Source organism: Pseudophryne corroboree, chromosome 2, assembly GCF_028390025.1.
Source record: "Pseudophryne corroboree isolate aPseCor3 chromosome 2, aPseCor3.hap2, whole genome shotgun sequence".
Classification (NCBI taxonomy): Eukaryota; Metazoa; Chordata; class Amphibia; order Anura; family Myobatrachidae; genus Pseudophryne; species Pseudophryne corroboree.
The window spans coordinates 874,731,462-875,234,004 of NC_086445.1; the positions used below are offsets into that span (position 1 = coordinate 874,731,462).

At 45.5% G+C, this 502,543-nt stretch overlaps 2 protein-coding genes across 6 annotated transcripts in view; one reads left to right on the forward strand and one right to left on the reverse strand.

The window, feature by feature from the left end:
- ANKRD13B (ankyrin repeat domain 13B) overlaps positions 1–37,207 on the forward strand; it is a 307,156-nt gene extending 269,949 nt beyond the window's left edge. The window contains exons 9-15 of one of the 4 annotated variants that reach the window (XM_063955948.1): positions 6,846–6,910; positions 20,778–20,908; positions 21,282–21,439; positions 23,235–23,432; positions 23,764–23,924; positions 34,400–34,476; positions 36,211–37,207. In XM_063955948.1, coding sequence (XP_063812018.1) covers positions 6,846–6,910; positions 20,778–20,908; positions 21,282–21,439; positions 23,235–23,432; positions 23,764–23,924; positions 34,400–34,476; positions 36,211–36,400 — 980 coding nt within the window. In that variant the 3' untranslated portion in view covers positions 36,401–37,207. Of the gene's footprint in view, positions 1–6,845; positions 6,911–20,774; positions 20,909–21,281; positions 21,440–23,234; positions 23,433–23,763; positions 23,925–34,399; positions 34,477–36,210 lie in introns of all 4 variants that reach the window. The other 3 variants (XM_063955947.1, XM_063955950.1, XM_063955949.1) reach the window with 3 other exon arrangements.
- Positions 37,208–216,998: 179,791 nt separating this feature from the next.
- On the reverse strand, positions 216,999–475,148 carry CORO6 (coronin 6). Of its 2 annotated transcripts, XM_063955951.1 has the most exons (11): positions 474,838–475,148; positions 370,059–370,266; positions 327,558–327,680; positions 261,880–262,009; positions 260,298–260,479; positions 243,259–243,378; positions 238,470–238,574; positions 236,263–236,408; positions 229,480–229,537; positions 226,572–226,802; positions 216,999–223,419 (listed from the first exon to the last, which is right to left on the reverse strand). In XM_063955951.1, the coding sequence occupies exons 2-11, from the start codon at positions 370,254–370,256 to the stop codon at positions 223,297–223,299; spliced, it is 1,416 nt and encodes a 471-aa protein (XP_063812021.1). In that variant the 5' UTR covers positions 370,257–370,266; positions 474,838–475,148; the 3' UTR covers positions 216,999–223,296. The 2 variants fall into 2 exon arrangements, with proteins under 2 accessions (XP_063812021.1, XP_063812022.1); XM_063955952.1 differs by lacking the exon at positions 370,059–370,266 and having other exon boundaries at positions 474,838–475,147.
- Between the last annotated feature and the right edge of the window lie 27,395 nt (positions 475,149–502,543).

Here is a 502,543-nt window from a genome sequence, read left to right on the forward strand (position 1 = left end):
GTACCCATGTGCGTGTCGACTTTTTTTTACCATGTTGACTATCTGGTGTTGACCTATTGACTGTCTACCTATTTATTGTCTATCTTCCATACGGATACCAATACACTTAGGGACATATTTTGTATGATACATATACCCTGTTTTTAGGGGATATCTTGCAAATATTAATTGATAAATACAGATGTGTCCTCCTTCAATAAAAATAAATAAAATAAAAGCAGAAACCAAATAATATAATCAAGAGCATGAATTATAAATTTCAGAAAAATTCCTGTATTTCGCACATCTATGTAGAATTGTGGTTCCATCAGCAACTCTTAGGGGCATATTTATCACAATCCAGATTTCAGAAGTGATGTGATAAATTTGTCTAAATTCGCACTGCGATATTTGAATACATTGCAAGAATGTATCAGATATCACATGCAGGGACCCAGCTTCTGAGAATGCTCTGTCCATGTGAATCCCCTCCAAGCACTTAGTAGGGTATTTTTCTCCCCTGTCCCTGCAATCAGCCCGTAGGTGCCATGTTACTTAAGTGCAATTACAAAAGTTGATTGGTTGGTAGTTTATCACTCTCCAAGGTTTAGTACATCTGTCCATGTGTCTCGAAAATGACAGGAGCTGATTGGTTGGCACTTTCTCTCTCTACACTTTATCACTCTCCAAGGCTTAGTACATGGCTGTTCTCCATAATATTGAAGAGATTAACACCTATTATTTTATTGTTGGTAGTGCACTAGAACTTGAAGAAACATTGGGGTAGATGTATTAACCTGGAGAAGGCATAAGGAAGTGATAAACCAGTTATAAAGCAGTGTTAAGTGCAAGATGATAATGCACCAGCCAATCAGCTTCTAACTGTTAATTTACATATGGGAGCTGATTGGCTGGTGTGTTTATCACCTTGCATTTATCACTGGTTTATCACTTCTTTATGCCTTCTCCAGGTTAATACATCTACCCCAGTGTGTTGTGCAGAGAATGAGAAAGATGTCATTTCTTTTTCATCCACTAGGGGTCACTGGAGTACTCTTGGGATATGGACGGCTTCCACCGGAAGAAGGCACTGAATAAATTAATTTTTGAGACTACTCCTCCCCTCCATATCCTGCAGCACTTCAGTGTTTTTTCTGTGCTCGACACAGTTAGAAGGCATAGTGGAGCTCATCCACAAAGTATTGGAATTTTTTTTCTAAGTTTTTTTTTTTCTTCAATTTCCACGTCCTTTCCCCCCTTCTAACAGGCGTGGGTCAGGGACAGTGGAAGCGGCTGAGTAGCCGTGAGTGTCGGACCTCTCTGTAAAGAGCTCCCTCACTCCACTTGCAGGCTGCCTGCAGGAAAGCTGGACGGAGCTTGGATGAAGGCCCCGTCATAGACTTTTGTCACGGTCCAGGTATGTTGGGTTGGGGCGGTCAGCGCTTGCTGCCGCTCCACTGTTGGGGATTGTTGGGTACTCACCGCTGCCCGGAGCGCGTGTACATGGGCCGCTTCACGGTCCATGCGGCGCGCTCTCACTCTCCGGCTCCCAGCATCCTAAAAGACCGCTGCTCCCTGCGCAGCAGCAGCGCTGCTTGGCTACACAGACACGCCGTTATGCTGTGTGTGGCGGGCGGGAGCACGTGTGCATGGGCCGCTCCACGGCTCCATGCAGCACGCTCTCTGCTTCCGCCATCCGCCCGCAGCAGCCGAGGAGTTCCGTTGTCCGGGGTCTACAGTCAGGCCGCTCACACGGCCCTTTGCAAAACTTCCACAGGCCCAGACCCGGTGCTGTACACGGAGGTCGTGGGAGTGGGGGGGGGGAGACTTTAACAGTATTTGGCAGTGCAAGAAATGCTTAATATGTTTAAATGTTCTCCTGTCTGTTCCAGGTTTCCTATTTTTACATCTCGGCTAAGAGTGGTACTAGAGGAATTTTGGGGTCAGTTTTCGTATTTCTGGCAGGCACTGCACTTGCCTAGATATATACCAGGAACTTTGGTGTTATTACTGAGTCGTGCAGTCTGTCTGTGTGGAGTTTGTATTGTCTGTCTTCATAATGAGTAAGACACCAGCAAAATCTAAGAAACATTTGTCACGTCATGTCTGTAAGAGTGTGTTGCCTGATGGATCCACCACATGTACAGCATGTGTTGTTAATACAGCCATAAATACGATTTCCATTCCAGAAGTAAAGGCATCTCAGGACCCGCCATGGGCTTTACTTGCAGATGTATTAGTTGGTTTACAATCAGAACTGGCCGCCTCTCGTGAAGAAAGAGAGGCGGCAAGATCTGAGTTTAAGATGAGACCATTTGAGTTACCTGGGGAGTCTCAAGCTGGTCATAAGTCCACCTTGAGTGGAAAAGATAAGTTTCCTTTTCCTACTAATTTTCCTGTCTCTGGGATACTAGACCTCACTGAACAGGAGTACGAGGAGGGCGAAATAGAACAACAGTCAGAAGGTGACGACTTTGACAGCCCAGGTATTGACAATCTCATCAGAGCAGTTCGTCAGTCGCTGGAGTTTACGGAAACTGAGGAGCCACTGACGAATGATGAGGTAGTCTTTACTAAACGACAGAGATCTCCGATGTGTTTCCCTATCTCGGAATCTCTTAATAAAATGTTACTGGAGTCACGGAAAAATCCGGACAAACGGTTTTCTATTCCTCGTAGATTTAAATCGAGTTACCCGTTTCCAGAGGCCATGACAGCTACATGGGAGAACCCACCTTTGGTGGATTCATCCGTATCTAAACTTACGAGGAAGTTAACCATACCAGTTCCAACTGCTACTACGCTTAAAGACCCTGCAGATCGTAAAATAGAGGCTATGCTAAGGTCCATGTATACAGCAGCTGGAGTGCTGCTGAGACCTGGGTTGGTTGGCATTTGGATTACTAAAGCTTTAATGGTATGGATAAAAGAGCTCAAGTCGGCTCTGCAAGATGATCATCTTATACTTCTCGCGGATCAAATCTGGGAAGCTGCTGAATATCTATGTACAGCTTCTACTGACGTCTGTCAGCTTACTTCTCGCCTGTCCTCATCGCTAGTCACAGTACGACGAGCACTTTGGCTGCGTTCGTGGCAGGCGGAGACGGAGGTTAAAAAAGGTATAGAGGCATTGCCTTATGATGGCGAGAAACTTTTTGGTCCTGAATTGGACAAATGGATTTCTGAGGCTACTGGAGGGAAGTCTGTTTTTCTTCCATCGCCTACAACTATACCTAAACGGAAATATTCTGGTCCGGCGTTCAAATCCTTTAGAACTCAGCCCTTTCGTGGGCAGGGAGGAGCAGTCACGCCGGGCAGAAGAGGTCGGGGACGTAGTGCCCGACAATCCAATGCACGTCGTCAAGACACCAAGACCACTAACAAACCAGTGGCATGACGGGCTCCCAGCCCATCTCGGATCTCCAATTGTGGGAGCACGCCTTCAGAGCTTTCAGGGGGCGTGGCTGCAGACGTCCACAGATGGGTGGATCCGCAATTTAGTATTAGAGGGTTACAAAATAGAGTTCGATTATCTTCCGACAGGAAGATTTTTCACGACAGGACTGCCTGTGTCGGACGACAAGAAAGCAGTTCTGCAGGTTGCCATTCAGTCTCTGCTGAATGCTGCAGTGATAATTCCGGTCCCTGTGCAGGAACAGGGGCAGGGTTATTATTCCAGTCTGTTTCTGGTACCAAAACCAGATGGCTCAGTCAGGCCAATATTGAACCTAAAAGGTCTCAATCATTACGTCACTTACCACAGATTCAAGATGGAATCTCTCAGGTCAGTAATTGCAGGGTTAGAGCCACAGGAATTCATGATTGCACTAGATCTCAAGGATGCGTATTTGCACATTCCGATTTGGCCACCTCACCAGAGTTTCTTAAGGTTTGCGATAAGACGAGACCATTACCAATTTCAGGCTCTACCGTTTGGCCTCTCATCAGCGCCTCGGGTATTCACCAAGGTAATGTCCGTGATGACAGCTCATCTCAGGTCCCTAGGGGTAATAATTGTTCCGTATTTAGACGATCTACTCATAAAGGCTCCGTCTCAACAATTGCTTCTCCAACATGCCTTACTAACGTACAATGTACTAGTTCAGCACGGTTGGATAGTCAGTTTAAAGAAATCACATCTAATTCCGTGTCAACGACTTCAATTCCTAGGGATGATTCTCGATACAGTAAAACAAAGGGTTTACCTGCCACAACAGAAAGTACAGGGCATTCGTCATCTGGTGCAATTAGTGCTCAAGCCACGCACAGTCTCAGTACATTTGTGCATTCGCCTTCTAGGCACAATGGTGGCGGCTTTCGAAGCACTTCAGTTCGGAAGATTTCACTCACGTCCGTTTCAACTGGAGGTGTTAGCACAGTGGTCGGGATCACATCTGCAGCTGCACCACAGGGTGAGGTTGTCACCACAAGTCAGGGTGTCTCTTCTCTGGTGGTTAAAAATACACAATCTATCTGCAGGGAGACGATTCGGCGTCGCGAATTGGATAATTCTGACAACAGACGCAAGTCTCAGAGGTTGGGGAGCTGTAGTTCAGAGTTATCGGCTCCAGGGCCTCTGGGCGGATCACGAAAGATCGCTATCCATAAATGTTCTGGAACTCAGGGCGATTTACAATGCTCTAAGACAAGCGGTGTACATGTTTCGTTTTCAGACTGTTCAGGTGCAGTCAGACAACGCGACGGCAGTCGCATATATAAACAAACAAGGAGGAACGAGAAGCCGCATGGCTATGCGGGAAGTAGCTCGGATCCTCAGATGGGCCGAATATCACCAGGTGATATTATCGGCAGTGTTCATTCCTGGAGTGGACAACTGGGAGGCAGATTTTCTCAGTCGTCGGGATTTTCATCCAGGAGAGTGGGCATTGAATCCAGAAGTATTTCAGATGTTGATCCAGAAGTGGGGTTACCCTCAGGTGGATCTAATGGCATCCCGCCACAATCATCAGGTGTCAAGATATGTGTCCAGAACAAGAGATCCAGGGGCAGTGGCGGTGGATGCTCTCACAGCCACGTGGCCATACAGCCTTGTGTATCTGTTTCCACCGTTTCCGCTGCTCCCGTTGGTGCTAAAACGGATCAAGAGAGGGTTCGTCACAGTCATTCTAGTGGCGCCTCATTGGCCTCGGAGGGCTTGGTTCTCGGATCTCCTCGGGTTACTCGCAGACGATCCGTGGCCACTCCCACTACGTCCGGACCTGTTACAACAGGGTCCGTTCCTTTACCCCGATTTAGCGCGGCTGCGTTTGACGGGGTGGCTGTTGAAAAGGCCATCTTAAGGAAAGAGGGCATTCCTGAGTCTGTTATACCAACCATGGTACGAGCTAGGAAGCCGGTTACGGCAGCTCATTATTATAGAATTTGGCGTACTTATATAGGTTGGTGTGAAGCTCGGAAATTTCCGACATCGTCTTTTAAATTATCCCGTCTTTTGTTATTTTTACAAATGGGGTTAGATGGAGGACTACGTCTTTCCACATTAAAGGTGCAGGTATCTGCGTTGTCAATTTATTTTCAAAGGAAATTGGCCTCGTTGCAGTCAATACATACGTTTCTACAGGGTGTAAAGAGGATACAGCCTCCTTTCATTCCACCTACAGCACCATGGGACTTGAATCTGGTTTTAGATTTCTTACAGTCCGATTACTTTGAACCCTTACAACAAGTGGATATTAAATTTCTCACTTGGAAAACGATTTTTCTTTTAGCCTTAGCTTCGGCTAAGCGTGTTTCAGATTTGGGTGCCTTGTCATGCAAGTCACCGTATTTAATTTTTCATGATGACAGAGCGGAACTTCGGACGAATCCCGCTTTTCTACCAAAGGTAGTGTCGTCTTTTCACATCAATCAACCAATAGTAGTTCCTGTGTTAACAGGAGACTCTGGAACGTTGGATGTGGTTCGCGCATTGCGTATCTATGTTTCCCGAACGTCTACTGTGCGTAAGACAGATACGTTGTTTGTTCTCTATGACGCAGCTAAGAGGGGTTGGCCAGCCTCTAAGCAGACCTTATCCAGATGGATCAAACTGACTATACGTCAGGCTTACCTTTATGCTAAGTTACAGCCACCTACTTCAGTAACAGCTCATTCCACACGTTCTGTGGGGACGTCATGGGCAGCGAGTCGTGGGGCTTCTACGACACAGCTTTGCCGTGCGGCTACTTGGTCGTCAGTGCACACGTTTGTGCGCTTTTACAAGTTTGATACGTTCGCGGCAGCAGCATCTAGCTTTGGCCGTTTAGTGTTACAGGTGCCAAACAGCTCTCCCGCCACGGAGGAGACTTTGGTACATCCCAAGAGTACTCCAGTGACCCCTAGTGGATGAAAAAGAAAATAGGATTTTGGTACCTACCAGGTAAATCCTTTTCTTTGAATCCATAGGGGGCACTGGACGCCCACCCAGAGCAGTTTACCTGTTTTAGGAGTCCAGTGGTTCTTATGGTAACACACTTTCACGACTGGTTTAAATTTAACAAGGGTTAATCAGTTATGGTGTCAACTGTTTAGTTGTCTGTTACGTTGTGTCAACTTTATTGTTGTCTGTGAGACTATATGTAATTCTCCTTTTGTCAATCTCTCTATCGATCCTGTTCGGCTCAGTAAAAAACACTGAAGTGCTGCAGGATATGGAGGGGAGGAGTAGTCTCAAAAATTAATTTATTCAGTGCCTTCTTCCGGTGGAAGCCGTCCATATCCCAAGAGTACTCCAGTGCCCCCTATGGATTCAAAGAAAAGGATTTACCTGGTAGGTACCAAAATCCTATTTTCAGGTGCTGTCATGTGTGGTGAAATGGCTGTGTCCATCCCTGATTGTTAGCCTTACTTCTCAATTTTCTTTCCAGGCAGTAAAACCCCTCTGCAATCATTCCTAGGGATAGCTGAGCAGCACGTAGGACCAAACAATGGGGTGAGTATTATTGTGTGATTTCTGGATCCTAGATAGTGTCTTTCCAGCCGCTTGTCATTGCACTTTGAAGGATTGTATTAGCTGTCTGATGAAACAAGGATTTAGTGCTGATCAATACCTGGCGTGGCACAATGTAATGGTACTGGTTTTCTGTCTGAAAGGTATCAATAATTGTGTCACGAAGACCTAAAATTACCTCTAGATGACGGTAGAAACATTATCTATGTCACATGAGTCTGCTGGGTAGCAGTGTAACAAAACTGGCAATTGTCTCAGTATAAAGTAGCATCCGCAAGGCAAAATGTACCTTATATATAAGCAGGTTATATTTTCAACACAGTGTTATAAAGACCAGCAGTGAAATATGTCATTATGTATTTCTATAAACTGAATCCTATTTATAAAGTACAGATTTTTATCCTTATCTTGCGCTATATACAGGGGCAGCTCCTCTAGAATAATTCTACTGCTAGAATAGGATACCAGAGACCATGGGGGTAATTCTGAGTTGATCGCAGCAGCAAGTTTGTTAGCAAAACCATGTGCACTGCAGGGGGGGCAGATGTAACATGTGCAGAGAGCGTTAGATTTGGGTGGGTTATTTTGTTTCTGTGCAGGGTAAATGCTGGCTGCTTTATTTTTACACTGCAATTTAGATTTCAGTTTGAACACGCCACACCCAAATCTAACTCTCTCTGCACATGTTATATCTGTTCCCCCTGCAGTGCACATGGTTTTGCCCAACTGCTAACAAATTTAATGCTGCGATCAACTCAGAATTAGGCCCCATGTACAGTACCAAACAGATTCTGAGGGCGCACAAATGTAATTAGTAGATGTGCACCAGAAATTTTTCGGGTTTTGTGTTTTGGTTTATGGATTCGGTTCCGCGGCCGTGTTTTGGATTCGGACGCGTTTTGGCAAAACCTCCCTGAAAATTTTTTGTCGGATTCGGGTGTGTTTTGGATTCGGGTGTTTTTTTTCCAAAAAAAAATCAAAAACAGCTTAAATCATAGAATTTGGGGGTAATTTTGATCCCATAGTATTATTAACCTCAATAACCATAATTTCCACTCATTTCCAGTCTATTCTGAACACTTCACACCTCACAATATTATTTTTAGTCCTAAAATTTGCACCGAGGTCGCTGGATGACTAAGCTAAGCGACCCAAGTGGCCGACACAAACACCTGGCCCATCTAGGAGTGGCACTGCAGTGTCAGACAGGATGGCACTTAAAAAAATTAGCCCCAAACATCACATGATGCAGAGATAAATAAATAAAAAAGAGGTGCAAGATGGAATTGTCCTTGGGCCCTCCCACCCACCCTTATGTTGTATAAACAGGACATGCACACTTTAACAAACCCATCATTTCAGCCACAGGGTCTGCCACACGACTGTGGCTTAAATGACTGGTTGGTTTGGGCCCCCACCAAAAAAGAAGCAATCAATCTCTCGTTGCACAAACTGGCTCTACAGAGGCAAGATGTCCACCTCCTCCTCATCGTCCGATTCATCACCCCTTTCACTGTGTACATCCCTCTCCTCACAGAGTATTAATTCGTCCCCACTGGAATCCACCATCTCAGGTCCCTGTGTACTTTCAGGAGGCAATTGCTGGTGAATGTCTCCACGGAGGAATTGATTATAATTCATTTTGATGAACATCATCTTCTCCACATTTTCTGGAAGTAACCTCGTACGTCGATTGCTGACAAGGTGACCGGCTGCACTAAACACTCTTTCGGAGTACACAGTGGAGGGGGGGCAACTTAGGTAAAATAAAGCCAGGTTGTGTAAAGGACTCCAAATTGCCTCTTTCTCCTGCCAGTATACGTACGGACTGTCTGACGTGCCTACTTGGATGCGGTCACTCATATAATCCTCCACCATTCTTTCAATGGTGACAGAATCATATGCAGTGACAGTAGACGACAGTAACCGTTGGCAGGTCCTTCAGTCCGGACCAGATGTCAGCACTCGCTCCAGACTGCCCTGCATCACCGCCAGTGGGTGGGCTCGGAATTCTTAGCCTTTTCCTAGCAAGCCCCAGTTGCGGGAGAATGTGAAGGAGGAGCTGTTGACGGGTCACGTTCCGCTTGACTTGACAAGTGTCTCACCAGCAGGTCTTTGCACCTCTGCACACTTGTGCCTGCCGGAAAGAGAGATACAACGTAGGCTTTAAACCTAGGATCGAGCACGGTGGCCAAAATGTAGTGCTCTGATTTCAACAGATTGACCACCCGTGCAGAGCTGGATTAAGGCTTCGGGGGGCCTGGGGTACATAAGACAGGGGGGCCCTAAAATTTAGTTTCCAGGGAGGAGACAGAGCCGTGGTGGCATTGTCCAGTGCGGCGCGAACGGGGACAGGAGGGCATGTCGGGGGCGTAACCACGGCGGCTGCGCTGGCAGGAGGCTTCACTAATTTCTACAATGAAGCAGAAATTGCGAAGCGATCGCAATTTTTGCTTCATAAAGGGGGGAGGCGGTGTTCAGCATGCTAGGAAAAGGATTGCAAATTCTGCTAATTAGCAGAATTTGCAATCCTTACTGAATTGGGCCCTGAATATGCTTGCCATTTGATGAATACAAATAGGATTAATGAAGCCATTTGGGTGGTGATATATAGTACATACATAGGAATGGATGGCCTGGCACTCCAATAAAGGAGCAAATGCCACTGGTGCCTTCTGTAATTAGTACAACAGGAAGAAAACAGCGGTACATAAAAATGAACACATTGAACTATTTGGACAAAACCATCAGACTGCCGCTGTTTTCTTCCTGTGTATATATATATATATATATATATATATATAAACCCTGTACATAATAAAACAGCCAGCCTTACATTTTTGTGAAATGTGCTCCTGGTAGGCTCACAGATAATATACAGAACAACTGTATAGGAGAGCTGGCTGGGTGCTGGCTGCATCCATACGATGTGTACTCTTTCTTCACTGCAGCCTGCGCGCCCAGCCAATGACTGAGCCGCAAGCTGCTGCTCCCCAGATAATTGGACAGCTGAGCTGTCGCTCAGCTGTCCTTCCCTCTGTCTCCCTGTACCATCCTTTCGATACACTGCAGACTGCAGTGGGGAGCCTCCCGTGAGCCGCCAGGGACAGCAATCGATTAGCTGCCCTGCGTGTGATGCCGCCGCGCCGGCTCCTGGGAGTGGGGACCGGGAGCGCAGTGCAATACCGCTGATCGGACCAGTGATCCGATCTATGGCGGTGGCGGGGGGCCCTTTTGAAAAAGGGCCCGGGGTACTTATCCCCGGGACCCCCCTCTTAATCCGGCTCTGCACCCGTGAATCCTGGTTAAGCGAATTAAGGGCTCCATCCACAAGTCCCACATGCCTAGTGGAATCGCTCCATTTTAGCTCCTCCTTCAATCTCTCCAGCTGCTTCTGCAAAAGCCTGATGAGGGGAATGACCTGACTCAGGCTGGCAGTGTCTGAACTGACTTCACGTGTGGCAAGTTCAAAGGGTTGCAGAACCTTGCACAACGTTGAACTCATTCTCCACTGCGCTTGAGTCAGGTGCATTCCCCCTCCTTTGCCTATATCGTAGGCAGATGTATAGGCTTGAATGGCTTTTTGCTGCTCCTCCATCCTCTGAAGCATATAGAGGGTTGAATTCCACCTCGTTACCACCTCTTGCTTCAGATGATGGCAGGGCAGGTTCAGGAGTGTTTGCTGGTGCTCCAGTCTTCGGCACGCGGTGGCTGAATGCCGTAAGTGGCCCGCAATTCTTCGGGACACCGACAGCATCTCTTACACGCCCCTGTCATTTTTTTTTAAATTCTGCACCACCAAATTCAGTGTATGTGCAAAACATGGGACGTGCTGGAATTTGCCCACATGTAATGCACACACAATATTGGTGGCATTGTCCGATGTCACAAATACCCAGGAGAGTCCAATTGGGGTAAGCCATTCTGCCATTCTGCGATGATGTTCCTCAGTTTCCGTAAGAGGTTGTCAGCTGTGTGCCTCTTATGGAAAGCGGTGATACAAAGCGTAACCTGCCTAGGAACGAGTTGGCGTTTGCGAGATGCTGATACTACTTGGGTACAACTGCATTTTTTAGGACACTGGTGACTCTTTTTCTGACGTCTGTGTACATTCTCGTTATCGCCTGCCTAGAGAAGTGGAACCTAGATGGTATTTGGTACCGGGGACACAGTACCTCAATAAATTGTCTAATTCCCTGTGAATTAACGGTGGATACCGGACACACGTTTAACACCAACACAGCTGCCAAGGCCTGAGTTATCCGCTTTGCAGCAGGATGACTGCTGTGATATTTCATCTTCCTCGCAAAGGACTGTTGGACAGTCAATTGTTTACTGGAAGTAGTACAAGTGGTCTTCCGACTTCCCCTCTGGGATGACAATCGACTCCCAGCAGCAACAACAGCAGTGCCAGCAGCAGTAGGCGTTACACTCAAGGATGCATCGGTGGAATCCCAGTTAGGAGAGGACTCGTCAGACTTGCCAGTGACATGGCCTGCAGGACTATTGGCATTCCTGTCTAAGGAGGAAATTGACACTGAGGGAGTTGGTGGTGTGGTTTGCAGGAGCTTGGGTACAAGAGGAAGGGATTTAGTTGTCAGTGGACTGCTTCCGCTGTCACCCAAAGTTTTTGAACTTGTCATTGACTTCTGATGAATGCGCTCCAGGTGACGTATAAGGGAGGATGTTTCCTAGGTGGTTAACATCCTTACCCCTACTTATTACAGCTTGACAAAGGCAACACACGGCTTGACACCTGTTGTCCGCATTTCTGTTAAAATAATTCCACACCGAAGAGGTGATTTTTTTTGTAATTTGACCAGGCATGTCAATGGCCATATTAATCCCACAGACAACAGGTGTCTCCCCGGGTGCCTGACTTAAACAAACCACCTCACCATCAGAATCCTCCTTGTCAATTTCCTCCTCAGCGCCAGCAACACCCATATCCTCATCCTGGTGTACTTCAACAGTGACATCTTCATTTTGACTATCTGGAACTGGACTGTGGGTGCTCCTTCCAGCACTTGCAGGGGGCGTGCAAATGGTGGAAGGCGCCACCTCTTCCCGTCCAGTGTTGGGAAGGTCAGGCATCACAACCGACACAATTGTACTCTCCTTGGGGATTTGTGATTTAGAAGAATGCACAGTTCTTTGTTGTGCTTTTGCCATCTTAACTCTTTTCATTTTTCTAGCGGGAGGATGAGTGCTTCCATCCTCATGTGAAGCTCAACCACTAGCCTTGAACATAGGCCAGGCCCTCAGCCGTTCCTTGGCACTCCGTGTCGTAACTGGCACATTGGCAAGTTTACGCTTCTCCTCAGACGATTTTAATTTAGATTTTTGGGTCATTTTACTGAACTTTACTTTTTTGGATTTTACATGCTCTCTACTATGACATTGGGCATCGGCCTTGGCAGACGACGTTGATGGCATTTCATCGTCTCGGCCATGACTAGTGGCAGCAGCATCAGCACGAGGTGGAAGTGGATCTTGATCTTTCCCTATTTTACCTTCCACATTTTTAGTTCTCCATTTTTTAATGTGTGGAATTATATGCCAGTAATATATCAATAGCAATGGCCTACTGTACTGTACTATATATGTATACTGCTGGTCACCAAAATGCTGCACTGTCCTACTATATACTGCTCACAATAATGCAGCACAGAGATAGTATAGTTGACACAGAGCTGCAAGATACAGCAATGGCCTACTGTACTGTACTATATATGTGTACTGCTGGTCACCAAAATGCTGCACTGTCTTACTATATACTGCTCACAATAATGAAGCACAGAGATAGTATACTTGACACAGAGCTGCAAGATACAGCAATGGCCTACTGTACTGTACTATATATGTGTACTGCTGGTCACCAAAATGCTGCACTGTCCTACTGTATATACTGCTCACAATAATGCAGCACAGATAGTGTACTTGACACAGAGCTGCAAGATACAGCAATGGCCTACTGTACTGTACTATATATGTGTACTGCTGGTCACCAAAATGCTGCACTGTCCCTACTGTATATACTGCTCACAATAATGCAGCACAGAGATAGTATACTTGACACAGAGCTGCAAGATACAGCAATGGCCTACTGTACTGTACTATATATGTGTACTGCTGGTCACCAAAATGCTGCACTGTCCTACTATATACTGCTCACAATAATGCAGCACAGAGATAGTATACTTGACACAGAGCTGCAAGATACAGCAATGGCCTACTGTACTATATATGTGTACTGCTGGTCACCAAAATGCTGCACTGTCCTACTGTATATACTGCTCACAATAATGCAGCACAGAGATAGTATACTTGACACAGCTGCAAGATACAGCAATGGCCTACTGTACTGTACTATATATGTGTACTGCTGGTCACCAAAATGCTGCACTGTCCTACTATATACTGCTCACAATAATGCAGCATAGAGATAGTATACTTGACACAGAGCTGCAAGATACAGCAATGGCCTACTGTACTGTACTATATATGTGTACTGCTGGTCACCAAAATGCTGCACTTTCCTACTGTATATACTGCTCACAATAATGCAGCATAGAGATAGTATACTTTACACAGAGCTGAGCACAGATATTTGCAGCACACTGAGCACAGATATGGAGCGTTTTCAGGCAGAGAACGTAGATATTTTCAGCACACTGAGCACAGATATTTGCAGCACACTGAGCACAGATTACGGAGCTTTCAGGGAGAGAACGCAGCCACTTCCTCTCCGTTCAATCTCCAATGCACGAGTGAAAATGGCGGCGACGCGCGGCTCTTTATATAGAATACGAAAATCCGACAGCGGGATGATGACGTTCGGGCGTGTTCGGGTTAACCGAGCAAGGCGGGAAGATCCAAGGCTGCCTCGGAACCGTGTAAAATAGGTGAAGTTCGGGGGGGTTCGGATCTCGAAGAACAGAACCTGCTCATCTCTAGTAATTAGAATACTAAATTACTAAAATTCCATTCAGCTACTACAATCAATTCTTAATGATAAAAGATCTTTGTATTGTACACTTAAACATACAATTTCATATAAAATATAAGGCAATCAAACCCATAAATGGTACAGAAGGCTATTTGAAGGACTACCGCGCCCTGGAGAGCCGCAGTGGTGATATCTACAGGGAGTCACTCAACTCCCTAGAACATGAATACACACAAAAAATTGAGAGATCACGTCTGCGCTCGTCGAGAAATCCACTACTTATAATGATGAAGTTGAGTGTGCACAATATCTGAAAGATAGTTTTCAAAGTATATTGAATAAATGTGTTACGTGGTGTTGTTACAACATGTGAAACCTTTTCTTTCTGTCTGTGTCTTGATTTCTAATTCTCCGAGTTGATTCTAGAATAAATAAATGTCCTCGGTCGCGTCCACTGTGGAGTGTAATTCTCCTTAGGGGTGTCCCAAACAGTCGTTCTCCGGGTTTTCTCCTGTATTCGCGTCCGGGGTATCGGGATAATTCTTATCCTCAATAATTAGAGACACAAAGACAGGGAAAAAAGCCGCTGATAGTGTAGTAGACGTGTAAAGAATGGTGGAGATGTCTTTAAATGAAATCTTTAACAAGATGGTGACTGCTGAATGCGTACCAGTACTCACGTGAAAACGTGATGTCTCCCTCGCGTAAAGGTATCTTTAATGTTCCGATGGTTTTCTCCTCCTTCTCCAGACAGGATCCCTTATGGTTCTTGTCCTCGGGAGTGGAAAAGGAACAGTTGATAGTGTAGTATGTTATTTAAGGTGGAGTGTATAAATGCTGAAAGGCAATTCACTCCTCTAAATTATGGATGTGAGTACGGTACGCACTCCCCTACTGTAAATCGTGAATTTAGAGGAGTGAATTGCCTTTCAGCATTTATACACTCCACCTTAAATAACATACTACACGTGAGTACTGGTACGCATTCAGCAGTCACCATCTTGTTAAAGATTTCATTTAAAGACATCTCCACCAATCTTTACACGTCTACTACACTATCAGCGGCTTTTTTCCCTGTCTTTGTGTCTCTAATTATTGAGGATAAGAATTATCCCGATACCCCGGACGCGAATACAGGAGAAAACCCGGAGAACGACTGTTTGGGACACCCCTAAGGAGAATTACACTCCACAGTGGACGCGACCGAGGACATTTATTTATTCTAGAATCAACTCGGAGAATTAGAAATCAAGACACAGACAGAAAGAAAAGGTTTCACATGTTGTAACAACACCACGTAACACATTTATTCAATATACTTTGAAAACTATCTTTCAGATATTGTGCACACTCAACTTCATCATTATAAGTAGTGGATTTCTCGACGAGCGCAGACGTGATCTCTCAATTTTTTGTGTGTATCCATAAATGGTACAGGTTGAGTATCCCATATCCAAATATCCGAAATACGGAATATTCCGAAATACGGACTTTTTGAGTGAGAATGAGATAGTGAAACTTTTGTTTTTTGACGGCTCAATGTACACAAACTTTGTTTAATACACAAAGTTATTAAAAATATTGTATTAAATGACCTTCAGGCTGTGTGTATAAGGTGTATATGAAACATAAATGAATTGTGTGAATGTAGATACACTTTGTTTAATGCACAAAGTTATAAAAAATATTGGCTAAAATTATCTTCAGGCTGTGTGTATAAGGTGTATATGAACCATAAATGCATCTGTGCTTAGATTTAGGTCCCATCGCCATGATATATCATTACGGTATGCAATTATTCCAAAATACGGAAAAAATCCGATATCCAAAATACCCCTGGTCCCAAGCATTTTGGATAAGGGATACTCAACCTGTATATCATATTTGAAAGGTCGCCATCTTTTATGAAGAAGAAACACTCCAGAATAGCTATTCTGAAGGGGATCGATCCACATCTAGCAGGAGCCATAGTAATTTGCTTTTTAATCTATCCACCTAAATATTCACCATTCCTAAAAACTGATACACATTGTTCAATAATAGTAATTTGAAGAGGTTGGACCTTTCCTTTTCTTCATTTAATTATTAGCCAATTTTTGAAAATCCTCTCACCATTAGAGGTCTTGCTGAATCACCATAGGTGGCATCCGAAAATAACATTCTCTTCAAACCAATTTTACCCTGATGAAGTCCTTTTAAGGACGAAACGCGTTGGTTACAGAGTGTTTCTTCTTCATAAAAGATGGCAACCCTTCAAATATGATATACCATTTATGGGTTTGATTGCCTTATATTTTATATGAAATTGTATGTTTAAGTGTACAATAAAAAGATCTTTTATCATTAAGAATTGATTATAGTAGCTGAATGGAATTTTAGTAATTTAGTATTCACTAATTACATTTGTGCGCCCTCAGAATCTGTTTGGTACATGAATCCTATTTAGATTTACATCTGGTGGCTCACATAATTACAGCTATATCTCTGAGGCAAAACTAAATATCAGCCAGAGTAGTATAGGTAAATGGTGCCCATTATTATCAAGCTTCAACAGAAGATGATCAGAACTAGTTATGGTGGGCTAGAAAAAAAGGCATTTTGTTTCCCCCAGCACCCTGAATGATAACAGTAACCAGATTTAAATCCCACACAATATTGGAATTCAGAGATCCCATTACTTATATTTGTGCAAATGTATGAATAAGCCGCAAAGCCACGTCAAGGCCTCTCTGTATATTTGGGGTCCCTAGCGCTATATCTAGGTGCAGGGTGTGACACCCAAAAAAATCAGCATAAGCCAGAAAGCCCAGGGCAGCATACCAGTGAAAAAACAATAGTGTTAATAAATTAGTGTTAGGAAGCCAAAGCTATAAAGGAAGTGATACAAAAATTAGATGTAATTAAAATGGAGAAATAGTGTTAAAGAAATTAGTAAGTGATAAGTGTTAATAGAATGGAAAGGTATGCCACACTAAAGCTATCCAGCTCAGCCAGTCCAGAGGCACCACACCCCACACCTATTTAAGTAAGGAGCCATTATCATGTGGCTCCTTGCTGGTTAATCATAGACCCAGATTGGGGTAATGGAGGTGTGGGGTGTGGTGCCTCTGGACTGGCTGAGCCAGATGGCTGTAGTGTGGCATACCTATACTTCCCAACTGTCCCGATTTTCGCGGGACAGTCCAGTTTTTTGGGGACTGTCCCGCTGTCCCACCCGCGGACCGCAGTGTCCCGCGTTGGGGGGGGGCAGTTGGGAGATTCCTGCACTCGCTGCTCTGCGCAGCGGTGAATAGTCAGAGGGAGAGGGGGCATGCCAGCAGCTCACAGAGCGCTGGGCATGCCCCCTCAGTGATGAAAATGGGGGCGTGGCTCGTGATCGTGGGTCCTCCAGCGAAGTCACGCCCCCTTTTCTTAGGCCACACCCCTTTTCGGGAGCCGCGCGTGTCCCTCTTTATAGAGCTGAAAAGTTGGGAGCTATGCATACCTTTACATTCTATTAACACTTATCACTTACTAATTTCTTTTACACTATTTCTCCATTTTAATTACATCTCATTTTTGTATCACTTCCTTTATAGCTTCGGTTTCCTAACACTAATTTGTTAACACTATAGTTTTTTCACTGATATGCTGCCCTGGGCTTTCTGGCTTATGCTGATTTTTTGAGGTGCCACACCCTGCACCTAGATATAGCGCTAGGGACCCAAAATATACAAAGAGGCCTTGACGCTGCTTTGGGCTTATTCATACATTTGTGCAAATATATGTAACTGAGATCTCTGAATTCCAATATTGTGTGGGATTTAAATCTGGTTACTGTTATCATTCAGGGTGCTGGAGGAAACAAAATGACTTTTTTTCTTGCTTAGAAATACCCCTCCCTTTCAAGCACCTGAATGATTTCACTAAGCTAATTGAGCATCTGCCACAATATATGTTAGTTATGGTGGGCTTTCATAAGTCTTAAGGTCCTCTACTGTAAATAGTACAATTACAAACCCCCAAAATAGGGTATATGTATGTTCACTAGTTTCTAACAAGCAGTATTTCCTACAACAGCCAAGAATGAAGGCTGTAATCCTCACCTGTAATACTGTAATAAGGATAAATGTGAGTTTTTGCTGTAATTTTACAGTAAAAATAAAAGCACATTGGTAATTGCACTGCTTGCACTCTGTCCATCTGGATAAGCATGTCCTGGCCTTGCAGGACTGCCAGAGCAGTCGTAGTCACCCACTTTGGCTTTGATTAATACATCACAGAGCTCCTGCCACAAAGCTGGGTCTGAAACACATTTGCTTTCCATATTGCATGCAGTGATTTAATTGTGAGTTGATTGGCATGCCTCCTCCACTGCCTACAGTCAGACCTGTGCCAATGTACTGCAGAACTGAGAGTTCTATGGTAAGTCACTTCTGCATATCTCTATATAGAGGGAGGGGGAGAGCGAGAGAGCCATCTTATGTAAAGGGGAAAAAAGAACTCAATAACAGCTTGGGTTAACCACTGCGTGTCTGTTCCAACACAAATGAATACAGATAGCAATACAGATATATACGTGGGATCAGTGCCAAACTGAGGCATGAATGGCCCACCGGAGGAATGCAATGGTGGGGGCCCATGTTTAGGGATGTGGCTATCCACTACAGAGGCTTGGCTAAACATTAGAGAGTGCATGGTCTGGGCTCCTTGATAAATATATATAGTAAATACTACTAGTGCATGCACAATAATGTACCAGATTAATAGCAGCAATGCACTGTACAAAATACACCAAAGTCCTGTGCAGTATAATGTAACATATGCACAATGTATCCGTCAAATGCACAGTCAGGAACCTAATGACTAGAGGAGGAAGTAGGGCCCCATGCAGACAGCCCATTGGGGATTAATGGACACAAAAATGGAAAGGGTCGGTGTCATCTCACTCGCTGATTTGCTCAATATAGGTAGCAGGGGACTGTTTTTCTGTCTGGGTACCAGATCCCCTTGTGTTTCCCTAAAGCAGGTCCTAAGGGAAAGATGAGGCCGATCTGCAGGTGTATTTAAACAGGTCACTTCCAGCAGCCCCACACTTCAGGTTGCAGTGAATCGCAGCAGTGTGCAGCAGTGCCCTTGGGACTGCCCCATGATGTACAATGATCTGATGACTCCTCATGTAAAGTATTTACAGGGAGCACAAATGTAGTGTATATATAGGGGTATATTCAATTGAAGTCGAAAGCTGCAGTCTGTCGAAAAGACGGCAGTTTTCGACTTTTTAAGGTCGAATCGTGATTCGACCTATTCAATATAACCCAAAATTTTTCGACAAGTCGTTGAATTCGACTTGTCGAAAAGCACGTGGATCGGCGGAATAGCTGCCGATCCACGTGCTTGTGTCGAAAACGGGGCCAAAGCCGACAGGTTTTGGCCCCCTTTTCAACCATCTCAGTTCGACTTTAAAAAAAAGTTGAATAAGATGGGGACAGCAGCGCCGGAGACGGGGAGAGCCGAGGCGGGGACTGGGTGAGCAGCGCTGGAGGACAGCCGCCGCTCACAGCAGCGTCCACCCAGCTCCAGCAAGCGAGACCTTGTTTGCTGGAGCCGGGTGGACGCTGCCGTGAGCGGCGGCGAGAGAGGGGAAGATGGGGAGCGGCGGTGGTGGCAGTGATAGGGGGGACGGAGCGGCGGCTGTGAGACAGGAGGGACGGGGGAGTGCCGCGGGCAGACGGGGGAGAGCAGCGGCTGTATAGCTGCTGCTGTAGCGCGGCTCTCCCCCATCTCTCCCCCCCCCCCCCCTCCCCCCTCATCTCAGTTCGACTTCGAATTGAGATGTCCATTGAATAGGCCAGGTCGGATCCATTCTGACAAATGAATGTCGGAATGGATCCGACTTCAATTGAATATATCCCATAGAATCTAATATCCTATCACTCTGATATTTGTCCTCAGCATGTGGGAAACCTGAAGGTACAGTATAGCATAAGTGTAAACTTGTTACACAAAATCATTATTTTATCCACTGAATTGATGGATATCTTCTCATACATTTTTGCTGCAGTCACACCAAACAGCCCCTCTTGGCATGCAAGGTCACATGAGAATCTTCTAGCATCTAGCATCTTTTTTGCTAAAGATGCATCTTAGTCTAGGACGCGGAGACTATGCTGATTTATTTGATATATGACACTTGAATATCTGTGTGCGAAAAAACTACATTAATTCAACACAGGGTATTCAGTGGCAGGCATTTTCACCCATTTTTTTTATCCATTTTTGCCCACTTTTTTTATTTCGCGAACGTCATTGGCAAAAATTGCACCAAAAATGTGCGAAAACGCCCACGAATTCGCCAAGACACGTGTATCAGCAGTGAATTCGCCGATATACGTGGTTTTCGCCAGTACCGGATTTTTCAACCAGTCGAAAAAACAACATGGGCATTGAATAAGTCGAATGTAAATTCAACCTAAAAATGGGTGAAAAAAGTACAGTTTTTTCGACTGGTCAAAAAAACAGCACTAATTGAATACCCCCCTGAGTCTGTTATAATGTAGCAGCCGCAGCTTTTTTCCAGTACAAGTTTTATTGTGCTCCATATGCAGACTCATAGTCACACAAAATATACAAGTGTCATACATTAAGTTAATCAGCACAGTCTTCTGGTGCGTCCTAGTCATTGTATTACGACTAAGACGCATTTTCATCAAAAAAAGACGGTCCGTGTTAGGAGAGTTCAACAGGACCTGGTGGCTGACTCACGCCAGGCATCTCTTTTGCTGCATGGTGTATTGAAGCTAGATGTATGAGGATGCATTGTTAAATACGAGTAAATAAGTGCTCATTTATATAAAAAACAGAGAGGTCTCTCAAAGTGAATGACTGTCTAATATTTGTATAATTTTATGTTTTTAGCAGACATTAATCACCCAGACTTTTAGCCAGACCAACCCAACAGCCATCACACCAGATGAATACTTTGACCCTAACTTTGAGCTGGGACACCGGGACATGGGGAGGCCGATGGAGCTCACTACCAAAACTCAGAAGTGAGTTGTACTGATGAGGAGTAGCCACAACATTGCACTATATATTTTCCTTCTATTCCTATTTTCTGTATTCGGATCATGATCCCATCTCTGGTACATTGTATATTAGAACAATAACAAGAGAATACTGAACTCATACTGAATCCATAGCTTAATGTCCTTTACAAAATATCACAACCTAGAAGAACAGTACAAGAGACACTGCGGTCACAAACAATACACGTATACAAAAAACATTTTTTTTAAATCCCACATACTGTAGAACCCTCCAGTTGAGGAAGACTTCTCTTCTTTGTCGGCCTGCAATGATTATTCTACTTCCATGTTAATAATAAATGTCGATATGTTCTTTTCCTTTGTTTTCAATGTTCAGGTTTAAAGCCAAACTCTGGTTGTGTGAGGACCACCCCTTGTCCTTATCAGAACAGGTGGCGCCTATCATTGACCTCATGGCAATAAGCAATGCACTTTTTGCAAAACTTCGTGACTTTATCACTCTCAGGCTACCCCCGGGATTCCCTGTCAAAATTGGTAAGTGAACACCATTTGAAAGGCAGATCTTGAATTAACCTGGAAGGTACCAGCAATTGGTGTTTGGTATTCCATGTGGAATCTAAAGCATTCAGTCCATAGCCACTAATTACAGTTGTTGGCTTTCACATTTTTTGGGAATAATTTGTGTTAAAATGTATTGGTTTTGCAGATTTGGAACAACATACATTAATATTACACCAACAGCATGTTCAGGACCGTTTCTTGACACCTTCTAACACTCAACACCATATATGGAATAGTTCAGCAATTTATTGTTCTATACAGTTGTCAGGGTTTATTAATTGCATTGTTGATCTTAAAAGATTACAGAGGTTTCTAATTTTCGACATAATGAATTGTCATAAAACATATATATGTAGTGTCAGAAAAATTACCAGTATGGATAGTAAGCAAGACCAGCCTAAAACACACAAGAGCTTGAATTGCGGCTGCTTACACATTGCTGGTAACATATGGCAGCCCCGGGGCAGAAATCTTTGTTCCAAGTATCCATACACCTGCCCTGAAGTCGATAAGCCCTATAACTACATCTCGTTTAAAGTGGTACTATTATAAAACCTGTGTGCAAGTTTTGATTGACATAATTTTTTTTTTTACCCATATTTCTTTCATACTGTATATGTCGTTTCTTACAGAAAGTCTGGAGGGCTTCGTGGTTTCTGGGAGTCCTCTCAGCCTCTTAATTTTAACATAATTAAAGAAAATGAATACAACAAAAATAAGATTTTTTTTTATGACAAATAACATAAATTAAGCAATAAAACTCACAACAGAAAAGGGAGCATTAGGATGGAGAACCCTCAATGGGGGCGATTCTATTAATTTGTGGTAATTTAGCTCTTGGGATATCTGCCTGTGAGCTATTCAATTACTTCCCACGTCTAGCCCTGATGCCGTACTCATTGCGGATTTCTGCTCAAACCCTACTGAACAGAAATCCATGTGAAGCAGGGCTTTGGGCCTAGTCACGGCCTGACAGCTGCATCACGCCAGGCACTTAGCCCGGGAGCTGCAGTTTAACGCGACTAATATACTTTAACCTAATGAGACCCCTTTGTATACAATAAAGTCTTCTGATAATTTTCTTATACCTGGAGTGGCACCTTACAAGTGCCTTCTAGTCTGATATATTTAGAATGTTAGCTCTCACGAGCAGGGCCCTCAACCCTCATGTTCCTATCCTTCTCTTACTTACACCGTCCTCGATGGCACCTAATCCCGCAGTTTTCTGCCACTCTGATACTTATGTCAGAGTTATTTTTCCTGTGCTTGTCCTATATTGTCTTTAACTGTAAATCACTATTGTCCTGTTTAGATTTTTCATTTATGTACGCCGCAATTGGGCGCTGCGGATCCCTTGTGGCGCTATATAAATGAAGGATAATAATATTATTACAGTATATTCCAAATGTACTAATGTACATATTTATTAAAAGATGGCCTTGTACCACAAGTTAAAAGAAAAACATGCTCATTTGCATACTTGTCATTAAGTCCTCCTTCTGTGTAAAGACCATTATATAGATGTCTCCACTCCACACCTTCAATCATAGATCACCAATTACTGCAGCACGAATCAGGTTACGCAGGAAGCTTGCTGGCATCCCAATATAAACTAGATAGATAGATAGATAGATAGATTTGCTTTTGCTTGATAAAGGTGAGCATGTATGCTACATAGTTTTCATTACTAACAGTAATAATATTACAGTGGATAGTATTTTGTGCAGTACAAATAGAGGATAATCACATTTTTATATTCTTCCTACAGAAATTCCTATATTCCACATCCTGAATGCACGCATCACATTTGGGAACCTGAATGGATGTGATGAGCCAGTATCATCCCTTCGTCAGAGCCCCAGCAGTGAGGCCCCCTCTCCAAGTAGTGACTCCTGCAGTGTTAGCAGCACCAGCTCTATAAGTATGACGCCAAAGCAGGGGGAGACGGGACAGAGGGACTCCAACAGTATGTGTCAGACTTCAGCACTGGGGGTTGAGGAGGTCCTGAGAAGGGGTGACCATAGAGGGGATTACCATTAGCTCTGCCTCATGTCACCCATGGATTATAGATGGGGAGGTAGCATGAACCACCAACATTTCAGATGGCTCCACCAGGCCTCCACCTTCACTGCTTTGCCTGAATACATATGCAGAATTGGCTTCTTGTGTAATAGTGTTCATGTGTTGTAAGTGCAATGGAAACCATATATCTCAGATGGCTAGCAAACCTCAGTTTATTATGTATCCTGTCCATTTGATCTAGGTGATATTTATGTGCCTTTGTATTGGGTTTGCAGCATCTGGACGTGGATGTGAAATGGACCAGTCTCTGTTTGAAGCCCCTCGAGGGTACAGTGTGGTTGGGAGTTATCGTGAAACCATGCGAGAGGAGGAGGATGACCTGCTCCAATTTGCCATCCAGCAGAGTTTGCTAGAAGCTGGTAGTGAATATGACCAGGTAAGATCTAGTAGTAGTCTCACTCAAATTAATGTACATTCTTCCCACATCTCTTAAGTTTAAGCTCATTTGGATAGGTCCGTCCTTTCTCCCCATGTCATTGTTTGTTAGTATTTTAACCCCCTTAATGCCCCACTGCGTATCATGTTGGTGCTTTATAAATAAAAGATAATAATTTTTGTTAAGCTATTCATAATAAAGTACTGGTTTCAAGAAACATATCAATCATAATGTTTGCTAATATAATATTTGAACCATAATCTAACTTTTGACAGATGCTAATGCTGGTAACAATGTGTTTGTTCCAGAGATGGTGATTTGATGGCAGAACTATTAGATTGATGATTAGTTTTATAGGTTCCCCTGCATGACTTCATAAAGCTTGAAAGTCAAAGCAGAAGTAGCATTGTGGTTTGTGGCATTCAAATCAGCTGCATCAGCAGATGACATGTTGGCTCAGTAGGGCGTGAAACATAGAAACACAGACTTGGCCCATCTAGTCTGCCCCTTTCATAACCTTTTGGCAACCTCAACCCTATTTGATTCTTAGTTCTTTGTAAGGATATCCTTCACTGTTCAAGCATGCAGTGATTACTCCCATTCTGAAAAAAAATTAAAAAAAAATTCTGACCCTAACTCTCTCTCAAACTACCATCCCATCTATCAGCTCCCATGTCTCTCGAAGCTACTTGAGAGACTTGCCTACACTCACCTCACACAGTTTCTTAATTCACACAACTTATTGGACCCACTTCAGTCAGGTTTTCATTCCCAGCACTCCACAGAGACAGCACTGACTATAGTAGTGAATGATCTAGTCACTGCGAAGTCCAAAGGCTATTACTACTTATTCTTCTAGATCTCTCTGCTGCTTTTGACGCTGTTGACCATTCTCTTCTCATACAAACACTACAGTCCATAGGATTTCAAGACACAGCCCTCTCTTGGTTCCTGTCCTACCTATCTAATCGCTCCTTCAGTGTACGCTTCTCTGAATCCACTTCCTTTTCACTACCTCTTTCAGTTGGATAACAACAAGGCTCAGTCTTAGGTCCTCTGCTTTTCTCAATCTATACCTCATCTCTTGGTAAACTAATCAGCTCTTTGGATTTCAGTATTTACATTTGTACATAGATGATACTCAAATCTATCCTCCACAGATTTGTCACCATCTGTATTGGTCCATGTCACTGAATCACTGAATACCTTTCTGCCGTTTCAGCGTGAATGTCATCTCTCCACCTGAAACTTAATACAGTATTTTCAAAACAGTTAATTATATTTCCACCGGTCAATAGTAGTTACCAACCTGATATCTCTATTACTGTTGAGAACTGAACTGTCAATCCTACCCCACAAGCTCGCTGCCTAGGTATCATACTTGACTCACAACTGTCCTTTGCCCCCCACATTCAATCTGTCTCAAAATCATGTTACATACATAAAAAAACATATCCAAAATATGACCATACCTTAAACAAGACACTGCAAAAACTCTAATCCATGCTTTCATTATCTCCTGCATTGATTATTGCAATAGTCTTCTTACTGGTCTTACCAAAAGAGACTCTCACTACTACAATTAATTTTGAATGCAGCAGCTGCTAGGCTAATATTCCTCGCTAGATGTCTGCAGATCCACTCTGTCAGTCCCTCCATTGGTTACTACCGTATTCAATCTAAAATACTTTTACTCACACACAAGGCCATTAACCAAACTACACCAATGTACATCTCTTCGTTTATATCAAAATATCTCCCAACCCGACCTCTCCACTCTTCACAAGATCTACGACTCTCATCCACACTTATTATTTGCTTCCATGCACGATTGCAGGACTTTCTTCGAGCTGCACCCACTCTGTGGAATGCCCTACCACACACAGTAAGACTCTCCCTTAGTCTCCAAACCTTCAAGCGTTCCCTGAAAACTCACCTCTTCAGGCTAGCTTATCACATTCCAGAACCGCTTACTCAACCTTCATAAGCTTTCCTATCCAATTATATCCCCACTGTACAGTCCACACATATCCTCCACATATTTTCTATTTCTTTACTTCATCATTGCTGTGATGTGGTACCATGCAGCCCACCTAGAACCTTTGCAAACCAGTGTACAGCTATGCAATAGATAGCACCTATACTTGTGTATCAATGCGTGGGAGTTAGGGGGGGACGATCACCGGCCTCTGTAAGGTGTCAGAGCCGCTTCCCCGCTGCAGGACCACTGTCCTGAGAGGTTGTTGTACAGCGGGGGAACTGCGCCTTAGCGGTCACAATCGCAGCACGCTGCACACCCCTAACAGTAGCCTGAAGATGACAACAGTGGTGAGTACAAACTGGGGGCCCCGCTAGGTGGGTCCCCCATTTCATGGTGCGGCAAAAACGCAGGGGAGGCATACAGGACCCTCCTGGTGGGGACCCGCTATAGCCCCCTGTGTACACTGGCAGTGGTAGTTAAAACTAGCACTTGCTGTGATGTTTACACTCCTAGGGAGACTTTGCCAGTATAAATATAACTGAAACTCCAGCGCCATTACATGGAGCGCGTGCTTCCTCAGAGCGGGACCAGCTGTGCTTTGGCGCCTTCCTCTGCTTACAGCTGCAGCAGCAGGCACACACAACTCCTCCAGACACTCAGGATACGCAGGAAAACTGGTACAGGGGTGTAGCAAAGGGGGAGAGCCGCTATTGTACACAATCTGTATCCTGAAAAGGGCAAAAACTCTGGTATTTCATTGTGATATAACAGCTTGCAGCCTCAATGGGGCTGTTTAGCTTGGGTGTCCTGTTCCCTTCTCTCTGTCTCCCTCTCACATACAGTAAGTGCAGGCTTGCTATTGTATTACTTGTCTGTGTGTATGTGTATATAAGTGTTGTTTACTGTAAACATGGTAAAACACCTATTATGCAGTGTATGTCACTCCAAATTCTCTCCCTCTACATCTGGTTCCATATTATGAGAACAATGCAGTCAGTCCTCACACCTCAGTGAGGGGGCTGGGGGGGGGGGGGGGGGGGTCAAGAGCCTTCCTGGCTAGGTGCCATAAAATCCATGATGTCAGATATGTCATCTCAGCTCACTGCTAATGCTCAAAAAACAATTTCAGCAGGCTGTTGCAGACCTAGCTGCAAGGGCAAATGTTCCACAGCCCCCCTCTCTAACTCAGGACCAGTAAAACGTGGGTTACCTGCTTTACTCTCAGATTCAGATGAGGAGATACAGGAGGAGGGGGAGGAATTGGATCCCATTACTGGGGATTCCCCTTCTGCACAGGGTATTGAACCCCTCATTTTAGCTATACGGAATGTGTTAAAACTTCCTCTAGAGGACGCTGCGACACAGCAGTCATTTTTCTTCGCACAGAACAAGCTAAGTGTCACTTTCCCTGATTCTGCAGAGTTAGATGACCTATTTAAGTTAGCCTGGAACAATCCAGATAAAAAATACCAAGTGTCAAGGTTTTTTCACACTTTCCTATTTGCTCCTGAAGGCAGGAAAATCTGGGAAGAACCCCTGGCTGTTGACGTATCAGTATCTCGCCTATCTGAAAAGGCGGTACTGCCAGCTCTGGACTCCTTTACCATAAAGGACCCTGGGGATAGAAAAATAGAGACTACACTGAAGTCTATCTACACAGCAGCAGGGATATCACAAAGACCGGTCATAGCAGGTTGCTGGATGACTCATGCACTTCATACGTGGGCTACTCAAATTCAGAAGGGCCTCTGGGGAATATGCCCCTGGTCACTACAGTGACTCTCCTGAAGCACATTCAGGACACTGCACGCGTCCTGAGTGACTCAAGGAGATAGGAAATATTAATGCTAGGACCACTGCTATGGCAGTGTCAGCGCGCAGGGCTTTGTGGTTGCGTCAGTGGATAGCGGATGCAGAGTCCAAGTGCAGTGTAGAGTCTATTCCCTTTTTCAGGGGAATGGCTCTTTGCGGGGAATTGGATACGTGGATTTCTAAAGTTACTACGGGGATATCCATGTTTCTCACCTCTGGGGCCCCGCCGGCTAGATGTTCCTACCCGGGGCCGTCTACCCAGTCCTTTTGGTCCAACAGACTTAGATCTAGGGCCAGAGGTGCCTCCAACGCGGCTAGAGGCACCAGAGGTAAAACAAGAAAACCAGCGATCGCAGGTTCTCAGTAGAGCATCAGTTCAGCTTCCACTAAGGCCTCAGCATGACAGTGCCCACCCACCCCGAGGAGATCGCGAGGTGGGAGCTCGGCTGCGTCGCTTCAGCTGCATCTGGGAAAGCTCCTGCCAGGATACCTGGGTAAAGGACCTCATTTCTCAGGGCTACAAGCTGGAGTTTGACGGTGCTCCTCCCCAACGATTTTTCAAATCAAGCTTACCAGCTTTGGAGGATACGCGTGTTATGCTGCAACAGGCCATCCTAAAATTGGTCATTGTTCCAGTGCCACTGCAACAACAGGAAAAGGGTTACTACTCCAACCTGTTTGTGGTACTAAAACCGGACGGATCTGTAAGACCCATTTTGAATCTGAAATCTTTGAACCCTTACCTAAAGGTTTTTAAGTTCAAGATGATAAAATTGGTCATTGTTCCAGTGCCACTGCAACAACAGGAAAAGGGTTACTACTCCAACCTGTTTGTGGTACTAAAACCGGACGGATCTGTAAGACCCATTTTGAATCTGAAATCTTTGAACCCTTACCTAAAGGTTTTTAAGTTCAAGATGATAAAATTGGTCATTGTTCCAGTGCCACTGCAACAACAGGAAAAGGGTTACTACTCCAACCTGTTTGTGGTACTAAAACCGGACGGATCTGTAAGACCCATTTTGAATCTGAAATCTTTGAACCCTTACCTAAAGGTTTTTAAGTTCAAGATGAATCCTTGTGAGCAGTGATTGCGGGCCTGGCAGAACAGGAGTTCATGGTCTCCCTGGATATAAAAGACGCCTATCTCCATATCCCGATTTGGCCACCTCACCAGGCTTACCTGAGGTTTGCCCTGCTGAACGATCACTACCAGTTCTAGGCGCTACCCTTCGGACTGTCCACAGCTCCGAGGGTGTTCACGAAGGTGATGGAGGAGCTGATGTTCCAACTCCGGGTCCAGGGGGTCAATATTGTCCCTTACCTGGATGATCTCCTGATAAAAGCAAGATCCAGGGAGCTTTTAGTGCTCCAAATAGACCGCTCTATCCAACTTCTGTCACACCATGGGTGGATCCTCAATTTACAGAAGTCCCACCTGTAGCCAATTCAGCGGCTCCTGTACCTGGGAATGTTGCTGGATACTGTGCCAGAAAGTGCTCCTCCCAGAGGACAAAGCGAGAATACTTCAGGAGATGGTCCGCATGGTTCTCCGGCCTACTTGAATATCCATCCATCTTTGCATAAGATTGTTGGGGAAGATGGTAGTCTCATACCAGGCGATCCAGTATGGAAGGTTCCATGCCAGAACATTTCAATTGGATCTCCTGAGCAAGTGGTCCGGATCACAGCTTCAGATTCACCGGATAATACGGCTTCCACCTCAGGCCAGGATTTCTCTCCTGTGGTGGCTGTAGTCCTCCAAACTGCTAGAAGGTTGAAGTTTCGGGATTCAGGATTGGATCCTCCTCACAACGGATGCGAGTCTGAGAGGATGGGGAGCTGTCACCCAGGGGGATCAGTTCCAGGGCAGGTGGTCAGCCCGCGAAGCCCTCCTTCCGATCAACATTCTGGAACTTCGGGCGATCTACAAAGCTCTGATTCAGGCCTCTCCTCTACTCAGAGATCACGTGATCCAAGTGCAGTCGGACGTTGCGGAAGTGGCGTACATCAATCGACAAGGAGGGACAAAGAGTAGGGCCTGCATGCGAGAGGTGTCAAAGAGACTCCTCTGGGCAGAAAAAAATGCAAGAGCGATGTTCGCAATCTTCATTTTGGGAGTAGACAACTGGGAAAAGGACTTCCTGAGTCATCACAATCTCCCCCCGGGAGAGTGGGGACTTCACCATTAGGTGTTTCAGCAATCATCGACCGGTGAGGTTGCTCACAAATAGACATGATGGCTTCTCGATTCAACAAGAAGCTTTGTTGGTATTGCTCACGAACCAGGGACCCTCAGGCGAGGGCAGTAGATGTACTGACATCGCCTTGGCCTTACCGGCTGGTCTACCTGTTTCCACCGATTCCAGTGCTCCCAAGGGTGCTCAAACAAATCAGGAATCAAGGAGTCCAGGCAATTCTGATTGCCCCAGATTGGCCCCAGAGGGCATGGTACACGGATCTTCTGGACATCCTAGTTCACAAGGGCCTTTCCAAAAAGGTTATTGCTACGATGGTTCAGGCCAGGAAACCTGTGACGTCAAAACACTATCATCATATCTGGAGGAGATATGTCTCTTGTTGCAAGAAACACATGTATCCGCCTGCGAAGTAACACTTGGGGCGTTTACTCCGTTTTTACTGCAGGCTGGTGTGGATAAGGGCTTACATCTGGGTTCCATTAAGGTCCAGATTTTAGCTCTTTCCATTTTCTTCCAGAAGAAATTGGCAGTGTTTCCAGAAGTGCAGACCTTCTTGCAAGGGGTACTTCACATTCAATCTCCTTTTATGCCGCCCACGCCACCCTGGGATTTGAATGTTGAGTTGGAATTTCTACAGTCCTCCTGGTTTGAACCTCTGATGGCGGTAGAAGGCAAGTACCTCACATGGAAGACAGTGATGTTATTGGCCTTCGCTTCTGCTAGGTGTGTCTCAGAACTGGGGGCCTTATCGTGTGAAAGTCCCTACTTGGTCTTTTACGAGGACAGAGCGGAGCTCAGGACTAGACAGCAGTTCCTGCCGAAGGTCGTCTCTGCGTTCCACTTGAATTAACCTATTGTGGTTCTGTCAGGTTCTGGCACTTCTGCTCCTCTGGAGGCATTGGAAGCTGTGCGAGCCTCGAAGATCTATATCAAGAGAACAGCTTGGATCAGAAAGATGGATTCCTTGTTTGTCCTCTGTGATGCACAGAAAAAGGGATGCCCTGCTTCTAAGCAGTCCATTGCTCGTTGGCTTAGGATTAATATCCAACAGACCTATGTGTTGGCAGCCTTACCTGTTCCACAGTCTCTGAAGGCCCACTCTACAAGATCAGTGGGGTCTTCCTGGGCGGCTGCCCGTGGAGTCTTGGCCTTGCAACTATGCAGAGCTGCTACCTGATTGGGGAAGAACACCTTTGTGAAGTTCTACAGGTTTGATACCCTGGCCAAAGAGGATACCCAATTTGGGCAGGCGGTGCTGCAGACGTCTCTGCACATTCCTGCCCATTCTGGAAGCTTTGGGACTTCCCCATCGTACTAAATTCCCCCAATATCCCTTATGGATGCTAGAGAAAATAGGATTTTAATTACCTACCGGTAAGTCCTTTTCTCGTAGTCCATAAGGGATATTGGACGCCCGCCTCAATGCGTTAACTTTTCTGCGGGTTCTTTTTTATATGGTTACCTGTTCAGCTGTTGCTGTTTTGTTACCAGCCGTTGCTGGTCGTTTTATGTTAGTGGTGTGCTGGTGTGTGAATCTCACCACTCGTTGTTATGTTCCTTCTCTCAAGTATGTCTTTTCTCCTTCGGGCACTGTTTTACCTATAACTTCCTGTGGGAGCGGGCATAGAGGGGAGGAGCCAGCACACCCAGTTGAAGAAATTTACAGTGCACTGGCTCCTTTGGACCCCGTCTATACCCCATTGTACTAAATTTCCCCAATATCCCTTATGGACTATGAGAAAAGGATTTACCGGTATGCAATTAAAATCCTATTTACAGTTACATAAATGTTATCCCATTCCCAGACAGTTGTAGACACAATAAAAGAAAGGAACAGTACAGGAAATTGTATTCATTGATTGTGCACCCCTGACATAGGCATGCGCAGCTATTTTATTAGGGGGTGCACCGCCCTTTGGATGTGTCTAGCTCTATTTTACATGCACTAAAATACAGGTAGATATAATACACCCCAGAGAAAAATAACATACTGTTAGGGTGCGACCACCGGCCGGTACGGACTGTCTGCTACGGCATATCCCTGAGACCTAGCTGCCGCTGCACCCTAATGCTGCTTACACTTCCCCAACCTATCCCTGACCCAGTGGCGGAACTAGAGAGTGGTGGGTCTAGGTGCATATGCATTCTCCTCCCCCCACACACTCCCCACCTCTTGAACCCCCCAGTACCTACACCTTTATTTTCAGTGGGTCATTCTGAAAAGTAAGGGAGATTTAGGGTGCCGAACATTTGAGTTTTAATATAACACAAGTAAAGTTTACATTTTATTCATGTGCTATCAGAGCCTCATTTGTCTTTTTTTATGCCATCATACTCTCTATATATGCAGGACACCAGCATTTTTCATACATGACCCCATGCTCACCAGCTACTGGTAGTAGTGCCCCTTATTCACATTATGCCACACAGTATGAGCCGAAATTCACATTACGCCACACGGTATGAGCCGAAATTCACAATATGCCACACAGTATGAGCCAAAATTCACATTATGCCACGTGGTATGAGGCAATGGGGGGGTCATTCAGACCCGATTGCACGCTGCCTTTTTTCGCAGCCGTGCGATCGGGTCTGAACAGCGCATGCCCATAGGCCGCAATTCGTAGGCACATCAGTCGCCGGCGACGGCCGGCGCATCAGTCGCCGGCCGGCGCCAGGGAGTGACGGAACTAACGAAGAAAGCGTTCGCAGCAGCGAACGCAAGAAGATTGACAGGAAGTGGCTGTTCGGGGGTGTCAACTCAACGTTTTCAGGGAGTGTCAAGAAAAACACAGGCGTGCCCGGCCGTTTCCAGGGAGGGTTCATGAGGTCAGCTTCTTCCAGGATCATCACAGCGGCTGAGTAAGTCCTGGGCTGTGCAGAAACTGCACAAACTTTTTTTTGTGCAGCTGACTGCACAGCCGATCGCACCCTCTGCACAGCGATTACCCCATCCCCTGTAGGCAGCGATTACCTGGTCGCATCAGTGCAAAAAATAGCCTGCGTGCGACCAGGTCTGAATTAGGCCCAATATTCACATTACGCCACACAGTATGAGCCAAAATTTACATTACTTCGCAAGGTGTAAGCGGAAATTTACATAATGCCACACGGTATGAGCCGAAAATCACATTATGCCACACGGTATGAGTCAAAATTTATATAATGCCACACGGTATGAGCCAAAAATTACATTACCCCACACAGTATGAGCTTCCCCCTGGCGTCTCTCAGCCACACTATAATCTCAGCCACACCATAATCTCAGCCACACCATCATCCACCCGTGTCATCTCTCAGCCACATCATCATCTCCTCCAGTGCATCATCTCTCAGCCACATAATCGTCTCACGACTGTGTCTCTGCCAAACCTTCATGTTTCGCCTGTGTCTCTTACTATCCCCCTCCATTCACTCTGTGTCGAACAGCCTCCCCCACTTCATTTTGTGCCTCCCCTTTCATTCTTTATTTCTCTATGTAATCATCCCCCCTTCATTCTGTTTCTCTGCCCCCCTTCATTCTGTTTCTCTGCCCCTCCCCCTTCATTTTATGTTTCTCTGCCCCTCCCCCTTCATTCTGTGTTTCTCTGCCCCCTTTCATTCTATTTTTTCTGCTCCCCTTCATTCTATTTCTCTCTATCGACCCTCCCCTTTCTATAGCTCTGTGTGTGTGTCCTTTCTATATGCCTGTGTCCTGCCAGCCACCCTCACCTTCGGAGAGCCAGAGGCCGGTGGACAGTGAGGCCAGGCAACAGTACTGGCGTCGCGGTCGTACTCCTGACAGCAGCCCTAAGAAAATGGGAGCTGCACTGCTGTAGTCAAGTCATGCCGCTGCAGCTGAACACCACGGGCCTTCGGCGGCGCAATGGTGGGTGCGCAATGCGGGTGCGGTGCCAGGGTGGTGGGCGGTGCGGGCACGATGCCATTGCCGGAAAGCCACTGAGGGTCTGGGACATTTGGAATGGCCTAATCCACCCCTGCGCACCGCTCTAACGTGGTCAAACTGAAAGTAAGTTTTAGCTCCAGCTTCCGGCAGCAAGGGCTGCTGGGAGCTGTAGTTTATATTCAGCTTGATCATAGGTAGTGCCGGCTCCTACTCATTTCAGGCATTTCGTGGGGTCCACTCAGTCTCTGCGGGATTTAAGCCTCTGCTTTGACAGCATAGCGGGGTAAATTCACTAATGGTGAGGGGGTTGCTGGACACCAGGCACCCCCTGTGCGCACGCCTATGACCCCTGTCCTACACCAAGAGTGTCTTCATCAGTTTCAACTACTAGATTTAAAGGGGCAATAATATTATATTCAACACACTCCTTGTTTTGTTGTTAATATTATTGTCCTTTAAATCCAGAGGCCAAAACAACTGAATATTTGGCGACTTTGAAAAATGCATTTTTGTAAATTTACAGTCTGAAATATTTATGGATCTTGCAGGGGAACCAAAATGTATGTATAGTAATTTCTGTATAATGACTTTACAGGTAACCATTTGGGAAGCTCTTACAAACAGCAAACCAGGAACAAACCCAATGTCAAACGAAGGGCGGAAAGGAGAGAGGTTGGTAAAGCACTAACTCAAGAACATAAACTAGCTGGTTACGGATCATTAGATCTACAGTCAGAAGGTCTACAATCATTAGGTCAACACCATATTGTCGACAGGTAAAAGCTTGACATGGACAAAAGGTCGACCTAGTCATTAGGTCGACCTATGAAAGGTCGACACAGGATAGGTCGACAAGTTCAATAGGTTGATATAACATTTTAGCATTTTTTTTGTGTCGCTTTCATCTTCTGAGCACTTGGACCCTCATTTAGTGCACAACGTCCCCTCGCATGGCTCGCTTCACTGGCCATGCTGCGAGCACAGTGCCTTGCTCCACTACTACTGTGCTCCACACAGGTTACTATTCCATGTCGTACTTCATGTGGATGGTAAAGTGTGAAAAGTTGAATCAAGTGAAAAAAGAAAGAAAAAAGTAAAATCGAATGTCGACCATATGTGTGTCGACCATTGGCATGTCGACTCCTTGTACCTGTTGACCGAAAGCAATGTCGACCTTTCATAGGTTGACATAATGACCATGTCGACTTAATGCATCTCGACCATACAGTGTTGACCTTTTGACTGTCTAACTAGACACTGTAGATCTATTGACTGTATACCAACAAGCTATGTGAGCTCCAGGTCACACTGCTGCTGGCCATACATCCTGTACAATTAGTGGTAGCAGAAATTCACCTTTTACCATGTAAACTGTTCTACTGTCTACAGTACTTCATCATAGATCCTCCCAGAAATGCATTTTATAGCTCTGTTTGAAGGAGAATCCTTTTTATTTTAGGGGTACCTCCGGAGGGACAATTTATTTCTCTTTTCACAATTTCTGTAGGAATTTCTTTTCTTCTCATGCCACATCTTGGAGCATGGAAAATGAGGCAGCCCCATTTCTGGCATGTTCATTAAAAAAAAAAAATGCTCAGACATTTTTTGGTATCAAATCACTTCAGATGTCTAAATATGTGTGTACCTGGTGTCTCATGTATTGAAGGTTACAGCCCAGGAATCAGTCCTACTGTATCTACTACACACACAAATAGAAATGTGTCACTACTCCACATACAGTTAGCATGCTCCACTTTCAACAGTTGAGCTTTTCTCTTTAACTATGGGGGTCATTCCGAGTTGTTCGTTCGTTGGCGATTTTCGCAACGGAGCGATTAAGGCAAAAATGCGCATGTGCATGGTACGCAGTGTGCATGCGCTAAGTATTTTAGCACAAAACTTAGTAGATTTACTCACGGCCGAACGAAGAATTTTCATCATTGAAGTGATCAGAGTGTGATTGACAGGAAGTGGGTGTTTCTGGGCGGAAACTGACCGTTTTCTGGGAGTGTGCGGAAAAACGCTTGCGTGCCAGGATAAAACGCGGGAGTGTCTGGGGAAACGGGAGGAGTGGCTGGCCGAACGCAGGGCGTGTTTGTGACGTCAAGCCAGGAACGAAACGGGCTGAGCTGATCGCAGTGTAGGAGTAAGTCTCAAGCTACTCAGAAACTGCTAAGAATTTTCTATTCGCAATTCTGCTAATCTTTCGTTCGCAATTCTGCTAAGCTAAGATACACTCCCAGAGGGCGGCGGCCTAGCGTGTGCAATGCTGCTAAAAGCAGCTAGCGAGCGAACAACTCGGAATGACCCCCTATGTTTCTATTTAACCTCATGTTATATTTTTAATCAGAAGAAAATGTTTCCTTTTTAGACTTCTGATCTTTTGTTATTGGGATTTTTCTGCAGAACCCCCCAGCACACACAGCCATGCAGCCCCCCACATACAGTTTCTAGCAACGTATTCACCACTTATCAGGAGCAACTGCGGATAGCCATGGAGCTCTCATCCAAGGAACTGGAGGAAGAGGAGAAGCTGAAGCAGCAAGAAGAGGAAGAGCTGGAAAGGATCCTACAGCTCTCCTTAACTGAGAAATAGCTGGACATCAACTTTATAAGACAAGCACCCAAGGAGGTCTAGCCAATTTACCGAAGGACTCACTTGGGGAGGCAAGGGTCTAGACCGTTGTCTAAAACATTCATCAGGGACAGCAATGGGTGCATAATTCTGTTACACACAATGCATTGCAACATGAGCCAGCAACAGGGGTCACACCACTGTAGCCTTTTGTTGACATACTTCCCACTCTCCCAGATTTAGGAAGTGTCAAATGAACTGATGTAATTTAACAGAACACAGACACTAGGTACAAACTCCGAGTGGGCGGGGTCACCCTATCATGCCATAGTGGATAGGTTGATTGTTATATCCTTTTTGCTACTGGAGGTAAAAGCAGGATACTGACGTAATTATGGATTGTAAACTCTCCAGCAGCAAACTGGTTTATTTTAACAGTATGATAATCCAACAGGAGATGGACATCCTGTAATAGTGGCCTCCACACAGGGCTGTAGTCGGATGTTAAGAAAATGTTTGGAGATTGTGTGCGCAATATATGTTTATTCTTTAATTATCAGGGTCAGTTCTATGTTAGTGGTATCAAATTATGACAAAAAGTATATTAAATGTTTCTGAATTTCTGCAACAGAAGACAGAGAGAAGCTTGTTTTCTCCTCCTACAACCTCCCAGAAACGACGCCACATGTTTCTGGATGATGTGCAGTTACCACAAATTCCACAAATGGACTGAAAATTGGGGTTTTCCTTTCATATAAATTAAAAAAATTCCATGTTTGATGTAAAATAAAATGGTAATAAAAGGAGCTGCCACCTCAGAACCGTTAATTAACAGTTCCCTTTTGTTTACATCAGTGAAAAATCTGTATTACTGTTTAGGAACCTTCCACCACCAGCTTTCAATGAGAGGAATAGAGGTTTATGAAATGGACTTAATTCCACACAACCCTCCACTGTGCACACTTTACTAGGGACTCTGCTTTTCAGCATAATATCAGATACCCATACATCACAATTAAGATAGACAATTAGAAAGCCCGTCTGGCCCTCTTAGATTACAATGCCCAGTATCCAAGACACTCACAACTTTCATCACTCCAATAGCACGTCCCTGCTGATATACCCACACAGGCAGCTAACATACTTTTGCTTGAACCTGTTATGCCTGTTTGGAAACTTTGAGACATTTTTATTGCACGTCACTGTTTTATGTGTGTGCTTTTAATTCCATATATGTATACAATGTAGTGAAAAGAGTGGAGAAGTGTCAGGTTTGGGATTTGTCTTGGACTCGGGCTAGGGCCACTGGACAGGTCTGGACACATTTGTAGATTGTAACTGGTAATGTAGGATGGTAAAAATGTGTGGTAGGTAGGCTGTGGGTGAGTCTGCAGGCTGGTAATGATGTGTACCTTGTAGGCTGTAGCTGAGACTGCAGAGCAATAAGAGATGCACTGTAGTTTAAGAAAGCACAGAGCACAGCGAGAAATGCAGGGAGCAGTAAGCCAGAGGAGTCAGTTACACTAACATGCAGAATGGAGTGTGCACAGGGAAGACAGCAGTGAATAACTGGAGATGGTACACACTACTGAGCTGGAGAGTACGGGCAGGATGGTGTACAATGGATTGTACACCCTGGAGACGCAGGAGCCAGAGAGCAGAGCTTGATGATGCTGGAGACCAGAAACTCCTAGAAGATGAGTTGTACTGTCAATGAACAGGGAATGGGAATGGTTTAAATAGGGCACTCTGGACCGGGATTGGATGCTGGAATCACGTGAGAACTAAAGCCTCTGTGAATGGTCACAACAGAGTTAGCAGACCACAGGAAAGATGGCAGCGCCCATGCAGACCCGGACTTCAGGAATACAGTAACCATAGGTTGTCACAACAAGGGCGTCATGAGAAGTAAATTGGCAGCATCGAGGGTGTGATAAGAAGGTCTGAGTATCTCCCGTTTAACAAGAAGTGGACCAGTGGAGAAGTTGCAACCAATCAGCTTCAAGGCAGCCTTTATTAGGTGCATTCTATAAATTTGTGACACTCTCACCAATTGGGTTTAGTGGTTTTGGTCGGATGGCCTCTTACAATACCCCAAACTCCAGATGCAATAACAATACAACAGTTATACAAAACTTAATCTGGAAATTGTCACTCTTGCAAGTCCAATACTGGAGCAATTTCGTAAAGAAACTTTCCCAAACAAATCAGAGTAAAACATAAACCTGGCCAGGATACCTCCCCACACCTCCTGCCAGCCGCTGTAAACCCCCCCCCCCCCCCCCCTTGTGACTGCGGCTTTTTTTGTTTTAGTTGTAGTTGCACACACCGCCGATGACTGAGGCTTGACTCCCCTGCTGCCCAGATAAACAGCTGATTTGTAAGTGCAATGCAAACAATGGAGTGATTCCCAGTTTTGCGGGTATAATAAAATGATAGGTAGATGCTGATTGGTTGCTATGGGCAACTTCTCCACTGGTCCACTTCTACATGTTTGTCACTGCTTGATATAGCAGACCCTTTTAAATGTACTTCTTCACTGAATTGCAAAGTAAATCTGCAAAATGGGCCCAAATAAAATACAGGATAAGACCAAATGAGCACCCTATCTAAACTGTTGCAACATTCAGGTCCTCAGAGTACGCCCTCAAGCAATAAATGCATTTGCAGGAGTCCTCTCCATCCCTTTATCTCATTCTAGAATCTCTCACTCCACACAAATAAATGTTTATACACTGTTAATACAAATTTAGGTACATTGGTGCACTTGCTCTTTGATTATCCAGGTACACCCTCACTTTGTCCAAGCTTCCTCCACACCCTTTGTAAAGCTCTAATCATTTGTAAGCACTGACATCTTGCTTGGCAAACCAGGCTCTTTGGCATTAAACCAGGCGCACTTACGCAAACTTAAATGCACTGAAGATCAGGGCTGATTTGTGTCTTGTCCATTTCACGCTTCATAAATGACCTCCATTGTATGGTCCCATATATATATTTATAAAATCAGATTATGAGAATTGCATTAGGAAGTGCCATTCTGATTACAAGTCTGTTAATGGGCACTCCTCTGCACCCCTCTTCAGCATATCCTTGGCTTGTAAAAATCCTGTGCAACCAAGCAAGATGCTAATACTGTATTTTTGCTGTCAAAACCATATTGCACTGCAGGTGGGACAAATGTAACATGTGCAGAGAGAGTTAGATTTGGGTGCGGTGTGTTCAAACTGAAATCTAAATTGCAGTGTAAAAATAAAGCAGCCAGTATTTACCCTGCACAGAAACTATATAACCAACCCAAATCATAATCTCTCCGCACCTGTTACAAATGCCCCACCTGCAGTGCAACAGGGTTTTGCCCATTAGTGTGCTTTTTTGGTTTGCTAACCATAGTGTGGTCAAGCTCCAGGAAGCTTGCTTTTCAGAACTTGATAAATTGGAGGAGACCACAATCCCTATTGAATAAATGAGGACTGTCATAACCTGCGTTACTTGACTGAATGCAGGAGATATCCCATGATTTAAGTGGCTGATCATTTTGAGAAAAAGGCCAATTACAGTATAGACTTAAAAAAATGTAAATAAGGAATACAGAGTGTGTGCAGGTGAGAGAGATTAAAGAAGAGAAATCAAGAAATGAAATCAAAGATTGAAACAATCCCGACAGCAGGAGAGATTTCAGTGACAGCTGAGGATGCACAAAAAGGTTTCGTTATCTAAACCCTTCAGAAACAGACCAGAAGGACAGCAACCAAAAACATTACCTCACTGTACATCACCAAATACAGATAAGTGGTATCACTAATTAACTCATTATTATATAAGAAACCGTGATAAGGATAAGTAGTTCATGGTAATGATTATGTTATCAATATATTTCTATAATAAAGGTCATACAACAGCTGATAGGAAGAAATTTGGAACCATTTGGAAAATGAACATTGAGAGTAATTAAGCAATCTTGTCTTTGGTTGCCATATTACTATGGGCAATGGATTAACACCATTATTAGTCTTAAGAAAAGTTCCTTAAGGATCTTTTGTTCAATAATAAAATATTACATATTTTATATGGGTAGGAAATAGCATTAAATTTAAATGACTGCACTAGGGTGTTATTGATCTATTTCAGTATGAGGTTAATTTACATAAACATAAAAGTAAATCTCGTGATTTAATAAGTTTAGAGTCTAAATTATCTTCAGCAATAAGTTTTGCAGCGTGTCAAGCATTGAACCGCATGGAATATTAGTGATACATATTATCCGTCATGTTCCTGTGTACTCCAGTAATCCCCGTTACAGAACCCTTTCCCCAGTCTCCATAATGAAAGCTATCCTGCTTCCTTGGCATCTGGCTCCATTTTAAGTCTCGCCCCCTCTCTTTGCATCGTGGTATATGTGACACTCTCCATAGGACAGTGTTTCCCAACCGTATTCCTCAAGGAACACCAGCGCTCCAGGTTTTAAGGATAGCTATACTTGAGCACAGGTGACTTAATTAGAACCTCCCTTATTTTGATTTAACCATCCATTCTAAAGGATGCATGTCCTCACAATCTGGACAGTTAGTGTACCTTGAGTTCCAAAGTTGGTAAACAATGCCCTAGAGAAAAGAAGCCTATTGTCACTGGCCAGCCCCATTATTGTTCTGCTTGCAGCTGGTTCCTCTCCTAAGGACCAACCACCAATGCGTGGTACAGCAGCATGTCATGGGGGGGTGCAGGCTTGAATTACACATTGTTGACTTGAAGCTATGCATTGTGTCCTCCAGTGTGAACACTGCCTTTATTTAGGGACATGTAGGATCTCATTGTGCAGATACGTTATGTGTTCTCATTAGTGATGAGCGGATTCGGAAACCGAGTAAAACCGAGTAAAACCGAATCCGCTCATCACTAGTTCTCATACATCTAGCCTCAATATGCTATGCATCATGAGATGCTTGTCACCTAGGCATAGGTGTGATACCCAGGTGTAGTAAAGTTGAGTCCTAAGGTAGGTATAATTTCTATCTGGTGGCTGTAATCTCTATTCCTCGTACAAATACCTGGAATCTTCTACAGAGCGGTAAAGTGGATGGACACAAGGGGGGTAATTTAAATGTTATCGCCCCCGATCACCCGTCTAAAGTGACAGGAGATCGCAGGGAGTAATATACAATTGATGTTCCCTATCGCGCTGATCACACCCATCAGTGTCAGGTTTAGCCACGTAACGTAGCTAAACTCGACTAAACTAATAGGCGCAATCAGGAAAAGTGCTGTTTGGGCACACCTTTCACACATTTCAGCTCGCCACCCCTGGCAGGTGCAAGCTGAAATGTAGACGCCGGCAGCCGGTCGCGCCCTAAAGAGCTACAATTGAATATCTCAGTTTGGCACCATTTATCGGCTGCTGACATCAATAAGATTTGAATTTTGCCCAAAGAGTTGTACTAATGAGTTTACTTCTGGAAACTTGCATACAGTTGATGGCAACAAGTGTTTTACAATGAATGACACACATAAAAATAAACTATTTTATTGTTAGGCAACATGTTGTCTTCACAAGGGAAAAGACAGATGTTACCTGGATCAGTAGTACTGATCAATTTCCAACATGCAGGGAATTCAGCAATTCAATATTATTATTAATTATTATTATTATTCCTAATCTAGTATGAGCAAAACTTTACTATAGGATTATGTTTACTTAGCTCTATGTAACAACTGGTAAAACAAGTAACTAAATCTATATAGGCATTCACCAAATGTATTCTTAAGCCATTAAAGTAGTTCAGTTCAGCTGAGCTGTACGTTGGTGCACTTAGGAAGATATTTATTTATTTCCTCAGAATAGAGATGTAGTCACAGTGTCTATAAATTAAACTCTGTGCTGCAAGTATGGTGGTACAGGGCGGTACTGCGTACCTGTAAGAAATTGCCAGCCGGTACGCAGTATCGCCAGCCTGACTGCCATGCTTGCAGCCTGTTTGTGAGGCTGTGAGCTCTGCTGTGTGTGAGGGGCAGCTGCGGCTCCTTATTGGCTGCCGGACTGTGAGCTTTGATTGTCTGGATCGGTGCCTGATTGGAGATGCACGTCACCAGAGACCGGACTGAGAGGCAGGAGAGGCGCACGCTGTGCACTCCTGTCCTCACACACAGCAGCCAGTGGTTAGAGCGGTGAGCAGAAACGGGGTGTACCTGGTACTGTGGGGGTGCAGTGTACCTGTACCTGGCACTGTGGGGCATATCTGTATCTGGCACTGGGGCATATGTATCTGGCACTGGGGGCATATGTGTACCTGCCACCTGGGGGCATATGTGTACCTGCCACCTGGGGGCATATGTGTACCTGGAACTGGGGCATATATGTACCTGACACTGTGGGGGCATATGTGTAACTGGCAGTGTGGGGCATATGTGTACCTGGCACTGGGGGCATATGTGTATCTGGCACTGTGAAGGCATATGTGAGCCTGGCACTGTGGGGCATATGTGTACCTGGCACTGTGGGAGCATATGTGTAACTGGCACTGTGGGACATATGTGTACCTGGCACTGTGAGGCATATGTGTATCTAGCACTGTGGGCATATGTGTGTCTGGTTCTGTTGGGGCATATGTGTATCTGGCACTGTTGGGGCATATGTGTATCTGGCACTGTTGGGGCATATGTGTATCTGACATTGTGGGGCATATGTATATCTGGCACTATGGGCATATCTGGCACTGTGGGGCATATGTGTATCTGGCATTGTGGGTCATATGTATATCTGGCACTATGGGGGCATATCTGGCACTGTGGGGCATATCTGTAGCTGACACTGTGGGGGCATATGTGTACCTGGCACTGTGGGGGCAAATGTGTATCTGGCACTGTTGTGGCATATGTGAGCCTGGCACTGTGGATGCCCCACAGTGCCAGGCTCACATATGCCCCAACAGTGCCAGATACATATGTGTACCTGGCACTGTGGGGGCATATGTGTACCTGGCACTGTGAGACATATGTGTATCTGGCACTGTGGTGTTAAAGTCAAATCACTTTCTAACAAATATTTAAAATGCCAGCTCCAATATATACTGCGGACGCCAGGCACATCTTATTACCATATACGATGTGTCTGTGTAAATGCGTATGTTACCATATATTGCTGTGCATGCTGTGCGTATTCGCAAGCATAGCAACTCATAATGTGTGAAGTTTGGATGTTCTCTCTATGTAATATTTTTGACTTCGACAGTTCACCCGTTGGCAGTAAACAATAACTGCCATAAATTATTAACAGAAGAAAAATATTTCAAACAATAATCGGTGACCTAGACATACGTTTGTATTCATTTCGCAAATCAGACACTTGACTATATTTGGGGAAGACAGGGAGGAGGACGAGACATCCTCTATATGCACTCGGTGGTCACGGGACCACTGGTTGGGTGTGGGATAACATTCAACCTATAGAGTATGCTGGGACAGTGCTATGGCCTCTGATGTCTGATTTGAACGAACATTTCACACATACATGTACCTACGTCTTTATACACTGATGTTCAGATTCGATAGAGGTTTTGCTGGATAGAGGGAGAAAACACAAACAAATCGTGAAAGAGACATATCAAATTTTCATGGTATATATTCCTATCACTCTCTGAACATTGTTTCCATTTCTGGAACATATGCTAGGTCTATTTCATCATTGAACAAGGGTTATAAGTAGTGTCCTTCCTAGATAACATAAACCTTCGGAGTTCGGGGAGAGCCACTCATAAACCTTTCTTCCACATATATTAATGAGCTCTTTATCTGCTATGTGTGAATAGCCGTTTGTCTGATTGTTCCTGATTACCCTCCAATTTCCTGATTTCCTGAAATTGGTGAGATTTAAACATACCAGGGATTTATCTATGGTACTGGTGGATCTTAAGACTAGGGGGTCTAGTTATATTATACTCTTTGTCCACCGGTCCCCTCCCCCTTTGTGTAATTCAAGTAGCTCAGCTAACTCTAAAAAAAATATGGCACTAATCCTGCATCATTTCGTCTTAGAGGTACCTGTGAGCACATCCAACATTCCGTTTGGTTTAAGACCTTACCCACTAGTGAGTGGTAATCACTCAAGGGATGTCTGTCAAATGCTGCCTTATTGCTAGACTGACATCTCTGGATGCACTCATCTTCAATTATTGGGTCACAATAACTACAAAATACAGTATTCCTCAGACAATAGCCTATCACGTTACCTCCGAACTCCGTAACTACTAGTCCTTAGATTTTCTCTGTCTTTAACAAAGTGATAGGCTGATCCTGGGATCCTATTGAAATCACTCCTTTCTCCAGAACCAGTTCCAGTCCCACACTCGACTCCTCATGAAAAAACTCACAAAAAAAGAATGTACTGAAAAAAAAATGTTTGTCAGTGGGAAAAAAGAATAAAAATATCTTGTCCATAGCAAATCAATTACAACGGTTTGTCTTTCTGTAATCCTTTAGTACACTCAGGTAGTGTTCAACAGTGCCGCCTCTCAGTCTTCACGGAACAGACTCTCTGGTGATACTTCTGCAATCTCACTCCATTTACGAGTTCCTTCCGGACTACCAACTTTCCTGTGATGGGAATCGTGGAACCAAGTCTCTCGGCTACTTTCACTGGGATCGTGCGGTCAACAAAACTTGGTACGGTCCTTCCCACCTGTCTAATAGGCAACCTAAACAATCACACAGTCTCTTGGTTCACAATCATGACAGTTAGTATTTGGCATACCAGGGCCAGTATTTACTAAAAAATCCGAGTTTTGCCTATTTGTGTTTTTTTTTCTAAGTCCCAATCCGGGAATTCACTAAGCAGAAAACTCGGCAGTGTCTGGTCTATTTGTAATGGTTTGATTGGCAAAGTTCAGAAATATGAATGAATAGACCATCGGTCAAACGCGGCTTTTATTTCATACAATACGGGCATTCACTATTCATTCGTATTTGGGTGTTAGTCTCTGAGTGCTCAAGTGCGGGTCTGTTTTTTTTCGATTAGTTAAAAAAAGCAGCAAAAAAATAGACCTGCTTTTCCAGTCGAGTTTGGATAACCATGCACGGATCAGTGAGATCTGTGCATGGTTATCTATGGGAAAGGGTCTGTTTAGTGTAAAAACAGAAAAAAAAATTGCGTGGGGTCCCCCCTCCTAAGCATAACCAGCCTCGGGCTCTTTGAGCCGGTCCTGGTTGACAAAATATGGGAAAAAAAATTACAGGGGTTCCCCCATATTTCATCAACCAGCACCGGGCTCTGCGCCTGGTCCTGGTTCCAAAAATACGGGGGACAAAAAGCGTAGGGGTCCCCCGTATTTTTGAAACCAGCACCGGGCTCCACTAGCCAGGTACATAATGCCACAGCCGGGGGACACTTTTATACTGGTCCCTGCGGCCCTGGCATTACATACCCAACTAGTCACCCCTGGCCGGGGTACCCTGGAGGAGTGGGAACATCTTAAATCAAGGGGTCCCCCTCCTCCAGCCACCCAAGGGCCAGGGGTGAAGCCCGAGGCTGTCCCCCCCCATCCAAGGGCGGCGGATGGGGGGCTGATAGCCATGTGTAAAAAATGTGAATATTGTTTTTAGTAGCAGTACTACAAGTCCCAGCAAGCCTCCCCCGCAAGCTGGTACTTGGAGAACCACAAGTACCAGCATGCGGTGGAAAACCTGGCCCGCTGGTACCTGTAGTACTACTACTAAAAAAATACCCACAAGAAACAGGACACACACCGTGAAAGCATAAGTTTATTACATACATGCACACCTCCAAACATACATACTTACCTATGTTCACACGAGGCTCGGTCCTCTTCTCCATGTAGAATCCTTGGGGGACCTGTGAAAAAAAATTATACTCACATAATCCAGTGTAGATTGTGTCCAAAGTATAATCCACGTACTTGGCAAAACAAAAAAACGGAAACCCGACCACGCACTGAAATGGGTCCCATGTTTACACATGGGACCCCTTTCCCCGACTGCCAGGACCCCCCCTGACTCCTGTCAAAGAGGGTCCCTTCAGCCAATCAGGGAGCGCCACGTCGTGGCACTCTCCTGATTGGCTGTGTGCTCCTGTAGTGTCTGTGAGGCAGCATACGGCAGAGATACAATGTAGCACCTATGCGCTCCATTGTATCCGTGGCGGCAGGAAATGCCTCTACCCAGTTTGAGAAAACATCAGTGCACACCAATACATACAATAATTCCTAAAGGGTGTTAACTGGACGAAGTCGATTTGTATTACCCGAAAAGGTCCGTCTGCAGGAGGGATATGGGATGGCTCTGTTAGTACTACCTTACCAAATGTTCTTCCTCATGCAAGTAAGACAGGTCATTGCTTTCCTGCTTGCCTGAGAAGAGAACCCTGGCACATGCCAGTAAGCTCTTACCAATTTGCACATACCTTCCTTACCCTAGGTGAGTCAGAACATGTGTTGCCTCAGCTAGACCTGGGAAATACATCCTGGGGGCCACTAGCTTACCTTGTCCATCTCTCCAGAGTCCTGAGGACTCCTAACCATACCCCTTCGACTTCCAGACCTCCTTTTCCTGTAGGGAACACAAATTTGCATCTTAATTTAATTGTTGTGTGTTTGCAAATGCAGAGTACCATGAGCATAACTCAAAAAAAAAGAGGAAAAAAAAAACATCTCTAGAGGAGAAACAGAATAAGAAAATATCAGGTCTGCGTTCATCAACGGGCTGTCACTTATGTCTGGTCTCGTAGCAAAGGTCTGATTCAGTTATTCCATACCATCATGCATACCAGTGTCTATACAAAATTTCCCTTCACTAGTATTCTCATCCTTCCTCCACCCTTTGTGCATGACAAGGCACACTGCAGTAATGTACTGGTGCCATCGTGCTGATGAGACATACCGGGTTCGGGCAGAACTTTGAAGGACCAATACGGCATGTGGTGTATGAACTGTCAAATCATGTACCAGTACTACGTCTCAGGTATGTGACCCTTGTCCTACACAACTGTAGTTTATCCCTTGATACCTGGGGGTAAATTTACTAAGATGGGAATTCTATTTAATATGGGATGTTGCCCATAGCAACCAATCAGATTCCAGGTATTATCTTCTAGAAGGTGCTAGATAAATAAGAAGTAGAATCTGATTGGTTGCTATGGGCAACATCCCATCTTAAATAGAACTCCCATCTTAGTAAATTTACCCCACGGTGTCCTGTTTGGAAGAAAGAGACGAAACAGAAACTGCTTCGTATCTGCCAGGGATGACTCAAATGAATCAGCGCACAACAACAAATCATCAACATATTGTATCAGCACCAACCCACTCTCAGGCTGAAAGGACTGTAAACAGTCATACAGGGCTTGGGAGACAATACTCAGGCTGTCATTCAGAATCTTGGGGAAATTGGGTCCATGTATTGTACCACCCTGTGTGAACGCAAAAGATGAAGAGGAAACTGTGGAGAAACAGAATAGAGGTTGGTGACAGAGAAGTTTGTAGAGGTGGAGGGGATTTTATTAAAATGACAACTGGATTGGGCACTACGGGGAATTGATTAACTACTTGGTCCACCCCCTTTGAAGCTTGTGCATGCTGTGTCACTACTGGGACTACCTCAGCCATCAATCCAGTGTCCTGTCCATCCTAAGTTCAAAGCGAACCAGGTATCTTTGAGATAATTTCCTCTACCTGTGATGGACATGAATCTAGAACAGTGGAATGCAACATTAGTCTTTGAGGGTATCTAACATACCTTGTACTTCCTGAGCGGGAGTACAATATATGTTTTTCACATTTAACAAAATCTCTGTCGATTAAGTTAGTCAGGGGCCACTGCTGCTAGGAAAAAAAAAGAAAAGGGTTTAGCATCATAGAGGCCAAATCGTAACATCAGCAGGTTTTGTCAAAGGGTAATGTTGCACTTCTCTCGTTCCTCCCATTTGCCAAATTAGTGTTTATTAGTGATCTTATCCAGACGGAGAATTTTCTAGTACTGCAAGAGAGAAAAAAAAAATAACAAGCTTCTAGGTCATGCGAAGTATTCATTCAATCCTTCTCATCCCGTATTAAGGGTCTGTACGGTATCCGGACTCCAGGTCGACAACTAAAAAGGTCGACACACCTTAGGTCAACGCCAATTGGTCAACACACCTTAGGTCGACATGGACAAAAGGTCAACAGGAACAAGGTCAACATGGAAAAAGATCGACATGAGTTTTTCACAATTTTTTTCTTTTTTGGAACCTTTTCATACTTAACGATCCACGTGGACTACAATTGGAACGGTAATCTGAGCGGAGCGGAGCAAAGGCACCATGCCCGAAGCATGGCGAGCGAAGCGAGCCATGTGAGGGGACGCGGTGCACTAATTGGGGTTCCTGGTCACTCTACGAAGAAAACGACACAAAAAAACATAAAAAACTCATGTCGACCCTTTTCCATGTCGACCTTGTTCCTGTCGACCTTTTGTCCATGTCGTCCCGTTATCCATGTTGACCTAAGGTGTGTCGACCAATTGGCATTGACCTAAGGTGTGTCGACCTTTTTGTTGTCGACCTGGAGTCCCAGACCCATCTGTACATGGTCCAACAAATATTTCCAAGCACATCTTGACTAGGGGCATTACTAGAAATGAATACTTCTTATGTGGTAACTAAAAGAAATACCCGGGGGTTACCCTATCTCTGTCCGCTTTCCTACTGGTAAATACTAATGTGCGGACAGGATATTCTCCATTCATGATGTTACTTACTTGATTTTTATTTAATTTTGGGTTTTACTATATATGTACTCGAATGACTCCATACTTACCAGTTCCACTGGTCTCAGCCACTTCCCCTGCAGGCTACTGCTCCTCTTTTACCGGTTGGATACTCCTCTGAGTGCATGAGAAATGGCTGAAACCAGTCAGATTGCCTTCTCCTCCTAAATAAAACTTCGACATTCATTAGAACATATATAGGTTACATTCATATTTTTCATATTTTTATTTTTATTATTTTCTATAGTTTGTATGCTGGCCGTAACTGCTTCCACATCTACATATGGCGGTGTACTTGCTTTCTCTTTTTTCTACTTCTTTATTGTTGCTACAAGTTCAAACAGTTATTATATTTCCATTCTTGCCTTATATGACTTTGGTTAGACATACTACCTGCAATACCTCAGGATCAAACTCACCAACCCTAAGAAATGATGCCCTATCCCCCGCAGTCATACATCTCCATCACAAAAAGCGGCTACGTGCGGACCATACTCCACTTAGGACACCTAGTTCACTTACTTACCACACATTACTAATCTTGCGGTCCCTCTTGGCCCTTCTTCTTCTTCAGCCTGAACCCTGGCTGCTGAACGCCTCTCACTTGTGCACTTGGCTCCCATTGCGGACTTTTTAAACACAATCCCCAAATGCACAAAGAAAAACTGTGAAAGTTCTTACCGAGCGCTTTCACTCACTCCTGCCCACGCTGGCCTGTACTCTGACACACTCCAACAGTGGAAAACCCGGTGTACCCAACCTCGGACTCCTATCAGACCCTTCAGCACCGTAATTTCTTTCGGTGGAGGTTCTGTTGAAATATTTTTCCTGAAAAATTCCTTTTCGGTATCTTTCCACTGGAATTTTTATAGGATGAGAAACAGACTATCGATCACCCTTTCCAGTGACTGTCCACCAGGGAGATTTCCTGAAGAGCAAAAAAACCCTTTGTTTACACAATCACGTCTGCGTATGCTTCTACAAAGAGCATATGACAAACCTGCGTAAAAATAGCGCAAATGGTATCACGTTGTGCCGTGTATGTGAGGGAACTAGGGTGTGTGGGGGGTAGAGAGATATCGGGTATATGTGGGGGCACAGGGTGTTCAGGGTGTGTTGGGGGGTAGAGGCATATGGCGTGTAGGTGGAGTTGGGTGTGTAGGGGTATGGAAATAGGTGTCTATTATGGGGAGTAAGATGTGTATGTGTGGGATATGGGGTATAGAGGGGTTTATGGGGTTATGGTATAGGGTACTGGGTCAGAGGCAGAACTATCGGCGGTGAAGCCAGTGCATTGCCGGGGCCCACAAAATTTGTTAGGGCTGCCTCTGCTCCGCACGCACAGTTTTTTCCATGCAAAGTTTATTTGTGCTTTGTATACAGACTTAGTTGCACACGAGTGTTGCATATCAAATTATTGAGCACAGTCTCCTTTTGCATCCTAGTGGCATCTCATCCGATGCTAGCAGAGTCTCACAGGAAGCGTTCACGCTGAGAGGGGATGTTTGGTGCAACTGCAGCAATGATGTATGTGGACACATCTGTAGGAGATGTTTGAAAGTTGATATTTCCTATAATTAACTTTTTCTCTTAATAGGTAATGCTCTGTTGCACTTAAAACCCTCAACAAATTGGTTACAGTTTCCTTCAATGCGCTGATATGTGCTGATACGGGTGGCACTCGTTATACCGGCTGACGGGATCCCAGTGCCGGTATAACGACAACTTTTCTCCCTCTTGGGGTGTCCACGACACCCCTGGAGGGAGAATAAATAGCGCCACAGTTCCCGCAGCGTGGTGAGCGCAGTGAGCCCGCAAGGGGCTCTTTTGCAATCACCCCGCTGCCGGCATTCCGGCTGTCAGGATCCCGGTGCCGGTATGCTGGGCGCTGGGATCCCAACAATTCATGGTACACCCTGCTAATATGTGTGGCTGTTCCAGTTATTAATACAATGTGAGACTTTCTACCTTGTTTTTAGCCACAATAAATGTTTGTCATAGGAAAGACAATGTGAAGCTTCAAAGGCTACTCTATAGCTGTTATTAACAATGATCCTATGGGTTTATGATTTCTCCACAATAGGCTCATAATAGACCTGTCTGAACTCTCTATTACAGATCAGGCACTTGGTGTTTCATGTCTTGGGTTTTCTGGTTTTATATGTTTGCTCAGCTCTACTGATGTGTAATCAATCAACCTTAAACAAACCAAGAAAACTGATTGTATGTTTCCTATTGTTTGAAAGCGATACAATAGGGTCAGTGTGACATAACTACACTGCACCAGCTTGTGTGTGTCTGTGATAGTTATGCACAACATGGCATTTATACACTGTCCTGATTTATATTTTCTGGCCACTTTTTTTGTGACAACACAAATTTTCATATTTCCAATACAACTGTAGGCATCCAGAGTGTCAACCCTTTTGCACCTTCTGAATGCAAGTAAGTGTGGGGGCAGGAGGTGGGTACATAGTGGGTGCAATGTCCCTATTTTGTCAGCGGAATGGGTACAGTATGTCTCTGATGAGAAGCAATCATGGGCAAAATGATACCAATAAGCACACATAATGCACTTGTGTATAAGCACTCTGAGTCTAAGCTGCATATCTAAATTGTGTAATTGATCCCAAAGAACACTGGGGGTGATTCAAACCTGATCATAGATGTGCTAAATTTAGCAGGGCTAGTCCACCCCACATGCAAGACCCTACTCTCCCCTCCTGCGCAGGTGCGAAAGTTTTGCATGGCAGCGATGCTTTCGCACCGCAAAGTAACTTCCTGCCTGCGCAGCTCCCTGCCTGTGCTGGCAGGTGGCTACTCATCACATTCTTGGTCACTGCGGCTGCATGTGAAGTCACGCAGCCGCCGTGGCCCGCCCCAGCAACGGTCCGGACATGCCTGTGCGGCCCGCCCCAGCAACGGTCCAGACACGCCTGCGCGGCCCAGCAATGGTTGGCACGCCCCCTCCCACCCCATGACCGCCTCTGCCTGTCAATCAGGCAGAGGTGATCGCATCTCACTGGGTGCGCACGTGCAGTGCGCCCAATGCACGTGCGCACTACAGAAAGGGCATCAGGCTGCGATCACTGTTGTAGCAGCGGTCGGGTCTGAATTAGGCCCATTATGCACTGTAGGACTAGTAATTAGATCAGTAATCTGAAGATTTACAGAGCTGTACGACATGGGACATACTTTCCAACTGTGTCTCCATATTCCATGTTTTAACTCCCTGGTTATTAGTTAATTCCCACTCTCTTTCAGACCCACTCACCTGTGCTGTGGCTGCACCCCGGCTCCCGACCAAGCAAATTCTTTCCTACTGATATTCTCATAGAGAGCACATAGCATATAATAAGGTATTGATAAATGATACTATAGATGAGCTGTAGTATTTCTTATTAGCACTGTATTATATGAACTATGTGAGATTATCATTGCGGGCTGGATTAGGGCAAGTGGGGGCCCCAGGACAACAAATGTGTGGGGGCCCCCACCGATGTCACTAATTCACCCCTTGGGGCACAGGAGAGAGAGTGAGGGGAGTGAGAGCATTACAAAGAGGGTGCCAGGGAGAGAGAGAGAAAGAAAGGGGAGTAAGGGAGAGAGAAAGAGAGAGAGAGATGTATCAGGGAGAAAGAGAAGAGTGAGATAGAGAAAGGGTGTCAGAAAGAAAGGGTGTCAGGGAAAGGGCGAATGACAGAAAGGGGAGAGAGAGAGAGGATATCGGAGAGAGAAGGAAAGAGGCGAGAGCGACAGAGAGAGGAGCAATAGAAAGCGAGAGAGAGGGTGTTGGAGGAAGAATAAGTGAGGGATGCGGGGATAGAGATAGAGTGAGGGTATCAGGGAGAGAGAGGGGGAGTGAAAGAGGGGAGCAAGAAAGGGAGAGACACAGGCTGTCAGGGAGAGAGGGAAAGGGGGTGAGTGAGTGGTAGAGAGACAGGGTGTCAGGGAGAGAGAGAGAGAGGGAGCAAGAGAGATTGTGTCAGTGAGAGGGAGGGGGAGTGAGTGCGAGAGAGAGAAGGTGTCAAGGAGAGAGAGGATGTCGGAGAGACAAAGAGAGATCGAGAAAAAGAGGGTGTCAGAAAAGGAGAGAGAGACAGAAAGAGGGGGGAACAAGAGTGTGGGAGAGTGTCGGAGAGAAAGAGGCAGAGACAGAGAGAAGAAATCAAGGGAAAGAGAGTGGGGCGAGAGGTAGGAGGAGTGAGTGGGAGAGAGACAGTGAGGGTGTCAGAGAGAGAGCATCATGGAGAGAGCTAGAGCACGCCTGGGAGAGAGTGTGTGTTAGGGAGAGAAGGAGGGTGAGACAGAGAGAGAGAGGAGTGCAAGAGAAAGGGGTAGAGTGGGCCGGCCGGGCAAGGGCAATATTTGCTGCAATATGGGGGCCCCTGGATGACCCCCCCCTTCTCTTCCGGTCCACCCTGCCTATAATCCTGCCATGTTATCAATCATTATATTGCTATTGATAGGACTATTTACTCAAGCATTCCCATAATTGCCCCTTTAGTATCTTCATACTTCTGTATTTTATGAAAAGCTGTTCTGTACTTCATTATTTTCTGTACTATATTATGCTATGTATCTGTTAGGCGCCTTGAGTCCTATTGGAGAAAGAGCGCTATATAAATAAAATTATTATTATTATTATTACTATTTGACAAATCTCTTACCGTGCAATGTATAATACTATAGGTACAGTAGATATACACAGATCGATCATCTAATAAAGGCCCTCATTCCGAGTTGATCGCTCGCTAGCTGCTTTTAGCAGCATTGCAAATGCTAGGCCGCCGCCCTCTGGGACTAGTGTATCTTAGTTTAGCAGAATAGCGAATGAAAGATTAGCAGAACTGCTACTAAATAATTCCCTGCAGTTTCTGAGTAGCTCCAGACCTACTCCTAGACTGTGATCACCTCAGTCCGTTTAGTTCCTGGTTTGACGTCACAAACACGCCCTGCGTTCGGCCAGCCACTCCCCTGTTTCTACAGCCACTCCTGCGTTTTTACCTGGCAAGCCTGCGTTTTTTAGCACACTCCCTGAAAACGCTGAGTTGCCGCCCAGAAACACCCACTTCCTGTCAATCACACTACGATCACTCGAGCGTTGAAAAAACGTTGCTCGAGCTTGTGTAAATCTCCAAAGTTTTGTGTTAAATTACTTAGTGCATGCGTGCTGCGTACCATGCGCAAGCGCATTTTCCACCTAATTGCTGCGTTGCGAAAAACGGCAACAAGCGAACAACTCGGAATGACCACCAAAGTACACAATGTACAAAGTACACAGGGCCCGATTAAGAGATGTATGATAATGCATTCGCAGGTGTGATCCTGTACACAGTAGGTTCGCAAACATATGCTAATGCTGTAGACACCTTGAAATGTGTTGCGACACCCACAGACAGCATGCAATCCAAGAAAGTGCGTACAAAAAGTAAGGTGCCCTTCAAAAGGGTCAATATTTACTCTCTCTTTCAGGGACCTACTGTATTTATCATCACTTATATGGCCTGTTACACATATTTTATGTGATGGGCAATTCATCATTACGAGTTTAATAGGGCCACCTAGTATTCAGCAAACTCCGAAAACGTAGTTTTCCAAGATTGCCTGTGAGAACAAACACCAACTTCAGACAACGCTTGCTTTGGTGCACCACTCCTTCCTATGGGTGTTAATACGAAATGTGAATGCTGATTTGCATACAGGACAAAAAGCTATACCTTTTACACTGAAATTCGAGCAGCTGTGGCTGCTGGATGTAATCTTTAACATACGTACTTTTTACTAATTAAGCGTACACACACACCGACACGCCGTGAGCACAATTAGCTACACGTGTGCCTGAAGTACACTTGTAACCTTAGCAGGGAGAAGACATGACAGCAATTGTATTTAAGATGTTGGGATCCGACCCACCAACATATAATTGATAAAAGGGGGTTACAACAACAATACAATCATACTAACAGAAAAGAGGCTACAATGCAATGGTACATACGTTTGGTTTCGCCAGCGCCACGCGGTCCCGGTGCTCAGATCAATCAGGCATGATGACCCTTCAGAGAGAGAGTGACCGGCTAGGCTGCTTTGGCTTTTATACATTTGGTCAAAACACAATACAATAGAAACTGTAACCTCTTCATCCATAGGTCAAAGGGTTGGTCGTTTACAGTACAGGAGGGGTCATAGGTTGATTTGAAAAGGTGGGTGATGTCCGTTCCAGGTGTGATTGCAGTTGGTCTCCACTGGGTTCCCGCCGAATATCAGAATACAGTAAATACAGTATAATAGTAATATTCTGTTCCCTGATACATGTATCTAACTCACTCTCAACGTTAATATCTGATTCAGGCATCACTCCCTGTTCATGGACAGATCATGCAGGGGTGTATATCCTGGTGGACCTCTATGGATCCCCTAACAAATCCCGTAAATGGCGTCTTGATGATACTCTTCTTTCGCACCCCTCCACCCTCTTAGACACTAAATTGAACCTGACACTTTTCTTTGAGGAAAACGCCTCCCCAGAAGTCTCTCCTAGCCTGGTTTGGGAAGCACATAAAGCTACTATTCGCGGCCAGTTTATGTCTAAGGCCTCAGCCATACGTAAGAAAGCAGCACAGGAAATTTCCTCATTGGAATCTAAAATTTCTGCGCTTTTAGCCCAACATAAACTTGCCCCGTGCGACTCCCTACTTTCCCAGATAAATAACCTCAGGGGTCAGCTAAACACCCTTCTATCGCGGAGGGCGGCAGCTATACTACAGAAGCTCCGTCAAAAATTTTACGATAAAGCGGATAAAAGTGATAGCCTCTTAGCTAATAAGCTGAGAAGTAAGCGAGCTGTACGACTGATAGAAAAATTGCATTCTTCTGCATCAGACACACTTACTTATGATCCTAAATTGATGGTGGAGGAATTTCGGGACTACTATAGCTCCTTATATAATCTCCCTGCCCCCCCTCTTCCCTCCGATGGTCCCCAGGGAGCATGTTCATACTTGCTAGGTGCCCCCTTGCCGAGTTTGACTGAGCAACAGATTTCTCTTCTTAATGCGGATATATCGCTGGAAGAGACTGTTGCCGCTATCAAATCCATGCGGTCGTCAGCTGCCCCTGGCCCAGATGGCTTTACTGCTCAATTTTACAAAAAATTCCATACGGAATTGGCCCCATACCTTACCTCGCTCTTTAATAGTGTTCTAGGGGGAGCATCATTTGCACCAGCGACCGTACAAGCTGACATTATTGTGATTCCAAAACCGGAAAGGGATCAAACACGTTGTTCCAATTATCGCCCGATTTCTTTGCTGAACGTAGATCTTAAGATATATGCAAAAATCTTGGCCAACCGCTTAGCTCCCCTACTTACGCAACTGATACACCCGGACCAAGTGGGCTTCATTTCTGGCCGCCAGGCCTCCAATAATACCAGGAGAGCCATAGATTTGATTCACTCTATTCATAAACATCCATAAACAGATGCTACCCTCGTTGTTACTAGCATTGGATGCCGAAAAGGCTTTTGACAGAATCTCCTGGCCCTTCGCTTTCTCAGTACTCCGGAGGATGGGTTTTTCTGGCAAATTCCTAGAAGGTATTTCGGCGCTTGCAGATCCCCTACTGCCACGGTTTCTGTTAATCGCCTCACCTCTTCCGCGTTTAACATCACTAACGGCACCAGACAGGGATGCCCGCTCTCCAGGGCCGGATTAACAATGGGGCGGGTGGAGCTGCAGCTCCAGGCCCCCAGTGAAAATAGGCCCAGAGAGATCCCTGCAGTTTTGACAGGAATTTGTTTCCTATCACCACCAGCAGCTATCAAAAGAACGTCAGCCCATTCACCCATGGCCATTCAAAGCTGCACATCGAGTGACCGAAAGGAAAAGCAAACATTTACCCGAGGTTGTCAGACAGACGGCCTGCACAGTGCACACTAACTTTGCCTTCTCAAAACCCCGCCCCCAGCTGACTCGCCCATTTCCCCTGCACTGCCAAAGCTCTGCCCACTCTGGCTGCCAAGCCCTGTCATAGCTGCCCGAAGCTCCTCCACAACCACTCGAAGCTCCGCCCCCAGCCACCTGAAGCCCCACCCATTAGTTTTGTCTGCAGAAAGCCCTGTATCAGTCACTACTGCCCAAAGCACCTCCCATCACAACGGGTTCTCAAAGCCCCGCCCCCAACTACCCGAAGCACCGCCCCTTCACCCTATAGCAAGTGGTGCTGGAATACTGCTAAGTACTGCAGCTGCTTGAAGAGCCACAGTGGCCTGTAGCAGGAGGAAAGTGAGATGACATTAAGGTTACACGCATTCCCAAAGAACCTATTCACAGGTCAGTGCATACTGGCGACTACTGGTGCCAGCCAGCCAGGTCATTGAGGCAAGGTGCATTGAGCAGCAGAAGTGGACAGCATGAGGGCACGGTAGTGTGAACGTGTCATCATGGCCCCACCACCTGCTTTACAATGCAGAGATTTCCAGCAATGTAAAGGGGGGTGGGGCCATGATGATGTAATTTTCTAATGGAGCAGGCTTTTATGAACATTGCATTTTGAGTGGCTGCTGTAAGAAACACTTGATGATGTCACATCACTTCTGGGATAGAGCCCAGTGATACGTTGTGACTCATATGGCGCCAGCATGAAAAAGTCACTGTGAGAGTCTTCAGCACTGTACTACTGCTTTCAGACAGCAAATGCCGAGTCGCACCCGGGGTTTGTACACAAGTCCTTCTCTGGTACGACTTGGTGTGAGCCCTTTCAGGCAGGCGGCCAGACCCGGCTTACTGCTGGGTTGGTGACGTCATATGGAGATCAGATGATCTCCAGGCACCGCCTTTTCCTTTGGTGTGAACGGGTCCAGGTCACATCGACCCACCTTACCTGTTCACACCGCACCGTGGAGGTAATTCCAAGTTGATCGCAGCAGGAAATTTATTAGCAGTTGGGCAAAACCATGTGCACTGCAGGGGGGGGCAGATATAACATGTGCAGAGAGAGTTAGATTTGGGTGGGCTATTTTGTTTCTGTGCAGGGTAAATACTGGCTGCTTTATTTTTACACTGCAAATTAGATTGCAGATTGAACTCACCACACCCAAATCTAACTCTCTCTGCACATGTTATATCTGCCCCCCCCCCTGCAGTGCACATGGTTTTGCCCAACTGCTAAAAAATGTACTGCTGCGATCAACTTGGAATTACCCCCCGTGAGCTGTGTTGAACCCATGTTCAACACTGCTCGCTAACCAAATTGAAATACTGAGTCACTTGACTCAGATTATTTCAACTGGCCACTTTTAGACTGTACCGCAAACCGGGTTACTGCACATTCACATGCAATAACCCGCGTTATTGCTGCCAGTCTGAGAGGGGTATTAGCTTGATTGATTCTTACCTACAGTATGCTGGCCGTCCCACTGGTCTTTTATAGGACAGCTATAGTTCATTCTGGTGCATGAGCCCTGTACAAAGCTGCATGGTGCCACCAAAACTAGTGTTGAGCCTATGGTTTATCCACTTACTGTATAGCTGTTTACTCTTTACTTTTACACAATATGTAGATGGGTAGCAAATTGATTTTTTAAACTGAGGGGTCCTAATGAACGGGGCCAATATGTTCTGACTGGCTGTGTCAGTCCCCATCCATTCGCCAGACCTTGGCTTGGCTGTCGCCTCCCAGCTTCAGTCCTACTGTGACATTATCCAGCTGCTTCTACCCCCCCCCCCCCCCCATCAAGGCACGAGTGCTGCTGCAGAGAAGCAGCATTAGCTGGCTTACCACAGTATAAAAGCAGCTTCAAGTACCAGAACGGATTGTGTAGATTGAGTCTATATCGGAGAGGCAGAAGGGACCTTGTGACGTACCTAGGGGAGGAGACACGTCACCAGGGGGAGGACCTACGGCCGAACAGGGTACCCGAAAAGTACCCTTGCGGGCTCGCTTCGCTCGCCACGCTCCGGGCTCGGTGGCTCGCTCCGCTTCGCTCGCCACCTGATTACTAAAGGTAATAGTTGGTGGCGTGGATAGTAGAGGAACTATCCCGCTGGCCTAGCTCCTCCCCCTTGTGTCATGACTCCTCCCCCAGACGGAAAAGGTCCCTTAGCCCACTTGATTCTAGCATCTACCCTGAGGTCATGGGTTCCATTCCCACTATGGGGGATATCCTATTATCCCCGTTAAAACATCGGGTCCGTTTTCGCCCGTTTATCTGACTTTTTTTCCGATGTTTCACAGATTATTAATTTTTTACAGGCTATCCTGTTAATTCGCGTATAAAAAAAAATCTTTTCTCCCGAAAACACACAGGTTCAGTGAAACCTGTGTGTTTTCGGGTGAAACAGACCCATTTTCGGATGAAAACGGGGCTGTTTCCGGGGATTCTGCTTCGCCTGTCGGAGGCAGGCGAAACAAAATCCCTGATAAGCCGGCGCGTGCTGCAGCTTATCGGGGCTAATGAGATAGCCCCCGGCGGGACAATTAGCCCCGGTAAAAAACTGGGGCTAATTGGATATCCCCTATGGCTCTGTGTGGAGTTTGTATATTATCCCCATACTTGGGTTGGTTTCCTTCCACCCCAAAAATATTTGGGTAGGTTAAATGGCTCCAGACAAAAACTAAGTTTAGTGTTCTTGTGTACATGGGCAGACTAGATGGACTAAGTGGTTCTTATCTGCCATCTAATTCTGTATTTCTATGACTAGGGTGATGGCCAGTAGCGGATCTTGCCACGGTCAAGCCGGACTTTTGCCCGGGGCGCCGCCTTCCGGAGGGCGCCGGCGCCATCCGGAGGGCGCCGCACCATGGCAAGATCCGCTGCTGCTGTGGTGCCCCCCCGCTGCCGTGGCCCGCTGTCCCGTTGTCCGTTCCGTTGTGAAGGGAAACTAGACGCTACGCGTCTAGTTTCCCTTCGTGGGCTGCCCGCAGTGAAGGGAAACTAGACGCTACGCGTCTAATTTCCCTTCCTGGAGAGGACCTTCACTGTAATGAAGTGCGGTGCGCGTTGACGTCATCGCGCACCGCACAGCAAAGGTCCTCTCCACGAAGGGAACTAGACGCTTAGCGTCTAGTTTACCTTCGTGGAAAGGACCTTTGCTGTGCCGTGCGCGATGACGTCATCGCGCACCGCACATCCTACAGCAGTACAGGGGGCGTAAATGACCACGCCCCCTGTATGAAGCCACGCCCCCAATGCCGCCCGGGGCGCCCGAAGCCCCGGAACCGGCCCTGGTGATGGCTCAATCCAGTTGTGGACTTAAAGCGTGAGGAGTGTGGTACCCTCTGGGGCACATACTTGGGAAAGCTTTTAAGCTCATATGCTACACCAAGCCCTCCCTACACACACACACAGATACACACCGCTACAAGTGGCTGAGATGTGTGCCAAATGCTGGCAATCTGGCTGATGCCCTGCAGATCTATTGTGACATGCAGTTCCACAACTGAGTGGGGGGGGGGGGGGGGGTTCTAACTTGGATTGATACAGCAAATCCGTTGATATAGTGGCTTCTGTTTATCAATGTGACTTACTGTAATGTGTATCGCTAGTATTACAATGTGGCATACTGTATATCGGCAGCAGTATGACGTGGCATAATGTGCATCGGGGTACTACATCGTGACATGGTTGGTTAATCGTGACATGGGGGTTCATCCAGATGTGGATGGAGGTGCGCTATCATGTGCAAAGTACCGATTATCAGTAATCTGCGCATGCCCAGGACCCGTTACGTGCATATACAAACGTTGTCTTGCGATGAAGGTAGGAACTCTGTGTTTAAGGAGTGGGTAGAGGCCAGGGATCTCCATCGTTGGACAGAAACTTCCTGGCTTCTGTGACAGATGGCTTGTGCAGCACCATGGGTGCCACAAGCCATCCAATGGTAGGTGAGAGATCCGATGATGCAGCCCGGATCACTTCTGCAGCAGGAGACGTATTGCTATCACTGCTGCCCGATATGTGCTGAATTGATCAAAATGTTGGTCAGATCCGCTGGATCAGATGACATAGCACTCCGTGTATACCCATCTTAACTGTCCCATTGTACTTTCATTAAAAAAAAAATATTTAGTGTTCAACAATACAAGTGGTGCATACTTCATTCAGGCAAAGTGGGGAAAGAGATTGAAGTGGTTGACGGTAGGCTTTAGCAGTGCGCTCCATGATGCTAGCCACACCTAATGGTTCAGACCACTACCCCACATCAGAAGTCACTTCCCCACAGTGCTAGTCACACATACCATTGCAGTACACAATAGGCCCTTCATAAATTTCAGCTCCAGGCCCATGTGGACCTTAATCTGGCACTGCCGCTCTCCCCGTTACTATTTGCCCTGGCTATGGAACCACTGGCAGCATGGATCCGAGCTAATGTAGATATAGCTGGTAGGCCCTTCTGAACATAAACTTGCGTTATACGCTGATGATGTCCTAGTATCTCTGGGATCGCCATCTCAGTCGCTACAGCCGCTCCTCTCGGAGATAGACCTCTACTCTAAATATTCAGGTTATAAACTCAATACGAGTAAGACTGAGGTATTGAATTTTTATATCCCTGGCCCGACTAAGCTCTCACTGGAAAATTCCTTTCCATTTCAATGGCACAAGCAGAAGATCAAATACCTAGGTATTTTTCTAACACATAGCCATCATCAACTTTACCAAGCTAATTTCCCTAGGCTGCTAGATCGCATTAAGTCAGATTTGTCTTCTTGGTCCAGCCTCTTTATCTCCTGGATAGGTAGGGTAAACTCAGTGAAGATGAACGTGCTCCCTCGGATACTTTACCTGTTTCAGACCCTCCCGATATTTGTTCCTCCATCAGTTTTTAAATTCTTACATTTTCATACGTCACAATTCATATGCGCGAATAAACGCCCCCGTGTTTGATTGAAACTCTTACAGCGCCCAACATTTAGTGGCGGCCTAGGCATCCCAGACTTCAGGAGATATTATTTAGTCACACAGCTCTCACACTGCGTGCAATGGTGCAACCCCGAATCTAGAAGGGTCTGGGTATCTATAGAAGCCGCCGTGGTGGGTCTCTCTCTTCTCTTCTCTGGCTTTCAAAATCCTGCCGCCCCGAAAAATTAATATTGAAAAAAAAAATCCTGCCGCCCCAGAACTATAGTATCTCATCCCATAGTTTCCCGCTCACTAATGATTAGGGACTCTGCCAATAGGAAATATGGCTTGGCCCCGGCCCCATCCCCTATCATCCCAATATTACACAACCCTGCATTCCCTCCTGGTACAAATAAATCACTGTTTGCTCCTTGGCAAGATAGAGGTATCTTATATCTGAATGATATTACCAGGGATACTAGTTTTCCACAATTCTCTCAGATTCAGGACACTATTGATATTCCCTCTCGGTATTTCTATCAATTTTTACAACTTAGACATTTCACTCCTCAATGGGCCGCGTCCTCTCTAGCAGACCCCTAACCACGTTTGAAACTATATGTTTCAGACGTCACTCAACCAAAGGCTTAATTTTCTTCATATATACTACTCTCACTGGGAATACTCCCTCTCAGCATGATCCTCATGAGAGAGCATGGGAAACGGACCTAGGCTCGGCTTTAGATGACGAGGAATGGTCTGAGGCATGGGGTAACGCGGCGTCTAGTTCCATCTGCGTTAGAATCAAGGAGAATGTCTATAAATTGTTATTTAGATGGTACTATGTACCATCTCGCTTGAGCAAAATGTACCCGGACACGACGGATAGATGCTGGAGAGGATGTGGCGCAGAGGGCTCTTTCCTACACATATGGTGGTCATGTCCTAAAATAGTGCATATGTGGAGGGAAGTGATTCAATTTATATCTAGTTTGTTGCAGGTCTCTATTCCTTCTGACACTAAATATATTCTCCTCCCCTTAAACCTACCAACACTAACGAAATCTCAAAATAAATTATTACGTCATATAGTGTCCGCAACAACATGTCAACTAGCTGCAGATTGGAAAAACCCTATCCCGCCTTCCATGCAATCTATAGTTGCCCGTATCTGGTACGTTTACCGCATGGAGTACATGACTTGCATTATAAATTGCTCCCCTGGGTCATTTGAGAAGGTTTGGAGTCCATGGCTGGCCACCCAGCATGCCCCTTCACCCTTTAATCTGTGATACCCTGCACAAGATTTGAGGGGACCCCCCCGGGGAATCTATTCTATCCTATTCTGTCCATTCCTCTCCTTTTCTCCCTTCTTCTCTGTCTTTCTCTCTTCTTGACCCTCTTCTACTCTTACTCTTCACTGTTCGTCAGTTAGCTACGCTGCTGACTGGCCTTTTTTTATTTTACACCACCCGCTTTCTGGGTCAAAAATGGGTCACTGTTTTTTTATTTTTTTTCAGTGATCTTTATAATTGCCAACAATTATGCTATACATATAATGTACTCTGCTGAAATCACTATCTGTTGGTATCTGTTTGTATTTGTGATCCCATGAATAAAAATTATTTACAAAAAAAATAAATAAATAGTAATATTCTGTTCCTGCGCATAATTATGCGCAGGAGCATGCTATCTTCTGCAAACTGCTACCGGAATGTTGCCCTTAAAATACCCTACAGTTGGATACCAAACACCACCTTATAACCTAATGCTGTCCCCTCATATCCTGTAAAGGAGAATCCCTTTGTTGTTGTACCATTTAAACCAGAATAAAATGCTGGTGCGGTGCATGTGGGCTATGTGTTCATTGTGCACTATGTGGATTTAATATATGATATGTTTTTGTGGCTTTTCCATGCGAGTACAAATGCTACTGTAATTACTCATACCACACTCTAACACGCACGACCGCGCGAGCGGTTGTACGCAATTTGCGAATATGTGCACGGCAGAACAAGTACGCGCACGGAGGCCATCTGTGTGTAGTTTGTACGTGATGTGTGGACTGATATATTTTCGACTTTGACAGAAAAGGGATCCTCTTCCACCTGTCAACTGTGTGGCTAGTGGCTCTATGCATGCATGAAAGTAATGCTGCTGAAAATGTAGCAGTGTTACCAATCATGGGAACAGCTGTTTTTTGGAGCAGCTGTTCCCCCACCCGACAATGCTGAATTGCTACTGTAAAAAGTAACCCCCCTTCCCCCCAACTTGGGGCACGTTGGATACTTAATCATCGGAGGCCATCCGGACCACAATGATGATTATGCCCCTCACTAATAAAAGCAGTGACATTCAGGGCCACAGACTTGCAGTAGTTAACCTTAAAATTGGAGAGAGCATTAAAACGGTGGAATTCCCTCATCAAATTTGGCAGGGAGATTATCGGATTAGTAATGGCCAGCAGAAGGTCGTCTGCAAAAAGGCTCAATTTGTATCCCTGCGACCCCAATTGCACACCCGAGATATCCGGGTTAGCCCTAATTGCCCTCATCAGTGCCTCCATACAAAGGATGAAGATCACATGCGATAGAGGGCAGCCTTGTCTTGTACCGTTCGTGATATAGATTACTTTGGACAAGATGCCATTGATTCTCACCTGTGCTGACGGAGCTATGTATAGAGCTAGTATCCTACTAAGGAAAGTTTCCCCCAGACCCAGTCTCCATAACACTCCCTCCATAAAGTCCCAGTCAATCTTGTCAAACGCTTTTTCTACGTCAGTTGACAAAAGCACCAAAGGGATATTATTCATTGACACATAAGAGGTCAGGTCAATAACCTTAATTGTATTATCCCTAGCCTCACAACCTGGAATAAAGCCTACCTGATCAGAGTGGATGAGACTAAGGAGAAGGGGCTTCAGACGACCAGCTATCAACTTGGCAGAGCTTAATGTCTGCGTTCACTAAAGAGATAGGCCTGTAACTGGCCGCTATACAGGGGCCTTATCCTCTTTGGGGATTACCATAATATGTGCAGAAAGAGACTGGTTGGAGAACTGCATCTGGGGAGAAACCGCATTACATGCCTTCAGTAGCAGGAGAACCAATTGGTCCTGAAAAGCCTTATAGTAGGCTATAGGGAAACCGTTGGGGCCCGGACTTTTCCCATTGGGGGAAGTCTTAATAGCATCTCTCAGTTCATCCTCCATGAACGGAGAATCCACAGCCTCTGTCATTACCTTAGGAAGAAAGGGGAAATATTCTCAAGGAACTGCAGGATGTTAGCCTGGTGGCTTGCAGTGAGCGAATCCGTACAGGTCTGAGTAAGATTATAGAGTTCAGAGTAATAGGTATGTCTGCACCTCTTATATGCCCTTTTAACCCCATCATTAGGTAAGGAATTTAGGGATGTTCTAGCATTTTGCAATTGAACAAAAAAATTGAATATCCAGGGGTTTTGTGGGCAACTCTAGAGCTTTGATTTTAGTCAAAAGAGCTTCTCTGCATTCTATTTTCTGTTTCTTAAGGAATGTTCCAAGTTGGATGCCGCTGCCATGGACAGCACATTTGTTGGCTTCCCAGATCGCGATTGGAGAGACATCAGCTGTGACATTGGACAAACATAATCGTCTATAAAGCCCAATAGTTGTGTTTTATAGTGAGAGTCTGCCAGGAGTTGCTCATTTAATCTTCAATGCCACTGCCGAGGCTTCGCATAAGCATTGTGCAAAGTAACAGTTACACGGGCATGGTCTGAACCTGTAACTTGACCAAAGGTTGCCTCAAGCAGTACATCCAAATGGGAATGAGCTATACAAAAATAGTCAATACGTGAATACGACCCACGCGAGGAGGAAAAAAATGTATAATCTTTCTCAGCGGGATGTAATAACCTCCAGGAATCAACTAGTGAATAAGCGGGTTCGGTTCCTCGGAATCCGAACCCCCCCGAACTTCACCCATTTTACACGGGTCCGAGGCAGACTCGGATTCTCGCGTATAGGTCGGTTAACCCGAGCGCGCCTGAACGTCATCATCCCGCTGTCGGATTCTCGCGAGATTCGGATTCTATATAAGGAGCCGCGCGTCGCCGCCATTTTTCACTCGTGCATTGTTAATGATAGTGAGAGGACGTGGCTGGCGTCCTCTCACTTTGTTTCAGGGGGCTGCAAATATCTTTATTCTGGGGACCAGCAGTATTATAGGAGGAGTACAGTGCAGAGTTTTGCTGACCAGTGACCACCAGTATTATACATTCTCTGCCTGAAAAACGCTCCATATCTGTGCTCAGCGTGCTGTATATATCTGTGCTCACACTGCTTTATTGTGGGGACTGGGGACCAGCAGTATTATATAGGAGGAGTACAGTGCAGAGTTTTGCTGACCAGTGACCACCAGTATTATACGTTCTCTGCCTGAAAAACGCTCCATATCTGTGCTCAGTGTGCTGCATATATCTGTGCTCACACTGCTTTATTGTGGGGACTGGGGACCAGCAGTATTATATAGGAGGAGTACAGTGCAGAGTTTTGCTGACCAGTGACCACCAGTATTATACGTTCTCTGCCTGAAAAACGCTCCATATCTGTGCTCAGTGTGCTGCATACATCTGTGCTCACACTGCTTTATTGTGGGGACTGGGGACCAGCAGTATTATATAGGAGGGGCACAGTGCAGAGTTTTGCTGACCAGTGACCACCAGTATTATACGTTCTCTGCCTGAAAAACGCTCCATATCTGTGCTCAGTGTGCTGCATACATCTGTGCTCACACTGCTTTATTGTGGGGACTGGGGACCAGCAGTATTATATAGGAGGAGTACAGTGCAGAGTTTTGCTGACAGTGACCACCAGTATTATACGTTCTCTGCATGAAAAACGCTCCATATCTGTGCTGCATTGTAGTATATAGTAGGAGTACAGTGCATAATTTTGCTGACCACCAGTATATAATATATAGGAGTACGGTACAGAAGGCCACTGCTCTACCTACCTCTGTGTCGTCAAGTATACTATCCATCCATACCTGTGGTGCATTTCAGTTGTGCGCAGTATATATAGTAGTAGGACATTGCTATTGATACTGGCACATAATTCCACACATTAAAAAATGTAGAACAAAAATGTGGAGGGTAAAATAGGGAAAGATCGAGATCCACTTCCACCTCGTGCTGAAGCTGCTGCCCCTAGTCATGGCCGAGACGATGAAATGCCATCAACGTCGTCTGCCAAGGCCGATGCCCAATGTCATAGTAGAGAGCATGTAAAATCCAAAAAACAAAAGTTCAGTAAAATGACCCAAAAATCAAAATTAAAAGCGTCTGATGAGAAGCGTAAACTTGCCAATATGCCATTTACGACACGGAGTGGCAAGGAACGGCTGAGGCCCTGGCCTATGTTCATGGCTAGTGGTTCAGATTCACATGAGGATGGAAGCACTCATCCTCTCGTTAGAAAACTGCAGTGCCACTCCTAGATGGGCCAGGTGTTTGTGTCGGCCACTTGGGTCGCTTAGCTTAGTCACACAGCTACCCCATTGTGCCTCTTTTTTCTTTGCATCATGCGCTGTTTGGGGACTATTTTTTTGAAGTGCCATCCTGTCTGACACTGCAGTGCCACTCCTAGATGGGCCAGGTGTTTGTGTCGGCCACTTGGGTCGCTTATCTTAGTCACACAGCTACCTCATTGCGCCTCTTTTTTTCTTTGCATCGTGTGCTTTTTGGGGACTATTTTTTTGAAGTGCCATCCTGTCTGACACTGCAGTGCCACTCCTAGATGGGCCAGGTGTTTGTGTCGGCCACTTGGGTCGCTTAGCTTAGTCATCCAGCGACCTCGGTGCAAATTTTAGGACTAAAAATAATATTGTGAGGTGTGAGGTGTTCAGAATAGACTGAAAATGAGTGGAAATTATGGTTATTGAGGTTAATAATACTATGGGATCAAAATGACCCCCAAATTCTATGATTTAAGCTGTTTTTGAGGGGGTTTTGTAAAAAAAACACCCGAATCCAAAACACACCCGAATCCGACAAAAAATTTTCATGGAGGTTTTGTCAAAACGCGTCCGAATCCAAAACACGGCCGCGGAACCGAATCCAAAACCAAAACACAAAACCCGAAAAATGTCCGGTGCACATCACTAGAATCAACTAATTAAAACTCATGTAAAATTTCCCTAAATCATCTCGCCTCCCGAAAAGAAGCTCGAGGAGCTGCAGGGAATGTATACAAGAGGGGTTCTAGGGCACAATTGAAATCTCCACCAACTATCAGGATCCCTTCAATATGAGACTCAATAAATTCCAGGGATTTACGTAAAAATCGAGTTTGGCCGGTGAAAGGCACATACAGGTTGACAAAAGTATACCGTTGCGATACAATGGTTACTTTTACCAACAGACCCCTTCCATCACCAATCGAGACCCTTGGACATCTGAAAGCTGGAGAAATTTGGAAAAAAGAATAGCAACCCCCCTGGCCTTAGCACCTGAAAAGTTATTGAGATATCCAGTAGGATAGTAGCGAGAGGACAAACGTGGAGCAAAGCTCTTTTAAAAGGAGTCTCCTGGAGAAAAGCTAGATCTGTTCTATCTGTGTGTAGAGTATGTAACAGACACAGGCTTGGACTGGCCCACATGGGGTACAGGGGAAACCACCGGTGGGCCCCCCTGCTGGGGGTCCACCCCCTGCTCTAAGGATCAGGTTCCAGACTATGCACTTGAATAATACATTATACATATGTTACCTTATACTGGACTATGGTGTATTTTTCTACAGTGCATTGCTGTTATTAATCTGTTATTAATCTGGTACATTGTCATGCATGCAGCAGCTGAATTTACTGTATATATTTATTAAGGAGCCCAGACATTGCACTCTCTAATGGTTAGTCAAACCAATGAGGTGCAGACTGGCCACACCCCTAACATGGGCCTCTACCACTGCATACCCCCGTTGGGCCCTATATGCACAAGTCTGACACTGAACAGACATGAACGTTTCTCTGGCACATTAAGGTCCTTGACATTGTTCGATAATAATTTTAAATTAGCTATTAGAAAACCATGTAAGGACATAACACTTTGAGAGGGCATCAAAACAGCAGGGATTTTAAACAAGTGTTAGAAGCAGTAACAAAAAATCATCTATAAAGAAGAATCTGGGGGTCACAGGTGGAAGCTTGGGATGTTACTGGCCTATGGCTTATCAAGCTTCTGTAATTTAGTTCAATTGAACACCTGTTATTTCATAGAGAACAGCTGTTCTCAGACATCTGTGATCCACTGCCCATCCACTATGCTTGCTTCCAGTAACATTGTAAATTAAGGTTGTGTAGACCACCACCTACAGAAGGGCAGGAATCAATTGAAGACAGGTATTAGAATGAACTCTATAAATGACATTACTTAAATTGTTTTGTGCAAATTATGTTTTATTGAATATCAATCATTAATACAGTATACAGTGAACATATCTCAGCTTAGGACAAAGAACACAGTGTGACAAAATATAAAATTAGCAACAAAACTGCAAGACAATAGTTACAAATGCTGTATCCAAGAAAATATTTGCGTAATGTTTTCTGCAGCATAAGTTATCTGTGCACTACTGAAGCGTAAAAAAAGAATAAACACTGTTTCAAAACCAAGTACATATCTAAATGTCAAAAACAAGTTAAGGAAAAGAACATAGAGAAAAGAGGAAAAAGAAGAAAAGGGAAGAAAATAAGCCTCACAGCCTGGGGTTTTAAAAAAAAAAGGAAAGGAAAAAATTCAAGCATGCTGTAGAAATAGGAAATGAGCTACCTGTCAGAACATAATTGGAAAGCTAAGGAGTAGAAACCCAACCAATCTTGCACTTCCACCTACAGATGGAGCCTCGCTAATCGTGGCACCGTCTGCGGCTCAGTGCGCAGGGCGAGGCGCACTTCTGGGAACGAATGGGACTCGCATCCAAAGTAAATGGGAGCATCTTTTTATGCTCACCGGTGAGGCCAGGCACATGCATGCCTAGGCATGCCACGCGCCCCCCACCTGCGATGCTGCCACCTGGGCATCTGTGTAATGACTTATAATGATCAGATTCCTTGTACGTCAGCCAAGTAGGTCGCTGTAAAAGCCTGACTGTTCGAGGAGAAAGAGGAAATAAGATCATGCATAGTCATGTAGTGCTCTATGCGAACACTCCATTCAGTCATGGTAGGGATAGAAATTGATCTTCATTGTACTGGTATTACTGCCTGAGAGGTGCTAAGAATGTGTCTAAGTAGCGGCTTTTTATATTGTGATTGAGGTCTCCGTAGAAGATTAATCAACCAAACACTAGGGCATGAGGGTAAATCTTCGTGGAGTTGAAACTGGCCATTTCTATCACCTTACACCAGAAAGGTTGAAGTAGAGGACACTTCCAGCATATGTGTAAAGGAGTACCAACAGCTGCCATGCATCTCCAACAAGTGTTTGGGACTCCAGGATACATTTAGCCAGCAAGTTAGGGCAGTGATACCAGCGGGAGAGTACTTTATAATATATTTCCATCACCAACACGTCTGGTGAACTAGAAAACGGGTTACAAAGAATTTCTAGCCAATCGTCCTCCCCCACCAAACCTTGTAAGTCCGATTCCCCCCAAAAAACCTGGTCAATAAATAATTTATAGATAGAGGAGAGGGGGTGAGATAAGTACGAGTTGGAGAGGCACATATTTTAAAATGGAGTGGTAGCACATCCGTAGTCCACAGGGGAATGTAAATCCATTAAAAAATGTTTAATCTGAAGATATTTCCATATTTTGTTATTGGGTAGGTCCCAATTAGCTTGGATAGCGGGGAAACTTGAAATACCAGTAACTGTTCCACCCTATGAATACCTCGTAACTGAAATGCAGTTGACGGGATTCCTGGAGGAAAAGCCAGAATCCCAAAATAATGGGGTGAGAGGGGAAGGAGAAGCTGAGAGGAGTGGTTGAACACAAAGATGACACCAACATTAGATAGTAGGCCTCAATAGGGGGAGGGAAAACCGAAAAGGAAAGCCAAGGCAACTCTGGGTGTAGAGCGAGATGAGAGGCTAATTCAATATATACCCACTGCTTTCTATCAAACAACCCCATTTCATAACTCTCGTAAGAAGCACTTCATGGTAGTAGGAAAGGAAGTGGGACAGTTGGAGGCCACCTTAATGCTTCCATCACATGTTTAAACCTATGACCTGCCCAAATGAAATCTCTAACTTTGCGGTGAAGGGCAACAAACCAGGTTCGTGGGATTGCAATAGGAAGATTTTGCAGAAGAAACAGTACCCTAGGTAGAATATTCATTTTAATTACACCTACTCGCCCCACTCAAAATTAGTTTAGGACCCCAGTCACAGAGGTCCGAATGGAGCCTCACCATTAATGGAGTAAAAAATGTTTAAAAAAAAGTTTGGAAAAGGTCTTTATGCAATATTATACATTAAGCTGCGTGGGATGCCAAAAAATAGGGAGATAGACTGGAAGGCTTGTCTAATCCATTTATGGTTTAAATCCACTGATTTAGACAGATTCACCTTAAAATTAGAGAGAGCCCCAAAACGTCTGAATTCAGCAAGAAGGTTAGGAACAGATGTTAGAGGATGAGAGACCATTGCTAGGAGGTCATCTGCAAAGAGAGCTAGTTTAAACTACCGGTCATCAACCTTTAATCCCATTATATTAACATTTTGCCAAATGGCCTTTGCCAGGGTTTCCATACAAAGGACGAATACCAGTGGAGACATAGGACAGCCCTGATGAGTGCCATTTGAGATCAAGACAGGATCCGAGAGATCCCCATTAATTTGCATATGGGCTGAGGGATTCGAGTAAAGGGCCCAAATTCTTTGTGACCCCACCTGACCTAGGCCCAAGTGCTCCAGCACACCCATCAGAAAATCCCAATCCACCCTATTGAATGCCTTCTCCACATCCTTTGAGAGTAGCATAGCTGGGGTCTTCTGAGTGGAAGCCACATGAATCATATCTAACACCTTTGTAGTATTGTCCCTAGCTTCATGACCAGGAACAAACCCCACTTGGTCTGAGTAGATCAAAGAGGAGAGAAGCAATTTCAAGTTATTGGCCATTAGTTTAGCAAAAAGCTTTACATCAACATTCAACAGAGACATGGGTCTATAACTAGAACATTGGGCTGGGTCCTTCCCTTCATTAGGTATAACTGATATATGGCAAGAAGAGATTGGGGGTGAAAGGTGAATTATCTAAAATCTTGTTAAATGCCTGGAGCATCAAGGTGTCAGAACATCACCAAACATCTTATAATATGCAATAGAGTAACCATATAGGCCTGGGCTCTTACCATTTGGGATACATTTAATTAAGTGAACAGTGCCTCCACCTCTGTGAGAGTTAGAAAACCAACTACCACAAGATAAGCTTTGATAGAAGCCTTCCGAGATGACTTGTCTTCCTCCCCATTCGGGTCCCACAGATTATATAATTGAGAGTAATTAGACTGAAAGGCCACAGCTATGTCCCTCGTGGAATTAGTAACAGACCCAGTACGGAATTTTATTTGGGCAATAAATTTAGCAGCTCATTGAGCATGAAAAGCCCTAACTAGCATCCTGCCCAGCTTATTACCCCAAAGGAGATACTGACTACGGTATTTATGGGCATCCAATTTAATTTTGGCAGACATAAGAATATTAAGGTCGTTGCGAGCATTCGTGATGGATTCAAGAGCCTCGACAGAAAGTGAGGATTTGTGTAGAAGTTCAAGGGTCTGTATCTTCTGCAATAAAGCCTCCCTGGCAGCCAGATGCTGTTTTATCAAGTACACTCCTAACTGTCAAAGAAATGGGAGCGTGGTCTGCACAGGAAATATGACCTATTGATGAATAAGCTGCCAAATGGAAAAATCTAATAGACACAAAAAGATAATTAAGCCTAGTGTTCACATTATGGGGATGGGAGTAAAAGAAGTAGTCTCAAATGGTGGGGTGGGGGGAAGGGGGGGCGTTTGAATCCGCAATACACAAATCAACCAGTGGCTGTGTAAGAGAATCTTGACCCTACGGTGAAGTTTGTCAGAGAATCGAGGAGATGGATTGGAGAAGTCAAGACGTGGATCTAGGGACCAGTTTAAATCACTCCAAATAAAAAAAAAGGTCTGGCTGGGCCAGAACCCAACCCGAACCCAAGTGGTGACAAACAACATCAGATAGAGTAACATGACAGGCAAACAAAATGGCAACACCCAGCAATTTGTCTTCAGGATTGTTAGAAAATATCCACTAAGGAAGTTCCCGAGAGAAGGGGCAGCACCCTCCTTAAAATGTGTTTCTTTCAAGAAGGCTACGTCCGCCTTCTCCGCCTTCAGTTTTTGCAAGGCACGTAACCTCCTCTCAGAAATATTGAGTCCCTTCACATTAACAGAGACAATATTAAAATTAGCTATTACGTAATAAAAAATCGGCCACAAAACATAAGGTAAAGGCTGGCATGACAGGAAGCAGAGCAATTTCCAGACCCAAGCATACAAGGCATAGTGAAAAAATAAAAAGAAACAGAAAGAAAAGAACATACAGTACAAGAGGGCAAATATATAACGCAGTTAAGTAGAAACAATGGAGAGAGAGGAAAACACTGCTCTTGGGCAGCATAGTGGCGAGAAAACTGGTCCCCCCACTAGATCTGGGACCACATGCAGTGCAAAAGGGGAACACAGGAGAAACACCCAACACACAAATGTAAATAATTATAAGCACAGTAAAACAATTTTACCTGCAAGCTAATTAATATTTGAAAATTAAAATCTAAGAATATGTAGATAGCAAATTGGAAACCCTACCAATGAAAAAATGAAAATATAAGTAAATATAAATACCACACCAATAGCATAGAAGGGGAAGGTGGGATACCACATTAATAGCATAGAAGGTGAAGGTAGGTATCTATGTCCATGTCTCAAAGAGCCTTATGCAGTCACTGGTTCATCCAAAGGGAGGGCTTGGTGTCGAGTTCAGTAAGAAAAGGTCACAAAAGAGCCCAACTGGGGGTGTGTGGGGGGGGGGGACTATTTTCATGTGTTTCAATCTAGAGGGAACAAGGGGCATGGATCTGCCTCCTGACATGGTACTTGAGATAGTTCAAGGGTGTACCATGACCAAGGCAAGACAGAAACCCTATGTGAACCCCAGAGAAAGCAAAGTAGCCAAGAAAATATAAATTGAAGGTAGGGACCTCTGTCTCATGTCATTCCACCTGGAGAAGCTGTTGAAGAAGTTGGTAAAGGGCAAAGCCTTCTCCGTGACTCAGAGGAGGCCTAACCAAAATGAAAAGGAGAGTCACCCGAGGGGGCTTGAGGTGGATGAAGTTGTGACTGGGGAGCTGCCATTCTGGGATCTGGACCTGTGCAATGTCCAGAGTATAGCAGAAGGAGATTATGTCATCTGGAGCCTGGGTGTTACTCTTTGCTAAACCTGTGCACCTAATTACCAGCATTCCATCCTGTGCATTGTATCCAGCATTTAAACAAGCTTGCAGTGTTAGGACTGTCTCCTGCCTGGGCCTTGCTTGGCTAAAGAACTTTTATGTTACAGAGACTGTGTGCTTTTTACAATTACCGGAGTTCTGTTTGCTTCAGTCATAATTACCAGTACCATTTGCATCCAGTTTTCAAGTTACCGTTATTCCCTATTTCTGTTACCAGTGACTTTTGAAATATTCATTTCCATTGGATTTAGTTACCGTTTATTATTCCTATTATCAGTTGTACCAGTTATTATTTCTACTTCAGTTCTGTTATTATTGCCTTCCAAGTTATCATCCATTGCATATCATCCCATCTGTTTCCAACTACTCTGTGACTTCTGTGACACAATAAATATCCGCATATGCGCAGGACTTTCATTCAGCCTCCTCATTTTATACACCATACCTGCACTGACCCACTAGTGCCCCCTCCGGGGACAGACAAAACCAGAGACCTGACACAACCTGAGCATAGAAAATTTAAAATCATCACATAGTCCCCAGGTTCAATGTCATGACAATTACTGTTTGGTAGGTCAGGAATCGCCAGTTTCAGATTCCTTTGCTGGTTTCTCAGTTGCTGACTCATCCTAACCAAATATTGCACAGTCATTTAATTATTGCACTTCAAATCATCCTGGGGGTCTATCATTACATGGGGCTGTCGTAAAAAAAGAATTTCAAAGGGTGATAGGTTAAGAGGTGACCTGGGAGTGGTTCTGATGCTGTACAACACTAGTGGCAGTGCTTCTGGCCACAACAGTCCAGTTTCAGCCATCACTAGTGCTATTCATTCTCTCCACCTTCGCACTGGCCTGTGGCCGGTATAGAGTATGTAGCTTACTATTAATACCCATCAGTTTGCACATGACCTGAAAGACTTCACCTGTAAAATGGGTACCCCTATCACTTTCATTCATTTTAGGGATACCATATCTACACACAAATTCTTGCACAATTTTCTTTGCAGTGAATACGGCAGTATTTGAGGCAGCGGGGAATGCTTCTACCCAGTTCCAAAAGACATCGGTACATACTAAAACATACTTTAAATTCCTACAGGGTGGTAGCTGTATGAAGTCGATTTGTATTACCTGGAAAGGTCCGTCTGTAGGAGGGATATGGGCTGGCTCTGTTGGTATTGTCTTACCAATATTCTCCCTCAAGCAAGTAAGACATGTCATTGCTAACTTGCTCGCCTGAGAAGAGAACCCTGGTGCACTCCAGTAGGCTCTTACCAATTTGCACATACCTTCCTTGCCCATATGAGTCAGACCATGTGCCGCTTCAGCTAGGCTCGGGAGATATGCCCTGGGGGCCACTAGCTTACCTTGTCCATCTCTCCAGAGTCCCGAGGACTCCTGATCATATCCCTTCGCCTTCCAGACAGCTTTCTCCTGTAGGGAACACAAATTTTGCATTTCGATTAATTGTTGCATGTTTACCGTGTTGAATGTAATCAGTTGTGTGGTGTTAGTTTGTATGATAGTGCTTGCTGCTGATTTTGCAGCTTCGTCTGCTCGGCTGTTACCAAGTGAAATTGGGTCTTGGTTGTAAGTGTGTGCTTTACACTTGATAACAGCCACTCTGTCAATTTCCTGTATGGCTGTCAGAAGCCTCTTAATGTATGATGCATGCGCTACAGGTGTGCCAGCTGCCGTCATGAAATTTCTGAGGCGCCATAGGGCCCCGAAATCATGCACCACTCCAAAGGCGTATCTAGAGTCCATGTATATATTAGCTGACTTACCCTTTGCCAACTCACATGCTCTGGTCAGTGCTACCAGCTCAGTGACTTGTGCTGAGTGAGGTGGACCAAGGGGTTCAGCTTCTATGATACCTTTGTCATCTACAACTGCATATCCGGTGCACAGGTCTCCTGAGTCCGTCTGTCTGTGGCAACTACTGTCAGTGTAGAAGGTAAAGTCTACGCCTTCCAGTGGGTTGTCACTGATGTCAGGTCTCGCAGTGAAAGTCTGGTTCAGGTATTCCATAGAATCATGCGTATCAGTGTCTGCACTAAATCCTTCTTCACCATCATTCTCCACCCTTTGTGCATGACAAGGCACACTCGGCAAGTTAGTTGGAGGATTTAGTGTGCTGCACCTCTTTATGGTTAGTTTACAGGGGCCATCAGTGATAGTTCCCACTTTGTAAACCAAGCGGATGAGACATGTCTGGTTTGGGAGGAGTTTAGCAAGGCTGATACTGCATGTGGTGTATGGATGGTCAGGTCGTGTCCTAACACTACGTCTTCGCTTTTACTTACCAACAAAGCTATGGCTGCAACACTTCATAGGCAAGTAGGGAGAGACCTGCTACATTGTTCAACTGTGCACTGTAGTAGGCTACCGGTCTGCTGGCATCACCATGTTTCTGGGTTAAAACTCCTGCCGCGCTCCCAGCACTTTCGGTACCGTACAACTCAAAGGGTTTCTCGTAATCTGGCATCCCCAATGCTGGTGCTTGTGACAAACACTCTTTTAGTCTCTCAAACGCCAGTTTGGACTCTTCTGTATGAGAGACCCGTTCTGGTTTGTTCGAAGAGACCATTTCTTGCAGTGGTAGTGCCAGAATAGAGAAGCCCGGAATCCAATTCACGAGAGTACCCACACATCCCTAGGAAAGTGCGGATTTGTTGCTGAGTTTGTGGCAGAGTCATGTCACGGATGGCCTGTATTCTGTCTGTGGTCAGGTGTCTGAGTCCTTGCATCAAGCAGTGTCCCAAGTATTTAACCCTAGTCCGACACAACTGCAACTTATCCTTTGAGACCTTGTGTCCTGTCTGGGAGAGATGAAACAGAAGCTGTTTAGTGTCTGCCAGGGACAACTTGAATTAGTCACAGCATAACAAGTCATCAACATATTGTATTAGCACCGACCCATTCTCAGGTTGAAAGGATTGCAAACAGTCATGTAGGGCCTGGGAGAATATTAGCACTGACCCATTCTCAGGTTGAAAGGATTGCAAACAGTCATGTAGGGCCTGGGAGAAAATACTCGGGCTGTCAATGAAACCTTGGGGTAGACGGGTCCAGGTATACTGTACTCCCCTGTAGGTGAAAGCGAAGAGGTACTGGCTCTCAGGGTGAAGAGGGAGAGAAAAGAAAGCAGAACAGAGGTCGATGACAGTGAAGTACTTAGAGGTGGAGGGAATCTGCATAAGGATGACCGCTGGATTGGGCACTACGGGGAATTGGCTCTTGACTATCTTGTTCATCCCCCTTAGATCCTGCACTAGCCTGTAACCCCTCCCCCCACTCTTTTTCACAGGGAAGATGGGACTGTTGGCTGTGCTGGATGTCCTGACTAGGATGCCCTGCTGTAGCAGCCGTTCTATGACAGGGTATACTCCTAATTCCACCTCTGGTTTCAGAGGGTACTGGGGGATTTTTGGAGCTATCCTGCCATCTTTTATTTGCACTACTGCTTGGGCTACATTCGCCATCAATCCAGTGTCCTGTCCATCTTTGGTCCAAAGGGAACCCGGTATTTGTGAGATTATTTCCTCTACCTGCGATGGACATGTGTCTATAATGGTGGAGTGTAACATTAGCCTTTGAGGGGTGTCTAATATATCTTGTACTTCCTGTGCATGGTTCTCAGGGATATCTAAGAACACACCCTCAGGGGTACAATATATGACACACCGCATTTTACACAACAAATCTCTGCCAAGTAGATTAGTCGGAGCCGATGCAGCCAACAGGAAAGAATGTTTGGTATGCCAGGGCCCTATCATAATCTCTGCAGGTCTACTCAAAGGGTATTGCTGCACCTTTCCCATTACTCCCATTGCCGAAATCATTTTACCCGTGGTCGTTACACCTCTGGTGGAGTTTAGCACTGATCAGGCCACCCCTGTATCTACAATAAAAGGTTGTGGTATGCCAGCTACATTGACTATGACCTCAATTTCACTGGCTGCAGACTACAGGTATGACCTGACCTCTATTGTGGTTTTGGACCCTCCCGCAGAGCATTGGCAGCTACTATATGTACGAGGATAGCTGTGTGACATAATTGACCTCAGTTCTGTTCGGGACCATGGACAATACATTGCAATGTTCCTGATGGGGGTTACTCCCTGATTATCAGTTTTCCCATAGGGGACTGCAATCACCCTGACTGGGTTTAACTCAACCACTTCATTTCTGCTTGTCTCTATAATACGGGGGCTACTGTCTCTGCATAATGGATGGTCCCATACTAACCGGTGGATGTGACCTCACTCGCCCCACCACTGGGGGGCATCGTCACCGCTCTTACTGGTTGAGCCGTGCCCATCTGAGTGTCCTGTATGGTAGCTGCTAGGGAGAGGGCTGAAATCATGCTGGGCTCGTCATCTTCCTCACAACCTTGGGGAGAATTTAAAACAGGATACAACTTGCAGGGATTAGGGTTAGTACAATTGTTATGCATATTCCTATTATTTACTCATGTACCATTGGTTGTAGCTGTTTTCTCTCCATCGACATATGGCGGTGGTGGTGCACTCGCAATCACATTCCTGTCAGGTTTGGAACTTGCTGTGCGAGCAAGTTCCCTTTGCATGTCTCCCTCTTGTTGCCATATGTTCAAACAGTCGTTATGTCTGATCCTTTGCTTCTTAGATTTGATCAGACCTATTCTATTCCTTATGTTCTGCAGTACCTCTGGTTCAAAACTACCCATCCTAGGAAATGATGCCCTATCATCAGCAGTCATTCGTACCCACTCATCACAAAAAGCCTCTATGTGTGGACCATACTTCCCACACATTATCAACCGAGCGGACCCTCTTGTCCTCAACTCTCCAGCCTGAACCCTGGCTGCCGAACGTCTCTCGCTTGTACACCTGGCTCCCATCGTAGGCCTTTTATACACGATCCCCAGATGAACAATACGAGCAAATGGTGAAAGTCAACAGAGTTCTCTCACCAACTCCTTCTCCGGTGGCCGTACCATGACTCACTCCAATAGTGACCACCGCGTACCCAGTGAGGAACCTACCAGCTTCTGGTTTCTATCCACTGAAATTTTTGAGAAACACCTTATCGATCACCCTTTCCAGTGAATGTCTACCTAGGAAGATTTCCTGAGAGAGAGTCAGCAAAAAATTCCTTTTACTATACACAAATCACGTTTGCGTATGCTTTACACATCGCATATGATGACACAATTTATGGAGTCGAATTCACAAGCTGCGCTCCACAGCCGGAGCGTAACACTAAAACCTTAAGCCAATACTTCACAATCTATCACGCTCCTTTGCACGTTTTAAAACACATACACTACGTGCCTCAATACCAATTAATACGCAAGGTTGCGACCCTTACACGCCGCCGAGCCTCTGCCAACTTAGCGTCTCCACGGGATTCCCAGTTTCCGGGGTTCCATACGTCCACTCCTACCTTCCACTCACACTAATACACAGTGTTTTTCTGTAGAGAAAAATATCACTCCCTTTGACTGATAGCTTGTTCCAGAGGTAGTACACTTTAAACAAATTATTATTGTAATCTGCTTTTAAAATCGGATAGTTATTTGCTATGGTATAACTACAAATCCTTTACCCCGCCTTAACTTGAACTGCTATCGTGTGGTTATAACTTGCGCTCGTTGCTTCACGTAACCGTGCGTATGCACGCAACCGTGCATTCCTACGCTACATGCGTGTTCCCGTACGCTTACGACACAATGTGCCACGTGTTTTACCGTGTGTTCGCGCCTAAATATACCACACTTATCACGATAAATGTGAGCAACAAAATGCTACTGCCCACTTACACAACACACAATTGTTCCTCACACTCGCTGGAAGTTACCCCCAAAGGTAATCCTCTTTTGAGTGTTTACCTAAACGTTTAGGCCGGAGCTGTGTTTCGTGTTATTTAAAATTACTCCCTTAACAAAATATTTCAAATATATAACAAATAAATGTATCCGACTTTATACAGATCTATAATGACAATTATAATCTATGGCAACAATATGTGAGAATGTATGCAAACTATCGGTATGCTTTGTGCACGCTTTTTGTGCCAAAAGTTACACACACACAATAATAAACGGCTTTTTTCCTGTTTGTCCCTCGGTTCGCACCAGCAACTCTAAGACTATACAGAACAGACGTGGTCTAACAACACAAGATGGTTTTAAACACAATACAAAATTACTTAAGATGAGTCTCCACCCTTTGTTGGTAGACCAAAGTCTGTTATGCCCTGCAAGTCTGTAAGTATGTGGTGAACCGGACGAGCCGCCAACTGTTAAGTTCGATTAACTTTCAGGAAAAAGCAGTACCTTATTACACAAGGGTTCGGGCCGCTGCAGCCGCTAAGTGTATGCGATACACCTCTAGGAAATGTGTACATGTTGCGTAGGCACGCCGACACGCAGTGAGCACAATGCAGCTACACGTGTGGGTGTATACACTTTAACCCCTAACAGGAATGGAATGCAACACCAATTGTATATGTTATGTTGTGGTCCAATGCAGCAACAAATATTTACTTAAAAGGGGATATACACAGAAATACAATAATACAAGAGAAAAAGCTACAACCAAGAGTACATACGTTTGTTCGCCTGCGCCACCCGGATACGGTCATCAGTCAGTCTAGCAAGCTAACCTTCAGAGAATTAGACTGGGACCAGCCAGGAGGCCTGGCTTTTATACAATTGTCCAAAATATAGTACAAAGGAAACTGTAAGCTCTTCTTTCATAGGTCAAAAGGCTGGTCATTTACAGTACGTGAGGGGTCATAGGTCGGTTTGAATAGGTGGGCGATGCTTGGTCCAGGTGTACTTGCAGGTGTCCGCCACTGGGTTCCCGCTGAATATCAGGAGTACAGTAATTACAGTGAGATATTAATATTGTATTCCTGTGCATAATTATGCGCAGGAGCATGCTATATTCTGCAAACTGCGATCGGAATGTAGCCCCCGAAATACTGTACATCTGGATACCAAACACTATGTTCTAACCTAATTCTGTCCCCTCACATCCTGTAAAGTTGAATATCTCTATTGTTCCATTTCTGAAGTAAATGTAACTTGCTAGTGTGGTGTGTGTAAACTATGTGTAAATTATGCACTATGTGGATAAAATATCAGATATGTCTTTGTGGCTTTTCCATGCGAATGCGTATGCTACTGTATTTACTCATATCACGTGCTAATACGCAGGGCTTTGTGAGCCAATGTATGCAGCGTGTGGGTATGCGCACGCATGGCAGAACAAACACACGCACAGAGGCCACTCTGTGTGGTGTTTGCACGTGATGCATGTGGGTATAATATTTTCGACTTCGAAAATGGTGAGAAGCATCATCTTCCTCTCTATGGGTCTCCAGTGTAACAATGCGAGTCCCCAAATGTGTTAGCAGTGCCTTGAGCACAGAAACCTCTGAGTGGTGCACTCAGAGATGCACCTCCCGCAGGTTACTTTCCAGAGATATAAAGTCAGCCTTAGTATCTTTATCAGCTTTGGTGGGTAAAGATTGGAGAAGTCTAAGGACCTTCTGCATATCATGTTTCTCACCGTGGCCCGAAGCACCTAGGGGTTCCCCCATCTCAGCAGGAGCTTCCGTGGTTGTTGATTGAGAAGGTGAGCCGGGACTCAGGGAAGCAGACATATCTGAGTCTCTCTGGGGGTTGAGAAAGCGTCGGAGCTCAGTGCTGGGTAAGGTCTCAGAAGGACAAGGGGCACTCTTCTTTCCTCTTTGCTTACATCAACTCAAGAAAAGAATGCATTATTCACAAGATAGATAAGCTAGATATTGGAGAAGCAGCGACAAAGTCTTTGGGAAGGAGCAACAAGGAGAGTCAGGCCAGAGTCCAAGAGGCTATTTACATTTTTTTATGTGACTTGTCATGTGACAGTGTACAAACAAGAAGATGAAATGCAAAGCGTAAATGTAGTGAACAGAACAAATGTTGCTAATAAAAGTTATTTAACAGTTCTAAGATCACATTCATAGAGTTTCTTAATGCACATTTATAAGAAAAATGGTCACATGGTCTTCCAGATGAGCAAACCACTCACAACATTGCAGTGGCATAGAGATCACTGTTTTCAATGCCAGCACAACTTTCCTGTATATAGCCTTGTATAAGGTGGGACAGCAGGACAGTCCAAGAAAGTCCAGACTGTCCTGCCAAAATCAGGATAATTGGGAGGTATGTTGATAGGATAGGGAACATAACCTGTATATGATGTATGGTGCATCTCATACAGGAAGTGTTTATTATGCAGGAAGTGTTTGTTACATGAAGTGCTTCTGCAATGATTGTTCAGTTACAGTTTGACTTGTAGTTGTAGGTAGTAAAGGCACACTTCTGCAGCTCTCCGGAGTGGTTGTTTACAATCAGACCACTTTACTTGGCTATGAGGCCCAAGGTTTCTGACAAATAGATCCATTGGTTTTCTATGACACTATTGTGGATGCATGGCTCAGGTTTTTTTGTGTAAACTGTTTTTATTGGTTTTGTAAGACACAAAATACATACTTTGAATACAATAAAGTTGCAGACAGTGCTAATACAAAGTTTGTGGAGTATTAATTAAACAAGTACAAAGGCATCAAAAGAGTAGTATCTAATCTTGCGAACAAAACATTTTTTTGTATAATGAAGCAATCAAGCATCAAATATACATCATAGTATCCAAAGTATCAAAAATATTTATTCTTTTTAAAGTAAAAACTGATTGAACCAAAGTTTACAAGTGAAAATCAGAAGGAAACAGAAGATTATTGGAGAGAGAAAAGAAAAAACAGAAAAGAATAGAGGGGGGGATAGAGACTGAGTACCATCTGGGGATGTTGCAAGAATAAGGAGGATCGTCCCATTCAAGAATATAGTTCAGATGTGTGTAGTGAAGTCAATGAGAAAGATTGCAAATCCTGGGATGAATTAAGTTTGTCTTATCAATGAAAAATAAAGGGGAGATTCTTTAAATTCCAACCACGGGAGCTAGGTTGTGGCAAAAGTCGAAGTGCTACCTGATGAAAAGGAGATTAGGTCATCCATTCCCATATAGTATTCGATTCTTCTAAACCAATCTTTAATGGAGGGAGCTTTAGTAGATCTCCAAAAAACTGGAATAACGGCTTTCGCCGCATTGTTAAGGTGTCTTGAAAGGGAGTCCTCAAAGGTTTTGGTGGTAACCGAGGTGATATTTAGGATCCAAAAGCCAGGGTCCTTAGGAACTTCTTCCTTAAGGATCACTTCTGAACATTTAAATATATTGGTCCAAAAGATAGTAAGAGATGGGCACTCCCACCATATATGCAAAAAGCTACCTAAGGCTGAGTTAAATCTCCAACACTTATTGGAAACAGTTGGAAACATTCTATTTATTCTTATGGGAATACTATACCATCGATATATGATCTTATACAAGTTTTCTAAAGTATCTAGATTAAGAGAACTCGCCTGGGTGTTACGTAAAATCACCTCCCAATCAATGTCCTGAACTATCCCATGTAAATCTTTTTCCCAGGCTGCTGTAAAAGAGGTGGGTAAAGAGAAGGTATTTTCAAAAATATTTACATACAGTTGCGAAATTGTATGTGAGGGGGGCTGAGGGTCAACACAAAGACGCTCGAAGAAAGTCAGACTCCTAATAATCTCAGACAATTTAAAAGAGGATGTTATGAAATGGCGAACCTGAAGATACTTCCAAAATTCGCTGCTCGGAAGGTTCCAAGACCCCTGAATATCTGAGAACGGACACACCCTTCGGACTCACCAGCCGACCCACTCTGAAAATACCAACCTCGGACCATTTTCTAAAAGAGATATTATGGAGTCCCGGTGAAAAACTATCATTAAAAAGAAATGAAGTGATGGGGGAAGAAATGGATGAAATATGGGGAAGCGTGTGTACTCTCTTCTACATCATGAGTGTAGGGGTAACAGTTTGGTGATCTACCCTAGGTATAGAAGGCAACCAAGGAATAATTTCTATATAATTCGGGAAGCAACTTTCTTCCAGGGATATCCATAGCTTGGCATCTTTTGCACAAGTCCGTTTCAGCACTCGGTTCAATAGGACTGCTTGGTAATAACTAGGGATATGTGGAAGTTGCATTCCTCCACTGTGTTTCCTCCTGAACAGAATATCATGTTTCAAACGTGGAGACGTGCGTCCCCACACAAATGTACGTATAAGACTCTGAACAGATTAAAACCACGCAGGAGGAATGTGTATTGGGAGCGTTTGGAGTTGGTATAGTATTTTTGGTAAAGAGTTCATTTTAATAACATTTATTCTGCCAAACCACGTCAAGCGCAGTGATCTCCATTTTTGAAAATCCAAATGAAGAGATTGTAACAAAGGTTTAAAGTTTAAAGAAAAATGTTTTGACAGGTCTCTGCAAATTTGAACACCCAAATACTTCAGATTGATGTCAGGCCATATGAAAGTGAAAGAAAGCTTCAGGTTATTGACCATTGTAGGTGGAGCTGTTAAATTCATGGCTACTGACTTTAAATAATTAATTTTAAAATTTGAAATGTTACCAAATCTCTGAATTTCAGCTACGAGATACAGAAGAGATATTGTCGGTTTCGTAATCATGGGCAATAAATCATCAGCGAAAAGAGCAAGTTGGTGTTCTTGACATCCAATTCGCAAGCCTGAAATATTTGGGTTTTGTTTAATGGCCCTGGCGAGGGCTTCTATACATAATACAAAGAGGAGGGGTGATAAGGGGCAGCCCTGTCTTGCACCATTAGATATAGCAAAGGAGCCCGATAAAGAGCCATTTATCCTTACTCTCGCCGTTGGTGTATCATAAAGGGCCCAGATTCTATGGAGACAGGTATGGGCTAGTCCTAGGTGGCGTAAAACACCATTCATGAATCCCCAGTCAACCCTATCAAATGCTTTTTCTGCATCCATTGATAATACTATAGAGCAGGCCTGGCCAACCTGTGGCTCTCCAGCTCTTGTGAAACTACAAGTCCCAGCATGCCCGTCTACACTTTTGCTATTAGGAAATGCTAAAAATGTGTAGTTTTACAACAGCTGGAGAGTCACGGGTTGGCCAGGCCTGCTATAGAGGGTACTGAAGATAATGAGGCGAAATGGAACAGGTTAATAACTTTTGTCGTGTTATCTCTAGCCTCGCGGCCCAAGACAAAGCCAACCTGATCTCCATGTATCAATTTAGGCAAAAGGATTTTTAGGCGATTAGATATCAATTTAGCAAATAATTTTATATCTATATGTAGTAAAGAAATAGGCCTATAACTCAGACAAATACTAGGATCTTTGCCATCTTTCGGAATTACGGCTATATGGACCTCTAATCAGTGTTTGGAAAAGTGGGATTTGTCTGATATTGAGTTGAACGCACGTGTGAGAAGAGGGGCCAACTTTCCCTTGAACGCCTTGTAGTAAGCTATAGAAAAGCCATCTGGCCCAGGGCTCTTTCCAAGGGGTGAAGATTCTATGGCCTTAACCACCTCTTCAATCAAAAAGGGTTCATCAAGAAAATCAACATCTTCTTGGGGTAGGGTGGGAAAGTTCATAGAGTGTAAATAAGCAATCGCATCATGATGGGACTGTGCTGCAATCTCATCTTTCACTCCCGAAAGGTTATATAATTCAGTATAGTATGACTTAAAGGCCTCAGCTATTTTCAGTGTATCATTATCTATCGTGCCCTGCTTATCTTTTATGACATGTATAAAAGTCGTAGCACGCTGTTCATATAGCATTTTCACTAAGAGTCTACTAGGTTTGTTGCCCAATTGGTAGTGACGACTTCTACATTTACTGAATGAAAGCTTGATTTTATCTGGAAGGAGGCTATTTAAAGAAGCGCGAGCCTCTTCGAGTTCTACATAATATGACAGGGTGTGTGAGGCTTTATAGGAGGTTTCCAATACTTAGATTTTTTTTCCAAAAGCTCATTTTGTTGTTGAGTCTTCTGTTTTTTGTTTTTTGTTTTTAAATAAGAGCCTAGTTGTATACAGGTGCCTCTCAAAGCACATTTGTGAGCCTCCCATACTGAAACTTTAGATGTCTCTTGTGAAATTCCATTATTTTAAATAAACATTTACATACCAGTATTATTATATACTGCGGACGTAAGTTGCCTCTTATTACAATATACAATAATAGTGCGCTAAATGTCGCAACACTATGTCCCTTAAGAGAAAGCAAGTAGTCGCACACATGGTATACTGAGGTCCAACGCTCAGAGATGTATATATGTATTTGATATTAAAAGGTATGCATACAAAATAACATATGTACAGTATATCATTCATTATAACATAAGTAAATATAAGATAGGGTTACAGAGTTACAGTTACATAAGAAATAGTTACAGCCAGTATACATCACCCTTATCCCAATGGACAGTCATCGCTAGATAGACCCAGCATGTCTCATCTCAGCAACTACTCTCTATCCTTAGAAACTACATATATCAAACAGTGGGAGTTAACAGTTTGTTGGTTTTGGTTTCCTTGCATTGGTCCAGGAGAGGGAGGTTTCTCATTCATTGTGTGTTATTGGTCAGTTCATATGTAAGCAATGTCCAGTTTTAAGATGCAGGTACAGGTGTTAACCACTGGATTTCTGCCCACAACATTTTGCAGGAAGTCTTTTGTTCTCGGAAGAGTGATTTTATATACTAACATCAAACATAACTAATTGTCGCAATGTGCTACAATTTACCCATAGCTATCAAATTAATCCACACATTCTCCTGACCATTTTGACACTAAACATGATATATATATATAACACTATTATATGAATACAATATAATACAAGTCTTGTGTTGGACGTGTTTTGTCTATGTGTAATTTATGTGTTGTATGAATATGTTATGAACAAATTGTATCCAGCGCTCTACTTGTGTGGATAAACGCTGTGGCAGCAAAATTGTGGTGGAAGTTAAACCCAATACCTCTTTAAAGATATATAACATAAGGGTACACAATTGCGCCTGAATATGTGGTGGTAATGGTTGTAATACTAAATAACGAGTATACACTGTATATATGAAGAATAAGTGTATTTATTCTAAAACACAATGACAGAAAGAGAGAATATATGGAAAAAGATGTGAAAAATAGAAAATTAATGCATTGGTGAAGGAGTGTATATATATATATATATATATATATATATATATGTATATGAAAAAATCTATACATATGTATATTTTGGTCCGCAGTCCAGTACAATAGAGTGTGGCATCCCACCTCGTTTAATTGTGCTCAAACTTCTACCACAATGTGTGGAGGGCATATACAACACAGTCCCAGAGGAGCTTATTCAGTAATATATAGGGGTCACGGTCAAAGAGTCTGTTGCAGCAGCTTGATCCTGTCTTGAGAGGGAGGGGGGGTAAGGTGATCTCCCGACGGTGCTAGCAAATGAAGGGGTACCCCAGGTGGCTATGCGGGAGGGATGAGTTGCAGGAGATAGGTAATTAATGGCTCTGGACTTGCCGCTCTCTAACTCGGTCTATGGCTGCGGAAGGCGCCCGTGTAGACAGGCGTCTGCCGCCGGCCGGATCCGAGGAGTGCGGTCGTGTCTCTGGGGAGGAAAGTGTCACTGACTTTGAGACCCGGAATGGGACTGTCCGCAGTGCACCTTCCCACTTACAGAGAGCCCTTACCTCGTTCTTCTGTGCTCGATTCCCGACTTACGCTGTCATCTTGCTTCCTTGTCAGTCTTGCAGCTTTTCGTCCGGTTTCACTTTCACTTTCCTGTACCTCGCGGTCACGTGACCTGTTCCTGTTCCTCAGCAGTCTTCAGCGCCGTGGGTGATGAATATGTCCAGGGATAGAGAGCTCTGCTGTGTTGAATATAATTAAGGCAGTCTGTTTGAAAAGGTGTCCTGTTATCTCCTACGCGTGTCGACCTTTCTAGGTCTTCCTCAGGGAGTCTATGAGTGCCATATTTAGTGTGGGCTATTTATGCCCATACTTGCTTATGTCATAGAAAAGGGGGCGTGTTTCTCGAATTATAATGGGGATTTGTTATAGAGCGACTATACAGACAAACATACAATAAAAAGAATGTACAAGGGAAGAATGAGATATAGAAAAATAATGATAATAGCATTAGTAAACAAGACAAGCAAAAAATATATATATAAAAGGTATAACGGCCATAAAGAATGATTTTTGAGACTGAATCATTAGTGAGTATTGGGAAATGATGGGAGTTCGTTTCTGGTGAATTTATTAATTGTGTGAAAATTTTCTGTTACTACATTTGGGGGTAGTGACAGTCTGTGGTTTGTGAGTTAATAGTTGATATATGGGGTTATGGACAGTCCGAAGATTATGAATAAAACCTAATTAGGATAAAAAGTGAAAACTTTATTATGTAAACACAACATGTTAATATATTATTAACCCATTAGTAAAACTTATTATATGCGGAAAAATTATCTGTGTTTTTGTATGTTTCACTGCAAAATTGGTTACATGTTGTAAAATTAAATTTGCTACGCTCTAATGACTTGACCCACCGAAATGTACGCTGTTATGGCTTGATGGCTTAGCAAGTATAAAGCAAATCCATGTATGATATTAGTTCATGATTACTGATCTCACCTCATTGTCTAGATTGAGGCCCTGTGGTTTCAGCGTTTTTAGGGTGTAGATCCACCTCAACTCTTCTTTATTAATTTGTTTAATAAAATCCCCTCCCCTCCAATTGGGTGACACTAGTTTGATCCCCAAGATTTTCATCCCCGCTGGGTTCCTCTCATGTGTTTCTTTGAAGTGATTGGACAAGTTGTGTGTTTCTAGTCCCTTCCTCACATTCCTAATGTGTTCGGATATCCTAGTTTTCAGTGGTCTTACAGTTCTGCCTACATACTGTAGTCGGCATGGGCATTCTATGAGGTATATCACTCCCTTGCTTTGGCACGAGATGTGTTCTTGTATTTCAAACCTTTCTCCAGTTCTGTTAGATTCAAAGCTGATGGTTTTCTTGGTGCTAACTTCATGTGTTTTACAGTAACTGCAAGAGCCGCAATGAAAAAAACCCTTGCTTAGTTTTTGTCCTGTTAAAGTAGTCTGTACCACTTCTGTCTTACTGAGATGACTATGTGAGAGTTTAGATTTTAAATCTGGTGCTCTTCTGTAGACTACTTTTGGCCTAGAGGACAGGGTGTCAGCTAGAATGTTATCTTCTAGGAGGATGTGCCAATGTTTGGACAGGATTTTTTCAAGTTGTCTATTATTGGTACTGAATTGTGTCAGGAAAACTGTCTTAAAGTCTTCACTTGATGTCTCTTTATGTTTGTAAGTCAGGAGGGTGTCTCTTTCGACTTTTGTGGCTATTTGTAGGTCTTTTTCAAGTATCTCTCTCTTGTAGCCTTTCTCTATAAACTGGTTTTTCATTTCCCCTGCTTGTTGCTCAAAATCTTCAAGTTTAGTACAGTTTCTCATCAGTCTTTTAAATTGGCCTAGTGGGATGCTTCGTAACCAATTGGGATGATGTCCACTAGTATTCAGAATATAACTGTTGACATCTACGCTCTTCTGATATGTCTTTGTGTATATTGTGGAATTCTCCACAAATACATTGATGTCCAGGAAGTTTACTGTGGATCGACTATAGTTTGTGGTAAATACTAAATTGTTGTCATTTGTATTGATGTATGTCAGGAATTCTAATAATTTTTCTTCTGTGCCTTGCCAAATGAAAATGATGTCATCTATATATCTTCGCCAGAGGACTAGGTTTGCTCCAAATTCATGACCACACCAGATATTGGTGTCCTCCCACCTACTCATGAACAAGTTGGCATAACTTGGAGCAAACCTAGTCCCCATAGCTGTGCCTGTAGTCTGTCAGTAATGGATGTCATTAAACCAAAAGTTATTGTGTTGTAGAATGAATTGTATGCATTCCAAGATGAAGATGGTTTGTCTTGAGTCCAAAGTCGAGTCCAATGAAAGAAAGTGAGTTACTGCATCTAGACCCTGTTTCTGATCTATGATGGTATATAGAGAGGTAACATCACTTGTGCAGATCCAAAAATCTTCTGACCAAGTGATGTTGCCCAAAGTCTTGATGATGTCTGTTGTATCTTGTATATATGATTTCTGTGTTTTGACGTATGGCTGTAGGTATGAATCGATATACTGAGACAGATTTGATGTGAGTGAACCTATTCCTGATATAATTGGGCGGCCGGGTGGGTTGGATATGTTTTTATGTACTTTTGGTAGGTAATAAAATACAGGGAGTATGGGATTGTCAATTTGGAGAAAAGCGTGTTCTTTTTTAGTCAATATGCCTAGTTCTAATCCCTCTTTTAATAATTTGTCTAAGCATTTCTTATATTCGCCTGTAGGGTTTTGGGTCAGTGTTTCATATGTACTTTTATCATTAAGAATTCTGAGTGACTCTGTTGTGTAGTCTTTCTTGTCTAACAAGACTATTCCCCCCCCTTTGTCCGCAGGTTTAATCACTAGGTCTCTGTTGTTACCTAGATCCTTGAGTACGTTCCTTTCTGTTGTTGTTATGTTTATGTTCCTTGGTTTGGTTTCTAGTCTATCTATGTCACGTGTTACCAACTGTTCAAATGTATCAATGGAGGAACCCCTCATGTGTTGCGGATAGAAGTTGGATTTCGGTTTCAGATCTGAATGTTTGTATGTTTTGTCTGGTTCCTTATGTTCTGTGTATGCGACAGATTCTTTGTTGTAATACTTGGCAAGGGTTAGTTTTCTTGTAAATTTGTGCAAGTCTAGATATGTTTCAAATTTATTCAGCTGTTTAGTTGGTGCAAACTTGAGCCCCTTGTTCAACAGTGATATGTGCTCATCTTTTAATGTGACTGTGCTCAAATTAAAGATTCCTTTGGTTCCTATTTCTGGTAATTGTTTCTCTTGTGTCTTCCTATTCCTACCTCCTCTACATCCTCATCTAGATCCTCCAACTTTCGTTTGTTTGGTGTTACCTGATTCATGTCGCAGGACAGGATTCCTGCCCTCTTTCCTAAAAAATGGTCTGCACATGTCTCGTTATATGTCTGTTCAATGGTCTGTGTTTCTAAATTCTCATTTAGAGGTATGTCTTCCAAATTTATTGAAACTTGGAAGCCTTTTTCTAGTGACACTCTGGCTATTCTTTCATATTCAAGATCCTCTTCAATACTGTAAGTTGAAAGGTCAGTATCTAAAGTGCTCTCTAAAATTGAGTTGTCTAGACTCTCATTTCTTGTTTTATGATATGTGATTTCTTTTTTGGGCCCTGATGCTTTCTTGTGTAGTTTTGTCATGTACTCTTGGTAGGTGAGATTCAATCTTTTATAGATGGGTGTAATCTTGGGTATCCACATTTGTGTGTCTTAGTCTTTGTAGGTGTATTGAGTAAGGCCGGGATTGATTTCTGTTTATTGTTGGGTTTCTTGTCTGGTTTAGTTTTCCCTATTTTATCCCTCAAGATCTTGGATTTTTTTGTAGCTATGGTTTCTTCCTCTACCCTTTTCAGTCTGTTTTATGAAATTGCTTCTAATTGTTGGAAATACTTATCGTGTTTGTGTTCATCCAAAGCTGTCTGTAGTGACTCTATTTCTGTACCTAACTTTATTAGTTCAGTCTCATGTGTGTTCACAATCAATTTAATTAACTGTGTGGAGCAGTCATGCAGGATGTTGTTCCATTTTTCCATGAATTGTGGGTCCTCTCTACTATGTGTCGGGGCTTTCTTAATTTTCAGGCCTTTTGGTATAATTCGTTGTGATAGATACCATTGAAATGTTTTATTGTCCCACCAAATTTTGGATTCTCTCGTTGCTAATCTCTCTACCCTTAGAAAGATGTCACAGAACTTGTTCACACTGTTATGTGTTGCAGTGGTGTGTTCTAAATTAGTGAAAATGATGTCTGCCCTAGTGGCTCTGTCTTTTCTAAGTTCTAGAATACCCATACAAGGTGCTGCTGGATACTGGGTTTGAGAAACGAATTATGAACAGATTGTATCCAGCGCTCTACTTGTGTGGATAAACGCTGTGGCAGCAAAATTGTGGTGGAGGTTAAACCCAATACCTCTTTAAAGATATATAACATAAGGGTACACAATTGCACCTGAATATGTGGTGGTAATGGTTGTAATACTAAATAACGAGTATACACTGTATATATGAAGAATAAGTGTATTTACCTCTCTATATACCATCATAGATCAGAAACAGGGTCTAGATGCAGTAAATCACTTTCTTTCATTGGACTCGACTTTGGACTCAAGACAAACCATCTTCATCTTGGAATGCATACAATTCATTCTACAACACAATAACTTTTGGTTTAATGACATCCATTACTGACAGACTACAGGCACAGTTATGGGGACTAGGTTTGCTCCAAGTTATGCCAACTTGTTCATAAGTAGGTGGGAGGACACCAATATCTGGTGTGGTCATGAATTTGGAGCAAACCTAGTCCTCTGGCGAAGATATATAGATGACATCATTTTCATTTGGCAAGGCACAGAAGAAAAATTATTAGAATTCCTGACATACATCAATACAAACGACAACAAATTTAGTATTTACCACAAACTATAGTCGATCCACAGTAAACTTCCTGGACATCAATGTATTTGTGGAGAATTCCACAATATACACAAAGACATATCAGAAGAGCGTAGATGTCAACAGTTATATTCTGAATACTAGTGGACATCATCCCAATTGGTTACGAAGCATCCCACTAGGCCAATTTAAAAGACTGAGGAGAAACTGTACTAAACTTGAAGATTTTGAGCAACAAGCAGGGGAAATGAAAAACCAGTTTATAGAGAAAGGCTACAAGAGAGAGATACTTGAAAAAGACCTACAAATAGCCACAAAAGTCGAAAGAGACACCCTCCTGACTTACAAGCATAAAGAGACATCAAGTGAAGACTTTAAGACAGTCTTCCTGACACAATTCAGTACCAATAATAGACAACTTGAAAAAATCCTGTCCAAACATTGGCACATCCTCCTAGAAGATAACATTCTAGCTGACACCCTGTCCTCTAGGCCAAAAGTAGTCTACAGAAGAGCACCAGATTTAAAATCTAAACTCTCACATAGTCATCTCAGTAAGACAGAAGTGGTACAGACTACTTTAACAGGACAAAAACTAAGCAAGGGTTTTTTTCATTGCGGCTCTTGCAGTTACTGTAAAACACACGAAGTTAGCACCAAGAAAACCATCAGCTTTGAATCTAACAGAACTGGAGAAAGGTTTGAAATACAAGAACACATCTCGTGCCAAAGCAAGGGAGTGATATATCTCATAGAATGCCCATGCCGACTACAGTATGTAGGCAGAACTGTAAGACCACTGAAAACTAGGATATCCGAACACATTAGGAATGTGAGGAAGGGACTAGAAACACACAACTTGTCCAATCACTTCAAAGAAACACATGAGAGGAACCCAGCAGGGATGAAAATCTTGGGGATCAAACTAGTGTCACCCAATTGGAGGGGAGGGGATTTTATTAAACAAATTAATAAAGAAGAGTTGAGGTGGATCTATACCCTAAAAACGCTGAAACCACAGGGCCTCAATCTAGACAATGAGGTGAGATCAGTAATTATGAACTAATATCATACATGGATTTGCTTTATACTTGCTAAGCCATCAAGCCCTAACAGCGTACATTTCGGTGGGTCAAGTCATTAGAGCGTAGCAAATTTAATTTTACAACATGTAACCAATTTTGCAGTGAAACATACCAAAACACAGATAATTTTTCCGCATATAATAAGTTTTACTAATGGGTTAATAATATATTAACATGTTGTGTTTACATAATAAAGTTTTCACTTTTTATCCTAATTAGGTTTTATTCATAATCTTCGGACTGTCCATAACCCCATATATCAACTATTAACTCACAAACCACAGACTGCCACTACCCCCAAATGTAGTAACAGAAAATTTTCACACAATTAATAAATTCACCAGAAACGAACTCCCATCATTTCCCAATACTCACTAATGATTCAGTCTCAAAAATCATTCTTTATGGCCGTTATACCTTTTATATATATAATTTTTGCTTGTCTTGTTTACTAATACTATTATCATTATTTTTCTATATCTCATTCTTCCCTGGTACATTCTTTTTATTGTATGTTTGTCTGTATAGTTGCTCTATAACAAATCCCCATTATAATTCGAGAAACACGCCCCCTTTTCTATGACATAAGCAAGTATGGGCATAAATAGCCCACACTAAATATGGCACTCATAGACTCCCTGAGGAAGACCTAGAAAGGTCGACACGCGTAGGAGATAACAGGACACCTTTTCAAACAGACTGCCTTAATTATATTCAACACAGCAGAGCTCTCTATCCCTGGACATATTCATCACCCACGGCGCTGAAGACTGCTGAGGAACAGGAACAGGTCACGTGACCGCGAGGTACAGGAAAGTGAAAGTGAAACCGGACGAAAAGCTGCAAGACTGACAAGGAAGCAAGGTGACAGCGGAAGTCGGGAATCGAGCACAGAAGAATGAGGTAAGGGCTCTGTAAGTGGGGAGGTGCACTGCGGACAGTCCCGTTCCGGGTCTCGAAGTCAGTGACACTTTCCCCCCCAGAGACACGACCGCACTCCTCGGATCCGGCCGGCGGCAGACGCCTGTCTACACGGGCGCCTTCCGCAGCCATAGACCGAGTTAGAGAGCGGCGAGTCCAGAGCCATTAATTACCTATCTCCTGCAACTCATCCCTCCCGCATAGCCACCTGGGGTACCCCTTCACTTGCTAGCACCGTCGGGAGATCACCTCACCCCCCCTCCCTCTCAAGACAGGATCAAGCTGCTGCAACAGACTCTTTGACCGTGACCCCTATATATTACTGAATGAGCTCCTCTGGGACTGTGTTGTATATGCCCCTCCACACATTGTGGTAGAAGTTTGAGCACAATTAAACGAGGTGGGACGCCACACTCTATTGTACTGGACTGCGGACCAAAATACACATATGTATAGATTTTTTCATATACATATATATATATATATATATATATACACTCCTTCACCAATGCATTAATTTTCTATTTTTTCACATCTTTTTCCATATATTCTCTCTTTCTGTCATTGTGTTTTAGTATAAATACACTTATTCTTCATATATACAGCATATATACAGTGTATACTCGTTATTTAGTATTACAACCATTACCACCACATATTCAGGCGCAATTGTGTACCCTTATGTTGTATGATTATGTGCCTGTGTGTGTCTTTATTGCATTTCTCAGTGATTTCGCCTTTTACCGTATATACACCCGCCACGCTGCAACATGCACGCCATGCGACTCTATGCACAATGCACGGTAAAGAAGCATGGTGTGTCCATATATGTCAATTGCATCTTAACGCCACCACCGAGAAGCACCACTCTGTGTATAAATTATATGTCTAATTTTCCTGACTTCAACAGTCCACCCTTTGATAGTAAACAAAAACTATCACACTTTTCTAATATTAATACATACAAATACAATTGGTGACGTAGATATATGTACACATTATTTGGCACATGTATGCATGGTATTGTTATCTGATTATAGTTTCAATTTCTGGATCGTATGCTAGGTCTGTTTCATCATTGAACAAAGATTATTATTTCAGGTAGTGTCCTTCCTAGATAACATAAACCTTCGGAGTTTGGGTAGAGCCACTCATACACTTTTCTTCTACATATAACAATCTTTTGTACAGTCATGGTATTAATTAGCTCTTTATCTGCTCTGTGTGAATAGGCCATTGTCTGATTGTTCCAAATTACCTCCCAATTTCCTGATTTCCTGAAATTGGTGCGATTTAAACATACCAGGGATTTATATGGTACTGGTGAAACTTAAGACTAGGGGGTCTAGTTATATTATATTCCTTGTCCACCGGTCCCACCTTCCATGTCATTCAAGTACCTCAGCTAACTCTAAAGAATATGGCACTAATCCCGCATCATTTTGTCTTTGAGGTACCTGTGAGCACACCCAACATTCCGTTTACTTTAAAACCTCAAAGGATGTGTCAAAGTCGGAAAAATATCATGCTACACGTTGCCATATATCCACCCCATGCGCGTGCCGCTGCACGTACACATTCTCTCCCGTGCGTGCGCATATTCGCAGTTGCGTGACGGCGCCTCCTTGGCCATGCGCTCGAGCGCATGGTATGTGCATTTACGGTAGAGTTTGTGTGCGTCTAGCGGGCGACTCAATCGTTACATAGTAAATCCAAATAGTATGTTTTATAGATAATGTTCCCCTTAATAATAACTGAAAGTTTGTTTATTCTGACTGGTCCCTGGACAGAGGAATTCCTCTTTGCATGATACGAAGGGTCAGATAGGATTTGAGCAGTGGTGTTTGGTACCTAACCGAAGAGTATTTTATTAGAAACAATCCAGTGCTGGTTAGGTAGAGATTAATTGCTCCTGCGTATAGTTATGTCTATAAGTAGTTCCTGGACATTTACTGTATTTGCGATTCATTGTCCATGTGTTGGGAATCCTGAGATTCCCTCCCACCTGAGCAGTCTGAAATTGTCACAGCCCACCTGTTCAAACAAACCTATGACCTTTTGTTGTAATATGAAGACAGATTCCTGTGTCCAATGAACAATGAGATGGTAGGGCCCTTTGTAGTGTACTGTATGTAGTGTATATAAGAACAGCCAGCCTGAAGCAGCTCAGTCTACTCCCCACAATGGTTTTCATCATTGACTAACCAGGAGCTGGTAACCAGATTGCGCCTGCGAATCATTCCCCAGTGTGTAAGTACTCTCTGTGACCATTCTAAATCTCTGACTGTATTCTAGCCACGTTCTCTCTCTCTCTCATTGTATGTTATTGTTTGCGATTGTGCCGCTATTGTATATTTATGTGTAGTTATTCTGTTAGATATTGATGTTAGCCTGTAGAGTATAAGATGTTAACTGTGTTTCCCCTTTTGATATAACTAAATCTCGTTAGTAAAGGTTTTGGAGCCTTAGCAAGGTATTGTGTGTTTATTACATTGCAGAGGGTAAACGGAGCGTCTCAATCGCTCAAGCAGCTTTTATATTAACAAGGTTAAGAAGGTCTATAAGCAGTACATTATTACAGTGTTACAGTACCACGGTATTAAGGTTCACAGTGTAAGCATATTCTGTGTTTAAAGTTTATAAAGGTTATTATCTGGATGTATGCTCGCTGTGTGTATTCCGTACACCCAGCACAGCGTGTGTACTTAATTTGCGTACCACGTGCGAGGTCTTCATACGTAAATAGCGTACAGAGTGCGCAGCATGTGCACGTGGTTTAGCAGCTATTACGGCTACACGGTATTAGTATATAGCTAATGTTAAAAGGTAGATAACTGACTCTATCAATTGGGCGCAAGTCCGGTCCATCTCATATCCGCAGTCAGGCGAAAATGCGCAGACTTTATCGATCAGCAAAGGGAGGAAAGGTAGTATCTTGTAGTGCTGATCAGATGAGAGTCTGCGTCTGATTCTTTTGGCTTGTAGGTATGCTGGTGGAATCCGAAGAAGGTAGGAACATTAAGCTATTGTCTTTGTAAATCTGGTTTTTATTTCTATTTGGTGCCAACTGCACACGCAGATTGGATTGCTTGTCTGTTTAAATAGGTTTAAAAGTATTTTTAATCGCTCTGCATAGCGTGATAGTTTTTACCCAGGCTTAAAAATAACTTCAGGGGCTGGTATGATGATTTTCTTTGTGACAAAAGGAGCCGCATGGTCTGTCCTCCATTTTGTGTAACCCTCATGGATGTGGAAGGGGGAGGAGCAGCGGCCATTTTGGGAAGGTCAATTTTTTTTTCTAAGCGGCTGATTTTCAGTTGACTCAGGAAATAATCAGCCATCCATTGTCAAAAAGAAATCATCATTTAATGAGTTTTTAATGCATTTATCTAATCCATATCATAAATCAATTATAAATAGTTCAGATGGGGATTAATATAAGTTAATAGTAAAATGAATATTTGATTTAGGAAATACACAAATAAAACAAAGTTGTGTTTTTTTTTTTCCTCTTTTCTCTTTCCCCAGTGTAGCCTGTTTTAACTCTGCTACTTGTGAGATGGGCCATTGAAATGCAAATGAACCTGTGTAACTGGGTTTTGTTTTTTTTTCTCTCCCAGCAGTGAAAGAAATCGCCTTCACAGATACTTAAAAAGCACATTCATATGCAAATTAGAAGCACTGAATAAGGTCTCATATATGTAATAGTGATTAGTACATATATGTAATATCTATATGTGTGTGACATCAATGTACTGTATGTTCTACAAGATAGCTATACAATGAGAATCATACTATTGCAAGCAGTGATTATTAATTAATTTAGAATTCTATTTTGTGTATTTTCACATATCTACCTTCCTGTTTGCCATTTCATAATTGATAACGTGCTGAGAAAGATTTGTTGCTATTGGTAGTTAAAAAAAAAAGTAAAAATAATACATTAAGGGGTAATTTGTAAAACACGCACACGGCTTTGCCTAAAGATACAAGGAAAGATCTGTGTGGTATTCGGTAGATGATTACAGTTAAAGGTCATTTACATTGATATAAGCGTGTTGGTTGTATTTCTGTGGATATACCTGGCTTGCATACATGTGTCTCTAACAAAGGGCGGGACTAGTGTACGCGACGCAAGAGCCGACGCACGGAGCGTATATTACGCAATGGAGCATCTGGGTACGCCCACATGATACAAATCACACGATAGTATTGTTTTAGTAGGCAATACGGAGGCAACGCGATAATAGCGCAAATCAATCTCAGTGTCCAAAATTTTAAGCTAATAAATCCTTCTCTAGTTGCAACTCCTCTGGACTAGACTGCGATACTGAATGAAAGGGATTTCTGCGCAGAAACGAAAGTAAAGAGTATATGAGGTGAAAGTGTGTGTATACATATATATAAGTTTCTAATTTTTGGGTGGAACCACAGGAAATCATCGAGTTCTCGTGAGGTACATACGTGTAAGTGACGGCACGGTGGCTTGGGAGGCATCCCTTGTTAAACATATTAAAATAAGAGCATTAGAGTATAGCAGACCAGGAGGTCTACTGTAGCACAGACCAGGAGGTCATGGACCAGGAGGTCCAGGTACAGCAGACTAGGAAGTCCGCTATAGATAAGAGTCAAGAAGCACAACACCAGGAAGGGTTGGTGCGGTACCCATATAGGCCATTAAGCTCTGGCTGAAGGAATTCGCAGCCGCAATTTTCGATTCCGCTGGTCGTTCCGCACATAAGATTAGTTGCTTGTGTGCAGTACGATTGTACCGCACGTAATTGTGTGCATTAGTTTGTAGCTTGACCCAGTACCGTTTGCGTACGCTAGGGGTCATAAACGCTATTTGTACATTCTAACGTGATTTGTGAATTTTTTTTTATTTTAAGGGAGGTTCGCTGGTCACTCGGGAATTCTCTAACAACCGATACTTGCTGGGGACGGGTAACCTACTCCCACACGCCTCAGTAAATAAAGGTTCATAGGGGCCCTAGGTTGGGTACAGCAGCTCTGAGTCAGTGATTGCAGTACTGGCCAACGTGGGCGAGAGTGAGTGGAGGTACTCGGTAAACTTCCGCCGCCGGCCTACCCCGGACATCTTGGTTTTTGTAAGGGTTCGCTGAAGACCCTGATTTGAAGGTCAGAGGTAGTGAAAGCAACACCTGCAAAGATGGGGGCCAGTTGTTCAGGTAGGAGGCGATCAACCTCGGTTTGGGTTGACTTAGTAAACCGGCCAACAGGGTCGGCAAGGTATGTCATGTGTGAGAAATACGGTTCACACACAGAGGTTTTGTGCGATGAATGGGAAAGAATGACTGTGCATGACGGGGAAAGGTTCCCAAGGGTAGGCAGTTTTAGTCCCGAGGTGTTACAAATCTAAGGAGAAGGATATGTCTCATTAAATCTGCAAAGAGACGGATCCGACATTATGATTGTTTACAGTTATGGCAACGGGAAGGTGAGAGACAAGGAGGATTAGCTTACACAGCTGACTCTCACTGTGGTAAGAAAAATATGGCAACAAGAGAGGAGGTGGTTACAGAGAGTGGCACACTGGTGTATGATAAAAATGCACTTAGCAACTGTATTATTGATGATAAGGATAAGTGTAACAAATGTAACAATGATAAAAGTAAAACTGTTAAATGTACAACTGTTAACCCGTGCAAGTTGCACTCCATGTTAAACTTCCCTCAGGATTACCAGCAAGAAAGTGAGCCCAGCACGATGTCGGCACCTTTTCCAGCAGCCATCCTACAAGACATCCAGGTGGACGCGACCAAATCGGTAAAGGCAGTAATCAAACCCCCTAACGGAGGGTCAGGTGAGGTCGTGTCCACAGGTACGTACGGTGTTATATATCACGCACAAACAAATGTACCGCATATTGTAGAGCCAACACAAGATGATGTAATTGAATTTAATCCTGTCAGGGTGATCACAGTCCCCAATGGGAAGACTGACGCTCAGGGAATCATTCCCGCCAGGGACAGTGCAATGCGCCGTCCCTGGTCCCGGATGGAATTGAGAGCAATCATGTCTGAATTCCCTGATCCTAGGAAAGATCTAGTTGCATGTCAGAGGTTTATTAAAGAACTAGGAAACTCCACAGAACCCACCAACAAAGATTGACGGGCAGTGCTGAGGGCATGTTTGCCCTCCAGCGTTGACTCTGCGAAATTTATTGCTGATTGTAAATTAGACACAGAGGTACCTCGTACGGAGGAACACAATCAGGAATGTATTAAGCAGATCAACCGACAGTTAGGAGTATATTTCCCAGCCGTTGTCGAGTGGAACAAAATCCTCTCCATAAGACAAGGAGAAGGGGAAAGTACTTCTGATTACTTCAATCGAGCACTGCAAGTAATGGCTAGAGACACTGGGATCACGGACATCAAAACAAATGCACCGCATAGAGAGATAGCGGTTAAGGTATTAATGAATGGTTTAAAGGAAGTGTTGAGAACAAGGGTACAGACCACCAACCCAAACTGGAGAAATATCTCGGTGGCTGCATTAAGAAAGTCCGCTGTTGGGCATGAGCAAAACATCAGCAAGCACAGGGAAGCACAGATCCCTGTGGGTAAGTCAAAGGTGATAAGGTGTTACAATTGCCAGAAGGAAGGTCATTTTGCAAGAGATTGTGGATCAAGAAGTAGACAAAAGTCATATAAACCCCCTAGACAAAGACATGAGCAAAGTTATGACACACAAAATTGTAATCAGGGATCATATAGGAAGGAGTTTGGGCCGCACCTGTAATATGCAGTCAGGAAAGTTGATCATTAGGACTGATAGTAAGCCTGAGGTTACAGTTAATGAAATTGGGAGGTCAGTTCCTTGTAGACACAGGAACGGCCGGGTAACCGTTGTAATTTATCTGTAAATGTTTCTTTTTCCCATCTCTGACGTTCATCGGCAGAACTCAAACATCACATAGCTACTTGGCCTTTGCAGAAGTCTACCTAACCCCAGTGTGACCTACCGACATCGGTGTGTCCTGGCCAGGCACAAAAGGGTGTAGTGTGGAAATACTGGTGGGGGAGACTGCGCAAAGATACTAATGGATGTGTTGGTGTGACAGCCTGATGGTGAACGGAAGATCTGACGATGCTATTGTTTGTTGTTTAATGTAACATATGTATGAATTGTTCTCTCTCTCTGTTGTTTTTTTTTCCTCTTCTCTCTCATGTTCTCATGCTTTACAGATGGTATGTCACACATCAGTTAGACAAATGGTAATGCAAGATTTTTGCTCCTTACAGAAAGATCGCAGATTTGGAAGGAATATTGTATCACCAGAATGTTCGTTTGGAAGACTGAGAGACACCACCTTTGAGATGACAGCAGAGCAAGAAGAACAACAAGACTAGAGGACAAAAGACATCGTAACATTTTTCTTTCCCCTCAATTATTTTTTGTACCCCCATTACAAATTTCTCTTTCTCATCCTGTTAGATGGACTCGCCCCAAGAGACTGCAGTCCTTGTTTTCCTGTTGACCCTGATGTTGACCAGAGCAGTCTGTTTCGGTGAGAGTTCCAGTGAGGTCGAAAAAGGATCTAGAATGGAATCTGATGACCAGGATGGAGGCGTAGTTTTCCAAGAGCAACATAATCACCGAGTAAAGGCGAGTATCAGAAAAACGATCTGGTAGCATTGACAATAGAAGGAATTGTGAAGGATTGTTAGCTGAAGAGAACTGCATCTGTAGGCATTGTGACAATATAGTTGAGGATGGGTGCATAAAGAAATGTCAGTCCAGTTTTAATATCCACATGGACCGGCATCCATTGAGTGACTATCACTCATTAGTGGGTAAAGTGTTAAACCAGACAGACTGTTGGGTATGCTCTCAAGTACCTCAAGGTCATAGCAAATCAGGACTAGTACCATTCCCTTTAACTGTAGGAGAGGTACTTGAGCTAAGTGGTGGGAGGCCGGTGGACAAGAGGTTTAATATCTCTAGTCCTCCTAGTTTGAAGCTCCACCAATATCATGTGGATAGGTCCTTAGTGTGCTTTAACATTTCCAATCCCCGAAAGCCGAGAAATTGGGAAGTGTCATGGAGTAATCAAACCATGACATTTTCACACAGAGCCGACAGAATGCCCATAGACACAGAACTTATACGCCAGATAGCCGACCATAGAAAATTTTTCCGGTATAGGTACACTTTAGGAAGTAGGACCATGCGAGTTGGAGAAGTATCACCAGGATACTGTGCACATATCGTACAAACAGATACGTGTACTAAACAGATGGGAGAATTAGGGTTAGGAGATTTCACATGGAAAATTTGTAACATGGTAATGTCATACTCCGTCCCATATGTTCTCCCCGATGATGCATATTTCATATGCGGGAGGAAGGCGTATAAGTGGCTTGCCCCAAACTCAGAGGGATTGTGTTATATTGGAAAAGTACTGCCTGAAGTAATGACTGTATCTCATAACAAAATGAAAGATATTCACCGTAGTACCCAAGCTCCTTATACTCACACTCATTACGAGCACATCGTTAAATGGCACCTGATAGAAACAACAGAGCATCCGGCCTCTGACCTGATCCATGAATCCACCGGGATTCAAGTCCTACTCGCGTTAGATGTCACTCGTACCGCCAGAGGAGTGTTAAACTATAGATATATATCTGCGCTTGCAAATTTATTAGACAATATCACCGAAATGTATGACGACACATTCAGGTATACTGGGAGAGAGTTACAAGCCTACAAAACAGAACTGGTTCAGCATGGGATGATTCTCAATTACCTCACAGCTGTGACAGGAGGGTATTGTGTTACCCTAGCAACTCAATATGGAATAAAGTGCTGCACGTATATTACAAACAGCACGGAGGACCCAGCCGAGGTCATAGACCAAAAGATGGATGACATTTTACAATTAAAGTGGGAGTTCCGAAGGAGACATAATCTCACTCTCGCCGCTGTGGGTAATGAGCTGACCAGTTGGGTGTCATGGTTGAACCCACGAAATTGGTTCTCGGGTTTAGTAGAATGGGCCCAAGGTATTATCATGGATGTAGGGAAATTTCTCTTGTGTATTCTGGGAGTCGTCATATTGGTTGGCCTGATATTTAGATGCGTTCAGATTTTAACAAAGTGTAAAAGTAATACCAGAGTGATGAGTCTGAGGAGCGAAGACACTATAATAACAACAACAAATTTGATTTATGACCCAACGATAGAGACAATGTTGTGATGAAAATGTGATTCCACGGTCCATTTCTTTCACCCGTTTCTCCTTTGTTTTCCTCCAAGGTACAAAGACATCCGCTTGGAAGAAGAATTTGACAACCTCTTTTACACAGACCATTGATGGACTAATACCACAGACCCCCAATATCCCTAGTGACTTTAAATTTTTACGAAAGCCCAAATACTTTAGTGACTGTAATTTTCTGGACAATGGAAAAGCTTTTGTCGCCATTTATAGCAAAAGCATCGAGAGACATCAGACAACATGTACATCAAGACAAGACACAAGACAAGACCTCAATCGGCGAATGCATATTAAACTCACATAGTTTATGACTGCATTTATAATAATTGCTTCTTATCTTCACCTCTACAACCTTCAGGTAATGACACACATAGTCGATAGGGAATATAGACACAGATATCAGCACTCACATACCCCCCATTCATGTATCATCAACTAAATGTGCTCCCCCATTTGTTGCAACCAAAAGCCGAAAAGAGCTCGGTAGAGTTTGACAGCCCATCCACAGACCCTTAATACGGGATAAGAAGGATTCAAATGTATACTTCGCAATACCTCGAAGCTTGATTTAAAACACGTACGGCACGATGATACATGACCCCTCAAACATGGATTCATACACACATGCTTCTACTATCTCACTAGGTCATACCTTTTTCCCACCTTCTCCTCTCCTCCCTTTACCCAATCATAAAAAGGTATTTACATGATGACATATATTTTTTTCTTTTTTGAACTGTTTTAGGAAGTGGCAGTTATTGATGACTGCCAAAGGGTGGACTGTCAAAGTCGGAAAAATATCATGCTACACGTTGCCATATATCCACCCCATGCACGTGCCGCTGCACGTACACATTCTCTCCCGTGCGTGCGCATATTCGCAGTTGCGTGACGGCGCCTCCTCGGCCATGCGCTCGAGCGCATGGTATGTGCATTTACGGTAGAGTTTGTGTGCGTCTAGCGGGCGACTCAATCGTTACATAGTAAATCCAAATAGTATGTTTTATAGATAATGTTCCCCTTAATAATAACTGAAAGTTTGTTTATTCTGACTGGTCCCTGGACAGAGGAATTCCTCTTTGCATGATACGAAGGGTCAGATAGGATTTGAGCAGTGGTGTTTGGTACCTAACCGAAGAGTATTTTATTAGAAACAATCCAGTGCTGGTTAGGTAGAGATTAATTGCTCCTGCGTATAGTTATGTCTATAAGTAGTTCCTGGACATTTACTGTATTTGCGATTCATTGTCCATGTGTTGGGAATCCTGAGATTCCCTCCCACCTGAGCAGTCTGAAATTGTCACAGCCCACCTGTTCAAACAAACCTATGACCTTTTGTTGTAATATGAAGACAGATTCCTGTGTCCAATGAACAATGAGATGGTAGGGCCCTTTGTAGTGTACTGTATGTAGTGTATATAAGAACAGCCAGCCTGAAGCAGCTCAGTCTACTCCCCACAACGGTTTTCATCATTGACTAACCAGGAGCTGGTAACCAGATTGCGCCTGCGAATCATTCCCCAGTGTGTAAGTACTCTCTGTGACCATTCTAAATCTCTGACTGTATTCTAGCCACGTTCTCTCTCTCTCATTGTATGTTATTGTTTGCGATTGTGCCGCTATTGTATATTTATGTGTAGTTATTCTGTTAGATATTGATGTTAGCCTGTAGAGTATAAGATGTTAACTGTGTTTCCCCTTTTGATATAACTAAATCTCGTTAGTAAAGGTTTTGGAGCCTTAGCAAGGTATTGTGTGTTTATTACATTGCAGAGGGTAAATGGAGCGTCTCAATCGCTCAAGCAGCTTTTATATTAACAAGGTTAAGAAGGTCTATAAGCAGTACATTATTACAGTGTTACAGTACCACGGTATTAAGGTTCACAGTGTAAGCATATTCTGTGTTTAAAGTTTATAAAGGTTATTATCTGGACGTACGCTCGCTGTGTGTATTCCGTACACCCAGCACAGCGTGTGTACTTAATTTGCGTACCACGTGCGAGGTCTTCATACGTAAATAGCGTACGGAGTGTGTAGCATGTGCACGTGGTTTAGCAGCCATTACGGCTACACGGTATTAGTATATAGCTAATATTAAAAGGTAGATAACTGACTCTATCAGATGTCTGCCAACATTATTGCTTAACTGACATCTCTGGATGCACTCATCTTCAATTATAGGGTCGCAGTAACTACAAAATACAGTATTCCTCAGACAATAGCCTATCACATTGCCTCCGAACTCCGTAACTACTAGATCTCTGATTTTACTCTAGCTTTAAACAAAGTGATAGGCTTATCCTGGGATCCTATAAAGACATCACTCCTTTCTCCAGAACCAGTTCCAGTCCCATGCTTGACTCCTCAGGAACCCTCACAAAAATAGAATGTTCTGGAAAAATTTTTTATCAAAAGAAAAAGAAAGATAGAACAAAACAAATCTTGCTTATAGCAAATCCATCTTACAATGACTGGTCTTTTTGTAATCCTTTAGTACGCTCAGATAATGTTCAACAGTGCCGCCTCTCAGTCTTCACGGAACAGATTCTCGAGTGATATTTCTGCGATTTCACTCCCTTTACGAGTTCCTTCCAGACTAGCGACTTTCTTGCAATAGAAAGCGTGGACCCAAGTCTCTCTCTCAGCTACTTTCACTGAAATCGTGCTGTCAACAAAACTTGGTACGGTCCTTCCCACCTGTCTATTAGGCGACCTGAGTGAAAGAATAATCACACAGTCTCTTGGTTCACAATCAAGACAGTTAGTAGTTGGCATATCAGGAATCAACAGTTTCAAGTTCTTTTGCTAAGTTCTCAAATGCTGGCTCATCTTGATAAGGTACTGTACTGTCACCTCATTGGTGTATTTCAAATCATAGTGCGGATTGATCATGACATGAGGTTGTCTTCCAAAAACAAAATAAACATTTCAAAGAGGGTGATAAGTGGGGATCTGGGAGTGGTTCCGATGCTACATAACACTAGTGGCAGCGTCTATGACTACAATAGTCCAGTTTCAGCTATCACTCTGCTCCTAATCCTAGGCGATACCATATCTACAACCAAATTCTTGCATGATTTTCTTTACAGTTAAAACAGTAATGCCAGTGGCATCTGGAAATGTTTCTACCGAACTTGAAAATACATTCAATGCATATACCAATACATTTTTAAATTCCTACAGGGTGTTAACTGCACGAAGTTGATTTGTATTACCTGAAAAGGTCTGTCTGCAGGAGGAGTATGGGATGGCTCTGTTGGTACTACCTTACTAAATGTTCTTCCTCATGCAAGTAAGACAGGACATTGCTTTCCTGCTTGCCTGAGAAGAGAACCCTGGCGCACGCCAGTAAGCTCTTACCAATTTGCACATACCTTCCTTACCCTAGGTGAGTCAGACCATGTGCATCCTCAGCTAAGCTGAAGAGGTATGCTCTGGGGGCTACTGGTTTACCTTGTCCATCTCTCCAGAGTCCGGAGGACTCTTGGCCATATCCCTTCGCCTTCCAGACCTCCTTTTAGTGTAGGGAACACCAATTTTGCATCTCAATTTAATTGTTGTGTGCTTGCAATGTAGAGTACCATGAGCATCACTCCAAAAACATCTCTAGAGTCGGTATATATATTGGCTGATGTATCTTCTGCCAAGTCGCATGCCCTGGTCAGTGAGACCAGCTAAGCGACCAATGCTGAATGCGGTCTGCCCAAAGGTTTCAGCTTCTATAATACCTTGTTCATCTACAACAGCATATCCTGTGCATGAGTCTGTCTGCTTGTGGTAACTACTGTCAGTCTAGAAAAAAAAATCAGGTCTGCATTCAGTAACGGGCTGTCACTTATGTCTGGTCTCGTAGTAAAAGTCTGATTCAGATATTCCATACAATCATGCATATCAGTGTCCATACAAAACTTTCCTTCACCAGTATTCTCATCCTCTACCCTTTGTGCATTACAAGGCCCATGCAGTAATATACTGGTGTCATCCCATTTTGTAACTCGTGCTGATGAGACATGCTGGTTTTCGGGTATGAAATGTCAAATCATGTACCAGTACTACGTCCTCACTTTTATTTACCAACAACGCTATTCTGGTTCCATTTCTTCTACAAGTGGGGAGTGCACATACCACAGTGTCCAATTGGGCGCTGTAGTATGCTACTGGTCAGCTGGCATCACCATGTCTCTGTGTTAAAACCCCGATCGTGCACCTAGCAGTCTCAGTACTGTGTAACTCAAATGGTTTCTCGTAATCAGGCATTCCCAGCACAGGGGCTCTTGTCAAGCACTCCTTTAGCATCTCAAATGCCAGTTCGGATTCCTCAGTATGAGAAACCCTTTCTGGTTTGTTTGATGAAACCATTTCCTGTAATGACAATGCCAAAATAGAGAAACCTGGGATTGAAGTGGTAGCGTCATGTCCTGTATCCTGTCTTTCGTTAACTGTTTGAGATCCTCGTATGTGTCAGTGTCCTAAGTATTTGACCCTTGTCCTACACAACTGCAGTTTATCCTTTGAGACCTTGTGTCCTGTCTGGAAGAGATGAAACAAATGTTTTTTTTAGTAACTATCCGCCAGTTAAGACACAAATGTATCAGAGCACAGTAATAAATTCATATCAATACCGATCTCTTATCGGGCTGAAAGGATAGTAAGCAGCTATGCAAAACCTGGGAGAAAATACTCAGGCTGTCAATGAAACCTTGAGAGAGTCAGGTCCATGTGAAAGCAAAGATGACGAGGAAATAGTGAAGAAAACAGAATAGAGGTTGGTGACAGTAAAGTTAGTAGAGTTGTAGAGGATTTTATTAAAATGATAGCTGGATTGGGCACTACAGGGAATTGATTCTTAACTACTTGGGTTTACCCTCCTTAAATCTTGTGCTTACTGTGTCACTACTGGGACTACCTCAGCCATCAATGCAGTGTCCGGTCCATCCTTAGTTCATAGGGAACCCGGTATCTGCGAGATAATTTCCTCTTCCTGTGATGGACTTGAATCTAGAACAGTGGAATGCAACATTAGTCTTTGAGGAGTATCTAACATATCTTGTACTTCCTGAGCGGGAGTACAATATATGTATTACACATTTCAATTTACACAACAAAATCTCTGTCGTGTAAGTTTGTCAGGGGCCACTGCTGCCAGGAGAAAAAGAAAAGAGTTTAGCATCATAGAGGCCCAATCGTAACTTCTGCAGGTGTTGTCAAAGGGTAATGTTGCACTTCTCTCGTTACTCCCATTTGCCGAATTAGTTTTTTACCAGTGATCTTCAATACGAACAGAGAATTTTCTAGTACTACAAAAAAAGCTTCTAGGTCATGAGAAGTATTCATTTAATCCTTCTCATCCCGTATTAAGGGTCTGTACATGTTCCAACAAAAATTACTGAGCTTATCTAGACAAGGGCATTCCTAGCTGCCCTCATCTTGTTTATTTATCTCCTAAAAAATGAATACCTCTTAAGTGATAGTTAAAAAGAAGCACCCTGGGGGCTACCCCTTCTCTGTCCGCTTTCCTACTGGGAACTACTAGTGTGCGGACAAGATATTCTCCATTTATGTAATTTCTTTCCTGATTTTTATTTTTGGGTCTCACTATATATATACTTGAATGGCACCATACTTACCAGTTCCACTGGTCTCAGCCACTTCCCCTGCAGGCTATAGCTCCTCTTTTACCTGTTGGATATTACTCCTCTGAGTGCATGAGAAATGGCCGAAACCAGAGTGGGGTCACCATCTCCTCCTGAATAAAACTTTTGACATGCATTAGTACATAGTATAGGTTACATTTCTTTTTTTTCTTTTTTCTTTTTTTTCTATAGTTTGTATACTGACTGTAACTGTTTCCACATCCACATATGGCGGTGGTGCTGTACCTGCTTTCTCTTTTTTACATACTTCTCCCTATTGTTGCTTTGAGTTCAAACAGCTATTATGTTTTTGTTCTTATCTAATATGACTTTGGTCAAACATATTTGTTTTCATATTACCTGCAATACCTCAGGATCAAAACCACCAATGACTGGAATGATATTTCACCATTTTCATTCATACGTACTCGATCATTACTATAAGCCAATGAGTACTTACCCTTCCGCATTACCTTCAGACCCTCTAGACCCTTCACCAACCTGAACCACGAGTACATTTTAGCGCTAACTTTGGCGGCTTTTACCAAAACGCTAAAAGACTTCTTTGTGATGCCGGTGGAGAATTTATGAGCTGCCCTCAACACACTCCTTCACACTAATTATGCCACGTCCTGTCAATGTTCTGGATGGGAAATGTCACCACCCCATTAGCAGGCTGTGCTTTCAGTGTGGGCCCCTATGCTGGTTTCGTTCCACTAGAATTCTGGGTGGGAACCGTCACCACCCCATCCAGTGGACTTCAACCTGGAACTTTAACTGAGAAGAGAACGTCAGTGTTCCTTTCTTTTACACAAATCACGTATGCGTTATGATAAGTAATTAGAATCATACACAACCGTGCGGTACGATCGCATGACACACAGGTACTTATTATCTGTGTGCCCTACGATTAGGGAGACAATTTAACTAGGCTATGACCCCGGCACCTGGCTAATCAGTTTCAAATGGGCTATTATTCCAACACCCTCATATAACGCGAGGTAGCGATCCTCCACGTCACTGAACCTCTGTTTGGATCAGTGTAATCACTGCGGTATCTCTCGGGTTTACACTCATACAATTCACTTTCAATCTTCACACAAACAATATTTTCTGTACAGAAAAGGAATCATTTACCAGTGATTGGTAACATCCCCCTAGAGGTATTACATTTCAATTCATATTTGCTATTGACTATAATTTAAATGCTATGATTCAGATTTGATAGCTATCTTGCAAAACACACAATGATATAAATATACATATATCCATTTAATAATAATAATAACAATAATAATAATAATAATAATAATAATAATAATAATAAGAATAATATTTTATTTATATATATATATATATATATATATATATATATATATACACTGTATGTACACACCAATTCACTACACTCTATGAAACTCTCATACAGCACCTATATTTATACACATATACTGGATTTTAGCTTCTAGAGCAGCCTAATTTGCATATCACCAGATGTCCACATACTCTTGTCCTAGGTAGTTGAACAAGTTCATTAACATTTCAATTGCCTAGGTCTTGTAACAGACAAAGGGGTATATGCAATAGCGGGCGAATCGCGGCATTAGATCCGCCTCTGTATGATTCGCCCGCTATCGCCAGCTGCAGCCCTGTCGCCGGGACCCTGGTTTCACTATATTCAATGTGAAACTGATTCGCCCCTCCCGCAGGCGGATTCCGGCCAATCGGCGAGCAGTGGGCGTACTGAATTCGCCTTCCTGCCCAATAGCTAGGAACGGTAAAATCAGGGAAAAAAATGGCGTGGGGTCCCCCTTCCAAAGCATAACCAGCCTCGGGCTCATTGAGCTGGTCCTGGTTCTAAAAATGCGGGGGGAAAAATGACAGGGGATCCCCCGTATTTTTAAAACCAGCACCGGGCTCTGCGCCTGATGCTGGTGCCAAAAATACGGGGGACAAAACGAGTAGGGGTCCCCCGTATTTTTAACACCAGCATCGGGCTCCACTAGCTGGACAGATAATGCCACAGCCGGGGGTCACTTTTATGCCGTGCCCTGCGGCCGTGGCATCAAATATCCAACTAGTCACCCCTGGCCGGGGTACCCTGGGGGAGTGGGGACCCCTTCAATCAAGGGGTCCCCCCCCCCCAGCCACCCAAGGGCCAGGGGTGAAGCCCGAGGCTGTCCCCCCCCATCCAATGGGCTGCGGATGGGAGGGCTGATAGCCTTTTTGTGTTCAAAAAAAAGATATTGTTTTTTCCATCAGTACTACAAGTCCCAGCAAGCCTCCCCTGCAAGCTGGTACTTGGAGAACCACAAGTACCAGCATGCGGGAGAAAAACGGGCCCGCTGGTACCTGTAGTACTACTGGAAAAAAAATACCCAAATAAAAACAGGACACACACACCTTGATAGTAAAACTTTATTTCATACACCGACACACACATACTTACCTGTGTTGACACGCCGACTGCAACGATCTCCGACGATCCGAGGGTACCTGTCAAAAAATTATACTCACCTTCCAGCGTCCAGAGGTCCAGGGGTAAATCCACGTACTTTGTAAAATAAAAAAACGATCAGCGAGCCATACGTACTAGAAAGGAGTGTAATGTTTTCACATTACACTGCTTTCTCCCGAATGCCGGGACATCACGTGACTCTTGTCACTGATGCCCCTTCAGCCAATCAGGAAGCGCTATTGCCGTGGCGCTCATCTGATTGGCTGGACGCCGTCTGTACTCTGACAGCGCCTCGCAAAGCCGCTCCATTACTTTCAATGGTGGGAACTTAGCGGCTAGCGGTGGGGTCACCCGCCGGTCAGCCGCTGACCGGCGGGTGACCTCACCGCTAGCCGCTAAGTTCCCACCATTGAATATAATGGAGGGAGCTGTGCGATGCGCTGGCACAGCGAGCAGCCAATCAGCTGAGCGCAACGAAGTTGCGCTTCCTGATTGGCTTAGAGACCTGTCAGTGACAACTGTCACTGACAGATCTTAATCGTGGAAAGGTGTCCCATGTGTCAGCATGGGACACCTTTCAGTCCGTTTTTGGTGCGGGTAAATGCGTTTTATTTTTTTTCCAAGTACGTGGATTTATCTCTGGAGCCTGTTGAGGTGAGTATATTGATCTTTGCTTTTCAGGTACCCCGGGATTCTACATGGAGAAGAGGACCGATGTCGGCGTGTGAACATAGGTAAGTATGTGTGTGTCGGCAGTGTGTAATAAAGTTTTACTGTCGACGGTGTCTGTGTCCTGTTTTTATTTGGGTATTTTTTTTCCAGTAAGTACTACAGGTACCAGCGGGCCCGTTTTTCTCCCGCATGCTGGTACTTGTGGTTCTCCAAGTACCAGCTTGCGGGGGAGGCTTGCTGGGACTTGTAGTACTACTGGAAAAAACAATATCTTTTCTTTTACAACAAAGGCTATCAGCCCCCCCATCCGCAGCCCATTGGATGGGGGGGGACAGCCTCGGGCTTCACCCCTGGCCCTTGGGTGGCTGGGGGGGGGGGGACCCCTTGATTTAAGGGGTCCCCACTCCCCCAGGGTACCCCAGCCAGGGGTGACTAGTTGGATATTTAATGCCACGGCCGCAGGGCACGGCATAAAAGTGACCCCCGGCTGTGGCATTATCTGTCCAGCTAGTGGAGCCCGATGCTGGTGTTAAAAATACGGGGGACCCCTACTCGTTTTGTCCCCCGTATTTTTGGCACCAGCATCAGGCGCAGAGCCCGGTGCTGGTTTTAAAAATACGGGGGATCCCCTGTCATTTTTCCCCCCGCATTTTTAGAACCAGGACCAGCTCAATGAGCCCGAGGCTGGTTATGCTTTGGAGGGGGGACCCCACGCCATTTTTTTTTCTGATTTTACGTTCCAGCAATAAAAAAAAAAAAATATTATTTTAAAAAATATATAAATAATATTTGTGCCTCCCCCCAAAAAAAAAAAAGTACCTAATCCCTTCTAATATAAATAGATCTACTATTCCCCAAAAAAAAAAACACCAAAAAAACCATGTTTAAAATTTTTTTATTTGTTTTCACCCTCCAAAGTGTGGCGGATGGAAAATCGCGAATTTGCTGTCTAAAAGCACTGCAGGCGAATTTCCAAACTTGCATTGAATATGCTGGAGGCGAATTGCAGCATCTGTACCATTGCAGAAAAGGCGAATTCGGAAAAACGCGAATTGAGAAAAGGCGAATTTTGACGGGCCGTTTTTTTGCGAAAAATGACTGCACTGCATAGGCGAATTGATTTTTGGAGGCGAAAACGGCCCGGAATTCGCCTTTTTTGCCGATTCGCCCGCTATTGCATATACCCCAAAGGGTCTCATCTTACACACTCATTATCTCCAGTTCTAAGACAAATCATGAAAAACTTTCTCATTTGAGTGGAGTTTTCTTACATCAAGCTAAGTAATAATCTCACTATTAATCTCACTAGGTCTAATTGAAACACTACTTATAATTGACTATGGCATGGGTTAGTTAAATTCATTGATAGCTTTTAAATGCTGATGGGCTTGTACATATATATTGTTTACTTGTGACAAAGGTAACAGATTGTTTAACAATGGCTTATTTTGGTGTTTAATTCAGGAACAGCTGAAAGTTAGTTGTTAGCTAAGTGGGTAGGGAGTGACTTTAAATTATATTGGTTTTGATAAGACTAATGCAGATTTGACCTAAAATGGCCACTGCTCCTCCCCCCTCCAAGCCATGTGCTTGGACACAAAATGGAGTCTAAGCCATGCGGTCAGAACACACAAACACTAGCTCTATCTTTTGTCACAAGTAAATCCCAAATTATACAAGCATCGGAAGTCGCCCTGATGGACAATTCCCACTGCATTCTAACAACGCTTCCACATGCTGCGTCTTTTTCAGCGCGAACGAAGCTTTGTTACCTCAGGCCTGTGTTAGCACTATGCGAATAAGACGCATCATGGTAACCAAGCTATATCCTTACTATGCGAATTAGACGCATGCACCAACTTTTAAACTCTCCTTAAAATGACTTAACAGATAAACAATCCAATCCGAATCAAACACAATATGACTTATTGAACCCCGTTAGCAACAATAAAGAGTACACTGTAACATTTCTAATATTGTTCGTCTTTGTCACACTCAAAGGCAACAAAGAAATCTATTGTCCCTTGATTCATATCAGCGCCTTAATGATAGCTCAAAACTAATGTGGTTCATCGGCATCAGATCCGTCCACCTTTAGCCTGTAGACCACAGGGCATCTGTACTGCACATCATATAAGTATGTGATATCGTGGCTAGAGCCCCCAACTGTGAAATTCCATTATTTTAAATAAACATTTACATACCAGTGTTATTATATACTGTGGACGCAAGTTGCGTCTTATTACCATATTCGATAATAGTGCGCTAAATGTTGCAGCACTATGTCCCTTAAGAGAAAGCAAGTAGTCGCACACATGGTATACTGAGGTCCAACGCTCAGAGATATATATATATATATGTATTTGATATTAAAAGGTATGCATACAAAATAGCATATGTACAAGTATATCATTCAGTATAACATATGTAAATATAAGATAGGGTTACAGAGTTACAGTTACATAAGAAATAGTTACAGCCAGTATACATCACCCTTATCCCAATGGACAGTCATCGCTAGATAGACCCAGCAGAGAGAGGGAGGTTTCTCATTCATTGTGTGTTATTGGTCAGTTCATATGTAAGCAATGTCCAGGTACAGGTGTTCACCACTGGAGTTCTGTCCACATGCTTTTGCAGGATGTCCTTTGTTCTCATAAGAGTGACTTCATATACTAACATCAAACATAACTAATTGTCGCAATGTGCTACAATTTACCCATAGCTATCAAATTAATCCACACATTCTCCTGACCATTTTGACACTAAACATGATTTAATTAACTTGTTTTGTCCCAATAATACATATACATCTGGTTTTACACTCTATTATATAAATACAATATAATACAAGTCTTGTGTTGGACTTTTTTGTCTATGTGTAATTTATGTGTCGTATGAATATGTGTCTGTGTGCATCTTTATGGCATTTTTCAATGATTGTGCCCTTTACCATATATACACCCACTGCAACACGCACGCCATGCAACTCTATGCACAATGCACGGTAAAGAAGAATGGTGCGTCCATATACGTCAATTGCGTCCTTACGCCACCACCGAGAAGCACCACTCTGTGTGTAGTTTGTATGTCCAATTTCCCCAACCATGACACTCTTCTAAATCATTGGTACTGACATATGTATCCATAGCTGATTCTAGTTGGAATTTACAGTAAATGTCTTGTAAAATGGTGTCATTAAAACGCCATGTCCATAGTGTCCTAGTTTATTGAGGAAGTAATAACTGAATAAAAACAGGTGCATGGTCAGACCATGTTATTGAGCCTATAGAAGTGTCTGATATAAGATGGAGGTGTCGGTGGCTAAGAAACAAATAGTCAATTCTAGAGTATGATGAGCATAAGAATAGAGCACATAGTCTAGATCCGAGGGGTGGGACAGTCTCCAAGTGTCAATCAGCTGGTGGTCCAGTAGGGTGTGTCTCATTCTCCTATGCTCTTTTTCGGGTCTACAAGAGGCCTTGGTTGAGGAGTCTCCAGAGGGATCTAAGGACCAGTTAAAATCACCCCTAGTCACCACAATCCCCTCCAACAAAGGTTTCACTTTTTCAAGAATAGATGAAATAAAAGATGGGTGTTTTACATTGGGAGTGTAAATATTAAGCAAAGAAAAGTGCTGATTATAGATATCACATTTGAGTAACAGGCCCCTACCTTCTATCAGCCTATGGGTGGACACATTAGTAATCGGTAAATGTCTAGCCAACAATATAGCAACTCCTAGAGTCCAGCGGAATTGTTAGACAAAAACACATGCTAGTAATAGTGACATTTGAGCGAGGGGCCATGACCAAGTTTAAAGTGCGTTTCTTGAATAAAAGCTATATCCACTTTATCGTCCCTAAGGCATTTGAGTAGTTTGGACCTTTTTTTCAGGAATGTTAATCCTTTAACATTGAAGGTGGCAATTTTTAGGTTATTTGGATTTGCCATAGTAGGATATGATTGGCGAGTCTAGTATCAAAGAACTCAAGGACAGGGGAAAAAAATTGAGAGTAAACTCAACATAGTCTCATCAATGAGAAAGAAAAAAAGAAAGGGGTTAAGTATATAAATAAATAGAATGAGAATAATAACAATGAAATTACATGGTAGTAAACATTACATAAAGAAATAAGAGAGACCAGAGAAGTAAGAATCCAAAAAAGAAACAAAGCTGCAATCGGGCCAGGGAAGGACTCCTGCCTACTCCTGGTCCAATAGTTTCTAAGGTGCAGCATAATGGGGATTGTTAAGGGATTGTCAGCGTGAATGGTTAAAGGAAAATATAATTTCAAACTGTATACATAAGCCTGGAATCAGCAAACATTACATACAACTAAAGAAATCACCTCTTCATAATGAGTGGCGTTTGTAACTAAATGAGCAAGTAGGGAATTATATGGGTCGGAACTAGAGATATAAACAGAAATTGGGACATTTAAGCAATAGACAATGACGAAGTGGAACTGAAAGCATTAGTCAAATGAGTCCCATGAGAATTCAAATCAAATAATTCCGACATAAGTACAAAACATATCAGAAGACAAAAATTATCTCACCCAACAGGAAAACATTAAGATGATTCATGTAACTTCAGAAGAGATGGAATTGGAAGACGGGTTGGCTCTCCTTCTGGGTGAGCGAACCTGTTTCCAAAGATCTTTCTGGTAGGTGAGGGAAGGTATCTCGGGCTTGTGATGGAAAGATTCCCAATCAGCAAGGTCCATTGGTTGAATACCCAGCAAAGAAAAAAAGTTTGGTAGATCTGTTAGTTTATATATGGTGACAGTTTTCCCATTATGAGAGACCTGTAGGTAAAAGGGGTAACCCCAGTGGTATTTCAGATTGGAGTTTACGCAATACATCAGTGAGGGGTTTCAAGGCACGCCTTTGCAGTAAAGTGGACCAAGCTAAATCGGGGAAAAGTTGTATTTTGTCTCCATGAAAGTCTGTGCTCTCAAGCCGACAAACCTTCCTCAAAATGTCTTCTTTTTGTGTGTAGTAATGGAGGCGACATATTACGTCACAGGGTTTATCGGTGGGCAAAGCCCTGGGCCTGAGAGCGCAGTGTGCTCTATCAAATTGGATTTCTTCGTTTGGATTCAGGCCCAGGATTTTGCCAAATATCTCGGTGAGAACGTCCGTTAAACTAGACTGTGAAATATCCTCTGAAATGCCTCGTATACTGATATTATTCCATCTGCCACGATTGTCCAAATCTTCCACACGTGACCTCAGCAAATATATTTCAGAGGCTCGATGAGAAACCACTTCTTTCAGTTGGGCAAAGGCGTCTACAGTGACCACTGTGTGATCTTCTAGAGAGTCAATATGTGAGCCAAGGTCAGACATATCGGCTTGTAAAGTTGAGACTTCTTGTGAATATGGTAGAAAGAAGCAGAGTTTCAAGTGCCAAAAAATCTTGTTTGGTGGGTGGCAATTTGATGTGCGATAAGATCTCGCTTATCTCTTTGTTTAGAGATGGAGACTGTGAAGAGGTTAACTCACCGGTAGTGGACATGCTGTCAAAAGATGTGGACAAAGCAGGTGAAGTAGACTGGATGTTATCAGGACGGAGCCCGGTCTAGAAAGGGAGTCTTTAAATATTGTCGTATGTCAGACACACAACCGTCAGTTTTATGTGGGGTCCCCACGGGTTTGGTTTTGGATCTTTTGTTCCTCACTATGAGACTGATAAGAGAGGGGTGATTCCAGCTGACTAGGATCAGGACAGGCGCCACTAAAGAAGCACTCAATTATAAGGAAAAGCAGGTCATCACCAGGAGCCGGCCCCCACGTGGCCTTAGGCAGTCAGTGACATTTTTACATCCACATGCCTATTTCAAATAAGAGGGCCCAGTGCCAGGACCAACGTCATTGAGATATTATGAATATTAATAGGTGTTACAGTAATGCCAAATGACAGGAGACGGCAGCAGCAGAAGATGTAAAAATTATCTTCGGTAGAATAACAACAAGGATAAGCTGCAAAGTTTCTGAATGGGTTTTATTTCTGAGAGGAAAGCTGGTTTGCATAAAGAGACACAGGAGGACACTCTTGTCTATCTGAACCAGAGTCTTGAAATCAAAGCTGAAACCAGTGCACACTTGGATCTTGGCACATAACACGGTCACAAAACATCAATCTCACAACATCCATGTAACGTGCGGCATAGAAAAATCCCCTCAAAATAATGGGATTAATAGGGGGCAGTCAGGGTCAATTCCATACTAGAAGAAGTCCTTTAAGTGAGCGGGCTGAGGCCCTTTCAAGGCCACTGGTCAGGCTGGCCCTGCCCCCAGATTTATATAAGGCACAGTGTGGGGACCCACTCATCAGGAGTCAGCGTCCTTCCTGGAGTACAGCAGCAGCTATACAAGGTCTGGAGGAAGGGTAGCAGCAGGCAGCCTCAGTGTGGCTGCAGAGCTGGAGGCAGCAAGGGTATACCGCTGTTTGCTGTTAGAATGTCTGGAGGGAGGGTAGCAGCAGACAAATTCAGCGTGACCTCAGAGCCGGAAGACGCAGGGGGACTTTCCAGCCTCAGGTGCCCGGCCAGATAGCGGCTGCAGCTCGACCTCAGAGCTGGAAGAAGCAGGGGGACTGTCTAGCCTCAGGAGCCGCGGGTGCCCATCCAGAAGGCGGATTCAAAGCAGGAGGCAGCAATGGGTCTCGGCAGCCGCGGAAGCCCTGGATATTCGTCCAAGAGCCGTCAGGTAGACCCGGGGTTAGAGCGGGGAGCAGATGCAATTATAGTTGTACTGCAGATCCGGGCAGGGGGAGAAATTTAGGTCCCGGATTGTAAACAAGAGGAAGGCCACAACCCGCAAAGAGGCCTATAGCCCCTCCCGGCTCCGCAAACCTCACCTACTGCAAGATAACTGTGTGCGGGCTCTGGAGGACCACGTTAGAGGGTTTATAGAGTTTGTCTAGCTAATTAAAGAGCTGTTATATAGCAGAGTCTGCCAGAGCTCTAATTCAGCACGTCCTTCCTATAAGACTGTCAGGCCACGTCCCCCATGGCTCAGGTATGTAAACATTGATTTACATACAGGACTAAAAGCTATACTTTAAACATACTTAAAACACTTTAATATTGAGCCACTGCGCCTGCTGTAATTAACCTTTAACCCTTATTTTGTTCACAAACCTTACATACAAAAGAACGTACAGTGAACGCACTCTGCATACGTACGCCAAAAGTGCATAGTGACTACACAGTTTGCGTACACAGGCCTATACGCTGTTAGCACAATGCAGCAGCCCGAGTGGCTGTAGATACACTTTAAACCTTAGCAAGGAAATGGGACACGACATCAATTGTAATTCAAAACTATGTTGGGGTCTAACCCACCAATGGTTCTTTACTTGCAGGGGGTTATAATATAAACAATATAATACAATACAATAGAAAAATGGCTACAGTCAATGGTACATAAGTTTTAGTTTCGCCTGCACATCCCAGTCTGGTCCTCAGTCATCAAGGTAGATGACCTTCAGAGTCTGTGATAGTGACCTGGCATGCAGCTGGCTTTTTATACAGTGGATCAAAACATAATACAATAGACACTGTGTGCTCTTCTTCCATTGGTTCAGGGGTGGGACATATCCTGTGCACCGGGGATCATTGGTCAGCTCAAGAGGTGGGCGATGGCTAAGAGTTGAGATGTGATTTCTGTTGTTTGCATCTGAGTTCCCACCCCATGACCAGTTAAACCCATCACATTAATCATACATAAATCTGGTATTATTAATAACTTAATGTTGTAATATATGATAATATTCTTATTCCCACCAGATTAATGTTTACGTGACTCTGAACAATATGATCCCACACATGATATGATTATCTATTTCTATCCTCAAGATATACATATATCCATATATATCTATATACACACACATATATATATATATATATATATATATACACACACACACACATACACACACACACACACACACACACACTCTTGCTATTACAATTTGTTAGGAATCATATATATATATATATATATACACACATATATATATATATATCGCCAAGAGTTTAGACTATGAATGTTATTACCTCAGATTTCTAAATGTCTGGTGTGTAATTTTGTTAGCTATTGCTAATTGAGTTTCTCTTCAGTCCACCTAGGTTCATGGATATTGTCTTTCTTGTTTGTCCCGTCCTCAGATAAGACAATGACAATCCAGTATTTATTGTCTTCAACAGAAACTGGGCTACTCTAGAACAATAGGGGTAAACAAAGGTATTTGCCTTCTTCATAGAATTTCAAAGCTTTGTGTAAATAAGGCCATTGTATTTGAGTCTCTGGGAGTATAATTTATGTGTGACCCATCTTCATGCTATTAGAAGAGAAAGCAGACAGTGGGTGATTTATGCAATATATGGATTAGATATATGATATGTGGCTTTTCCATGCGAGTACAAATTCCACAGTAATTACTCATACCACGCGCTAATACGCAGGACCGCGGGAGCGACCATACACAAATTGCGAATATGTGCTCGCACGGCCGAATAAGTATGCACACGGAGGCCATCTATGTGGTGTTTGTACGTAATGTGTGTACTGTAATATTTTCTGACTTCGACTGTCCACCCTTTGGCAGTCTTCAATAACTGCCACTAACTAATCAGTAAACAGGAAAAAAATATTACTTATACAATATATACAAAAGCTTGGATGATCGGGGAGAGTTGTAGGTGGGAAATGTATAGCCTAGTGGGATAGTAAAAAGCATGTATGTATGAATCAATGTCTGAGGGGCATGTATCATCGTGCCATATATGTTCTAAATAAGCTTTGAGGTATTGCGAAGTATACATTAAATCCTTCTTATCCCGTATTAAGGGTCTGTAAATGGGCCAACAAACACTACCAAGCTCTTTTCGGCTTCTTGTTTCAACAAATGGGTGCACATTTAGTTGATGATACATGGAGGGGGAACATACGTGAGTGCTAGTATATGTGGATATCACCTGTCGACTATGTGTGCCATTAACTGGAGGTTGTAGAGATGAAGATAAGACACATATATAAAAATACATTCACAAAAACATTTTGGGTAGGGCTGACGTCTTTTTCCGGTTGGATGTATCTGGGCAGAGGGGGAGACAAAGAAAAACCGGTGAAAGAAACAGGCCATGAAATTCATTTGCAATCCTTATCATAATGCTATCTCTATGGATGGATCATAAATTAAATCTGCTGCTGTAACAGCGCCCTCGCTCCTTAGTCTCTTCAAATTTGTTGCCGTGCTTGCGCCGCATTAGAATTTGAACAAACCAATAATTATGATGACTCCCAGGATACAAAGGAGAAACTCCCCCACACTCATAATGACATTTTGAGCCCACTCTCCTAAACCTGAGAACCATTTGTGTGGGTTCAACCATGAGACCCAGCCGGTCAGTTCATTACCCACAGTCGCTAAGGTAAGGTTGTGCTCCCTCCTGGACTCCTACTTCAACTGCAAGATCTCATCCATCTTCTGATCGATGATCTCCGTGGGGTCATCAGTACTGTTCGTAATATATGTACAGCACTTCACACCATATTGAGTTACCAGAGTAACACAGTACCCACCTGTCACGGCTGTGATGTAATTAAGGACCATCCTGTGCTGGATCAGTTCCTTCTTGTAGGCTTGTAACTCCCTTCCTGTATACCTGAAGGTGTCATCATACATCTCAGTGATATTATCTATCAAGTTCACTAGCGCATGGATATACCTATAATTTCTAGTTCCTCTGGCAGTATGGGTGATGTCTAATGCGAGAAGGAACTGAATCCCGGTGGATTCGTGGATAAAATCAGAGGCTGCGTGCTCTGCCCTATCTATGAGGTGTCTCTTGATGATGTGTTCATAGTGAGTATGAGTATAAGGAGTCTGAGCACTGCGGTGAACGTCTTTCATTTTATCGTGGGTTATGGTCATGACCTCCGGTAGTACTCTCCCAATATAACACAATCCCTCAGAGCTCGGGGCAAGCCACTTGTACGCTTTCCTCTCACATATGAAATAGGCATCATCTGGGAGAACATAGGGGACAAAATGTGACATCACCATATTGCAAATTTTCCAAGTAAAGAAACCAATCCCTAGTTCTCTCATTTGCTTAGTACCAGTATTGGGCTGGATGATATGGGCACAATACCCTGACGATACTAATCTAACCCACATGGTCTTGCTTCCACGTGTATACCTATACCGAAAATACCTCCCACTGTTGGCTATTTGGCGTACAAGTTCAGCAGACAATATCCCTTCACAGTGCCTCCGAGCTCCATGACTACCAGAGCACTTACTGATAAAGCCTTTACTCGAGTGATGTGCTGCTCCTGAGATCCTACAAATTCGTACTCGCCATCAGAACCCATTCCAGATCCCTGCTCGACTTCTCTGGGACCCTCACCAAAACAAATTGTCCTGATCAAAAACAGAATTACTAGTAGAACCCGAAACGCAGTCTCTTGTGATAGATCCATTTCGTTAGGGGAAAGAAGGAAAATGTCACAACTGAGGGCTGGTGCTGACCAGGGGGAAGCCTCAGTTGTAGGGGCTGAGGTATATGTGTACCTGGGAGGCAGTACAGGGTTCTTAGACATGCAGGGAACCTTTAGAACAAATGCCCGAAGGCGTGACCAAAACAACGAAGGAAAGTTCAAAGGTTTATTAAACACAGTTCAGAGGAATACTGATGACTTGGTACAGGTAACAGGAATCACAGTTCAGAGAAATACTTGGGATCGATGACGGAACACCGATGGTGACTTGGAATCGATGGCGGAACACCGATGGTTACTGGAGATCGATGGCGGAACACCGATGGAGACTTGGGATCGATGGCGGAACACTGATGGTGACTTGGGATCGATGGCGGAACACCGATTGTGACTTGGGATCGATGGCGGAACACCGATGGTGACTTGGGATCGATGGCGGAACACCGATGGAGACTTGGGATCGATGGCGGAACACCGATGGTTACTGGAGATCGATGGCGGAACACCGATGGAGACTTGGGATCGATGGCGGAACACTGATGGTGACTTGGGATCGATGGCAGAACACCGATGGTGACTTGGGATCGATGGCGGAACACAGATGGTGACTTGGGATCGATGGCGGAACACCGATGGAGACTTGGGATCGATGGCGGAACACCGATGGAGACTTGGGATCGATGGCGGAACACCGATGGTTACTGGGGATCGATGGCGGAACACCGATGGAGACTGGGGATCGATGGCGGAGCACCGATGGAGACTGGGGATCGATGGCGGAACACCGATGGTGACTGGGGATCGATGGCGGAACACCGATGGTTACTGGGGATCGATGGCGGAACACCGATGGAGACTGGGGATCGATGGCGGAACACCGATGGAGACTGGGGATCGATGGTGGAACACCGATGGTTACTGGGGATCGATGGCGGAACACCGATGGAGACTTGGGATCGATGGCGGAACACCGATGGAGACTTGGGATCGATGGCGGAACACCGATGGTTACTGGCAGGGCAGAGCACCGCTGGAAGCTAGAAGCTGGAAGCCGGTCTCAGGTAACTGCCAGTCACAGGGAGCAATGTAGACACTGCAGAGTCAGGCTGTACAGCAGAGAAAGTCCATGGAAGGACTGCACACTGGAATCACTGAAGACAATTGAAGCACTGACCAACCTTCCAGCCCAGGAACAAGATATTTATACCAGCTGGGAAACAGGGATTGGCTGGCTGATTAAGCAGAGTCTAGAGTGCAGCTGCTGGGTAATTAGGTAGAAACCAGAGTGCAGCTGATTGGCTGAAAAGTAACATGTGATGAAAACAAACATGGCTGCGCCCATGTTTGAATTTGGAGGGAAAGACTGTTTGTAACTTGCATGTGAAACTTAACCCTGATGCTGCCAGAATCACAGTAAGGAGATTAGAGACAATGAGATGCAGCGTGCTGCACACAGACAGTGCAGATGGAATCCAGGCTTGGAACACTGGGACAGTCTCAGGAGACATTTGGAAGGTAAATACTGATAAGGAATTACCTGGATCGTGACAGCAAATAAGAAGAAGAAAAGAAAGGAAAATGTAGTAGGAAGGTGAAAAAAAGAAAATGGTGCGACAACCGTCCTAGGTCTTGTTGCTCTCCGTGCTCAGGTGCCTTTCAACAGTCCTGCCTCTCAACTTTCCCGGAACAAACACTCTAGTGATACGAGGTTCTCTTCACCTTGCTCTTTGAACACACAGTTCTCTCCGGGTCAGCGACCTTCTTGCAGTGGTACGAGTGGACCCAAGTCTCTCTTTCGGCGACCTTTAGCGCTGTTGTGCTGGTTAACAAGACTTGGTATGGTCCTTCCCACCTGTCTATGAGGCAACCTGAGCGTAAGAAATTTTGAATCATCACATAATCCCCAGGCTCAATGTCATGACAATTACTGTCCGGTAGGTCAGGAATCACCAGCTTTAGATTTCTTTGTTGATTTCTCAGCAGTTGGCTCATCCCAACCAAATATTTCACAGTCACTTCATTATTGCATTTCAAATCATCCTGGGGGTCTATCATTACATGAGGTTGTCAACCAAAAATAATTTCAAAGGGTGATAAGTTAAGTGGAGACCTGGGAGTGGTTCTGATGCTGTACAACACTAGTGGTAAAGCTTCTGGCCACAGCAATCCAGTTTCAGCCATCACTTTGCTCAGCTTATTCTTAATAGTGCTGTTCACTCTCTCTACCTTCGCACTCGCCTGTGGTCTGTACGGAGGATGTAGCTTGCTATTAATTCCATCAGTTTGCACATGACCTGAAAGACTTCACCTGTAAAATGGGTACCCCTATCACTTTCAATTATTCTAGGAATACCATATCTACAAACAAATTCCTGCACAATTTTCTTTGCAGTGAACGTAGCAGTATTTGTGGCAGCGGGGAACGCTTCTACCCAGTTGGAAAATACATCAATACATACTAACACATATTTCAAATTCCTACAGGGTGGTAACTGTATGAAGTCGATTTGTATTACCTGAAAAGGTCCGTCTGTCGGAGGGATATGGGATGGCTCTGTTGGTATTGTCTTACCAATATTCTTCCTCAAGCAAGTAAAACATGTCATTGCTCTCTTACCTGCATGAGAAGAGAATCCTGGTGCACACCAGTAGGCTCTTACCAACTTGCACATACCCTCTTTGCTCAGATGAGTCAGACCGTGTGCCGCCTCAGCTAGACTTGGAAGATATGCTCTGGGGGCCACTGGCTTACCGTGTCCACCTGTCCAAAGTCCTGAGGACTCCTCACCATACCCCTTGACCTCCAAACCACCCTTTCCTGTAGGGAATACAAATTTTGCATTTTAATTTACTATCGTGTGTTATCAGTTGTGTGAAGTAAACCGTCTCTGGATGAGAGAAGAGAGGGGAAAAATAGTAAATAAAAAAGAAAATGTCAGGTTTCGTATTCACCAACAGGCTGTCACATCATCATGCATATCGGTGTCTGTACACAGTCTCCCTTCACCAGTATTCTCATTCTCCACCCTTTGTGCATGACCAGGCACACTGCATTAATACTGGTGTCCTTGTGCTGGTGAGATATACTGGGTTTGGGCAGAACCCTGAAAGACCGAGTAGGCATATGGTATTTGAACTGTAATCGGGTCCATGTATTGTACCCTCCTGTCGGTGAACGTAAGAGATGAGGAGGAAACTTTGAAGAAAAATCACATAGAGGTTAGTAACAGATAAGTTTGTAGAGGCAAAGAGGATTTTATAAAATTTGACAACTGAATTGGGCACTATGGGGAATGACTTTTCTACTAGGTCTATACCCCTAAAAAAAAATTCTATGTGTGTCGTATCTCTACTGGGACTATCCCAGCCATCAATCCAGTGTCCTGTCCATCCTAAGTTCATAGGGAACCCGGTATCTGTGAGATAATTTCCTCTACCTGTGATGGACATGAATCTAGAACAGTGAAATGCAACATTAGTCTTTGTGGGTGACTAACATACTTTGTACTTCCTGAGCGGGAGCACGCTATATGTATACCATCTCTAACAAAACTCCTGTTAAGTTAATCAGGGGCCATTTCTGCTAGAGAAAGAAGCAAAAGTTTAGAGGCCTCATCTTAACCCCAGCAAGTTTTGTCAAAAGGGTAAAGTTGCATTTATTCCGTTCTTCCCATTAACCGAATCTGTGTTTTCTATATGGCTGGTGATTCCTTACTATATGTCCCTTGATCCCGTCTATGTGTTTAATAATGTGGCTTGTTTTCTCTGTCTAGGGGTCTATATTGACCATGTGTCCTACTACTCTTACAATCTTTGGCAAAATGTCCTTTATTTCTACAAATGTAACATATTCTTGTTCGTGATGTACCACCAGGGGTCTGGGGTTTGGGCTGATGGGGCTTTCCTGTCAGAGCCTGTAGACTTATTGTCATCAGTTTATCCTCCTGTTGTTCCCTGCGCCTAGCAATATTCTTGTGCTGTTTAATTGCGCACTCTCTAAGACAAGCTACTGTGACCCCTCTCCAATTAGGCAAAGATGTTTGTACTCTGTCCCTTACTGTCTTATTGAGCCCGTCCATTAACACAGAGACAGCCACTTCCCTGTAATTTGCATCGTTCCCTATATCCGATACCTCAATGTATCTATCCATTATTTGCAGAGCCCGATGGAAATATTCGGATGCCGTTTCACCTTCTTATGGAGAAGATTTTATTCCATTTGACAACAGTAGGGAAATATACTCCTAATTGCAGATTGATTTGCCGTACATTCTCCTGATTGTATTCATCAGTGAGAGGTACCTCTGCGTCTAATTTACAATCTGTTATGAATTTTGTGGTGTCAATATTAGGGGGTAGGCACGCTTTCAAAAGTATCTGCCAATCTTTGTTAGCTGGTTCATGAGCATTAGCCAGATCTCTGATAAACTTCTGACATCTGGCTAAATGCTTCCGGGGATCGGGGAATTCTGAAATGATTGACCGCAGCTCTGATCTGGACCACAGGCAATACATTGCATTAATCCTGGTGAGGATTACTCCTTGACTATCGGTTCCCCCATTGGGAGTTACTATTTCCAAGACAGGATGTAATCCTACCATTCCGTTTCTAATCTGTTTGCTGTAAGGTGTTGTTGTCTCTGTGCAATGACCCGTCTCACACTTACTGGTAGCTGTGACCTCACCAGTTCTTTCAGTGGGGAATACTGTTACTGCTCTTACTGGTTGGACAGGCCCCACCTGAGTTTCCTGCAAGGTGACTGCTTGAATGAGAGCTGCGATTTGGCTAGGTCCTTCATCTTCCTGTGACCTATAACCTTGGAGAGACTTCAAAACAGGATACAATTTGGAAAAATTAGGGTTAATACATTTTTCTTGCATTCTACTATCATTTACAGATATACCATTGACTGTAGCCATTTTTTCCCTTTCGACCTGTGTCGATAATGGTGTGTCCGTGCCCTCATTCCTGCTAAGTTTGGAACTTGCTTTGCGAGTTTGTTCCCTTTGCACCTCCCCCCTCTTGTTGCCACAGGTTTAAACACTCGTTATGTCTAATCATTTGTTTTCTGGATTTAATCTGACATATTTTACTGCCTACATTCTGCAGTACCTCTGGTTCAAAGCTGCCCACCCTAGGGAATGATACCCTGTCTTTGTCAGTCAAACGTACCCATTAATCACAATAAACTTCACTGTGTGGACCATATTCCTCACACATTATAAACCTTGTGGACCCCTTGGGCCGCGACTCTTCTGCCTGAACCCTGGCTACCATACGTCTCTTAGTTGAGCAACTGGCTCCCATAATTGTGGGCCTTTTCCCACAAACACCAAAATACTCAATATAAGCCTACGGTGAAAGTTCTTAGAGCGCTTTCACCCACTCCCGCCCACGTTGGCCGGTACTGCGATACACTGTCGATAGCGAAGGCGATGTACCCAACTTAGGGCCCCTACTTTGACCTATATTTACTGGAAGTTTTTAGGAGTGACTTACCTTTTCCAGTAAATATCTGTCGTTGGAGATTTCCTAAGAGAGACCAGCAAAAACTCCATTTATGCACTTGTACACAAATCACGCTTGCGTATGCTCTATACAGCGATAAAGATACCCCGATTTTATGCAAAAGCTCGTAAAGGGGTATCAAGTTGCACTATGTATCGCACCCACAAACATGCGGTCCAATCGCACAGCGTATAGGTACTTGTTACCTATCCACCCTACGACCACTGGAATCGAATCACAAGCTGCGAAACCTCACCCGGAGCATATCAAAAAACTATATGGGTCACAATACAGTTCCCTACCACGCTCCTGTGTAAGTCTCCTCACGACTTACGTATTCCAATCTATACTAGCGTGAGTCAGCCGCCTCATGCCGCCAAGCCTCCACCCCCTTGGTGTACCAACGACGGGATCCCGAATTCCTGGGGTTCAATACGTTCACTCCTACTTTCACTCCCTCAAATATGCTTTGTTTTTCTGTACAGAAAATTTCCACTCGTTCTGGTCGTCAGCTTTACCCCCAGAGGCAATACAGTTTAAACAAAAGTTTTATACTAATCTGCTTTTGAAACCGGATAGTTATGTGCTATTGTAGTATGGCTACTATCCCACATTAATTGAACAACTATCGTGTGGTTTTATTATGCGCACACAACCCTACGCAAGCTTGCGTAATTACGCAACCCCTATGCCACGTGTGCGGCCTTGTGCCACGTGCACGTTTTTGTACGCTGTCCTCACGTTCCGTACCACGTGTACCAATGTGCGTACGCAATAAAACAAATCACACAACTCTATAAATGTGAGCAATACTAACTACTATTGCCCACTAGACACAACTTGTTCTGTGTAACCCTTTATGACTGGGCCAGACCTGCGTTTGTGTCTTTACACTTACTTCCTTAAATACTGTTATTTCAAATTTACCTATATAGCAACAAATGTATCCGATTTCACACAGATCTAACCAAATCTAGCAATCTAAATCTTGCGGCAACAATGTGAGAGGGTATGCAAAGTATCAGTGCCCTTTGTGTACGCTTTTGGCGCCAATTGTTTTTTACAGATTTTGAAATAGCTTTTTTCCTGTTTACGGGTTCTATCAGCACCTCTGCAGACCCGACAGAGCAGACGCAATCTAACAGCACACAAATAGGGTTTTTAGAACATCCACTAACCAGGAAAAGGTTACGTAAGATAACTTTCCACCCTTTGCTGATAGATTAAGTCTGCTATGACCTGCTAGGCTGTGAGCATGTGAAAAAACCGGAGGAGCCCCCAATTGTAAACGTTGATTTACATACAGGACTAAAAGCTATACTTTAAACACACTTAATACACTTTAAAATTGAGCCGCTGCGGCCGCTGTAATTAACCTTTCACCCTTATTTTGTTCACAAACCTTACATACACAAGATCATATAGTGTACACACTCTGCGTACGTACGCCGAAAGGGCGTAGTGACTACACAGTTTGCATACACAGGCCTATACGCGGTTAGCACAATGCAGCAGCCCGAGTGGCTGTAAATACACTTTAAACCTTAGCAAGGAAATGGGACACGACACCAATTGTAATTCAAAACTATGTTGGGGTCTAACCCACCAACGGTTCTTTACTTGCAGGGGGTTTCAGTATAAACAATACAATACAATACAATAGAAAAATGGCTACAGTCAATGGTACATACGTTTTAGTTTCGCCTGCACATCCCAGTCTGGTCCTCAGTCATCAAGGTAGATGACCTTCAGAGTCTGTGATAGTGACCTGGCATGCAGCTGGCTTTTTATACAGTGGATCAAAACATAATACAATAGACACTGTGTGCTCTTCTTCCATTGGTTCGGGGGTGGGACATATCCTGTGCACCGGGGATCATTGGTCAGCTCAAGAGGTGGGCGATGGCTAAGATTTGAGATGTGATTTCTGTTGTTTGCATCTGAGTTCCCACCCCATGACCAGTTAAACCCATCACATTAATCATACATAAATCTGGTATTATTAATAATTTAATGTTGTAATATATGATAATATTCTTATTCCCACCAGATTAATGTTTACGTGACTCTGAACAATATGATCCCACACATGATATGATTATCTATTTCCATCCTCAAGATATACATATATCCATATATATCTATATACACATATATATATATACACACATACACACACACTCTTGCTATTACAATTTGTTAGGAATCATATATATATATATATCTCCAAGAGTTTAGACTATGAATGTTATTACCTCAGATTTCTAAATGTCTGGTTTGTAATTTTGTTAGCTATTGCTAATTGAGTTTCTCTTCAGTCATCCTAGGTTCCTGGATATTGTCTTCCTTGTTTGTCCCGTCCTCAGATAAGACAATGACAATCCAGTATTTATTGTCTTCAACAGAAACTGGGCTACTCTAGAACAATAGGGGTAAACAAAGGTATTTGCCTTCTTCATAGAATTTCAAAGCTTTGTGTAAATAAGGCCATTGTATTTGAGTCTCTGGGAGTATAATTTATGTGTGACCCATCTTCATGCTATTAGAAGAGAAAGCAGACAGTGGGTGATTTATGCAATATATGGATTAGATATATGATATGTCTTTGTGGCTTTTCCATGTGAGTACAAATTCCACAGTAATTACTCATACCACGCGCTAATATGCAGGACAACGGGAGCAACCATACGCAAATTGCGAATATGTGCTCGCACGGCCGAATAAGTACGCTCACGGAGGCCATCTATGTGGTGTTTGTACGTAATGTGTGTACTGTAATATTTTCTGACTTCGACAGTTATAAGAAGGAATGGCACATATAGGGGGTAATGCCAAGTTGATCGCATCAGGAAATTTTTTAGCAGTTGGGTAAAACAATGTGCACTGCAGGGGGGGCAGATATAACATGTGCAGAGAGAGATAGATTTGGCTGTGGTGAGTTCAATCTGCAATCTAAATTGCAGTGTAAAAATAAAGCAGCCAGTATTTACCCTGCACAGAAACAAAATAACCCACCCAAATCTAACTCTCTCTGCAAATGTTATATCTGCCTCCCCTGCAGTGCACATGGTTTTGCCCAACTGCTAAAAAATTTCCTGCTGCGATCAACTTGGAATTACCCCCATAGTGCTGTGCAGGACTCTCAGGCAAGTCAAGAAAGTACAGACATACCTAGCTGGGACTGAGGCTGTTGACAAAGCAGACACATTTGTTTAATCAGAAGAGGAGTATCAAGAGGGCCCAGAGATACTAATAAAAAAGTTTGAAAATAATAGCAAAGAAATGTGATTATGGTGCATTAGCAAATGAGCTTATTAGGAACAAGAACATTTGTGGAACTTATGATGATTTTACTTGTGCACTTTTATTACATTAGAAGGAATTAACTGCTATATGCATGAGCAGTCAAAAAAATGCAATGGAGTATAAAAAAACAATATGATGTATGAAACAGGTGCAGCAACATCGTCATTCCCATGAATGCCACAAATGTCCTGCTTTCAATAAATGCTGCAATGCTTGTGGCAAACAAACTCATTTTGCACACTTGTGCAGGACCAAGCATAAAGCTGATGATAGACAACCTTACATTGCACGTTCCAGTAGCCCACCGCACCAAGCACATTATTCAGCATCAGATGCAGTTTTGCTAATTTTGCAAAACGGCAACTGCTAACACTCGCATGCTGGGGGCCGCCAGCATACCGACGCCGGGATCCCGGCGGGGAGGGGCGAGTGCAGCAAGCCCCTTGCGGTCTCGCTGCGCTCGCCACGCTGCGGGCTCGGTGGCGACCTACGGTTGTCACGAGTTCTATTCCCACTCTATGGGTGTTGTGGACACCCACGAGTGGAAATAGTCCCTGTTGGTCGGCATGCCGACCATCGGGACAGTGACCCGTCGGGCTGGTGGAGGAGGTCATGTGACTGTCGGTCAGCTGACCGGCGGTCACATGAATACCACCCGCCAGTGTAACAGTCCGTTGGTTGACAGGTATGGCTAAGTGGTTGGAAGAGGTATCAAAGATGTTAGGTGGCTATGTGTCAGACTTCTTCCCTAAAATGTTCTTACCCATACCTTGTCTGTAGTAACTTGCTCAGAGAGGTAGGAAAGATTAGTATGCAATAGTGATGAGCGGGTTCGGTTCCTCAGAAACCGAACCCCCCCGAACTTCACCCATTTTACACAGGTCCGAGGCATACTCGGATTCTCCCGTATGGCTCGGTTAACCCGAGCGCGCCTGAACGTCATCATCCCGCTGTCGGATTCTCGCGAGATTCGGCTTCTATATAAGCAGCCGCGCGTCGCCACCATTTTCACTCGTGCATTGGAAATGTTAGGGAGAGGACGTGGCTGGCGTCCTCTCCGTTTATTAATCTTGATGTAAAAATATTTGTGCTTATTCCTTAATTGTGGGGACTGGGGAGCAGCTGTATTATATAGGAGGAGTACAGTGCAGAGTTTTGCTGACCAGTGACCACCAGTATACGTTGTCTGCCTGAAAAACACTCCATATCTGTGCTCAGTGTGCTGCATATATCTGTGCTCACACTGCTTTATTGTGGGCACTGGGGCATACTTGCCTACCCTCCCGGAATGGCCGGGAGGCTCCCGAAAATCGTGTGACCCTCCCGGCCCCCCGGAAAGGTGGGCAAGCCTCCCGCTTTCCCCCTCGGCTGCCCGCAGCAGAGAACAAGCGGGCGGCCCGAGGGGGTCCGATGATGCGATTCGCGCTGAATCGCGTCATCGTAGCTCCGCCCCCTGCTATGCAGCGGCTCGTTTCTCGGCACAGCACAGCGGGGGCGGAGTCACGATGACGCGACCCTGATGTTACGCCCCCGGACCGCCCATCCTGCTGCCGGCCACGCCCCCGGACCGCCTATCCTGTGCCAGCCACGCCCCCCATACACCTACAACGCTGCCTCCTCCCGGAGGAGGAGGCAGCAAAGTAGGTAACTATGCACTGGGGACCACCAGTATATTATATAGGAGGAGTACAGTGCAGAGTTTTGCTGACCAGTGACCACCAGTATACGTTGTCTGCCTGAAAAACACTCCATATCTGTGCTCAGTGTGCTGCATATATCTGTGCTCACACTGCTTTATTGTGGGCACAGGGGACCACCAGTATATTATATAGGAGGAGTACAGTGCAGAGTTTTGCTGACCAGTGACCACCAGTATACGTTGTCTGCCTGAAAAACACTCCATATCTGTGCTCAGTGTGCTGCATATATCTGTGCTCCCACTGCTTTATTGTGGGCACTGGGGACCACCAGTATATTATATAGGAGGAGTACAGTGCAGAGTTTTGCTGACCAGTGACCACCAGTATACGTTGTCTGCCTGAAAAACACTCCATATCTGTGCTCAGTGTGCTGCATATATCTGTGCTCCCACTGCTTTATTGTGGGCACTGGGGACCACCAGTATATTATATAGGAGGAGTACAGTGCAGAGTTTTGCTGACCAGTGACCACCAGTATACGTTGTCTGCCTGAAAAACACTCCATATGGGGACAGTGTGCTGCATATATCTGTGCTCACACTGCTTAATTGTGGGGACTGGGGAGCAGCTGTATTATATAGGAGGAGTACAGTGCAGAGTTTTGCTGACAGTGACCAGCAGTATATATAGTCGTACGGTACGGAAGGCCACTGCTCTACCTACCTCTGTGTCGTCAAGTATACTATCCATCCATACCTGTGGTGCATTTCAGTTATGCGCAGTATATATAGTAGTAGGCCATTGCTATTGATACTGGCATATAATTCCACACATTAAAAAATGGAGAACAAAAATGTGGAGGTTAAAATAGGGAAAGATCAAGATCCACTTCCACCTCGTGCTGAAGCTGCTGCCAGTAGTCATGGCCGAGACGATGAAATGCCATCAACGTCGTCTGCCAAGGCCGATGCCCAATGTCATAGTAGAGAGCATGTAAAATCAAAAAAACAAAAGTTCAGTAAAATGACCCAAAAATCAAAATTGAAAGCGTCTGATGAAAAGCGTAAACTTGCCAATATGCCATTTACGGCACGGAGTGGCAAGGAACGGCTGAGGCCCTGGCCTATGTTCACGGCTAGTGGTTCAGATTCACATGAGGATGGAAGCACTCATGCTCTCGCTAGAAAACTGCAGTGCCACACCTAGTTGGGCCAGGTGTTTGTGTCGGCCACTTGGGTCGCTTAGCTTAGTCACACAGCTACCTCATTGCGCCTCTTTTTTTTCTTTGCATCATGTGCTGTTTGGAGACAATTTTTTTGAAGTGCCATCCTGCCTGACACTGCAGTGCCACTCCTAGATGGGCCAGGTGTTTGTGTTGGCCACTTGTGTCGCTTAGCTTAGTCACACAGCGACCTTGGTGCGCCTCTTTTTTCTTTGCATCATGTGCTGTTTGGGGACAATTTCTTTGAAGTGCCATCCTGCCTGACACTGCAGTGCCACTCCTAGATGGGCCAGGTGTTTGTGTCGGCCACTTGTGTAGCTTAGCTTATGCTAGCCATACATCAGACCAACTTTTCTCCAACACTCCAAACTTCCAACCATCCAACTTGTCTGTTCAACTATCTGTTCAACTAAAACAGTGCCCCACACATCTCACCAACTTTTTACCAGTGCTCCACACATCTAACCAACTTTTCATCAGACCAACCAACCTTCCAACTTCTGTCCAACTTGTGATGTCACCGAAGTAGGCGGACAGTGCCTGCCTACAGTTCTTCAGTTTTGTTTTGTTTTTCAATTTCAAAACATGCAGAAGTGTCTTTTTTTCAGTGAAACTGGGCTTTTCTTTCACCACCATACATTTATTAGATTTACTTATTTTTATACTGAACTATGGATACCAGCATGGTTGGGCTGCCAAGGCAAATATATATATATATATATATATATATATATATATATAAGATGTAGATATTCGGCACTCCCAATGTAGTAAAATGTACAGCTTGCCTGGTGCCCTCTTTTTTGGAGGCACAAGTATTATTTATATATTTTTAAAAAGATTATATATATATATATATATATATATATATATATATATATATATTTTAAATGGAATGGGAAAAACCCGAAAAAAAATTGCGTGGGGTCCCCCCTCCAACGCATAACCAGCCTCGGGCTCTTCGAGCCGGTCCTGGTTCTAAAAATCCGGGGGGAAAACGGACAGGGGATCCCCCGTATTTTTAAAACCAGCACCGGGCTCTGCGCCTGGTGCTGGTGCAAAAAATACGGGGGACAAAAAGAGTAGGGGTCCCCCATATTTTTTACACCAGCATCAGGCTCCACTAGCTGGACAGATAATGCCACAGCCGGGGGTCACTTTTATACAGTGCCCTGCGGCCATGGCATTAAATATCCAACTAGTCACCCCTGGCCGGGGTACCCTGGGGGAGTGGGGACCACTTCAATCAAGGGGTCCCCCCCCCCAGCCACCCAAGGGCCAGGGGTGAAGCCCGAGGCTGTCCCCCCCATCCAAAGGCTGCGGATGGGGGGCTGATAGCCTTGAGAAAATTTAAAGAATATTGTTTTTTCCAGTAGTACTACAAGTCCCAGCAAGCCTCCCCCGCAAGCTGGTACTTGGAGAACCACAAGTACCAGCATGCGGGAGAAAAACGGGCCCGCTGGTACCTGCAGTTCTAATGGAAAAAAAATACCCAAATAAAAACAGGAGACACACACCGTGACAGTAAAACTTTATTTCACACATGTCGACACACACATACTTACCTATGTTGACACGAAGCAGTCGGTCCTCTTCTCCAAGTAGAATCCACGGGTACCTGAAAATAAAAGATAATTATACTCATCTGATCCAGCGTCCTTATACGTAATGCCACCCCTGTAGTAGTAGCATCCTTATACGTAATGTTCCCCCAGTAGTAGTACCACCCTTATACATAATGCCCCCCCAGTAGTAGTAGCATCCTTACATGTAATGCCCTCCCAGTAGTAGTAGCACCGTCCTTATACATAATGCCCCCCAGTAGTAAGAGTCCTTATACATAATGCCCCCCAGTAGTAAGAGTCCTTATACATAATGCCCCCCCAGTAGTAGCGTCCTTATATGTAATGCCCCCCCAGTATTAGTAGCCTCCTTATACATAATGCCCCCCCAGTAGTAGTAGCATCGTTATATGTAATGCCCCCCTGTAGTAGTAGCGTTCTTATACATAATGCCCCCCCAGTAGTAGTAGCATCGTTATATGTAATGCCCCCATGTAGTAGTAGCGTTCTTATACATAATGCCCCCCAGTAGTAGTAGCATTGTTATAGGTAAGCTTTTCATGCTGCCGGCACAGTAGGCGGACACTAGCAGGCAGTGTCCGCCTACTTATCGTTCAGTTGGGGGGAGTCACACAGCGACCTTGGTGCGCCTCTTTTTTTCTTTGCATCATGTGCTGTTTGGGGACTATTTTTTTGAAGTGCCATCCTGCCTGACACTGCAGTGCCACTCCTAGATGGGCCAGGTGTTTGTGTCGGCCACTTGTGTCGCTTATCTTAGTCACACAGTGACCTTGGTGCGCCTCTTTTTTTCTTTGCATCATGTGCTGTTTGGGGACTATTTTTTTGAAGTGCCATCCTGCTTGACACTGCAGTGCCACTATTAGATGGGCCAGGTGTTTGTGTCGGCCACTTGTGTCGCTTAGCTTAGCCATCCAGCGACCTTGGTGCACCTCTTTTTTTCTTTGCATCATGTGCTGTTTGGGGACTATTATTTTGAAGTGCCATCCTGCCTGACACTGCAGTGCCACTCCTAGATGGGCCAGGTGTATGTGTCGGCCACTTGTGTCGCTTAGCTTAGCCATCCAGCGACCTTGGTGCACCTCTTTTTTTCTTTGCATCATGTGCTATTTGGGGACTATTTTTTTGAAGTGCCATCCTGTCTGACACTGCAGTGCCACTCCTAGATGGGCCAGGTGTTTATGTCGGCCACTTGTGTCGCTTAGCTTAGCCATCCAGCGACCTTGGTGCACCTCTTCTTTTCTTTGCATCATGTGCTGTTTGGGGACTATTTTTTTGAAGTGCCATCCTGTCTGACACTGCAGTGCCACTCCTAGATGGGTCAGGTGTTTGTGTCGGCCACTTGTGTTGCTTAGCTTAGCCATCCAGCGACCTTGGTGCACCTCTTTTTTCTTTACATCATGTGCTATTTTGGGGACTATTTTTTTGAAGTGCCATCCTGTCTGACACTGCAGTGCCACTCCTAGATGGGCCAGGTGTTTGTGTCGGCCACTTGTGTCGCTTAGCTTAGCCATCCAGCGACCTTGGTGTGCCTCTTTTTTTCTTTGCATCATGTGCTGTTTGGGGACTATTTTTTTGAAGTGCCATCCTGTCTGACACTGCAGTGCCACTCCTAGATGGGCCAGGTGTTTGTGTCGGCCACTTGTGTCGCTTAGCTTAGCCATCCAGCGACCTCGGTGCAAATTTTAGGACTAAAAATAATATTGTGAGGTGTGAGGTGTTCAGAATAGGCTGAAAATGAGTGGAAATTATGGTTATTGAGGTTAATAATACTATGGGATCAAAATGACCCCCAAATTCTATGATTTAAGCTGTTCTTGAGGGTTTTTTGTAAAAAAACACCCGAATCCAAAACACACCCGAATCCGACAAAAAATTTTCAGGGAGGTTTTGCCAAAACGCGTCCGAATCCAAAACATTGCCGCGGACCCGAATCCAAAACACAAAACCCGAAAAATTTCCGGTGCACATCACTAGTATGCAACAGGAATGAGACAGCAATTCCAAAAGGATGACTTTTTATTGAGCTGCAATGAACTCTGAATTAAAGAGAATGATTAGTTATTTGGCAAAAATTAGACAATCACAAGAAGGAGATGGCATAAAAGAACATTGGTAAATCACAGTTGACTTTAGCTAACGACATGCAGGAACATTTAATAATTCAACAAGTAATTAAGTAATTCAAGGACAATCAATCTAATCACAGACATATGCATATTACAATATAACAGAATAATGCGGGTGATGAAAGAGTGATGAAAAATACAGTTTTCAATGACAGTTTCTATATTTCTAGCTTACCCTAGCAAGAATGTTTCAATATTCACAAGCAAATAATGTTGGAGCTCTTTTAAATCCTGAAGTGCCACAGTTTTGCAATGGGGTGATGGCACATGTAAGCACAATGAATCCTGGCTTCACAAGAATGTCACTATAACTCAGTCTATGTAAAGAGGATGAAACTAGTGAAGGTATATTAGTGCCTCTCAACAAATGCAGCTTACTTAGTAGGAAGGGTTCCTTGGGTAAATAAACTCAGTCTATTCCATGTAAAGTAACTTAATTTCACTTGCACAATTAACTCAGTTTCTTTCTCCTTACAGATCACTAAATATGTCTTTCCGCTGTTCTTGAACAGAGTGTGTTTGTCTTATTGGCTGTATTCAAGCAGGGGCTGATTTGTAAGGTGTTGCTTTGAAGGACTATGATGCGCAGTATGTGACAAATGGATACTTGGGCTTGGCACTTTGTTTGCCTGTTGCGCACAACAATAACAGTCTTTGTGTACTCACTGAGAATTTCTATGGTAGATGTACTCTCTAGCTGGACCCGTCTCAGCAGTTCCTTGCTGCACAAGATGGGCGCAGTGTCCGTGCTTTTCAGTAGGTCTGGCAGTGTCCGGTCCCTGGCTGCATCATCTCACGCCCGCTCACCTGGTTTTCTGCACTCTGGTAACACACCACTGCTTCTGCTCTGCAGCATTGCTCTCACAACCCAGCGTGACCACACGATTGATCCATTACTCAGCTCCCACTCCACTCCTCAGTCAGTGTGTCCAGCACTCCAATTTCTTCCATCAGACTCCACCTTCTTCCCACAAGGCTCGTTTAGTCCCAGACTCCTTTGTACAATCCGCACTCACCATCTGGAATATGTGACCGAACCGGACTAGGGTCCGTCTTTAACCACTGCTGCACCAGCATTTCACCTTCTCCGGCACTGTAAGTCAGCCTTAAAGGGGCACACACTCCACATTCCGGGGTGCCACACCTATTCCCTCAGATAACTTAGTAACAGATAACCAGTGGCGGCTCCAGAGGTGGGGCTGCAGGTCAGTTCAAATTTAAAATAGGGAAGCCACACAATTTGCCACCAACTGCCATTTCAAACTGACTCACTGGCAGTTGATGTGGCTCCTCCAAGGGCAGATTGGCCCAGTGGGACCTCGTGATGGCTTGCCGATGGACCGGACCCCGTCCTTTCCTTAATGGCCGTACTCATCAACAAGGCTGCCAGCAGCAGTAGGGACAGTGTGGCCAGTTTCCAGCACTGCTTCCACCTCATAGCCAGTGCACATGGTTTAGCCCAACTGCTAACATATTTGCTGCTGCGATCAACTCAGAATTAGGCCCATTGTCACCTTAACAGGAGAGAAATGCATGGCTCCAGTAAAAGCAAATTACAGAGCATCCTCCATCTCCTGCCCAAAGAGAAATTGAATCACCAGTGCAACTAAGCACGCATGTGTGCATGTGCAGCTCTGCTTTTAGGTCGGCAGGGAATAATTTAAAACTTCCACTTACCCTACCAGCAGTGGACCATCAGAAGGCCTTCTGTCTATACTGACCTGCTATTCTTAGGTGGCAAGCCTCCCGACGAACAAAAGAGAGTGACATACTGAATGAGATGAAACTATTCTGTCTATATAGTAATGTGTTTTTCTTCAATACTTTTCTTTTAAAAAAAAATGGAAGATGTTTGAAATTTCTGTCACTATTTTTTCAGTATCCAAAATGGATATCTGCTGAGAGATCGTGTAATGCAGGCATGTCCAAACTGCGGCCCTCCAGCTGTTTAGAAACTACACATCCCAGCATGACCTGACACAGCTTTAGCATTCTCTGACAGCAAAACTGTGTCAGGGCATGCTGGGATATGTAGTTTCACAACAGCTGGAGGGCTGCAGTATGGACATGCCTGGTGTAATGGATGGTCTTAATAGATGGGCCCAGGTGCAAAAATATAATTTGGGACCCCCTCCTCCACCCCAATCCAAGTTCACAATATGTCACACGGCAGTGGGTGACAGGGAGAGGCAGAGGGTGACAGCGGAAGGCAGGGGGTGGCAGAGGTTGACAAAGAAAGGCAAAGGGTAACAGAAAGCAGGAGGCGGCAGAGGGTGACAGTGGAAGGCAGGGGGAGGCAGCGGGTGACAGGGAGAGGGTGACCAGGAGAGACAGTGGGTGACAGGGGTCCAGTGCTGTGCAGAGAACAGGAGGCATGTACCTTGGTGGGGGTAGGAACACAGTGGCTCTGCTCTGTCTGTGACATGGGCCTCCGCCCCGTGTGCTTTCCTTAGTTTGGTACTAGGTCAGGCAGACATTGACAGTGTCACTTATACCAGTTCTGAGCTGCCTTTTTAATTCACAGACAGCACTGAATCAGAAAAAATTTACATCTGTCTGTTAATCAGAGGCAGTGTGTGACTGTGATCATCAGCATTGGAAGGGGGCAGGACTCCTTTATCAGTCTGGTGCCCACAATGCACCTGCTGCACCAATGGTAGTTCCGTCTCTGTTCTGTTGTATATTCTACACTTCCATTTGCAAAAAAGATATACAAGAAGCAAATTATGCCATAAATGCATTTTCAAACAGAGGCCCCATCTCTGTCACCCAGCACTAGCCATAATAAATTCCCTGAAGAAAAAAAAACAATTCACTTTCAAAAAAAGGGAAAAAACATTATATATGCCTCCTGCTGCCAGAGGCGGATTAAAGCAGGGGCAGTCATCCCTGGGCCCCTGCACATTATGGACCCCCACTTACAGCTGTGTCCCTCTGACAGCGGGTGGGAGCTGACAGCATGTGGAGTGCTTGTCCTTCTGTCTGCTGTTCCATAATTCCTGCCGGCTGCTGCCTCTCCGTTATGGTCCAGGTGCCTTTGTGGTGTGCTCTTGGCCTTCTGGCTCCTGCGCCGTGATTCCTGCCGGCTGCTGTTTCTCCGAGATGGTTTAATGTTAGAATATTTAGTTATTGCTAGAGATGAGTGGGTTTGGTTCCCAGAGAACTGAACCCCACCTGAACTTCACGCTCTGAGCCCGGATCCCACCAGACTCAGAAACCAGAACGAGGTAAAACGTCATCATCCCGCTGTCGGAATCTCGCGGGTTTTGGATTCCATATAAACAGCCATGCGTCACTGCCATTTTCACTCCGGACTTGGAGAGTGAGGGAGACAGACCTTTTGTCTCTCTGTGGGTGGTGGCATCGGGTGGGGTTAGTGTGTGCTCTATAGGGGTGCTGCTGCAGTCACTGTGGTGTACCTGTGCTGTGTTAGGGGTGCTGTCCTGGCTGTCACTGGTGTTTCATGTGCTGTAGCTCTACATGGGTGTTGCTGTCCTAACTGTCACTGTGTTGTACAGGGTGCAGGGGCACTGTCCTTCTGTATGCTTTAAAATATAGGGGTGCTGCTGCCACTGTATGTTGTAAAAATTCAGGGGTGCAGTTGTTAAAAATTAAAAGCACACTGCTCCTGTATGCTTTCAAATATAGGTGTGCTGCTGGCCCTGTATGTTGTAAAAATTCAGATGTGCAGTTGTTAAAAATTAAAAGCACACTGCTCCTGTATGCTGTAAAATATAGGGGTGCTGCTGGCCCTGTATGTTGTAAAAATTCAGGGGTGCAGTTGTTAAAAATTAAAAGCACACTGCTGTATACTGTAAAATATAGGGGTGTTGCTGTTCAAATAACATTACACTGGCCCTGTATGTTGTAAAATTTCATGGGTGCAGTTGTTAAAAATTAAAAGCACACTGCATTATGCTGTAAAATATAGGGGTGTTGCTGTTCAAATAACATTACACTGGCCCAGTATGTTGTAAAAATTCAGGGGTGCAGTTGTTGAAAATTAAAAGCACACTGCATTATGCTGTAAAATATAGGGTTGTTGCTGTTCAAATAACATTACACTGGCCCAGAATGTTGTAGAAATTCAGGGGTGCAGTTCTTAAAAATTAAAAGCACACTGCTGTATGCTGTAAAATGTAAGGGTGTTGCTGTTCAAATAACATTACACTGACCCCGTATGCTATAAAAATTCAGGGGTGCAGTGAAAATCAATGTACACTGGCCCTGTCTTATATGCTGTAATAATTCTAGGGTGCAGTGAAAATCAATGTACACTGGCCCTGTCTTGTATGCTGTAATTATTCTAGGGTGCAGTGAAAATCAATGTACACTGGCCCTATCTTGTATGCTTTAAAATTACAGGGGTGTTGTGAAAATACAGGGGTGCTGGCACTGTCTACAGTTGCGATGTCTAGGCCTGACCTTCACAACCACTATTTGCACGCCCCCCTGCAAGTGCTGGGATGAGCACCGCCAGTCCAGTTGCTGATATTGAGATTGAGGATGTCACTGTAGAAGTACACCAAGATGAGGAGGACATGGGTGTAGCTGGCACTGTGGAGGAAGTTGATGATCAGGATTATTATGGTGATGTGTTTTGTTTGAATAAGGCACCAGTGAAGACAGTTGTTGGCCATGGGATGAAAAAGCCCATTGTCATGCCTGGGCAAAATACCAAAAAAGCCACCTCTTCAGTGTGGAATTATTTCTCCACAAATCCGGACAACAGGTGTCAAGCCATCTGTTGCCTTTGTCAATCCATAATAAGTAGGGATAAGGACAGTAACCACCTTGGAACATCCTCCCTTATATGTCACCTGTAGCGCATTCATCATAAGTCATTGTGAAGTTCAGAAACTTTGGGTAATAGTGTAAGCAGTCCACTGACACCTAAATGATGTGGTTTTGTTTGAATATTATTTCTCTGTGAGGATGAGGATGTAAACATTGAAGGGGGGGGGGAATCTGAGGATGTGGATGACATCTTGCCACTGTAGAGCCAGCTTATGCAAGGAGAGATTAATTGCTTTTCTTTTTGGTTGGGGTCCAAACAAACCAATCACTTTAGCCACAGCCGTGTGGCAGACCCTGTCGCTGAAATTATTGGTTTGTTAAAGTGTGCATGCATGTCCTGTTTATACAACATAAGGGTGAGTGGGACATGCATGCACACGTGACTCAGAAGAGACTGAATCATAATCCAGCGCAACTGTTAGGGACTCACTCAAATCAATGGCTCCAATTAGTCAACCTTAATTATGATTTATTATTGATGTTCCACATTTTGGGATTATTTATTTAGAAGATGCACATTTGTTGTACATGAATCTTCTTTTCCTAAGGGCTGCGTAGGGTTATCACAAGACCTTGCGGTATTAGAAGGACAGAGTTTCAGTGATCTTGCATTGCATCAGCTTCCTATTGCACTGCATCACTAGATGGGCCAGGAGCTCCTGTGAGGCACAGTTACTGAAAAAGGCCCAGTATGGAGTCTCATTGTGGCTTACAGCCAGGAAGATGTCTGGCTTGCCAGGCTGGGGCATGCTGTGGGCACGGAGGTTAGCATTGCTTCCTCCCAAAGTCCTACTTATAGTATGAAATGAGTTTGGACTGTAGAGTAGTAAGCACCACTAGGGCAGGGGCTCAATAACAAAAAAAATTACTGCATAGTCGTGCTTAGTACTTAATATGAATAAAGTAAACAAGACACACAGGTATGCTCACATGCGTGTAACTGGGACACACAGGTATGCTCACATGTTGGGAGCTATGAAAAACAAAAATAAGGCATCTGCCAAAAAAATCTGTAAATAATAATGCAATAAAAATATGGAAAAAAAAGAAACCTATGAAATTTTCACAAAATCAGTCTCCAGACTCCGTGGAGGGGAAAATATCCAATCTTGATCCTGTGGTATACACAAGTTTATTCATTAAATCCGAGATTATCTTAATCCCTGAAAATAGAGAAGGAGGCTTTGGCCCCTAGTTTTTCAGTTTGTCAAGTAATGTGGTAATTAATAATTAAATATTTGCTTGGCTGAAGTCCTTTCTGTTCCACACCAATATAGGAGTGGAGGGGAAAGCCTGTGTGTTGTTCCTGATTGCATGTGCCTCTCTAATTTTTAATCACCTTCTTAATACTGTCCTCATCCACTTGCCTCTTCTTATAATGTGAAAAGTCATCAAATATGGAGGTGGTATGTTTGTAGCTAGCTATGATTCGGAGAGCTTTTTCCAGTGGGACCACCTGTCGCTGAAATGATGGGTTTATTAAACTGTGAATGTCCTGTTTAAATAACATAAGGATGGGTGGGTGTGCCCAAGACAATTTCATCATGCACCTCTTTTTTTCCCTTTGCATTATGTGCTCTTTGGGGGCTAGTTTTTAAAACTGCCATCCTGTCTGCCACTGCAGTGCCACTCCTAGATGGGCCAGGTGTTTGTGCCGCCCACTTGTGTCGCTTAGCTTAGTCATCCAGCGACCTTGGTGCAACCTTTTGACCTAAAAACAATATTGGAAGGTGTGAGGTGTTCAGAATAGACTGGAAATGAGTGGAAATTAATGTTATTCAGGTTAATAATGCCGTAGGATCAAAATTACCCCCAAATTCTGTGGCCCCGCAGATGCATGCGCATGCACCCGCACTTTCTGCGGGATGGGGGGGGCTGCAGAAAAAGCGATTGCCGCTGCATGTCAATCAGGTAGAGATGGTCGTGGGGCGGGGAAGCAGGGGGGGGGGGGCTGCGCCGGCAGGAGGCATCAAGAATTTTTACGGTGAAGCAGAAATTGCGAGACACTCGCAATTTCTGCTTCATCAAGGGGGGGAGGCGCCGGTCAGCATGTGGCACCCAGCATGTGATCCAAAGGACAGCAAATTCTGCTGATTAGCAGAATTTGCTATCCTTTCTGAATTAGCCCCACAATCCGGAGATTTCTTTCCCAAAGACTTTTCCACAAATGCTTAGTGATATGAAGAATGTTATTATTTTTATTATTATTACCAAGAACTTGACAGACTAACCAAGAATAATTGGTTTTAAATCCTTTGTAAGGCTGGAGGGTGCAGAGACAGCTTGCAAGGCATCCGTAATGTATGACAGACACTTTCAAATGGCCCTAGAGTATACAGAAAGAAATAGGAAGAATGTTGTTTCCAGGCACAGTGTAATTACAGGATATGGGCCTGTTAGGACATTGGAAATGTACAGAAGATGTAGGAATGGAGACATATGGGAATATTTACTAAAGAGCAGCTTTTCAAAGCTGCTGGTTCTTGGCATTTATTGTTAATGTGCTTTTAAAACCAGCAGTCAAAGAATCAGCTGCTTTGAAAATCTGCTGTTCTGTAAATATACCCCTTCATTGAGCATTGTGTGGGGAACCTACCTGAATACCTGGAATACTTAGCAACAAAAGACTTTAACAGATGAAAGATGATACTTGCCAATTTTGCTGGGATGTACTGGGGAGTCCAAAATTTGGGGGGCTCTCCAACACTCTCGAAAGAGTGGCCCTGTCTCCTGCTTGCCACCCACTTCCCCAGTGAAGTGAGCAGCTAGGGGTTTTGATGATGCAATTTGCAATGGATTATGTTGTCGTGGCTCTGAACCGTCCTGTAAAATTCAGCAAATAGCAACTTCGAACAGCAGGACGTGGAGCCACAATGATAAGGCCCAAACAAAAGGATATTTATAATTATAAATAATATACAATAAATTGATTCATGGGAAGAAAAAATGAGATTGATTTGTAAATGTGTAGAACAGGGCTGGCCAAACCAGTCCTCGAGATCTACCAACAGTTCACATTTTCCAGACCACCTAGCTGGTGCACAGGTGTAGTCATTACTAATTAAGATGTGCTGCATTCATTCCTAACTGACAATTCTTTCAGGTCTCCAGCAGGCCTGGAAAACATGAACTGTTGGTAGATCTCGAGGACCGGTTTGGCCAGCCCTGGTGTAGGAGATTGTATGTAAAACTCTGACATCTGCCACAATTACAAGCCTATTAAATGTCTATTATCAATAGACAGCTAAGTGGCCATTGAGTGTTGTCTGCTGCTCCCCTTTAGATGCACAGTTTAGTGTTGATAAAGGAAAGGCAAGTCTTCACTAACTCCATAGAGGGGGTAATTCCAAGTTGATCGCAGCAGGACATTTTTTAGCAATTGGGCAAAACCATGTGCACTGCAGGGGGGGGCAGATATAACATTTGCAGAGAGAGTTAGATTTGGGTGGGTTATTTTGTTTCTGTGCAGGGTAAATACTGGCTGCTTTATTCTTACACTGCAATTTAGATTGCAGATTGAACTCACCACACCCAAATCTAACTCTCTCTGCAAATGTTATATCTGCCTCCCCTGCAGTGCACATGGTTTTGCCCAATTGCTAGCAAAGTTCCTGCTGCAATCAACTCAGAATTACCCCCATAGTACATTCACAGGCAGTGGTCGAAGTGGAAATTTTGAAGTAGGGGTATGGAAAAGTGAAGGTTGCAATTATGCGCGTGCTGGAGGCGCGCAATCCGGTAAATGGGGTGTGACCACTCAAAAGGGGGGCGTGTCCTTAACTTAAGTGTACCAACAATATATCCCTTGTGCTATTTATGCACCACAATAGTAGGACCCCTTATACTATCTAGTACTGGTGCCCCTTACACATTATGCCACACCGAATAAGCCAAAATTCCCATGGAATGAGCAAAAATTCATATTACGCCACACATGATGAGCCAAATGTCACAATATGCCACACAGTATGAGCCCAAATTCACATTGTGCAATATGGTATGATCCAAAATTCACATTATGCCACACAGTATGATCCAAAATTCACATTATGCCACACAGTATGATCCAAAATTCACATTATGCAACACAGTATGAGCCCAAATTCACATTGTGCAACATGGTATGATCCAAAATTCATATTATGCAACACAGTAAGAGCCAAAATAAACATAATGCAACACAGTGTAACCCTGATTTAGGGTTTAAACAACACTTATACTGAGGTAGTTATAATATGGTGACTAAAATGGAGTATAAGCATATATATTATTCATATAAAAGTTAATGGATGTTGTAATACTGTATGCATGTTTTGAGGTAAATAATACAGTTCACATATATGTAATTGTATGTACATTGATGTAAAGGTAGTGGTGAATACAATTAAGGCTTATTTTATGGTTTCACAGTGTATCTAAAGGGTTAATGTCCTTGTGCTCCTAACTGTCAATCACCTAGTGGGGTGATTGCCAGTGGGCGGGGCATCACCTCAGAGTGGGTCATGTGACTACTAGAGAGTGGTGGAGAGGTGCTGTGAATGTAGCTGGGGGAGAGACTGCATATCCCTTGGTGAGAGGAAAGAGTTTTTTGGCTGCTCCGGCCGTCGCCCGCATTAGAGCTGAGCGGTATACATTGCGGCGGCCGGAGGGGGCTTAGTGTGTGTAGCCAGAACAGGGCTTCCTTACTGTAAAGGTGGTGACAGCAGCATTGAGACTCAGCACTGTTCATAGAACCCGGCATCAGCGCTAGTCAACTCACCCAGCAGTATTGGAAGGGCGCATCTGTGACAGGGAGACAGAGAGGGTTCCTTCCTACCTATTACCGGCACAGCCACAACAAAGAAGCCAGGACCAGCAGCAGAGGCTTCATTCTGTGTGGCTGTAAGTGTAAGGGAGGAGTCGGGGGAGCATCCTGCTGCAGCATCACTAGATGGTAGAAGTGTGAGTGTATAATCCAGCCATTTATATTACACCTACACTAAGCACAGCAAGCCATAGGTGACTATGGTACATAGTCAATTTCATATTGGGACTAAGGACTCCAGGGCTAGGCCGCAATAATGGCTATTAAGCAGGAGGATAGTAATGGGTCACAGTAGTCAGAGTGACTTATAATGACAGTTCCATGTATGGCTTAATCATAGTGCTAAGGTGAAGGTAGAAAGCACTGGGTATATATATGTATCAGGAGGAGTGGAGTGAAACTTGAACTGTTTAACGCTTCATAAATAGTTTTAAAGCTCCCCCATATATCAGCATCACATCAGTCACAGGAGAGCCAGAGACATTGTTCCGCAGCGCTAAATAGAAAGTAACACCCTAAAGCTGCCACCTAATGTGTGTATTTATGCCCCTGAATTAGCAGAATTAGAGGCAAGGACATTAAAGGTAGCCATACTACAGTGACATTGGATGGATGTTAAAGCCTCTTAGCCACAAAGGATTAGAATATCATCCCGATTCAAGGACTAGCTTGTGGCACTTTAATACAACTGTGTTATATGTATATTCGTGAACCCGTAAGAAGGACTGACACGTAAGAGACTATTAGTTTTAAAGTTAAAGGATTTGAGCTCGCTGTGACTATGATAAGAGAAACCATCTCTTGCAGATATATTTAATATAGACTCATCCTAAGAGACAACAATAATTTGAGGCATACAGGAATCGAAAAGCTATATATGCTCTGAAATATAGAAAGCATCAGCTACTTCAAATGGACACAAGGACGCAGCATAACAAAGGTTTATCATACCAGCTTCTTAGGAGTTTAGTTTAATACTGGACAACTACGGTAACATTTTTACTGAGGAAAGGATACAGATTCCTTGGTAATCAACTGTTGATGTTACTATCTATGAGCTAAATAGATACTTTCTGTTATCTGCCAAGGAGGAACTATAAGTAACCTTATAGGAGAAAGTAATCGCTACCATAAGTAGACTGAGCCAAACATCTTTCTCTTTAACTGAAGGGAGAACTGATAGTTGATACTAAAACATAGGCCCTCATTCCGAGTTGTTCGCTCGGTATTTTTCATCGCATCGCAGTGAAAATCCGCTTAGTACGCATGCGCAATGTTCGCACTGCGACTGCGCCAAGTAACTTTACTATGAAGAAAGTATTTTTACTCACGGCTTTTTCTTCGCTCCGGCGATCGTAATGTGATTGACAGGAAATGGGTGTTACTGGGCGGAAACACGGCGTTTCAGGGGCGTGTGGCTGAAAACGCTACCGTTTCCGGAAAAAACGCAGGAGTGGCCGGAGAAACGGTGGGAGTGCCTGGGCGAACGCTGGGTGTGTTTGTGACGTCAACCAGGAACGACAAGCACTGAAATGATCGCACAGGCAGAGTAAGTCTGGAGCTACTCTGAAACTGCTAAGTAGTTAGTAATCGCATTATTGCGAATACATCGGTCGCAATTTTAAGAAGCTAAGATTCACTCCCAGTAGGCGGCGGCTTAGCGTGTGTAACTCTGCTAAATTCGCCTTGCGACCGATCAACTCGGAATGAGGGCCATAGTGTCAGACATTCTGTATTAACTGCTGTTATTTTTAGGAAGTTTATGGGCCCTTATAGTGCACTATCATATTAAGAGTACCCAGGTCACTCTAACACCTAAGGGTGTCTTAAAAAGAAAAAGGATTTGTTGTATTGCATGCAGGTACTGTGTATAGGCCTAATTGACAGGGGGTTAGCATGGATTAATGATTTAAAGGGGAATGTGTAATTGATGAAATGTTAATGTATACTTAATCCATTTGGTACTGGTCATTAAAGTGTTATACTTTCCATGTGTGTCTGGTCCGTCTGGAAGTTGATCTGAAGATCCTGGAAGAAAGAGACAGGTATATTAGATAATATATCTATGATATAAGGGAATCATCCCCTAAGGATAGAGATCAGGCTTACTCAAGCAAGCCTTAATGGTAGTTAAATACTACACATAGCTTGAGTGGAGGCACAGCTATTAGGTAACCATCCCTTAATAGAATACATAGACAGCTCTCGTTCAAGGTATTGAGGGTAGGGTTACAACAGTAAGAGCCAAAATTCAGGGACAGGGAGAGTGACAGTAAAGACATGGGGACAGGGAGAGTGACAGGGAGAGTGACAGCAGGGACAGTGACAGAGAGTGACAGGGAACGTGACAGAGAGAGTGACAGCAGGGACAGGGAGAGTGACAGAGAGAGTGACAGCAGGGACAGAGAGAGTGACAGCAGGATCAGGGAGAGTGACAGAGAGAGTGACAGGGAGAATGACAGCAGTGACAGAGGAACATAAAGAGTGACAAATGGACATAGCGAAGCAGGGTAACAGTACCTAATGAGCAGCAGAGGGGGCTGTGGTCGGTGGCGGTGGTCGGCGGCGGTGCAGAGGCTGTAGTCGGCGGCAGTGACCAGGAGAAAGCCTTGGACAGGGCCGGTGACCAAGAAAAGGCTCTGGGTGGCAGTGTGAGGAGAAGGCCCTGGGCAGTGGTGGTACGGAGGAGGATGTAGGCGGCAGCAGCAGGGCGGAGGAGGATGTGGGCGGCAGCTGCTGTGCAGAGGAGGACATGGGCGGCAAAGAGGATAAGGCCCGGGGCAGCGGCGGTGTGGAGATGGCTTTCGGTCCCTACAGGAACGGTTCACAGAGAGCTTATGCGCAGCTAGGGCTTGTTTTCCTTCCTGCGCATCAGCCTGCTGTTGATTCACAGTCTGGTGTAGCTATACAGGTATTGGTGGTAGGAGGGTGGACTCCATCTCTGTTAGGGGCTAGGAGGGTGGGCCCCCCTCTCTGTAAGGGCCCAGGACACCAGTCCCCACAGTCCCTCCCTGATGGCTGCCCTGACTATACCCCACATAGTGCAGGACACTATGACATCTAAAACATTTTCTCTGACGTCCTAGTGGATGCTGGGGACTCCGTCAGGACCATGGGGATTAGCGGCTCCGCAGGAGACAGGGCACAAAAATAAAGCTTTAGGATCAGGTGGTGTGCACTGGCTCCTCCCCCTATGACCCTCCTCCAAGCCTCAGTTAGGTTTTTGTGCCCGTCCGAGCAGGGTGCAATCTAGGTGGCTCTCCTAAAGAGCTGCTTAGAAAAAGTTTTTAGGTTTTTTATTTTACAGTGAGTCCTGCTGGCAACAGGCTCACTGCAACGAGGGACTTAGGGGAGAAGAAGTGAACTCACCTGCGTGCAGGATGGATTGGCTTCTTAGGCTACTGGACACCATTAGCTCCAGAGGGATCGAACACAGGCCCAGCCATGGAGTCCGGTCCCGGAGCCGTGCCGCCGACCCCCTTGCAGATGCCGAAAAGTGAAGAGGTCCAGAAACCGGCGGCAGAAGACTTTTCAGTCTTCATGAGCTAGCGCACAGCACTGCAGCTGTGCGCCATTGTTGTCACACACTTCACACCAGCGGTCACTGAGGGTGCAGGGCGCTGTGGGGGGCGCCCTGGGCAGCAATGAAATACCTATACTGGCTAAAAGATACATCACATATAGCCCCTGGGGCTATATGGATGTATTTAACCCCTGCCAGGTCTCAGAAAAACGGGAGAAGAAGCCTGCCGAAAAGGGGGCGGGGCCTATTCTCCTCAGCACACAGCGCCATTTTCCCTCACAGAAATGCTGGTGGGAAGGCTCCCAGGCTCTCCCCTGCACTGCACTACAGAAACAGGGTTAAAACAGAGAGGGGGGGCACTTATTTGGCGATATGATTATATATATTAAGATGCTATAAGGGAAAAACACTTATATAAAGGTTGTCCCTGTATAATTATAGCGTTTTGGTGTGTGCTGGCAAACTCTCCCTCTGTCTCTCCAAATGGCTAGTGGGGTCCTGTCCTCTATCAGAGCATTCCCTGTGTGTGTGCTGTGTGTCGGTACGTGTGTGTCGACATGTATGAGGACGATGTTGGTGAGGAGGCGGAGCAATTGCCTGTAATGGTGATGTCACTCTCTAGGGAGTCGACACCGGAATGGATGGCTTATTTAAGGAATTACGTGATAATGTCAACACGCTGCAAGGTCGGTTGACGACATGAGACGGCCGGCAAACCAATTAGTACCTGTCCAGGCGTCTCAAACACCGTCAGGGGCGTTAAAACGTCTTTTTACCTCAGTCGGTCAACACAGACACAGACACGGACACTGACTCCAGTGTCGACGGTGAAGAAACAAACGTATTTTTCTTTTAGGGCCACACGTTACTTGTTAAGGGCAATGAAGGAGGTGTTACATATTTCTGATACTACAAGTACCACAAAAAAGGGTATTTTGTGGAGTGTGAAAAAACTACCTGTAGTTTTTCCTGAATCAGATAAATTAAATGAAGTGTGTGATGATGCGTGGGTTTCCCCCGATAGAAAATTATTGGCGGTATACCCTTTCCCGCCAGAAGTTAGGGCGCGTTGGGAAACACCCCTTAGGGTGGATAAGGCGCTCACACGCTTATCAAAACAAGTGGCGGTACCGTCTCCAGATAGGGCCGCCCTCAAGGAGCCAGCTGATAGGAGGCTGGAAAATATCCTAAAAAGTATATACACACATACTGGTGTTATACTGCGACCAGCGATCGCCTCAGCCTGGATGTGCAGCGCTGGGGTGGCTTGGTCGGATTCCCTGACTGAAAATATTGATACCCTTGACAGGGACAGTATTTTATTGACTATAGAGCATTTAAAGGATGCATTTCTATATATGCGAGATGCACAGAGGGATATTTGCACTCTGGCATCAAGAGTAAGTGCGATGTCCATATCTGCCAGAAGTTGTTTATGGACACGACAGTGGTCAGGTGCTGCAGATTCCAAACGGCACATGGAAGTATTGCCGTATAAAGGAGAAAAAGACAACGTCTTTTCAGCCTCAGTCCTTTCGTCCCCATAAGGGCAAGCGGTCAAAAGGCCAGTCATATCTGCCATGGGATAGAGGAAAGGGAAGAAGACTGCAGCAGGCAGCCCATTCCCAGGAACAGAAGCCCTCCACCGCTTCTGCCAAGTCCTCAGCATGACGCTGGGGCCGTACAAGCGGACTCAGGTGCGGTGGGGGGTCGTCTCAAGAGTTTCAGCACGCAGTGGGCTCACTCGCAAGTGGACCCCTGGATCCTACATGTAGTATCCCAGGGGTACAGATTGGAGGTTCGAGACGTCTCCCCCTCGCAGGTTCCTGAAGTCTGCTTTACCAACGTCTCCCTCCGACAGGGAGGCAGTAGTGGAAACAATTCACAAGCTGTATTCCCAGCAGGTGATAATCAAAGTACCCCTCCTACAAAAAGGAAAGGGGTATTATTCCACACTATATTGTGGTACTGAAGCCAGACGGCTCGGTGAGACCTATTCTAAATCTGAAATATTTGAACACTTACATAAAAAGGTTCAAATCAAGATGGAGTCACTCAGAGCAGTGATAGCGAACCAGGAAAAAGGGGACTATATGGTGTCCCGGGACAGATGCTTACCTCCATGTCCCAATTTGCCCTTCTCACCAAGGGTACCTCAGGTTCGTGGTACAGAACTGTCACTATCAGTTTCAGACGCTGCCGGTTGGATTGTCCACGGCACCCCGGGTCCTTACCAAGGTAATGGCCGAAATGATGATTCTTCTTCAAAGAAAATGGACGATCTCCTGATAAGGGCAAGGTCCAGAGAACAGTTGGAGGTCGGAGTAGCACTATCTCAAGTAGTTCTACGACAGCACGGGTGGATTCTAAATATTCCAAAACCGCAGCTGTTTCCGACGACACGTCTGCTGTTCCTAGGGATGATTCTGGACACAGTCCAGAAAAAGGTGTTTCTCCCGGAGAAGAAAGCCAGGGAGTTATCCGAGCTAGTCAGGAACCTCCTAAAACCAGGAAAAGTGTCAGTGCATCATTGCACAAGGGTCCTGGGAAAAATGGTGGCTTCTTACGAAGCGATTCCATTCGGCAGATTTCACGCAAGAACTTTTCAGTGGGATCTTCTGGACAAATGGTCCGGATCGCATCTGCAGATGCATCAGCGGATAACCTTATCGCCACGGACAAGGGTGTCTCTTCTGTGGTGGTTGCAGAGTGCTCATCTGTTAGAGGGCCACAGATTCGGCATACAGGACTGGGTCCTGGTGACCACGGATGCCAGTCTGAGAGGCTGGGGAGCGGTCACACAGGGAAGAAACTTCCAGGGAGTATGGTCAAGCCTGGAGATGTCTCTTCACATAAATATACTGGAGCTAAGAGCGATTTACAATGCTCTAAGCCTGGCAAAACCCCTGCTTCAGGGTCAGCCGGTGTTGATCCAGTCGGACAACATCACGGCAGTCGCCCACGTAAACAGACAGGGCGGCACAAGAAGCAGGAGAGCAATGGCAGAAGCTGCAAGGATTCTTCGCTGGGCGGAAGATCATGTGATAGCACTGTCAGCAGTGTTCATTCCGGGAGTGGACAACTGGGAAGCAGACTTCCTCAGCAGACACGATCTACACCCGGGAGAGTGGGGACTTCATCCAGAAGTCTTCCACATGATTGTGAACCGTTGGGAAAAACCAAAGGTGGATATGATGGCGTCTCGCCTCAACAAAAAACTGGACAGGTATTGCGCCAGGTCAAGAGACCCTCAGGCAATAGCTGTGGATGCTCTGGTAACACCGTGGGTGTTCCAGTCAGTGTATGTGTTTCCTCCTCTGCCTCTCATACCAAAAGTACTGAGAATTATACGGCAAAGGGGAGTAAGAACGATACTCGTGGCTCCGGATTGGCCAAGAAGAACTTGGTACCCGGAACTTCAGGAGATGCTCACGGAAGATCCGTGGCCTCTACCTCTAAGACGGGACCTGCTTCAGCAGGGACCGTGTCTATTCCAAGACTTACCGCGGCTGCGTTTGACGGCATGGCGGTTGAACGCCGAATTCTAAGGGAAAAAGGCATTCCGGAAGAGGTCATTCCTACACTGGTCAAAGCCAGGAAGGAGGTGACTGCACAACATTATCACCACATTTGGAGAAAATATGTTGCGTGGTGTGAGGCCAGGAAGGCCCCCACGGAGGAATTTCAATTGGGTCGATTCCTACATTTCCTGCAAACAGGATTGTCTATGGGCCTCAAATTGGGGTCCATTAAGGTTCAAATTTCGGCCCTGTCGATTTTCTTCCAGAAAGAATTGGCTTCAGTTCCTTAAGTCCAGACTTTTGTAAAAGGAGTACTACATATACAGCCCCCGGTTGTGCCCCCAGTGGCTCCGTGGGACCTTAATGTAGTTTTGGATTTTCTCAAATCCCATTGGTTTGAGCCACTCAAATCGGTGGATTTGAAATATCTTACATGGAAAGTAGCCATGCTACTGGCCCTGGCTTCAGCCAGGAGAGTGTCAGAATTGGCGGTTTTATCGTATAGAAGCCCATGTCTGATTTTCCATTCGGACAGGGCAGAACTGCGGACGCGTCCTCAGTTTCTGCCTAAGGTGGTGTCAGCGTTTCACCTGAACCAGCCTATTGTGGTGCCTGCGGCTACTAGCGATTTGGAGGATTCCAAGTTGCTGGACGTTGTCAGGGCATTGAAAATATATATTTCAAGGACGGCTGGAGTCAGAAAATCTGACTCGCTGTTTATACTGTATGCACCCAACAAGCTGGGTGCTCCTGCTTCTAAGCAGACGATTGCTCGTTGGATTTGTAGCACAATTCAACTTGCACATTCTGTGGCAGGCCTGCCACAGCCTAAATCTGTCAAGGCCCATTCCACAAGGAAGGTGGGCTCATCCTGGGCGGCTGCCCGAGGGGTCTCGGCATTACAACTCTGCCGAGCAGCTACGTGGTCGGGGGAGAACACGTTTGTAAAATTCTACAAATTTGATACCCTGGCTAAAGAGGACCTGGAGTTCTCTCATTCGGTGCTGCAGAGTCATCCGCACTCTCCCGCCCGTTTGGGAGCTTTGGTATAATCCCCATGGTCCTGACGGAGTCCCCAGCATCCACTAGGACGTCAGAGAAAATAAGATTTTACTTACCGATAAATCTATTTCTCGTAGTCCGTAGTGGATGCTGGGCGCCCATCCCAAGTGCGGATTGTCTGCAATACTTGTACATAGTTATTGTTAAAAAAAAAAAAAAAAAAATCGGGTTGTTATTGTTGTGAGCCGTCTGTTCAGAGGCTCCTACGTTTGTCATACTGTTAACTGGGTTCAGATCACAAGTTGTACGGTGTGATTGCTGTGGCTGGTATGAGTCTTACCCGGGATTCAAAATCCTTCCTTATTGTGTACGCTCGTACGGGCACAGTATCCTAACTGAGGCTTGGAGGAGGGTCATAGGGGGAGGAGCCAGTGCACACCACCTGATCCTAAAGCTTTATTTTTGTGCCCTGTCTCCTGCAGAGCCGCTAATCCCCATGGTCCTGACGGAGTCCCCAGCATCCACTACGGACTACGAGAAATAGATTTATCGGTAAGTAAAATCTTATTTTTATACATTGCAGTATATTAGCACTGAAGGCTACAGCAACACTTAGTGTCAGTAGAATTGCTTATGGGCATCACTGAGCTGTATGACTCAACAAAGCAACAGACAGTACAAGGTGTTTATTGTTATAGTACGTACCAACCTATGACAGCTGCCTAAATGCCACTGCCATTTAAACTACTGGTATGTTTAATTAATTACTTTTAAATCAAAGTGTTTTGTTTTTAAAGAACATGAAGATGACAGCTATATAATACAGCACTGTTGGACTGAACAGACTGTCAGTACTGGAGAGAAAGACTCTCTTACCGGCATTAGCAGCAGGATTGATCCGAGTCACCGGTTCACTTTATCCTCCTCCTGCTCTGCCTCCATTGCTGTGATCCTGGACTGCCAGGATCCGCATCTCCGCTACGGGCACGCTGCTTGGTTATCAAATGTGCCGGCAGGGGGGCCCGCATGGTGATCATGTGTCACAGCAAGGGTGCGCGTTGATCATGTGTGTCGGTGGGGGGTGGGTGGAGTTGCGCAGTGATCGTGTGTGCCAGCAGTTGAGGGGTGCGCAGTGATCATGTGTGCCTGCAGGGGGGTGCGTGGTGATCATGTGTGCCGGCAGGGGGGGGGGGGAGGAGGTGCACGGTGATCATGTCTGCCGGCAGGTGGCCGATGACAAGGATGTGAGGCCAGGTGTGTTGACAGGGATGGTGTGGAGGCGAGAAGGAGGGGGCAATGGCAGCAGGGGAATGAGGCTATTATTAGTGATGTGCACCGGAAATTTTCGGGTTTTGTGTTTTGGTTTTGGATTCGGTTCCGCCGCCGTGTTTTGGATTCGGACGCGTTTTGGCAAAACCTCCCTGAAATTTTTTTGTCGGATTCGGGTGTGTTTTGGATTCGGGTGTTTTTTTACAAAAACCCCTCAAAAACAGCTTAAATCATAGAATTTGGGGGTCATTTTGATCCCATAGTATTATTAACCTCAATAACCATAATTTCCACTCATTTTCAGTCTTTTCTGAACACCTCACAATATTATTTTTAGTCCTAAAATTTGCACCGAGGTCGCTGGATGACTAAGCTAAGCGACCCAAGTGGCCGACACAAACACCTGGCCCATCTAGGAGTGGCACTGCAGTGTCAGACAGGATGGCACTTCAAAAAAATAGTCCCCAAACAGCACATGATGCAAAGAAAAAAAGAGGTGCACCAAGGTCGCTGCATGGCTAAGCTAAGCGACACAAGTGGCCGACACAAACACCTGGCCCATCTAGGAGTGGCACTGCAGTGTCAGGCAGGATGGCACTTCAAAAAAATAGTCCCCAAACAGCACATGATGCAAAGAAAAAAAAGAGGCGCAATGAGGTAGCTGTGTGACTAAGCTAAGCGACTCAAGTGGCCGACACAAACACCTGGCCCATCTAGGAGTGGCACTGCAGTGTCAGGCAGGATGGCACTTCAAAAAAATAGTCCCCAAACAGCACATGATGCAAAGAAAAAAAGAGGCGCAATGAGGTAGCTGTGTGACTAAGCTAAGCGACCCAAGTGGCCGACACAAACACCTGGCCCATCTAGGAGTGGCACTGCAGTTTTCTAGCGAGAGGATGAGTGCTTCCATCCTCATGTGAAGCTGAACCACTAGCCATGAACACAGGCCAGGGCCTCAGCCGTTCCTTGCCACTCCGTGTCGTAAATGGCATATTGGCAAGTTTACGCTTCTCCTTTTAATTTTGATTTTTGGGTCATTTTACTGAACTTTTGTGTTTTGGATTTACATGCTCTCTACTATGACATTGGGCATCGGCCTTGGCAGACGACGTTGATGGCATTTCATCGTCTCGGCCATGAGTAGTGGCAGTAGCTTCAGCACGAGGTGGAAGTGGATCTTGATCTTTCCCTATTTTACCCTTCACATTTTTGTTCTCCATTTTTTAATGTGTGGAATTATATACCAGTATCAATAGCAATGGCCTACTACTATATATACTGCGCACAACTGAAAAGCACCACAGGTATGGATGGATAGTATACTTGACGACACAGAGGTAGGTAGAGCAGTGGCCTACTGTACCGTACTGCTATATATTATATACTGGTGGTCAGCAAACTGTGCAAAACTGAAATGCACCACAGGTATGGATGGATAGTATACTTGACGACACAGAGGTAGGTAGAGCAGTGGCCTACTGTACCGTACTGCTATATATTATATACTGGTGGGCAGCAAACTGTGCAAAACTGAAATGCACCACAGGTATTGATGGATAGTATACTTTACGACACAGAGGTAGGTAGAGCAGTAGCCTACTGTACCGTACTGCTATATATTATATACTGGTGGTCAGGAAACTGTGCAAAACTGAACTGCACCACAGGTATGGATGGATAGTATACTTGACGACACAGAGGTAGGTAGAGCAGTGGCCTACTGTACCGTAATGCTATATATTATATACTGGTGGTCAGCAAACTGTGCAAAACTTAAATGCACCACAGGTATGGATGGATAGTATACTTGACGACACAGAGGTAGGTAGAGCAGTGGCCTACTGTATCGTACTGCTATATATTATATACTGGTGGTCAGCAAACTGTGCAAAACTAAATTGCACCACAGGTATGGATGGATAGTATACTTGACGACACAGAGGTAGGTAGAGCAGTGGCCTACTGTACCGTACTGCTATATATTATATACTGGTGGTCAGCAAACTGTGCAAAACTGAAATGCACCACAGGTATGGATGGATAGTTTACTTGACGACACAGAGGTAGGTAGAGCAGTGGCCTACTGTACCGTACAGCTATATATTATATACTGGTGGTCAGCAAACTGTGCAAAACTGAAATGCACCACAGGAATGGATGGATAGTATACTTGACGACACAGAGGTAGGTAGAGCAGTGGCCTTCTGTACCGTACTCCTATATATTATATACTGGTGGTCAGCAAAATTATGCACTGTACTCCTACTATATACTACAATGCAGCACAGATATGGAGCGTTTTTCAGGCAGAGAACGTATAATACTGGTGGTCACTGGTCAGCAAACCTCTGCACTGTACTCCTCCTATATAATATACTGGTGGTCCCCAGTACCCACAATAAAGCAGTGTGAGCACAGATATATGCAGCACACTGAGCACAGATATGGAGCGTTTTTCAGGCAGACAGCGTATAATACTGGTGGTCACTGGTCAGCAAAACTCTGCACTGTACTCCTCCTATATAATATACTGGTGGTCCCCAGTACCCACAATAAAGCAGTGTGAGCACAGATATATGCAGCACACTGAGCACAGATATGGAGCGTTTTTCAGGCAGACAACGTAAAATACTGGTGGTCACTGGTCAGCAAAACTCTGCACTGTACTCCTCTTATATAATATACTGGTGGTCCCCAGTACCCACAATAAAGCAGTGTGAGCACAGATATATGCAGCACACTGAGCACAGATATGGAGCGTTTTTTAGGCAGACAACGTATAATACTGGTGGTCACTGGTCAGCAAAACTCTGCACTGTACTCCTCCTATATATTATACTGGTGGTCCCCATTCCCCACAATAAAGCAGTGTGAGCACAGATACTGTATATGCAGCACACTGAGCACAGATATGGAGCGTTTTTCAGGCAGACAACGTATAATACTGGTGGTCACTGGTCAGCAATACTCTGCACTGTACTCCTCCTATATAATACTGGTGGTCCCCAGTCCCCACAATAAAGCAGTGTGAGCACAGATATATGCAGCACACTGAGCACAGATATGGAGCTTTTTTCAGGCAGACAACGTATAATACTGGTGGTCACTGGTCAGCAAAACTCTGCACTGTACTCCTCCTGTAATACTGCTGGTCCCCAGAATAAAGATATGCAGCCCCCTGAATCAAAGTGAGAGGACGCCAGCCACGTCCTCTCACTATCATTTCCAATGCACGAGTGAAAAATGGCGGCGACGCGCGGCTCCTTATATAGAATCCGAATCTCGCGAGAATCCGACAGCGGGGTGATGATGTTCGGGCGCGCTCGGGTTAACCGAGCCATACGGGAGAATCCGAGTATGCCTCGGACCCGTGTAAAATGGGTGAAGTTCGGGGGGGTTCGGTTTCCGAGGAACCGAACCCGCTCATCTCTAGCTATTATTAGGGAGGAATAGGGCTGCAGAGGAGTATGCCATTAGACATGGTGATGCCGGCAGTTTACCCTTAGAGCGGGTGGTTGCTGGGGGGATGCCGTCCATGTCTGGCTCTGGCGGTGACTCCAGTAGCATAACGGAGTAGCGCATCACTGATCGTATGGAATGGACCAAGTGACGAGGTAGCTTTAGGTGTTCCAAGCGATTGTTAACTTTTGTCCACTTCTGGGTGGCCAGACTTTGGAACACACAGTTTAAAAACATTGGCCCTCATTCCGAGTTGTTCGCTCGGTAATTTTCTTCGCATCGCATCGATTTTCCGCTAACTGCGCATGCGCAATGTTCGCACTGCGACTGCGCCAAATAAATTTGCTATGAAGATTGGTATTTTACTCACGGCATTACGAGGTTTTTTCTTCGTACTGGAGATCGGAGTGTGATTGACAGGAAATGGGTGTTTCTGGGCGGAAACTGGCCGTTTTATGGGAGTGTGTGAAAAAACGCTACCGTTTCTGGGAAAAACGCGGGAGTGGCTGGAGAAACGGAGGAGTGTCTGGGCGAACGCTGGGTGTGCTTGTGACATCAAACCCGGAACGACAAGCACCGAACTGATCGCACTGGAAGAGTAAGTCTCGAGCTACTCAGAAACTGCACAGAGAAGTCTTTTCGCAATATTGCGAATCTTTCGTTCGCAATTTTGATGAGCTAAGATTCACTCCCAGAGGGCGTCGGCTTAGCGTGTGCAATGCTGCCAAAAGCAGCTTGCGAGCGAACAACTCGGAATGAGGGCCATTGTTAGGTACTGTGGCTCAGTTTTTTGTGCTTCTGAACGTTGGGGGCTCCTGAACGTTGGGGCACAGTACAGGTGTCCCCTTTGTATCCCCTTGTCGCCGGCCCTGAGAACACCAAGTGACCCACATAAGTTTCATTCATGTGTAATTAAAAGAGACATTCATACCATTTGAAAAACACTATTGGGAAAACATGGTAGTTAATTGCTAAGCAAATGAGACATTTGAGAATGATATTTCCATGTAGTGCACGAAGAACCAAATGGAGGTTACAGTTTGATGTCAATGATTACAGTGATCGTTTTCAGTATTTCAAAGTAATAGGGTACTCATTAAAAAAATCTATATCTTTCAGGTTAAGTGGACAGGAAACAAACATTGGACCTCACCCCAAGTTAATCGCCTGTAGCGGATCTTGCCACGGGCAAGCAGTACTTTTGCCCCGGGCGCCGCCTTCCGGAGGGCGCTGGCGCCATCCGGAGGGCGCCGCACCATGGCAAGATCCGCCACTGCTGTGCCCTCCGCTGCCCGCTGTGTCCCCCCGGCTCCTGCGGCTCTGGTCCCGTGAAGGGAACTAGACGCGTAGCGTCTAGTTTCCCTTCGCAAAGAGGACCATTACTGAGCGGTGCGTGATGACGTCATCACGCACCGCACAGCAAAGGTCCTCTCTGCGAAGGGAACTAGACACTACGCGTCTAGTTTCCCTTCGCGGAGAGGACCTTTTGCTGTGCGGTGCGCGATGACGTCATCGCGCACCGCTCAGCATTTAAGCGGCGCTTCTGCTGTACAGGGGGCGTGACTGACCACGCCCCCTGTAGTAAGCCACGCCCCCATTCCCTGCCCGGGGCGCCGAGGGCATTCGAACCGGCCCTGTTGATCGCTGCAGGACTTCGCATTGCAAGCAGCGTGATTTAGCCAAATGCACACGCGGAAAGTACTGAAGGCGCATGTGCAAAGTTTCCCGTACGACGAATGTGCAGAAATACAGTTTTTTGTGTTCGCATCCACGCAACGACAAAGAGGCGTGTTGAAGGCGGTGCAGGGGAATGGCTTCGCTAGCTAGCGAAAAGGGGTGTGAAGGTGGGTGTCATGCGGGGGAGTGTGCTAAGGTCTGCAGCTGTGGTTTTTGCACCGCTGCAAAGCTGGCCGTTGCTGGTGCACACAAGGCGTTCGCAAAACAGGAGTAGGTCTAGGGCTGCGCACAGCTAGCGAACACTTGCTACAGGTGCCTGATAGGGCGCACCTGGCTAATACTTGATTTAGAGGGTAGATAGGAGTGTAGTACATGTTTACGTGTCCACTTGTGTTCTTACGGTTTTTAAAATTTCTCTAACGTCCTAAGTGGATGCTGGGGACTCCGTAAGGACCATGGGGAATAGCGGCTCCGCAGGAGACTAGGCACATCTAAAGAAAGCTTTAGGACTATCTGGTGTGCACTGGCTCCTCCCCCTATGACCCTCCTCCAAGCCTCAGTTAGATCTCTGTGCCCGAACGAGAAGGGTGCACACTAGGGGCTCTCCTGAGCTTCTTAGTGAAAGTTTTAGTTTAGGTTTTTTATTTTCAGTGAGACCTGCTGGCAACAGGCTCACTGCATCGAGGGACTAAGGGGAGAAGAAGCGAACTCACCTGCGTGCAGAGTGGATTGGGCTTCTTAGGCTACTGGACATTAGCTCCAGAGGGACGATCACAGGCCCAGCTTGGATGGGTCCCAGAGCAGCGCCGCCGGCCCCCTTACAGAGCCAGAAGGCAGAAGAGGTCCGGAAAATCGGCGGCAGAAGACGTCCTGTCTTCAACAAGGTAGCGCACAGCACTGCAGCTGTGCGCCATTGCTCTCAGCACACTTCACACTTCGGTCACTGAGGGTGCAGGGCGCTGGGGGGGGGGCGCCCTGAGACGCAATAAAAACACCTTGGATGGCAAAAGAAATGCATCACATATAGCTCCTGGGCTATATGGATGCATTTAACCCCTGCCAGAATACATAGAAAAACGGGTGATAAGGCCGCCGATAAGGGGGCGGAGCCTATCTCCTCAGCACACTGGCGCCATTTTCCCTCACAGCTCCGTTGGAGGGAAGCTCCCTGGCTCTCCCCTGCAGTCACTACACTACAGAAAGGGTTAAAAAAGAGAGGGGGGCACTAATTAGGCGCAGTATTAACTATACAGCAGCTATAAGGGGAAAAACACTTATATAAGGTTATCCCTGTATATATATAGCGCTCTGGTGTGTGCTGGCAAACTCTCCCTCTGTCTCCCCAAAGGGCTAGTGGGGTCCTGTCCTCTATCAGAGCATTCCCTGTGTGTGCTGTATGTCGGTACTTTTGTGTCGACATGTATGAGGAGAAAAATGATGTGGAGACGGAGCAGATTGCCTGTAATAGTGATGTCACCCCCTAGGGGGTCGACACCTGAGTGGATGAACTGTTGAAAGGAATTACGTGACAGTGTCAGCTCTGTATAAAAGACAGTGGTTGACATGAGACAGCCGGCTACTCAGCTTGTGCCTGTCCAGACGTCTCATAGGCCGTCAGGGGCTCTAAAGCGCCCGTTACCTCAGATGGCAGATATAGACGCGGACACGGATACTGACTCCAGTGTCGACGGTGAAGAGACAAATGTGACTTCCAGTAGGGCCACACGTTACATGATTGAGGCAATGAAAAATGTTTTACACATTTCTGATAATACGAGTACCACCAAAAAGGGGTATTATGTTCGGTGAGGAAAAACTACCTGTAGTTTTCCTGAATCTGAGAAATTAAATGAGGTGTGTGATGATGCGTGGGTTTCCCCCGATAACAACTGATAATTTCTAAAATGTTATTGGCATTATATCCTTTCCCACCAGAGGTTAGGGTGCGTTGGGAAACACCCCCTAGGGGGGATAAAGCGCTCACACGCTTGTAAGGGCTCTACCTTCGCCTGAGATGGCCGCCCTTAAGGATCCTGCTGATAGAAAGCAGGAGGGTATCCTAAAAGGTATTTACACACATACTGGTGTTATACTGTGACCAGCAATCGCCTCAGCCTGGATGTGCAGTGCTGGGTTGGCGTGGTCGGATTCCCTGACTGAAAATATTGATACCCTAGATAGGGACAGTATATTTTTGCCTATAGAGCATTTAAAAGATGCATTTCTATATATGCGTGATGCACAGCGGAATATTTGCCGACTGGCATCAAGTCTAAGTGCGTTGTCCATTTCTACCAGTAGAGGGTTATGGACATGTCAGTGGTCAGGTGATGCGTATTCCAAACGGCATTTGGAAGTATTGCTTTATTAAGGGGAGGAGTTATTTGGGGTCGGTCTTTCAGACCTGGTGGCCACGGCAACAGCTGGGAATTCCACGTTTGTACCCCAGGTCGCCTCTCAACATGAGAAGACGCCGTATTATCAGGCGCAGTCTTTTCATGGGCAAGCGGGCAAAAGGTTCCTCATTTCTGCCCCGTGACAGAGGGAGAGGAAAAAGGCTGCAGAAATCAGCCAGTTCCCAGGAACAGAAACCCTCTCCCGCCTTTGCCAAGCCCTCAGTATGACGCTGGGGCTTTACAAGCAGAATCAGGCACGGTGGGGGGCCCGTCTCAATGAATTTCAGCGCGCAGTGGGCTCACTCGCAAGTAGACCCCTGGATCCTTCAGGTGATATCTCAGGGGTACAAATTAGAATTCGAGACGTCTCCCCCTCGCCGTTTCCTAAAGTCGGCTTTACCGATGTCTCCTTCTGACAGGGAGACAGTTTTGGAAGCCATTCACAAGCTGTATTCCCAGCAGGTGATAATCAAGATACCCCTCCTGCAACAGGGAACGGGGTATTATTCCACACTGTTGTGGTACCGAAGCCGGACGGCTCGGTGAGACCGATTCTAAATCTAAAATCTTTGAACACTTACATACAGAGGTTCAAATTGAAGATTGAGTCACTCAGAGCAGTGATTGCGAACCTGGAAGAAGGGGACTACATGATGTCTCGGGACATCAAGGATGCTTACCTTCATGTAAAAAATTTTTACCCTTCTCACCAAGGGTACCTCAGGTTTATGGTACAGAACTGTCACTATCAGTTCAGACGCTGCCGTATGGATGGTCCACGGCACCCCGGGTCTTTACCAAGGTAATGGCCGAAATGATGATATTCCTTCGAAGGAAGGGAATTTTAGTTATCCCTTACTTGGACAATTCCCTGATAAGGGTAAGATCCAGGGAACAGTTGGAGGTCGGTGTAGCACTATCTCAGGTAGTGTTGCGGCAGCACGATTGGATTCTCAATATTCCAAAATCGCACCTGGTTCCGACGACGTGTCTTCTGTTCCTAGGGATGATCCTGGACACAGTCCAGAAAAAGGTGTTTCTCCCGGAGGAGAAAGCCAGGGAGTTATCCGAGCTAGTCAGGAACCTCCTAAAACCGAGCCAAGTCTCAGTGCATCAATGCACAAGGGTTCTGGGTAAAATGGTGGCTTCCTACGAAGCAATCCCATTCGGCAGATTCCACGCAAGAACTTTCCAGTGGGACCTGCTGGACAAATGGTCCGGGTCGCATCTTCAGATGCATCAGCGGATGGCCCTGTCACCAAGGACAAGGGTGTCCCTCCTGTGGTGGTTGCAGAGTGCTCATCTTCTAGAGGGCCGCAGATTAGGCATTCAGGACTGGGTCCTGGTGACCACGGATGCCAGCCTGCGAGGCTGGGGAGCAGTCACACAGGGAAGGAATATCCAGGGCTTATGGTCAAGCCTGGAGACATCACTTCACATAAATATCCTGAAGCTAAGGGACATTTACAATGCTCTAAGCTTAGCAAGACCTCTGCTTCAAGGTCAGCCGGTGTTGATCCAGTCGGACAACATCACGGCAGTCACCCACGTAAACAGACAGGGTGGCACAAGAAGCAGGAGGGCAATGGCAGAAGCTGCAAGGATTCTTCGCTGGGCGGAAAATCATGTGATAGCACTGTCAGCAGTATTCATTCCGGGAGTGGACAACTGGGAAGCAGACTTCCTCAGCACGACCTCCACCCGGGAGAGTGGGGACTTCACCCAGAAGTCTTCCACATGATTAAAAACTCGACAGGTATTGCGCCAGGTCCAGGGACCCTCAGGCAATAAGCTGTACCGTGGGTGTACCAGTCAGGGTATGTGTTCCCTCCTCTGCCTCTCATACCCAAGGTACTGAGATTGATAAGATGGAGAGGAGTAAGCACTATATTCGTGGTTCCGGATTGGCCAAGAAGGACTTGGTAACCGGAACTTCAAGAGATGCTCACGGAGGATCCGTGGCCTCTACCTCTAAGAAGGGACCTGCTCCAGCAAGGACCCTGTCTGTTCCAAGACTTACCGCGGCTGCGTTTGACGGCATGGCGGTTGAACGCCGGATCCTGAAGGAAAAAAGGCATTCCGGATGAAGTCATCCCTATCCTGATCAAAGCCAGGAAGGATGTAACCGCAAAAACATTATCACCGCAATTGGCGAAAATATGTTGCGTGGTGCGAGGCCAGTAAGGCCCGACGGAGGAAATTCAACTGGGTCGATTCCTACATTTCCTGCAAACAGGAGTGTCTATGGGCCTGAAATTGGGGTCCATTAAGGTTCAAATTTCGGCCCTGTCAATTTTCTTCCAAAAAGAACTAGCTTCAGTCCCTGAAGTTCAGACGTTTGTAAAAGGGGTACTGCATATACAGCCTCCTTTTGTGCCTCCAGTGGCACTTTGGGATCTCAATGTAGTTTTGGGTTCCAAAAGTCACATTGGTTTGAACCACTTAAATCTGTGGAGTTAAAATATCTCACATGAAAAGTGGTCATGCTGTTGGCCCTGGCCTGGGCCAGGCGCGTGTCAGAATTGGCGGCTTTATCCTGAAAAAGCCCTTATCTGATTTTCCATTCGGAAAGGGCGGAATTGAGGACTCGTCCTCAGTTTCTCCCCAAGGTGGTTTCAGCGTTTCACCTGAACCAACCTATTTGTGGTGCCTGCGGCTACTAGGGACTTGGAGGCCTCCAAGTTGCTAGACGTTGTCAGGGCCCTGAAAATATATGTTTCCAGGACAGCTGGAGTCAGGAAATCTGACTCGCTGTTTATCCTGTATGCACCCAACAAGCTGGGTGCTCCTGCTTCTAAGCAGACTATTGCTCGTTGGATTTGTAGTACAATTCAGCTTGCACATTCTGTGGCAGGCCTGCCACAGCCAAAAATCTGTAAATGCCCACTCCACAAGGAAGGTGGGCTCATCTTGGGCGGCTGCCCGAGGGGTCTCGGCTTTACAACTTTGCCGAGCAGCTACTTGGTCAGGAGCAAATACGTTTGTAAAATTCTACAAAATTGATACCCTGGCTGAGGAGGACCTGGAGTTCTCTCATTTGGTGCTGCAGAGTCATCCGCACTCTCCCGCCCGTTTGGGAGCTTTGGTATAATCCCCATGGTCCTTACGGAGTCCCCAGCATCCACTTAGGACGTTAGAGAAAATAAGAATTTACTTACCGATAATTCTATTTCTCATAGTCCGTAGTGGATGCTGGGCGCCCATCCCAAGTGCGGATTGTCTGCAATACTTGTACATAGTTATTGTTACAAAAATCGGGTTATTATTGTTGTGAGCCATCTTTCAGAGGCTCCTCTGTTATCATGCTGTTAACTGGGTTCAGATCACAGGTTATACGGTGTGATTGGTGTGGCTGGTATGAGTCTTACCCGGGATTCAAAATCCTTCCTTATTGTGTACGCTCGTCCGGGCACAGTATCCTAACTGAGGCTTGGAGGAGGGTCATAGGGGGAGGAGCCAGTGCACACCAGATAGTCCTAAAGCTTTCTTTAGATGTGCCCAGTCTCCTGCGGAGCCGCTATTCCCCATGGTCCTTACGGAGTCCCCAGCATCCACTACGGACTATGAGAAATAGAATTATCGGTAAGTAAATTCTTATTATTTGACGGTGTCTTATTGGTATTTGTATTCTTGTGATATCTGCTTGTTCATTTGGAAATTTCATTGTTGGTTCACTTGTGAATACCTAATGATAATAAACTCAATTCAATTGGTTATCGAACGCAGCTGATTGAGATGCAAACGCATGAACACATCATTTATAGCTCTAGCAGTCTCACATATGGTATGTACAGTTACACTCCCTGATAATGTTATTATGTTAAACGTCAGCAAATTATGATAAACTGCCAAGCAGCACACATGTTTAGTAGTAGCAAATACATGTGTATTGGCCATGTCCATTGTCCCACATGTCTGCTTTGTGTATATTTTTTATTTTATTTGTAAGTGGTAAAAACTTAATTATTTCATTAAATAGCCAGATACATGTCATGTTTTCCAGATTCATACATTTCTTTTGTGTTTACCTAACAACATTACAAACCTAATCGACCATAACCTACAATGTTATTACCTGCAGATTTTAAAAATACATTGCTATAGATGAATTACAGTAGGTCAGCATGTTGCCCATAGTACCCAAACAACTTTGTGGGTTTATATTCTGTAAGGAGCAACATACATCTTTTATTTGTAAGAATAATTTTACTCTAAGCAACTTGGCATGATTTCTTGGATTTGACAAACTTTATTTTAAAAACAAAAAGAATAATAAAAAAATAAAAATGAACTCTTTACACACACCCACAATAATAAACACACAATTTCACACCAAAGTATCTTGGCTCCAAGTACATGTACTATGTTTGAAAATAGTATATGTTTGTCACAAAAAATAGGACTTTTCTCGTAGTCCGTAGAGGATGCTGGGGTCCATATTAGTACCATGGGGTATAGACGGGTCCACTAGGAGCCATTGGCACTTTAAGAGTTTGAGAGTGTGGGCTGGCTCCTCCCTCTATGCCCCTCCTACTAGACTCAGTCTAGAAACTGTGCCCGAGGAGACAGACATCTTCGAGATAAGGATTATACACAGATACTGTAGTGGCGAGATTCATACCAGCTCACACATACAAGGCAAACCAAGCTAACTAGCTTGAAACTCAGCAACCGCTGAAACCTTACTTACCAAGTAACAATGCAGTACTCAACTAAAAACAAAGTTGTACTGAACCAGATAACTACTGCAGGAAAACAAAGTGCTGGGCGGGCGCCCAGCATCCTCTACGGACTACGAGAAAAGGATTTACTGGTAGGTAATTAAAATCCTATTTTCTCTTACGTCCTAGAGGATGCTGGGGTCCACATTAGTACCATAGGGATGTACCAAAGCTCCCAGAACGGGAGGGAGAGCGCGGAGGCTCCTGCAGAACTGATTGACCAAACTTTAGGTCCTCAGAGGCCAAAGTATCGAACTTGTAGAACCTTGCAAACGTGTTCAACCAGGACCAAGTAGCTGCTCGGCAGAGTTGTAAAGCCGAGACACCCCGGGCAGCCGCCCAGGAAAAACCCACCTTACGAGTAGAGTGGGCCTTAACAGACGTAGGACATGGCAAGCCTGCCGTAGAATACGCATGCTGGATAGTGAACCTGATCCAGTGAGAGATTGTCTGCTTAGAAGCAGGATACCCAATTTTCTTGGGATCATACAGGACAGAGAGTCGGATTTTCTGTGACGAGCAGTCCTCCTCACATAGATTTTTTACAACATCTAAGGACTTTGATGAAATTGAGGAGTCAGTCGCAACTGGGACCACAATAGGTTGGTTGATATGAAATGCCGACATAACCTTCGGAAGAAACTGCTGCAGCGTCTGGAGCTCAGCTCTGTCTTCATGGAAGATCAATAAGGGGCTTTTGTATGACAAAGCCCCCAACTCCGACACACGTCTGGCAGAAGCTAAGGCCAACAAAGTGACAGTCTTCCACATGAGAAACTTGACCTCAACCTCCTTTAGGGGCTCAAACCAGTCCAACTGAAGGAACTGCAACACCACGTTAAGATCCCATGGCGCCGTAGGCGGTACAAAAGGGAGGTTGGATGTGCAGAACTCCCTTCAAAAAAGTCTGAACCTCAGGGAGGGCAGCCAATTGTTTCTGGAAGAAAATGGATAGAGCCGAAATCTGGACCTTCACAGATCCTAACCTCAGGCCCATATCCATACCTGCTTGCAGGAAGAGGAGAAACCATCCCATGGTCTGAGCTGAAATTCACATTATAGCACACAGTACGAGCCAAAATTCATAATAAAGCACACGGTACAAACCGAAATTCACATTATAGCACACGGTACGAGCAGAAATTCACAATATAGCACACGGTACGAGCCGAAATTCACATTATAGCACACTGAATAAGCCAAAATTCACATTATAGCACACGGTATGATCCACAATTCACATTATGACACACGGTATGATCCACAATTCACATTATGACACACGGTATGATCCACAATTCACATTATGACACGGTATGATCCACAATTCACATTATGACACACGGTATGATCCACAATTATGGGAAAGGGAGAGTGACAGCAGGGACATAGGGACAGTGACAGAGAGAGTGACTGCAGTGACAGGGAGAGTGAGACCCCTACCTATCCCCTATTGATTATAGGCACATTGCCCCAGGGACAGGTTGGAGTGACCTGGGCTTTGCACCCAGATCACCCTTAATCACCTGAGGTGATTTTGCTTTCCACCCCTGGTGGCCTCTCCGGTCCTCAGCTTCTGTCTTCTGCCGCTGGCCCGTCCTGGCCAGCGGTGCCGCCTCTTCTGTCTTCTGCCGCTGGCCCGTCCTGGCCAGTGGCGCTGCCTCTTCTGTCTTCTGCCGCTGGCCTCTACACCGCTCTTCGGCGCGACCTACTCTCTTCTCCTCGTCCCAGTGGCTTCTGATGTCAGATGCCGGGGGCGGGGCCTATGACATGGCGAGCGCTGATTGGCTCACCGCGGCCGCCTGTGATTGGCCGCCGATCCATGAGCCGCGATTGGCTCACAGATGGCGTCAATCTTTAAATGCCTCCGCCGCTGCAGCCTCATCAGCGCTGGGATCAGACACTTGATCCCAGCGCTGTCCGCCGCCTCGTTCTGCCGGTCCACCAGCGCTGGGGACAGACACACTGCCCCAGCGCTGTCTGCTGCAGAGTCCTGTGGGGGACGCAGGTCCCCTGCATGCTTCTGCAATAAAAATTAAAAAAACTTCCGGGTCTGTGGAGAAGTGGCGGTATACCATGCCGTTGTATACCGCCCCACTTCGACCACTGGTTTAGATGTTACTTCTTTCCTAGCCTGTATCAGGGTAGGAATGCCCTTCCAAGCTAGTATCTGGCGTTCAACCTCCATGCCGTCAAACGTAGCCGTGGTAAGTCTTGATAGGCGAACGGCCCCTGCTGTAGCAGGTCCTCGTGAAGTGGAAGAGGCCTTGGCTCTTCTAGCAGTAGATCCAGAAGATCCGCGTACCAAGTCCTTCTTGCCCAGTCTGGAGCAATGAGAATCGCTTGAACTCTTGATCTCCTTATGAATTTTAGAACTTTTGGAATAAATGGAAGTGGTGGAAACACGTACACCAACTGGAATACCCACGGAGTCACTATGGCGTCCACCACCACTGCTTGCGGGTCCCTCGACCTGGAACAATAACGCCAAAGCATCTTGTTGAGACGAGAGGCCATCATGTCTATTTGGGGTACACCCCAAAGATCTGTTATTTCCTTGAACACCTCCGGATGGAGACCCACTCCCCTGGATGGAGGTTGTGTCTGCTGAGGAAGTCCGCTTCCCAGTTGTCTACTCCCGAAATGAAGATTGCTGACAGCGCCAACGTGTGTTTTTCTGCCAAGAGGATGATTCTTGTTACCTCTGACATTGCAGCTCTGCTCTTCATTCTGCCCTGTCGGTTTATGTAAGTCACTGTCGTTACATTGTCCGACTGCACTTGAATGGCCCGATTTCTTAGAAGATGGGCTGCTTGGAGAAGACCGTTGCAGACAGCTCTTAGTTCCAGAATGTTTATCGGCAAGCCGGCTTCCAGACTTGACCACCTTCCTTGGAAGATTTCCCCTTGGGTGACTGCACCCCAGCCCCGGGGAGACTTACATCCATGGTCAGAAGGATCCAGTCCTGAATCCCGAACCTGCGGCCCTCCAGAAGATGAGGTGATTGTAGCCACCAGAGGAGTGAAATCCTGGCCTTTGGTGACAGACGTATTCTCTGGTGCATGTGAAGATGAGATCCCGACCACTTGTCCAGGAGATCCAGTTGGAAGGACCGAGCATGAAACCTCCCGTACTGCAGAGCCTCGTAAGAGGCCACCATCTTCCCCAGAAGGCGAATGCACTGATGAACTGAAAACCGGGCTGGCTTCAGGACATTCCGGACCATTGTTTGTATCACAAACACTTTATCCTCTGTAAGAAACACCCTCTGCACTTCCGTGTCGAGGATCATTCCCAGAAAGGACAACCTCCTGGTTGGTTCCAAATGTGATTTTGGAAGATTCAGGATCCAACCGTGGGTCGTGAGAACAATGGACTGTAACAGCTTCTCCTTGGATGATGCCTTTATCAGCAGATCGTCCAGATACGGAATTACGTTCACCCCCTGTCTGCGGAGGAGAACCATCATCTCTGCCATCACATTGGTTAATACCCTCGGTGCTGTGGAGAGGCCGAATGGCAGGGCCGAGAATTGGAAATGACAGTCCAACAGTGCGAATCGGAGATAAGCTTGATGCGGTGGCCAAATTGGAATGTGGAGGTACGCATCCTTGATATCCAGGGATACCAGGAATTACCCCTCTTCTAGACCTGATATCACCGTCCTTAGAGACTCCATTTTGAACTTGAACTTCCTCAGGAAGGGGTTTAGCGATTTTAAATTCAGAATGGGTCTGACCGAACCATCCGGATTTGGTACCACGAAAAGGTTTGAATAGTAACCTTTGTTTGGGGTGAGACTGGTACAATAACCTGTGCCTCCACCAACTTCTGGATGGCTTCCTGTAGGATAGCCCTGTCCGCCAGCAAAGCTGGCAAGCCTGATTTGAAGAATCGGTGAGGAGGGAGATCTTGAAATTCCAGCCTGTACCCCTGGGACACAATATCTTGCACCCAGGGATCCAGGCCGGACGACACCCAGTTGTGACTGAAATGCCTGAGTCTCACCCCCACCGGCCCCACTTTCAGGCCACTCGGTCCCCCGTCATGCTGAGGACTTTGGCGTACCTGAAGCAGGTTTCTGTTCCTGGGAACCCACCGCAGCAGGTTTCTTGGATTTTGGCCGACCTCCTCGAAAGAAGGTGTTGGACAGTTTGGCCTTTCTTGGCTTAGCAGTCCGAAAGGACTGTGATGCAGCTGAAGAAAATGGTTTCTCCTTAGCAGGTGCAGCTGAGGGAAGAAAAGGAGACTTACCCGCTGTAGCCGTGGAAATCCACGCATCCAATGCTTCCCCAAAGAGAGCCTGACCTGTGTAGGGTATGGTCTCCACACCTCTCCTGGATTTCGCGTCGGCAGACCACTGGCACAGCCAAAGTACTCTACGAGCTGAGACAGACTTGGAAGATATTCCTGCAGCCATGGAACCCAGGTCTTTCATGGATTCCACCACAAATCCTGCAGAATCCTGAATGTTATTTAAAAACAATTCAACATCACTTTTATCCATTGAATCCAAATCCTCAAGTAACATGCCTGATCACTTTACTATAGCTTTGGAAATCTATGCACAGGCAATAGTAGGACGTAGTATCGCCCCTGAAGCTGTGTATATGGATTTGAGCGTAGTATCAATTTTGCGATCAGCCAGCTCTTTTAAGGCGGTAGATCCTGGAACAGGTAAAACCACTTTTTTTGGTCTGGATACAGACGCGTCAACTATGGGCGGGTTTTCCCATTTTTTCCTATCCTCCTCAGGGAAGGGGAAAGCCACCGGAACCCTTCTAGGGATCTGGAATTTTTTTCTCTGGGTTTTCCCATGCTTTCTCAAATATAGCATTTCATTCCTTTGACGCAGGGAAGGTTAGTGAGGCTTTCTTATTGTCAGTGAAGTAAGCCTCTTCAACCTGCTCCGGTCTTGTATCAGTAATATTCAACACATCTCTTATGGCCTCTATCATCAACTGCACCCCTTTTGCAAGAGATGCCGCCCCCCGCTACACATCCCCATCACCGTCTGCAGTGTCAGAATTGGTATCCGTGTCATCTTGCATAATCTGTGCAAGAGCATGTTTGTGGGAACATAGAGTGGGGGCCCTAAGGTAACAGAACCGGACCAGACTGCCATAGAGTTCTGTAAAACCTGAGTTGCAGATTAATTCTGTGCAACCCTAGAAGAAATCTGAGAAATCATACATTTAATAGAGGATAACCATTAAGGCTCCCTTGCTGGTATCTGCGCTAAAACAGTGCAATCCTGATTACATGGAATGGGATCATCCTGAGAGGACATATCCTCTGCAGCATATTACACAGAGTCCCTGGACATAGCTTAATGGAGACCTCAGACACTCCACACACACACAGGGGAGGACAGACAGAGTTTCACCCCCAAGAATGGCAAGCGAGACACAGAGATTGGAGCCAACCCACACACAGCGCTTCCAAGGTATAGGGAGACCCCCAACCTGTGCTGACTGTATACCTTAATAGGTTACACAGTCTGTACACAGCATCCCCCACCCCCACCCACCCGCTTCTACAACCCCCAGGTACCGTAAGAGATAGCTGGAGTTGAATTAGAGGGACAGCTCTCACTGACAGCACTTCTGCAGGCAGGAAAATGGCGCTGAAGCTGCTGGGTCCGCTCTGAGAAGCTCCGCCCCCTTAATGGCACTGTCTTCCCGCACTTCTGGAGATTATACTGGCCTGAGGAATTATGCTGGCAGTGATCCTGGGACCCTGACAGGCTTGGAGGTCAGTGTAGGGTGTAGGCGCTGGCCCAGGGCACCCCTCACAGCGCCGCACTATGTACTGCTGAGTCCCGTAGCGCAGTTAGTACTGCGCTCCATACCCTGTTGCTGCCATCTTCACACCAGCTCCCCGCTTGCAAGGGGGAGCCGGTGACTAACTCGCCACTGATCTTCTGGCTCTGTAAGGGGGTGGTGGCATGCTGCCTGGGTGAGCGATCCCCTGTGGCGGGGAACGTTCGATCCCCTTGGGAGCTCAGTGTCCTGTTAGCGGAGATAGTGGCTCAGACCCCGTAGGGCGGACACTACTCCCCCTCTTAGTTCCACGAAGCAGGGAGGCTGTTGCCAGCAGCCTCACTGTAAAACAATAAACTCTAAAAAATAATTTTACTAGAGAAACTCTGGAGAGCTCCTCTAGCTGTGACCGGCTCCTGTGGGCACATTTTCTAAACTGAGTCTGGTAGGAGGGGCATAGAGGGAGGAGCCAGCCCACACTCTCGAACTCTTAAAGTGCCAATGGCTCCTAGTGGACCCGTCTATACCCCATGGTACTAATGTGGACCCCAGCATCCTCTAGGACGTAAGAGAAAAAACATTTGTTAACAGAAATAACAGATAATGGGCCAGCAACAAACACCTGCTAGTGCACAAAATAGGAAGACAGTACCCAGTAGTGAAGCACCCCCACATCTACTGGCCAGCAAACTCAAAAAGAGACTGTTGTCATGACCCTGGCTGAGGAACATGTGGGTCAAATTGGGGAAGATTCTGGCCACAATATACAAACCCATCTATCCACACCACAATATGAAGAGGAATGTGGGACAACTTCACAGGCTAATGCATCACAGGCTACTAACAAAAAGAGAAAACAGGAAACCCCATTCAGCATGAGATAGCTGGTCATTATGGTCCCAGAAGGCAGTGTGAAGCAATTTGAGGCCCAAATCATCATGGGTGCTGGGAAATGTGACTGCATCTGGTAAGAAATTATTTCTTCTTCTTTTTGCGCCCCGAAGTGGATGTTGGTCACTGGTCGGGCTGCGAACTGATCTTTGAGGGCCTTGCCCAGTGGGTTTTTGTTCCTGGGCAGGGGTAGTGAATGGTCCAGGTGTTGGAGCATCCATAAGACTGTGGCCAAGGAGTCCAGCGATGGTCTGGAAGCCCTGTCCTGTGGTGTTGTCCAGGTGTTGTATAGAGGAGTTTATGTCACTCATGCCTTGGCGAACACAGGTGTTCAGCTCAGTGAGCCGACAGGACATCTCACGTACCTCCCAGATCATCTCGTCATGGAATATGATGTTTTCAACTCCATGATTGGCTATCTCAGCCAGAATCACCGGGAGACTGGTTTGGGTGTGGGGCCCAGTGTTGGGCTCAGCTGGTGGTATTTGCTGCTCCACACTGGAGTTGACACTACATCCCCCATCCTCAACCTCAGTGAGATGCCCCTCCTGTGACTCACTGAGATTCCCCCCTGTGCTGTGTTTTGGCAAAAAGAAGATAGAAAACACAAAAAGAACAAAAATAATAATAACAATAATACAATGATACATAAACACGTGCCCATATATGCTTGAAAACTTACCTGCAAAGCCATGTGGACATTCCATGGGAGGTGTGTCGGTGTCCATTTCGGACATACCTGCCACCTCCTCATAGGACACACACACCATTGCTAGCTCCTCTAGTTCTGTATACTCCACAGTCTCAGGGGCTGGGCCTCCCCCTGTTGCCCTCGAAGCGTTCCAGTTCGCAGACGTTTTCAGCTTCAGGCGGGACTTGAAGTTAGCCCAACTACATATGTTTTGTGGTTTGGGGGAATAGAGAAGAAAGAAAACGTAAGTAAATGTGTTGCCTACTTTTTGAACACATGACATGGTAGTGGTTGCTAAAGGCAACCTCACTTGAAAACTGCTGCTTAAATCTTAATTAATGCATACTATAGTGTTTGTCCTTGTGTCGCAGTATGTACAGTACTTACCGTCTTCGGACTTCCTGTGGTGTGTGGACAATTGGGCCAACTCCATTCACATGGTCTGTAATTTCTTGCCAGATCCGGTCTTTTGCCCCAGAACCCATGTTTTTCGGCCCAAAATAGATTTTATCAATGGCCTGTGGAACCAAGAAAATGGGGGTTGCCGTTTTCTCTTTCTGACTGTTGCCTGTGAACCATCAGCCTGAGAAGTGTCCCCACCTTCCTCTTCACTTTGTGGATGGATTTGTGGGTGTGGGTATTTGGGCCAGAATCTTCCTCAGGCAGGGCCCTTACACCAGTCTCTTCTTCTGTTTGTGGACCAGTAGATGGGGGTTGCTCAATACTGGGTCCTGCTACTTCCTCCTCTGCACTGGCAGATGTTTGTTGCTGCTGAGCTTGTTCAGCCAGTTGCCTTCTTCTTGCCAAGATGGCACGCATCTGCTGATAGAGCATGTCCATCTCAGCAGCCACTGGATCAGTCACTGGATCCTGCTCCATGATGCTGCTTGCATGTGCACATGAATCTGTGATGTGGTTTTATATAGAGATGAGCGCCTGAAATTTTTCGGGTTTTGTGTTTTGGTTTTGGGTTCGGTTCCGCGGCCGTGTTTTGGGTTCGAACGCGTTTTGGCAAAACCTCACCGAATTATTTTTGTCGGATTCGGGTGTGTTTTGGATTCGGGTGTTTTTTTCCAAAAACACTAAAAAACAGCTTAAATCATAGAATTTGGGGGTCATTTTGATCCCAAAGTATTATTAACCTCAAAAACCATAATTTACACTCATTTTCAGTCTATTCTGAATACCTCACACCTCACAATATTATTTTTAGTCCTAAAATTTGCACCGAGGTCGCTGTGTGAGTAAGATAAGCGACCCTAGTGGCCGACACAAACACCGGGCCCATCTAGGAGTGGCACTGCAGTGTCACGCAGGATGTCCCTTCCAAAAAACCCTCCCCAAACAGCACATGACGCAAAGAAAAAAAGAGGCGCAATGAGGTAGCTGTGTGAGTAAGATTAGCGACCCTAGTGGCCGACACAAACACCGGGCCCATCTAGGAGTGGCACTGCAGTGTCACGCAGGATGGCCCTTCCAAAAAACCCTCCCCAAACAGCACATGACGCAAAGAAAAAAAGAGGCGCAATGAGGTAGCTGACTGTGTGAGTAAGATTAGCGACCCTAGTGGCCGACACAAACACCGGGCACATCTAGGAGTGGCACTGCAGTGTCACGCAGGATGTCCCTTCCAAAAAACCCTCCCCAAACAGCACATGACGCAAAGAAAAAAAGAGGCGCAATGAGGTAGCTGTGTGAGTAAGATTAGCGACCCTAGTGGCCGACACAAACACCGGGCACATCTAGGAGTGGCACTGCAGTGTCACGCAGGATGTCCCTTCCAAAAAACCCTCCCCAAACAGCACATGACGCAAAGAAAAAAAGAGGCGCAATGAGGTAGCTGTGTGAGTAAGATTAGCGACCCTAGTGGCCGACACAAACACCGGGCCCATCTAGGAGTGGCACTGCAGTGTCACGCAGGATGTCCCTTCCAAAAAACCCTCCCCAATCAGCACATGATGCAAAGAAAAAGAAAAGAAAAAAGAGGTGCAAGATGGAATTATCCTTGGGCCCTCCCACCCACCCTTATGTTGTATAAACAAAACAGGACATGCACACTTTAACCAACCCATCATTTCAGTGACAGGGTCTGCCACACGACTGTGACTGATATGACGGGTTGGTTTGGACCCCCCCAAAAAAAGAAGCAATTAATCTCTCCTTGCACAAACTGGCTCTACAGAGGCAAGATGTCCACCTCATCTTCACCCTCCGATATATCACCGTGTACATCCCCCTCCTCACAGATTATCAATTCGTCCCCACTGGAATCCACCATCTCAGCTCCCTGTGTACTTTGTGGAGGCAATTGCTGCTGGTCAATGTCTCCGCGGAGGAATTGATTATAATTCATTTTAATGAACATCATCTTCTCCACATTTTCTGGATGTAACCTCGTACGCCGATTGCTGACAAGGTGAGCGGCGGCACTAAACACTCTTTCGGAGTACACACTTGTGGGAGGGCAACTTAGGTAGAATAAAGCCAGTTTGTGCAAGGGCCTCCAAATTGCCTCTTTTTCCTGCCAGTATAAGTACGGACTGTGTGACGTGCCTACTTGGATGCGGTCACTCATATAATCCTCCACCATTCTATCAATGTTGAGAGAATCATATGCAGTGACAGTAGACGACATGTCCGTAATCGTTGTCAGGTCCTTCAGTCCGGACCAGATGTCAGCATCAGCAGTCGCTCCAGACTGCCCTGCATCACCGCCAGCGGGTGGGCTCGGAATTCTGAGCCTTTTCCTCGCACCCCCAGTTGCGGGAGAATGTGAAGGAGGAGATGTTGACAGGTCGCGTTCCGCTTGACTTGACAATTTTGTCACCAGCAGGTCTTTCAACCCCAGCAGACCTGTGTCTGCCGGAAAGAGAGATCCAAGGTAGGCTTTAAATCTAGGATCGAGCACGGTGGCCAAAATGTAGTGCTCTGATTTCAACAGATTGACCACCCGTGAATCCTTGTTAAGCGAATTAAGGGCTGCATCCACAAGTCCCACATGCCTAGCGGAATCGCTCCGTGTTAGCTCCTCCTTCAATGCCTCCAGCTTCTTCTGCAAAAGCCTGATGAGGGGAATGACCTGACTCAGGCTGGCAGTGTCTGAACTGACTTCACGTGTGGCAAGTTCAAAGGGCATCAGAACCTTGCACAACGTTGAAATCATTCTCCACTGCACTTGAGACAGGTGCATTCCACCTACTATATCGTGCTCAATTGTATAGGCTTGAATGGCCTTTTGCTGCTCCTCCAACCTCTGAAGCATATAGAGGGTTGAATTCCACCTCGTTACCACTTCTTGCTTCAGATGATGGCAGGGCAGGTTCAGTAGTTTTTGGTGGTGCTCCAGTTTTCTGTACGTGGTGCCTGTACGCCGAAAGTGTCCCGCAATTCTTCTGGCCACCGACAGCATCTCTTGCACGCCCCTGTCGTTTTTTAAAAAATTCTGCACCACCAAATTCAAGGTATGTGCAAAACATGGGACGTGCTGGAATTGGCCCAGATTTAATGCACACACAATATTGCTGGCGTTGTCCGATGCCACAAATCCACAGGAGAGTCCAATTGGGGTAAGCCATTCCGCGATGATCTTCCTCAGTTGCCGTAAGAGGTTTTCAGCTGTGTGCGTATTCTGGAAAGCGGTGATACAAAGCGTAGCCTGCCTAGGAAAGAGTTGGCGTTTGCGAGATGCTGCTACTGGTGCCGCCGCTGCTGTTCTTGCGGCGGGAGTCCATACATCTACCCAGTGGGCTGTCACAGTCATATAGTCCTGACCCTGCCCTGCTCCACTTGTCCACATGTCCGTGGTTAAGTGGACATTGGGTACAGCTGCATTTTTTAGGACACTGGTGACTCTTTTTCTGAGGTCTGTGTACATTTTCGGTATCGCCTGCCTAGAGAAATGGAACCTAGATGGTATTTGGTACCGGGGACACAGTACCTCCAACAAGTCTCTAGTTGGCTCTGCAGTAATGATGGATACCGGAACCACGTTTCTCACCACCCAGGATGCCAAGGCCTCAGTTATCCGCTTTGCAGTAGGATGACTGCTGTGATATTTCATCTTCCTCGCAAAGGACTGTTGAACAGTCAATTGCTTACTGGAAGTAGTACAAGTGGGCTTACGACTTCCCCTCTGGGATGACCATCGACTCCCAGCGGCAACAACAGCAGCGCCAGCAGCAGTAGGCGTTACACGCAAGGATGCATCGGAGGAATCCCAGGCAGGAGAGGACTCGTCAGACTTGCCAGTGACATGGCCTGCAGGACTATTGGCATTCCTGGGGAAGGAGGAAATTGACACTGAGGGAGTTGGTGGGGTGGTTTGCGTGAGCTTGGTTACAAGAGGAAGGGATTTACTGGTCAGTGGACTGCTTCCGCTGTCACCCAAAGTTTTTGAACTTGTCACTGACTTATTATGAATGCGCTGCAGGTGACGTATAAGGGAGGATGTTCCGAGGTGGTTAACGTCCTTACCCCTACTTATTACAGCTTGACAAAGGGAACACACGGCTTGACACCTGTTGTCCGCATTTCTGGTGAAATACCTCCACACCGAAGAGCTGATTTTTTTGGTATTTTCACCTGGCATGTCAACGGCCATATTCCTCCCACGGACAACAGGTGTCTCCCCGGGTGCCTGACTTAAACAAACCACCTCACCATCAGAATCCTCCTGGTCAATTTCCTCCCCAGCGCCAGCAACACCCATATCCTCCTCATCCTGGTGTACTTCAACACTGACATCTTCAATCTGACTATCAGGAACTGGACTGCGGGTGCTCCTTCCAGCACTTGCAGGGGGCGTGCAAATGGTGGAAGGCGCATGCTCTTCACGTCCAGTGTTGGGAAGGTCAGGCATCGCAACCGACACAATTGGACTCTCCTTGTGGATTTGGGATTTCAAAGAACGCACAGTTCTTTGCGGTGCTTTTGCCAGCTTGAGTCTTTTCAGTTTTCTAGCGAGAGGCTGAGTGCTTCCATCCTCATGTGAAGCTGAACCACTAGCCATGAACATAGGCCAGGGCCTCAGCCGTTCCTTGCCACTCCGTGTGGTAAATGGCATATTGGCAAGTTTACGCTTCTCCTCCGACAATTTTATTTTAGGTTTTGGAGTCCTTTTTTTTCTGATATTTGGTGTTTTGGATTTGACATGCTCTGTACTATGACATTGGGCATCGGCCTTGGCAGACGACGTTGCTGGCATTTCATCGTCTCGGCCATGACTAGTGGCAGCAGCTTCAGCACGAGGTGGAAGTGGATCTTGAGCTTTCCCTAATTTTGGAACCTCAACTTTTTTGTTCTCCATATTTTATAGGCAGAACTAAAAGGCACCTCAGGTAAACAATGGAGATGGATGGATTGGATACTAGTATACAATTATGGACGGACTGCCACGGTTAGGTGGTATAAAAAAACCACGGTTAGGTGGTATATAATACAATTATGGATGGACGGACTGCCTGCCGAGTGCCGACACAGAGGTAGCCACAGCCGTGAACTACCGCACTGTACACTGGTTGATAAAGAGATAGTAGTATACTCGTAACAACTAGTATGACGACGGTATAAAGAATGAAAAAAAAACCACGGTTAGGTGGTATATATTATAATACAATTATGGTTGGACGGACTGCCTGCCGAGTGCCGACACAGAGGTAGCCACAGCCGTGAACTACCGCACTGTACACTGGTTGATAAAGAGATAGTAGTATACTCGTAACAACTAGTATGACGACGGTATAAAGAATGAAAAAAAAACCACGGTTAGGTGGTATATATTATAATACAATTATGGATGGACGGACTGCCTGCCGAGTGCCGACACAGAGGTAGCCACAGCCGTGAACTACCGCACTGTACTGTGTCTGCTGCTAATATAGACTGGTTGATAAAGAGATAGTATACAATACTACTAATATACTGGTGGTCAGGCACTGGTCACCACTAGTCACACTGGCAGTGGCACTCCTGCAGCAAAAGTGTGCACTGTTTAATTTTAATATAATATTATTTATCATGTACTCCTGGCTCCTGCTATAACAACCTGCAGTGCTCCCCAGTCTCCCCCACAATTATAAGCTTTATATACAATACATTGATGTGCAGCACACTGGGCTGAGCAGTGCACACAGACTGAGTCACTGTGTGACTGTGTATCGTTTTTTTCAGGCAGAGAACGGATATATTAAATAAAACAAACAACTGCACTGTCTCTGGTGGTCACTGGTCACTGTGGTCGTCAGTCACTAAACTCTGTCTGCACTCTCTTCTAATCTACAGTATCACAGCAATCTCTCTCTCTCTCTCTCTTCTAAATCTAATCTAAATGGAGAGGACGCCAGCCACGTCCTCTCCCTATCAATCTCAATGCACGTGTGAAAATGGCGGCGACGCGCGGCTCCTTATATAGAATCCGAGTCTCGCGAGAATCCGACAGCGTCATGATGACGTTCGGGCGCGCTCGGGTTAACCGAGCAAGGCGGGAAGATCCGAGTCGCTCGGACCCGTGAAAAAAAAAGTGAAGTTCGTGCGGGTTCGGATTCAAAGAAACCGAACCCGCTCATCTCTAGTTTTATACCTATGTATGCAGAGCGTTGCGTGAACATGAACAGGTGATCAGGGCCAGATTAATAATGGGGTGGGTAGAGCTGCAGCTCCAGGCCCCTCCTCAAAATAGGCACACAGCAGCATGAAGTTGTGGGACAATGACAGGAACACTTTTTCCTCCTGTCATCTCCAGCGCCCAGCACCGCAGCCTTCTGCCATCCAATTCACACACAGGACTGACTCCTGGGGCTCTGGGCAACACACGGGCAGCACAGTGGCGGCGGCACACTATAGCCCGGGAGCAGCCAGCACCTATTCCTTCCTGCAGAGAGCACCTCCGGCTCCTGTGTTCTCGGCTGGGGTAGCGGCGCACGCACGCACCTGTATTTCCGGACGTGGCTCACACTAGCGGCAGCGTCACAGAGCTGCTGCCATGACTCTGCCGGTACAGTATGCCGGCTGCCAGGCAGGGAAGAGCCATGTGAGCCAGTGGCTGCTGTGACCAAGTCACTCAGTGGACAGGAACCTGTGACGGCTGCTGGATGGTGAGATTGGCAGAGGAGGGGGCACACTAATATATATACTGACTGGGAGGGGGCACACTATATATACACTGACTGGGAGGGGGCACACTAATATATATATACTGACGGGGAGGGGGCACACTAATATATATACTGACGGGGAGGGTGCACACTAATATATATTGACTGGGAGGTGGCATGCTATATATACACTGACTGGGAGGGGGCATACTAATATATATACTGACGGGGAGGGGGCACACTAATATATATACTGGCTAGGAGGAAAGGGGCCACATATATATATATATACTGGTTAGGAGGAGAGGGGGCACACTAATATACATACAGACTGGGGGGGCACGCTAATATATATACTGACTGGGAGGGGGAACACTATATATACACTGACTGGGAGGGGGCACACTAATCTATACACTGACTGGAATGGGGCACACTAATATATACTGACAGGGAGGGGCACACTAATATATATACTGACGGGGAGGGGGCACACTAATATATATACTGATGGGGAGGGGGCACACTAATATATATACTGACGGGGGAGGGGGCACACTAATATATGTACTGACGGGGAGGGGGCACACTAATATATATACTGACTGGGGAGGGGGCACACTATTATATACACTGACTGGGAGGGGGCACACTAATATATACACTGACTGGGAGGGGGCACACTAATATATATACTGACTGGGAGGGGGTACACTAATATATATACTGACGGGGAGGGGTCACACTAATATATATACTGACTGGGAGGGGGCACACTATTATATACACTGACTGGGAGGGGGCACACTAATATATATACTGACTGGGAGGGGGCACACTAATATATATACTGACGGGGAGGGGGCACACTAATATATATACTGACGGGGAGGGGCACATTGATATATATACTGGCTAGGAGGAAAGGGGCCACACTAATATATATATATATATATATATATGAGATGTGCGGCTGGAACTTTTCGTGTTTTGTGTTTTGGTTTGACACCGTAGATCATCCTCTCCTCCTCCGCACACTCCAAAACGCTGGCCTCTCTAGCACTGTCCTTGACTGGTTTTCTTCTTCCCTCACTAACTGCTCCTTCTATGTGTCTGACTCCAGCACCACTTCACACCATTCCATCCTTCCTGTTGGTGTCCCTCAGGCTTCTGTCCTTGGACCCCTTCTGTTCTCCCTGTACACCTCTTCCCTGGGTGCGCTCATTAACTCATTTGGCCTCCAATGCCACCTCTATGCTGATGACACACAACTCTACCTCTCATCTCCTGATCTGTCCCCCTCTGTCCTCTCTCAGGTTTCCAGCTGCCTCTCTGCAATCTCCTCCTGGATGTCTGAACGCTCTCTAAAGCTCAACATGGACAAAACTGAACTCATCATCTTCCCCCCATCCAGAGCAACACCCCCGACCAATATCTCCATCATTGTTGACAACACCACCATCTCCCCCGTTCCCCAACTCCGCTGCTTGGGTGTCACTCTTGACTCCTCCCTCTCCTTTGCACCCCACATCCAAGCTCTGGCACAATCCTGTCGTTTCCAGGTATGAAACATTGCTCGTATCAGGCCATATCTCTCCCAGAGTGCAACTAAACTCATCATCCACTCACTGGTCATCTCACGACTTGACTACTGTAATGTTCTCCTCACTGGCCTCGCTTGCTCCCATCTTGCTCCCCTCCAATCTGTCCTGAACTCCGCAGCTAGGCTTATATTCCTCTCCCGCCGCACCACATCTGCCACTCCCCTTCGACAAAATCTACACTGGCTCCCATTCCCCTACAGAATCCTCTTCAAACTCCTCACCCTCACATACAAGGCCATCTCTAATTCCACTGCTCCCTACATCTCCAACCTCCTTTCCCTTCATACTCCCTCCTGCCCCCTACGGTCAACTAATGACCGTCGCCTCTCCACCGCCCTGGTCACTGCTTCCCATGCATGAGTTCAGTATTTTGCCCATGCTGCACCCCTTCAATGGAACGCACTCCCCCGCTCCATTAGACTCTCCCCGACCTTGCAAAGCTTTAAACGGGCACTAAAAACCCACCTATTCATCAAAGCATACCCTCCCGAGGCATAACCCAGTGCTGAAGCCGCGCCTCCACCCCCCTGCCTCATGCCGTGAACATCTCAGCTTTGCTTGAATACTGCCATCAGGCTACCTCCCACTTGCCTGCACCTCTTGTCATCTGTCTGTCGCCCCACCCCACTAGATTGTTAGCTCATCAGAGCAGGGCCCTCTTTCCTCTTGTTATCTAAGCCCTCGTCTCGACACATTTCACTCACAGCTCTCCCCTACTCAACGACCATCTTTATCCTGCTAGTAAAGGCTCATCTCCATCTATTGCCACCAGCCTCTAGTAGTACAATGATCACTCCATCAATACTTACATCTTAGCTGTACTATGTCTTGAGAACGTGTGGTGCTCTGTTACCTGTACTCTTTCTGTTATTTATTTACTGTAATGCTATGTTTTGTCTCCCTGTACTGTCCTTTGTACGGCGCTGCGAAACACATGTGGCGCCTTATAAATAAAATGTAATAATAATAATAATAATAATTCCACTTTCGTGTTTTGGTTTTGGCTTGGTTTTGGTTTTGGATCTGGATGATTTAAAAAAAAAACGAAAAACAGCAAAAATCACAGAATTTGGGGGTAATTTTGCTCCTACGGTATTATTAACCTCAATAACATTCATTTCCACTCATTTCCAGTCTATTCTGAACACCTCACACCTCACAATATTGTTTTTAGGCCTAAAAGTTGCACCAAGGTGGCTGTATGACTAAGCTAAGCGACACAAGTGTGCGGCACAAAAACCTGGCCCACCTAGGAGTGGCACTGCAGTTACAGACATGATGGCACTTAAAAAAACTAGTCTCCAAACAGCACATGATCCAAAGAAAAAGAGGTGCAATTAGGTAGCTGGATGGCCAAGCTAAGCGACACAAGTGTGCAGCACAAACACCTGGCCCATCTAGGAGTGGCACTGCAGTTACAGACAGAATGGCACTTAAAAAAACTAGTCCCCAAACAGCACATGATGCAAAGAAGAAAAAGAGGTGCAATTAGGTAGCTGGATGCCAAGCTAAGCGACACAAGTGTGCAGCACAAACACCTGGCCCATCTAGGAGTGGCACTGCAGTTACAGACAGGATGGCAGATTTAAAAAATATGCCCCAAACAGCACATGGTGCAAAGAAGAAAAAGAGGTGCAATGAGGTAGCTGGATGGCCAAGGTAAGCGACACAAGTGTGCGGCACAAACACCTGGCCCATCTAGGAGTGGCACTGCAGTTACAGACAGGATGGCACTTACTACTCCCCAAACAGCACATGATGCAAAGAAGAAAAAGATGTGCATGATGGAATTGTCCTTGGGCTCTCCCACCCACCCTTATGTTGTATAAACAGGACAGGCACACTTTAACAAACCAATCATTTCAGCGACAGGGTCTGCCACACGACTGTGGCCAAAATGACTGGCTTGTTTGGACCCCCACCAAAAAAGAAGCAATCAATCTCTCCTTGCACAAACTGGCTCTACAGAGGCAAGATGTCGACCTCATCCTCATCCTCCGATTCCTCACCCCTTTCACTGTGTACATCCTCCTCCTCACAGAGTATTAATTCGTCCCCACTGGAATCCACCATCACAGGTTCCTGTGTATTTTCTGGAGGCAATTGCTGGTAAAGGTCTTCCCTGAGGAATTTATAATTCATTTTGATGAACATCATCTTCTCCACATTTAGTGGAAGTAACCTCCTACACCAATCGCTAACAAGGTTACCCGCTGCACTGAACACTTTTTCGGAGTACACACTGGAGGGGGCAACTTAGGTAAAACAAAGCCAGTTTGTGCAAGGGCCTCCAAATTGCCTCTTTTTCCTGCCAGTATACATACGGACTGTCTGACATGCCTAAAAAGTGAAAATGGATAACAGAAAAGTGCCTTGGCGCCAACAAAGAATCAGCTGCACACAGGCTGGTCTAAAAGGTATCCCCAATACCAAGGATAAATATGGGTAAGGTGAAGTAAGACCAGATGTCATGCGGTTATAAGATTAATGAAAAAAGGGGTACTTTCCTCACAAGTCTTCTGCTAAATACTTCATATAAATAGGATCCGTATGTGGGAAAAAAACAGAATTCCAAATATAGGGGGTCATTCTGAGTTGTTCGCTCGCAAGCTGCTTTTAGCAGCTTTGCACACGCTAAGCCGCCGCCTACTGGGAGTGAATCTTAGCTTATCAAACTTGCGAACGAAAGATTAGCAGAATTGCGAATAGACACTTCTTAGCAGTTTCTGAGTAGCTCCACACTTACTCGGCATCTGCGATCAGTTCAGTCAGTTTCGTTCCTGGTTTGACGTCACAAACACACCCAGCGTTCACCCAGACACTCCTCCGTTTCTCCAGCCACTCCCGCGTTTTTCCCAGAAACTGTAGCGTTTTTTCGCACACACCCATAAAACGGCCAGTTTCCGCCCAGAAACACCCACTTCCTGTCAATCACATTACGATCACCAGAACGAAGAAAAAACCTCGTAATGCCGTGAGTAAAATACCTAACTGCATAGCAAATTTACTTGGCGCAGTCGCACTGCGGACATTGCGCATGCGCATTAGCGACTAATCGATTCGTTGCGAGAAAAAAATAACGAGCGAACAACTCGGAATGACCCCCATAGTGTAGTATATTCTAAATTTGAGAAATGAGTATATACGGATGATGTCAATGAAAATAGATGGGGGATTACCAGAACTAAGTGCAATACAAGCCACGGTATATGCCTTTCAAAAGTATTCCGCAGCTAGGATGATCGTGTGTCAATCCCCTCACAGGTCCTCTGTCGTCAACCTTTACCACAAACGCTCCCCAAAAACGAAATTCATATAGGGAAAACAGAATTCCAGATATAGTGTAGTAGGTTCAGAGAAAAGTAATTTTAATATATACAAATAAAAATTGCCAATACATAAAAGGTAATAGATGGAGAATTACCACAAATAATAATAAAATCAGCGTTGAATAATGAGTCTCACTGGAAAGAATGCAGCTCAAATATCCCCTGATATAAAAAGGTAAAGTTGGAGGTTTAAAATTTAAAAAAAAATTCTGCACCACCAAATTAATTGCATGTGCAAAACATGGGACATGCTGGAATTTGCCCAGATGTAATGCATGCACAATATTGGTGGCATTGTCCGATATCACAAATACCCAGCAGAGTCTAATTGAGGTAAGCCATTGTGCGATGATGTCCCTCAGTTTCCGTAAGAGGTTGTCAGCTGTGTGCCTCTTAAGGAAAGCAGTGATACATAGCGTAGCCTGCCGAGGAACAAGTTGGCATTTGCGAGATGCTGCTACTGGTGCCGCTGCTGTTGTTGCTGTGGGAGGCCAAACATCTACCCAGTGGGCTGTTACAGTCATATAGTCCTTAGTCTGCCCTGTTCCACTTGTCCACATGTCCATGGTTAAGTATACACTGGATACAACCGCATTTTGTAGGTCACTGGTGACTCTTTTTCTGACATCTGTGTACATTCTCGGTATCGCCTGCCTAGAGAAGTGGAACCTAGATGGGATTTGATACCGGGGATACAGTACCTCAAACAATTCTCTAAGTCCCACTGAACTAATGACGGATACTGGACGCACGTCTAACACCAACATAGCTGTCAAGGCCTCAGTTATCCACTTTGCAAAAGGATGACTGCTGTCATATTTCATGTTTCTCACAAAGGACTGTTGAACAGTCAATTGTTTACTGGAAATAGTACAAGTGGTCTTCCGACTTCCCCTCTGGGATGACGATCCACTCCCAGCAGCAACAACAGCAGTGGTAGCAACAGCAGGTGTACCACTCAAGGATCCATCGGAGGAATCCCGGTTAGGAGAGGACTCCTCAGTCTTGACAGTGACATGGCCTGCAGGACTACGGACGTTCCTGACTGAGGAGGAAGTTGACGTTGAGGGAGTTTGTGGTGTGGCTTGCAGGAGGTTGGGTAAAGGAGAAAGAAGGGATTTAGGTGTCAGTGGACTGCTTACGCTCTTACCCAAAGTTTCTGAACTTGACACTGACTTCTGATGAATGTACTGCAGGTGATGTATAAGGGAGGATGTTCCTAGGTGGTTAACATCCTTACCCCGACATATTACATATTGACAAGGGCAACAGATGGCTTGACACCTGTTGTCCGGATTTGTGGAGAAATAATTCCACACCGAAGAGGTGGCTTTTTTGCTAGTTTGCCTAGGCATCACAATGGGTTTCTTTGTCCCAAGGACAACAGGTGTCTCCCCCGATGCCTGACTTAAACAAACCACATCACCATCAGAATCCTCATCGTCAACTTCCTCCTCAGCGCCAGCAACACCCATATCCTCATCCTGGTGTACTTCAACAGTGACATCTTCAATTTGAATATCAGGAACTGGACTGTGGGTGCTCCTTCCAGCACTTGCAGGGGGCGTGCAAATGGTGGACGGAGCCATCTCTTCCCGTCCAGTGTTGGGAAGGTCAGGCATCGCAACCGCCGACACACTTGGACTCTCCTTGGGGATTTGTGATACCACCTCAGAGCGCACAGTTCTTTTCTGTGCTCTTTCCAGCTTAACTCTTTTTCTTTTTCTAGCAGGAGGATGAGGGCTTCCATCGTCATGTGAAGCTGAACCACTAACCATGAACATAGGCCAGGGCCTCAGCCGTTCCTTGCCACTCCGTGTCGTAAATGGCATATTGGCAAGTTTACGTTTCTCAGACGATTTCAATTTCTTTTTTTGGTTCTTTTTACTGAACTTTGGCTTTTTGGATTTTACACGCCCTCTACTATCACATTGGGCATCAGCCTTGGCAGACGACGTTGATGGCATTTCATCGTCTATGTCATGGCTAGTGGCAGTAGCTTCAGCACTAGGAGGAAGTGGTTCTTCTTGATCTTTCCCTATTTTCTCCTCAAAATTTTTGTTCTCCATTATTTTTTGGGAGTTATATGAGAAAATATGCGTCACAGGAATTACTGGAATTACTGATGACACAGGACACTACCACTGGTCTGATGCAGCCTAACAGGTTGTTATAATTGTTATACTGCAGCAGTGGATATACAGCAGCAGCGTATATCGTCACTGGAATTACTGATGACACAGGACACTACCACTGGTCTGATGCAGCCCAACAGGTTGTTGTAATTGTTATACTGCAGCAGTGGACATATAGCAGCAGCGTATATCGTCACTGGAATTACTGATGACACAGGACATTACCACTGGTCTGATGCAGCCCAACAGGTTGTTATAGTTGTTATTCTGCAGCAGTGGACATATAGCAGCAGCGTGGGTTCACTACGGCTGGCCGGCGGTCGGGCTCCCGGCGACCAGCATCCCGGCGCCGGGAGCCCGACCGCCGGCTTACCGACAGCGTGGCGAGCGCAAATAAGCCCCTTGCGGGCTCGCTGCGCTCGCCACGCTACGGGCACGGTGGCGCGCTACGCGCGCCACACTATTTTATTCTCCCTCTATGGGGGTCGTGGACCCCCACGAGGGAAAATAAGTGTCGGTATGCCGGCTGTCGGTATGCCGGCTGTCGGGCTCCCGGCGCCGGTATACTGAGCGCCGGGAGCCCGACCGCCGGCATACAGAAGACCACCCCAGCAGCGTATATCCTCACTGGAATTACTGATGACACAGGACACTACCACTGGTCTGATGCAGCCCAAGAGGTTGTTATAATTGTTATACTGCAGCAGTGGATATATAGCAGCAGCGTATATCGTCACTGGAATTACTGATGACACAGGACACTACCACTGGTCTGATGCAGCCCAACAGGTTGTTATAATTGTTATACTGCAGCAGTGGATATATAGCAGCAGCGTATATCGTCACTGGAATTGCTGATGACACAGGACACTACCAATCGTCTGATGCAGCCCAACAGGTTGTTATAATTGTTATACTGCAGCAGTGGATATATAGCAGCAGTGTATATCATCAATGGAATTACTGATGACACAGGACACTACCACTGGTCTGATGCAGCCCAACAGGTTGTTATAGTTGTTATACAGCAGCAGTGAATATATAGCAACAGCGTATATCGTCACTGGAATTACTGATGACACAGGACACTACCACTGGTCTGCACAACACAGCACCACTTTATACAGCTAGCAGCTACACTGGATATATGGCAGCAGAGGACACCAATACTGTGACTGGCTGGACTTTTGCAGCACAATACACTGACTACACTGGACTGGACAACACAACACAGCACCACTTTATACAGCTACACTGGATAAATGGCAGCAGAGAACACCAACACTGTGAATGGCTGGACTGATGCAGCACAATACACTGACTACACTGGACTGGTCTGCACAACACAGCTCCACTTTACAGCTACACTGGATATATCTGCCTGGACTGATACAGCACAATACACTGACTACACTGGACTGGTCTGCATAACACAGCACCACTTTACAGCTACACTGGATATATGGCAGCAGAGAACATCAACACAGTGACTGGCTGGACTGATGCAGCACAATACACTGAGTGACTACACTGGACTGGACTGAGCAGCACAACACTTGCCACCCCACTTTCCCACCCCAACACACAGACACTGAACACTGAGGACACGTCCTCTCTATACACTCTCCGAGACTGGAGTGAAAATGGCGGGGTCGCGCGGCTCCTTATATGGAATCCAAATCCCACGAGAATCCGACAGAGGGATGATGACGTTTTGCCGCGTTCGGGTTTCCAAGTCAAGAGGGAAAATCCGAGCCTGGCTTGGATCCGGACTCAGAAGGCAAAGTCCGGTAGGGTTCGGTTTTCTGAGAACCGAACCCGCTCATCTCTAATTAAATCTAAACATAATTATAGCCTTCGTATGAAAACCTTGCTTTGTCCATATTCCTCCTCAGCCACCCTGCCTATAATATAACACTGGTGGTGGTATAGATAAGTGCGCCAAAGAAAGCTGCCCATAGACCCGGTAAATATAAAGTGTCACCAAACCTTTCTAATTACAAGTCAATGTAAAATCTAAAAGGCACACATTTTAGTTACAAGTCACTGTAATACTTTAACAAAGCATATTTTCGGTCATCCAAAAATGATAAAGCCTAAAACAAACGTTAAAATACATGTAAAAGTGAGAAACAGGGCAGTTACAATTACTGTTTTTAGAGTACATCAAATTGTGTAGACAAAGTACAGGTCAAATTATATCTATATACAGTATATATAAATGCAAAAGCACTCACTCACTCACTCACTCATCACTAATTGTCTTACTTCCCAATATGTTAGGAAGCTGAAATGTAACATAGGTACTCTTCAGGTGGGAAATAGGAAAATGATGTAATTAGAATTTTAATAAACCTCTCCTAAGGGGGTCAAAAGGGGGTTGACATAATTATGTAATTACCGATGCGTGGCTTGCATGGCGTGAATGATAACGCCCAAACGGACAATCGGATCAACATTTAGACTGCACCTACAGTGTGTACAATATAATAAACGACAAGAATGCAAAGCCCTCACTCACTCACTTACTCATCCCTAATTATCTTACTTCCCGATATGTTAGGAAGATGAAATGTAACATAGGTATTCCGCAGCTGAGAAATAGGAAAACTACGCAATTAGAATTTTAATAAACCTCCCCTAAGGGGATGAAAAGGGGGTTGACATAATGACATCATTACCGATGCGTGGCTTGCGTTGTGTGAACGATAACTCCCAAACGGACAATCGGATGAAAATTTGGATTGCACCTCCAGTGTGTAGAATTTAATAAACTACAAAAATGGTCCTGTCACTTTTTACCGTATCTGCTATGGGTGCTCCTTGGGTGACGCCAAGAACCATGGATTAATATTTACTTACATTAAGACGTCTCAAATTTATATCTCTATAGATTTACCTAATTTTTAATACTCATTTATATTTACAACCGTGAAAATATTATGCACACAAAAGCTGCAAGGCATCCTGCTGTAACACACTTTGGCTTCAGTTGGGTTATTCCAAACAAAAAATAAGCTTTATAATGATGGCCAAGCTTAATAAAACATGTCATGACAGGTAGACAGTGAACAGGCCGCATTTGCAAATTCCTATATATTTGGTAATCAGGATTTGCATTTGGGCCACTACAGTATGTTGTGGAGTAGAAGCCGAAGCAGAACACAAAAAAGGTGGGCCCCTAGGTACATTTCAGTAGGTTCCCTCTGCACAATTTTGAGAAGAATGTGGTTGCTATCATTGGGGTTACTTTCTATAATGGGTGCAGTGTGTATGCTCTCACTCTACCTTTTCTACTGACTCCAACTATAGTGGTCCTCTTTGATGCCCACCTGCGCTGCATATCTATATCATTATTATACTAGAGTTTGTTGTTGTTTTTTAGTGGCATGGTTATTCTTTGACCATAATCATTTATTACTGATTTCTCTAATTACTCACGTGGCCTCGCTCTGACTCTATCAAACCCCATTTTATTCCTCTTTATTACTTTCTGAGAGCAAGAAGAAACAATGTTACATGTTAAAAAAAACTTACTGTACTCTATACGCATTTCTATTTTTACCATTTTCAGGGGTCCATTCATGAAGCAGTGAAAAGAGTGAAGACGTGAGCTAGTGGAGATCTTGACGATGGCAACCAATCAGCATTGAAGTAACATTTATCAAGTGCATTCTATAAAATTATACAAAGCAGCTGATTGGTTGCCATGGGCTTCATGAATAGACCCCTTATTCTTAAAGTTGCATGATCTTTTAACATTAAGTGAGGGGACCTTAGGAATGCCTGGTTACTCTTTCCCTTCCTTTCAAAACCCCACTGTGTTCTAAAAAGCCATACTGTGCGTATGTAGAAGTTCATTACAGGCACTATAGAAAGTTTATGCATAGCGAATAGCATAAAATATATAGGAAATGTACTTCTTACTTGGGATTATAAGGCTATTAGAAGTCACAGAGGGGTACTGTGAGCGTATAAAGGAAGAATTATTTTACAAAGTTCAATGGACTACAAATGCTTTATAAAGTAGAGCAGGTAAGGTGGTAATCCCTATAATGCAGAATACTGAAGTGATTACATTATTCACAATGATAACCGACCACATGAAAATACTATTTATACAGATCTTACAAGCGTCCATACATTGTTAGAACTTGTTATTTGTGTAACACTAATATAATATGTGATTGCTAGCATTAGCAAAGAAAAATGGCATTAAAGAACCACAGTGTTTCAGGTCCACCTGACTGCTAGTTGTGAAGCCGTGATTTGTTTCATATTTTGCCTAATAGGCAAATGTTCTTCAAGATGGAACTGATGAACCATTCCTACCAGTCCCTGTCACATCAGTAGGCAAATGGGTCTCTCCAACTCCCGTACATTAGTCATGGGTAAATTTGAGCTGATTTACTGTAAGAAATCAGCTTTGTACATAAGTATTGTCAACCCCACATACAGGACAAAGGGCCTAATTCAGATCTGATCGCTGGGCTGCGTTTTTTGCTGCCCTGCGATCAGATTGTCGCCGCCTACAGGGGGAGTATGTGCATTCCTATGTGTAGCAGAGCTGCCCAAAATCAGTTTGTGCAGTCTCTGCGCAGCCCAGGACTTACTCTTTTAGTGTGATTGATTCCTGCTGATCGAGGCCAGAGCTGACGTCAGACACCCACCCTGAAAAAGCTTGAGCCCACCTGCATTTTTCCGGACATTCCCTGAAAACAGTCAGTTGCCACCCATAAATGGCCTCTTCCTGTCAATCACCTTGCGAACGCCCGTGCGAATGGATCCTTCGCACCATCCCATCACTGACCGCCGATGCCATTTGTAGCCGTCCAACGCGCCTACGTATGGCGGCTCAGATGCATGCGCAGTTCGGATCTGATCTCCCGCTGTGCAAAAATGCAAGGCAGCGATCAGATCTGAATTAGGCCCAATATCTCTGAGGCATTTGAAATTGAATACACGGAATTGTACAATTTTATTCAAATTTAACCTTTGGGATAATATCCTCACCACTGCCAAAACTATATGTTCCTCCCAGGCAATCAACTATCATTGTCACAGCCTTCCTTCTCCCTCTGTGTTATAGCCTCTGGTTGTCTCCTCCATCACCATAACTAGTCTAATGGGCCCTACACATATGGCGATGTGCCGCCGAGGTGCCCGACGGCCGATACGGCCAACGGGCGACCCGGCGGCAGGGGGGCAGTGACGGGGGGAGTGAAGTTTCTTCACTCCCCCCGTCACCCGGCTCCATAGACGTGCAGGCAAATATGGACGAGATCGTCCATATTGGCCTGCATGCACAGCCGACAGGGGACCAGCGATGAACGAGCGCGGGGCCGCGCATCGTTCATCGCTGGAGCCTCCACACTGAAAGATATGAACGAGTTCTCGTTCATTTATGAACGAGATCGTTCATATCTTTCAAAAAATCGGCATGTGTGTAGGGCCTATTAGTCAATATGACCGCTGTTTGGTCTGGAGTTCAGCTGGGATTGTGCCTCTCCCTTCTCGCCGTCTTTGCAATGTCCTTTTCTATACTATCTCTTTCCTAATTCGTTTTTGTATTCACTTTTTCATTCCTATAAAAATAAATTACAATTTCTATTGTTTTACGGGACAAACTAAGGTTATACTGTAATTCATCGTACAACCTAATGTTTATATGTTTACGTAAACTGATTGCCCATAATATTAATATTGTTCCTATTAATTTCCTGTACAATGAAAAAGATTTAATGAGTTCAACTATTTGAATGTACTGTAACTGTTATATCTATGAAGTTATTTTATATATTTCCTAATCCTTTATTCCATTACATCACAGAGCTGTGCAATTTCAAATGTGTTTTAAATCCTCAATGTGAAAAGCTTAGCGTTTATCCAATCAACTAATGCCGCAGGTTTCCCTTTATGTGACACTACTTACTGATAAGAAATGTAAAGTCAATGAAGAGGTAACCATATTTATCACGCCAACAGCCAGCAGTAACTTCTAGATGTTACTTGATTTTTTGTCTGTCAACTCATGTGTCTGCTCCATGATGCGGAACAGTATAGATTTTCTGATTGGTACCTTTCCACTTCTACAAAACCAAAGATAACAAATATTTAAGTTATCATATCATATTGTAACTGCCTTAAGGACATTTCAGTGAAGTCATATGAGGTGGCCTGAACTCTCAAATAAATCCTGGGCTGCCTAGCTGATACCCCAGGCATGGTGCATGTAGGACAGTATGCGGTGCGGCAGCGGCACAGGAGTATCAGGTTTCATGAGATACCAACGGAGATTTCTGACAAGAGGAGAGATAGGAGGGTACAGAGAGCTGTAAATGACACAGGAATCTCAAGTTCTCCTCCTCCCTGCCTTTGTGTCTGTGTCCTGTGTAACCTGTTATATAATGAGGGTCTAGAGAGAGAGACACACACAGAGGGGTATATTTACTAACATTCGTAATTTTCGGAAAAAGGTCAAAGTTCAATCACGAATGACATCGAAAGTGTAAAACTGCAACTTTTTGAATTTATTCCGCCTAATTTACTAAGCTGTCGTATTCGGATTTTTCATTTGTTCCGATGTCGATGTCATTCGTGTTTTTTTCCCGTTTTTTACAGCAGTGATTAGCAAAACACTGCCGACTTTATCACAATGAATCTCGGCCGGATCTGTGTGATCCGTGCTGGGGTTCATTTTTTTTTTTTTTTAAATAAACACTGTAAAACGGAGAAAAAAAATGCGTGGGGTCCCCCCTCCTAAGCATAACCAGCCTCGGGCTCTTTAAAGCCGACCCTGGTTGCAGAAATATGGGGGGGGAAATGACAGGGGTTCCCCCATATTTAAGCAACCAGCATTGGGCTCTGCGCCTGGTCCTGGTTCCAAAAATACAGGGGACAAAAAGAATAGGGGTCCCCCGTATTTCTAAAACCAGCACCGGGCTCCACTAGCTGGACAGATAATGCCACAGCCGGGGGTCACTTTTATATAGTGCCCTGCGGCCGTGGCATCAAAAATCCAACTAGTCACCCCTGGCCGGGGTACCCTGGGGGAGTGGGGACCCCTTCAATCAAGGGGTCCCACCCCCCCCAGCCACCCAAGGGCCAGGGGTGAAGCCCGAGGCTGTCCCCCCCATCCAATTGGCTGCAGATGGGGGGCTGATAGCCTTTTGTGAAAATGAAAAGATATTGTTTTTAGTAGCAGTACTACAAGGCCCAGCAAGCCTCCCCCGCATGCTGGTACTTGGAGAACCACAAGTACCAGCATGCGGCGGAAAAACGGGCCCGCTGGTACCTGTAGTACTACTACTAAAAAAATACCCAAAAAAAGACAAGACACACACACCTTGAAAGTAAAGTTTTATTACATGCATCCACACAAACATACATACATACTTACCTTATGTTCACACGAGGGTCGGTCCTCTTCTCCAGTAGAATCCATGGGGTACCTGTTGAATAAATTCTACTCACCAGATCCAGGGTACCAGGCTCCTCGTAGCATCCATTTGTAATCCACGTACTTGATTAAAAAAAAAAAACGGAGAGCCGAGCCACGCACTGAAAGGGGACCCATGTTCACATGGGCCCCCTTTCCCCGAATGCCAGAAACCCACTCTGACTGATGTCTAAGTGGGTTTCTTCAGCCAATCAGGGAGCGCCACGTTGTAGCACCCTCCTGATCGGCTGTGTGCTCCTGTACTGTCTGACAGGCGGCACACGGCAGTGTTACAATGTAGCGCCTATGCGCTCCATTGTAACCAATGGTGGGAACTTTGTAGTCAGCGGTTGACCGAAAGTGACCTCACCGCTGACCACAAAGTTCCCACCATTGGTTACAATGGAGCGCATAGGCGCTACATTGTAACACTGCCGTGTGCTGCCTGTCATACAGTACAGGAGCACACAGCCGATCAGGAGGGTGCTACAACGTGGCGCTCCCTGATTGGCTGAAGAAACCCACTTAGACATCAGTCAGAGTGGGTTTCTGGCATTCGGGGAAAGGGGGCCCATGTGAAAACATGGGTCCCCTTTCAGTGCGTGGCTCGGCTCTCCGTTTTTTTTTTTTAATCAAGTACGTGGATTACAAATGGATGCTACGAGGAGCCTGGGACCCTGGAGCTGGTGAGTAGAATTTATTCAACAGGTACCCCTTGGATTCTACTGGAGAAGAGGACCGATCCTCGTGTGAACATAAGGTAAGTATGTATGTATGTTTGTGTGGATGTATGTAATAAATCTTTACTTTCAAAGTGTGTGTGTCTTGTCTTTTTTTGGGTATTTTTTTAGTAGTAGTACTACAGGTACCAGCGGGCCCGTTTTTCCGCCGCATGCTGGTACTTGTGGTTCTCCAAGTACCAGCATGCGGGGGAGGCTTGCTGGGCCTTGTAGTACTGCTACTAAAAACAATATCTTTTCATTTTCACAAAAGGCTATCAGCCCCCCATCCGCAGCCAATTGGATGGGGGGGACAGCCTCGGGCTTCACCCCTGGCCCTTGGGTGGCTGGGGGGGACGACCCCTTGATTGAAGGGGTCCCCACTCCCCCAGGGTACCCCGGCCAGGGGTGACTAGTTGGATTTTTGATGCCACGGCCGCAGGGCACTATATAAAAGTGACCCCCGGCTGTGGCATTATCTGTCCAGCTAGTGGAGCCCGGTGCTGGTTTTAAAAATACGGGGGACCCCTACTCTTTTTGTCCCCCGTATTTTTGGAACCAGGACCAGGCGCAGAGCCCGATGCTGGTTGCTTAAATATGGGGGAACCCCTGTCAATTTTTTCCCCATATTTCTGCAACCAGGATCGGCTCAAAGAGCCCGAGGCTGGTTATGCTTAGGAGGGGGGACCCCACGCAATTTTTTTTAAGAAAATAACCACTTTCCCACCCCTTCCCACTGATATACATGCACGGATCTCATGGATCCCTGCATGCCTATACAATCACGGATTAAAAAAGCAGGTCTGTTTTTTTTTAGCACTTTTTTACGAGTTGTAATTTTTCACGGCAGTGTTTGTTTTTTTTTTGCTTTGCACTTCTTAGTAAATTACCGAGATTCATACTTAAACAGCCGCGTTTTGACCGATGGTGTATTCATTCGTATTTTTTTTGTTGGACTTCCAAAAAATTACGAATGCCCTCATCACTGCCGTGATTATTGCTTAGTAAATTACCGAGATGACACTTTGATGAAAAAACGGCATCTCGGTCAAAATCGGGACCTTAGTAAATATACCCCAGAGAGTCCTGTTCCAGTGTGTAAGTAGTACAGAGGTTGCTGCTATTCTTGCATGTGACAATACAAATTCTAGGTTTTATTTTTCTATGCATATTTTAAAGTTGTTTAAGTTGTCTTTGTTCCATTATAAGAAAACTTTATATAGTTGTCTCTCAATTAGGTGGTTCTATAAACCGTACTCAGGCATTATTAAACTATTAGTTTTAATCTAATATACACCATTGGTTTAAATTTAATACACACAATCAATACCTCCCAACATGACCCTTTCGAGGAGGGACAAAATGCTTTCTACGTGGCTTTCCCTCTTAATTTATGATTGCTTTCATCTGTGTTGAAATGCCTTACTTAGAATTAAATAGTTAAACATAGGTGAAACCAATCACATATTAAGAGGGGTGTCAGATAGAGAGCATTTTGACACTCCTAAAATGGGTCATGTTTGGAGCTATGCACAATTTAATATACACCCCTTATTCCCCCGGGCCCCCCTGTCTAAGTGTCCTGCCCCCCCTAGGCTTAATCCAGCCCTGAATGCATTTGCTTACTAATCGGAATCAGGCACTTTGGGGTCTATTTACTAAGCTTTGGACAGAGATAAAGTGGAAGGAGATAAAGTACTACCCAACCAGCTCTTAACTGTCTTTTTTTAAACCCAGCCTTTGACAGGGCAGTTAGGAGCTGATTGGCTGGTCCTTTATCTCTCCCCAAGGCTTAGTAAATAGACCCCTTGTTTTGATGATAAAGAATGACAGCTGTTTGCTATGTAATAACAGTGTTTTATAGGATACAGAAAGGACAGTGCTGAAATGTCACCAAGGAGCTGCGTTCCCCCATACTCCACTACACAAGAGAAATTGTGTAGAGTGACAGCTGTTTGTTATGGAATGACAGCTGTTTACGTGCTGTGTAGATCTGGGAATGTCAATAAAAGTTGCATGTGTCTCATGTCTTATAGGGGCTGGCAGTGCCGAAATGAGGACCTTATGAAAGAACCCTGGTTCCTTCATGCTGTATCTCCTAAATCCAAACCCTAAATCCTATGCATGAAATGAGATAAAAGAGAGTAACTGGATTATTACAAACATCAGTAGGTCAACCAGAATCCTCTACTATTATCGTTGAACTTGTATAAATGAAACAAAATATAAATTTTTTGTTTTAGGTGAAATTCTCCTTTAAATGTAAACATGCAATTCAAGGTAATTTGATGTGACTCAAGACGGGATGACCTCAGTCCCACAGAACAGGGGTCAGAATTGCTTTTCTGTGGCTAGAGGAGAATACTCTGTTAGCAAATCAGAATAGCTTTGGCACCCTCTTCTGGCATTATGGAGTATAATACATGACCTTGAGCCCAACAAAAGCTAATAAATGTTATTGACATGCAATAAAATCACATTATTGATCAATTTTTTTTTACTGATAATAAAATCTGCAAAGTTTTAAAAGCAGTGTGTGTGTGTGTGTGTGTGTGTGTGTGTGTGTGTGTGTGTGTGTGTGTGTGTGTATATATATATATATATATTGCCTTATTCTTTTCAAAAATATTTCTCTTGTGTACGGATAAACAGTTTGAAGCACTTTAAAGAACATTGGCAGACAACAGACTCAGGTTCACAATGAAATCACAGCTATGCTTAAGTGTAATCTGGTTGGTCTGTCCATATTCAGATTCTGGCAAATTCTGAGTTAGCGCAACAAAGGGCCTGACTGAGAGGTGTACCCCATGTCGTGGGCGCAATGTAGCTAATTTTTGCCCCATGTACATGCGCCAAAGCCACACTGCACACGCGTAGCTATTGAATAGTGATAGTGCACACATTGAGGATTCATTTGCAAAGTGACTGACATGTAGTTAGCATTAGGGGTAGGTAATGGGGGGCTATTAGAAAAACGCAGGCATGTTGGGACCATTTATGGGCGTTCCCTAGTCAGCCACTGCAATTTTGTACGCAGATGGATAGGACCAAGCATCTTAGGCAAGTCACTCAGGGGCAGATGTATTAACCGGGAGAAGGCTTAAGGAAGTGATAAACCAGTGATATGTGCAAGGTGATAAAGGCACCAGCCAATCAGCTCCACCATGTAAATTTACAGTTAGGATCTGATTGGCTGGTGCCTTTATCACCTTGCACATATCACTGGTTTATCACTTCCTTATGCCTTCTCCAGGTTAATACATCTGCCCCTCAGTCTGAGACAGCACAAGGGGGCTCAGAGGTCCGATGGTGCGACCAGTGGGGCCGAGAGAGGGGGGGAGGGTACAAATGACCTGGGCCCAGGTCTGATGGAGGGGCCCAGGTCCCCTGTCCCCCCTTACCTGGAAGCAGCAGCTACAGCTTTTCTTCTTAGCCCAGCATGCTGCAGTGTTGCCAGGGAAGTGCTTAAAAATAAAAATGTTTCTTTGTTTCTAAGGGTGCATGGCCACGCCTCTTGTGATTAGGCCATGCCCCCTGAAAAGTACCTGGGCCCAGCCAGGCTCTCTACTGCCCTGGCTGGGAGGCATGCCATGTTCCTGCAAGCAGGGTCGAATAAAGGGGGGGGCCCTGGGGGAAAGTACCCCAGGCCCCCATTCCAAAAGGGCCCCCCATCATGCCACAGATCGGATCTCTCTTCCGATCTGTGGTGCTGCGCTCCCTTCTACTGAGTCCCGACCCCACTCAGTCACCGGCAGTGGTCAGCTGAGTCTGTGCTGGTCAGCGAGGCATTCAACGCAGCAGCATAGTCCCTCCCTTCTCCCTAGGCTGCAAGGGCACCTCCTCCTACCTTCACATGCCTGCCGCAGGGCTGACCGCTGGGCTCTGCAGCCTCTCAGGGACACAGCTGCCGCTGGTGGTTGTGTCAAAAAGCTGGATTGATAGACAGCGCACTCAGCCCTGGCTTCCTTTCGCCTGCATGACTTGACCCCGGCCGGCTCCGCCTCCTACTGCTGATGGAGGAGAGCACAGCGTGCAGAATGGATGGCCCCCACCTGCTATGGAATCTCACATACTGGAGGAATAAGCCCTCGCCACAGTCAGCACAACATAGGTAAACCAGTGTGTGGCATCATGATTCCTGCACAGAAAACCTTATTTCTGTGTGTGTGTGTGTGTGTGTGTGTGTGTGTGTGTGTGTGTGTGTGTGTATATATATATATATATATATATATAGAGAGAGAGAGAGAGAGAGAGAGAATAGAACACAATCTCCCTTATTGCGCTATATAGAAAAATATGTGGATAAGGATTTGTGGGCTGCCTTATTACACTAGGTTCTCTGCTAGTCAGAACCAAAGCAAACAACAGACACAACAATAGTGAAATTAGCGCCCTAGGGGAGGTATACTCCTGACCCCTCTTTTGTTAGTATCCCTTTCAATATATCTTACAGAGAGCATAAAATACACAGTGAGTTCCAATATACAGATTTTTTATTAAAACATTGCTAAAATATCAATAATGTCCTTATATCCTTAGATGTATTAACAGATGACAGCCTCCTCACATAACATGGAGGTTTGATTTCTCAGAGATGAACAGATTGCTTCTTTCATGAGATCCAATGATACAGGTTGGAGGTTACATCAAAACATAATAGAATACCAACGCGTTTCGTCAGATAGACTTCATGGACTAGATCAGGCCTGGCCAACCTGTGGCTCTCCAGCTGTTGTAAAACTACAAGTCCCATCTTGCTTTGCCACAGTTTTGCTATTATGGAATGCTAAAACTGTGGCAAGACATGCTAGGATGTGTAGTTTCACAACATCTGGAGAGCCACAGGTTGGCCAGGCCTGGACTAGATCAACCATCTAGTGAAATGAGCAGTGCATCCAGGTATCACTTGAATCAGAGCTTTTCCTGTGAAACTTTCTCACGATTGTGACGTCCTAAGTATCATATGCCTTTTGTAGACACAATCAGGCAACAATACTCACCTTTTCAGCTGCGTGAGGCCTGTTTGATGGAAAATAGTGTCTAGAAATAGTGCCTTAGGAACACATTTTTGATGAAGATTCACCCCTGATGAAGTCTATCTGACGAAACGTGTTAGGTGTTTTATTATGTTTTTATGTAACCTACAACCTGTATCATTGGAAGGAGGATCTCATGAAAGAAGCAATCTGTCCATCTATGAGAAATCAAACCTCCATGTTATGTGAGTAGGCTTATTTGTGTGTGTGTGTGTGTGTGTGTGTGTGTGTGTGTGTGTGTGTGTGTGTGTGTGTGTGTGTGTGTATATATATATATATATATATATATAGAACAAATGAAGAATAGCGCCTGGACCAAACCTAAGTATGACACTCTAATAAATTGTTATGGAATTAATTAGAGATATTTGTAACACACCCCATAAATCAATGGGTGGCAGCTCATGCCCAGTACAGGGGAAATAGATAAAAAATAGAGTGCAATAGAGCGCCTGATAGTGTTTATATGTTAAAATATTATTGTACAGCCAGTTCACCCTGTGAGGTGTGTAAAGTGCAATTTTTTAAAAAAAGAACAACTTAGCTCCTTGGAGGCAGTGACGTGGATGCGTTCCACAGTGCGGTCCATTCTAAAAAGGCGCGACATCGTTCTCCACACACGCCGGCCGGAAGTGACGTTTTTTGCGGTCCAATATGCGGTCCACGGCCGCTCTTGAACCACTTATGGACTCCCAAATAATGTTTTACTTTATATCTAATACATAAAGGTTACTATAAGTGTGCCTATGTTATTATACAGATAAATCATTGTTTCATTGTTACTGTTTTACTAAGGCATGTTCACCTATTGCACCTGTCACAGGAAGTGATGTGTCATTTCCTGTTTGCCATGTGACTAATCTTCAACTCCATAAATATCCTGCTTTGCTCCCATCATGTATCCCCTTGAAGAAGTCCTCTGCTATAGGACGAAACGCGTTGGGCTTGGGATTTGCTGCTCACCTGATACTTCTAACATTGGACAGATAAGCCGTTTTTATGTTTTTATCTCGTACGTATGATACCTGCATTTGCTACAGGATTTTAAATTGAATCTCTGGCTAAGAAATTGCTGTTTATACGACATTTCCAATCATGGATAGATAAGCTACCTAATTGTTTTTATCTTCGTCATCTGATCGAAGCTGCCTCCAAGGAGCTAAGTTGTTCTTTTTTTTAAAAATTGCACTTTACACACCTCACAGGGTGAACTGGCTGTACAATAATATTTTAACATATAAACACTATCAGGCGCTCTATTGCACTCTATTTTTTATCTATTTCCCCTGTACTGGGCATGAGCTGCCGCCCATTGATTTATGGGGTGTGTTACAAATATCTCTAATTAATTCCATAACAATTTATTAGAGTGTCATACTTAGGATTAGTCCAGGCGCTATTCTTCATTTGTTCTATTTTAACCATTACTGCATAGCTGCCGGCCATCCTTAGACACTTATCATAATGTTTAGACATAGAGGTCTAGACAAAAGGAATAACCTTTGCCAGAAAGTTTTCAATGAGGACAACCACATCACATCACAGATCACTCCACAGACCGATGACTTAGACGCACTGTTCTGGGACACAGAAAAATTGCTCACAAAAGAAATTAAAGCTTGGTGGGAAATAAAAGGCCTGGAACACTATATAACTGCCAATAGGATCCCAAGAGGACTACGAATCCTCAAAAGCCCCACGTTTGGGGTGGAAAATCCAGAATTTATTTCCAGCTCGGATAGGATTTTACATGAATGTTCCATTAGCCTAATGAAGTTGATCATTTCCGAAAAAACTAAAACACTTCAGAAGATCGAAGAGGACCTGAAAATCAAAGAAAGTCTGTTATCACCCCACCAAGACAGCGAGATATTTAAAGCAAACGATTTAACACTAACCAAGAAAATCGAACGGATTGAAGAAGAAGTAATCAAAGGCAAAGAGAAAAAATTCCAACGGGACAAGCAGGACTACCTTACTAATAAAGTAAAAAATTGGAGTAGATTTCAAACTCACCAAACCTCGAGCATCCCTGTCTATCAAGACCCAAAAAGTAGAGGTTGGAAAAATACACCACGTCAACAATACCAAAGGAGAAACCACCCGGTACCGAAACCAACCACGTACACACCGCGTTTAGGAAGATTCACCACGAATAACAGATTCAACGCCCTACAGAGACATGAATCCAACAGTGATTCGGATTTTTTATCTCCAGACCCCCACAGAGAATATCCCCCATCTCAAAAGAGAACATTCTTCAGGGAACGATTCAAGAAATCCCCACAGGCAAAAAGAACATTCCAAGAAGAAGAGGTACTCGGGGGGCAGAGGGCGGACAAGATGCAAAGAGAAAATACCAGCCAGTTTAGACGCCAGTTCTAATGGTATATTCAATCTCTCCCGACATCATTTAACCCAGTCAGAGACCCTACTCTTAAGTAAGGGTTTGAAGTTCGCACCAAGCAACCAAATGAATAAGTTCAACACGTTCATTGATCTCAACAAATTTACAAGAACTCTCACACTTAAAAGACATTTTGCAAAAAAAAACACTGAAACGACATTTCCTGCAGAGTCCAAATCAGGACTAAAGAGAAAATCGAAATACTATCCGTTGGAATCGAAAGGACACCATATAACTGTTTTTCACGATTTGGTCAAAAAAGATCTTTGTGATCAAGACTTGTCACCCATCAAACACAGTAACTTGAAGAATAAGGAGAAACAAGCTTTGAAAGAACTCCAACAGAATCAGGAGATTGTCATTAAGCAAGCCGACAAGGGAGGAGGAATAGTAATTCTGGACAGATCGGACTACATCAAAGAGGCATCACGTCTCCTCAGCGATACCAACTCCTACAGGAAACTACAACATGATCCTACTGCACAATTCACAGACGAATTAAGAACCATGTTGGTGCATTATCTACGCTGTCAGGTATTAGATAAAGACGAATACCAGTTCTTGATGACATCTTCTCCAGTCATCCCAATATTTTACTTCCTCCCAAAAATACATAAGAATCTCCAAAACCCCCCAGGGAGACCAATCATCGCAGGGATTGACTCGCTTACATCCCATCTGTCCAAATATATTGACGTCTTTTTAAGCAAGTATGTCACCAAGTTACCTTCTTACCTTAAAGACACCAAATGCGTACTAAATCTACTCAAAAACAGCACATGGAAAGAAACATACATGTGGGTCACAATTGACGTTGAGAGTTTATACACATGTATTATCCACGATATCGGAGTCTCAGCTTGCAAAAAAAATTTGGACAGAGACATAGAAGTGACGCAGTTACACAAAGAAGCCATATGTGACTTCATCCGTTTTATTTTAAGTCACAATTATTTCAAATTCCAAGATTCTTTCTTTCTGCAAACACGTGGTACAGCTATGGGGACTATTTTTGCCCCCAGCTTTGCGAATTTACTGATGGGGAGCTGGGAAGAAGAACATATTTATTCCAATAACCCCTTCCTCGATCAACTAGTACTGTATAGAAGATATATAGACGACATCATTATCATATGGGACGGAACGGAGTCATCCTTCTTGCAATTCTTCCAGAACATTTCATTGAACCAATTCAACCTCAAGTTTACAGAGAAACATGACAAATCACAAATAAAGTTTCTCGATCTGATACTCTCCTCTAAAGAATCAAAAATCATCACCCGTAACTATATCAAAAAGGTCGACACTAACAGTTATCTGCATTTCAAAAGCTGTCATCAACAAAGCTGGAAAACCAATATTCCCTACTCTCAATTTCACCGTGTCCAAAGAAATTGCAGCCTAAAAGAGGACCAAGACGTACAATTGAAAATTTACGCTGATCGCTTCAAAGAAAGAGATTACCCCGAGGATGTTATCAAGAAAGCTTTGAGAAAAATTAGGACTACACCGGAACCTCAGAGGGATAAGGAAATCAAATTGATGGGAAAAGAGCTTTCAGTCCCTTTTGTTACAACCTACAGCTGTCACGAAAAACTTATTCGCCAGTCCCTCAACAAACATTGGAACATCTTATTGATGGACCCAGTCCTAAAAGATGTCCTACCTCCTCGCCCTCAAGTTGTGCACAGAAAAACTAATAACTTGAAAGATATCATAGCACCAAGTTTATTAAAATCCACGACATCCAACCAGACGAAACCATGCCATGGCTGTTTCAAATGTGGAAGCTGCAATATCTGCAAACTGGTACATAGAAATCGAAAAACTTTCTCAAATAGTGATAACTCTCGGGAATACACCATTAAACATTTCATAAATTGCAATTCCACAATGGTTAGTTACCTTTTGGAATGTACATGCGGACTGAAGTACGTCGGCAAGACAAAAAGAGTATTAAAATTACAGATCCAGGAACATACACGCAACATTAAAAATAAAATTACCACGCATGCAATCTACAGACATTTTCACGATATCCACAGCTCAAACCCGGAAGAAATGACCTTTAAAGGTATTGAAATTGTAAAACTTGGAGAAAGAGGCGGAGACATTTTGACCAAATTATCTAGGAGAGAAATGTTTTGGATCTTCGAACTAAAGACACTTGCACCATCCGGATTCAACGAAGGATTTGAGATTGCCCCGTTTTTATAATTCTCATTATACTTCACTTATTAAAAGATTGCCCCATCTATATCATTTTATTAAATATCCTTCACCTGACTGTCACTTCACATCACGATATTCACAAGTCTGTTCTTGTACTATCACTCAGAATATTTCAATAATATGAACACTCTTGAATATAAAGTTTATACTTATTCCATCATCACTAGTATCACATTTTTATTATTGCTATTGTTTTATGTTGAATTTAAGATACTTTTTCTTCCTTTCAGAATATTAAACTATACTCCCCCTTTTTTTAATGGCCGTGCGTTTCATTCATGGCTAAAAGCTGGTAACAGCTTAAGAAGATGGCCGTGCGTGTCACCATCCCGGAACTAACTTGCGTACATTTAATGTAACTGTAAGCCGTCCTCCAAAGCGGGACCGGAAGTGATGCTGCCCGTACACCAGCAGCTATGCGGTGCGTTCCACCTGGGAAGCCACCGCTGACACTGATAATATTACTTCCGCCAAGGCCTGGCGGAAGTGACGCGGATGCGTTCCACAGTGCGGTCCATTCTAAAAAGGCGCGACATCGTTCTCCACACACGCCGGCCGGAAGTGACGTTTTTTGCGGCCCAATATGCGGTCCACGGCCGCTCTTGAACCACTTATGGACTCCCAAATAATGTTTTACTTTATATCTAATACATAAAGGTTACTATAAGTGTGCCTATGTTATTATACAGATAAATCATTGTTTCATTGTTACTGTTTTACTAAGGCATGTTCACCTATTGCACCTGTCACAGGAAGTGATGTGTCATTTCCTGTTTGCCATGTGACTAATCTTCAACTCTATAAATATCCTGCTTTGCTCCCATCATGTATCCCCTTGAAGAAGTCCTCTGCTATAGGACGAAACGCGTTGGGCTTGGGATTTGCTGCTCACCTGATACTTCTAACATTGGACAGATAAGCCGTTTTTATGTTTTTATCTCGTACGCATGATACCTGCATTTGCTACAGGATTTTAAATTGAATCTCTGGCTAAGAAATTGCTGTTTATACGACATTTCCAATCATGGATAGATAAGCTACCTAATTGTTTTTATCTTCGTCATCTGATCGAAGCTGCCTCCAAGGAGCTAAGTTGTTCTTTTTTTTAAAAATTGCACTTTACACACCTCACAGGGTGAACTGGCTGTACAATAATATTTTAACATATAAACACTATCAGGCGCTCTATTGCACTCTATTTTTTTTATATATATATATATATATATATTATATATATAGATAGAGAGAATAGAACACAATCTCCCTTATTGCGCTATATAGATACCTAGACACTATTTTCCATCAAACAGGCCTCACGCAGCTGAAAAGGTGAGTATTGTTGCCTGATTGTGTCTACAAAAGGCATATGATACTTAGGACGTCACAATCGTGAGAAAGTTTCACAGGAAAAGCTCTGATTCATTCAACCATCTAGTGAAATGAGCAGTGCATCCAGGTATCAAGTGATACCTGGATGCACTGCTCATTACACTAGATGGTTGATCTAGTCCAGGCCTGGCCAACCTGTGGCTCATCAGATGTTGTGAAACTACACATCCCAGCATGTCTTGCCACAGTTTTAGCATTCCATAATAGCAAAACTGTGGCAAAGCAAGATGGGACTTGTAGTTTTACAACAGCTGGAGAGCCACAGGTTGGCCAGGCCTGATCTAGTCCATGAAGTCTATCTGACGAAACGCGTTGGTATTCTATTATGTTTTGATGTAACCTCCAACCTGTATCATTGGATCTCATGAAAGAAGCAATCTGTTCATCTCTGAGAAATCAAACCTCCATGTTATGTGAGGAGGCTGTCATCTGTTAATACATCTAAGGATATAAGGACATTATTGATATTTTAGCAATGTTTTAATAAAAAATCTGTATATTGGAACTCACTGTGTATTTTATGCTCTCTGTAATGCGCAAGCACCAGGCCAAACTGGAAAATAAATCAGCATCTATTTTGAAATTGATTAACAGGAATCAGACGTTTTGGGTTGGTAACTGGCCGTTTTTTGCGAGTGCCTGGAAAAACGCAGACATTCCCAAGCGTTAATAGGAAGGGTGTGTGACGTCAGCTCCGGCCCGATCAGCCTGTTTCTTTCGCACTGGAGGAGTAAGTCCTGGGCTACACACAGATTGGAAAAAATTTAGATGGTGAGTGAGTTACAAATGGATTTGCAGCTGACCGGTGTTTGCAAAGCTTTTCGCAGGGCGTACGCAGACTTGCACGGGGCGGTATTTCACTCTGGGCGGCGACTATCCGATTGCAAACCTCTGCAAATTCGCAGAGGAGCGATCAGGTCTGAATTAGACCCTATTCCTCTTAGTCATGACCATTGTACATTATTAAGACAATTTTTTTATAAACTTTTTTTCTGTGCTGGGGATTGGAGTGAGGAAGATGGTGAGGCACCTATTCTCTGCGGTTCTTACAACTTTGATATGTGATCCTAATCTTTATTGTAACAGACTTCTATATGATAGAGAATATTGTCATTACTTCATTGTCTCAATGACCTTATGTATTCCATGTATTACACCATTGTCTGTGATTATCGCTGCCTGTATTCCATACAATGTTTGTGTACATCTTGACAGTATAATTTGAGCAGCTACAAACAAGGAGCTTCAAATGGTCAGTTGTAAAGCCTGTGTAATTGAGGCCACAGATCAAAGACAGTAGGGTCAATTTACTAAGGTTTTTTAGAACTGATAATGTTACCCATAGCAACCAATCAGATTCGATCTATTATCTTCTAGAAGCAGCTAGATAAATGTTAAGTAGAATCTGATTGGTTGCTATGAGCAACATCACCAGTTCTAAAAAACTCCCACCTTAGCAAATGTACCCCCCTGAGTGAAAATCTGGAACTTTTATTGACTGGGAACAGCTATTAGACTCATTTGGAACAACAAATCAGTTTTACGAGGAGCAGCACTAATTTATAAGATAGTCTGTATCGCTGAGGCAGTGCCGTAACTAGGTGTGGGCGGACGGTGCGTTGTACACAGCGCAAATGTCCTGCGGGCGCAACCGTCCGCATCCACCTGCGATCCTCTTTGTATGCGCCAGCTGCTGGGCCATTACTGCAGGGATCCCCGCACTGCACTGCAGGGACCGGAGCGGCAGCTGTGTCAGTATGCTGAAGGCAGGCAGAGGTCTTTACAGCTGCCACGGAGCAGACTCCCCGCACTGAACTGCACGGAGTGGCAGCGGTTAGTACGCCAGAGCCGGGAGCTTTACAGATGCCGGCTCCTGAACTGCAGGGACCAGATCGGCAACTGTCAGTATGCCGGAACCAGGGTCCGCTGCACAGAGTCTTTGTGTGCCGGCTGGAGAGGGAGGAGGGGCTGAACTCCCTTCTCTCAGCTGTTCCCCCTGACTCGAAGCAATAATGCTGCTTGTGCCGGCTGGCCAGAGGGGCTGCTCTCGTCCTACTTATTCCACACTCCAATGTACCCTGACTGTTCCTGGCACCACCACAGCAGCAGCAGCCACTGATCGTCCATGCCACTGATGCCAGGACGGAAATAAGCATCATACAGTAAGTGTAGTACAAGTGGCAAGTGCTGCTCAGCCACTATCTCCCTCTGCTCTCTCTCACTTCCTCTGCCCCCACTCTCCCTCAAACCACCCCTCTCTCTCTCGGACCTCTCTCTTTCGTGCCTCTCATGGCCCTCTCTCTCCCTTGCCCCCATCTCTCCCTCGACCATCTCTCTCTTGGCCCTCTCTCTCCCCCCTTGGCCCTCTCTCTCTCAGACCCTCTCTATCTCGGACCCCTCTCACTCCCTCTTTCTCTCCTCCTCCATCTATTCCGCCCTCCATCTCCCCTCTCTTTCGCTTCGCTAACTCTTCCTATCCTTCTGTCCCCCTTCCCCTCTCCCCCTTCTCCATCTCCTCTCTCTCTTGCTCAATATACCCCCTCTCTCTCTCTCTGCCCCTCCTTCCATCTCCCCATATATCTTTCTCTCCTTCTGTCTCCCTGCCTCTTTCTCTGTTTCCCTCCGTCTCCTTGTCTCTCTGTTCCCCTACACCTCTCTTTATTCCTCTTCACGTCTCTCTCTCTCCGTCTCTCCCTCCCTCTCTCTACTCTACACTGGTCACTAAGACCATTCAGCACATTGTATATACTTTATATAAGGGGCTTTAAATTACATATATTTTATAATAGGGTCTACTATGTGGTGTAATGTGAATTCGTAGTTTTCTGTGGCCACGTGCTTTCCCCATGAATTGTTTTTGCCGCATGCCTGCAACACGCAATTTCCCTGTTTCGAATATAGGGGGGCACACAGCGCCAAAACGTCTAGTTACGGCACTGCGCTGAGTTATACCATTCAGTAACAGTCAATTTCTGTGCATCTACTTAACCGGGCAACAAATAGCAAGAGAGCTCTCATTAATATTCATTTAAACGTGCACAAACTCTAAAGAACTTGGGGCCCAATTTACACTAATAGGTTGCATGCATGCGATCGGTGAAGAAGTATAGTATGTGATTATTAATGAATATTGTACTTGTTACCAGAATTCAATGTGTCATTTCAGGAAATTACCTAGTTAACTTTATTATGTTAAAACCTTGTGAATTAATTAGTAAGCTCTTAAGAGAGGTTTATAGGAAAATGAACCCATTTCCTGCAGGTATCCAGTACAGACTTGAAAAACAACAGTCTACAGATTTCCTGCACAATAAACAAGCCTTCGTTGTCTAGTGTATTGTTAATTTGAATTCATTGTGTACGCTTGTATACTGATTGTATGTACCAATATTGTACTCACTGAGAGCATTTATCGAGTTAACTACATTGCCTTAGTTAATAAATTGAAACCTAATTTGAAACTTTAGCATTATTACTCCGAAGTTGACTTAATTTACTCACCCCTATCATCTGATGAGAAGCACAACCTCCTGCACCCATACTACTCCTGGGTGTCACCAGGGGTGTAGCAAGGGTGGCTCTGTTGGAGCGCGAGCTCCAGGTGCTGGAAGAGTTAGAGGGCATGCCACTGACACTGACAGCCAGCACATGCCGGAGCTCTGCAGTCACCTTTAAATGTCTCAGTCTGCATGTATCTGTGCAGCAGGGTTACTTCTGTCCTGCTACACCACTTTCTGTGCCCGCTGCTGCAGCACCTCTTTCTGCCTCAGCACCTCTTTCTGCCCCAGCTGCTGCAGAACCTCTCTCTGCCCCGGCTGTTGCAGCAACCCTCTCTGCCTCAGAGTAACATATATACGCGGCTCTACTGTGGCATAATGTGTTTAAGCGGCTCAACTGTGTTGTGTAACGTGTATAAGGGGATCTACTGTGTGGCATAAAGTGTATAAGGGATACTACTGTGTGATGTAATGTGAATAACAGACAATACTGCGTGGTGTAAGGTGAATAATGAACACTTCTGTGCGGTGCAATGTGAATTGGTACTATTCTGTGGCCACACCATTAGCCATGAAACCACACCCCAATATTATTGTTGCACACCTTTGGCTCACACTGACCCTATTTTAAACATGGGGGGCACCCAAAGGAAACCCCCCCCCCCCCCCCCCAAGATCCACAAAGTCTAGAACCGGCCCTGTCACCAATTTAGGGTTTTTAATATTTTTTTCTTTTCAAATGTAACATGCACCCAATTCAGTACAGGGGAGGGGGCGCCGAAACATACCCTTGCTCCGGGCACCATGGCACCTAGCTACACCTCTGGGTGTCACAGATACACTGAATGCAGTAAGAAACTCCACTTAACATCTCTGCTGCAAAAAAAAGCCATCCTCCAGCACTGGATCCATCCCAACCCTCCTAGTTTGTCTCTTTTTCAAGAATTTGTTTTTTTTCTTGTCAATATGTATTGGCTGGAAACATCTCTCCATAAGGAGTTCCGGGTGCAGAATGTTTTCGTATTATGGGAAAGTTATGTGGATACTTTGTCATCTTCCATACAGCTGCAGGTTAGAAAACACATGGGTTGGTATGAGACTAGGATATTGTTGTAGGATGAGCATATCCAGGTGTGATCACCTTGGTATGTTTTTCTTTTTACTGTCTTATGTTTGGATTTGAGGCTGCCCCCTTGGAGGACGAAGTTACAAGATTGAGTTATATGGGGGAGGGCGTGCACTCTGCTCACATATGCCACACGGGCAGGAGTCTTCAGTGTGAGTTTCTGACACCTCTGCCAGTGACACAGAGGCAAGGTATAAAGGGTACCTTCACAAGGGACAGGAGAGGTCAGACCTACTTGCTACTGAACTCTTTGAATGCATTTTTTTTCATGCTTATAATTTAATTAAAAAAAAATCTACTGTGGATCTCTATCTGTTTGGATTGATTAAGAATGACACAACTATATCAGTTTGGTTTATCTGCCAGATACCTTCTTTCTACAAAAAAACATGTCAGTAACTAAATCGGCATCAGTGGTATGCTTGGCACCTATACCACTTCCTGTTTATCAAAGTATTTTTCCTGTGGGAGATTAAGGTAATACTTTGTGAGTGTTTTATTAATGATAATAGTGCTAAATATTTATTAATTTAGTCTTAGTATATTGGTTTCACTATTACAAACACCTTGTACTTTAACAGAAACATGTGGGGACCTGTTTATTTGGTGTACACAGGATAAACATAAAAGTGTAAGTTGTCTGTACCACATCGAAACAGAAGACCACAGGAAACAATGCAGGGTCATTTGTAACATTTAAACTCACATTTTCATTTCCTGCAATAATTCGTCTGTTAATAATTCAGGTGCTGGAATAATCTCTGCCTACTATATTATATATCATTCATAAACTTGCCTGCAGGCCTTTCAACATTGGAATTCATTCAGACAAAGCCAAAAGGATACTTGGCTGTTTCCCATTAGTAGTCATGTTGACATCAATGTGGGCATGGAAACAGCCCGTGTGGGTATGTCTAGCACTTTTTAAATGTTATGCCACCCATTGTCACCAAAAGGGAGATGCTACAAAGTACCCAGGCCTGCCAGGCAGATGCAGCCATGCTTCCAAGTTCTTATGGCCATGCCCCCTAGAGCTTTGGGCTGGTGGGTCAGGTACTACATATTAACCATAGAGCTTGACCTTGCCCCTGTCATACATCGCTAATACCAGGGCCCATTATCTTTGTGTCTCTGAGGCCTTCCCCAACCAACCCTTCACTACCCTAAAAACTTGAACTGCTGCAGGTATTAGAGGCACCAACCTCTGGCGCTAACAGCTTCAGACATACCTCCAACTTCCTGTGCCAAAATCAGGGCAGTTGGGAGGTGTCTATATTTTGCTGGGTATGTGGGGACCATTTGTATACTTCCATCTGGACAATGAGAGCTCTTAGAATAAAACAAGTTATTAAGAGGAATATCTGTTATGCAGCATCTACTGAAACTGCTAGCAAGGCACTACATAATCTCATATCATGGTTTCATGTTCAGTTAAATATTTTCCAGAAATATAGCAATAGTCCATCAGCAATTTAAATCTAATACATTGTGAACTCATCAGCAAGGCAACACTGTTTGAACATAAAGAAGTCTACATATGTACACCATATTCACTGATTCACAAAATAATTTGTTACCATTTTAATTGTTTAGCCTGGGAGGCCCAACACATGCTTAGGTCTGCAAATAAAAGTCCCACTGGCAGCCATTTTTGCTAAATGATTCAGTGCACACAGATTCACAAGAGTCATTAACACTTTGCTAGAGAGCAGCACAAGAAATGCATTATTTTACAGCCAGGCATGACCAATTACAGACATTCAATACGGTTTCAAAGTATTTGTCTATTTAGGAAGTAAGGCAAATGTATGTATAAGAAAATATAAGCCATCTTTGTGGACAATAGACACTGTGTTGCTGTTTATGACACATTTTGTGAATTCAAGTTAGATACATTGACTTTCAGAAAACATTATCATATTGTTTTGTGTTGTTTGGAAGTAATACCAAAATGTCAAGTACTATATAACAAATGCCCACATGCCTTCTGTTACCCAGCGCATGATATTTACTGTTTGGTGCAATTTTATGAACTTCAGACTACATATTCCACCTAAATTTTACACTGCCTAGTGGCTTAGTGTGTGTCACTATATTGCCACAATCAAATCCACACTCATGTGTACTTGATAAACCTGGTAATGGACTTCCATATTGGAACTGTGAGCCTATTACATGAGTTTTAAGGTCTCTACATTGGCTTCCAGTTTCATTTAGAATTGAATTTAAAATGTTGCTTCTTGCGTACATGGGCCCTCATTCCGAGTTGTTCGCTCGCAAGCTGCTTTTAGCAGCATTGCACACGCTAAGCCGCCGCCTACTGGGAGTGAATCTTAGCTTAGCAAAATTGCAAACGAAAGATTCGCAATATTGCGAAAAGACTTCTCTGTGCAGTTTCTGAGTAGCTCGAGACTTACTCTTCCAGTGCGATCAGTTCAGTGCTTGTCGTTCCTGGTTTGACGTCACAAACACACCCAGCGTTCGCGCAGACGCTCCTCCGTTTCTCCAGCCACTCCCGCGTTTTTCCCAGAAACGGTAGCATTTTTTCACACACTCCCATAAAACGGGCAGTTTCCGCCCAGAAACACCCACTTCCTGTCAATCACACTCCGATCTCCAGAACGAAGAAAAAACCTCGTAATGCTGTGAGTAAAATACCAAACTTCATAGCAAATTTACTTGGCGCAGTCGCAGTGTGAACATTGCGCATGCGCAATTAGCGGAAAATCGCTGCGATGCGAAGAAAATTACCGAGCGAACTCGGAATGACCACCATGGTGTAGCTCCAAATTATTCTTCAGAGATGTTAACTTTAGAAAAACCCAGTAAGACTCTTAGGTCATCTGGTGCTAGACTCCTTACTATAGTTATCTTAGGTACACACTGTGCAATAATTGGGCCGATCAGCCAGCTCACAACTACAATCCTGCACATTGTGGATGTGTGAAAATATGCATATTACACAGTCCCCTTGATTTCTATTTAGACTCCAACAAGCCGCTTGGCAGATCCAAACAACTATGTACAAATATGTAGCAGCAGTCATAGAACCACAATCGGTAAGGTTTCCTAGCAGAATTTCCAATACTTTTTTTCGCATGCTGGCGGCAACCCATTGCAGGGCAAGGCCGCACAGCATGCAGGCTACCACCCACCCACTGCAATCACGCTGTAATTGTGATCACGCCGCAATTACAGCGTGATTGCAGAAATTATGGAAGCCTCCTGCCATTATTAGCCTGTCAGTTCACCTGAAACTAGCTACATCACCGAGAAATAAGGCACAGAGGACCTCATTTATTATTGGATGGACATCCATTTGTGGTGTATAAATAGACCTATTTCAGTATTGTTCCAGCGTATCAAATTGTGTCTGTATCTAAACTTGCAGCCCCTTATACCTGCAGTGGAGGAAGGGGTTGTTCACTAGTGGAGTACAGTAATGATGCGTATATGGAAGTGTAGAATGCCTCCATGGTATACAATCTAATGACTTGGGCACGTCCGTAGCTAGTTAGGAGCTGAATATACCGCAGCTACCCAAGGCCTGGAGTAAAGTTACTTGAATCAAGTGGCTGTTTGTAGATTGAGGGTCTAATTCAGTAAGGATCGTAAAAAGTACAAATGAGCAAAAACTGCGACCAATCGCAAAATTGTAAAAGCACGCCCAAACGGAAAATCTGCAACACTAATTTAATGTTACAAAAAAAAAGGAGGACTTGTCAAATTTGCAAATTTTGCGATTAGATTTAAAAATCCGCATTTTTTGCGAAAAAACTTACACAGTCGCATTTTTTGCATAAAGGTTTCTGATGTCACAATTTAACATCAGCCACACATATCATTTATCCAACAATGCCTACAGACAGGATGCGTCATACAACAAGACGAGCTACTGCCGCTGGTGAATCCACAAACGCAGGCAGAAAAAGGAAGATTTTTTTTTTTATGTTGAAAGTTTACATACATGACATATTAATGTTTCTTTGTTATTATTAACATTCCTTATGTTATTGTTTAATGTGAAAATATTTTTTTTTAAAAGTGGTGCAAAATTAAAATGTCCACAAAATCACAATTATTGTGGTGATGTTATTGAACATGTTTCTTTGTCATACCCCCATGTATGTGGGTATGATTTTTGAAGATAATTGTTTGTTGCTTTAAATCATTAAAAAACTCAGCTTTTAAACAAAAAGCCATTAACCAAACAAAAAATTAAAAAAACTTGCTTGTAAATGTTATTGTACGTTTGTAGGAAAACAAGTGTGTTCTTGACAAACCTGCATTGTTATTAACTTAAGGAATTATTAGGTTACTACTAAGATATATTTTTGAGTAATACATGTGTTAAATAGTTTAAAGCTCCCTTACATGTAGTGAAGTTTCAATGCAGCTGAATAAACTGAATTGTGGTCAGCAGCATGAGCTGCTTCAGCTAGGTGTAATGAAGCAATGATTGTAGTATACATCGAACATTCTACAACTGAGGTCAGCTTGTGCAGATTTTAAGGTAGACCTGTAGTCACTCAGAAACTGCACACCATAAATGTGCGTTCAGTTGCAAAAAATGCGTATGCTCCGCCTATCTAAAATCTGCATACGCCCACAACATGCCCCTGCTCGTAGTTTTTGCAAGTCCAGCCCTTTAGTACGCCCCCTACACGCCTAGTTTTCGTAGTACATACGCAGTTTTTGCTATGTCTCAGAAGTTGTATTTTTTGTCTCAGAAATTGTATTTTTTGTCTCAGATTTTACGTATTTTCGCAGTTTTGCGTTCCTTGTTGAATTAGCCCCTGAACCCCTCCAGCATATAGTAGTTAAAAGATTAACATTGTGGTTATATTAAGTCAAGTTGTGGTCATCTGTGTTAGGTTTCTTGTTTGTCATCTTTATTTGGTCAAATGCAGGAAGAACTGTCACATTTATCACTAACAGTGTTAGGATAGTATTCACTCTTGTATATAAGGGGTCATTCAGATGTGATCACTGCAGTGTGTTTTCGCACAGCGGGTGATCAGGTACTAACTGCGCATGCGTATGCACCGCAATGCGCACGCGTGTCGGACAACAACAAAGGGCATTGCCAGCCAGCAACAGAATGCTGCGAAAACTCTAATTGCACTGGTGTTCACAAAGGGGATTGACAGAAGGAAGCCACTTGTGGGTGGTAACTGACCGCATACTGGGAGTGTTCAGAAAAACGCAGTCGTGCCCAAGCGTTTTCAGGGAGGGTGTGTGACGTCAGCGCCGGCCCCGATCAGCCTGTTCTAATCGCACGGTAGGAGTAAATCCTGGGCTGCGCAGAGACTGCACAAAGTTAATTTTAGCAGCTCGGCGTACACATAGGATTGCACACTTGCACAGTGAATATATACTCCCAGTGGAGGCAGCAACTATATGAATGCAGGAGAGCTAAATAAGCAGCCCAGCGATCAGATCTGAATGACCCCCCTATGTCACTTCATTACAGTTTATTGTGTACAAAGAGGGTAATGCAACCTCTGCAACTGTACACTATTGCTGGAAGTAAGTGTACATATATGTCTGCCATAGATTTACTTCTATATATTCAGTTGGACATGTCTTGTGATACGGCTTGCTTACCATACAGACGTCATTCAATGCATCAAACTCTAAGCAAGGCAAAAACGTTCTTACACCTGAGAGTTCTTACTAGTTTCTAGTGAGCAGATAGACAGCTTCCACAACATGGGTGGAAAATTTGTACAGAGATATTGAAAACCTGAGGGGCAGTATCACACAAAGTACATCATGTGGAAAGAAAACAAAAAAACCCAGCTGTAATAGACATCATTATGTGAAGTACTGTAGACAGTATTCAGCAAGTGGCGTTACAAAGCTGTATGGCCACCAGTGTAATATTTGCTATTACTGCCCCACTGGGTAGGGTGCATGGCAACACAGAATATGGATGGACGCAGCAAGGAACTATGGCACATAGTAACACAGAAGCAGTCCGCTGTTAGTTCTTGTCTTCACAACAGGAAAATTACATTAGATCATTAAGAATAATTAAACAACCGGATGTTAAAAAATCACACTTCAGTCTCCCTGACCTTTGACAGGTTTAATATTTCTAAATCATGGAAGACTTTAACGTGCATTAGCTACCTACACAGAGTGCAGCCGATCCATTACCAGCATATGTCAATGAGACAATGTGCTCCTACTGACTATACTGGCTGCCTGGTCATGGGTATTGGCCTAGCCTACCACACTGCTGCCTCCACTACTTCTTATTTATGAACACTGGATGTCCCAAACTCCTTGTCTGAGCAGCAGTGCACCAAGATGGCCCACCCTGCCCACGGTACCCACCTCCGCTAGGAAGAGATGCCTCCGTACTTCCGGCTAAGTCTGTGGGTTGTGGAGTAATGGAGGGGCATACTGTGCAAAGGTGTACTGCTGCATCATAGTCCAACCTTTCAGCACTTTACAACAAACCATGTTATGACATTTAGTTTTTCTATTTCTCTCTTAAAATGCGGCTTAATTAGTCTCATTTATGACTTAAATTATTCATGACACTGAGGAGTCATTAGGACTGTGTTTATTACATGTGGCACTTCTTTGTTTGAAAGATTATATGGCACAAGACCCATACAAAACGCTGACAGCTCTGAGGCAGTACCAGAAGCAGAAGGTAGCTGCTGTGCTGCTATATATACAGCAGGGGAAGCCTCTAGCAATGCTGCTCTCTGCCCCTTACTGGAACTTCATTTCAATGATCCTACTCCACAGAATTCTATATTGTGTTTCTGTGTTCCCCAAAACAAAATGCACCAAACTGCCTTCTCCATACACCCTAACACAACCAAGCTCCCATCGCCTTGTGCAAGCGACCGCTCCTCCACTACCGATACCATTTTGCTCTGCAGCAGGAAATCTAGATGCATCTGCTATGTATGTACACAGCATCACCAAGGGCACTACCAAGGGCATTTTGCACTTTGTACATGATCATGACTGTGTATAGGTTACAGGTACACTTTATACACATGTAGCCGCAATGTGTATATAAAGAGTTGTATTTACAGTAAGACATTCCTAATTAAGATTGGATGGGATACTGCCCAGTAGTATTAGCTACAAATGAGCATAGTTCAGGGGAGGGGGGGTGGTAGCGAGATGGGATGCCCCTTTGATTTGGAATGCCATAGACATAAGCCTAATGCTGCATTTTGTCATTTATAAATCTAAACTTTAGGTGTTCTTCTTTACACCTAAGAAACGTTAATACCTTTGCTTCTCTGGAAAGCGGTTAGTCTATAGATTTTATATCTATGTATATAATTTTATCTTCTTGCCAAACCAAAATGTGATTATTCTAAAATTCATCATTCAAAATGTATCAAAAGTAAGAAAGCTGGGAAATAATGGAAAGGGAAAGGGGAGGAGGAGGAGGAGGAGAGGAAATATGGCATGTGCTTCTAATTCACTGGAAGTACTTTGTCCCATTGCTACAAGTGATGAAAGTCTTGCACACTACCGATGTTAGCTTTTGTTTCAGATTGCCGAATCTTCATTTCAGCAGTTAAAGCAGCCTATGGATTGTTCTCTGTGGGGATGCAGATGGAGGAGTCTAATAGCGTTTTGGAAAAAAAATAGCGACTAGTCTTTATCCCCAGTCCCTTAGACATAACCCACCCCAAGGAAGAGGGCCCCTGCAGACTCCTCTAACAATGAATGGGATAAATTGGGGAGATTCCTTTTGGAGTCCATGCATTGGCTCCATCCCCTCCTGTAAAACATAATCAGGTTTGCTTGCTAGGGAAAAGGGCATGTAATTCTTGAAGTGCATTCTGGGTCGGTGGAATCTCACAGTCCTGTCTCAGGCGGTGCCATTGGAAAGTTCATGTAGTTGGTTTTCCAGGTTTGAGATGCGCTTCTCCTGAGATTCAACAGTGGCTCGTAAACATTTGATTTCTTCAAGGAGGTCCTCTAGAGAGACTTTCTAGTGAAGAAAAACAGTAAATGTCAATTTGGAGTGTATATATATATATATATATGTATATATATAAAATATAGTTCTCTTGATTGAATTTTGTACATTGTTTCAATGGGATGCAGTCAATTTACCTCCAAATAAAATCCCGACGGTCGAAATTCCGACAGTAATTGACCGACGGTCAAAATCCTGACATGGACAAAATACTGACATTTAAAATATCGACAAGGTCAAAATACCGACATGTAAAATGCTGACAGGTCAAAATACCGACATGCGTTTTTCATTGGTTTTTTCATTGAAACCGACTTGTTCATACTTTACCATCCCAGTGGACCTGAAGGGGGAATATAATAGCGGGCATGCGAGGGGACGCGGTACACTTATATGGTGTCCATGTCAACCTATGTCGACATACACAATTTTTTTTTTTTAAACTCATGTCAGTATTTTGACCTGTCAGCATTTTACATGTCTGTGTTTTGTCCATGTCAGTATTTTAAATGTCGGTATTTTGTCCATGTTGGGATTTTGACCGTCGGTCAATTACTGTCGGAATTTCGACCGTCGGGATTTTGATTGGAGGTATTTCATACCGATCCCGTTTCAATTACCAGTCATGAGCCAATCATTTTATTGTAGAATATAGGGCTATGAACCCTGCCATATGAATGGCGGTTAGTAAAAGAGTAGTGAGGTGTGTACCATCAGATCATTATGCTGAATTTATATATTAATGCAGGTGTAAAAAACATGTATTATAATCCCATATGACACACACAAAAGGAATAAAACACCGGGAACACCCTACTTGGTGTCACTAAAGGGTTTATTTAAGACCCCCCAGAGACCATCATAGTGGGCCTATAGATATGTCATCCTACATCACTGCTGCAGTCGCGCCAAACAGCCCCTCCTGGTATTCCAGGTCCCGTGCGTCTTATTCACATTAATAAAACAGCTTGATGTGTCAAAACTACTCTGCTAGATTACGCTGATCAATTGAATGTGCAATATTTGTACATCTGTGTGCAAATCTCATTCTGTACACGAAATGCTACAATGTAGTGGCTGCAGCTTTTTCCCACGCCAAGTTCCATCATGCTTCACCTGTGACTTTGTACATGTTTAAAACTAATTCCTTAGTAGTAAGATTCACAGCCCAGAGTCTCTAGTGCAGACTGAGTGGTGCGTCTTCAATGCCCATAAGGTGAAAAATGGAAAGAAGCGTTGGGTGTCTCGCACCAAATAGTATTGATCCCACAAACAGTGAGGGCTTTGGCAGATGAGGGAACTGGAGTGTACCTATTTACTCTTGTTGTATATGTCTAACAGAGATTACACGGCTATCCAGCGTAATTATTTCCTCAGCAAACTCATCAATCCCGTTAAGTCCCCCCCCAAAAAAAGGAATCGATATACAGCAATAAGTGTCCCTTATGTAATGACTACACTACAGATGTTGTTGCAGACAAAACAGGGAGTAAATATTATCACCTGCTCAAAATTTCATGGACATATGTCCTTGTTATTTTTTTTTATTAAAATGTCAAACAGGATAATTACAAACTACCATTACAGTACTTTCCCCAAAGTTTTGTTGCATTACCCTATTCCTCCAGTCAGCTGATCTCAAGGAACCATGGGGGTCATTCAGAGTTGATCGCACGTTACCAATTTTCGCAGCGATCAGGTAAAAAAAGACGATACTGCGCATGCACCGCAATGCGCACGCACATCGTACGGGTACAAACAGCATCGTTGATGTGCAGTGCTTCTAGCGACGATTCCATTCGCACAGCCGATCGCAAGGAGATTGACAGGAAGAAGGCTTCTATGGATGTCAACTGACCGTTTTCTGGGAGTGTTTGGGAAAATGCAGGCGTGTCCAAGCGTTTGCAGGGTGGGTGTCTAATGTCAATTCTGGGACCGGACAGGCTGAAGTGATCGCAAGGGCTGAGTAAGTTCAGACCTACTCAGAAACTGCAAAAACTTTTTCGTACCACTCGGCTGCACAGGCATTCGCACACTTGCAAAGCAAAAATACACTCCCCCGTGGGCGGCGACTATGCGTTTGCACGGCTGCTAAAAGTAGCTAGCGAGCGATCAACTCGGAATGAGAGCCCATGCCTCCTATCAAATACTGTACAGCAATTCTGCAAGAGATTGAATGGCTTGAACATTCCTGGTGACAGGTATACCGGCTCCACCTTATATGAGGTGATGCGTAATGAGCTCTGCATTTCAATATATTTCTGGAGAAAAGTACATAATAGCAACTCGCAAAGATGGCTGCAGTGGTCAATGGTTTGGGACTACCCATATGTAGAGTCAACCCGCTGTCTCCCACCCTTTTGGTGACAAATTTTCCAGTGGCAAAACTGTGGCAAAACTGCCCTGACTGCAGAGCTACATTTAACACAGTTTCCTCACAAGTCACAACAGACTTTGCTGTGCAGACCTGTGAGCATTGCACATGCATGACTTATCTACCCTGTCCTTTGTAATGCACAGGATGGACAAGAGAAGGTATCTGCAACTTAACACCAGAAAGCATAGAAGTAATCTGTTTGGTATTCAGTTAAAATGCCGGCTGTCGGGATCCCGGCGTTTAGGATACTGACACCGGAATCCCGACAGCCGCCATTTTACCGACAGTCCGAATCCTGACACCCACTCCGCTCTCCCACTTGGTTGGTGGGTCCACGCCACCAACCGAGTGGGAATAGAACCTTTGGTGTGCAAAGCAAGGCACTAGCCCAGAACCGCGTGGATCGCGTCGAGCCCGCAATGGGAATTCCTTGCCGGGATGCCAGCAGACGTGATGCCGATGTTGCTGTACTGACAGCGGCATCCCGTCTGCCGGTATATCATACCGGAGCCCACTAAATAGTGGTTCTGTGACAAGGATAATAAGTTCCAAATGAATAATAATGTAGGCCTACGTCCTGAAATAGCTGTATTGTACTTTGTCGAAAAGTGAACTATTGTATAATAAAATATAAGAATCAGGGTATTAGTTACTTGTTAAAAGTTCATTGTCTTCATGATTGGTAGAGCATATTTTCAGCATGGAAGATGCATTCAGGCAGAAAACACTTATGCGTAGGGCATTAGCCTGCAATGTATGTAGGTAATGTTATGTGCCGGGTACTCACAGAGAATCCAGATTCACAGGAAGAGTAGCTTCTACGTGGCACAGTTGGAGGTTTGTTGTCCAGAATATTTTTCTTTGTGACTTTAAGTTCCCTGTTCTTTATAGGAACATAACCATCTCTTAGTGATACCAATATAGGATCAGCATCCTGTCCCGAAAACCATTCCTCTGCTTCCAGTGCTGGCTCAGGTCCAGGCGTGTCTGGGTACAGGTCATCCTGGAAGAGTTCTGACTGGAAGTAAAAACACAAACAGTATTATATTTATTTCATGTTACCTTTGTATTTGGCTAATGAAATAATAAGGGTTGTATGTGTTCAATTATTCTTGTTATATGACGTTGGCTGGTTTCTATAAAAGTCTTAGGTCTATTTACTAAGCCCTGGATGGAGAGAACGTGGACGGAGATAACGTACCATCCAATCAGCTCCTAACTGTCATGTCACAGGCTGGGCTTGAAAAATTACAGTTGGGAGCTGATTGGCTGGTACTTTATCTCCGTCTACTTTATCTCCATCCAAGGCTTAGTAAATTGACCTCTTAGTAAGTATGCTTGAAGGATACATACGGCTTGTCGACAATCAGAATGCTGACAAACTTTATATGCGGACACCAGAATGCAGACACCGTGGTATGGGCAAGCGTGAATTACACCCGTTGGTGATTAAGCATAAAGCATCTCTGCATGTGTATTTATACGCTGTCCATCTAGACGGGATGGATTAAGTCTTGGGGGGTAGGGGGCTGTCGTACTTAAGACGGGGGGCCTGGGGGGAGGTGGGTTGTACTGTATATTATATTGTGCATACATCCCAACATGACCCAAACCAGGAGGGACAAATTGCTCTCTACCTGGACTTCCTTCTGGGGTCACCTGCGTTGAACTATATAATTTCTAAGAAAGGTATTTCAATATAGGTGATTGCAATCATAAATTAAGAGGGAATTCCAAATAGAAAGCATTTTATCTCTCCTGGAATGGGTCATGTTGGGAGGAGGTTGGGTAAGGCACCCCAACATCCCGACTATTTGAAATGCAGACAGGGGTGCAGAAGACAGCTAAGACTAATCCTCTCCCTTCCCCTAACCCTCCCTCTGCACAGCCTAAACCTAACCCTCGGGGATTCCGGCGCGGCATTCTGACTGGCAGAATCCCGAGTGCCGTGATCCCAACTACATCCCTTGGGAGGTATAGATTGTGTATATTAAATTGAAACCAATGGTGTGCAATATATTAGATTCAAACTAATAGTTTAATAATGCCTGGGGTACTGTTTATAGCTCCACCTAACTTAGAGACAACTATTTTATAAAGTTTTCCTGTAGTGGAACAAAGACAACTTGAACAACCTAAAAATACACAGAGAAATAAAACCTAGAAATTATCTTGCAAGAATGAAATAGTAGCATCCTCTGTACTACTAACACACTGGTACAGGACTCAGGAGAGCTCTGAGTGTTTGTTTATGTGTGTCTCTCTCTCTAGACCCAAATGCTCTCATTAGATAACAGGTAACAGAGAACCCATACACCCAGGTAGGGAAGAGGAGAAGCTGGGATCCCTGGGTCACTTACAACTCTCTCCCCCCTCCTATTTCTCCTCTGGTGGGGAAGCTGTCTCTGTATCTCATAAAACATGATACTGCTGTGTCTCTCCCTGTACTGCATACTGTCCTCACATTATGGCTGCCTGGTTCTGCTGCTGCACAAGAGGGAAAGCTAGTGATGTCTATGTGCTCTGGCCGGGGACCCCCTGACAGAGGGGGGTCCGAGGAACAGTATGACCTGTGCACCTCCCCTTAATCTGGCTATGCATCTGGAGGAGTCATTACGTTTCCATTACCTGGGGTTCTATTTAGTAAACGGTCTGCCAAGAGTTTAAAAAGTGAAATATGGTATTTTACCTCAGATAGATATCTTAATGATAATATTATATGCTCTTATCCTAACTCTTTGTATGCTGATGGTTGCAATGAGGAAAGTGGTTTCTCAATGGGGCTGATTCAATTGTTTTACCCCGCGGTTACCACTAGGGGGCGCAAAATGAACCAGTTCAATTGTTGCTTCGTTTAGACTCCCAGTAGTCGCAGGGATGACATTCCTTCTTGCAGCCTTCTGAGGTGCAAGGAGAAATGCGCGCTAAGGGCCTAATCCAGGTTGCATCACAAATCGCGATCCAACCGGAATTTTAGCATTCGCCCCGTGGGCGCATGCGCAGGGCTCATCCTGCGCATGCGCCCACATTTACTGCAGGTTACTCGCAGTAAATGCAAACGCCTCTGCCTGACTGACAGGCAAAGGCGTTCACGGGGCGGCAACGTTCCGTTTCCATAGTGGAGACAGAGCGTTGCAGTAGCGGTGGCTTCCGAATGGGGGCTTGGCAGCAGCATTATCGGGGCGGCTGTGTGGCAAATGTCTGGGCGTCTTAAAAGTCCTGTTTAGACGGGATTATTAGAAACCCAAAACAAATGAATTCCCCCAGTGATTTCATTTGAAGTGAAAACTATCCTGATTTATTTATAATTAACAAATTCATCACCTGCAGTATATATGGGATACTTGAACTTCATCATATATTTGGGAACTTGCAATCCTAGGACATGTCAGAGAACACAAAACTAGTGATGTCTTTGGTTTAAATCTCACCTTGACGTCTGTGAGGAGAGGTAAGTAACATGCTAAGGGGGAGATTTATCAAAGCCTGGAGAGAGATAAAGTACCAACCAATCAGCTCCTCTCATTTTTTAAATACAGCCTGTAAAATGACAAAAGCTGATTAGCTGGTACTTTATTGTTTTCCATTGTATCTCTCTACGAGCTTTCATAAATCACCCCCTAAGTGAGCTGGGATGAATGGATAATGGAGATCAGAAAATAATATAGGGAACGTTATAAAAATGTATTCTTCACCTTTCTTGGTACTGTCATGACAATGGGCTCACATTTCCGCTCATGCAGCTTGAAAAACCTGTAACGATTGATTATGTTATACAGTCAGTATGTCACACGCATGCACAGTCTACTACATGTATGTTACAGGAGGAAAGAAGACTTTATGCTAAGGTCAGATAACGCTAGGTACACACCTGAATGAATTCACTTCAGATCTGACATCTTTACAAATTTCAGTAATTAAAAGATCCTGAGAAGAACGGATTTCGAGTGTAGACATTAGTGAATTATCGCTCCAATTCGATCAATTCGATAATTTGTCCTACAACTCATCACAAAAGTTGACGTTTTTAAAGGAACTATGGGCAGAAATGTCGGAGAGATGATTGGAAATCCATACACACTACAAAATGTGTATGATACAGGCCCTGTGTGCTGCGTCCTTGGACGCAGTAATGGATCACAGAAGCCAGCAGTAGGAATCTTTTTACTTAAGACACCTCCTGCGGCTATTTCATAACTTCGCACAGCCGCTGTGTGCAAAAACGCAGTGACTGTGTGATTACCGTCCACCCGGAATCAGGCCCCATATCCAGTTTGGCATGTAAGTGACCAAAGTGATGGACCTGTTTGGCCAGCAGCTGGGTGTATATTTAATATTCCTTTAAGATGTCTTCTCTACAATTAAATCAAATATATTTTTTTTCAACAGCATCTAAACCCTAATGACACTCAAAGCTACCTCCCCCCCTTTATCCTTAATGGTATCTCCAACTGCTTGTCTGCCAAACTTCTTGTCTATACCCCTTTCCAGGGTTTCCCCACCCCCCTCCTTCTCTCTCTCAAATGCTGACATGCCGCTCATTTCACATGGCGATGTGTATAGCTAAATGCAAACCCCTAACTAGTCAAATATCGTCTCCAGTCCTGACGAATTAAACTGTTTTGTATAAAAATTGCTCCAACAAAATCATAGTATTTAGAACGTAATTCTCAGAGTTACTAGTGTACAGTAAGGTGGTGTAGTGTAAAGGCTTGGAATCACCCAAAGTTAAAAAGAATTGATGAATGTGATGATGCCAAGGATAAAATAAAAAAACACATATGGCCACCAGGTGGCAATGCAGATCACTTCTATTTAAACCATAGGTTTAGGACACAGGTCTGCACACTGGGTCCTCATTACCCCCACACAGTGCATGTTTTGCAGGTCTCCTCACAGAATCGCAAGTGAAATAATTAGCTCCACCTGTGGACCTTTTAAAATGTGTCAGTGAGTAATTAATACACCTGTGCACCTGCTGGGTTACCTGCGAAACATGCACCGTGTGGGGTTATGAGGACCGAGTTTGCAGACCTATGGTTTATGAGACTTCACTGCAGTAACATAGGATTCATATATCATTTTCTTATGTGTATATCGCACAATGCTATGCATATACTAAACATGTGATGTGGCATGCAATGTCAGCCAAATGAATCTTGCATTGCCCGTTATAGTTCCTATTCTATTAAACATTTAATAATTGAAATGGAGAATGCTCCAATGGCCCAGTCTGGGTGATCAACGTCTCCACACCATACTTTCTCTCAAATGCCCATTGATCTTTTCACGCATAAGGATTTTCTCCCTCTTTTGTTTTCTCTACTGCTTATTTACATTGCTGTTACATCTGCATTATCCCACCACAGAAATAATGTCCTGCAGCTGTGGCTTCCAACTCCCCCTGGCTCAGGAACAGTAGGGTGGTTGGTCTGTATGTCGTACAAATAAAGCTAGGTACACGCTGTCAGATTTATTTTTGGTCGGTCCAAAAATCCAACCATTTTCAGGAAATTGTATGCACCAATATCTGAGCTATAAACTTGAGGATTTTTTCTTCAGTTACCAGTTTTCTTCACATGACACTGCATTTTCATATGTCCGCCCACAAGGATGATGACATAGTGACAGATAAACATAGGAAATATGGGCAGATTATTGAGAATGCACACACACTGCTAGATATCGGGAGAATGTGTCCAAGATTTTTAGTTAGGACGACATCGCAAAATTGATCGCTCGTGTGTGTATGGGCAAGATTTTCCAGAATTATCGGCAAAACGCAGAAACGATCGTTTGTACACACTGTCCAATAAATCAGGCCGATGTCCCAATTATTGGCAAATCGACCCAATAATTGTATAGTGTGAATAATTGCATAATGTGTAGTTAGCTTTACCGGTGTTCTTTTCACTTTGACATGCATATCACACATGATAAGGTGCTGTTCTCCTTATACTGAAACACAGAGACTGTGGGTACACACTGGCAGATATATTGGCCAATCAATTGATCTGCCAATATATATTTTGCTGATCTGCAGGTGTGTACATTCAATATGTCTGGGAACGACGTCTTTCACAGATATATTGCATCTGATGTACAGCATAGCAGATGGCCAGTATATCTGCATATATATTGGTGCATCTTTCTGTGTGTATGAACAACTACCATCGACAGATATATCTACAGATTGGTTGAACTGTATATATATCTGAGTGTATCCAGCTTAAGCAGTATAAAGGCCCCCATACACTAGAGCGACATTGTGCATTGGGCCGACGTATCGCGAGTAAGTGGACCAGATCGCGTGTGGTCCAATTACAATTACGATCTGATGCGCACTCCTAGGGGTCGAAAGAAGGGCCTTTCAGATCTTACCTGGAGTAGGTAAGATCTGGCCCTGTCGCTTGTGATGAGGGTGCTTAACGTTCGATCTCATGCGATCTAACGTTAGCACATCGTGAGTGAAGGTGCGCTGGACTCACAATATCGTGAGTTCAGGAGGTGCTGGCGGCTGGAGGGGAGTTGAAGGGGTATTGCATGCGCTCCTTGCTCTAGTCACAGTGTATGGGGGCCTTAGGAAATGACTGGGTGTTCCAGAAATGTTCTCTCTCCAATAGGTGTGAGTCAGCCAAATTGCCTCAGCTTCTGAAGTAACTTTGAAAGTTCTTTAAAACTTTTGAACTTCATTGTATCCTAACACACGCTTTGGTGAAGTCCTTTTTATTCTGGTATCCAGTGTGATTCCTAAAATAATTATTTTTGTGATCTTTTTGTCCTAACACATTAGAAACTTAATAGATTGGTTTTGTTAATTTACAGTGTACAGGCAATTTGATAATCTCTAGGCCTTTACAGCAATGGATGAAAAACTTTTCATAAAACTACTTTATTAAATTACCCCCATGTCTCTCTGTTGCTCTAGCAAAGTTAATGATGTTTTGTTAAAATAAATGCTCTATTTGTAGGCCAGGCTTTAGGTCTAGGCACTCAAAGCATCAGAAGTGCACAACATTTTCTAATTAGAATGTTTGTTCTTTCTTCTGAGGGATGAAGTAAGATAATACAGAAATGCAAATTCAATTGAAAAATATGTTGTATAAAAATATCAGGCTGCTACTGCTCTGGGAGCCTCTGCTCAAACAGTGCTGGACCTAGAATGGGCCAAGCAGTCTCCTCCTTTAGTACTGTGAGATATTAGCACTCCCCACTGCAAGCTGTGCAGTGGAGGGAAGGTAATGAAGTCAGACCACAATGGACTCCAGGTCTAGCACTGTGTGATGAAGGGTAAGGTCTGCTGAGGCACCTGGACCTCTTCTCCCTGGCGGCAGGTGCTGTTCCAGCGGTGATGCAACTGTAATGTAATGTAATGATGTTGTGGTGTTATCAGACACAAGAGAGAAGCTTATCTGACAGAAGAGAGGAGAGTAAAGATAAAGAAGAAGGTAAAGGAGGGTACACACGGAGCGATGTTCAGCTAATTTCTAAGCAATCTGACTAGATTGCTTAGAACATCGATCTATGTGTAGGGGTGCTGGCGACAGCGATGCACAGTCCCGCGCGTCGCAATCGCTGGTGCTAGATTGGTCTGCATGCAGGCACAACCTAGCAGGTCGCTCATTTCACCGCTAGGACGCTCATTTCATCGCTTTCACCCTGTGTCCGTCCCCCCCTCGCTCAGCACATTGCGCTGTGCTGAGCGGGGGAGAGATGTGTGCTGAGCAGTCTGTGCTAGACCGCCCAGCACACATCTCTGGGGAAATCTCCCTGTCAGTACGGCCCTTAAGGCAAGTTAACTACTGGACAAGAAGAGCACAAACTAATGAGTATATAAACAGGATGGGGGAATTATAACATGATGCATTTACATTATGGTTGTGGATTTTTAGATCTACACTAAAAAGGTCTACAGTCAATAGGTCTACCACTAATGGTAGACATGCATTAGGTCGACAGGGTTAAAAGGTCAACAAAGAATAGGTAGACAGTTGGAAAGGTCGACAGGATCAAAAGGTCGATAGGGTCAAAAGGTTGACACAAAAAAAGATTGACTCAATTGTTTTTTGGGGGGTATTTTGTCCCATTTCTGCACAAATAAGCCCTATTAGTGTCCTGCGTCCCTTCGCAGCTTCAGGCAAGGTGCTTCGCTGCGCTTGCCACAGGTTACTATTCCCAATCATGGTCCATGTGGATGGCAAAGTATGAAAAACTTGAAAAAAACGTATGTTTACCATATGTGTGTGTCGACCATTGTCATGTTGACCTTTTGACCCTGTCAACCTTTCCTACTGTCTACCTTTTACATGTCGACATTTTGACCCTTTTGACCTAATGCATGTCTACCATTAGTGGTAGACCTATTGACTGTAGACCTTCTAGTGCAGAGCTATAGTACAGATACCTTCAATTTTAATGGTAGTTCTATTAGCACAATTTAATATGATGGTGTAATTTAATATATTCTCATTATACAATTTTGGATAAGGGATACTCAACCTTGTATTTCATTCTAATTATTCCGTCCAAAGTGTAGCCACTGCAGCCTATAATGCATGTTGTAATTACATATTTGGTTATCAACTTTCAGCAGAGTAAAAAGTGAACTAAAACAGACAAGGGTGCATGAAGAGTGAAATGGTAGCAAACGTTTCAGCTGGAGATATTGTTGATGTGTTTGCTATTGTAAAAACCTGAAGAAAGTAAAAAGAATTCTGAGTAATGATGGGTACACACCTCTAGATATATTTGCAGATCAATTGGTCTGCAGATATATCTACAGACGGACCGGGCAGTGTGTTGTGCATACACACTGCCCGATCCGTCGGGACTGATGTCAAGAACTGGACGGGCATTTACATGCGCCCGCCCAGTTGTGCTGTCAATCACCATTGACGTCTGCAGCAAGTGTACAGGCAGTAGTCTGACTGCCTGTTCACACAGCAAGATGCGACAATCTATCGCTAGATATATTGGCCGTCGGCTGTGTTGCAAGGCCGACGCGATATTTCTGTGAACGATGGTGTTCACAGACATATCGCTCATAGACACTGCCCGACGGATCTGCGATATATGGGCCAGTGTGTACGCACCTTAAGTCCTAAAACCATTAATACGGACATACTAGAACTATGAGTGTGCAACGTTATATACATTGCAAGTTATGGTAACTTTATATAGCATGTATTAGAGCAGTGTTTCCCAATCTTGGTCCTCAGTGCACACTAACAGTCCAGGTTTTAAGAATATCCACAGATGCTTAAATCAAAATAACTGAGATACAAATTAATTCAACTGTGCTCAAGTATGGCTAAACTTAGAAACATAGAATTTGACGGCAGATAAGAACCACTTGGCCCATCTAGTCTACCCATTTTTTTTTATCCTTTAGGTAATCGCAACCCTTTTTGAACCTTAAATAGAAACATAGAACTTAAAACCTGGACCGTTCCTGTGCTTTGAGGATTGAGGTTGGGAAACTCTCTATTAGAGCTTAGTATTGCTGTGCTGTGTAATAAAGTTTTGCATATAACATATTAAAGTCCAAAGTGTTATTTAGCTTTGCTAATTAATGTGTGGTAAGGTAATACCCAGGTGTCTTGCTGGTATGTTGACAGAAGATATGTCCATGATTTTAGGGCTAGGTTTAGGCTTAGCGATACTCACCTTACAAATAGAAATTTGGACGGTCAACATGTCTACTGCTGACATCCATAATGTTGATTCTGGTTATGTTGACATAGTGAATGTCGACATTTCACATGTCAACCTCCCATACATGTTGACATTCAGAATGTCAGCATTGTGTACCACGCTCTTCCTGCAAGCTAGATTTTTCTAAAGGTCAAAGGTCTCAAACAAAAATTCTGCACTGCATCCTGCAAAGGCAAAAATCCGCCCCTGTCTACACATAGGGGGTAATTCTAAGTTGATCGCAGCAGCAAGTTTGTTAGCAATTAGGCAAAACCATGGGGGTAATTCCAAGTTGATCGCAGCAGGAAATTTTTTAGCAGTTGGGCAAAACCATGTGCACTGCAGGTGTGGCAGATATAACATTTGCAGAGAGAGTTAGATTTGGGTGGGTTTTTTTATTTCTGTGCAGGGTAAATACTGGCTGCTTTATTTTTACACTGCAAATTAGATTGCAGATTGAACACACCACACCCAAATCTAACTCTCTCTGCACATGTTATATCTGCCCCCCCCCCCGCAGTGCACATGGTTTTGCCCAACTGCTAACAAAATTGCTGCTGCGATCACTCAGAATTAGGCCCGTAAGACTTTTATTGTGTTTGCCAAAGTATTGTATTGTATTGGCTCATCTGAAAAAGAGATCTATCATATATTCACTTATCAATTAAATAATTTAAAATTAGGGAGACTAGATAAATCATATTAATTGAACCAAAAGGAGAAGTGCATCCAGGATACGGGTTGTTTTCCAAACATACTGCTAGTCTGTGACCATCTTTGCTTACCTGGCTATTTCACATTTACTGACATCCAAGCCTCTCTTGGGCATGAAACCCATTCCTCTTTGGGGTTCTTTGCTGCTGAAGGTACTCAAGTAATGGACATAGGGTGGCTCTGATGTTATCTCAAAGTAACGGATACTGCTGTCGCCCTAAAACAAAATGATGTTTCATACATAAATAATACATCTCTACAACTAAGGGCCTAATTCAGACCTGATCGCTGTGCTGCTAATTTTGTTGTCCTGTGATCAGATCGTCGCCGCCCAAGGGGAGTGTAAATTTGCCCGTGCAAGTGTGCGATCACATGTGTACGCCGTGCGAAAATGTCCCCCAGTCAGCGGACACCTGCAAATCCATTCGCACCTCACTCACCATCGAATGATTTTTCCACTGTGTGCAGTGTGTGAGCAGCCCAGGACTTACTCCTACAGTGCGATACAAACAGGCTGATCGGGGCCAGAGCTGATGTCACACACCCGCCCAAAAAAACGCCTGCGTTTTCCCTGATACACCCAGAAAACGGTCAGTTTTCTCAATCAGCTTGCGATTGGCTGTGTGATCAAAATTTTCGCACTAGTTTGTCGCTGATTGCGATGCCTGTTCTTGTCTCTTGACGTGCGTGCGTATTGCAGTGGATATACATGCGCAGTCAATCGATAATCGCCCACTGTGAGAAAATGCACAGCAGTGATCAGGTCTGAATCGGGCCCTAGGTTACCTTCTCTCACATATCACCTGCTTGTGTTTTTATATTTTATGTCCAAATGGTTTTACACAGTAGAGAAGAATGCTGCAGCCAGGCATTCAGACACTTGTGTCTTATGTACTGTATAAGTATTACACATGACATTGATATTTGAGTTGAGGTCCAGTTCCTGCTTTACTTCTAGGTGACCTAGTCCCCCACACACCAATACTTATAAATGATTTTTATAAGGCTTTGGCTGCTGGCCCAGCATTCAGTGAATGATGCTCTACTATCAATACTGGCCTCACTGTCTAACATTGACAATGTGGGTAAGAATTAGTATTCCTGTGCCTGTTCCTCACAAAGTACCCAGCACAAGGGATAACCTCTGTATTTGAGAATACAATAGTGCACCATGTTTCCCTGTTTCTATTCTATCAATCTATTTGCCCATGACCTCCACGATTAGAACAGTTAGTGCACCATAGGCCTGATTCAGACCCTGACAGATCTGTGGCACGACGCAAAGTACTGATGTTCTGCACTTTACACATGTGTAGTACGGGCCCTGCGTCGTTGGACGCACTATATCTGCAGACATCAGTAGACTGACAATCTGCAGCTGTTTAGGGGCGGGGAGGGGGTGACAACGGCAGCAGTTTCCCAAAATGGAGGCATGTCACCTCTGCTTAGGAGAGAACAGACACCAGGATCTCCATCAGAAGATGGAGATTTCCTGGCCTCTTGTTAGGACCTGTGGTGGCCAGCATGCATGACCCTACAGGGTCACGCAGCCAGCCGATGGTGTCTTAGGTGATTCAATGCTGTGCAATATGATCAGCAATATATAAGTTAGAATAATTCACAGTAGGGTGAACAGCATATTTTTATGCATATCTCTTTTGCTAATATTATTTGAAGATGAAACTGTTATGTAATAATATGAGCTTCAGTTGTAGAACACTTCAATTAGACATTCTCTAATGGTTGAGTCAGCAGAATGCAATGAAGACAGCAGAGCATAAATGACAAGAATTGATCAAGTAAAAATATATATAATACTGAATATATATAACACTGATGCATACTTGCATACTTCCTGTCTGCCCCCTCAGGCTATGTGGGCTGGGGCATGGTGCAGCATAGTGGATGACACTGAGGGCATGACATGGCAAAATGAGCGTAGCATAGGGACACGATTGCATTATTGTGGCCCATCCTCTGCTACACAATACTCTGATTACTGTTGTGAAGTGGGGGGTGGGGCCAGAATTATGTGATTTAGTGCAAATTGGATAATTGGCCATCCAGACCAACCACTTTCCGCTGTGAGTGGGCGGCAGGCAGGTGGCCTCTGAGAGACCATGCATTGATACTTTTGCAGTCAACCCTAAAAATATTTTCAGTTTCGCAAACGCAGATGCGTCAATAAAATATTATAGCTATCAGGGGAAAATTGTGTTGGATGATAAAAGGTCCCTCTAATATTTTCAAAGCAATGTCATAGTATTACTTACTGTACCTTGCCACAGAGGTAGACTATGCTGGAATCAGGGTCATAGAATGGCAGCAGGACCCCATTACTAGTGTCCATCTCTTGTAGAGCAATGGGTTCCTCAAAGTTACTCTACATTCAACAGACAGGAGAGAGGTTCTGTCAGTACAAATCCTGTGCACACACCTGCTAAGCACTGTGATAAGCTGCATCACTCAGTCTGAGAACACATTAGTGCTAATTTATCAAGGTGTCTTTAGTGCAAATGTTCTGCAAAATTATGTTAATAATATTTTTAAAAGCAATAGTGAACAAAAGTTGTAAAGTGCTAATAAAAGAGCATTGCACACAATAATTCATGCACTAGGTCACAATCAAGTCCAGGAATGTTGATCACATTACAGTAGTTACTGACCATCCTAGAATACTAACTGCATTGGACAGTAAAAGTTTTCAAAAACATGCACAGTCAAATACAGTATGTGTCATTTACAAAAGTGCATAAATGTAGACAATCTCTCCTTTTGTAGAGCAAATGTGCCTACTTGGTTGCCCAGTATATACATACAGTAGGTGCACATCCATATTCTACTGGGATTCATATAATATACCAAGGAGCTAACGCCAGGGACAGTACTGCTTCTGAGCCATAGCTGGTGATAGGTAGCTTCCCACTAAACACTTCTACTACTATCGACATTTCATGACACCAATACCAGAAGAATATTACTGAAAACAAGTTTTATTTGAATAAATTTGCAATCCTTTTGCCAGCATGCTGAACGCTGCCTCCCCCTTGATGAAGCAGAAATTGCAATCACATCGCAATTTCTGCTTCATCATAGAAATTAGTGATGCTCCTCCCGGCGCAGCTCAGCTGCGCATGCAGGAGGCCCGCAGCCATGTTCCCCATCGCAGCGGCTGCGTGTGACGTCATGCAGCCATCGCGGTCAAGCCCCCCCCCCCCCCCCCCCCCCGCCACGCCCCCGTTCGCACTTCACTGCCCACCGCAACACTCCGTCTTGGCCCTGGAAACGGAGCTCTGCACCCCCCCCCCCCCACGCTCCACAACCGCCTCTGCCTGATTGACAGACAGAGGCGCATTTTCATGCGCCCCCCCGTGCAGAAACTGCAGGTGTGTGCGCAGGACGAGCGCTACGCATGCGCCCCTGGGGCGATCGCAATAAAGCAGGTTGTTTCTGTAATTGTGCAGCGGTATTTTGTATTATTTATATATTTTTAACTATGTTATTTCTTTTGTTAAGTCTTTAAGTTCCTCTGTGCATGGGGCTTGCCACGCAACGCTGCACCCTGAGACAGGCCCCAGAATCTAACTTACACCATATCGCTACAGGCCAGGTTAGGCGAGGTAACTTTGTGTCACTCAGCTTCTGCAATGTTTTATACATTAACAGAGTTTTTACTGCTATGATAAAAAATAAAACCATTGTTACTGCCACTTGATAAATAAAAAGGCTGCTAAATTTTGTATTTGTACAAAAGAAGAGACTGGAGTGGTGGACTCAAATGGGCTTCACCGCAATCTTGTCTCTGCTAGGGCAAACTCTGGCCAGCAGAACTGTCAGTGAAGTTGATCAAGTGAGCCCAGAAGAGGAGGCTTAAACAGCAGAAATGTATGTGTGCCAGTACCCATGCTGGTTATAGGTGCTGTGTATTTACCCTCCTGTCTCCTGCTCTTCTGAACAGCTACCTGCAATACTAACCACTCTCTGTCTGTGACATGTCCTGAACCTGTACCTGGAATACTGACCACTCCGTCACCTGCCTCTGACTGTGTCACCATGCATAACCTGGACGCAGCGGGATTACCTGCTGCCAACCAAGATTTTGTCTGTCAGAATAGAGTCTAAGGTGGAGTCTAAGCAAGGTGGAGTCTATAGCGTCTTCATATACTTTTATACTTCGGTTCAGCAAGGGTTTGATGTGAATGACTAAATACAGTGCTGTGTAATATGTGCGATTTATAAATAACTCAATAAATAAGTAATGAATAACATAAGTTGTAATAGAAATGGGGCTGCTAGAGGGTGCAAAACATGGTTAGCTGGGGTATCCGTTTGGATCAGAGGTTCTCAAACTCGGTCCTCGGGGGCACACACAGTGCATATTTTGCAGGTCTCCTCACAGAATCGCAAGTGAAATAATTAGCTCCACCTGTGGACCTTTTAAAATGTGTCAGTGAGTAATTAATACACCTGTGCACCTGCTGGGTTACCTGCAAAACATGCACTGTGTGTGCCCCCGAGGACCGAGTTTGAGAACCTCTGGTTTGGATGGTCGACAGTCATTAGGTCGGGCACTATTGGTCGACATTGACATGGTCGACATGGACACATGGTCGACACCTGAAAATGGGCGACACGTGATAAGGTCAACATGAGTTTTTTTTAAAAAAAATCTTTTGGGGAACTTTTCCATACTTTACAATCCACGTGGACTACGATTGGGAACAGTAATCTGTGCCGAGTGCAGCGGTAGTGGAGCGAGGCACCTTGCCCGAAGCATGGCGAGCGAAGCGAGCCGTGCGAGGGGACGCGGTGCACTAATTGGAGTTCCCCGTCACTTTACGCAGAAAACGACACCAAAAAAGTTAAACTCATATCAACCTTTCTCATGTGTCGACCATTTTCATGTGTCGACCATTTGTCCATGTCGACCATGCCAATATCGACCAATAGTGGTCGACCTAATGACTGTCGACTATAACATGGTCGACCATTCATACCGATACCGTTAGCTGGTTCTAGTGATTCCATCCTCTGTTTGGCCTGCTGGCTGTCACTGTAACATTCCATTACACCCAGTAAATCTCTACACTCCCTATGAAAAGAGGCACAACTGCTCAAGATCAGTCACAGCATATACACTGCAGGGGAACATTTTTATATATTCATTTTTTCTCTTTTTTGTGATACTGTTCAGATTATTATTTTATTATTTGTGATGCAGCCTAACAAAGTACAAGTAATCTCTGGAACAGTTCCTGTAACTACATCAGCGTTGGCACCATAAGGAGTACTTTGATATATGAACGCTGAGATCAGAAAAAAAAAACTTGGATAATAATAAGTAAATAAATGATTCCCTTTAATTTCAATGACATGATCTGCATGAGTCACTGCATTCCAATTTACTTACAGAGTTACATGTCTGAAAGATATATTCAGAGATGGCCTGAACTCTGTTGGGCGCCAACAGGGTAGTAGTAAATGATACTCTGAGAAAGGTGGGCTTCCCTCTACATTGTAGAAAAGACAGCCACTTACGGCAAATCATTACTTGTAATAATATATTCAGAAAGAAGAGCTTTTACTTAAGAGATACTTAAAAAATTCACAATAATATAAAATGTATTCTTGGAATGTTTTGCATAACAGACTGGCTTGCAGTCATTGATTTCTTTACATGCATTTGCAAAATGCACATTTGCACCAATAAAATAGGGACTCATTTATAGCTTTACTGCATATAATCTCCTTGTGCTCGGAGAGAGAGCGCAAGCGAGCAAAACAGGGAGGGCAAGCCTAGGCCAAGTATTCTAAAGGCGTATTTAAGTAAATGCAACAACACACAGGGACTTATATGTAAGGTAATGATGGTAATGATGACAATGACTGTCAGCAGCACTCTCTACCCCCTCTCATTGGCTAATTGACCCCCCCAGCATAAGGGTCGATGTATAAAGCCTCCTAAAGAGTAGAGAATTCTACAAGCGGATAAGATGCCCATAGTAACCATTCAACTTCTACTTAGCATTTATAAAGTACATTCTATAAAATGATAGGTAACAACTGACTGGTTGCCTTTTTAATCCTGGTATTTTGTGACCGACAAAAAAAAGTAAGAAAAGTAATTTTACATGTTAAGCAAAATTTTTGATACAACATCACACTATATTAGTTAACTTAGTTAGTACTTCAATATTCACCTCAATAACCATTTTTTCCTACTGTTATCCTGTTAACTTTGTCATACCCAACATGCATTGCTGCATGACCTGAGATAAATGTGGACACCATGCATTCTGAAGCCAGGATTTGCAATGATATTATCTACTGTAAGCATAAGGACAGTTTTAGAATTTGGAATGTCTAGTACTGACAGTAGCGGAATCTCATCTACTAAACATTCCTACTACTAGCTACACCCTGCAACCTCCCTGGTTGCCTTCTAACTATTTGTGTTTATAGTGATGACTGTATAATAGCATGGGCTGACTAATGCTCATATAATGATTATGGGAATATGAAAAAATTTGAGGTGAAACAAAATCTATTGTGGTTTATAAATATCTGACCTTGGCATGGAGAGCGGCAAAACAAATCAGAAACCTACAGTAACTGTGGTATCATTTCTTCTTGTCACGGATTTTAATTCTTAAAAGAGTCATGTACAACTGAAAATGAGAGACCTCTGTTCTTCTCACCCATTGGAGTGGTGGGTTTAAGGGTCATTACTGAAAAAGTCACCTACAACAAAACAATATGTACGTCCAGGGCTTTAACACAAGCAGAACCCCACCTCACGGCACATAAAGGATTGTGCTGGTCGGTGCTTGAGAAAAGTGAATTATTTTTATACATGAGGACATGAGTCTCTCCAATTAGTAGAAGCATTCAAAATTAAACTGATAGATGAGAGCAGAGTCTCCTCAGTACCACAGCTCCCTCTGGGCCCCTACTTTATGCCCGTGCTTACAAATAACCAGCAGAAAATAGGTATCATCTATGTCTTATGCTTTGGAAACAGTGACAATAGCAATAACAATTCCTGGACTTATCATGTCTGCCATTACCGGGTCCCATAAGCCCAGTTCTCTCTGACTCATCCGTGTAAAGCCCGTTGTAAAGATATTTCCATCTCTGGTAAAGATGGCTCGCATTGGTCTCATCCCCTCATGGGGGGTAAGTTTCTCCTGTGAAAGTGAAGGGGGAGGTAAAGTGGAAAACAAACTGGTCATAACATGTTTATAGACACAAAGGCTTAATGTCCTGGCACGAGGCATAAGACAGTGTGTTACTGGCTCCTAGTTTTCGGCAGCTCTAGTTACCAAGGTGACCCTGGATGGAGTGTTCCATAGACCTGTCATGGACCTATAAACTGCTGGTCACTCTGCCAAAACAAACTGTCCATTGTGTTGAGACTGAGTGGGCATCAATCAAAAACAGGTTGGAGCCCACAGTTAGCTAATGTTCCCTATTTCTCTGACGTCCTAGTGGATGCTGGGACTCCGTCAGGACCATGGGGAATAGCGGCTCCGCAGGAGACAGGGCACAAAATTTAAAAGTTTGACCACTAGGTGGTGTGTACTGGCTCCTCCCCCTATGACCCTCCTCCAAGCCTCAGTTAGGTTTTTGTGCCCGTCCGAGCAGGGTGCAATCTAGGTGGCTCTCCTAAAGAGCTGCTTAGAAAAAGTTTGTTAGGTTTTTTATTTTCAGTGAGTCCTGCTGGCAACAGGCTCACTGCAACGAGGGACTTAGGGGAGAAGAAGTGAACTCACCTGCGTGCAGGATGGATTTGCTTCTTAGGCTACTGGACACTAGCTCCAGAGGGACGATCACAGGTACAGCCTGGATGGGTCACCGGAGCCGCGCCGCCGACCCCCTTGCAGATGCCGAATAGAGAAGAGGTCCAGAAACCGGCGGCAGAAGACGTCTCAGTCTTCATGAGGTAGCGCACAGCACTGCAGCTGTGCGCCATTGCTCTCCGCACACTTCACACCAGCGGTCACTGAGGGTGCAGGGCGCTGGGGGGGGCGCCCTGGGCAGCAATGTAATATACCTATTCTTGCTAAAATATATCACATATAGCCCCTGGGGCTATATGGATGTATTTAACCCCTGCCAGGTTCCAAAAAAACCGGGAGAAGAAGCCCGCCGAAAAGGGGGCGGGGCCTATTCTCCTCAGCACACAGCGCCATTTTCCTGCCCAGCTCCGCTGCGAGGAAGGCTCCCAGGACTCTCCCCTGCACTGCACTACAGAAACAGGGTAAAAACAGAGAGGGGGGGCACTTATTGGCGATATTTATAATATTTGAGCTGCTATAAAGGGAACACACTTATTAAGGTTGTCCCTATATATATTTATAGCGCTTGGGTGTGTGCTGGCAAACTCTCCCTCTGTCTCCCCAAAGGGCTAGTGGGGTCCTGTCTTCTATCAGAGCATTCCCTGTGTGTCTGCTGTGTGTCGGTACGTGTGTGTCGACATGTATGAGGACGATGTTGGTGTGGAGGCGGAGCAATTGCCTGTAATGGTGATGTCACCCCCTAGGGAGTCGACACCAGAATGGATGGCTTTGTTTATGGAATTACGGGATAGTGTCAGCACGCTACAAAAGTCGGTTGACGACATGAGACAGACGGCAAACCAGTTAGTACCTGTCCAGGCGTCTCAGACACCGTCAGGGGCTGTAAAACGCCCTTTACCTCAGTCGGTCGACACAGACCCAGACACTGACACTGAATCCAGTGTCGACGGTGAAGAAACAAACGTATTTTCCAGTAGGGCCACACGTTATATGATCACGGCAATGAAGGAGGCTTTGCATATCTCTGATACTGCAAGTACCACAAAAAGGGGTATTATGTGGGGTCTGAAAAAACTACCTGTAGTTTTTCCTGAATCAGAGGAATTGAATGACGTGTGTGATGAAGCGTGGGTTACCCCTGATAAAAAACTGCTAATTTCAAAGAAGTTATTGGCATTATACCCTTTCCCGCCAGAGGTTAGGGCGCGCTGGGAAACACCCCCTAGGGTGGACAAGGCGCTCACACGTTTATCCAAACAAGTGGCGTTACCGTCTCCTGATACGGCCGCCCTCAAGGATCCAGCTGATAGGAGGCTGGAAAATACTCTAAAAAGTATATACACACATACTGGTGTTATACTGCGACCAGCAATCGCCTCAGCCTGGATGTGCAGTGCTGGGGTGGCTTGGTCGGATTCCCTGACTGAAAATATTGATACCCTGGATAGGGACAGTATTTTATTGACTATAGAGCAATTAAAGGATGCGTTCCTTTATATGCGAGATGCACAGAGAGATATCTGCACTCTGGCATCAAGAGTAAGTGCGATGTCCATATCTGCCAGAAGAAGTCTATGGACACGACAGTGGTCAGGCGATGCGGATTCCAAACGGCATATGGAAGTATTGCCGTATAAAGGAGAGGAATTATTTGGGGTCGGTCTATCGGATTTGGTAGCCACGGCAACAGCCGGGAAGTCCACCTTTTTACCTCAAGTCCCCTCCCAACAGAAAAAGCCGCAGTCTTTTCAGCCGCAGTCCTTTCGTTCCTATAAGAACAAGCGAGCAAAAGGACATTCATATTTGCCCCGAGGCAAAGGAAAGGGTAAGAGACTGCACCAAGCAGCCCCTTCCCAGGAGCAGAAGTCCTCCCCGGCTTCTGCAAAGGCCTCAGCATGACGCTGGAACCTTACAAGCGGACTCAGGGGCGGTGGGGGGTCGCCTCAAGAATTTCAGCGCACAGTGGGCTCACTCGCAGGTGGACCCCTGGATCCTGCAGGTAGTATCTCAGGGTTACAGGTTGGAATTCGAGAAGTCTCCCCCTCGCCGGTTCCTAAAGTCTGCTTTGCCAACGTCTCCCTCCGACAGGGCGACGGTATTGGAAGCCATTCACAAGCTGTTTTCTCAGCAGGTGATAGTCAAGGTACCCCTTCTACAACAGGGAAAGGGGTATTACTCCACGCTATTTGTGGTACCGAAGCCGGACGGCTCGGTAAGACCTATTCTAAATCTGAAATCTCTGAACCTGTACATACAAAAATTCAAGTTCAAGATGGAGTCACTCAGAGCAGTGATAGCGAATCTGGAAGAGGGGGATTTTATGGTGTCCTTGGACATCAAGGATGCTTACCTTCATGTCCCAATTTGCCCTTCACACCAAGGGTACCTCAGGTTCGTGGTACAAAACTGTCATTATCAGTTTCAGACGCTGCCGTTTGGATTGTCCACGGCACCCAGGGTCTTTACCAAGGTAATGGCCGAAATGATGATTCTTCTTCGAAGAGAAGGCGTATTAATTATCCCTTACTTGGACGATCTCCTGATAAGGGCAAGATCCAGAGAACAGCTGGAGGTCGGAGTAGCACTAACTCAAGTAGTGCTCCAACAGCACGGGTGGATTCTGAATTTTCCAAAATCCCAACTGATCCCGACGACACGTCTGCTGTTCCTAGGGATGATTCTGGACACTGTTCAGAAAAAGGTATTTCTTCCGGAGGAGAAAGCCAGGGAGTTATCCGAACTAGTCAGGAACCTCCTAAAACCAGGGACAGTGTCTGTGCATCAATGCACAAGAGTCCTGGGAAAAATGGTGGCTTCTTACGAAGCGATTCCATTCGGCAGATTCCATGCACGAATTTTTCAGTGGGATCTGCTAGACAAATGGTCCGGATCGCATCTGCAGATGCATCAGCGGATAAAATTGTCGACAAGGACAAGGGTCTCTCTGCTATGGTGGTTGCAGAGTACTCATCTGTTAGAGGGCCGCAGATTCGGCATACAGAACTGGGTCCTAGTGACCACGGATGCCAGCCTGAGAGGCTGGGGAGCGGTCACACGAGGAAGAAACTTCCAGGGCGTGTGGTCAAGCCTGGAAACGTCTCTTCACATAAATATACTGGAGCTAAGAGCAATCTACAATGCTCTAAGCCTGGCAAAACCTCTGCTTCAGGGTCAGCCGGTGTTGATCCAGTCGGACAACATCACGGCAGTCGCCCACGTAAACAGACAGGGCGGCACAAGAAGCAGGAGGGCAATGGCAGAAGCTGCAAGGATTCTTCGCTGGGCGGAAAATCATGTGATAGCACTGTCAGCAGTGTTCATTCCGGGAGTGGACAACTGGGAAGCAGACTTCCTCAGCAGACACGATCTTCACCCGGGAGAGTGGGGACTTCATCCAGAAGTCTTCCACATGATTGTGGTCCATTGGGAAAGACCAATGGTGGACATGATGGCGTCCCGCCTCAATGTTCCCTCCTCTGCCTCTCATACCCAAGGTACTGAGAATTATACGGCAAAGGGGAGTAAGAATGATACTCGTGGCTCCGGACTGGCCAAGAAGGACTTGGAACCCGGAACTTCAGGAGATGCTCACGGAAGATCCGTGGCCTCTACCTCTAAGAAGGGACCTGCTTCAGCAGGGACCGTGTCTATTCCAAGACTTACCGCGGCTGCGTTTGACGGCATGGCGGTTGAACGCCGGATCCTAAGGGAAAAAGGCATTCCGGAAGAGGTCATCCCTACCCTGGTCAAAGCCAGGAAGGAGGTGACTGCACAACATTATCACCGCATTTGGAGAAAATATGTTGCATGGTGTGAGGCCAGGAAGGCCCCGACAGAGGAATTTCAACTGGGTCGATTCCTACATTTCCTGCAAACAGGATTATCTATGGGCCTCAAATTAGGGTCCATTAAGGTTCAAATTTCGGCCCTGTCGATATTCTTCCAGAAAGAATTGGCTTCAGTTCCTGAAGTTCAGACTTTTGTAAAAGGAGTACTACATATACAGCCCCCGGTTGTGCCCCCAGTGGCACCGTGGGATCTCAATGTAGTTTTGGATTTTCTCAAATCCCATTGGTTTGAGCCACTCAAATCGGTAGATTTGAAATATCTTACATGGAAAGTAACCATGCTACTGGCTCTGGCTTCAGCCAGGAGAGTGTCAGAATTGGCAGCTTTATCATATAAAAGCCCATATCTGATTTTCCATTCGGACAGGGCAGAATTGAGGACGCGTCCTCATTTTCTGCCTAAGGTGGTATCAGCGTTTCACCTGAACCAGCCTATTGTGGTGCCTGCGGCTACTAGCGATTTGGAGGATTCCAAGTTGCTGGACGTTGTCAGAGCATTGAAAATATATATTTCAAGGACGGCTGGAGTCAGAAAATCTGACTCGCTGTTTATACTATATGCACCCAACAAGCTGGGTGCTCCTGCTTCTAAGCAGACGATTGCTCGTTGGATTTGTAGCACAATTCAACTGGCACATTCTGTGGCAGGCTTGCCACAGCCTAAATCTGTCAAGGCCCACTCCACAAGGAAGGTGGGCTCATCTTGGGCGGCTGCCCGAGGGGTCTCGGCATTACAACTCTGCCGAGCAGCTACGTGGTCAGGGGAGAACACGTTTGTAAAATTCTACAAATTTGATACCCTGGCTAAGGAGGACCTGGAGTTCTCTCATTCGGTGCTGCAGAGTCATCCGCACTCTCCCGCCCGTTTGGGAGCTTTGGTATAATCCCCATGGTCCTGACGGAGTCCCAGCATCCACTAGGACGTCAGAGAAAATAAGATTTTACTTACCGATAAATCTATTTCTCGTAGTCCGTAGTGGATGCTGGGCGCCCATCCCAAGTGCGGATTGTCTGCAATACTTGTACATAGTTATTGTTACAAAAAAATCGGGTTGTTTATTGTTGTGAGCCATCTTTTCAGAGGCTCCTACGTTATCATACTGTTAACTGGGTTTAGATCACAAGTTGTACGGTGTGATTGGTGTGGCTGGTTTGAGTCTTACCCGGGATTCAAAATCCTTCCTTATTGTGTACGCTCGTCCGGGCACAGTATCCTAACTGAGGCTTGGAGGAGGGTCATAGGGGGAGGAGCCAGTACACACCACCTAGTGGTCAAACTTTTAAATTTTGTGCCCTGTCTCCTGCGGAGCCGCTATTCCCCATGGTCCTGACAGAGTCCCAGCATCCACTACGGACTACGAGAAATAGATTTATCGGTAAGTAAAATCTTATTTTTACCATGGAGCATGGGTCTCTAACCTAAGGTTTTATATCCAAAACATGAATCAATGCTGCATAGCGGTATCAATGAGTCTTTAGATCAAAATCCACAAAAGAATAAACTCACTATTAATAATATTTTAGATTTGTGACACTAACATACAGAATTTCAGCTACCAGATAAGGGAAATACATTTGAAGACACCAGTTACAATTGACATCAGTTTCATACATAACTGGAATGCCAGTTATCACAATACAGTAGGTGACAAGGTCCTGTCTTACACTAAGCAATGATTTAGTATATATACTGTACGAAAAGTGTGTTACTTTCTCATCAACCAAGACAAATAAATTTTAGAAGTTGTAAAATTACACTTTGTATTTTTGGGATGTAGTTGACATCCCGACGTACATGGTGCCGGCAGTCAGAACTCCGGCACCGGAATACCGACACCGCTGAGAATCCTGATGCCAAATCCAAAACGGGAGGTTGAGGGTTAGGCTGCTGGTAGGAAGGTATAGGGTTAGGGGGAGGGTAAGGAGTAGGGTTAGCTTACCTTACAAAAAGTGTCGGAATTCTGACTGTCGGCATCCTAACTGTCGGGATCCCGCACCCAACTCGTATTTTTAACCAAGTGCATATAAACTATCACTGATGCCAGTTCTTAGGGGTTTTCTAAACTTTAAAAAAAATTTTGGTAGCTGTATTTTTCCAGACACTGCCTGCCTAAACCTATAGGAGTCCTGAAGTAATTCACCTATGAATTTATGTCACTGCTCTAACAAGTAAAATTCTCAATGATTTTCTTAAGTTTGCCCTTTCTCACTTATATTTCTCAGCTTTGAAATCGCTGAAAACCATGAAGGCAGCCTCATTTTCCTGGTATCTTGTACTGCCTTTAAAGATCAATAAAGCTGCCACATGCTGTCTTGTTAATCAGAAATGATGACCCCACAGTGACAGGTAAAGTGTGTGTGCGGGTTAATATAAAAATTCATTTTTATACAGTATCTTTATTTTACTTAGGAGGATGTTATTCCTTTAAGTTGAATTAGTATAGGAAAATGGTGTACAAGTATAATTTTTGTTATCAAAATGAAAAATCAATCTTTGAGGTTGTGTTATTAAGAACAGTCTGTAGTATTTTATTATGATATTTGCCATTGACGTACTGTATACATGGCTAGTCTATAGGTTCTGCATATACAATTGTTGTTATGCCACCTTCCCTGAAATATAAACTTGCAGTTTATTTTGTGGCCATCATAACTCCAAATTGTGCCCAATTTCTACCAATATATTGACCAGCAGTTTACGGGCATTAGAGCCTATTGTTCTTCATTACACATAATTGTATTCCAAATGGTCACCTTCGTATCGCTGCAGACCTCAGGAAGTTAGTATAAATATAATAATATCACATACAGATAGGTAAAGTAAATAAACATGCAGAACACCTTCTCATACCGGATCCCACAGCGCCAGCTGCCGCTCACTCATCTTGCTGAAACCGGTAGTGAATATTTTGCCATCGGACATAAAAATGGACTTGATTGGCCGAGCTCCTTCGTGTGCCCCACTTTTCTCCTAGTTTGTTGGGTTAGCAGGTTAAGTCACCCACAGCAAGTTGAAAACACAGACATGCATGAAGGTTAGTGTCACACTAGCGAGCACTGCACATTGAGATTTATTCACACTCAGGTAAGTACTATTAGATTGTTTATTTTTATTGTTGTCCTCTATATGGAGCTGCTATGACATGGTGTGTGGTAAGAATACTGGTATGAAGAGAGGGGGCTACCAGACAGGGATGAATTAAGAGGAATTAATAAGTGAATGCTAAACTTTTACACTGTATTGGTAAGTGTAAATGCTAGACTAAGATATGTCCCTTGGCCATGGGACACTTTATGGCTAATTATTTCCTAAAATACAGTATACTGTATATAACTAGTCAGTTCATACAGACGTATGTAAACATATGCCTCTATAATGAATTGCACTTTTGTTGTTTATTCGCACACTTGTATGATACACCACGCATGCAGCTGAATAGAGCGCTGCCTACTGTATTGAAACTGCATGGTCTCTGCATGTGCACAGCTCTGAAACCAGCACATTCCTAATATCACACGCTCCAGAAGTGCTGACACACAAGTGTAAAGGGCCTGGACCGTATTGGCCAGGTTTTATAAAGTAATAATCTAGCTGGGATATACTGTATTATTGTGAATCTACTGATTATTTTCCCATGTCATTTTACATTTAAAACTGTATGAACTGTGGAGGACTTGATCTATAGGACTAGCTTTAAGATGTGTCATTGAGGTCTAAAATACAGGGCTGCAGTGAAGGCGCAAGGGGGGTAATTCTGAGTTGATCGCAGCAGCAAATTTGTTAGCAATTGGGCAAAACCATGGGGGTCATTCCGAGTTGTTCGCTCGCTAGCTGCTTTTAGCAACATTGCACACGCTAGGCCGCCGCCCTCTGGGAGTGTATCTTAGAATAGCAGAATTGCGAATGAAAGATTAGCAGAATTGCGAATAGAAAATTCTTAGCAGTTTCTGAGTAGCTCCAGACCTACTCACAGATTGCGATCAGCTCAGGCCGTTTCGTTCCTGGTTTGACGTCACAAACACGCCCTGCGTTCGGCCAGCCACTCTTCCGTTTCTCCAGACACTCCCGCGTTTTTCCCTGTCACGCCTGCGCTTTTCCGCACACTCCCAGAAAACGGCCAGTTTCCGCCCAGAAACACCCACTTCCTGTCAATCACACTCCGATCACTTCAACGATGAAAATTCTTCGTTCAGACGTGAGTAAATCTACTAAGTTTTGAGCTAAAATACTAACCGCATGCGCACTGCGTACCATGCGCATGCGCATTTTTGCCTTAATCGCTCCGTTGCGAAAATCGGCAACGAGCGAACAACTCGGAATGACCCCCCATGTGCACTGCAGGGGGGGCAGATAATAAGAATTTACTTACCGATAATTCTATTTCTCGTAGTCCGTAGTGGATGCTGGGAACTCCGTAAGGACCATGGGGAATAGCGGCTCCGCAGGAGACTGGGCACAAAAGTAAAGCTTTAGGACTACCTGGTGTGCACTGGCTCCTCCCCCTATGACCCTCCTCCAAGCCTCAGTTAGGATACTGTGCCCGGACGAGCGTACACAATAAGGAAGGATTTTGAATCCCGGGTAAGACTCATACCAGCCACACCAATCACACCGTAAAACCTGTGATCTGAACCCAGTTAACAGCATGATAACAGAGGAGCCTCTGGAAAGATGGCTCACAACAATAATAACCCGATTTTTGTAACAATAACTATGTACAAGTATTGCAGACAATCCGCACTTGGGATGGGCGCCCAGCATCCACTACGGACTACGAGAAATAGAATTATCGGTAAGTAAATTCTTATTTTCTCTGACGTCCTAGTGGATGCTGGGAACTCCGTAAGGACCATGGGGATTATACCAAAGCTCTCAAACGGGCGGGAGAGTGCGGATGACTCTGCAGCACCGAATGAGAGAACTCCAGGTCCTCCTCAGCCAGGGTATCAAATTTGTAGAATTTAGCAAACGTGTTTGCCCCTGACCAAGTAGCTGCTCGGCAAAGTTGTAACGCCGAGACCCCTCGGGCAGCCGCCCAAGATGAGCCCACCTTCCTTGTGGAATGGGCTTTCACAGATTTTGGCTGTGGCAGGCCTGCCACAGAATGTGCAAGCTGAATTGTACTACAAATCCAACGAGCAATAGTCTGCTTAGAAGCAGGAGCACCCAGCTTGTTGGGTGCATACAGGATAAACAGCGAGTCAGATTTCCTGACTCCAGCCGTCCTGGAAACATATATTTTCAGGGCCCTGACTACGTCCAGCAACTTGGAGTCCTCCAAGTCCCTAGTAGCCGCAGGTACCACAATAGGCTGGTTCAGGTGAAACGCTGAAACCACCTTAGGGAGAAATTGAGGACGAGTTCTCAATTCTGCCCTGTCCGTATGAAAAATTAGGTAAGGGCTTTTATAGGATAAAGCCGCCAATTCTGAGACACGCCTGGCTGAAGCCAGGGCCAACAGCATTACCACTTTCCATGTGAGATATTTTAAGTCCACAGTGGTGAGTGGTTCAAACCATGTGATTTTAGGAACCCCAAAACTACATTGAGATCCCAAGGTGCCACTGGAGGCACAAAAGGAGGTTGTATATGCAGTACCCCCTTGACAAACGTCTGAACTTCAGGAACTGAAGCCAGTTCTTACTGGAAGAAAATCGACAGGGCCGAAATTTGAACCTTAATGGACCCTAATTTTAGGCCCATAGACAGTCCTGTTTGCAGGAATTGCAGGAAACGACCCAGTTGAAATTCCTCTGTAGGGGCCTTCCTGGCCTCGCACCACGCAACATATTTACGCCAAATACGGTGATAATGTTGTGCGGTTACATCCTTCCTGGCTTTGATCAGGGTAGGGATGACTTCATCCGGAATGCCTTTTTCCTTCAGGATCCGGCGTTCAACCGCCATGCCGTCAAACGCAGCCGCGGTAAGTCTTGGAACAGACAGGGTCCCTGCTGGAGCAGATCCCTTCTTAGAGGTAGAGGCCACGGTTCCTCTGTGAGCATCTCTTGAAGTTCCGGGTACCAAGTCCTTCTTGGCCAATCCGGAGCCACGAGTATAGTCCTTACTCCTCTCCTTCTTATGATTCTCAGTACCTTGGGTATGAGAGGCAGAGGAGGGAACACATACACTGACTGGTACACCCACGGTGTTACCAGAGCGTCCACAGCTATTGCCTGAGGGTCCCTTGACCTGGCGCAATACCTGTCTAGTTTTTTGTTGAGGCGGGACGCCATCATGTCCACCTTTGGTTTTTCCCAACGGTTCACAATCATGTGGAAGACTTCTGGGTGAAGTCCCCACTCTCCCGGGTGGAGGTCGTGTCTGCTGAGGAAGTCTGCTTCCCAGTTGCCCACTCCCGGAATGAACACTGCTGACAGTGCTATCACATGATTTTCCGCCCAGCGAAGAATCCTTGCAGCTTCTGTGAAGTGATGTCTCCAGGCTTGACCACAAGCCCTGGAAATTTCTTCCCTGTGTGACTGCTCCCCAGCCTCTCAGGCTGGCATCCGTGGTCACCAGGACCCAGTCCTGAATGCCGAATCTGCGGCACTCTAGAAGATGAGCACTCTGCAACCACCACAGGAGAGACACCCTTGTCCTTGGTGACAAGATTATCCGCTGATGCATCTGAAGATGCGACCCGGACCATTTGTCTAGCAGATCCCACTGGAAGGTTCTTGCGTGGAATCTGCCGAATGGGATTGCTTCGTAAGAAGCCACCATCTTTCCCAGGACCCTTGTGCATTGATGCACTGAGACTTGGCCTGGTTTTAGGAGATTTCTGACTAGCTCGGATAACTCCCTGGCTTTCTCCTCCGGGAGAAACACCTTTTTCTGGACTGTGTCCAGGATCATCCCTAGGAATAGAAGGCGTGTCGTCGGGATCAGCTGCGATTTTGGAATATTGAGAATCCAACCGTGCTGCCGCAGCACTATCTGAGATAGTGCTACTCCGACTTCCAACTGTTCCCTGGATCTTGCCCTTATCAGGAGATCGTCCAAGTAAGGGATAACTAAAACTCCCTTCTTTCGAAGGAGTATCATCATTTCGGCCATTACCTTGGTAAAGACCCGGGGTGCCGTGGACAATCCAAACGGCAGCGTCTGAAACTGATAGTGACAGTTCTGTACCACAAACCTGAGGTACCCTTGTTGAGAAGGGTAAATTGGGACATGTAGGTAAGCATCTTTGATGTCCAGAGACACCATATAGTCCCCTTCTTCCAGGTTTGCAATCACTGCTCTGAGTGACTCCATCTTGAATTTGAACCTTTGTATGTAAGTGTTCAAGGATTTTAGATTTAAAATTGGTCTCACCGAGCCGTCCGGCTTCGGTAACACAAATAGTGTGGAATAGTACCCCTTTCCCTGTTGCAGGAGGGGTACCTTGATTATCACCTGCTGGGAATACAGCTTGTGAATGGCTTGCAATACTGCCTCCCTGTCTGAGGGAGACGTCGGTAAAGCATACTTTAGGAAACGGCGAGGGGGAGATGTCTCGAATTCCAATTTGTACCCCTGAGATACCACCTGAAGGATCCAGGGGTCCACTTGCGAGTGGGCCCACTGCGCACTGAACTTCTTGAGACGGGCCCCCATCGTGCCTGAGTCCGCTTGTAAAGCCCCAGCGTCATGCTGAGGACTTTGCGGAGGCGGGAGAGGGCTTTTGTTCCTGGGAACTGGCTGTTTGCTGCAGCCTTTTTCCTCTCCCTCTGCCACGGGGCAGAAATGAGGCGCCTTTTGCCCGCTTGCCCTTATGGGGCCGAAAGGACTGCGCCTGATAATACGGCGTCTTCTTAGGTTGAGAAGCTACCTGGGGTAAAAATGTGGATTTTCCAGCAGTTGCCGTGGCTACCAGGTCTGATAGACCTACCCCAAATAACTCCTCCCCCTTATAAGGCAATACTTCCATGTGCCTTTTAGAATCCGCATCACCTGACCACTGCCGCGTCCATAAACCTCTTCTTGCAGAAATGGACAGCGCGCTAACTCTTGATGCCAGTCGGCAAATATCCCTCTGTGCATCACGCATATATAAAAATGCATCTTTCAAATGCTCTATAGTCAGTAATATACTGTCCCTATTTAGGGTATCAATATTTTCAGTCAGGGAATCCGACCACGCCACGCCCGCACTGCACATACAGGCTGAGGCGATTGCTGGTCGCAGTATAACACCCGTGTGAGTGTATATACATTTTAGGATATTCTCCTGCTTTCTATCGGCAGGTTCCTTTAGGGCGGCCGTATCAGGAGAGGGTAGTGCTACCTGTTTAGACATGCGTGTGAGCGCTTTATCCACCCTAGGGGGTGTTTCCCAACGTGCCCTATCCTCTGGCGGGAAAGGGTATGATGCCAATAACCTTTTAGGAATTATCAGTTTTTTATCGGGGGAAACCCACGCCTCATCACACACTTCATTTAATTCCTCGGATACAGGAAAAACTACAGGCAGTTTTTTCTCACCAAACATAATACCCTTTTTAGTGGTACTTGTATTATCAGAGATATGCAATAAATTTTTCATTGCTTCAATCATGTAACGTGTGGCCCTACTGGAAGTCACGTTTGTCTCCTCATCATCGACACTGGAGTCAGTATCCGTGTCTGTGTCTGCCATTTGAGGTAACGGGCGTTTTAAAGCCCCTGATGGCGTTTGAGACCCCTGGACAGGCACAAGCTGAGTAGCCGTCTGTCTCATGTCGTCAACTGTCTTTCGTAAAGAACTGACACTGTCACACAATTCCTTCCATAAGCTCAGCCACTCAGGTGTCGACTCCCTAGGGGGTGACAACTCTATAATAGGCAATTGCTCCGCCTCCATCTCATTTTCCTCCTCAAACATGTCGACACAATCGTACCGACACACCGCACACACACAGGGAATGCTCTGATAGAGGACAGGACCCCACTAGCCCTTTGGGGAGACAGAGGGAGAGTATGCCAGCACACACCAGAGCGCTATATATAGACAGGAATACCACTATAAAACGTGCTTTTTCCTTTATAGCTGCTGTTATTATTAGAACTGCGCCAAATTAGTGCCCCCCTCTCTTTTTTACCCTTTTCTGTAGTGCAGGACTGCAGGGCAGAGTCAGGGAGACGTCCTTCCAGCGGAGCTGTGATGGAAAATGGCGCCCGTGTGCTGAGGAGATAGGCTCCGCCCCCTTCTCGGCAGCCATTTCTCCCGCTTTTTGGTGAGTTCTGGCAGGGGTTAAAATACATCCATATAGCCCTGAGGGTTATATGTGGTGTATTTTCGCCAGCCAAGGTGTTTACATTGCTGCTCAGGGCGCCCCCCCCTAGCGCCCTGCACCCTCAGTGACCGAAGTGTGAAGTGTGCCTGAGTAACAATGGCGCACAGCTGCAGTGCTGTGCGCTACCTTGTTGAAGACTGATGTCTTCTGCCGCCGATTTTTCCGGACCTCTTCTTGCTTCTGGCTCTGTAAGGGGGCCGGCGGCGCGGCTCTGGGACCGGACTCCGAGGCTGGGCCTGTGTTCGGTCCCTCTGGAGCTAGTGGTGTCCAGTAGCCTAAGAAGCCCAAGCTGGCTGCAAGCAGGCAAGTTCGCTTCTTCTCCCCTTAGTCCCTCGATGCAGTAAGCCTGTTGCCAGCAGGTCTCACTGAAAATAAAAAACCTAAAACTAAACTTTCACTAAGAAGCTCAGGAGAGCCCCTAGTGTGCACCCTTCTCGGCCGGGCACAAAAATCTAACTGAGGCTTGGAGGAGGGTCATAGGGGGAGGAGCCAGTGCACACCAGGTAGTCCTAAAGCTTTACTTTTGTGCCCAGTCTCCTGCGGAGCCGCTATTCCCCATGGTCCTTACGGAGTTCCCAGCATCCACTAGGACGTCAGAGAAATAACATTTGCAGAGACAGTTAGATATGGGTGCGTTATTTTGTTTCTGTGCAGGGTAAATACTGGCTGCTTTATTTTTACACTGCAATTTAGTTTTCAGTTTGAACACACACAACCCAAATCTAACTCTCTCTGCACATGTTGCATCTGCCCCTCCTGCAGTGCACATGGGCCCTCATTCCGAGTTGATCGGTCGCAAGGCGAATTTAGCAGAGTTACACACGCTAAGCCGCCGCCTACTGGGAGTGAATCTTAGCTTCTTAAAATTGCGACCGATGTATTCGCAATAATGCGATTACTAACTACTTAGCAGTTTCAGAGTAGCTCCAGACTTACTCTGCCTGTGCGATCATTTCAGTGCTTGTCGTTCCTGGTTGACGTCACAAACACACCCAGCGTTCGGCCAGGCACTCCCACCGTTTCTCCGGCCACTCCTGCGTTTTTTCCGGAAACGGTAGCGTTTTCAGCCACACGCCCCTGAAACGCCGTGTTTCCGCCCAGTAACACCCATTTCCTGTCAATCACATTACGATCGCCGGAGCGAAGAAAAAGCCGTGAGTAAAAATACTTTCTTCATAGTAAAGTTACTTGGCGCAGTCGCAGTGCGAACATTGCGCATGCGTACTAAGCGGATTTTCACTGCGATGCGATGAAAAATACCGAGCGAACAACTCGGAATGAGGGCCATGGTTTTGCCCAACTGCTAACAAATTTGCTGCTGCGATCAACTCAGAATTAGGGTGAAAATACAGTCCACTAAGTAATTATTTAGAGTACTGTACGCACTTCTCACTGGTCCCCCTCCTGACTCTAATTATAGGTATAAATAAAGTAATAATGTAGATAAATCAACTTCCAAAACCGTATAGGAATATGATTTTGAAACACAAGCAACTTGGCATGCACTATACGCAAAGAACAAAAACAAAAAAGATAGCACTATTAACTAGACAAAAAAAAAGAAGAAAGCATAAAAAGGCAATAAAGAGGTGAAAAAACCAAAGAGCAACTGTTCCAGTCATGACCCGTGAAATAAGATACAGTGCAAAAGGATAAAATTAAACGCCTCCATTTAAACAAATCAGGATTATGGGGTCTATTCATGAAGCAGTGAAAAGAGCGGAGAAGTGAGCCTGTGGAGAAGTTGCTCATGGCGACCAATCAGCTGCTCCGTACAATTGTATAGTATTCAAATTATAAATCTTACTTCAATGCTGATTGGTTGCCATGGCCAACTTCTCCACTGGCTCCCTTCTCCACACTTTTCACTGCTTCATGAATAGACTCCTATGTTTGAATGGACGAAGAACAAAGTTCAGGTTCAGTAAGTTACAGTATGTGAAATGTTGATTACATATCTGTTTCCCATGAATAATTATATGTAGAATGGAGGTGTTTATTGATTGCTTTTAACATTATAACATATCACACACGCAAACATCTACACATAGCAATATTTTACTATTACACCTCCCTTTCCTCATACACCAGGACAGCATAGTGCCAATACTTAGGATTCCTATAATTCGGAAGAAATTTGCTTCCATATCCCTACACGAGGGGCTGGTATGACCATTTCTTTGGAAACAGTGCAGCTTTTAATGTTAAAGAGGCAGTGGCTCCATGCACATTACAAGCCTCAGTGTGTCAGATTGCTCCTGCCACGGGGACTTAGCTGCTAGACAGCCATTTGGAGGCGTACAATCTCCCAAACGGTGGGATCGCAGACAAACTTTCTCTGCTATGATGTGAGGTGGGGGATGGTATAAAAATTACCAATGGTTGGATATCTTGTTTAACAGTATAATGGTGGCCTACTGTATATGGTATATATTCCATACAGTATATGTCCCTAAGGATTAGGGGGACATTTACTAAGCAGTGAAGAGTGGAGAAATTGCCCCATCAATCAATCAATCAATCAGCAGCTCTGTATAATTTTATAGTATGCAAATTATAGATGTTACTTCAGTGCTGATTGGTTGCCATGGGCACTTCTCCACTGGCTCACTTCTCCGCTTTTATCACTGGTTAGTAAATGTCCTCCTTAGTCCCTCAGCCATGCCTAACTTTACATGCAAAGAAGCAGTATGGGGTCTATTTACTAAGCATTGGATGGAGATAAAATCAACGGAGATAAAGTACCAGCCAATCAGCTCCTAACTACCATACCACGGGCTGTGTTTGAAAAATGACAGTGAGGATGTGATTGGCTGGTACTTTATCTACATCCAAGGCTTAGTAGATAGACCCCATATCACAAAACTGTTCCAGCAATTCTTGCATCCATAGTCCTATCCCCCATATGGCAACATCCCAGGTAGAATTGCCTGGGTCTTTAGTTAGAGACATCATGTCAGAGTCATGATTATGCTGCTGCATATAGGAATAGTTTTACATTGCCATCGGTAGGGAGTGTAAATAAAGGTAGAAAATGCAAACGCTCTGATAACTCCTGCTGCCCTCCTGCTACTATAATAAGATTGCTTATAACGTAATGTTGTGAATTCAGGACTATATCGAATACGAGTTTTCAATATGCATGAACAGATAAAAGTAAATAGAAGAAGGCAGAGAAAAGGGATATTAATTACTTACAGCTACTATTTCTTGTTTGCGAGGGTCAATAACCCGAACTTTCTTATCTTTGCTGGTGGTGGTGATGAGACTTCCATTGTAGTTCCAGCAGACATTGTAGATGAGGTCACTGTGCAGCTCGTCTAAGGTAATGAGAGCCTCGCCAGTCCCCACGTTCCAAATAATGATTACGTTATCACTGCCTAACAGAGGACCAGAAATACAGAATAATTCCTCCAAGTCAGCCTCTGTATTCACAGCCCAATCTCTTCATAAATGTCTTTGGAAGAATCTACTAGTGTAACAGTGCCAAAACCACCTCTTCAACTAAGGCGTATTTCATGCAGTGTCGCATGGATGTGAGTTTGGAAGGAACTGACAGTAGCTACCTAATTACTATGGGCCGGATTCAGATGCAGTCGCAACTTCAATGTGCAGCAACTGAGCAATTATTGACAGACTGCGCATGTGTCATGGCCGCAGTCAGCAAGTGCCAAGGTACTTTTGCTATGCCGCTCGCAGTGAGGAATCGGTCGCAGAGTGAGTAACAGGAAGAGGCCCTTTAGGGGAGGTAACAAGGAGTAACTACAAAAACGCAGGTGGGTCGTTAACAACAGGACGAGTTTCAGTGTGCGACTGCGATCTCATATGATTAAAACATGGCGCCAGTGCCGCAGCTCACGCAGCTATTCTGCGTAACCATGGAGGCACACAGGGAGTTGATGTTCCTTGCATCTGTGACGGAGTACGCAGTTGCTGAGCATGTTGCGGTGGCTTCGCTGGGTGTTTATGGTCACTTGTGGGCGGCTGCTACACTTGCGATGCCTTGCAGTTCCATCACTAAAAAAGACTGCTTCTGTGTCGGAACTGTGACCGCATCTGAATCAGCCCTATAAGACGTGAAATCGATTCCTGGGATTAAATTGTACAAAGATATCCTTCCTCAACCACCCCCTGCGTTCCTCCATCCTTGATACACGCCCCCCCCAGCCCCTGCCCTCCGTTATCCCTACTACCTTTTCACTTGCCCTTGACACACAATGGTGGTCAGAAGGGGCTTCTCTTATTGGACAGTGTGTGTTGTCTAGTCATTTATCATGCACAGGTGCAGTAAAAGAGCTGGGGTCCTCTGATGCTGCTGCTCTCAGTCACTGATTAGCCGAGAGTACAGAGATCATGTCACCGCATAGAACACTCCCAGGCTCCCAGTGATTGAGAACAACTGCATCATGGGACTCCATCTATCCTACAGGCCGCTGGAAGAGTCTAATAGGACCGAATAATGTGACAGCAACAAAGAAGGTATAATCCCATTTTCCCGGCCCAATCTACACTGTGTTTTGAATCCCATAATACACAAAATGTAATTATAATCCCCTGACGTTTTTGGGACTCAAAAACGTCAGGGGTTGGGCTTCCCTAATTTCCATGTATACTTTCTCTTCATTTGGATTAAAAGCTATTTTACATATACAGAAATTATATAGTAAAGTAAAGGCCCATTATTATTTACAATTCCACTCACGGAGTTCTAGTGTGGAATCTCTCTGTTACAATCTCTATTAGGTCGCTTTGTTTGCGCATGTAGTTAAGGTCACCTTACCTGCGCTGAGTAATATATTGCGTGCTGACGGATGCCACGTGATAATGCCTACTCTCTTTGAGTGACCTTCCAGCGTGACGATGGGTTCCGTAATTGATCGTACGGGTGTGTAATCTGGGATTTGCCAAACCTGAGAGAAGAAGAAGAAGAATTTTAGTCTGTGCAACATTATTATTAAAGAAACTTAAACTTAAACGTAAACGATTCCATGTAAACGATTCCAATTATGCTACAAGAAGCAAAGGGCCTAAGTCTTGGCCCAAATGCACCGTTATTTAGCAAACTGCAGAGGGCAATGATTGTGTAGTATTTTTAGAAAATTCTCATACTAAATTATAAAATGTATATTCTGCGTACATAATAAAAAGTTGATTAATTGCTTATTTGAAGTAACCTTGATGTTGATGCCTCCTCTTGGGATATTTTTCTTCTCTTGAAACCAAACTTATTTTCTCTTACGTCCTAGGGGATACTGGGAATCCATTAAGTACCATGGGGTATAGACGGGTCCACTTGGAGCCATGGGCACTATAGAAGTTTGATAACATGTGCTGGCTCCTACCTCTATGCTCCTCCTACCAGACTAAGTTTAGGAAATGTGCCCGACGGAGCCGGTCATATCTCTGGAAGCTTCTGAAGAGTTTTCTGCATTTATTTTCAAAGTTTGTTATTTTCAGGCAGGACTGGATGGCACCAGCCTGCCTGCTTCGTGGGACTTAGGTGGGGGACGGCCCAACCCGACTAAAGGTTAATGGTCCCGTTACCCGATGACAGGACGCTAGCTTCTGAGGGAACTATTCGCGAGTTAGAAGATAGAAAAGTGGGTCACCGGCAATTATGGCGGCATTAGGGTACGGAGATGTACGGCTTCTAAAGGGGCGGACTGAGTCTCCAGACTTAGTACACAGTATATGTACACGGTAACCAGATTGGCATTGCAGCTTAAAAGGGGGTTTACTCCATTTTACGCACTTAGACACATAAAGCCAGTATAAAGAAGAGTGGGAAGACCGTGCGTCATTGCAGGGGCGAGGCTTCACTATGAGCGGATCCAGCAGATCACAGGCGCCATTTTACCATACTGCAGCAACACAGACGCTGACTTCAGGGATGCGCAGCTCCTCCGGAGTGCCTCCAGATTACCTCAGCGGTACCAGGGGTTAATAGCAGGGGGGAGCATTATACTTGTGTACTAAGGGGGTCATTCCAAGTTGATCGTAGCCCTGCGGCCCGCCCCCCACACGGTCCAGCCACGCCTGCGTTGGCCGGACTGCGCCCAAGAAATGGTGGCCAAACGCCGCCGTTCTGACCCCCCCCCCCCCCCGGCACTGCGGCGCATGCGCAGTTCTGACCCGATCGCTGCGCTGCGATAAACTGCAGAGTGCGATCGGGTCAGAATGACCCACTATGTCCCTAATCTAGGTACATTTACTAAGGTCCCGATTTTGACCGATTTGCTGTTTTTTCTTCAAAGTGTCATCTCGGGAATTTACTAAACAAAAATCTCGGCAGTGATGAGGGCTTTCGTATTTTTTTGGAAGTCAAAGAAAAAAAATACGAATGAATACACCATCGGTCAAATACGCCTGTTATTTCATACAACTCAGTAATTTACTAAAAATTCTATTTCACAAACACTGCCGGCAATAGCCAAACACTGCAGTGAAAAAAATACAAATCGTAAAAAAAAGCAGTTTTAAAATAGACCTGCTTTTTTTTACCGTGTTCTGATAGGCATGCACGGATCAGTGAGATCCGTGCATGTTTATCAGTGGGAAGGGGTGTGAAAGTGTTAAAAATCTAGAAAAAAATTGTGTGGGGTCCCCCCTCCTAAGCAAAACCAGCCTCAGGCTCTTTGAGCCGGTCCTGGTTGAAAAAATATGGGGGGAAAATTGACAGGGGTTCCCCCATATTTGATCAACCAGCACCGGGCTCTGCGCCTGGTCCTGGTGCCAAAAAGCGTAGGGGTCCCCCGTATTTTTAACACCAGCACCGGGCTCCACTAGTCAGAGAGATAATGCCACAGCCGGGGGACACTTTTAGATAGGTCCCTGCGGCCCTGGCATTAAATCACTAACTAGTCACCCCTGGCCGGGGTACCCTGGAGGAGTGGGGACCCCTTAAATCAAGGGGTCCCCCCCTCCAGCCACCCAAGGGCCAGGGGTGAAGCCCGAGGCTGCCCCCCCCCATCCAAGGGCGGCAGATGGGGGGCTGATAGCCAAGTGTAAAAAAAAGAATATTGTTTTTTGTAGCAGTACTACAAGTCCCAGCAAACCTCCCCCGCAAGCTGGTACTTGGAGAACCACAAGTACCAGCATGCAGTGGAAAAACGGGCCCGCTGGTACCTGTAGTACTACTACAAAAAAAAAATACCCAACAAAACACAGAACACACACACAGGGGTATATTTACTAAGCTCCCGATTTTGACCGAGATGCCGTTTTTTCATCAAAGTGTCATCTCGGTAAATCTCGGTCATTTACTAAACACTAATCACGGCAGTGATGAGGGCATTCGTAATTTTTTGCTAGTTCAGGTAAAAAATTACGAATGAATACACCATCGGTCAAAACGCGGCTGTTTAAGTATGAATCTCGGTCATTTACTAAGAAGTGCAAAGCAAAAAAACACAAAACACTGCCGTGAAAAATTACAACTCGTAAAAAAGTCCTAAAAAAAAACAGACCTGCTTTTTTTATTCGTGATTGGATAGGCATGCACGGATCCATGAGATCCGTGCATGTATATCAGTGGGAAGGGGTGGGAAAGTGCTTATTTTTTCAAAAAAAATTGCGTGGGGTCCCCCCTCCTAAGCATAACCAGCCTCGGGCTCTTTGAGCCGATCCTGGTTGCAGAAATATGGGGAAAAAAATGACAGGGGTTCCCCCATATTTAAGCAACCAGCATCGGGCTCTGCGCCTGGTCCTGGTCCCAAAAATACGGGGGACAAAAAGAGTAGGGGTCCCCCGTATTTTTAAAACCAGCACCGGGCTCCACTAGCTGGACAGATAATGCCACAGCCGGGGGTCACTTTTATATAGTGCCCTGCGGCCGTGGCATCAAAAATCCAACTAGTCACCCCTGGCCGGGGTACCCAGGGGGAGTGGGGACCCCTTCAATCAAGGGGTCCCCCCCCCCAGCCACCCAAGGGCCAGGGGTGAAGCCCGAGGCTGTCCCCCCCCATCCAATGGGCTGCGGATGGGGAGGCTGATAGCCTTTGTTGTAAAAGAAAAGATATTGTTTTTAGTAGCAGTACTACAAGGCCCAGCAAGCCTCCCCCGCATGCTGGTACTTGGAGAACCACAAGTACCAGCATGCGACGGAAAAACGGGCCCGCTGGTACCTGTAGTACTACTACTAAAAAAATACCCAAAAAAACACAAGACACACACACCGTGAAAGTATAATTTTATTACATACATACACACATACATACATACTTACCTTATGTTCCCACGCAGGTCGGTCCTCTTCTCCAGTAGAATCCAAGGGGTACCTGTTGAAGAAATTATACTCACGAGATCCAGGGGTCCAGGCTCCTCGGGAAATCCAGGGGTAATCCACGTACTTGACAAAAAAAACAAAACGGTGTCCCGACCACGAACTGAAAGGGGACCCATGTTTGCACATGGGTCACCTTTCCACGAATGCCAGAAAGCCACTCTGACTTCTGTCTAAGTGGGTTTCATCAGCCAATCAGGGAGCGCCACGTTGTAGCACTCTCCTGATCAGCTGTGTGGTCCTGTCCTCACTGACAGGCAGCACACGGCAGTGTTACAATGTAGCGCCTATGCGCTACATTGTAACCAATGATGGGAACTTTCTGCCCTGCGGTTGACCTAAAGTGACGTCACCGCTGAGCAAGAAAGTTCCCATCATTGGTTACAATGTAGCGCATAGGCGCTACATTGTAACACTGCCGTGTGCTGCCTGTCAGTGAGGACAGGACCACACAGCTGATCAGGAGAGTGCTACAACGTGGCGCTCCCTGATTGGCTGATGAAACCCACTTAGACAGAAGTCAGAGTGGCTTTCTGGCATTCGTGGAAAGGTGACCCATGTGCAAACATGGGTCCCCTTTCAGTTCGTGGTCGGGACACCGTTTTGTTTTTTTTGTCAAGTACGTGGATTACCCCTGGATTTCCCGAGGAGCCTGGACCCCTGGATCTCGTGAGTATAATTTCTTCAACAGGTACCCCTTGGATTCTACTGGAGAAGAGGACCGACCTGCGTGGGAACATAAGGTAAGTATGTATGTATGTGTGTATGTATGTAATAAAATTATACTTTCACGGTGTGTGTGTCTTGTGTTTTTTTGGGTATTTTTTTAGTAGTAGTACTACAGGTACCAGCGGGCCCGTTTTTCCGTCGCATGCTGGTACTTGTGGTTCTCCAAGTACCAGCATGCGGGGGAGGCTTGCTGGGCCTTGTAGTACTGCTACTAAAAACAATATCTTTTCTTTTACAACAAAGGCTATCAGCCTCCCCATCCGCAGCCCATTGGATGGGGGGGGACAGCCTCGGGCTTCACCCCTGGCCCTTGGGTGGCTGGGGGGGGGGGGACCCCTTGATTGAAGGGGTCCCCACTCCCCCAGGGTACCCCGGCCAGGGGTGACTAGTTGGATTTTTGATGCCACGGCCGCAGGGCACTATATAAAAGTGACCCCCGGCTGTGGCATTATCTGTCCAGCTAGTGGAGCCCGGTGCTGGTTTTAAAAATACGGGGGACCCCTACTCTTTTTGTCCCCCGTATTTTTGGGACCAGGACCAGGCGCAGAGCCCGATGCTGGTTGCTTAAATATGGGGGAACCCCTGTCATTTTTTCCCCCATATTTCTGCAACCAGGATCGGCTCAAAGAGCCCGAGGCTGGTTATGCTTAGGAGGGGGGACCCCACGCAATTTTTTTTGGGATTTTACATTGTTTAATAAAAAAAAAAAAATAAGAACCCCAGCACGGATCACACAGATCCGGCCGAGATTGATTGTAAAAAAAAACGGCAGTGTTTTGCTAATCACTGCCGTAAAAATAGGTAAAAAAAAACGAATGACATCGACATCGGAAGAAAAGAAAAACCCGAATACGACAGCTTAGTAAATCCATCGTAATCAATTCAAAAAGTTGCAGTTTTACACTGTCGATGTCATTCGTGATTGAACTTTGACCTTTTTTAGGAAATTACGAATCTTAGTAAATTTACCCCACAGTGATAGTAAAACTTTATTACATACATGCATACTTACATACATACATACTTACCTATGTTCACACGAGGGTCGGTCCACTTCTCCATGTAGAATCCACGGGGTACCTGTGAATAAAATTATACTCACACAATCCAGTGTAGATTGGTCCTCTTCTACTTGTAATCCACGTACTTGGCAAAAAAACAAACCGAAAAACCCGAACCACGCACTGAAAGGGGCCCCATGTTTACACATGGGACCCCTTTCCCCGACTGCCGGGACCCCCCGTGACTCATGTCAAAGAGGGTCCCTTCAGCCAATCAGGGAGCGCCACCTCGTGGCACTCTCCTGATTGGCTGTGCGCTCCTGAGCTGTCAGTCAGGCTGCGCACGGCAGAGATACAATGTAGCGCATAGGCGCTCCATTGTATCCAATGGTGGGAACTTTGCGGTCAGCGGTTGACCGCGAGTAACCTCAACCGCTGACCGCAAAGTTCCCACCATTGGATACAATGGAGCGCCTATGCGCTACATTGTATCTCTGCCGTGCGCAGCCTGACTGACAGCTCAGGAGCGCACAGCCAATCAGGAGAGTGCCACGACGTGGCGCTCCCTGATTGGCTGAAGGGACCCTCTCTGACAGGAGTCACGGGGGGTCCCAGCAGTCGGGGAAAGAGGTCCCATGTGTAAACATGGGGCCCCTTTCAGTGCTTGGTTCGGGTTTTTCGGTTTGTTTTTTTGCCAAGTACGTGGATTACAAGTAGAAGAGTACCAATCTACACTGGATTGTGTGAGTACAATTTTATTCACAGGTACCCCGTGGATTCTACATGGAGAAGTGGACCGACCCTCGTGTGAACATAGGTAAGTATGTATGTATGTAGGTGTGCATGTATGTAATAAAGTTTTACTATCACGGTGTGTGTGTTCTGTGTTTTGTTGGGTATTTTTTTTGTAGTAGTACTACAGGTACCAGCGGGCCCGTTTTTCCACTGCATGCTGGTACTTGTGGTTCTCCAAGTACCAGCTTGCGGGGGAGGCTTACTGGGATTTGTAGTACTGCTACAAAAAACAATATTCTTTTTTTTACACTTGGCTATCAGCCCCCCATCCGCCGCCCTTGGATGGGGGGACAGCCTTGGGCTTCCCCCCTGGCCCTTGGCTGGCTGGAGGTGGGGACCCCTTGATTTAAGGGGTCCCCACTCCTCCAGGGTACCCCGGCCAGGGGTGACTAGTTAGTGATTTAATGCCAGGGCCGCAGGGACCTATATAAAAGTGTCCCCCGGCTGTGGCATTATATCTCTGACTAGTGGAGCCCGGTGCTGGTGTTAAAAATACGGGGGTCTCCTACGCTTTTTGTCCCCCGTATTTTTGGCACCAGGACCAGGCGCAGAGCCCGGTGCTGGTTGATCAAATATGGGGGAACCCCTGTCAATTTTTCCCCATATTTTTTCAATCAGGACCGGCTCAAAGAGACCGAGGCTGGTTTTGCTTAGGAGGGGGAACCACACGCATTTTTTTTCTAGATTTTTAACACTTTAATTTTTTTTTTAAAGGTGCACAATGAAGCCCTGCACGGATCTCACAGATCCGGCCGAGATTCATTGTGTTAATGTCGGCAGTGTTTTACTATTCACTCCCGTAAAACACTGGCCGAAATTACGAATGACATCGGAAAAAACGAAAATGCAGAATACGACAGCTTAGTAAATGTGGCGTAAAAAATTCAAAAAGATGCAAATTCACACATTCGATGTCATTCGAGTTTGAACTTTAACCTCATTCAGAAAAATAAGATTTTTAGTAAATATACCCCTTAGTCTGCCACCCGGCTAAACTTGGCTGTAGCGATAAGGGCGCCGTGTGCTGGTTCTTTTTTCTCTCTGTGTCTCTCGGGAAGGGCTCTTTGTGGGTTAAGTGTGCATTTAATGTTTTCCTGTGTGTGTGCTGTTACTGCTACAGTATGTCAGGCAAAGAGTGTGTATCATGCAAGGCACAGTGTTCTTCTCCAGGGGGTTCACTAGTGTCTACTCAGTGTAGTATCCCTTCTCAGGCTAGTACGGAGCCAGCATGGCTGGACTCCATACGGGGGATGATTTCCACCATCTCTACTAAATTATCTCGTAATGAGGAGACGCAATACTTAAGACAGTCTATGACTGAGTTTATGCAAAAGGACCAGCGTGTCAGTCCTGTACCATTTGTCCGCAAAAACGTACTTTGGCCCATATCCTGCATTCTGACTCTGATAATGAAGGGACAGAAATGGGGGAAGGTGAGGTGGACATAGAGGTAGGTCGAGGGTACTCTGTCACAAGGTGTTGAGGCTCTCATAGACTCTATCAGGGAAGTCCTTAATATTCATGATAAGGGGGTCATTCCGAGTTGATAGCTAGCTGCAGTTGTTCGCAGCGCAGTGATCCGGCTAAAAATCTGCATTTCTGCGCATGCACCGCAATGCGCATGCGCGACGTACGCTTACAAATGCCTTTGTGGTTTTGCACAGGTTCTAGCGAAGCTTTCAGTGGGCGTTTCTGGGTGGCAACCGACCGTTTTTAGGGAGTGCTTAGAAAAACGCAGGCGTGTCAGGGAAAACGCAGGCGTGGCTGGGCGAATGCTGGGCGGGTGTGTGACGTCAAAAGCCGTCCCACCGTCGTTAGAATCAACGCACACGAAGAGTAACTACAGGGCTGGTCTTGTTTTGCACAAAAAGACTTGGCAGGCGCTCTGCTGCACAAGCATTTGCACTTCTGCAAAGCGAAAATACACTCCCCAGTGGGCAGCGGCAAAGCTTTTGCACGGCTGCTAAAAACTGCTAGCGAGCGATCAACTCGGAATGACCCCCAAGGTGACAGAGGTGTGTGAGGAATCTTACTTTAATGTGAAGAAAAAATCCTCAGCCACTTTTTCTGTGTCAAAGGAACTAAATACCCTGTTTGAAGAACCGTGGGTTAATCCAGATAAGAAATTTCTAATTCCTAGGCGGTTATTATCATCTTTTCCTTTTCCTTCTGAGGATAGGAAAAAATGGGAAAATCCACCGATAGTGGATGCGTCAGTCTCCAGGCGTTCACGGAAAATAGTATTACCTATTCCTGGTGCAGCCTCCCTAAAGGATACAGCTGATCGTAAGATTGAGACTACGCTCAAATCTTTGTATACAGCTGCATGGGTGGCTCAGAGACCCACTATAGCATGTGGGTGGATTACGCGAGCCATTGCTAAATGGTATGGCAATTTAATTGAGGGGTTAGACACCTTACCTCAAGAGGAAATTGTTTTACTCCTGCAACACATATAAGACTCTGCAAACTTTATGGTTGAAGCCATTAAGGAGATAGGTTTGCTTAATGCACGCACCACAGCTATGGCAGTGTCGGCACGCAGGGGATTATGGCTACATCAGTGGACTGCTGACGCGAACTCCAAAAAAGGCGTGGAAGGCCTGCCTTTCACAGGCGAGGCCTTATTTGGTGAAGAACTCGATAAGTGGATTTCACGAGCTACTGCGGGTAAATCCACATCGAGAAACACGCCCCCTTTTCTATGACATAAGCAAGTATGGGCATAAATAGCCCACACTGAATATGGCACTCATAGACTCCCTGAGGAAGACCTAGAAAGGTCGACACGCGTAGGAGCTAACAGGACACCGTTTCAAACAGACTGCCTTAATCATATTCAACACAGCAGAGCTCTCTATTTCTGGACACATTCATCACCCACGGCGCTGAAGACTGCTGAGGAACAGGAACAGGTCACGTGACCGCGAGGTACAGGAAAGTGAAAGTGAAACCGGACGAAAAGCTGCAAGACTGACAAGGAAGCAAGGTGACAGCGGAAGTTGGGAATCGAGCACAGAAGAACAAGGTAAGGGCTCTGTAAGTGGGGAGGTGCACTGCGGACAGTCCCGCTCCGGGTCTCGAAGTCAGTGACACTTTCCCCCCCAGAGACACGACCGCACTCCTCGGATCTGGCCGGCGGCAGACGCCTGTCTACACGGGCACCTTCCGCAGCCACAGACCGAGTCAGAGAGCGGCGAGTCCAGAGCCAATAATTACCTATCTCCTGCAACTCATCCCTCCCGCATAGCCACCTGGGGTACCCCTTCATTTGCTAGCACCGTCAGAAGATCACCTCACCCCCCCCTCCCTCTCAAGACAGGATCAAGCTGCTGCAACAGACTCTTTGACCGTGACCCCCATATATTACTGAACGAGCTCCTCTGGGACTGTGTTGTACATACCCCTCCACACATTGTGGTAGAAGTTTGAGCACAATTAAACGAGGTGGGACGCCACACTCTATTGTACTGGACTGCGGACCAAAGTATTCATATGTATAGAATTCTTTCATATACATATGATGAAGTCCTGAAGGACGAAACGCGTTGGGCACTCCATGATCTTTCTCAGACCTACCTCCTGTACCTAAGATAAGCATTTTTTTATATATGTACTACCAATTGATTTGCACCTTGTACCTTTTTACTTTTTACTTCTTACTCCATTTTTTTTTTTAACTATTGTGTTTTGTGAATTTTTATAAACCACAGTGTATTACCCTCCCTTTTATATTGTGCAAAAATAAATACGTTTTTTTATATATATAAGTCCCCCTTTTTTTATATATATATACTATCTTTTTACGTTCCTTTAATATAGACACCATTGGTCGCTAGCACCCAATTCCTTGGTTTCCTATATATATATATATATATATACACTCTTTCATTAATGTATTAATTTTCTATTTTTTCACATCTTTTTCTATTTATTCTCTTTCTGTCATTTTGTTTTAGAATAAATACACTAATTCTTCATATATACAGTGTATACTTGTCATTTAGTATTACAACCATTACCACCACATATTCAGGCGCAATTGTGTACCCTTATGTTATATATCTTTAAAGAGGTATTGGGTTTAACCTCCACCACAATTTTGCTGCCACAGCGTTTATCCACACAAGTAGAGCGCTGGATACAATTTGTTCATAATTCATTTCTCAAACCCAGTATCCAGCAGCACCTTGTATGGGTATTCTAGAACTTAGAAAAGACAGAGCCACTAGGGCAGATATCATTTTCACTAATTTAGAACACACCACTGCAACACATAACAGTTTGAACAAGTTCTGTGATATCTTTCTAAGGGTAGAGAGATTAGCAACGAGAGAATCCAAAATTTGGTGGGACAATAAAACATTGCAATGGTATCTATCACAACGAATTATACCAAAAGGCCTGAAAATTAAGAAAGCCCCGACACATAGTAGAGAGGACCCACAATTCATGGAAAAATGGAACAACATCCTGCATGACTGCTCCACACAGCTAATTAAATTGATTGTGAACACACATGAGACTGAACTAATAAAATTAGGCACAGAAATAGAGTCACTACAGACAGCTTTGGATGAACACAAACACGATAAGGATTTCCAACAATTAGAAGCAATTTCAAAAAACAGACTGAAAAGGGTAGAGGAAGAAACCATAGCTACAAAAAAATCCAAGATCCTGAGGGATAAAATAGGGAAAACTAAACCAGACAAGAAACCCAACAATAAACAGAAATCAATCCCGGCCTTACTCAATACACCAACAAAGACTAAGACACACAAACGTGAAAGGATACCCAAAATTACACCCATCTATAAAAGATTGAATCTCACCTACCAAGAGTACATGACAAAACTACACAAGAAAGCTTCAGGCCCCAAAAAAGAAATCACGTATCATAAAACAAGCAATGAGAGTCTAGACAACTCAATTTTAGAGAGCACTTTAGATACTGACTTTTCAACTTACAGTATTGAAGAGGACCTTGAATATGAAAGACTAGCCAGAGTGTCATTAGAAAAAGGCTTCCAAGTTTCAATAAATTTGGAAGACATACCTCTGAATGAGAATTTAGAAACACAGACCATTGAGCAGACATATAACGAGACATGTGCAGACCATTTTTTAGTAAAAAGGGCAGGAATCCTGTCCTGCGACATGAATCAGGTAACACCAAACAAACGAAAGTTGGAGGACCTAGACGAGGATGTAGAGGAGGTAGGAATAGGAAGACACAAGAGAAACAATTACCAGAAATAGGAACCAAAGGAATTTTTAATTTGAGCACAGTTACATTAAAAGATGAGCACATATCACTGTTGAACAAGGGGCTCAAGTTCGCACCAACTAAACAGCTGAATAAATTTGAAACATATCTAGACTTGCACAAATTTACAAGAAAACTAACCCTCGCCAAGTATTACAACAAAGGATCTGTCGCATACACAGAACATAAGGAACCAGACAAAACATACAAACATTCAGATCTGAAACCGAAATCCAACTTCTATCCGCAACACATGAGGGGTTCCTTCATTGATACATTTGAACAGTTGGTAACACGTGACATAGATAGACTAGAAACCAAACCAAGGAACATAAATATAACAACAACAGAAAGGAACGCACTCAAGGATCTAGGTAACAACAGAGACCTAGTAATTAAACCTGCGGACAAAGGGGGGGGAATAGTCTTGTTGGACAAGAAGGACTACACAACAGAGTCACTCAGAATTCTTAATGATAAAAGTACATATGAAACATTGACCCAAGACCCTACAGGCGAATATAAGAAATGCTTAGACAAATTATTAAAAGAGGGATTAGAACTAGGCATATTGACTAAAAAAGAACATGCTTTTATCCAAATTGACAATCCCATACTCCCTGTATTTTATTACCTACCAAAAGTACATAAAAACATATCCAACCCACCCGGCCGCCCAATTATATCAGGAATAGGTTCACTCACATCAAATTTGTCTCAGTATATCGATTCATACCTACAGCCATACGTCAAAACACAGAAATCATATATACAAGATACAACAGACATCATCAAGACTTTGGGCAACATCACTTGGTCAGAAGATTTTTGGATCTGCACAAGTGATGTTACCTCTCTATATACCATCATAGATCAGAAACAGGGTCTAGATGCAGTGAATCACTTTCTTTCATTGGACTCGACTTTGGACTCAAGACAAACCATCTTCATCTTGGAATGCATACAATTCATTCTACAACACAATAACTTTTGGTTTAATGACATCCATTACAGACAGACTACAGGCACAGCTATGGGGACTAGGTTTGCTCCAAGTTATGCCAACTTGTTCATGAGTAGGTGGGAGGACACCAATATCTGGTGTGGTCATGAATTTGGAGCAAACCTAGTCCTCTGGCGAAGATATATAGACGACATCATTTTCATTTGGCAAGGCACAGAAGAAAAATTACTAGAATTCCTGACATACATCAATACAAACGACAATAATTTAGTATTTACCACAAACTATAGTCGATCCACAGTAAACTTCCTGGACATCAATGTATTTGTGGAGAATTCCACAATATACACAAAGACATATCAGAAGAGCGTAGATGTCAACAGTTATATTCTGAATACTAGTGGACATCATCCCAATTGGTTACGAAGCATCCCACTAGGCCAATTTAAAAGACTGAGGAGAAACTGTACTAAACTTGAAGATTTTGAGCGACAAGCAGGGGAAATGAAAAACCAGTTTATAGAGAAAGGCTACAAGAGGGAGATACTTGAAAAAGATCTACAAATAGCCACAAAAGTCGAAAGAGACACCCTCCTGACTTACAAACACAAAGAGACATCAAGTGAAGACTTTAAGACAGTCTTCCTGACACAATTCAGTACCAATAATAGACAACTTGAAAAAATCCTGTCCAAACATTGGCACATCCTCCTAGAAGATAACCTTTTAGCTGACACCCTGTCCTCTAGGCCAAAAGTAGTCTATAGAAGAGCACCAGATTTAAAATCCAAACTCTCACATAGTCATCTCAGTAAGACAGAAGTGGTACAGACTACTTTAACAGGACAAAAACTAAGCAAGGGTTTTTTTCATTGTGGCTCTTGCAGTTACTGTAAAACACACGAAGTTAGCACCAAGAAAACCATTAGCTTTGAATCTAACATATCTGGAGAAAGGTTTGAACTACAAGAACACATCTCGTGCCAAAGCAAGGGAGTGATATACCTCATTGAATGCCCATGCCGACTACAGTATGTAGGCAGAACTGTAAGACCACTGAAAACTAGGATATCCGAACACATTAGGAATGTAAGGAAGGGACTAGAAACACACAACTTGTCCAATCACTTCAAAGAAACACATGAGAGGAACCCGGCGGGGATGAAAATCTTGGGGATCAAACTAGTGTCACCCAATTGGAGGGGAGGGGATTTTATTAAACAAATTAATAAAGAAGAGTTGAGGTGGATCTACACCCTAAAAACGCTGAAACCACGGGGCCTCAATCTAGACAATGAGGTGAGATCAGTAATCATGAACTAATATCGTACATGGATTTGCTTCATATTTGCTAAGCCATCAAGCCCTATTAGCGTACATTTTGGTGGGTCAAGTCATTAGAGCCTAGCAAATTTAATTTTACACCATGTAACCAATTTTGCAGTGAAATATACCAAAACACAGATAATTTTTCCGCATACAATAAGTTTTACTAATGGGTTAATAATTAATAATATATTAACATATTGTGTTTACATAACAAAATTTTTCACTTTTTATCCCAATTAGGTTTTATTCATAATCTTCGGATTGTCCATAACCCCATTTATCAACTTTTAACCCACAAACCACAGACTGTCACTACCTCCAAATGTAGTAACAGAAAATTCTCACACAACTAATAAATTCACCAGAAACGAACTCTCATCATTTCCCAATATTCACTAATGATTCAGTCTCAAAAATCATTCTTTATGGTCGTTATACCTTTTACATATATCATTTTTGCTTGTTTTGTTTACTATTACTATTATTATTGTTTTTCTATATCCCATTCTTTCCTTGTATATTCTTTTTATTGTATGATTGTCTGTATAGTCGTTATATAACAAATCCCCATTATAATTCGAGAAACACGCCCCCTTTTCTATGACATAAGCAAGTATGGGCATAAATAGCCCACACTGAATATGGCACTCATAGACTCCCTGAGGAAGACCTAGAAAGGTCGACACGCGTAGGAGCTAACAGGACACCGTTTCAAACAGACTGCCTTAATCATATTCAACACAGCAGAGCTCTCTATTTCTGGACACATTCATCACCCACGGCGCTGAAGACTGCTGAGGAACAGGAACAGGTCACGTGACCGCGAGGTACAGGAAAGTGAAAGTGAAACCGGACGAAAAGCTGCAAGACTGACAAGGAAGCAAGGTGACAGCGGAAGTTGGGAATCGAGCACAGAAGAACAAGGTAAGGGCTCTGTAAGTGGGGAGGTGCACTGCGGACAGTCCCGCTCCGGGTCTCGAAGTCAGTGACACTTTCCCCCCCAGAGACACGACCGCACTCCTCGGATCTGGCCGGCGGCAGACGCCTGTCTACACGGGCACCTTCCGCAGCCACAGACCGAGTCAGAGAGCGGCGAGTCCAGAGCCAATAATTACCTATCTCCTGCAACTCATCCCTCCCGCATAGCCACCTGGGGTACCCCTTCATTTGCTAGCACCGTCAGAAGATCACCTCACCCCCCCTCCCTCTCAAGACAGGATCAAGCTGCTGCAACAGACTCTTTGACCGTGACCCCCATATATTACTGAACGAGCTCCTCTGGGACTGTGTTGTACATACCCCTCCACACATTGTGGTAGAAGTTTGAGCACAATTAAACGAGGTGGGACGCCACACTCTATTGTACTGGACTGCGGACCAAAGTATTCATATGTATAGAATTCTTTCATATACATATATATATATATATATACACTCTTTCATTAATGTATTAATTTTCTATTTTTTCACATCTTTTTCTATTTATTCTCTTTCTGTCATTTTGTTTTAGAATAAATACACTAATTCTTCATATATACAGTGTATACTTGTCATTTAGTATTACAACCATTACCACCACATATTCAGGCGCAATTGTGTACCCTTATGTTATATATCTTTAAAGAGGTATTGGGTTTAACCTCCACCACAATTTTGCTGCCACAGCGTTTATCCACACAAGTAGAGCGCTGGATACAATTTGTTCAAAATCCACCTATCTACCTTCTGCAGTTCCGCCAGCTAGGAAGGCCTACTTAGGACCTAATTTACAGTCCTTTCGGACTGCAAAGTTTTGGGGCAAGGCAAGAGGTTCTTCTACCACCGCCAGAGGTGCTAGAGGCAAACCATGCAAACCAGTGACTGCTGGTTCTCAGGAACAGAGCTCCTGCTCTGTCTCTTCAAAGCCTTCCGCATGACGGTGGGCCGCGAGGCCTGGGAGACAGGCAGGTGGGAGCCTGGTTAAAATTCTTCAGTCACACCTGGACAAGATCTTGCCAGGATCCCTGGGTCATAGACCTTATATCCCAGGGCTACAGGCTGGAGTTCCAGGATCTCCCACCTCACAGATTCTTCAAATCAGGCTTACCAGTTTCACAAGAAGCAAGAGTAACCTTACAAGAAGCCATTCAAAAACGGTTACAGACCCAGGTCATTGTTCCAGTTCCACCTCATCTACAAAACAAGGCATACTATTCCAGCTTGTTTGTAGTTCAGAAACCGGACGGTTCGATAAGACCAATTCTGAATCTCAACCCATACTTACGAGTGTTCAAGTTCAAGATGAGTCTCTGAGAGCGGTAATCTCAGGTCTGGAAGAGAGGGAATTCCTAGTGTCTCTGGATATCAAGGATGCGTACCTTCACATTCCGATCTGGCCGCCTCATCAAGCATATCTACGGCTTGCGCTGCAGGACTGTCACTACCAGTTTCATGCCCTGACATTTGGTCTCTCCACGGCACCGAGGGTGTTCACCAAAGTGATGGCAGAGATGATGACGCTTCTCCGCAAACAGGGAGCGAACGTAATTCCTTACCTGGACAATCTTCTGATAAACGCTGCATCCAGGTAACAGTTGTTGGAGAACATTGGTCTCACAACCAGATTACCCCTGGATCATGGGTGGATTCTGTACCTGCCAAAATCTCACCTAGAACCAACGCAGAGGCTTAATTTCCGGGGAATGATACTGGACACAGAGTCTCAGAAAGTGTTCCTTCCCTTGGAAAAGGCGATGGTAATCCAGTCTCAGTACATCTATGCATCCGCCTTCTGGGGAAAATGGTAGCTTCTTACGAGGCAATTCAGTACGTAAGGTTTCATGTGAGGCCCTTCCAGCTGGATCTGTTGGACAAATGGTACAGATCGCATCTTCACATGCATCAGAGAATTTGTCTGTCGCCAAAAGCCAGAATCTCCCTCCTGTGGTGGCTACAAACTTCTCACTTAGTGAAGGGTCGAAGGTTCGGGATTCAGAATTAGATTCTATTAACCACAGACGCAAGCCTCAGAGGTTGGGGTGCAGTTTCAAGGAAGGTGGTCAATTCAGGAAGTCGTCCTTCCAATAAACATCCTGGAGCTCAGGGCAATCTACAATGCCCTTCTGCAGGCCTCCTCTCTTCTTCAGAATCAGGCCATTCAGGTTAAGTCGGACAATGTGACAGCAGTGACGTACATAAACCGACAGGGCGGAACGAAAAGCAGAGTCGCAATGTCATACCTGTCAAGAATTCTCCTCTGGGCGGAAAAACACGCCGTGGCATTGTCAGCGATCTTCATTCCAGGAGTAGACAACAGGGAAGCAGAATTCCTCAGCAGACACGGCCTGCACCCCGGGGAATGGGGCTACCACGAGGAAGTGTTCCAATGGCTGACACATCGGTGGGGTTATCCACAAATCGACATGATGGCCTCTCGACTCAACAAGAAGCTCAAGCAGTATTATTCCAGGTAGAGGGACCCACAGGCTGTAGCGGTCGACGCCCTGACAACTCCGTGGGTCTACCAGCTGGTGTACTGGTTTCCTCCCATTCCTCTGATCCCAAGAGTTCTCAAAAGAATAAAAAGGGAAAGAGTTCAAGCAATCCTCATTGCTCCGTATCGGCCGCGAAGGGCCTGGTATGTGGATCTTCCTGAGATGCTAAACGAAGATCTGTGGCCTCTGCCTCTTCGAGAGGATCTTCTGCAACAGGGCCCGTTCGTTTATCAAGACTTACCACGGCTATGTTTGATGGCATGGAAGTTGAACGGCTGATTCTAGCCAGGAGAGGGATTCCAGACAAGGTCATCCCGACTATGATCCAAGCCAGAAACATTACCATCGTATCTGGAAGAAACATGTCTCTTGGTGTGAGAATAGACAATATTCTACGGTGAAATTTCATCTGGGACTCTTCCTGCATTTTCTGCAGTCGGGAGTGGATGTGGGCCTAAGCCTAGGCTCCATAACAGTTCAGATTTCGGGCCTTGTCTATTTTCTTTCAGAAACAACTGGCTTCTCTCCCTGAGGTCCAGACATTCTTGAAGGGTGTTCTTCATATCCAGCCTCCCTTTGAGCCTCCCACGACACCTTGGGATCTCAATTTGGTTCTACAATTCCTCCAATCGAACTGGTTTGAACAGTTACAGAAGGTAGACGTAAAGTATCTTACGTGGAAGACCATCACGCTGTTGGCCTTGGCTTCGGCAAGGCGCGTATCAGAGCTGGGGGCGTTGTCTCGCACCCCTACTTGATTTTCCATGAGGACAGAGCTGAACTCAGGACTCGTCAGCAATTCCTTCCTAAGGTGGTGTCAGCATATCACATCAACCAGCCAATTCTGGTTTCGGTGGTTACTGACACCTCTGTTACTTCAAAGTCCTTGAACGTTGTAAGGGCTTTGAAGGTATATGTAAAGCGAACTGCTTGTCACATGAAATCGGACTCGCTGTTCGTTCTATATGATGCCAACAAGATTGGGTGTCCTGCTTCAAAGCAGTCAATTGCGCACTGGATCAGGCTTACTATCCAGCATGCTTATTCCACTGCACATTTGCCAATTCCAAAATCTGTACAAGCCCACTCTACTAGGTCGGTGGGTCCTCTTGGTCGGCTGCCCGCGGTGTCTCGGCATTACAGCTCTGCCAAGCAGCTACTTAGTTGGGGTCAAACACGTTTGTCAAGTTTTACAAGTTCGATACCTTGGCCTCTGAGGACCTTAAGTTTGGTCAATCAGTTCTGCAGGACCCTCAGCACTCTCCCACCCGGTTTGGGAGCTTTGGTACTTCCCCATGGTACTAAATGGATTCCCAGTATCCCCTAGGACGTAAGAGAAAATAGGATTCTAATTACCTACTGGTAAATCCTTTTCTCGTAGTCCGTAGAGGATACTGGGCGCCCGCCCGATGCTTCGTTCGTCCTGCACGGTTGCTTGTTTAGCTGTTATTTGGTTCAGCTGTTGCTGTCTCTGTTTTCAAGTTTAGTGAGCATGACTTTCCTCTTGCTCTGGTTGTGCTGGTTCAAAATCTCACCACTTTCCTTATCTATTTCCTTCTCTCAAAGTATGTCCGCTCCTCGGGCACAGTTTCCTAGACTGAGTCTGGTAGGAGGGGTATAGAGGGAGGAGCCAGCACACATTATCAAACTTCTATAGTGCCCATGGCTCCAAGTGGGCCCATCTATACCCCATGGTACTAAATGGATTCCCAGTATCCCCTACAGACTACGAGAAAAAGATTTACCGGTAGTTAATTAAAATCCTATTTTTCCAGAAATGACACTCATGCTCGAAAAAAAAAGCAAATAAATTGATGTTTAATAATGATAAATCAATGGATTAAAAATCCTAACAAGGGGGCGTGGCTTGGCTGGCAACTAGAGGAGACGTGCAGAGTACCAGCTCTCCCTAAACGACGCTTATAAAGCATCCTAACCCCCTGTTCCCACACCTCTAATCAGCTAAAAAAAACTCTAGAGATACCCCCTATCCTACTGCCGACACCTGGGGAGCCCGCGGAATCGGGGAGCGCTTTTAGGCACTCCTGCGTTGCGGCCTACCTCCCCAGACAGAAGCCGGGGCCTGGAGTGGAGAGGACGTCGGATGATACCCACCCGCAGCGGACATCCCGCCGAGAACTGGCTGCTTCACCTGCACTCACCGGGACCTGCCGGGTCGAGAAGACGGATCCCTTCGTGGGGGTGAGTCCGCTCCATAACCGGAGCCCGCCCTGCGACCGCTGCTCCGGCCGCCCGCACGCACTGAGACGCTGAGACACCCGCGGGTTAGCTGCCGTCCACCCGCGGCCCCGGGACGTAGCGGCATCCTCCGCCCGGTCCACCCGGCTGCTCGGCCACCTCAGAGGGGGAGATACACTGGCCTCCCACCCTGCGCGCTGCACTCCCGGGCGCCCGACCTTGAGGGGACCCGGCCGGGGACCGCTACCCAGTTAGACGCGGCTTCTCCCGCTCGAGAACATACCCCCCCTCCCAGTGTCACACTCCCATTAGAAATTAGAGGGACTTATCCTGCTTCTGGGGCTGGAGGAGACCCCCACCACCTTCTTGCGGGCTGCGGCCTGATCCCCCTCCAGAGCCTGGGGACACCATTTCAACACTATACCCGGCAGATATCGGATTTCACTAAGCCACAGGCTCCACAGTATAACCCATACCAAAGGCTCCCCCTAGTGGCTAACTTGGGGCAATCTACAGAAGATATATTTCTCTGCTTACACCAGAAATATTAAATGATCGCATCTCAATCTCTCATAGCCTATAATGCTATAAGAAATGCTCCTACACCGGCTGCCGTAGCCATTGATGCCGTAATGTGCTGCTGAAGCCAATCCACAGGGAGCCATACAGCTGAAGGCACTCTCATGCTAAACATGTAATCCTACCTCACCTCGTCAACTTGATTCAGGGAAACTAAGCTTATTGCTGCTGACTGAGTGATGTCCAGGAACAAGAGATCTTCTCAGAAGACAAGCAGGTCGACCCCCCGGGGGAACATGTCACAATCTGCAATGAGGCCCTTCCTGCAACTTACTTCACCCGCTCCATCTGACAGTCCCCCCGTAACAACCTCCCCCACCCTTCCGCTGGTCCCTCACACGTCCCCCCCGAATACAGATACATCGCATGTTCTCTCCTCGGGTGGCAAAGACTTGCAAGACATATTAGCTTATATGAAGACCCTACCCACTAAACAAGACCTACAAGACACAGTGAGACGTGAACTGGCTGCCATGAGACAGGACATCTCACACATCTCTGACCGAGTGTCGAGCCTAGAGGATCACCAAACTTTCTCTGATACAATTCTAAAATCGTTGACGGCCGCCATCGAAACTCAATCATCGGAGATCCGTTCTCTACAACTGCGGCTGACAGATCTGGACAACAGAGGGAGACGAAACAATATCCGCGTGCGGGGCCTACCGGAAGAAGTACCGCCAACAGGCCTGACTGACGCCCTTACGAAGATCTTTAACGAGATCCTGGGTAACGACCCCAATGATACCATCACCTTCGATAGGGCTCACCGCGCCTTGAAACCAAGAGGCCTCTCCGAGGACAGACCACGTGATGTCATATGTAGACTACATTATTTCTCCCAAAAAGAGGATATCATGCGCAAAGTCCGCCAACTTGATGGAATAGACTTCAATGGTTCCGTGATACAAATTTACCAAGATTTGTCCTGGCACACATTACAACAACGAAAAGCCCTCAAGCCCCTGGCGGAAGAATTCCGTAAACGTCAGTTAAAATACCGGTGGGGCTTCCCCTTCAGCCTACAGGTCTCCTCATCTGGAAAAACTCATACCCTCAACTCCTACTCGGATCTCCCAGAGTTCTGCATGGGTCTTGGTATACCAAAACCCGACCTACGCGATTGGGACTTCCCTATTCCAGAGATACCGTCTTTCCAGCCCCTGAACATAGGACCACCTTGGCAGCTGGTGCGGAAGGGTGGAGGGAGAGGCACTAACAGCTCTCCCCCCAACAAGACTCCACCTGTTACCTGACTGATTATCTAGAACCCTTTGATTGTCCAAGTTTCACTTTAGACATTTCTACAGGCTACAATGTGACACTGTTCATAGATTATAGTGTGATAGCACTTCATGCTACTGAAGAACCACCAAACGAACTTCCGCTGTTACAGAGGTTCCGGCCTCACCTCACCCAAACGTTTCGGGCCGTAGAATGTTATTACCATTTCTTGTTCTATTACTATGAGATTTCTCACATCTTTCACTATCCATAGATTTCCTCCTGTTGACGAGGTTTAAGGTTTACAGCTTATTGCGTATACTCAGTTTAGCTCATATATGTATATTGTTTAACACAATGTTTCTCTCATTTCATTATGCCTTTGGCGGTGGCTCCCTTACCCGCCCCATACCCGCCTCTGGCTGTTTGGCCTCTTGGGTACCTGATCCTTAGATGGATCGGTAACCCCAATGCGGGTTTTTTTTAATCTTTTTTGAATGTTATTATAGTCTTCTTTTTCTCTCCATGCTCTGTCCCTCTCTTTTTCCTCCCTGCTCCTCTTTCTCCCCTTTCAATGACCATTCTGGACTCAACACATTTCATCATAACACATATCTCCTATGAAGTCCACCGGCAAAATTAAAGTCTATTCGATTAACGCGAAGGGTCTTAATGTACCGGAAAAAAGATCATCCCTTTTGAGGTCCCTTTGGGCCGATAGAGTGGATGTTGCAATGGTCCAGGAGACGCATTTTAAAATCTCAGCTAAAAACCCTCCCCTGACCAACCACCGCTACCCTCAGGCTTTCTACAATAACAACCCAGACTCTAAATCAAAGGGCGTAGCGATAGTGTTCTCCAAAACCCTCCAGCTGACAGACATATCAGTCCATAAATTAGTCCCGGGCCGTCTTCTGATGGTGCGTTGTAAAATATGCACCTGCCCATACACATTTATTGCACTTTACGCCCCAAACAAGGACCAAGTCCTATTCTTCCGCACTGCACTCTCCCAAATAGAACCACTCCTTTCAGGAATAATTGTTCTTGGAGGTGACCTGAACTGGATAATAGATCCATCATTAGATTCATCTTCCAACACTCCCCGGGCCTCTCAACGTCAATACCGACAGGTTAGACGACTGTTCCACGACCTCCAATTGGCTGACTCCTGGCGGGTTCTTCATCCCTCAACCAGAGACTATTCCTTCTACTCCCCCCCCACACAATGCATATTCCCGCCTCGATTATTTTTTTTTGAGTCACAGGCATCTCCCTTTACTAATAGATTCCTCCATCGGCCCGATAACCTGGTCCGACCATGCCCCCGTACACATGATACTCTCGACCCCGCAGACTACCCCAGGTCAATGGACCTGGCGTCTCAACGAGTCACTGCTACAAGACCAGTATTGCAGGGGTGAATTGGAAAAGGCTCTGACTGAATTCTTCTCCATAAATGACACCAAGGATGTCTCAAAGATTACCTTATGGGAAGCACATAAATGCACTATACGAGGTAAACTCATACAGTTGGGGACATTTGTAAAGAATCAAAAGTCAGCACTAATCACTAAATTACTAAACCAACTACACCATCTCGAGTCTCAGCACAAATCGACCCTGTCGAAGACTGATTACTTAGCTCTACTAGATATACGGGCCCAACTAAAGAAAACCCTTACTGATAGTATCCAACTCTCAGTCCGAAAATTGAACTCTAAATTCTACCAGTGGGGTAACAAACCTGGCCGCCTTCTGGCTCAGGCCCTCAAAGCCCAACGCTCCTCCTTGTATATCAACAATGTTAAAGATCTCGGGAATACCCTCCGATTCAAAACCCCAGAAATTGCAGCAAGCTTCAAACAGTACTACTCCCTTTAATATAACCTAGAAAATCGACCGGACGATGCCACCCCCCCATACGATTTTCTACAGGCGAAGGCGTACCTAGAAAAAGTATCCTACCCCGTCCTATCGCCTCTAGACAGGGAAGCACTGGAACTGCCCTTTACCCAACAAGAACTGGAGACTGCCCTGACATTGACTCCGTCTGGTAGGAGCCCAGGACCAGATGGCTTCACTCTCACCTATTATAAACAATTCAAAGACCTCACATCCCCTTACCTTCTCCAGGCCTTTAACTCAATATCCGCAAACACCCATTTTTCTAGCCAATCCTTAGAGGCACATATCTCCGTTTTGCCCAAACCCGGCAAGGACCCCTCGGTGTGCTCCAGCTATAGACCCATATCTCTCCTAAACGTCGATGTCAAGCTCTTCGCAAAATTAATGGCAAATAGATTAAACGTTTTCCTGCCTTCCCTAATCCACAACGACCAGGTGGGGTTTGTCCCGGGCCGCGAGGCTAAGGATAATACCACTAAGGTACTGAACCTGCTTCACATTGCGTCCCGGGGCGGCCCACCCACAGTGTTGCTATCCACTGATGCTGAAAAAGCTTTTGAAAGGGTCGGTTGGGGCTTTATGAGGTCCGTGCTGGAGCATATTGGATTGGGTCCTCAGATGCTTGATAGGATAATGGGTCTTTATAGATCCCCCACAGCTCGGGCCCGAGTGAACGGATTTTTATCCGAATCTTTCCCTATAGGCAACGGGACACGACAAGGATGCCCACTATCTCCTCTACTCTTTGTCCTCTGTATCGAAGCATTCGCTAGAGCCATCAGGGCCAATGACGGCATCGCGGGCCTGACGATTGGTGATACGGAGCACAAACACTCCCTGTTTGCGGATGACCTACTAGCCACAATAACGCACTAGATCTCCTCCCTCCCCCATTTCATGCGAGAACTATCCCACTTTGGTTCACTTTCCAACTTTAAAATCAATATGTCCAAATCATGCGCCTTGAACATCTCCTCCCCCCCCCCCGACACCATAGCTAAACTTAAACGAACCTTCCCCTTTAATTGGAATGCCTCTTATCTGTCCTACCTAGGAATACAGCTGCCAAATGACCTATCCCACTTATACACTTTAAACTTTACCCCTCTCCTTCGGTCACTCAGGGCTGACTATAGTAGATGGTACCTTAAACCACTCTCTTGGCTGGGGAGGGTGAATGTTGTAAAGATGAATACTCTCCCCAAACTGCTCTACAAACTACAGACCCTCCCCATACAGATCCCAGACTCCTGGTTCAGATCCATCCATCTGTTAATACAACAATTCATCTGGTCTCGGAGACGGCCAAGAATAAGCCGATCCATTATGACCCGCTCTACCCGATGTGGTGGTTTCCAATTACCGGACATCAGAGGCTACTACTGGGCAATAATGCTCAATAGGGTTCTAGATTGGACAAGGAGTCGAGAAACAAAACAATGGGTGGCTATAGAGGGACTATACATGCTGCAATTCCCAGAGATCTTTCCCTGGCTCCCCTCCTTGCCCAAACCCCCCTCACCCCACCCAACAATTACAGCGACCCTATCCTTTTGGAAAAGGGCACGCCGCTGGCCCTTCCTCTTCCGATTTTGGCCCACTGACCTCTTTTCTAGCCAACCCTGACTTCCAGCCCGGTTTAACACCATCCCACTTTCGTGACTGGGCTCTCGAAGGCCTCTTTAGAGTGGGCCAGGTGGCAATCTCCTCAGGAATTAAACAATTTTAAAAAATACGGTCAAAATGGGAGGTCCCGCAGCATGATTTTTGGAAGTACCTACAGCTTAGACACTTTTTGCACTCTGAGCGTAGGTATCTCCGGGCCTCGCGTGAGCTGACACAGTTCGAGAGGATGTGCGTCGCCACATGCCCCCCTCAGCACACCATCTCCTCACTATATAGACTACTACAGACCCCAAACGCCCAGAAGCCCATGTCCTTTAAGCCGGCTTGGGAGAGAGATCTCGTGATCACCCTGACAGATAAAGACTGACAGATGATATTCCTCAAATCCCACAAAAGCTCAGTCTGCATACAAGTAAGGGAAACCCAATATAAGCTCTTAATGAGATGGTACAGGCATCCCTCCCTCCTCCACTTTATGTACCCTGGAGTGACGGATAGATGCTGGAGATGTCTCAACGCCACAGGTTCCCTACTGCATATCTGGTGGGACTGTCCCCTACTAAAACCATTCTGGGTAGATGTTATGCACACCTCTCAAGACATACTTCACACTCCCGTTCCCACAGACCCTGCCTTCTGGCTACTTTCTCACTCTTCAATCTCACTAGCACAGCATAACGCATCGTTACTCCGACACCTGACTAACGCAGCGAGAGCAGTCATCCCCACACTATGGAGATCTCAGCTCCCACCTACTAGGAAACTATGGTTTAACAGAATTAATCACTATATGAATATGGAAAACATCCTCCTGGTTTCCAGAGACAAACTCTCGGAATTCATGATCATGTGGATGCCTTGGATAGAGTATACGTCCTCCAAAGACTATAAGGATTATGTTTATGCCGTCAAATGATTTCAACGCACAGTCTATCAAATGGATAGACTGTACTACACCTCCTCCCCAATTCAATACTCCCCCCCCCCAGTCTGGTCACACCATGTTTTCTCTCTATTATTCCTCTCATTTCTTTCCTCTCTTCTTTCTATAGCTTCTCTACAACGCCATCTAAGATTGTAAATACATCATAGTATGGATAGATGGCGAAAGGATATCAGATGATTGTCACAGAAACACCTACTGACGCTAGTGCCTTCACTAACCCCCAGCGAAGGGGATGATACGCTACCCGACTCTTTAAGGCTATGTTGTACTAGACCTTCATTTGTGTCCTGATGTTTTTCTTCATCTTTTGTTAAAATGTGAAGCAATCTTTATACTGTTATACTGTCTTAAATAAAAACAGATTATACAAAAAAAAAAATAAGAATTTACTTACCGATAATTCTATTTCTCGTAGTCCGTAGTGGATGCTGGGAACTCCGTAAGGACCATGGGGATTAGCGGCTCCGCAGGAGACTGGGCACAAAAGTAAAGCTTTAGGACTACCTGGTGTGCACTGGCTCCTCCCCCTATGACCCTCCTCCAAGCCTCAGTTAGGATACTGTGCCCGGACGAGCGTACACAATAAGGAAGGATTTTGAATCCCGGGTAAGACTCATACCAGCCACACCAATCACACCGTACAACCTGTGATCTGAACCCAGTTAACAGCATGATAACAGAGGAGCCTCTGAAAAGATGGCTCACAACAATAATAACCCGATTTTTGTAACAATAACTATGTACAAGTATTGCAGACAATCCGCACTTGGGATGGGCGCCCAGCATCCACTACGGACTACGAGAAATAGAATTATCGGTAAGTAAATTCTTATTTTCTCTGACGTCCTAGTGGATGCTGGGAACTCCGTAAGGACCATGGGGATTATACCAAAGCTCCCAAACGGGCGGGAGAGTGCGGATGACTCTGCAGCACCGAATGAGAGAACTCCAGGTCTTCCTCAGCCAGGGTATCAAATTTGTAGAATTTAGCAAACGTGTTTGCCCCTGACCAAGTAGCTGCTCGGCAAAGTTGTAACGCCGAGACCCCTCGGGCAGCCGCCCAAGATGAGCCCACCTTCCTTGTGGAATGGGCTTTTACAGATTTTGGCTGTGGCAGGCCTGCCACAGAATGTGCAAGCTGAATTGTACTACAAATCCAACGAGCAATAGTCTGCTTAGAAGCAGGAGCACCCAGCTTGTTGGGTGCATACAGGATAACAGCGAGTCAGATTTCCTGACTCCAGACGTCCTGGAAACATATATTTTCAAGGCCCTGACTACGTCCAACAACTTGGAGTCCTCCAAGTCACTAGTAGCCGTAGGTACCACAATAGGTTGGTTCAGATGAAACACTGAAACCACCTTAGGGAGAAAATGAGGACGAGTCCTCAATTCCGCCCTGTCTGAATGGAAGATCAGATAAGGGCTTTTACAGGATAAAGCCCCCAAATCTGACACGTGCCTGGCCGAGGCCAGGGCCAACAACATGACCACTTTCCATGTGAGATATTTTAACTCCACAGATTCAAGTGGTTCAAACCAATGTGACTTTAGGAACCCCAAAACTACATTGAGATCCCAAAGTGCCACTGGGGGCACAAAAGGAGGCTGTATATGCAGTACCCCTTTTACAAACGTCTGAACTTCAGGTAGTGAAGCTAGTTCTTTCTGGAAGAAAATTGACAGGGCCGAAATTTGAACCTTAATGGACCCCAATTTTAGGCCCATAGACACTCCTGTTTACAGGAAATGCAGGAATCGACCTAGTTGAAATTCCTCCATCGGGGCCTTACTGGCCTCGCACCACGCAACATATTTTCGCCAAATGCGGTGATAATGCTTTGCGGTTACATCCTTCCTGGCTTGACCAGGGTAGGGATGACTTCATCCGGAATGCCTTTTTCCTTCAGGATCCGGCGTTCAACCGCCCTGCCGTCAAACGCAGCCGCGGTAAGTCTTGGAATAGACAGGGTCCTTGCTGGAGCAGGTCCCCTTAGAGGTAGAGGCCACGGGTCCTCCGTGAGCATCTCTTGAAGTTCCGGGTACCAAGTCCTTCTTGGCCAATCCGGAGCCACGAGTATAGTTCTTACTCCCCTCCGTCTTATAATTCTCAGTACTTTTGGTATGAGAGGAAGAGGAGGGAACACATACACTGACTGGTACACCCACGGTGTTACCAGAGCGTCCACAGCTATTGCCTGAGGGTCCCTTGACCTGGCGCAATACCTGTCCAATTTTTTGTTTAGGCGGGACGCCATCATGTCCACCTTTGGTTTTTCCCAATGGTTTACAATCATGTGGAAGACTTCTGGGTGAAGTCCCCACTCTCCCGGGTGGAGGTCATGCCTGCTGAGGAAGTCTGCTTCCCAGTTGTCCACTCCCGGAATGAACACTGCTGACAGTGCTATCACATGATTTTCCGCCCAGCGAAAAATCCTTGCAGCTTCTGCCATTGCCCTCCTGCTTCTTGTGCCGCCCTGTCTGTTTACGTGGGCGACTGCCGTGATATTGTCCGACTGGATCAGCACCGGCTGACCTTGAAGCAGAGGTCTTGCTTGGCTTAGGGCATTGTAAATGGCCCTTAGCTACAAAATATTTATGTGAAGTGATGTCTCCAGGCTTGACCACAAGCCCTGGAAATTTTTTCCCTGTGTGACTGCTCCCCAGCCTCTCAGGCTGGCATCCGTGGTCACCAGGACCCAGTCCTGAATGCCGAATCTGCGGCCCTCTAGAAGATGAGCACTCTGCAACCACCACAGGAGAGACACCCTTGTCTTTGGTGACAGGGTTATCCGCTGATGCATCTGAAGATGCGATCCGGACCATTTTTCCAGCAGGTCCCACTGGAAAGTTCTTGCGTGGAATCTGCTGAATGGAATTGCTTCGTAGGAAGCCACCATTTTTCCCAGGACCCTTGTGCACTGATGCACTGACACTTGGCCTGGTTTTAGGAGGTTTCTGACTAGTTCGGATAACTCCCTGGCTTTCTCCTCCGGGAGAAAACACCCTTTTCCGGACTGTGTCCAGGATCATCCCTAGGAATAGAAGGCGTGTCGTCGGGATCAGCTGCGATTTTGGAATATTGAGAATCCAACCGTGCTGCCGCAGCACTATCTGAGATAGTGCTACCCCGACTTCCAACCGTTCCCTGGATCTTGCCCTTATCAGGAGATCGTCCAAGTAAGGGCTAACTACTACTCCCTTCTTTCGAAGGAGTATCATCATTTCGGCCATTACCTTGGTAATGACCCGGGGTGCCGTGGACAATCCAATCGGCAGCGTCTGAAACTGATAGTGACAGTTCTGTACCACAAACCTGAGGTACCCTTGGAGAAGGGTAAATTGGGACATGTAGGTAAGCATCTTTGATGTCCAGAGAGACCATATAGTCCCCTTCTTCCAGGTTTGCAATCACTGCTCTGAGTGACTCCATCTTGAATTTGAACCTTTGTATGTAAGTGTTCAAGGATTTTAGATTTAAAAATGGTCTCACCGAGCCGTCCGGCTTCGGTACCACAAATAGTGTGGAATAGTACCCCTTTCCCTGTTGCAGGAGGGGTACCTTGATTATCACCTGCTGGGAATACAGCCTGTGAATGGCTTGCAATACTGTCTCCCTGTCTGAGGGAGACGTCGGTAAAGCAGACTTTATGAAACGGCGAGGGGGAGACGTCTCAAATTTCTTGAGACGGGCCCCCACCGTGCCTGAGACCGCTTGTAAAGCCCCAGCGTCATGCTGAGGACTTTGCGGAGGCGGGAGAGGGCTTTTGTTCCTGGGAATTGGCTGTTTCCAGTGGCCACCAGGTCTGTTAGACCTACCCCAAATAACTCCTCCCTTTTATAAGGCGATACTTCCATATGCCTTTTGGAATCATCATCACCTGACTACTGTCTTGTCCATAACCCTCTTCTGGCAGAAATGGACAGCGCACTTACTCTTGATGCCAGTCGGCAAATATCCCTCTGTGCATCACGCATATATAGAAATGCATCTTTTAAATGCTCTATAGTTAGTAATATACTGTCCCTATCTAGGGTATCAATATTGTCAGTCAGGGAATCCGACCAAGCCACCCCAGCACTGCACATCCAGGCTGAGGCGATTGCTGGTCGCAGTATCACACCCGTGTGAGTGTATATACATTTTAGGATATTTTACTGCTTTCTGTCAGCAGGTTCCTTAAGGGCGGCCGTATCCGGGGACCGTAGTGCCACCTGTTTAGACAAGCGTGTGAGCGCTTTATTCACCCTAAGGGGTGTTTCCCAACGTGCCCTATCCTCTGGCGGGAAGGGGTATGATGCTAATAACTTTTTAGGAATTAACAGTTTTTAACGGGGGAAACCCACGCATCATCACACACTTCATTTAATTCCTCAGATGCAGGAAAAACTACAGGCAGTTTTTTCTCACCCAACCTAATACCCTTTTTAGTGGTACTGGTATTATCAGAAATGTGTAAAAACATTTTCCATAGCCTCAATCATGTAACGTGTGGCCCTACTGGAAGTCACATTCGTCTCTTAATCGTCGACACTGGAGTCAGTATCCGTGTCGGCGTCTGTATCTGCCATCTGCGGTAACGGGCGTTTTAGAGCCCCAGATGGCTTTTGAGACACCTGGACAGGCACAGGCTGAGTCGCCGGCTGTCTCATGTCATCAATCTTTTGTAAAGAGCTGACACTGTCACATAATTCCTTCCATAAGCTCATCCACTCAGGTGTCGACTCCCTAGGGGGTGACATCTCTGTTACAGGCAATTGCTCCGCCTCCACCTCATTTTCCTCCTCATACATGTCGACACAACGTACCGACACACAGCACACACACAGGGAATGCTCTGATAGAGGACAGGACCCCACTAGCCCTTTGGGGAGACAGAGGGAGAGTATGCCAGCACACACCAGAGCGCTATATATATATATACAGGGATAACCTTATATAAGTGTTTTTCCCCTTATAGCTGCTGTATTGTTATACTGCGCCTAATTAGTGCCCCCCTCTCTTTTTTAACCCCTTTCTGTAGTGTAGTAACTGCAGGGGAGAGCCAGGGAGCTTCCCTCCAACGGAGCTGTGAGAGAAAATGGCGCTAGTGTGCTGAGGAGATAGGCTCCGCCCCCTTCTCGGCGGCCTTTTCTCCCGTTTTTCTGTGGAATCTGGCAGGGGTTAAAATTCATCCATATAGCCCTGGGGGCTATATGTGATGTATTTTCGCCAGCCAAGGTGTTTTTATTGCTGCTCAGGGCGCCCCCCCCTAGCGCCCTGCACCCTCAGTGACCGAAGTGTGAAGTGTGCTGAGGAGCAATGGCGCACAGCTGCAGTGCTGTGCGCTACCTTGGTGAAGACAGGATGTCTTCTGCCGCCGATTTTTCCGGACCTCTTCTTGCTTCTGGCTCTGTAAGGGGGCCGGCGGCGCGGCTCCGGGACCGAGCTCCGAGGCTGGGCCTGTGTTCGGTCCCTCTGGAGCTAATGGTGTCCAGTAGCCTAAGAAGCCCAATCCACTCTGCACGCAGGTGAGTTCGCTTCTTCTCCCCTTAGTCCCTCGATGCAGTGAGCCTGTTGCCAGCAGGTCTCACTGAAAATAAAAACCTAAAACTAAACTTTCACTAAGAAGCTCAGGAGAGCCCCTAGTGTGCACCCTTCTCGGCCGGGCACAAAAATCTAACTGAGGCTTGGAGGAGGGTCATAGGGGGAGGAGCCAGTGCACACCAGGTAGTCCTAAAGCTTTACTTTTGTGCCCAGTCTCCTGCGGAGCCGCTAATCCCCATGGTCCTTACGGAGTTCCCAGCATCCACTAGGACGTCAGAGAAAAAAATCCTAACAAGAAAAATAAAAACTGTCGGTTTGCATATTACTGAACTTTTATCCTCAGGGTCCACAGTCATCTAACCCAGGCCCAGCGACAGTGAAGGTACACAGGGTAAAACCGTGCCGGGCCCTGAGGATTAGATGGGCACCAAGGTTCAGGGGCACAAAAATGCGTATACGCCACCTAATAGTAATTTTTAAATTGAATATGCCAGCCGGCCACCAACAGCATAACTAGCACGAAATCCCACCTCGCCGTTACTTCCTGCGTCCATTGGTCCGGTCCCGACTCACAGCAGTCTGTGGGCCCGATTCAGACCTGATCGCTGTTGTGCGATTTCGCAAGATGGACGATTATCGATCGATTGTGCATGTGTACGGATCGTAATGCGCACGCGTGAGGCCAAACTGCAAAAGAATCCAGCATATTTTTAAATCGCTAAGCGTACACAAGTTGATAGGAAGCGGATGTTTAGGGGTGGTATCTGCCCGTTTTCTGGTACTCTCAGAAAAAACCCAGGTGTTCCCAAGCGGTTTCAGGGAGGGTGTGTATGCCAGCTCCGGCACCGATGTTTTTTTAAATGGTCACTTACATTTTTTCATGTTTTTATAAAATCTGCATTTGTCTAAATTAAACATAAAACAAGAAAAGTTTTTTTTAGGTGCCTTTTGAAAAAAGGTAAGTTGTTAATATCTGAGCAATTGTCCCTCGGTCAATCTAGTAAGGGGAGTTTTAAAATATGTAAACTATGTTTACATTTTAATAAAGTTACTTATTTTAAGAGAAGCATCAGTGCTGGTTAATGTAGTACACAAAGTTCCTGACTGCAGCAAAAGTCCCATGCTGTGCAACGCCACACTACTGTATAAACTGGATTCTGAGATAGTGTTGATGAACGTTTACTACTCTCTCACTTTGGTGGAGTGTTTTATCACTTTCTTAATATACAGCAGTTATGTACCTGTTATGAAGCCTTTGGGAATGATCTACAGTTGATTTGTCTCAGTCCTTACTTCTCTGTGACGTTTTTATGGCTATTCCAAGCCATTGTTTAATTTTAGCAGAATACAAACTATATAAAACATTTATTAACTCTTTCTCAAGGATTAGGAGACATATGAAACAGTCATCGTTAGGACAGTTGTCCTTCTATGGTCAATTTAGAAGAAAACCACTAAGGAGACATCATACATGCCTCAGCAGTGATCATAACGCTGTTTTTCCACTAATTATAGCATCGTAGCTGTATCATGATAGTTCTGTATAGTGAGTGGTATGCAGGGTAGACAAGAATAAAGTTTTATTTTTAATCATACGTGCTTTTTCATTATACTGTAGCATTCATCAGAACTCGGTCCTGTTAACAAAATATGATTGGCTAAGTAAGTATTGGCTAAGTAAGTATTCTGGCACCATATTTACAATACAGGGCTTGGACAGAGAGGAAAAGTTTAGAAGTGACAACAAATGGCTTCGTAACTGACCCTGATAATAGAGTGCACGCATGTCCTCAGTGTGGGCTATCTTAAGAATTATTGTACTACGCATGCTACATAGCGGATATGCGCAATTACGATAGTAGGCATTTCAGCCAAATCTTCACTTGCGGCTGGTGGGTTTAACTGGGCAGCAAATAGGCGATCCATGTAGGCCGTTTTCTGAGAGTGGGTCGATGGCGAAATTGCGGAGAGGAGTGTGTGCAAAGATTTCTCAGATCTGTTTGCACCATGGATAGAAAAAAATAGGGAAATGGCTGCGGCAAATGTTCATGCATATGATAATGACTACTTTCACAAGTGGTCAAGGCCGCTGGGACAGCCCCGAGCCCGGGTACTGATGGAGGCATGACCAAATCTGGAAAAAAATGTATGAAAAAACTTTATGCGCGGCACTGTGCGCTCAGGGTAATTAGCACTCCCCTTCCCTATTCCTCTTTCTCGGTGCCCCTGCAAGTGGTGTGGCCAACTCTGAATATTTCTAAACACGCAATGCGTCAGCATCTGTGGCCAACTTGAGTGAAACTATGAATCAGTCCTGCGGAGGGATGTAATGGCGTCCCAGTTTGCCAGAGGTGCAGGATGCCGGTCGAACTCTGACATTTTTATAAAGCAGCAATCATTTACAAGGCATGGTTTTGCTTTGTAAATGACTGCTGCTTTAATCCCGGCAAACTCGGACACTATTATATTACGTCTCTTTTGTTTGACAATCACACCTTTTGTTTCAATTACCTTTCTCTTATGTCCTAGAGGATGCTGGGGTCCATTTAGTACCATGGGGTATAGACGGGTCCTTTGGGAGCCACTGGCACTTTAAGAGTTTAATAGTGCGGGCTGGCTCCTCCCTCTATGCCCCTCCTACCAGACTCAGTTTAGAAAATGTGCCCAGAGGAGCCGGTCACAGCTAGGGTAGCTCATAGGAGTTTTTCTAGTTTTATTGTTTTCTAAGAGTTGTTAGGTACAGGAAGGCTGCTGGCAACAGCCTTCCTGCTTCGTGGGACTTAGGGGGGGAGTAGGAACCAACTCTCGAAGTTAATGGTTCTCTGTCTCCGCTGACAGGACACTGAGCTCCTGAGGGTGCTGATCGCAAGCCCACGAGTTCAGCGCCAGTGGCCTGGTTAGCGGGTCGCCGGCGGGAATGGCGGCACAATGGTGGGAGCGCAACTCTGTCAGGCTGCGCTCCATGAAGGCTCAGCAACATTGTTATGTAGACGTGGGTGAGGGGCGTCCTGGGCCATCGCGATCACCCTACACTGGCAAAACAGCTAACAGGGGCTAATCCCGCTGTTAGCACTAAACACCTCAGGCCAGTATAATCATCTTATGTGCGGGAAGCCGTGCGCCATTGCAGGGGCGGGGCTTATCCTCAGAGCGGATCAAGCACTCACTAGCGCCATTTTCTACCTGCAGAACGCTGAAGCACGCTGACAGGGACCGCTGACCCTCCACCTGACTCCAGTTACTGCGGTACCAGGGTGTTATAGACAAGGGGGGAGTGTGTAATTAGTACTATTCAACCTATTAAGGTTGAATAGTCAGCGCCGGGCTTTTATCATAATAACTGCTCCAAGGGTGCAGTGTGGCTGTCTCCTTATACTCTGTGACTCTCTGAAGGTACTCTGGGGGAAACTGTGTCTGACATTTTCCTGTATGTGTGTGTGAGTGTATATATCCACATTACCATGTCTAAGGGCTCTGTATCATGTGCTGTAGAGTGTGTATCTTCTCCTGAAGAGCCTATCCCATGTTATCAGGACTGCAATGTGCTTTCCCAACCTGCCGAATCCGAACCCCCCATGAGTGGATTCTTTAAGGGGAATGATATCACAGATTTCATCAAGTATGTCACATAATGAGAAAGAGACGCAGTGTTTGAGAAAGTCTGTAGAGGGTTAGCAGCAATCAGCTCATACTCCCTCAAATACCCCACCTACATACCCTAAAAAATGTACACTTGCCCAAATAATGCAAGTTGACATGGATACCGACTCTGATACAGGGGTCGTGATGGGGATATGCAGGGGGGGATGCATCCCTTGCTAAGGGAGTGCAGTTGATGATTGAAGCCATTAGGGATGTTTTGCATATTACTGAGAAGGTACCTGAGCTGGAAGAGGAATCTTATTTTACGGAAAATAAGAAATCCTCACTCACCTTCCCTGCTTCTAAAGGGCTGAACTCTATTTAAAAAATCCTGGGAAACCCAGAGAAAAAATTCCAGATCCCTAAAATAATTCTCATTGCTTTTCCTTTCCCTGAGGAGGATAGAAAGAAATGGGAAAACCCACCTATAGCAGACACTTCTGTAGGTTGTCAAAAAAGGTGATTTTACCTGTCCTTGGTTCAACCACCCTAAAGGAGCCGGCTGACTGCAAAATTGAGAATACGCTCAAATCTCTATACACTGCTACAGGTGTGGCTTTAAGGCCCACTATTGCTTGTGCGTGGATTTCTAAAGCCATAGTAAAGTGGTCAGGCACATTACTAGAGGCCTTAGATACTATGGATAGGTGTGACATTGATTTGTTTTTGCGTCACATAAAGGAGTCTGCTGGGTTCATGGTGGAGGCCATGAAAGACCTTGGAATGCTGAAAGCAAGGGCTACTTCCATGGCGGTCTCAGCACGCAGAGGACTCTGGCTAAACCAATGGACTGCGGATGCAGAATCTAAGAAAAGTGTGGAGAACCTACCCTTCACAGGTCAGGCTCTGTTTGGGGATGCATTGGATGCGTGGATTTCCACGGCAACTGCGGGTAAGTCAACCTTTCTCCCCTCAGTAGCACCACCGACTAGGAAATCTTATCCTACGTCCACACTGCAGTCCTTTCGAACCGCAAAATTAAAAAAAATCTAAATCCCCTTCCACCTTCTTTAGGGGTGGTCGGCGAAAATCCAAACACCTGCACCAACAGGTTCTCAGGAACAGAAACCAGGTTCTGTTTCCTCAAAGTCTTCAGCATGACGGTGGACCGCCAGCCTGGAGATCGGGCAGGTGGGAGCGAGACTAAAAAATTTCAGTCACATCTGGGCGTCATCAGGCCAAGACCCCTGGGTGACAGACATTGTTACCCAGGGCTACAGACTGGAGTTTCAGGAACTCCCACCTCACAGATTCTTCAAATCAGGCTTACCAGTTTCGCTGACAGAAAGTGCTATCCTACAGTAAGCCATTCAAAAATTGGTCCGAACAGATGTTATTGTCCCAGTTCCACCTCATCTACACCACAAGGGTTATTACTCAAATCTGTTTGTGGTGCCAGAAACGGATGGTTCGGTAAAGCCGATTTTAAACCTAAAGTCATTGAACCCCTACTTAAGGGAATTTAAATTCAAGATGGAGTCTCTGAGAGCGGTGATCTCAGGTCTGGAGAAGGGGGAATTCCTAGTATCCCTCGATATCAAGGATGCATACCTTCACATTCTGATCTGGCCACCTCCCCAGGCTTATCTCAGATTTGCGCTGCTGGATTGTCATTATCAGTTCCAGGCACTGCCTTTTGGTCTCTCCACGGCACCGAGGGTGTTCACCAAGGTTATGGCAGAGATGATGCTACTCTTCCGCAGACAAGAAGTGAACATAATTCCATATCTGGACGATCTGCTGATAAAAGCATCGTCCAGGGAGAGGTTGTTGCAGAGTGTTGCTCTTTCAACTCGACTACTCCAGGATCATGGGTGGATCCTAAACCTTCCAAAGTCACATTTGGAACCGACAAGGAGACTATCCTTCCCGGGGATGATACTCGACACAGAAGTGCAGAGGGTGTTTCTAACGTTGGAGAAAGCGTTGGTGATCCAATCAATGGTGCGGGATGTCCTGAAGCCAGCACAGGTTTTGGTTCATCAGTGCATTCGCCTTCTGTGGAAGATGGTAGCCTCCTATGAGGTTCTTCAGTACAGAAGGTTCCATAGGCGGTCATTCCAGCTAGATCTCCTGGACAAATGGTCGGGATCACACCTTCACATGCACCAGCGGATACGCCTGTCGCAGAAAGCCAGAATTTCGCTCCTATGGTGGCAGCAAATTTCTCACCTGCAGGAAGGCCGCAGGTTCGGGATTCAGAATTGGATCCTTCTAACAACGGATGCAAGTCTCAGAGGTTGGGGAGCGGTCACCCAAGGAGAAAAGTTCCAAGGAAAGTGGTCAAGTCTGGAGTCCATACTTCCGAGAAACATTCTGGAACTAAGGGCCATATACAACGGCCTTCTATAAGCGACACATCTTAAGCAAGATCAGGCCATACAGGTCCAGTCGGACAATGTCACAGCAGTGTCTTACATAAACCGTCAGGGCGGAACAAAGAGCAGAGCGGCAATGTCAGAGGTAACAAGAATTCTCCTATGGGCAGAAAAGCACGCGCTGGCGATATCAGCAATTTTCATTCTGGGAGTTGACAACTGGGAAGCGGACTCCCTCAGCAGACACGATCTCCCTCCAGGAGAATGGGGACTCCACCCGGAGGTGTTCGCAGAGGTGACAAGCCGATGGGGTGTTCCTCATGTAGACATGGTGGCCTCTCGTCTCAACAAGAAGCTTCGGAGGTACTGTTCCAGGCCGAGAGACCCACAGGCAGTGGCGGTGGATGCACTGGTATCTCCGTGGGTGTTTCAGTCGGTGTATGTGTTCCCTCCACTTCCACTCATCCCAAGGGTTCTCAAACTCATAAAAAAAACAAGTGTTCAGGCGATCCTCATTGCTTCGGACTGGCCAAGGAGGGCTTGGTACGCCGATCTTCTGGAATTACTCCTGGAGGATCCGAGGCCTCTTCCTCTTCGCGAGGACCTTCTGCAACAGGGGCCATTTGCCTATCAACACTTACCGCGGCTGCATTTGACGCCATGGAGGTTGAACGCCAGATCTTAGCTCGGAAGGGCATTCCAAACAAAGTCATTCCTACCCTGATACAAGCTAGGAAGGAAGTTATGTCTAAACATTACCATCGGATTTGGAAAAAGTATGTGTCTCGGTGTGAATCCAAGAAGTATCCAACGGTGGAGTTTCAACTGGGAAGGTTTCTCCTCTTTCTGCAAGCAGGTGTGGATGTGGGCCTACGCTTGGGCTCCATAAAAGTCCAGATTGGGCCTTGTCCGTTTTCTTCCAGAAACAATTGGCTGCCCTCCCTGAGGTTCAGACATTCTTGAAAGGGGTTCTGCACATCCAACCACCCTTTTTGCCTCCTACGGCACCCTGGGATCTTAATGTGGTGCTGCAGTTCCTGCAATCAGATTGGTTCAAGCCTTTGCAGGAGGTGGACGTCAAGTTTCTTACTTGGAAGGCGGTCACACTGTTGGCATTGGCATCTGCTAGACGTGTGTCAGAATTGGGGGCATTGTCATGCAAGAGTCACTACTTGATTTTTCATGAAGATAGAGCTGAGCTCAGAATGCATCAGCAATTTCTTCCGAAGGTTGTGTCAGCTTTTCATATCAACCAACCTATTGTGGTGCCAGTGGCTACTGACTCCTCAATTACTTCAAAGTCCTTGGATGTGGTAAGGGCTTTGAAAATTTATGTGAAGAGAGCTTCTCGTCACAGGAAGTCGGATGCTTTATTTGTCCTTTATGATCCCAATAAGGTTGGGTGTCCTGCTTCTGAGCAGACTATTTCTCGCTGGATCAGGTTCACTATCCAGCATGCTTATTCTACGGCAGGCTTGCCGTGTCCAAAATCTGTTAAGGCCCACTCTACTCGTAAAGTGGGTTCTTCCTGGGCGGCTGCCCGGGGTATCTCGGCTTTACAGCTTTGCCAAGCAGCTACTTGGTCTGGGTAAAACACGTTTGTTAAGTTCTACAAGTTCGATACTTTGGCCTCTGAGGACCTACAAAGTTTGGTTAATCTGTTCTGCAGGAACCTCAGCACTCTCCCTCCCGTACTGGGAGCTTTGGTACATCCCCATGGTACTAAATGGACCCCAGTATCCTCTAGGACGTAAGAGAAAATAGGATTTTAATTACCTTCCGGTAAATCCTTTTCTTGTAGTCCGTACAGGATGCTGGGCGCCCGCCCAGTGCTTCGTATTCCTGCATTGTTGCTTGGTTCAGTATTGTTGTTTCAGCCGTTGCTGAATTGTTCCAAGTTGGTTAGCTTGGCTTTCCATTTTGTTATGTGTGAGATGGTGTGAATCTCACCACTATCTGTGTATTTCCTTCTCTCGAAGTATGTCCTCCTCCATGGGCACAGTTTCTAGACTGAGTCTGGTAGGAGGGGCATAGAGGGAGGAGCCAGCCCACACTATTAAACTCTTAAAGTGCCCATCGCTCCTAGTGGACCAGTCTATACCCCATGGTACTAAATGGACCCCAGCATCCTCTACGGACTACGAGAAAAATAAGATTTTAAACCTACCGGTAAATCTTTTTCTCCTAGTCCGTAGAGGATGCTGGGGACTCCGTAAGGACCATGGGGATAGACGGGCTCCGCAGGAGACATGGGCACTAAGAAAGAACTTTAGGTATGGGTGTGCACTGGCTCCTCCCTCTATGCCCCTCCTCCAGACCTTAGTTAGAGAAACTGTGCCCAGAGGAAACGGACAGTACGAGGAAAGGATTTTAGTTAAACTAAGGGCAAGATTCATACCAGCCCCCACCATCCACACCGTATAACATGGGATATACGAACCAGTTAACAGTATGAAACAACACAGCATCAGTCCGAGACTGAGGAAAACTGTAACATAACCCTTATGTAAGCAAAAACTACATACAAGTCTTGCAGAAGTAGTCCTCTACGGACTAGGAGAAAAAGATTTACCGGTAGGTATAAAATCTTATTTTCTCTTACGTCCTAGAGGATGCTGGGGACTCCGTAAGGACCATTAGGGTTATACCAAAGCTCCTAAACGGGCGGGAGAGTGCGGATGACTCTGCAGCACTGATTGAGCAAACATGAGGTCCTCCTCAGCCAGGGTATCAAACTTGTAGAATTTTGCAAAAGTGATTGAACCCGACCAAGTAGCAGCTCGGCACAACTGTAATGCCGAGAAACCTCGGGCAGCCGCCCAAGAAGAGCCCACTTTCCTGGTGGAATGGGCCTTTATTGATTTTGGTAATGGCAATCCAGCCAAAGAATGAGCCTGCTGAATCGTGTTACAGATCCAGCGAGCAATAGTCTGCTTGGAAGCAGGAGCGCCAACCTTGTCGGCTACATACAGGATAAACAGTGCTTCTGTTTTCCTGACCCTAGCCGTTCTGGCCACGTAAATTTTCCAAGCCCTGACCACGTCAAGGGACTCGGAATCCTCCAAGTCTCGCGTAGCCACAGGCACCACAATAGGTTGGTTCATATGAAAAGACAAAACCACCTTTGGCAAGAATTGAGGACGGGTCCGCAATTCCGCTCTATCCATATGGAAAACTAAATAGGGGCTTTTATGAGACAAAGCCGCCAACTCTGACACTCGCCTAGCCGAAGCCAAGGCTAACAACATGACCACTTTCCAAGTGAGATATGTTAACTCCACCGTTTTAAGTGGTTCAAACCAGTGCGACTTAAGAAAACTCAATACCACGTTCAGGTCCCAAGGTGCCACTGGAGGTACAAAAGGAGGCTGAATATGCAGCACTCCCTTAACAAAAGTCTGTACTTCTGGGAGAGAAGCCAATTCCTTCTGAAAGAAAATGGATAGGACCGAAATTTGAACCTTAATGGAGCCTAATTTTAGGCCCAAATTCACTCCAGTCTGTAGGAAGTGAAGGAAACGGCCCAGATGGAATTCTTCCGTAGGAGCATTCCTGGCCTCACACCAAGAAACAAATTTCCGCCATATACGGTGATAATGTTTAGCTGTCACGTCCTTCCTAGCCTTTATCAGAGTAGGAATGACCTACTCTGTTGTCCACTCCCGGAATGTACACTGCTGACAATGCGCCTACATGATTTTCTGCCCAGCGAAGAATCCGGGTGGCTTCCGCCATTGCCACTCTGCTCCTTGTGCCGCCTTGGCGGTTTACATGAGCCACTGCGGTGATGTTGTCTGACTGAATCAGAACCGGTAGGTCGCGAAGCAAAGCCTCTGCTTGACGAAGGGCGTTGTATATGGCCCTCAGCTCCAGGACGTTGATGTGAAGACAAGTCTCCTGGCTTGACCAAAGACTTTGGAAGTTTCTTCCCTGTGTGACTGCTCCCCAACCTCGGAGGCTCACGTCCGTTGTTACCAGAATCCAGTCCTGAATGGCGAACTTGTGACCCTCTAGAAGGGGAGCACTCTGTAGCCACCACAGGAGAGACACCCTTGCCCTGGGGGACAGGGTGATCAACTGATGAATCTGTAGATGTGACCCGGACCACTTGTCCAGTAGGTCCCATTGGAAGGTCCTCGCATGGAACCTGCCAAAGGGAATGGCCTCGTAAGATGCCACCATCTTTCCCAGGACTCGAGTGCAGCGATGCACTGACACCTGTTTTGGCTTTAATAGGCCCCTGACCAGAGTCATGAGTTCCTGGGCCTTTTCCATCGGAAGATAAACCCTTTTCTGGTCCGTATCCAGAATCATGCCTAAGAAGGTCAAACGAGTCGTAGGAACTAACTGTGACTTCGGGATATTGAGAATCCAGCCGTGGTGTTGTAACACCTTCAGTGAAAGTGACACGCTGATCAACAACTGCTCTCGCGATCTCGCTTTTATGAGGAGATCGTCCAAGTATGGGATAATTGTGACTCCCTGCTTGCGCAGGACCACCATCATTTCCGCCATTACCTTGGTGAAAATCCTCGGGGCAGTGGAAAGCCCAAACGGCAACGTCTGAAATTGGTAATGACAATCCTTTACCGCAAATCTCAGGTATGCCTGCTGAGGTGGATATATGGGAACATGAAGGTATGCATCCTTTATGTCCAGGGATACCATAAAATCCCCCCCTTCTAGGCTGGCGATGACCGCTCTGAGCGATTCCATCTTGTACTTGAACCTTTTCAAGTATAGGTTCAAGGATTTTAAATTTAAAATGGGTCTGACCGAACCGTCCGGTTTCGGGACTACAAATAGGGTTGAGTAATACCCCCTCCCTTGTTGAAGCAGGGGAACTTTGACCACCACCTGTTGAAGACACAATTTTTGAATTGCATTTAAAACTATCTCCCTTTCTGGGGGAGAAGCTGGTAGGGCCGATTTGAAAAACCGGCGAGGAAGCACCTCTTCGAATTCCAGCTTGTAACCCTGGGAAACAATTTCTATTGCCCAGGGATCCACCTGTGAGTGAACCCAGATGTGGCTGAAAAGTCGAAGACGTGCCCCCACTGGGGCGGACTCCCTCAGCGGAGCCCCAGCGTCATGCGGTGGATTTTGTAGAGGCCGGGGAGGACTTCTGCTCCTGGGACCTAGCTGTGGTTGGCAGCTTTTTTTCTCTGCCCTTACCTCTGGCAAGAAAGGACGATCCTCGTACTCTCTTGTTTTTATTTGACCGCAAGGACTGCATTTGATAATGTGGCGCTTTCTTCGGCTGTGAGGGAATATAAGGCAAAAAATTTGATTTACCTGCCGTAGCTGTGGAGACCAGGTCAGAGAGACCTTCCCCAAACAATTCCTCACCCTTGTAAGGTAAAACCTCCATATGCCTCTTTGAGTCGGCATCACCTGTCCATTGCCGGGTCCATAGGACTCGTTTGCCAGAAATCGACATAGCGTTGACTCTAGAACCCAGTAGGCCAATGTCTTTTTGAGCATCCCTCATATATAAGACAGCATCTTTAATATGACCCAGGGTCAATAAAATGGTATCCTTATCCAGGGTATCCAATTCCGCCGATAAGGTATCTGTCCACGCTGCTACAGCGCTACCAACCCAAGCCGACGCTATCGCCGGACTGAGTAAGGTACCCGAGTGTGTGTAAATGGACTTTAAGGTAGCCTCCTGCTTGCGATCAGCAGGATCCCTGAGGGTAGCCATATCTTGGGATGGCAGTGCTACCTTTTTGGATAAGCGTGTCAACGCTTTGTCCACCCTTGGGGAGGATTCCCACCGTATCCTGTCCTTGGCCGGGAAAGGACACGCCATAAGAATCCTTTTGGGAATCTGCAGTTTCCTGTCTGGAGATTCCCACGCCTTTTCAAATAACTCGTTCAGCTCATGAGAAGGGGTAAAGGTTACCTCAGGTTTCTTTTCCTTATACATATGTACCCTCGTGTCAGGGACAGGGAGTTCCTCTGTGATATGCAAAACATCCTTTATTGCAATAATCATATATTGAATACTTTTAGCCAATTTTGGCTGTAACTTTGCATCATCGTAGTCGACACTGGAGTCAGAATCCGTGTCAGTATTAGTGTCTACTATTTGGGATAGTGGGCGCTTTTGAGACCCCGAGGGTCCCTGCGACATAGGGGCAGGCAGGGCCTGACTCTCTGCATAATTTCTGGACTCAGCTTTGTCCAACCTTTTGTGCAATAAATTCACATTAGCACTTAAAACATTCCACATATCCACCCAGTCAGGTATCGGTGTTGCCGACGGAGACACCACATTCATTTGCTCCACCTCCTCGCTAGGAAAGCCTTCTACCTCAGACATGCCGACACACGCGTACCGACACACCACACACTCAGGGAATCCTCTTATCTGAAGACAGTTCCCCCACAAGGCCCTTTGGAGAGACAGAGAGAGAGTATGCCAGCATACACCCAGCGCTAATGACCCAGGAAAAAAAACACAATATGTTTACCCAGATAGCGCTGTTATAATGTATTTGCGCCAAATTATGTGCCCCCTTCTTTAAAACCCTCTTTCACCGTGGTAAGCAGGGGAGAGTCCGGGGAGCTTCCTCTCAGCGGTGTGCTGTGAAGAAAATGGCGCTGGTGAGTGCCGAGGAACAAGCTCCGCCCCCTCAGCGGCGGGCTTCGGTCCCGCTGAAAAATTTAAAAAACTGGCGGGGGATCTCTTGTCCAGCCTGTATATATACTTATTGCCAGATTTGGAGGTCCTTATTGCTGCCCAGGGCGCATCCCCTGCGCCCTGCACCCTTACAGTGACTGCCGTGTGTGTGCTGTGTGGGAGCAATGGCGCACAGCGTTACCGCTGTGCGTTACCTCTATGAAGATCTGAAGTCTTCTGCCACCTCTGAAGTCTTCTTTCTTCACATACTCACCCGGCTTCTATCTTCCGGCTCTGCGAGGAGGACGGCGGCGCGGCTCTGGGACGAACGGCGAGGGTGAGACCTGCGTTCCATTCCCTCTGGAGCTAATGGTGCCCAGTAGCCTAAGAAACAGAGCCTAACATTAAAGTAGGTCTGTTTCTCTCCCCTCAGTACCTCGATGCAGGGAGTCTGTTGCCAGCAGGCTCCCTGAAAATAAAAAAACCTAACTAAAATACTTTCTTTCCAGGAAACTCAGGAGAGCTCCCTGTAATGCACCCAGCCTCCTCTGGGCACAGTAATCAACTGAGGTCTGGAGGAGGGGCATAGAGGGAGGAGCCAGTGCACTCCCATACCTAAAGTTCTTTCTTAGTACCCATGTCTCCTGCGGAGCCCGTCTATCCCCATGGTCCTTACGGAGTCCCCAGCATCCTCTAGGACGTAAGAGAAAGGATTTACCGGTAGGTAATAAAAATCCTATTTGTACACTTTTGTGAGTAGGATGCTACTATATACTTAAAGGCAGCAATGTGTGGGGAATAACTGAGGAGGTCTAGTATCAGAGCCAGAGTTACATACATATACTGTTTTAGGATTCTGATGGTTTATCTGGGCATTAGGCAACAGTGGCGTGTGGTGAGGTCAGTGGCTGGTGAGGCACTACAGCGATAATGTCCGCCGAATCCTGCCGATGACCCCTACCGCCGCCGAGCCAATCGCCGCTACTGCCCCTGAGCCAATGCCCGCTGCCACCGCCACTAATTTGCATCTCAGTCCAATGCCGCCAATGCCCGCTGCCTGCTTGCTCATCATACTTGTAATATATTGTACATATGTATAGAAAAAACAAAATTGTGTTTGGTACTGGGAAGGGAGTGGCAGGAGGACATGAATGCAATTTTGTTGTCCAGGGCTTCCATTAACTTAATGGAAAAGGGTCTGAATGGGTTAAAAAAATTATTTTGTTGTCCAGGGCTTCCATTAACTTAATGGAAAAGGGTCTGAATGGGTTAAAAAGTGTAAAAAAAAGCGTGAGGTCCCCCCTCCTAAGTATAACCAGCCTCGGGCTCTTTGAGCCGATCCTGGTTGTTTAAATATTGGGGGGAAAAATTGGACAGGGGTTCCCCGTATTTAGACAACCAGCACCGGGCTCTTAGTCCGGTCCTGGTTCCAAAAATACAGGGGACAAAAGATGTAGGGGGTCCCCCGTATTTTTAAAACCAGCACCAGGCTCCACTAGCCAGGGACATAATGCCACAGCCTGGGGGCACATTTATGTAGGTCCCTGCGGCCATGGCATTACCCCCCCAACTAGTCACCCCTGGCCAGGGTTCCCTGGAGTGGTGACCCCGTTATATCAAGGGGTCTCCCTCCTCCAGGCACCCAAGGGCCAAGGGTGAAGCCCAAGGCTGTCCCCAGCACCCCTGGGCGGTGGGTGCCTGGCTAATAGCCATAAGTGTGTTAAAAAAAAAACAGAATATTGTTTTTTGTTGTGGAACTACAAGTCCCAGCAAGCCTCCCTCGCTTGCTGGTACTTGGAGAACCTCAAGTACCGTGGAAATAATGGGCCCGCTGGTACCTCTAGTTCTACAACAACAAAAATATCCAAATAAAAACACAACACACACACCTTGAAAGTAAAAATGTATTAAAACACACTTACACACACACACATACTTACCTACATCCCACGCCAATCATGTCCACTTGTCCAGTAGAATCCAATAGGGGTACCTGTAAAAATGAGAGAGATTACTTACCTACATCCCACGCCGATGACGTCCACTTGTCCATGTACAATCCAATAGGGGTACCTGTAAAAATGAAACTTTTGAACATTGTCTCTGCAGTAATCCACTGGAGGGGGCAAGGAGAGAGAGAGAGAGAGAGAGAGAGAGAGAGAGAGAGAGAACCACACCTCGGAGAAAGCTGCAGAAATCGACCTCCAGCTGCTCCTTCTCTTGCCGGAGGGAGCAGGTCTGCCAGCGTCTCTTCTGAGCATCGGCGCGAGGAGCGGACCACACAAGAGGGGGAACATGTGGCAGGTCTGGGTGACCGGTCCTTCTCTTGCCGGAGGGAGCAGGTCTGCCAGTGTCTCTTCTGAGCATCGGCGCGGGGAGCGGACCACATAAGACGGGGAACATGCGGCAGGTCTGGCCGCTTCGGGTACGGGGTTACAGCGCCGGGATAAGAGGGAGGTGAGCACTCATGTAGCAGCATCTGGGTGATTGGACCAGCGGATCCAGCCCTGGATCCGCTGGTCCAATCACATCTGGCCCTATCGACGAGGCACTTATACTAGTCCCGCTTTCTCGTCGATTTTCAATGAACTTTTACAGCCCACTCCTTGGCCCCGCCCCCCACTTTATCTCAATTCCATTCACAACTGGAGTCACTCTTATCAGTGCCTCCTATACTACTTTCAGGTCTAAAACTAATATAATAATATAACGAAGGTACTTATGACACAGAATATGTGTCATAAGTATCTTCCTTGTATTATTTTCATCATTAATGACAGGGGAGGCACTGCCTCCCCTGACTGCACGTCCCTGTTAGGCGAAGGTGCAGCAGTGTATACTTCATTACCCTATATATGTATGTAATCACTTTTTTTTTCTTTTTACCAACTAATAACACAAAACCATTTATTGTAAGTAGAAGAGGTGCCCACCATAAAATAACACATTAAAACATGTAGCAGCATAACACTTGTTGGGCACCATCTGCTTCCTCCCTGTGGCAGGGGGTATGTTGCCCACAGGATTGGAGTGGGTCTGCCCTGTGTCCCCCTTGCCCAACCCCAGCAGCATGTTCCCCTTCATTTTAGCCTCCATCTTGATCATCAACTCTCCCTTATGTGGTTGCTCCTGGTTGGGTGCTGAGAAACTTCCTGGATAGGTCACCTGACACTGCATCAAGCCACGCCCCCTCAGTGAGGCAGTTCTTATAGCTCCTCCACCTGTGCTGTGTTTTGCCATATTTGTGGCCAAAATGATACTCCGCCTCCATCTCCAGTGTCTGACTATCATAGAGGTGAGGCTGAGCTCACAGCTGACTCACCTCTGGTCTCTCCCTGACAGTCCCTGTATTTCCAGCTGAGTTCTACAAATTTGGTGAGTTTTTACTATAAAACTGATTAGATTAATACATAGAGTGATATTTGTAACTTATAAATATCTTCTTTGTATTATTTTTAACATTTATTCTGTATTATTCTAATCATTTCATAGTTAAATCCAGTGGCGGATTTTACCTATGGCAGGACTGCAGCCCCCAGTAAAAATCCGCCATAAGTGAGCCCCCAGGGACTGCAGTGGCTTCCTACTGGAAGCACTCTTTGCTAGACACATGCTGGACTGTAATCGGCAGATACAGTTTCACTGACAGCCCTAATGTGCTTCTATGGGCTGCAACTGATGCAGTCCATAGAAGCCAGTGCACAATCACAACGCTGTGGGGTTTTCTCTTCTCCCCTGACACTGACTGTGGCTTGCAAATCTGCATTTTTTGTTTTGTTTAATTTCACCTTCCCTCAGAGTGCAGCAGTGAGGAAGGAGGCGCAGTGGCAGGTGTGGACAGACACTAGAAGGTGCGAACTGCGGGAAGAGCCCCCTTGAAGATTGCAGGTAGGAGCCACACTGGTTAAAACTCTGGAGAATACTGGAGCATGACAGGTGAGGCACTGCATCCTCTGCCTTCGTCAATGCTTAAAAGATAAAGATCTGTGTAACGTACACTGGTATGCTCCATTACGATTTTCTGACTCACACCTCCATCTTCAGGTGATAGCGCTGTGCAGCAGGAGGTGTCTATGGGAAATAGACGCCTTCTGCGTGCATTTGCGAACTGAGTGCTGTGTCCGAAGATGCATCATAGGATCACCATCGCGACCATCAAAGCTGGGGCTCAGAACCAGTCATCCGGGTCCAGGAAGTCTGCGTCCGATGACACAGACTGTGGGCTCGGAGCGCCTACAATATGAGAGTAATACCCCACACACACACCCATTCTGTGGAACGATCCCAGCTGCCGTCGCTGCTCTGCCCCCAAGGATTGCAACATGTCAATCATGCTGCGGCTATTGGGGGAGCACGAGCGATCGCGCAGGACTCATTCTGCTTATGCACAGAGTGAGGCCTACGCATGCGCAGACCCCAAACCATTGGGTTTACATACAAATATGAATCAGGTCCAATGTGAATTAGAGTTTATACCCACAACTGCTGCACATAGGGCCTAATTCATGATGGTTTGAGTAAAAATATGTTTGGGGATCTGCAGCCCCTGTCAGCTGCGGAATGATTGACATGCTACTGTGTTTGTGGGGCGGCACCGTTCTTCAAAACAAGGGCAAGTCATGTGTGTCCCCCATTTTGAGGGCCTGGCGGGTCCAGGGTCCACACTATCAGACGCAGACTTACTGGGCCTGTGAGTCTGGCCTCAGTAAGATTTAACTTACGCAGGCTAGCCAGTGCCTAAAACCATTGCGAATCGCGATAGATGGTCGTGATGGTGATCCTTTCAAGGCTGCATCTTCAGACGCAGTACTCGGACCCTCGCTAATGCAAACAAGCGCCTATTTCCTACATACGACTCCTGCTACATTAGAAGTCCCGGGTCCCCGACCTGCTGCTGACAAGGGTCATGGAGCTGAGACCTTGGAACTTCCTGGGTTGCAGTCATAGCTAGGTTAAGGGGGCCCCCACAGCCAGAGCACACTGACATCACTACCTCTCCTTCTTGTGCAGCAGCAGAACCAGGTAACCAGTATGTGAGCAGGACAGTATGCAGTACAGTCAAAAACACAGGAGTATCAGGTATCATGAGATACCGACGGATCTTACCGACCAGAGGAGAGATAGGAGGGGGGAGAGAGCTGTAAGTGACCCAGGGTTCCCATCTTGTCCTCCTTCCCACCTGGGTGTATGAGTCCTGTGTAACTGTAATCTAATAAGACCATTCGGGTCTAGAGAGAGAGACACACACACACAGAGTCCTCCTGAGTCCTGTCCCAGTGTGTAATTAGCACAGAGGCTGCTGTTATTGCATTCTTGCAAGATATATTATAGATTTGATTTTTCTATGTGTTTTTTAAGGTTGTTTAAGTTGTCTTTGTTCCACTACTGGAAAACTTTATAAAATAGTGGTCTCTCAATTAGGTGGAGCTATAAACAGTACCCAGGCATTATTAAACTATTAGTTGAAATATAATATACACCATTAGTTTACATTTAATACACATAATCCATACCTCCCAACATGACCGATTCCAGGAGGTATAAAATGCTTTCTACCTGGATTTCCCTCTTAATTTATGATTGCAATCACCTCTATTGAAATACCTTTCTTATCAATTAAATAGTTCAAAACATGTGACGCTAATCATATGTTAAGAGGGTAGTCCAGATAGAGAGAATTTTGTCCCTCTTGGAATGGGTCATGTTGGGAGCTATGCACAGTCTGATATACATCCCCCCCCCCCCTTCGCCCGGGCCCCCCTGTCTTAAGTGCCCGGGCCCCTCCCCCATCCCAAGGCTTAATCTGGCCATGGTTGCAGTGGAAAGGGAGTATTTGAAAACCTTTGGTATGTGGTGGAACGAGATTCGCTGCATGAATGTGCAACTGACAGATATGCAACTGCTGCAAGTTATTAGGTCACCATGGACCAAATCTCTAAGAAATGTTTACAACACCTTCTTGAATCCATGCCCCAAATAATCCAGGGTGTTCAGGAGCAAAGGGAGACCTTAGGGCTGTAACACACGCTCCAGTTTTCCCCGGATGGCGCTTTTTGCCATCGGCAGGGTCTTTCACACACAACGGCTTTGAGCCGTGTGTAATGCCGTGCGCATACACAGCAGCATCTGCTATAAAAACCGTTGTGTGTGAAAGCTCTCTCACACACACGGTTCACTGACTACAAAGACGGCACAGCCCCAGCATGGCAGCCGGACCTTCCAGTGGATATTTCTGGCTGCAACCCGGCAGCCGTGCCGGGGCCGTGCCGTGTGAATGGACACATTGCGCTGCATGTGTCTCTGCAGCACGGCAGCGTTAAAAAGCCGTCCGGGATTTTGCCGGGCGGCGGGAGCCGACGCGTGTGTTACAGCCCTTACTCAGTAGTACAGAAAGGATAGGTGGTGACAGTAGGTGCTAAGCATATTAGTCGCCATGTGTAGTGGCAGGGCAGGGGCACCTGGGTGCTAAAAATGTACAACTTGTCGTCTGTAATTGTGAAGCTCTAGGCACTGCAGTAGGCTGTGAGCAAAGTGGAGAGGCAGGACTCGTTCAGGAAGCAGAAGAACACAGAAATCATGCGCTGGTTGTCTTCCCTATCTGGAGATGCTCAGCATACAACTCAAGGAGGAGAAGAATCTGTAGCTGCCTGATCCACAGAGGAAAGAGGAAGAGTACCGGCAACATATCAGTCTGTCCTGTCAGTCTGTTTGTACTGTTAAACTAGGTACACACTTGACAATGTGTGTACCCAGCGATATTGGCGGCGATGGGACCTGTCGGGTGTGCCGGCATCGGCAAGTGCATACACACTTGCCGATGCCGGCTGTGACAGAGCGGCATGGTCTTCGCTGGTGATGCCGCCCCCATCGGACCTGCATGCAGATCCAACGGAGGATGTTGCTGAGGATGAGCAGGAGCGTGCATCGTTAGCGACATAGAACCTTATTCAGGTTTGTTAGCAAACTAAAAAAGCACAAAACTGGGCAAAACCATGTTGCACTGCAGGTGGGGCAGATGTAATATGTGCAGAGAGAGTTAGATTTGAGTGGGGTGTGTTCAAACTGAAATTTAAATTGCAGTGTAAAAATTAAGCAGCCAGTATTTACCCAGCACAGAAACAATATAACCCACCCAAATCTAACTCTCTCTGCATGTGTTGCATCTGCCCCACCTGCAGTACAACATGGTTTTGCCCATTAGTTTGCTTTTTTGGTTTGCTAACAAACCTGAATAACCGCCATAGTGCATACACACTGGACGATTTGAGCAATGTGTTGTTCCGATCCGTCGGAATTAGGCACATCATTCAAATTATCGTCTAGTGTGTACCCAGCATGTCTGTCTGTTTTGTCAGTTTCCCAGTCCTATCAGCGAGTCTGTGTTTTCTGTTAGTCTGTCTCCGAGTCTATTTAGTGTATTTGTCTCTCCGGTTTGCTTGTAGGTCTGTTGTATTAGCCTGTTTTCCCAGTCCAGTGTCACTTTCTGTCTGTCCTGTCAGTCTGTAAGTATACCCTATTATTCTCTCTGCGGGGTAAATTTACTAAGGTGGGAGTTTTTTAGAGCTAGTAATGTTGCTCATAGCAGCCAATCAGATTCCACTTAACATTTATCTAGATGCTTCTAGAAGATAATAAATAGAATCTAATCGGTTGCTAGGGCCAACATCACCAGTTCTAAAAAAAACTCCCACCTTAGTAAATTTACCCCTGTGAGTCTGTCAGTCTGTAGGTCTGTCCTATCAGTCTCCTTCCCAGTTCTACCTAGCTTTATTGTTTTAATGATGCAGAGTTGTTATCGAGCCCTACTTGTGGCTATGAGTATTTTTTTAAGGTTAAGCCAATTGTTTGCCAATTTTATTCAAAAACTAAAGCGGATAGTATCAAACAACTCAAACACACCAGGCAACCATGAAAAGGTAAAACAATAGTATTTTAATGGTTGGGTATGCGTGACCAATGCTGGGAACCTGGCATCGAGATGGCCGGCAGGGGCGAGCTCAACAAGCCCCTTGCGGGCTCGCCACAGGTAAAAGTATCTTGCTGCACGCTTTCTACAGTCCTGAACGTACTAGAAACACACACTTTGTAGTGGATACAGCTTCAAGGAAAATGTTTGTTTGGTTTTCACCCTTTTCTCTGACGTCCTAGTGGATGCTGGGAACTCCGTAAGGACCATGGAGAATAGACGGGCTCCGCAGGAGACTGGGCACTCTAAAAGAAAGATTAGGTACTATCTGGTGTGCACTGGCTCCTCCCTCTATGCCCCTCCTCCAGACCTCAGTTAGATTTCTGTGCCCGGCCGAGCTGGATGCACACTAGGGGCTCTCCTGAGCTCCTAGAAAGAAAGTATATTTTAGGTTTTTTATTTTACAGTGAGACCTGCTGGCAACAGGCTCACTGCAACGAGGGACTAAGGGGAGAAGAAGCAAACCTACCTGCTTGCAGCTAGCTTGGGCTTCTTAGGCTACTGGACACCATTAGCTCCAGAGGGATCGACCGCAGGACCCGTCCTTGGTGTTCGTTCCCGGAGCCGCGCCGCCGTCCCCCTTACAGAGCCAGAAGCATGAAGATGGTCCGGAAAATCTGCGGCAGAAGACTAAAGTCTTCACCAAGGTAGCGCACAGCACTGCAGCTGTGCGCCATTGCTCCTCATACACACTTCACACTCCGGTCACTGAGGGTGCAGGGCGCTGGGGGGGCGCCCTGAGCAGCAATAAAAACACCTTGGCTGGCAAAATAATCACAATACATAGCCCCAGAGGCTATATATGTGATAATTACCCCTGCCAGAATCCATAAAAAAGCGGGAGAAAAGTCAGCGAAAAAGGGGCGGAGCTATCTCCCTCAGCACACTGGCGCCATTTTCTCTTCACAGTGCAGCTGGAAGACAGCTCCCCAGGCTCTCCCCTGTAGTTTTCAGGCTCAAAGGGTTAAAAAGAGAGGGGGGGCACTAAATTTAGGCGCAATATTGTATATACAAGCAGCTATTGGGGAAAATTCACTCAGTTATAGTGTTAATCCCCACATTATATAGCGCTCTGGTGTGTGCTGGCATACTCTCTCTCTGTCTCCCCAAAGGACTTTGTGGGGTCCTGTCCTCAGTCAAAGCATTCCCTGTGTGTGTGCGGTGTGTCGGTACGGCTGTGTCGACATGTTTTGATGAGGAGGCTTATGTGGTGACGGAGCAGATGCCGATAAATGTGATGTCGCCCCCTGTGGGGCCGACACCAGAGTGGATGGATAGGTGGAAGGTATTAACCGACAGTGTCAACTCCTTACATAAAAGGCTGGATGACGTAACAGCTATGGGACAGCCGGCTTTTCAGCCCGCTCCTGCCCAGGCGTCTCAAAGGCCATCAGGGGCTCAAAAACGCCCGCTCCCTCAGATGGCAGAAACAGATGTCGACACGGAGTCTGACTCCAGTGTCGACGAGGTTGAGACATATACACAATCCACTAGGAACATCCGTGACTTGATCCCGACAATAAAAAATGTGTTACACATTTCTGACATTAACCCAAGTACCACAAAAAAAAAAAAAAAAAAGGGTTTTATGTTTGGGGAGAAAAAGCAGCCAGTGTTTTGTTCCCCCATCAGATCAGTGAATGAAGTGTGTGAAAAAGCGTGGGTTCCCCCGATAAGAAACTAGTAATTTCTAAAAAGTTACTGTTGGCGTACCCTTTCCCGCCAGAGGATAAGTTACGCTGGGAGATATCCCCTAGGGTGGATAAGGCGCTCACACGTTTGTCAAAAAAGGTGGCACTGCCGTCTTAGGATACGGCCACTTTGAAGGTACCTGTTGATAAAAAGCAGGAGGCTATCCTGAAGTCTGTATTTACACACTCAGGTACTAGACTCAGGGCCGGCGCGACCATTAGGCAGCTTTAGGCAGCTGCCTATGGGCGCTGGCCACTGGAGGGCGGTGCCGCACGCTGCCGATGAATGTTTCCTTCATTACTTTACCAGTGCTCCTCTTCCTTAATAGACGAGGAGCAAGAATACCGCAGCCGCCCATCACTTATTTCACTACCCCCCGCGTCTCTCCCCCCCCCCCCCACGTCACCCACCGATCCCCCTCCCGCCGCGAATGCACCCTGCAAATCACATACCCCGCACTCACCCCCACTACCATTCATGATGGCACATCTGAGTGTGCCACCCGCGACCCGCCACAGGTCGGATCTGATCTCTATCAGATCCGCGGTACGGAGCTCCTGGCTCTCCACTGATAACGGCCGAACACGGACAGCTGCCGGCATTGCAGAGCAGCGATAGGCTCCTGCTGCCTAGCTATGTACCAGCTGTCCAATAGGGAGTTACTCTGTCTGCAGCCTGCGGGTCCGTGACTGGCTGGGCGCGCAGGCTGCAGGGAAGGAGGCGGAATCCCTGTCAGTGTTCAGAGGCAGTCAGACTCAGAGAGGAAAGTGCAGTCTCTCCTGCTGTGTTTAATTGTCATCACAGCCTATCTTTGCAGTCAACAAAGCAAAAGTAAGAAAGGCTGTATTATTATTATTATTATTATTTTTTTCTTTCTGTTACCAATTAAATTTGAATTGTACACTCTGGGTTTTATGTAGTTATATATATATATATATATATATATAGATATATAGATATATATATATATAGATATATATATATATATTATATAATATATATGTGTGTGTGTGTGTGTGTGTGTGTGTGTGTGTGTATATATATATATATATATATATATGCAGTGTATATGTGTGTGTATATATATATATATATATATATATACGTGTTTATGTGTGTGTGTGTGTGTGTGTGTGTGTGTGTGTGTGTGTGTGTGTGTGTGTGTGTGTTTGTGTGTGATATCATAACATCTCAGCCCCCAAGAAGTAACAGGATTCTGAATCAGCCTGACCGTGCTGGGACCCGCAAGTCAACTCTGAGGTCAGTGAGGGGGAGAAAAATGTATGTATATATATATATATATATATATATACACACACACACACACACACACACACACACACACACACACACGAGTATGGAGGCGGCACTCGCCGGGCTTTTTATAGAAAATGAAAGACACTGTACTGACCACCATACAGTACTAACCTTTCGTATCTTTAATCCTTCATCAGAGTACTGTTTATTCAATTTCTTGCGGAAGGCACTGTGGCCACTGTATACAGTATTGTGAGTGACGTCAGTGTTCGCAAATACGCGCTATAGGGATCATGACTTGGGAAGATGCCAGCGGTAGGTGGCGGGACAGCAGGTGGCTGGGGTCACTGGCGCACGCAGGGGAAGTGGGGTGTGTGTGCTCTGAGTACCTACCCCCCGCCAGGCCGATCTATGCTGCTGCCGCGCCGATCGTTTATTTCTTCAGATGCAGCCGCAGTGCTGCACTCGGGGCTTCAGTCAGGGATCGCGGCATGGGGTAGCCATGGAGGTTTCATGAAGCTGCTGCAGTGAAAACTGTAGCTCCTTACAGCGCAGCAGCTGACTGACTGCACTCCTCTCCTCAGCTCTGCTCCGGCCACATGGTGAGAGTGCGGGGCCAGTGAGTGAAGTTGGTGGTGGCTATGCCTGCTGTGGGTGGTTACCGCGGCATCTGCGGAGGGGTGGCGACTGGGGGTCTGAGGTGGTGGCTGCAATGTGTAAGTGCTCTACCTGACGCAAATTGTATAACGTGCTCTACCTAGTGCAATCTGTATAATGTGCTTTACCTGGTGCGGTGTATATAATGTGCTTTACCTGGTGCAATGTGTATAACGTGCTCTGCCTGGCGCAATGTGTATAACGTGCTCTGCCTGGCGCACTGTGTATAATGTGCTCTGCCTGGCGCAGTGTGTATAATGTGCTCTGCCTGGCGCAATGTGTATAACGTGCTCTCACTGGTGCAATGTGTATAATGTACTCTGCCTGGTGCAATGTGTATAAGTGTTCTACCTGGCGCAGTGTGTATAACGTGCTCTATCTGGTGCAATGTGTATAATGTACTCTGCCTGGCGCAATGTGTATAATGTACTCTGCCTGGCGCAATGTGTATAAGTGTTCTACCTGGCGCAAAGTGTAGAACGTGCTCTATCTGGCACAATATGTATAACGTGCTCTACCTGGCGCAGTGTGTATAAGAGGTTCTACCTGGTACAATGTGTATAAGCGGCACTACTGTGTGGTGTAATGTGAATTGGCAATATTATGTGGCCACGCCCGTTCCCCATGAAGCCATGCCCCAAATTTTTGGCTGCGCGCCTTCGCCGCGCACTGTCCATACTGTGCAGTATGGGAGGGGGAGCACCAATTCACTTTGTGCCGAAGGGCGCCAAAATGTCTAGTTACAGCTCTGGTGCAGAGTGTCCTGTTTGGTACACAGCCCAGCAGCGTTTCCAGACCCCTCCTCCCCCTTGCAACACTTTTGTAGTGTCCAAATCAAGTCTGTGTTTGCATATTTGAATAATTAATAAGATTATTAAGAACCTTCATTACGATAGGACCCAGAAAAGGACAGGTTGGACCCCAATTTTTAAAAGTGAGGGGACTCTGGGACCCACTTCTTTTTCGGCTCAGCGTGATCACTGGACTTGCTTTATTGCGCTCACACACACACACACATATATATTTATATATATATATATATATATATATACACACCTACACAGGGGGTTGGAAACACAGCAGCCACAGCCAGCGATGTGGTGCTGACATGAGGGAGAGGGTCCACCCGTCTTAAGTGTCCAAGCCCCCCCAAAGTCCAGCTCTGGTCTAGCGGTTCTTGTGTACCCCAGGTAGCGCGCACTATCTTTTGTGAGATTAATTATTGCAAGCGAGATTAGTGTTCATGAGGCCAAAGCAGTAGTAACCAGTGGCCAACTAATCCATGTCATCACCATGTTATATATTTAGGATCACTAATGGCATATAGGGCATTACCCCTACTGTCACAATCCAGGGATGTTTTATTGATTGCACCTCACTCTGAGAATTCTGTCCATTTTCGTATATATTCAGTATTGTGGGGCAGTCACTAAAATGATATCAATATTGTATGGCGGTCACAGTAATGCTCTCAGTTTTGTCTGGTGTTTACTTAACAGCTTTCTTTATTGTCTGGCAGTCACTAAAATGCTCTCCGTATTGTCTGGCGGTCACTAATTGTTCTCCGTATTGTCTGGCGGTCACTAAAATACTCTCCGTATAGTTTGGAGGTTACTAAAATGCTCTCCATATTGTCTGGCGGTCACTAAAATGCGAGTGGCTGTGTGGAGGGTATTGGGGGGAGCGGGGGCGGTATTGTTTAGATTTGCCTAGGGTGTCTAAGAACCTTGCACCGGCCCTGACTAGACTGAGACCTGCAGATCGTGCTGCTGCAGCGTGGTCTGTGACCCTGTCAAACAGGGATACTAGTTTGCTAATATAAGAGCATAATAAAGACGTCGTCTTATATATGAAGGATGCACAGAGGGATATTTTACCGGCTGGCATCCAGAATTAATGTAATGTCTATTCTGTCAGGAGGGTATTAGAGACCCGACACTGGACAGGTGATGCTGACTTTAAAAGGCACATAGATCTGCCTTATAAGCGTGAGGAATTGTTTGGGGATGGTCTCTGGGACCTCGTATCCACAGCAACAGCTGGGAAGAAAATTTTTTACCTCAGGTTTCCTCACAGCCTAAGAAAGCACTGTATTATCAGGTACAGTCCTTTCGGCTTCAGAAAAGCAAGCGGGTCAAAGACAAGGGAAGAGGGAAAAAGCTGCTCCAGTCAGCCAGTTCCCAGAATGAAAATTCTTCCCCCGCTTCCTCTGAGCCCACCGCATGATGCGGGGGCTCCACAGGCGTAGCCAAGTACGGTGAGGGGCCGCCTCAAAAATTTCAGCGATCAGTGGGCTCGCTCACAGGATCCCTGGATCCTTCAAGTAGTATCTCAGGGGTACAAGCTGGAATTCGAGATGTCTCCCCCCCCCCCCCCCCCCCCCCCCCGCCGCCGTTTTCCTCAAATCTGCCTTGCCGACAACTCCCTCGGGCAGGGAGGCTGTGCTAGAGGCAATTCACAAGCTGTATTCCCAGCAGGTGATAGTCAAGGTGCCCCTACTTCAACAAGGAGGGGGTTACTATTCCACACTGTTTGTGGTACCGAAACCGGACGGTTCGGTGAGACCCATTTTAAATTTGAAATCCTTGAACACATATATAAAAATTAAAGTTCAAGATGGAATCGCTCAGGGCGGTTATTGCAAGCCTGGACGAGGGGGATTACATGGTATCCCGGGACATCAAGGATGCTTACCTGCATGTCCCCATTTACCATCCTCACCAGGAGTACCTCAGATTTGTGGTACAGGATTGCCATTACCAATTCCAGACACTGCCGTTTGGACTGTCCACGGCACTGAGGGTGTTTCCCAAGGTAATGGCAGAAATGATGATACTCCTTCGAAAGAAGGGAGTTTTAATTATCCCGTACTTGGACGTTCTCCTTATAAGGGCGAGGTCCAAGGAGCAGTTGTTGGTCGGAATAGCACTATCTCGGGAAGTGCTACAACAGCACGGATGGATTCTAAACATTCCACAGCTGGTTCCTTCCACACGCCTACTGTTCCTGGGGATGGTTCTGGACACAGAACAGAAAAAAGTGTTTCTCCCGCAGGAGAAAGCCAAGGAGCTGTCATCTCTAGTCAGAGACCTCCTGAAACCAAAACAGGTATCGGTGCATCACTGCACACGAATCCTCGGAAAAATGGTAGCTTCATACGAAGCAATTCCATTCGGCAGGTTCCATGCAAGAACCTTTCAGTGGGACCTCTTGGACAAGTGGTCGGGATCGCATCTTCAGATGCATCGGCTGATAACCCTGTCTCCAAGGACCAGGGTGTCTCTGCTGTGGTGGCTGCAGAGTGCTCTTCTTCTAGAGGGCCGCAGATTCGGCATACAGGACTGGGTCCTGGTGACCACGGATGCCAGCATTCGAGGCTGGGGGGCAGTCACACAGGGAAGAAATTTCCAAGGACTTTGGTCAAGTCAGGAGTCGTCCCTACACATAAATATTCTGGAACTGAGGGCCATTTACAATGCCCTAAGTCAGGCAAGGCCCCTGCTTCAAAACCAGCCGGTACTGATCCAATCAGACAACATCACGGCAGTCGCCCATGTAAACCGACAGGGCGGCACAAGAAGCAGGATGGCGATGGCAGAAGCCACAAGGATTCTCCGATGGGCGGAAAATCACGTCTTAGCACTGTCAGCAGTGTTCATTCCGGGAGTGGACAACTGGGAAGCAGACTTCCTCAGCAGACGCGACCTACACCCGGGAGAGTGGGGACTTCATCCAGAAGTCTTCCAACTGTTGGTAAACCGTTGGGAAAGGCCACAGGTGGACATGATGGCGTCCCGCCTCAACAAAAAGCTAAAGAGATATTGCGCCAGGTCAAGGGACCCTCAGGCGATAGCTGTGGACGCTCTAGTGACACCGGGGGTGTACCAGTCGGTTTATGTGTTCCCTCCTCTGCCTCTCATACCAAATGTACTGAGAATAATAAGAAGGTGAGGAGTAAGAACGATACTCGTGGTTCCGGATTGGCCAAGAAGAGCTTGGTACCCAGAACTTCAAGAAATGATATCAGAGGACCCATGGCCTCTACCGCTCAGACAGGATCTGCTGCAGCAGGGGCCCTCTCTGTTCCAAGACTTACCGCGGCTGCGTTTGACGGCATGGCGGTTGAATTCCGGATCCTAAAGGAAAAGGGCATTCCGGTGGAAGTCATTCCTACGCTGATAAAAGCCAGGAAAGAAGTAACCGCAAACCATTATCACCGTATTTGGCGAAAATATGTTGCGTGGTGTGAGGCCAGGAAGGCCCCTACAGAGGAATTTCAGCTGGGTCGTTTTCTGCACTTCCTACAGTCGGGAGTGACTATGGGCCTAAAATTGGGTTCCATTAAGGTCCAGATTTCGGCTCTGTAGATTTTCTTCCAGAAAGAACTGGCTTCAATGCCTGAAGTTCAGACATTTGTAAAGGGAGTGCTACATATTCAGCCCCCTTTTGTGCCTCCTGTGGCACCTTGGGATCTCAACGTGGTGTTGAGTTTCCTGAAATCACATTGGTTTGAGCCACTTAAAACTGTGGATCTGAAATATCTCACGTGGAAAGTGGTCATGTTATTGGCCTTGGCTTCGGCCAGGCGTGTGTCAGAATTGGCGGCTTTGTCATGTAAAAGCCCTTATCTGATTTTCCATATGGATAGGGCAGAATTGAGGACTCGTCCCCAGTTTCTCCCTAAGGTGGTATCAGCTTTTCACTTGAACCAACCTATTGTAGTGCCTGCGGCTACTAGGGACTTGGAAGATTCCAAGTTACTGGACGTAGTCAGGGCCTTGAAAATTTATGTTTCCAGGACGGCTGGAGTCAGGAAAACTGACTCGCTTTTTATCCTGTATGCACCCAACAAACTAGGTGCTCCTGCTTCTAAGCAGACTATTGCTTGCTGGATTTGTAGCACAATTCAGCTGGCGCATTCTGCGGCTGGATTGCCGCATCCTAAATCAGTAAAAGCCCATTCCACGAGGAAAGTGGGCTCTTCTTGGGCGGCTGCCCGAGGGGTCTCGACTTTACAACTTTGCAAAGCTGCAACTTGGTCAGGGGCAAACACGTTTGCTAAATTCTACAAATTTGATACCCTGGCTGAGGAGGACCTTGAGTTCTCTCATTCTGTGCTGCAGAGTCATCCGCACTCTCCCGCCCGTTTGGGAGCTTTGGTATAATCCCCATGGTCCTTACGGAGTTCCCAGCATCCACTAGGACGTCAGAGAAAATAAGATTTTACTCACCGGTAAATCTATTTCTCGTAGTCCGTAGTGGATGCTGGGCGCCCATCCCAAGTGCGGATTGTCTGCAATACTTGTATATAGTTATTGCCTAACTAAAGGGTTATTGTTGAGCCATCTGTTGAGAGGCTCTGTTATATTTCATACTGTTAACTGGGTATAGTATCACGAGTTATACGGTGTGATTGGTGTGGCTGGTATGAGTCTTACCCGGGATTCAAAATCCTTCCTTATTGTGTCAGCTCTTCAGGGCACAGTATCCTAACTGAGGTCTGGAGGAGGGGCATAGAGGGAGGAGCCAGTGCACACCAGATAGTACCTAATCTTTCTTTTAGAGTGCCCAGTCTCCTGCGGAGCCCGTCTATTCCCCATGGTCCTTACGGAGTTCCCAGCATCCACTACGGACTACGAGAAATAGATTTACCGGTGAGTAAAATCTTATTTTAAATACTGTATACTGTTTACCTCTCTACATTAGACTGTGTGAATAAGCAATACTTTGGGACCCAACCATACAGTACGTATTAGGTATGTAAAACAATGTAGCTATATAAAAGTGTCTGTTTTAGCCTTGTGCCACGGTGTTTCGTGTTTTGTTACTAAATCAAACATTCGGAACCCCCCTGTAGAAATCCTCTATTTGTCCAAGAAAGCAGTGACACATACAGAATAGGTTTCTGAGTACCTAGAAAACCCACCAGAAAACCACAATCGGATCCCCGCCACCCCCCACGGCAAAATGTTGTGATTCGCAGGTGGCATTTTGGCCGTACCCCCTGCCATACAATCGTGAATCACTGCATCATGTCACAGGGGCGGGGCCTAATGACACAACAGCTGCTGCATTAAATGTAAGTGTAATATAGATAGATAGATAGATAGATAGATAGATAGATAGATAGATAGAACCCCCCTTCCCCCTTGCAAACCCTACATTTGCGCCAGTGAAAGGGTGCATTAGTTTGTCTAGAAAAAGTATCAAAGTAGAGCAGCGCCCTGAACCATTATCTTGATACCTCTTGTGTTCAGCTTTTGTTAAAAAGCAATGATACTGTAATCATAGGAAAACTGCTGTTTCTTTATGATTTTTCAGTGAGGGAGATGTTTAATAAGATGACCCTTATATAAGGAGCATTAAATGCTGAAATTATTACTATTACTCTGTGTGCTGATGGTGATTGTGACATGCATGCCATACACCAGTCTACAGGCCATCATGTGCCTTATTATTATTATTATTATTATTATTATTATTATTATTATTATTAATTACCAGTTATTTATATAGTGCACACATATTCCACAACGCTTTACAGAGAGAATATTTACCATTCACGTCAGTCCCTGCCCCAGTGAAGCTTACAATCTATATTCCCTAACACATGTACACACACATATGCACACTAGAGATAACTTGTGTACAGTCGTTATACTGCTGTGGCATTAAGCTGTTTTCACATGAGAGAAGTGTTTTTGTTGCACCAATAAATGCTGTGAAAAGATGGGTGGATTCCAGGTTCAATAATACTGTATTCCACTGGCTCAAATCCCACATCCATTCACGTAAATTGAACAAAGGAGACGCCGCTCTTCCTGGATCTTGAAAAATAAAAATGACCATGTGCTGATGCCTGGATAACAACTTGCTGGAATCCCCTAACCCCGTCACACACTGGCCTCTGTTTTTGGCATCTGATTAGCTGCTTACATGTCTCCATCTCCTTCTAGTGATTGTGGTATAATTAGAACTGCTGTATCACAGTGGGAGCTCCAGATTTCAGAGCAAGACACGTGGCTGCATTTCTATATATAATCAGGCACGTAAGGCGTAAGGTAATATGCATATCTCATCCTAAAGAACTTTCCAGACCACCAGCCTCACTTGTGCCAAATGTGTACATATTAACTACTGTGCTACAAGGCAATGGGGGTGATTCCGAGTTGTTCGCTCGCTAGCTGCTTTTAGCAGCATTGCACACGCTATGCCGCCGCCCTCTGGGAGTGTATCTTAGCTTAGCAGAATTGCGAACGAAAGATTAGCAGAATTGCGAATAGAAAATTCTTAGCAGTTTCTGAGTAGCTCCAGACTTACTCCTACACTGCGATCAGTTCAGTCAGTTTCGTTCCTGGTTTGACGTCACAAACACACCCAGCGTTCGCCCAGACACTCCCCCGTTTCTTCAGACACTCCCGCGTTTTTCCGCACACTCCCAGAAAACGGCCAGTTTCCGGCCAGAAACACCCACTTCCTGTCAATCACACTCCGATCACCAGAACGATGAAAAAGCTTCGTTATGCCGTGAGTAAAATACCTAACTTTTGTGTAAAATAACTAAGCGTATGCGCTCTGCAAACCTTGCGCATGCGCAGTAAGCGACTAATCGCAGTATAGCGAAAATCGGCAACGAGCGAACAACTCGGAATGACCCCCATTATGCAGATCAAAGAAATAGTCTCCTATGGTCTGGGAGGATCACAGGGTAATGTTTAGCTCTTTCACCCTGCCAGATGACTAGTCTGCCTGTTAAAGTCGGATTAAGGGCCATATGGGCCTGGGGCTGAAAATTATCAAGGGCTTACTGTAAGAAGCGGAGGAGCTATGAGCAGTGCTTGTGGATGTGACCAGTGCCACGTGGGTGTGTACATTCCCTACATTAACAGCCCCAATGTCTCTATAAATACATTGGAAAAATAATAAAAAATTATTATATATGGAGATTACAAAAAACTATTTTAATAATGCTGTCATGATGATGGAAATTTTTTATGTGGTGGCCTGAGGCTAAAGTCTTATCTGCTCGATTGATCATATGCATATAAGTCAGCCATACATGTCATCACTTGGCTTCCCTGTCATCAATGTGGGTTAAATAAATCACCTAGGCAAGTGTTGGGTGAAAGATGGAGACATACTTGCCTACCTGACCCTCTCCATGAGGGAGAAAATGCTCTGTTCCTGGACTTTCCTGGTAATGTATGATTGCCATCACCTGTGGTGAAACACCTTTCTTATCAATTAACTAGCTTACCACAGGTGATGGCATTCATACATTACCAGGAAAGTCCAGGAACAGAGCATTTTCTCCCTCATGGAGAGGGTCAGGCAGAGCCGGCTTAAGGGGGGGGGGGGGGGGGGGGGGGGGGGGGGTCCCGGGGATACGTACCCCCGGGCCACCCTTTCCAAAAGGGCCCCCTGCCACACTACAGATCGGACCTGAAGTAGGCTGCCCCAATGGCTGAGCGTCAGGCTGCTTCATTCATACATGATTGGAGAGCTGAGCCGTCGCTCAGCAGTCTGCGCGGTTGGCGGGGACGGGAGCGCAGTTCGATCGTTGGCTGGTATGTGACCCCCACCCCCCCGCCCGTCCTACTCCTCTCTTGAATAGGGGTCCCACTGTTTTAAGTGCCCCGGGCCCCCCATGGACTTAATCCGGCTCTGGGGTCAGGTGGGCAAGTATGGATGGGGATCTGGTCAGGATCCCGACTATCGGGATCCAGGCAGTCGAAATACTGACACCGGAATCCCGACACTGCGCAGAATGGCAGTGCTGGCATCCCAAATAGGATCAAAATCTTATTGCCGGCATCCCGACAGCTAGGATACCGAAAGATTGATTGCCGTGTAAAAAAAAGGGGGGGGGGGGGGACTCTCTTGCTGTAATGTGTAAAAATGGGGACTCTGCCGCCGTAATGTGTAAAAGAGGACTCTACCTGGCATAATGTGTGAAATGGGACTCTACCTGGCATAATGTGTGAAATGGGGCTCTACCTGGTGCATACTTGCCTACCTGACCCTCTCCATGAGGGAGAAAATGCTCTGTTCCTGGACTTTCCTGGTAATGTATGATTGCCTTCACCTGTGGTGAGCTAGTTAATTGATAAGAAAGGTGTTTCACCACAGGTGATGGCAATCATACATTACCAGGAAAGTCTAGGAACAGAGCATTTTCTCCCTCATGGAGAGGGTCGGGTAGGCAAGTATGACCTGGTGTAATGTGTGTAAGTGGCGCTACTGTGCGGCGTAATTTGAATAATGAAGACTTCCATACAGCGTAATATGAATTGGTAGTATTTTTTTGGAAACACCCCTTCCCCATGAAGCCACACCCCTATATTTTTGGTGTGTGCCTTGACCCTGTTTTGTATATCTGGGGGTGGGGGGCGCCAATGCTGTTTCTTGCACACAGTGCTAAAATGTCTAGTTACGGCACTGATGCCAGATATGAGGAGTTCGGCGAGGGAATGCCAGAGAGGAAGAGGATGGAGTAGTCAAGAGATTGGATAAGAGTTTTGGAAGCATCTCGGGTAAGAAAAGGATGTATTCAGGAAATAATAAGATGAAGGAAACTGGACTGGGGCCCCTATTATTAAGCTAAAGAAAAAGATTTATCTCCAGCAAAAACTGATGTTTTCACCCAGGGATAGGGCTCCAATTAAAGCTTATAGGCATGGTATCGCCTACCACGACACAGTCATCTCTCTGGTGAAAGTTTCCCTATGCACAACTATTTCACTAGCACCCTCTCATGGTGGCAATAGCAGGAAACATTACATAGCCAGTCAGAGCATCCATATCCACTGTGCATGTGTGAGCCAAGAATCATGGTCATGCATCTACCAAGACTGGCAAGAGAAATGGTAAGACTAAACTAGCTGTATCTCTTGGCATACAGATGCTCCAACAATATTTTCTTGATAAATTGCTTCAAAAACAGATTTACTATAATTGCGCTAAGAAGTGATAAAAAAAATTCATGTTATTGCCTCATTTTAGTAAATAGCCTGTGAGAGAGACTGGGTATGAGAAATAAGGCAGAAGGTGGAGTAACGTGAAGAAGCGATGCAGCGAGCTTGGAGGACTGTAGAAATTGTGGCTTTATTGGCAGGGAGGGAGATTTTACAGAAGGCGGTAATTCCAGGTATGCCAGGTCTATGGACAAGTGGAGACATGAGTAGGGGAATCGGTTCATAATGATCCATTAAATGTACAGATGAGCTGGCAGAAGGAATCACGCAGGCGAGTCAAATACAGAGATTTACTCTTTGGTCTAGAAGTATAAAACCCAGCAATATTCTGTTTCTACTAATCACATCTACTATCAGCAATTGTAAAACACAGAATATGTACCAATAACAGCAGAAAATCTATGACAAAAAGGAGGAATGATTGTGAGATTTTAGCCAAAAATCATCGCCAAAAAAAAAAACCCTTGCACTTACCATGATTGTAGTGTCATCTGATGCGCTGGCAATGACATTATCATTGTGGGGACACCAATCTATGTCCAGTACTGGAGCTGTATGACCACTGACTGTGGGATGATTCTTATCCACGCGGCCTGTCTGAACCAACAATAAAATATTATTTACACAGCAGAACAAAACCATTTACAGAAAGAGAGTTTTCAGATTAAGATGCCTATTTAGTATTAAGAGACACAATATGGTAATAACAATTACTTTTTTATTGCTTTATGAAAAACTGCTTGTCGACAGAATATATAATTAAAAAAAAAAAGTCTAAATCTAAAAACCACATCAAGACTCATTTCTGTAATGCACAAAAACTTCTTTGGTTGTGTCATGCTTGGCTAGTTTAGGTTTGTGGAAATCTGCCCAATCCTCCCCCCCCCCCCCCCCCCGACACACACACACACACACACATTTCTGGGCCTCGCCCTTGCCAACTGTTAATCCAGCGCTAATTGCTTGGGCACAGTGTCGGACTGGGGCATGAAGGGCCCACCGGGGAAATGCAGTGATAGGGGGCCCATACATAGGGGTGTGGCCAGCCTACAAAGGGGGTGTGGCCAGCCTACACAGAGGCTTGAAATACACAATTGTCTTGTGCAGTGTTATGCAACATATCTACCATGTATAATACAAGTGTACAGTCTGGAACCTCCTTAGAGGTTAGCAGGAAGATGAAGAGAGTGGTGGATGAAGAAGAAGAGGAAAGATTGTATGAAGTAGGAGGTTCAAGGAGGAATGCATGCCATTTTATTAGCAGATGCCCCAACAAACTGAATATGATCTTGGTGTCATGCTCCTTGATTTACACAGGTGCACCTACTGTATATTTACACTAAAGTACACAGCATCTATAGATATATTCTACCTCCCTCCAAATCTATGAGCACTTCTAGTTTGTGAAGGTTTTTTCCGAGGGCAGAGGCATGCACCTTTATGTGAGCTGGATGGAGCACATAGCTGCACTGTACATCCCAACATTTGAATGGTTAGTAATTTGAATACTACGGTGATGGGCTCTCCTCAAATTCAGCTTCACTCCCTTATAAAAGTGTTGGGAAAAATTTCCACTGGCACACATGGCACCCACTCACCACCACTTTGTAGTGACATTAAGCGGTCCAGAGCTTCCAATACTGGCAATGGAGCCATTTCTGACTGTTGGGATAGTTGGACAGTTCCTAGATTTGGGACTATGCCACAAAAACTGTGAGGAGAAACAGGTGCTTTGGTGCAGGGCCATGGCAATTTTGGCTGTGTAACTAATGCAATTCATAAACGAGGACTGGTATTTGAAAAGTGGCAATAAATATGGGTGCAAACAAACAAGGAAATGGGTGATAAGGGAGTCCTCATATCACAAATTGTTTAAAAAAAAAAAATCAGCTGACCCTTTTTGGTAAAGTAATTCTTCTCAATAAATAATACTGATTTTATTAATTTCATGATCATTTCAACTAGCTGAAGTCCATTGACATAAATGAAATATATAATATTTGCTGTTTATATTTGTCATAGAAACACCTGTGACGTTTATTAAAAGGGAACAAGGGAGTCTCCTAATTACAAAAGGGCAAATAGTTCAAAAGGATAACAGAAATGAAGAGGAAAGAGGAAGACAGAAGTGTCACAGGGCACAGAAATGTTCCAGGACGCTGGGGGCTGGGAGGGCGGTGCCCTAGTACTGAACAAAACAACCTCCAGTCCGACACTTTGGAAAATCTGAGCGCTCTAATAGCCTTTTTAGTACTTCCTGAGACATTTCTATTGTTTGCTGCATGAGGTCATTCTTATTGGAAGTACAGGATCAGCAGACAACTGCCTCAGCCTGACAGTCTGTACAGAGAAGCTCTCCATTCCTTCCCTGGAGGTGGAATGTGGGATAATGGATGGGTCAAGGACACTACCAGTGATCTGAGGAGTTAATGATAATAAATTCTTGAGCCAAATAAAGATCAGTGTCCTGAAGGAGGAGCTAAGCCTGAAGTCACATTGACTTGCTCTTTCTAACTCAGATTCCATTTAGATCACAAACACATTGCTCTATGGAAAACCATTAACCTTAGGGACACAGATCTACTGTACTGAACGGTTTATAGATTTTAGAACATATAATACCTAGGTGTCACTGGTAACGCTGCTTAAAGGGACTCCATGGGTCAGTACAGAATAAATATAACAGAATCATATAATCATATTGACTATTTTTGTGGCACCATAATACTCTGGAGAACTTATATTAATTCTATTCCATCAGACTTGCCTGGAAGGTAGAGTGTCATTTGAGTTTCTTTAATTGGCTTCAATGTGTCCTCTACTAACATACTGTATACAAAATACAATGATGTGGCTTCTGTAGTTCTTTCTATGCTATTAATGTCTGTATACGAGCAGAGCTATTATAGCTTTAGGCAGGGGCGGATCCAGAAGAAAATGATAGGGGGGGGGGGCACCATGGAAGGGGCAAGTACATTTGCGTGCGGCTTCGGTGCATGTGAGGTGGCGCTTCTTATACAATGCCCACAGTTGTAGCGCTCATTATGCAATGTCCACTGTACTGGTAGTGCCCCTTATATAGACCCCATAGTAGTGGTGCCCCTTATGCAATGCCCGTATTGCACCCAGTAGTAATGTTGCCTGTAGTAATGCCCCCAGTAATTTAGCGCCCTAGTAGTTATGCCCCCAGTGGTAATGCCCCTGCAGTTATGACCCCATTAGTTTACCCCCCCCCCCTTTAGTTTAGCCTCCCAGTGGTAATGCCCCCAGTAGTTTGCCTGCTTGTAGTTTAGCCACCAGTAGTAATGCCCCCCTGTAGTTTGCCCCATTGTAGTTTAGCCCCTGTAGTTATGCCCCCAATGTAGTTTAGCCCCCAATGTAGTTTAGCCCCCAGTAGTAATGCCCCCAGTAGTTTGGCCCCTGTAGTTATCCCCCAGTAGTTTGGCCCCTGTAGTTTAGCCCCCAAGTAGTAATGCCCCTGTAGTTACGCCGCCAGTAGTAATGCCCCTGTAGGATCGCCGCCAGTAGTAATGCCCTCCTGTAGTTTGCCCCCAGTAGTTAGCCCCTTTGTAGTTGGCCCCCAGTAATAATGTCCCCCAGTAGTGTGCCCCCAGTAGATGCCCGCCAGTAATAATGTCCCTAAGTAGTAATGCCCTCTAGGAGTTTGCCCCCAATAGATGACCCCCCAGTAGTAATGCCCCCAGTAGATGCCCTCCAGTAATAATGCCCCCAGTTGTAATACACCCAGTAGATGCCACCAGTAATAATGTCCCCCAGTAGTTTGCCCCCAATAGATGACCCCCCCAGTAGTAATGCCCCCAGTAGATGCCCCCCAGTAATAATGCCCCCAGTAGTTTGCCACCAGTAGTAATGCCCTCCCCAGTAGTAATGCCCCTTGTTGATGCCTCCAGCAGTAATGCCCCTTGTTGATGCCCCCCAGTAGTAATGCCCCCAGTAGATGCTCCCCCAGTAATAATGCCCCCCCCCCAGTAGTAATGTCCCTTGTTGATGCACCTCAGTAGTAATGTCCCCCCCCATAGTTTGCCCCCAGTAGATGCCCCCCGCTGCACTGAGGAAGAGAAAACAGAACATACTTACCGATCCCCGTTCCCGCTTCCAGACCGTTGCAGTCCTCCTCCTCCCTGGGCGTCCGCTCCTCAGTCAGTTCTATGAGAGAGACGTCATGACTGACGTCTCTCCCATAGCACACGACGCACAGTAACAGCGCCGGAAGCCGGTGCTCAGTACTGAGCTCCTGCCTCCGGCAGCCGCTGTGCAGGGAGACGGGCGCCCGCTGGTAACACAATCTCAGCGGGCGCCCGTCATCTCCCTCTGCGGCGCCGGCGCTGGTGGGGATGGAGGCCACAAATGACAGGGGGGGCACGGGCCCGAGTGCCCCCCTTTCCCCCCCCTGGATCCGCCACTGGCTTTAGGATACGACAAAAAGTTGCTTTCAGGATTCAACGGGGTATAATGCAGCAGCCAGGACCGCAGAGCTGACAATCAGGGTAAAGAAAATAAACTCTGGTTCATTATATGAATATGTCACTTGAAATGTGTATACTGCTGCTAACATCAGTATTATTATTATTATTATTATTATTACTACTGTTACTACTACTACTACTAGTAATAGTAATAATGTATAGTATAAGTATTAATTTCAAAATGTTCAAATCTGTAGTTCTATCCATTCATCGCAGATGCTGCTGGAAATGCTGCTGCTCGCCTGGGCAACTTCTTAAAAGCACTCTACTCTTACAAACTAACCACAGCATTCTCTTTCTCTAATTATATTTTGTACAGGAGAAAACATGAAAATCCAGTTAATTGGTTAGATAAAATGAAAACAACATTTTTGTTTCTTTGGAGGCAGTGTTTGTCATTAATGGAGAGAGTGACTTATACTGGGCATGCACAGTACCATACAGTACCATATTGCATACAGTACCATATTGCAGAAGATATCGGCTCCTGATCTGATATTGCAACGTGTGTGGCAAGTATGACAGCCAGCTGATCAGATCATTATCAGGTTGGTAAATGCAGCCAGAAGATAACTGTGGATCATTGATTTTTGCCCTGTGTGCATTTTTCTTCTTCTATCCACACTAATAGGTCCCAATCATATGGGATAATGGTTGTTGTTATTATTATTATTATTATTATTATTAATAATAATAATAATAATAATAACAACAACGTAAATAATAATAATAATAATAATGTTATTTATATAGCACTGTTCTCATAATAGGACTCTGTATTCAATTAGTCTCGATAGTGCTGCGTTCACGAAAAGCTTGTGTTTTTCACTATTTTATTTTATCACCCCTATTCAATTATCGCTGATAAGTGCCAGCAATCGGGGCTAATAGAATAGCCCGGGTGCAATAATTAGTGCTGCTAATTGAATACCGCCCTTTAAAGTGCTTCACATTTGCTTTTACAGCACAAAATACAAAACAAGCTTAACAGTGAATACTAGTGAAATGCTGTGTAAACAGGTAAGTCTTGAGTCTATTCTTGTAGGATTCTAGAGTGGAGGTTCTACAGCACACCACTCACGCCAAGCAGCAGGATCAGCAGGTCTGTGTGTAGTCAGGATGCAGACTATCTAGAAATGCATAACTTTACATGTTTTTTAAGGTTCCATGCATCGACAGGTGCATGTGGATACAGTTCCGAAATCTACAGTCACAAGGTCGACAGTGACTATGTGATCAGAAGAAAGTTGGCGCCAGGTTCACAACATGGTTACAATGCTACTTAAAGCATTTTAACCATGTGGACATTATAACCTTAAACATAACACTTTAGGAACATGAATTACGGTGCATGTTCCCATTGAGCAAGTTTTTGATCCATTTTGTACAGCTGGGGCTGATTCTGCAATGGACACAGCTGTGTCCAAGTCTGCATCTATTGGCAGTCGCCCATCTGTCACTTTATGCAAATACCATTGCAATGTCCTTCCCTGGTGTACATTTGTATATCCAAATGTGCAAGGGGTGTGATTAGTAGTCTTCTCACGCACACTGGTCGCACAATCAAAACTTGCACCAGCCCTATAGCAGGTGTACTGTAGGTGCAGTTTCAATGCCCAAGGATAGCCTCCTATACATGTGGTTGGGCATCTGTACTCCCATAACACGCCTATAAAACGGACCGTCTCCGTGCGTGTACTAAGCAATCTACATTTTCAATACATTTCTTTGTGCACGTGTCTGAAATCACAAATGCAACACTGTATGCAGGGCCGTAGAGAGTCATGACGGGCCCCGATACTGGCATGGGGGAGTGGCCTAAAAGGTGCGTGGCCACACTTCCTAAAAATAGTCTATATTAAAAAATTTGCACTCCATGGGGGGCATTATTCAAATCTGAGGGCGGGCATGGGGAGGGGGGGCAACCGCTACCTTCCTTGGCCTTGGTGGCTTCCTTCAGGAATCGGGTCCCCCCTACTCGCCGAGGCCATCTTCCAGTGACATATGGGAAGATGGTGCATGTGCAATATAGAGAGCAAAGATGCTCCACAGTCTTTGCTCTCAGTGTGTGGGGCCTTTTTCCTGAAGATATCATTGGGAAGATGGCGCTGCCATGGTAAAGGGACCCTCTTCACAGGTGAAGGCAAATATACTCTGGAGAGGGGGAACAGCGGACCCAGTCCCCCATGGGCCCCTCCAGCAAGCCCTTTGCCTGGTAATTAGTACCCACCCACCCCCTCTCTGCGCCAGTGACTGTATGAACACAGGGCATAATTCACATTTGTAAGCAAAGCACACAAAAAAAAGTAGCTTTGTTTCTGGAACAAACTATGTTGCAATGTAGGTGGGTACATTTATATTTTTTCTGTGCAGGGTAAATACTGGCTGCTATAACATGTAGTCCACAAATCGTTCATAAGGAAATATGCTAGGCTGAACAGCAGCCTGGCTGAACAGTGTTGTATTAGAAGTTTTAAAAGGGTTAATAAAATATTACAATATAGACTTACCCAGGACTTAAGCAGGACGGAAACACCCAACCAACGTTGCAACAAAACAACCACCCTTCCTTTCATCCTCAATCAAAATAATCTGTGCATTTAAGCGTATGTATATATCTTTCCAACTATAATCCTCATGACCTCTAAGAACAGAATGCAACCAATTTTGTATAAAACCAGTTACATTGTGATTTGCATGTCACTGTACATACCTATTTGTCATTTTGCTCTGTCATGCTCAGTTAACATACAGCGGACCAACAACAGTAAATAGGCACCAGAACTTTTAACTCTAACAAGTGAAACCTTACACTCTCAGCCTAGATAACTCTGGTTTAATCCCAAACAAACTATGTACCACAAATTGATTTTTGCCATTGCTCTTCATGGAATACTCATAAAGGCCACTGCATCATTCAGTCTCCCAGCAACTCACCCCTCTGTACAGGTTGCCCCCTCAATTATTCACTCCCCTCTTATTAACACTCACACGCTTTTTACTTCACTATACTCACTGACAATAACCTCTCACCATAAAAAAACTTTCACAAGCCTCTGACACATTTATCTCTCTCTTCTGCTTCTGATACCTGGTGACATTTCACCAAATCTAGGACCCAACCACTTGCATCACTCACATTCACCTGATTCGCAGCAACATAGAAATCCAGCTAACCTCATAAACATCACATGTCTTTCATCACCCTCCAGATCACTAAAATGTGCCTTATGGAGTACACGCTCTGTTTGTAACAAATTAACATCCATCCATGACCTCTTCATATCTAACATCTTCAATCTGCTGGCTATAACAGAAACCTGGCTCACACAATCAGACACAGCCTCCCCTGCAGCACTGTCACATTGTGGTCTCCATTTTACACACACCTCCAGGCCTGGTAACCATAAAGGAGGAGGAGTTGGACTATTACTTTCCCAATCTTTCGCATACACTGTTCTACACAGGTTCCATCACTCACATTTACATCAAATGAAGTACATTCCATCAGGGTTTACTCTCCTTTCTCTCTGCGTGTTGCAGCTATCGCCCACCTGGGCATCCCAAACAATTTCTGGAAGATTTTTCTGCCTGGCTCCCTCACTTTCTATTCTCTGACATCTCCACCATCATCATCGGTGATTTTAATATTGCTACTGATTGTCCAAAATCTGCTTCTCACGCCTCCAAACTACTCTCTCTAACCTCCTCTCTCGGCCTCTCCCAATGGACTGACTCCTCTACTCATCAGGAAGGCCACTGCCTTGATCTAGTATTCACCAGACTAAGCTCCATTTCTGAACTCACTAACACTCCTTTCCCCCTCTCAGATCACAACCTTATCACTTGCATGATCTCCTCTGATAATTCAAACTCTGTGTTGCTGAAGTCCTCCAATCCTCCTCAAACCCGCAGAAATATTAACACAATTAATCTTCAAGAACTTTCCACCTCACTCCAAAAACTGCTTTCACCTACAGTATTTCTACATTCACCTCTCCTGAGATGGCTGTATCACACCTGAACGAGACTCTAGAACTAGCCCTTGATGAAGTGGCTCGGACTCCACTTACCCATCACACTCCACGTAAGCCTAGATGTCAACCATGGCACTCCAAATTAACAAGACAACTACAAAAACTCACATGTAGCTTGAACGTCAGAGGCGTAAATCTCGTATTTCAAGTGACTTCCTCACATATAAGACTGTCTACCACTCTTATAGAAATGCCCTGGACACTGTCAAACAAACATATTTCCAAACTCTTATCTCTGCTCAAGCCTCTAACCCCAAACAACGCTTTAATACATTTAAATCACTTCTGAATCCTCTCTTACCTACCCCACCAGCCACAATCAAGGCACAAGATGTTGCTTCCTACTTCAAGAAGAATATTGATAAGATCCGAGATGAAGTGGTATGCTCTTTGGCAGCCAGTGAGTTGCTCAGTTCTTTACCTGAACCCTCTGGCACACTCTCTTCATTTGATCCCACAAATGAAGATCAAGTATCATCACTCTTCTTATACTGCTTCTCTACTACCTCTCCTCTTGATCCTTTACCCTCACAAATAAGTAAAGCTCTGTTTCTGGTGCTCATCCCTACCTTAACTAACATATGTAATCTCTCTCACTCTACTGGTATTTTTCCTTCACTGTTCAAGCATGCAGGGATTACTCCCATTTTGAAAAAAAAAAGAATCTGACCCTAACTCTCTCTCAAACTACCGCCCTATCTCTCAGCTCCCTTGTCTCTCTAATACCCCTTTTCCACTAGCTCAAAAAACATGGGTAAATGTATGGGGGCGCGCATTTACCCGTGTTTTTTGCTAGTGGAAACGGCTCCCTCTGCAAAAACCCGGATCAAGTGACCCGTGAATCCTACCCGGGTAGCTTACTGGGTTGAACACAAGTTCAACCCGGTAAGCTGTGCAGTGTGAACGGAAGCCATGTCGATGCGACACGGCTCCTGTTCACAGTGTATGGAAGGGCGGCTATGACCTCTCAGCACCGCCCCTGCCGCATCACCAGCAGCGTCACCAACCCGGCAATATGCTGGGTTGGTGAGTGCAGTGGGAAAGGGGGCTCTGATGCAAGTCGCAGCCGAGTAGCACCCGTGTCAGGCTCCCGGCTGCGACCCGCATCACTAGTGGAAAAGGGGTATAAGCTACTTGAGAGACTTGCCTACACTCAACGCGCACACTTTCTAAAACTCACACAATTTATTGGACCCACTTCAGTCAGACTTCCGTTCCCAACACTCTAGAGAGACAGCACTGACTTAAGTGGTTAATGATTTGGTCACTACGAAGTCTAAAGGCCATTACTCACGATTTATTCTTCTAGATCTATCTGCTGCCTTTGACACTGTTGACCACTCTCTTCTTATACAAACACTACAATCCCTAGGTCTTAAAGACACAGCCCTTTCTTGGTTCCTATCCTACTTATCTAATCGCTCCTTCAGTGTTCGCTTCTCTGAATCTACCTCCTTTTCGCTACCTCGCTCAGTCTTGGGTCCTCTGCTTTTCTCTATCTATACCTCATCTCTTGGTAAACTAATCAGCTCTTTTGGATTTCAGTATCATCTGTACGCAGATGATACTCAAATCTACCTGTCCTACCCTGATTTGTCCCGATCTGTACTGGGATGTGTCACTGTATGAAGTGGTATGCAGTGCAGGAAGAGATACAGGAGTATCAGGTTTCATGAGACACAGATGAAGCTTCCCGACCAGAGGAGAGATAGGAGGGGGTAGAGAGCTGTAAGTGACCCAGGGATCCCATCTTCTCCTCCTTCCCGCCTGGGTAACCTGTTATCTAATGAGAGCATTCGGGTCTAGAGATACACACACACATACACACACAGTCCTTCTGAGTCTTGTCCCAGTGTGTAAGTAGTACAGAGGCTGGTGCTGTTGTTGCATGTGACAACATAAATTAAAGATTTTTCTGTGTATTTTAAGGTTAAATTGTCTTTGTTCCACTACAGAAAACATAAACAAATAGTTGTTTCTCAATTAGTTGGAGCTATAAACAGATCCCAGGCATTATTAAACTATTTGTTTAAATCTAATATACACCGCTGGTTTAAATGTAATATACACAATCCAAACCTCCCAACATTGTCCATTCCAGGAGGGACAAAATGCTCTCTACATGGACTTCCCTCTTAAAATAAGAATTTACTCACCGGTAATTCTATTTCTCGTAGTCCGTAGTGGATGCTGGGGACTCCGTCAGGACCATGGGGAATAGCGGCTCCGCAGGAGACAGGGCACAAAATTTAAAAGTTTGACCACTAGGTGGTGTGTACTGGCTCCTCCCCCCATGACCCTCCTCCAAGCCTCAGTTAGGATACAGTGCCCGGACGAGCGTACACAATAAGGAAGGATTTTGAATCCCGGGTAAGACTCATACCAGCCACACCAATCACACCGTACAACTTGTGATCTGAACCCAGTTAACAGTATGATAACGTAGGAGCCTCTGAAAAGATGGCTCACAACAATAAACAACCGGATTTTTTTTGTAACAATAACTATGTACAAGTATTGCAGACAATCCGCACTTGGGATGGGCGCCCAGCATCCACTACGGACTACGAGAAATAGAATTACTGGTGAGTAAATTCTTATTTTCTCTGACGTCCTAGTGGATGCTGGGGACTCCGTCAGGACCATGGGGATTATACCAAAGCTCCCAAACGGGCGGGAGAGTGCGGATGACTCTGCAGCACCGAATGAGAGAACTCCAGGTCCTCCTTAGCCAGGGTATCAAATTTGTAGAATTTTACAAACGTGTTCTCCCCTGACCACGTAGCTGCTCGGCAGAGTTGCAATGCCGAGACCCCTCGGGCAGCCGCCCAAGATGAGCCCACCTTCCTTGTGGAGTGGGCATTGACAGATTTAGGCTGTGGCAGGCCTGCCACAGAATGTGCCAGTTGAATTGTGCTACAAATCCAACGAGCAATCGTCTGCTTAGAAGCAGGAGCACCCAGCTTGTTGGGTGCATACAGTATAAACAGCGAGTCAGATTTTCTGACTCCAGCCGTCCTTGAAATATATATTTTCAATGCTCTGACAACGTCCAGCAACTTGGAATCCTCCAAATCGCTAGTAGCCGCAGGCACCACAATAGGCTGGTTCAGGTGAAACGCTGATACCACCTTAGGCAGAAAATGAGGACGCGTCCTCAATTCTGCCCTGTCCGAATGGAAAATCAGATATGGGCTTTTATACGATAAAGCCGCCAATTCCGACACTCTCCTGGCTGAAGCCAGGGCCAGTAGCATGGTTACTTTCCATGTAAGATATTTCAAATCTACCGATTTGAGTGGCTCAAACCAATGGGATTTGAGAAAATCCAAAACTACATTGAGATCCCACGGTGCCACTGGGGGCACAACCGGGGGCTGTATATGTAGTACTCCTTTTACAAAAGTCTGGACTTCAGGAACTGAAGCCAATTCTTTCTGGAAGAAAATCGACAGGGCCGAAATTTGAACCTTAATGGACCCTAATTTGAGGCCCATAGATAATCCTGTTTGCAGGAAATGTAGGAATCGACCCAGTTGAAATTCCTCTGTCGGGGCCTTCCTGGCCTCACACCATGCAACATATTTTCTCCAAATGCGGTGATAATGTTGTGCAGTCACCTCCTTCCTGGCTTTGACCAGGGTAGGGATGACCTCTTCCGGAATGCCTTTTTCCCTTAGGATCCGGCGTTCAACCGCCATGCCGTCAAACGCAGCCGCGGTAAGTCTTGGAATAGACACGGTCCCTGCTGAAGCAGATCCCTTCTTAGAGGTAGAGGCCACGGATCTTCCGTGAGCATCTCCTGAAGTTCCGGGTACCAAGTCCTTCTTGGCCAGTCCGGAGCCACTAGTATCGTTCTTACTCCCCTTTGCCGTATAATTCTCAGTACATTGGGTATGAGAGGCAGAGGAGGAAACACATACACTGACTGGTACACCCATGGTGTTACCAGAGCGTCCACAGCTATTGCCTGAGGGTCTCTTGACCTGGCACAATACCTGTCCAGTTTTTTGTTGAGGCGGGACGCCATCATGTCCACCATTGGTCTTTCCCAATGGACTACAATCATGTGGAAGACTTCTGGATGAAGTCCCCACTCTCCCGGGTGAAGATCGTGTCTGCTGAGGAAGTCTGCTTCCCAGTTGTCCACTCCCGGGATGAACACTGCTGACAGTGCTATCACATGATTTTCCGCCCAGCGAAGAATCCTTGCAGCCTCTGCCATTGCCCTCCTGCTTCTTGTGCCGCCCTGTCTGTTTACGTGGGCGACTGCCGTGATGTTGTCCGACTGGATCAACACCGGCTGACCCTGAAGCAGAGGGTTTGTTAGGCTTAGAGCATTGTAGATTGCTCTTAGTTCCAGTATATTTATGTGAAGAGACGTTTCCAGGCTTGACCACACGCCCTGGAAGTTTCTTCCTTGTGTGACCGCTCCCCAGCCTCTCAGGCTGGCATCCGTGGTCACTAGGACCCAGTTCTGTATGCCGAATCTGCGGCCCTCTAACAGATGAGCACTCTGCAACCACCATAGCAGAGAGACCCTTTTTTCCAGGACTCTTGTGCATTGATGCACAGACACTGTCCCTGGTTTTAGGAGGTTCCTGACGATTTCGGATAACTCCCTGGCTTTCTCCTCCGGAAGAAATACCTTTTTCTGAACAGTGTCCAGAATCATCCCTAGGAACAGCAGACGTGTCGTCGGGATCAGTTGGGATTTTGGAAAATTCAGAATCCACCCGTGCTGTTGGAGCACTACTTGAGTTAGTGCTACTCCGACCTCCAGCTGTTCTCTGGATCTTGCCCTTATCAGGAGATCGTCCAAGTAAGGGATAATTAATACGCCTTCTCTTCGAAGAAGGATCATCATTTCGGCCATTACCTTGGTAAAGACCCTGGGTGCCGTGGACAATCCAAACGGCAGCGTCTGAAACTGATAATGACAGTTTTGTACCACGAACCTGAGGTACCCTTGGTGTGGAGGGCAAATTGGGACATGAAGGTAAGCATCCTTGATGTCCAAGGACACCATAAAATCCCCTTCTTCCAGATTCGCTATCACTGCTCTGAGTGACTCCATCTTGAACTTGAATTTTTGTATGTACAGGTTCAGAGATTTCAGATTTAGAATAGGTCTTACCGAGCCGTCCGGCTTCGGTACCACAAATAGCGTGGAGTAATACCCCTTTCCCTGTTGTAGAAGGGGTACCTTGATTATCACCTGCTGAGAATACAGCTTGTGAATGGCTTCCAATACCGTCGCCCAGTCTGAGGGAGACGTTGGCAAAGCAGATTTCTCTGACGTCCTAGTGGATGCTGGGACTCCGTCAGGACCATGGGGAATAGCGGCTCCGCAGGAGACAGGGCACAAAATTTAAAAGTTTGACCACTAGGTGGTGTGTACTGGCTCCTCCCCCTATGACCCTCCTCCAAGCCTCAGTTAGGTTTTTGTGCCCGTCCGAGCAGGGTGCAATCTAGGTGGCTCTCCTAAAGAGCTGCTTAGAAAAAGTTTGTTAGGTTTTTTATTTTCAGTGAGTCCTGCTGGCAACAGGCTCACTGCAACGAGGGACTTAGGGGAGAAGAAGTGAACTCACCTGCGTGCAGGATGGATTTGCTTCTTAGGCTACTGGACACTAGCTCCAGAGGGACGATCACAGGTACAGCCTGGATGGGTCACCGGAGCCGCGCCGCCGACCCCCTTGCAGATGCCGAATAGAGAAGAGGTCCAGAAACCGGCGGCAGAAGACGTCTCAGTCTTCATGAGGTAGCGCACAGCACTGCAGCTGTGCGCCATTGCTCTCCGCAAACTTCACACCAGCGGTCACTGAGGGTGCAGGGCGCTGGGGGGGGCGCCCTGGGCAGCAATGTAATATACCTATTCTGGCTAAAATATATCACATATAGCCCCTGGGGAACCGGCGAGGGGGAGACTTCTCGAATTCCAACCTGTAACCCTGAGATACTACCTGCAGGATCCAGGGGTCCACCTGCGAGTGAGCCCACTGTGCGCTGAAATTCTTGAGGCGACCCCCCACCGCCCCTGAGTCCGCTTGTAAGGTCCCAGCGTCATGCTGAGGCCTTTGCAGAAGCCGGGGAGGACTTCTGCTCCTGGGAAGGGGCTGCTTGCTGCAGTCTCTTACCCTTTCCTTTGCCTCGGGGCAAATATGAATGTCCTTTTGCTCGCTTGTTCTTATAGGAACGAAAGGACTGCGGCTGAAAAGACTGCGTCTTTTTCTGCTGGGAGGGGACTTGAGGTAAAAAGGTGGACTTCCCGGCTGTTGCCGTGGCTACCAAATCCGATAGACCGACCCCAAATAATTCCTCCCCTTTATACGGCAATACTTCCATATGCCGTTTGGAATCCGCATCGCCTGACCACTGTCGTGTCCATAGACTTCTTCTGGCAGATATGGACATCGCACTTACTCTTGATGCCAGAGTACAGATATCCCTCTGTGCATCTCGCATATAAAGGAATGCATCCTTTAATTGCTCTATAGTCAATAAAATACTGTCCCTATCCAGGGTATCAATATTTTCAGTCAGGGAATCCGACCAAGCCACCCCAGCACTGCACATCCAGGCTGAGGCGATTGCTGGTCGCAGTATAACACCAGTATGTGTGTATATACTTTTTAGAGTATTTTCCAGCCTCCTATCAGCTGGATCCTTGAGGGCGGCCGTATCAGGAGACGGTAACGCCACTTGTTTGGATAAACGTGTGAGCGCCTTGTCCACCCTAGGGGGTGTTTCCCAGCGCGCCCTAACCTCTGGCGGGAAAGGGTATAACGCCAATAACTTCTTTGAAATTAGCAGTTTTTTATCAGGGGTAACCCACGCTTCATCACACACGTCATTCAATTCCTCTGATTCAGGAAAAACTACAGGTAGTTTTTTCAGACCCCACATAATACCCCTTTTTGTGGTACTTGCAGTATCAGAGATATGCAAAGCCTCCTTCATTGCCGTGATCATATAACGTGTGGCCCTACTGGAAAATACGTTCGTTTCTTCACCGTCGACACTAGATTCGGTGTCCGTGTCTGGGTCTGTGTCGACCGACTGAGGCAAAGGGCGTTTTACAGCCCCTGACGGTGTTTGAGACGCCTGTACAGGTACTAACTGGTTTGCCGGTCGTCTCATGTCGTCAACCGACTTTTGCAGCATGCTGACATTATCACGTAATTCCATAAACAAAGCCATCCATTCCGGTGTCGACTCCCTAGGGGGTGACATCACCATTACCGGCAATTGCTCCGCCTCCACACCAACATCGTCCTCATACATGTCGACACACACGTACCGACACACAGCAGACACACAGGGAATGCTCTGATAGAAGACAGGACCCCACTAGCCCTTTGGGGAGACAGAGGGAGAGTTTGCCAGCACACACCAAAGCGCTATAATTATATAGGAACAACCTTATATAAGTGTTGTTTCCTTATAGCTGCTTAAATATATATAATATCGCCAAAAAATGCCCCCCCTCTCTGTTTTTTACCCTGTTTCTGTAGTGCAGTGCAGGGGAGAGCCTGGGAGCCTTCCTAGCAGCGGAGCTGTGTAGGAAAATGGCGCTGTGTGCTGAGGAGATAGGCCCCGCCCCCTATTACGGCGGGCTCTTCTCCCGGTTTTTCTGAGACCTGGCAGGGGTGAAATACATCCATATAGCCTCATGGACTATATGTGATGTATTCTTTTTAGCCAGAAAGGTATTAACATTGCTGCCCAGGGCGCCCCCCCCAGCGCCCTGCACCCTCAGTGACCGCCGGTGTGAAGTGTGCCTGAGCGCAATGGCGCACAGCTGCAGTGCTGTGCGCTACCTCATGAAGACTGAAAAGCCTTCAGCCGCCGGTTTCTGGACCTCTTCTTACTTCGGCATCTGCAAGGGGGTCGGCGGCGCGGCTCCGGTGACCCATCCAGGCTGTACCTGTGATCGTCCCTCTGGAGCTAGTGTCCAGTAGCCTAAGAAGCAAATCCATCCTGCACGCAGGTGAGTTCACTTCTTCTCCCCTAGGTCCCTCGTTGCAGTGAGCCTGTTGCCAGCAGGACTCACTGAAAATAATAAAACTATCAAAACTTTTACTCTAAGCAGCTCTTTATGAGAGCCACCTAGATTGCACCCTGCTCGGATGGGCACAAAAACCTAACTGAGGCTTGGAGGAGGGTCATGGGGGGAGGAGCCAGTACACACCACCTAGTGGTCAAACTTTTAAATTTTGTGCCCTGTCTCCTGCGGAGCCGCTATTCCCCATGGTCCTGATGGAGTCCCCAGCATCCACTAGGACGTCAGAGAAATTATGATTACAATCACCTCTGTTGAAATACCTTTCTGATCTATTAAATAGTTCAACACAGGTGACGCCCTTCAGTGGTGACTTTATTTTTACTATATCACACCTCCCAGGGTTGGTCTTTAAATGAACTACCTGCTCTTTGCCAGGGGTTTCATATGCATTGCCAGGGGTTTCACGTGCTGGGTGTCATGCTCGTTGCCAGGGGTTTCATGCTCTGGGATCCATGCTTGTTGCCAAGGGTAATACTCGTTGCCAAGGGGTTGTATTTTTGCTGGCACGCGGTCGTGTTATTCTGCAAAACTCTGCTCCCTCCGAGCACAGTACGAGGGAGGAGGGGGAGATGATGTCAGTGCGGGCGCTAGCCCACCAGCACTGAAATTATCTCCTCCTCAATCGTACTCTGCTGGGGGGCGGAGTTTTGCAGAATAACACAGTTGCATCGTGACATCACGACGCAATCGCATCATTCTGCAAAACTCCGCCCTCAAATGTATGAGTATGATGGAGGAGGAGCAGTGGCATGTCGCGGAAATCTTCCAGGACAGACAGTCTCCCCAGTGCAGCTGGCCCTGGAGATTTTCTGGGCATGCCACTTAAGGGGTTAAGAGGGAAGTCCAGGTGGAGAGCATTTTGTCCCTCCTGGAATGGGTCATGTTAGGAGGTATGCACAATCTAATATACACCCCTTCCCCAGGAACCCCCTAACTTAAGTGCCCCGTGCCCCCCTATGGGTTAATCCAGCCCTGGTTGTGCCAAATAGCCCCACTGGTCCCAGGCGACTCCGCTGAGCCGAGAGCCATTTTGCTCTAAAGGTGTGTCCTATATGCACAAATAAAACTACTGGAAATGACCAAACTGCTTTGCTAGTGTTTGTAGACTACTGTGATTTGCGACATTTGTACATCTGTGTGTCTGAATCTGGCAAAAAGGGCTCCTATGCTAATAGCCACAGCTTTCCTCATGGCATGTTCCATTGTGCTTAATCTGATGCTTTGTACGTGTTCAACCCAATTCCTGGGTGGTTAAAATCACAGCCCATCTGTAGTACATTGTGTGCGGCTTTTCACCGACATTCCGATGTATATAATATCAGATCTCCTCACGGAGGGTGTCGGTCATGCTAGGCATCTAGTGTCTATATGGCGTATAGACACTCGGTGTATGAGGATCCATCTGTATATAACTATAACTTGTTCCCTTCATTTTTTGCACACTTGCTACTGGTAAACCCTATTTATGTTTCATTTAGACTCATGACACTAAGGAAGCCTTTATTTGGAATTACAAGTTTTTATGTTTTTTTACTGTTATTTTTTTATTTTTTTATACCTATTTACACGTATGCATAATTTGTGAGAGGCAGGAATGGATCTCTTTCTGCAGATATCTTGTTTATGCAGATCTGATGCACACTTCAGACCATTACACCTTTCCTACAGAGGTATTAAAAGCCCTCTCCCAGCACCAGCCCATGTAAAATGTACTGCTTAGCAATGCACAGGATATAGTACAGGATATGGGACATAATTATTCATGAAAATTTGTAGGAAACCCCCGAAAATGTCTGTTCGCCCACAAAAAGTATGACCAGGATTTAAGAAGGCGGGACAACAGCAGTTATCATACACAGGTTTCTACGGGGCTGCTAAATTGTGAAATTTGCCTACCTTGGAGAAGAATAGCTTTCCAGAACATGGCCCCAATCGCTAATGCCATATTCAGATTGCATTATTAGCCTATAGTAGGTAGCCTATGAGCTACATTATTCCAATATTTTCAGGAGAGGGATCCCGGCTGCACAATCATACATGAACAGTAGCGCGGCCAGGGTCCTTGCATTAATAACGATCACTTAGTGATTCCCACTGGCTATTGGATCCCTGAACCTGGAGATACAATCCTAGAGAATTTTAAGGGCTTTTATTTATATCTAGAACTGTGATGTTTAAAATAAAACACTGTCTTGACCTTGTAAGAAGACAGTCCTGGGCATTACTCAGTTACATAAAGGGCCTAATTCAGCAAGGATCGCAAATCAGCAAAAAAAGCGTAAAAAACGCAAATTCTACAACTTAAATAGCAAAAACTGAGAAAAAAAACAATTTCTGAGACTTAGCAAAAACTGCGTATGCACTACGAAAAGTAGGCGTGTAGGGGGCGTACTAAAGGGCTGGACTCGCAAAAACTACGATCAGGGGCGTGTTGTGGGCTTATGCTGATGGTCGGTGGGCGGTGCATTTGCAATTTTTACAACAGATCGCACATTTCTGATGTGCAGTTTCTGAGTGACTACAGGTCTACCTTAAAAATTGCACAAGCTGACCTCACTTGTAGACTGCATGTATACTGCAATCATTGCTTCATTACACCCAGCTGAAGAAGCTCACACCTCAGACCACAAATCACTTCATTCAGCTGTATTGGAACTTAGAAACATGTAAGGTATTGTTTAACTCTCTAACACATGTTGATTGTAAAAATACACTGCTCAAAAAAATAAAGGGAACACTAAAATAACACATCCTAGATCTGAATGAATGAAATATTCTTATTAAATACTTTGTTCTTTACATAGTTGAATGTGCTGACAACAAAATCACACAAAAATTATCAATGGAAATCAAATTTATTAACCCATGGAGGTCTGGATTTGGAGTCACACTCAAAATTAAAGTGGAAAAACACACTACAGGCTGATCCAACTTTGATGTAATGTCCTTAAAACAAGTCAAAATGAGGCTCAGTAGTGTGTGTGGCCTCCACGTGCCTGTATGACCTCCCTACAACGCCTGGGCATGCTCCTGATGAGGTGGCGGATGGTCTCCTGAGGGATCTCCTCCCAGACCTGGACTAAAGCATCCGCCAACTCCTGGACAGTCTGTGGTGCAACGTGGCGTTGGTGGATGGAGCGAGACATGATGTCCCAGATGTGCTCAATTGGATTCAGGTCTGGGGAACGGGCGGACCAGTCCATAGCATCAATGCCTTCATCTTGCAGGAACTGCTGGCACACTCCAGCCACATGAGGTCTAGCATTGTCTTGCATTAGGAGGAACCCAGGGCCAACCACACCAGCATATGGTCTCACAAAGGGTCTGAGGATCTCATCTCGGTACCTAATGGCAGTCAGGCTACCTCTGGTGAGCACATGGAGGGCTGTGCGGCCCCCCAAAGAAATGCCACTCCACACCATTACTGACCCACTGCCAAACCGGTCATGCTGGAGGATGTTGCAGGCAGCAGAACGTTCTCCTTGGCGTCTCCAGACTCTGTCAGGTCTGTCATATGTGCTCAGTAAGAACCTGCTTTCATCTGTGAAGAGCACAGGGCGCCAGTGGCGAATTTGCCAATCTTGGTGTTCTCTGGCAAATTCCAAACGTCCTGCATGGTGTTGGGCTGTAAACACAACCCCCTCCTGTGGACGTTGGGCCCTCATACCACCCTCATGGAGTCTGTTTCTGATCATTTGAGTAGACACATGCACGTTTGTGGCTTGCTGGAGGTCATTTTGCAGGGCTCTGGCAGTGCTCCTCCTGTTCCTCCTTGCACAAAGGCGGAGGTAGCGGTCCTGCTGCTGGGTTGTTGCCCTCCTATGGCCTCCTCCACCTCTCCTGATGTACTGGCCTGTCTCCTGGTAGCGCCTCCAAGCTCTGGACACTACGCTGACAGACACAGCAAACCTTCTTGCCACAGCTCGCATTGATGTGCCATCCTGGATGAGCTGCATTACCTGATCCACTTGTGTGGGTTGTAGACTCCGTCTCATGCTACCACTAGAGTGAAAGCACCGCCAGCTTTCAAAAGCGACCAAAACATCAGTCAGAAAGCGAAAGCATAGGAGCTGAGAAGTGGTCTGCGGTCACCACCTGCAGAACAACTCCTTTATTGGGGGTGTCTTGCTAATTGCCTATAATTTCCACCTGTTGTCTATTCCATTTGCACAACAGCATGTGAAATTGATTGTCAATCAGTGTTGCTTCCTAAGTGGACAGTTTGATTTCACAGAAGTGTGACTGACTTGGAGTTACATTGTGTTGTTTAAGTGTTCCCTTTATTTTTTTGAGCAGTGTATATGTTACTAACCAATTTGTGTTTACACTTACTAACAATCGAGGTTTGACAACCACACTATTTGATAGAAGCAAATGTAAAATAACCTTTACAAGCATTTTGCTTAGTAGTATCTGCTGAATGACATTTAGCTTTCTAACATTTTTTTTATTTTTTTTAAACAACCAACATTTTTTTGTTAAACAAAACATACCCACATACATTTTTTTACTTTTTAAATTTTATTTGCGCGCTACACACATAAACATATGTTGGAAGAACAGCAACACCATCTTTTTATTTTCAAGTTTTGCAAATTCTGCTCCATTTGTATACTTATTGAAACAAATATTTACACATAATTCCTTAAAGTAAGGTAAGTAAATAAAAGCAAAGAAACAATAATATGTAATGTTTGACCACTTCACAATAAAAAAACACTTTTTTTTTGTTTTGATAAAAATGTTACTGTTATTTCCGAATTAAAATATTTTGACTCTAAAAAAAGTGTGTTTGTTAAAACATATACCAATAATTGCTGTTGTGTAGGGTTTAGAGGCTAGAATTCACACTCTCTCTAGTTGAATATATTTGAACACAGTTATGGACATTAGTCAATGTTTGAAGAAAAACACTATGGTGTCTTTAAGATAATAATTGCTAAATTACCACAAGATCATTTCACCAATTAAGTGATGATTGAATTGATTTACAATTGTTGAGTAGTTTCCTTAATTTGGGTGCAGGAAAGTAGGTTGTGCAATTTTTAAGGGAAAAACACTGTTGTTAGCAAAAAATGCAACATCAGAAACATGTACGCATAAAATTGCATACATTTGTAATATGTACGCAAAAATTGCAATTATTAGGATGGTTTTCGCAATATTTGCACATTTCACAAGGCCACCTTCTTTTTGCTAAATTGAATTAGTATTGCAGTGTTTCCGTTTGGGCATGCTTTTCGTCATTTTGCTTTTGCTCGCAATTTTTGCAAATTTGTAATTTTTGCAATCCTTACTGAATCTGCCCCAATGTTCTCTTTCATCGCACTGCCAGGATATCTATACTGCAAAGCCTTTTTGTTCTAATATATACAAGTTTTGCTTTACTTTATGTCTCTTGGATGTTTTTTTCAGAAAGCCATGAAAAATAAATGACAATAACATGAAATATAATAAAATCCAGTATTATTGCTATGTTCCAGGATGCAAAATGATACCATACGGAAAAAGGACAATGAAATTCATGCATCATGCATTTAGCCGTAGTGGTTTTATAAAGCCTGGCTACAGATGTAATTTGGATTTACAGTGTAATGAAAGATTTTGCAGCAAGCCTAGCATCTGGATAATAGTGCTTTACAGTCAAGCCAGAGAAAGTAACACACATTTTCTCCTGGCTACAGGGCAGGCACAATGACACTGGTCTTGGAGAAAAGTTAAATTATGTCCCATATAATAAAGTGTAGCTACTTCCTTTGTGCAGCAAGCCGCATCACACCAGCACAGTGGTACAGAATACAGAATGAGGTAATAACTCACAGACTTCCCTGCAGAGAACTGGAACAAGAAATAGGATGCAGTATTAGTAGCGGGCACACAACTGAATCGTAACCGCCAGGAGTCTCACATTGCCAAGCATTCAGCACAGAGGCTACACACTTGGATTGGTGGGTACCTGTCTCTTGCTGCTAATGTACTTGGATGCCAAGCAGCTAAAGGAAAGAAATTATCTGGTGTGAATACACTGAAAATTTAAAGATGGGTGCACTGGCTATCCCAGGGACGTCATTTCTCTTGGAAATGGCTCTGTCATATTTCAATGCCTTCAAGTGATTTCTGAGCTAGTTCCTCTTCAGTAAGCTCGCTATAAATAGTTCAAGTTCTAAGTTCAAATCCCAGCTCCAGTGGGAGCCTTGCAGCATAGCCAAATCTCATATATGGAAATGCAGTGCAGTGTAAAAAGAGGGACCTTGCCTTGTCTTGTGCCATGGTGGAAGATTAGTACAATCCATGTAATAACCTATTTAACTGTCTAATCTTGTTAGTAGTCATTGCCTACTTTATAAGGGCACAATATTGTCCCTACCAAGTAAACGGTTTCTCTACAGTGCACATGGCAGTACACATGCCAGGACAAATGCTTTTGTAGCTGTTAAGTCCTGCTCTTCAAATAAAGGTAAAACATTTTGAGCCACTCTAGACCTCATCTTGGCCCCCTCTTGACATAACACAGATGCCCAAGATGGTGTTCAATAAGGTTATAAAGTTCTGTAATTCAAGATGGGGTACTGCTAATATCCTGCCGTATCTATCTATCTATCTATCTATCTATCTATCTATCTATCTATCTATCTATCTATCTATCTATCTATCTTTCTAGAAAACTAATATACTAATGGGAATGTTTCTTAAGAGTCATTGTAAATTATAAAGGGACTAATTCAGAGAGAGTTGCAGGCAATTCCACCTGTCTATGTATCTAACATTTCTTAGGAGACTGCATTTGTTGGAACCTGCATAAGCAACCTATAACAATTACTGGCAATACAACACAGTCATGGGCATGGGAATAACCAAGGTCAGGGAAAAGTAGGAGGAGCTAGTCAGCGCACTGGGATACCATGGCTGTTGAACAATCATAAAGAAAAGTGAGGGGGACCTATTCACATGGGTAAAATAAATGCCAAACAAGGACTAAACGACTCAGTGCAGGTGCTCCCAGAGAGTGAAGTAAATGTAGAAAATTCAAAGGACAGGGGAAAACCTCTTACTTTGGGTACTCACTCTCAGCCTATATGTCTAAAATGTAACTTTTAATAAATATGCATTAAAATACCAATGGGTCAAAGAGATGAAAATGATTCTCAAAGCAATATTAACCCAAAAATGGGGTACATAAAACCCCCCCAACATATTGGGGTATATTCAATAAGAGTCGGGTCCATTCCGACATGCAGTTGTCAGAATGGACCCGACAACCCCTATTCAATGGACGGCCAGATCCGACTGTCGGATTTGGGCATACCGGGGTCCTGTGCTTCCACTGCTATCAGCAGCTGCCGGGTGCGCTGACAGCAGCAGCAGGGGAAGCTGGGCTGCTGCGGGGGGAGCTGGGCGGCTGTGTGCGGCGGTGGGAGCTGCCACAGCGGGCGGCGGAGGTTATGTCTGCAGCGGCGGGGGGAGCTGGATGGCTGCGGTGGGAGCTGGGCGGCTGTGTGCGGTGGGGGGAGCTGCCACGGTGGCCGGCGGAGGTGATGTCTGCAGCGGCGGGGGAGGCACTGCAGGGAAAGAGGTGCCTGGCCAGGGGACGACCGTCAAGGTACCTCTCATCCCCGATCCCCATAGCCCGCCGCACTGCTCACCTCCCCGTCTCCTCACCTCAATCCGACTTGTTTGTCGGATTGAGTTTGTCGGAAATGGGGCTAAAACCTGTCGGGTTTGGCCCAGCTTCAGACAATGCACGCTGATTGGCGGCTGAAGCCGCTGATCAGCGTGCATTCTGACAGTATTCCGATAAGTTGGGGCCTTAAATGAAGAGGTCGGAACCCCTTCTGACCTAAAACTGTCGGAAGCTGCAGTCTTTCTGACAAGACGGCAGCTTCAGACAGTTATTGAATATACCCCATTGTGTAAAAGAAAGAAAGACAGGGGGAAAAAAAGGAAGGGAAATGTGCTATGAGAGTATCAGGAGGGATAAAAGTTAAATATAAGGTGCAATAGCCACATACAAATAGATCGGCAACCAAGAGAAATGAAGATTGTCCACAATAAACTCTCAGTATAGCAAACTGTGGTGTACAATAAACAATGATAAAGTGACTTTCCTGCCTTACAAAATTTGGGGTAGGTTAATGACAATACGCAAATCATATCAAAATTACGGTTATTATTATTGTACAATGTAATGAATCCTATCTCAAGCACATTAGGCTTGAAATGTATCACAGTGTGGTAGAAAATAAGCAGTGGACATAGGGGGTCCTTCCAACCCGGTCGCTTGCTGCAGTTTGTCGCAACGCAGCGATCGGCGCGGAACTGCACATGGCAGCCGTCATTGCCTAGCGATCACCTCTGAGACAGAGGCGGTCGCTGGGTGGGAGGGGGCTGGACAGCGGCAGTAAGCCGCCGTTTAGGGGGGGGGTGGGCTGCGGCGGCTGCGTGATGTCACATGCAGCAGCTGTGGGACGGGGAGTGACGAGTAGCTCCCGGCCAGCACGCTAAAGCTGCGCTGGCCGGGAGCTACTCTTGAAGTGCAAAGGCATCGCCGCTGTGCAATGCCTTTGCACTTCTGCGGGGGGGCCGGCACATGTCAGTGTAAATGATCGTAGCTGTGCTAAATTTAGCACAGCTACGATCAACTCGGAATGACCCCCATAGTAGTATTGCTTGTATTAGTGTACACGGCTAAATACATAGAAAAAATAGGGCCTGATTCAGGTTGGATTGCAAATTCTGCTAAGTAGCAGAATTTGCAATCCATGTGAACGCATGCTGGAGACCGCCCATCGCAGGGCAAGCCCGCCCAGCATGCTGACCGCCGCCTCCCCCACTCGATCAAGCAGAAATTGTGATTGCATCGCAATTTCTGTTTGATAGCAGAAATGAAGGTAGCTGCGCCGGCAGGAGACCCGCTGCCATCTTTCTGATTGTGGCGTCTGTGTGTGACATAACGCAGCTGCCGTGATCACGCCCACAACCCCGTTTGCCCACCTTCGCCTCCACAATGCTCCGTCTCCGCCTGGGAAAAGGAGCATTGCTGCTCCCCGCTCTGCGAACGCCTCTGCCTGATTGACAGGCAGAGGCGATCTCATTTTCTGCGGTCCCCCCCACACAGAAAACGCGGGCGCATGTGCCTGCATCTTTTTTTGTCATTTTTGCGGTTAGATCACGTTCTTAGTCTTACTATCAAGGGAATTTTGCAGGGTAAAAAGTCAAGATTCAGCACATTCAACATAAAACTGTATCACAGTATGGTAACAATAAGTAGTGGATACTACAGTATCACATTGTGTGGACCCTCATAAATAGTGACTGCCCCGCCAGTCAAAATCACTTTTGGGTAGGTTAATCACAATACGTAGATCACATCAATATTCAGAAAGTTGTACAATGTAAAGACCCCTATCTCATGCACAATAAACTTTGAAGTGAATCACAGTATGGTAAAAAAAATAAGCCATGGACATAGTATCATTACATATGTTATTGCGCATCATGGATAAATACGTAAACAAACATAGGGGGTAATTCAGGCCTGATCGCTAGGGTGTGTTTTTTGCATCTCTGTGATCAGGTAGTCGCTGTCTACAGGGGGAGGGGGAATTCGCTGTGCAGGTGTGCGATCACATGTGCAGGAGAGCTGCACAAACAGCTCCCACAAAACGCCGGGTCCCTCCTGCGTTTTTCAGGACACTACCTAGAAACAGTCAGTTGCCACCCACAAACGCTCTCTTCCTGTCAATCTTCTTGCGATCGCCGGTGCGATCGGATTTTTCGCACCATCCCATTGCTGCCCGCCGTTCCCCATCACTGCGGACCAACACGCCTGCGCATTGCGATGCATACACATGCGCAGTTCAGACCGGATCGTCCGCTGTGCGATAACGCACAGCAGCGATCAGGTCTGAATTACCCCCATAGTCTTAATATCAAAGGGAATCCGTAGCGTAAATATTCTAACTCCAGCACATTCAAAATAAAAGTAGCATGGTAAAAATGGTATCCAGATGATTAACAGGTAAAAGGTCGACAGTCAATAGGTTGACACCAAATGGTCAACATCCATTAGGCTGACAGGTTCAAATGGTTGACGCAACATATGGTCCACATGAGGTTTTTGTTTTGTTATTTAAATTCAACTTTTTCATACTTTGCCATCCATGTGGACTACAATTGGGAACGCTAACATGTGCCGAGTGCAGCGGTAGGGAAGCGATGCACTTTGCCCGAAGCCGCGAGTCATGCAAGGTGACTCTGTACACCAATTGGGGCTCCATGTGCTGAAATTTTACTCCCAAAAACATGAAAAACCCATGTCAACCTTTTCATGCGTCAACCATTTGCTTGTATTAAACTTTTTTCACATGTTGACCTTGTGTACGTTGACCTTTTGGGGTCGACCTAGACTCTGTTGACCTTTTGAACCACACCCAGAAAAAATGAGTAGTGGACACTATAATGGCACATATGTATTTGTGCATAAGGGGTTATGGAGTAATTCAAACACTGTAATAACCTTGCATCGAAACAAATGATGGTGCTTGACAAGCGTTGCAATCAAATGGTCAACAGAAATAATATCATAATATCTGAACTGGTACACTATATAGAAGCAGAGGATAGAACAAAGCATGTGAAGAAATGTGAAGCTCTCTAGTGTAATAACTACAAGAAGCAGCTGCTGCACGGTTATGTGCTCATGTGCAGTGAATAACAGAATGAGCGTGTTCCTTGTAGTGGATAGATATCCAAAAAGCACTTAAGGTTTAAAGAGACAGAATGCTGCCTCCCATTGTGTGTAGGGAATCTTACAGTGAACAGTGGGTAAGCCGTTAAACAAAACCCGATGGTGCAGAAGGAAGGTAGTGTGACTAACAGTGAGGAACGATTGCCCTGATACCAGTGCATTGCAGGGCATGTATACCGTTGCTGAGAAGCTAAGCGCATGTGTTGCTGGAAGAAAAAGAGTATGTGGGGGGGCGTGGCCTAGCTTCACTGGAGTGAGGACGTTTCCTCTATGAGCGCCAGCAGTTATCCCCTTATAAACCCTTTCAGCGGCTACTGTACACCCCTTATATGTAAACAGAGATACAAACTAGCGCTGCTAATGTTTTAAAATATTAAAACAATAAGAAACCGTTCTATAAACATTTGACTAAGCTGCTTTACGAGCTGATCCAACAGAATCTTCAACCCGATTCCACGTAATCAGAAAGACACTCACTTTCAAGTTCAGTCTCGCATTCCCATAAAGGTATCTTTTATATTGATAGCAGAATAAAAGATGGTTTTTTCAAGAACAGCAGACAATAGGAATCACACTTGCATTAAAATTCAGTCTCGAGTGCGCTGAAAGGTTTCTTTTTCCATCTCCCACACGTTGTAGACAGGAGACCGGCAGACCAATGTACAGTAGTTAAAAACACACAATGATTTATTTATGAGACTTAACAAACATGGATTCTGCAATAAAGAACGTCCCACAGTAGATGGATGTTCGTCACAGCATGGATACTTGCTCTGTCCCTGCGGGTTGTGGCCTAGGCGGACAGCCGGGAGCTAGAGTTTGAGGCCGATCCGCAGCTTGAGCTCCATAGCGCGGGTGCCCGCGATCGCGCCGGCTGGCGTCGCGGGACACCCCCCCCTGGAGTGCCCACACCACCTGCCTGCCTCACCTGAGATCTGCAGCCCCCGATATCTACAGGGGACAGCCCCACAAGCCTCCGCTGAGGGCAGCACAGTGCTGAGAAGCAGCTCTGTGTGTGCTGCTGCGGTGGCCATCTTGGGTCTGGTGCCAATCATAAGCACCTGAGTGTGACCCCGTTTGTCCCTCACTGCACCAGGGACTGTATATGTGCAGCATATGAGTGGCCCACTGACCCCTCACTGGATCGAGACCCTAAAGGTGAGAGGAACCCCCTGCCTGTACACACTGGATGAGGAGACTCACTGTGCCAGCCCTTGCATCCACTATATGGTGTCGCCCCTCAATTCCTTGGCTGGTCCAGGACTTGCGGTGGCCGGCCGTGCATTGAGCAGCTGAGTCCGTTGCTGAAGACCGATGCCGACGAGCAGACTCCTGTGCATGGGGGCTCCCATCGACCATCTGCAATACCTTGGGGGCGCATTGATCTCCCTTTCGCAATCGTCTCTCCATTATGCCTTCGTAACGATGTGGTGATACCACCTGTACTCTCCCATCGCTCTCTATACATCTTATGAAGCACTGAGCTACTACTATTTTATAACCGACCTGGTTGCTATACAACTATAAGTTTGATTACAGTGTATTAGGACCAGCCTACATTTATTTTATTTTCTTCACCATGCCTAAACCGAAGAAGGATATTCATGGAACCCCTAAAGTAAATTTCTTCAAGGCGAATCCCTCGCCACCTTCGGCTAAGTCCTCGCCGACGGGATCAGACAAGTCTTCACAACTTTCAGCTTTGTCTAAACCGTTTGACCCGGTGCGAGCTACATCGACTCCCTCTCTGGATCACGGGGACGATGCTCCTTTAACGGTCGGCCTGATGAAACAGCTCCTATCATCATTTAAAACGGACATTTCCACTGAATTCAAGAATGCTTTGCAGACGTGCCAACAGAGCATTGACGATATTGGCCAGAGGACTGACCATCTGGAGAATAAATTTGAGGAAATGATTCAGTCGCATAACGACCTTATCACCTCCCATGATGCAATGCAGGCTGAAGTGGACTTCCTGAAGGCTAAAGTCGGAGATCTTGAGGACCGTTCCAGACGTAACAACGTCAAAATAAGGGGGATACCAGAATCTATAGCCATTTCTGATCTGGAGGACCATGTTCTCGGCATCTTTAAAAGTCTGGCCCTGGATATACCTTCTACCGATCTACTGCTTGACCGTATTCACTGCCTACCTAAACCCAAAACTGCCCCGATAGAGGCTCCTAGGGACACTATTATGCGTTTCCACTATTTTCATGTCAAGGAGAAAGTTCTGCGACTATCCAGATCCAAAGAGAAGGATCTGTTGGCCATGGGAAACCTTCAAATTTATGGTGATTTATCAGCTGCCACATTAGCCCGACGTCGAACCTTTCTTCCGGTGACCAGGGCGCTCCAAAAGGCGGACATACCGTACCGATGGGGCTTTCCGACCAAGCTAATTATCCGTCGCAACGGATCAACGATGGCTGTCTCTTCACTGGAGGATGGCGTTAAGCTTTTGGTCAAGTGGAACTTAGACACCATTTCTGCAACAGGCCCCAGACACTCCCCGGTGTCTCGAGACTGGTCGAAGGCCTCATAACTGGCTGTATCCTTTGCGAATTACTGTTGATGTTTCACCCCTTATCCACCATATTTATGGACTATATGTTTACATGTATTGTTACACTGTGTTTGGGAGGGCATCCGAGTCCCCGTGTCTATTACGGTCTCCACTGACTTGCTGCTCTAGAGTCTGGTCAGAGCTGGGGCCTCGGAGATCCCTCAGAAGGGCGAGATTGATCATACACTGTTTTATTTACATTTCTCTGAGATAATGTTGTTGAACGTATTTGCCACTTTCTATCTACACGCTCTTCTTTATAATGGTAGCAGGTTGGCTACTTAGGGTTTTCAATTATATATCTAAATATCCAATGCTCAGTTGCTTGTTTGCTGTGCGATTTAGTTCCCGTAGAGAGTGATGGTGGTCATGTTCTACCTCCACGCCTCCCAATGTGTCGCCTACTGAGGCGGCCTCCGGTTAGAGTGCTGTATAGCACTTACAACTTTTTTGTTTTGGTTTAACTTAGTTTTCACCTCCCTATACCCCGACCCGACCATGATCCTACCCCCCTTCCACGGAAGTACATTTCCTACACGATATCCCTGGGCCTATGTGTGTGCGTCTACATCCAGAAGGCCACACAGATGTCTTGGAATGTCTCAGCCTCCCGTAGATAATGGTTAATATAATCTCTGTTAATGTGAAGGGCCTCAATTCACCAAATAAAAGGAAAATCGCATTGCGACATTTTGCAAAACTGAAAGCACATGACGTAGCGGTTCAGGAGACCCATTTCATGTCCTCCTCCCCTCCCCAATTCTCTAACTATAAATTCCCTATATGTTACACCTCCAATGGCCCAAAAAAGAAAGCGGGTGTTGCCCTGCTGTTCTCCTCTACGTGTCGGTTTGTACTGGAGAAGCGGACGTCTGATGCAAAGGGTCGGTATCTGATTCTCAATGGTACATTGGACGATAAACAAATCACCCTAGTGGTGGTTTACGTACCTAACTCTAAACAGATTCCATTTCTCCGTAAATTTTGCACCGCCCTACAAACTGTTTGTTCGGGAGCGTTATTAATTTTGGGCGATTTTAATTTAGTATTGGATACACATCTGGACAGATCTTCCCCACTTCGCCCCAGGCGCAGACCCACTGCTAGGGATCAGTCGTCCCAATTTAGGAGATTATTAGACGAATACGGCCTCTATGATGTATGGCGGGCGAAAAACCCTTTGCATAGGGATTACACTTTTTATTCCCCAGTCCATAGCTCACATTCTAGGATAGATATGGCCCTGTCGGAGAAATGGACCCTACAATCGATTCGGAGATCCCAGATTATCCCCGTTTCCTGGTCGGACCACTCTGCCCTGTCCCTCAGCTGGTGTATTCGGGCACCCAATGTTTCCCATAAACAATGGCGCCTTGGGAAGTATCTTTTGACTGACCCTTCTGTTAAAGAAACTGTATTACACTCGATACAATTGTATTTAGACACGAATACCCCTGTGGAAACGAATGTCTTTAACTATTGGTGTGCCTTGAAAGCGGTCGTTAGGGGCTCTTTCGTACAGGCTGCCGCTAGACGACGTGCTACGCACGACAAAATGTTAAAAACAATAGAATCCCGCCTGATAGATTTAGAATCCAAGCTTAAATCAGCCCCCTCAGATAAGAAGATATATAGGGAACTACTTAAAGCCAGAGAGGAGTGGAATACTTTGACTCTTCAAGAAGTTCACAAAACCATGTTCAGATTGAAACAGAAATTCTATGTGCAGGGGGACAGGGCGGGCAGAATGTTAGCCAGGAAACTTAGGGGTAAAATGGCGCATGAACGCATTAAAGGAGTTGTGAATCTGAAGGGCATTAAAGTCACGGACCCTTCAGATATAGCAAATGCTTTCGCTTCACTCTACTCTTCCCTATATAATCTTGGTGATGACCCTATGACCCCCCAACCAACATTGGAAGGAAGAGAGTTCTTCTTAGAGAAACTGTCCCTACCCTCCTTGCACATGGCCACGCTCCGCAATTTGGAGAGGCCGTGGTCAATGGATGAGATCACTCAGGTCATTCGTGAATTACCCTCAGATAAAGCGCTGGGGCCAGATGGTTACTCTAATAATTTCTACAAATGCTTCAGCGCACAACTGGCTGGACCTTTGCAGATGGTGTTTGAGGAGGCCTCCTGCAGTGGGACATTCCCAGCTGAAATGCTGGAAGCAAAATAATAACCTTCCCCAAACCAGGGAAAAATCCTTCGCTCTTAGACAACTATCGCCCTATCACCCTGTTAAAATTAGACGTGAAACTATATGCCAAACCAATAGCCAACAGATTGGCGCCGCTACTTCCGTCCCTGATCCATTCAGATCAGGTTGGATTTATTAGTGGCTGACAGGCCCCGGACAACACGAGGAGGGTGATTGACGTGCTGGATGCCTTCTCCGCTTCCCCTGAGCCGTTGATAGTGCTCTCGTTGGATGCGGAGAAGGCGTTTGACAGGTTGCACTGGGACTACCTGCGGGCGGTGTTATGTAAATTCGGTATAGCCGGCAGAGCCCTTTCCTCCATTACGGCTCTATACTCCCACCCGTCAGCTAAAGTTCTAGTTAATGGGCTGCTTTCTTCCTCTTTCAGTATTACGAATGGCACTAGGCAGGGCTGCCCATTGTCCCCATTGATGTTCGCTTTTGCAATCGAGCCCTTAGCGGAAGCTATTAGAAGGGATCCTACGATAACAGGCCCAGATCTCTATGGTGTCCCGTGGAAAATAAGTTTATTTGCTGATGACGTCCTGTTAACCCTCACTAACCCGCTTGTGTCCTTGTCCCGACTCCATGTAATCCTTCAAGAATATTCCTCCATATCCTTCTATAATTTGAACTGCTCCAAAACGGAGGCCCTACCTGTTTCCTTTACCCCCGATCTATCGACACGTTTAAAATCAACTTATCCCTATGCATGGCAGACTACTAGTATTAAATACTTAGGTATAAACATACCTACCTCTATGAGGGACATTGTTTCTTGCAACTATCCCCCACTCTTAATTAAATTTACACAATTGACACAACATTGGATGATGCATCAAGTGTCATGGCTGGGACGCATTGCCGCTCTCAAGATGGTCCTGCTCCCCAAGCTATTGTACTTATTTAGGACAATCCCCATTATAGTCCCCGATACTCTCCTAGCTAAGTTTAACAAGTTATTTGTAACGTATGTATGGAAGGGGAAAAAAACGAGATTTGCACGAGCAAAGATGGCCCTCCCTAAATCTTTGGGAGGACTGGCTTTCCCAGACCTACATGCGTATCATTTAGCCTCCCTTCTGTCCCCTTTGGGAGCTTGGAACCCAGGGGTTAACCCGAAACCGTGGGTGGTGCTGGAGCGAAGCCTCTTATCCCAATTCCCGCTTCAAGATCTACTTAGATTACCATTAAAGGAAGGGAAACGAATATCTCTCCCATCCATCATTGTTTCCTCACGTTGCAAAGCATGGCACCTGTTCATTTCTAAAACCTCCATGTTCTTTCTACCTTCCCTAGACCTATCACTGAAAGGTATCGCATTTTTAATACCCAACCTGTCCTTCACCACCTGGATACTGAGGGGCATAAATATGCTCCATGATGTCACAGAAGCAGGTGTACTGTTGTCATTCTCCCAGATTCAAGCTCGATATTCTATACCTTGGAATGACTTTTATAGATATCTCCAACTGAGGCACTGGCTACATGGTTCCAGCGCAGCTCAGTCACCTCTTCGCTAATTCCCTAAACAGATCCTAACTCTCCTTAATAAGTCTGATAAAAAAGGGTGCTATATCTAGGTGGTATTCTGCTCTCATAACCCCTGACCGTGGCCCTAACTTTCCTTCCTTACTAAAATGGGAAAGGGACTTGGGTTGTACCAGTGGCGTGCGGTGAGGTCAGTGGCTGGTGAGGCACTGCAGCCATAATGTCTGCCGTGTCCCGCCGATGTCCGCCACCGCCCCCAAGCCAATGCCTGCTACCACCTCTGTCCCTGGGTGAGTGGGTGACAAAGAAAGGCAGTGGGTGATGCCAGGGAGAGGCAGGGGGTGACAGCAGTTAGTGATGCTAGGGAGAGGGTGACAGGGAGAGGGTGTTACCAGTGAGAGAGTGATAGCAGTGGGTGATGCCATGGAAAGGATGACAGCAGTTTATGACAGGGAGAGGGCGACAGCATTGGGTGACGCCAGAGAGAGGTTGGATGATGCCAGGGAGCTGGTGACAGCAAGAGGGTCACAGGGAGGGGGTGACAGCAGTCGGTGCCAGCTGTGGGTCACAAGGAGAGGGTGACAGGAAGAGGTTGATGCCAGGGAGTTGGTGACAGGAAGAGGGGGAGAGGGTGACTGCAGTCGGTGGCAGCTGTGGGTGACGGAGAGAGGGTGACGCCAGGTAGAGCCTCCCACCCTTCTCACTGTGCCTCTCAGTCGCCCGCCCTTCACTGTCTCTCAGCCTCATCAGTGGAGTTGGTGGGTCTAGCAGGAGAACACAGGCAGATAGGCGGCCGTTCGCATGGTGTGACGTCATCGGGTCACATCGCACAGTACATGGAGCAGCGGGCAGGATGGGAGTAGTATTGCAGAGCAGGGGGCAGGATAGGAGGAGGAGTAGTGCGGAGCAGGGGGATAAGATAGGAGGAACATTAGTGTGGGGCAAAGGGACAGGATAGGAGGAGGAGTAGTGCTGAGTAGGAGGAGTAGTGTGGAGCTATGGGGCAGGATAGGAGGAGTAGTGCAGAGAAAGGGGCATGATAGGCGGAATAGTAGTGTGGAGCAATGGGACAGGATAGTAGGAAGAGTAGTGCAGAGAAAGGGGCAGGATAGGAGGAATAGTAATGTGGCTCAGGGAAGTAAGATAGGAGGAGAAGTGTGGGGCAAGGGGGCAGGACAATAGGAGTAGTAGTGCAGAGCAGGGCGGCAGAATGAGATCAGTGGTGCAGAGTAGAGAGGATAGGATGGGAGTAGTGGTGTGGAGCAAGGTGGGCAGGATGACAGTATTGGTGCAGAGCAGGGAGGGCAGGATGGGAGCAATTGTGCTAAGTGGGGGGGGGCAGGATGGGAGCAATTGTGTAAGTGAGGGGGGGAGCAGAATGGGAGTAATGATGCTGAGTGGGGTGGGGGGGCAGGATGGGAGTAATGATGCTGAGTGGGGGGGGGCAGGATGGGAGTAATGATGCTGAGTGGGGTGGGGGGGCAGGATGGGAGTAATGATGCTGAGTGGGGGGGGGGGCAGGATGGGAGTAATGATGCTGAGTGGGGGGGGCAGGATGGGAGTAATGATGCTGAGTGGGGTGGGGGGGGCAGGATGGGAGTAATGATGCTGAGTGGGGGGGGGGCAGGATGGGAGTAATGATGCTGAGTGGGGTGGCAGGATGAGAAGCAGTGCTGGGAAGGAGTGGGCAGTTAAACATGAATGTCACCTCATCTGCTTCCTGTAGCTCCCGGTCCCGGCCGCCGTCTCTCCCTCCTACTCACAAGCAGCTCTCCTCTGCTCCAGATGCCTCACACCAGGCAGACGAGGAGTCCGTGCGCCGTGCGGGCGGGGGGAGGGGGGGGGGGTCTTGTTCTTGTGCGGTGCGCGTGCTGCTCGTCCTCTCCGGGTCTTCCTACCTCCGCCTGCTGTCCGTGCGCCGTGCGGGAGGGGGGGGGGGAGAGGATCTTGTGCGGTGCGTGTGCTGCTCGTCCTCTCCGGCTCTTCCTACCTCCGCTTGCTGTCCGTGCGCCGTGCGGGGGGGGGGGGGGGTCGTGTGCGGTGCGCGCTGCTCGTCCTCTCCTCTTAGGGTTGCACTGGGGCCAGTCAGGGAGCCGCTGGTAGCCTGCTTAATGGGAGCCGACTGCCGAGGGGAGAGGGTATCTCGACTCCTCCTTCCCCTCTGTCCGGACTGCACTGCATTACTGGGGGATAGGCGAGCAGGGAGCGAATAGGCGGCTGCAGGTGTTAATAACGATTATTATTAAAAACTATATGATGTGTGTGTCTTCCCCCCTATACCCTTAATCCGCCACTGGCCAATCAAATCAGTATTAGTGACAGGGGTGTGCTTTCATATAAGCTGAAAGCACGCCCCCTGTCAAAGAGGCACTTGTACTAGTGCCGCTTCAGTTGATTTTTTGAATGGGCTTTTACTGCCCGATGCTTAGCCCCGCCCCCCGCATCCGGACATTTTACATTGATAGCAGGAGGCACTGGCAAAAGTGCCTCCGAAACACACTAAAGACTGTTTTTTAAAAAGTAAAAATGATTAAAATAATGTAAAGACTAAAGCGTATACTTATGACACAGAATATGTGTCATAAGTATCTTCTTTGCATTATTTTACTTATTAATAACAGGGGAAACACTGCCTCCCCTGCCTCCCCTGACTGCACGTCCCTGGGTTGTACCATATCAGACGATGAATGGTGTGGTGTTTTTCAAACATGTTTTGGAATTTCTAAATGTATATCTCATATCGAGCAACACTTTAAGCTTATACATAGATTATACATGACACCAGCCCTGCTCCATAAGATGTGGCCAGATACTACAGGAGCATGTTGGCATAACTGTAAGGGTGTGGGATACATTTTTCATATATTCTGGACTTGTCCTATGATAACTGAATTGTGGAAACACATATTCCAGCTGATCTCTGTCATTTTGCATATCAATATTCAACCGCATCCAAAGATAGCACTTCTGCTCATACTCCCAGACCATATTTCTACAACCGACACCTATGTTATGTGTCACATTCTGTCCACCACTAAACGATGCTTAGCACGCAATTGGCGTACCACCTCGGTCCCCCACTGGACCGATGTGGTGAAGATAGTTCAATCCAATTACGAATTTGAAATGGCTGAAACTCTCTTAGGTCCATCCCCCAGATCTCTTATTATTAAAAAATGGGCCCCTTGGCTTGCTTATAAAACCTCCTGTTGAACAGTGTGACGACCCCCGAGATACCCCAGAGTTTATAAGTCTTTTCTCCGATCCTCCCCCCTACACTTTTTGTACCTATCTAGAATATATTGATGATTGTAGTGGCATGGCACTGAAGGGATTGGTCTGATTATTATTATTTTTTTTAGGACAAAGGGACACTTAGTAAGCCATATTTGTCTTTATGTCTTTATTTTTTTTCTTGGAGGCCCTATATATTGCATAACCGGCTGACTCGCCAATATCTTTGTACTTCCAAACTGTATCCTTTTGTATACCTTCCCAACGCCTCCCTCCCCCCTCTTTTATTTTTGTACCCCATCCCCCTATTGCTGTTTTTGCTTGTTAAAAATCAATAAAAATCTATTTGGGGGGGGGGGGGGGGGAACAGAGTATGTGTACCTGATTCCAAGAAATATGGTGTTGATCAAAGCTGCAATGCAGGTGCCGATTATGGGAGGAGGTAAGGAGGGGTCTCTGCTCATGCACCATGGGACCTTCAGAGCCGAGCTTTGTCAATCGGAGGTCATGTACCCATTTCTGGGTTAATATTGCTTTGAGGAATATTTTCATCTCTATGACCCATTGGTATTTCAATGTATATTAAAAGTTACATTTTAGACATAGGTTGTGTGTCCCAAGTTCTAGAGTTTTTTCCTGTCCTTTGAATTTTCTACAGTCACAGGCATCTTAGTCACATCTTCACTTGTGACTGAGTGGGTGTTAATGGTCTGTAAAGGGATAGTTGCATGTAGGATAGGTGTTTTGTGGGCATGCTGATGTATGTATAGGCAATTCAGAGGTGAGTGTATGCAGAGATCCATCCGATTTCATCAAGGATAGCGCTTCTTCAAATGGGTGTGGTACAAAAAGGCCACATTCAGAATTTCAACATTCAGGATGTTGATATAGACGGGTTGTCGATATTGCCAGAATGTCAACAGTTTTCATTTCGACCATGTACAGATGTAGTCACACTGATTGTTGCCGCGATGCGTAGCGAAGGCGAGACTAGTGTGCCCGCGTTTATGGCGCTTGCATGCGTACGCATGACATAGACGTCTATGGTGCGACTACTGGCTGCACTTATTCGCAGTACTGTGAGCACACGCCTTGCCGCGATGCGTATGCCCGCACATAAGCATTGCGGCAACAATGAGTGTGGCTACATCTGTAGCTTTCTATAGACAAACCCTAACCCGAGTCTAGTCCTAAACCTAACCACAGCTGACCCGAATCCTAATTGCAGCCTAAACCTAATTCTAACAGCAGCCTGACCCTAATTACAGTTTAAACCTAACCCTAACCACAGCCTAACAATGGTGGTCATTCCGAGTTGTTCGCTCGTTGCCGTTTTTCGCAACGCAGCGATTAGGTGGAAAATGCGCATGGTACGCAGCGCGTATGCGCTAAGTTATTTTACACAAAACGTAGTAGATTTGCTGGTGTTCGTGCGGCGCTTTTCAGTCGCACTGCTGATCGGTGAGTGATTGACAGGAAAGGGGCGTTTCTGGGAGGTAACTGAGCGTTTTCCGGGAGTGTGCTAAAAAACGCAGGCGTGCCAGGTAAAAACGCAGGAGTGGCTGGTGAAACGGGGGAGTGGCTGGCCAAAAGCAGGGCGTGTTTGTGACGTCAAAGCAGGTACTAAACGGACTGAGGTAATCGCAATCTTGGAGTAGGTCTGGAGCTACTCAGAAACTACAGCAAATTATTTAGTAGCAGTTCTGCTAATCTTTCGTTCGATATTCTGCTAAGCTAAAGGTCCATACAAACGGAGCGATATAGCTGAGCGATTTTGACTATATAGTCAAAATCGCTCAGAAAGTTAGTGCATATCTCTCCATGTGTACACAGCCAGCGATAGCGATGCGCGTCCCTGCCAGGTCGCTATCGCTACTAAAAATAGACTGTGCAGGCAAGTCAATTTTGGCTAGGTCGCTGGAAAAGAAAAAGCATCCCCTTGATTGAATGAGTTAGCCAAAATCGCCCATAGCCAAAATCGCTGGTAAAGTTAGTCAAAATCTCCTACTGCCAGTTCAAGGGAAATCGCTCAGTCAAGATCTCTCATAGTCAAAATCTCTCCGTGTGTATGCACCTTAAGATACACTCCCAGAGGACGGTGGCCTAGCGTGTGCAATGCTGCTAAAAGCAGCTACCGAATGAACAACTCGGAATGAGGGCCAATAACCGAAGCCTAAGTCTAAACCTAACTGAAGACTAACCGCAGCCTAACTCTAAAATCGGGTGGTCTTCAGGTGGCCGACTGTCGGGATCCCGGCGCACAGTATACCGGCGCCGGAATCCCGGCAGACCGACATTTTTTCTTCCTCATGGGGGTCCACGACCCCCCTGGAGGGAGAAAAAATAGCGTGGCGTGCGTGGCATGCGTAGCGCGCCACCGTGCCCGCAGCGAGCCTGCAAGGGGCTCATTTGCGCTCGAGACACTGTCGGTATGCCAGCGGTCGGGCTCCAGGCGCCAGTATGCTGGTCGCCGGGAGCCCGGCACACCATACTACACCCCCTAAAATCAGCTGATGACATTCATAATGTGAACATTATGATAATGGAGACATGTTGAATGTCGACATTCAAACCATGTCGACGATCTAAATGATGAATGTACACCTGTTCACATGTATGCTGTTAGTGATGACTACAGTGGTGGACTGAATACAGGAAGAAATCCCATTTACTGTATGTCTGCATGTACTTCATTACATGCAAGTATAAGTCTGGCTCATTTGGTCTTGACTTTTAGGGGTAAATTTACTAAGATAAGAGTTCTATTTTAGATGGGATGTTGCCCATAGCAACCAGATTCCAGGTATTATTTTCTAGAATGTGGTAGATAAATGAGAAGTACAATCTGATTGGTTGCTATGGGCAACATCTCATCTTAAATAGAACTCCCATCTTAGAAAATTTACCCCTTAGTGAGCAAGATCTCAACTAGATTATGGGGAAATATTCATACGTTTAAGGAAAAACAAAACAGTACAGATCAAATCTATTACATATTAACATATATTTTAGTTAGGTATTGTCCCCAGTGTTAGCTCAGATATTGAACCACAACCATACCCCATAACATACACATGCTGACTAGCTACAGCCAGACTAGCGTCTACTTCTAACTGTAAGTATAAGCACAGTGGTTTAATGGTTAAATTAATAAGAATTATTAAACCACTATGGTTATGCTACTTGCAGAGCTGCCTTGCAGGGCTGGATGTATATGTCTATAAACCTATATTAACAAGTTTTATCAAGCAACAGTAAGTTTCTACTTTCGTTACACACTTGGGCAGCTGATCTTAGTATATCAGAATCGGTATCCGTTCAAATGGTCGACAATGTTAAAGTCGACACTCATTAGGTCGACCACTATTGGTCAACATGGAGATGGTCGACATGGACAAATGGTCGACACATGAAAATGGTCGACACATGAAAAGGTCGACATGAGTTTACCACGTTTTTTTTCTTTTTTGGAACTTTTTCATACTTTACGATCCACGTGGACTACGGTTGGGAACGATAACCTTGCCCGAAGCATGGCGAGCGAAGCGAGCCATGCGAGGGGACGCGGTGCACTAATTGGGGTTCCCCGTCACCTTACGCAGAAAACGACACCAAAAGAAGTAAAAATAAATAAATCACGTTGACCTTTTCATGTGTCGATCATTTTCCTGTGTAGACCATGTCAATGTCGACCAATAGTGGTCGACCTAATGAGTGTCGACCTTAACATTGTCGACCATTCATACCGGAACCACCAGAATCACAGTGGGGCCTATAAATACATTTGGCAGGTGATCACAAATCTACCAACCAGATTGTCGGTTATGGGCAAGAACCAAATTGACAATTTTGTTCAGATTACTTTTTGGCATGGTTATTGTTTTTAATTAACCCCCCACACCTATAAGACGCAGTGTACAGCTAAAGACAATGAGAAACAGTGAGGTTTGAGATCATTTAGTGCAACAAAACCATATACCAATAATCAAGGGCGTAGCTACCATAGGTGCAGGGAGTGCAGCTGGTATGGGACCCAGAGCTGACAGGGGCCCACCTTCCCTGTCAAAGTTACATATGTTATATACATTTTCACCACTGCATGGTACAGAGGAGCCCTTACAAACTTTTGCTTTGGGGCCTGCAATGTATCTAGTTATCCCATGGATCTGTTCATTATAATGTGGTATAAAATGAACTGGAGGGCATTAATGTTACATAATATGAATGGGAAGCACTTTAACGTGATTTAATATGAAGTGGAGGGAATATAGTGCACGTAATTTGAAGTGGAGGCACTATAGTGTGGCATAATATGAACCAGTGGAGACTGTCAGGGGCAGATTTAGGGGTTAGAGCGCCCCTAGGCACAACAGTAACAGTTGCCTCCCGCCTGCCAATCAATAAAAATGTATTATTTTTATTGACTGGTTACAAGCCCTCATTTCATGATAGCCAAGTTAATAGAATAATAAAAAAAAACACTAATGTTTTATTTTATTTTTTTAATTATATATACATACTTACTAAGTAGGACAGCTTACAGGGACAGTATGTGCATGCCCTACTCGTTTATACTCCATTCAAGATGGCATATGGTACAGCATAGTTTAAATATTTTACAGTTACTGGTACATTTTGGCTGACGTTACCAACACAAGCATCCAAGTGCCCCCCCAAACAGGTGCCGCCCCTAGGTATGTGCCTCACTTGCCTAATGGGAAATTCGCCATTGGAGACTGTGGGCCAAATGTAATAGAGTGAGAGTTGCCGAAAATGCATCTTATTTGCAAAGAGAATATGCAACTTATGTGCGACTGAGACTCTGAATCTGTATACGATATGCTACAATGTAGCAGCCACAGATTTTTTTCCAATACAAGCTCTGTTTTGCTCTGTTAACAGAATTATGGGTCTATTTACTAAGCCTTCGATAGAGATAAAGTGGACGGAGATAAAGTACCAGCCAATCAGCTCCAAACTGTCATTTTTCAAACACAGCCTGTGACATGGCAGTTAGGATCCTATTGGCTGCTGGTACTTTATCTCTGTCGACTTTATCTCCATCCAAGGCTTAGTAAATAGTCCCCTTAAGGGGGGTACTCACGGAGCGATCGCTGCTTAAAATCTAAGCAATCTGACTAGATTGCTTAGATTTTAAGCAGTGATCTCTCCGTGTGTACCCCTCACAGCGATAGCGATGCGCAGCGCCACGCAGCGCTATCGCTGGTGCCAATCTAGCGGGTCGCTCACTTCACCCGCTGGGTGAAATGAGCCCCCCCCCCCCCGCTGTGCTGAGCGGGGGGAGAGAGGTGTGCTGAGCGTTTCGCTCAGCACACATCTCTTCCACATCGGACGGTAAGTACTGGCCTTTAATCACACACAATTTACAGGTTGAGTCTCCCTTATCCAAAATGCTTGGGACCAGAGGTATTTTGGATATCGGATTTTTCCGTATTTTGGAATAATTGCATACCATAATGAGATATCATGGTGATGGGACCTAAATCTAAGCATAGAATGCATTTATGTTACATATACATCTTATACACACAGCCTGAAGGTCATTTTAGCCAATATTTTTTATAACTTTGTGCATTAAACAAAGTGTGTCTACATTCACACAATTCATTTATGTTTCATATACAACTTATACACATAAGTTTGTGTACATTGAGCCATCAGAAAACAAAGGTTTCACTATCTCACTCTCACTCAAAAAAGTCAGTATTTCGGAATATTCCGTATTTCAGAATATATGGATATGGGATACTCAACCTGTACAAGTATTTTATATAAAATTTATCAGCAGTCTCCTTGTGCGTCCTAGCTACATTGTGTTGTGAATAGGACCCATTTTCAGGAAAAAAAGACGCCCGACATTAGCAGAGCTGCGCGGAACCTGACGATTCTCTCATGCCAGACATCTCACACTGCAAGGCGTATTGATACATCAGTAGGGCACTTTTATGGGGCACAAAATTAACAACTGCTGTGGAAAAGTGTCTCTTTAGAAGCACTGGGTCAGGGGCCACTTCAAAATGTTGCTATGGGACCAACAAAGTTCTGGCTACGTCCCTGCCCATAGCAATTATTTTTAATGATCATGTAATTTTGATTAACATTGCATTTTGGGCGAACTTACCTTAGATAATTGTAACACTATAAATGCCCCTCCTCCACTCGACTCCACAATGATGGCTAAAAATTTTGGATTCACAGCACAGAACGAGCTGTCCCAAGTTATCCTAGACACCCGGATGTCTTCATACATTTGGTCAGCTTTTACTGGCTGGCCAAAAATGTGCCGGAATTTGCTCTGGCGCACCACTCTTCGGCTCATTGTGGAAATACTGGAAGAAGATGGAGACGGTATACGATTATATTCTATGATTCTACACAGAAGTTTAACAAATGTATGAAATCTATTCTTTACCAACTGACAATTGTAACAAGAGGATATGAATGGTGCAGAGCCAGAAATAAAATATTATATAACATGCATGAAAGAGATTAAATAAAATTTGCATGACACAACAAACAACAGTTTCTTCAACTAAAGAAGATCAATTGTGTCCAACACTAAGTAAAGATGACCACATGAGGCTCAAGCACACCGCTAGTGTCCACATCTGTAGATCTGTAGATGAAGGACTTTTAGCAGTACCTTGAATCTACCGTAATTCATCTGGGGGTCAAGCTTTCAGTCATGCGGCTCCGACTCTATGGAACTCACTTCCCCGCACAGTGCGAGAGGCCCCAACTATAGAATCCTTCAAAAGTAGACTCAAGACTTTTCTGTTTACTCAAGCATTTCCATAATGTCCCTTTTAGTATCTTCATGCTTCTGTATTTTATGAAAATGTACTTCATTATTTTCTGTACTATATTATGCTATGTATCTGTTAAGCGCCTTGGGTCCTATTGGAGAAAGAGCGCTATATAAATAAAATTATTATTATTATTATTTAGGTGGCCAAGTTGAATGAGATCCAGTCTTTCAGAACACAAGTTAAGCTGCTGGATCACTGGGTCCTGTTAGTGTGGCTGTAAGATAACCTTATACATGGGATGACGACATGAACTTATTTTCCAAAATGGCCTATTTTAAGTGATTCAGTAGGCATCAGGGTCACTTTACTGTTGGGTTACTTCTTATATTACTACCAATATTGCAGGGTATATTTCCAGTTTTATACCATCCCTTCTCCTAATATCTACCTCCTCACACCTCTATTACAGCTGACCCATTTAATGTTGTAACATCCCCACAAACACACCTGACATGGTATTTTTTTGTGACACACTAACTTTTTACAGTGAACAAAACATGAATCAAATGTTAGCAAAACCATATTAGGGAAAGTTAGTTATTTGCAATAATTTTAACAACAAAAAGTGGACACTCTGGTCTGCCATATGCAAGGGTTGGGAAATAGCAGGCTTGATGGTGTAAGGAGAATCCAGTAATAAAGACCTTAGGATGGAATGGGTATGTTCAGTGGTGCTGAGAGAGGGGCCAAGGTCTGATGGAGGGGCCCAGTGGGGATCCCGGGCCCCCTCCCCCTTACTTGACAGCAGCAGTTGCAGCTCTTCTCCTCAGCCCAGCACACGGTGCTATGTGCTGGGCTGCAGTGTGGCCGTGAAGGCGATTAAAATACCATTTCTTCAGTATTTTTTTCAAAGGGTGCATGGCCACGCCTCTTGTAATTAGGCAATGCCCCCTGAAAAGTACCTGGGCCCAGCCAGGCTCTCTACTGCCCTGGGTACGTTAATTTGTATAGATAAGATAGGAATCAATTCTGATGCCATGAAGAGATGACCTGTCTTAAGGGGGGTACACACAGAGAGATCCGTGTTTAAAATCTAAGCAATCTGACTAGATTGCTTCGATTTTAAGCACGGATCTGCCGTGTGTATGCCCCTAGCGATAGCGATGCGCGGCCCGCTGTGTGAAGTGAGCGCTCCCCCGTCGCTCAGCACATCGCGCAGTGCTGAGCGGGGGGGAGAGATGTGTGCTGAGCGGTCTGTGTTAAGATCGCTCAGCACACATCTCTCCCGTCAGTACCCCCTTTTACTTTCTAACATGAATGTAATTTACTGAATTCCTACTGTCATCACTGTGGTGAGCAGCATTTGACCTTTATTCAGTGTGAGCAATTTTTTTGTAATTTTTCCAAAATGAAAGTGTATTTACAAGTACTTGGTACATCACAGCAGTCATCCCTTATTTCTGAACTTGACAACCCTATCCTTTTTCAGTTGATAATACACTGACATTTGATTAATATAGCCAATTGCCCCGGGCCTAATTCAAAAGTGGACGCTATTCAGATTAATTTGCAAATGACTGATGTTATCTGTTTTGTGCCGGAGCCACAGTGCGCTTGTGCTGTGATAGTGTTGCGACTTCAGTCACAGTGTGGTATTAGCCGCAAGCAGACTGACCAGCTACAGGCATTTGAGAGTGGTGATGGGGAGCGTTTCTCAAAATGGAGGCCTGTCTGTGAAATTTTGGGGTGAGTGCGGAAAACAGCAACTGCGCCTTCTGAGGCAGATTCACTGGCCTTGGCACCTCAGTTGTGGTGGACATTCTTATGGTCTACGCAATGTTCTCGATGTTCATCCAATGCTGCATCTTCGGACACTGGCAGTGGATACGAGAAGTCGGGAGTGAGTGTCTTTTTACATAAGACTGCTCCTGCGGCATCATCTTATATTCTCAGATCTGCTGTGACAGAAGACGTGTCCAACTTTGAATCAGGCGGCCTTATGTCCTTTCACTCAGATTGTTGTTTTTCTCAGCAGAGTACTAGGTTCCACCAACCAGATGTTATCTTGGACAACAAGACTAGGAAATAAACTGCCTGGCATCTAAAACCCCATATCTGTCTAATACAGTATCATTGTGTAGCTGCTTGTGCATATACTGTAGGCCACAAATACTGGGCAGCATTATTATTACAATGCAATTTAGATTTCAGTTTGGACACCCATCTCACATCTAGATCTCTGTGTATTAACAACAGTGTATGGTTTTAATAACTTCTGCGACAATATACAATAAATAATAGCACCCTCCTTTCCCAATCCACCCTATAGTGTCCAATCCCTTGATGTTTGCATATTGGCCCTCATTCCGAGTTGATCGGTCGCAAGGCGAATTTAGCAGAGTTACACACGCTAAGCCGCCGCCTACTGGGAGTGAATCTTAGCTTCTTAAAATTGCGACCGATGTATTCGCAATAATGCGATTACTAACTACTTAGCAGTTTCAGAGTAGCTCCAGACTTACTCTGCCTGTGCGATCATTTCAGTGCTTGTCGTTCCTGTTTGACGTCACAAACACACCCAGCGTTCGCCCAGGCACTCCCACCGTTTCTCCGGCCACTCCTGCGTTTTTTCCGGAAACGGTAGCGTTTTCAGCCACACGCCCCTGAAACGCCGTGTTTCCGCCCAGTAACACCCATTTCCTGTCAATCACATTACGTTCGCCGGAGCGAAGAAAAAGCCGTGAGTAAAAATACTTTCTTCATAGTAAAGTTACTTGGCGCAGTCGCAGTGCGAACATTGCGCATGCGTACTAAGCGGATTTTCACTGCGATGCGATGAAAAATACCAAGCGAACAACTCGGAATGAGGGCCATTATTCATAATGATAATAAATTGTATTACATGAGTGATTACTATTAATATTATGCTATTAAATGATCTAACTGACGTTTTTCAAAACCTTTAGATCTTTTCTATGTGGGACTGTGACAGGGATCTGAGGCAGTTGAGCAGAGAAAAAGTAACAGTGAGATTTCTTCAAATATATTTTTTTCATAGTTTTTGGCCAAGGCACAGGCTACCAGATGAATCCAAGACAAATGAGCTGAATAATCACTGAATGCAAGGTGAAATAAACCACCTTCCTAATTTATTTTATTCACAAATTACAAAAGGTTGAATAGTTAAGCTTTGGGGGAAGTTTGTAAGACAAATATGTAGTTGTGACAGGCAAAATAGATAAAACTGGAGTTATCTTACCTGTCATACTGTTAAAAAAAATAAAAATAGAACACCGCCAAACCTCCTCTGCTGGGTCATGTTACCTACTACTTAGCATAGGTCGCAGGCCACTAGAAATGCCTCAGCCAATGCTAAGTAGAACTGGCCCCATTCCGGTAGCCCTGGTCAGTGGGTACAAGGGTTAAAAATAAAAACTATGTGCTTTCTTCTTAATAAGGAATAAAAGTATAAAATATTATAACAATCAGACATGCATGTTTGGATGTTTAGTACTAAAGAAAATTCCATTTTCCAATAGTCCCAGTTCTAGATAATATAGTTTAAGTTGGAACTCACATGAGTATACATACATGAAGATCTTTATTGCAGAAAACTCATATTAAAGTAGCAATTTTTATTAAGGCTCTGGACATAGATATAAAAACATCTGTAACAAATTAAACAGCAGAAAAAAGAAAAAAAAGTATAAACTAGTTATACTGTAGTAACGGAGGTACATTGGAGGAAAGGAAGGTGAAGGAGTTATAGGCCCTACACACTGGCCGATTTTTTGAAAGATATGAACGATCTCGTTCATAAATGAACGAGAACTCGTTCATATCTTTCAGTGTGGAGGCTCCAGCGATGAACGATGCGCGGCCCCGCGCTCGTTCATCGCTGGTCCCCCGTCGGCTGTGCATGCAGGCCAATATGGACGATCTCGTCCATATTTGCCTGCACTTCAATGGAGCCGCGTGACCCCCCGTCACTGCCCCCCCGCCGCCGGGTCGCTCGTCGGCCGGCTCGTCGTCGGGCAGCTCGGCGGTGCATAACTGTCAGTGCCAGGTGTTATTTCAGTAAAGTTTGTAATCTAATGAAGTGCAATGCTTAATAAGGATGATGTCAAAATTGATCAGAAGAAAAATTGGGCAGTTATCCAGTTGCTTTGGAGTTTATACATCAGATCGACCACCATTCTCAGTAATTATTATTGTTCTGGGCCGTTACGCACACACATCACAGTGAGTCACATTCCATTTAATTGGTATTGCAGAATCAATCAGCTTTTTGAAGCGGTGTGGTAACACCTTTCCTTTGACACAGTGGCGTAAGTTCGTCCTAGACGCCCGGAGGCAATATAAATACAGGTGCCCCCCTATATAGAGGCAAAAAAATAAAATTATATATATATATATATATATATATATACACATACACACACACACCACACCAATATTGATCCTGCAGGCTATATATATATATATATATAGGCAGAATGAGGGGTCATTGTATATATGAGGCGGGATGAGGCAGAATGGGGGTCATTGTATATATGACAAAAATGCAGATTCATTAAACGGGCATTGAAACGTTGCACTACTTCAATTGGTGTCAGTGTGCAAATCATTGGAGTGCCGCACCACCTCTATTTTGCGAAACTACTTTGCTGTGAGGGCACCCAATGTATTAGCCTATTATGTGGCTGTGCCAGACCCCTACCTCTATCTATATATACACAAACATACATACAGTATACTGGCAGTGCACTTATACAGGGAGAAAGGGAGCATAGATGGATACCTTGTGTAGTGAAAGAAGGGTCTACTCTCCTCACCAATTACCGGAGGCAGAGCGCAATTAGGAAGTGGAATACAAGGCAAGCGTGGTACCAGCTCTTAAACTCCGCCTCGCACGTGTGTCCATCCATCCCGTCCCCCCCTTCCCCACAGCAGCGGGGCAACGGTAGCAGCAGCTCCTTTCCTACCTCCCACAGCAGGCGCTCACCAGCGTACTCTCCTGGGGTTTGCGCTGTGGTGGCGGCTTACAGGAATGAGTCAGTTCAGTGACGTAACTAGAAATTTTTCTCCCCCAAGCCAAAAAATTATTTGCCCCCCCCCCCCCTCCATAATTGGCAGTATAGAGTGTGTGGCTTCGTTGGGATGGCTTACCATAAAGGGGCGTGACATTGCAGGAAAAGACTGCGTTATACCCCAGTTTTCCAACCTGCACGCCCAGACGGGAAAGAAAAATAATCCTGATTCATGCCCCTTACATTATTTGTAATTTTTCCTCCTTATAGTAATGCCCAGTATACATTATGCCACATACTGCAGTGGCCCTTAGACATTATACCACACACAATAATGCACATGACACAATATGCACACACCATAATGCCCACGACACATTATGCCACACACCGTAATGCCCCCGACACATTATGACAGGAATCGCAATGCCCGTTATACATTATGCTACACACTGCAATGCCCCTGATACATTATACCACACACCGTAATGCCTGTGACACATTATGACAGGAATTACAATGCCCATTATACATTATGCTACACACTGCAATGCCCTTGATACATTATAGCACATACAATGTCTTTGACACAGTATAACACACACCACAATGAGCCTGAGACATTATACCACATATCACAATGCCCGCGATATAGTATACCATACACCGTAATGCCCGACACATTATGACACACACCGCAATGTCCGTGATACATTATGCCACACACCGTAATGCCCATTACACATTAAGTTCTACAGTAAGGCTTCTAATTACTTTTAAATTACCTGCTCGTTGCCAGGGGTTTCATGCTCTTGGTTCCATGCACGGTGCCAGGGGTTTTCATGCTCAGGGTGTCATGCTCGTTGCCAGGGGTTTCATGCACTGGGTGTCATGCTCGTTGCCAGCGGTTCCATGCACGGTGCCAGGGGATTTCATGCTCAGGGTGTCATGCTCGTTGCCAGGGGGTTCATGCACTGGGTGTCATGCTCGTTGCTAGGGGGTAGTGCTTGTTGCTAGGGCCGTGCTCCCAGTGCCACATATGCCCCCAGTGCCAGATATTCCCCCACAGTGTCAGGTATATGCCTCCAGTGCCAGGTACATGCCCCCAGTGCCAAATATACCCCCCCCAGTGCCACATATGCCCCCTCAGTGCCTGCTCCCCCCAGTGCCAAATATTCCACCACAGTGCCACATATGCCCCCTCAGTGCCTACTCCCCCACAGTGCCAGCTATATGCCCCCAGTGCCTGATATTCCTCCACAGTGCCAGGCATATGCCCCCAGTGCCAGATATTCCCCCCACAGGGCCAGGTATATGCCCCCAGTGCCAGATCTTCCCCCACAGTGCCAGGTGTATGCCCCCAGTGCCAGATATTCCCCCACAGGGCCAGGTATACCCCCAGTGCCAGATCTTCCCCCCACAGTGCCAGGTATATGCCCCCAGTGCCAGATATTCCCCCACAGGGCCAGGTATATGCACCCAGTGCCAGGTATATGCCCCCAGTGCCAGATATTCCCCCACAGGGCCAGGTATATGCCCCCAGTGCCAGATCTTCCCCCCACAGTGCCAGGTATATGCCCCCAGTGCCAAATATATCCCTCTCCCCAGTGCCACATATGCCCCCCGCCCCAGTGCCAGGTATATGCCCCCCAGTGCCAGGTATATGCCCCCCAGTGCCAGGTCTTCCCCCACAGTGCCAGGTATATGCCCCCCAGTGCCAGGTGTATGCCCCCCAGTGCCAGGTCTTCACCCCCAGTGCCAGGTATATGCCCCCCAGTGCCAGGTATATGCCCCCCAGTGCCAGGTCTTCCCCCACAGTGCCATGTATATGCCCCCCAGTGCCAGGTATATGCCCCCCAGTGCCAGGTCTTCCCCCCCAGTGCCAGGTATATGCCCCCCAGTGCAGTGGCGTAAGTTCATCCTAGACGCCCGGAGGCAATATAAATACAGGTGCCCCCCTATATAGAGGCAAAAAAATAAAATTATATATATATATATATATATATATATATATATATACACACACATACACACACACCACACCAATATTGATCCTGCAGGCTATATATATATATATATAGGCAGAATGAGGGGTCATTGTATATATGAGGCGGGATGAGGCAGAATGGGGGTCATTGTATATATGACAAAAATGCAGATTCATTAAACGGGCATTGAAACGTTGCACTACTTCAATTGGTGTCAGTGTGCAAATCATTGGAGTGCCGCACCACCTCTATTTTGCGAAACTACTTTGCTGTGAGGGCACCCAATGTATTAGCCTATTATGTGGCTGTGCCAGACCCCTACCTCTATCTATATATACACAAACATACATACAGTATACTGGCAGTGCACTTATACAGGGAGAAAGGGAGCATAGATGGATACCTTGTGTAGTGAAAGAAGGGTCTACTCTCCTCACCAATTACCGGAGGCAGAGCGCAATTAGGAAGTGGAATACAAGGCAAGCGTGGTACCAGCTCTTAAACTCCGCCTCGCACGTGTGTCCATCCATCCCGTCCCCCCCTTCCCCACAGCAGCGGGGCAACGGTAGCAGCAGCTCCTTTCCTACCTCCCACAGCAGGCGCTCACCAGCGTACTCTCCTGGGGTTTGCGCTGTGGTGGCGGCTTACAGGAATGAGTCAGTTCAGTGACGTAACTAGAAATTTTTCTCCCCCAAGCCAAAAAATTATTTGCCCCCCCCCCCCCTCCATAATTGGCAGTATAGAGTGTGTGGCTTCGTTGGGATGGCTTACCATAAAGGGGCGTGACATTGCAGGAAAAGACTGCGTTATACCCCAGTTTTCCAACCTGCACGCCCAGACGGGAAAGAAAAATAATCCTGATTCATGCCCCTTACATTATTTGTAATTTTTCCTCCTTATAGTAATGCCCAGTATACATTATGCCACATACTGCAGTGGCCCTTAGACATTATACCACACACAATAATGCACATGACACAATATGCACACACCATAATGCCCACGACACATTATGCCACACACCGTAATGCCCCCGACACATTATGACAGGAATCGCAATGCCCGTTATACATTATGCTACACACTGCAATGCCCCTGATACATTATACCACACACCGTAATGCCTGTGACACATTATGACAGGAATTACAATGCCCATTATACATTATGCTACACACTGCAATGCCCTTGATACATTATAGCACATACAATGTCTTTGACACAGTATAACACACACCACAATGAGCCTGAGACATTATACCACATATCACAATGCCCGCGATATAGTATACCATACACCGTAATGCCCGACACATTATGACACACACCGCAATGTCCGTGATACATTATGCCACACACCGTAATGCCCATTACACATTAAGTTCTACAGTAAGGCTTCTAATTACTTTTAAATTACCTGCTCGTTGCCAGGGGTTTCATGCTCTTGGTTCCATGCACGGTGCCAGGGGTTTTCATGCTCAGGGTGTCATGCTCGTTGCCAGGGGTTTCATGCACTGGGTGTCATGCTCGTTGCCAGCGGTTCCATGCACGGTGCCAGGGGATTTCATGCTCAGGGTGTCATGCTCGTTGCCAGGGGGTTCATGCACTGGGTGTCATGCTCGTTGCTAGGGGGTAGTGCTTGTTGCTAGGGCCGTGCTCCCAGTGCCACATATGCCCCCAGTGCCAGATATTCCCCCACAGTGTCAGGTATATGCCTCCAGTGCCAGGTACATGCCCCCAGTGCCAAATATACCCCCCCCCCAGTGCCACATATGCCCCCTCAGTGCCTGCTCCCCCCAGTGCCAAATATTCCACCACAGTGCCACATATGCCCCCTCAGTGCCTACTCCCCCACAGTGCCAGCTATATGCCCCCAGTGCCTGATATTCCTCCACAGTGCCAGGCATATGCCCCCAGTGCCAGATATTCCCCCCACAGGGCCAGGTATATGCCCCCAGTGCCAGATCTTCCCCCACAGTGCCAGGTGTATGCCCCCAGTGCCAGATATTCCCCCACAGGGCCAGGTATACCCCCAGTGCCAGATCTTCCCCCCACAGTGCCAGGTATATGCCCCCAGTGCCAGATATTCCCCCACAGGGCCAGGTATATGCACCCAGTGCCAGGTATATGCCCCCAGTGCCAGATATTCCCCCACAGGGCCAGGTATATGCCCCCAGTGCCAGATCTTCCCCCCACAGTGCCAGGTATATGCCCCCAGTGCCAAATATATCCCTCTCCCCAGTGCCACATATGCCCCCCGCCCAGTGCCAGGTATATGCCCCCCAGTGCCAGGTATATGCCCCCCAGTGCCAGGTCTTCCCCCACAGTGCCAGGTATATGCCCCCCAGTGCCAGGTGTATGCCCCCCAGTGCCAGGTCTTCACCCCCAGTGCCAGGTATATGCCCCCCAGTGCCAGGTATATGCCCCCCAGTGCCAGGTCTTCCCCCACAGTGCCATGTATATGCCCCCCAGTGCCAGGTATATGCCCCCCAGTGCCAGGTCTTCCCCCCCAGTGCCAGGTATATGCCCCCCAGTGCCAGCCCCCCCCCCCCTTGTGTTGGAGGGACACGGAGCGCATAGAGCGTCTCTCCTGTGTCCCTCCCTGGCTCTCTCCCCCGGCTGGTCTAATACAGGAAGTGCCGGTTCGTGAGCCAATCAGAGCTCACGAACGGCACTTCCTGTATTAGACCGCCGGGGGAGAGAGCCAGGGAGGGACACAGGAGAGACGCTCTATGCGCTCCGTGTCCCTCCAACACAGCAGGGAGGGAGACCGCAGATTGACATGCGGACGCTCGTCCGCATGTCAATCTGTGTAAAGTCAGTGGGCGCTGCGAGGCGCCCTCTTCAGGTTAGGAGCCCGGCGGCAGCCGACTCCGCTGCCTCCGGGACTTCCGCCCCTGCCCCAGTGCCAGGTATATGCCCCCAGTGCCTGCCCCCCCCCTTGTGTTGGAGGGACACGGAGCGCATAGAGCGTCTCTCCTGTGTCCCTCCCTGGCTCTCTCCCCCGGCTGGTCTAATACAGGAAGTGCCGGTTCGTGAGCCAATCAGAGCTCACGAACGGCACTTCCTGTATTAGACCGCCGGGGGAGAGAGCCAGGGAGGGACACAGGAGAGACGCTCTATGCGCTCCGTGTCCCTCCAACACAGCAGGGAGGGAGACCGCAGATTGACATGCGGACGCTCGTCCGCATGTCAATCTGTGTAAAGTCAGTGGGCGCTGCGAGGCGCCCTCTTCAGGTTAGGAGCCCGGCGGCAGCCGACTCCGCTGCCTCCGGGACTTCCGCCCCTGCTTTGACAACATTCTAAGAGGTACCAAGGGAGGTGCAAGAGTGGTCATTTGAGCTCCTCAACCCATATACTTCAAGTGTGGACTACTGATTAGTCCTCTCCTCTGGTCATTGGACTGGAAGACCACAATCCGGTAGCCTTCATTTATTCTCAGGAAGTATAGAGAATAAGTGAAGGCTTAGAACTATTGAAGGTAGTGAATGTCTCTCCCTTTGCTAAGCAAACAAAACTCCAGTGGTCAGTTTGATGTCTGCAATCAATAATTTGGTGCTCGCGCACAGGTTATAAGAACTAGGACTTGGATTCCACTAATGAGCAGTGTGCAGGGTCGGAGATGACTCCACAATAAAAAAAAAAAAACTTGAAAAGGTGCATTGTCGGTGACATTACCAGTTATAGACCACTCCTTGGACCTTCATAAAAGGGACAGTCGGCAAAAGCTATGATCCAATCATAGAGCACTCCCTCGTCTACGTACTAAGAAAACAAAGCCCTACTCCAACTAAAGCAGTTCACTCTGTAGGGAGGATGTGGTGCTATAAACATGAGGCTCAGAACAAATGTTCTACTACATTTACTTGCTGAATTTGGTGCAGTTTAAATATCAACTGGGAGTAGAGTAACTCTTACCACCGATTGTGTAGTACTGCAAACAGTGATAGACTTTTGCTGTAGTTGTGCAGGAATAAGCTCTAAACCACATTTAAACAAGGTGGAAATTCCTTTTAAACTTTTATAGTGTCTAAATTTTACAATTGAAGTTAACAGAAAACAGGCATTTACAAGATGTTAAAAGGTACTTGTGTTTACAGAGATCCGTGCAAAAGCTATACAAAGCTAACACATACAAACTAAGAATGCCATACAAATGTAATAGAGAAAATGGCAAAAGTGTTATGAATGTTAAAAGCTATTAATAGTGGTATTTTCTGCATTAAAGATAAAGTTCTGAGTTTCAGATATGCAACATGCGTAAATTAACATCTGCTGCATTTGCGAAAACTCCCTATTTGCATCCATACAACTGTCTGAGAATCAGCTCCATAATAATCACAGCGACGGTTATTAGGTATGCTATAAGACAAGTGATTCGTGTATGCTTCCCATGGGCTTCTTAAATGTTTTTTTATTACTAGTAAGAACTCACCTTTAATTAAAATCAATGCATTTACCACCGTTTTAGATTTGGCATAAAAACTGTTATTTTTAACTATAATATGCTCATGTTCTTAAAACATAATAAACTGATTTTCAGGAAAACTCTCTACTCATAGGTTTCTTCAGACTAGCACTAGAAAAAAAACTAAGAATACAGCTACCTTGGTGCCATCTGTAAAAGTATATAGTACACTCCAAGTAGTTCAAAACACAAGCATCTGCATTCTCAGGAGCTGATGCAGGCTTAAGGTCGGACCACATAGATCAGACGGCCCGTTTCCCAGATCAGCTGACACTGCTAAACCGCAAGCTGAATATGCAGCTTTGCGACCAGCGATGATCGGCGATCCTTCTTGGAATCTGAGAAATTAAACGTTAAAAAACTGTCGATTCCAAGAATTTTTAGCCAGGATCAGGGACCCAGGATTTTTAAACATTTGAAGTATCTATAGGGTATGGAGGCCATTACACAGCAGATCTTGCGATTATTAGGACTGTGCGCTCTATAGCTGAGCACATGCATCGGGTGGTCTTCTGTTTGCCGGCGGCCGGGCTCCCGACGACTAGCATTCTGGCGCCGGAATCGCGACCGCCGGTATACCAACATCTTTTCTCCCTCTTGGGGGTCCACGACCCCCCTGGAGGGAGAATAGATAGCGTGACACAAGGGGCTCATTTGCGCTCGCCCAGCTGTCGGTATGCTAGCAGTCGGGTTTCTGGCGTCGCCGGCATACCCTACTACACCCCATGCATCTACAGCGATTTGGAGTTAAATGCAAGTGAGTGGTAACTCCAGTGAATGGGCAGAACTGGTTGGTAACGGGGTGTTCGCATGTAGATTATACCTCTTTCACACAGTCAAAAATAACTTGGGTTATTATTGCACGTGAACGCGCAGCAACCCGGGATTTTGTGCAGTGTGAAAGGGGCCAGGGAAAATAACCCAGGTCGAGCAACCCGATATTTCAACCCGTGATTAGAGCAGGGTTTTACACAGGTACGACCTGGGTTGAAGTGCAGAATGAACGGGTTGCTGAGTCGATGCAACTCGCTACCCATTCACTGTATGGGAGCAGGCGGCGCTTGGAGACCAGCTGATCTTCAAGTTCCTCCTCCGCACCTGACGGGGTGACATCATTGACATGGCTTTATACCGTGTCGGGGCCGCCAGTCTTAAAGAGGTCTCAAGCGGGTCGTACCAGGGAAGGACCTGTGCACAAGTCCTGGGTGTGACCCGTTAAATGCGATGTAAAAGTGGTATTATTGAGTGAGGGCATGTAGGCAGAATTATGGGCTATGTAGAGTCTTAGAGAGGTATTCAATTAGCTCCGATATTTTCGGAGCTATTCAATTCATCCCCCTGCGTATTAAATTACGGGCCGATTTCGCCCATTTTTAAGGCATTTTCGACAATGCCTTTTCACTCTTTTTTTGTGAAAAGGCATTGGAGAAAAATGCCTCAAAATATTTGAAAATGGCCTGCGTTTTCACCGGCTCAGGTGCGAAAACACGTGAACTCGCCGATGCACGTTTTCCGCTCCTCACTAATCTTTCGCCTAGGCGAAAAAAATGGCCCTGCTATTGAATAGAGCAAATCCCCATTCTCCTTAAAAAATAGCGAAAAGTGTAGTTTTTTCACCAGAACTGAATACCCCCCTTAAGGGAATATTTACTAAAGCTTGATGTTAAATTAATCTAAATCGATGTTGTGTTTTAGTAAATCACACAATTACAAACATTTAAAAATCTAAATCAGCTAGTAAAAATGCTTTTTAGCCCTTGAAGTACAACATCAAATTAGATGAATTTAAAATCGACCTTTGGTAAATTTACACCTAACTGTACATACTGAACGCAAGCTGCTTTCGTTCGCTGCACAGCGATTAGGGGGGAAAAATGGCACTTCTGCGCATGCATATGCGGCGCAATGCGCACGCGCGTCGTACTATTACAAAGAACGATGTAGTTTCACACAAGGTCCTGCAAAGTTTTTCAGTCGCACTGCTGGGCGCAGAGTGATTGACAGGAAGAGGGCGTTTCTGGGTGTCAACTGACCGTTTTCAGGGAGTGTTTGGAAAAACGCAGGCGTGCCAGGAAAAAACGCAGGCGTGGCTGAGCGAACGCAGGGCGTGTTCGTGACGTCAAAACAGGAACTGAATAGTCTGAAGTGATCGCAAGCGCTGAGTAGGTCTGAAGCTACTCTGAAACTGCACAAAATTATTTTGTAGCCGCTCTGCGATCCTTTCGTTCGCACTTCTGCTAAGCTAAAATACACTCCCAGTGGGAGGCGGCATAGCGTTTGCACGGATGCTAAAAACTGCTAGCGAGCGATCAACTCGGAATGACCACCCATGTGCAGTGCAGGTGTATAACATTTGCAGAGAGAGTTGGATTTGGGTGGGTTATTTTGTTCCTGTGCTGGGGAAATACTGGCTGCTTTATTTTTACACTGCAATTTAGATTTCAGTTTGAACACCCCTCACCCAAAGCTAACTCTCTCAGCATGTTATATTTGCCCCCCCCCCCCCCCCCTCAGTGCACACGGTTTTGCCCAACTGCTAACAAATTTGCTGCTGCGATCAACTCTTAATTACCCCCATAGTATGGCAAGCCTACATATAAGGCAAGTGCACGCTAATAATGATAACGGACATTTCCAAAAGCATAGATGCATACATCTTGACTGATGGTATAAGATCCACATTTAGTTCCGGTCACGCATTGTGAGTGCAACTGTGGCATATTTGCCACCTTTAGGAGCACAGAGGAGAGATGCTACTGCCCACTCCAGGGGGAGGGGCAGGGATGTCACGTTATTAGGCAAGTTATTAGGCCCTGTCCCCACCATGGGAAAAAAGGAACGCTTTGTGGATACACGGGGAGGGACGAGGCTAAAATGATGCAATATGTGTCATTTAGACCCCTCCTCTCCATACGGTGCTGTGATTCCCGTGATTAACTTTCCATGCTACCCACCTCACCTAGAAGAAGATGGGATGCAGCAGATCTGCCTACTCTTCCAGGAGTGCAGGGGTTTACCTGAAAAATCAGGAGTTTCCCGCAACTTCCGAGAGAGTAGGTAAGCATGAATTGTGGCCATATTGCATATAAGTCTGCATCAGCTCCACAACGTGGATATTTGACATTATGCAAATTTATGATTAATAACAGGCTAAACAATATCTACCGTTTTATATAATGGCATCCATGGATCTGAATGCATGTCAAGATATAGTTATATATCTATCTAGTGACAAAGGGACATTGCGCCCTGGAATTCTAGTGTTATTTGACAGGCTGTGAGCTGTGGATTAGAAATACACAGGCAGAGACACTGGTGAGGGAAGGTATTAAAGTGTGTTGCATTGTGGTGGTGGGGGTGATTGGTGTCTAACTAGCTGGTATATGTCTAGCAAGGGACAGGGTCACAGCATGTCCTAGTAATTCTAGACTACACCACCCCGTTTCCAGAGGCAATTCCCTTGTGGAACAGTAAATCTAGCACAATTACTAAGGATCGTCTCTTTGGGAATGCCACATGAGATCCTAACAGACCAGGGTATCACCTTTATGTTTAGTCTAATGAAGGACCTCTGACTGTAGTTAAAGTTGAAGATGTTGCATACAGTGTTTATAACCCACAGACTCATGGTCTAGTTGAAAGATTCAATAGAAGACTGATGCCTTAGGATAAGTAAGGCTGTTGTCCTAGAGAAAAGAGACTGGACCACCCTCATACCCTATTTAATGTTCACTATATGGGAAGTACCTCAGGCTTCCACAGGCTTTAGCCAAGGTGTATCTTGTATACACCATTTCAACAATAGCACAATGTGTACAACAGGCACAATTGTGCCAAAAGATGCACCATATCAGCATTCTGGTGTTAACATTCTGACTTCATACAGATATTATTTATTGGCACACAGAGGGCCGTATTCAATTATTTTCACCCACTTCCACACCCGTTCTGTTTCTGCTGACAGGCTTGGTATAATCATTTCAGCTCGCTACCCCCAGGGTAGCGAGGGCGCCCAACCCTTTACACAGCTAAACCTGATTTATATGGGCGCGATATGCGCGATAACGGGGATCACTTTAGAAAGGAGATTGGGCATGATATATAATTTGAATACCGCCCAGAAAATCCATAATAGCCAAAAGGCCCTCCGCATGCGAAATACATGTATATGAATGAACAACATCAACACTGCAAATAAAGCTATTATCAGGTACAGGAGGTAGGCCATAAAGCAAAATGATGACAAAGATGAAGGGTCTTTCAAAAACGTGGAAGTGTCCTGTATACATACATGGCTGTAAAACAGTCCAAATGGGTGGAGACTGGTTGGTACAAGGAGACCCGAGAGAAAATAATAGTACTTTTAGCAGAGCATATAATTCGCTGCTACTCTCTGTTGACGCCACTACTGCTTTTTTTTTATTAGAGGACGGAATTAAATTGTTAAATTGCGCCCAATCTCCCGTCCGTGCATAAAGCAGCTAAACCTGATCAAAGTGCTAGGCTTGAACGTGAAAAGTGTCGTTTGGGCACCCAAATGGATCACTTTTCGCTCATTTGAGCTCACCATCCCTGGGAGACTAATTCCAATTTGATGCTCCTAACTGAATCCTTAGGTAATAGCCGATACGTGTATTGATCAGATAAAGGACTGCCATTTTATTTCTTGAAGGCACTAAGGGGGTCATTCCGAGTTGTTCGCTCGCTAGCTGCTTTTAGCAGCATTGCAAACGCTAGGCCACCGCCCTCTGGGAGTGTATCTTATCTTAGCAGAATAGCGAACGAAATATTAGCAGAACTGCTACTAAAAATTTTCAAGCAGTTTCTGAGTAGCTCCAGACCTACTCCTAGACTGCGATAAGCTCAGTCCGTTTAGTTCCTGGTTTGACGTCACAAACACGCCCTGCGTTTGGTCAGCCACTCCCCCGTTTCTCCAGACACTCCCGCGTTTTTGCCTGACACGCCTGCGTTTTTTAGCACACTCCCGGAAAACGCTCAGTTACCACCCAGAAACGCCCCTTTCCTGTCAATCATTCACCGATCAGCAGTGCGACTGAAAAGCGCCGCACGAACAACAGCAAAACTGCTAAGTTTTTAGTTAAATAACAAAGCGCATGCGCTCTGCGTACCATGCGCATGCGCATTTAGCAACAAATCGCAGCATAGCGTAAATCGGCAACGAGCGAACAACTCAGAATGACCACCTAAGTTCCTATACTACAACTGATCTTCCTTTAGCTGTATTATGAATGAGATAAGTACATTTCTTTAAATTCCTTTACATTCTGTAAATCAAAAAATTCAGTTGCCTAGTATTTGCCTAGCACCTTGATTAGGTCATCTTTCATAAGTGCTGAACATGAATCAGAAGGCTTTTTAAATGTCTTTGCTCACTTTGTATTCCTAAAGAAAGTGTCAGTGACCGCTGAAATGTAGAGATAAAGAAAAAATGTTTAATCTACCACGGAGTCTCCAAGTGCCGACTGTTCTCCCTTGGAGTTTGTGTGTGTGTATAGATAGATAGATAGATAGATAGATAGATAGATAGATAGATAGATAGATAGATAGATAGATAGATAGATAGATAGATAGATAGATAGATAGAATCAACGAAATGGTGTACAGGTGCGCTAGTCAATGTTCAGTTTCCACTTAAAAATGGGAAAAAATCCTCAAGGTCATCAAAACTCTGGGATATAGCACTGGGTTTATAGTATTTCAAAAACCGCTGCACCCCTCCTGTGGAAACTCTGGACTCATGGAGTGAGATAGTCTAAATACAAAAACAGAAGAAGGGAGCGCACATAGTACAAATCACTTTTATTTAAAACAGATAAAATCCCTTTAGCAAAGGATCCACATTAACAGATAAGATCACTGTGACATAGAATCCACATTAAATGAATGAGACTCGTACCGAGGTTCCCCTGCAGCACTGCCACATGGTGGTCTCTACTTTACACACTGCCAAATAAACATATTTCCATCTCTCATCTCTGCTCAAGCCTCTAACCCCAAATTACTTTTTAATACATTTAAATCACTTCTGAATCCTCCCTCACCTACCCCACCAGACACTATCAAGGCTCAAGATCTTGCTTCCTACTTCAAGGAGAAGATTGGAAAGATCTGAGATGAAATGGTATGCTCTTCGTAAGCCAGTGATCTGCTCAGTTCTTTACTTGAACCCTCTGGCACTCTCTCTTAATTTCATTCAACAAATGAAGATGAAGTATCATCACTCTTCTTATCCTGCTTCTCTACTAACTCTCCTCTTGATCCTTTACCCTCACAAATTAGTAAAGCTCTGTCTCCGGTGCTCATCGCTACCTTAACTAACATCTGTAATCTCTCTCTATCTACTGGTATTTTTCTTTTACTGTTCAAGCATGCAGTGATTACTCCCATTTACAAAAAAAAAAATTCTGACCCTAACTCTCTCTCAAACTATCGCCCCATCTCTCAGCTCCCATGCCCCTCCAAGCTACTTGAGAGACTTGCCTACACTCGACTCACACACTTTCTTAACTCCACAACTTACTGGACCCACTTCAGTCATGCTTCTGTTCCCAACACTCCACAGGACAGCACTGACAAAAGTGATTAATGATTTGGTCACTGCTAGTCTTAAGGCATTTACTCACTTCTTATTTTTCTAGATATGCTGCTTTTGACACTGTTGACCACTCTCTTCTTATACAAACACTACAATCCCTAGGTCTTAAAGACACAGCACTTTCTTGGTTCCTATCCTACCTATCTGATCGCTTTTTCAGTGTTCGCTTCTCTGAATCTACCTCCTCTTCGCTACCTCTTTCAGGAGTACCGCAATGCTCAGTCTTAGGTCCTTTGCTTTTCTCAATCTATACCTCATCTCTTGGTAAACTAATCAGCTCTTTAGGATTTCAGTATCATTTGTACGCAGATGATACTCAAATCTACCTAACCTTCCCAGATTTGTCTCCATCTGTACTGGCCATGTCACTGAATGCCTTTCTGCCATTTCATCTTGGATGACATCTCCCCACCTCAAACTTAATATTTCACAAACAGAGTTAATTATATTTCCACCAGCCAATAGTAGTTACTAACCTGATACTGTTGAAAACACGACAATCTATGTGTCATCCTTGATTCTGATCTGTCCTTTGTTCCCCACATTCAATCTGTCTCAAATTCATGTTACATGCATCTAAAAAACATATCCAAAATACGACCATACCTTACACAAGACACTGCTAAAACTCTAATCCATGCTCTCATTATCTCCCGCATTGCAATAGTCTCCTAACTGGTCTTCCCAAAATGAGACTCTCACCACTATAATCCATTCTGAATGCAGGTGCGAGGCTAATCTTCCTCGCTAGACGTTCATCGTCTGCAGATCCTGTAATCTACTGTATGCAATATACAAACTACACCAATGTACATCACTTCGCTTATCTCAAAATATCTCCCAACCCGACCTCTTCGCTCTTCGCAAGATCTGCATCTCATATCCACACTCATTACTCGCTCCCACTCACGATTGCAGGACTTTCTTCGGGCTGCACCCACTCTGTGGAATGCCCTACCACACACAATAAGAATCTCCTCTAGTCTCCAAACCTTCAAGCGTTCCCTGAAAACTCACCTCTTGAGGCAAGCGTATAAAATTCCAGAACTGCCCATATAACTTCCATAAACTTTCATATCAAATTGCATCCACTCTGCACAGTCCACACATATCCTCACATGTCTTCTCATTCTTCACTTTCCCTTCCTCCCGACCCCAGTTCATCATTGCTGTGTGACCATATCATACAGCCCTCCAAGAACCTTTGCAATCTGGTGCACAACTATGCAATAGATAGCACCTATCCTTGTGTATACATGCCTATTTCCCTATAGATTGTAAGCTTGCGAGCAGGGCCTTCCTACCTCTATGACTGTTTATTACCCAGTTTTGTTATATCATTGTTATTTCCAATTGTAAAGCGCAACGGAATTTGCTGCGTTATATAAGAAACTGTTAATAAATAATTAATAAATGATGCTCCACCCAATCAGCTCCTAACATGTGTTTGAAAAAAGACAGTTGGGAGCTGATTTGCTGTAGCACCATTTTGCATACGCGACAAGTTTTAAAACTCGTTGCATATGATTAAACTCGTTGATAAATGGGCCCCTATATGAGATCCATTAAGTTAAAACTTGGTAATGGCAACAAATCTCTGAATTAGGGAATCAGGGCTGTCGCTTTTCCATTTTTATTCAAACAATGAGGTTTTGGAATGTCCTAGATATATATCTTGCAGTTCCTGGGAAATATTTGTAATAATCTGGAGAACTAAATCAGAATGGCATCAATGAGCAACAGGGATGCTGTAATGGTGTCACATATGTGACTGTCTGTAGCGTGAGAAGTACCACTGAGTTAGAAGGCACAGACATGTAGTGCCAGCTCTCTAATACATGGAAATGATTAAGGAGCAATGACAGGGTTGACACACATCCGATGATTATATTGTTACTGACGTCAGTTCAGTGGCAGCTCTCCAAGCTCAATGATCCTGTGCATGGAAAGACACACTAAGAAAACTGTCTCTCTCTATGGGGTCTATTTATTTATAGTATTAAGGCATTTCAGAGTTGTGCCCTATTATCCGTGCTTTAAAACTATAAATAAATACGCCCCAAAGTAAGAGTTTTAGATGACATTAGCAATTGTAGCTTATGAGCTACAGCAATAATTCCCAAAATGGGTGATACTGCCCCCTGTGGGTGCTGGATTGGCCTAGGTTGGCAGTAAGAGGCAAAGGAATGGCCAAGGTACATTGAAGGGGTAAGCAAAAAGCAAATGCAACCATTTTTTTTTCTCCTGCTGCTGCAGGGCATGACACGGTCTTTCTTCAGGTGGCCACTGCTTCCGACAGGCTAAGTAAGTCCCCTTTTTCTCACTGCTATGGGCTGTGCTAAGTGGCAATATCTTGGGAGTACACAGGGGGTAATGGGTGTGACACAGGATCCCGGCGGTCGGGATGCCGGTGGTCACATGACCAACACCGGCACCCCAACAATCAGAATGCCTACCAGGGCCGAGGTAATTATTTTACCCCTCCCCTGTGGTGGAGGCTAGGGCTAAGATAGTGGGGTGGCGACTAGGGATATATCACCGGGGGTGGCGGCTAGGGCTTTGACTCATGGGCGGTGGGGCTTTACGGCTAACCCCTCTAGTGCCTAACCCTAACCCCCCAGGCCCTTACCATAACTGTTACTCCATTACTTACCAGGTTTCCGAGTAGATACTTACCGGGATTCCAACGTTGATCACATGACCGCCAGCATGCTGACTTCATCCCAGGGTAACAGATATGCCATCATCCGTTAAGCAGCTCCCTATTCCCCCTCAGCTGGTATTAGTATTGTTGTGACTTTGAGCTCTTGTGGAATGCAAGTCACAACAGGTGTCCCAGGAGTAGATGTTAGGAATAACAGTTGTGTCTGCATATTGAGATAAAGAGGTATAAATGGGATCAGTACGTAATCCCGCTGGACGGGATCCCGGCGGTCGAAATACCGACGCCGGATTCCCGACCACACAATACCGACAGTGGTGGCGAGCGGAACGCAGCCCCTTGCGGGCTCGCTTCGCTCGCCACGCTCGGCACACTATTATATTCTCCCTCTATGGGTGTCGTGGACACCCACAGAGGGAGAATATGTCGGGATTGTGGCGGTCGGGATTGTGGCGGTCGGGATTGTGGCGGTCGGGATTCCGGCGTCGGTATTTCGACCGCCGGGATCCCGTCCAGCGGGTTGTTGACCGCATCCCGTATAAATTGTACTATTACAGCAGTAAGCAAATTGTGAGACTCCAGCTGCTGTGGAACTACACATTCCATCACACCCTGCCACAGTCTGGCTGGGATGTGTAGCTTCGTAACTGTTGGATTGCCACAGGCCTACTCCGGCTATATTTTATCTGCAAGAGAGGGGGGAAATGCCCATATGTCACCATTGCTTTTTGTGTTATAAATTAAATAAAAATGGTAATTCCATTGTTACTATCATTAACCAATTGTATGTTATACTGTATGTTACTGATTAAATAAATCTTGATTGCAATTTTTAATCATTGACATGAGTGAGTGTGTGTGTGTGTGTGTGTGTGTGTGTGTCAGAATAAACACATGGAACTAATGGGGCAATGTGTGTGTGTGTGTGTGTGTGTGTGTGTGTGTGTGTGTGTGTGTGTGTGTGTGTGTGTGTGTGTGTGTGTGTGTGTGTGTGAGAACACATGGAACCAATGGGACAAAAACCCAATAAAGTTTCAGATAGGGGTCCAATCACTGTGCATGTGCATTCATTCAGCTAATTCCAAGGGGTAGATTTACTAAACCTTCGAAAACAGACAAGCGGAGGTGTTGCTTATAGGGATTCAGTATGCTTTACTGGCAGACGTGATGCCGACTGTCCATATCCCGACAGCGGCATCCCGCCCACCAGATTGCCAGCTGTCCATATTCCGACAGTGGCATCCCGCCTGCCAGATTGCCGGCTGTCCATATCCCGACAGCGGCATCCCGCCCGCCAGATTGCTGGCAGTGAGGCGAGCACAAAGAGTCCCCTTGGGGGCTCGCTACGCTTGCCACAGGATTCCCAGCTGTGCCGGAATTCTGTCTGGCGGCATTGCCGGCTGGCGGGATTCCGGTGTTGGTTTCTTGACCGTGGGGATCCTGAAAGCCGGCAAAATGACTGCATCTTGCCCATAGCAACCAATCAGAATCAATAATTTCTCGATAGCTAGAATCTGATTGGTTCTATCAGCAACACCACCGCTTGCCTGTTTTAGTAAATATACCCCAAATCCTGAAGCAAAGTCATTGCACTAACAAAGTACTTTTTACTCTTCATTGGTACAAGCTCTTTTGGGAGTCTGTGTCTGTGTCTTTGCCTTTCCCATGATAGTCCTAAAGGAATAGTTGGGTGGACTTTTGAAATAAAATTTTTAGGGGTAGATGTACTAAGCCTTGGAGAGTAATAAAGTGAAAAGAGATAAACTACCACCTGATCAGCTACTGTCATTTTTCAGTCTGTAACATGGCAGTTAGGTACTTTATATCTCTCAACTTTTGTCACTCTCCAAGGCTTAGTATATCTCCGTTGGGGTGGGATGTGCTATGCATCACATCCGCAATGTGATACATCCCACCACTTATTGTGTTATGTACTTAAAAATGGGATTTGCTCTCTAGATAAGAGCTGTTCTTTGCAATAACTGGACTTCTGGGTTTAGGACCTGGGAGTCCTTCTGCACATGCAGTGTAACGCAGGTGATACAGGGGGTGCTGGGAGGCAGCTGGGAAATGTAAAAAAGTCCAGGCTTCTATTGGTTAAGTTGGCGGTACCCACTGGGTTCAACCATTCCGCAGCTTGGTACATATGGCAATGCGTCCAAGACTTTGAAATTGTCACATTTAGAGTTTTGGGCGCATTTTTACCATTAGTACCTCGCGCACTAAGAGGGGTATTCAATCAGCTCCGGTATTTTTGGAGCTATCAAATTTACCCCCCTGCCGTTTTGCCCGTTTTTAAGGCATTTTCACCAATGCTTTTTCACTCTTTTTTTTTTTTTTGTGAAAAGGCATTGGCGAAAAATGCCTCAAAATTGGAGAAAAGGCGCATCTGCGAAAACATGTGCATTACCCGATCCACGTGTTTGCATAGGGTGAATCCCTATTGTCCCTAAAAAAACAGCGGAAAAAAAAGTGCTGTTTTTTCATCTAGGCATTAATTGAATACCCCTCTATGGGGGATATCCAATTATCTCCTGTAAAACATCAGGTGAAACAAAATCCCAGATAAGCCGGCGCGTGCCGCGGCTTATCAGGGCTAATTTGCTAGCCCCCAGCGGGACAATTAGCCCCGGTAATTTACTGGGGCTAATTGGATATCCCCCTAAGTCTTTTCACTGTGTATATATCCAGATGGATCCATAATGCAATAAAATCAGGTGCACAGTGCTTTTCTGGAAATATTAATACAGGTTGAGTATCCCTTATCCAAAATGCTTGGTACCAGAGGTATTTTGGATATCGGATTTTATCCGTATTTTGGAATAATTGCATACCATAATGAGATATTATGGTGATGGGACCTAAATATAAGCACAGAATGCATTTATGTTACATATACACCTTATATACACAGCCTGAAGGTTATTTTAGACAATATTTTTTATAACTTTGTGCATTAAACAAAGTGTGTATACATTCACACAATTAATGTTTCATATACACCTTATACACACAGCCTAAGGTCATTTAATACAATATTTTTAATAACTTTGTGTATTAAACAAAGTTTGTGTACATTGAGCCATCAAAAAACAAAGGTTTCACTATCTCACTCTCACTCAAAAAAAGTCTGTATTTCGGAATATTTGGATATGGGATACTCAACCTGTAGCAGAAAATGAAATAAGCTGCACACCTATGTGATGCCCCATAATTAGGGAATCACCCCTCTGTCAGTTAGGGTCAATCCTGTCCCACTACCATTAATGTATATTTCTTACATAGATATCTGCAACCCCTGAAGGTTTTTTTTCTTCATATATAACCCATAGTGGTGTTATGAGCTGATTTTATGTTGAGGCCAGGGTGGTGTTGTGGGGAATAGGCATCAGCTATTCGTATAGTAGGGCAGTACGGATGGTGTAATGGTTAGCATTACTGCCTCACAGCACTGAGGTCATGGGTTCGATTCCCATCATGGCCCTAACTGTGTGGAGTTTGTATATTTTCCTCATACTTGCGTGGGTTTCCTCCGGGTACTCCGGTTTCCTCCCACAATCCAAAAATATACTAATAGGTTAACTGGCTCCCAACAAAATTAACCCTAGTGTGAATGTGTGTGTGTACGTGTACGTGTGGTAGGGAATATAGATTGTAAGCTCCACTGGGGCAGGGACTGATGTGAATGGGCAAATATTCTCTGTAAAGCGCTGCGGAATATGTGTGCACTATATAAGTAACTGGTAATAATAAATCAGCTAGATACAGGACATATTGGAATGTCACTGGGAATGATGTCATGGAGCATTACATTAAAAATCGATGTAATTATATCATAATTCAGTTTTACAAGCTGCTCACTAAACCGCCCCTGATGTAGTTGGACATACATACCTTCCCAACTTACCCTAGACTAGAGTCCCCCAATATCAGGGCAGTTGAGATATATGTATAAGATTTTTATGGACTAGCCCCCAAAAAGATCCCTTTTAGGAGCACTCTTTTATTTTATGTATGATATTTGGTGATATGATTATTATTATTAAAACATAACCTGTATTTCTTTTTTATAAAAAAGGAGGGTGGGGAAAATTGGTAGTACCAAAAAACACTCTTAGCATGTCATTGTAAGATATATCTACAATAACTGGGACTGTCACCCCTCAATACAATAAAAAGAAGGAATTCTAAATAAATGTGTGTATCATATATAGAGATCATAGAAAGGCATATGATCAACCTTCGTGTAATACTTGAAAATAGGAGAGGAACATGCCTCAGTCCCTTCTGTTTTAAAATTCCCAAACCCTGGAGTAGTGAATTACAAACTACTTGCAACACGTGAGCAGGTGACTAAATAACACTGCCAGGATCAGAAGTTATTTAGAATTTTTATTGTATTTAGGGGTGACAGTCCCAGTTATTGTTATCTTAGGGACAGTCACAGTTATCTTATACATGTGAAGTCTTTTTCATGATTCCTGGAGCACCTCCAGCCTCATTAATGAACATATAGGATCTACTATTGGACTAATAACGGCTGGTTTTCTGCTAAAATGCTAAATATTGAATAGTAGAGTTTAGTCTGGTGCAGGATAAAAATTCACTTTTGCAGTTGAGATATATGATATGTATATGGCTCCCTCTCGTCATTAATTTCCAACCCCTGGTATTTATTTTGCCAATACTATTCCTCCAGAATTCCCTTCTTCCTCCCTCCACTGAAATTTATGGGGCCATTAGTCCTTTTTTTCCTATTAGGTCCCTTCCATGTGATTAATTTCCTTCTCGTTATACAGTCATATGACTTATTGAATGACCTCAAAATGATCAGTACTCCCCTACCTGGCCATTTCTTACCTTGCACAGCAGGCAGTCAGAGAAATAGATGCTAGGGTCTGTGTGATGTGACCGTACACAACATGTTATTTTTGGTGTCAGTGTTAAGCCCCTAGTCTACGACTGACAGAGTAGCAGCAACAAGCATGTTGATGCCTATATGCTCATTTGTAATCTATTCACCTGCTCAGCAAAGTGAGAATGGCAGTGAAAATGAGGGTGGGGGGGGGGGGGGGGGGGGACCGAAATATTTTCAGAATTATACACACACTAATATTCCCCCATGGCAGCTAATGAGGAAGGGTTGGGATTAAATCCCTGTGGAGACTCTGAGCAGTGTCTTATACACCTCTAAAACTGGTGTTCTAGGTGACCATCTTATCCATTCAATAGGAGTTGCAGCCCTGTCTAACATGCATAAATAAGAAAGTGGTTACAATAGACAGTATTTACAGTTTGCAATATCCAAGTCCACTTCTGCTGTGCACCTCCTGTTCAGCTTTACACCAGACTCAAATTGTTTGCTTATCAGCACACCAACCAATCAGCGTCTAACTAATTTTATAGACTGTGGTAGAAACTGATAACTAGAAACTGATTGGTTGTTATGGGCAAATTCACCACATTCTCTTTCTCAGAAGGGAATTCAATTGTTTTGGGCGTCTAATTTTCCAATCTATTTAATCGCCCCAACAATTTTAAGTATTCAATTGTGATTGGGCACCAGTGGCGTATCTACCCATTGGCAAGGATGGCACTTGCCAGGTGCACCAGGCAAGGAGGGGGCACCGCCTGGTAGTGCCATCTACGGCCAGGGGGTAGAATTCAATAGTACTGTCAGATTTGGTGGCTGTCTGTTAGTGCCGGCACCAGTGTCAGGCGGCAGCGCACCGCACCTCACTTGTAATCAGACTCAACATAAACTACAGCATCCCTTGTTGCCGGGAGTTCTGGGAGCTGTAGTTCATTTTGAGTCTGATTGATCACTAGTGCAGTGCTGTGCCGCTGGACACTGGCGCCGGCAGTAACAGACAGCCATAAAGTACAATCCGGATTAAGGGAGGGGTGGCACAGGACTGCACTGACATGGCACTGACCTTTGGGAAGTGGACGGAGTGGAAGCAGGGGGCGGGGCTACACGGCACTCAGTCAGTGCCAGGCAACCCAGCAGCATGGAGAAGAGGGGGAGAGGATAAGGAGCTACTAAAGTACATGCATTGAGTGTAACCTGTCTGTGAGGGGGGTAAACACTATATAGTCTGTCTGTATGTGTGTCTGTGACTGCATTTATGTATGTGACTGTATGTTTATGTGTGTATAAGTTCCTACTGTATTTATGTGTGTATTAGTGTGTGACTATGTATGTGAATAAGTGTAACTATGTATGTATGTGACTGTATATATGTGTGCATGTGTGTAACTATTTGTATATACTGCATGTGTGACTGTACTATATATCATATGTACTGTATGTGTTTTGTGTGTAACTGTATGTATGTAAGTGTATATGTGTGTGCCTATGGGCGGGATCAGATGTACTAATGGCAGAGGGGGATATTCGGTAAGGATTGCAGATTCTGTTAAAAAGCAGAATCTGCAATCCTTTCTATTGCATGCTGGGGGCTGCTCATCCATCGCAGGGCAAGGCCGTCCAGCATGCTGAATGGCCTGCTCAGCGACTGCGACCGCAATTTAATTATGGTCGCAGCAACTGTGGAAGACCCCCTGCAGCTGTAGCAAGGCTGCATATGCAGGTGGTCCGCCGCCATTTTTCACATAGGGGTTGCTGCATGTGATGTCACCCAGCCATTCTGAAAATGCAGATGACTACTACTGTGTGGCATAACGTGAATAAGAGACACTACCGTGCGGTGTAATATAATACTATGTGGCACAATTTGAACTGGAAGCACAATTGTGTGGCCACGCCCCTGCCCCACAATGCCATGCCCTTTTTTGATACACCCTCCTTATTTCAAATGTGGGGGGAGGGGGCACCAGCCCTTACTTTGCCAGGGGCGTTAGGACCCCTAGATACACCCCTGTTGGGCGCCCCTGCATATTGCACATATCGCGCTCAAACGCACAGGGTTTAGCCACCCGTCTAAAGTCCTGCTTCAGACATATAGGGGGATATTCAATTGTTTTTAAAGTCAGTCGGGTGTCTGTGTTTTCCTATCTAATGGACAGGAAAAAACAGACACCCAACCGACTTCACAAACATGGAGTCTGTGAGAAAAAATGTGTCTTTGGCTATTGGAGAACAATTGAATTGCTGCTATCGGACGCTATCTAGTGGCGGCTGTGAAAAAAAACATTGGTATTCCCCAAGTGAGCAAAGTGTTGGTCTTACAACTCTGCAGCCCTAGGCATGTGTGGCCATTCCATTCACATGTCCTGACAATGGAGAGTTTACACAATAACAACAATTATAACACATACTTGCCTACCCTCCCGAAACAGCCGAGAGGTTCCCTAAAAAAAACAGGCATCTCTCCCGTCCACCTGGAAGAGTGGGTTAGTCTCCCAGAGCTTGCTGCCACAGCCCACTGGGTAAGCGAAAGTGAGTGGTCCAGCCAGGAAATGGCATGATTCATAATTGTGGCATTGTCTAGTGGAGGTATGGCCATGATGATGTAATTGCATCTTCATGCCCAACGGCCTGCCCACTTTTTTATGACACGTCCCCCACTGAACCGACCTGACTGCTCCCTCCCAGAGGAAGTTGGCAAGTATGATATAACATATGCCTTCAATGCAAGACCTAGAGCCACTAGTTTGAACCTTATGCTAGGTACACACTGTCAGATTTTTTTTGGTTGGCCTGTCAATCGGACAATTTATCGGGAAATTGTAGGCACCAATATCTGAGCTACAAACTAAAAGATTTATTTTTTTAAAGTTACCAATTTTCTGCCACGTCACACTGCATTTGCATAAGTCTGCTCACAAGTAAGATGATGTAATTAGAGGAAAACATAGGAAATATGGGAAGATTATTGAGAAAGTACACACACTGCTAAATATCTGGAGATTGTGGCAGATATTTTTGGTTGAGACGATAGATCAGAAAATCGATTGTTCATGTGTGTGGGCAAGATTTTCCCGAATTATCGGCGAACTGCCGACACGATCGTTCGTACACACTATACAATAACTTTCAAGTTGATTTTCAAGTTGAACACTAATCTAACAATATATATGGATTTTTTTTTTACTCTGAATTGTATATATGAAGACCTTCATGGGTGTTAAAAGTATCATAGATGCCAAAAGGATTTTAGAAAGAGACATTAAACTATGGTGCATACTTTTTTATTCTATTAATAGCAAGCTAATCACTCTTCTTCTGAAAACATTTCTCCACTTATCAATTATAGTCACATATTAACCACTTAACTGACGATTTTTTTTCACCAAAAACTGCTCCGAAATTGTCGAGTTTTTTTTATGAGTGAATTAGGTGAAGAACATTAATCTAAACCTATCCAAAATTATTTTAGTTAAAAAAATCTTTTTTTTTAAATATACCCCCCCACCCCAATCATTGAAACATCGATCGGGAACATTGTGACCATCGGAACATCGCAGCTTTCATTTGAAAGCCGGGACAGCCTCCAGGTACACAGGGAGACTTGGGGGGGAAGGGGGTAATTTACACTCTCCAGTGGCTGCTATTGTCTCCAGCTGCTGGGGGTGGGGGATCCTGCCGTGCTGACCGATCAGTAGGAGCAGTTCTTGGTGCGGGCAAGCAGTGCCTGCACCCGGGGCACTGCAACCTGGGGGCATGGCCGCAGTCACCCCGCAGGCGCTGCCGCCTACCCGCACCATGCTCCCCGACTGCAGCAGACGCCATGGGCTGCAGCCGGCGCACCTGTCAGACGCTAGAGGTCATTATTGACCTCTAGTGTCTGTGCGGAGCCATGGCGGCCATACGGAGCAGCAGCAGCAGCGGTAGGGAAGCAGGAGCGGGGCAGTGGAAAGTATTGGGGTTTTTTTTGTGTGTGTTTGTAAGTGACTACTAAGGGTCACAGCAACAGGGGGCACTACTACTGCGGACACAGCAACCGGGGGCACAGCGACAGGGGTCACAACTACTGGGGGCACAGCAACAGGGGGAACAACTACTGGGGCAAATCTACTGGGAGAATAGCTATAGGGGGCACAACTACTGGGGCATAGCTTCAGGGGCAAATCTACTGGGGGTATAGGTACAGGGGGCACTACTACTGTGGGCACAACTACTGGGGCAAATCTACTGGGGGCATAGCTATAGGGGGGCACAATTACTGGGGTATAGCTACAGGAGGCAAATCTACTGGGGGCATAGGTACTGGGGCAAATCAACTAGGGGGCACAACTACTTGGGGCAAATTAACTGGGGGCATAACTGTGGCCACGCCCCTATTTATTATGCGCGCCTTCGGCGCACACTAACTGTTTTACTGCGGGGGGCGCCAGTGGAAACTTTCGCACAGAGCGCCACAAGGTGTAGAACCGGCCCTGCCAATCAGCAATGATCGGCAGTACGGCAATCAGTGGGGGAGAGTGCAGGGAGGCAGAGGGATTTTCTGGTCGCTCAGTCAGCAGCAGCGGAGGGAAGGTTCCCTTCCCTGCCACTGCTAACACAGTTTATCTGACTGGTCGCATCCAGCGCGACCAGGTCAGATAAAGCACCTGCAGGCATGGTCGCATCCGATGCGACCATGCCAGGCAAGTGGTTAAGCATGCATTAGATAGTAATTTTTCTTAGATATCCTTCTACTTATCTCCTTTTTAAAATATCTCTGGAGAGATACATAGACACAGGCTCTCAGTATGTCATGTGAAGGGGAAGGGAGAATATTACATTACTCATGCAGACAGTGTTCAGAGGAGCATTCCAATGGATTTCTGCTCACTGCACTATGGGCCTTATTCATGTTTGTAAGTAAAGCAATTTAGATTTCAGTTTGAACACACCCCACCCAAATCTAAGGGCGGAATTAAATTGTTGCCGCCCCCTATCATGTCTGCCGGCAGCTATTCAAATGTTTCTGCTGACGAGCGTTATATCAGCATTTCAGCTCGCTACCCCCACCGGGGTGGCGAGCTGAAAGGTGCAAAAAGGTACTTTTTCGTGATCACCCTCATGACTTTAGTCAGGTTTAGCTGCTTTACGCGGCTAAACCCGACTGCTATGGGTGCAATAAGGGTAATAACGGGAGACAATTTAATATATTGTCCTGCAATCCCCCATCACTTTAGACCGGAAATATGGTGCAATAAATCATGTTAATATCGCTCTAAATCTCCCTGCACGTTACATCTGCCCCACCTGCTGTGCCGCGTTGTTTTGCCCAGAAGCATGTTTTCTTCCTTTGCTTACAAACATGGATCAGGCCCTATGTACCAAATGACTGCAGTTACCATAGTCCTAGGCATTCCACTGAAAACCAGCCTGAGGAAAAATACTACATGCCAGGTTTATTCTTATAGCTTGCCACAGTGATTTATGTAAAAAATAATTAAATAAACTAACATAAAAAAAACAATTTCTTTTTTGATGGGACTGTTGATTTAACTCATGGGACAATGGAGGTTTTCGCAATCACTGTGCACGCCCATTTTTTTTAAATCTGCGCTCATCACATTACACCAGTAACACTGTTTTTTATGCAGTACCCATACAAACTGTACCTTATGTTTTCTTCAGAACACATTGCAGTTAATACCACTATTCTGTTTGCTCTAACAGTAAACAAAATAGGTAAATAAGTGTATTTTTAATTACATTTTGAAATGAATGCAAAATGTGATTTTTTTTTTAAACCCTCACAGTGCCAGAGTCTACAGCGCATGCGGAGGTCTCTGGAAAAATGGCCGCCGCGCCAATTTCCCGGATACCTGCGCAAGCGCTGTTGTCTCTGGCACTGTTGTCTCTGGCACTGTGCCAGAGTCTCTAGTGCTCAGAGCACTAACAGCGCTGCCGGCTACGGGAGAAAAGGGGGCCTACACACGGAGATTGCACACGGGTCCCCTCCACTGCAAACTCGCCACTTTGGGCGTTCAAACAGGTGTCTAAAGCAGAACTTTAGACGGGTTTAGCTGCTGTGTAAAATGCTAATGGGCACCTGATAGGAGCAACAATTGAATAGCTCCGAAAGATGCCCATTACTAGTGATAAAGATGGAAGCCATATTTGTTCATAAGACTCCATTTGTAATTGACATCTGATAATCTGTTTCTAATTGTTTTAGCTTAGTGCTGATACAGGAAAAAGTACCAGACATTGTACTTTGTTTGAACCCATATTGTGAAGTTATGACCTTTAGCTAAGATATATTTTAAGGTAATTTCCTAGCAGAAATATAATGTCAGCAGCTAGACATTTAAGCTTCAAAGGGTATTTATCAGTTTGCGGTATAGCAGGTGTGAAAACATAACCAGACATATGTAGGTTACAATCTTAGCAAAAACCCCCAGTTATTCCACTTAAGAGCACATATAAAAAATATAGACGTTGGTAAACATGTTACGTATAAAATAGGAGTTTATTAACCAATAGGATTAGAAAGTATGTTAACCAATAGAATTAAAGAGGTCATTAACCAATAGAATTAAGCTGTGTGTAAGGAAATTACGACACTGTATGCAAATATGTATTCCTTTATAATATACTGTTTTCAGGAAATAAAATCTGCTTCTGCTTCTGCTTCTGCTATTTCCTACTTCACTCTCTTTATTTAACTGGTAACTGGCTGCAGCCATGAATGAACCTGATGCTGACCGATTGAGGGTGTGCTTGAACTTGGTTAAGCGAGGGGTGCCCTTTCCTGGGGTTACCTTTATCAATCTGGAGGTTCCTAATCCGAGATCCACATCACCTGTTAAACAGCGGACGACTGGGCGGACGGTTCCTGGACTGAGACTCAAAACCCATGCATGGTACGTAGAGATATTTCTCTGTAGACTCTCATTCCGTTAACTGTTCAATCTGTTCCGCTGGGAGACAGGGATCGGGATCGTGCGCACAAAGTTCACTCAGTATGCAGGTTGATTATTTCATTTTCCTTCTATTCTCTTGCTTATATGTGCTTATATGTGTTATAAAGGCGTAAGAATGAATGAATGTGGGAGTAAATGGATTCTGAGTATTTAGAGTGTGTCTGCATATAACCAACTGATGGGTTGTTAAACTGGATGTTGCTGCAACCACTGTCTTGTTTTGTCTTATATTGAGAATTAGAATGTAGGTTAAGTTTGTGTTACTGCAGTCTATATGTGTAGGATATTGTAGAAAGACTTTAGAAAGAACTCAGAGTTATGAAACAGACATGTCCCCTTTGTAAGTCTGTAGTACGCTCAGTAAAGGCACACCACGATCAGACATTTTATTTACATTATATTTGTAGTCCAGGAGAATCTCCCCTATTTTCTGAACCTTGGGAAGAAGGATTTGACATATTTGCATCAATTTGCTGCCATTTCATTCCTACAGTAAGAGACATTGGAAGGAAGTGGTCAGATATACTTTCTGAATTGAAAGATTCAGAGCAGTATATTGTACACAATATAAGAGTCTAAGTTGTAATCACAGTAGAGTATCATTGCATCTGACTTGCATACCTTGTTAGTACCATAAAGCACGTCCTGTCGCTTTAAAAATTATAGCGTACAGAGTTAAGAGAAAAAAATCAGGAACGGATGTCGTTTAAAACTTTTTTTCTCTCTCTTCTGTGATCTGTAAACACAGACTGGTGCGAGCAATGGATGCAAGTTAAATGTCCTGTCAGGATTGTGTCTGCATAGCTATCATACATAAGTTAGGGGAGGGACATCCATTTGTTTTAAAAGCAGTAGTGTACTCTGCAGAAGAAGGGGTTTGGGAAAATAGAGAAAACCCAGATGATATGTTCATATTGATGGGATGTCATTTCATTCCAAAGTATAGTGACATAGGTAAAAATTGGTTATAGATCACCTCTGTTCCAGGCAATTTTCCTCACAGTTATATCTCAGGGGATCCGTTAGATCCAGGTTACTGATATTTACCGAATTCTGAATACTTACTGGCCATAAGTATGGGAAATACAAATACTTATCCTTCGGATGAAGCACCTCGGAGTGCCATGGACATTATGAAGAATGTACATGGTGAGCAATGCTTGAAGGGTATGAGGCAGTTGTTTCAACGGGTAGGATTGTCTATTGATGGTACTCTGGACCCGGATAGGTTGAAACAGATTAGAGTAACCTATGGGAGATATGTGAAGGATAATAAACTGGAGCGTAGGCTTGAGTTGTGGATTGACATGGGTGAATTACTTCAGTATGAGTTAGAAGAGGTAGACCAAATTCAGGAACAACTGTCCCTAATAAATTTGGATGACTGGGATGATGCAGACACATAAAGACAGGAAACTGAGACGTAGAGGTCCCCAAAAAAAAAACACAAAGGGTATCCGTACTGGGCGTGTCCAAATTGTGGACATTGTAACCCACCAGATGACACAATATGTCCAGTTTGTCAGACATCCTGGTCTTACAAATGTAAACCCTGTGAAGGACCAAATGTTAGAAAATCCGTTAGGTTTAGGAAATCTATCAGTGAATGGTTGCCATTACTTAAAAATAACAAACCTACAAAATATACTTGGAGATGCGGATGCCCTAAACTTATGCATTGGCAAACTAAAGAGTGCACAGTATGTAATGTCAAAAGACCAGGAGTGCATCCTAAACAAACTGGATGTGTGGTCTCTAGTCTGGCATCTGCACGTCCAGCATATACTGTACCCGAGGGACCAGTCCCTTATGGATTGTATCCGGTATGTACACAAGATTCAATCACACCTGCTGTAGCAGCTGTGGATGGTAACGCAGCACAGGCAGAGCGGCGCAGAACCACAACATGGTACAAGCCATAAACAAATTCAGAACTGTTAACATAACAACAGTTACAAAACTCCCTGATGTTAAACAACAATTTATGGAGTTCATTAGACATGTAAGAAAATTAAGAATAATTTAAACCTAGAAATAGACTCCAAAAAGGGTTATGAGTTTTCTGGATCCTGCTTAGTGATGGACAATTGGACTCAGGTGGCATGGAAATGCAAACATAAAACCAGCTGGTGAGTAATCTATTCTTTACTCCTTTTTGCCTTCCCATGTGGGTTGGTCTGGTCCGTCATTAGGTAAAACTTATTCGGGGTCCAAAAGTCTCAGTTTCAGGCTGCTTTTGTCTCTGAAACTGCATGCTTATCAAATTGTGTAAAGAGATTATTCATAAATTGTAGTCAGTGTGTTTGCCCTTTTCTGTCATTTTGTGCCACAGAAAAGAAAAAATAAGATTTTACTCACCGGTAAATCTATTTCTCGTAGTCCGTAGTGGATGCTGGGGACTCCATAAGGACCATGGGGAATAGACGGGCTCCGCAGGAGACTGGGCACTCTAAGAAAGATTTAGTACTACTGGTGTGCACTGGCTCCTCCCTCTATGCCCCTCCTCCAGACCTCAGTTAAGGAAACTGTGCCCGGAAGAGCTGACATTACAAGGAAAGGATTTTGGAATCCAGGGTAAGACTCATACCAGCCACACCAATCACACCGTATAACTTGTGATAAACTTACCCAGTCAACAGTATGAACAACAACAGAGCATCAAACAATGGATGCCAACATAACATAACCCTTTATTAAGCAATAACTATATACACGTATTGCAGAAAGTCCGCACTTGGGACGGGCGCCCAGCATCCACTACGGACTACGAGAAATAGATTTACCGGTGAGTAAAATCTTATTTTCTCTAACGTCCTAGTGGATGCTGGGGACTCCGTAAGGACCATGGGGATTATACCAAAGCTCCCAACCGGGCGGGAGAGTGCGGATGACTCTGCAGCACCGAATGGGCAAACACAAGGTCCTCCTCAGCCAGGGTATCAAACTTGTAGAACTTAGCAAATGTGCTTGAACCCGACCAAGTAGCTGCTCGGCAAAGCTGTAATGCCGAGACCCCTCGGGCAGCCGCCCAAGAAGAGCCCACTTTCCTTGTGGAATGGGCTTTCACTGATTTTGGATGCGGCAATCCAGCCGCAGAATGAGCCTGCTGAATCGTGTTACAGATCCAGCGAGCAATGGTTTGCTTTGAAGCAGGAGCACCCAGCTTGTTGGATGCATATAGGATAAACAGCGAGTCAGTTTTCCTGACTCCAGCCGTCCTGGCTACATAGATCTTCAAAGCCCTGACTTCATCAAGCAACTTGGAATCCTCCAAGTCACGAGTAGCCGCAGGCACCACAATAGGTTGGTTCAAATGAAAAGATGACACCACCTTCGGAAGAAATTGCGGACGAGTCCGTAATTCTGCCCTGTCCATATGGAAAACCAGATAGGGGCTTTTACATGACAAAGCCGCCAATTCTGACACACGCCTAGCCGAAGCTAAGGCCAATAGCATGACCACCTTCCACGTGAGATACTTTAGCTCCATGGTCTTAAGTGGCTCAAACCAGTGGGATTTCAGGAAACCCAACACCACATTAAGATCCCAAGGTGCCACTGGTGGCACAAAAGGGGGCTGAATATGCAGCACTCCCTTAACAAACGTCTGAACTTCAGGAAGAGAAGCCAGTTCCTTTTGAAAGAAAATGGATAGGGCCGAAATCTGGACCTTTATGGACCCCAACTTCAAGCCCATAGTCACTCGAGACTGTAGGAAGTGCAGGAACCGGCCCAGTTGGAATTCCTCTGTAGGGGCCTTCCTGGCCTCACACCAGGCAACATATTTTCGCCATATACGGTGATAATGTTTTGCTGTCACGTCCTTCCTAGCCTTTTTCAGCGTAGGAATAACTTCATCCGGAATGCCTTTTTCCGCTAGGATCCTGCGTTCAACCGCCATGCCGTCAAACGCAGCCGCGGTAAGTCTTGGAACAGACAGGGCCCCTGTTGCAACAGGTCCTGTCTGAGAGGCAGAGGCCATGGGTCCTCTGTGAGCATTTCTTGCAGTTCCGGGTACCAAGTCCTTCTTGGCCAATCCGGAACAATGAGTACTGTTCTCACTCCTCCTTTTCTTACGATTCTTAGCACCTTGGGTATGAGAGGAAGAGGAGGAAACACATAGACCGACTGGAACACCCACGGTGTTACTAGTGCGTCCACAGTATCGCCTGAGGGTCTCTTGACCTGGCACAATACCTTTGTAGCTTTTTGTTGAGACGGGATGCCATCATGTCCACCTGTGGCAGTTCCCATCGATTTGTAATCTGAGTGAAGACTTCGTGATGAAGTCCCCACTCTCCCGGGTGGAGGTCGTGCCTGCTGAGGAAGTCTGCTTCCCAGTTGTCCACTCCCAGAATGAACACTGCTGACAGTGCTTGCACGTGATTCTCCGCCCAACGAAGAATCCTGGTGGCTTGCGCCATTGCCACTCTGCTTCTTGTGCCGCCCTGGCGGTTTACATGAGCCCCTGCGGTGATGTTGTCTGACTGAATCAGCACCGGTTGGTTGCGAAGCAGAGGCTCCGCTTGATTCAGGGCGTTGTGTATGGCCCTTAGTTCCAGGATATTTATGTGCAGACAAGCCTCCTGACTTGACCACAACCCTTGGAAGTTTCTTCCCTGAGTGACTGCCCCCCATCCTCGGAGGCTCGCATCCATGGTCACCAGGACCCAGTCCTGTATGCCGAACCTGCGGCCCTCGAGAAGGTGAGCACTCTGCAGCCACCACAGAAGAGACACCCTGGCCCTCGGGGACAGGGTGATCAGCCGATGCATCTGAAGATGCGATCCGGACCACTTGTCCAACAGATCCCACTGAAAGATCCTCGCATGGAACCTGCCGAAGGGAATGGCTTCGTACGATGCCACCATCTTTCCCAGGACTTGCGTGCAGTGATGCACCGACACCTGTTTCGGTCTTAAGAGGTCTCTGACTAGAGTCACGAGCTCCTGAGCCTTCTCCGCCGGGAGAAACACCTTCTTATGGTCTGTGTCCAGAATCATGCCCAGAAAGGGCAGACGCGTCGTAGGAATCAGCTGCGACTTTGGGATATTCAGAATCCAGCCATGCTGCTGCAACACTTCCTGAAAGTGTGCTACGCTGATCAGCAACTGCTCTCTGGACCTCGCCTTTATGAGGAGATCGTCCAAGTATGGGATAACTGTGACTCCTTGCTTTCTCAGGATCACTATCATTTCTGCCATTACCTTGGTAAATATTCTCGGTGCCGTGGAGAGCCCAAACGGCAACATCTGGAATTGGTAATGACAGTCCTGTACCACAAATCTGAGGTACTCCTGATGAGGTGGATAAATGGGGACATGCAAGTAAGCATCCTTGATGTCCAGAGACACCATAAAATCCCCCTCTTTCAGGCTTGCAATGACCGCTCTGAGCGATTCCATTTTGAACTTGAATCTTTTCAGATAAATGTTCAGGGACTTTAAATTCAATATGGGTCTGACCGAACCGTCCGGTGTCGGTACCACAAATATTGTGCAATAGTATCCCCTTCCCTGTTGAAGGAGGGGAACCTTTACCACCACCTGCTGGAGACATAACTTGTGAATTCCCTTTCCATGGGGGAAGCTGGCAGGGCTGATTTGAGGTAACGGTGAGGGGGCATCACTTCGAATTCCAGCTTGTATCCCTGAGACACAATCTGTATAGCCCAGGGATCCACCTGTGAGCAAACCCACTGGTGGCTGAAATTCCGGAGACGCGCCCCCACCGCTCCTGGCTCCACCTGTGGAGCCCCAGCGTCATGCGGTGGATTTAGTGGAAGCCGGGGAGGACTTCTGTTCCTGGAAACTAGCTGTATGGTGCAGCTTCTTTCCTCTACCCCTGCCTCTGGCAAGAAAGGATGCACCTCTGACTTTCTTGCTTCTTTGTGATCGAAAGGACTGCATTTGGTAATACAGTGCTTTCTTAGGCTGTGAGGGAATATATGGCAAAAAAATTGACTTCCCAGCCGTAGCTGTGGAAACTAGGTCCGAGAGACCATCCCCAAACAATTCCTCACCCTTGTAAGGTAAAACCTCCATGTGCTTTTTGGAGTTGGCATCACCTGTCCATTGCCGAGTCCACAGGACCCTTCTGGCAGAAATTGACATTGCATTTATTCTAGAGCCCAGTAGGCAAATGTCCCTCTGGGTATCCCTCATATATAGGACAGCGTCTTTTATATGCCCCAGGGTCAGTAAAATGGTATCCTTGTCTAAGGTATCCAGTTCCTCAGACAGATTATCTGTCCATGCTGCCACAGCACTACACATCCAGGCCGACGCAATCGCGGGCCTCAGTAGAGTACCTGAATGTGTATAAACAGACTTCAAGATACTTTCCTGCTTCCTATCGGCAGGATCCTTTAGGGAGGCCGTATCCTGTGACGGCAGGGCCACCTTCTTAGATAAGCGTGTCAGAGCTTTATCTTCCCTAGGGGAGGATTCCCAGCGCATCCTGCCTGTTGGCGGGAAAGGGTACGCCATAAGTAACCTTTTGGAAATCAGCACTTTCCTATCGGGGGAATCCCACGCTTTTTCACATAACTCATTTAACTCATGTGAAGGGGGAAAAGTCACCTCTTGCTTTTTCTTTCCATACATATAAACCCTCTTGTCAGGGACAGGGTTTACCTCTGATATGTGCAATACATCCTTCATTGCTATAATCATGTAGCCGATGGCTTTAGCCATTTTAGGCTGCAATTTTGCATCATCGTCATCGACACTGGAGTCAGAATCCGTGTCGATATCTGTGTCAACAATTTTGGATAGTGGGCGCTTCTGAGACCCTGACGGCCTCTGCGCTGTAGGATCAGGCATGGGCTGAGACCCCGACTGTCCCAAGGCATCAGCTTTATCCAACCTTTTATGCAAGGAGTTTACATTATCATTTAACACCTTCACATATCCATCCAATCAGGTGTCGGCGCCGTCGGCGGAGACACGTCATTCATCTGCACCTGCTCTGCCTCCACATAGCCCTCCTCGTCAAACATGTCGACACACGCGTACCGACACACCACACACACAGGGGATGTTCTATATGAGGACAGGACCCCCACAAGGCCTTTTGGAGAGACAGAGAGAGAGTATGCCAGCACACACCCCAGCACTATATGACCCAGGAATCACACAGTAACTTAGTGTTTACCCAGTAGCTGCTGCATATATGATTAATGCGCTAAATTTATGTGCCCCCCTCTCTTTTTACCCTCTTTCTACCAGGGGAGAGCCTGGGGAGCTTCCTCTCAGCGGAGCTGTGGAGAGAAAATGGCGCTGGTGAGTGCTGAGGAAGAAGGCCCCACCCCCTCAGCGGCGGGCTTCTGTCCCGCGATTTTGTGTAAAATTAATGGCGGGGGCTCATGCATAATACAGTGCCCAGCTGTATATATGCTGCTTTTTTGCCAGGAGGTAATCAATTGCTGCCCAGGGCGACCCCTCCCCTGCGCCCTGCACCCTACAGTGACCGGAGTGTGTGGGTTAGTGTGGGCGCAATGGCGCACAGCTGCACTGCTGTGCGCTACCTCATATGAAGACAGGAGTCTTCTGCCGCCGATTTTGACGTCTTCTTGCTTCAACCCGCCGGCTTCTGTCTTCTGGCTCTGCGAGGGGGACGGCGGCACGGCTCCGGGAACGGACGACCAAGGTTAGGTTCCTGTGTTCGATCCCTCTGGAGCTAATGGTGTCCAGTAGCCTAAGAAGCGCAACCTAGCCGCAGTTAGTAGGTTTGCTTCTCTCCCCTCAGTCCCACGTAGCAGAGAGTCTGTTGCCAGCAGAAGCTCTCTGAAAATAAAAAACCTAACTAAAATACTTTCTTATTAGCAAGCTCAGGAGAGCTCACTAAAATGCACCCAGCTCTGTCCGGGCACAGATTCTAACCGAGGTCTGGAGGAGGGGCATAGAGGGAGGAGCCAGTGCACACCAGTAGTACTAAATCTTTCTTAGAGTGCCCAGTCTCCTGAAAAGCCCGTCTATTCCCCATGGTCCTTACGGAGTCCCCAGCATCCACTAGGACGTTAGAGAAATATATAGTCGGTAAAATACATTAATAAATATGTATTGAATCAGTGGCTACAAATGACTTGTAGACTTCAATGGAAGTGTGTGATATAATGTATTATGTATGTATGTATGTATTATGTAATGGTTTATCATTAAACTCCAGCTAACCCCTGTTCGGAGTTGGGAGAGTGCTGGCTCACTCTCAGTGTTTTATTTGTGTGTGTAAAATAGTATTCTCTTAATATAAAGTTTTGGATAAGTATAATGAAATGTGTTGTGGCCAAATGAATATTGCCCCAGCCAATAGCAAAGGGCTGTCATAAGACTAAAAATATGACATGTATTTGCATTAAACAAATCTCCACAGTAAAATTAATATCTCTGTGTCTAAAACAGTAACAGTTCATAGGTAGATAATTAGAAACATGTTACAGATGTAAGAAAATATTTTCTTTAATGTACAGCTCGTTACTGTTCCAGTTACAGTGTGTATTGAAATGCCAGAGAATCAGGAAGTGTTTGGGTAACTATTACAAGGGGTGGGGCCAAGTGATGAGGTAAACTAGGTATGAGAAGTGGGCAGAACTGTAGTTATAGTCCATACCCCTAAGATAAAAGTCTGCCCTCATGATACAATTACATTTACATGGTATAAAATCAAGATTGTAACTGTAAACTGTAACAATGCACAAATAATACCTCTGAAAGATGTTAGGTGACCATATATTAACATTGCATCACTGTTGATGCTTGGCATATAACAGTAAAGGAGGGAGGTTTATTTTAGAAATATCTCTATGACGCACCTTACAACAGCTTAAGTCATTTCTAGAATTAATCACCTATTGTACAAAATACATTCCAAGGGCATCACAGAAAACTAAGTTTTATATAATGCCATCAAAAGAACAACAAGTGTAAGGTATTTGTAAATAGAACCCAAATGTCAAGCCTTATTGCTATTCATATATACAAAAAATAAATGTAGGGTACATATAAATAAGTTATAATATGCACAAAACAAAGTACACTGCACTTCTGCTTATAGTAAGCATATCACTACAAAAAGGAGGAAAATTATTTCAGAAGTTAAACCTCCTCAAACATGTAAACAACTCATATCCTTTTAGGACTAATCACTTATTGCAGAGAGTGGATTGTAGGCGCATCACAGAAACTACAAGTGTTATATGATGCCCTAAAGGGACAAAATGCACAAGGTGCATTACTCATGACACAAGAACAGCTAAATGCTTTTTGTCAGTTAAAAACAGACATAATATCAGCACCAGCATTAGGACTTCCTGATTATGCAAGGCCTTTCAATTTGTTTTGTTGTGAAATTTCAGGCCATGCGCAAGAAATATTAACGCAGGTACATGGTGACAAACAGCGACCCCAGGCGTATTACTCAGTACAGTTAGACCCAGTCATACGGGCAGCACCAACATGTGTCAAGTCAGTAGCAGCAGCAGCGTTACTGTTAGACAAGGCTGCTGATATTGTTCTGGGTCATCCCTTAACTGTACAGGTGCCTCACTCAGTGACTGAAATTCTTAACCAAGCGCAGACTAACCATTTATCTGCTGCTAGACTAACCAAATATGAAGTAGCATTGCTTACACCATCTAATGTCACTATCAAACGTTGTACTTCTTTGAACCCAGCTACATTATTGCCGCTGGTTTCAAAAGAGGGGAATGGTGCGAGTGATGATGAAATGACAGGCACAGACAACCAATCAAATTTTTCAATTTCTACACACGATCAAGAACATGATTGTATAGAGTTAATGACCCTTGAAGCCGCAAGTACACCAGACATACAGGAACATCCTCTACTAAATGCAGATTTACATTTATTTGTGGATGGCTCCAGGTACTATGTGGATGGGGAACCGCATACAGAATTTGCAGTTACCACAGAAACAGACATCTTAATACAGGAACCCTTGCCATCAGGTAGTTCAGCTCAGGAGGCAGAACTTAGGGCACTGATAGCAGCCTGTATTTATGCTGAAGGTCAAACAGTTAACGTTTATACAGACTCAAGGTACTGCTTTGGTATTGCCCATGACTATGCAGTTATCTGGAAGAGCAGAGATTTTATAGGTTCTCCAGAAAAACCAATAAAACATGCAGACTGTATTAAAGCATTATTTGCTGCCTTTCAATTGCCAATAAAATTAGCAGTCATAAAGGTCAAAGCGCACACTAAAGAGGATACTGCAGAGGTCAGAGGAAACGCTCTAGCTGATCAGGCGGCAAAAGCTGCAGCAGTCCAGCCTCTCCCAGACATTTAGGTGATGTTAACTGTCACACCAGAGTCATTAGACTTACAGTTATTGTGCAAATTACAAGCACAGGCCTTAGGCAAGGAAAAAAAAGGATTGGGAAAAATTAGGTGGGCGAAATCATGGTGACAGTTGGATGGTGGGAAACCGTCTCTGTTTACCACGCTCACTTTACCCAGTCTTAGCACAAATATTGCATAAAAAAACTCACCAATCAAGAGATGCAATGGTGAGGAGTTTAAACCAGCATTGGGTTGGCACTAGGTTTCACACATGCAGCACAAGCTTATGTTGCAGGGTGTGTAACTTGTGCTTTACATAACCCAGGAAAGGTAGTAAAGGTATCCACAAACTTGCTACCCCTTTCAATAATTACAAATAGACTTTATCCAGTTACCTAAATGTTCTGGGTATAAAAATGTACTTGTGTGCAAAGATCTATTTTCAAATTGGCTCAAGGCTTGGCCCTGCAGGGCAGCAAACGCTAAAACAGTTAAAAAGAAGTTAATGCAAGAAGTAATATGTAAATATGAAGTACCTTAAGTTATTTAAAGTAACAGAGGTACCCATTTCACAGGAGAAGTATTAGGCAAAATGTTGTCATATCTGGGTGTTACTCAGGCCTTTTACACTCCCTATAGGCAGAGTAGTAGACATGTAGAACAACTTATCTATTACCTTAAAACTAAAGCTATAAAAATAAGTTACAGAAACAGGCAAAACATGGTTAGAAGGTTAACCCTTTGCTTTGTTCTCACAAATACTTCAAGTGAAAAGCATGGGTTAATACTATATGAAATATTATTTGGTATTGTTGCTAGGACAGTATGTTATTTTCCCAGCAGCTTCTGCATGAGCATGGTGACTTAACTTATTATGTAATGCATATACAACAGCAACTAACCAAATTGCATGGCAAAGTTTTTGATTCTATTCCAGACACCAACTGTTCCCAAGACTCGCATGAACTAAAGCAAGGTGATTGGGTGGTCACTAAGAAAAAGAAAGTCTCTTGAACCCAGATTCAAAGGACCGTTTTAAGTTCTGTTGACTACCGCCACTTCAGTCACATTGAGTGAAAGAGACTCGTAAATAGACGCATCTCATTGCAAGAAAGTGACAAAGGAAGTATTATCCAATCACGATACATAATCAAAATATATAGATACAATTTAAGAGGCCCCAGGCCATATAAGGGTCTGGGGGATGTATAATGTGTTACTCAGTTCTTCTTGTTAGTATGGTTATTCTTATATAAACAGTAATAAATGACCCTTACTTATATGAGGAGTCAAGTGATAGTGCAATGATCAGTAACTATGCCAAAAATAACAGAACAAAAGGGAATATATATACACAACTAACTACCCCTACTCCACCTGAAATGTCTACACATAGGATGTCAACAATTACTCAGGTAAAGACAAATAGGCATAAAAAATGCTGGTCATTAAACGTAAAACAGGACCAATATAAACAGTTGTCACCAATTGTTTACTGTATCTGCAGGCTATTGTGTCACATTGCAAACTGTGTATGTAGTTAAATGTTGCACTTATTTAACTAATGATACTAACCCAGAGGATATTATTGATGAAAAGATAAATGAAGTAATACAGTTAAAAATAATTTCGCTACTAATCATAATTATATCAGTGTATTTCCAGATTCTTTCTTTTCTTGGTTTTATAAACACTATACAACCAATTGGTTTTCAAAAATATTATCTATTGTTGCTAAGGGACTTGTTTTGCTATTAATTGCATATTTTAAAGGCTTATTATGTGGATACTGACACTAAAATGTTTTTCTACCAAAGGCATTGCTAAAACTGCTAAACCGAAACCAATTTATATGGAACTTATTGGAGGAGCTACAATATATAACTCCACATCACACTACTGTGAAAGCTGCCATACAAGATACTCAGAAGCTGTCCCTACTGTTATGATGACGTAATCTAATGAACTTTGCTGTCACAATATTGAGTCAAAAAGACTTTTGAGGACTATTGAGCAAGGACTATGAACATTATCACGATCTCACCTTCAGAAAATGCTTCTCCTTTATGTACTTTCTCTTGTAGTTAGGGATAAGAGAATAGGGAACATTGATTCTGCCTGAGCATAGAGGTGTTGAATGGACTAGCCCACGTCCTGAGTGCCCTTATGGTACACTAGACGTGAAAGTAGGTGTCCCTATAGAATCAATGACCAGGTAAAGGAAGGGTAAATTAGAGGTAAAAATTGGAAACAAAGAGGGGAAGTTGTTAAAGATGGAAGCCATATTTGTTCATAAGACTCCATTTGTAATTGACATCTGATAATCTGTTTCTAATTGTTTTAGCTTAGTGCTGATACAGGAAAAAGTACCAGACATTGTACTTTGTTTGAACCCATATTGTGAAGTTATGATCTTTAGCTAAGATATATTTTAAGGTAATTTCCTAGCAGAAATATAATGTCAGCAGCTAGACATTTAAGCTTCAAAGGGTATTTATCAGTTTGCGGTATAGCAGGTGTGAAAACATAACCAGACATATGTAGGTTACAATCTTAGCAAAAACCCCCAGTTATTCCACTTAAGAGCACATATAAAAAATATAGACGTTGGTAAACATGTTATGTATAAAATAGGAGTTTATTAACCAATAGGATTAGAAAGTATGTTAACCAATAGTATTAAAGAGGTCATTAACCAATAGAATTAAGCTGTGTGTAAAGAAATTACGACACTGTATGCAAATATGTATTCCTTTATAATATGCTGTTTTCAGGAAATAAAATCTGCTTCTGCTTCTGCTATTTCCTACTTCACTCTCTTTATTTAACTGGTAACTGGCTGCAGCCATGAATGAACCTGATGCTGACCGATTGAGTGTGTGCTTGAACTTGGTTAAGCGAGGGGTGCCCTTTCCTGGGGTTACCTTTATCACTAGAGATGAACAGCAGTGAATGCACACAACATTTGAATCAGACCCAATGGGCTGTATTCAAATGATATATCACGTCCAATCTCCTTTCTAAGGTGATCCCCATTATCGCATATATCATGCCCATAGCAATCCGGTTTAGCTGCGTAAAGGGTTGGGCGCCTTCGCTACTCCAGGGGTAGCGAGTGGAAATTATTATACCACACCCATCAGCAGAAACAGAAAGGGTGTGGAAGGGGGTGAAAAGAATTGAATACAGCCCATTGTGTTATTTATTATTATTATTTTTGGTGAGGGTCAATATGTTTTAGTTTTTTCTGTAGGGGCCAATGTATTATATTTTTTCCTGTTGAGGCTAATGGGTTTTTGTTTGTTTTTTTACTGTGGGGGCCAATGTGTTTTATTTTTTCCAGTCAGTGGCCAGTGTTTTATTTTCCAAATACATTTTTTATTTTTTTCCTATTGAGGCCAAATATGCTATGTTTTTCATCTACACTTGTGTCTGAGTTGCACCGTGCATTCACCCGCTTAAACTACAGACCAGGGTGATGGTAAAATTGAACACCCAACCTGAACAGGGGTACAAAGTCTTAATTGCACCCCACAGATGGTGTTTCACAAGTCCTTAAAAATAGGTGTCCCAGTGGATGTCCACATTTCTCTCCACCTGGTGCAGTGTCCGGTCTCAGGAGCAGCGATAATCCAGTAAATCCCCCATAGAGTTCCCCAATTCAGTGTCCTTGGGACCTCGCTACTAGTGGTCCCACATCGCTATTAGAGAGGTCTCGCTGACACTATGCTGGGAAACTCTATGGAGGATTTACTGGATTATCGCTGCTCACGAGCCTGGACACCATGGCTGGGTAATGACGTCCTGCTAAGTTTTGAGTTGAAACGCATTGGTGATATGACAAGAGGCTGCCAATTCTGGTTGGGAAACATGAAGGACCTTATTCCTGTGCTAGGAACAGATCTACAATTCTTGGTCCCGTGAGATGTGGACTACTGGCATGAGAGTATAGGTGTATTCCCTTAAACCCATTCCTTTTGGTTCACTTTTATTGTCTACTAATGGCTGATTTTGCAAATAATTTATGTGAGATATGAATTTTAGCCTGTTTTGTATCCACCTGTGATAAAAAAAAAACGGTACTTCACTATTGTGGCTCCTTTTCTCTCTGCTTTTATTACATATGAATATCTGATATTCAGGAGTATAAGGAATTCCAGACTTACCGTTTTGAAGGTGTAACTTTATGATGTATTTTTCAGAAGCATACACTTAAGGCAATGGTTCACAAACTTTTTGAATCACGGCCCTAGAGTATAAGAATTTTTTTCGCAGCACCCCATGGCCAAAAGTTTCTTTTTGAGATATTTCAAAAAATTTTTTAAATTAAGTAAAAGTTGTGATTATATGTTATCCTAGGTTCAGTTATGTGGTGAGGGACAGGATTCCCTTCTGTTTGCCAACATAGTTTATCACTGGAAGCCTCAACCACTGGTTTTGTCTATTACATTGATCATAAATAATTTGAACTGGTCTTGGACCAACAACCAAGGGCACCCCTGCAAGTGTCCTGAAGCACTCCAGGGTGCCACGGCACACAGTTTGAGAACCACTGACTTAAGGACTAGATTATAAGGACATACGTTGTTTACAAGTGAACAATCCGGTGGTAATATTTGCCTTGTTTTTTACGTTTGGAACATTATCCTCAGTTTGGAGGTTTTTCTTTTTTTTTTTACAGACCCATATCTTACACTCTTTTCAGCACTGTGTTTCCTTTTACCTGATGTGTATTTGTGCTTAGTGATTATATTGTGTTTCAATTCTGTTTTTTGGGGTAACTTTGGGGGAAAACCCTATTTTTCACGACACTGCTGCATTTACCATGAAGCACAGGATCCATACATCCATTGTATACTAACGAAGTATATTCTTGGCAGGCATCTGCAGTGGTCACAAATAACAGATCAATAGGTGTTAAAGTGTATGTAGAGGTTCATGTCTGCCACTAAAACATTTTATACATTTTAATCTTTTATTTTTATCCTTTATTTACATGCTTTAAGAAACTGACATCCAATATGCTAACTGCTGCCAAAAGTCTTGCTGCCAAAGCTGGAAGCATCCTCCGCTCTCCTTAATATTAGCCCTTAAAAACATGAACAGAGAACATGTTTGATGCTGAACAATGTATGATCCTCTCATGATTAACTTACCTCAACTTTCTACCTTTGCTGTAATACCCCATAGTGACTTCACATTTTGTACTGCCAATAATTTTACGATCCCTTAAAAGGTACTCACCATGTCTGACTGTGGGGCGTAGCACTGAGAATGGCATTATCGCTGGCCCTGTGCCTCGCTCTACAATGCAAGCCTTTATGGTTTGCTCACTTCACTGGGCAGTGCTTACTTGCCTACCCTCACGGAAGCTGCGGGAGCCTTCCAATTTTTAGGGTAGTCCCATGGCAGCCCTAGAAGGGTAGATGACTCTCTTGCATCCCACCCGCTTCCTCCTGAAGCGGGCAGGATGGGGATAAAATCCCTAAAATATTGACGGCTGTGTGAAGGGAGAGGGGCTAAATAAGCAAATCTCACCATTTAACCCCACCCCCTACCTAGGGACACGTGAATCATGGTAATTTCCCCATCTTTAGCCCCCCACCCACCAAGTACCTTGCAGCATCTCCTCTCCAGGCTTCTCCCAAAGAGGACACATAAAAGAATGGAGCAGTGGGATTAGGGAAACTGGTCCAGTCTTCCAGGTGAGGGAGAGATCCCCAAATTTGGGAGTCTCTCATAAATTCTGGGAGAATCTGCAAGTATGTTATACACCCAAACTATTGTCACAATTCAATTGTTGTTTGGGTGCACATGCATTTTCCATATGTCGCACCCAAACAGACCAGGATTAGCCATGTACTGTAAAATGGCTAAAACCTGTTTAAAGTCCTGCTATGGGTATCCAAACTACGGTTTGGACTCCTAAAGTGCCAAGTTTGCATACATTTATTCTCACACCTCAGGAGGCTGCAAGAAAAAATGTCCTCCGTGGCTAATGGGCGCCTGAACGGCAGAACATTTGAATTGCTGCAGTCGGGTACCATCTAGTGGTGTCTACGAAAATAGCAATCGGATTCCTCCCCTTAAAATCAAATATGGAGTCATAGGGGGAATCCCATTGTTATTTTCGCCAGCAGATGGCGCCCAACAGAGCTATTCAATTGTAGCTCTGTTTGGCCGCAATCGGCTGCTGGCGCCAGCAGCTAAACTCGCACCCCGCAGGGGTGGTGAGCAGAAAGGAGTGAAAAGTGACCTGTTTGGGCACTCAAACAGGTTTTTTGTGTTAAGCCCATTAGTGTGGTTGGGTTCAGCTGCTTTACGCAGCTAAACACGACCTCTCTGGGCATGATCAGCGTGAATAATAAACCCAATTGAATTGCGCCCAACGATCTCTCGTCACTTTAGACAGATTGGGTGTGCAAAACAATGGAATTCCCTCCATATTCCAGATTTTTGCACACGTTGACGTTTCCTGCAATATCGCACCCCATCCTTGCTCTATTGCTCCTTCTGTAATAACTATAGTAAGCTATGTCATGTTATTTATGTAGCCTATACAACGGCTGGTTTACAATAAATGAAAAATGTGGTTGTATGACAGTCAGTTCTTTTTTTTGTCTGACAAATTTTGGGGAAAATAATCACTAATTGCATTCCCAAAGGGAAAACAATGTTCTTGTTGAATTATCAAATAAGACAGATAAATAAAGTTTTAAATGTATAGACCAAAGTACTATAAATTATATTTTATGTAAGCTATTGAAACACCTGGTGTGGGAGAGCGCATTTGTGGTTCAGTTTACTTCTCTTACCAAAATGCTGATTGGTGAGATTTGAATCATGGTGGAAAATGGGACAAGCTGATTGTTCAGTACAAATATGTTCGATCGCCAATGGGTAACTTGTCCATAAAGGGCAAAACTAATCCCCAACTAAAATATCTTTACACAATAGGGGTATCTCCTACTAGGACAACTTTATCACCGCTTACCAACTGTAGGTCTTATATAAATATTATGCAATCAGATATGTTGTTTAATGGAACGATTTTACCTTTGGACTTTTTGTAGACTATGGACTGGCACCAACAAATGTTATCTTTGACCGCACTTTACAAAGTCTCATCACAAGTCCGTTGGGAATCAGGGGCTAGAATTCCTATGAGATGTTAACCATGAAACTTAAAACTGCAGTAACATATACCTGCATTTAACATTATTGCTTTTTACATGTTGGCAAAAAGCTGCCACTTAGTAGATGTAGCTCTAAATCTCAATATATTTCTTACATACACCCAAATCTGTTTCATGCGTTACCATATAATGAAATGTTTAAACTACAGTTTCCCATACTCTGCTATTACAGTCCAGGTTTTACAGATATCCCTATTTGAGGAGATGTGACTTAATACAGTACCTCAGTAAGTTTTATTTAACCATCTGGACTCAGCATTGATATCCTTAAAACTTGGACTGTAATGGCGTAGTCTGGGAAACTCTGATGTAAACCAATCAGAAATGCATATCCGACTGTTGTACCGATTATATCTCACCTTTAATGACAACATAAAATGTAGCCCACTCAATGTAAATTCTGCTGGCGTTGTAATGATGTAGGCCATAACTTCCATGATCTTTGGTGCTGTCCATGGATGTGACCCTTTTAATCTGGCTAATAAATTCCCTTAATAGTAGTTTGGTTTGGCAATCTTACATCTGCCTGGGCCATTATGTGGTACGTAACCTCATGAATTAAACTCCTAGGGGGAGATTCAAATGTTTGAAAAGTCAGTTGGGTGTCTGTTTTTTCCTATCTAATAGACAGGAAAAAAACAGACACCCAACCGACTTTTTAAACATTTGAATCTCCCCTCTAGTATCCTAAAGATTGTAAACCTGTGAGGAGGACTCTCTTACTGTACTTCTGTGTCTGTTAATATCCAGTCTCCTTTTATTATAGTGTAAAGCGCAACAGACGGTGCTGTATAGAAAAATGGCAAAAAAAAATTGATGAGTGGGCACAGAAGCGAGTTAGGACTTCCTATGGGGGATAGGTTTATTGTGGGGGGATTTTGTGAGAGAATGTGATTGTTGCACATTAAAACTAAATTTATGTTATTGGAATTGGGATACCATTGCCGTGCGCATAGTACTTTCTAAAATGCTGCTACCTTGGCTAGTTGCCTAGTCCCTATACATACTCATCAATAAACTGATTAATAACTTTACCAAACACAAGATGTATTAACCTGGAGAAGGCATAAGGAAGTGATAAACCAGTGATATGTGCAAGGTGATAAAGGCACCAGCCAATCAGATCCTAACTGTTAATTTACATATTGGAGCTGATTGGCTGGTGCCTTTATCACCTTGCACGTATCACTGGTTTATCACTTCCGTATGCCTTTTCCAGGTTAATACATCTGCCCCACAGGGACAGATTAAGCCTGGTGAAGTGATACAGTGGAAGGTGATAACGATCCAGTCAGTCAGCTCCTAACTGTCATTTTTCAAACCCAACCTGTAACATGGAAGTTAGGAGCTGACTGGCTGGTGCTTTATCACCTTCCACTTTATCACTTCACCAGGCTTAATAAATCTGCCCCTGAGGAGATTATTCATAGATGAACACAGATCACTGCATACGCAGCCAGATCTGCATTATCTCAAATGCTGGGGGCCACCCAGCATGTGTGAGGCCGCCTCTCGATGCGTCTGCAATTAGATTGTGGACCCTGCGGAACTAAGGTTGACCTCTGACAGCGCAGACTGGCTGCACTTTCAGGCGGTCGGTGGCCATTTTATCATAGCAGCTGTGTGTGACGTCACGCAGCCGCCCTGAAAATGATCCCGGACTGCCCCCTCCCCATTCGAGATGCCCCGCAGCCCCAACGCCGCGACCCTGACGGCCGCTGCTGTCACTGACACTGCAGCCGCATCCTTCCTGGAAGCAGCTGCAATGTGTAAGGTCGTGCACGTGCACAAAGGCCAGTGCGCAGACCACCTGAATGAGGCCGCTGCGAGCAACCGCATGGCTGCCTCCAGGTCTGAATTAGACCCCAAGTCTGTGGAAGTACATAGGTGCACTGTGTGTCAAAAGTAGTCATAATATTGTACATGGGGGGTCATTCCGAGTTGATCGCTCGCTAGCAACTTTTTACACTGCATTGCGCAGGCGCGTCGTACGGGTACAAAGAGGATCGGTGTTGGGCGATGGATTTAACAAAGAATCCATTTGCACAGCCGAATGCAAGGTGATTGACAAAAAGAGGGCGTTTGTGGGTGTCAACTGACCGTTTTCTGGGAGTGTTTGCAAAAACACAGGCGAGTCCAAGCGTTTGCAGGGCGGGTGTCTGGCGTCAATTCCGGGACCAAAAAGATTGAAGTGATCGCAGTGGCTGAGTAAGTCCAGACCTACTCAGAAACTGCAAAAAACTTTTTTGTGCCGTCGCCTGCAAAAGCGTTCGACACTTGCAAAGCGTAAATACACTCCCCCATAGGCGGCGACTATCTGATTGCAGCGCTGCAAAAAGTTGCTAGCGAGCGATCAACTCGGAATGACCCCCATGGATAGGTGATGCGTGGGAATTGGGATTGATGGAATCATACAAAAGTCATCTCTAGTTAAACAGAATTTTTCATGGTTGGCTAAAATTTCAAATGCTAAATTCAATGTCCTTGGTACGCTATATTCAAGTGATAAATAAAATCCCAGATGAGACATCACACTATCAAACACTGATGTATAGGTAACAATCTTCCCTTGAGAATGTAATTACTTGTTTCAGTATATTTAATGCTTTATTAACCTGTAGTCAATCACTGCTGTGTCATTTGACTGATGTAGAGGTTGGATGCTCATCATCTTCATATTCATTTATTATTTACTATTTTGTAGCTCTATAAAGAAAGCTATAAAGAAAGCTTTCATTAAAATACTCATGCATCCTTCACACAAACTATTCTAAAACACTGGAACAAATTCTACAGCATCTTTCACAACCAACCTTTAAACTTTTTCATTTTATACGGATGTTGATGTGGATGCAGCATACAAGTGTTGCCAATAGCAGCCTATCAGAATGTACTTTCTAGAACAGTCATAGGCAACCTGATACTCTTTGGGGGCCACGTTAGGCTGCCCTCAAGTTTTCAAAAGTGCCGCACATTGGGCCTAATTCAGGTTGGATTGCAGTGTGCGATCCAACCGGAATTATTGAGAAAAAGATGCGGGCGCATACGCAGCGTCCATCCTGCGCTTGCGCCCGCATTTTCTGTGGAGGGAACGCAGAAAATGCGAACGCCTCTGACTGTCAATCAGGCAGAGGCTGTCGACGGGCAATGCTCCATTTTCAGGTAGTAGATGGAGCGTTGTGGGGGCGGAATCAGATGAACGGGGGTGCAGCACGAAGGGGGGCATGTCGGGGGTGTGATCGCGGCAGCTGCGTGACGTCACACGCAGCCGCCGCGATCGTGAAAATGGCAATGCCAGTTTCTGCTTGTTGAAGGGGGGGAGGCGGCTGGCAGCATGCTGGGCGGCCTTGCCATTCGATGGCCAGCCACCAGCATGCGAGCAAAAGGATATCAAATTCTGCTAATTGGCAGAACTTGCTATCCTTAGTGAATTAGTTACTCATAATCAGGGACGGTTCTAGACCTTGTGGTGCCCAAGGCGAAAGTTTACTTTGGGCCCCCCACCCAAAATTTTTTTAAAAAAATAAATCAATAAATAATAATAATAATAAATAAAAAATTACAGGTAAAAAATAATAATAATATGAGTGACTGATTAATTAAATGTGAGAATAGTTATTAGAACTAATTCTGTGAACAGTATAAGGGCTCCCGTAAGCCATTTTCTTGTGGTTCTAGGCACAAAACTTTCCTTTATCCTGAACAGAATTTATTTTTGTCTGTATAAGAAGAACATTGGCTAATTCCTGCCCTTATACTGGGCCTGGCTGGTGATGGTAAAACGTCCTTTACCTGTATAGGAATGATCTAATTTGCCCCTATTTCTATTACTAACCTCCCAGCCATCATGCACCTAGCCATTGTAACTCAAACACACACCATAAAGCCAGCCATTGTGACACGCGCACTGTGGCTCGCATGTAAGGGCCTGACAGTTACTGAGCCATCTGTTTCAGGAAGATGTCGGTCCATGATGGACAGAGCGTGCAGGACTGCACAGAGAATGTCTTCGCCGGCAAGTTGTCGGTTGTGGATGAATTGTGGGAGTCTATAGACCCCCACCCTAATATTCAACAACTATTCACAGACTTAAACCGCGATATATTCGCAGGGAAATTAGACGGAGTCATAGTGACATGGAGTACGAGGCTGAAGAGGTAAGTTGTGAATTTATTTTGACAGATTCCGGATAAATAATAATGATTATATTTATTAACATTTAGTCATATAGTCTGCAGCATCGTACACTGTGATGCCATTAATACTATAATAAGCCTGTCCTTGTAGTACATGTTGATCGTATTTATAAGATTTACTGTAATTCAGTCCAAAAAATGACCATATTGAATAGTCAATGTTACATTGTGCATATCACCAGTGGCAACTGTTAGGTCTTCTACTGGCTGGCAGCAGAAATCATAGCATGCCTACACGCTCACCCCCATTTGTAAATGGGTATAGGGGGTATTTAATTAAGTGAATTAATTTTGACTGGTTGAAAAAAACACTAATTTGACACAGGGTATTCAATTGCAGACGTTTTTGCCTATTTTTTAATCCATTTTCGCCGTTTCACTTTGGATTTTTTTTTGTTGAATCGGCATGGGTGAAAATTACCTCAATAACGGGCAACAATGCCCGTGATTTCGCCAAAACAGGTGTATAGTGGCAAATTTGCAGATACACGTGGTTTTCGCCAGTGCTGGATTTTTCGACCAGTCGAAAAAATCGGTATGGGCATTGAATAGGTTGAATGTAAATTCGACCTAAAAATGGATGAAAAGTAACGTTTTTTCGACTGGTCGATAAAATAGGACTAATTGAATATCCCCATAGGGATCTAAACTGGCAAAAAAATTTTTTACCCTTATACATTTACATCGGACTATGATTGTCAGTCATATCTGATTTGTGTTCTCTCATCAGCTGCTCCGGAGTATGTCAATATCCTAGACAATATGGAGGACTTTGTGAAATAAGACTCAGCAAGCCTCTCTTTGATCAGCTTTCCAGGAGAGATCTTGTACAAGTAAGTGTTAAGTGAGCACTGACTCTGTTAGAAGAATGTGTAATGGGCCCTACAGACTCGGCGATGTGCCGCCGAGCTGCCCGACCGCCGATGCGGCCGACGGGCGACCCGGCGGTGGGGGGCAGTGACGGGGGGAGTGAAGTTTCTTCACTTCCCCCGTCACCCAGCTCCGTAGACGTGCAGGCAAATATGGATGATCTCGTCCATATTGGCCTGCATGCACAGCCGACAGGGCACCAGCGATGAACGAGCACGGAGCCGCGCATCGTTCATCGCTGGTGCCTCCACACTGCACGATATGAACGTTATCTCGTTCATTAATGAACGAGATCGTTCATATCGTGCAGTGATGTCGGCCAGTGTGTAGGGCCCATAACTGAGATGACTGCTTGTGCACCTGACTGCAACTATTGCAGCAACACTGTATATGTAACAATGGGAAACAGGATTAGTCTTAAACCCTGCACAGGTGAGACATAGTGGTCACCACCTGATATTCCATCAGTCCATAAATGTTGCACCTTACATCAGATTAGAATTGGGTTTTTTTCTGTCCAGCTAACTAATACCTAGTGCCCAGATCCCTAGGGCTAACCTGTTTGCTACAAATCTGTCATGGAAAGTAGAGATGAGCGCCTGAAATTTTTCGGGTTTTGTGTTTTGGTTTTGGGTTCGGTTCCGCGGCCGTGTTTTGGGTTCGAACGCGTTTTGGCAAAACCTCACCGAATTATTTTTGTCGGATTCGGGTGTGTTTTGGATTCGGGTGTTTTTTTCCAAAAACACTAAAAAACAGCTTAAATCATAGAATTTGGGGGTCATTTTGATCCCAAAGTATTATTAACCTCAAAAACCATAATTTACACTCATTTTCAGTCTATTCTGAATACCTCACACCTCACAATATTATTTTTAGTCCTAAAATTTGCACCGAGGTCGCTGTGTGAGTAAGATAAGCGACCCTAGTGGCCGACACAAACACCGGGCCCATCTAGGAGTGGCACTGCAGTGTCACGCAGGATGTCCCTTCCAAAAAACCCTCCCCAAACAGCACATGACGCAAAGAAAAAAAGAGGCGCAATGAGGTAGCTGTGTGAGTAAGATTAGCGACCCTAGTGGCCGACACAAACACCGGGCCCATCTAGGAGTGGCACTGCAGTGTCACGCAGGATGTCCCTTCCAAAAAACCCTCCCCAAACAGCACATGACGCAAAGAAAAAAAGAGGCGCAATGAGGTAGCTGTGTGAGTAAGATTAGCGACCCTAGTGGCCGACACAAACACCGGGCCCATCTAGGAGTGGCACTGCAGTGTCACGCAGGATGTCCCTTCCAAAAAACCCTCCCCAAACAGCACATGACGCAAAGAAAAAAAGAGGCGCAATGAGGTAGCTGTGTGAGTAAGATTAGCGACCCTAGTGGCTGACACAAACACCGGGCCCATCTAGGAGTGGCACTGCAGTGTCACGCAGGATGTCCCTTCCAAAAAACCCTCCCCAATCAGCACATGATGCAAAGAAAAAGAAAAGAAAAAAGAGGTGCAAGATGGAATTATCCTTGGGCCCTCCCACCCACCCTTATGTTGTATAAACAAAACAGGACATGCACACTTTAACCAACCCATCATTTCAGTGACAGGGTCTGCCACACGACTGTGACTGATATGACGGGTTGGTTTGGACCCCCCCCAAAAAAGAAGCAATTAATCTCTCCTTGCACAAACTGGCTCTACAGAGGCAAGATGTCCACCTCATCTTCACCCTCCGATATATCACCGTGTACATCCCCCTCCTCACAGATTATCAATTCGTCCCCACTGGAATCCACCATCTCAGCTCCCTGTGTACTTTGTGGAGGCAATTGCTGCTGGTCAATGTCTCCGCGGAGGAATTGATTAGAATTCATTTTAATGAACATCATCTTCTCCACATTTTCTGGATGTAACCTCGTACGCCGATTGATGACAAGGTGAGCGGCGGCACTAAACACTCTTTCGGAGTACACACTTGTGGGAGGGCAACTTAGGTAGAATAAAGCCAGTTTGTGCAAGGGCCTCCAAATTGCCTCTTTTTCCTGCCAGTATAAGTACGGACTGTGTGACGTGCCTACTTGGATGCGGTCACTCATATAATCCTCCACCATTCTATCAATGTTGAGAGAATCATATGCAGTGACAGCAGACGACATGTCCGTAATCGTTGTCAGGTCCTTCAGTCCGGACCAGATGTCAGCATCAGCAGTCGCTCCAGACTGCCCTGCATCACCGCCAGCGGGTGGGCTCGGAATTCTGAGCCTTTTCCTCGCACCCCCAGTTGCGGGAGAATGTGAAGGAGGAGATGTTGACAGGTCGCGTTCCGCTTGACTTGACAATTTTGTCACCAGCAGGTCTTTCAACCCCAGCAGACCTGTGTCTGCCGGAAAGAGAGATCCAAGGTAGGCTTTAAATCTAGGATCGAGCACGGTGGCCAAAATGTAGTGCTCTGATTTCAACAGATTGACCACCCGTGAATCCTTGTTAAGCGAATTAAGGGCTGCATCCACAAGTCCCACATGCCTAGCGGAATCGCTCCGTGTTAGCTCCTCCTTCAATGCCTCCAGCTTCTTCTGCAAAAGCCTGATGAGGGGAATGACCTGACTCAGGCTGGCAGTGTCTGAACTGACTTCACGTGTGGCAAGTTCAAAGGGCATCAGAACCTTGCACAACGTTGAAATCATTCTCCACTGCACTTGAGACAGGTGCATTCCACCTACTATATCGTGCTCAATTGTATAGGCTTGAATGGCCTTTTGCTGCTCCTCCAACCTCTGAAGCATATAGAGGGTTGAATTCCACCTCGTTACCACTTCTTGCTTCAGATGATGGCAGGGCAGGTTCAGTAGTTTTTGGTGGTGCTCCAGTTTTCTGTACGTGGTGCCTGTACGCCGAAAGTGTCCCGCAATTCTTCTGGCCACCGACAGCATCTCTTGCACGCCCCTGTCGTTTTTTAAAAAATTCTGCACCACCAAATTCAAGGTATGTGCAAAACATGGGACGTGCTGGAATTGGCCCAGATTTAATGCACACACAATATTGCTGGCGTTGTCCGATGCCACAAATCCACAGGAGAGTCCAATTGGGGTAAGCCATTCCGCGATGATCTTCCTCAGTTGCCGTAAGAGGTTTTCAGCTGTGTGCGTATTCTGGAAAGCGGTGATACAAAGCGTAGCCTGCCTAGGAAAGAGTTGGCGTTTGCGAGATGCTGCTACTGGTGCCGCCGCTGCTGTTCTTGCGGCGGGAGTCCATACATCTACCCAGTGGGCTGTCACAGTCATATAGTCCTGACCCTGCCCTGCTCCACTTGTCCACATGTCCGTGGTTAAGTGGACATTGGGTACAGCTGCATTTTTTAGGACACTGGTGACTCTTTTTCTGAGGTCTGTGTACATTTTCGGTATCGCCTGCCTAGAGAAATGGAACCTAGATGGTATTTGGTACCGGGGACACAGTACCTCCAACAAGTCTCTAGTTGGCTGTGCAGTAATGATGGATACCGGAACCACGTTTCTCACCACCCAGGATGCCAAGGCCTCAGTTATCCGCTTTGCAGTAGGATGACTGCTGTGATATTTCATCTTCCTCGCAAAGGACTGTTGAACAGTCAATTGCTTACTGGAAGTAGTAAAAGTGGGCTTACGACTTCCCCTCTGGGATGACCATCGACTCCCAGCGGCAACAACAGCAGCGCCAGCAGCAGTAGGCGTTACACGCAAGGATGCATCGGAGGAATCCCAGGCAGGAGAGGACTCGTCAGAATTGCCAGTGACATGGCCTGCAGGACTATTGGCATTCCTGGGGAAGGAGGAAATTGACACTGAGGGAGTTGGTGGGGTGGTTTGCGTGAGCTTGGTTACAAGAGGAAGGGATTTACTGGTCAGTGGACTGCTTCCGCTGTCACCCAAAGTTTTTGAACTTGTCACTGACTTATTATGAATGCGCTGCAGGTGACGTATAAGGGAGGATGTTCCGAGGTGGTTAACGTCCTTACCCCTACTTATTACAGCTTGACAAAGGGAACACACGGCTTGACACCTGTTGTCCGCATTTCTGGTGAAATACCTCCACACCGAAGAGCTGATTTTTTTGGTATTTTCACCTGGCATGTCAACGGCCATATTCCTCCCACGGACAACAGGTGTCTCCCCGGGTGCCTGACTTAAACAAACCACCTCACCATCAGAATCGTCCTGGTCAATTTCCTCCCCAGCGCCAGCAACACCCATATCCTCCTCATCCTGGTGTACTTCAACACTGACATCTTCAATCTGACTATCAGGAACTGGACTGCGGGTGCTCCTTCCAGCACTTGCAGGGGGCGTGCAAATGGTGGAAGGCGCATGCTCTTCACGTCCAGTGTTGGGAAGGTCAGGCATCGCAACCGACACAATTGGACTCTCCTTGTGGATTTGGGATTTCGAAGAACGCACAGTTCTTTGCGGTGCTTTTGCCAGCTTGAGTCTTTTCAGTTTTCTAGCGAGAGGCTGAGTGCTTCCATCCTCATGTGAAGCTGAACCACTAGCCATGAACATAGGCCAGGGCCTCAGCCGTTCCTTGCCACTCCGTGTGGTAAATGGCATATTGGCAAGTTTACGCTTCTCCTCCGACAATTTTATTTTAGGTTTTGGAGTCCTTTTTTTACTGATATTTGGTGTTTTGGTTTTGACATGCTCTGTACTATGCCATTGGGCATCGGCCTTGGCAGACGACGTTGCTGGCATTTCATCGTCTCGGCCATGACTAGTGGCAGCAGCTTCAGCACGAGGTGGAAGTGGATCTTGATCTTTCCCTAATTTTGGAACCTCAACATTTTTGTTCTCCATATTTTAATAGGCACAACTAAAAGGCACCTCAGGTAAACAATGGAGATGGATGGATTGGATACTAGTATACAATTATGGACGGGCTGCGGAGTGCCGACACAGAGGTAGCCACAGCCGTGAACTACCGCACTGTACTGTGTCTGCTGCTAATATATAGACTGGTTGATAAAGAGATAGTATACTCGTAACTAGTATGTATGTATAAAGAAAGAAAAAAAAACCACGGTTAGGTCACTGGTATATACAATTATGGACGGGCTGCGGAGTGCCGACACAGAGGTAGCCACAGCCGTGAACTACCGCACTGTACTGTGTCTGCTGCTAATATATAGACTGGTTGATAAAGAGATAGTATACTCGTAACTAGTATGTATGTATAAAGAAAGAAAAAAAAACCACGGTTAGGTCACTGGTATATACAATTATGGACGGGCTGCGGAGTGCCGACACAGAGGTAGCCACAGCCGTGAACTACCGCACTGTACTGTGTCTGCTGCTAATATATAGACTGGTTGATAAAGAGATAGTATACTCGTAACTAGTATGTATGTATAAAGAAAGAAAAAAAAACCACGGTTAGGTCACTGGTATATACAATTATGGACGGGCTGCGGAGTGCCGACACAGAGGTAGCCACAGCCGTGAACTACCGCACTGTACTGTGTCTGCTGCTAATATATAGACTGGTTGATAAAGAGATAGTATACTCGTAACTAGTATGTATGTATAAAGAAAGAAAAAAAAACCACGGTTAGGTCACTGGTATATACAATTATGGACGGGCTGCGGAGTGCCGACACAGAGGTAGCCACAGCCGTGAACTACCGCACTGTACTGTGTCTGCTGCTAATATATAGACTGGTTGATAAAGAGATAGTATACTCGTAACTAGTATGTATGTATAAAGAAAGAAAAAAAAACCACGGTTAGGTCACTGGTATATACAATTATGGACGGGCTGCGGAGTGCCGACACAGAGGTAGCCACAGCCGTGAACTACCGCACTGTACTGTGTCTGCTGCTAATATATAGACTGGTTGATAAAGAGATATATTATAATATACTGGTGGTCAGGTCACTGGTCACTAGTCACACTGGCAGTGGCACTCCTGCAGCAAAAGTGTGCACTGTTTAATTTTAATATAATATTATGTACTCCTGGCTCCTGCTATAACCTACTGGCACTGCAGTAGTGCTCCCCAGTCTCCCCCACAATTATAAGCTGTGTGAGCTGAGCAGTCAGACAGATATATAATAAGATGATGCAGCACACTGGCCTGAGCCTGAGCAGTGCACACAGATATGGTATGTATGTGACTGAGTCACTGTGTGCTGTGTATCGCTTTTTTCAGGCAGAGAACGGATTATAAATAAAAGTGGTGGTCACTGGTCACTATCAGCAAAACTCTGCACTGTACACTACTGAGTACTCCTAATGCTCCCCAAAATTAGTAAATCAAGTGTCTAAACGGAGAGGACGCCAGCCACGTCCTCTCCCTATCAATCTCAATGCACGTGTGAAAATGGCGGCGACGCGCGGCTCCTTATATAGAATCCGAGTCTCGCGATAGAATCCGAGCCTCGCGAGAATCCGACAGCGTCATGATGACGTTCGGGCGCGCTCGGGTTAACCGAGCAAGGCGGGAAGATCCGAGTCGCTCGGACTCGTGAAAAAAAACATGAAGTTCTGGCGGGTTCGGATTCAGAGGAACCGAACCCGCTCATCTCTAATGGAAAGGACAGGCTTCTGTTACGTTTAGACTGGAAGAGCAAACCGAGATGTACAGTAGATCGCTACAGTAACAAAAATTGGTGACGGCTTGAGTTAAACAAGAGCACCCGGCTAATTATAATGAAAATATAAAAAACCAATAGCGCTGCATCAGCATAGTTCTAACCACATTCATAAATAGCAGTATTGCTAATTAACACTAGAAACGAGTTTAAAAGAGCTTACATGCTTTGATATATGGGGGCCTTAAACTTTTCTTACAGGTGGGGGAGAGCAGGTGGGGGTGTTAGAGAATCTTGCCACCATCATATTGGAAAAACAATTCTAGCTAAAATATTGGAAGACAAATAAATGAATATGAGTGTATATTAACAACATTAGGACCATTGAAGTGGTAATTTTGCCAAATAATACATGGTTTGTTTTTTAACATCAATACTATTTAAAAGAAGACATGTTTTTACGAAACAATATTACTGTAGGTACCGGTAGGTACATCCGTAACATGCCCTCCCTCCCTAGACCATCAGGTGTCAGGCATTAGGCCCGTGGGTGCCTCAGGCCTGTGGGGCATGCTAGGCAGACAGAGGGCCAGTGCCACAAATAAAAATGCCTTTAATGTGCCCTAAGGCAGGCAATAGCCGGAGCCTCTGTTGAGTGGCTGGGCATAAGGCCCAATCCACTCTTTAGTATCAAATAGGTAAAGGGGTCCCTACTGTGTGGAATAATGGGCATAAGGGACACTACTGTGTAGGCATAATGTGCAATAAGGGGCACTACTGTGTAGGCATAATGTGCAATAAGGGGCCATACTGTGTGGGCATAATGTTCCTACTATAACAGACTCATTGCTTTGTATTGCAGACCCTCCTCCATGAAATGATACATGCATATATGTATAAAGCACAGATTGAAGAGCCAGAAGAACATGGACGTGTTTTTAAAACTCTTATGAATGCCATAAACCACCTGCATGGCACTAACATAAAAGTAAGTATATATAATTAACAATTTAGGGTCCATTTATAGAGAATGAGAGGGGAAGCTGATATATACTGTCAATCGCTGTACACAATGAGACAAGGGTCTGGGCCGTCATGAAGCAAATCAGTGCGAACCACGTCACCAGTTGGCTGGACTGCCCACTTCACTTGAGAAGTGAGCGCCCGTGGTTGGCCTTCGGGAGACTTGCCCACTCTTCCAGGCTGAGCGCCACCCAAAATGTAGTAACCTACTGGCCGATCCGGGGGAGTGGGCAAGTATGCTGCACACCTGAGGTGATACACCTAATACCTGCAATTACCACGGTTTGATGCCATTGCTGTTAACCACTTAATTACCACTATGTTCCTGCATTAACTCTGTACCTGCTGTTACGGACTTTCTGTGTGGCCTAACAGCCACTGTTACATCCGGTGTGCCTCCATTGTGACCACCATCCCAATAGGTTATATCAGCATGTGGGGCGCTCTGACTGTTTCTTTCTTTTCCTCACGTTTCACATTATGCTCACTAAAACAACTTAGGGCAAATTTGAGATATGTTCTAAAAGGACAAAAGACTTTTGGATGATGCCTTTTCAATGACAACCCCTTCCATGCAATGGCCTATTGCCACATTGTCCATAGTTTGTCTGCCATAGTTCTCCATAACTCTTATCATTGTGTTTATTCAATGAGAGTCAATGTGTTTATTCAGTCAAAGCATTGGGGGTCATTCCGAGTTGATAGCACACTGCAACTTTTTGCAGCCCGTGCGATCACATAGTTACAGCCTATGGGGGAGTGTATTTTAGCTGTGCAAGTGTGCGAACGCTTGTGCAGGGGAGCTGTACAAAAACATTTTGTGCAGTTTGTGAGTAGCTCTGAACTTACTCAGCCGCTGCGATCACTTCAGCCTGTCAGGTCCCGGAATTGACGTCAGACACCCGCCCTGCAAATGCCTGAACATGACTGCCACCCCGGAACGCCTTCCTGCTGTCAGTCACCTTGCGATCGTCACTGCGATTGAAATCTTCGTTAGAACATTCGCTGCCTAGCGTTCCCCGTCGCTGGGCAGTGACGCGCCTGCGCATTGCGGCCGCAGCGCATTCCAGACCCGATCGCGGCAGCGAAAAACTGCAGCGTGCGATCGGGTCGGAATGACCCCCATGGTGCCTAGCTCTGAGGACAGAGCATCTGGTTGTCAGTAATATGCCAGGAAACACCAGTGGGTGATACAGTGAGTGGGTTAAGTAGTGGGGACAGAATGGACTAGGAGAGTATGCCATTAAGAGTTAATTTGCTCGTTCATATGGTAACACTGCTAAATAAAATCTTCTCAGGATAACATTGGGCGTAATTCTGAGTTGATCGCAGCAGCAAATTTGTTAGCAGTTGGGCAAACCCAAGTGCACTGCAGGGGAGGCAGATATAACATGTGCAGAGAGATTAGATTTGGGTGGGGGGTGTTCAAACTGAAATCTAAATTGCAGTATAAAAATAAAGCAGCCAGTATTTACCCTGCACAGAAACAAAATAACCCACCCAAATATAATTCTTTCTGCACATGTTATATCTGCCTCCCCTGCAGTGCACATGGGGCCTCTTTCAGACCCGATCACATGCTGCACTTCTTCGCAGCCGTGCAATCGGGTCTGAACTGCGAATGCATGTGATCCGCAATGCGCAGGCGCTTCGGCCGCCGGCTGTCACCGTGCTGTGACAACCCGTACGAAGAAAGCGATCGCATCAGCAATCGCAAGAAGATTGACAGACAGAAGGCGGTCGTGGGCGGCAACTCACCGTTTTTCTGGGAATGGTCGGAAAAATGCAGGCTTGCCCAGCCGTTTCCAGGCAGGGATCCTGACGTCCGCTTCTTCCTGGATCATCACAGCGGGTGAGTAAGTCCTGGGCTGTGCAGAAACTGGCCAAACTTTTATTTGAGCAGCTCACTGCACAGCTGGACGCATCCCTGCAAAGCCCTAACCTGCTCCCCTGTTGGCGGCGATTACCTGGTCGCAGCAGTGCAAAAAATAGCCTCCGTGCGACCAGGTCTGAATTAGGCTCACGGTTTTGCTCAACTGCTAACAAATTTGCTACTGCGATCAACTCTGAATTACCCCCATTGGGGGTCATTCCGAGTTGTTCGCTCGCAAGCTGCTTTTAGCAGCTTTGCACACGCTAAGCCGCCGCCTACTGGGAGTGTATCTTAGCTTATCAAAATTGCGTACGAAAGATTAGCAGAATTGCGAATAGACACTTCTTAGCAGTTTCTGAGTAGCTCCACACTTACTCGGCATCTGCGATCAGTTCAGTCAGTTTCGTTCCTGGTTTGATGTCACAAACACACCCAGCGTTCGCCCAGACACTCCTCCGTTTCTCCAGCCACTCCCGCGTTTTTCCCAGAAACGGCAGCGTTTTTTCGCACACACCCATAAAACGGCCTGTTTCCGCCCAGAAACACCCACTTCCTGTCAATCACATTACGATCACCAGAACGAAGAAAAAACCTCGTCATGCCGTGAGTAAAATACCTAACTGCATAGCAAATTTACTTGGCGCAGTTGCACTGCGGACATTGCGCATGCGCATTAGCGACTAATCGCTCCGTTGCGAGAAAAAAATAACGAGCGAACAACTCGGAATGACCCCCATTGTTCTGTATTATTCCTCATAACCATATCATGTATGTACTTATGTACAGAATAGGAGACATTAAGGAGAGCATTAATAGGCAACAAATCACTAACATACGTTATCTATCATTTGTAGAGCTATATATGTGTTATAATCCTTGTCCCTTTTATTCTGAGATTAATTTCTGTCATTTAATATTTTATTTCTGCTATTTGATTAGGTCTTCCATAAATTTCATCAGGAAGTATTAAATCTAAAATGCCACCAGTGGCAGTGTGATCGGTGCCATGCCGGCATTAAGAGGTCCATGAACAGACCGCCGTCATCGCGGGAGAAATGGTGGATGGCTCACGCCAAAACATGTGGCGGCACATTGCAGAAAGTGGAGCCTCCTCACCAAGGTAGTGAGGATTTTATGATTAATATGCCTGTGTATTTAATTCCTATATTTCAGTTTTACATTTTTCTGTGTTAACAGCTACTTACAGTATATAGTGCACACATATTCAGTAGGGTCATTTTTTTTTTTACAGAAGCCAATTAACCTATTTTTTTGATTGTGAATGTTTTTGAATTGTGTGAGGAATCTGGAGAACACGGAGGCGACCCACACAGACCCCACACAGATAGGGCCTTGATGAGGATCGGACCGAGGATTTCTTAGTGTTCGCGCTAGGCTGTTTTAGCCGAGTGCCGTGCCATGCCTAATTTTAAAGTGGCAAAATGCACCCTGCCCTAATTGCGGTGCCCTTCTAAAACAGCCTGCCCAATGCTGTCCCCACCTGTGGGCCGCAGTGTCCAGTGGGTGGGAAAAGTTGCTGTTTCAGATCATCACCACGTGAACAGATGCCGTGTGCATTTACATTGAGCAGAGAGCTTGGGGGAAGCCTAGCACCTCCATATGTGCTGGGCACACCTCAAGAGTGACGAATTTGGGACATTGTATGAGGACATGCCGCCTCCCCAGCCAGCCATGCCCCCGTTTTGGGAGTGTGCACTGAGACCCTGCCTGCACCACAGAATCCTGCCCTGCCCACATTCTAGCGGGAACACTACTCTTACCAGCTGCCGTCACATATACAATAAAATCATGTTCCTGTAGTAAAATCAGGGACGGATTTTAGTGTGCGTAGGGGGGCCATGGCTCATGGGGGCATGCTACAAATCAGGGGGGCCTGGCTTCACGGTACGCCCCCTTCTATCCGTTAGCCAGCGCCAAATGGGCGTGGGGCCAGGCAAACAGAGAACTGGAAGGCTGCTCTGCACATGGCCTGCCTGACTCTCTGTGTGGCCTGACAGGCCCAACAAGTCGTTGGTCCTGAGTACATTCGTAGCATTTCCAGCATCATCTTAATATTAGGGATTACTGTATTCATACACATGCACACATGGCACATACACACCTACGGTATATGCACGCCCCCTGTATGATGATCATTTTACACAGGAAATTGTTTCTAACTGAAACTTGTGTATTACAGGAAGAACAAGAAAACGGCCTTCGGTCTGTGAAGATGGAGAGGAGGATGCAGTAAGACCATCTAAAAGATCCAGAACAGCTAATATATAATCTCCTCCACCATCAGAGGAGAAGATCCTGAGCTGTGGCAGATGGCAGACTCCCTCCTGAGAGAAAACATCAATGTGTATCATTGGACTCCTCTACTCGGTCTGTGAGTTACGTGGGGATTAGGGCTACTGGCGACACCCCATAAAATTTAAAAAAAAAACGACACTGGGCAGCCACCTCATGGGTGTGTTGGAAGAGCTGCTGAGCTGCTAATTATTTTTAAAATGTTGACAGTTACATCCAACTCATTCCCATCCCTGACGGATGTCCCTAAAATAAAACAGCTTTTATGCATATATTAAAATAAGATTTTACTTACCGATAAATCTATTTCTCGGAGTCCGTAGTGGATGCTGGGGTTCCTGAAAGGACCATGGGGAATAGCGGCTCCGCAGGAGACAGGGCACAAAAAGTAAAGCTTTTTCCGATCAGGTGGTGTGCACTGGCTCCTCCCCCTATGACCCTCCTCCAGACTCCAGTTAGGTACTGTGCCCGGACGAGCGTACACAATAAGGGAGGATTTTGAATCCCGGGTAAGACTCATACCAGCCACACCAATCACACCGTACAACTTGTGATCTAAACCCAGTTAACAGTATGATAACAGCGGAGCCTCTGAAAGATGGCTTCCTTCAACAATAACCCGAATTAGTTAACAATAACTATGTACAATTTATGCAGATAATCCGCACTTGGGATGGGCGCCCAGCATCCACTACGGACTCCGAGAAATAGATTTATCGGTAAGTAAAATCTTATTTTCTCTATCGTCCTAGTGGATGCTGGGGTTCCTGAAAGGACCATGGGGATTATACCAAAGCTCCCAAACGGGCGGGAGAGTGCGGATGACTCTGCAGCACCGAATGAGAGAACTCCAGGTCCTCCTTAGCCAGAGTATCAAATTTGTAAAATTTTACAAACGTGTTCTCCCCTGACCACGTAGCTGCTCGGCAAAGTTGTAATGCCGAGACCCCTCGGGCAGCCGCCCAAGATGAGCCCACCTTCCTTGTGGAGTGGGCCTTTACAGATTTAGGCTGTGGCAGGCCTGCCACAGAATGTGCAAGTTGGATTGTGCTACAGATCCAACGAGCAATCGTCTGCTTAGACGCAGGAGCACCCATCTTGTTGGGTGCATACAATATAAACAACGAGTCAGATTTTCTGACTCCAGCTGTTCTTGCAATATATATTTTTAATGCTCTGACAACGTCCCGTAACTTGGAGTCCTCCAAGTCACTTGTAGCCGCAGGCACTACAATAGGCTGGTTCAGATGAAATGCTGACACCACCTTAGGGAGAAAATGCGGACGAGTCCTCAGTTCTGCCCTGTCCGAATGGAAAATCAGATATGGGCTTTTGTAAGATAAAGCTGCCAATTCTGACACTCTCCTGGCAGAAGCCAGGGCTAGAAGCATGGTCACTTTCCAAGTGAGATACTTCAAATCCACCTTATTTAGTGGTTCAAACCAATGAGATTTTAGAAAATCCAAAACTACATTGAGATCCCACGGTGCCACTGGAGGCACCACAGGGGGCTGTATATGCAGCACACCCTTAACAAAGGTCTGGACTTCAGGGACTGAAGCCAATTCTTTTTGAAAGAAAATCGACAGGGCCGAAATTTGAACCTTAATAGATCCCAATTTGAGACCCATAGACAATCCTGATTGCAGGAAATGTAGGAATCGACCCAGTTGAAATTCCTCCGTCGGAGCACTCCGATCTTCGCACCACGCAACATATTTTCGCCAAATTCGGTGATAATGTTGCACGGTTACTTCTTTCCTTGCTTTAATCAAAGTAGGAATGACTTCTTCCGGCATGCCTTTTTCCATTAGGATCCGGCGTTCAACCGCCATGCCGTCAAACGCAGCCGCGGTAAGTCTTGAAACAGACAGGGACCCTGCTGAAGCAAGTCCCTCCTTAGAGGTAGAGGCCACGGATCTTCCGTGATCATCTCTTGAAGTTCCGGGTACCAAGTCCTTCTTGGCCAATCCGGAACCACTAGTATCGTTCTTACGCCTCTTTGCCGTATAATTCTCAATACTTTTGGTATGAGAGGCAGAGGAGGAAACACATACACCGACTGGTACACCCAAGGCGTTACCAGCGCGTCCACAGCTATTGCCTGCGGATCTCTTGACCTGGCGCAATACCTGTCCAGTTTTTTGTTGAGGCGAGACGCCATCATGTCCACCATTGGTCTTTCCCAACGGGTTACCAGCATGTGGAAGACTTCTGGATGAAGTCCCCACTCTCCCGGGTGAAGATCGTGTCTGCTGAGGAAGTCTGCTTCCCAGTTGTCCACTCCCGGGATGAACACTGCTGACAGTGCTATCACATGATTCTCTGCCCAGCGAAGAATCCTTGCAGCTTCTGCCATTGCACTCCTGCTTCTTGTGCCGCCCTGTCTGTTCACATGGGCGACTGCCGTGATGTTGTCCGACTGGATCAACACCGGTTTTCCCTGAAGCAGAGGTTCTGCCTGGCTTAGAGCATTGTATATTGCTCTTAGTTCCAGAATGTTTATGTGAAGAGACGTTTCCAGGCTTGTCCATACTCCCTGGAAGTTTCTTCCTTGTGTGACTGCTCCCCAGCCTCTCAGGCTGGCGTCCGTGGTCACCAGGATCCAATCCTGTATGCCGAATCTGCGGCCCTCCAATAGATGAGGACTCTGCAACCACCACAGAAGAGACACCCTTGTCCTTGGAGACAGGGTTATCCGTAGGTGCATCTGAAGATGCGACCCTGACCATTTGTCCAACAGATCCCTTTGGAAAATTCTTACGTGGAATCTGCCGAATGGAATTGCTTCGTAAGAAGCCACCATTTTTCCCAGGACTCTTGTGCATTGATGTACAGACACCTTTCCTGGTTTTAGGAGGTTCCTGACAAGCTCGGATAACTCCTTGGCTTTTTCCTCCGGGAGAAAAACCTTTTTCTGAACCGTGTCCAGAATCATCCCTAGGAACAGCAGACGAGTTGTCGGTATTAACTGGGATTTTGGAATATTCAGAATCCACCCGTGCTGTTTTAGCACTTCTTGAGACAGTGCTAATCCCATCTCTAGCTGTTCTCTGGACCTCGCCCTTATTAGGAGATCGTCCAAGTATGGGATAATTAATACGCCTTTTCTTCGAAGAAGAATCATCATCTCGGCCATTACCTTTGTAAAGATCCGAGGTGCCGTGGACAATCCGAACGGCAGCGTCTGAAACTGATAGTGACAGTTTTGTACAACGAACCTGAGGTACCCCTGGTGTGAGGGGTAAATTGGAACGTGGAGATACGCATCCTTGATGTCCAAGGATACCATAAAGTCCCCCTCTTCCAGGTTCGCTATCACTGCTCTGAGTGACTCCATTTTGAACTTGAACTTCTTTATGTACAGGTTCAAGGACTTCAGATTTAGAATAGGCCTTACCGAGCCATCCGGCTTCGGTACCACAAAAAGAGTGGAATAATACCCCTTCCCTTGTTGTAGAAGAGGTACCTTGACTATCACCTGCTGAGAGTACAGCTTGTGAATGGCTTCCAAAACCGTCTCCCTTTCGGAGGGGGACGTTGGTAACGCAGACTTCAGGAAACGACGAGGTGGATCTGTCTCTAATTCCAACCTGTACCCTTGAGATATTATCTGCAGGATCCAGGGATCTACCTGCGAGTGAGCCCACTGCGCGCTGTAATTTTTGAGACGACCGCCCACCGTCCCCGAGTCCGCTTGAGAAGCCCCAGCGTCATGCTGAGGCTTTTGTAGAAGCCGGGGAGGGCTTCTGTTCCTGGGAAGGAGCTGCGTGTTGCTGTCTCTTCCCTCTACCTTTGCCTCGTGGCAGATATGAATAGCCCTTTGCTCTCTTATTTTTAAAGGAACGAAAGGGCTGCGGTTGAAAAGTCGGTGCCTTTTTCTGTTGGGGAGTGACTTGAGGTAGAAAGGTGGATTTCCCGGCTGTAGCCGTGGCCACCAAATCTGATAGACCGACTCCAAATAACTCCTCCCCTTTATACGGCAAAACTTCCATATGCCGTTTTGAATCCGCATCGCCTGTCCACTGTCGCGTCCATAAAGCTCTTCTGGCCAAAATGGACATAGCACTTACCCGTGATGCCAGTGTGCAGATATCCCTCTGTGCATCACGCATATAAAGAAATGCATCCTTTATTTGTTCTAACGACAGTAAAATATTGTCCCTGTCCAGGGTATCAATATTTTCAATCAGGGACTCCGACCAAACTACCCCAGCACTGCCCATCCAGGCAGTCGCTACAGCTGGTCGTAGTATAACACCTGCATGTGTGTATATACTTTTCTGGATATTTTCCATCCTCCTATCTGATGGATCTTTAAGTGCGGCCGTCTCAGGAGAGGGTAACGCCACTTGTTTAGATAAGCGTGTTAGCGCCTTGTCCACCCTAGGAGGTGTTTCCCAGCGCTCCCTAACCTCTGGCGGGAAAGGGTATAATGCCAATAATTTCTTTGAAATTATCAGCTTTTTATCAGGGGCAACCCACGCTTCATTACACACGTCATTTAATTCTTCTGATTCAGGAAAAACTATAGGTAGTTTTTTCATACCCCACATAATACCCTGTTTAGTGGTACCTGTAGTATCAGCTAAATGTAACGCCTCCTTCATTGCCAAAATCATATAACGTGTGGCCCTACTGGAAAATACGGTTGATTCGTCACCGTCACCACTGGAGTCATCGCCTGTGTCTGGGTCTGTGTCGACCGACTGAGGCAAAGGGCGTTTCACAGCCCCTGACGGTGTTTGAGTCGCCTGGACAGGCACTAATTGATTGTCCGGCCGCCTCATGTCGTCAAACGACTGCTTTAGCGTGTTGACACTATCCCGTAGTTCCATAAATAAAGGCATCCATTCTGGTGTCGACTCCCTAGGGGGTGACATCCTCATATTTGGCAATTGCTCCGCCTCCACACCAATATCGTCCTCATACATGTCGACACACACGTACCGACACACAGCAGACACACAGGGAATGCTCCTAACGAAGACAGGACCCACTAGCCCTTTGGGGAGACAGAGGGAGAGTTTGCCAGCACACACCAAAAAGCGCTATATATATATCAGGGATAGCCTTATAATAAGTGCTCCCTTATAGCTGCTTTGTTATATCAAATATCGCCATAAATGTGCCCCCCCCTCTCTGTTTTACCCTGTTTCTGTAGTGCAGTGCAGGGGAGAGACTTGGGAGCCGTCCTGACCAGCGGAGCTGTGAGAGGAAATGGCGCCGTGTGCTGAGGAGATAGGCCCCGCCCCTTTTCTGGCGGGCTCGTCTCCCGCTATTTAGAAACATTAGGCAGGGGTTAAATATCTCCATATAGCCTCTAGGGCTATATGTGAGGTATTTTTAGCCATTATAGGTAATCATTTGCCTCCCAGGGCGCCCCCCTCCCAGCGCCCTGCACCCTCAGTGACTGCCGTGTGAAGTGTGCTGAGAGGAAAATGGCGCACAGCTGCAGTGCTGTGCGCTACCTTTTGAAGACTGCAGGAGTCTTCAGCCGCCGATTCTGGACCTCTTCTGATTTCAGCATCTGCAAGGGGGCCGGCGGCGTGGCTCCGGTGACCATCCAGGCTGTACCTGTGATCGTCCCTCTGGAGCTTGATGTCCAGTAGCCAAGAAGCCAATCCATCCTGCACGCAGGTGAGTTGACTCCTTCTCCCCTCAGTCCCTCGCTGCAGTGATCCTGTTGCCAGCAGGCATCACTGTAAAATAAAAAACCTAGCTAAACTTTTTCTAAGCAGCTCTTTAGGAGAGCCACCTAGATTGCACCCTTCTCGGCCGGGCACAAAAATCTAACTGGAGTCTGGAGGAGGGTCATAGGGGGAGGAGCCAGTGCACACCACCTGATCGGAAAAAGCTTTACTTTTTGTGCCCTGTCTCCTGCGGAGCCGCTATTCCCCATGGTCCTTTCAGGAACCCCAGCATCCACTAGGACGATAGAGAAATTTAGATATGGTTTGTATGCATATATACATATACATGTATTTTGACTTATACACGAGGTTGGACTGGCCCACAGGGGTACAGTGGAAACCTCCAGTGGGCCCCACTGCCAGAGGCCCCACCTCCTCCTTTAGGGATTAGGTTTCAGACTGTGCACTTTAATTATACATTATACCTATGTTACCTTATATTGCACAGGACTATGGTGTATTTTCTACAGTGCATTGCTGTTATTAATCTGGTACATTCTCATGCATGCACTAGCAGTATTTACTATATATATTTATCATGGGGCCCAAACCATGCACTCTCTAATGGCTAGCCAAGTCTCTTTGTTGGCTGGCCACACACCCAAGAATGGGCCCCTGTATTTCCCCAGTGGGTCCTTCATGCCCCAGTCCGACACTGGATCCACCCACATGCTATAGTAGGTCTCTGGGCCTCAATTCTACGATCAACAGCGTCTTTTAGGGAGGCTACACCAGGGACAGGCAATACTATTTTTTGTGAAAGCCTGGATACTGATGCATCCACCATCGGTGGACTTTCCAATTTTTTCCTATCCTCAGAAGGAAAAGGAAAAGACGATGTCAACCTTTTTAGGGATTTGAAATTTCTTATCAGGATTAACCCACGGTTCTTCAAACAGGGTATTGAGTTCCTTTGACACAGGAGAAGTGGCTGAGGATTTCTTTTTTATATTAAAATAAGATTCCTCAGTCTCCTCTGTCACCGTATCAGGGATATGCAGAACTTCTCTGATAGCTTCTACGAGAGCCTTTTTTCCCTGTGACAGAGCAGTCTCCCCCCACCTCCGAGTCCACCTCCCCCTCCTCCATGTCTAACTCATCATCATCAGAGTTAGATTGCAGGATCTGGGCCAAAGGACGTTTTTGCGGGCAAATGGCAGGGGACTGAGACGCTGGTTTGTGTATTGAGTCTCTTTGTATAAACTCAGTCATCGATTGTCTTAAGTATTGCGTCTCTTTCTTATTGCGGGACAACTTAGTGGAAATATTAGAAATCATTCCCCTAATGGAATCCAGCCACGCTGGCTCTGCCCCGCTAGCCTGGGAAGGTACACTGCGCTGAGTACACTGCAGTGAACCCCCTGGAGAAGAGGAACACTGTGCCTTACAAGAAACACACTCTTTGTCTGACATATTGTGACAGCACACACACACACACACACACACACACACACACACACACACACACACACACACACGGTTAAAACTCACAAAGAGCCCTTCAAGAGAGACGCAGAGATAGCCTGGAGCCAGCACACAGTGCCCTTACTGCTAATGCCAAGCTTAGCCAGGTCGCAGACTAAGTACCCAGATTGGGGACTTAGTACACTAGTAAGCGCTCCCCCCTGCTATAACCTCCTGGTACCGCTGAGGTAATCTAGAGTATCTCCGGAGGAGCTGCGCGTCCCTGTCAGTCAGCGTCTGTGTCCACTGCAGAGGGAAAATGGTGCTGGTGAGCTGCTGGATCCACTCATAGTAAAGCCCCGCCCCTACAATGGTGCGCGGTCTTCCGGCTTTTTTATACTGGCTGAGGTAATATTAGTGCTTAAAATGGAGTCAGCCACCTTTTAAGTCTGTAATGCCAGTTTGTGTACTGTGTACACCCGTAGTGTACTTAGACCCAGTTCCCTCCCTCAGAAGCGGTACGTCTGCACTGTGTACTGAGTCAGGAGACCCAGCCGCCCAACGTAGAAGCTGTGCGTCTCTGTACTCTCTTGCTGCCATAATGGCCAGCGACCCGCTAACCGGGATGCCGGCTTAGTACTCACCACTCTTCTATCTTCTGGCTCTGTTAGGGGTGGCGGCGTGCTGTGGGCATGTACGCTCGCCGTGGTGGGACTTGCGAATAGTTCCCTCTGGACCTAGTGTCCAGTCAGCGGGGAATGGGACATTAACCCTTTAAGAGGTTGGGCCATCTCCCCCCCCTTTAGTCCCACGAAGCAGGCAGGCTGGTGCCATCCAGCCTGCCTGAAAATAATAAACATACAAAATAAATGCAGAAAACTCTTCTGGAGCTTCCAGAGACGTGACCGGCTCCCTCCGGGTACATTTTCTAAACTGAGAATGGTAGGAGGGGCATAGAGGGAGGAGCCAGCACACTATCAAATTCTTAAAGTGCCCATGGCTCCTAGTAGGCCCATCTATACCCCATGGTACTAAATGGATCCCCAGTATCCTCTAGGACGTAAGAGATAAAATAGACTTTTCTGTAAGTTAACCTTTTTACTGCGGATGAGTGGTACTCTTATACACATCTATATTAAAACCGCGGATAATAAGTCCCACTCGTCACATGCTTCTAGGAAGGTCCACACGACCCGTGCGGGTTCACAACCTGCTAGAGAATAATTGAATGAAAGTACTGTATGGGTGAGGGACCTTAAGCAACCTCTCTGAAGTGCCCCCCTAGTAGCTATATTCAGGTTACCACCAATTTTATCTGCAGTACAGAACATAAGTTTTCCATAGATAGGGCATATTATGTGCTCTATCCATCTCCCCCATATCATACTTCCCAAATGTCCATTTCTTTTGGGACTGTCCCGCTGTCCCACCCACGGCCCAGTGTCCTGTGGTGGTGGTGGGGGGGGGGCAGTGGCACGCTCCTGTTACTCGCTGCTGTGCCTAGCAGAGCAGCAGTGAATAGACGATATGGGCATGCGCACAGGGGGGTCATTCTGAGTTGATCGCTTGCTGCTGATTTTTGCAGTGCAGCGATCAGGTGAAAAAAACGGCAAAACTGCACATGCGTAGAGCATCGTTGCTGTGCTAGCGAAGCGAAGAAAACCATTCGCACAGGCGATCGCAAGGAGATTGACAGGAAGAGGGCGTTTATGGGTGTCAACTGACCGTTTTCTGGGAGTGGTAAGAAAAACGCAGGCGTGACCAGGCGTTTGCAGGGCAGGTATCTGACATCAATTCCGCGACCTCTATCACTGGAATCATCGCACAGAATAAGTAACTACAGGGCTGGTCTTGTTTTGCACCGCTCGGCTGCACATGCGATCGCACACTTGGGCCATGGGCAGCGACAATGCGTTAGCTCGCTAGCTACTTTTAGCAGCCGTGCAATCAACTCAGAATGAGGGCCAGTGTCTATTCACAGGAGACAGAGGGACTGGGGCCATGCCAGCAGCTCACAGAGCACTGGACATCCCCCCCTCAGTGACAAAAAGGGGAGGAGTGGAAGGCAGTCGCGGCATTCCTGCCATGCCCCCTTTTTCCGAGGCCATGACACTTTTTTGGACGGGTGGCACAGAGGGGTCCCAGGTCCGAAATAAGAAAAGTTGGGAGGTATGGCCATATGGCAACAAACACACGTAGCAGCATTTAAAACAGTAGCATATCTATAATGGGTGCAGGGTGGCATACCCTGCACCCATTTATTCATTACTGATCTCTCCAGAGTCCCATCTCGCCAGCAGCAGCACTGCACAAATCACCTAGTAAATGGAGCGGTGGCCATTTCCCGGCGTTTTGTGCATGCGCAGTAGGGAAATCACCGGGCAAAGGGCTGCAACAACATTTTCCAGAAGATTTGATCATTTCCACAGGTACCTGTTCTGCTGGAGAGAAGAGGGGGCCCAGAGGGACACTGCACACGGACACCCTCCTCTTTTAATATGCCCTGATTTGAAAAGGGTCTTATCACTCCCAGATTGGCACCAGCATATGTTGGGACACCTGTATTTGAAAGAGGGAAAACCTCTTATGCAAATTATATGTCCCCTTAACCCAGTGGTGTATCTACAGAGGACGGCAGTTTTCGACTTTTTCAGGTCGGAAGGGGTTTCGAGCGTTTTTATTCGACAAGTCGGTGAATTCGTCTTGTCGAATAGTACGTGGATTGGCAGTACAGCTTCCGATTCGCGTACTTCTGAGGGAAACGGGGCCAAATTCGACAGGTTTTGGCCCTGTTTCCGACCATCTCAGTTCGACTTAAAAAAAAGTTGAACTGAGATGAGGGACCTGGGAGGAGGAGAGCTGCGGGCAGACAGGGGACAGCAGTGCTACAGCACAGTGCTGCATCCACACAGCTCCAGCAATTGAGGTCCCACTTGCTGGAGCCGGGTGGACGCTGCCGTGAGGTCTGGCAGCTGTGCCACATCCTCCTGCAGCACTGCTGTCCCCAATCTGCCCGCTGATCTCCCCGTCTGCCCGCAGCTCTCCCCCCTCTCTGGCAGGGCTGTCTTAACAGCAGTGTGGGCCCCTGGGCACAACAATGCACTGGGGCCCCGACCTATCCTCCAGTGGTAGTGTTTGGGGGTGCTATCAGCGGCAGCTTTGATGTCCTGCGGGCGATAGGGGGTGTTCTATCTTCCGCTCAGCATGTAGGACCTCGAGCAGTCATTTCTGCTAATTACTCCTTTACTGCACAGATGGTGGGAGATGGGGCAAGAGGGAGAACACTAAACTGTATAAGGGGGTATTGGGCTGAATGAAGGGGCCCTGGTACATGACTTCCTGGGTAGTAGGGGGGTGTTTAATATGCAGGAGAGGGGTGGATAGTGGAGTGGGCTTAATATTCAGCATTTTCTGGAGGCAGAGCAACTTGCTGGACTGCAGATATCTCCAGTTCCTGGAAATAGATTTCTTAGCTTTGAATGGGATAAAACACTAGAGAGTCCCTCCTGTCAGGAGGTACTGGGGAATTGGGGATCAGAGTTCAGGAGCCAGAGCAATCCATCAAAGAAAATATAAAACTGCATATCAGGCGTGTGGAGCTGGAGCAGGGACCAGCTGCTGGAAGGCTGATATATCTGGTTCTGGGCATAGTAGAGACAAGCTGACAGTGTTCACCAAAAGGGGAGAGTCCCAGCTTTTAGCATGTACCCTCAGAAAAACTATAAAACAAACAGAACCCGAGATATCTGGCTGGGAAGAGAAATGAACAGGCTTGGATTGGGACCACTACTTTGCAGTGGGATATCTCCGGTTCCCCAGGTCCGATTTTCAAAAATCTGGTACCCCTGGAAAGAGGGGACCTTCAGCTTTCATCCTAGGGCCCTTATACTCCTGGGGCCCTTGGGCAAGTGCCCATTGAGCCCATACGAAAAGACGGCCCTGCTCTCTGGTCCCTCATCTCAATTCGACTTTTCTAAAGTCTAATTGAGATGGGCTTTAAATAGCCCTTGTCGGATCCATTCCGACAAATGCATGTCTAGGAGGGTTGGCCCCCTCCTCTCCCGTAGCTGGCAGCGCTGTTAGTCCTCTGAGCACTAGAGACTCTGGCACAGTGCGAAAAAACAACAGCGTTTGCGCAGGTATCCGGAAAAATGGCGCAGCAGACATTTTTCCGGAGACTTGCGCTTGCGAGCCAAAGTCTCTAGTGCTCAGAGCACTAATAGCACTGCCGGCTACGGGAGAGGAGGGAGCCCACACATGGGAGACTGATGGACACCTGAAAGGTAAGTATAGAAGAAATGGGTGCAGAGTGCGGTGTGGCCCCCCCCTGGTCCCAGGGGCCTATGTGGACCGCACACACACTGCATCCATTATAGATATGCCACTGCGAGTTTGGACATATTTTCTCTCGCTCCTCAGGAGGCTGCGAGATAAAAATGTGTCCTCCATGGCTAATGGATGCCCGAACTGCAGAACAATTGCATTGCTGCCTTCGGGCACCATGTAGAGGTGGACATGATAAAAAACAATTGAATTTCCCCCATTGGCCCCCACAGGAAAAAAAATAAGATTTTACTTACCGGTAAATCTATTTCTCGTAGTCTGTAGTGGATGCTGGGGACTCCGTAAGGACCATGGGGAATAGACGGGCTCCGCAGGAGACATGGGCACTTTAAGAAATAATTTAGATTCTGGTGTGCTCTGGCTCCTCCCTCTATGTCCCTCCTCCAGACCTCAGTTAGAGAAACTGTGCCCAGAAGAGCTGACAGTACAAGGAAAGGATTTTGGGAATCCAGGGTAAGACTCATACCAGCCACACCAATCACACCGTATAACTTGTGATAACTTTACCCAGTTAACAGTATGAACAACAACAGAGCATCAGATAAACCCTGATGCAACTATAACTTAAACCTTATTTAAGCAATAACTATATACAAGCATTGCAGAAAAAGTCTGCACTTGGGACGGGCGCCCAGCATCCACTACGGACTACGAGAAATAGATTTTACCGGTAAGTAAAATCTTATTTTCTCTAACGTCCTAGTGGATGCTGGGGACTCCGTAAGGACCATGGGGATTATACCAAAGCTCCCAAACGGGCGGGAGAGTGCGGATGACTCTGCAGCACCGAATGAGCAAACACAAGGTCCTCCTCAGCCAGGGTATCAAACTTGTAGAACTATGCAAAGGTGTTTGAACCTGACCAAGTAGCCGCTCGGCAAAGCTGTAATGCCGAGACCCCTCGGGCAGCCGCCCAAGAAGAGCCCACCTTCCTTGTGGAATGGGCCTTAACTGATTTAGGCAGTGGCAACCCAGCCGCAAAATGAGCCTGCTGAAGCGTGTTACAGATCCAGCGAGCAATAGTTTGCTTTGAAGCAGGCGCCCCAAGCTTGTTGGAAGCATACAGGATAAACAAAGATTCTGTTTTCCTGACCTTAGCCCTTCTGGCTACATAAACCTTCAAAGTCCTGACCACATCCAGTGACTCGGAATCCTCCAAGTCAGTAGTAGCCACAGGCACCACAATAGGTTGGTTTATATGAAAGGATGAAACCACTTTCGGCAGAAATTGTGGGCGTGTCCGCAATTCTGCTCTATCCGCATGGAAAACCAGATAAGGGCTTTTATGTGACAAAGCCGCCAATTCTGACACACTCCTAGCCGAAGCCAAGGCTAATAGCATGACCACCTTCCACGTGAGATATTTCAACTCCACCGTTTTGAGTGGTCCAAACCAGTGGGATTTCAGGAAACTCAACACCCAATTTAAGGCCCAAAGTCACTCCCGACTGTAGGAAGTGAAGGAAACGGCCCAGCTGGAATTCCTCCGTAGGGGCATTCCTGGCCTCACACCAAGCCACATATTTTCTCCATATACTGTGATAATGTTGAGACGTCACATCCTTCCTAGCCTTTATCAGCGTAGGAATAACTTCATCCGGAATGCCTTTTTCTGCTAGGATCCGGCGTTCAACCGCCATGCCGTCAAACGCAGCCGCGGTAAGTCTTGGAACAGACAGGGCCCCTGTTGCAACAAGTCCTGTCTTAGAGGCAGAGGCCACGGGTCCTCTGTGAGCATTTCTTGCAGATCTGGATACCAAGTCCTTCTTGGCCAGTCCGGAACAATGAGTATTGTTCTCACTCCTCTTTTTCTTATGATTCTCAGCACCTTTGGTATGAGAGGAAGAGGAGGAAATACATAGACCGACTGGAACACCCACGGCGTCACCAGTGCGTCCACAGCTATCGCCTGAGGGTCTCTTGACCTGGCGCAATACATCTATAGCTTTTTGTTGAGGCGGGATGCCATCATGTCCACCTGTGGCAGCTCCCACCGACTTGCAACCTGCGCGAAGACTTCTTGATGAAGTCCCCATTCTCCCGGGTGGAGGTCGTGCCTGCTGAGGAAGTCTGCTTCCCAGTTGTCCACTCCCGGAATGAACACTGCTGACAGTGCGCTTACGTGATTCTCCGCCCAGCGAAGAATTCTGGTGGCTTCTGCCATCGCCACCCTGCTCCTTGTGCCGCCTTGGCGGTTTACATGAGCCACTGCGGTGATGTTGTCTGACTGAATCAGAACCGGGTGGTCGCGAAGTAGGTACTCCGCTTGGCGTAGGGCGTTGTATATGGCCCTTAGTTCCAGGATGTTGATGTGGAGGCAAGTCTCCTGACTTGACCACAGACCCTGGAAATTTCTTCCCTGTGTGACTGCCCCCCACCCTCGGAGGCTTGCATCCGTGGTCACCAGGACCCAGTCCTGAATGCCGAATCTGCGGCCCTCGAGGAGGTGAGCACTCTGCAGCCACCACAGGAGAGACACCCTGGCCCTGGGGGATAGGGTGATTAACCGATGCATCTGAAGATGTGATCCGGACCATTTGTCCAACAGATCCCATTGAAAGGTCATCGCATGGAACCTGCCGAAGGGAATGGCCTCGTATGATGCCACCATCTTTCCCAGGACTCGCGTGCAGTGATGCACCGACACCTGTTTTGGTTTCAATAGGTTTCTGACCAGTGTCATGAGCTCTTGAGCCTTCTCCATCGGGAGGTAAACCCTCTTCTGGTCTGTGTCCAGAATATGCCCAGGAAGGGCAGACGAGTCGTAGGTATCAACTGCGACTTTGGAATATTTAGAATCCAGCCGTCTTGCCGTAACACTTCCAGAGAGCGTGCTACGCTGATCAGCAACTGCTCTCTGGACCTCGCTTTTATGAGGAGATCGTCCAAGTATGGGATAATTGTGACCCCTTGCTTCCGCAGGAGTACCATCATTTCTGCCATTACCTTGGTAAATATTCTCGGTGCCGTGGAGAGACCAAACGGCAACGTCTGAAATTGGTAATGACAATCCTGTACCACAAACCTGAGGTACGCCTGATGAGGTGAATAATGGGGACATGAAGGTATGCATCCTTTATGTCCAGAGACACCATAAAATCCCCCCCTTCCATGCTTGCGATGACCGCTCTGAGCGATTCCATCTTGAACTTGAACCTTTTCAGGTATATGTTCAGGGATTTTAAATTCAATATGGGTCTGACCGAAGCGTCCGGTTTCGGTACCACAAACATGGCCGAATAATAACCCTTTCCTCGTTGAAGGAGGGGAACCTTGACCACCACCTGTTGAAGATACAATTTGTGAATTGCAGCTAACACTATTTCCCTCTCTAAGGGGGAAGCTGGCAGGGCCGATTTGAGGTATCGGTGAGTGGGCATCTCTTCGAATTCCAGCCTGTATCCCTGAGACACAATATCTATTGCCCAGGGATCCACCTGTGAGTGAACCCACTTGTGGCTGAAATTGCGGAGACGCGCCCCCACCGGGCCTGGCTCCGCCTGTGGAGCCCCAGCGTCATGCGGTGGATTTTGTAGAGGCCGGGGAGGACTTCTGTTCTTGGGAACTAGCTGTGTTGTGCAGCTTCTTTCCTCTGCCCCTGCCTCTGGCAAGAAAGGACGCACCTCGGACTTTCTTGCCTTTTTGTGATCGAAAGGACTGCATTTGGTAATACGGTGCTTTCTTAGGCTGTGAGGAAACATATGGCAAAAAATTTGACTTTCCAGCAGTAGCTGTGGAGACCAGGTCCGAGAGACCCTCCCCAAACAATTCCTCACCCTTGTAAGGTAAAACTTCCATGTGCCTTTTTGAGTCGGCATCACCTGTCCATTGCCGAGTCCACAGGACCCTTCTGGCAGAAATCGACATTGCATTTATTCTAGAGCCCAGTAGGCTAATGTCTCTTTGAGCATCTCTCATATATAGGACAGCGTCTTTTATATGCCCCAGGGTCATTAATATAGTATCCTTGTCTAAGGTATCAAGTTCCTCAGATAAGGTATCCGTCCATGCTGCTACAGCACTACACACCCACGCCGACGCAATTGCCGGCCTTAGTAAGGTACCTGAATGTGTATAAATGGACTTCAGGGTACCCTCTTGCTTTCTATCCGCAGCATCTTTTAGGGTGGCCGTATCCTGTGATGGCAGGGCTACCCTCTTGGATAAGCGTGTTAAAGCTTTGTCCACCCTAGGGGAGGATTCCCAGCGTAACCTGTACGTTGGCAGGAAGGGATACGCCATAAGCATCCGTTTGGAAATCTGCAGTTTTTTATCTGGAGATTCCCAAGCCTTTTCACATAACTCATTTAGCTCGTGTGAAGGGGGGAAGGTCACCACCTGCCTTTTTTCCCCATACATATGAACCCTCTTGTCAGGGACTGGGGTTTCCTCTGTGATGTGCAACACATCCTTAATTGCTATAATCATATAACGGATGGATTTAGCCAATTTAGGCCCTCATTCCGAGTTGTTCGCTCGCAAGCTGCTTTTAGCAGCTTTGCACACGCTAAGCCACCGCCTACTGGGAGTGAATCTTAGCTTATCAAAATTGCGAACGAAAGATTAGCAAAATTGCGAAGACACTTCTTAGCAGTTTCTGAGTAGCTCCACACTTACTCGGCAACTGCGATCAGTTCAGTCAGTTTCGTTCCTGGTTTGACGTCACAAACACTCCCAGCGTTCGGCCAGACACTCCTCCGTTTCTTCAGCCACTCCCGTGTTTTTCCCAGAAACGGTAGCGTTTTTTCGCACACACCCATAAAACGGCCAGTTTCTGCCCAGAAACACCCACTTCCTGTCAATCACATTACGATCACCAGAACGAAGAAAAAACCTTGTAATGCCGTGAGTAAAATACCTAACTGCATAGCAAATTTACTTGGCGCAGTCGCACTGCGGACATTGCGCATGCGCATTAGCGACTAATTGCTCCGTTGCGTGAAAAATATAACGAGCGAACAACTCGGAATGACCCCTTTAGGCTGTAACTTTGCATCATCGTAATCGACACTGGAGTCAGAATCCATGTCAGTATCTGTGTCAACAATCTGGGATAGTGGGCGCTTCTGAGACCCTGACGGCCTCTGCAACATAGGATCAGGCACGGGCTGAGACCCTGACTGTCCTAAGGTTTCAGCTTTATCCAACCTTTTATGCAAGGAATTAACATTATCATTTAAAACCTTCCACATATCCATCCAATCAGGTGTCGGCGCCGTCGGCGGAGACACCACGTTCATTTGCTCCCGCTCTGTTTCCACATAGCCTTCCTCGTCAAACATGTCGACACAAGCGTACCGACACACCACACACACAGGGGATGCTTTTTTTGAAGACAGTTCCCCCACAAGGCCCTTTGGAGAGACAGAGAGAGTATGCCAGCACACACCCCAGCGCTCATATGGCGGGGGCTCATACATATATACAGTGCCCAACTGTATATATGTCAAACTTTTGCCCAGAGGTCCTAATTGCTGCCCAGGGCGCCCCCCCCCCCTGCGCCCTGCACCCTACAGTGACCGGAGTATGTGGGTGTAGTGTGGGAGCAATGGCGCACAGCTGCAGTGCTGTGCGCTACCTCAGTGAAGAATGGAGTCTTCTGCCGCCGATTTCGAAGTCTTCTTGCTTCTTTCACCCGGCTTCTGTCTTCCGGCTCTGCGAGGGGGACGGCGGCGCGGCTCCGGGATCGGACGACGAGGGTGAGATCCTGTGTACGATCCCTCTGGAGCTAATGGTGTCCAGTAGCCTAAGAAGCAGGACCTATCTGCAGAGAGTAGGGCTGCTTCTCTCCCCTCAGTCCCACGATGCAGGGAGTCTGTTGCCAGCAGAGCTCCCTGAAAATAAAAAAACCTAACAAAATACTTTCTTACAGCAAGCTCAGGAGAGCTCACTGAACAGCACCCAGCTCGTCCGGGCACAGATTCAAACTGAGGTCTGGAGGAGGGACATAGAGGGAGGAGCCAGAGCACACCAGAATCTAAATTCTTTCTTAAAGTGCCCATGTCTCCTGCGGAGCCCGTCTATTCCCCATGGTCCTTACGGAGTCCCCAACATCCACTAGGACGTTAGAGAAATAAATATTAAAACTTATAAAATTGCAACATTTCCTCACAGAAGAATGAACTTTCTGCATGCTTGGCTCCTTACCCCAAGAGTGATGTGTATTCAGCTGTTTAGTTCCTAGCATAAGAGCCATCAGAAACTGTAATTTATCGTGATCACTGAGGTACCCATGCTCGCAACATTACCAGCATGGTGATTCATGAAGAATCGGCTGGACTCAACTGCCTTGCGGGTTGCATCCAGGGGCTGGGGGCAAAGCATGTGATTTAAGTCCCTTGGGCAGTGGAGGCGTTAGTGTATGTCCCTTGCGGTGGGGTTAGGGTGGGTAGTGTCTGTTCCAAAGGCAGGGGGCTGAGGTAGGTAGGGCATGAAGTGTATGTGTCTCGGGTCAGTGAGCTATGGCATGCAGGGTATGTCCCTTGGACCGGGTTGGTGGTAGGGTGTATAGTGCATATCCTTGGATTCTGGGGGCACTGTCTAGGGGGTCGGGAATGAATGTGTGTTTAGTGTGACCTTTGGTTATTGCTAAATCTTATTATTACAGTATGTAATAGACATACAGTTAGTTCTTGCCACTTGTTCTGGTTCTCTATGACATGTTACTAATAATAAGGAACAGTAGTGCCAATGTTATACTGCTGCTCTGGGCTAATAGTACCTGGAGGTGCCCACTAGCCAGGAGCAGATGACAACTTCCGGTTTGCGTTGTGATGTGTGAATCAGTGTGGGCATGTATGCAGGATGGACCGTGCCAACAGAAAGGCAGAGTGGGGAATAGGACCAGCCCATGGGGGACTTACCCACTGGCCCAATCAGTCCCTGCATATAGCCCACTTATAACTTTTTACCCTTGCAACTTGGCTGGACCAATATGAAATTTGTGGCACTTATCCTCATGTATTAAAATTCTATACAGATAAGTGGTTCTCAGCAGTTCCTGTTTTCAATATTTCTGTCTGTGGAAGCAGGTGGGATAATTACTGACCCAGCAAAATAGATACACACACCTATGCATGAATAAAAATATCCACACCTGCTGGTAATACTCGAGCACTTGAGTTGAGAACCCCTGCTACAGATTGTAAGTTTGTGAGCAGAGCCTTCTCATGGCCAATACACACGGTGAGATTCGGGCTATGCCCAATTCTCACTATGCGACAGGGGCCAGGTCGGCACAGTCAGTATCGCAAGCACACTCATTATGTGCTTGCAATACTGACTATGTGCGATTTTGGCTAAGTGTCAATTTTGAGTATCTCTTCTATAGAGATAGTCAAAATTGACTTGCCTGCACAGTCTATCTAGTCTTGCGATGCCGACCGTGCGGGACCACGCATCGGCATCGAATCGGGATTGCAAGGTGAATTTCACCTTGCGATCTGCACTAACTTTTCCGACGATTTTGACTATATAGTCAAAATCGTAAGAAAAATCTCACCATGTGTACACACCATCACCACTCTCCCTGTTAATAATCAGTCTTGTTTTATAACGGTGTGGTTCCCAATTGTAAAGTGCAATAAAATACGCTGATGCGATATACTGTAAATGTTAACAATAGACATTACCATTATGCTAATAAACAAAAGAATTATCAGCTGGAGGAGGTCAATATGTAAACAGCCAATCAGAAGTGTTATCTTCATCCTCACATACATTTTAGGGGGTAATTCCAAGTTGATCGCAGCAGGAAATTTTTAGCAGTTGGGCAAAACCATGTGCTCTGCAGGGGAGGCAGATATAACATGTGCAGAGAGATAGATTTGGGTGTGGTGAGTTCAATCTGCAATCTAAATTGCAGTGTAAAAATAAAGCAGCCAGTATTTACCCTGCACAGAAATTAAATAACCCGCCCAAATCTAACTCTCTCTGCACATGTTATATCTGCCTCCCCTGCAGTGCACATGGTTTTGCCCAACTGCTAAAAAATATCCTGCTGCGATCAACTTGGAATTACCCCCTTAGACCAGACCAGTACCCGCAGAATATTTGTATATGATACCAAGACTTAAGGTGCATACACACAGTGCAATGGGGGTCATTCCGAGTTGTTCGCTCGCAAACGGATTTTAGCAGATTTGCTCATGCTAAGCCGCCGCCTACTGGGAGTGAATCTTAGCATCTTAAATTTGCGAACGATGTATTCGCAATATTGCGATTACACACCTCGTAGCAGTTTCTGAGTAGCTTCAGACTTACTCGGCATCTGCGATCATTTCACTGCTTGTCGTTCCTGGTTTGACGTCACAAACACACCCAGCGTTCGCCCAGACACTCCCCCGTTTCTCCGGCCACTCCTGCGTTTTTTTCCGGAAACGGTAGCGTTTTTTCCCACACGCCCATAAAACGGCCTGTTTCCGCCCAGTAGCACCCATTTCCTGTCAATCACATTACGATCGCCAGAACGATGAAAATGCCGTGAGTAAAATTCCTAAGTGCATAGCAAATTTACTTGGCGCAGTCGCAGGAAAATCGCTGCGATACGAAGATTTTTACCGAGCGAACAACTCGGAATGACCCCCAATGTTTTCTTACGATTTTGGGTATATAGTTAAAATCATTAGAAAAGTTAGCACATATTGCACTGTGTATATACAGTTTGCGATACCGATACGCGCTCCCGTGGGGTCAGTATCGCAATAAAAAAAATAGACTGTGCAGGCAAGGCAGTTTTGATTATATTGTGTACAATCTAGTTTCTAGTACCTGTGTAGGTGGTCAATCCAAGTTGATCACTCGCTAGCAGTTTTTAGCAGCCGTGCAAACGCTATGCCGCCTCTCACTGGGAGTGTATTTTAGCTTAGCAGAAGTGCGAACGCTTGTGCAGCTGAGCTCTCCAAACACAGTTTGTGCAGTTTCTGAGTAGCTCTAAACCTACTCAGTGCTTGCGATCACTTCAGACTGTTCTGTTCCTGTTTTGACGTCACAAACACGCCCTGCGTTCGCCCAGCTACGCCTGCGTTTTTCCTGGCACGCCTGCGTTTTTCCGAACACTCCCTGAAAACGGTCAGTTGACACCCAGAAACGCCCACTTCATGTCAATCACTCTGCGGCCAGCAGTGCGACTGAAAAGCATCGCTAGACTCGGTGTGAAACTACATCGTTCGTTGTAATAGTACGTCGCGCGTGCGCAGAAGTGCCGTTTTTTGCCTCATTGCTGCACAGCGAACGATTGCAGCTAGTGAACAACTCGGAATGATCCCCATAGTTAGAATTATATATAGTCAAAATCGTAAGAAAAGTTAGCACATATCGGTGGTTCTGGGCTCCAGGGAGTTCAAGGGACATTGCAAAGTCAAAATCGTCACTTAGTGAATATCTCACCGTGTGTATTCACCTTTACATCTACAGGTACGTTCTACACTTTTCTATACACATACAGATGGTGCCGCACTCATCTAGAGCAGCTCCATCGCAGACGTGCACTCCCGGCGGGACTAGGCGATCTGGTTCCTAGCCACGCTATGGGAGTGCGCAGATACGCGCTCCCATTGTAGTGAATGAGGTGCGTGTGCATCACGGAGGCGCGCATGGGCCAGACGCTGCGATGGGCATAGACGGAGCCAGATTACTGTGGCTCCATTTGTACTTGCTGTTCACACATCTTTTGACTTGTTTCATTCTGGCATTTCTTTCCTTCCTTCCATGGAAACTGCCTTTACCAAGGTCACCAGCGACCTTCCACTGCTAAATCTTAAGCTGGGCATACACGGTGTGAGAAATGCCTGTCAGACATTTTATCTGACAGCAAGTAACCTAACAGATATCATGGAGAGACAAACCCACGCCTCTGGACAAAATGAAAATTTTGAACAGATCAACTAGGAGAATGCACCATGTAACCTATTAGCTGTTGGTAAGAGGCAAGCATCCATTACAAAATAAAGTGACATCGGTGAGTCCATCATTAGCATTTTATCAGTAAGGACTGGAATGGAAAACATTATTAACCTGCCATCAAGTAGTGCTTATGCAACAGATTTCGACATGTGTTGTGAAGAAAATCTGCCTGTCTTCATACGGTATGGGCTATCTCTCTAAAATGTAACACTTGGCCCAGTGACTACATGACCAAACATTAGCGGATGAAAAGTGAAATGGTATGAGATAACATCTTGAAATATTAATGAGAGAAGTATTATGGACTTGTGTGAGAAATTACATCTGGATAATTAAATCCTGCAAAGTAACTAATCTTTGTGTAGGTGTGTCTGTTTTTGTGTGTGTGGGGAGGACGAGGCGTTATTTGTGCATTTGATTAATACAAAATTAAAGCTACACAATCTGTCCTTATTTCCACATTAAAATCAGTTATGTAAGTCTGGTTCACTTTGGGAGTTATTCTGAGTTGATCATAACTGTGCAAAATTTTGCACAGCTACGATCATCTTTCCTGACATGCGGGGGGACGCCCAGCACAGGGCTAGTCCGCCCCGCATGTCAGTCCGGCCCCCCTCGCAGAAGTGCAAAGACATCGCACAGCGGCGATGCCTTTGCACTTCAGGAGTAACTCCCGGCCAGCGCAGCTTTAGCGTGCTGGCCGGGAGCTACTCCTTGCTCCCTGGCCCGCAGCGGCTGCGTATGACGTCATGCAGCCGCTGTGGCCCACCCCCTTTCGGTCCAGTCATGCCTGCGTTGGACTGACCGCGCCTACAGGCAGAGGCGATCGCTATCCTGCTATGGCCTTCGGCTGTCCCGCAAGCGCAGGCGCACTACAGCGCATGCACAGCAGGGACCCGTTCGCTCTGCTGCGTTAAAACGCAGCGAGCAAACGGGTTGGAATGACCCCCTTTGTACTGAGTGATCATACACAGTTTGCCACCATTTCCTCTTAAGACCTTCAGTCTCCAATTGTTTGCATATGGGGGGTCATTCCGAGTTGTTCGCTCGCAAGCTGCTTTTAGCAGCTTTGCACACGCTAAGCCGCCGCCTACTGGGAGTGAATCTTAGCATAGTAAAATTGCGAACGAAAGATTAGCAGAATTGCGAATAGACACTTCTTAGCAGTTTCTGAGTAGCTCCAAACTTACTCGGCATCTGCGATCAGTTCAGTGCTTGTCGTTCCTGGTTTGACGTCACAAACACACCCAGCGTTCGCCCAGACACTCCTCCGTTTCTCCAGCCACTCCCGCGTTTTTCCCAGAAACGGTAGCGTTTTTTCACACACACCCATAAAACGTCCAGTTTCCGCCCAGAAACACCCACTTCCTGTCAATCACATTACGATCACCAGAACGGAGAAAAAACCTTGTAATGCCGTGAGTAAAATTCCTAATTGCATAGCAAATTTACTTGGCGCAGGCGCACTGCGGACATTGCGCATGCGCAGTAGCGACTATTCGCTCCGTTGCGACAAAAAAATAACGAGCGAACAACTCGGAATGACCCCCATGATTCCAGTAACTTGCCACATATTACATAACTTGCTTAAGCGTTATAGTACTAGCATAGGATTTCCAAAAGACGGAGAAAACTGGGTCCTGGCCAACACTTCACACCAAATTCAGCCCGTCAAGCTTCTGTAATGAGCACATGTTCTAAATACAGGAGACGGGAATTCTCTACTGACACAGACTAACACACAAGAGGCAGCGATGTACAGGGCACAACACATATGTATCTGTGATCTGTATAGCCATACATCTACACTTTACTGTTGCTATCACAGGTCTTGTGTTGTCTATTAGCTTTTTTATATTTAATACATAAAATTTCTTGTTAGGACTTCCACTTTTTAGTGTAAAGAAAAAAAAAACTTTTACTGAATGTTTTTTCTTTAAATATATTGACATTTTTGCCCAGGATTACACCTACCATACATCACTCATAATATGTTAATCACATGGCTGCTCTTGTCTCGATCACAATGATAAAACAGCACCAGTACCATTAATTACAGAAAGAAACAGATTCAATAATTCATGGTAATTCAGCGGACAATAAATGAGTTTTAGTAAACAATCCTCAGAATTCAAAAAGCAATGCTGATGCTTAGGATATACAGGTTGGGTCCATATCCAAAATTCCAAAATATGGATTTTTACAAAACACAGAATATTTTGAGAGGGACTATGATAGTGACACCTTGGCTTTCTGATGGTTCAGTACAAAAACATTGTTTCAATCACAAAATGATTAACAATATTGTATTACATTACCTTCAGGCTATGTGTGTAAGGTGTATATGAAATACTGTATAAATGCATTCAGTGTTTAGACTTGGGTCTCATCTCCAGTATATCCCATTATGGTACGCATATATTCCAAAATACGGAAAAACTCAAAATACTAAATACTTCTGGTCCCAAGCATTTTGGATATGGGCGACTCAACCTGTATATAAGCATGCACAAACGCAGGTCTAGTAACATCACAACAGTAGTAACACAGGAACTTGGGGCATGTCTAGTGCTTCTCAAATGTTACAATTGGGACAGTTGGTAGGTGTGTATATGCATGCCTCCCAACATCTTGAGTAGCTAGTTCGGGACTCCTGTGCATGCCGCCCTAAAAGGGGGCATGGTCATGGGAGAAAGAAGGCATGGCCTGACAGAAATGCCGCATTTGCAAGCCGTGCCTCCCATTTCCATTATTGTGGGGGTATGCCCAGTGCTCTGTGAGCTGCGGGCCATGCCGCTAGTCCCTCTGTCTCCAGTGAATAGATACTGTGTGCAGTGTTTTGTCTATCACGTTGACCAAAAATTATTTGATTTGGTCCAGGTCCACCAACCCGTAGCACCCAGTTTGGAAACAACTGCTGTAAATTCTAACTATAAAATATATGTGGACTCCATGGTCATATAGAGGCTGCAGATAGACTGCTTTAATAAACTTCACAGGAATCCAACATGACTTCCGGTATCTGTAATAATTTACAGTAGGGAGCGAGATATATCTACTCAAACATAATTTCATAGTGAAAACTGAAGTGAGGACATCAAAAATTTCCAGGGGTTTTCACATGTGTTAGCATCACATGTATATTATACATTCTGTCAAATACAAGTGGTGTGACAACTTATATAAATACATTTCAAATATAGCCTTATCTTTGTAAGCCTCTGACATCACCAGTCACCATGGATAGTAATTAGAGTGATCATACCTCATCCATGCCAGAGCCTGACACAGATAATATAGGTCACTGTTGTTTATGGTCTGTTATTGTCAACAGTGAAAATGCTGTTTTTTGTTTTTGTGCAGGGCCAGTGCTAGGGTGTTCGGCGCCCTCCTGCAAACTAAAAATCTGCGCCCTCCCATACTTTACAAAAGGGACAGCGCACATAATGCCCCCTATAGCAGTGACACATACACATAATGCTCCCTCTAGTAGTGCCGCTTACACACATAACCCCCATGTAACGGGGACGCTTACACACGTAAAGCCCCCTGTACCAGGGACGCTTACACACGTAACACTCCTGTACCAGTGATGCGTACACACGTAATGCCCCTGTACCAGTGACACTTACACACGTAACGCCCCCTGTACCAGTGACGCGTACACACTTAATGCCCCCTGTACCAGGGACGCTTACACACGTAACACCCCTGTACCAGTGACGCGTACACATATAACGCCCCCTGTAGCAGTGACACTTACACACTTAATGCCCCTTGTAGCAGTGGTGCTTACACACTTAACGCCCCCTGTAGCAGTGGCGCTTACACACGTAACACCCCCTGTACCAGGGACGCTTACACACGTAACACCCCTGTACCAGTGATGCGTACACACGTAATGCCCCTGTACCAGTGACACTTACACACGTAACGCCCCCTGTACCAGTGACGCGTACACACATTATGCCGCACAGTCACACACACAGGTACACACACACATACTGTAAATACATTACTCACATACACAGTCACACATATTTTACACATACATACACACATACTTTCACTCACTCACTCTCTTTCCATCCTCTTACCTAAGAAAGTCCGGCTGGCCGGAGCTGGAGCAGATCGTCCTCCTGTTCAGCCTGGTCCCATGTAGCTCCACCCCCAGTTATGTGTAGTTCCGCCCCCAGTTATGTGTAGCCCTGCCCCCTTTTAGGTTCTCACACTGCACTGACACAGGGGAGGAAAGAGGAGGCTTAATGCTGCCGAAGCCGCTGCCTGTCATACAGTGTGACAGGCGCAGCAGCAGCAGCAGAGGGACAATAGCTCAGTGCAGTGATGCAGCGCAGGGAGAGCGCCTCTCCAGCCCCTGGCACCTCCCTGCACTGCATCCCTTTGCTGTTTTCGCGGGAGGGGTTCTGTGCAGCATAGCCTTTATCTGCCAACAAAAAGACCAGAGATCAGGTTGCGCCCCTATATCTGTAATGAGATGCATTTTGCACCTTGCAAGTGGAGTTTCTGGGAAAGGAACGTACAGAATAAATGTTGGATATGTACGCTGCCCTGGCGTATAACAACAAGTGAGACCAGAAAACGCATCAACCATGGTGGTCAGGGATGCATTGATGACCCTTCCTTAATTTATACCTTTTCGTTTTTCTCCTAATATGTTGCTTAGTTTACCCATATACCCTCTGACTTAAACCTAAGAGGGATGTGGGTGCTAGAAGGGCTTTAGACTTTGATGCCAATCGTTCAACACAAGTAGTTTGCCAATAGAATACAAAAGCAAAAACCTTCTAGAGAACCAAACAAGAAGGTTAATACAAATGGTTAAGAACCATCTGGCTATCAACAGATGCCTGTTTAGAATTCTAAACAGACTAGGTCATCTTTTATAAATCCTTTTTCCACTAACGCTCCTCCTTTGAACCATATTACACTATACTGTAGCTGCTTTACTATTGGTGGCTGATAATGCAGCTGCCCTAAATAAATATGGCTGAGCTAGCATTAGCGTGACATTTTGCTATGGCAAGCCTGGTTAATATGGGTTTCATGTGAGCTGGTTAGCTTAATTCAGGCTGGGTTCATGTCCTGACTGGATTAGCCATCACCTGTCAGCCCTATATCTACTTACCTTGTGTCACAACTCTCACAGGGATGGTATGGATGTTGGCCATACTTGTAGGATTTACGAATACCCTGAGCAGAGACGCGGCGTCTAATGCATCAGTGAATTTCACCAGGGACCCCCACAGAGGGGTTTCGGCTTTGCTGCGCACGATAAGCGGGTTGCGTCCCTCTGCTTGGGCTCATATGTATGTGGATGTTGCACACTGTAGGCACTGAAGGCAATAGGAATACTGGTCACCAGGCGTATTGCAGCGTAGATGTCAAAAATGTGTCAGAGAAGGGTCAGAAATGGCTGGCAGTGCGGTAACAGGTGGTGGGCAGAATTTAGTCAGAAGAAATACCAAAGTCGAAACAAGGAAGTCAACCCCGCAGCTATATGAATATGACTTATAGTTTGAATGAGGAGACTCCCCTCTTTCAAATAAAGCCCCCATCTCTCTTGGTGCCAGGGTTATGGAGACAGATTGTCTTTCCCCCTTCTGGGGCAATACTTTATTTTCTTTTTCACTAAGTACTGAAGTCATCACTGCTCCAGCGCCGGCCCCGCTGCTACTTGGGACTACCTACCGATGATTAGCACCAGTGGAGAGAAGGTCATTTAAATTTGGTCACTTTTCATCATCTGCAGTTTTGAGGTATACTGTATGTGACTGACAAGCACCAACCATCCTCCACAGCAAAAGGGTTGAAGGAGAACTGTGCTCTGCACTTTTTACAGATCGAAATTGAGACTTAAAGCGTTTGTACAAAACATGCAGCTGCTCTGATCAATTCATTCTTCCGTCATTAAATTTCCTTCACCAAGATATTCTGACCACAAGGTATGCCCAGCACCCAGACCAAAACCGAACACGTTCTGGACAGCAGGCGTAGGATTTGTCCAACCATCACTCTGAACAGATATACAGACTCATTGAAATTCTGATCTCCTGTTAATATTACTGTATTTATGAGCTTTAACCTAAATACATTACAGAACCTTGCAACTAAATTCAATGAACTTTGTATATTCCACTCATCTTCCATAACCTGTGTTTCCATCCTCCTTCCTTCTTGCATTAGTGTGTAACTTGTCCCTGAGTAACCTGCTTATCTACAGCCAGAAATCTCACCCTCCTTTCATACTTATTCCTACAATAATCACAGCCACTCATTAGCTTCCATCATATTATCCCAGTATTAAACTCCTCTCTTACCATTTAATCTAACCATACAATCTAAGTATATCACTTAAATTGTGGGGTGCACTTTAACTAAACTTTTTGGATAATGCAGCAAATTTTACACAAAATCTAAACTACGAATGTTATTATATCAGGTATAAATCTTAATTAATTTCTAACCAATTGTTATGTGTAGCTTACCAATTGTGATTTACCGGAATAAAAGTAGATTTATGGTAAACTTACCATTGTTAAATCTCTTTCTGCGAAGTACATTGGATTCCACAGGGAAACATCGGGTGTAGAGTGGATCTTGATCCAGAGAGGCACCAACAAGCTAAAGCTTTAGGCTGTCTCCGGATGCATGTGGGGCCTCCTCTATAACCCCGCCTCCAGGCACTGTGAGCTCAGTTTTGTTAACCAGTCCAATGTAGGAGCAGGCAAAAGAGAAGGCAGATGTTAGTCACATAGAACCACATTCTTACGACAGGAGAAGGGACCAGCGGCTAATGCCATACAAACCCATAGAAGCTAGGTGCGTCAGGGTGGGCGCCCTGTAGAGGCCAGTGTACCTCGCAGAAAGAGATTTAACAACGGTAAGTTCTTACCATAAATCTCGTTTTCTGCTGCGGGGTACACTGGGCTCCACAAGGATTAACATCGGTGATGTCCTAAAGCAGTTCCTCAAGGGAGGGGAAGCGCCTTAGCGGGTATGAGAACCCGGCGTCCAAAGGAAGCATCCTGGGAGGCGGAAGTATCAAAGGCATAGAACCTAATGAACGTGTTCACTGAGGACCACGTAGCCGCCTTTGTTCAGTGGACGTGCCACAGCGGGCGGCTCGAGACGGTCCAACAGACAGAGTAGAATGGGCAATAACAGCAGCAGGAACTGGGAGTCCAGCCTGTGCTTAAGCTTGTGCATTCAGCATACTAATCCAACTGGCCAGGGATTGCTTATTAGCAGGCCAGCCACATTTGTGAAAACCAAACCGTACAAAAAGGGAATCTGACCTCCAGATAGAGGCAGTCCTCTCCACGTATATACGGAGAGCCCATATCACATCCAAAGACTGCTCTTTGGCGGACAAACCAGAAGAGATGAAGGGCGGAACCACAATCTCTTGGTTTAGGTGAAAAGATGACACCACCTAAGGTAAATAACCTGGGTGAGTTCTAAGAACTGCCCGGTCACGACTGAATATTAGAAAGGGTTGAAGTCAGGACAAAGCGCATAAGTCTGACACCCTTCTAGCAGAGGTAATAGCCAGTAGAAACAGGACCTTGGCTGTGAGCCATTTAAGGTTCACTGACTCAAGAAGTTCAAATGGAGACTCTTGCAGGGCAGTCAGGACAACAGACAGATCCCATGGAGCCACAGGAGGGACATAGGGAGGCTGAATCCGTAAAACACCCTGAGCGAAAGTATGAATGTCAGGAATAGACGCACTTTTTCTCTGAAACCACATCAACAAGGCACATATATGAACCTTGAGGGGGGGCCAGACGAAAGCCGAAGTCCAGGCCTTGTTGCAGAAAAGCCAGAAGTCTGGAAGTTCCGAATTTGTATGCATCATAATTCTTAACAGCACACCAGGTGAAGTAAGAATTCCAGACCCTGTAATATATCCGTGCAAATGACGGTTTTAGCCTAGTTTGGATAACCGTCTCAGAGTGATGCTTCAAGAGCCATACCGTCAAAGCCAGTCTGGCCAGGTCCGGGTAGACACAAGGGCCCTGAATGAGGAGGTCTGGGCGTTGAGGAAGTAGAAAAGGACGCTCTATCGATAGACCCTGCTGGTCTGAGAACCAATGCCGTTTGGGCCACGCTGGAGCGACTAGAAGTAGTATTCCTCCTTCTCGTTTGATCTTCCATAGTACCCTGGGCAGGAGTGACACTAGAGGGAACACATAGGGCAGCCGAAAGTTCCATGGAATTGCCAGTGCGTCCACGAGCGCTGCTTGAGGATCCCTGGCTCTTGACCCGAAGACCGGAACTTTGTGATTGGGTCGAGACGCCACCGGGTCTACATCTGGTAGGCCCCATTTGTCCACTAGGAGTTGAAAGACTTCCTGATGAAGACTCCACTCTCCGGCATGCACGTCCTGATGACTGAGGAAATCAGCTTCCCAGTTGAGGACTCACGGAATGAACACTGCCGATATTGCTGGCAGATGGCGTTCCGCCCAACAAAGGATTTTTGACACTTCCATCATTGCCATGCGGCTTTGAGTGCCTCCTTGATGGTTTATGTATGCCACCGTGGTGGCGTTGTCTGACTGTACTTGCACAGGCCTTTTCCTTAGCAGAGGCAGGGCAAGAGACAAAGCATTGAACACTGCCCGCAATTCGAGAATGTTTATCGGGAGGAGTGATTCCTTCTGGTCCACCGACCCTGGAAAGAGTTTTGCTCTAACACCGCACCCCAGCCCCTCAGACTGGCATCCGTAGTCAGTAAGACCCAGTTGGGGATCCAGAAGGGATGGCCCCTGCTGAACTGCTGGTCCTGTAGCCACCAGGTCAGCGACAGACGAACCTCCAGAGTCAAGGAGATCATGTGAGACCTGATCCGATGAGGCAGGCCGTCCCAATTGGAAAGGATTAACCTCTGCAGAGGGCGGGAATGAAATTGAGCGTACTCTACCATGTCGAAAGCCGATACCATAAGGCCTAGTACTTGCATCGCCAAGTGTATCGAGCACCCTTGGGCGAGAGAGGAAGCATCTTATCCTGTCCTGAAGCTTCAGGACCTTCTCTGAAAACAGAAACAGCCATTGACTGTGTGCGTCCAGCAGTGCCCCCAGGTGCACCATGCTCAGAGCAGGGACCAACGAGGACTTTTTCCAGTTGATGAGCCATCTGTGGGCTTGTTGGATGTATACCATCAGTTCAAGATGGTTGAGGAGGATATTGTGGGAGTTTGCCAGGATCAGCAAGTCAGGATCCTTACTCCCTGGCGATGGAGATGAGCCGTCATCACGGCCATAACCTTGGTGAAGATCCGAGGGGCCGTGGCCAGTCCAAATGGCAGAGCCTGGAAATGATAGTGAAGGTTGCCAATAGCAAACCGCAGATATTGCTGATGCAATAGGTATATGCAGGTAAGCATCTTGTATATCCAGGGATACCACATAATCTCCGGGTTCCATGGCCAGTACAATTGAGCGCAGTGTTTACATACGTAACTTGGACACTCTCACAAATTGTTCAGTGATTTGAGGTTGAGTATAGGCTGGAAACACCCAATGGGTTTCGGTACTAGGGGGGTAATTCCAAGTTGATCGCAGCAGGAAATTTTTTAGCAGTTGGGCAAAACCATGTGTACTGCAGGGGGGGGGCAGATATAACATGTGCAGAGAGAGATAGATTTGGGTGGGTTATTCTGTTTCTGTGCAGGGTAAATACTGGCTGCTTTATTTTTGCACTGCAATTTAGATTGCAGATTGAACTCACCACACCCAAAGCTAACTCTCTCTGCACATGTTATATCTGCCCCCCCTGCAGTGCACATGGTTTTGCCCAACTGCTAAAAAAATTTCCTGCTGCGATCAACTTGGAATTACCCCCTAGAAACAGGGTCGAGTAGTATCCTCTGCCTCTCTGGGATAGAGGTACCGGCACTACCACTCCTGTATCCAGGAGGGAACTTCCAACCATTTGTAGAGCTTGCACCTGTAACGGATCCAAAGGGATAACCATTGTGCAGAACTGGTGAGGGGGATGCCTCTTGAAAGACAACTTCTCGCACCCATACATCTGGAGTGGTCTTTAACCAGACCTGGGTGAATCGCAGAAGTCAGCCTCCCACCTTGGGATCCCCCAGGGGGAGGCTTGTCCCGTCATGCAACAGGCTTGTCGTGTTTAGAAGCAGGCTGACAGAATGCCCAGGATTGTTTAGCCTTGGGCTTTGTGGTTTTGGAAGCACTAGATTGTCTTGGGTATGCCTGACCTTTTGCTTTTCCTTGAGGCCGAAAGGAGTGAAAAGTGGTAACTTTTGCCTTCTGTGCAGAAGTAGTAGTGTTAGGGAGAAAGGCAGTCTTAACAGCCGCCAAGACAGCCACAATTTTATTGAGGTTTTCCCCAAACAGGATGTCTCCCTTAAAAGGGAGTACCTCCAAGGTCTTTTTGGAGTCCAGGTCCACCTTCCATGACCTCAATCACAGAATACGGCGAGCCAGGATGGACGTAGTCGATGCCTTAGCCGCCAACACACCTGCCTTAGAGGACGCCTCCTGAATGTAATAGGTGACGGTGGTCATGTGAGACAGGTACTGTCTGGCAATGTCAGATATATCCTGAGGCAGCTCTTCCTCTAAAGTCTGAACCCATGCTTCAATTCCTTTTTGCAGCCCAAGAGGCTGCTATAGTGGGTCTATGTACAGCACCTGTAAGGGAGTAAATAGACTTCAGGCATCCTTCCACGTGCTTATCTGTCAGTTCCTTCAGTGAGGTGACAGTGGTGACAAGCACAGTATACGACACCACTAGACGGTTGACATAGGAATCCACCGGTGGTGAATTTTCCCACTTGTTACACAACTCTGTAGGGAGAGAATAGCGAGTTACCATCCTTTTAGACAGAGAGAATTTCATTCCTGGAAAAGACCAGGGTTCTTGTCGTATGTCCACTAGATGGTCAGAAGTAATAACGTTTTAGTTACCTTCTGACGTTCAAACCTACAAGGTTTCTTAGACACCATAGTGGAATCCTCGTCATCCTCAGTGATCTGTAGGATCTGCTTAATAGCAACCACTAAGTTAAGGACATCAACCTGAGTAGTGGATTCCTCGTCAGAAGCAGCTCTGTCAGTGTCTGACGGGACAGTATACTCCCCATCTTCATCAGAAGAATCTTCTGGGAGATTTGTGGCTTGTGGGGAGGAAGTAGCCCGCTTAGATGACCCCGTGTTGTGAGAGTGATTTGGGGCAGTTTTATGTCTGACCAAGGAGTGACTCCATTGCTGCAACTGGGTAGACAAATTATCTGCCCAAGGCGGATTTACCATAGGGATAATAAGTGGCTGTAATTGCACAGGGGGTCCCATGGGGAGCGTAAGGAGTGTCACAAGCGTATTGAGCATAGTTGAGAACGCCGCCCAAGGTGGATCCTGATTGGTTACAGGAGTCGCAAACTGACTGGGAGATGTAAGGCACATAGTACACAGACCGTCATACAAAACTTCCCCCTCAGGCAAATCTTTGGCGCATGCGCTGCAGGAGCGTCCTCGGATTTCCCGCCCTATGTGTTAGACATAATTAGTGAATGCAACCGCAGAGTGTATTAGTACGATACAGCCAGACAGAGTACAATACCTGCAAATAAATTCCCTAGTATGTGACTGCATACACAGTACACAAACAAAAGCGAATAAGTCCAGTATTATGCGACTGAGCCCGCAGTACACAACACCAGCGAATAAATCCGGTATTAGGTGACTGAGTACACAGTAGAGTACACTTCAATCGGTAAATACTGTGAAGCACTATATATGGACCCCGACACACCTAGTCCCTTAGGGTACAGAATACAGTGATAGAAATAGCTGGGTTACACTGAAAGTGAAATCCACACAGCAGATACAGGCACACACAGTCACAGTGACAATGCAGATAATTATTTTAGTAAGACAATAAAACTGCACTGGACTATTAACAGTGCATGGTCTGAGACCGGATATATATATCAGAATACTCGAACAACATATTCTGGCACAGGTACACTTGTTCTTAACTAACGCTGTCTTAATATCGACATGTAGAATACTTTAAGTGCTTGTAAAACCATGGTGCTGATGTACAGGCGGGTTTACAAAGAAGACCTTGCCCTGCAGTCCCGGAGACCAGTCGCATCTATTTTAGAAAATGGCGCCCAGCGTCTCAGTCAGTGGGTGAGGGAGAGTAAGAGGCAGCTCCAGGGCGGGAACACCAGCAGTAGATGGCGCCCTGGGCCGGCGGAGAGGCTACAGGTCAAGTGCCAGTTCCCCTAAGCAGGACTTTACCACCTGGTACTATGGAGTCTTATTAAAATGGATATTAGTATATCCGACCTGTACTCCTATGCCCTGGTGGATATAGTGGGGCCCCTGCTCGGTTACAGTGTCCACGCCAGCATTGCAGTTAGTCTCCCTGGACTGTGACAGGAACGCGATTTAGGGCCGGTCCCGCCTGGGGGGCCCTCTTACCTCCTCTCCGTAGCAGCCACGCGAACCAGGAGAGCGTCTGCGACCGTGTGCCTAGAGCCGGAGTGTCTCCACCGCAAGTACCCGGGAACAGGGCGCGGGAGTATGCAACGTCGCTTGGTTGGTGATGGAGCTGCAACGCTGAAGTGTCACCATGACATACAGCGCTGACAGCCCAGTTTTGAATAAATTTTCTGTCAGAAAAAGCTTTTTCATGGCTGCCCAGTGCCTGCTTCTACAGGCACCCACTCAAAACTGAGCTCACAGTGCCTGCAGGCGGGGTTATAGAGGAGGCCCCACAATGCATCCTGGGACAGCCTAAAGCTTTAGCCTGTTGGTGCCTCTATGGATCAAGATCCACTCTACACCCAATGTTTCCCTGTGGAAACCAATGTACCCTGCTGCAGAAATAAAGAATACAGGAAGGATTCTCTGTACAGCACTGTAATATGATGGTACTATATAATGGGGATTGGTATGTAAAACCGACGGCCGGGATCCCGGCTGTCAGTATACCGACAGCGGGATTCCAGCCACTGGGATGCCGGCAGCGGGGCGAGCGCTAGAAAGTCCCTTGCTGGCTCGCTGCGCTCGCCACAGGTTATGTTCTCCCTCTATGGGTGTTGTGGACACCCATAGAGGGATAAAAGTCTGTGGCAACGGGATTCTGGTGTCGGCATTTCATCGCTAGTTGGGATCCAACTTGCGATACACTGACAGCTGGGATCCCGACTAGCGGTATTGTAACCGCTTCCAAATAAAGCGAGCACTTGGTTCACTGAATTTCTGATTACAGATCTGACTGCCAGGCTTTCTCTCTGGCCTGCTAGGGAGATCTGATATGATTGCCAGCCCTCCCATTCTGATGTGATACTGCACAAACAAACAATGTGTGTACTGTATATTCCTATTGGATGCACAAACAGGTAGTACATTTGGAACCTCGGTGGGACACACATTCTCCATGGTCTATTAAGTAGGTCTAAAATTACATGTAAAGTGCATTATATGGTGTCCTGCCATTGCTCTGCATCAATTAGTGAATTCAGACAATAATATTTTGACACCTGGAAGTAAACGGCATGATACTTTAACTGAGTGCCATACAACTAATGGCTCTGTGCTAGACTCAGGGGGGGCAGCAGCACAGGTGGCAGGCATGTGTACAGAAATGTTAAATGTCAGTACTGCCTTGCAACAAATGGTCAAGAAAAATATTCCTATACTTCTGAATAATGCGGCAAACTACAAAAAATAATTTCGATTTTTATACAAATATCAAATAACTAAAGATGCATACACACTTGCCGAGAAAATGAACGACGTCTCTCATTTTCTCCCTTCCTGAGCGACGTTGTTCACTTTCTCGGCAAGTGTGTGTGCCGGTGACGACGAACAATGCGCAGCCCTGTGGGTCGTTAATGACCCTCGCTATCGGCTGTGCATGCAGCTCAATTTGGACTGTCGTCCAAGAGCTGCCTGCTCGGCCCGGCCGCGGCGTGACATCATTGAGCGATATGGTCGCCATATCGCTCAGTGTGTATGCACTGCCGCTGACCGCCCGGGAGGGGTAAACACTAGGCAAAGTCGCTCATAGAGCACATCACCTAGTGTGCACCCACCTTAACACTCATCTAGAAGATCACTCTACTGACCCAAATGCCTTTTTCTGCCGAGAACAGAAGTAAAACAGCAGGCAGCGTTGGAAACCATAGACATGCGTCAAATGCTCCCAATAGCAAGTGCAAGTGGATATAATGGATCACTGGAACCAAAAGGTTCTATTCCCTTACCTAATTACAGTTTATAAAAGTAGAACAATATTTATTTTTATTTATTTAATTCTTTTTTTTTTGGGGGGGGGGGGCAGTGGGTAAGGGGCAAAATGCCTTCTAGTGACAAATGATTGTAAATCCCGATTTTATGACTGTACTAGCAGCTACAGAGTGTTTTTATAGGACTGCACTGTATGAATGTCATGCTTACCAACATGGCATACATACCATATCTTGAAATCCTTTCAGATGGGTACTTTGTGTGAACCTTAATAATCCAACTGCTACTGCAAATACAACGGAATACAATAAACGGCATAAGAAAATGTCACCTAATCTAGTCCCACACTATCAGATTGGAAAATGATGCTGTCACTTGGAGCAGGATGGGCCCCGATGGGCAGCATACAAAGTAAATGTAGCACATTATTTACACAAGCAATGCTAGTGCTACATACTTATATACGATGTACAGGAACTGGCGGTCAATTTTGTAGGAACAAGATAGTCTAAGACACAAAAGGTATTAGAGGTAATTGCACTGAACAGACTGAACAGTTTACAGTCTAGGTATGTAAATCAAGTAAACCACAACAATATGGCCTCCCTGGACAGGTGTACACCCTTTGCGCAGTTATACTGTTCAGGTTAGCCCTGGGCCTGTTGATTATGTATTCTTACACTTACAAGTGTGACTAGCTAGGCACAGGTTGACCTACCGTTTGGCATGCACGACCACTTAAAGTGACCTATTACGGCTTCACATACGTTATGTGTGGCAGGACAAGCCGGGTGTGGGTCCTGACCACGTCTGATTTACACCTGCACTATCATGAAACACCAACATCTTTTTTGGTCACTATTTTTACTATGTCCTATTTCCTGCAGTCTGACCCGTCACGGTGATTGTTTTACAGATGCATAAAAGAAGGATGAATTTCCTCCATGCAGCAGACCTGTACATATTGTAATCCGGTAAGCACTGTGCATGGCAGGAAAGGAAATTACTCATATTGACAGTCAGCACTCATTGGAATGTGTGTGTCATTGATAGGACAAAATGGCTGCTTTAATATAGTGACATACTGTACACCCCACATGAGCAGACTATTGTAAATGTTAATGAATCTGTAATAAATCTTATTTTGTAATGCACAGTACATAATAAATATCAATGTCATCACTTACATATCTCCAAAAATAAAAGTATAGGGCTGGGAATAAACTTTGCAGAGTAAGAAAAAAAAATCTTCACTTACATGATAAAATAAATGACAGACCTTCAGGCAGTTGTGCCTGTAGTGACATTAGGGAAACAAAATGACGTTTTGTAGTAGAGAATGTTGCAGCAGCTAAAGAAGGAGACCGGCTGCTTGCTGCAGAGAAGAGAGGTCACTTTCCAAATATAGCAATAACAGAGCATTCCCTTACAGGTCCTGTGACCAGTCAGGCATTGAGTAGTGACAAAAAAGCTGAATAATTCTATATGCAGCACTAAATAGGAAAAAAGTAATAACTGCAGAAAATAGTGGCTGCGTAAGAACCAGCAATAGAATAATACGTCTGCAGTACTGTCCAATAACATGACACTATAGTAAAGGTACAGCTTGGTACTGCTAAGTAAATGACAACTGTCTTACCTTGATCACTGGGGTGGATGACAGCTCCTGACAGATGTTAGGGCACTAGTGATTGTATGTCCTTTTTCTTATATCCTGGCCAGGAGGTGGCTGTGGGGTATCTGCTCCTCTTGCCTGGGTGAGCCTGTGTGCACAGCTAGCATGCACTTCTTCTGTCCAGTGCTGAGCTGCCTGCTCTCTGCTCTGTCAGAAACTGACGAAGGGGTCTATCGTGTGTGTGTGTTGCAGGAGACTACGGCTGCAGTAACAGCTGCTGCTATCAACATTCAAGCAAAATAACTCAACACCCAACAGCTGAAAGACAGTATGATGGGGTGAGGAGGGGAAATGTTCAACAAAGGGAGGAGTAGTGCCTCTTCCTCTATGACTGGCTGTATTGTCCCTTCAAATATTTTTTTTTTTTTTTTTACAGGCATAACAAATGGTTGAGATGAGATGCCTCATTAATAACTCGTGTGACTTCATACAGTACCAGCCAAGTCACAGTCTGACTGCATTTAGCCAAAGATATGTGAAAGTTTGCTTAGAAAAATCCAGGATGGTTGTAAACATTCCTGTGCCGGAGGATGTAACCATATGACATCACCCATAGCGTCCCATGACCTACAATGAAAATGCAATACCCCCACAAAAAGTGCATGGCACAAGATCGTGTTTCCGCACCATGTATGATCAGCAGTGCACATCATGAACCTGTACATTGGCATTACATGCTCCTGGTTTACTAGCCATAATCATCATCATCATCATCAGTGAGTACCATCACCTGTCCCATAATAGGTGCAAAATTTACATCTCCTAACAGGCTTATATATGCTTACATGAGGACGCTCCATCACACACCGTTTCCACCTATCTGGTGTAGATATGTTTGGAATGCATTCCGCCCTGCATTCTCGCATTTGCATGCACTACTAATTTTCTAAACATGCACAGCTCAAAAAAGATACACTATGCAATCCCAGTGTCATGATCCTAACTTAATTCTCCCATGTTCAAGTAACTTGTCTTGTGACTTACCTCAGCCACCTGTCCTACAGTGTCCTCAGAGTTTCACTCAGTTCTGCTCTTGCACTTTCATACAGACTTTTGCTTTCATACTTTGGCTACAGTAATCTGCTGAGTATACAAGTTTCCAAACTGCAACACCTTCATTCGAAGCAAGAGACTGTGGGAACTAGTTACTAAGCCTTGGAGATGGAGATGAAGTGGACCGGGATAAAGTACCAGCCAACCAGCTGGTAACTGTAATTTTTCAAACCCAGCCTTCGCTATGGCAGTTAGGAGCTGATTGGCTGGTACTTTATCTCCTTCTGCTTAATCTCCATCCAAGAAGACCCCTGTGTTACTAACTGCAGAGTTTCTTTCCAGGCTCATTATTGACCTGTAAGTTCTTCTCTGCAGATTCCTCATTGCAGCAGTGTTCACAGACCAAATAGTAGTGCTGGATTTGCTCTGCAGAGATCATGTGGGTGCATTTGCTCTCAGTCCCCAGAGCCTGCTGCTGCCCACAGTGCACCCTGATTTTCTCTGTGTACCCTGTGATCCTTCCCGCTATCTGCTGGTGCTGGGTGCCGCCATGTTGATCGCAGTCAGCTGACTGTGATTCTGCCAATCACAAGCTCCACTCCAGTCAGCTGCTTCGTTCCTTCAATCACCGCTAAACAGGGGGTACAGAAGGACTAAACTGACACTCGGCATGCTCTGAACAACGTTGCTTGTCCTAGCTACGTTCCTAGGCTCCAAGTTCCTGTATTTTAGTAACCTGTTAGCAGTTCTGTTCCTGAGTTTTGCACTTTAGGTTCCAGGCAGTAATAGTGCTATCCAGTATTGCCAGTGCTCCGGTACTTGCAGACACTGTTTGCGGAACTACAGGTCACAGCCAGCTCCTGTTTGGTTGTCATCTAGTGCCTCAGTTCCTTCAGTCAGCAACTAACTCTACAGCTGTCTGCACTCAGTGATTGCAGCTGGTTACCCGAGTCCTACTACTCACTCCTGCCAGCTCCGGTCCAGCTTCTGAACCAAGCGTTAGTTCCAGCCTGACCTCTGAAGCAAGCGTCGGTTCCAGCCTTACTTCTGAAGCAAGTGCCATTCCTAGCTTGACTTCTGAAACTAGTATGTTAATACAGCGGACTTGGATGTGGTGTTCACCAAACCTTTATGCAGTATTATTCCAGTGTAACCTACTCATAAGTGCATATGCATGTGCAAATAGAGGGAAAAAATTATATAGTGAAGCACTGTTCAATAAAATCCTATATAATAAAAGGCTGCCTCTGCTCCTCACCTCTACGGGGGGGAATTAAAGTGTCTTGCGTGCCGGTGGCCACTAGACTACGCCAGACGGAGCAATTCAAGTGTTGCTCTGTTTGGGCATGCACAGCCACAAGCGCTGACATTACTGTCTACGTTTTTCCGTCATTTTGACGTGCTGGTAACTAGAATATAATATAAAACCATATAGACATTCAACACATGACGGGTATCCCCAAATGGCTGCAAAGTGACGTATACCAGCTTGTTGAAAAGACCTGTCAACTTGCAGTCCTTAAAGCTTAGATGAGATGTTATTTCTCAGCATTGGTCCCGGGTCCTCTGCTGGTCCTGGCTTTTGCTCCTGTGCCGGATCCTCTGTCACGAATGGCCAAGTTGAGATCAAGTTATCTGTAAAAAGGAAATTATTATTCTAATTCGTACCTTTCTCCCACACCTTTGGCGAGGGATTTGTGGACACCGGAACTGGAATAGAGCAAGGAGGTTGAATATAGCTCGCCTCTTTCGCATGAATGGGTGGTGGCAGTGAACACTACCTTGTAATGTTTAAGCTCGAGGAATCTCTGGAAAGCTGTTGCAATTGGTGGTATTAGAGATGCTGGATCACTTGTGAAGGGGTTCAGAGCTGAATTGGATTAAAACCGGACTGGAGTGCTGACTGGGCTAGAACCGGATGACACTTTGAATAGATGCCGTACTGGAATGCTGACCGGGCTGGAACCGGAATGATGACACTTGGGATGAGACCTTGAAATTCCACACTGAACCGGTGAGACTTTGGTGAAACTGGTCTGGAACCGGTGAAGCTTAGTAGAACCAGACTGGAACCAGTGAGGAATAGTAGAACTGTACTGGAACCGGTGAGGCCTGTGGCACCAGACTGGAACCAAACCGGTAAGGCTTGTAGAACCAGACTGGAACCAGTGAGGCTAGTTGAACTGGAATCAGTAAGGCTTGTAGAACCGGACTGGAACCAGTGAGGCTAGTAGAACCGGACTGGAACCGGTAAAGCATGTAAAACCGGACTGGAACCAGTAAGGCTTGTAGAACCAGACTGGAACCGGTGAGGCTTATAGAACCAGACTGGAACCGAGCCGGAAAGTCTTGTAGAACCGGACTGGAACTGGTGAAGCTAGTAGAACTGGAACCGGTAAGGCTTGTAGAACCGGACTGGAACCGGTGAGGCTAGTATAACTTAACTGGAAATGGTGAGGCTTGTAGAACCGGACTAGAACCGGTGAGGCTTGTAGAACCGAACTGGAACCGGTGAGGCTTGTAAAACCAGACTGGAACCGGTGAGGCTTGTAAAACCGGACTGGAACCGGTGAGACTTGTAAAACCGGACTGGAACCGGTGAGGCTTGTAAAACCGGACTGGAACCGGTGAGACAAATGCAGAAAATTACCAGGTCAGCGCTTAATGCCAATGATGTACACAAAAATTAATAAAACATTATTATATTATTAGACAAACTAAAAACATATAACAATTTAAAATTGGTAAGACCACAGCATAGTAATCATATGAAACTGAGGTATCTGAAACCTCTAAAATAAGCAATAATATACACTAATTGTAAGCACTAGAAGGCAGTCGCAAAACCTTGAATGGGAATAACTCTCTGTTTGATTTTATCTCTGTTTAAATAATTGCCCACGATATAAGCACAAAGAATCTTACACGGCCGTGCATATAAGTGTCCTTAATTAATACGGGTTCAATCACAGCTGGAAAAAGTTCATCAACTTAGAGGTCCACTAGATGTATAAACGGTGCAGAAATATGAAGTTGTATGATAACTGCTACTCACAGTATGTATAGAATTGTCCTTGCTGCACCTCATGTGTTGTATGGAGCCGCTCTATATCACCCTGTGCACGGGTGAGACATCCGTCAGCGGCAAAGTCCGTCAGTGGCACAGTCAGTTAGCGGCACAATCAAGCAGGGAGCCGCTCTCCGACGTCCGGCACAATGTAGATGCACCAGTTCGCCGTTCTGTGCCCCCAGCACAAACGGAGTAGTGCTCGGCAGGGCAGGGTATAAGGCGTTCCCAGTGTAGTGGAGGAAAGTAAGTGGTGCAGTCTCATTAGAGATGAGCAATTGCCGGCAAATGCTGTAGTCAGCTGTTGTGAGGACAAAGTCTTGTTCTTGTGGGCAATAGAGGTATTGGCGACCCCTTCTCTCTGTACCCTCAACGCGTTTCTCCGCACCCCAGGCGGCTTCTACAAGAGGCTGAGTGTTCTCCTCTGAGCATTTCTTTCATTCTTTTATACCCTGTCCTTTGTAATTAGTGAGAACAGGTGTGTGTAGAGTCTCAGCAGGTGTAATACAATTATCACTCTCATGTAGCAGTGTTTAGCTCAGAGTATCACTAAAGTGGTCTATTTAAATAGTAACAAAAAATAACATTTATAAATACTTAATAATATTATACTAATACAAATACAAAGTACTCATATAAAACAAGATACTTAATGCGATGCGGACAGAATAAGAGACTTTTAGATTTATATTTATATAATTACTCCAGCCTAGTGCAGCCTCTGATAATAAGAGTATAATTACTCAATTTTATAAATAACAAATTCATAATAATATAATCTTTATTTTATATTCTTTATTTTCTAAACTACACGAACCTCTAATATTTTTGTTAAATTTTTTTAGCGCAGTGCAGGGTACAGTGTACTTTACATATACCAATATCTATTAGAATTAAAACAATTAGAAAACAAAACAACTCCATCACTATGATGTCTTTATTATCACAAATTTTGGGCCTTCCCATTTAGTTAGTTTGGATGACCTCCAACTAAAAAACTGTTTATAGAATAGAGTCATATAAGCCAGTGCCCAAAGCCGCGAGCAGACCCTAGAGAAGACATGTCGCTAGCAATATAGAGACAATGTCAATCTGGTCGCAGTCGTGGGCACCGGCCAAATAATATACCCACATAAGGGTGCATTTACAGGAGGGGCCATAAAGAGTAAGGGTAGGGCAAGAATGAGAGAGAAGGAGAAAATATATATATATATATGGGAATTATTAGTACAGGGAAAAATAGAAAAAAAAAAAGCACACACACAATGCTGCATGGATCTTGCACTCATCTAAATGAATTCAAGGTCTATTGTTTTATTTAGCCCTTGTGGCTTCAAAGTCTGCAGTCTCCAGATCCATGCAGCTTCCTGACGGCATAATGTCCTAAAACGATCCCCTCCTCTTGGGGTAACCTTGATCTGTTCAAGACCAATTAATTGCAAAGAAGCAGGATTACTGGCATGGACTTCTGTGTAGTGGCGTGAGACACTGTGATTCATATAGCTTTTGAGGATGTTTCTCCTATGTTCCATGAATCGCAGTTTTAATGCCCTAGTCGTGCGTCCCACATAATATAATTGACAAGAGCAACGCAACAAATAGATTACAAAGTGCGAACTACAGTTGAAAAATGATTGAATCTTAAATTCTATTTTTGAACACAGTGCAGAAATGTGCTTGATTGTATTAACTACATGATTACACATTGTGCATCTATTATGATTACATCTAAAGAAACCCATAACTTTTGGGCCCACTATTGCTTGCTGTTCACTCAGATCCGTATTTTCACGCGATCCACTAAAAAAGCTAGGAGCCAGTATATTTCTAAAGTTTCTAGCTTTCTTAAAGATGATCGTAGGATTTGCAGGGAGGGTAGCACTTAAAATCGAATCAGTCATCAATAGCTTATAATTACATTTGATTATACAGGAGATTTTGTTTGCTTTCACATTAAATTTAGACTTAAATGCCAAATTGTAATCATTTGTTTTCTGAGTTTTCTTCTTCTTCTTCTTCTTCTTATTATTATTATTATTATATCTAGATTTCTTACTTGATTTTTTTGTCAAATAGTTAGATATTAGTGTGTCATCTAAATGTTCATTCATATCTCCACCCTTAATTACTGGTAGTGTATCATTAGTTTTAAGAATTGTATCCCTATCTAGCGTGAATAGACAATAGCCTCTTCCAGTATATCCTCAGGGTACTCACGTTCCCTCAAAGAGGTAATGAGTTCCTCAGCTTGTTCGGCAAATGTACAGTCTAATGTAGAGTTATGTCTAATCCTAAAAATGTGACTTTTCGGTACATTGTTTAACCAGCTCTTTTTGTGATTACTCGTGTATGGGATAAAACTACAGGTATCAACTGTTTTTTTTATAAGCTGACACCATCAACTTTTCCTCTATCACCTCCACCGTAACGTCCAGAAAATTAATTTGTGAAGGATGGTGTGTGCAAGTGAAGGATAAACCATATTCATTAATGTTTAAAAATTCAACAAAGTTAGTGATAGTGGTATCATCCCCCTTCCAGATAAAGAACAAATCGTCAATATAGCGACAGTAGAGGCCGGCAATTGCTCATCTCTAATGAGACTGCACCACTTACTTTCCTCCACTACACTGGGAATGCCTTATACCCTGCCCTGCCGAGCACTACTCCGTTTGTGCTGGGGGCGCAGAACGGCGAACTGGTGCATCTACATTGTGCCGGACGGTGGAGAGCGGCTCCCTGCTTGATTGTGCCGCTGACGGACTGTGCCACTGACGGACTTTGCCGCTGACGGATGTCTCACCCGTGCACAGGGTGATATAGAGCGGCTCCATACAACACATGAGGTGCAGCAAGGACAATTCTATACATACTGTGAGTAGCAGTTATCATACAACTTCATATTTCTGCACCGTTTATACATCTAGTGGACCTCTAAGTTGATGAACTTTTTCCAGCTGTGATTGAACCCGTATTAATTAAGGACACTTATATGCACGGCCGTGTAAGATTCTTTGTGCTTATATCGTGGGCAATTATTTAAACAGAGATAAAATCAAACAGAGAGTTATTCCCATTCAAGGTTTTGCGACTGCCTTCTAGTGCTTACAATTAGTGTATATTATTGCTTATTTTAGAGGTTTCAGATACCTCAGTTTCATATGATTACTATGCTGCGGTCTTACCAATTTAAATTGTTATATGTTTTTAGTTTGTCTAATAAACTGTTTTATTATTTTTTGTGTACATCATTGGCATTAAGCGCTGACCTGGTAATTTTCTGCATTTGTTTTGTTGTTTGAGGAGGCTGGCTACCTCCTCACCAGGTGGCAGCTAATCCCAGGGTGTAAACACACACAGTTCTGCTCAGCGCCATCAATACCTTTTTGTCTTCTGGAACCGGTGAGAGCCTGGTGCATAGATGGTGAATGAAGTAACTCAGGAAGTAAGACTTCTGTAGTCACAGTAGGGTTGTGACTGAGTTGCACAGGCACAGAATGCTGTAGCTGGACTTCCTTTAAACCCCCTGCTGGGCTGTGATTGGCTGAAGGGAAACTGGCTGGCCAGACTGAGGCTTAGGTTGGTGAAGTGGAGATCAGCTTAAACTAATGGAATGCAGTAATGTCAGAGAATATCATAGTACTGCACACAGGAACTTGAATAAAACCTCAGGCACACAAATAGTTACCAGCTGTTCTGAGAACACTGCTGCAATCTGGAGATTGTGAACCTGTGCGATCAGCCTGGGAAGGTGCTGCAGCTTGGAAACTAGTATGCACAGCAGATACTGGAGTCAGAGAATAAAGAGAGGCTGAGTAAACTGGTATACTGCAGGAAATCCTGACCTGTATGACAGAAGGCTGAGGTAACACACAGGGCTGGTTACTACAACATAGGCAACTTAAAGTCAGGTTCATGACAGTGCTCCCCTCTTCAGGGGTAGACTCCGGACACCCATCTTGAATCTTAGGGGATTCTTGAAGAAGAATTTTCATAAAATTTGGAAGAACTCAGGGATAACTCAAACTGGGTTCCTAGAAGTCTTCCCAATCTTCATCTTCAGAAGCAGGATTTTGGTCATCAGAACAAGTGGACCATTCACCATTACTATGGCCAGAATTTTCCTCATCTAGAAAATCCATTGGAACAACAGCATAGGAATTCACTCTTGGAAAGGAGGTACAAAGGGGTTCAGTACGAAAAATTGTAGATACACGAATATTCAATTGATATCTTGTATGATAATATGGACTTTTCTCTTGGAAACTCATAGATATCAACGTTAATTCCTGGGTGAAGACAAAGGCCCTCCTAGGAAGGGAGTGGAGTCATAAACTGGATCAAAGTCTGTATCTGAGTCCAATTCTAAGGGAGAAAACCAGTTTTCTTTAGGAGAAATAGCATCCATGTTAGTCCGTGTTTCCATAAATTTGGAACTATATAAGGAATCTGAAATATAAGAAGCATAGCCAACTCTTAAGCCAACAGACTATGATGGTTTGAATGAAGAAGGACTGGAATTCTTTTTGGAACGTGAGTTCTGATCACTAGTGCAGGACACGGGCTCTGCGCCGGCAGTAAAAGACTCTCACAAGGTACACAGCAATTGTTATACAGCACAGTGCTATAGATTTATTAGTTGTTGAAGATAATAAAAAAGTGGCAGTGTTTGGGAGAAGGGACTGTAGTACCTGGAAAACTACATTTCATACATGTTAGATGTAAGTAAGTAGTAAGCGAAAACTTTAACTTGTTGAGTGTAATAGAGAAAATACATATCTTATATATTTCAAGGCCAGGTTCAAGGAAAGGTATATCAGTTAATTGTATAATTGATCATTTTATCTTATAAGTGATGGCACCCTGATGTTTTTTCTATCAGGAAGCACTTCTACCATCCAACTAATGGTGTTTGGTTAATGGCTGGGTCTATTTGAGGCTCATCTCACAGCATCTCATTAGCTTTTCATTCAGGATGCAATCAGGATGCCGGCATTTGGCATCCCGGCGGTCGGAAAGCTGACGCCAGCATCCCAAAACTGCTCGGACTGCTGATGCTGGCATCCCAAAATAGACAGCGATGCAGAATGCCAAAATCTGGATTGAGTTGGTGCCAAAGTCTCCACTGGCAAGCCGTGTGGGAGGGTTAGGGTTAGGCTGCAGTGAGGGAGATTAGGAAGGGTGGGTTAAGGGTTAGGCACCACTGAAGAGGCTGGGGGGGTTTAGGGTCAGGATGTGGGAAAGGTGGGTTAGGGTTAGAGGGGAGGGATGGTGTCATGTGAATACGAGATACTACTGTGCGGTGTAATGTGAATAAGGGACACTACTGTTTGGCATAAATTTGAATTGGAAGTACTATTGTGTCCACCAGTGCCGTAACTAGGCATTTTAGCGCTGTGTGCAGGAAACGACAGTGGCGCCCCCCCATGTAAGATAGGGGCAGGGCGCGTCGTAGGCGCGCAAAAAATATATAGGGGCGTGGCTTCATGTGGAAGGGGCGTGGCCACAAAATAATAGCAATTCATACTACGGTGCACAGTAGTCTACATTATTCAAATTACGCTGCACAGTAGCGCTACTACACCAGGTAGAGCCCCTTTTATACATTACAGCAGACAGCGTCCCCCTTTTTACACATTACAGCAGCCAGTCCCCCTTTTAACACATTGCGGCAGCCAGTCCCCCTTTTTACACATTGCGGCAGACAGCATCCCCTTTTTTACACATTACAGCAGACAGCGTCCCCTTTTTTAACATTACGGCAGACAGCGTCCCCTTTTTACACATTACAGCAGACAGCGTCCCCGTTTTTACACATTACGGCAGCCAGGCCCCCTTTTTACACATTGCGGCAGCCAGTCCCCCTTTTTACACATTGCGGCAGCCAGTCCCCCTTTTTACACATTACGGCAGCGAGTCCCCATTTTTACACATTGCGGCAGCCAGTCCCCATTTTTACACATTGCGGCAGCCAGTCCCCCCTTTTACACATTGCGGCAGCCAGGCCCCCTTTTTACACATTGCGGCAGCCAGGCCCCCTTTTTACACATTGCGGCAGCCAGGCCCCCTTTTTACACATTGCGGCAGCCAGGCCCACTTTTTACACATTATGGCAGACGGTGTCCCCATGAGAGAGAGAGAGAGAGAGAGAGAGAGAGAGAGATACATACTTACCATCTCCCCGCTGACAGGCTCCTCGTGCAGCTCCCTCGGTGTAGGCAGGTGAGAAGGAGGAGGAGGGAGGGGGACTGGAGCCGCAGCAGCGCTATTTCATTGGTAGTAAACGCCGCTGCAGCATCCCCCTCTCCTTCCGTATTGGCTGCCCGGCGCTGCTGTGGATGCTGGGATGGAGGAACCGCATCCCAGCATCCACAGCAGCGCCGGGCAGCCAATACGGAAGGAGAGGGGGATGCTGCAGCGGCGCTTACTACCAATGAAATAGCGCTGCTGTGGCTCCAGTCCCCCTCCCTCCTCTTCCTTCTCACCTGCCCGGCGCTGTAGCTCTCCTCCACAGCGCGGCGTCGTCGCAGACTTCAGAGGCATGTAATGAGTCAATTTGACTCATTACATGCCGCTGGCCGTGCTCCCTCAGGGCAACTGCGCTGTGTGCCAAGCCCACTTGGCACACACGTAGTTACGGCCCTGGTGTCCACACCCTTCCCCCACAAGACCGCGCCCCATTTCCAATACACCTTATTTCAAATGTGTGTAGGGGGTGGAGGGAGCCAGCCCCTTACTTTGCCAGGGGCGCTCGGACCCCTAGATACAACCCTGATGCTGTCATCAGTAGGCGCTGTTCTCTAACCTCCAGATCCAGCCGGCACACGTGGTATCTATATAAATAAATAAATATATATATATATATATATATATATATATATATATATTTATATAAGAGCCAAGAAAAAATGCACTCAATTCACTTAGAATAGAAACAGGTGCTGTAGTCCCATATTCAAATACATATCCAATCTTTCTCCAGTCCACAAATAGTAGTCAGAAAAAAAAGAGACCAGCACACCACCTTATAGTCCAACATATACTTCTTATTCAATCAATGTGTTAATCATAAAAGGTTTACAGCATAGTAGCAAATAGTTCTGGAGTTCAAAATTAGCAAAACATGTCCCTTATCATGTCCTCACGGGGTCCTCTGAGCGGACAATCGCCCATCAGCCCAACAGCCGTTTCGGTGGTCTACCACCTTCCTCAAGAGCTTCACAAATAAAGTGCATAGTGCTGAGATTATAAATGTTAAGGCGCCTGTCATTAGCAGCATAATCCCCACACCTGTATTCAGTGCTACTCACCCATGTTCCCCCTTCATATGTTCGGTGCATCACCCGGTTCTCGCGGCGATGAACCACACGCCATAGGCCGCTGGAACGCATATCCGTTTCCTTCATGCACCGCGGTTGGATCACGGCCGTGAACCGCATGCCAGAATCCATTAGAACGCATTTCCAGTCCCATAATGCACAGCGGCTACCATGACGTAAACCACCTGTGGACCACACTTTACCAGCTGTAGAACGCATGTCCAAATACAACTGTAGATCAAGCAGTAAAATAGTAAACAAAGTAGCAAAATAAGGGAATCCTGATTAGGCTTTATTAAGCACATTTTCATATCCAGCATGCTGCATTCCTCAATAATGTACCCCTCTAATAGTGTTCATTAAGAAAATATGAAGTGTGAAAATTAATAAAAAGGCACATTGGACCCACTACAAATAATAATCATAATACATAACATGGGTGGTCTTCAGTATGCCGACTGTCGGGATCACGGCACACAGTATACCGGCGTCGGAATCCCAACAGCCGGCATACCGACTCTTTTTCTCTCTCGTGGAGGTCCACGACCCCACTGGAGGGAGAATAAAATAGCAAGGCGCGCGTAGCGCGCCACCGTGCCCGCAGCGTGGCGAGCGCAGCGAGCCCGCAAGGGGATCATTTTCGCTCACCACGCTGTCGGTATGCCGGCGGTCGGGCTCCCGGCGCCGGTATGCTAGTCGCCGGGAGCCCGGCCGCCGGCATACCATACTACACCCCATAACACAACTCCTCTATAGGTCTTCATAAACATAATAAGAAAGTGATGGATTGGGAACTACAGATAATGCAATGTGCAGGTGATTGAAGATCATCTGAGCCTGACAGGCGCCATGAATAGCATTCTAAAAAAAGTGCAAGTAAAGCCTCTCACCACAATATAATAAATACAAATGTACAATACAGGTTACCTCCTATACAATAGAATAATCTACAAAGCAGAATAATAACAAGACACATTTATGATCGAAACCACACAAGCAGCCCACTATGAACTACACTAATGTTTGTAACTCACAAAAATACATTAAAGTTCAATCCCTCATTAAGACCATTCGGACAGACCGAACTGAATTTGTAGATCAGTTCACATTCTCGCTTGAGTAGTTTCTTCTGTCGATCCTCACACCTCTTCAAAGGTTTAATTTGATCCAAGGGCATAAATTTAAAGTCTTTAATGGTATGCTTTGCCTCAAAAAAATGTTTGGCAACAGGTGGTGTGCTGGGATCGATCTTAAACATTGCTTTCTTGATGGATGACCAATGCATCGCGATGCGTTCTTTCAACATCCGCATTGTTTTGCCAATGTATATTAATCGACAAGGGCATGTAACCATATATACAACATATTTACTGTCGCACATCATATAATGTTTAAGTGTGTATTTCACTCCTGTCTTAGAGTCAATAAATGCGTCTCCTGTCAAAATATGTTGGCATTTGGCACAACCACTGCAATGATAGCAACCATTTTTCAAAGAGAGCCAGGTACTAAGATTTACTGTCGGGCTGATATCAGAGAAGGTGACCTGATCTTTTAAATTTCTACTCCTCTTGTATGCAAACAGAGGTTTTGTTTGACAAAGCATGCCCATCACTGGATCCGTCTGCAGTATATGCCAGTGTTTTTAGATAGAGTTCCGCAAAAATTTTGAGGAGATAGAGTATGTGCTTGGAAAAATTAATCGATCTGTTTCTGTATCAATTTTCTTATCCTCCAACATTGTTTTTCTGTCGAGCAAAGTACACGTTTCAATTGCATTCTCTATATCCTCCTGATAGTAGCCCCTTTGAACGAAATCTTCCCACTTTTTATGTAGGGCTATCTTTAGGCTGGTCTCATCAGAGGTCATCCTTACAAAACACAGGAGCTCAGAGAATGATAGTCCTTGTTTAAGGGGTTTGGTGTGAAAACTCTGTGCGAGTAATAATGTATTTTTGTCAGTCGGCTTTTTGAAAATCGATGTCTGAAAAACTCCCTGTTTAATTAGGACAGTAACATCCAAAAAATCAATACTAGTGGGGCTGCTTGTGTAAATCAGTCTAATGGCGCTTGTGAGACTATTGAGGGACCCAATGAAAGTGCTGAGTTCATCCTCACCCCCAGTCCAGATCATGAAAATATCATCTATTAAACGCGATATAAGACAAAAAAATCATGTTATTAAAAAAGTTAGTGATTTCATAATCGTACATAAATAAATTGGCATACGCGGGGGCCATGTTGGACCCCATCGCGGTGCCCTGTAATTGTAAAAAAAAAAGAGTTTTCAAACATAAAATAATTTTTATGTAGGATTATGTTAATCAACAATAAAAAGAAATCAATTGGGGACCATCATAATGAGGGCTCCTCACAATGGCTCGTCTAATAGCTTCAACTCCTTCTTTATGGTCAATGTTGGTATATAAGCTGGTTATATCACACGTAACCAATAAACAGGCTGGGGGAGGTTTACCAAAAGCCCTCTATTTGTTAAAAAAATCAGTGGTGTCTTTCAACACAGTAGGAGTATTACAGTCAATAGCTTGCAGGAAAAATCCACATATTGGACAAACTCTGACATAAGGATCCCCTAGAAGAGATTATCGGTCTCCCATGGGATTTATGTAATGACTCATGTATCATCAGTAATATATAGAGCAATGGGATTACCGGATGATCTTGCATAATAATATGTATGTATATACCATATATATATATATATATATACATACACATACATACATACATACATACATACACTGCCTTTCTTATAAATACATACAGGGCTTCTCTCATACATATACACTGCCTTTCTCAAACATACATATATATATATATACAGTCTCTCTCATACAGCCATACATACATATATCCATACCCTGCCTCTCTCATACAAAAATACAACCATACACTGACTGCCTCCATATATATATTTCCCCCTTCCACCCAGGGCACACATGGACCACTACCACCACCACTTTCCCAGGGAGTGACTCATCCAGGCAGCCACTACTCCGGGTGCCGCACCACCACCACAGAGGGCATCTTAACACTGGCCGGGTTGGCTTGGGGGCTTACTGCTTCCTGCTGTTGCCAACGTCTCCCAGCTCATGGTCCTGTCGGCCAGGTTGGCACTGCTGCTGCTGGTGGGGAGGCACCGCTCCCCGTTGCTGTCACCAGCTCCATAGTGCCGCTGGCGAGGATTTTTAAACCTACCTGTAAATCCTTCTCTCGTATTCCATAAGGGATATTGGGGACAGACTAGTACGATGGGGTATAGATGGGTCCAAAGGAGCCAGTGCACTTTAAATTTCTTTAACTAGTGTGCTGGCTCCTCCCCTCTATGCCCCCTCCCACAGGCAGTATAGGTAAACAGTGCCCGAAGGAGAAATAACATACTTGAGTGAAGGAACATAACAATAAGTGTGGTGAGATTTACACACCAGCACACCATAACATAACCGGGCCAGCAACAACTGAACAGGTAACACATAACCTGTTATGAGCCACGGCTGTTGCTCATTCCTGTTTTGCATTTTGGTTATGTATTTTATGTTATACTTCTGTTTATGTTCCCCGTGGGTGTCATGGGGTGTTCGGAGCTCACCCTTAAGGAGAGGGTACTGTTATGAACCACAGGTAGTGGTTCATTCCTATTCTATGTTTATAGTTGTCTTGCAGGCCAGGATTTCCCATTGCTCTGGTTTGAGAAGACTCTTGTTTGCTGCCGTTGGTGAGTCTGTGTGATTGCAGCTTGTTCCCATGTGTTCAGCTTCACCTGTCTGTTGATTGCACCTCTCAGTTGTGCAGCAGGGCAGCTGCACGACATAATTAATTAAGACTCTCTGTTATATTCTGGCTCAGTGCAATTCACAGACGCTGGTGATATTTCCAGAGTTCCAGAGTTCTTGAGTTCTGAGCTAGTCCCTGCCAGTTCCTGAGCTCCTGTCTAGTAGTGTCTGTCTAGCTGCTTCCAGTGTCGGTTCCAGTGTCTGATCCCGTGTCCTGCCGTGAAGCGTTCCTGTCCAGAAGTCCTGTGGCTTTGTCTGTGCCTGGTTGAGTATCTGGCTTCTTGGTGTCCACTGGTCTGTCGTTTGGGATTCTGCCTGTCCTCCGGTTCTGAGAGTCTGTGTCGGCTACATTGGGGGTTCCTGTCCGTTTGCCAGTATTGGTACCGGTTCCGTGAGTAGCGGCTTTGCCGCGTCCGTCAACCTAGGCCGCAGTATTCTTTGGTTATATTTTGTTACTGGTGTTTTGCAGAGGGTTCTGCTTATGCTGTCACCGCCGGTACACAACAGTATTGTGTCGGCGAGTGGACAGCATTTCCTTTGTTGTTCTTTTCCTTTGGCGGCGTGCCGCACATTTATTTAGTTTTAGGGTTGTTAGTAGCCCCTAGCCTTCTGTTTGCTTTAGTTAGAGGTCCCCTTGTTATTATCCTGTCTCGGTTCACGCCTTGTCTCACTCTAAGACCTGGGGGCATCGGAGTTGGGCAGACCTAATCCGCCCTTCAAACGCGGTTGCCGTGGGCCCAAGAAACCATAGTCACTCAGGCGTGAACTGACCACACGGGTAAAACAATGGAGGTAGGGTGCTAGGGGCTATTTCCGTTCACACCTTATTTCAGCGTCACGTTCTGGTGCTCTGGACTCACTATGCAACATCTCCCTTGTTCTGAGCACCAGGAACCTAACATTATCACCAGCCATACAACAAAAAAGAAATAAAGCTTTTTCTTTTTTGGCCCAGTCCAGAGTCCTGTCAAGAATCCAGTCCTGTCTAGAACTCAGTGTGCAGAATCCAGTCCGGTGTTTAGAATCCAGTCCTGTCTAGAATTCAGTGTGCAGAATCCAGTCCTGTCAAGAATCCAGTCCTGTCTAGAACTCAGTGTGCAGAATCCAGTCCGGTGTTTAGAATCCAGTCCTGTCTAGAATTCAGTGTGCAGAATCCAGTCCGGTGTTTAAAAATCCAGTCCAGTCTTGTCTTGTCTAGTTTAAAAATCCAGTCCAGTCTTGTCTTGAATCTTGTCTTAGAATCGTGTCTAGAATCTTGTCTAAGAATCTTGTCGTAGAATCGTGTCTAGAATCGTGTCTAGTCTTGTCTTGTCTAGTTTGAAATCCTCCTATGCCTACTATGCAAGCCCTGCAAGCATCTCTCTCAGCCCTGAACTCTGCTTTCAGTGCTTTGAAACCTGAGCGGCTGGAAGTTTTGCAGCAATCCTTAAAGCAACTGCAAAACCTTCTGACCAAAATTTTGCTTATTTTGCCAGAAGTAGTTGAGAGTTCATTCTCTAAAGAGACTCTTGTTCACAGTATGGTGACAAGTGAATCCTCAGGTTTAATTAGAGAGAAAAAGTTTGAAAGTTTTCTGCGGCCCAGGCTCTCTGAAGAGGAGTGTCTGCGTCGCAGAAACTTAGATTTATGCCTATATTGTGGGGGTTTAGGCCACTATCTGCAGACCTGTGAGTTGCGCAAGCCAAAGTGTGGCAACAAGTCCTGCACTCTGGCCAAGTTGAGTCAGGATACAAGACCTACTCCTGTCTCTACTGTGGCAGAGGTACTTGTCACACAACCCACACTAAAAAGCACTCTGTCCTATAATTGGGGTCCTTGGGCTAGGGAGCCCCATTATAGATTCAGGAACCAAAGGAGAATGTTTCTCTCCTCTCTTGATTTTCCTGTTGAAGCAGAGTTGCAAACCCCTGGAGCGGTGCCCGATGCCCGGGGTCCTGGAGTGGTGCCCGATGCCCAGGGTCCTGGAGGGTTGCCCGATGCCCAGGGTCCTGGAGTGGTGCCCGATGCCCAGGGTCCTGGAGTGGTGCCCGATGCCCAGGGTCCTGGAGTGGTGCCCGATGCCCAGAGTTCTGGAGCGGTGCCCGATGCCCAGAGTTCTGGAGCGGTACCCGATGCCCAGAGTTCTGGAGCGGTACCCGATGCCCAGAGTTCTGGAGCGGTACCCGATGCCCAGAGTTCTGGAGCGGTACCCGATGCCCAGAGTCCTGGAGCGGTACCCGATGCTCTAGGTTATAGAGGGACATCAAATATTATAGCTCAGGTGTCAATACCAGAAGGGGTTTCAGAAGCTGTTACCCCAGGTAGGAACTTTAAAAGCGCAACCCCAGAAAGGGTATCTAAAACCATAGTTCTAGAAGGGAACTCGAGAAGCAAAACCCCAGAAGGGATCTTTGAAGTAATATCCCCAAGTGGGGTCTCGAGAGACACAGCCCCAAAGAAGGGTCTAGAAGTCGCTTCCCCAGGAAAGGACTCAAGAGGCATAGCGTTAGTGGAGGTTCTGAAGGTTATAGCTTCAGCAAAAGTCCCGGAAATCATTGTCCCGGGAGAAGTTTCGATAATTATCGACTCGGAGAGGGAGGCTGACGGCCCGGTCCCAGAGAGGGAGGCTGACGGCCCGGTCCCAGTAAAAGAATCCGAGGTGCTGACCCCAGCGGGGTTCCCGAAGGCCACTGCCCCAGCGGTGTTCCCGAAGGCCACTGCCCCAGCGGGGTTCCCGAAAGTCACTGCCCCGGGTGGGGTTCAGAAGGCCACTGCCCCGGGTGGGGTTCAGAAGGCCACTGCCCCGGGTGGGGTTCAGAAAGTCACTGCCCCGGGTGGGGTTCAGGAAGTCACTGCCCCGGGTGGGGTTCAGAAAGTCACTGCCCCGGGTGGGGTTCAGAAAGTCACTGCCCCGGGTGGGGTTCCGAGGGCCACTGCCCCAGGTGGGGTTCCGAGGGCCACTCCCCCAGGTGGGGTTCAGAAAGTCACTGCCCCAGGTGGGGTTCAGAAAGTCTCAGCCTCGAGTAAGGTCAATAGTGACCAGGTCCTAGCAAAGCACTCTAGTCAGTCAGATGGGAAGGAAGCAGATCCTGACTCTGTTGATATCTCAACATCTATAATCTTTGATGGGGACTTAGTCCAATTTCTGGCGCTTTACAAACACTATTACATCATTATGTTGTCTAGACCATTTCTGGGCATCACTTCAGAGAACCTTGTGCTCTATCTGATATATTCCTTTAGAGGGGAGCCTTTTGAGTGGGCATCCAATTTAATGAAAACTGGAGATCCCATTCTTCAGGATCCCCCAGCATTCAGTGATGCAGTTATTAAAAGATATGGTTCCAAAGAAATTGGTTCAGGTTCCTCTAGGTCACCCGTCTTATCTGCTGAGAGTTCACCGTATACCGTAAACTTGGCACAAGAGTCTCAGCCCGTTGTTTTGACTGCAGGATGTGCTTTTCTGTCTTCTTCTAATAGTAGTACTTTGCATGAAAGTTGAGCTCCCAAGGTTAAGAAACCAATCTCTGATTTGAACCCAGCCTTGCTGGGAGGTACCATCAGTTCAGACAATGTTTGGGGAATTACCTTGGTCAGACCTCAAGAACTTTGTAAAAATAAGAAGAAGAAGAAAAAGAAATAATAATTGACTCTTGCCTTGATATTTAAAAAAAAAAATGGTTTTTCCTTGTCTTGTGTCCAGTGGCCACCGTCAAGAGGGGGGCACTGTTACAAGCTGTTGCCACAGCTTGTTTCTGTTTCTTGTCTTTGTCTATTTGTTCCAGTGTCAGGTTTATTAATGTATACCTTGTTTTGGAAAATCTGAATTTTGGGGTCCTTTGACCCCTCCTCAAGGGGGAGGGGGTACTGTTATGAGCCTGTTTTGCATTTTGGTTATGTATTTTATGTTATACTTCTGTTTATGTTCCCCGTGGGTGTCATGGGGTGTTCGGAGCTCACCCTTAAGGAGAGGGTACTGTTATGAACCACAGGTAGTGGTTCATTCCTATTCTATGTTTATAGTTGTCTTGCAGGCCAGGATTTCCCGTTGCTCTGGTTTGAGAAGACTCTTGTTTGCTGCCGGTGGTGAGTCTGTGTGATTTCAGCTTGTTCCCATGTGTTCAGCCTCACCTGTCTGTTGATTGCACATCTCAGTTGTGCAGCAGGGCAGCTGCACGACATAATTAATTAAGACTCTCTGTTATATTCTGTCTCAGTGCAATTCACAGACGCTGGTGATATTTCCAGAGTTCCAGAGTTCTTGAGTTCTGAGCTAGTCCCTGCCAGTTCCTGAGCTCCTGTCTAGCAGTGTCTGTCTAGCTGCTTCCAGTGTCGGTTCCAGTGTCTGATCCCGTGTCCTGCCATGAAGCGTTCCTGAGGAAGCTGGATCTTACCAGTGAAACGCGTTGAGCTTTCTTTCATTGGACTTGAGTGCATTTGCTCTATCTGGACCCCGTTCTCCACAGTGGCCCGCAAAAGCCGTGTCCTCCTTGGCATAATTTGGACCTATCTCCCACCACTGGATCTCTATTTCTACCTGGCTTCACCCCTACAGCTATACAAAGGACTTGTTCCAAGGCTGATGCTCACCAACGAGGGGATCTGGTAAATACATATTGAGTACAGTGAATGCGCAGAGGGAGGCTGTCCTAGCCTATAGGAATGGACAATTCTAACATTGGAGACTATGAAATGTATTTATTGCTGTCCAGATAAGCTAATCCAAGTTTTTACTGCCACCTAGTGGCAAGAGGAATTCCTTTATTTTTAGTAATTGCCTTATGTGATATGTTATTAAATTGTTACCTTTATATATAGAACAAACCATCCACTTTCATTATTATTATTATTGCTATTTTTATTATTTATTATTATTGTCTTTTTATTGACAGTTTATCAATTTAACTTATTCAGCCAGCGCAGGTACACACCTTTTTCCTGTCCAGAAGTCCTGTGGCTTTGTCTGTGCCTGGTCGAGTATCTGGCTTCTTGGTGTCCACCGGTCTGTCGTTTGGGATTCTGCCTGTCCTCCGGTTCTGAGAGTCTGTGTCGGCTACATTGGGGGTTCCTGTCCATTTGCCAGTATTGGTACCGGTTCCGTGAGTAGCGGCTTTGCCGCGTCCGTCGACCTAGGCCGCAGTATTCTTTGGTTATATTTTGTTACTGGTGTTTTGCAGAGGGTTCTGCTTATGCTGTCACCGCCGGTACACAACAGTATTGTGTCGGCGAGTGGACAGCATTTCCTTTGTTGTTCTTTTCCTTTGGCGGCGTGCCGCACATATATTTAGTTTTAGGGTTGTTAGTAGCCCCTAGCCTTCTGTTTGCTTTAGTTAGAGGTCCCCTTGTTATTATCCTGTCTCGGTTCACGCCTTGTCTCACTCTAAGACCTGGGGGCATCGGAGTTGGGCAGACCTAATCCGCCCTTCAAACGCGGTTGCCGTGGGCCCAAGAAACCATAGTCACTCAGGCGTGAACTGACCACACGGGTAAAAGAACGGAGGTAGGGTGCTAGGGGCTATTTCCGTTCACACCTTATTTCAGCGTCACGTTCTGGTGCTCTGGACTCACTACGCAACATCTCCCTTGTTCTGAGCACCAGGAACCTAACATAACCGAGAACCTGCAGAAAGTCACTGCACAGAGGCAGGCGCCCAATATCCCTTATGGACTACGAGAAAAGTATTTACTGGTAGGTATTAAAATCCTATTTTCTCTAGCATCCATAAGGGATATTGGGGACAGTTTAGTACGATGGGAATGTCCCAAAGCTTCCAGAATGGGCGGAAATGTGCAGAGACATCTGCAGCACCGCCTACCCAAACTGGGTATCCTCTTTGGCCAGGGTATCAAACTTGTAGAACTTCAAAAAGGTGTTCTTCCCCGACCAGGTAGCATAGTTGCAAGGCCGAGACTCCCCGGGCAGCCGCCCAGGAGGAGCCCACCGATCTAGTAGAGTGGGCCTTTAGAAGCTTAGGAACCAGCAACGCTGCCGACACATAGGCCTGTTAGATAGTAAGCCGAATCCAACGAGCAATGGACTGCTTTGAAGTAGGGCAACCCTTTTTCTGCGCATCATAAAGCACGAACAAGGAATCCGTCTTTCTGATCCGAACCGTCCTCTTGACATAGATCTTCAAGGCTCGCACTGCATCCAATGCCTCCGGAGGGGCAGAAGAGCCAGAACTGGATGGAATTACAAGAGGTTGATTCAAGTGAAATGCGGAGACCACCTTCAGCAGGAACTGCTGCCTAGTCCTGAGCTCCGATCTGTCCTCGTAAAGAACTAAGTATAGACTTTTACATGATAAGGCCCCCAATTCTGAGACATGTCTAACAGAAGCCAGGGCCAGTAACATCACCGTCTTACGCGTAAGGTATTTGTCTTCTACCATCATCCGAGGTTCATACTAGGAGGACTGTAGAAAGCGTAACACCACATCCAAATCCCAAGGCGCCATAGTCGGCACAAACGGAGGTGGCATGTGAAGAATCCCTTGCAAGATGGCCTGAACTTCTGGTAGGATAGCCAACTTCTTCTGGAAGAAGACAGAAAGAGTTGAAATCTGGACCTTAATGGGTCCAAGATGTAAGCATTTATCCACTCCATACTGTAGGAAATGAAGGAATCTTCCCAAGTGGAATTCTGCAGATGGATATGTGCATTCCTCGCACCAAGAGACATATCTCGCCAGATATGATGATAGTGTCTTGACGTCACAGGTTTTCTGGCTTGCACCATAGTGGCAATGACCTTTTTGGAAAGCCCTTTGTAAGTTAGGATGTTCCGCTCAACTTCCATGCCGTCAAACGAAGCCACCGTAAGATCCCTTCTTAGTGGCAGAGGCCAAGGGTCTTCTATGGACATGTCCAGAAGAGCCGCATACCACTCTCTCCGGGGCCAATCCGGTGCAATCAAGATTGCTAGTACTCTGTGATGTCTGATCCGCTTGAGCACCCTCGGGATCAACGGAATCGGAGGAAATAGGTAGACCAGCTGGTAAGGCCAATGCGATGTCAGTGCATCCACTGCGCTCGCCTGATAGTCTCTCATTCGCGAGCAATAGCAGCGAAGCTTCTTGTTGAGGCGAGATGCCATCATGTCGATCTGTGGGCATCCCCACCTGTCGACGATCTGTTGAAACACCTAATGGTGTAATCCCCTCTCCCCCGGGTAGAGATCGTGGCGTCCACTCCCGGAATGAAAATTGCGGACAGTGCTCCTGCATTTCTTTCCGCCCAGAGAAGTATTTTGGACACTTCTCACATGCAGGCCCTGGTTTTTGTCCCTCCTTGTCGATTGATGTACGCCACTGCCGTGGCATTGTCCAACTGAACCTGGTTCACCTGATCCCGGAGTAGAGGGGAGGCCTGAATCAGAGCATTGTAGATAGCCCGAAGTTCCAGTATATTGATCGGAAGTAGGGCCTCATTGTCAGACCACCTGCCCTGGAACTTCGCCTCCTGGGTGACAGCTCCCCATCATCTCAGACTCGCATCCATCGTGAGGAATCCTGAATCCCGAAGCGTCGACCCTCCAGTAGGTTGGAAGACTGTAGCCACCACAGGAGTTAAATCCTGGCCTGGGGTGACATCCGAATCATTCGTTGTATCTGAAGATGGGAACCGGACCACTTGTTCAGGATGTCCAATTGGAAGGGTCTGGCATGGAACCTTCTGAACTGTATCGCCTCGTATGAGGCCACCATCTTTCCCAACAATTTTATGCAAAGATGAATGGAAACTCGAGCAGGTCGGAGAACCATGAGAACCATTTCTTGAAGTGTTCTCACTTTGTCCTCTGGGAGGAACACTCTCTGAGCTACAGTAGCCAATATCATGCTCAGAAACAGGAGTCGTTGAGACGGCTCCCGATAGGACTTCTGTAAATTGATAATCCACCTGTGGTGAGACAGAAGTTGGATAGTGCAATCTATATGAATCAGTAGAAGCTCCCTGGAACTTGCTTTTATGAGGAGATTGTCCAGGTAAGGAACAATGTTGACCCCCTGGACTCTGAGCTGGAACATCATTTCCGCCATCACCTCCTTGAATACCCTTGGAGCTGTAGACAGGCCGAAGGGTAACACCTGAAACTGGTAGTGATCGCTCAGTAGGGAGAACTGCAGATAGGCCTGATGAGGAGGCCAAATTGGGATATGGAGGTAAGCGTCCTTGATATCCAGGGACACTAGGAATTCCTGTGGCTCCAGGCCTGCAATCACCGCTCTCAAAGATTCCATCTTGAATTTGAAAACCTTCAGGTAAGGATTCAAGGACTTCAGATTCAAAATGGGTCTCACAGACCCATCTGGTTTTGGCACTATGAACAGACTGGAGTAGTAACCTTGTCCTTGCTGTAGCAGGGGTAATGGAACAATAACCTGGGACTGGACCAACTTGTCGATGGCCAGTAGTAGCATAACACACATATTTTCCAAAGTTGGTAAGCTTGATTTGAAAAATCGTTGGGGAGGAGCACCATCGAACTCCAGCTTGTAACCCTGAGAGATAAGGTCCCTTACCCAAGCATCTTGGCAAGAACCATCCCAGATGTGGCTGTAGTGACGTAACCGAGCTCCCACCACGAGATCCCCTCAGGGTGGGTGGGCACTGTCATGCCGAAGTCTTTGTGGAAGCTGAACTGGTGCTCTGTTCTTGAGAACTAGCAAGGGCTGGTTTCTTGGGCTTACCTCTGGAGCCTCTAGCTGCATTGGAGGCACCCCTGGCTCTAGATCAAAATCTGGAGGACCGAATGGACTGAGTAGATGGTCCCGGGTAGGCATGCCTAGCAGGCGGAGCCCATGAAGGGAGAAACGTGGATTTCCTAGAAGTAGCTTTGGAGATCCATGTGTCCAACTCACCTCCGAAGAGCCATTCTCCGGTGAAGGGAAGAGATTCCACATTACGTTTGGACTCAGCGTCTGCAATCCACTGACGCAACCATATGGCTCTGCATGCAGACACAGCCATAGCACTGGTCCTAGCATTAATATTGCCAATCTCTTTAAGGGAGTCACAGAGTACTCTTGCCATGTCCTGAATGTGTTTTGGGAAAGTTACAGTAGTAACTAAGGTCATATCACCCGAAAGACCCTCCTGAATTTGATAGCCCACATATGAATTGGATGTGTCATCCAGCAACCAGCAATGACCGGTCTTTGAGATACACCTGCAGCAGTGTAGATAGATTTCAGAGTAGTCTCAATTTTCCTATCCCCCGGGTCCCTTACCGTAAACGAGCCCAGAGCTGGGAGCACCGCCTTCTTAGAGAGGCGAGTGATTGAGACGCCCACTGCTGGAGATTCCTCCCAGAATTTCCTGTCTTCAGGGGCAAAGGGGAAGGTGTGCAAAAACCTTTGGGACACCTGATATTTTTCATCTGGATTTTTCCAGGCTGTGGGAGGAAAAACGACTGCTGATTAGTAACGTATTCCAGGGGGAGCTATAACACATCCAGTATAGCCAATATGAGGGGTTCAATACCCTGTGTTGGGGTGGAATCCACACTAATGGGATTCACATCATCCCCATCATCCTGTACATCATCATCAGTATCTGATAGGATTGCAGGTAAAGCACGTTTTTGTGCACCTGTAGTAGACATGGGGGGATGGGGAACATCAGCTTTGGCAGCTAGGTTAGCTACTGCTTGTTGCAGTTCTTGTGTTTTATTGGCATTGGCAGTGAGTTAAGATGACATATCAGACATCATAGTTTTGATAGCCCCCAGCCAGTAAGGCTCTTGACTCTCCCCCACATTGTTATCAGCATTTTGTGATGTCTGACTACACTACACACATGATATGGAGCCAGATGAAATAGGGGAGAATCTGGCATTACATACACTGCATAACTTCTGTTTCACCATTATGAAATACAGATACAATACACATACAACACAGACTGCCCTAATGCATGTGAGAGGAGACACAGAAGAGAGGATCCCAGCGCACCCTACGCTGCACAGCCCCAGTGAGGCTGTCAGCGTTTTATGAATTTATATAACAGTGATAATGTCTGTAAACTGTGCACCAATAGCGGCTCTCCCCCTCTACCAATAGCACCAATAGCGGCTTTCCCCCCCGGTACCAGTGATTCTGTGAGTGTGTGGAGGAGCTGTATGAGGCTGCTTGCTGCTGCTTATGCAGAGGAAGGCGCCAAAATGAAGCTGAGCCCGCTCTGATGTAGCTTGGCCCCCCCGTAATGGCGCCGGAACTACTAATAATGTTTATACTGGCTATGTCTCCCACACCATTTGTAGCCTCACATAATTGTTTGATACAATAACGCCAGCCAGTCTCACGCAGGGGCTCCAGCGGGTCCCCCCCAGGAGGGACCCGTGCACCTCACCTGCGCCTCTGCCGCAAAATTAACCAGGGGACCCCCCAAGCAGGGCCCCCAGTTTGTACTCACCACCGGCGATCACCTTCAGGCTTTGTTGTGGGTGTGCAGCATGCTGCGGCTGCGACAGCTAAAGCTCAGTGCCCCGCTGAACAAACAGCCCCTCAGGACAGTGGTCCTGCAGCAGGAAAGCGGCTCTGCACCTCACGAGGCCGATGACCAGCCCCCTCCCCTAACTCCCAAGGCGCAAGTATGCTGTTGCCCAAACAGCATACCAAAAGAAATAAAGTTTAAAAGAAATTGAAGAAAAAACTCTGGAGCTTGCAGAGTGTGCATCCTCTCCTGAGGGCACTTTTTTCTAAACTGCCTGTGGGAGGGGTCATAGAGGGGAGGAGCCAGCACACCCAGTTGAAGAAATTTAAAGTGCACTGGCTCCTTTGGACTCCTCTTTACCCCATCGTACTAATCTGTCCCAAATATCCCTTATGGATGCTAGAGAAAGTTACCTGAATAGTTGTCCATAGGATCCCTACTTGGCAATGGCTGCTCACACATGCACAGTCAAGCAGTCCATGCATGCGCAGTAGCACGGCCAGGTCCTGACCCTGAAAGTAAAGTTATTGCATTTACCTCTTGCACATCACATGTACAGTCCGCCTATCCAGAGGCATAACTAGGATCTTCGGCGCTTAGGGCAAGATAAAGAAGGACGCCCTCCACCACCAATCTGAAACTATGTGCGCGTGCCGGAAAATGGGTGTGGTCACATGCTGGAAGGGGCATGGCCACTGAAAATGGGGCTTGTCAACATGACAATTCACCTGTTCCTCGTCACTCTGGGAACATTCCTTTCCATTCCATATGCACCTTATCTATATGATGGATTCTCACAATGGGAAACCACTGAAGAAATGTATCCTCCCTGGGAAGATGGCGTCTTCAGTTGGTATTCACTATTCATGTAGGAGATCACATTGTCTGGAAGCTGCCTATTTGTGTAGGAATATTACCAAGGTCATCATCATACAACGGTTCAACCAGACTTGTGCCCCGTGTCACTTCCTGACCCCTGCATTGTCTTTCAGCACACCATCTTCTCCCCCTGTCTCTCAGCCACACCCTCTCCTCCCTGCATCTTTCAGCCACACTATCTCACCCTACGTTTTGCAGCCACACCATCATATCCCCCCTGCATCTTACAGCCACACCATGATCTCCTCGCGTTTCTCAGCTACACCATCATCTCCCCTTGCATCGTCTCTCAGCACACCATCATCTCCTCCCTGCGTCTCTCAGCCACACCATCACCTCCCCACTGCATCGTCTATCAGCACGCTATCATCTCCCTGCGTCAACTCTCAGCATGCCATCATCTCCTCCCTGCATCGCCTTACAGCACGCAATCATCTCCTCCCTGCATCTCTCAGCCACACCATTATGTTCTGCCTGTCTCTCACCATCCCTCACTCTGTCTCTCAGTCTCCCCCTTCACTCTGTATCTCTCAGCCTCCCCCTTCATTATGTGCCTGTGTGCCCCCCTCATTCTGTCTCTCTGTACCACCCCTTCATTGTGTCTGTGTGCCCCCTCATTCTGTATCTCTGTGTGCCTCCCCTCATTCTATGACTTTCTTTGACCCCCTCCCCTTTGTTCTGTGTCTGTGCACCCTCTTCCTTCATTCTCTCTGTTTTCCCCACCCCCAGTTAATTGTCAGCCGCTTTTTGTGTGGATGAGCTGGCAGATAATGAGGCCCGCCAGGGTAGATGCAGCAAGGGATCTTCTTCCCAGCAGGACAGGCAGTGTGACATCACGTGACGCTGGTGTTGTGCTCACGAGACGTGCAGTAAGCAGTGGCACGCAGTGGCTGGTAGTAGGGTTTGCAGCCATGGCCAGCGGTAACTCCCTCTGCTGGGCCTGCCACTGCACATAGGGCACATGTGCACATGCCCTGCCCTAGTTACGCCAATGTGCATCCCCATATGTATGATTTCACACATTTCGATCCCTACGCTTAAATTGCAAATGATAAGAAATTATGCCTATTGGGACCAAGTAATTGATAAATATGTCCCTTAGGATGAGGGATTGTAATCATTTATGAAAAGGTGTGTTGAGTGAATGTTTGAAGCTTGCAAGAGAGTAGGAGGTTGCATGGGGGAGTGTGTGTGTGTGTGTGTGT

What these genes read in the sequence shown, in the direction of transcription:
- CORO6 (XM_063955951.1), bottom strand. Translation starts at nt 370,256, where the DNA reads ATGAGCCGAAGAGTGGTGCGCCAGAGCAAATTCCGGCACATTTTTGGC. An exon ending in TCATGACAGTACCAAGAAAG is followed by an intron (nt 226,803 to 229,479) that starts GTGAAGAATACA and finishes TTTTACTTCCAG; the next exon opens with TCAGAACTCTTCCAGGATGA. An exon ending in CCTGTGAATCTGGATTCTCT is followed by an intron (nt 223,420 to 226,571) that starts GTGAGTACCCGG and finishes TTTCTTCACTAG; the next exon opens with AAAGTCTCTCTAGAGGACCT.